This window comes from Megascapheus bottae, chromosome 6 (genome assembly GCF_031878675.1).
Source record: "Megascapheus bottae isolate mThoBot1 chromosome 6, mThoBot2.hap1, whole genome shotgun sequence".
Classification (NCBI taxonomy): Eukaryota; Metazoa; Chordata; class Mammalia; order Rodentia; family Geomyidae; genus Megascapheus; species Megascapheus bottae.
In genome coordinates, this window is record NC_143514.1 from 50,286,379 (window position 1) to 50,850,443 (window position 564,065).

The 564,065-nt window shown below is 41.6% G+C and overlaps 12 protein-coding genes, 1 long non-coding RNA gene and 3 pseudogenes across 28 annotated transcripts in view; 9 read left to right on the plus strand and 7 right to left on the minus strand.

The window, feature by feature from the left end:
• Positions 1-6,553: 6,553 nt before the first annotated feature.
• On the plus strand, positions 6,554-18,766 carry LOC150061818 (uncharacterized). Its single transcript, XR_016535951.1, has 2 exons — positions 6,554-6,599; positions 18,589-18,766. It is a non-coding gene; the product is annotated as an uncharacterized LOC150061818 (long non-coding RNA).
• On the minus strand, positions 13,493-57,710 carry Zyg11b (zyg-11 family member B, cell cycle regulator). The gene is made up of 14 exons (XM_090334824.1): positions 57,524-57,710; positions 45,316-45,481; positions 40,293-41,047; positions 35,802-35,942; positions 33,334-33,510; positions 27,495-27,559; positions 26,093-26,192; positions 25,796-25,846; positions 21,768-21,929; positions 21,619-21,666; positions 18,609-18,806; positions 18,424-18,476; positions 16,705-16,802; positions 13,493-15,329 (listed from the first exon to the last, which is right to left on the minus strand). Exons 1-14 carry the CDS (start codon positions 57,524-57,526, stop codon positions 15,139-15,141), a joined length of 2,208 nt encoding a protein of 735 aa, XP_090190950.1. The 5' UTR covers positions 57,527-57,710; the 3' UTR covers positions 13,493-15,138.
• Positions 57,711-84,648: 26,938 nt separating this feature from the next.
• LOC150061820 (cold shock domain-containing protein E1 pseudogene) lies at positions 84,649-89,030 on the minus strand (annotated as a pseudogene).
• A 209-nt stretch (positions 89,031-89,239) lies between these two features.
• Positions 89,240-97,655, plus strand: Coa7 (cytochrome c oxidase assembly factor 7). Its single transcript, XM_090333747.1, has 3 exons — positions 89,240-89,418; positions 91,299-91,439; positions 96,507-97,655. Exons 1-3 carry the CDS (start codon positions 89,313-89,315, stop codon positions 96,953-96,955), a joined length of 696 nt encoding a protein of 231 aa, XP_090189873.1. The 5' UTR covers positions 89,240-89,312; the 3' UTR covers positions 96,956-97,655.
• A 30,275-nt stretch (positions 97,656-127,930) lies between these two features.
• Shisal2a (shisa like 2A) lies at positions 127,931-144,970 on the minus strand. The gene is given in 3 exon segments (XM_090333748.1): positions 127,931-128,183; positions 138,362-138,501; positions 144,789-144,970. Coding segments are annotated over 3 exon segments (564 nt in total). The 3' UTR covers positions 127,931-127,941.
• Positions 144,971-156,197: 11,227 nt separating this feature from the next.
• On the minus strand, positions 156,198-162,504 carry Gpx7 (glutathione peroxidase 7). The gene is made up of 3 exons (XM_090333749.1): positions 162,185-162,504; positions 158,554-158,815; positions 156,198-156,748 (listed from the first exon to the last, which is right to left on the minus strand). The coding sequence occupies exons 1-3, from the start codon at positions 162,317-162,319 to the stop codon at positions 156,585-156,587; spliced, it is 561 nt and encodes a 186-aa protein (XP_090189875.1). The 5' UTR covers positions 162,320-162,504; the 3' UTR covers positions 156,198-156,584.
• Positions 162,505-197,676: 35,172 nt separating this feature from the next.
• Positions 197,677-292,103, plus strand: Tut4 (terminal uridylyl transferase 4). 7 transcript variants are annotated; one of them, XM_090334826.1, is made up of 32 exons: positions 197,677-197,769; positions 198,065-198,233; positions 214,734-215,590; positions 220,548-220,711; positions 225,292-225,408; positions 233,081-233,258; positions 235,898-235,986; positions 238,979-239,030; positions 242,070-242,139; positions 242,989-243,115; positions 245,682-245,801; positions 246,022-246,234; positions 249,022-249,196; positions 250,754-251,445; positions 252,806-252,956; positions 260,153-260,239; positions 260,924-261,027; positions 263,681-263,738; positions 263,819-263,922; positions 264,190-264,279; positions 267,208-267,321; positions 267,624-267,701; positions 267,866-268,043; positions 268,534-268,581; positions 268,667-268,749; positions 272,686-272,801; positions 273,899-274,095; positions 274,718-274,818; positions 278,706-279,153; positions 288,245-288,403; positions 291,524-291,639; positions 291,980-292,103. In XM_090334826.1, the coding sequence occupies exons 3-31, from the start codon at positions 214,822-214,824 to the stop codon at positions 291,610-291,612; spliced, it is 4,971 nt and encodes a 1,656-aa protein (XP_090190952.1). In that variant the 5' UTR covers positions 197,677-197,769; positions 198,065-198,233; positions 214,734-214,821; the 3' UTR covers positions 291,613-291,639; positions 291,980-292,103. The 7 variants fall into 7 exon arrangements, with proteins under 7 accessions (XP_090190952.1, XP_090190953.1, XP_090190951.1 ...); XM_090334827.1 differs by lacking the exon at positions 291,980-292,103 and having other exon boundaries at positions 273,902-274,095; positions 291,524-291,966; XM_090334825.1 differs by lacking the exon at positions 291,980-292,103 and having other exon boundaries at positions 291,524-291,965.
• Positions 292,104-302,619: 10,516 nt separating this feature from the next.
• Positions 302,620-318,349, minus strand: Prpf38a (pre-mRNA processing factor 38A). The gene is made up of 10 exons (XM_090334834.1): positions 318,110-318,349; positions 317,194-317,353; positions 315,646-315,767; positions 313,849-313,934; positions 307,637-307,747; positions 305,327-305,439; positions 304,573-304,599; positions 304,376-304,473; positions 303,701-303,749; positions 302,620-303,024 (listed from the first exon to the last, which is right to left on the minus strand). Exons 1-10 carry the CDS (start codon positions 318,237-318,239, stop codon positions 302,982-302,984), a joined length of 939 nt encoding a protein of 312 aa, XP_090190960.1. The 5' UTR covers positions 318,240-318,349; the 3' UTR covers positions 302,620-302,981.
• A 137-nt stretch (positions 318,350-318,486) lies between these two features.
• Positions 318,487-347,368, plus strand: Orc1 (origin recognition complex subunit 1). The gene is made up of 17 exons (XM_090334833.1): positions 318,487-318,655; positions 321,997-322,096; positions 323,062-323,189; positions 324,609-324,787; positions 326,447-326,765; positions 330,314-330,671; positions 332,435-332,536; positions 333,122-333,305; positions 335,375-335,472; positions 336,541-336,642; positions 336,998-337,169; positions 339,263-339,370; positions 339,766-339,915; positions 340,393-340,512; positions 343,100-343,266; positions 343,998-344,085; positions 346,209-347,368. The coding sequence occupies exons 2-17, from the start codon at positions 322,002-322,004 to the stop codon at positions 346,401-346,403; spliced, it is 2,565 nt and encodes an 854-aa protein (XP_090190959.1). The 5' UTR covers positions 318,487-318,655; positions 321,997-322,001; the 3' UTR covers positions 346,404-347,368.
• A 2,961-nt stretch (positions 347,369-350,329) lies between these two features.
• Positions 350,330-365,197, plus strand: Cc2d1b (coiled-coil and C2 domain containing 1B). The gene is made up of 25 exons (XM_090334835.1): positions 350,330-350,457; positions 351,846-351,928; positions 353,776-353,920; positions 355,534-355,637; positions 356,306-356,464; positions 356,776-356,901; positions 357,076-357,232; positions 357,377-357,558; positions 357,714-357,789; positions 357,892-358,002; positions 358,083-358,213; positions 358,455-358,527; positions 358,696-358,826; positions 359,179-359,290; positions 359,371-359,543; positions 359,886-360,011; positions 361,052-361,110; positions 361,186-361,302; positions 361,701-361,774; positions 361,879-361,937; positions 362,140-362,191; positions 362,647-362,746; positions 362,898-362,988; positions 364,136-364,265; positions 364,523-365,197. The coding sequence occupies exons 2-24, from the start codon at positions 351,863-351,865 to the stop codon at positions 364,262-364,264; spliced, it is 2,553 nt and encodes an 850-aa protein (XP_090190961.1). The 5' UTR covers positions 350,330-350,457; positions 351,846-351,862; the 3' UTR covers position 364,265; positions 364,523-365,197.
• Positions 365,198-370,449: 5,252 nt separating this feature from the next.
• Positions 370,450-474,227, minus strand: Zfyve9 (zinc finger FYVE-type containing 9). Of its 4 annotated transcripts, XM_090334836.1 has the most exons (20): positions 473,923-474,227; positions 458,318-458,418; positions 444,957-445,062; positions 442,092-442,198; positions 428,262-430,342; positions 417,399-417,498; positions 412,188-412,364; positions 410,081-410,250; positions 408,109-408,229; positions 404,889-405,011; positions 400,565-400,720; positions 394,672-394,896; positions 391,452-391,534; positions 388,993-389,097; positions 381,266-381,416; positions 377,910-377,990; positions 374,987-375,149; positions 373,474-373,579; positions 372,141-372,317; positions 370,450-370,722 (listed from the first exon to the last, which is right to left on the minus strand). In XM_090334836.1, the coding sequence occupies exons 4-20, from the start codon at positions 442,159-442,161 to the stop codon at positions 370,561-370,563; spliced, it is 4,251 nt and encodes a 1,416-aa protein (XP_090190962.1). In that variant the 5' UTR covers positions 442,162-442,198; positions 444,957-445,062; positions 458,318-458,418; positions 473,923-474,227; the 3' UTR covers positions 370,450-370,560. The 4 variants fall into 4 exon arrangements, with proteins under 4 accessions (XP_090190962.1, XP_090190963.1, XP_090190964.1 ...); XM_090334837.1 differs by lacking the exon at positions 458,318-458,418; XM_090334838.1 differs by lacking the exon at positions 412,188-412,364 and having other exon boundaries at positions 473,923-474,226.
• On the plus strand, positions 380,397-380,598 carry LOC150061829 (small nucleolar RNA U3; annotated as a pseudogene).
• A 27,504-nt stretch (positions 474,228-501,731) lies between the features above and the next one.
• Positions 501,732-520,065, minus strand: Btf3l4 (basic transcription factor 3 like 4). Of its 3 annotated transcripts, none has more exons than XM_090334845.1 (6): positions 519,907-520,051; positions 515,725-515,791; positions 510,513-510,626; positions 506,370-506,571; positions 504,577-504,636; positions 501,732-503,451 (listed from the first exon to the last, which is right to left on the minus strand). In XM_090334845.1, the coding sequence occupies exons 2-6, from the start codon at positions 515,776-515,778 to the stop codon at positions 503,405-503,407; spliced, it is 477 nt and encodes a 158-aa protein (XP_090190971.1). In that variant the 5' UTR covers positions 515,779-515,791; positions 519,907-520,051; the 3' UTR covers positions 501,732-503,404. The 3 variants fall into 3 exon arrangements, with proteins under 3 accessions (XP_090190971.1, XP_090190969.1, XP_090190972.1); XM_090334843.1 differs by lacking the exon at positions 519,907-520,051 and adding an exon at positions 519,493-519,782; XM_090334846.1 differs by lacking the exon at positions 515,725-515,791 and having other exon boundaries at positions 519,907-520,065.
• Positions 507,897-508,231, plus strand: LOC150061831 (mitochondrial import inner membrane translocase subunit Tim9 pseudogene; annotated as a pseudogene).
• Positions 520,066-520,914: 849 nt separating the features above from the next.
• Txndc12 (thioredoxin domain containing 12) lies at positions 520,915-546,559 on the plus strand. 3 transcript variants are annotated; one of them, XM_090334841.1, is made up of 7 exons: positions 520,915-521,279; positions 530,498-530,558; positions 538,437-538,489; positions 539,767-539,840; positions 542,960-543,029; positions 544,034-544,117; positions 545,719-546,559. In XM_090334841.1, exons 1-7 carry the CDS (start codon positions 521,183-521,185, stop codon positions 545,796-545,798), a joined length of 519 nt encoding a protein of 172 aa, XP_090190967.1. In that variant the 5' UTR covers positions 520,915-521,182; the 3' UTR covers positions 545,799-546,559. The 3 variants fall into 3 exon arrangements, with proteins under 3 accessions (XP_090190967.1, XP_090190966.1, XP_090190968.1); XM_090334842.1 differs by lacking the exons at positions 520,915-521,279; positions 530,498-530,558; positions 544,034-544,117; positions 545,719-546,559 and adding an exon at positions 531,319-532,058; XM_090334840.1 differs by lacking the exons at positions 520,915-521,279; positions 530,498-530,558; positions 538,437-538,489; ... (2 more) ...; positions 544,034-544,117; positions 545,719-546,559 and adding an exon at positions 531,304-533,100.
• Positions 546,560-559,662: 13,103 nt separating this feature from the next.
• The window catches only part of Rab3b (RAB3B, member RAS oncogene family), a 54,647-nt gene continuing 50,244 nt past the window's right edge, over positions 559,663-564,065 (plus strand). The window contains exon 1 of one of the 3 annotated variants that reach the window (XM_090334848.1): positions 559,663-559,763. The gene's annotated coding sequence lies outside the window, so the exon portion shown is untranslated. Of the gene's footprint in view, positions 559,799-559,891; positions 560,064-564,065 lie in introns of those variants that run through there. The other 2 variants (XM_090334847.1, XM_090334849.1) reach the window with 2 other exon arrangements.

The window sequence follows — 564,065 nt, forward strand, 5'->3', positions numbered from 1 at the left end:
CTTGTACCGCTGAGCTTCTTCAGACCTACGTGTTCGTTTGCTGGTATGTAGGTGCCCATCCAGGGCTTGAACTTTTAAGGTCTGGTCACTGTTCTTTATCTATCCTTGAACAAAAAGGCTCCGGGCCAAGGCCTGAGTTCAAGCCCTAGGACCCACACAAAAAGTAAAAATTAAAAAAAAAAACAGCGCTAAGTTGGAAGGGGCTCAAGTGGTCAAGTGCTTTGCCTAGCAAGGTGTGAGGCCCTGAATTCAAACCCAACTCTTTGGAATTTGTATGCTCCACGTTCAAATTTGACAGTCATACTGGAAGTATACAGTTATAATTGTGACTTTTTGTTTGGGGGGGGGATGTCATGGGGCTTGAACTGGGCCTGGGCACTGTCCCTGAGCTCCTCAGCTCAAGGCTACCTCCCTACCCTTGAGCTAAGCCTCACTTCCCGTTTTCTAGAGGTTAATTGGAGATAAGAATCTCAGGTCCTTTTGTGCCTGGTCCGGCTTTGAATCGCCATCCTCAGATCTCAACCTCCTCAGTAACTAGGATTACTGTCGTGAGCCACTGCGCCTGGCTAAGTGTGACTTTTATAATATGGATTAGTGTAAAGTGAGCAGAGCTAAGGGGTGGTTATTCCAGTCTGGAAAATACACCCTGCAAAGGCAGACCTTTGAGTGAGTTACTGCAGAATTACTTTTGTTTTTTTGAGGCAGGGCTACAATATGTAGCCAGGTGACATTCTCCTGCCTCAGCCCTAGTAATGCTGGGATTACAAGTCTGCTCCCCTTTAAATATTTTTGTTTTAGAAGGATTTTAAATTTCTAGAACATTTTGTACACAGAAGTATTCATCTGCAACATCTGGCCACTGGTGCCATCTCCCCACTCCTCCAAAAGGTGACTCTTAGAAACTGATATTCTTTTTTTAATATATTTTTTATTGTAATTAATAGAAGGGTTGCATGATATTTGCCAGATAAATGGTGCCTTAATTCCCACACATTGATACCCTTTCACATGTCTTGGTCCCCATTTCCCTTCCCCCTTCCCCTACCCCTCATCTTGTTTCCCCCCCTTCCCTATCCAATTTCAGATAACCAAATACAATTATATCCGATACATCAGGTAACAAAGTGAGATAGTGTAACAATATGAGATAACCAAGGGACAGTAGAAGTGATGAGAGATAACATAGTACCTTAAGAACAACAATTATTAATTATATGGCTGAAACTGATATTCTTTTGACCTGCTGTTTTTGTGTCTGGTTTTCGTTTGTTTGTTTGTTTTATACCAGTCCTGGAGATTGAATTCAGGACCTGGGTGTTGTCCCTGAGCTTCTTAAGGCAGTGCTCTAATACTTGAACAAACCACACCTCCACTTCTTGCTTTTTTGAGGGTTTGTCTATTGGAGCTAAGAGTCTAAGGACATTCCTGCCATTGGCTGGCTTCAAATCTTGATCTCCAGATCTCAGCCTCCTGAGTAGTTAGGACCTCAAGGCATGAGCTTCTAGCACACTGGAAGATGACCACTAGCGCCCCTTAGATCTGCTCTTTCAGGGTCTGGAATCTATAAAGGCTGAGCTTAGAAGCTGAATTAGAAACTTTAGTTAGGAGACAAAAAGAATGTACTCCAGGTTTCTGCCACTGACTTCCTCTTCTTAGTTGGAGACTTGTTTAGACTTCTATTGTGCAGACTGAGAACCTGGAATAGGAAGTAGGAGGGTTAAGTACAAGAAAAGAACAGGTCAGAGCCCGAGAGTTTGACCTAGTGGTAGAGTGTTTGCCTAGCATGCACAAAGACCTGGGTTTGATTCCTCGATACCTCATACATAGAGAAAAACTGAAAGTGTTGCTGTGGCTCAAGTGGTAGAGGACTAGCCTTGAGGAAAATCCAAGGACAGTACTCAGGCCCTGAGTTCAGTCACTAGGACAGACAAAAAAAAGAAAAGAAAAAGAAAAAGAAAAAACACCAGGTCAATCACCATAACAAAAACTGCAAGTTGCCAAAGAAGACCAGGTGAAGAATTCTTGCTTCTTTTCACTTTTTCTTTCTTCCTTTCTTTCTCTTGTTATTCCTATTTACATTTCACAAGCTGGTTAACTATTAGCCCAAGAAATTTATTTTTCTAATAGTGTAAAGATCCTGTGTTAATATTAAGGGACTTATATGGACAAAATAAAGTTTAAAAAGCAATGGTAAAAATGATAAGGATTCAAGTCCCAGGATTGACCCCCCCAAAAAAAATTGGGAGGGGGTGGGGGAGGGAAAAGGGGACAAAAACATGAGAAGGGTTATCAATGTGTGAGAAGTAATGCACCTACTATCTGGCAAATGTAACTGTAACCCCTCTATAAATTACAATAAAAATGATAAGGTACCACTGGGGTGGAGTGGGGAAATAAGTGTAAGGCAGGACTTTGACATGGTGAGATGTGAGGGTGGATGGAGGGAGATCAAGGGGAAGTTTGGGTTGGGGGCTTTGTCTTGTGAACTGCCGTGGCTTTGCTATCTCTCCTACCCCTCTCCCTGCCCCATTTCCCCACTTCTGCTGCGCCAACAAGCTAAAAAGACAAGGACCAGCCAGGCACTGGTGGCTCACACCTGTAATCCTAGCTACTCAGAAGGGTCAGATCTGAAGTTCAAAGCAAGCCTAGGCAAACAAATATGAGAGACTTAGCTTCAATCAACCACCAAAAAAGAAGAAAGTGAAGGCATCTCTCTAATGGTAGAGTACCAGTCATGAGCAAAAAGACCCCAAAAAATAGGGACCGGGAGTTTGGCCTAGTGGTAGAGAACTTGCCTAGCATGCACAAAGACCCAGGTTCGATTCCTCGGTACCACATACATAGAAAAAAGCTGGAAGTGGTGCTGAGGCTCGAGTGGTAGAGCTCTAGCCTTGAGAAAGTCCAAGGACAGTGCTCAGGCCCTGAGCTCAAGCCCAGGACTGGCAATAAATAAATAAATAAATAAATAAATAAAAATAAAAAATCAAGAGAGTGCGAGGCCCTTTAAAAAAAGAAAGGAAAAAAGGCCAAAAAGTGCTAGAAAGCAAAACTGTTCTGGGCCGTGGAGCCCATCATCAGCATCTTGATGTAACAAGCAACTTAAGAGATGTTTTTGCTGAGTCCTGTGAATTTTAACTAGAATTCACCCAACTCTGCACCTGTACACTTGGTGTGCAGACCCTTTGCAATCACACTGGGCTCTAGGGAAGAAAAGATCGAATGATAAGCATGTGTGGAAGACAAACTCAATCAATCCCTTCTTATTATCTTCAAACAGACAGAAACCCAGGAGGACCACCTATTCCTATTCTGTTCTAATAATAAAGTGATAACTTGAACCTGGGAATGTGGCTTAGCGGTAGAGTACTTGCCTCGTATGCATAAAGCCCTAGATTTGATTCCTCACTACCACACACACAGAAAAAGCCTGAACTGGTGTTGTGGCTCAAGTGGTAGAGTGCTAGCTAGCCTTGAGCAAAAAAAAAAAAAAGGCTCAGGGACAGTGCCTAGACCCTAAGTTCAAGCCCAGGGACTGGCAATAATAATAATAATTATAATAATAATAATAATAATAGTAATAATAATAATAAATGATAACTTCACTAGAATTCTTCCAGAGACATGCATTGGGATAAAAATCACCCAAGTCCCACCTGTGATAGGGACCATTTAATCATGGATAACTTTCTCACTGTTGACTCCCAATTCTCCCTACTTAACCTGAAGCCAATGTCTGTACCCCAGGAGGATGACTAAAGAGGTACTGAAGCTTCTTTCCATGCCAACCATGGTAATGTATCAATCTCCTTGCTCTGCCCTTGTTATGTTATTTGGCATATGACAGGACAACCTTAGAACTCCTGGACTTTGATCCTTATTTTCACTAATATAAAACCTGGCTTCATCACTTGAGGGATGAACCTCAAGACAATGAGCTGAGCAGTGTTCCTGTTGTGAAAAGCCTAGAGCTTACATGGGCTGTCAGTGGCTCATACCTGTAATTTTAACTACTCAAGAGGCTGAGATTTGAAGATTGCCATTGGAAGCCAGCCTGGGCAGGAAAGGCTGAGATTTTGATTCCTACTTAACCACTGGCGGGGAGTGGAGGAAGCCAAAGTGGAGTGCTGCAGCTATAAATCATCAGACTTGAGTGAAACTGATCGGTTTTAAATGAGGTCTTAGGCCCACCACTCATTTCCTTCCTCCTGACATCTAGGTGCAATCACCTGGCATAGATCCAGAAGATACAGCCATAAGCACCCAGGCATTGTACAGACACCACTCCAAACTCTAGTCTCTACTATAAGTGTGTTTCTTCCTGGGCCAGTGGTTCCTCACTGGGCCGGCTATAGCCATCAAAGTGTTCCACCATGGAATGGAGCATCCAAGCATGAGGTTGTTTTTGAGTCATTAGATATATACTAGAAAATCATAAATTTGGAGACTAAAGGAAGGACTGAGCTAGCTCAGGACTGGTTATCCTTGAGACTCTGCTCTCAAATGGCAAATTAGTGGCCCACAGGAGGCAGGTAGACAAGTAGCTCACTCCAGGACCATCACTTCCCCTACATCTCTCTCCAAGTATATTCTCTCCTATAATATTCATTTGATTCTGCCTGATTCTTAAGAAATCTCAGCATATTGTGCTATAAAATAGTAGTGGGGGGGGCAGGGAGTTTAGCCTAGTGGTAGAGTGCTTGCCTAGCATACACCCATACCTGGGTTTGATTCCTTGGTACCACATACATAGAAAAGAGCCAGAAGTGCTGCTGAGGCTCAAGTGGTAGAGCTCTAGCCTTGAGAAAGTCCAAGGACAGTGCTCAGGCCCTGAGCTCAAGCCCAGGACTGGCAAAAAAATTACTTTTAGTAGTGGGTAGGGGCTGGAAGTTTAGCCTAGTGGTAGAGTGCTTGCCTAGCATGCACAAAGACCCAGGCTGGGTTCCTTGGTACCATATGCATAGCAAAAAGCCAGAAATGGTGCTGTGGCTCAAGTGGTAGAGCTCTAGCTTTGAGAAAGCCCAAGGCCCTGAGTGCAAGGCCCAGGAATGGCCAAAAAAAAAATAGTAGTGGATAGAAAGACACTAGTGGCTCATGCCTGTAATCCTAGCTACTCAGAAGTCTGCAATCTTGAGGACCACAGTTTGAAGCAACTGAGGCAGGAGAGTTGAGCCTGAAATCTGAGAATTATGGTTCAAAGCCTGTCTAGACAGGAGAGAAAGCTCATAGAGTTTTAGAAAAAAGATTTACAGAAAAGGCTAGAAGTGGTACTGTGGCTCAAATGGTACAGTGTTAGGAGTCTCGACCAAATAAAGTGCAATACACACATCCAGGGAAAGAAAGGTAAAGTTAGAGAGGCTGACAGGCTGCTTCCATTAGGAGGGAGAACAGCAACTGCTGCTAACCTAAGTGGGGTAATTATAGGGACAGGACATGTAGGAGTGAGGTAGGGAGTAAACCTATAAGAATGGGGGGAAGTGGGAGGCTGCGTTGTGTACAGGGATCAGGAAATTGATTGTGAGGAGGGTTGACATAGTAAAAGTAGGGGGAGCAGGTAATTGATTATAAGAATTTGCCACCAGATGCAGTGAGGGTTTGTGAAGTTTCTCTCTAAAAATAGGGACTCTTCGCATAGGGTCCTTGACTTCGATAACAGAAATAAGAATTTCTGGACAAGTCACAATGGTAGGAAATCTTGGCAGAGCTTTATTGAATAAGCAAGTTGGCAAGCAGACAAACAGAAAGGAGGAGGCATACTAACAGCGTAGGTTCTCTCAGAGCTCTCTGGCATCAAGGGTATGATGAAGAAGGGGATCTGACTGTTTGTTTGCCACTCCTGGGGCTTGAACTCAGGGCCTGAGCACTGTCCTTGGGCTTTCTCAAGCCCTACCACACCACCACTTCCAGCTTTTTCTATTGATGCGGTACCAAGGAATCAAATCCAGGTCTTCGTGCATGCTAGGCAAGCACTGTACCACTAGGCCAAACTCCTGGCCCCCAAAAGTGTTTTATCTTTGTGGTAATCACTCCTGGTGACTTTGAGTTCTTGGACATTTTGGGCATTTCTTCCAGGTAAGAATGCATCTTGCCATAAAATAGATGATTATCCTTGAGATAAAGCATCCTGTGGTCTCAGAAGCAAAGATAGCTTCTGAGTTGTTTCTGAGTTGCCTTCATCAGATCTCACTTTCCCTAAATTATATTGTCTCATTCTCCCCTAAAGTAACTGGTCCCTTAATCTGAAGGGAAGTAGATGGATGAGTATCTTCCATATTTGCATTAAGCTTGTTTTTATTTTTGTTTTTGAACCCCTGGCAGCTATTTATCATGCCTGATTTTTCCCTAACTTATCCTGCCTCAATTCTTGTATAACTTAGGTATTCTTTTTACCTAGAACATATTGTTTTTCAGTAATAGGATTTTATACTTCCTAAGTGGGTTACATAATTCATTTAAAAATATATTGTTCTTGTAAAAGTGATATACAAAGGGGTTATAGTAGGTGTTTTAATTCTTGAGCCATGCCTCTAGCTCTTTTTACTTTATTTTCCTAATAGAGTCTCAAATTTTTGCCTGGGCTGACCTGAACTAAGATCTCCTAGGTAAGTAGGATGATGGGCAAGCTCCACTAACCCCCCCCTAACTTCCTTATACTGCACTATACACTACACCAACTTTTTATTTTTTGGTGTCAGTCCTGGGGCTTGAACTCAGGGCCTGGGTGCTGTCTCTGGCTTTATTGCTCAGGCTACCACTCTGCCACTGAGGCCACAGCTCACTACCAGCTTTTGGGTAGTTCATTGGAGCTAGCCAGGGCTAGCTTTGAATGTTGATCCTAGATGTCCTGAGTAAGATTTCAAGTGAGAGCCACTAACACCTGACATTGTATTGTTTTTTTGCCTGTCCTGGGCTTGAGCTCAGGCCCTGAGCTCTGTCCTTGGTTTTTTTCTCAAGGCTAAAGCTCTACCACTAGAGCTATAGCACCATTTCTGGCTTTTTCTATGTATGTGGTACCAAGGAATTGAACCCCAGTATTTGTGCATGCTAAGCAAGCACTCTTAACAGAAGGCCAAACTCCCAGCCACATATACCCACTAGTTTTTTGCTTGGGTTCTTGAACTATGACCCTTAATGATCTGTACCTAAGAAAGGGGTTTGTTTGTTTGTTTTTGCTGGTCCTGGAGCTTGAACTGGGGGGGGCCTGAACACTGTCCTTGGGCCTTCCTCAAGGTTAGAGCTCTGCCACTTGAGCCACAGCACCACTTCCGGCTTTTTCTATGTATGTGGTACTGAAGAATTGAATCTGGGTCCACATGCATGCTAGGCAAGCACTCTACCACTACGCCAAACTCCTGGTCCTCTAAGAAAGTTTGATTACAAATACAGTAGTTTTACTGTACCTGGCCTAAAGGCAAGCCAGGCGTAGTGGCTCACGCCTGTAATCCCAGCTACTCTGGAGGATGAGATCTCAGGATCAAGGTTCAAAGCCAGTGCAAGCACAAAAGACCTGAGTCTCTTATCTCCAATTAACCTCTAGAAAACCGGAAGTGGGGCTTGGCTCAAGCGTAGTATGGTGCCTTAAGCTGAAGAGCTCAGGGACACTGCCCAGGCTAGTTCAAACCCCATGACCCACTAAATAAATAAATGCGAAAACCATTTTGAATGACTTAACCTAAGGGTTTGCAAAGGAAACAATTTTCTTAAGGAAGAACACCTGTCTTAAATCTCTCCTTACTTTAAAGTGAGGGTCACAAGTACCCAAGTCAGTGAATGGGTCAGACTCATTATCCCTGGGTTGAATTGTTAATGTCAAAACAGTATAACATAGAAAATGATTGAATGTATCGGGTATCCAGAAAAGGGAGAACACAGCTTAAGGTAAATTTAAGCCAACTCCAACTCATTTTCTCACTATAGAGTACTCATGGTGTCTCATCAAGAGTTCCTGTACCCATTTCTTGGTGTGTGCTATTTAATAAACTTTCCTGACAGGCCAGGAGTGTGGTCTAATGGTACAGTGCTCGCCTAGCATGCACAAAGCCCTGGGTTTGATTCCTCGATACCACATACACAGAAAAAGCCAGAAGTGGTGTTTGCTGTGGCTCAAGTTGTAGAGCTCTAGTCTTGAGAAAGCCCAAGGACAATGGCCAGGCTGAGTTCAAGCCCCAGGACTGGCAAAAAACAAAACCTTCCTTGGCCTCTATCTTGATGAGTCCTCTGTGTGTATGTGACAGTGAACCTGTACCTAAGGGCCAGGTACCAGTTAATTATCTCTATTTGTATGAATGAGTGTCAACCTAGATAATATTTTCCCCAAGAACTCTTCCTGAACTAAATGTCCTCTGGGAATTTGGTGTGGCTTTTAGTTCCTATAACAAGCACTGTGGATTGGTCAGAAAAAGCTATATATATATATATATATATATATATATATATATTTTTTTTTTTTTTTTGTCAATCGTGAGGCTTGAACTCTGTTCCTGAGCTCTTCAGCTCAAGGCTAGTGCTCTACCATTCAGCCACAGTGCCACTTCCCATTTTCTAGTGGTTAACTGGAGATAAGTGTCTTTTAGACTTTTGTGCCTGACCTGGCTTTGAACCACAATCCTCAGATCTTAACCTCCTGAGCAGCTAAGACTACAGGCATGAGCCACCAGCGCCCAGGTTGATATTAATTTTTGCAATTTAACATTTATTCATCTCTATTAAGTTGTAATGTCCCAAAGGATTTGTAAGTTAAATAATTTGAAATTTTAAACAGTATTTAATGAAATGATGTCCCAGTACGAGAACCTTCTGAAGTTTTCAGAAAGCAGTTAATCCAAGTAAATCAATAAGGAACCCAAAGCTTGAGTTAGTATTAAGTTTTAGAAACAACTGTCTAAACTGAAAGTATGTAAGATAAACTTTAGGAACAGAAGGGCTAACATTGACCAAGATGCATTACACATAAAAACTGATAAACGTAGGGAACTGAAATCCCTTTCTACAATGATTTCAAGGTAATTAAAAAATTATTTTAAAAGACACTTTACATAAAATTTGTAACATTTATTTCGGAAAATATTCCAAAACAATCTGTACACAGAACATTAATACTTAAGTGATGTCCTCATTTAATATATAACATGATTCATGTACAGAAACTCATTCATCTGACCACAATGAGAACTATGTCTTCAGTCCAGATAATTGAGTTTGAAATTTACACGCAGTATGCTTTTCAGTAATTGTGTCATATGTCTTTAAAGGAGTTAAATTCCATTAGGATTTAAGCAAAAGATAGCTTTTCTTATATCACAAGTCAGTGAACATTTGACAGAGGGAATCCTACAAAAGTCAAGAATTAAAAAAAAGTATTAATATTATCTAAGACTATAAATCTTGAAATAACATTTCCTCATTTTTAGAGGAAAAAAAATGCTATCAAGAATTTCCTTTTACTGGTGCTGTGGCACAAGTGACAGAGCAATAGCCTTGAGCTGAAGTGCTCAGGGACAGCACCCAGGCCCAGAGTTGAAGTCCCATGACGGACAAAAAAAAAAATTCCCTTTTATGAAAGTATTTTGTTTCATTAAATAGCTTTTTGCTTCAATGCTGATTTAAAATAAAGTTAAAAGAACCCAAACTGAAGTTTTCCACTAAGCAAGCTCCAAATAAAAAAACATTCTAGTAATAAACAACTTATTTCCCATAAAATAATTTCGATTACTATATAAGTTTTGATTTTTTTTTTTGCTGGTACCAAGACTTGAACTCAGGGCCTCTGGCTTGCTTTGCTCACATTCTGCCACATGAGCTATGCCTCCAGCCCATTTTTGTTGTTACTGTTTTTTTGAGAGGGGATCTCACTATGTTGCCCAGGTTTTCTCCAACCTCCAATTTGTGGGCTCAAGTGACCTTCCCACCTCAGTCTCCCTAATATAGCTGAGGCTACAGGTGTAAACCACCTGGGTGAAACTCCACCCCCACCATCTGTCTCTTTGTTTCTCTCTTTCCCTCCCTCCTCTTCTCACCTCTCTTTCTCACTCTCTGGTTCTCATAATGTCTCTTCATTCTCTTTTTAGAGACAGGTCCAAATATGTAGAACAGAGTGAGATTGGCTTTATAGCCAGGCTGGCCTGAAACAGTACTGTGCCTTAGCCTCTCAAGTGCTAAGACAGATGTGTGCCACCATACCTTATGTTTTAAATCAGGAAGTCAACAAACAGTGTCTTGGGTTAAGATTTGGAAGTCAAAGAATGTATAATTAGGAGTCATGTAAAGTCTATTAAACACTAAGATTTAAAAAAACAATCACTCATTTCAGGTTCAACCAGCAAATTTTCCTATCATACTGTTACTCTCATTATTTGGGCAAAGGTATATTTTGCATTATTCCTAATATAAACAGTTCTTGATGTACACTTAACATGAAAAAGGTGTCAACTCATAGTATGTGATAAATATTAAAACTGTTACAAAAGATTTAAGAGAGAAACCAAAAGTTCACAAACTAGAAGCTGCTTCAGAACATTTCTGAAGCTTGAATACAAAGTCCCCAAATAAATAATACATAGATAAAACTGGAAGAGCCTGCAGTCTGACACTGCCTTTAACTTATGCCTTCAGCTTAGTAATACTGTCTATATGATATTTGAGTTTGTATAATAACCAAATAATGTAAACATACTGTAAAAGGCAGGAGAGTGGTGATGTTTTACCTTACTAATCACTACCTTTCTGCTACATCTGTTCTTGGCTGCTGTAAGCTATTTTTGAAGAGGCAGGGAAATACCAAAATACTAAGCCAAACTGCCACATTAATTTAACTCTAAGTTGGTATACAAAACATTTTTATTAAAATGTGATCCAAGTCAACGAACGTTATTGTGACATGTAATTAAAAACATAGCCAAATTAAAGGGACTGGAGAATACAGGCTAACAACAACAACAAGAGAAAAAGGGCTCATTTGTAAAAGTGGTTTTCCAACCTGGATATATAGAACTGATGGTTTTAAACATAAACTTGATTCTATCCTAAAAGCAAACTCTCATAGTAGTAGTAGTCTTCTCACTTTGGGTAAATTTACTAGGACCACTAAATGGCATTCCCATCAGAAGTAACAAGCAGCAATAATTTGTGGTCAATTTTTTTCTCAGTAGTGGGAATGGAACTCTGGGCCTGGGCACTACCCCTGAGCTCTTCAGTTCAAGGCTACTGCCCTACTCCTTGAGCAGCAACACCTGTTTTCTGGTGGTTAATTGCAGTCTCATGGACTTTAGTGCCAGGCTGGCTTTGAACTTGATCCTCAGATTTCAACCTCCTGAGTAGCTAGGATTACAGGCGTGAGCCACTGGTAACCAGCTTTTTTAGAAATCCTCAAGATAAGTATTCTTGGACAGAGGATAAATGAATCTCCTATTATTACTTGACTCACTGAGAGTAATCTATTTTTGTTTTGCTTTTCTGGTGTTAAAGAAAAAGCAAGGGTTTCATGCAGACTTGCTCCTAGCATTGAAGTGAGCCATACCCTCAAACCAAAAGAAACAAAATCTATATTTTTAGAGTATAAAACCCATAGGGAAACTTGCTTGATGCAAAGAATAAAATGCCTTAATTATATTGGCTTCACTTTGTTTCTGTTTTACTTAAGGACAGCAGTATATAACATTGAAATCTGAAACTTTAATTCTATTTCCCTTGTTTTTGTAGTGCTGGGGGATTAAACCTAGGGCCTTCTGCATCCATGTTCTACAGTAGATCCAAATTTTGCTGTCACGTAAAGACTAATGATATTTTACAGTATCTAAGCAGTGATGATTTGAGCAGTGAGTTGTTCAACGCAGGTCTACCTTGTGCTTAAAAAAGATCCCTCCCCAAAGCCACTCTGGAGGCACCAAGTACTGATATATTCAGGTCTCACTAAGACACTAGTAAGTTATACCTCTTAATTTCAAAATATATCTCTACTGTATTTTAGCCAGATTTGAAAACTTACCCATAAGTCTATGCCATAATTCCACAGCTTTAAATAAGCATCGCAACCAGAAAGGCACCAATTTCTAAATATTTAGGATGCGGTTATTTTGTTTTGAAGATTCAGAAATAGTTGGTGACTACTGAGATTAAAGATTTAAATTTATCCCTTTGAGACTATTAGGAAGTTACTCTGGTTTTTGTTTGTTTGTTTGTTTTTTCAGGGGGATTTACTGTTTTTTGTTCATTTTAGGCCATTTCTGTTTTTGTGCCAGTACTGGAGCTTGAACTCAGGGCTTCTTGCTATCACTTGGCTTTTTCACTCAAAGCTGGAGCTAGACCAATTAATCCATTACCTCTTTTTGCTGGTTAGTTGAAGACTTTCACAGCTTTCCTGCCCCTGCTGACTTCAAACCAGGATCCGCAGGTGTTATTCTCTTGAGTAAATGGGATTACAGGTGTGAGCCACTGGTGCTCAGCTCACTTTTACAGTTTTTTTTTTTTTGTTTTGTTTTGTTTTTATTTTGCCTTTCAACCTCCTATTTCTTTTCTTTCTTTTTCTTTTTTTCTTTTTTTGCCAGTCCTGGGCTTGAGCTCAGGGCCTGAGCACTGTCCTTGGACTTTCTCAAGGCTAGAGCTCTACCACTTGAACCTCAGCACCACTTCCAGCTTTTTTCTATGTATGTGGTACCAAGGAATGGAACCCGGGTCTTCGTGCATGCTAGGCAAGCACTCTACCACTAGGCCAAACTCCCAGCCCTTTTTTTTTTTTAAAGCCAGTCATGGGGCTTTAATTCAGAGCACAGTTGCTGTCCCTGAACTTTTTTGCTCAAGGCTGACACTAACGTATGAGCTATAACTCCACTTCTGACTTTCCTGGGGATGGTGAAGTGGAGGTGAGTGTGTCACAGATTTTCCTGCCTGGGCTGGCTTTGAATCATCACCGTCAGATCTCAGCTTCCTGAGTAGCTAAGATTACAGGTGTAAGGCATCAGTACCCAGCCTCATTTATGCCACTTCTGACAACGATTTACAAAAATAAAAAACTAGCAGTAATCCATAAAGAGCATGCACTTTTGTCCTGGACAGTAGTGTAAAATAAGAGATTTGAAGCCACACTTCTCTCTTTTTATTTTCCCTAGCAGTTCTGGGGCTTGCCTGAGCACTGTCCTTGGGCTTTTTTAAGGCTAGAGCTCTACCACTAAGCCACAGCACCACTTCTGGCTTTTTCTGTGTATGCAGTATCGAGGAATCGAACCCAGGCCTTTGTGCATGCCAGGCAAGCACTCTACCACTAGGCCAAACTCCTGGCCCGAAGCCACACTTCTCAAGCATTTTCCTCTTACCTACATAAGATAGACTTGGAAAGCATCAACACTGTATTCTGAAGCTACTATAGACCATCCTATTATCTGAATTTTTGCCTGAAAATTTCAAATGAAGACAAAAAAATTAAGAATTTTCTATTTTTCTGAAATAAAATTAATTTGTGAAAATTATCATTCCTACAAACCAATTAGATAAGAATTAAAAGTTATTGTTTTAACAGTTATAAATATTTTATTTCAAGTTTTCATCCTCATGAACAACCTGTAAAAATTTCCAGTATTGATTATTGCCATGAAACCATATGTGATAAATACTACTGACATATTAATAAAGCAGCTCCTTTCTAAACCCAAAATGCTTCTGAATAACTTCTTTAAACATCCTGTTTAAAATTTATATTGAAAATTTGATCATCTACCAAGAAAATATGGTCATGTGAGAGCTACGTTGCCCAGGTTGGCCTTCAATTTCTACTCCTTCTTTCTCAGCTTCTCAAGTGCTGGGATGACCTGATGTGCACCTCCGTGCCCAGCTTCAATGAAATTCAATTCCTTGGCGACTTGCTATAATTTATTAGGATAATGGTAATTACACTGTACCAAATATCTTAGCAAAAAGGTAACTGTCTAAAAAAATAATTTACTCCATTTTATCCAGAGTAATGAAAATCATGACATTTTACCACTTAACAATAGTCTAATTTTGTTTGTCTCTTGCTTTTTTGATAGTGAAATGCAGACATTTTTCTCTAACATGAACACATTAAGAAGATATATATATATGAATTCAATCCCTAGTACCTCAAAATAAAACAAAGAAGACACATGATACATGTGTTTGAACAAAAATTTTAACCCAGGTTCTCACGTGTGCTGAGCATACACTCTACCATGGAGCTACACGCTCAGCTCAAATTTAACTTTTGGGGGCAAAATTACTGTTGTCAATTGTACTTAAAGTAAGTTAACACTGAGTAGTTTCCACTGAACAAAAATGACTTTGAAACAGAAGAGAAAAATGGCTAGTTTTAACCAGAGATATATTTTTAAATTCACTTAAAAAAAACCCAAACAATATGACATAAAGAGACTCAGACAGGCTTTATACAAAATGCTGTGGTATTTTATACTGTGATACTTGGGGAAAATATCTGTAGAGGAACCCACAGTCTATAGGAAGTGGCAGTCCAGGCTTCCAGCCACAGCTTCTACCTACTCACTGTCGTTAGAGAGGGGGCCTCCAGGTGGGTAGCTTCTTCCATTTTTAAAAACTCTACTATAATAGCAATTCTCAATTCCTAAACTTGCTTCTTCCTTAATATATTTTTCTGCCAAAAATCTAGGCTCCAGACAGTGAGTAGCTTCCACAAAGACAATGAAGATTTTAATTCTTTCACACTAAGAAGGGCAGCATATAAAAGAGAATACACAGAGAATAAAGGCATTTTATACAGAAGTGATATAAAATTTACAACTGAAGCAATGCCAGACATCAAGTTAACAGCTCATCTGAAGCTGCAAATTAACTGGAAGGACAAGAGAAGTCTGGCATAGGGGTTCGTGCAAACTTTATCGTAAAACTGTAGAGTCTCAAGCACAGGTAAGTTTAAACACTGAAATAGATGGGAAATTTCCTAAAAGACAACAACGAAGGAAGGTACCTTTGTTGCCTTATAAGTTAAAAATCACAAGACAAATCAGACTGTTCATATGGGCAGTACTGTACATATCAATCCCAAACTGATTTTATGACTCTTACAGAATGCCCAAAACACAACAGAGATAAGATATTCCAAACAATCCAATCACAAACAGGATTCCTACCACTCACTTATTCAGCTATCTATGGCTATCAATTTAGTCTGGCTTGAGGCTGCTTTCTACAGGGAGGAGGTCTTCCATGGCGCACTATGTGTTTTTCTAAGCTGTCCAGAATGGCCACTGCAATCTGTTGGACATGGGGGTCAGTTTGTTCATGTTCTTTGATGTTGTATAAGTGCTGCAGTCCTCCTTCTTCAATCAGCATGCTGCAATACCTTGAAGCTGTGATAAAACAGGACAGTGTTTTTCTTAAAATATTTGTAAATTATTATTGACCACTGACAAGGAATAGCTTCATATTACTGTAATAATGTAATGTCCATAGTACTATTTCTTCACATAAATAATATACCAAAATAGGTATTTAACTTAAGGCAAACTGCCTGTAATCTTAGCTACCCAGGAGGCTGAGAATTGAGGATCATAGTTCAAAGCCAGCTCAGGCACAAAAGGACCTGACTCTTATCTCCAATTAACCTCTAGAAAATGGGAAGTAGGGCTTGGATCAAGGGTAGGGTAGTAGCTTTGGGCTGAAGAGCTCAGGGACAGTGCAAGGCCGAGTTCAAGCCCCATGACCACCCCCCCAACACACACACACAAAAGTCAGTGTCACTGTGGCCTGGAGTTTGGCCAAGCGGTAGAGTGCTTGCCTAGCATGCATGAAGACCCAGGTTCAATTCCTCAGTTCCACATACACAGAAAAAAAGCTGGAAGTGGCACTGAGCCTCAAGTGGTAGAGCTCTAGCCTTGAGAAAGTCCAAGAACAGTGCTCAGGCCCTGAGCTCAAGCCTAGGACTGGCAAAAATACAAAATAAAAATTTAAAAAGTCAGTGTCCTACACTTACTTCTATATTCACTATTTTATCAAAGTGGGTTTTAATTTTTATTGCTAGTTATAGCTCTAACCCATTTCTGTATTATGAAACAAATGTGTTTTATTTCTAGTATGTTAAAAAAAAAAGTCAGTGTCCTAGTCTGGGGGCATGGCTCTATAGATAAGTGCTGGCTTTGTGGCAAGCCAGCAGTTCAAACCCTAATACAAGACAGACAAGCGAAAATCCAAGCCAATGTCCTCAAAACTACAACAAAGAATAAATCTGAAATGGTTTTCTTAGCTAGGTATTAGTGATTCACGCCTATGATCCTAGCTACTCAGGAGGCTGAGATCTGAGGGTCACGGTTCAAAGCCAGCCCTAACATTAAAGTCTGTGAGAGTCTTATCTCTAATTAACCACTAGAAAACCAGAAGAAGTGGGGCTATTAAGGGGTAGGGTGGTAGCCTTGAGCTGAGGAGCTCAGGGACAATGCCCAGGCCTAGGGGTAGGGCAGTAGCCTTGAGCTGAAGAGTTCAGGGAAAGTGCCCAGTCCCAGAGTTCAAGCCCCATCACTGATTAAAAAAAAAAGTACAACATTAGTCTTTAGCAAAAGAGCTTAGGGATAATGCCCAAGCCCGGAATTCAAAGCCCATGAAGGCTTTCTTGCCTTGCCACTAGGCTGATCTCTAAGATGGGGATGGTGTGGGGGGCTTTTCTGTGTTTCCTGTAAAAGCAGAATTTCATTTGAACAGGAACCCATAGTTCTCTGTTTTGGTACATACGATTCTTGCTGCAGACATGTTGCATGGCCCAAACTGCCCATAACTGGACTCCAGGTGTTGTGAAACAGCCAAGTAATGGGAAAAATGGATTGAAAGACCTAAAGTTTCAAAAGAAAAGAACCAAAGTTATATTCTATCCATACTTTTCCCTCTTTCTTCCTTTCTTTCTTCTTTTCTTTCTTTCTTCTTTTCTTTCTTTCTTTCCTTCTTTCTTTCGTGTGTGTGTGTGTGTGTGTGTGTGTGTGTGTGTGCACGCACATGTGTGCACACGTTAGTCCTGGAGCTTGAACTCAGGGTCTAAGTGCTGTCTCTGAGCTTTTTTGCTCTAGGCTAGTGCTCTACCAATTGAGCCATAGCTCTGGATTTTGGGCAGTTAAATGGAGATAAAAATTTCATAAACTTTCCTGCCTGGGCTCGTTTTGATTCTCAATCCACAGATCTCAGGCTTCTAAGTAGCTATAATTACAGTTGTGAGCCACTAGTATCCAGCCAAGCTACATTTATGAAGTAGTCAACAAAAATAAGTGTAGCCAGGTATTGGTAATCCTAGATATTCAGAAGGCTCATATTTAAGGAATATGATTCAAAGGCAGTCCAGGTAGAAAAATCCAAGAGATTCTATATATAAGAAATCAGTAAAATGTTAAATTGAGGCATAGCACAAGTGGCTTTTTCAGGACAGCTGACTGAAAAAGATAAGTGAGAATGTAGGTCCTTGCATTTAAGTGCTCCAAACATCGCATGCGTACACGTACATGTACACGTACACGTACACGTACACATACACATACACAAGTTGCAAAAAAAGTTAATTGTATAGCAACTGGCGTGTTTCAGATAATAAACTGCCTAATAAGTCATCTAACTGACATAATCAGGATTAGATAGTCAGTATACACTAACATATTATTGCAATTTGTTTTCCCAAATGAATATGTTACTTCTAGTTCCTTCAATATAGTCATGTTAATCTAAAATTTCATGCCTTCATATATCTTTTCCTTCCTAAAATCTCTTGCTCTCATCTCCTTTGAAAGCTATTTATCATCTTCCATTATAGAAATAGTTGCTCTCATTTCCCAATATCTAGCATACTATATTTGATGTTGTAAGTATTATGATTTTGTATATCTTATAGATATCTTGACAGATATTATGATACCTTGATAGTTTGATCTATCTTGATAAATATTATGATTATATAGGTATTATGTAGATATGCTACATACTATGTTACATATTATGATCTCCCTCATATAAACTATACAGTCTTTGTGTACAGTCTTTGTGTAGCATCATGACTTAGTCATTTAAAAATTTTAAGACTACAGAATAAATTCCTAGAACTTATTGTCAGTAAGTATGCATAAAGGATGGAATGATAGGTGATAGAAAAAAAGTTAAAATATATCAAAGAGCCATCGTTTTTGTGCTCATCCTGGGACTTATACTCAGGGGCTTAAGCATTGTTGCTGAGCTTCTTTTGTTTAAGACTAGAGCTCTACTACTTGAGCCAGAGCTCTACTTTTGGCTATCAGCTGAAGATAAGAGTCCATGGAATTTCCTGCCTGGGATGGCTAAGAACCATGATTCTCAGATCTCAGCCTCCTGAGTAGTTAGGATTTGTAATAGCGTGAGCCACTGGTACCTGGCCATATGAGTAATCTTGAGATAAGAAAAATGATCTGGTTACTGGTTTCCTGTTAATTGTGCTATTACCTGTATGCTACCATCTCACATTCTGGAGTTGGCCATTTCAATATAGCTGAGTGCTAGGAAGACATAAAGACAAGGAAAGAATTACAAAAGTTATTCAGCATCATATTATTATATAATAGAGAACTGACATCTTAACAGTTATGAATATTCTTTGTATTCTTTCAGAAAACACTAAACGATCCTACCAAGTCATCAAGAAGAGAATTTCTCTGGCTACGGCTCAACGTCCAAGCTTGTTCACCTCTGGATATTAAATGAGCAATAATTCCAGCTGCAAAGTAACTGACTTCCACTTCAACACTGTGTAGGAGACTACTGATGTGGTCTATAAAATCCTTCCACATTAATTCAGAATGTAATTCTTGTACTTCAGCTATATTGTTCTGAAACAAAAAAGAGGGCATAAGAGTATTAATAACTCTTATTAAATGGCTGAGAGAATTGCTTTCAAATACTGAAAAAGATTTAATGCCAGAGGGTAATCGGAGTTGAAGTATTCAAATGGAGCAGTTTCCAGACTGCAATGAAAGTAAAAGGAACCAAGGATCAAAGAGGCAGGATAATAATATACAAAGTAAAACTCCATGAAACTCTGTGAAAGACCCACCCAGAAAATAGTATATTCAACCCTCCCCCAAACACCCCACTCACAAAGGACTAGGAACAGTTCATAATTGGCTCAAGGGTAGAGCAGTATAGCCTTGAGCTGAAGAGCTCAGGGACAGCATTCAGGCCCAGAGTTCAAGCCCCATGACAAAAAAAAAAAAAATTGAGTCAGAGTTGCTTGGGGCCAGGAGTTTGGCCTAGTGGTAAGAGTGCTTGCCTAGCATGCACGAAGACCTGGGTTCGATTCCTCAGTACCACATACATAGAAAAAAGCTGGAAGTGATGCTGTAGTTCAAGTGGTAGAGTTCTAGCCTTGAGAACTTGAGAAAGCCCAAGAACAGTGCTCAGGCCCTAAGTTCAGTCCCCATAGCTGGCAAAAAAAAAGAAAAAAGGCTAAAGCCTGAGGTGGGAGCTGGTGGTTCACACCTATAATCCTAGCTATTCAGAAGGTTGAGATCTGAGGATCCTAGTTAGATCCAGCCCCGGCAAGAAAGTCTGTAAGACTGGTGTTTATTATTATTATTTGATTGGTCTTAGGGCTTAGGGCTTGAACTCAAGGCCTGGGCACTGTCCCTGAACAATTTTTTGCTCATTAGTACTCTATCACTTTAAGCCACAGACCTACTTCTGTTTTCTGGTGGTTACCTGGAGATGAGTCTCAGACTTTTCTGCCCAGGCTAGCTTTGAACCAGTCTCAGATCTCAGATCCTCAGATCTTAGCCTCTTGAGTAGCTAGGATTACAGATGTGAGCCACCCACTTTTAGCTAGTCTCCTAGAGCTTTGAACTCAGCCTGGCTACTGTCCCTGAGATTTTGCTTAAGGTTAGCACTCTATTACTTGAAGCCACAGAGCCAATTCTGGCTTTGTCTGTGATTAATTGGAGATAAGAGTCTCCAAAAAAAAAAAAAAATCACAAGTGGAGCTATGGCTTAGGTGGTAGAGCGAAAGCCTTGAGCAAAAGCTCAGGGACAGGGCTAGGAGTTTGGCCTAGTAGTAGAGTGCTTGCCTAGTATGCACAAAGACACTGGCTTGATTCCTTGGTACCACATACATAGAAAAAAAAGCCAGAAGTGGTGAGGTGGCTCAAGTGGTAGAGCTCTAGCCTTGAGAAAGCCCAAAGACATTGCTCAGGCCCTGAGTTCAAGCCCCAGGACTGACAAAAAAAAAAAAAAAAAAGAAGCTCAGGGACAGCACTCAGACTTTGAGTTCAAGCCTTAGCACTGACACAAAAAACAAAACAAACGAGGGAGGGGACCGAGGGAGTTTGGCCTAGTGGTAGAATGCTTGCCTAGCACACACAAAGACCCAGGTTCAACTCCTCGGTACCACATACATAGAAAAATCCGGAAGTGGTACTGTGGCTCAAGTAGTAGAGCTTTAGCCTTGAGAAAGCCCAAGGACAGAGCTCAGGGCCTAAGTTCAAGCCCCAGAACTGGCCAAAAAAAGAAATAATTGCTGGGGGCTAGACATGGTGGCTCACGCCTTTAATCCTAGCTACTCAGAAGGCTGAGATCTGAAGTTCCAAGCCAGCCTGGGCACAAAAAGACCTGAGACTCTTATCTCCAATTAACCTGGAGAAAACAGGAAGTGGGGGTTGGCTCAAGGGTAGGGCGGTAGTCTTGAGCTGAAGAGCTCAGAGACAGTGCCCAGGTCCAGGGGTAGGGTGGTAGCCTTCAGCTCACAAGCTCAGGGATAGCGCCTAGGCCAAGTTCAAGCTCCTTGACCCATAAAAAGGGGGGGGGAAAAAAAAGAAGTAATTGTTGGGGATGCAGTCATAGGCATAGGCACAAGGTCCCAGATTCAACCCACAGGACTACAAAAGAATATTTCTTTTTTTTTTTTTTTTGCCAGGATTGGGGCTTGAACTCAGGGCCTAGACACTGTACTTGACCACTTTTTGCTCAAGGCTCACACTCAGCTGCTTAAGCCACAGCACCACTTTCTGCTTTTTCCTGTGTATGTGGAATCAAACCCAGGGCTTTGTGCATGCTAGGTGATCACTCTACCAGTAGGCTACACTCTAGGCTCCTACAAAAGAATTTTTTTTTTTTTGCCAGTCCTGGGCTTGAGCTCAGGGCCTGAGCACTGTTCTTGGGCTTTTCTCAAGGCTAATACTCTGCCACTTGGGCCACAGCACCACTTCCAGCCTTTTTCTATGTATGTGGTACCAAGGAATTGAACCTGGGTCTTTGTACATGCTAGGCAGGCACTCTACCACTAGGCCAAACTCCCAGCCCCAAAAGAATTTTTAAAACATTGATTTACAAGCAATTTCATGTCAGTATCCAGTACAAACATCTTTTTTTTTCTTTGTCAATAGTGTAGATCCTAGCTATTTATGTGGCTGAGATCTGAGGATCATAGTTCAAAGCCAGCCCAGGCAAAATAATCCCCATGAGACTCTTATCTCCAATTAACCACTCAAAATTGGATGTAGCACAAAATTCATTGGTAGGTATGTATGTATGTATGTATGTATTCTCCAATGCCATTAAATATTCACAAATGCCACAACATCACTTCCAATGATTCCCTTAGACAGAAAATCATTACACCTTGGGATTTAATAGGAAATGTTCATATCTTACCAGAAGTCCTAGAACTTTCTGTTGAATGGATGACTCAGTTGGGAAAGACTGTAAAAGAAGAGAAGTCTATGACTACCCAAAGAATCAAATATACTAAGTAAATGCTTAAATTATTTAATGTTAAAACTTATCTAAATCCCTGTTCTGACCTCGAGAACCCTCATGAAGAGTTCTAACCCTTGGTTTTCAATAAAGTGTCTGCAAGTAGTTGGGGATTCATCTGTAAGGTTCCAAAGTGCACTCAGTGTAAACTTCAACGTAGTGTCCACTGAATTCTGATTAGTTTTCTGCTTCACTATTTGAAGAAGTTGCTGAAAGGAAAACAGAAGTATAAAATTATATTTAAGATAATTTATATCTGCATGTCCATGAGTATTAGCATAGGCTGGCCTTGAATTCAAGATCCTCTGCCTCTGTGTTCCAAGTGCTAAGATTACAGAAGATCTTAATATGACCAGCACAAAGGTTTTTGTTTTTTTTTTCTTTGCCTGTCCTGGGGCTTGAACTCAGGGACTGAGCTCTGTCCTGGGGCTTTCCTCAAGGCTAGAGACCTACCACACAGCATCATTTCTGACTTTTTCTATGTATGTGGTACTGAGGAATTGATGCATGCTAAGCAAGCACTCTACCACTAAGTGAACCCCCTTCCTTTTTTTAAATTTTTAAATAAATACAACAGGCAAAAGGATCATACCTTGCTTTCAATGCAATTGATAAATGTTCTATATTTTTCTGATGTGTATAATTAATCATCTATGAATACAGTTAAAAGCAAGCAACTGAAACTTTGACCAACAATAATCTTTCCCTCTCTCCTTTTCCAAACTCTTCTTCCCTCTCTTCCTTTCTTTTTTTGGCAGTACTGGGGTTTAAATCTAGGGGCTCTACTAAGTGATGTGCCCTCAGCCCTGAACCAAGCAGAGCTTGGGGGAAAAAAAAAAGGTGGGCCAGGACATGGCTCAGGCTATAATCCTAGTTACTCAGGAGGCTGAAATCTGAAGATCGTAGTCAAAGCCAGCCTGAGCACTAAAAAGTCCATGAGACTCTTATCTCCAATTAATCACCAAAAACTAGAAGTGACCCTGTGGCTCAAGGGGTAGGGTGGTAGCCTTGAGTTGAAGAGTTCAGGGACAACACCCACGCCCAGAGTTTAAGTCCCACTATGGACAAAAAACAAACAAACAAACAAACAAAAAATCCTCAGCAATAGCACACAAGCCCTGAGTTCAAGCTCAGGATCAGTACATGTACTCACACATATACACACAAACACAACAGAAACTTGGTTTGAGGAGTACAGTTCAATGAAAAAGCACCTACTTAGCCTGTTCTGGTCCTGGATGAAATCCTAACTATGAACATAAGGAAATAATCTTTTTTTTTTTTTTTTTTTTTTTTTTTGCCAGTTCTAGGCTTGAGCTCAGGGCCTGAGCACTGTCCATGGATTTTCTCAAGGACAGAGCTCTACCACTTGAGCTTCACACCACTTCTGGCATTTTTTTATGTATGTGGTACCAAGGTCTTCGTGCATGCTAGGCAAGCACTCTACCACTAGGCCAAACTCCCGGCCCCGGAAATAATCTTTTAACTGTCATTATCACTACTGCCACTACTAATTCCTGGTAAACTAAGCCCTGTTCCAACTCTATAAAGAATATAAGTAAACTACTTCCTTAAAATTTTAGAAGTAAAGTTGAGTGTAGTCATGGGAGTGGTGATATTGACCAAGAAATATAATCATAATCTGACTTATGGAATTATAACTTTAAAAAATGATACCAGCAATCAGGAAGATAACAAAGTTGAGGCCAGCCAGGCAACAAAGCACAATGATGTTCATTGCAGCATTATTCACCATAGCTAAGATGTGGAATCAACCCAGATGCTCCTCAGTAGGTGAATGGATGAAGAAGATATGGAATTCTATGCTGCCATCAGAAAGAATGGCATTGCCCCATTTGTAAGGAAATGGAATTAGAAAAAAATCATATTAAGTGACGTAAGCCAAACCCAAAGGAGCATAGGCTCCATGATTTCCCTCATTTGTAATACTTAGTACACAACTAGGATTCTCCCAGCAGAGGATCACAATAGTTCAAAAGCTGTATACAGCTAGACGTGGTGGCGCATGCCTGTAATCCTAGCTACTCTGGGGGCTGAGATCTGAGGATCAAGGTTTAAAGCTAGCCCAGGCACAAAAAGATCTGAGACTTTTTTTTTTGGCCAATCCTGGGGACTGAACTCAGGGCCTGAGCGGGATCTTTGGGCTTTCCTCAAGGCTAGTCTTCTACTGCTTGAACACTTGAAATAGGGAAGGGAAGGGGGAAAATAAGATGACTAGGAGGGAAAGGGGGACAAAAACATGAAAAGGGGTATCAAGGTCCGAGAAGCAATGTACCCACTTCCTGACAAATGTAATTATTACCCCTCTACACATTATCTTGACAATAAAATACAATTAAAAGAAAAAACAAAAAGAAACCAGTAACACTAATAATAAATGTAAACCAACTGAACATTCTTTTATTATTTTTATTAAGAAGTTGTAGGGGGACCAGGAGTTTGGCCTAGTGGTAGAGTGCTTGCCTAGCATGCATGAAGACCTGGGTTCAATTCCTTGGTACCACATTTATAGAAAAAAAAGCCAGAAATGGCACTCAAGTGGTAGAGTGCTAGCCTTGAGAAAGCACAAGGACAGTACTTAGCCGCTGAGTCTAAGCCCCAGGACTGGCAAAAAAAAATTAATTAAATTAAAAAAATTTTAAAAAGTCGGACACAGTGGCTCATGCCTGTAATCCTAGCTACTCAGGAGGCTGAGATCTGAGGATCATGGTTCAAAGCCAGCTTGGGCAATACAAAGCCATGAGATTCGTATCTTCAATTAATCACTAGAAAATAGGAAGTGGGGCTGTGGCTCAAGGGTAGGGCGGTAGCCTTGAGCTGAAGAGCTCAGGGACAGCGCCCAGACCAGAGTTCAAGCCTTATGAGCTCCCCCGCCATCCCCGAAAAAAGAAGTTGTAGGGGCCTGGTGTGTGTCCCAGTGGTAGAGTGCTCGTCTAGCATGCACAAAGCCCTGGGTTCGATTCCTTGGTACCACATACACAGAAAAATCCAGAAGTGGTGCTGTTGCTCAAATGGCAGAGTGCTAGCCTTGAGAAAAGCCCAAGGACAGTGCCGAGGTCCTGAGTTCCAGTCCCATGACTGACAAGAAAGAAAAGGTTGTACAAAGGAGTTGTAATTCCATAGGTGAGGTAATAAGTACAGTGCTTCTTGAAAAGTGTCAGCCCTTCCTTCCTTTTCCCCCATTTTCCCTCACTCATCCCTGCCCACAAGTTGCATAATTCATTTTCTCCGTAGTGTGTATCTGAATACAATGACTGCATTTGTTCACCTTCCTCCCTCAGTCCTGTGTCCTCTTTTGCTTCTCCCACCAAAACAAAGACATGTTTCCATTTCCTGGAATTCGTTTTGATAAATCCAGTTGCACATTTTGGTTTTTGCTTATTTGGTTGGTTTTTTGTTGTTGTTGTTGTTTCTTAACTAGGGGCCTGGACTAGTACCCTGTGCTCTTCAGCTCAAGACTACTAACACTCTACCATTTGAGCCACAGTGCCACATTCGGTTTTCCAACAGTTCACTGAAGAGTCTCATGAGACTGAACATATTTTTTTTTTTGCCAGTCTTGGGCTTGAGCTCAGGGCCTAAGCACTGTCCTTGGACCTTCTCAAGGCTAGAGCTCTACCACTTAAGCCTCAGCACTGGTAAAGCAAGTGCTTTACCAGTGAGTTACATCTTAAACCTCTAGATAATATCTTAATGTTCAAGTAGGTCCTAGCTGTTCAGGAAATTTGCCTAAATTCACAAGGTAACTTTACAAGTTAGAACCTAGATCATCTGACTCCTAGAGTTCAGGGCTATATTCATCTGTCAGGGAAAAAAATCCATTTAGAAAAAACAAAAATTATTGTAAATATAGGGACTATTTTATGAAAAATACAGCTCAGTGGTAGAGTACTTACCTATGATGGGGCCCTAAATTCAAACACACACACACACACACACACACACACACACACACACACACACACAAAGAAGATACACAACATTGACAAACATTGTCTGACAGCAATAAAAATGAATACCTCCTGTGCTTGAACAGAGGAGGTAATGAACTTACCCTGACAATAAACAGCTCAGCACCAAGCTGTGCAGTTTGTTCTGTAGAAAGCTGGGGGGGAGGGGTAAAAAAAAAACATAGAATAAAGTAAATGGCTAGCTACCAAACTATGAATTTACTATCATTAACTGTACCACACTCGAAGGTCACATTGACCAAACTGGACTTCTGAAATACGGAAACAGCTTGAATAAACAGACCAACAGAGCGATTCTGGCATACAGATTGGGAAGAAAAGAGTAATTAAAATGAGAAACAGCTGCCTGTAGAAAAATCATTCAGCAAGAGTTCAATTACCTTGGCAGCCAGAATGGAAATGATAGCAACAGCCATCCTTTGCATATTTTGATCCTCATGGTTGCAAAGCCACTGCATTACAAGCTTCGCTGCTTCAAATCTGAAATATATAGAAGGTTTCCTTGGTTAATCCTGGTGACCTAGGATTAACAGTTTCTGAATTCTACTTGGAAGCTGATACTATGATTTAGGTTAATAAGGAAAAGGAACAATTTTTTAACCTTATAGAAAATAGGTTTTACCTAGTACCTTAGAGATTTGGTGAAACAACAAGAGCTTGTGAAAAATATGGTAAAACCTGGCATTACCTTTTCTACAGCAATAATTTTCCCCCATTAGTCCTGAGGATTGAACTCAGGGCCTGGACAAAGCCATCCCGGGAATTAAAACTAAAAAGACAGTGAGATTCATCTCCAATTAACCACTAGAAAACCTGAAGTGGCATTGTGGCTCAAGGAATAGGGCAGTAGCCTTGAGCTGAAGAGTTCAGGTTTAGCACCAGGCTCAGAGTTCAAATCCCACTACAAAAAATAAGGAATTATCTGTTTCTAGGCCCTGGTTGCTTATAACTGTAATCTTAGCTACTCAAAAGGATGAGATCTTGGGATTGAAATTTAAAGCCCTGTGAGATTCTTATCTCCAATTAACCACTTGGAAAGTGGAGCTTATAGTTCAAAGTGGTAGAGCAAAAAAACTCAGGGACAGCACCCAGGCCCTGAGTTCAAACCCACAACTGACAACAACAACAACAAACGAACTGACTGATGTCTGTAAAAAGATCACTTTCTTTCGTGTTTGGAACATGAATGGTGGGGAAACAGTAAAATTCAGAGGACACTACAATAATTCAGGAGAGAAATTCCGGTAATCTAGTCAGAATGGTAGGAAAGAAATGAAGAGAAATCAGTAACTGTCAGTAGAGTGATTTGTTTGAAGGTGGGAGAGAAATCAAAAAATATCAACAGTCTCATCCTTCAGAAGCTTCATTTGTCAAGTTTATTGTTGCGCTCTTGGTTCCACCTGCTTTTAATATGAATTCATAACTGTCAGAGATCAGTGATCATCTGGAGAGTCTCCTAACCTCCTATTGGCCCATGAGGTCTTTTTTTTTTTTTTTTTTTTTTTTTTTGGTTGTGGGGCTTGGATTCTGGGCCTGGGTGCTGTCCCTGAGCTGTTCAGCTCAGGGCTACCACCCTACCCCAGGGCTTCAAGGCTACCACCTTACCCTTGAGCCACAGCCCCACTTCCTGTTTTTGGTGGTTAATTGGCGATAACTGTCTAATGGACTTTAGTGCCCAGGGCAGTCTTTGAACCACAATCCTCATATCTCAGCTTACCATTTTTAGCCCTCAAAACTAAATTTCTAAGATCTTAACATTTAAATTTCAGGTCTATAACTTACCTGTTAAATGGAACATCTTGAAGGATCCGGTCACTGCAAAGTGAAAGGAGGCAATTCTTCTGTAACTGAAAAAGAAAAAAGGAAACAAAAAAAAAATGAAAGGGACAAAAAAATTCTGAGTAAAATACCCATTTAAAGGCTGACTCTATTTTAAAAGGAAGAGGACTAATGAAATAACACTTGTTACCCTTATACAACACCAAATTGGGGCAGGAAGTGTGGTCTAGTGGTAGAGTTCTTGCCTACCGTATATGAAGCCCTGGGTTTAATTCCTCTGTACCACATACACAGAAGTGGTGGAATGGCTCAAGTGGTAGAGTGCTAGACTTGAGAAACCTAAGGATAGTGCCCAGGGCATGAGTTCAGTCCCCAAGACTGGCAAAATAAATAAATAAACAAACCCACAAAACTGTATTTGCCAGGTGCTGGAGGCTCACTTCTATAATCCTAGCTACTCAGACAGACAGACAGACAGACACACACACACACACACATACATACACACACACACACGCGCGCACACACAAAACTGTTATGAATTTGTTTGTAAATAAGAGGGTATCAATATTTTAAGAAAACTTGTTGCTTTATATATGTTTTAATTTTGGTTTAATATCAATATATTTTGAACTTAGAAATACTTTTAAGTAAACTTATCAGTGTTTCAGTACTTTGACTTAAAAATAGCTACCCAACAACAAAGAAACACTTTTAATGGGATGGTTGTTTCTTTGGAGATTAGTTTTAGAGTGATTCAATTTTTTGAGCTGTTGATATATTTTAGATATGAGGCCTTTGTCCGTTGTATGATTAAAGAAGGTCTTCTCCCACTTTGTAGGCTTTCTAGTTAATTTGCTAGCTATGGCCTTTGCCATACAGAAGCTCTGCAGTTTAATGCAGTCCCACTTATCCAGACTTTCTCTGATTTGTTGTGTTTCTGGGTCCTTATTAAGAAAGTTTCAGGGCCAGGAGTTTGGCCTAGTGGTAGAGTGCTTGCCTAGGATGCATGAAGACCTGGGTTCGATTCCTTGGTATCACATACATAGAAAAAAAGCTGGAAGTGGTGCTGAGGCTCAAGTGGTAGAGCTCTAGCCTTGAGAAAGCCCAAGGACAGTGCTCAGGCCCTGAGCTCAAGCCTAGGACTGGCAAAAAAAAAAAAAAAAAAGAAAAAGAAAAAGAAAGTTTCGACCTGTACCAAGGAGACTTAGTGTATCTCCTATTCCTTCTTGTAAAGTTTTCAGTTTATCTGCTTTTACCTCGAGGTCTTTGATCCATTTGGAGTTAATCCTGGTTCAGGGTGACAAAGAAGGATCCAACTTTAGTTAAAGAGGCTGTCTTTCTTCCATTTTATTTTTTTGGCTCCCTTAACATAGATTAGGTGGCCATTGCTCTGTGGGTTAATATCTGGGTCCTTAGTTCTATTCCATTGGTATTCAGGCCTGTTCTTGTGCCAGTACCAAGTTGTTTTGGTCATTATAGCTCTGTAATAGGAGTGTCTAAAGTTTGGTATTGAAATTCCTCCTGTGCTGTTCTTTCTGCTAAGAATTGTTTTTGCTATATAGGATCTTTTATTATTCCACATGAAATTTTGGATTGTCTCCTATTTCTTTAAAGAATGACATTAGGATATTGATGTGCATTGCGTTAAATTTATAGATAGCTCTTGGAAAGATTACCATTTTCACGATGTTAATTCTTCCAATCCAGGAGCACGGAAGGTTTTTACATTTCCTCAGTTCTGCTTTAATTTTCTTTTTTTAGGGTTTTAAAGTTTTCATCAAAAAGGTCCTTTACATTCTTAGTTAATTCCTAGAGAGTCTTCTCTGAAGAAATAAGAATGACCTATAGACACATGAAGAAATGCTCGACATCTCTGGCCATAAAAGAAATGCAAATCAAAACAACTCTAAGGGGCCGGGAGTTTGGCCTAGTGGTAGAGTGCCTGCTTAGCATGCATGAAGACCCAGTTAGAATGGCCAGGATCAAGAAATCTAATAACAACAGAGGCTGGCAGGAATGTGGCCAGGAGGGATCACTACTACACTGTTGGTGGGAGTGCAAACTCGTTCAACCACTATGGAAGCAGTATGCTTCCCTATGATCCAGCAATTCCACTACTTGGCGTTTATCCAATCATCCAGAAACAAGGACATACTAAATCCACTAGTACAACAATGTTCATTGCAGCACTATTTACTATAGCAAAGATATGGAACCAACCCAGATGCCTCTCAGTTGATGAGTGGATCAACAAGATGTGGTATTTATACACAATAAAATTCTATGCTGCTGTCAGAAAGAACGACATCACCCCATTTGTACGGAAATGGAAAGACTTAGAAAAAAATCATATTAAGTGAAGTAAGCCAGACTCAAAGGAACGAATGGTTTCCCTCATTTGTCATAATCAGTAGAAACCTTGGGCTCTCCTAGCAGAGATTTACAACAGAACAAAACCTAGATACATAAGGCCATATAGTATGACACTAAATGAAAGGACCTCCAGGATATAGAAACAAAAGCCATATAATGAGTGATTAGAGTCCTTAATGTACTATGTTATCTCTCATCTCTTTTGCTGTCTCTTGTTTATCTCATATTGTTACAGTATTTCACCTTGTTATCTGATATATTGTATATATGTGTATTTGGTTATTTGAAATCAGATAGGCAAGGGGGGAAAACAAGATGAAGGGTGGGGGTGGGGGAAGGGAAATGGGGACCAAGACATGAGAAAGGGTATCAATGTTTGTGAAGTAATGCACCATCTATCTAGTAAATACAATGTAACCTTCTATTAATTACAATAAAAAATATATGGGATAAAAAACCTTTCATTTTAGCAACAAATTTAAATTAACCTAAATCATGTGAACTTGAAAGCAATTAGCCTAATTTAACAGTTTTAATTTCATGAATACTCACCTATAAGCCAATATAGTACCATGAAAACAATGTATGAACATGTCTATACATAGATACAACATAAAATACACATATACATAGCCGTACTAATAACAATGAATGAAAGTTTTCCTGGTGACAAAGCATGAAGGAATTAAAGTCTACTTGCTTCTGACTGAAGCCAGGCACCAGTCGCTCATGTCTATAATGTTTTGCTACTCAGGAGTCTGATATCTGAGGATCACAATTCAAGGCCAGCCTGGATAGGAAAGTTCATGAGCTTCTTCAATTAATGACCAAAAGGCCAGAAGTGGAGGTGTGACTCAAGTGGCTAAGCATCAGTTTTGAGTGAAAAAGGTATAAGACAATACCTAGGTCCTGAGTTAAGGCCCCAGTGATGGAGAAAAAAGAAAATTCTGATTCTTAGTATTTATAGTATATGTGAGAAGTAGTCTACATTTTGGCCACTAAATAAAGACTAATACTCACTCTAACTTGTTTTCATATTCAAGACAGAGACTCCTGATGTAGCCAAGATGGCCTCAAACTAATGAGCCTTCTGTGAATTTGCCACATTCTAGGATAATAAAGCCTGTACCATCACATCTAGCTGCTTCTACTTCTTTCACTTCTTCTTCTTCCTCTTTTTCCTCTTCCTCTTCTTCCTCCTCTTCCTCCTCCTCCTTCTCCTCCTCCTCCTCCTCCTTTTCTTGCCAGTCCTGGAGCTTGAACTTAGGGCCTGGGCACCTTGTGCCATTTTGTGCTCAAGGCTAGCACTCTACCACTTGAGCCACAGTGCCATTTCCAGATTTTTCTGAATAGTTTATTGGTTTATTTATGGGCATTCCTGCACAGGCTGGCTTTGAATTATGATCCTTAGATTTCAGCTTCTTTAGTATCTGGGATATCAGGCATGAGCCACTGGCAACCATTTAAAGAAGGGTAAACAAGGACCAGGAGTTTGGCCTAGTGGTAAGAGTGCTTGCCTAGTATACATGAAGACCCAGGTTCAATTCCTTGGTACCACATACATAGAAAAAGCCGGAAGTGGTCCTGTGGCACAAATGGTAGAGTGCTAGCCTTGAGCACAAAATGGCACAAGGTGCCCAGGCCCTAAGTTCAAGCCCCAGGACTGCAAAAAAGCCACACAAAAAAAGCAGCTGTATTCTAGTGGCTCATATCCATAATCTTAGCTACTTAGGAGGCTGAGATTTGAGAACTGAGAGCCAGCCTAGACAGGAAAAATCCATGAGACTTCTTTTTTGCCAGTCCTGGGGCTTGAACTCAGGGCCTGGGCACTGTCCTTGGACACTTTTTGCTCAAGGCTAGTGCTCTGCCATTTGAACTACAGTGCCACTATAGCTTTTTTTTTCTGTGTATATTACTAGGTACCCAAGAAGTTAAAATCTGAAGATCCAGATTTAAAGTCAGCCCAGACAGACAAATTCTTGAGACTCTTATTTTTAAGTAAGTAGCAAAAAGCCAGAAGTGGAGGCCTGGCACAAGTGGTAAAGTACCAGCAGTAAAACTGAGCAAAAACTAGAGACCTTAAGTTAAAGTCCTACATGCACACACTCACACAAGAGCTAGTCATGAAACAGAAAAACTGATAAAAAATCAATATCTGGGGCCGTGAGTTTGGCCTAGTGGTAGAGTGCTTGCCTAGCATACATGAAGACCCAGGTTTGATTCCTCGGTACCATATACATAGAAAGAAGCCAGAAGTGGTGCTGTGGCTCAAGTGGTAGAGCTCTAACCTTGAGAAAAATCCAAGGACAGTGCTCAGGCCCTGAGCTTAAGCCCAAGACTGGCAAAAAAAAAAAAAAAACAATACCCTTGCATGAAACATATATGGAGATTACATAAAGAATGAATGTTACAAAAAGAAAAAATACTATTAACTCCCAAGTATATGACACTAGACAAGCCACAAAGTTTTATATGACTCATTGGTGGTCAGGTGATAGAACAAACTCTGTTCTTCCCTCCCCTGAGGGAAGTTCTTACAGAATGGTTAAGAGGTGTCTGCCTCCCATGTTACCTTTTTCCTCTTTTTTTTTTTCTCATTAAATAAGCAAGAATTTGTACAGGATCTATGGAAATAAAAAGGGCAATAATGCTATTCCAATTACTTTGTGTGAGAAGTCCATTCTTCCTCTTATTTTACCTAGAAATTTCCTAAGTGTCCTTTACAACCTAGCTCAGGAACAAAAGCACATTTGTGAGTAAGCCTTCCTAGCCTTGAAAACATAGGGCTGTGTTTCAACTCAGTGGTAGAGCATACCTGCAGAGCCCTAAGTTCAACACAAGGCCCTAAATTCAAACACAATAAAGAAGAAAATAGAAACATACTGCCTTTATTGACTTCTGTATCCCAACATTTGTTGTGTCTAGTTCAGAACAAATTTAGGGGCCAGGAGTATGGCCTAGTGGTAGAGTGCTTGCCTAGCATGCACGAAGACCTGGGTTCGATTCCTCAGTACCACATACATAGAAAAAAGCCAGAAGTGGTGCTCAGGCCCTGAGCTTAAGCCCAGGACTGGCAAAAAAAAAAAAAAAAAAGAATAAATCTATTTGCCTACTTGTTCAAAGTATCACAAACTCAGCTTTGAGGGGGAAGTAGAATTTTGTATGGCTTGCACTGTTCAATAATATATAGATTTGAAAGCTTTTAGGCAAGGCATGTACTTTTTTTTTTTTGTCCTGTTTCAAGGGATAGAACCCAGTACCTCTGAGCATGCTAGAAAAGTGCTCTATCACTGAGCTACATCCCCAGGAAAGTATTCTTTCTTTGTTTTCTATTTCTCTGTTGTCTTATTTTATTCATACCACAAATTAGTTTCCAAAAGCTAAAACTCCCAGACTTGGTCAATTCAATTGAACTGTGTGGAGACAGTAAGTAAAAGAACACAGAAGGACAATTGAATGCACTTACCTGCTGGTGATTAGGAAAATGTTCCATGGCTTTGAGCAGCAAATGTGTCACATCAGCCAGGAGCCGGACTGGCATTCCTGCAGCAAGATCCTGCTTGGTTAAGTTAAAGACACAGGCACTTGCAGCCAGTTGCACTGGCAAATTCATAGGGTGGTTTCTCATCCCAGTCACCACAAGCTTAAAAAAAAAAAAAGTATTCTTAACTTACCTTATCTATATAAACTTTCACAGAGCAACTATTTTTTTTTAAGTTTTAGCAGGGATTTATTTTAATATAATATGGTTCAAGTAGGGGACAATGGAAAAAGAGAGAAACTTTTCTGTTCCTCATGCAGGAAATGGGAGCTAAAGTCTTAGCAACATTATTTTATTATTCTATTCCATTGTTAAGTGCCGAGGATATTGGCAGGTACTCACGAATAGTTACTACCCCTCCCTGGTCAGTGCAAGTATCCAGTTGTTTGTTTCCTATAAAATAAGGAACATGGGCTGGGAATGTGGCTCAGTGGTCGAGTGCTTGCCTAGCATGCATGAAGCTCTGGGTTCAATTCCTCAGTACCACACACACAGAAAAAGCCATAGGTAAAGCTATGGTTCAAGTGTAGAGCACTAACCTTGAGCAAAAGAAGCTCAGAGACAGTGCCCAGGCCCTGAGTTCAAGCACCAGGATTGGCAAAAAATATAAATACATACATACATACAAACAAGGAATGTTTTCTACACAGGTTCTCCTCCTCTTATTCCTAAAACCCAGAACCATGCCTGTTATAGAGAACGCATTGAATAAAATTTCACTGACTTGAATAGAATAAATCAAATGTAAATTTCACTTTCAGTTTCCAACCTTTCCCTTGACAATACTGCTAAAGTTCTAGTACAATAAAGTCCATTCTGTTTCCCCTGGACTACACAAGAATTTCTCACCTTTCCTTTCTCCCCAAGCCTTTGAAATTCTCCCTAATTCTCACTATAAGAGGAAGATCTAGCATTCATCTACATTAAACTCTGAGGCAACCTGAAAAAGACCTTTAGATTCTGACCACCCCACATATCTCCTTACCAACCTTCAGACTTTCATATTATCACAATTTATCTTTCTGGACTTTTCTCTAAAGTTGATCCCTGCTAGATCACTCTTTTCTTGCCTATGCAAGGATATAGGTATAGCTCCTCTTTCCTCCTAGTCCCACATCATTTTTTTTTTTTTTGGCCAGTCCTGGTGCTTGAACTCAGGGCCTGATCACTGTCCATGGGCTTTCTCAAGGCTAGAACTCTATCCTTCGAGCCACAGCACCACTTCCAGCTTTTTTGTTTTAATGTATGTGGTACCAAGGAATCAAACCCAGGTCTTTATGCATGCTAGGCAAGCACTCTACCACTAGGCCAAACTCCCGATCTCCCACTTATTTTTTAAATTCTTGGATCATTGGATCACTAGCACACAGAAAATAATATTCACCCATCTTTTTTTGAGGTGGTTACTAGAGCTTGTACTTGCACTCTCTTAGGGTTTTCACTCAGGGTTGGGACTTTCTCACTTAAATCATATCTCCAACTTCCAGTTGGAGTGGTGCTATGGCTCAAAGGACTAGAGTATTACCTTTGAGTTGAAGAGCTCAGGGCAGCACCCAGGCCCAGAGGTCAAACCACACAACCAATCAAAAAAAAGGAAGAAAAAAAAAAAGAAAAAGTCAAGCTGAGCACCCGTAGCTCACATGGGTAATCCAAGCTACTCAGGAAGCCAGGGCTAGATGATTTCTGTTTAAAGCCAGCCCAAGTAGAAAAGTCTCAGAGGCTGGGAGTTTGGCCTAGTGATAAGAGTGCTTGCCTTGCCTAGCATGCACAAAGACCTGGGTTTGATTCCTCAAAACCACATAATAGAAAAGCCAGAAGTGGTGGTATGGATCAAGCGGTAGAGTGCTAGCCTTGAAGAAAAAGCCCTAGGACAGTACTCAGACCCTGAGTTCAAGCCTCAGGACTGGCAAAGGAAAGAAAGAAAGAAAGAAAGAAAGAAAGAAAGAAAGAAAGAAAGAAAGAAAGAAAGAAAGAAAGAAAGAAAGAAAGAAAGAAAGAAGAAGGAAGGAAGGAAGGAAGGAAGAAAGAAAGAAAGGAAGGAAGGAAGGAAGGAAGGAAGGAAGGAAGGAAGGAAGGAAGAAGGGAGGGGAGGGGAGGGGAGGGGAGAAAGGAGAAAGAAAGAGAGAGAGAGAGAGAGAGAGAGAAAGAGAGAGAGAGAGATAGAGAGAGGTCTTAATTTCCAATTAGCCAGCAAAATCAGCAAAATGCTAAGAGTGGCATGGCTCAAATAGTAAAGCATCAACCACAAAAAAAAAAAAAAGTTGAGCAAGAGCACTAGTTCCTGAGTTCAAGCTACAGGCAGGATAAACAAACAAACTGCAAAATTTCTTTCCAAATCATCATCTACCAAGATGATCATTTCAAAATTTTCACAATCAGTTTCTTATTCTCACCTTCAAAATTTCTGGCTTTGTTTTTTCCATCACATGTGTCAGGCTAAAAAGGTGAAACAGAGCTTCTCGGACGAAAAAGGCCCGTTCACTGTACCGCTTCAATGCTTCTGCAATCTGAGTTTCATTAGCTTCACCAGACACCTTTGAAAATAATCAAAAGATTAGTGCCCAGAATTATTACCAGTTCTCTAGCTTTCTTTATCTAAACACCAGTAGTTATGTAAGGCTTGAATTAAATGGGAAGAATTACTTTTCAGCTTATCTAGAAGTCATCCCAAAAAGATGTCTATTAGCTAGACTCATAACCTAGCACAAGCCCATAGATTAAAATACCTTTTCTATACTTAAAATAAATCTCAAGATACTTAACACTGGTTACAAGGTCTTATTGTATAACTAGGCTCATAAGCAAGAGATAAAATGAACCCTCTACCCTAGCTCCCAATATTATATTGTTTTCTTCTACACTTTCAATAAACTAACCTCTTTCTTTAAAAAAAGGGCATTATATACATTGTCTACTCAAACTCAAACCTGTCGTTTTTTGCTTAACTTTTACTCGTCCTTTGCAACTCGTTAAACACATTTTCAAGAGGTCTTCCTTAGCATACAAATATAAATCAAGTCCCTCAAAACTTCTCATGATTTCATGGTTATTATCATATTACTCCTACCAGACTGACCCACTCACCACTGCACCTCAACAGCTAGCATTATGCTTAGTTCAGAACAATAAATATCCAGGAAGTGGCGCTGTGGCTCAAGGGGTAAGGCGGTAGCCTTGAGCTGAAGAGCTCAGAGACAGCATCCAGGCCCAGAGTTCAAGTCCCATGTCCAACAAAAATAAATTAATAAATATCTATCAAATAAATTCATTAATTTCTCCAGATTCATCAACTCCTATAAGAAGTTCTGTTCAATCTTAAGTCTATGCAGGAATTTTTCATTTATACCAGTTAATATACTTATGATACACTATGATTAAAACACGATTAAGTAACCAACTTTAACTAAAGGGGAAATGATTTGTAAAAGTAATAAAACTAGTGCCCCAAGTAGGACACATTTTAAAGGAAAGAAATAGGGACTACAAGACACTCAAAAGATATACCAGGGGCTGGGAGTTTGGCCTAGTGGTAGACCCGGGTTCGATTCCTAGGTACCACATACATAGAAAAAAGCTAGAAGTGGTGATGTGGCTCAAGTGGAAGGGCTCTAGCCTTGAGAAAGCCCAAGGACAAAGCTCAGACCCTGAGTTCAGTCTCCAGGACTAGCAAAAACGAAGCAAAACAAAAAGACATGCCAAACCAGGTGCCAGTGGCTCACTCATGTAATCCTAGCTACTTAGGAGGCTAACATCTGAGAATCACAGTTTAAAGCCAGCCAGGCAAAAAAGCCTATGAGACTCTTATCTCCAATGAGCTACCCCAAAAAAGCAGTAAGTGAAATTATCGCTCAAGTGGCAGAGCCCTAGCCTTGAGTAAAAAATGTCAGCAACAACTCTGAGGCCACGTTCAAGCCCTAGGAGCAGCAAGGGGGAAGGAGGGAGGGAAGAAGACACAACAAAATGTTTAAATGAGAAAGACTAACCAAATGCCCAGTAAAAAGCTGGGTCATAAAACTAGTTAACTATTTTTAAAAATGCAAGGACACAGTTACTATTCAAGTCAGGACAAACAGTGTTATGAAGAAAAAGAGTTGTGGGGGCCACGAGTTTGGCCTAGTGGCAGAGTGCTTGCCTAGCATGCACAAAGACCAGGGTTCAATTCCTCAGTATCACATACATAGAAAAAAGCTCAAAGTGGTGCTGAGGCTCAGGTGGTAGAGCGCTAGCCTTGAGAAAGTCCAAGGACAGTGCTCAGGCCCTGAGCTCAAGCCCAGGACTGGCACAAAAAAAAAAAAAAGAAAAAAGGAGTTGTGTAAAGTGACCTATGAAGCCAATTAAAGTAAAGGACCCAGGAATCTGAATTCAGTAAAGACCCTTTGGGTCTTTCCCCAATGGTATTAGAGAAAAAAAAGGAGTTATGCAGGAGTTAGGGTGGGGGCACATGACGGCTCAGAAGACCCTGAGTGATAGTCTCAGGGTTGTCACCTTATTTTTACTCATAAGCTATGCAATTGTTAACTTACACTTTTTTTTTTTTTTTGCTAGTCGTGGGGCTTGAACTCAGGGCCTGAGCACTGTCCTTGGACTTTTCTCAAGGCTAGAGCTCTACCACTTGAGCCACAGCACCACTTCCAGGTTGTTTCTATGTATGTGGTACTGAGGAATTGAACACAGGTCTTCCTGCATGCTAGGCAAGCACTCTACCACTAAGGCAAACCTCCAGCCCCCATTACTTATACTTTTAAATCTGCACATACTTACAATAAAGTAAAAAATAAATGTAAAAATGTTTTTCTAAGAGATATAATTTCATTATAGGAAAGATTCACCCTCACTAACACAAAAGTAATCAAACAGGGTAAGACTGGCAAATATGGGGGAGCTTGATGGAAAGTGTGACACTGATATACACTCTACTGATAAAACTGGCTTGTTGAATTGAAACCCTTTTGTACAACTAAAGATAATTTAAATTTTTTAAATAATCAAATGGTTACACCAAGTAATCATATTACACAATGATCCTATTGGAAGATGCAGCTTTGAGGAAATGAATGGATGTACTAAAGTTGATGTTTCACAGACATTGTTATTGATGCTACAAAGGCTTAAAGTAAACTCAACTATACTCAATGATACATACCATATGACATAAAAGCACATAATTGAAATTTCTTTACAAAATGCCTTTTTGTGTGTGCCAGTAAAACTTAGGGCTTGGACGCTAACTCACAAGTTTCTAACGCAGGCTAGCACTGTACCACTGGAGTCATAGCTCCACTTCTGGGTTTTTGCTGTTAACTATAATGAATCTTATGGACTTCTCTGCCAAGGACAGTTGCAAACCATGATCTTCATATCTCAGCCACCTGAGTAGCTAAGATTACAGGCTTTAGTCCCTGGCTGATGAGACTCTTTAAGAAAAAATTGGGGGCTGGGAGTTTGGCCTACTGGTAAAGTGCTTGCCTAGCATGCACAATGACCTGGATTTGATTCCTTAGTACCACATACATCAAAAAAAGCTGGAAGTGGTGCTGTAGCTCAAGTGGTAGAGCTCTAGTCTTGAAAAAGCCCAAGGACAGTGCTCAGGCCCTGAGTTCAAGGGCCAGGACTGGCAAAGAGAGAAAGAGAGGGGGGGAAGGGAGGGAGAGAAAAGAAAGGAAGGAAGAAAGGAAGAAAGAAAGGAAGAAAGAAAGGAAGAAAGAAAGAGAAAAATTAACATTGTCCAAAAAGAAATATAGCTACTCAGGAGGCTGAGATCTGAGAATCCAAGACTGAAGCCAGCCCAGGCAAGAAAGTATATAAGACTCTTTTTTTTTTTTTTTGTGCTAGTCCTGGGCTTGAGCTCAGGGTCTGAGCACTGTCCTTGGACTTTCTCAAGGCTAGAACTCTACCACTTGAGCCTCAGCACCACTTCCGGCTTTTTTCTATGTATGTGGTACCGAGGAATTGAACCTGGGTCTTCGTGCATGTTAGGCAAGCACTCTACCACTAGGCCAAACTCCCGGCTGTATATAAGACTCTGTATCTCCAATTAATCACATAAAAGGCCAGAACTAGTGGTGTGGCACAAGTGCTAGACTTGAGCAAAAGGAGCTCAGGGACAGCACCTAGGCTGAGTTCACACTCCAGGACCAGCACAAAAAAAAAAAAAAAAAAAAAGAAATGTACTCTTTACTGGCTTATGTAATTACAACCCTTGTATACCACCTTCATAATAATAAATTTTTTAGACAAAAAAAAGAATTTACAATGAGAGTACTCAGAGAACTTGATCTCAAATTAGGTATTCATTTTAACAATGAATATCTTTACTAAAGTACTGAACTATCTCTACATGAAAAGTTTATGTTTAAATAGTTCCAATTATATAAATATTACAGGGGGTGGGGGAGGGAAAGTGGGAGAAAAACATGGGAAGGAGTATCAATGTTCAAAAAGTAATATACCTACTACCTGACCAATGTAACTGTAACCCCTCCATAGATCACCTCAACAATAAAATACTGTGTGTGTGTGTGTGTGTGTGTGTGTGGTACTAAAACAAGTCATGCTGCTTATCTGGAACAAACTATATGACTTGCCCTTTATATTTCCAATTAGTAATCTTCAGAAGAATTCTGCAATGATGTCTACATTACAAATATGAAAATAAAAACTCAAAAAAGTAATGTTGTAGCTTGCTTGGGGTCATATATAACATATAACAAAGAAAAGTGAGGTTTCAATTAGGACTCTGATCCTGATACAAGCTTTTCCACTAAAAAAAACAAAAACTGTGTTTTCAAAATCATAGTACATAATTAGACATTTGTCATTAGTAATAGAGTCTTAAGCAACTAAGACATTGTTCAGTTGGAGAAAATATGTCTTAAAGGTCTGACCTTCAAATGTCCTGCGCCAGTCAGGAATTCAGAGTAACCAGCATCAGTAGCCAGTAAACCAACAAACTGCATGCTGGGCCGTTGTTGTATAAAGGCTTCAACAGCTTTATCTGTCACATGCTTTCTCCCAGAAACATCCAGAGAGACGAGATTAGGTAGAATGTCCTTTTGTTCTAGTAAGCGAAGAGCTATGTCAGATGTAAACTGTTTATCATCTGAGATATCAAGATGATTCAAATGTTTTAGTTCCCGAACAACATCCAATATTTGGGTAGTTGTCATTTTTAAACATTTCAAGTGGTGCATCGTTAGAGACTTGAGTCGGTCTTTGCAGGCCAGCAGAGCAGTAATGTCTGTGATGGAGGTATTGGAAATGTCCAGGCTCTCTAATCTTGGCAATGAGGCAACTTCAGCCAAGTCTTCATTGTAAAACAGAACATTGGTGATGCTTAGAGCTCGAAGACCAGAAAGCCTGCTGAAGCATCGCTCATAAGGATCTTCCAAGGAGAGAGTAAGTGAGTTCAGCACTAAGCACTGTAGATTTTGCTGGATCCACTTGTTACTGCCAAGACCACTGATGATGTCTGTGATGGTAATATCAGCATTCACACCTGTAGCATCAAGTTCTACTAACTTGTGGTGGCAAAAGGCTTTCCGGAAAGCAACAGCAGATATCTTCGCTTTGCGGATGCAAGCTCTCTTTAACCGCATCTGGTTGCCTCTGAAAATACCTACAGTACCATCATTCAGTAAACCTGGGGAAAATAAGCAGCACTTTAATTTCAAGAAATTTCAATAGCTAACATATCTATCATAATTTTTATTTCCAAAATTCTCCTGTGTAATGGTAACTCATCTGATGCTCACAGTTCATTGAGTGTAGTATTTTCAATAATTTACAGGACCTCAAAAAGAGGCTTTCCAAACCACAAGACCTTCAGTATTAAGAACAATAAAATTCTAATACTAGAGGGCTTTGCATAAGGCTCACTAGTACAATACTTGCTTTAGCATGTTCAGGGCTCTGGGGTTCAATCACTACCACCACCACCACCCCTATCCCCTGCCACACAAACACAAAGGTGGCTTTCCAAGATTATGGAAATAACAAGTGGCACAAATAGGCCTGTGGCAGACATGATATCCACTAACACTGGGTTTTCACTTTACCAGACGCTGACAACTACATTTTGTAGCCCTTCCTTAGAACTATATGAGGCGGTGTAATAGTTCTGACAGTGGGCTGTAAGCTGAAGTGCTAGAGAACAAAGGCATGATTTTCTATGCCATGTTGCCCTACAAAGTATAAAGTATAAAGAGGTTTATAGGGGTTGAGCTCCTATCTGAATACTAAGGTGGCCATGGATCAGAACCTTGATAGATTTACAGAGTTCATGTACCATAATAAGGTTTAAGTCAAAATGTGAAAATACTTGATTACTTATCACTGCATTTCTAGCCTATCACTTAAATTCACAATGTATCTAGCAAATATATAATGCCTAGAACTTATTAAACCACTAGCCTAATTTGAACCTTACTAAAAGGATCTAGCACTTAATACCTCTTCTGTTAGATTAATGTGAATACAGTGACATAGTAATTTTCTGAGGAAGGCTTTCAATATAAAATACACACCAGATTTTGAAGATAGAATTATAAAACATGAAAACTCTCAGTGTGTAACTACATGCTTTTCTTTTTTTTTTTTTTTTTGCCAGTCCTGGGCTTGGGCTCAGGGCTTGAACACTGTCCTTGGACTTTCTCAAGGCTAGCACTCTACCACTTGAGCCTCAGCACCACTTCCAGCTTTTTGCTATGTATGTGGTACCAAGGAATCGAACCAGGGTCTTTGTGCAAGTTAGGCAAGCACTCTACCACTAGGCCAAACTCCCGGCCCCAACTACATGCTTTTTAAAAAATGTTTCTGGCCAGTCCTGAAGCTTGAATTTAGGGCCTGGGCACTGTCCTTGAGCACTTTTGCTCAAGGCTAATGCTCTGCCGCTTGAGCCACTTCAAGCTTTCTCTGTGTATGTGATACCAAGGAGTTGAACCCAGGGCTTTATGCATGCTAGGAAAACACTTTACAACTAGGCCATACTCCAGGTACTACATGTTGAAATTATGATAACTTGAATATATTAGGTTAAATAAAAAATTTTGAGATTAGTTTCATCTATTTCTGCTTTTAATTTAATTTGTACAGTGCAAAAGATCAAATCCTAAGCCTCAAGCATGCTAAGCAAGCTACCACTGAACTATACCCCAGCTTTCTCAGTTATTAGATAAAGCATCAATAAGCTTAAAATAACCCTCCTATTAGACAGTGCTATTCTTTTTTTTTAAACAAAGAAAACACTTCTAGTTTCCATTTCCTGGAGTTCATTTGGGTAAATATTATTTTATATGACCAGAATGAACAATGCTATTCTAAAGACAGTCTTTCAAATTACCTAAACTCTTGTCTGGGGTGAGGGTGTTTCATTGTTCTGGCAACTCAACAGTCACTAAACAAACACTAAAAGTAAAGAATAATTAAGTGGGTGGGGGGTGTGGGGGGGGGAGGGAAATGGGTACCAAGACATGTGAAAGGGTATCAATGTATGTGAATTAATGCACCTTCTATCTGGCAAATATCATGTAACCCTTTTACTAATTACAATAAAAAAATGCTTAATAAAAAAAAGAATAATTAAGTGTTATAGATACAAAGGAAAACAAGACACACCTCTATACTCAATTATAATTCTATGGAAGCTGGTGGTGATATTGGCCTATAATCCCAGTAGTCAGAAGGTGGTAAGAACCACTTTCAACCCTCTGGGGAACCTAGACTTTGAAACCTACCCAGCAGTAAAGAGATCCTCCTGCTCCCTGCTAGGTTGGGGGGTGGGGGTGTAATAAGAAGTTAAGTGAAAAGTGAGGACTTTCACAACTAACCAAGAGTAATAAAACCATCTCCTCTCAACTACTGGGTGTCAGTGGAGGCCAACTGGGAAGCAAAAGTTTCACACTGAAATTCCTTTCAGAGAGGTATTGGTAGGGTCCTAAAGGAGAGGCAGAATTTCAATTCCTACACAGTAGTAATGAGTAGCCCTTACACAGGTTGTCAGCAGAAGTACATGGAAGCTGAATACCTGCGGCCGTTAATGAGGCAGTGCCTCTGCTTTCCATATTCAGAGACATAAACAAACAAACAAACAAATAAGACATAGTATCCCAAATGTCCACATTTCAGCCAAAAATCAGCCCAGGCAAGAAAATCCATTGAGACTGTCTTCTCCAATTTTGTCACTCAACAGCATATTAAAATGCAATCAACTATATCATTTTATTTTATTTTATTATTTGTTTATGATCTTTCTAGTCCTGAGGCTTGAACTCAGGGCCTTGGCACTGTCCCTAAGCTTCTTTTGCTCAAGGGTAGCATTTCACCACTTGAGCCACAGCACTACTTCTGGTTTTCTCTGTGTATGTGGTACTGAGGAATTGAACCCAGGGTTTCATGCATGTTAAGCAAGCACTCTACCACTATGCCATATTTCCACCCATATATCATCATTTTAAAAGTGAAGAGCTGGGCTGGGGGTTTGGCCTAGTGGTAGAGTGCTTGCCTAGCATGCATGAAGACATGGGCTCAATTCCTCAGTTCCACATACATAGAAAAAAAGCCGAAAATGGTGCTGAGGCTCAAGTGGTAGAGCTCTAGCCTTGAGGAAAGCCCAAGGACAGTGCTCAGGCTCTGAGTTCAAGCCCAGGACTGGCAATAAAAAAGGTCTGTGAGATTCTTATCTCCAATTAATCACCAGAAAACTGGAAGTGGCACTGTGGCTTAGTGGTAGACCACTAACCTTGAGTTAAAGAGCTCAGGGACAGAGCCCAGGCCCAGAGTTCAAGTCCCACTACCAACCCACATAAAACCAACCCGCCCAAAAGTGAAGAAATTTCAGCTAAGAAATGTAAAGCCATATCCCCACTTGTATACCTTCCCTTTCATCTTTCCTCAAAGGACTGCATTCACTGAGAGCACAGACAAAAAAAACCCTGCAAGTCTAGCTCAGAGTATGTAAATGGGTAAGAGAGGGAAGGAGACAGGAAAGGTGGAAGGAAGGGTTTGCCCATATTAAAAAATAAAAATAAGTGCTTAAACTAAGAGGCAGGATAGTTAAAAGTAAATGAAGAGGGCCGGGAGTTTGGCCTAGTGGTAGAGTGCTTGCCTAGCATGCACAAAGACCCAGGTCTGATTCCTCGGTACCACATACGTAGAAAAAAAAAGCTGGAAGTGATGCTGTGCCTCAAGTGGCAGAGTGCTAGCCCTGAGGAAAAAGCCCACGGACAGTGCTCAGGCCCTGAGTTCAAGCCCCAGGACTGGCAAAATAAATAAATACATAAATAAGGAGTTGGAGGTGTGGCTCCATTGGTAGAATGCTAGCCAATGGAGCAAAAGCATCAGGTATCATGTTTGAGTTCTGGTAAGAAGAAGGGAAGAGGTTCCTTTTCCAGGAATCAGGTTCACATGGCTTTTTCTGTTATTTCTTTTCTCTTACTCTGGGGTGGTTTTTCGTTATTTGTTTTATTTTGTTTTTTGTTTTGTGGGGGGGGTTTTGGTGCTAGTCCTGGGGCTTGAACTCAGGGTCTGGGCATTGCCCCGGGCCTCTTCTGCACAAGGCTAGTGCTCAATTTAAACCACAACACCATTTTGGCTGTTTCTGAGTAGTTTACTGGAGGTGTGAGCTTTTCTGCCCAACTAGCTCTAAACTGCCATCCTCTATTCTCAGCCTCCTGAGTAGCTAGGATTACAAGTATAGGTCACCCAGTCTTTTCTCTAGTTTTTTTTAGAGGGAAAGGGGTGGTTTTTGTTTTTATGCTAGTACTTGTAATTCAGGGCCTTGTACTCTAAATCGGCTTTTTTTTTTTTTCATTGCTAATGCTTTCATTTTTTTGTTATTTCTAAGGCAATATTAAATGCACTGTAGTACTTAAAAAATTGAATGCCAAGTAGGTAAACATAGTTGTGTTTTACCATGAAATGCCATAGTCTGAAGCAGGCGATCTGCCACCTCCTGTGGAAACACTCCAGGTTCCTGCAAACACAATGTTCCATCTTGTCTTGCTGAACAGAATTTCTCCAGGTGAGTGGTCAGGAAACTTAAGCAGATATCAAGTAAGGAATAGGGAGATGCTTCCTCCTTAGAGTAAAAGGGAAACAAAAGTGAATATATTAGTTTCCAGAAAAGTAGATAGCAAAAACATTACTCATTCAATAAATATTTACTGAGTGTCTATACAGCAGACATGTGTGACCCATTTTCTTAGAAGAAAGAAAAATCGAATATGGAAATAAACATTTCCATATGATTTTTTAAATACCATGGAGATCATATTGGTTACTATGATGGGGGTTTCTAGTGCTAGCCTTAAGCACAAAAAATCAGGACAGCACCAATCCCTGAGTTCAAGTGCCACGACTAGCACAGAATTTTTTTCAATCAATAAGCCATGGGGCTGGGAGTTTGGCCCAGTAGTAGAGTGCTTGCCTAGCGTACACGAAGACCTGGGTTTGATTCCTCAGTAACCCACATACATAGAAAAAGCCGGAAGTGGTGCTATGGCTCAAGTAATAGAACCCTAGCCTTGAGAAAGCCCAACGACAGTGCTCAGGCCCTGAGTTCAAGCCCCAGGACTGGCCAAAAAAAAAAAATCAGAGTACCAATCAATAAACCATGTGGTGGCAAGCATCTGTGTCCCAGGTACATGAATGGTCATAGGTAGGAAGACTGTAGTCCTGGTAAACCGGGCAAAACCAGATCCTATCTGAAAAGTGACTAAAGCAACAAAAGGTTGGGGCAAGTTATACAGGACTTGTCCACCAATATGAAGCCCTGAGTTCAAACTCCAATACCACAAGAAAACAAAAAGTATTTAAGAGACTGGGGATTAGTACTTGTCTAACATCTAATATGAATGAGTCTCAATGGACTTCTGCTCAGGCTGGCTTTGAACCTCAATCCTCACACCTCAGCCTCCTGAGTCCTGAGTAGTTAAGATTACAGCTGTATATCACCAGTGTCTGGCCAAGTAAGAGTGAATTTTAAAGAATAGAGTCTTAAGAGGGATTAGAGAGAAAGAATCTTACTACTGCAAACAATATCACCACAATGTAAGCTGGGTAATGGGAAAAACTGGCCTACAAATGGGAGCTTTGGGGTTGTTTTTTGTTTTTGTTTTTGCCAGTCCTGGGGCTTGAACTCAGGGCCTGAGCACTGTCCTTGGGCTTTCTCAAGGCTAGAGCTCCAACACTTGAGCCACAGCACTACCTCCAGCATTTTTTTTTTTAATGTATGTGGTACTGAGGAACTGAACCCGGGCCTTTGTGCATGCTAGGCAAGCACTCTACCACTAGGCCATACTCCCCATTGAGGGAGCTTTGTTGTAATACTGTTTTCCAGCTAAGATTGTTTTGTAAAAGACAGGGAAACTAGTCTGAAAACTTCTAGGCACAGCTTTTTCTAATGACGTAAGACTTTATTTATTTATTTATTTTTTTGTTTGTTTTTTTTTTGGTTTTTTTTGCCAGTCCTGGGCTTGAGCTCAGGGCCTGAGCACTGTCCTTGGACTTTCTCAAGGCTAGAGCTCTACTACTTGAGCCTCAGCACCACTTCTGGCTTTTTTCTATGTATGTGGTACCGAGGAACCGAACCCAGGTCTTCATGCATGCTAGGCAAGCACTTTAACCACTAGGCCAAACTCCCGGCCCGACATAAGACTTTAAACTCAGAGAAAAACATATGATTCTGTATGTTCCAACCTTCCCTCGGGGAAGAAGGTGATATGTGGGGGAGGGGAGAAATTGTCAGAAGATCTTCTTGGGCATCTTGGACTGTTTCAGAGGCTACAGAATTTCAGAAGGTAGCCATGCCCTCATTATACTACAGCAACTAGTTCTTAGCTACTTTTCACACATTATCTCCTAACCTTCCCTCATATTTGTACACAAAAATTCTTTAACCCTTTTGATAGACATAAGCTCTGAGGGTAAAACATACAGTGGTGTATTACATCACCAAAACTAACTAATGCTTTCCTTACAAGAAGTGGCGAAGTGGCTCACAATTATAATCCTAGCTACTCAGAAGACTAAAATCTGAGGATCACAGCTCCAGGACAGCCTTGGCAAGAAAGTCTGTGAGACTTTTACCTCTAATTAACTACTAGAAAACAGGAAGTGGCGCACTGTGGCTCAAGGGGTAGACCAATATCATTGAGCTGAAGAGCCCAAGGACAAAGCTGAGGCCCAGACTTCAAGCCCCAATACTGCCAAAAAAGAAAAAAAAAAAAAAAAGTGCCAGCTATAGACAGAAGCAACAAGCAGGCATGTTTTCTCTTTTTGTGAACAAACTATCTCAAGGTAAAGGGAAACTCAGGCGAAAAAAAACAAACTCTTCCAAACACCCTTATAAAGTCTTAGATGAATCTAAAAGTGTAATTGCCACTTTTGACAACCTGGAAGGATTTGCATTCTCTTCTCAGTTTGTGGCATTACTGAAGAGAAGCACAGATCATGTTTATGGCGATAAGGTCCATGTCAAAGTTCAACTAAACTAGTCAGAAATGTTGCCATTCCCAATAATGAGTCACATTGGAATTATTGAGTTGGGAATGTCATGTTGAATTAAGAAATTACATTATTAATTGTTCCACTGAAAGAATAAATAGTGCACAAGGCTGTTACTTATCATAGGTTAAGAGAAATCACTCAGGGAAAGAATGAAAATCCTAACCCTTTTTCTAGGATGATTAACTGAGACCCTGAGAAAATATACCAACATCAGCCTAGATTCAGTAGAAGGACAAACACTTTTAGGAAGATCTTTTCTTAGCTAATCAACATCAGCTATCTGTCATAATCTTTTTTTTTTTTGGCCAACCTTGAGCCTTGAACTCAGAGTCTGAGCTCTGTCCCTGAGCCTCTCTATGCTCAAGGTTAGACTCTACCACTTGAGCCAAAGTGCCACTTCCAGCTTTTTCTGTTCATTTGGTACTGAGGCATGCATGCTAGGCAAGCACTCTATCACTAAGCCACATTCCCAGTCCCCATTGTAATCTAAAACAATAACAACAAAAAACAGAACATGGAGCCTCAGACCTCACTTAAAGAATTAATTTGGCCTTTGAGGTTTTCAACTCCCAAGATCTATTTAAAGAATCAAATAAGGATCATGGGAAATCAATTACAGGCAGAGGCAAGCCCAATTATTTGCTGAAAAGCGAGGTTCAGTATTGGCTATGATTATGATTTCTCTAAAAGGCTTTTTGTGGAATAACCTGGTGAAATCCTAAGCTGCTGGACTCTAGTAACTTGAAAGGTGTAAATGTACAGAAGGAAAGCATTAGAAAATGCAAAATCCTGTGAACGAGCCACAATACCCAGGTATATGCCACCTCTAGGATTGTCCCTCTCTCCGGAGTGGGATGGGGGGAGAGCAGCTGCTTCAGTAATGACAGTCTTTGAAGACTGAAGATGCCTGAGGATTTCTACTACTCAAGCACTCCCAATCTCATGAGGAACCCCCGGGTGTCTCCTGAAGTGACAGAAAGATTAATTTTCTTTAGTAGATAACAAGGCTCAATTCTCTGTCTTGACTTACTTAGGTCTCTTTGGGGGAGCTAAATAATAACCAGTATTGACAGAGCCCCAAACATTACAAGATTCACTCTTCTCCTGACCTATAGCTTCCACGTTCATGTGAAGCTAGTCACCTTTATGATCTATTAGAGGAGCTAAAATTTCCTCATGAAAGAAAGGATTAATTTTGATATAATAACAAAGATCAATTTGCCTGACCTACACTCTTCAATGATATTGTTGGTCTTTAGACAGAGGGATTGAGAGGCTATTTCCCCTCCCTCTCTTGAGCTGCCTTTTAACTCTTATTTTGAGCCTGGTTCTATTTTTGTAAGGGATAACAGCATTTAATCCAATGCTGGAAATAGCCAAGGAATTAAAATAAGTTTTTGTTCCCCTACAGCTCACAATGTATGAAGATAAATACCCATCTTTCTTGGTTCCCAAGTTGCTAAGAAAAGAAATAACAATAAATATTACTTTGAAAGAAAAGTTTATATGTATTTGTTTTACCAAAATGAAAATATATGTAAGCTGGGTGCCAGTGGCTCATATCTGTAATCCTAGCTACTAAAGAAACTGAGATATGAGGATTGTGGTTCAAAGCCAGCCCGGGCAGGAAAGTCTGTGAGACTTTTATCTCCAATTAACAACTCAAAAAAGCTGGAATTGGCACTGTGACTCAAGTGGTATAGCACGAACCTTGAGTGAAAGAAGCTCAGAGACAGTGCCCAGGCCCTGAGTTCAAGACCCAGGAATAGAAAAAAAGCCAACCAACCAACCAACAAAAAAAACCAGTTGAGTTGTACGATTAAAAAGTTCTCTTCTGGGGGCTGGGAGTTTGGCCTAGTGGTAGAGTGCTTGCCTAGCATGCACAAAGACCCAGGTTCAATTCCTTGGTACCACATACATAGAAAAAGCTGGAAGTGGTGCTGTGGCTCAAAGTGGTAGAGCTCTAGCCTTGAGAAAAGGGCAGTGCTCCGGCCCTTAGCTCAAGCCCAGGACTGGCACACAAACATAAAAAAACTAAAGTTTATGGGGCCTGGAGTTTGGCCTAGTGGTAGAGTGCTTGCCTAGCATGCACGAAGACCCTGGTTCGATTCCTTGGTACCACATACATAGAAAAAGCCAGAAGTGGTGCTAAAGCTCAAGTGGTAGAGCTCTAGCCTTGAGAAAGTCCAAGGCCCTGAGCTCAAGCCCAGGACTGGCACACAAAAAAAAGTTCTCTTCTGGTTCCGGAGTTTGGCCTAGTGGTAGAGTGCTTGCCTGGTATGCACAAAGACCCAGGTTTGATTCCTTGGTACCACAAACATAGAAAAAAGCTGGAAGTGGTGCTGAGGCTCAAGTGGTAGAGCTCTAGCTTTGAGAAAGTCCAAGGACAGTGCTCAGGCCCTGAGCTCAAGCCCAGGACTGGCAAAAAAAAAAAAAAAGCTCCCTTCCAAGCTGGGTACGGTGGCTCATCCCTATAATTCTAGCTACTCAGGAGGCTGAGATTTGAGGATCACAGTTCAAAGCCAGCCCAGGGAACTAAAGAACATGAAACTCTTATCTCCAATTAACCTCTAGAAAAAGGGAAGTGGGGGAGGGTGGCAGTCTTGAGCTGAAGCGCTCAGGGGCAACCCTCAGGCCCAGGAGTACTGTGGTAGCCTTTAGCTAAAGAGCTCAGGGACAGCGCCAATACCCAGAGTTCAAGTCCCCTGAACCACACAAACACACACACACACACACACACACACACACACAATTCTCTTCCAACTGGGAGTTTGGCCTAGTGGTAAAGTGCTTGCCTAGTATACGTAAAGACCAGGGTTTTATTTCCCAGTACTACATACATAGAAAAAGCATAGAGTAGTGCTGCAGTGGCTACAGTGGTAGATCTCTAGTCTGAGAAAGCCCAAGAATAGTACTCAGGCCCTGAATCTCCCTAATCAAGCCCCTAGACTGGCAAAAAAAAAAAAAAAAGCTTCCAAGAAATTATAGGAATTTCAACAGACTATAAATGTATATACACAAAGGCTTTACAATGCTTTCAAGTTTGCTTTTATTTTGTGTGTGTGTGTGTGTGTGTTTCCTTCCTTCCTTCCTTGCTTTTCTGAGGTACTGAGGTTTGAACTTAGGGCCGTATGCTTGCTAGGAGGCACTCTACCACTTGAGTAATCTCAACCCTTTTTGCTTTTACTTAATTAGCTCTTGCTTTTGTCCTGGGCCAACCTAGGACTCTACCTACCTATGCCTCCCAGATACTCCTATTTTTGCCTACAGATAGCTGAGACTACAAACATACAGTAGGATGCCTGGCTTTTTTTTTTTGGTCAGGATAATGGATAGAGGGGTTACAGTTATATTCGCCAGGTAGTAGGAGTATTGCTTCTCACACACTGATAGCCCTTCTCATGGTTTTTGCCCCCAACTCTTCCCCTGGCTCATTTGTTGAGATGGGAGTCTCACTAACTTTTTGTTCAAGCTATAGACTTTGAACCATAATCTTCCCAATATCCACTTTCTAAGTAGCTGGATTATAGGCATTAGCTACTGTGCCCAGGCTTACCTGTCAGTTATCTTAATAAAAGCTAAATAAAAGTTCTCAGTACACTCTAAAAATCTACTAACTCTAATTTTGTGATTACTAAATTGTAGTAATCCTTAATAACTCACTAGTTCTCTAGCATGGACTCTGATATAGTATAGAAAAATATTTTTTAAAAATGTTTTTACCAGCAACAAGAAAAACTCACCAACTCAAATGTACTACCTCTTACAAGGACAAGATTGAGAAGTACATGCCAACTGGACCCAGCCATGTGGGTTGGCTTTGAACCACAATTCTACAATTTCTGCTTCCCAAGTAGCCAGAAATACAGGCTTGACAACTTTGGCTGACAAATGTTGCCTCATTAAGCATGTTTTTCTTGAAGTACAGTATTTAGTCATATGTACACTAGAGACACTCATAGTCATTTCTCTATGACTTAGGTATGTACTTTGTTAGTTAGTTGTGTATATTTTATTTATTTCATGGTACTACTGTTCTGCTAGATCTATATAGCAGTGGCCTATCCATTTCTACTGAGCAGGGAGATGAGACACTGGAAATGGTGGTCTACTGTTGGAGAAGATTGGTGTTTCTACTGCTACTACTGTGATAACAAATGAGAGATTACTATAGATTGGATATCTTGTATTCTTGGGAACTGAAATCTCACTGTATACAACCAATAAATTATTTGTTGAATAGATTTGTAAGTTGCTGAATGTGTTACCAGTTAATAACCCAGGTACTGGTGGCTCACATCTGTAATCTTAACTACTCAGTAGGCTGAGATCTGAGGATCCCAGTTCAAAGACTGCCTGGGCAGGAAAGATAGTATGACTCTAGTCTCCAATTAATTACCCCCCTCCCCCCCCAAAAAAAAGCTGGATGTGGAGCTATGCCTCAAGTGGTAGAGCTCTAGCCTTGGGCACAAAAGGTAAGGGATAGGGCCTAGGCCCAGAGTTCAAGCTCTAGGTTTGGAAAATCCAAAACAAAGAAGAATTATGAGTAATAACTTCTAAGTTTTGGTTAAGTCAAAGGAAAATACCTCGCTGGGCACAGTCGGGCTCATGACTGTAATCCTAGCTACTCAGGAATCTGAGATCTGAAGATCAAGGTTCAAAGCCAGCCCAGACACAAAAGGACCTGAGTCTCATCTCCAGTTAACCTCTAGAAAATGGGAAGTGGGGCTTGGCTCAAGGGTAGAGTGGTAGCCTTGAGCTGAAAAGCTCAGGGAAAGTGCCTAGGCTGAGTTCAAGCCCCATGACCCACACACACACACACAAACACACACACACACACACACACACATATACATATACATATATACATATATATATATATATATATGTCTTTATGGATGACACTGACAAATTGGATACCAGTTCCTTTAGTTCACTTGATATAAAAAACCTCACAAAGGGGTCAGGAGTTCGTCCTCGTTTTAGAGTGCTTGTCTAGCATGCACAAAGATCTAAGTTCAATTCCTCAGTACCATATACATAGAAAAAGCCAGAAGTGGTGCTGTGGCTCAAGTGGTAGGGCTCTAGCCTTGAGAAAGCACAAGGACAGTGCTCAGGCCCTGAGTTCAAGCCCCAAGACTAGCAAAAAAAAAAAAAAGTCTTTAAGCTTTATGTAGTAGTCTCAATTAGTGCCCCTTTTCTTTATCCCTGATTTTCTTTTTGATGCCAGAAAATTAAATCTAGGACTTCATGCATTCTAGACAAGCACTCTATTCAATGTATTTTTTTCCCCTAAAGATTAGGGCAGAAAGTTCTGGGCACCAGTGGCTCACCACACCTGTAATCAGAGCTACTTTACAGAGGCTGAGATTTGATTATCTCTGTTCAAAGTCAGCCCATTCAGAAAAGACTGTGAGATTCCTATTTCTTTTTTGTTTGTTTTGCCAGTCCTGGGGCTTGAACTCAGGGCTTGGGCAATGTCCCTGACCTTCTTTTGCTCAAAGCTAGCATTCTACCACTTGAGCCACAGCACCACTTCTGGCTATTTTTGTGAATATAGAACCGAAGAATTGAACCCAGGGCTTCATGCATGCTAGGCAAGCAGTCTATCACTAAGCCACATTCCCAGCTCTCTCATTTCCAAATTAACCACCAAAAAAATGGAAGTAGAGCTATGGCAAGTTGTAGATTACTAGCCTTGCACAAAAAAACTCTGCAACAATACCCAGGCCTTGAGTTCAAGCCCTAGGACAGCACACATACAGATAACACACACACACACACACACACACACACACACACACACAAATTAGGGCAGAAACTAAATGACCATAAATAATTAAAATAACAATGATAGAAATAATTTACTTTTTTTTACTTTTTTTGTTTGTTTGTTTGCCAGTCCTATGGCTTGAACTCAGGGCCTGAGCACTGTCCTTGGGCTTTCTCAAGGCTAGAGCTCTACCACTTGAGCCACAGCATCACTTTTGCCTTTTCTCTATGTATGTGGTACTAAGAAATTGAACCCAGGTCTTCGTGCATGCTAGGCCAAACTCCCAGCCTCGAAATAATTTCTTTCCCTTTTTTTTTGGGGGGGGGGTGTTGGCTGTGGGGCTTGAACTCTGCTCTGGGCCTGGGCGCCATTCCTCAGCTCATCAGCTCAAGGCTACCACTCTACCATGTTGAGCCACAGCATCACTTTCAGTTTTTCTGGTAGTTAATTGGAGGTAAGAGTCTCATGAACTGTCGTGTTAGGGCTGGCTTTGAACTGCAATCCGCAGAGCTCAGTCTCCTGAGTAGCTAGGATTACAGGTGTGAGCCACAGTGCTAATTTATTTATTTTTTATTTGACTTTTTGAGACAGGGTCATAGTATGTAGCTTGGGCTTTTCGGAAACTCTCAATGACCTAGAATAACTTCAAACTTGTAAAACTCCTATATTAGCCTCCCAAGTGCTAGGATTACAGATGTATACTACCATAGCTGTCAAATTTAAAAATATATATATTGACTTTTTTCTGAAGGAACTATGTAAAACTGTGATGAAGAAGACACATTTGGCACTCCAACTATCTGGATTCAAATGTTAGCCATTTACCTTATTAAGCAAAATACTTAATCTCCTTATACTTCAGTACATGATCTTATAAATGTAGACAATAAGAACAGCTACTGTCAGAATTGAATCAATTCTAAATGCAAAACACTTAAAACAATAAATATATTAACTGTTTAGTTAATGTTAACTATTATTATAGAACATAAGCTTTGCAGCAGGGATAATTTTGTCTGCCGATTCAGTCACAGAGTCTAAACTAAGGCCTCAAGCTGGGAATGTGGCTTGGTGATAGAGTGCTTGCCCAGCATGCTGCTGAGGTTTGATTCCACATACACAGAAAAAGCCAGAAGTGTCACTATGGCTCAAGTGGTAGAGTGCTAACCTTGAGCCAAAGAAGCTTCAGACAGTGCCTAGACCGAGTGCAAGTCCCAGGACTGGCAAAATAAATAAGGCCTAGAATATACTTGCACTAAACATTTAATTCTATTTTGCCAAATGCCTACTAAACATATTACACAAGCAAAAAGTCGCCTCTACAAATAAATTCAAGCTCAGAATAAACTAGTATTTTTTTTTCTCTTTTTCTCTTTACTATGTTTATGTACATGCTTTCACAAGTAAGGAAAATCCACATTAGTTAGTCTGAAACATAATGCCTAGCAGACCTGAATGCTAGTGTCTCTCCAATAAACCAAATGAACTCTTAACCCCCAAAGTGATGACATGTTCAGGAGGATTTCTGAGAGGTGACAAGATCACCAAGTCAGTCCCCTCATGAATGAGATAGACCCTGACATATGAAAGAAGACAAAGGGAGAATGTGCCATCTGAGCCTGGAAGAAAGTTTTCACCAACCACTGAATGTTCAGGTACCTGGATCTTGGACTTTCTAGCCTCCAGAACTCTGAGAAATTTCTGTTGTTTATAAGCTAAGTCAATATTTGATATTTTGTTATAGCAACCAAAAAAGGATTCAATAAACTATCTTACTTCCAAATCACATAAAGGCAATCCTTCCCACAACACATCCTGATCTCTTTCAACTCTCTACTCACATTCACAACAAAACATTCTTCCCCATACCTCAAATGACACTTTGGAATCCTAAATACCCAAAAGAAAGTTCATAGCCACATATTCTTTCTCACTAGAAGATTTCCAAAAATCTGTAAGTTTGATGCTACCTTTTTGTTCTAGATGGAATGGCTCACCTCTCACTATATTCCCTTTTATACTAAAAATAAGATGCTCAGCCAGGCCCCAATGGATCCTACCTGTAATTCTAGTTACTCAGGAGACTGAGATTTAAAGATCATAGTTCAAAGCCATCCTAGGCAGAAAAATTCTGTGAGACTCTTATCTTCAATTTACCTCAAAATGCCAGAAGTAGAGCTGTGCCTCAAATGGTAGAGTACTAGCCTTAAGCAAAAGAGCTCAGAGACAGCACCCAGGCCCAGAGTTCAAGCCCCAGTACCTGCACAAAAGCACACACAAATAATAAGATGCTTAACTCACTCTGTATTACACTAGTTGCTTCAAATTAGTTTCAGACTACCTGTCAGGTAGAGAAAATGAGACCATAACAGAAATCATTCAAACACCCACTCCTGGAATAACAGGAATAAGTAAAGCACCATTGCTGCAAGAACTCACATTCCCCAGAAAGAAACAGGTTAGAACACAATGGTAGTGTGGTGGGTTGTAAAAGTGAAGGAGAAAGACACAGAAGATTAACAGCCCATAAATACAGTAGTCAGTGAGTCAGGAATGTTTATAGATTAAGTGATGTGTTAACAGACCACTTTCCTAAAGATCAGATGGAAGAAAAACAAAGTGACTAACCTAGAAGAACATGATTATTAGGACTTACTTTTAATTAGAATGCCTTATCCCTCCTCGAGGTAAAACTTAAACTTACTGTATATGATAAAGCCATGTTTTCAATAAAATGAACTGTAAAACACTTGCAATCCAACCCAATGAAAAACCAACTGAAGTCACAATCTATTTTGAAACAGGAAGAAAATTTGCAAATAAAAGGTTCCCCCAAGAAAGGGCAGGAAGGGCAAAACAAATGAACCCTTTAGAAGGTATTAAATTGTCACTCTGACTGCCAAGTTGATTTTCAGTCCTCAAATGCCCTTGGTCTCTGCATCCAAACAAAACTAAATCAATTGTTCTAAGTAGTACCAGTCAAAACTGCAGATATTTTTTTTTAATCTCCCAAACTATACCCCCACATGCAAACAAACTCAAAATAAAAGTTCATGTAAAAGCATTTTTAATGACTTCTGTCAATAGGCTGGATTCTCACACTGTCACAATATACATGAGGCCATCACTCTACCCTCAGAAACATCATCACTCAGGTTTCTGCAGTGACACCAGGGGGCACGGCTTCCAGGCTCTTTTCCTTGGCCTCCCTTCTCCCCTTTCCACCCTCCGAAAAAGAAAGCGGCGGGGGAGGGGGGGAGAATCAGAAAGCCTATCAGTGTGTGCTCATTCAACAGCTCCTGAAAAGCAATCGCTGACAAATTGTTCCTGCTTAGCCCCCGCCCTCGAAGCCCGTGGAAGGAAATGGGGACAGCTGGGAGAGCCGAGGGGCTAGGACCTCTGAGAAGTGGCCGAGGAAACATGGACGGCGGAGCCGAAAGGGAGAAGGGGGGGATGGAAATCGGTGAAGTGGGGGGGGGAAGGCGGCAAAGTGCAGGAGCACTAAAGCTCACAGCTGAGGAAAAAGGCAACATGGAAGAGGAGAAAAGAAAGAAGGGTTAAGGATGGTGGGGGGGTCGCAAAGGTAAAGCGAAGGAGGCTGTCACTGGGGGGTGACAAAAGGGTGTCACCAGAGAGCAGGGGGAGAGGAAGGGGGTGTCACCGAAAGGGGTTCGCTCAGCAGGTGGACAGAGGGCACTAGGGAAGAGGAGCTAAACGCCGAGGTGAGGTAACCAGGGGGGAGGCGAAGCGGGAGGCCGAGGGACCCCGGGGGAGAGGCGGGCCCGCGGGGGTTAGGCGGGCGGGCGGGCGGCTACGCCGAGGCAGGCCTACCACCCTCACCATGGTTGCGCCGGCCTGGTCCTCACGCGGGCAGCCTCGGTCCTGGGTGCTGCGACGGGCCAGACCCGAGCCCGCCCCAAGGCTCAGCCGGCGCGGGGGCTCCAGGAGGCTGTGTCGAGCGGCGGCTCTGGGCTCGGCCCAGGCCTTGGCCTCCTTACTCCCTGAAGCTGAAGATGAGAGCGGCAGCAGCAGCCGCAGCCGCAGCCCGAGCCGCAGCCGCAGCCCCAGCCCAAATCCAGAACAGGCTCCGCCCCCTACAGACCCCGCCCCGCAGCGAGGCCCCGCCCCCGCCCCACCGCGCGGCCGCCAAGCCCCGCCTCCGCTTCTGCGCAGACTCGCTGCAGAGGTCTGCAGCCAATCACACCTCTAGGTTTTCATCCGTCGGCCCTTAAAGGGGCGACACCCCTCAAATATACTGAACCTCAGTGGTAGAGTGCTTGCCTAGCAAGCGTGAAACCCTGAGTTCCATTCCTCAGTACCACATAACGCAGGAAAAGGCGGCAGTGGCGCAGTGGTTCAAGTGGGAGAGCGCTAATCTCAAGCAGAAAAAGGCTCAGGTGTTGTATTCTGAAAATCAAGGAGACACCGAGGAGTTTTTTTTTTTTTTAAGATTTATTAACATTGATTTTTACATCATATTTCAAATGATGTATTTAACAAACAGGTATTCAAGAAGGGAATCTCTATATACAATCACTGGCACTTAGTTTTTAGAACATAATCAAAATTAGGCTGAGGGTTTGTATGTCACAGATACATACTAAACTATGTAATAAAACATTATGTCTATAAAGTCCTAAGTTTTTATGTCTATGTAGTTGTGTTTATATTTCCAGTACCATGTAGTAGCTAGGAGTATTAATCACCATGCAGCAACTACACTCACTAGTAGAGTGCAGTGCAGGTCTTTCATTCAATGGGGTTTTTAAGGGCAAAAACCACTCATCTGTGATGTTTGTGCAAGCAAGCAAACAAGCAAGGTTACAGATGCAGTAATTTCCGGTTAGTGTTAGCAAGTACAATTTAGGTATAATTTAGGTGCATATCATCATCAAACAAAATAACAATTCTAGTAACTGGTATTGATTACCAAGCAGAAGAAGGTTCACATTCCAGATTGTTCAATTTTCGATTATATTCTGGAATTTCCTGGTAACAAGCTATGTAATGTAAGTGTAAAGGTAATAAAGTGGTTGTGTTTAATTTCCTTCATTCCTTTCTCTTACCACCCAGGTTGTAATTTCCCAGGATTTTTTATTTCATCAGGGCTTTCTTGGGGGGTGGGTAACATTCCCTGATCTTGCCTATAAATAAACTGCTTTACAGAGGCTAAATTTGCAGTTAGCCTCATTTAGAGCAATGTCGGCAATTTCCATAGGCAAGAACATGAGGCCACCATTAGGGCAGGGGCATTTCTGCAGCATTCTTTCCTTTGGGGAAAGGGTTGGGAATCTAAAACAATATTCTAAAAAACTTATTCTAAAACTAGGTTCTTATACTTTATGCAAACGATATCTAAAACTGGGTTCTTACAAGGATTAGAACCCAGGTCCTGAGTTCAAGCCCCAGGACTGGCAAAAAAAAAAATCCACTTAGCCCCTTTGACCAGAAGAGCACACAGCACAGTTGAGTACCTGTTTCATCATTTACAGTAATTTTCCAGTGATCTTTTAGATTTTAACTTCTGATTTCCTGACATTCATTATATGGCTCTACTACTGATTCACATCTCCAATCCCCATAGATTTATTCCTCTAATTTTTTCACTACAACCCTTTTCCTTTCTTTCCAACTCCAATCGTTCAACTCCACCAAGACTCAAATCAATTGATACTGCTTTTCCACTACTGCTCATACTGCCCTTATCTGTTCACTTTCTTCCTTTGAATAGTTAAATCCTATTGCCCACTTTGAAAGTATTCACCTTCATTCTCCAGTCCTCACTTTCATTTGTTCTGAACCTGCAGCAAAACCTAGAGGTGAGGGGTAACGAAAAAACATACTGGTTGACTCTCTAAAATTTAACATTAAAATGGGAGCTTAGATTACACTACATTTTGCCAGTTGCATACACTCTTAGCCTTCTAGATACCTATTTCTAATCTCCAACATTTCCTTCCCCAGTCTTATTTCATTGATACTTTTCCCTTCCTGTTCACTAAGAAAATGAAAAGAACAACAGAAAATGTGACCAGGTGCTTGTGGCTTACCGCTGTATTCCTAACTACTCAGGAGACTGACATCAGAGGATCATAGTTCAAAGCCAGCCCAGACAGGAAACTCCATGAAACTCATTTCTAAAAAACTACAAAAAAAAAAAAAAACAAAAGTAGCTCAAGTAGCAAAGTACTTGTATAAACAAAGGAAGCTGAGGGATAGCTCCCAAGCATAGGACTGGAAAGAAGAGAGGCAGGCAGACAGACAGGCAGAGACACTAGGCATGTGGCTTAGTGGTAGAGTGCTTGCCTAGCATGGATGAAGCCCTGGGTTCAATTCCTCAGTACCACATAAACAGAGTACTTGAACAAAAGAAGCTCAGGGACAGTGCCCAGGCCCTGAGAAGAGAGGTGTGTGGTGGTGGTAGGGGGAATGAAACGGATGTGCACAAGTTTCCATCACTTAAAGCAACTTCCAACCTACCTGTAACTTTTCTTTCTACACTCTACTTTCCTTCACTTCCTACATGTGAATTCTAGTATTTGGTCCCCACCACCCATCCCCAATCCTCTTTATATATATAATATATATACATATATACATAATATGTATACATATGTATACATAATATATATAAAGCCTCAAACATTCTAAACAAACCCTGTACCTGGGAGGTACATATCTCAACTCTAAATTTATGTTTTTGCTAACACTAGACCTTTCTATGTTTTTCTCAAATTATCTGTGCTAAAAGTCCCAGGTTTGGGCCGGGAGTTTGGCCTCGTGGTTAAAGTGCTTGCCTAGGATGCACAAAGACCCGGGTTCAATTCCTTGGTACCACATATATAGAAAAAGCCGGAAGTGGTACTGAGGCTCAACTGGTAGAGTTCTAGCCTGGAGAAAGTCCAAGGACAGCGCTCAGGCCCTGAGCTCAAGCCCAGGACTGGCAAAAAAATAAATAAATAAAAAATAAGAGTCCCAGGTTTTTCATCTGGTGTCAAACTTATACTTTTGTAAGATACAAAAAAAAATACAAACTCCCAGCTTAATTTTAATTTTGTACTTAAATTTATGTTCCAGTGATTGCATATAGAGATCCCATTCTTGAATATTTATTTGTTAAACTTGACTTTTGAAATATGAGGTAAAAAATCAATGTTAATAAAATCTTTAAAAAAGTAATTACTAGAAAAAATTAAAAAGTTATACAAAATGCAAGTGTTATTGGTGTTGTTGTTTTGCTTTATTTTGGTGTGGGTGTGGATGTGGGTATGTATTCCAGAAATCTAACCACAGCCTTTGATCTGCTCAAATCTGCTTTAAGAAACAAATATTTGGGAAAAAATTTATGTTAAATCAGACCCAGATTAAAGGATTCATATTGTTGTTGTTGTTGCTGTTGTTGTTTTGCCAGTCATGGGGCTTGAACTCAGGGTCTGAGCACTGTCCTTGGGCTTTTCAAGGCTAGAGCCACAGCACCACTTTCAACTTTTTCTGTGTATGTGGTATCAAGGAATCTGGGTGCTGGTGCATATTAGGCAAGCACTCTACACTAGGCCAAACTCCAGGCCAATTCATGTTTTTTCTTACACATAGAAGGTAGATTTGCCTTACAAACTCATAAGTACATTAGGTATTCTGCAAGTATATACAAATGCAGTAACTGAAATACAGTACGTTCAAGGGACATCTCAAATAGTGTAATTCCTTAGGAAGCCCAAATCAAAGCTCTGCAAAACAAAACATCAGGAAGCAAGTATTGGAAAGGGTGGGATGGGGTCAAGGGAAAGGGGTAGATAAATGAAGAGGAGAAGAGGGGAGAAATGCAGACAAAAATCCAATTTATATCCTACAAAACTAATAAGGGTGAAGGAAGGGGTAGGTACAGGAGGGATGGAGGAGAATGTGAAAGGGATGACACTGATTAAGATCTATTGTATTCATAAACTGCCTTGCTAAATGGTAATTCCTTTGTACATCAACTTAAAAATAAAAATAATAGGGTCCCGGAGTATGGCCTAGTGGTAGAGTGCTTGCCTAGCATGCATGAAGCCCTGGGTTCATTTTCTCAGTACCACATACACAGAAAAAGGGAGAAATGGTGCTGTGGCTCAAGTGGTAGAGCTCTAGTCTTGAGAAAGCTCAATATCTAGGCCCTGAGTTCAAGCCCCAGGACTGACAATAATAATAATAATAATAATAATAATAATAATAAATAGAAAAAGTAGAAAAGAATGTGCTTTAGTACCCAGCTACTACCACAGATTTTATATGCTTGCTTGTTTGCCGGCTTGCTTGCTTGCTTGCTTTTTTTTTTGGCCAGGCCTGGAGCTCAGGACCTGAGTACTGTCCTTGGACATTTTCTTTTTTTTTTTGCCAGTCCTGGGCTAGGGCTCAGGGCTTGAGCACTGTCCTTGGACTTCTCAAGGCTAGCACTCTACCACTTGAGCCTCAGCACCACTTCCAGCTTTTTTTTCTTATGTATGGAATCAAACCTGGGTCTTTGTGCAAGCTAAGCAAGCACTCTACCACTAGACCAAACTCCCAGTCCCTTGCTTGCTTTTTGTGCCAGTCCTGGGTGTTGAACTTAGGGCCTGGGCACTGTTCCTGAGCTTCTTTTGTTCAAGGTTAGCACTCTACCACTTGAGCTACAGCTCCACTTCTGGCTTCTTCTGTATATGTATATGTGTACTGAGAAGTCAAACCCAGGGCTTCATACATGCTAGGCAAGCATGCTACCACTAAGCCACATTCCCATCCCTAGCTAGCCATTTTTAAGGGTTCAATTCAGTGGCATCATTGTGTAGCAATCACCACCATGCAGCTCCAGGACTTTTTTCATCTTGCAAAATGGGAGCTCTGTATCCAGTAAACAATAACTCCATTCTCTTCTCCCCTCTCCCCTCACTGATAAGCATGTTATATCTTTGTTGTTGCATTTTCAGTGTTGGGAATTAAACTGAGGGCTGCCTGAGCACTGTGTGAACTCTATGGCACTCTAAGTGGCTGCTACAGATAACTCCCTCCTCTTCTTCATCTTCTTCTTCCCTCTGTTCTTCTTGTTAGGAAAATGGAGGAGAATGGAAACGGAATAGGCTGGATACCATCATCAACAGGCAAGGACTGTTTCTTGAGGAAAAGCGAGGGGCACAGACCTTCCCTCAGGATTGAAGGTTGTGCCCAGGACTGGATTTGTGAGTTGGCTTGTATAGGGCTTAACAAGGAAGCAGAGAATAGAAAATGGGGTATGGTCTCTTAACGGGCCCAGGGCAATGTCCTTGGTCAGCCCACAGTGGTCGGTTCCACCTGACTTGAGGGACTATTTTTCCCTGGGGACTAAGGGTGGAATAACCTGCCTGCAGACAGACATATGGGTCAAGCCTGTTCACGGGCCCCACGGTATCTTGCTTGATCTGAGGGAATAAGGTAGGAATCAATCCCTCATATTCCATCTTCAGATACATAAAAAGATTGGGCCTCGGGGCCGGGAGTTTAGTCTAGTGGTAGAGTACTTACCTAGAGGGCAGGAAGACCCGAGTTCGATTCCTCGGTACCACATACATAGCAAAAAGCCAGAAATGGTGCTGTGGCTCAAGTGGTAGAGCTCTTGCCTTGAGAAAGCCCAAGGACAGTGCTCAGGCCCGGAGTTCAAGGCCCAAAACTGGCAAAAAAAAAAAAAAAAAAAAAAAAAGAAAAGATTGGGCCTAGAGAGAAGAGGCAGTACCTTCATTTCTTCCTCAGGAAAATTTGTTTCAGCTGTGTCAGAGATGTCAGCCCATCGTGTCAGAGAAGGCATGGCAGAGCAGAGCAGTTCACATTATGGTGGCAGAGCATACATTAGCCTGCTCTCTATGAATTTGACTACTCAGCTATAGATTAGAATTTTTTTTCTGGTGATGGTGCTAAGGCTGGGGTTCAGGATCTCATCCTCTCATTTTATTTTATATTTTTGTTCACAGCTGGTGCTTTACCAGTTGAGCTATGTCCAGTCCATCCGTCCAACATTTTTTAAATTAATTTATTGTATTATTACAGAGAGATGTACAGAGAGATTACAATTGCATGAGTCAGGTAATGAGTGCATTTCCTTTCCTACAGTGTTTTCTAACCCTTCATCCTCTCCCAGTCCCTCCCTCCTGTAACCACCCACAAGTTGTAGAGTTCACTTTCCTCAGTGTCCAGTGAGCCCTACTCCTGCACTTTCTTACCATTTTGCCCTCAAATTCTGTTTCCTCCCTGCGATCCTTCCAAAGATGTACACTTGAATACATCATGTATAAACTAAGGAAGACTGAATCATCAAACAGTCCAGTATTTTTGATGAAGCCTCAAAGACTCCTTTGCCAAGGCTGACTTTTAACCTTGTTCCTACTCAGCCTCCTAATTAGCTAGGATTATAGGTATGAGCCAGTGGCAGCCAGGTCTCGGATATTTTGTTGTTATTTTGTTCATGCTAGGGTTTGAATCCAGTGTTTTGAGCTGTGGTTCAAGTGGTAGAGCAGTAGCCTGAACACAAAAACTCAGGGTAGAGACAGCACTCAGGCTTTGAGTTTAAAAGCTCCAGGACTGACAACAAAGATGGGGAAAGAGGTTTTTGTTTTTGTTTTGCCATCCTGGGGTTTGAATTGGGTATTGTCCCTGAGCTTCTTTTGTTCAATGCTAGCACTCTACCACTTGAGCCACAGTGCCACTGTGGCTTTTTCTGTTTATGTGATACTGAGGAACTGAACCCAGGGAGAGCTTCATGCATGCTAGGTAAGCACTCTACCACTTTCCCAGCCCCATTTATCAAGTTTTTGTAAGTTTCTAAGCATTTACTGTGGATCTCTATCACAAACCAGTTCTTAGACTATCCATTCTTAGATTATCATTAGTCCATGGTCCCTAGAGGATCACTACTAGGCCTCATAGCATTTTGCTGTCTGTGAGACATCTATTCAACAGTTTTTCTAATCACCATTTTTCTGTTTTGCTTTCCCATTGTTAGGCCAACATGAATTCATTTCCTCCATCTTAAAACAAAAGAAAACAAAACCTTTCTCTTGACTTAGCTGATGTGGTATGTCCTTCCTGTTACTGTCTAGTTTCTTTGCCTTCTGTTGCAGCCAATTCTTCACAAATGAGGTCTGTCCTAACTACTTACTGTCCATCATATTATTTTAGATAGATCCTATGTCATGAAAACTGTCTCAAATTATACCTTCATTCTGGAGCACTGGCCTGAATTTCCCACTTATATATCCTACTGCCAAATAAACATCTCCTTTTACCAGCCCCCATTCTATCTAGTCTCTCCTCCAGGTACATCCTTTCAAGTGCTATTTGTGAGGATAAGCTAATAAGTAGCAAAGGGAATAAAATCATCAATGCCAGGTTAGACCAAGCATAATTTATTCTGGCTGATCTAGTAATCACTTTCTCTACGGACCTAGTGGTATTGGAGGATAAATACTAATAAAAGAAAAAAATCAACCATGCTCATATTTTTAGTTACTCAGGAGGCTGATATGAGGATTGAAGTGTGAAGCCAGATGGTGAAGAGCCAAGGGCGCGGGGAGGGGGGGGGCGGGTAAGGAGCTGAAAGGTGAACTCAACACACTGACAGATTTTATTAGGGCTGAGAAACCTGGGAAGGGTGACCAAGTCTCCTTCAGTCTGGTTGAAGAAAACGTGGCTTGCCTTCCTTACAACAAAGGTCTCTTTTTATTAGGCAGATGGACATGGTGTGATGAAGGTGAGGGTGAGATGGAGGTAGGGTGTGAGAGCAACGTTATCTTGAGTTTCAAGATCTCAACACCATCTGCATTTCTTTGCCAGTGACAACAGCACCAGACCTTGGCCTTAGTCTCAGGCTGTCTTTCCAGACCTCTGGGTGTGGGTGCATTCCTTTAGGGGAAGGGAGGAGGAGGTGATTCAGTATGTACCAAGGACAGTGCTAAGATATGGCTGTAAAGGGGAAAGGTGAATGCTTTCAGTTTAAGTCATTTTCCATTATGGTTCTGGTCCAGGGGTTTGAACTCAGGGCTTGAGCGTTGTCCCTGAGCTTTTTGGCTCATAGCCAGTGTTCTATGACTTGAGCCACAACTCCACTTGTGGCTTTTTGGCAGTTTAATGGAGGTAAGAGTCTCACAGACTTCCTGCCCCATCTGGCTTCAAAGCTAGTGCTTTATCACTTTGAGCCACAGTACCACTTGCAGTTTTCTGGTGGTTACTGGAGTTAAGAATTTCATTGGGATTTTCCTGCCCAGGCTGCTTTGAACCATGATCATCAGATTTCAGCTTCCTGAGCAATAGGATTAAAGGTGTGAGCCACTGTTGCCTGATTGCTCCTTTCTTTATTTATACTTCTAGTACTTGAAATATGTACTTATACACCAAAACAAAACAAAACAACAACAGCAACAAATCAAAGCTGCATGCTAGTAGCTCATGCCTGTAATACAGGCAGAAAAGTCCAAGATAATCTATCTCCAATTAACCAGAAGGGAAAAAAAAAAAAAGACTAAAGGCATGATTTGTGTAATAGAGTGCTAGCTGTGATCAAGAAAGCTGAGCAAAAGTTCAAGGCCCCGAGTTCATGTTCTGGTACACACAAACAAATGCCATTGGAGAATTAACAACAGCAAAAACAATAAATCAGGGTTCTGCCAGAGCCAGTGGCTCATTTCTGTAAGAATCAGGGATCAATGGACTATTGTTCCAGGTCACCTCAAGAAGAAAAACCCAAGAGTTTCCATCTCAGTGGAATAAGCAGGTTGTGACTATCATCCCAGTTATGGAGGGAAGCAAAAAGAGAAGAAAAAAAAAAAGGAAGCATATTTTTAAATAGGAAGCAAGACCCCATGTCCAAAACAACCAGTGCATTGCAGCTCTGTGACAGAGTTCCTGCCTAGCAAGTGTGAAGCTCTGAGTTCAAACCTTGTTACTACCATTAAAAAAAAAATAGGAATGAACCACACTGATCTATAATTAATGAAATAGAATAGAAAGTCCATCCAATACTTATGGAAATGTATTATGATGAAATTAGTAAGCAAGAATGAGACTATATTTATTGTCAGAATGGCTGGATAGCCACCTACACAGCACATTATCCAGCAAGATAAACTTAAATGTTAGCACAAACAGAAAAAGCAGCAAAATATATTGGAAGGAATCATGGGAGAATTTTTAAAATAATCTCAAAGTGGAGAAGATCTTTTTAAGTAAAAAATAAAATCTAGATACCATAAAAGGGAAGACTGATACATTCAGCTATATAGGGAAAAAATGTATGTAAGGCAAAAACTAATGTAAGAATCATATGCAAATGACTATATACTATATTTGCGTTTTATATCTTAAGGAAATGGATAATGATTGTGATAATATATGTAACTAAAGTTAGTAACATCAAAAAAGGCTAAAATGGGCAGAAGACTGGAGCTGATATAGAGAAATAGAAGCCAGGTACGGTGGCACATGTTTTTGGAAGCAGGCAGATAGATCACCAGTTGAAGGCCTGCCTCAGCTATAGAAAAAAGACTGTCTCAAAAAAAAAAAAAAAAGCCAATAAATAAATAAATAAAAGGTTGATCTCTCTTGCTAGCACTGATGGCTTAGGCCTCTAATCCTAGCTATTCAGGAGGCTGAGATCCAAGGACTATCGTTTAAAGCTAGCAATGGCAGGAAAGTCTGTGAGATTCTAATCTCACAGAGAGAGAGAGAGAGAGAGAGAGAGAGAGAGAGAGAGAGAGAGAGAGAGAGAGAGAGAGAGAGAGAGAGAGCACCAGAAGTGAAGCTGTGGCTCAAGTGTGAGAGCACTAGCTTTGAGAAAAATTAAATTAAAATTAAAAAACCTAAAAATAGCCAAGGCCTTAAGTTAAAGTCCCAGTACTGGAACAAAAAGTAAATAAAAAAAACTCTTTATCAAAAGAAAAGTAAGAATTTAATTTCACCTATCAGACTAACTGAAAGCCATACAACTAGTAAGACTGTGATAAGAAAGAGGTAATATTTGCCAAGTGTTTTCATTTTGTTACTGGGAGTAAAGTTGGAATAATTTTATTATTATCACTATTACCATTATTATTGTCGCCATTATTACTGTTATTTGTGTTACTGGGATTTGAAGTGAGGGCCTTGCACATGATAGGCAAGCATTCAACTACTGAACTACATTTTTAGTCTCCTGAAGGACTTCTGTGTAGGACAACTTACTGGTGCCATGACATTTTTAAAGTCACATTCCTTTTGTTCCAATAATTCTGATCCTAAAGATATAATTTATTATATGCTTATACATATGTACAAACTTTATTTGAAATAGCAAAAAAATTAGAAAAAAATGTGTGGGGAGGGGCCTGAGAGCATGGCCTAGAGATAGAATGTTGCCTGGCATGCATGAAGTCCTGGGTTCAATTCCTGAGTACTACATACACAGAAAAAGCCATGCTGTGGCTCAAGTGATAGAGTACTAGCCTTGAGAAAAGCCCAAGGACAGTGCCTAGGCCCTGAGTTCAAACCATATATATATATATACATATATATATATATATATATATATTGAGAGAGAGAGAGAGAGAGAGAGAGAGAGAGAGAGAGAGAGAGAGAGAGAGAGAGAGAGAGAGAGAGAAGGAGGGCGCACCTGGGAACTATTAAACTTTTCTTTTTTCTGTTTTTGAAAAGCTCAGCTTTTTTGTTATTTATTAATATAGAAACTCAACACAAATACTTCATAAGAAAGAATTTAGCTTAAGTATATGATATAAACTCAATGACAGTGAAAAAAAGACTCAATCAAAAATGAACTCCTCTTTAGTAATTTAATAAAGAATATGAAATAACAAAATGGTGAAATTTCAGCTTCTACTGCTAAGGTCTGAAAGCTAGCCTCGGCTGGTCTCCAAAAGAACGAGAGAGAGAGAGAGAGAGAGAGAGAGAGAGAGAGAGAGAGAGAGAGAGAGAGAGAGAGAAAGAGAGAGAAAGGCTTTTAAATACTCTCTTGCTGGGTGCTGGTGGCTCAGGCTGTAATCCTAGCTATTCCAACAACTCATCAGAACACAAGACGAAGGCAGAGGTTTCCAGCAAACACCATCTATTTAAAGAACTGCCTGTAGTTTGTGGGCTGGACTATTCTTTGTGCTGAGCTAGGCATAGGTGGCAGCATAGAATTTTCCAGAATTGAAAAATAGCAATCTAGACATAAACTTGAAGGATCCTTCTCATACTCATAGCAGATACTTTGTTGTCTGTTGCTGTTTAAAATCATATAAAGTATCAGACATGTGTCAGATAACAAGTTTTTGTTCTTTTTTTGATATTTATTTACTTATTTATTGCCAGTCCTGGGCTTGAGCTCAAGGCCTGAACACTGTCCTTGGACTTTTTCAAGGCTAGAGTTCTACCACTTGAGCCACCGCCCTACTTCTGGTTTTTTTCTATGTATGTGGTACCGAGGAATCGAACCTGGGTCTTGGTGCATGCTAGGCAAGCACTCTACCACTAGGCCAAACTTCTGGCCCCTGTTCTTTTTAAAAACACTTTTATTTTTTACTTTTTAAAATAGCATTTATTTCTCTTGACTACAGTCTTTTTTTTTTTTTTTTTTTCCTAGTCCTAGGGCGTGAAACTCAGGGCCTGAACACTGTCCTTGGGCTCAAGGCTAGAGCTTCACCACCATATATATATATGGTACTGAGTAATGTAACCTTAGTCTTTGTGCATGCTAGGCAAGCACTCTACCACTAGGCCAACTCTTGGCCCAAGAAGTTTTGCTCTTGAGTGTCTCCCCTTCTCCCAGTGGAGGGGGAGGAATCAAACACACGATCTTAAGTGAGCTGCGCAAGTGCTTTACTAATAAGCAACATCCCCGACCACGTTGAGGTTTTGTTTGTTTGAGATCATGTCTGGCCTCCTGAAAGCTGTGCTTACAAGTAAGGGTCTGCTGCCACAGTTTTCATTTGTGTGTGGGGGGGGTGTTCTTTTGATTTGATTTTTTTTTCTTAGAAAAGTTTATCAGCCAGCTCCATAACAGTTCTTTGTTGCTGACAGGTGAAATTGTTTCATTTGGTAGATGAAGTGAGAAAAGCCTCTTATCTTTCAAAGATTGCTTTCTTTCTTTAAATCTTGTGAGAATTGTTTTTCTGAAAAGTTCTTACTTTGGCCAGGAGGCTTGGCCTTGTTGATTAGATTTTAGTTACATCCATTTCCTGCTGCACTTTGTAATATAGCCTGTTAGAGGATCCTTGAATTTTAGTTATATGTGGTTAATTATGGTGAACGTGAACTCTGCCAGTCTGAGCGGAGAGGGAGGGTCTGCTGGGTGAGGGATAAAAAAGGAGCAGCTGTGTGCTTGCTTGCCAGGTTTGGGGCTGATGGTATATCCTTCTGCAGAAGTAAACTTTGCCTTATGAGTTCCTTTCAAGTTCGTTCCCTGATTCTCACACAACATCCCAACACCCAGAGCCATTTCTAACAATGAGAAAGCGCAGTCTCAGAGAAAGAAACCTTCACAAGTCAGCTGTGGAAGAGCAAAATATGACCTCAGAGTTCGTCACAGTCTTCATAGTCTTGTAAAAGGTCCAGAATTTCTCCCCAGGGCAGGAAAGATCAGATGAATAGGAGATACCTCTCTTTGTATTGGTAATTTTGTATATGCTTGGCAAGCATTCTCGAGTCATGCCCTCAGTCTAAAACCAGGTCTTTCTAATTAATTTTCTATTAAGAGATATCACAGCTGGGTACTAGTCGCTCACTCCTGTAGTCCTAGCTACTCAGGAGGCTGAGATCTGAGAATCCAGGTTCAAAGCTAGCCCAGGAACAAAGGTCCATGAGACTCATCTCCAATTAACCACCAGAAAACTGAAAGTGGAACTGTGACTCAAGTGGTAGAGCACTAGCCTTGAGCCGAAGAGCTCAGGGACAACGCCCAGGCCCAGAGTTCAAGCCCCATGGCTGACCAAAAAAAAGAAAAAGTGTCACAATTTTTAGTGCCCACTGGAATCACCTGTCCAGTTTTTTTTTGTTTTGTTTTTTAATTTTTGTGCTGGTCTTATGATTTGAACTTAGGGCTTGGGCTCTGTCTCTGAGCCTCTTTGTGCTCAAGGCTAGTGTTCTATCACTTTGAGCCACAGCGTCATTTCTAGCTTTCTAGTGGTTAATCAAAGATAAGCATCTCACAGACTTTCCTGCTTGAGCTGGCTTTGAAACCTGATGGCCACTGGTACTTGGTTCTCTTCATGTTTTTAGAAGCTATTTCCCACGTAAAACTTTTAACTCAAATCCACTTTGCTATCAAAATTAACTTTCTAGGGGCTGGAAGTTTGGCCTAGTGGTAGAGTGCTTGCCTATCATGCATGAAGACCCGGATTTGATTCCTCGGTACCACATACATAGAAAGAGCCGATAAGGACAATGTTCAGGCCCTGAGCCCAAGCCCAGGACTGGCAAAAAAAAAAAATAACTTTCTAAACTATATTACCCTCTGTTTAGGTATCATACCTCTAATAGGTTCAAGGCCAAACCCTGATGTGATAATTTACTTCCCTGTGACCCCTGTGGATGCCATACTATGTTAGTTATTTTTGCATAGTGTAACAACACACATAATATAAACAAGTTTTGGTATAGAGATTTCAGTCCACATTCCTTGGCTCCATTGATTCTGGGCCTATGGTAAAGCAGAGCCTGTGGAGGAGATATTTTAATATTTTTATTGTTATTATAAAGGTGATACAAGCAGGTGTTACAATTTCATAAGTCAGATAATGAGTGCATTTCCTTTTGGACAATGTCACTTCTTCCCCTGTTCTCTCCCATCTTTTCCCTCCTGTCCCTACCCTCAAAGTGGTGGTGGTTGTTGTTGTTGTCGTTGGCCAGTGGGGCTTGAACTCAGGGCCTGGGCTTTTTCACTCAAGGGGAGCACAAAAGTGCAAGGAGGGGATCTCAATAACCTTCTTCCTCCAGCTGATTTCTAGCTCCTAACAAGTAGCACTACCAGATGGGAAGCAAGCATCCAAAACTTGAGCCTGTGGGGGACATTTCCAACTCCAGTTCTAACACTGATTATCAACACCTCACTCTATGCCTTACAGCTCTATCCTGCCACCAAAGCTGTACTGAATTACTCATAGCTCTGAGAATATACAATGCTATTTCAAGACTCTGGTGAATTTGTTCATAGCATTCCCTCTGCCAAGAAACTTTGTCTTGCTTTCTTTAAATATGCCTTCCACTTGCCTTTTAATACTAGATTCATGTCTTTCCTCTTCTGGAAGACGTTTTCCTGATCATTCCCTGTGTGATTCACTTAGTCATCCTTTATGACCATTCCTTTATGGATTCCACTGTGTTATGTTATCCTTTTTGGTTTTTTCCTCATCTATGCTGTGAGCAGCTTGAGAGCTGAATTTGATTTATATCCATCTTCAAGACCTACAACATGGCCTAACTGGAAGGAATTAATTTCATATGATGCCAGTGTCCTCTTAGTGCCCTCTGGCTCAAGAGGTAAGAACCTGGTCCAATTTCTCAGAAAGCAAAGCCAACTTGCCCCTTTTGGCATATTAAAATAGCTACAGACAGAAAACTTATCACAAGAGTGCATAATAGTTAAAAGGCTAAAATATTCTACTGGGCACCCATGGCTCATGCTTGCTATCCTAGCTACACTGGAAGCTGAGCTCTAATGACCAAGGTTCAAAGTCGCTTGAACAGAAAAGCATGTAAGACTCTCTTTTTTTTTTTTTTTTAAATTATCTGGTGATGTACAGAGGGGCTACCATTATATGTCTTTTTGAACAGTGTCACCTCTTCCCCTGTTTTCTCACAGATTTTCACCTCCAATCCTACTGTGAGACTCTTATCTCCAATTAAGAACTAAAAAAAAAAAAAAGCTGAAAGTAGAGCTCTGTGCAATTAGTAGAGTGCCAGCCTTGAATAAGAAAGCTCAGGCAGAGTGCCCAGGCCTTGAGTTCAAGCCCCAGGTCTGGCATACACACACACACACACACACACACACACACACACACACACACACACACTCAAACTTCTAAGAGAGTAATGTAATATTTTACTTCTTAATCTTAGTCCATTTTATTTTATCTCATCAACTCTAAGTACTGAATTACCTTTGTTTGTTCATTTGCCTGTCCTGGGGCTTGGACTCAGGGCCTGGGCACTGTCCCTGAGTGCTGTTTGCTGAAGGCTAGTACCTTGTGCCATTTGAGCCACAGCACCATGTCTGTTTTTTTTTTTTTTCTATGTATGTGGTACCCAGGAATCAAATCCAGGGCTTTGTGCATACTGGGCAATTACTCTACCACTAGGCCACACTAAGGGTCCCTGAATTACCTTTTTTAATTATCAGTATTTGTTACTTATTGCTATAGGCCAGACACCATCCTTTTCATGTATTTTATTGAAGAGGCAATTGGCCACAGTCTGTCTTAGAAGCAAGCCAATGTGGTTGTTGATGTAGCTTAGTAATAGACCACTTGCCTAGCATGTGCAATGCCCTGGATTGGATCCCCAGCACCATGAATATTAAAAAGGAAAGGGAAGAGAAAGGAAGGGACAGGAAGGGAAGCCAGACTGGGCAGAGAAGCATGAAAGAATCTCCAATTAACCACCAAACAGACAGGCTCCAGTGGTACAGCACTAAGCTTGAGCAAGAAAAGCTAAGGGAGGGCCGGGAGTTTGGCCTAGTGGTTAAAGTGCTTGCCTAGCATGCATGAAGACCCGGGTTCGATTCCTCGGTACCACATACATATAAAAAAGCTGGAAGTGGTGCTGAGGCTCAAGTGGTAGAGCTCTTGAGAAAAACCCAAGGACAGTGCTCAGGCCCTGAGCTCAAGCCCAGGACTGGCAAAAAAAAAAAAAAAAAAAAAAAGAAAAGCTAAGGGAGAGTACCATGACCCTGAGTTCAAAGCCCAGCACCTACCCCACAAAAGAAGAGAAAAAAAGCCCACAATGAAAACAAAATATGTTAAGTTCTCTTAAAAAGAAGCATGGTTGGGCTGGTGTAGTGGTGTGATCCTATGCATCTCCTTAGATGGCTGAGATGGGAGGCTTGCTAGAACACTAAACTGGGCAACAGAGTTACACACTGACTAAGGAAGAAAAAAATAAAGAAAAAATTGAAGGCAGAAGCAGCCTTCTAAACGGTTGAGGCCTAGTTGGGCCCAGTGTCTCATACCTATAATCCTAGCTACTCAGGAGGCTGAGATCTGGGGATCATGGTTCAAAGCCAGCCTAGGCACTAAAGTCCATGAGACTCTTATCTCCAATTAACCATCAGAAAAGCATAAGTGGTCCTGTGGCTCCACGGGTGTGGGGGGTATCATTGAGCTGAAGAGCTCAGGGACAGCACCCAGGCCCAGAGTTCAAGCCCATGACCAAAAGATTGAGGCTTGGTATCTGCAGGGCTCTGGGTTTGGTCCCCATTATCATCTTACACTAAGATTCCATCTCCATTCAGAATATCAGTCATCAGGGCTGGGAGTTTGGCCTAGTGATAAAGTGCTTGCCTAGCATGCATGAAGACCCAGGTTCAATTCCTTGGTACCACAGAAAAAGCGGCAAGTAAGTAAGCCGGTCGCAGTGACTCATGCCTGTAATCCTAGCTACTCAGGAGGCTGAGATCTGAGGATCGAGGTTCAAAGCACTAAAGTCCATGAGACTCTTACTTCCAATTAACTACTAGAAAACTGGAAGTGGGGCTGTTTTTCCAGGGGTAGGGCAGTAGCCTTGAGCGGAAAAGTTCAGGGACAATGCCCAGGCCCAAGGCTAGAAAAAGCTGGAAGTGGTGCTAAAGCTCAAGTGGTAAAGTGTTAGCCTTGAGGAAAGCCCAAGGACAGTGTTCAGGCCCTAAATTCAAGCCCCAGGACTGTGAGGAATTGGGGGGAAAGAAACCCACATCTATAGGCAAGAATGTAAATTAGTGCAATCACTATGGAAATCAGCATGGAAGTTTGCCAAAAAAAAAAAAAAAAAAAAATCATGGGGCCGGGAGTTTGGTCTAGTGGTAGAGTGCTTGCCTAGCATGCATGAAGACCCGGGTTCAATTCCTCGGTACCACATACATAGAAAAAAGCCGGAAATGGTGCTGAGGCTCAAGTGGTAGGACTTCTAGCCTTGAGAAAGTCCAAGGACAGTGCTCAGGCCCTGAGCTCAAGCCCAGGACTGGCAAAAAAAAAAAAAATCAAAATAGAACCTATCTTTTTCCCTGCCATACCATTCTTGGGCATATATCTGAATGAGTTTTAATCAGTATACAAGAAAGGCACTTCTGCATACCCAGGTTTTGTGCAGCTTTGTTCACAATAGCCAAACCGTGCAATCAGCCAACAATACATGAATGGATAAAGGTACAGTAAATATATACTATCGAGGATTACCCAGTCATAAACAAAAAAACGAGATCATGTCATTTTCTGGAAAATGGGTGGAAACAGGTAGGAATTTGCAGAAAAATGTTGATCAAGATAAACCAAACTCTCAAAAGGCCAAATATGTCTTTACTCATCTATTGGAGCTAGACCTAAAAGAAACTCCCACAAAGATACACACAGGCACACACAAATACTCAAAACATTATTATAACTATGGGACTATTTGGGACTATGTGAGGAAGAAGGAAAAAAATATGAAAGGTGGGCTGGGAGTGTGGCCTAGTGGTAGAGTGCTTGCCCAGCATGCACGAAGACCTGGGTTTCATTCCTCGGTACCACATACATAGAAAAGGCCAGAAGTAGTGCTATGGCTCAAGTGGGAGAGCCCTAGCCTAAGGACAGTGCTCAAGCCTTAAGTTCAAGCCTCAGGACTGGTAAAAAAGAATAATAAATAAAAATTAAAAATATATGAAAGATGATTAACTTAGAAATATAGTACGTTATATATGAAGATGATATAAGAAATCTCAATAAGGGCTGGGAATGTGGTTTAGTGGTAGAGTGCATAAAGTCCTGGGTTTGATTCCTCAGTATAATGTAAATAGAAAAAGCCAGAAGAGGCACTGTGGCACAAGTCATAGAGTGCTAGCCTTGAGCAAAAGAAGCTCTGGGACAGTACCCAGGCCCTGAGTCAAGCCCTCCCAAAAAAGAAAAAGAAAGAAAGAAAAGAAATCTCAGTAAAAGCTAATTACCAGAGGCCGGGAGTTTGGCCTAGTAGTGAAGTGCTTGCCTTGCATGCACAAAGACCTGGGTTGGATTCCTCAGTACCACATACATAGAAAAAAGCTGGAAGTGGTGCTGAGGCTCAAGTGGTAGAGCTCTAGCCTTGAGAAAGTCCAAGGACAGTGCTCAGGCCCTGAGCTCAAGCCCAGGACTGGGGAAAAAAAAAAAAAGCTATTCACCAATGGAGGGATGGGGAATTGGGAAAGAGAAAAATGTAGAGAGAGGTTCTTCTAATTAAAACATAATATAGGGGCCGGGAGTTTGGCCTAGTAGTAGAGTGCTAGCTTAGCATGCATGAAGACCACTTCTGGTACCACATACATAGAAAAATCAGGAAGTGGTGCTGTGGCTCCAGTGGTAGAGTTCTATCTTTGAGAAGACACAAAAACAGTGCTCAGGCCCTGAGCCCAAGCCCAGGACTGGGGAAAAAACAAAACAAAACAAAAACAAAAAACATAGTTTATCTATGACTGAAATAACATGGTGAAAACCTTGCTACAATTAATACATTTTAAAAAAAAACACGATACCTCATAAAATTGTTTAGGAAAATTCCTCATGAAATTGCCCATAAACCTACTTAAGAGAGAGGAATGAGGGAAACTGAGCATAGTTACCTCATTATAACCTTTACACTCAGCTCGCATACTTTTTAACTTGTCACTGGGAAATTCCAGAAAAAATCGAAAATTGATCAGCCTGGAATGTGAACCTTGTTCTGTTTAATGATCAATAATGGTTACTGATATTGTTTTGTTTTGCTTAATGATTTATGATATACACCTGAATTGTAATTGCTACCACTATCCGCTAATTTCTGTAACTTTGCTTTCTTGTAGACACCACCTGTGCATGGTTTTTGCCTTTTTAAACCCTGCCCTACTAGAGGATAGGGCTGCCCTTTGTCCTGAGACTTTCTTGGGGGTTGAGGACAGGACACAAACCAGCCAGCAATAAACTCCTTTGTCATCTTTAAAAAAAAAAACAAACAACCCCCCCCCCAAACAACACGAAATGAATGACAGGAAAATCAAAAAGCAGGTTCTGTTTGGAAGATGAGTATTAGTGGGATGAAGGAGGCTAACAAAGTGAATGAAGATAAATATGGTTGAAATAGTTAATTTGCACGTATGAAAACAGAACAATGAAACTAGGCACCGGTGGCTCATGCTTGTAATCCTAGCTATTTAGGAAGCTGAGGTCTGGGGATCAAGGTTCAAAACCATACAGGAAAAGGTCTGTGAAACTCTCATCTCCAATTGACCAGCAAAAAAAAAAAAAGCCAGAAATGGTGGTGTGGATCAAGTGGTAGAGTGCTAGCCTTGAGTAAAATGGTCAGAAACAGTGCCCAGGGCCTGAGTTCAAGCCCAGGATCAGAACAGGAAGAAAGAGAGAAAGAAAGAAAGGAAGGAAGGAAAGAAAGAGGAAAGAAGGAAAAAGGGAAGGAAGAAAGAGAAAGAAGAAGGGAGAGAGGGGGAAAGGAGAGGGTAAAGATGGAAAAGAAAAAGAAAGAAAAGAAAATAGAATAATGAAATAAAACCTGTAGAATTCTTTTAAGAAGAGAGGGATAAGAGAAAGTGAAGGGGTGAGTTTGATTGAGATACAATGTTCATGTGTATGGAAATTAAACCCTCTTGTGTAATTAATGTATGTGAATAAAATATTTTGTAATCAAAACAGAGCCTACTGTATTATAGACCTAGGTACCCTGCCCAGGTTGGGGTGGAAGTGGAGATCAGAACAGATTTCTTCTTAGCAGAATTACTGTGAGGTACCGCTTGACCTGGATGTTTGAAGGACAAGTAAGAATTACGTAAATTAGGAGGGGAAGGAAGAGTGGCCTATGTATAGAGAACCATTTATGTGAAGGCACTGGAGCATGAAACCACATAATGTATGCCTAGGGTCTACAATGTGCATGGGAGGGGAAGCGATGAAGCTGGAAAGGCAGGCTGAGGCAAATTACTGCTGGCTTTGTGAACAAAGGTAAAGAACTTATACTTCATCTTGCATGCACTAGGACATTTGGTTACAAACACTCTTCTGGCATAAGAGCTTTTTTTATTGCCAGTCCTGGGCTTGGGCTTAGGGCTTGAGCACTGTCCTTGGACTTTCTCAAGGCTAGCACTCTACCGCTTGAGCCTCAGCACCACTTCCAGCTTTTTTTGCTATGTATGTGGGGTACCGAGGAATCAAACCTGGGTCTTTGTGCATGCTAGGCAAGCACTCTACCCCTAGGCCAAACTCCTGGCCCCAAGAGCTTTTTTTTTCTGACCATCAGCAGTTGGTTGCATTTATGCACATGCGCTGAGCTCTTTCTTAACTACAGGCAAACGGCTTCAGGAATAGAAGTCACAGCTTAAAACCTTGTGAACAGTCTTAGAAGGCACTAAATTTCATCCCAGACTTGAGATAATTTACCCTGAAACCTGATTCCTTCCCTGTGCATGTTTTATAACCTGGTCAGGGGAGGACTTTCTGAGAGGGCTGCAATGAATTGTGGCCACACACATTCTTCAGGAATGGCTGCAATCACAAGTTGGAATAGTCAGCTAGAGTGGTAAACAAGTGCCTATTATGATCAGACATACAGAGGGTCCTGAGTGAAATGAGAAAAGAAGACAAAGTCAGGCCTCTGCTCTTCAGAGCTCACAGAATCTAAAATTGCAATTATAGACCTAGAAGACATCTTTGAAATTATTAGACACAGGAATACACTGAACAGTTACCTGTTGAGCAAATAAATCAGACCTTAGTGAGTTCATAGTCTGTGAAAATAGGTACTATAGCTGGGTGACGGGGGACTCACATTTGTAAACCTATTCAGCAGGCTGAGATGTGAGGATTACAGTTCAAAGCCAGTCCAGGAAGGAAAGCCCCTGAGTCTCTTACTTCCAAATAACCAGCAAAAAGCCAGAAGTGGAACTGTGGCTCAAGTGGTACAGTTATCAGTCTTGAGTGAAAAAGCTAAGGGAGAACACCTAGGCTGTAAGTTCAAAGCCTGAGTACTGACCAAATAAATAAACAAATAATGAATAAGTGTTGGCATATTTGCCCCATGTTAGGGTAACGGCCTTCATCTTGGGCATTCACAGGTTAGGCCCAGCCACAGTTGCCTAAAAGTACACATACCCCCAGCCCCAACTGTATCAGTGACATGCTGTCACCTTAGTCCCAGTGCCTATCCCTGGTCACACTATCTCTAGTGTCCAGATGCAAGATGCCTAGACCTGACTGTATGCCCCAATATTGAATGGTTTCTGGCGATAGAAACCATTCAGCTATAGAATGTTTGGCCCTGGCTACAGAATGTATTGTGTCAGTTATGTGCCCAAAACAGGATGTTTTCCTGGCATAAGCCAGCTATAGAATCTGTGGCCCTGGCTAGCTGATATCTCTAGGGTCCTGCTGCAACTCCAAAGATTTCCTGCTCCCAGCCCCTTCTCTAGTCTCCAGCCCCAGGCATCCTATAATTACTTCCTGAAAGCAATCGATCCTGTGGAAGATCAGCATGTCTGCTTTGGTGGACATTAAAGCTTGCTTTCTTCTATGTGACTTTCTTCTAAGTGTCTGGGAGTTTGGCCTACTGGTAAGTGCGCTTGCCTAGTATACACAAAGACCTGGGTTTCATTCCTTGATACCACATATACAAAAAAAGCCAGAAATGGTGCTGTGGCTCAAGTGGTAGAGCTCTAGCCTTGATAAAGCCCAAGGACTGCACTCAGGCTGAACTGAGCCCTGAGTTCAAGCCCTGAGACTCGCCAAAAAAAAAAAAAAAAGGAAGGAAGAAAGAAAGACAGGAAGTTATAATGCTTCAGGAAGTGGAAGTCTCAGTTGGCTAATCTTTCCCCAGGGTTAATCAGTCAAAATTAGGAAGGCATCCTAGATAAGGACTGAAGTAAAGGGTGGCACAGCCTAACATGAGGCTGGAGGGAAGTGACAGAGTATCCCACAGAGAAAGCCTAAGTAGTTCAGAGAAGAGGAGCCAATTGGAATGGTTGATTCATATTGCATAGTTGGAGAAGTAGTCAATGATGTGGTCCCCAGGGGAGGGATGGCAGGGATGTTGAGTATGTGCCTTGTAGAGCCAATGATTTCCTAATAGAGGCAACATAGCTTGCTTTGCCTTTCAGAAAACTATTTCTTATCATTGGTAAGCCTGATGTACCATGAAATAGAGTTGATTATTTTCAATTTTTTTTTCAATACATGTGTATCAGCAGTCTGATTTTCCTCACACTTTCTCATGTGTCAAGTCAGCTAGAAGCCTTGTTAAAATGTGGATTCTGGTTTAGTATGTTTGGATTGGGGACCCAAGATTTTCCATTTTTGCCAAGATTTCAAATAATACCCATGCTGAATTTTGACAGCAAGGATTTGAAGTCATTTCCAATGTATAAGTTCCATAAATAATCTGGTTAGAAAGTGTTTTATTTAATTTTTACAGTATTTTAAGGATTATAAAGATATAATGAGAAAGAGAGAACAAGTCACACAAAAGTATGGCCTTATCTCCTTTATTGCTTTCCATAGTTCATTCCAATCCCCATCTGCAAGAAGCAAGATAAGGAGACAACATAATTGTGGTTGTGCGAGATACCCTTAGAACCTAGGTGTTAAGGTTGGTCTGTATTCTCCTAACCTATGTGAGAAAAGCATCTTTTCTACCAAAGTAGTTTGCTTCCTGTCTGTTAATCTTGAGAGATTTGTTTTTCTGAATGGCCAGGTGCCTTGACACTTGATGACATTTGCCTTACATACATCCTTTTCCTGAGCACTTTAAGACATCTTGTTAGAAGCTCCCTCAATTTTAGTTGTATCCTGTTAGTTAAGCCGTATCCTGTTAGTTAAGCCGTATCCTTTTGCAGATCGTGAACCTGAGCTCAGCCAATGTGAGCAGAGGGGCAGGGTCTGCTGGGTTAAAGGAAAGGGGAGCAGGCTGTATGCTTGCTGGCCATTTTTTGACTGATGGTGAACCCTCTGCAGAAGTAAATTTTGCCTTGCTGAGTTTCTGAGTTAATTTCATTTCTATGTGACACCCCAACATCCAGAGCTATTTCTAACACTTCAGAGTGGGGAAGGGAGTATGAGTATTATTTTACAGGAGACTGGGAATCTGAAAAAGGAAAGGTTTAGTCAAAGAATGAAGAATTAAAAACTGGCAGAATAAAATTAGAACTGAAGCTTTCCAATCTATACTCCAGTGCCACTTATGGCATATTTCCATGCTTTATAATTGAAGTATTCACTTATTGATGTAGTGGGGACTACAACAACCACATTTCAGATGGGGTCATGATACATGAATGCTAAGGATGTGAATGCTGAACACTCAACAACTGAAAAGAATAAAACAAGCCAGCATGGTGGTGCACGCCTTTAATCTTAGCTAATCAAGAGGCTGAGATCTGAGGATCAAGGTTCAAAGCCAGCCCAGCCACAAAAGGACCTGAGACTCTTATCTCCAATTAACCTCTAGAAAACAGGAAGTGGGGCTTGGCTCAAGTGTAAGGTGGTAGCCCAGGCCAAGTTCAAGCCCCATGACCCACAAAAAAAAAAGAGAATAAAACATACAAATATAGGGGAGCCTGTCACTTACATTTGAGCTGTTAGCACAAAAGACAGATTATAAAAGAAGTGGAGAGATATCAATATTAAAATCTTGACAGTTGGAAGTAAAGCCATCAAATGTTTGCTAAGCCCTATGACTGTATCAGACCCTGCTAAATTCTGATAGCACAGGCATGAATCAGAAGATGATCTCAGAACGCTCACAACTTATTCTAATTAAGCATTTTTTTCTGTTTATAAACTTTTTGCCCATGGGTAACAATGCTATTTACTGAGTGCTTAATATAAGCAGTGTTGAATTAAACTTCATTCATTATAGTCACAATAATTTTAACTAATCCTCAATCTCACTATAATGTGCAGGGAATTCCCTTCTGCTTTGTTCACCGGTGTACCCTTAAAAGCTAGAACATGCCACATGATAGACATTATTCATTTGTGTGTGTGTGTGTATGTGTTTGTGAGTGTGTGGTACCAAGGAATCGAACCCAGGTCTTCATGAATGCTAGGCAATCACTCTTACTACTAGGCTAAACTCCCTCGAGTTTTGTTTTGTTTAACTCTACTACTTGAGTTGCAGTTCCACTTCTGACTTTCTGATGGACTTCCCTGGCCAGGTTGGCTTCATTCAAACTCTGATTCTTAGATGTCAGTCTGCTGAGTGGCTAGGATTACAGACATGAGCCACTATGGCCCACATAATTTTCTTTTTCTTTTCATTTATTTATTTCTTGTTCCTTTGTTTCTTCTTTCCTTTCTTCCTCTCCCCTCCCTCCCTCCCTCCCTCCATCCCTCCTTTCCTCTCTTTTGCTGGCAGGATCTAGCTATGTAGTCCAAGATGGCCTTCAATTCACCTGCTTCAATCTCTCAAAAACTGAGATTATAGTGATAAGAGTGCCTACCTAGCATGCTCTAAGCCCTGAGTTTGATTCCTTGGTACCACATACACAGAAAAAGCCAGAAGTGGTGCTGTTATTCAAGTGGTAGAGTGCTAGCCTTGAGAAAGCTCAAGGACATTGCTCAGGCCCTGAGTTCAAGCCCCAGGACTGGCAAAAAAGAAAGAAAAAAGAATTGGGATTATAGGTGAAAACCAACTCTCCTGGCTGGCATTAAAACCTTTTTGTCAAATGAATAAACAAACTTGTTAGATAAATATAACCCTTATCTAGATGAATTTAACCTTTACCTCTAGTTCACAGACGTGTAAACTAAGGATTATGTAGGTAAAAAGTTCTCCTTGAGGCTTCCCAATAATAAAAGGTATGAAAGGCATACCTTTTTGCATGAAAGGCAGAGGAGCAGAGGTCGTAGTGAGCCCAGTTTCTGGCTCTGCATTGGCTCCTGGCCAGGCAGGTTATGTAAGGATTATGTGCTGTGCAATCATCCTTGTGCTTACCGAGTCTGGGCAGGAGTGGCAGCTGTCACACCCTTTGTCTGGGGTGAGGGGGAGGGGTGCCGTGAGGGAGGGGTGCAAGCCCCAGCGATTGGCCCGAGCAAGAAGGGCAGGTCTTCTCCATGTCTATCTTACTCAATGCTGAACATTCTCAGGGGGATTTGGGAGTGGGAGGTGGGCAGGACCCTGAGTAACCCCCAGGGCCAGCCAGTACCCAGCTTCCTCCGTGAGCCGCACCAGCTTGGGGGCCAGCTCAGAACACCAATCCCAGGCCTTCGAAGTGATCTCACCACAAAGGTGATTGGTCCTGTTTCTCTGCAAGGGGTGGGTCTTGTTAGCTCACAGCCCGGGAACCCTTTCTAAGAGTCTTAGACCTCAGTGTGACCTTGAGAAAATCTCTTTATTTCTTGCATCTCATTTTAAAAATGGAAATACTAACTCCTGTCCTGAAAGAGCCAATAGGTCTGCGGACACATCTAGAAAAAAATGTTGTCTTTAAAAGGTACTCTTCTTATTTTACAAAAATAATACATGATTCATATAAAATAACTATGAAAACCAATGGAATTCCGACAATGTACGGTTTTTTTTTTGCTTCTGACAAGCATACTTTGAAACTGTTGATAGTTTAGTATATTTTCCTCAAATTTAATTTTTTTTCAAATTTAATTTTTAATTAATTAATTAATTTTTATTTGCTAGAATTCTAATACAGGGTCTTATCCATACTAAGCAAGCCATCCCTCACTGGGTTAAATGTCTAACCCACAAAGTTGAATTTTAGTTTTATTTTTAAAACTGAATTAAATGTGATTTATTAAAGACAAAGTCTCCCTGCCTTTCCCACTCTGTCTTGGACTTCCTGGGCTCTATCAATCCTTGAGCCTCAGTCTCTGTGGAAGCTAGAATTACCATATTACCATGTATGGCTAAAAGTTTAATTTTAAGATAAAAATTTAATTTTAAAACTAAATTATACCATACAATCTTTTTTTCACTGATCAAATCATCTTTCAATGTTGGTATGAATGCCGAACTCTGGGCACTCTACCACTTGAGCCACAGCACCACTTCCTAGACCCGTATCTTTTTTTTTTTTTTGGCCAATCCTGGGGCTTGAACTCAGGATCTGGATGCTCTCCCTGAGGGTTTTTTGTTTTGTTTTGTTTTTTGTTTTTGGTAAAAGTTAGTACTCTACCATATGAGCAACAGCTCCACTTCTAGCTTTTTGGTGGTAAATTGGAGACAAGAGTCTTGTGGACTTTCCTGCTGCCGGGTTTGGAAATTCGATCCTCAGATCTCAGCTTTCTGAGTAGTTATATCACGGGCATGAGCCACCTGTGCCTGGCTTTATTTCTTTGTAATATCTATATTGTAGACATTTACTATTTCACTATTGTGAATTCACTACTTTACTACTGTGGAACACTCTTCTATTATAAGACCACCAGCAATGTAACAAAATCTACAGCAAATATTTATTTGTGTAAAAGTATGATACATTCAGGGAAGTTGAATTTCTAGATAATAAAAAACACCACTCGTGTGTGTGTGTGTGTGTGTGTGTGTGTGTGTGTGTCTGTCTGTACACTGGCATGCATGCATGGTACTGTGACTGGAGTTTGAATTCACGACCTTGAGCTCAATGTGTATTTGTTGTTGTTCTTTGTTTGTTTTTGCCAGTCCTGGGGCTTGAACTCAGGGCCTGAGCATTATTCCTGAGTTTCTTTTGCTTAGGGCTAGCACTCTACCACATGAGCCACAGCACCACTTTCAGTCTTGTCTGTTATGTGGTACTGAGGAATAAAACCCAGGGCTTCATGCATGCTAGGCAAGCCACATTCCAGGCCTCAATGTATGTTTAGAATCACTGAGAACTCGCCAGTGTCTTCTGCCTGTAACTCAGTGCTATCCTGAAATTTTTTTCACATGAAAATTTTTTTCACATGCTGTCTACTAAATAATAGTTAATGAAGCCAAACTGATCTCACACAGTCCACCAGACACAAGCAGAATGTGACACTCATCTTTTTGCAGGCAATCCCCTGTGTTGGTCAGCCCTACTATGCCAAAGGCATAGACATAGCCTTTTACATCCTTTCCTCTCTCCTTCTCTATAGTCTCAATATTTCTTGATATTCAATCTGGTCTAGATCAACAACCCTCAAGAGTTGAATGATTTTACCAGAGTAGGCGGTGGGACCAACTTCCTGAGTTATGTTCACCGAGTAAGCTTTATTTTTCAGCACTGACTTCATTGCCTTTGCTTTCAGAGAAGCTGTATTTGATTCGGATCCCCAGTTCCAAGCTATCCACATCACTCACTATAATGTACAAAGGTTTCCTTATCACGACTGGCTGTTTCAATGAATCCAAAATTGTCTCTCAGAGTTGCTACATAATCTAAGAACCTTTTGAAACTAGATTTATGACTTAGAAATTGTTCATTACTTCTATACAGAAAATAAATTCAATCTTATCTCCTATTTGAGGAACACATATCTGGCTTGAAAACAATTGCTAATTTCATTCCCACAATCATCATAAGCAGTAATACCATCCTCAGTCTCCTTTTGCCTTTATTTAGGCTAGTGGTTTTAGGATTGGAAAAGTGGCTTTGTTTTCCACAGTACCCAGAAACGATGATCTGAAAGGGAATGGAATGAAACCATGCCATCGGGATGTGCATAACAGCATGATTTCTTTGGGCAGAAAACGTATCAGGACCACAGTAAACTGTAGTTTATCTGCAATATGGAGCTAGTTCTCAGCTAGAATTTTCACTGAACTAGAAGAACCACAAGCCACACACTTGATGAAACCAAAACCATCTCTCATACCAGCAATCAGATACATTTCTTCAGTTTCACTGGTGAACTAAAATGTGTTTGATAGAACTTTTATGCTGATTTCTCTTCTTTTTCAGCACAAGTTTTATTTATTTATTTATTTATTTATTTATTTATTTATTTTTTTGCCAGTCCTGGGCTTGAGCTCAGGGCCTGAGCACTGTCCTTGGATTTTTCTCAAGGATAGAGCTCTACCACTTGAGCCTCAGCACCACTTCCGGCTTTTTTCTATGTATGTGGTACTGAGGAATCAAACCTGGGTCTTCATGCATGCTAGGCAAGCACTTTAACCACTAGGCCAAACTCCTGGCCCACTCAGCACAAGTTTTAAAGAATAAAAGCTGTTTGTATTTTTTTTTTGTAAATGCCAGGAGCCATTGGCTAAACACCTTTAATTAATTCTAGCTACTAAGGAAACTGAAATCTGAGAATTGAAGTTCAAAGCTAGTCTAGGAAGAAAAGTCTGTGAGATTCTTATTTCCAATGAATCACCAAAAAGCCAAAAATGGAGCTGTGGCTCAAGTGTTAGAGCACTAGCCCTAAGTACAAAAGCTCTGGGACAGTGCTTGGGCCCTGAATTCAAGTTCCAGGAACAGCACATGTGCATGAGTGCGCGCACACACGCACACACACACACACACACAGAGTCAGTGAGAGAAAATGTTCTATCAAGCCAATAAAGAATACAATTATTGCTGCACCAAGCAATCTCACAGTACAGCACTGAACGAAACAAAACAAAGACTACTATCAGTATTAGGGAGTGTTCTTTCAAAGCTTTTGAGTAGACACAAACTTTATGTTTTAGATTTAAATGTTGATCTCCAACTCAAGTACATTATCCTTTGGTCTTGTTAGTTAATAAGAGGTTTGTTCTTTGCCTGATCTGAACTTGAAGCAGCAATTGGAGGTGATAACATCTGTTCTGCTATACTTCATCCTCAAAAGCTCAGCACCCACTGGGTGCTGGTGGCTCATACCTGTATTCCTAGCTACTCAGGAGGCTGAGATCTGAGGATCGAGGTTCAAAGCCAGCCTGGGCACTAAAGTCATGAGATTCTTATTTCCAATTAACCACTAGAAAATGGGAAGTGGAGCTGAGGCTCAATGGGTAGGGCAGTAGCCTTGAACTGAAGAGCTCAGGGACAGCGCCCAGGCCCAGAGTTCAAGCCCCAGAACCCACAAAAAAAAAAAAAAAAAAAAAAAAAAAAAAAGCCAGTCTGGGCAGGAAAGTCCATGAGTTTCTTTTATCTCCAATTACCCACCAGAAAACCAGAAGTGGCACTAGCCTCACTAGCCTTAAGCTGAATAGCTTAGGGACAGCGCCAGGCTGAGTTCAAGCCCCACAACCGGCCCCCTCCAAACCACCCCCCCCAAAAAAGCAAAACAAGCTCAGCACTCTTCTCCAGCATTGCCAGAAGCAGCACTCGTCAGCACAAAAGGATTACATCTTATAAACATCTTAAATGTTTATTAACCAGTGCTTTTCTTCTTATAAGAGCATGTCCTAGCTGAAAACTTGAACTTTTCAGAATTGCATCCCTTAAGCTTTATTCATTATTAAGCACTCAAGAAATGTCTGATGAATGAGTGAAGAATAATGAGTTCAAGCCCCACAACTAACCAAAAAAGGGGGGTGGGGTTAGAGGGAAGAAGAGTATAGGGAAATAAAGAGGAGGAAGGGGAGAGAGAGGTCTTTTTTTTTTTTTTTTTGCTGGTCCTCAGCCTTGAACTCTGGGCCTGGGCACTGTCCCTAAGGATCTTTTGCTCAAGGCTAGCACTCTACCACTTAAGCTACAGCATCACTTCTGGCTTTTTCTATGATTAATTGTCAGGACTGGCTTCCCACTGTGATCCTCAGATCTGAGTAGCTAGGATTACAAGAGTGAGCCACTTGGTGCCAACTCAGAAGGCTGTCCTTTTGAAAGTCTAAAGTTTCTTTTTTTCTTTTTTTTTTTTGTCGGTTGTGGGACTTGAACTCTGGGTAAAATTTCTTTAAAAATATGATTTCAGGCAGATTCCTGTAGAAGGCTTGTGTAAAAACCTCGGGGACAGGGACCCTTGAGTTCAAGCTCCAGGATCAGCAGTGCGTGTGTGTGTCTGTGCCCAGCCTCTTTTCCCTTTTACCAACTCTCTACTGCCCTCTACTTTTCAAGTGGTCTTATTTCAAAGAAGTTCCACTCCACAAAAATGATTAAAAGTATTACTTGTAGTCAGTGCCAGTACTTGACTTGGCACTAACCTCTCTGAGCTTCTAGAAGTGTGTGTGTGTGTTACAGAAGTTCAAAGTTAGGGCCTTTCACTTGACAGGCAAGCCTTCTCCCACTAGAAATCTGTCCTTTTCTGATTTAGTTTTCAGTTAGGTAGGAACTCCTGCCACGGGCCAGGCTTGACCCTCAATCCCCCTACCTAAGGTCTCCTACATAGTTGAGAACACAGGTGTATGCCACAATACTGATCTTGTTAAGATGGGCCTCTGTCTGGGCCTGGGCCCTGTCCCAGAGCTTTTCAGCTCAATGCTACCGCCCTACCCTTTAAGCCTCAGCCCCACTTCTCATTTTCTAGCGATTAACTGGAGATAAGATTCGCATGGACTTTAGTGCCCGAGGTGGCTTTGAACTGCATTCCTCAAATCTCAGCCTCCTGAGTAGCTAGGATTACAGGTGTGAGCCACTGTGCCCGACTCACTAGCTTTTTGTATGGGCCAGTCTCAAACCATGAGACTCCTGATCTACATCTCCCAAATAGCTGGGATTATAGAGCTAAACCACTTTGTTCACCCTTACTTTTATTGGATTGTGGTACTGGGGACTGAACCCAGGATTTTGCACATGTCAGGGTGCTCTACTGAGCTATACTCTCAATGCAGTGCTATATTCTTGACTCTGTGACTAGTTCAAGGGTCACAGATGTCACAGTGTGGGAGAGGAACTCTTTTCTTTTGCCAGTCCTGGGGTTTGAACTCTACTACTTGAGCCACAGTCCCACTCTCAGCTTTCCCTGTTTATGTGGTGGTGAGGAATGGAACCTAGGGATTCATGCACGTTTTGCAAGTACTCTACCGCTACGCCACGTTCCCGGCCCCAATATAGACTTTCATGCAATGACAGGCATGACAAGGTACATTTCTGGAACAAAAATTGTTCTACGTCTCTTAAAAAATATACTAATATGTCTGGGAATATAGCGTAGTAATAAGCGCTAGCCTTGAGCAAAAGCAGCTCAAGAGACAGTGCTCAGGCCCTGAGTTCTAGCCCCAGGTCTGGCAAAACTTCCAGCCCCGACCAGCCTAGCAAGTACTTCGAAGGCAGGGACCATAGCTCATAGCTGTCCTACTTTCAGGCCCCCAAAGATGGAGAAGCTCACAGAAGGCACTTAGGCATTACCGAACGAACGAACGAATGAATGGACACCGAATAGAGAGCTGCAGTCAAAGGTGAGGTGGCGTCGAAACACGCACCCTTAGTAGAAACGGCGGCGGTCTAGCACGTCCTTCCACAGCGCAATGACTGACGGGAAACTCCGCGCACGCGTGCTGCGCCGTCTCTGGGACGCCCGCCCCGTGCTGGCGTTCGTGCCCCGCCCTCTTACGCCCCGCCCCCGAGCCGGCACACGTGACCGTGGGCGGGACGCCGGAGCAACGTGGGTAGGGGCGAGCCAGAGCCATGGCGGGCCCGGTGGACTTCCAGGACGAGGAACAGGTGAAGTTATTTCTAGAGAACATGAAGGTGGAGTGCCACTACCATTGCTACAAAGAGAAAGACCCGGATGGTGAGCGGGGGAAGGCGGGGGGGGGGGGGCGGGGGGGAGACCTGGCGAGGTCTCGTGGCGAGCGGGGACGCGGCGGGGTCCAGTGCGGAGTGAGCGGGGTGTTGCGTTGCGGTGGGGCGAGGGAGAGCCGGGCTGGGCCGGGAGGAGCGGGGGTGCGCGCCTCGGCGGTCCGGAGCTCGTCCGCAAAGCCGAGCAGGGAGTCCAGGGGCCCGTCGCCCGGCCTGAGTGTTGGAAAGTAGGGAGCGCGAGGCGGGCGCGGAGGCTGAGGCCGGATGGGCGCCGGCGCTCGGGAGCTCGCTTGTCCATGGGAGTGATTCTGCGGTGTCACGGACAAAATAGAACCGAGGGGCCGAGCACCAAGGTTTAAGTGTGTCAGCGTCCCTGCTCCTTCCAATGCAGAGCGTAGAGGATCACAGTTCAAGGTCAGCGCAAGTTCTTGAAACTTTCCTCCCTCCGTAAACCTGTTACTGTTGGAACAGTGGAATCAAATCCTAACTCCTTGGGTGGAAATGCAGTTCAGTTGTAAGACTGCTTGGACTAGAGGCACCACTAACTTGCTTCATCATGCCGCTTTAGTTGAGTCATGACATGTGGGGTACAGTTTTGTACTCATTTACGTATTTGAATGTAAACTTGGAAGCAGATACGCGTGGTGGCATGTGCATGCCCATTATCTCACCTTACTCTGCTGCCCAGGCCAAGTTACTAGGACCCTATTCCAAAATCAAAGGGGGTAGAAACTGGGAACCTAGGTACCTCAAGTCCTCAGTTTCAAGAAAAGGGGGAAAAATTAGGAAGGCGTCTGTATTTTTATTTTTAGCGTCTGTATATATGGCAGACAGGTGCCTGTAGATGTTCAGGTATTTTTTGAGTGAAAAGATGAGATCTTCTATATGGGTGTTAGGGCTGAAAGGGAGAGGGGAATACAGATGGTGCAGAGAGGGGCTTGCTCAGACTGGAAAGGCACAACAGAAGGGGAACCTGTTTCCTATTGCTTTAGTAGCTGCCACTTCTCTTTAAGCTCCCCATAAAGAACAGTCACTGTTGAATTTCTTTCATGCTGCTACAAAATTAGCCCGTTAGGTTTTTAGTTTTCTTTATTTTTTTTTTCTTTTTGCCAGTCCTGGGACTTGAACTCAGGGCCTGAGCACTGTCCTTGAGCTTTCTCAAGGCTAGAGCTCTACCACTTGAGCCACAGCGCCACTTCTGGCTTTTTCTATGTATGTAGTACTGAGGAATCGAACCCTAGTCTTCATGCATGCTAGGCAAGCACTTTAACCACTAGGCCAAACTCCTGGCCCTAGTTTTCTTAATACTAAATTTCATGAGAAGTTTTTGAAACAAATATGTTTTCAGTCATGGAAGTCACTATGTCTTTGGACTAGGCTGATGAGGAGCAGAAAGGCTGGTGAGTGGTAGAAACATTGCAGGGACCTAGGTCTTCCCAGGCCATATATTGCTCAGTCCCTAGCTAAGGAGACAACAGGGCTACTTGTGGGAGTAGATACCCATCACCTTCCTTCTTTGTGGTAAGGTCAGCTTGCCATACTTGAGGGGTTAAGGGCTGGTTCTCAATAAATGATTCAATCTGGGCTGGAGTGTGGCCTAGTTGTGGAGTACTTAACTAGCATGCACGAAGCCCTGGGTTCAATTCCTTGGTACCACATACATAGAAAAAGCCAGAAGTAGTGCTGTGGCTCAAGTGGCAGAGCAGTAGCCTTGAGCAAAAGATGTCCAAGGACAGTGTCCAGGCCCTGAGTTCAAGCTCCAGGACTGGCCAAAAAAAAAAAAAAAAAAAGAGTCACTCTGACCAGCCTTCACGTCTTGGTTCTCCTGCTGCTCAGCTGCAATCCCTGACCCTAACAGCTCTCTCTTCACAGGTTGCTACCGGCTGGTGGACTATTTGGAAGGGATCCAGAAGAATTTTGATGAAGCAGCTAAGGTGTTGAAGTTCAACTGTGAAGAGAACAAACATAGCGATAGCTGCTACAAACTAGGTGCCTATTATGTGACTGGAAAAGGTAAGGCAAGGCCTGCTTTTTTTGTTCCTTGTTATCAGTGTTTGTGTCATATCAGAGTCACAAAGCACACTCTTTGAAGCAAGTTTTAGGTTCCATGAACCAGCTCCAGAGACTCCATATGACAGTGTAACATCTGCTGAAAGGAAATTGCGTGCTGTTCAGGAGAAGAGGGTTTATTGTGTGAGGAAAGAGCAGACCTCCTGCCACCCAAGATGGAGTCGGGTGGAGCAAGAGAACTTATGGGGCAAAATGAGAGATTATATTGGGGGTAGGGAGTGGCCACAGCGGAAGTGGATGTGATCTTATAGGATGTGGAAATACCTCAGACTCAGGGACCTCCCACTGCCCCCAGGCATGCCAGTTGCCAGGGTTACTGATACTGGGCAGGGATTCTCAGGGTGAAGTGGGAAAGAGCCAAGGGAAGGACTAATTTCTTCCAGGTGGTCCTAATAGACAGGTCTTGACACTTTCCAACAAGCCAAATAAATGGAAAAGAGCAGAGAAAGGTTTCTTGTTTTTTCTACCTCCTTCCCTCCCTTCTTTCCCCTTCCCCTCCCCTTTTTCTGTCCCCTTCCTCTTTCCTGCCAGTACTGGGGCTTGAATTTAGGATCTGGGAATTGACCTTGAGGTGTTTTACTCAGGACTAGCACTTGCCACAGCTCCCCTTCCAGCCTTTAGCTGGCTAATTGGAGGTAATTTTCTCTTATACTTTCCTGCTTAGGCTGGCTTCTCAGATCTTAGCCTCCTGACCTTTTAGGATTATAGGTATGAGCTACCAGCTCCCAGCTGGAAGAAACAAAGAAAGCACTTCAACCCATCTTTAGGGTGCAGATATGATCTTTAGGTTTAAATAGAGAAAGAATTTAGGTCTGGAAAAAAGGGCATGCATAGTTATTAAACAAAGTATTGCCTTGTTGACCTTTATCTCAGTGTTGGCTTGGGAAGAGGTTCTAGAGAGAAATTGTTACGTATCACTTGAGAGAGCAACATATTCAAGATAAATTTTTGTTTCCTGTTGGATTGTCTTCCTGCAGGGGCTCTGCTTTTTTATGGGAGCAGTTTCCTTCAACCTACCTTTAAAGATGTTGATTTGTCCTGTATTCCCTGCAATCTGAGGTGGTGAATGGATTAAAACATACTGATATAACAATGGAGACTGATACCAAGCTTTTCTCTTTACTTTCTGTTAATTCCTGAGCCCAAGAAAGGAGTGAATCAGTGCTTTTCATCAAAAGCAATTTCTCGGGGCTGGGAGTTTAGCCTAGTGGTAGAGTGCTTGCCTAGCATGCATGAAGACCCAGGTTCGAGTCCTTGGTACCACGTACATAGAAAAAAAAGCCGGAAGTGGTGCTGAGGCTCAAGTGGTAGAGCTCTATCCTTGAGAAAAATCCAAGGACAGTGCTCAGGCCCTGAGCTCAAGCCCAGGACTGGCAAAAAAAAAAAAAAAAAAAAAAAAGCAATTTCTCTCTTTTTTTCTTTTTGTTCATCACAGGGCTTGAACTCAGGGCCTGGGCATTGTCCCTTAGCTTTTCTGCTCAAGGTGAAGGCTCTACTACTTGAGTCACAGCTCCACTTCTAGCTTTTTTGGTGGTTAGTTAGAGATAAGAGTCTTATGGACTTTGCTCCAGTTGGCTTTATACTCCTATTCTCAGATCTCAGCTTTCTGAGCAGCTAAAATTATAGGCTTGAGCCATCTGTGCTGGCTTTAAATTGATGCTTAAGCATTTTATTTTTATTTTACTTTGAACCCAGGGCCTCACGTGTGTGTGTGCGTGTGTGTGCGTGCGCGCGCGCCAGTCCTGGGTCTTGAGCTCAGAGCCTGAGTACTGTCCTTGGGCTTTTTCAAGACTAGAGCTCTGCCACTTAAGCCACAGCACCTCTTTGGCTTTCTCTACATAGGTAGTACTGAGGAATTGAACCTCAAGCACTCTACCACTAGGCCAAACCCCAGCCCCAAGTGTATATATTTTTTATTTTGTCTTGTTTGTTTATTGTTTAGCACTATGGTTTGTTTTCACTATTTTTTTTCTTATTGTTCATGGGACTTGAACTCGGCATGGGCACTATCCCTGAGCCTCTGTGCTCAAGGCTAGTGCTCTAGCACTTGAGCCACAGCACCACTTCTGGCTTTTCAGTAGTTATTTGGAGATAAGAGTCTCATTGGGACTTTTTTTTTTTTTTTGGCCTGGGCTGGCTTTGAAGCTCAATCCTTAGATCTCAGCCTCCTGAGTAGCTAGGAATATAAGTGTGAGCTGCCGACATTTGGCTTCACTAATTTTTTTCTTTGTAGCAGTCCTGGGACTTGAACTCAGAATCTGGATGCTTCCCTGACTGAGCTTTTATGCTGAAGGCTCCGCTTACATCTTTTTAGTGGTTGGTTGGCGAGAAGAGTCTCACAGACATTCCTGCCTAGGCTGACTTCAAGTTTCGATCCACCAGTCTCTGTCTCCTGAATAGTGAATAGTTAGGCAGGAGCCACTGTTGCCTGCTCACTTCCTACTTTTGCTGGTTTTATGGAGATAAGGCTCTTAGGGACTTTTCTCCCCAGGCTGGCTTTGAATCAGTAGCCTCAGATTGTAGCTTAAGCAGCTAAGATTACAAACGTGAGGCACTAGCGCCCAGTTACAGTACCTATTTGGTCTGCCTGCCTTAGACTTCCAGTTGTAGATGATCTCATGTTCAGCTTCTTCCATTGAGATGGAATCTCATGGACTTCCAGCTCTGGGTGGCAAAAGGTACAATCTTCTCACTCTCAGCCTCCCAGGTAACTACGATTTCATTTCCCAGCTATATTTTTTGTGAATACGTGATAGCCTAGAGGGATTTGAAAATGTCCACATAATTTTTTTAAGCCGAATGTAGTGGCTCATCCCTGTAACCCGAGGTGCTCTGGAGAATCAGATCAGGGGGACTGCACTTTGAAGCCAGTCTGGGAATCAAGTTCTGGAGACCTCATCTCAGCCAGTGAAAGGTGTTGGGAGTGGTGTTGCACACCCGTTACTAGAACATAAATAGGAATCCAAGCAAAAAAGAAAAAATAGAAGCATAAGGAGCTGGACTAGTATCTCAAGTGGTAGAGTACCTGCTTAGCAAATACATGGCCTCAAGTTCAAAAGCCATGGACAAAAAACAAACCCACAAATTTGTTTTTTAATTAGTTGTATACCAACTCTACCTAATAAATTACTCTTTGGGGCTGGGAGTTTGGCCTAATGGTAAGAGTCTTGCCTGACATGCACAAAGACCAGGGTTTGATTTCTCAGTACCACATACACAGAAAAAGCCAAAATTGGTGTTGTGGCTCAAGTGGTAGAGTGCTAGCCTTGAGAAAGCTCAAGGACAGTGCCCAGGCCCTGAGTTCAAGCCCCAGAACTGGGGGAAAAAAAAAATTGTCATTGGTTTTCCTCGCTTTTAGGACCAACAGTCCTGAAGTTATCACCCGCTAGACCTGGCAAGATCAAGTCTCTCCTTGCCTCTTGAGCTTACCCTCCTTCAGTGGTTTCTGGACTCTAGATACAATGGCTTCTTTTCTCTTTATGTCCTGTTTCCTTGTGTGTAAAGTTCCTCATCTATCTTTTCTTTTCCAGCTCAAATGGCATTTTTTTGAGACTTTTGAGTGTTACTCTGTAGCCCAATCCGGATTAAACTCAAGATCTTCCTGGTATGACCCCCAGGTTCTGAATGTACTATACCAAGGGTCCAGGTCATGTGTGTCTTTTTTTGGTGCCAGTCCTGGGGCTTGGGCACTGGGCATTGTCCCTGAACCTTTTCATTCATAGCTAATACTCTACCTCTTGAGCTACACCTCCACTTCTTTTTACTGGCTATTTGGAGATTAGAGTCTTACTGACTTTCCTACCTGGACTGGCTTCAAACCATGATCCTCAAATCTCAGGTTTCTGAGTAGGACTATAGGCATGAGCCAGTGGCACCTAACTATCATATTTTATTTTGTGTGTGTGGTCCTGTTGCTGAGCTTTTTTGCCCAAAGCTAGTGCTCTGCTTTTTAGTAGTTCAATGGAGAAAAGAGTCTCAAGGACTTTCTTGCCTGGACTGGTTTCCAACTTCAGTCTTCAGCCTCCTGACTAGTTAAGATTACAAGTGTGAGCCACTGAGCCTTCTTTGCCTCATACCCAGTCTATGAAAGGGTCCTGATAAGTTCTCAGAGTACCCTGTCACATATGTGCCCTTGCATTTTTTGTGGTAGTTCAGTATGTCTTATTAGATCATAAGATCCCCTGAACAAGACATTGTCCTATTTGCCAGGACCTAGCACAATAGTTGGCATTTAGTGTATGTTCAACCCTTGGTATTGGTAGATTGAGTCTAGGATCCCTGTAGCTATATACGAGGCAGCTTAAGTCCCTCCTATAAAATGTATTCTCATAAAACCCTCACACATTCTCTCATGAACTTTAAATCATTTCTAGTTTACTGATGATATCTAATACAGTGTAAATGATAATGTAACTAGTTACACTTCAGTACTGCTCTGGGAATAATGACAAGGAAAAAAGTTCATGCATGTTTAGTATAATTTTTTTTCCTGTTTTGGACAGTGTTGGGGTTTAAACTCAGCATTTTACACTTGTTATACAGGCACTCTACCAATTGAGCCACACTTCCAACCCAGACTTGTTTGTTTCTTTCCTAAATTTCAATCAGGAGTTGGTTGAATTTGTCATTGAGGTGCAGTGATGCTTTCACAACTAATCAAATTAAATTTACTAATTATGGATGTGGGGGGCCAACTGTATATCTAAGTGAATATGTGTTTAAACATTGTAAAATGCTGTCTTCTCACTATAACCTATGAAGGTTGATAATACTCCCAATTTTCCCCACCTTTACCTAGATGGGCTTCCTTCCAGGATAGCATTTGAACAGAAGAGTGTTGCCGAAAGACCTAGAATGTATGTGCACTGTGCCTGGCCAGTACCTTCTTTACATAGTGCCTGAGCTCGTAGGATAGGGATATATTCAGCAATTGTTCTCTAACTTTGACTTGAGACAAACAGGTTCTTCCCTTGCATAGTTTTACCTTTTCTTTCCTCTCTGCCCTTGTAGGTGGACTGACCCAGGACCTGAAAGCTGCCTTGAACTGCTTTCTAGTGGCATGTGAGAAACCTGGAAGGAAGTCTATGGAAGCTTGTCACAATGTTGGCCTCCTGGCCCATGATGGACAGGTCAATGAGGATGGCCAGCCTGACCTGGAAAAGGCCAGGGACTATTATACAAGAGGCTGCGATGGCAGCTATGCCTCCAGCTGCTTCAACCTCAGTACTATGTTCCTGCAGGGTGCCCCTGGCTTTCCCAAGGACATGAGCCAGGCATGTAAATACTCAATGAAGGCCTGTGACCTGGGCCATGTGTGGGCCTGTGCCAATGCCAGCCGCATGTACAAGCTGGGAGATGGTGTTGATAAGGACGAGGCCAAGGCTGAGGTGCTAAAAAATCGAGCTCGGCAGCTGCACAAAGAACAGCACAAGCGTGTCCAGCCTTTAACATTTGGGTAACATGGCCTAGCCTCCTCTCAGTGTATATTCAGTGAAAATATACACATTTGTGGGGCTTACTTTTCAAACAGTGAGCTCTAAAAAAAAAAAAAAATTGAAAACTTGAAAGCCAAACAGATTTGGAAGGAAGCGGAACAAAAAGTTGGAGAAATTATCAGCCATAAGGCCTAAAAAAATTACCATCATAATTAGTCTTGAAAATCAGAAAATTTATATAACAGAGGTCTTAAAGAGCTAAGAGCAGTTAAATTGTCACAACTGCCACCCTCCCAGTTACATAATCATTGGTGTGGGCTTCCCTTTTGCCTTTACAGTCAGGACTTTCATTGTGGTGATGAGAAGGGAAGCATAAAAGTTAAAGGTTGTTAAAAAGATCTAAGAGTTGTTAGCCTTCTTGGTTGCTAAAGAAGGTGAAACCAGCCTGCTTTCCTCTAGGAGAATTGTTCAGTTAAAATGTAACAGCTCATGGTGGTCACCTAGCAGGCTTCAAATTCAGAGGAACTGCTTATTTCTGAAGCAGCCCAGCAGGGTTCCAGCAAGGATTTTGTAGCATATTTTTCCCACTGCATCTGGGCAACTTTTTGGAGACAAGTCTTGATATTTAACACTGGCCTCAAACTTGTCATTCTGTTGCCACAGATTTTCTAGTGCTGGGATTATAAGTGTGTGTCATCACACTGATGGAACTGCTTTAACTGTGAATAAACTATTCTGACCGACTTGTCCTGTATTGTTAGTGTTCTCTCCAAATTGCAGGTCGGATAGACATGGATTTCATTTGCTTTTCCTGTTATCCCCCTAGCTTGTCACCAGGGGGCAAGCTTGTCATTTTCCTGATGGTAACAAACACTGGGGAGGCGGGGCCTTTTGGCTTCCAGTTTTGCAGCTGTCCTAGAAGGATGGATTTCCTGGTGAAAGTTTGTGAGCACAGCTGGGTACATTCTCAAGTCGATAGAGGAGACTGATTTGTACAACTGTGAAGACTTTTAGTGTAAGGTAGTTAGGGGTGTGCTAAAACTTGGCCAGTGATCATGAAAAAGATACATAACATCAATCAGTCATGGGAATTGAACATCAAAGTGCAATGGACTTTGGTTTGGTTTTCTGAGACATGATCTTACCATGTAGTCTCAAACTCATGATCCTTCTTGCCTCAGACTCCCAAGTAGTAACTGAGATTATAGGTATGCCCACCATGTCTAGCTTCAGTGAGTTCTTAAAAGTTCAACTGTGGGGGGCCAGGAATTTGGCCTAGTGGTAGAGTGCCTGCCTAGCATGCACAAAGGCCGGGGTTTGATTCCTTGGTACCACCTCCATAGAAAAAAAGCTGGAAGTGGTGCTGTGGCTCAAGTGGTAGAGCTGTAGCCTTGAGAAAATTCCAAGGACAATGCTCAGGTCTTGAGTTCAAGACCCATAACTAGCAAAAAAAAAAAAAAAAGTTCAACCATGGGAAATGGGGCTGTGGCTCAGGGGTAGGTGGAAGCCTTGATCTGAAGAGCTCAGGAACAGTGCCCAGGTCCTGAGTTCAAGCCCCAGGATTGGGAAAAAGAAAAGGAAGAATAATGGATTCGGGCACCGGTGATTCACACCTGTAATCCTAACTACTCAGAAAGCTGAGATCTGAGCATTCCCATATCCCCATTCAAAACTAGCCTGAGCATGAAAGTCTGAAACACATCTCCAGGTGACCACCAGAAAACCAGAAGTGACACTTTGATAGAGCACTAGCCTTGAGCTGAAGAGCTCAGGGACAGTGCCCAAGCCCAGAGTTCAAAGCCCACAACTGGGGGAGGAAAAAAAAGGATAACCAACACTTGTCTAACTAATGTTGGTTATGCTGAGAAGCAACAGGAGCTGTCATTCATTGCTTGGAACAAATGGCTGGTACAGACACTTTGGAAGACAAATTATAGCTAACAAAACTTATATAGTGGGTTCCAACATTCTTGCTCCTTGCTGTTTACCCAAAGAAATTAAAAAACCATCCCTAAAGAAAATAGCACATGGATGCTTATAGCAGTTTTATTTATAATTTCCCAAACTTAAAAGTACCCAATATGTACTTCAAAAAAAGTGGGGAGGGGTGCCTGTGGCTCACACCTATAATCTTAGCTACTCAGGAGGCTGAAATCTGAGAGTTGTACTTCAAAGCCAATCCAGTAGGAAAGTCTATGAGACCTTTATCTCCAGATAAAGGAGATAACTACCAGAAAAATGGAAAGTAGAGCTGTGGCTCAAAGGGGTAGAGCTTTGAGCTTTTAAGTTGAGGGACAGTGCCCAGGCCCTGAGTTCAAGCCTCACAACCAACAACAACAAAGCCAGAAAGGAAGCTGTTGCTCCCACGGTAGAATAATAATCTTGAACAAACACAAAAAGCTCGGGGACCATGCCTGGGCTCTGGGTTCAAGACTCAGAACTGGCTTAAAGTAAGGTTATATTTCACAAAAATAAAATGCAAACAATAATTACTGTTTAGAGAAGTCGAAGGTAACCTCATAGAGAGGCTGTTTTGGGAGGTAGTAGGAAGCAGTGAGAATGGATTCTCACTTTTTATGGCTTTTGAAGCAAGGCTTAAAATGAGATTTCAGACTCCGGACACTGTATGCAGCATTACTGTACCTTCTGGCCAATAGACTTTTAAATCACCCTTGGCCATTATTTCCTAAATTGTTCCTCCATGTTAGGCTTGGCCTGGATACAGGAATTCAGAGAAGGTGGGATAGTGTAATGGGGTAAAAGATTCCCAATTGCCTAATGGTTCATGTTCTCACTAAAATCTGAGCTCAGTGTTTACATGCAAGGAGAAAGAGGAGCCTCTGCTCCCTCTGTAGGGACTCTTGCTCTCTAGGGAATTGAGTTTTATCTTGTAGTTAATGCGGTTTTATGCAAGACAAAGACATGATCACATCTGGAGAATAGATCATTCCAGCTCATAAACTAGAAGGGAAAGACAGGAGGCAGTAAAACCAGCTAGGAGAATTCCACAAAAGGTCAGCGTAAGCTAGGCACCAGTGGCTCACACCTGTAATCCTGCCTACTCAAGAGGCTGAGATCTGAGCCCAGGCACAAAAGTCTGTGAGACTCTTTATCTTCAGTACACTACTCAGAAGTAGTACTGTGTCTCAAGTAGTACAGCACTAGCCTTGAGTACAATAAGGCTCAGGGACAGTGCCCCAGGAGTTCAATCCCAGAACTGGCATAAAGAAAAAGAAAGACAGTGGTGGGGTGAAGCTGTGGCTCAAATAGAAACACATCAACCAAGCAAGCATAAGACCTTGAGTTCAAGCCCCAGAACTGCCGAAATATACATGGTAAGAGAAAGAAAATCATGGAGAGGAGGAATGGAAAGTTGGATTTCTAGCATTCATTTTACAATTTCTATCTCTTTTGCTTTGAATTCTACATTGGGGTTGAGATCAATTCCTCTTTTGTTAGTGGTGGTGTTGTAGAGCTTGAATTCAGGGATTGGGCTCTGTCCCTTAGCTTCTTTTGCTTAAGGCTAGAACTCTACCACTTGAACCACTTCTGGCTTTTTCTGTTTAGTACTGAGGAATCGAACCCACAGCTTCATGCATGCCAAGGCAAGCACTCTACCACTAATCCACGTTTGCAGCCCTAGGCTAGCTTTGAACTGTAATCCTCAAATCTCAGCCTCCTGAATACCTAAGATTCTAGGCATGAGCCACCAATGTCCAGCTTCAGGTCAGTTCTTACAAAGGTCAGTTCTTATACTGTTCAGCTTCAGGTCACTTCTACGAAGGTCATTACCTAGGTTCCAACTTTTTTGTGTGCAATTGGTTGGCTGTGTGATCTTGGGTAAGCTACCCAATCTTATGTTTAGGTTTTTTCACCTGTCAGATGGGGACGGCAAAGCCTTCTAATAGGTGTCTACGAAAACTACGTAGTAGCCCTATTACAGAATGTTTGTTTATTTTTGCCTTTGAGATAGTTTCTTGTTATATAGCCTGGGCTAGCCTCAAACTTGCAATCCTCTTGCCCCAGTCTCTCAAGTGCTAGAATTCTAGATGTGTGCCACTATGCCTGGCTAGAATTATGTTTATTTATTTGAAGCAGATTTTGCAATGAGATCATTGTTTTCCTTCTATGTGGCATGGTTAGCTCATGCAGGAATCTAGCGTTTAAAACTGGCTGCCCTTGCTGCCGTATCTGGGAAGCTCGTGGGGACATTTTCTGGGGGCATTGATGGCGTAAAACAGCTGCAGGAGGCTAGCCATGGCCCCCACCTCCTTTCTCTGCTGGAGTCACTGAGAAGACTTGCACCTGCTTGGGGCCCAGGGTGGAAACTATTCCCAGCTGGTGTCCCTCCCCTCAGCGGAGGGATGGTGCCATATTACAGTGTATAAATTCAGCCTCCGTTTCTCTGAGGAGGGAAGGACAACATTCTTTGCTCCATGAAGTCCCCTCACCCTCCATGATGCAATCCCTGCCTCTGAATTTAGCCCCATCTCCTTCCTGACTTGGACTTCTGCCTCAGAGAACTGCTTGTAGTCTCTAACAAAACAAAAACATCCTAACACACACACACACACACACACACACACACACACACACACGCGCGCGCGCGCGCGCGCGCGCACACTCATAATCCTAGCTACTCAAGAGACTGAGATTTGAGGATAGTGGTTCAAAGCCAGCCCAGGAGGGCAAGTCTCCTTGAGACTCACCTCCAATTAGCATTCAAAAACTGGAAGTAGAACTGTGGCTCAAGAATATTAGCCTTGCCGAGCACGGTGGCTCATGCCTGTAATCCTAGCTACTCAAGAGGCTGAGATCTGAGGATCACAGTTCAAAGCCATCCCAGGCATTATAAAGTCTATGAGACTCTTACTGCCAATTAATCACCAGAAAACTGGAAGTGGTACTGTGACTCAAGGGGTAGTGTGGTGGCTTTGAGCTGAAGAGCTCAGGGACAATGCCCAGGCCCAGAGTTCAAGTCCCATGACTGACAAAAAAAAAAAAAATCAGCCTTGTGCAAAAGAGCTCAGGGACAGCACTCAAACCCTACAACTGCACAGTTTCTGCACAAATAAAAGTTTCTGCACAGATAAAGTTTCTGCACAGATAAAAGCATAGCTATTAAAGTAGCCAACCAACTAGGAAAAGATATTTACCAATAATATATCAGACAAATGCTTAATATCTAGTATCTACAGGGAACTCGAGAAACTAATCCCCCCCCACAAACCCAAAAACCAATCACTAAATGGGCAAGGGAACTAAAGACAGACTTATCAAAAAAAGAGGTTAAAATGGCAGAAAAACATATGAGAAAATGCTCATCATCCATGGTCATAAAGAAACACAAACTAAAAACAACCCTAAGATAACACCTTACCCTAATTAGAATGGCCAATATTCTGAAGTCAGACAATGACAAATACTGCCGGGGTTGTGGAGAAAGAAGAACCCTACTGCATTGCTGGTGGGAATGTAAACAAGTTCAGCCACTCTGGAAGGCAGTTTGGAGGTTTCTTAAAGAACTGAAAATAGACCTACAATCCCGCCATACCACTCCTGGGCATCTATCCTGAGCATCATAACCCAGGACATGATAAGGACACCTGCTCAGCCATGTTCATCTCTGCACTATTCACAACAGCCAAGCAATGGAAACAACCCAGATGCCCTACTGCAGATGAATGGATACAAAAAATATGATATATATATGTATATATATTTATACACACATAATGGAATTCTACATAGCTAACAGACAAGATAAAATAATGGTATTTGCTGGGAAGTGGATGAAATTAGAGTGAATCATGTTGAGTGAGATAAGTCAAGACCAAAGTAACAAAAAGCGCATGGTATCCTTAATATGTTGCTATTAGATCCAAACAGTACAAGAGAGATGACTCAATATTTGGGTACCCAAGGTTATGGACATAGTATTGGAGATACAAACGTAACTACATAGACATAAAAATCTATGATGAGCTATAGACATAATGTTTTATTACATATATTAGTATTATCTATGACATACAAGCCCTCAGCTTAATTTTAATTATGTTCTAAAGCATATGGTTTTCAATTGTCATGTTTAACAAACAAGTATTCAAGAAGGGAATCTCTAAAATATAACTTCATAGACATCAAAATCTATGAGGGGATATATATATACTCTATAGACATAATATTATACAGGTCGATATGTATCTATGACATACAAAGTCTCTGGTTAATTTTAATTATGTTCTAAAATTTATGTGCCAGTGATTGTAGATAGAGATTCCCTTCTTGAATACTTGTTTGTTAAACATGACATTTGAAATATGATATAAAAATCAATGTTAATAAAATCTTTAATAAAAAAGAGGAATGTTTAAAAAAGAAAAGAAAGAAGACTTTGAATGTAATAATGACAGGAGACGGCTCACTGCTGCACTGGTATCCTAAAGCATGTGGTCAGTGACTTCATGTCAGGCCACTATTAATAGCCTCATGGCTAAAAAATCACAAGTTCAATGGGCTACATGTTTCTTGGAATACTAAAAATATTTCTTGGACTACTAAGTATAATTAATGTCTCATAAATACTTTTATGTGTCTGTTCCTGATTAGTCTATCAAGCTCCAAAATCAGGGACCAAGGACTCTGTCCTCTGAAATCCTTCTAAGATGTCTTGTCCCCTGTAGGAGCAAGTGACGAGGTCCTCATTTTCATGGGGGCACCACTATAAAGAAAGATTCTTGGGACTGTAGAGACCTAAATGAAAATCTGGACTTTCAAAGAAACAAACTCAGGAGAGTCTTATACATATTAAAGTAAGTGATCCATACAAGTGGTTAAAAAATATATTCCTACACCACAGCTTGGCCCTAGAACTCTCTGTAGCTTGATCAGCTTCTAATAATCCCTCAAAAAGTCTAGATTGACATGGGACTGGGAGTTTGGCCTAGTGGTAGAGTGTTTGCCTAGCATGCATGAAGCCCTAGGTTTGATTTCTCAGTACCACATACACAGAAAAAGCTGGAAGTGGTGCTGTGGCTCAAGTGGTAAAGTGCTAGCCTTGAGAAAAGCTGCCCCCTTCCCCCCGCTTTTTTTTCTTTTTGTCTTGCACTCAGGGCCTGGGCACTGTCCCTTAGCTCCCCCCCTCCCCAATCCTGGTGCTTGAATTCAGGGCCTGAGCACTGTCCTTGGGCTTTCTCAAGGCTAGAGCTCTACCACTTGAACTACAGCACCACTTCCAGCCTTTTCTGTGTATGTGGTACTGGGGAATAGAACCTGGGAATTCATGCATGCTAGGCAAGCACTCACTCTACTACTAAATCAAACTCCCGGCCTGTCCCTTAGCTTTTTCACTTAAGTCTGGCACTCTACCACTTGAGGCACAGCTCCACTTCTGGTGTTTTGGTGGATAAATGGAAAGGAGTGTCTCACAAATTTCCCTGCCAAGGCTAGCTTCAAACAGAAACCTTCTGATCTCAGCCTCCTGAGTAGCTAGGATTACAGGCATCAGCTACCAGCACTCTTTTTCCAGACAAAGAACTAAAGCTCAGCCAGACAAAGTGACTGGCAGAAAAACATATAGGCCAGATAAGCACGTTGTTTACAATTTGGTTTTGCCTGCCTCTTAAATTTCTCAACTACCCATTGAGATCTTAGAAAGAGTAGTCTTTTTTTTTTTTTCTATGTATGTGGTACCAAGGAATTGAACCCGGGTCTTCGTGCGTGCTAGGCAAGCACTCTACCATGAGGCCAAACTCCCAGCCCCAGAAAGTGCATTCTTAAAAGAGATCCCCAACCAAACTCCCATCTCTGGATACCAAGTAGATGCTGATGAACATAAGTCCGGTGCAGGAGGATGCAGCCCTGCTGCACTGGGCTGTCTACACTGGAATTCTGTCCAACCTGGGACACATAGAGGGTCCAGGAGAACATGCTGAAGTCAGATCTCAGAGCAGCTCAGCTGCTTGGGCCAGGGCTCCCCAAGGGAACCTGAAACCTGCTGGGCTCCATCAGCTCCAAGAATAGCAGCTAGCCCCACTTCCCCAAACCCATGGCCTCCGATCAGGTTCCAGAGGCCCCACTAGAAGCAAGCTGTGACCTTGAAGGCTATGGGGTGTGGTAATACCATAGACATTTGTTAATTCCTATCCATGTGCAGGGCCCCTCCTGGAGGAGGGCTTGTCCGTGAGGAAGGTCTAGGAATGATGGAGCCCCTTTTACAGATAAAGAAACTGGAAATGTGCCCAAGGCCACAGTGAGCCTGTGGCAGGCCAGGATTTATGTCTAAGTCTAAGCTGCCTCTGCCAGTGCTTCTGATTTGTGAGGAAGGAAAAAACTCTCTTAAGACCTCAGAAGAAGCCAGGCTCCAGTGTTTCACTCCTGCAATCTTAGTCAGAGGGCTGAAATCTGAAAATAAAAATTCAGAGCTAGCCTGGGCAAGAAAATCTGTGAGACTCTGATCTCCGATAAACAGTCAAACCAAAACAAACCAAAACATAACAAAAATCAGAAGTGGAGCTGTAGCTCCATTAACCTGTGCAAAAAGAAGCTCGGGGATAGCAGCCAGGCCCTGGTTTCAAACCTCAGGATTGGCACAAGGAAAAAAAACAAAAAAGACCTCAAAATTGGAGATACAAAGTCTCATGGGCTTTGAACCTCAATCCTCAATTCAGGCTCCTGAATGGTTAGAATTACAGGAATGAGCTACCAGCATCTAGCAATGCACTCTTATTTACTAGAAACTATTGAGCATTTTTCTGTTTTATCCTGAAGATAATACAACAAAGTAATTTCTTAGGATGCTGAAAGATCAGCTTGTCCAGAGTAGTGATTTCTGGTCTCCTTTTCTCACAAAGAGAGCCCCAGCTGCTAAAACAATGCTTGGGACATCAGATTTGCTTCTCAGCTATTATTGATAGAACCAAATGAGTGAGGCAACAGTCATGTGACTTGTTATTTAGTGGGTCTTGAACTTAGAACTTCATCTTTCAATCACTTTTTTGCTCATGGCTGGTGCCTTACCACTTGAATTATGTCACCAGACTGGTATTCTGCTGGTTAACTTAAGATAACAGTCTCGCAGACTTTTGTGCCTTAGCTGGCTTTACACCTAAATCCCTAGACTTCAGTCTCCTGAGTAGCTAGAATTACAGGTGTGATCCACCCGTCTCTGGTGGTACGATTATTATGTGAACATGCCTGGTTAGAACTCAGTAAAAGAACGTTTAATGTGATATGAAATTCAACCATTTAATTTAACAAACAAGGATACTGAATGCAGAGAAGGCATGAAATTCACATGGGGAGACAGTGAAATGGTCCCAATTCCTGGACTATCTTCACATAGCTCCTATGTCTGACTTGGTGTTTGTGCCATGAATCCACTGAACCTTGTCTGCTGTCCCTGAGAAAAGGAAACCAGGAAGGGATATAGGCAGACTGTACGTATCTTATAGCCAGTGGGCTTCAGCATAGGCTTGCAGCTGGACACAGACAGCAGCTGGGCTTTAAATCCTCTTGGTGTCAGATGTTTTCCTTTGTCTGGCAGGAATGCCAGGAACTGCCCCTTCTCAGTTCCACAGAGGAACGTGGTGCATGGGCTGCCGTGGGATGGATGGGATGATGAAGACCTGAAGATATAGAGTGCTACTGACACTCAGCCTCCACCCTTTAGGACCTGTTTGTTTAATTAATTAATTTTTAATTAACTAATTATTTTTTTCAGTCATGGGGCTTGAACGTTAGGCCTGAGTGCTATCCCTGATCTCTTCAGATCAAGGCTACCACCCTACCCCTTGAGCTACAGCTTCATTTCCCATTTTCTAGTGGTTAATTGGAGATAAGAGTCTCTCGGTCTTTAGTGGCCGGGCTGACTTTGAACCTCGATCCTCAGACCTCAGCCTCCTGAGTGGCTAAGATTACAGACAGGTGTGAGCCACGACATGGCCTGTTTGTTTATTTTAAACAGCCTGTGCCTGGCTTGTTGCTCGGTTGTTACTACCTTGAACTTCTTAGTTAATGTTTGAACAAGGAGCCTGTGTTTTCCTTTTTCACAGGATTTTCTGAATTCTATTTCTGCATGTACTAGACTCGGGTGGGAAATAGCAATGCCCATGGCTCAGCGATTTATCTTTTAGGCTAATGAATGAGTCACCAACAGACAGGAAGGAAGTCAGACCAAGCCCACCAGACAGACAAGACCTGAAATTGGAAATCTCTAAGGGACTTATAATGGAGCCAAGGAGAAGGGAGCCTGTAAGGAAAATTCAGAGAAAAGAACTCGAACCCAGAGAAGGAGAGGAATGACTTGAAGAGGGTTTCAGCTCAGTGTTAGACTTTCCAAATAGTCAAAACTTAATCACACCTGTAATCCTAGGTCCTCAGTGTAAGACATGAGAGGCGAAGGACCAATACAGGCTCAAGGCTTTATTGGGAGACAAACCTGCTGGACTGCTCCAAGTGAAAATAGAGGCAGCAGCAGTGGACAGGTGCGGGTGAAATATAAACAAAATTTAGGGGATGGTCATGGGTCATCTTATGTGGAAACTGGGGGAGTCAGTTCTGAGAAGGAGTGCAGTGAGACTATTATAACTGGGGCAGGAATTTATCCATCACACTGGGAAACAGAAACTAAAGAGATTTTTTGTAAAGTGAGGGACACAGGGTGGTGACTTAATCACAACCTGACTTGAAGGTCTTAGACTTAGGAGGCTGAGATTTGAGCATCAAGATTCAAAGCCAAGCTGGGCAGGAAAGTCCATGAGATTCTTATCTCCAATTAACTACCAAAAAAAGCCAGAAGTAGAGCTGTGGCTCAAATGGTAGAGTGCCAAAAAAGCTCAAGGACAGCACCAGACCCTGAGTTCAAGCCCCATGACCAGCATACATACAATACACATATATTGTATATACATATATACACACACACATACACGCTCAATATACATACACATGTACGCAATATATAAGATGTAATCATAAAATTTGTAGCTGACACAGACTGAGTGCTTACTGTGTATACTGAACTGTACTAAGCACTTCACTGAAAACAGAAGAGCAGAGAGGTCAACAACATAGTCTACACACAGAGCTAATGTCTGTAATTCCAGTTACTTGACCACAGATAAAGCCAGAAGTGGTGCTGTGGCTCAAGTGGTAGAGAACTAGCTTTGAGAAAGTTCAACATTCCTGCCCAGGCTGGATTTGAATCACAGTCCTCAGATCTCAGCCTCCTGAGTAGCTAGTATTACAGGCAAGAGCACCAGTTTCCAACACATTGTACCCTTTACCTCTGACACAATTCGTTTTTCTAAATCGTCCTGGATGGAAAATAACTTTAACAGAAAGCATTCACATTCCTCCCACTGACAGCCATATCTTAAAACTGTCCTTGGTGCTAACCCTTCGAAATCATTTCCTCTCCCCTTCCCCCTGAACAAAGGCACCCTGTGGTCCTGGGAAGAGAGCTTGAGACCAAGGCCACTTCTAGTGCTGCTGGTGGACACATGCTGCTGAAACCTTGAAACCCTCTGTTCAAGATAAGATTGTTCTACTCCCTGCTTCCATCTGCCCCACCTAACTTCACTTTTTCTGCCCAATAAAGAGACCCTAGTTGTAAGGGAGGTGTGCCATTTTTCTCTCCAGCCAGGCTGAAGGAGAGTTGATTGCCTTTCTCAGGTTTTATACTGAATACAACCTATTGGTTGTTCAGTTTGCCTTTTGGCTCTTTATTCCTACTCCAGGTACTTGAAATATTTACTTACATTTTAAATATTTACTTACAGACATAAAAAGCTAGGATTACTATGGAAAAGAAGGTCTGTGCCCAGATCTGTATCTGACAACACAAGGAGCAAACACTTACTTTTCTAGGTGCTGTTTTGAGATCTTTGGACCCTGAGCCTCATACATACTAGGCAAACACTCTACCTGAGCTTCTCCTAGCCCACAATTCTCACAACAGTCCTGAGCAGAAAATAGTTCTATGTACTTACACTTCAGCAAATTGCATTTGCTGTGAAAGATATGGGGGTGAGGGAAAGAGAAAGGTGAATTAGACATTATTACACTCTCTCAGCAGAATCCGTATTGCTTCCTCCTCCACTGACAGGGGCTTCTAAGTGTCTTATACCTCCCTCTACGTGCGTCATCATACTGTCCTACGTATGGTCCTAGTGTGTCAGGATGTGTCTTGTGCCCAGCAAGCCAATGTCACCCACTAGATGAATAGCAGTGCTTCTACCAACAGGAAGAAACGGCTGTATATTTTGAGACACTCCTGTATTTATTTTACTATATGGGTGACTAAAAGCACTTACAAGGGTAATTTTGATTATACGTAATTTTCTAGAACCTTATCCTACTTAGGTTTTGTTTTTTCTTCTTGATGTGAGAGTTTGGGCCTAGCACCTTGCACATGTCATGCATGTTACACGTGTCACCTACTGAGCTATGCTCTCAGCCTGACAAAAGCTTTTTTCTCATTTAATTTTTTATTATCATACATAAGTTACAAGTTGTATTTGTTCAAGTGAGGTTTCATTGCCATACATGCACAGAATGCATCCTAATCAAATTTACCCTCTCCACCATTCTCTCTTAAACTACTTTCCATGAATCAAAACATTTCATTTTCAACAATTTCTATTTTCATAAGGCATATAAACTACTTCAACCATATTCATTTTCATTCACCCTCTTCATTAGCCCTCTCCCATGCTCACTGGTACCACCTCCCCAACAAAGCCCATTTACTTGCCATCATTTATTATTATTACTATTAGTATTATTACTATTAGTATTAGTATGCGTGTATGTGTGTGTGAATTGTACCAAGGAGTTTCACTATAGAAATTCAGATATATATTATTATATTTTGGAAAAATAACCCTCTCAGGACCTAGTGGCAGAGTGCTTTGCTAGCATGCACAAAGACCTAGGTTTGATTCCTCAGTACTACATACATCGAAAAAGCTGGAAGGGTGCAGTGACTCAAGTGGTAGAGCATTAGCCCTAAGTAAAAGAAGCTCAAGGACAATGCCCAGGTCTTGAGTTCCATGCCCAAGACTGGCTAAAAAACAAACAAACAAATAGAAACCATCCTAGGAGCAATGGCTTATGCTTGTAATCCTATTTACGCAGGGTGCTGAGATCTGAGAATCACATTTTGAAGCCAGCCTCAGCAGGAAAGTTGGTGAGACTCATCTCCAATTAATCACCAAAAAGCCAGAAATGGAACTGTGGTTCAAGTTATAAAGCACTAGCCTTGAGTACAAAAGCTCAGGGACAGTGCTCAAGCTCTGAGTTTAAGCCCCAGAACTAGCACAACACAGCAAAACAAAACCACAGAAAACCCCATTATTTTTGGCTTTTGAAGTTGGCTTATCTTGTTTAATATGGTGTTTTCCAATGATATCCATTTTCCTGCAAATGCCACCATTTACTTTTTCTTCATGGCTGATTACTATGTCATGGTATATATATATATATATATATATATATATATATATATATATATATATATATATATATATCACATCTTCTTTATTCATTCATCTATTGTTGGGCATCTCAACTGATGACACATTTAGGCGATTGTGAATAAAACTGCAGTGAGAGGCTAGGAGTTTGACCTAGTGGTACAGTGCTTGCCTAGCATGCACAAAGACCTGGGTTCCATTCTTCGGTACCACATACATAGAAAAGCTGGAAGTGGTGCTATGGCTCAAGTGGCAGAACCCTAGCCTTGAGGAAAAAGCCCAAGGACAGTGCTCAGGCCCTGAGTTCAAGCCCCAGGATTAGCAAACAAACAAACAAACAAACAAAAAAAACCCTGCAATGAACCTGAGTAAGCAGATATCTTTCCTGTGTATTGATTTGTATGGCAGGGTAATAAAATAGATTTAGTTTTTGATGAACCTCCATACCGATTACCACAATGTTTGCATAGTTTACATTCCTACCAACAGTTCCTTTCCCTGAATTGTTGCTAGTGTTTGTTGTGTTTTCTTGATGATTTCCGTTTTGAGTGGAATAAGTTGGAATCTTACTGATCTTGTTTTCTTTTTTTTTTTTTTTGCCAGTCCTGGGCTTGAGCTCAGGGCCTGAGCACTGTCCTTGGACTTTCTCAAGGCTAGAGCTCTACCACTTGAGCCTCAGCACCACTTCCAGCTTTTTTCTATGTATGTGGTACCGAGGAATCGAACCTGGGTCTTCATGCATGGTAGGCAAGCACTTTAACCACTAGGCCAAACTCCCGGCCCCGATGATCTTGTTTTCTTTTAAATATCTTTTTAAATCAAGACAGTGAAATTAAACCTTTCTTAACAGAGTACATGGGTTCTGCCAAGTCATTGAGTACTTGAAGCGATATGCGACATTTATGTATATGAGTATTGTTTTTTCCTGCTAGTTATGGCAGTGCAAGCCTACAATTATAGCTACTTGGAAGGCAGAGATCAGGGGATTGAAGTTGAATGCTAGCCTAGACATAAGCCCAATGGCTGGGCTTGGTGGTACACAGCTGTTATTCCAGATATGGGAGAAGCACAGGGGCTGCTGATGCCATGTCATCAAGGGGACGCAGAAGTATAAGGATAGTCCGGGCTTGCTCAGGCATAAAGCAAGACTTTACCTCAAAATTAAACAAGGCAAAAAAGGGTTGCAGGCATGGTTTAAGTGGTAGAGCACCTGCTAGTAATCTTGACGTCCTGAGTTTAATCTTTGGTACTGAAAAAAACAAAAAAGATTGTTGTTATTTTAACCCCTGGGGAAGAAGAACTATAAATTGAAATGATTTTAACAATTTATTAAAGGAGCCTATATTCCCCAAAATATTAAAAAGCCCTTGACATATGGAGCTAAGAAATAAGTGTTGTGCTGGGAGTTTGGCCTAGTGGTAGAGTGCTTGCCTAGCATGCACGAAGACCAGGGTTCAATTCCTCGGTACCACATACACAGAAAAAAAAAAGCCGGAAGTGGTGCTGAGGCTCAAGTGGTAGGACTTTAGCCTCAAGAAAGTCCAAGGACAGTGCTCAGGCCCTGAGCTCAAGCCCAGGACTGGCAAAAAAAAGAAAAGAAAAGAAAAAGAAGTGGTTTTTGTTTTTTCCTTTTTCTCTTCCATTCATTTATTTATTTATTTTGTCAGTCATGGGGCTTAAACTCTGGGCCTGGGCACTGTCCCTGAGCTCTTCAGATCAAGGCTACTGCCTTACCACCTGAGCCACAGTGCTACTTCCAGTTTTCTGGTGGCTAATTGGACTTTCATGCCTGGGCTTGCTTTGAACTGCAATCCTCAAATCTCAGCCTTATGAATAGCTAGGATTCTAGGCGCGAGCCATCACACCCAGCTTGCTCACTTTCTTTCTTTCTTTCTTTCTTTCATATATATAAGAAAGTTTACTTATATATAAGGTTTGTACCATCAGCTGAAATGCAGCAAGCAAGCAATCAAGTACATAGAGCAGGCCAGCTACTCCCCTTATATCCCTAATGTAGCAGACCCACATAATCTCTTACAGTTGACTAATACCCAGTGCTAGTATTTTCAAATGTTGGCATGAAAAGCACAGGGGAACGTTGATGGGATGGAATGTCTCCCAGAATGGAATGGCAACATGACAGACATGGCATGCTGAAACATTAGCGTGTAAGATCTTAATATTTCTGAAATGTTGATGTAACTAAGTCCCCAGAAAGCCTTCCAGATGTTTTGGCATCCTCATTGCTTGGTTGTATCTCAGCACTGGGCCCAAGTCTGCACCATCCTGCAGTTCAAATGGCTCAAGAAGCCTCTCATTAATGGGTACCTGGCAGATACATAGCTTCAGTTCAGGCCACATAGAATTCTCTATCCCTTTTTGACCTTGCCGACTCTCCTTTGAAATTTCTCTAGTACTTGGCAGATTCAGAACTCTGACAGATCTTGTCCACTTTTGGGACTCCTGTCCCTGGTTCAAGGTCTGATCAGAGGGTGTTCCAACAGGACAGCCACTTTTGGGTAGCCTCACTGAGTGCTGGCCCAGGGCTGTCTCCACAAGGGACACTCAGGGCTGGAGGTCAGCTTCTCAGGTGATTCAGAATCCTTGTGGATAGTCAGAAGTAAGCAAGCCATTCAGGATTAGCTGGGGGAGGAACTGAATCTGAAGGTAAATCTTGGAGCTGGGTAGACTAGAGCTGATGTCCTTTACCGTAGAGTTTTGAGCAGAAGCTGTTAGCGTAGTTAAGGGTGGTTTCCTGGGTAGTCCTTTTCTTCCTTTACTCCTTCATGTGACTCCTATGGCGTCCGGTCCATGCCCCAAAGTGATTAGCAGATGATGATGGAGAAGCTAGACTATAGACAGTGAAAACGCAGGGTGGGTGGCCCTAGTAAAGCTGTGGTGTCCAGGGGTGCTAGATGATGTGCCAACCAAGCTTAGGAGTTACTAGAGCCTCGGGGTCTGAGCTGGCTCTGGAAGGAGTCAGAGGCAGAGAGACAGATGTTTATAAAGCAGGAAAGATAGCTGAAAAGACAAGGCACATGGAATTTTCCTAGTGCTTGGTGTGGACTTCAGAGGTTGTTAATGACCACAGTTCTTTGTGCTGCACAGGTTTAGTTTGTCCAGATCTAATTACCTTTAGACTTCTCTCCTGGCTATCCTAATAACTCACAAATTTAAGTCTGTTGAAATCAATTCTAGCCAGGAAGGGATAATTGGCCCTTAATGTGGGCAGACATATCCTGATTTTGAGAAAGCAGTGTTTTCTGCTACCTCCTGGCTACCGTTCTCTCATGTCCTTTCTCTGGGCTTACACTTGTGCCAGGTCCTTACACCGGCGCCGAGTGGGCTACTTAATCCCCTGCGGCCCCTCTTCTGGCCTTGATTTTAAAATGAGCTCCATGATGGTGTGGGGATGGATGCCCACTAAATTGGTAGATGAGACACTTGTATTCTCACCCCAGCTCTTGCACATAGACTCCGTTGATGGCACTGTTGTATGAGCATGGGCAAGCCACTTTGCTTTGAAACTCAGCTTTCCCATAAACAAAAAAGCTGAAAGAGCCGGGCACCAGTGGCTCAGGCCTGTACTTCTAGCTGCTCAGGAGGCTGAGACTTGAGGATTGAGGTTCAAAGCCAGCCCAGGCATAAAAGTCCGTGAGATTCTTATCTCCAATTAACCACCAGAAAACTAGAAGTGTCTCTGTGGCTCAAGGGGTAGGGTGGTAGCCTTGAGCTGAAAAGCTCAGGGACAACCCCAAGGCCCAGAATTCAAGCCCCATAACAGACAAAAAAAAAAAAAAAGCTGGGCACTTGTGGTTTATATCCTAGTTACTCAGGAAGCTGAGGAGACAGCCTAGGCAAGTCTGAGGGACTTTTATTTCCAATTTAACAACAAAAGCCAGAACTAAAGGTGTGATGCAAGTGCTAGAGCACCATCCTTGAGAGGAAAAGCTAAGGAGTGCAAACTGAGTTCAAACTCCAGTTCTGGCACTGGAGGGAGGGGAACCACCGTTAGGACCCAGACATGGCCCAAGCCACTTCCTGTCTTGACAGCATATCTATGTGGAATCCTGTCTGCCTGGTGTATGGCTTGCTTCTTTCAAAGAGAGCCTATGTGATGGAGGAGACCGGAGAGGAGAGATCTAGATATGATTCTGGCTCTGACTGGCTTTATGAAGCTCATAAGCCACCAACAACCACTAAAGCTCTCTGAACTGTAGGTTTCTCATTTGGTAAACTGAAGTAATACCTACTTCGCAAGGTCTTATGAGCGCCTGCGATCTAAAGGCAACATGATGCTACTGCCAGTGGCAGTGGTGGTGGTGGTGGAGATGACTAATGATTTGTTTGCTTAGTAGTCAATCTGTTTAGATTAATGGTAACTGTGACCTTTGCCAAGAAGTTAGGGCCAGTTCACATTCTTCAGGGAACGTGAATGAGTCTTTGAAAGCTTTCTCTCTATGGCTCAGCAAATGTTCCAGGCAACAACTATCATTGAGGGACAGGGAATTAACTCTTGCTTATTACCTGTACCCTTTTATTCTTTCATTAATGTGAGGGGGTCAAGTACTTATTTACTAGCTGGGTGATTAGTAAGCAAATGTTTCAGAGAATGTTTTTGCATCTGTAAAGTGAAATATTACTTGATCCTGTAATAGTGCATACATTACTTTGGGCTTCCCCATTTCAAAATGCACTGCCTATTTGGAGGAATTCCAAGCTATGTGGAAGATGAAGGAGGCAGCAGCTCCATCCTCTGACCGTTTGTGGCCTTGGCATTAGCCATGCTGAGGTCCTACTTGGGCTTTGAGCCTGGCAGGAATTAAGCAGAGGTATGAGGACAGCCCAAGATGACTTCAGGTGGCTGTAGAGGGGACAAGAGTTCAATCATGCAATGGTGACCAGCAAGTGTAGCTTTAGGACTAGAAGTGGAGTCTGTTCTAAACAGGAAGTTCCCATGGGAGGATTTTGGTAGCATCCAGCAGCCCTTGATTCTTGTCTAGCTCTCTGGTGTCTGTCATTCTAGGAAGCCACCCAATACCCAACAAAACCTTTTCTGTGCTTACCTGTGGCAGAGATGGTTTTCAACGGAAAATCTTCACAGGGACAGAGTAAACCATGGAACATGCCAGACCCAAAGTTCAACATATAGTAAGCTTTCAAAAAGACACACACGCACAGAAACAAAGGTGCCAGGAAGTACAGTGACCTGTTTGAAGTCACCGAGCCCCACATTGGTACAGGTACAGAACTGATTACAGATATCTTGGTGCTAGGCTGTATTCAGTCATCATCTCATATCACAATACACTGTAGGTGAACACCGTGGGGTTGGCCTGTTTGTTCCTAGGTCTTTGCACAGGGAGGAAAGGCACTAGCGTAGTGGAATCCTGTAAACTCGTGGTCTAGATCTGTGTGTTAAGTCTGTAGCTTAGGGCTGGCAAACTCACAGAAGTGCACGCTGCTGCTGCTTGGGTTTTGTGAAACGGCCCCATGTGAACAGAGGAACATCCTGAACATTACAACCTGGCTGAGTCAGCAGCTGCCTGTGAGGTTATCAGGGGAGGAACAGCATGTACCAGAACCTACAGAAAGGAATGCTTGCAGCCACCATGCTGGCCTGAGGGATTAGCCAGCCGGGAGGCCCTGGGGAGGTGGAATAGGGGGAAGAGAAGACTGATAGAATCTTAGATTGAGACTCCCTCCTCTCTTGCCCCTACAGAGTCCCACACTAAGCATGGGAGGCTTTAGCTCCTTCAGGGTTAGAAAAGTGGTTTAATTGGAATTAATGGGAGAAAAATATGTAATGAATATGGATAAGGCAAGCAGTGGGCCCCTAAGGAGGCTGGGTGGAAGAAGGGTGATAAGCAGGAACAATTAGGAGGTGTCTCCATGGATGAGCCCACGTGATGGGCAGAAGAGGAAACTGCTTGTCCCTATAGACCAGCCTATTGACTTGGGTCCCTAACCCCAGTTGGTCTTCAGATTTGTTCTTCCCACCTGGATAGAGTCAGCACGTCAGACTCATAGGATTCTGGGATTAGGCCAAGCTCAAGATTTTAGAATCACAGACCTTTAACATTACATATGTTAACAATAGAATATTTCAGAATTTAATCATCTGACAATAGGAATGCTTTGAGAGGAAATCTAAGAACTCTTTTCCTAATGTTCATTTAATGACAATAACTAACATCTGTTGAACATATTGCACTTTCTAAAGTTCTTTCACATCGGTATAGCTATAATGAAGGAGTGATATTTTTTATGTTAAGTAATGTGAATAACAAAATGGGTTGGTCAAGATTGGAACTCAAGTCAAGAGTAGTTTTATTTTTATTTATGTTGGTACTAGAGTTTAAACTCAGGGCCCAAGGCTAATGCTCTACTACCTGAGCTTTAGCTCTACTTTCATTTTTTTTTTTAAATTGTGATAATGTAAAGAGGTGTTACAGTTACATTGTCAGGTAGTAGGTGCATTACTTCATGCACAATGATCTTTTTTTTTTTAAATAGTAGTTTTTATTGGAGATAAGAGTGTTTGTGGGGTCGGGAGTTTGGCCTAGTGGTTAAAGTGCTTGCCTAGCATGCATGAAGACCCAGGTTCGATTCCTCGGTACCACATACATAGAAAAAAGCCGGAAGTGGTGCTGAGGCTCAAGTGGTAGAGCTCTAGCCTTGAGAAAGTCCAAGGACAGTGCTCAGGCCCTGAGCTCAAGCCCAGGACTGGCAAAAAAAAAAAAAAAAAAAAGAGTGTTTGTGTTTGTGACTTTCTTGCCTGGAGCTAGTTTCTAGCTACAGTCCTTAGATCTCAGCATCTGGAGTTGCTAAGATTACAGGCCAGATCCACTGACAAAGATTTGTTTTTGGCCACACTAAAGTTTTAACTCAGAGCCTTTCATTCCATTTTATAATTTGAGCCATGCCCCCAGCTCTTTTTTGTTTGTTTTGTTTTATTTATTTTTTTTTCCCCAGAGGTTCTAGCAATTTTTGCCTAGAGCTAGCCTAAGATCTAAGTCTCCTGGGTTGCTCAAGCATGTTGCACCACTGTAAGCCTGTTTGTTGAGAGAAGAATTCAGATATTTTTTTTTTTTTTTTTGCTAGGGCTGGCCTTGAACTTTGATCTTCTCAAGTTTTTATCTGATTGTTTTTGTCTGCTTGCTGGAGATTGAACCCAGGGTTCTACTGTGCTAGACAAGTGCTCTCAACTTCTAAGCTCCATCCCAGCAATATCCTTGTCTTTGGAGCTTTAGCAACACTTGGAACTACTTTTGGCATAAGTGTCCAAATTCTCTGTTGTGACAATTCTACATGATTGCTTATGGGTTTTCTTAATGCATCCTGGCATATTACAAGGCTAAAAAATATGATTATCGGGGCTGGGAGTTTGGCCTAGTGTTAGAGTGCTTGCCTAGCATGCATGAAGTCCTGGGTTCAATTCCTCTGTACTGCATACGCAGGAAAGGCCAGAAGTGGTGCTGTGGTTCAAGTGGTAGAACTCTAGCCTTGAGAAAAGCCCAAGGACAATGCTCAGGCCCTGAGTTCATACCTCAGGACTGGCAAAAATACATAAATAATATGATTATCATTGTAATAACCTGGCAGGCTTAGCTGCCAAATTGTTTTTGTAAAAATGCTCAACCACCTAGGAGTGGTTACAACGGATTGCCTGAGTGTGGTTTGTTTCATCTTAGTGGTTACTATGGGCATCAGAAGGTGACATCACATGGTCACTACCACCTGCCTGACCTCCCTGTGGTATTTACCTTCAAAGCTCACTCCCACCGAAGGTCCGGACTGCTCTCTAACAGCGCAAAGTAGCTGCTGCTCTCCTATTAAATTGACTCTTAGCTCCGGTCACTGAGTGTTGGTGACTACTGTTGGGGCTCAGGACCTCCCCCCCAAAATGGCTGGGATAGTACAATCACTATTGCTTCAGCATAATCAGGGCTGGTACATTCTGCCATGTTTTGTGCAGGTTGTAATCATTCAGCACTATTTTCAGTTCACAAAGAACTCGAAACAATACATCCAAGAATAGATTTGAAGAAATTAATATATAGATTGAATTTTTAAGTCATTTGTGGTTTTCCTCAGAACATGTTCTGATTTCCTTAGAATAAAAGGTTCACATACCAAAGATTTAAAAAAAAGGGGGGGGGAAGTAAGCCTTGATGGAGAGAAGGCCTAATCAGCGCCTCCTCCCCCCTCCCCCGTCCCCTGCAGGGGTGGGTATGGTAAGGTCTAAGGAAGCATCTTGGAGGGAGATGGAGCTGGAGATTCTGCTAGGCTACAGCGGAGCCTGGGTCACATCTCTTACACCTTTTGGGGGCTGTTTACTCTGATTTCAAATGGGGATCATAATTCCTGGCCCGGGAGATCTCTAAAGGAGATCTACCGTCTCCGCCAGCCTCGGTGAGATGTGAAAGGGGGAGGGGCACACAGAACAACAGGAAGCTTGCAAGGGGCTTGTGGTTTCCATGGAAACGAGCTGCCGCGGGGCGAGAAGGCGGGGCTTGGGAATCTAGAGCTGGAAGCTCACAAAGAAAGCCCCCATCTCCCTCCCAGAGAAAGGCCAGCTTAGCCATCCCTCTCTCCGCACCTGTCCCCGATGCAGGGAAGGCTTGGGAAATTTCCCTCTAAAAGTGGGCCTTCTTCACGTAAGGGGCCTTGATTGCGATCACAGAATAAGAAAACTTGGCAGAGCTGTATTAAGTAAGCAAGCACATAGGCAGACAAATGGACAAACAGAAAAGAAGGAGGGAAGAGATGGCTGTGGCTCAGAGTGGTAGAGCACTAGCCTGAGCTGAAGAGCTCAGAGACAGCGCCCAGGCCCAGAGTTCAAGCCCCAAGACTGACACTCTGAGTGTGTGGGGGTGCTCTCCAGGAGAGACACACACCTCCTTGTCTGTTGGGGTACTTTTATAGTTAAGACAAGCCGGGTGGGCAGAGGGTCCTGACTTCAAAGGAAGGTGTTTTATCTTCTCTTATCACTCTTGGTGTTAAACTTTTCTGAGTTTCTGGATGTTTGGGCTTTCTTTCCAGGTAAGAATATATCCTGCCATAAAACAGATCCTTATCCTTGAGATAAGAAAGGTATCCTGGGCCAGGAGTTTGGCCTAGCATGCACGAGGACCCGGGTTCAATTCCTCGGTACCACATACATAGAAAAGGCCAGAAGTGGTTCTGTGGCTCAAGTGGTAGAACAGTAACCTTGAGGAAAGCCCAAGGACAATGCTCAGGCCCTGAGTTCAGTCCCTAGGACTGGCCAAAAAAGAAAAAAGAAAGGTGTCCTGTTGTCTGCATTTTGGGTAGGAGGTTGCTTAAGTTTAGGGGGAGCATTTCTCTCAGGAAGGCATACATCCTGTCAGACCAATGTTAATTCTTGGAGTGAGAAATGCATCTTTCAGGAAGGAATGCATCCTGTTTTTTCTCTCTGCAGCAAAGATAGTGTGCTTCTGTGTTTCTAAATACCATGTTTCTGGGTTGCTTCCACCAGGCCTCATTTTCCTCTATTTCTCCTGCCTCATGTCCCCCCTAAATACCTTGGTCCCTTAATACTAAGGAAAGTACATGAATGACTATCTCCTGTATTTGCTGTAAGCTAACCATACCTCATTTCCCCCTGGTCTATCTGGGATCACACCTACATCAGCCCACCTTGCTGCCTCACAGAAGGGTACTGGTCCAGGGCTAGACTGAACAAATAGTAACCCTCTTCACACTATATTGACTGTCTAACTTAGGAGTCTTCCCCACCGTAGTCTGTGAGTTACCTGAGGGCAGGAATTACAGACCCATTCATTTTTTTGTTCTAAGAGCTCAAGGCAAAGCCTGGCACACAAGAGATTGAAATGTGTGTTGGTTAAGCAAATATTGACTGAGGAGGAGGTAAGGGGAATCTTCTTGGCTTGTCAGCCCAGGAAGCCACAAGCTGCTCCTGAAGACAGGGCCTTGTGGAGCTGGAGTTGTGTTTTGGGTGTAGGTGAAATGGCGATGCTGGGTTCCTGAGTTTGTGTTTAGGAATTATGAACAACTGATGATCTCAGATCCAGCGTCAAAGTGGCAAACAATCGAAAGTTTATTTAAAGGACAAAGCTCCCCAGAGGAAAAGGCAAGAGAGGAAACAAGCCACAGTGGACTTGCAGTTTAGGGATTTATATGTTTTTGTTCTGTCTTGGGGGTGTGGTTCTTTTCTTTTTACAGTTAAGGATCATTGTCATTACTGCTTGGTCAGTTTTTCTGTAACTAGGATAAATTAGAGGTCAGGTTGCTTCATCTAGCAACTATCTATGTATCTATGGCAGTCTTGGGGCTTGAACTCAGGAGCTGGGTATTTATTCCTGACCTTTTGTGTTCAAGGATAGCCAGTGCTCTACCACTTGAGCCATAGCTCCACTTCCGGTTTTATGATAGTTAATTGGTACTTTCTTGCCTGGGCTGGCTGAATGACTATCCTCAGATCTCAGCCTTCTGAGTAGCTAGAATTACAGGAATGAGCCACCAGTACCCAGCTGAACATTATTTTAATTGACTATTACATTTTGAGAGTGCCTGTAAAACACATTTAAAATTCAACCACTGTGCAAATCAGAACAAGGGGAAGGACAAACTTGCAAAACTGTAGCCTTCTGGATCTACAAAACAGGGTCCTCTTTGTTTCTTTTTAAAAACAGTGTCTCAAGATTTGTAACTATGATTAAGGGGCAGTTAATTGGCATATTTTTCTTTTTTCTTCTCTGGTCCTAGGTCATGAAGACCAGGCCTGGACACTGCCCCTGGGCTCAAGACTAGCACTCTACCACTTGAGCCACAGTACCAAGTCTGGCTTTTTTGGGAAATAATTGGAGAAAGGGTCTCATAGACTTTCCTGCCTATGCTGACTTCAAACTGTGATCCTCAGATCTTAGCCTCCTGAGGAGCTAGGATTATAGACCTATGCCACTGGAGCCTGGCTGTAATTAGCATATTTTTCTGTCTGGCAGTTTGCTACACAAGATGGTGGTCCTATGGTCTTACTTTAGCTACGTTCTTCTATTTCCTGTCATTAGTATGAGGTTTATCTTTTACCTGGTTGGCAATCCTTTGTTCAGGGTGGCTGAAGGTAGCCCTGTAGGAGGACCAAGCAGCTGTCACTTTGTTGAAAAGGAACTCAGTCATGAGAAACAAGCCACATTTTGACAGGTTGAGTTGGGAATCTTAATGAGACAGCTGGTGACTACAGTGGACCCTTGTCACAAAGACTTGCAGCCCCTCAAATAGAATTAGCACCATTAGAAACTGAGTCACAACAGTAGTAAAGAAAAAAAAAAAAGCAGAAAAACAATGCCAACAAACCAGATCAACTCCAATGGGAGCTGAAGTGGAATGCCATGGTGACTGGAGGATGTCAGGAGACACAAGACACAAGGAAGAGTGTCTGAGCTGGTCAGGGCCAGGGGTCAGTGTCACAGGAAACTCAAAGGTCTCACAAGTTTAAGGCACAGGGCTGACAGTCCAGTAACATATCATCCAAGTCTCTGCCCCTGCTTCTAGGAATTCAGGCTTGCCAATCACCTGGGGATGGAACTTCCCTGCCTCTACCATGAAGACAAGATGGTGTCAGTTCAATCCATCTTCCACCATGTGGCCAAGATGGCGAAGGCTAGACAAAGGCACCTTATTTCAATTTATGAAGTTTAGTCTCTCAGCCCCCAACATTTAAGGGAGGGGAAATTATTGGAAGGATGTTAATAAAATAGCTTATCTGAGCTCATGCCTGTAATCCTAACTACTCAGAAGGCTGAGATCTGAGGATTTTGGTTCAAAGCCAACCCGGGCAGGAAAATCCAGGAGCCTAGCCTCTTATCTCCAATTAACCACCAGAAAACTGAAAGTGGCACTGTGGCTCAAGTGGTAGAGCACTAGCCTTGAGCTGAAGATCTCAGGGACAGCACCCAAGCCCAGAGTTCAAGCCCCATGGCTGACCAAAAAAAAAGAAAAAGCTTATCTGTCCGGATGCTGGTGGTTCAAACCTTAATCCTAGTTACTCAGGAGGTCTGAAGCCAGCCAGGGTAGAACAGTCTTATGACCAATTAACTATCAAAAAAAAAAAAAGGCCAGAAGTGGAGACATTTTTATGAGCACAGAAGTCACTATTGTCCTGCAAATTTCTGAAGTATCTGACACCTAAGGGGCAGCAACTCAACAGACTGAAAGGCAACAATTCTGAATGTCCCACGAAGTGTTGAGCTCCTTTCATGCTTATGCTCTGTTCAGTGGCTCCCTTCGCTCTCAGATTGAAGCCCAAACTCTTCAACAGGGCAAAGACTTCAATAATTGGCCCTTCTACTCCTACAGATTCATATCTTGCTGTTATATGGGAATTCAATCATGAGATACAAAGAAGCTACATTCATTTTTGTTGTTGTTGTTTGTTTATCAGTCTTGGGGTTTGAATTCTGGACCTGGGCACTGTCTCTGAGCTCTCATCTCAAGGCTAGCATTCTACCGCTTGAGCCACAGTGCCACTTCTGGTTTTCTAGTCATTTATTGGAGATAAGAGTCTCATGGACTTTGGTGCCTGGCCTGGCCTTGAACCACTATCCTCAGATCTTAGCCTCCTGAGTACCTAGGATTACAAGCATGAGTCACTGATGCCTGGCTAGAAGACACATTCTAAGAGATTGAATTGAGAGTCCTTATCAAAAAGCCAGAGACTAAGCAGACTCATGCCCCCCCCCCCTACCAATTTGCAGCCTCCAGTGCACTTAATACTGTTAGGAGGGCTGGGAGTGTGGCCTAGAGGTAGAGTGCTTGCCTAGCATGCACAAAGCCCTGGGTTCAATTCCTCAGTACCACATACACAGAAAAAGCTTGAAGTGGTGCTGTGGCTCAAGTGGTAGATTACTAGCCCTGAGAAAGCTCAAGGACAGTGCCCAGATCCTGAGTTCAAGCCCCAGGACTGGAAAAAAAGAAATATTGCTAGGAAATTGAGTAAAGAAAAAGCAAGAAACAATCTCAACAGACCAGATCAACTCCAATGGAGAGTTGAAGATGCCATGGTGACCTACAGAGTCAAGAGACATGAGGCATGGCACAATGTGGTAGTTGAGGTGTTGGGGCCTAAACAGGGTCATGGTCAGGGGCAGGGTCACAGGGAGCTGGATAATTCAGAGTTTTATGAGTTCACGGTACAGGTCTGGCAGGTTTGGAAATCTATTATCCAAATTCTCATCCCATCTGCTTTTAGGTGCTTTTTCAGGCACCTATCATCTGGAGGTGGGGTTGGGGAAGTGAAATTGAGTCACTAGAAACAAAGAAGCTCAGATTGGGAGTTTTTATTGGAAAGCCAGCGACTATAGGTAGATTCCTGTCTTAAAGACTGCAGCCACTTGGAATACACTGACCACTGTTAGAAAACTGAACTATGTGGGAGTAGAAGAGGAAAGAAAGAGCAGAAAAACAATACCAACAAACCAGATCAACTCCAATGAAGAGCTGAAGTGGAATGATGACCAGAGGAGAGCCAGGAGACATGAGGCATGGCATTATGGTGACTGAGCTAGTCCAGGCCTAAATAGGGTCTTGGACGGGGGCAGGGTGACAGGGAGCTTGAGAGTTAACTCAAGACTGGCAGTTCCAGTAACTTACTGTCCAAGTCCTGCCTCTAGGAATTCAGGCATGCCCATCACCTGGGGGATGGGACGTCCCTTCCTCTACCATGAAGACAAGATGGCGCCAGTGAAACCGTATGGTTAGGTCCACCCTGAAGAAATAGCCCCTTCCTTGGCTCTCTCCTGTGCACTCTGGAAATCCCTGCCCAGACCCATAACCCTGGGGACTGGCATGCCTGGGGGCAGTGGGAGGTTCACCAGACTAAGGTATTTCCCCTTCCTCTGAGGTCACCTCCACTTCCCCTGTGGCCACACCTCTCCCCCTATATAATCTCTCTCCTCCTTCTATAGGGTCTCTTGCTCCATCTGACTCCATCTTGTGCAGCTGAAGGTGTGCTCTCTCTCACAATAAACCCTCTTCTCTTGAACTGTGTGGAGTTTCCTTTCAGTAAACCTTACACCTCTTATTCACTATGTAGCCAAGATGGTGAGTTAGACCCAGAATTTCAGAATCTTACCTCAAGTCGCCATTGTTAGGTCAACCCGGGGAAAATGGTCCCTTTGTTTTCCATGTGGGACTGTACATGTTATTCCCTAGAAGTTTCCTCAGTTGGGTTTGGTCATCTTGTAGCAATAGCCATGAACTTCCTAAAGGTAGGTACTGAGATGGTACTGAGTTTAGAATCATTGTACCTGGTAGGAATGCTACAAAGGAGAGTGGAAGATTCTAATATTTCCATGTGCCAACAGTCAGTATTCTCTACATATTTTTTTTGTCAGTCATGAAACTTGAACTCTGGGCCTGGGCCCTGTCCCTGAGTTCTTCAGCTCAAGGCTACTGCCCTATCCCTAGAGCCACAGACCCACTTCCAGCTTTCTGATGCTTAATTGGAGATAAGAGTGTCACGGACTTGTTTTTGTGCCCAGGCTGACTTTGAATTGTGATTCTCAGATCTCAGGCTCTTGAGTAGTTAGGATTACAGGCATGAGCCACCCCACCCAGCTCAGTATTCTCTACTTCCTGACCAAGGATGCAGCTAAGGTTTCCTTCCATCCAGAGCCTACTCCCCAGCTAGCTACCTCCATCCTGTGCCCTCTGACTGTTGGTTCAAAACAAGTTCTGAACATAACCAGGAAAGCAATTTACAAGAAATAATTGCTGGTCAATATGAGGCTGGGAGCAGGCAGTGAGTTCAGACTATTTCATTTCTGTCCCTGTGTCAGCCCAACCAGCTTCCTGTTTGGCTGCCATGTGGGAGGGCTCCTGCCTCTCCGGGGTGGGCAGTTTATTTCTAAATAGGACTCAAATAAGGCAACCTCAGTGTCTCAAAGCCTGCTCTGAGGATGGACTGAATTCAAAGGAGAAAAGTTGAAGCTTGGTTGGGGGGCTGGGGAGCTTTCTGAGGCCTGGGATGTATAGGTAGTCAGCACATTCTATTCTTCACCTGTGCCTAGCCCATACACATGGGCTTCTGTGCTGGAGCTTTTACCAAGTCTGCAGGGCTCTGCTCTGTGTGAGGTCTCCTTCTAGCTTGTGTCCAGAGTCCTCAAAGCTAGTCTTTGTGCTTCAGGGCTAGTTGTGCTCAAGGGTGGTCCCAGCCCAGCAGCAGCTATAGCAGCATCACCTGGAATTTGTTAGAAATGTAAATTCTGGAAACTTACTGGAGCCATGGAGACGGGAGGGGGAGGGTAAGGGAGACCCTGCCTATGGATTAAGGAACCTTCACTGTTTCTGATACTGTTGCTTTAGCACTGGGATGACCACTTGTGCCTTGAGCATTTGCAGATTCCTCTTCCTTATCAGCCTAGGAACAGTGGAAAGGCCACATCATTATTGGATTCCTTCTTGTAGCTTTCCAGAAGGCTCAGCTCAGAAAGTGTTCAGAGAAAAACATCGAATTTTCCTGATGAAGATACAAAGGATAGAGATCGACAGATCTGTGAAAGGTCACAACGCACAGCCAGTGACAAACACCTCCCTGTGACTGCCACTCTCCATCAGTACACACACACACAAACACACACACCCTGAATGTTCCCCACAAGAAGTAACTAGAAGTTCCCAGGTAGGCTGAGCTTTGTTTCTGAACAACCTGTCCTCTGATCATCCAGTCTCACCTGGTAACTGATTAATTTTTGATGATTCAGCCCAGGCATGGCTTGTTGATTCCTCCCCACTCCCACCCCAGCAGTCTGAAAGGCTACCAGAGAGCCCACTGTCTTGCCTCCTTCTTTCTGCTTACTTAACCCTCCACGCAAGCTCCTTAAGAGCAGGATTCCTTTCTTTTCGGGTATACTGCTAAAGTCCTGGCATAGACTAGACACCACTGAGTATATGAAAAGTGGACAGGTCAGGTGCATGGACGTGCACGCATGCACTGCACACACACACACACACACACACACACACACACACACACACACACACACACACCACATGACATACAAAGACCAGAAACCTAGAACTGCCCAGGACACGTTGTCTATGAGTGGCTCACCCAGGTTTCCCATCCCATGCTGGGCCTCTGGTTGCTAGGACCTAAGTGTGAAGATACCTAAAACACACACACACACACACACACACTCACACACACACACACACAGAGTGATGGAATCAAATGCCTGGTTATAATCCTGTTTCTGCTATTCCCTGTGTCCTGAGAAGCAGGGGGAATAGTAACTAATCTAATATTAAGTATATTAGCATTAACAAGGGAAAGTAGTTTTATAGCTGTTTTGCATTTTTTGCAGGGAGGATGTCAGGGGGCTTGAACTCGGCCTGGGCACTATTTCTAAGCTCTTCAGCTCAAGGCTACCACTCTACTCCTGGGACTGGGTGCTGTCCCTGAGCTCTTCAGTTCAAGGCTACCACCCTACCCTTGAGCCAAACCCTACTTCCCATTTTCTAGAGGTTATTTGGAGATAAGAGTCTCAGGTCCTTTTGTGCTCAGACTAGTTTTGAACCTTGATCCTCACATCTCAGCCTCCTGAGTAGCTAGGATTACAGGTGTGAGCCACTGTGCCTGGCTATATAGCTGTAATTTTTGTTTCCTTTTAACTTTCAAAATTATTAAGCAGATAGCAAAGGAATTTTAGGGCAGGATGCTTGCTTATGGCCTCTCCTCTCTCTGGACTGCTCTCCTACCTTGGGAGTACAAAACAAGGATCAGGGTCACCCATGCCCCTGAAAAATTCTCATCTGTGATTTTTTTTAAAGATTTTGTTAACATTGTTTTTTACATCATATTTCAAATGTCATCTGTGATTTTAAGTCTGGTAGTACTTCAATGTTTAGGAAGAGAGTTCCAATCTATCACCTGTAGCAAGGGAACTGAGGCTCAGGAAAACGAGGGCTAGCATGGTTGGGAACTGGCCAAATTCACTTCTGGAGCCTGTGTCTGGTCTGCTAAGGACGTATAGTATTTTCTCACTCTCCTTCATTCACTCTTTCATCCGCCTAAGAAAGTGACGGTGACTACCCCTGGGCCTGCTCCGTTCCTTCTCATTCGGAGACAAGGAGACGAGTGAGTGGCAGACTCTGGGGTGGGCCGGGAGGCCGGAGGGGCAGAAGTCATTGGCCCTAAGAAAGATGACTCCCAGGGGCTTCTAAATACAGCTCCTCTGGGAAGAGAGAAAGGAAATGACAGTTCTCTGGCGTCTCACTTAGGAGCCGTGCTCTCTGCGTCCCCACAGGCTTCTCTTTGACAGGAAGTGTTATTGGCCCTTCTTCTGAAGACTTAGATGCTGCAGAATTCCTTTGGTCTGCAGCATGCCAAACAGAATAGGATGGCTGGGTCCACAGCAGGACTTGGATGCCTCTGCTAGAAAAGCCCTCCTGTACCCCACTGGGTTCCAAAGTCCCTTTGACCATCCCCAATCCTGCTTCCATACTAAAACACACTCCAGCAAGGATGATGTAGAGATATTTATTGGATGTTTACAGGATTGGTCCACAGGCGGCAGCCTGGGGGACAGTTACCTCCTCAGGGCTGACTGGAACAGTCACAGTGGCCGTGAAGTACTGCTGGAGGACATGCTTAGATCCCAGGGTCTACCTCTCCTTGCTTTCCAGTCATGGGTTCAAGGAAGGGGAACTCTGTCTGAGAGGCTTCGTCATAGGCACCTCCATTGTGACAGCTGTATTTGTTCCTTGATGACCTGGTAGAACCTCCTTGGGGCCTGAAACACAACAAGCTGTTGGGGCTTCCTCTGCAGATTCCTCTTCCCCCCAAGGCCACACCCCCTCAAGAGCACTTTGTGGGGCCAGGAGTTTGGCCTAGTGGTTAAAGTGCTTGCCTAGCATGCATGAAGACCCCGGTTCGATTCCTTGGTACCACATATATAGAAAAAAAAGCCAGAAGTGGTGCTGAGGCTCAAGTGGTAGAGCTCTAGCCTTGAGAAAGTCCAAGGACAGTGCTCAGGCCCTGAGCTCAAGCCCAGGACTGGAAAAAAAAAAAAAAGAAAAAAAAAGAAAAAAAAAGAAAAAAAAAGAAAAAAAAAGAGCACTTTGTGCCTAGCTGCCTCATCCATAAAATGAATTCTCTTTTTTTCCTTTCTTCCTTCCTTTCTCCCTCCCTCCCTCTCTCCTTCCCTTCCTTCCTTCATTTCTTTTTTCTTCTGCCAGTCCTGGGGCTTGAACTCATGGCCTGGGCACTGTCCTTGAGCTTCTTTTGCTCAAGGCTAGCACTCTATCACTTGAGCCACAGTGCCATTTCTGGCTATTTTTGTTTATGTGGTACTGAGGAACTAACCCAGGGCTTCATGCATGCTAGGTAAGCACTCTACCACTAAACTACATTCCCAGCCTATAAAATGAATTCTTGTTAACAACAAGCCACAGCATGCCCTAAGAGCTAACAGTGTTCTTCCCAGGACTTTATAGATTTGTAGGGGGGTACAGGACATAAAGAGTTGACCTTCACCACAGCCCTAGGAGACAGGCTCTATTAAAAAGCCACTGTGTAGCTGGGCACCAGTGGCTCATGCCTGTAATCCTAGCCACTCAGGAGGCTGAGATCTGAGGATCGCTTTCAGTTCAAGACCAGCTGGTGCAGAAAGATACTTGAGACGCTTATCTCTAATTTCTCTCTGTCTCTCTCTCACAAACACACACATACACACACACACACACACACACACACACACACACACACACACACACACACACACACAGAGCCAGATGTAGAGCTGTGGTTCAAGCAGTAGAGTGCTAGCTTTGAGCAGAAAAAGTTCAGAATCAGCATCTAGGCCCAGACTTCAAACCCTAGGACCTTGCCCCTCTTCCCCCACCCCCCAAAAAAACCTCAAGTGTTTAAGCTGGAATTTCAAGTCATTTCCTACACCTTCTCCTCCACTCTGAGACAAAGCCAAGAATTTTACCAAGTCCTTCTGATTTCACCTTCTCAGTAGCTGCCTCCTCTACCCATTTCTGTCTGTCCTCAAGGCCATAGCCTTATGTCAAGCTGTCATCTTTTTCTACCAAGACCACTGGAATAGTCTGCTATTGGGCTCCCACAAGGCATCCTCTATGCTGTAGCCACAGAGATCTTTCCTTTCCTTTCTTTTTTGTTTACCTTTCTTTTTCTTCCCTATGCTTTCCTCTTTCTCGTTTTGGTGATACTAGATTTTGAATTCAGACCCTTTCCTTACTTGAGCCACATCCCAGGACTCTTTGTTTTCATTATTTTTCAAGTAGAGTCTTACATTTTGTGCTCAGGCCAGCTCGAACCACATTCCTCCTATTAATCCTTCCTGCTTATCTGGGATGACAGACATGGGCCAAAGCATTTAGACATCAGGGACAGCACCTGACTCTGAGATCAAGCCCCAGGATGATGCCCAGGCCCTGAGTTCAAGCTGAGGAGAGTGGCGGAAGGGCAAAGAAAAGACAGCCAATAAGGATATGGAAAGTTGTTCAGCTTCTTTAACACTGGCCATTGTTAGTAAAGAGATAGGGAAATGAACGTTCACTTAAACTATAGAACAATAGACTGAGATTTGGGGTGATTTGGCATTATCTTTTCTGGTATTAGGGCTTAAATTCACTGCCTTTAGTTTTTGTTTTGTTGTCAGTTCTAGGGCTTGAACTCAGGGCCTGGGCACTGTTCTTGAGCTTTCTCAGGGCTAGGGCTCTACCACTTGAGCCATAGCTATACTTCTGACGTTTTCTGTGTATGTGGTACCAAAAAATGGAATCCAGGGCTTGGTGTATGTTAGGCAAGCACTCAACCACTAAGCCACACTCCCAGTCCCCAACTTTTTTTCTTTTTTTTTTTTTTTTTTGTGGGTCTTGGGGCTTGAACTCTGGGCCTGAGCGCTGTCCCTGAGCCCTTCAGCTCAAGGCTACCATCCCACCCCTGAGCCACAGCACTACTTCCCCTTTTCTAGTGATTAATTGGAGATAAGAGTCTCTGAGTCTTTACTGCCCAGGCTGGCTTTGAACCATGATCCTCAGATCTCAGCCTCCTGAATAGCTAGAATTACAGACATGAGCTGTCGCACCTGGCTTCCCCAACTTTTTTTCCCAGCATTTTTCTTAGGCTAGTCTTGAGCTTTGATCCTCCTAATTACTGCCTCTGGAGTGGCTGGGATTCTAGGCATCAGTTATTGTACCTCACCTCCAGAGACCTTTTATTTATTTTTATGTATTTATTTTTATTGTCAGTGATATATAGAGGGGTTACAGTTACATTTGTAAGGTATTGAGTACATTACTTCTTGAACATTGTTACCCCTCAGAGAGAACTTTTTAAGTATTTTCTTTTTTTCCCCCCTCTCTCAAGTCCTTGTTTATTCTCTTCTTTTTACTGTACTTTCTTAAAAGCCTCCAGTGTCTTCCCATTACCTATGATCCTTGAGGTGACATCAAGGCTCATCATGAACTGGCCCATTTTCTTCTCCTTTGTCAAGAACTCAACATTTTGTCACACCAGGATTCTCACGAATCCTTAAATGGGTCCTTTCCATCATATTGCTGGGCTTTTTCTTGTGCTGTTTTTCTGCCTGGAAAAACATTCTGTGCCTTCTCTGCCCAGCAGACTCCTATGCTTTAAGACACTTGATAGAGATTCTCCAGGAAGAATGGTGCCTTGGAAACCAAAGGGAAGAGTCTCATTGAAGAAGGATGAAGAGCTAGAGTTGGCTACTCAACAACCATCCCTCATCTTCCCATTTCAACAGCTAGTTTGGGCAGGATTGGCCTTAACCGGGAGTGGGCTCAAAGGATCCAAACCAATAAAGTTATTTTGTTCTTTTGCCACATGAATGCACAATCAATGCAGAGCATTGACCTTAGGTGGTCCAGTAATCAAGTAAAACTCACTTCGTTTGTTCTTTTCCTTTCTCATTGAAGGAAGGGATGGCATCCTCTGATGCCTTCTGACTGATGGGAACAAAAGCCTTTAGTTCCAGGGACTGTGGTAGCTACATTACGACCAAGCAAATGTCAGCAGAGGAGAAGGTCGGCCCAAGATAGAAGGCAGAGCAGAGAGTCTGAGTGCAGCCACAGGCCCAGAGCTGTGAACCTCTGCACACCCATGCCTACAGCCAATCCTGCTTTTGGACTTCCCACCTTTTATTTGTTTTTCTCGGAGCTTCCTATTTTTAAGTAACCTGAGACTCACCAGAAGTTATAAAAATAGCACAGAGGTGCAGTCAGTGTTCCTGCCCCAATGATAGCATTTTATATAACCTTAAGGAGAACATTTGTATAACCAAGAGACTGATATGGATAGAAATTGGTAAACCCAACCATAGATCTTATTCATTCTTACCAATTTTTATATGCAATTTTTAATGCATGGCACTATGAAATTATGTCATATGTGTAGGATTCTGTAATCATTACCACTGTGGTCGGGATAAAGTCCTCATCACTGCTGCGAAACTTGCGGCCAATGCCTTCTACCACTGCAGTCAGACCTTCCTATTCAACCTAATGCGTGGTAACCACTACCCTCGTCTCTATGACGTTCATTTTGCTATTTCAGTAGTATTATATAAATGGAGTTATGAAATAGGCAGCCTTTTGAGATGGCTTTTTCACTTGGCCTAGTCATTTTGACATCCACCCAAGTCAGTGCATGCATTGAGCGCATTCCTTTCTTAGGACTGTGTGATACTGGACTGGTGGTTGTATCATTTGCCCACTTAAGTTGCCCATTTGTTTACAGCTCTTGTCTAGTACAAGTAAAGCTGTTATAAAATTTGATGTACATGTTTTTATGCAGGTTTACTTTTAATTTCTCTAGGTAAGTACCTAGGTATAGGATTACTGGTTCGTATGGTAGAGCAGGTAGAATAGTGGACCCCAAAATAACAGGTACTATGGTTTTGTGTGCAGCACAGCCCCTTCCTGTGCAGTTCTAACACTATTGAAAAGACTATCCTTTTCCAGTTGAGTTGTTTTTGCATCACGGTCAAATTCTGCATACTTGCCAGGGATTGATGGCTTATACTTTGTAATCTTAACTACTCAGGATCCTCAGATCTGAGAATCATAGTTGCTCAAATATAAAAGTTAGAGAGATCCAGGGCTGGCAGTTTGGCCTACCGGTAGTAGAGTGCTTGCCTATCATGCATGAAGACCCGGGTTCGATTCCTCGGTACCACATACATAGAAAAAAGAAACCGGAAGTGGTGCTGGGGCTCAAGTGGTAGAGCTCTAGCCTTGAGAAAGCCCAAGGACAGTGCTCAGGCCCAGAGCTTAAGCCCAGGACTGGCAAAAAAAAAAAATTAGAGAGATCCTTTTCTCTAATCAACCAGAAAAAAGCAGCAGAAATGGAAGTATGGCACAAGTGGTAGTAGAGTGCCAGCTCTGAGCAGAAAAAGCCAAGCAAGAACACAAGACTGTGAGTTCAGGCCCCAGTATTGCACACATAAATACACACATAAATCTGCAAGCCAGGCACTGGTGGCTTACACATGTAATCTAGCTACTTAAGAGGCAGAGAGCTGAGGGCTGTGGTTCCAGCCAACCCAGGCAGGAAAGTCTGTGAGACTTTTTTCCAATTAACTACCAAAATGCTGTGGCTCAATGTTGCAGAGTGGTAATCTTTTTAAAAATATATTTTTATTGTAATTAATAGAAGGGTTACATTATATTTGCCAGATAGAAGGTGCATTACTTAACAAACATTGCTACCCCTTCTCATTTTTTTTAAGGATTAACTTAAATGTATTAATGCCAAGGGGAAGGAAGGTAACAGTTCCTGACCCTCCAGCTGTATCCACAGTTCACCAGGAACAGGCTCTGCCAGTGCCCTTCTCATGTTTTTGTCCCCATTTCCCTCCCCCATTCCTTCCCCAGAGTGGTAAACTTGAACACAAAAACAAGACAGGGCCCAGGTACTGAGTTCAAGTCCTAAGACCAGCAAGGAAAAACAGAAAGAAAGAAAAGAAAAGAAAAAGTGTTTAAGACTATTATACCATGCACACATTGTAGTAGATATTATTCTTTACATTTTACAGAGTAAAATGAGGTCCAGAGAATAGATACTTGCTTAAGACCATATAATGAGAATAGGAAGACCAAGATTAGAACCAGAGATGTGCTTTCATACCTTTCTCCAGGAACCTGTGGTCAGCTCCCTACCCAGAGTCCTCAATCCTGCACTTGAAACTGGCTTTGGTAATCAACCTTGAAGTTCTCAGAATTTTTTCTGCTTAGATTAACTCATGAATAGTACCTGTGAACTTAAATATGGGGTTCATAGTTGTCATCTGCAAATATCGTTAATTAACAAGCAGGGAGATTGGGGATGATTGAGCAATCTCTGGAAAGTGAGATGGGTGGTGGAAGTCATACTGTAGAGAAAGAGAAAGGCCCGTTGGCCTGCAAGGCAAAAGCTTGACCACTAACTGGTCTGGTGACCACAGGCATAGTACTGTCACTCTGTGGGTTCCACCTTTCCCACCTGTACTGTGAGAACCATTAGACTTGATTTTGAGGAGCCCTATGAGTGACAGCTGTCAATTAATGGTTTTCAAAGTCATTAACTGTTTTCAAGAGGGGAATGATAGATTAAAAACCTTAAATGCTTTTCATGTTTTCCGGATTTATTAATGTCTCGTTAAATGTATCTAGGTTGGAACACCATTTCTTTTTTTTTTTTTTTTTTTGCTAGTTGTGGGGCTTGAACTCAGGGCCTGAGCGCTGTCCTTGGACTTTTTTTTCTCAAGGCTAGAGCTCTACCCTTGAGCCACAGCACCACTTCCAGCTTTTTTCTATAGATGTGGTGCCAAGGAATCGAACCCGGGTCTTCGTGCATGCTAGGCAAGCACTTTACCACTACGCCAAACTCCCGGCCCTGGAACATCATTTCTATAGTCACCTCACTTAGCTTACCTGAAAAATATTTTGATAATAACTACTTGCCAAGTAGTTGATCAGGTTACACAGGCACTGTGCTTAGCCGAACAGTATGGGCTCACCTTTCTGATAGAGCTAGCTCCTCACAGAGTCCTAGAGAAAGAAAGTTACTGGGGTTACAGATGAAGCTCAGAGGTTGAGGTGTGAGGTGAAGATGTGGCTCACTTGGTAGAATGCCAGAGTTGAGTAGAAAAAGCCAGGCAAGAGTGTAAAAGCTCTGAGTTCATGCCTCAGTACAGCACACACACACACACACACACACACACACACACACACACACACACACACACACACACACACACTTGTGCTTTGCATGTTCAAGCTCTGATTTTGATCCTCAGCACTGTAGGAAAAAAGAAAGGAAAAGAATAGAAAGTCACAGTATCCTTTCTGTGTGAGAACTGCTTCTCCATTTCTACTGTGCCATGGCTATCGTCCATCCTACCTACTCTTAGCTCCCTAACTTAGAGACAAAAACCTCAAGCACAATGCATAAGCAATGATCGTAAGTCTGAGAGGTCTGGGCAGACTTTCCAACAACATAAGTTCATTGTCTGTAGAAATCGAATTCATTTCCCCTGCTGTAAGGTGGGACTTACGAAAAAGGCAGAAGACAGAGTTGTTTAAGTCTGTAAAGGATAAAGCTCTGAGGAATATAATGTGGTTGTCCTGTAAATTGTCTCAAATGAAAAGAGGAGATAAATCTCCTGGATTAAAGCCTTAGGTGCAGAGGATAGGAGAAGCCAACACAATCGAGAAGAAGGTACTAGAGCTGAGACTGAGCAAAGCTGTCATTTAGTAAAGGTCAGGAAATGAACTTTCCATTTTTAAAGTAAGCCAAAAATGATGTTCCAGTCACCAGATTGCCACTGAAGAATGATATACCTTAAAAAAAAACCAATTCTACTGGCAAAAGCATAGAAATAGATCACACTAATAGTGAGAAAATTGGAATGGAACATAATGATAGGGACATGATGTCCCACATAGCGGGTGACTGAGCACTGAAAAGCAGGAGGGTGGCTTTCTATCCACAGAGCCAAGGCTAACTGGTGTGCCCTCTTAGTCAGCAAGGCATGATGGGAAGCACAGGCCATGGAGAATCCATGGATTCACTATGGATTCTCGAGAGTCCTGGCCTTGCACAATGGAAAGAATATTTGAAGACCAAGACACATGTTTGGGTTCCAGTTCTACGGTTGACAAGCTATGAGTCACTGGGTAAGTCATGCAACCTCCTTGAGACCTGGTTTTCATTGTACAATGATGAATCATCCATATATGATAGTATCCATTTCCACACTCATTTTCTCATTATTAGTATGATCCATTTCTAGGCTTGTGGCAGTAAAATTGTTTTTGTTTTTGCCAGTCCTGGGGCTTGAACTCAGAGGCTGGGCACTGTCCTTGAGCTTTCTCAAGGCTAGCACTCTACCACTTGAGCCATAACACCACTTTTGACTTCTGTGTATGTGGTTATGGGAACTCAAACCCAGGGCTTTATGCATGTTAGGCAAGTACTCTACCAGTAGGCCACCCTCAGGCTCTGGAATTGTTTTTAAAAAGAATGGTTTTTTTGGTTGGGTTGGGGCTTGAACTCAGGGACTGGGTGTTGTCCCTGACTTTTTTCTGGCTTTCTGGTGGTTAACTGGAAATAAGAGTCTTATAGATTTTCTTGCCTAGGCTGGCTTTGAACAGCGATCCTCAGATCACAGCCTCCTGAACTAGGATTGCAAGCATGAGGCTTGAGCACCTGGCAGAAATATCTTTTTTTTTTTTTTTTTTTTTTTTTGCTAGTGCTGGGCTTGAGCTCAGGGCCTGAGCACTGTCCTTGGAGACTTTCTCAAGGCTAGAGCTCTACCACTTGAGCCTCAGCACCACTTCTGGCTTTTTTCTGTGTATGTGGTACCGAGGAATCAAATCTGGGTCTTCATGCATGCTAGGCAAGCACTCTACCACTAGGCCCCAGAAATATCATTCTTAAATGGCATTCTGGTTATTAGGAAGATTGAGCACACTTCCATGTGTATTGAGTATTTGTGTATATGGAGTACATTTTTCTGATTTGTTCAACAGTGTACTTTTAAATATTCTGGATATCGATTCTGTTTTGCTTTTTATACAGTGTTCCTTATTCACATTAGTTATGTTCTGGAAAGTCATCATCAACATTGAATTAACTGAATCACTGCTCCTAGAGGAAGCATAGTTCCTGTGTATTTCTGATTATAATACTTTTGTCAGTCAGTCAGTACACAACCTTGTTTTTGTGTATTGACATTCAGAGATTCCTTGTTTAGTATATACGATTGATTTATTTTAGAGCAAATTCATAGCCAACAGCAGTTTTTCTCCAAGACACAAGCTTTCTTATGGTAGACAGATAAAACTTCAACACTGCTTATAGGATACCTTATTCTCAATTGTTATTGTTGTTTGCAGTGCTAGGGATTAAACCCAGAGCCTTGTGTTTGCTAGGCAATTACTCTAACTCTGACCTACATCCATGGCCCTCAAGGAAGCTATTTAAACTGTGAAACTGTCAACAAAAAATCACAGAAATTGTTTTTGAAAATGACACTGAACAGACTGCGAAGAGGAACTTGTTTATAGGCTTAGAGCTAAAACAACAAGGCAGGATGTCACCATGGTCAGTGTTAATTGGAAAGTGTGTACTTCACATATTTTGGCCCTCTGCACTGCCCACATCTGTAAATGACCTTAATAGTGCCTCAAATATTGATTTAGAGGTTACACTTTAGCAAGCAGATAAGCTTGCAAATATAAGATCAGAGAATAAGATCAATTGTGTGCTGTTGGTAGGTAGATATGTACATGTACACATTATATATTTTTCTTCCTCCGTCATGTTTGTTAATTTCAAGTATGGTGTCTTCTATATAATTTGCTTTTAATCTGATTGGCTAAATTTACCAATATGTTCCTCACATTCTGATTTCTTTTTCTCCTCCCCTGCAAAGCTTCCTAGGGATTCCTCATTCCACAGAGAACCAGAAGAATTCTTCCTCCCTTCGCATCACCTCTATTTCTCAGTGTTCAACCTCAACCCCATCATCCACACAAGTCAACATCTAGGAAAGTTTTGTTGGCTATTACTTGTTTCCTTTTTATTGTTAAGTTAGAATATTAATCTTTTTTGGGGGGGAAGGGAGGAACAATCGTGGGACTTGAACTCAGGGCCTGGGTACTGTTCCTAGCTTTGGTGCTCAAGGCTATAGTTCTACCACTAAGCCACAGCTCTACTTCCAACTTTTGGGTAGTTAACTGGAAATAAGAGTCTCATGGACTTCCAGGGCTGGCTTCAAACTATGATCTTCAGATCTTAGTCTCCTGAGATAAACACTAGGATTATAGGCATCAGTCACCAGTGTCCAGCTAGATGGCTGCGAATGATGGCCTTATCTTCCTCTGATTTGACTGCCACCCACCTTGCCCTTCTCTCTTCCTAATATTTGCTCAGCTTAACTCCCTCCCCCTTCCCAGCTACATTTCCTGTGCTACAAGGTTATAAATACGTGATTTTGTCTTTTAGAGGCTCTAGATGGTCTCTGCTTATAAGTAGATAAGTAGTGAAAGCAATGGATTATCAAAAAATATCCTGTAATTTCTGAATAACCTTGAGTTTAGAGAGCAGCAAATGTGTCTTATGAATGTCTGTTTTGTTTGGGATAACATTAAAATCCGTTTGTATTCCCTATGGCTTAAATTAAAACACCATCTCAGAAAATCTACCACCTGGATTCATCTTTGTGTAATAAATGAAGTGTTGACTACGTTAAGGGACTCAGATAAACACTGGGCCCTTGAAAATGTTCAAATCATAAACCTCCTGATGAATGTGCTGCTTCTTCTCAGTCTTCCAGGAACACTCCGGAAGGAAATGCTCCAAACATCATTTCTAATTATCTCCCTTCAGGAAAGGTGTGAGGCTGCTCAGTACAAAGAAGTCATGCAGTCTTGCTCTTACCTGTCATCTGTAAGCTTAAGCCGGGGTCCAACTTTGTGCGGGGCTTTGAGCTGATGAACAGGTAACAAAGCACACAGGCAGTCACAATAAAGGCCAGAAGAACCATCGCTGCTATGGAGAGGCCCACCAGAGCGCCGATACTGGGGAGAGAAGACCACGAGGGGGCTGAGTGTTGGGGTGAAGAGGGCTTTGGGAGGTAGCCTCTTAGAGAACCGTGTAGGAATCAAGGCTGACTTTTGGTTCTGGCCCTACTTGTCTTAAATGAGCTTTCTGTGCCTACGTATGAGAAGTAATGCCAATTATATGCCAAGTACTCACTATGTATAGAATGTGACATAGTTTAGTCAATACCTCTTGGAGCTGGCTTTCACGTTGTGTTTCCTTTCATCTTGCTTTTCTTCCCAGCTTTCCTCAGCCTCTCACCCCAAAGGACTGGAGGTTTTTGTTGTTGTTGATGGTGGGATGGTACTGGCCCTGGAGCTTGAACTCAGAACCTGAGACCTAACCCTGAACTTCTGTGCTTTACCACTTGGGTCATAGCTCCACTCTGGCTTTTTTTGGTGGCTAATTGGAGAAAAGAGTTCCACAGACTTTCCTGCTTGAACTGGCTTCGAATGGTGATCATAATCTCTTGAGTAGCTAGGAATACAGACATGAGCCACCACAGCCTGGCTGGAGATGGTTTTAAAGCCTTCCAGACTTTACTTCTCTCTCCCAAATTATGAGATATAGACAGCAACAAACAAACAAACAAACAAAAACAGCAGTCTTTTTAGCTTCAAGGTAAAGACTCAATACAAGATCTTTCTGGCCACACGCAGGGTCAGCTTCCCCTCATGCTCTAACCTCACGTGTTTACCATAGGCAGGAAGCCTTGGCTTTTTCCTCCTATACAGTACTTCTGATACAGGATATGTGGGGTTTTCCCCATCACACACAACAATTCTCTAATGGACATCAGCTTGGTATGTTATTACTTAACCCAGGCTTTGGACTCAAACTAACCTAGTTCAAACCCAGCTTGGAAACTGACTCACTGTGATATCTTCCCCCAACCACACCCTCCAGATCTGGGGCTTGAACTCAGATACTATCCTTGAGCTTTCTCAAGGCTAGAGCTCTACCAATTGAGCCACAGCACCACTTCTGACTTTTTCTGATATGTGGTACCAAGGAATCGAACCCAGGGCTTCATGCATGCTAGGCAAGCACCCTATAATCTTGAAATTATTGAACCTTTCCATTGTCAACATTTTTTTATGGAAAAAATAAAAGTGATCAAAACACAGACCCTCCCAGGCAGTAGTGAGAATTCATAATGTTGAAATACATTCCTGGCACATAGAAGGTATTCAGCATATTCCTTATGGATCTTCTGAAGGTGGAGTCAGGCCATGTTTAATCAACTTTGTTTTCTCTTTGTGTGACATGAGGTAAGCAGTTGGGAAACACTGTTGAACCTCTACTGTGTCTCAAGTACTTGGGGATATTCTCTGATAGGAAGGGGTGGTAGGAGCCAGGCTTTGTTTATGCTTTCCTGCCTTCTATTCCTACTCTAGATTTCTTGTCTATGCTCTTCGTTGACTCAGTACCAGACTTCTGCTCTTGCCATTTCTTTAAGATTTCCTTCACAGCCAACTGACAGATACTTTGCACTAAAAGACAGAGCCAGGCCGGGTGGCTGATGCCTCTAATCTTAGCTACTCAGGAGGCTGAGATCTGAGGATCATGGTTCAAAGCCAGCCCACCCACTAAAGAACGTGCCACTCTTATCTCCAATTAATCACTAGAAAATGGGAAGTGGCCCTGTAGCTCAAGGAGTAGGGTGGTAGTCTTGAGCTGAAGAGCTCAGGGACAGCGCCCAGAGTTCAAGCCCCACAACTGACAAAAAAAAAAACCCAAACAAACAAACAACAAAAAAACACTTACAGCCAGGCAGAGTGGCAGGATAGCTTGCTTCGGCCCAGGAATTTAGAGCCACAGGCAGAACTTGGTCTAACCTCATCTTTCAAAAGAAATAATACAAAACAAAAACACCCCCGTCACATTAGTGAGATTCTGAAGAGTTGTTGGACATCACTGTAATGGATTAGTAGAGCCATTGAAACTTTTTTTTTTTTAAATGGGTCATGGGGCTTGAACTCTAGGCCAGTCCCTGAGCTCTTCAGCTTAAGGCTACGGCCCTACCCTTGAGCCACAGTCCCACTTCCCATTTTCTAGTGATTAATTGGAGATAAGATTCTCATGTTTTTTAGTGCTCGGGCTGGCTTTGAACCATGATCCTCAGATCTCAGCCTCCTGAGTAGCTAGGATTACAGGTATGAGCCACCACACCCAGCGAAACATGTTTTCATAGAATACTTAAGTTATGGATAATGTTGTGGGGCTTTTTTTGAGACAAAGTCTTGCTATATCGCCCAGAATGACCTCAAACTCATGGTCCACCTGCCTTGGCTTCCCAACTGCTGGCATTACAGGGGTGTACCATCATGCCAAGCTAATCGTGGATTTTTTTTATTATTTTATTTTATTTTATTGCCATTCTTGGGGCTTGGACTCAGGGCCTTGGTTCTGTCCTGGAGCCTTTCTGTGCTCAAGGTGAGCTCTCCACCACTTGAGATATCGTATCACTTCCAGCCCCTCCTGTTTATGTGGTACAGAGAAATTAAACCCATGGCTTCAGGAATGCCAGGCAAGCCCTCTACCAACTATGATACCTTCCCAGCCCATGGATAAATACTTATGAGGTTATGTTATGTGAAAGCAAGACAGTACTAAATATATTCTCACCACAACCTAACTAAGTAAATGTAGCTATGTACATATCTTTCTATTTGTGATGTGGGATGGAAATATGCCAAATTTACTAACAAGCTATCTCTGGGAATAGTGCAGGCTGTGACTGTCTTGTCTGTGTCCTCTTAGCTCTTACCATTATGGAAGCTTCTTGACAGAATTTAGTTGTCAGCATCTGGATCTCTACCTAAGGACTTTCTTGGACCCAGAAAAAGTTCTGTCTGTACACAGAGGAGGTAGAAGTACCGGCTAATGTCTCCCTTTCCCTATCAACCCATGACTGAAGTGATAAACACAGCTTCTTGGCCCTCAGCTGGGATAACTAAGGTTCATTCTACACTGGCTGTCAGTTTCCATTTTGATTATGTTGCTTCAATTTGCTTGGTAAGACACCATTTCTGTCTTCTTTCATTCTCATCTCTCTTTCCCACCACCCTACCAGTGTTTTCTGGGATATCATTTTCCATATAAAATATTTTCTACCAAATTCATATTTTAGTGCTTCCAGGGAACCCAAACTAAGACACTGATTTCCCATAATTTCTTTCTTTTTAATTTCTGCTGTTGTTTCCACATCGAGTGCGCTAAACATTGTTTTCTCGTTTTAGGTATACTTAATGTTCACAGGATTATGGGTAGACCTATGCTCAGGTGGGGATTCCACCTTTTAGGAGGGACATCTATGGGCATCTAGATAGAAAAGAGCCTCTAAAAGTAGCTTTTGTGGAAAGGGTGAGAGGACTGTGGGGTGTGTCCCAGATTAGAGGTCGGTAGAAAAGCAGGTGCTTTCTGCTTTTTCTGCCTGGAAACTGGGGACTCACCTCTGTGTTTATAGCTGGGGACAGAGGGAAGACACTAAGGAGGAAATCCTGGTCTTAGCAGAAGATGAATTTTAAATGCTCGCATTCATCTCATGGGGATACACTGCCTCAGGAGGTGGTGAGTTCTCTGTCTCAGAAAAGGTTCGAAAGGACATTTGGCCTTGTAGGATTTCACTGGTCTCACTCTAAATGATAAACAAATGAAAAACCACTATGATCTCTACAAAAGAATCTGAGCTTTGGCACTGACGAGTTCTAGTTTTGAATCCAGGTTCTGTCACATGTAAGCTGGGAAATCATTTTACTCTTCATTTAGATCTTCATTTAGAAAGCTTCCTATCTCACGAGGCACCCCTAAGGATTAGATGCAGTACCTGATCACCAACTCTACCCTCGTATAAAGTGGCTATTTCCCAGAAAAAAAAAAAAAGGCAGAGACTAGTGTTAGGCAGGTGGGTCAGCTGGTGTAAGAGTACCAGCTGCTTCTCCACAGAGTGTCTCGCTTTTAAATCCCACTCAAACATTCTCTCTCCAAGGAAACAGAGCTTACCCAGACAGTATCATGTTTGCAAGGACCAGCTTTTATATAAAAGACCAAACAGAACTCAGAGTAAAATTAAGGGCTCCACCATGCAGTGGCAGGGCTCCATCAGAATCATGAGGCTGGGGAGGACAAAGGTATTTCTGGTTCAGAGCAGATTATCTAGATGCCCTGAGGACCTTCTCTGTCCTTCCTGGCCCCATCACCTTCTGCGAGGTTTTGTGAACCATATTATGTTTGAGCTGAGAAGGAAAGAGCCTTCCAACTGCCCTGGGGGGGGGGTCACAGTGACATAGGAAGTGACTTCAGAGATCGTGGCATTCAATCCTTCCCTGAAACATTTGAAACATTGAAGTACTCCATGCAGAGAGGGTTTCCATGGTAACAGGAGGGATCCTGGAAGTGTGGAAGGAAGGGGTATCTCCTGGGTGCTAAGACAGTTACTCATCTCTGTCTCCATGGACCAGCAGAGCATTCAGAAGGCAACAGCCAATGAATTTTTTTTTTTGAGTGATCTGACTAGATCAAGTTATAAGAAGGCCATGGTAAGTTTAGACAAGGTCCTGGAACAAGACAAGCCCCAGCTTGAGGCCAGATAAGCCTGAGTATTGTTCCTAGCTTTTGCATTTCTTGCTAGGACATGCCCAGATAAGCAACATAATCTATCTGAAGTCTTCCCATCTGTAAAATAGACATATTCCAAGGATGTGATCACATAAGAGCATCTAAACCTTAGCTGGTCCCAGGTAATGCTCTTGAAAATTTCAGAATGCTATGATATTGCTAGATCTTGATAAATTCACTTTTATACACTACCCCTAGCCCTATGAATAAGGAAAGGGAATTCTTTTATTGAATGCCTACTATATGTACTAGTCAGTTGACATATGCATTATTATGTGCATTATTATACTTACAACAATTCCATGTGACAGGTCCCTATTTTTAAGATGAGAAAAGTGATCGAGAGATGAAATAACTTCTCCAGTCCATGCAGCTAGTAAGACAGAGCTGAGGTTTGGACCAGGTTCTATGTAGACCCACAGCCTCCCACGTCCCTGTACTTCAAAAGGAAGTTCAGAACTAAAGTGCTCCCACTTTCTCTATAGACATCACCTTATCTCCACTTCCATACAGTGGGACTGCAATACATATCCCATTGTTCTACTTTAGTTCAGGTTGTGTCTCTCTAAATGGACTAGGAGCTCCTCTGGGGCAAAGAATAATTGATGCTTGTATCCCCAGTGTCTTTCCAAGTGCCTGGCATAACACAAAGACTACAGTAAATCAATGATGATGTGGATGAGTAGAAAATGAATTCATATGACACATATGGGCCAGCTCTGATAATGTTGCTATCTGAACGTCTTTTAGAATTACAGGTGGAACACTCGAGAGAGAAAAAGGTCATGTTTGTTAAGGGTCACTGCCACTACCTTAGTTGCAGTAGCATAAGAGTTGCCTTAGAATTCAAGGCAATGGCTGGTCATTCTCCTCACTTGACAGACAAAAAGAGAGACTGTGAGAGGTTTCAGTAGCATGTGATACCGTCTCAACTTCCCACCCTGAGAGCGTGTTGCCCCTTCCCAGATCCCTCTAGAGACAGGAAAACCATTCCCTATTGAGATGGCTCACTCCATTTTTCCTGGCTAAGGACTAGGGAGAGAAATAAAGCCTTTGGAAACCCAAAGGGACTACAACCTATCACACTTAGGTCCCAGGAACATTAGAGCTAGCCTAAATAACCCTTGTCCCAAACAACCGGGGAAACCCAAGCATTATACTTGTATTGCCATCCCAGTATGCCGCCATGTCAAGATGAACTCCAGGTCTTCTGTCTTAGCTTGAGAACAGGGTGCCTTCCACAGGGCCGGGCACACACTAGTGTTCAAACTATGACAGAATGAGAAAGAGAAGGCAAGGGGTGAGGCTGGGGTGGGGTGCGTGCCCGGTGGGGGGCCAGGCTCTGCGTGAGGTCAGCATGTGGGATTCCAGGGGGGCTTTAGGAGAGGAGGTGGACTGGGCGCAGTACTCGGGAAGGGGCTTCTGGTGAGGACGGGGTAGCGTGTGTGAATGTCTAAAGAGCCAAGAGGTGAAAGTGGTGGTAGAACGGATTGTGGAATGGGGACCGGGTTGGAGGAAGGGAGCTGGGGGACGGGGGCCGTGGAGGGGACGGGGGGCCGTGGAGGGCCGAGGCTCGGCGGGGCTGGGGTGGGGCCTGAGGTCGCGGCGCACGGGGGCCCGGAGGGGTGGGGGCCCCGGCCGGTACCTGAGCCACCACATGTAGCTGTGCTCGTAGGGGAAGAAGCTGTGCGGGTCGTCGCAGCAGTACTTGTGGTCCCGGAAGCCGCAGCAGAAGACGGCGGCCGCCTCGCCCCCGGGCGGCGGGCAGCTGAAGCCGCGCACCTCCTCCTGCTCGGCGCTCACGTAGCTCGTGCAGGCGCCGCTCATCGCGCCCCGCCGGGACGCCGCGCGGACGGACGGACGGACGGACGGGCGGACAGACGGGCGGACGCGCGGCTCGGCGGTCGACGGGTCGAGGGACTGCCCGAGACTCAGCTCAGCCTGGGGAAGACGGAGACAGACTAGACGGCGAGGCGGCGACGGGCACGGCCGCCGGGTGGGACCCAGCGGCCGCTAGGTGCGCGGGCGCCCGGAGGAGGAGCGCGGGGCGGGGGCGCCCGCGGGGCTGGGCCGTGCTCCCCCGCGTCCCGGGAGGCGGGGATCCCGGGCGGCGGGGATCCCGGGCGGCGGGGCCCGCCTTCGAGGCTCACCTGCACCGAGCGCCTTCCAGGTGCGGCGCCGGCCGCGAGCCCCCCGCCGCCGGTTCTGAGCCGGCCGTGGGGTCAGTGGGCCGGGTAACCCGGTTCCTGAGCTACCGCTGCGGCAGCCCCAGGACTCCGCCCCCACCTGCAACTCGCACAGCATCCTCCACTTCTTCCCTTTTTTTTCCCCTCTCAGGGGGCTTTTTTAAATGTCCCCCTTTTCTGATGACTACTAGCCTGTCTCTTCCTTTCTCCTCCTGCTCTCCATTTTCCCCCCCTATTGTCCTAAAGGTGACGCACGGACGGGTTTCACGTTCGTAACTCAAATAATGAGTACACTGCTTTTTGGACCGTGTCCCCCCTTCCTCAGCTCTCTCCCAGGTTTCCCCTCCCATCCCCACCCACAAGTTGTGGAATGCTCGTTTTCAGCCTCGTGTCTAGAGAGTGCGGCTGCTGCGCTCGCTCCCCCGTTGTCCCTCCATTTCTGTGCCTCCTTGTACACTCCCAAGGACAGAAAAACGAACGACCAAGACGAGGAAACAAAAACACCAAAAAAAAAAAAAATCCTGTCGCGTCCCTGTCTTGGAGTTCACTGAGATAACTCTGATTTTGTGTGGTCAGAGGCTCTGCGCCTTGGCTGTTCTCAGAGTGTCCTTCTGCTTCTTCAAGCATCTTCCGTGCCATTGGCCAAACACAAGGGAAGGATTGTGGTTGGGGGTGGGGGGGCAAGCAGTGCCAGTGCGTGTCGACCTCTTCACCTTCAGACATGCTTTCCACTGTCCACATGGCCCCTCAGCGGACACGTGGGTGGAGAAGATGTGCACAATGAATTTTACGCATCCATCGGGAAAGATGGTAATGCATCATTTGCAAACAAATGGATAGACCTGGAAAAAAAAATAGGTTGAAGGAGGTGAGGCCCAGACAGACAAAGGATGCCTGTTTTCTCTTGTGTGGAAGCTAGAACTAATCCATAAATATACAAGTAAACACAATGGCGTTATATGCAAGTGTGCATAAATGTATCGACTGACATGTGGTATTTGTAGGGGAGAATTCAAATGATGTAATTCCTTTCCAAGACTAACTCATTGTCTAAGGAAATGAACACCAGGAAACAACAGGTACTTGAAAGGTGGAAGTAGAGTGGGATAGACAAATGAAGAGAGGAAGGGGAGGCAGATGTACCCACAATACTCAATACTTATCCTATGAAATTAAGAAAACTGAAAGAGGGTTTGAGAGAAATAGGGGAGGATGATGTAAGGGTGACACCAGCCAAGACACAGCATAGTCATATACTAATTTGTTGAGTGGTAACTCCTTTGTATAGCTACTTATAGATAATAAAAACATAATTCAAAGCTGAGAGTTTGGCCTAGTGGTAGAGTGCTTGCCTAGCACGCATGAAGACCCAGGTTCGATTCCCCAGTACCACATACATAGAAAAAGCCGGAAGTGGTGCTGTGGTTTAAGTGACAGAGCTCTAGTCTTGAGAAAGCCCAAGGACAGTGTTCAAGCCCTGAGTCCAAGCCCCAGAACTGGCAAAAAGACACCAGTTTGGGGCCGGAAGTCCATGTGACTCTTATTGCCAATTACCCACCAAAATGCAGAAGTGGTGCTGTGACTCAAATAGTAGAACACCACCTTTGAGCAAAAAATGTCAGAGACAGTGTCCAGGTCCTGAGTTCAAGCCCCTTATCCAATTAAATAAAATAAGTTCAGAAAACAAAAAGATAATTCAATTTAAAAATGGTCGTGTATATCTAAAAAGAAAAAAATGATGGAGTGATGGGGCCCAATAATAGAGCACTGGCCCGGTGTGTATGATGTTCTGGGTTCTATCACTAGCATCTCAAAAAACTGGGGAGTGTCTTCCCAGTTTTGCCAAAAGCTAGACCAGTGTTTTCCTTCCCTGAGGATCACTCTGCCTCCAAGAGGTCTTGCTTTTTCCCAGAAGATTCTCCCCTTTTATTCTTCTGATAGAGAAGGCTGCCTAGTTCCCAATCTACCCCTGAGAGAAATAACAAGCAAAATGTCACAGAGCAATTAGTGGCTTACTCAGCACTAATACCCATATCTGTTTAGCCAGCAGTTTCCTTTAGAGTCTGTCTGATCAATACCACCAACCCATTTTGCACAATGATTTTTTTGAAGGGGTAGTACTCAGATCTGAACAAGATCTAGACATGGATCCATTAACTACTATAATTTTGTTATATTTATTTTGGGTTCCAGTTCTTGGTGCTGACCCTGGGGCTCTGTCCCTGAGCTTTCTTGCTTAAGATGACTACTCTAGGCTATAATGCCACTTCCAGATTTCTGATGGTTATTGGAAATAAGAGTCTTAATTTTCCTGCTGGGGCTGGCTTTTTTTTTTTTTTTTACCAGTCCTGGGCCTTGAACTCAGGGCCTGAACACTGTCCTTGGGCTTTTTCCTCAAAGCTAGCGCTCTACCACTTAAGCCACAGCACCACTTCTGGCTTTTCTATATATGTGGTACCGAGGAATTGAACCCGGGTCTTTGTGTATGCTAGGCAAGCACTCTACCTCTAAGCCAAACTTTCAGCTCCAGGGCTGGCTTTAAAACACAATTCTCAGATCTCAGCCTTCTAAGTGACTAGGATTATAAGTATAAGCCACCAGTTCCTAGCTAGTCCTCTGCTTTTAATTGGTAGAGAATACATGTTAACCTGAGTCTTTTACTGTTTGATTTGTTTGAATTGTATATTTTAAATCCCTCTAGCTGTTGAATGGCTGGTGAAAATTTCTCCCATTCTATGAGATATCTCTCGATTCTCTCTCTGTCTCTCTCTCTGTATCTCTCTCCCTTTCTCCCCCCTCTCTCTTTGTTGGTTGTGGAACTTGAACTCTGGGTCTGGGCATTGTCTTCAGCTCAAGGCTACCACCCTACCCCTTGAGCCACAGCCCCTTCCTTCCCTTCCCTTCCTCCTTTCTTCCTTCTTTCCTTCCTTCCTTCCTTCCTTCCTTCCTTCCTTCCTTCCTTCCTTCATTGCTTTTGTTAGTCATGGGGCTTGAGCTCTGGGCCTAGGCATTGTCCAGAGCTCTTCAACTCAAGGCTGGCACTTGACCCACAGTGCCACTTCCAGTTTTCTGGTAATTAGTTGAAGGTAAGAGTCTCAGAATGTTTGTACCCAGGCTAGCTTTGAACTGTGATCCTCAGATCTCAACCTCCTGAGCAACTAGGATTATAGGCATGAGCCATGGGCACTTGGCTTATTTCTTTTGCTGTGCAAAATCTTTTTAATTTAAAGGGTACCATTTTTCCATTTTTGCACACTTTCTGAACAATTGGAGTCATTAAAAATAATCACCTACACCTAATCTATGTCCAGAGTTGTTTATAATAGTTGCAGAAATTCAGATGCTGCATTGAGTTACTAGGCTTGTTGTTATTTGCCTGTGTGTGTGTGTGTGTGTGTGTGTGTGTGTGTGTGTGCCATTACTAGGTCTTAAACTCCAGACTTCATCATTGTTGCTTGGCTCTTTTGCTCGTGGCTAGTACTCTACATATGAGCCAAGTCTCTATTTATGACTTTTTGCTGGTTGATTAGAGATAGAATCTCTTGAATGTATCTGCCAGGCTGGCTTCAAACCATGATTCTCAGGTCTTAGCCTCCTGAGTAGCTAGGAATATAGGTATGTACAATAAGCACCCTGCGCTAGCTCATGAATTTGAAGGTGAAAGTGTAAAGTATTGCTCTGGGAGGGGCCCCTTTGGTTGCATCACCTCCTGGGATGGCATTGGCATGTGGAAGAGTATGCAGGAGCAAAAGTTCATGTCATACTCTGTTAAGTTAAATGAAGCTAGTGTCTCACATCTGTAACCCTAGCTATTCAGGAGGCTGAGATCTGAAGATCATAGTTCAAAGCCAGTCTGGGCAGGAAAAGTCCATGAGACTCCGTCAATTAACTTCCAAAAGCTAGAAGTAGAGCTGTGGCTCAAGTAGTAGAATGTTAGCCTTGAACAAAACCACTCAGGGACAATGCCAACAGCAGCTTGGAGTTGAAGCCCCGTGGCACAAGCAGGTAGTACATTTGGGTATTTTCTGTTGTTGTTTTGTTGTTGTTGGTTTTTTTTTTTTTTTTTTTGGTGGTGGGACTTGAACTCTGGGCTTGGGCGTTGTCCCTGAGCTCTTCAGCTCAAGGCTACAGCCCAACCCCTTAAGCTACAGCACCACTTCCTGGGTATGTTCTTTAGAACAGCATTCAATTTGCTACGTGAAGGATGGGTTGGGGAGGGAGTTAGGATTAAGGAGATGAGCTAGAAGCTGATAAATCTAAATCTCCTTTAGTCTCTCCTGCTTAGCCATCTTCTTTGGTTTCTACCATTTTGTTAGATAGAGGTTTCACTGCTTTATGAACAATCCACAGTAAATAGTCTCAAATAGGAACTGTTTGAGTTCATAAAGAGCAAGAAGGAGAAGGGATGGGCCGGGAGTTTGGCCTAGTGGTTAAAGTGCTTGCCTTGCATGCATGAAGACCCGGGTTCGATTCCTCGGTACCACATACATAGAAAAAAGCCGGAAGTGGTGCTGAGGCTCAAGTGATAGAGCTCTAGCCTTGAGAAAGTCCAAGGACAGTGCTCAGGCCCTGAGCTCAAGCCCAGGACTGGCAAAAAAAAAAAAAAGGAGAAGGGAGAGATTAGAAAGACATAGAGATTTTGAGTGGAGTGACAAATGCCCTGCCCCCTCAATGTCACTTTTCTATATTAATAGAGCCTTCAATCTGGGCCTAGGGCCACACAAAATACAAATTTGCATTTCAGGGGTCAGGAGTTGAATTCAAGCCACAAGACTGGCAAAAAAATTTTTGCATTTCGGTGAACTGGGATATATGACCAACTCCTGAATGGTAGTGAGGAGCTAAAAAGCGCCCCCCATTCTGAGGCAGTAACCATCTTGCTATTTATATACACTATGAGTGTATATAAATGTGCACATAAGTGCACATAAATTAAAGAAACAGAATTGTGGTGCCCATAAGTCCCAGGAACTTACCTGTGTTAAAATTAATCAGAACTCGCATAAATTCCAGGGATGGCATTTGTTTTCTAAGCCATAAAACTACCCTCATACAGCTAATTAGGACTCTACTGGCGTGGGAACCTCCTGTTAGCTCCAATCGCCCTGGAATGTCCCTAATCCCCCACCTTATTTTACTCACACACCTAGTTGCTGTAAATCTGTGGCCTTTGCCTTTAAAAGCCCTGTAAAATTTCAACTCGGGGCTTCCTCCTAAGCTGCTCTGTGTAGGACAGAGGCCTGAGCTGCAGCCCACCTGAATAAAGCCTTGCTTTTGCATTTCAGAAAGTCTGACTCTCGGTGGTCTTCTTGGTGGTCATCTAGCGACTTGGGCATTATAGTAGGTCTTGACACATTCACCTTAAAAGAATTATGGTTCAGGGGCCAGGAGTGTGGCCTGTGGTAGATGCTTGCCTAGCATTCACGAAGACTGGGATTCGATTCCTCAGTATGACATACACAGAAAAAGCCAGAAGTGGTGTTGTGGATCAAGTGGTAGAGCGATAGCCTTGAGAAAGCCCAAGGATAGGGCCTAGATCCCGAGTTCAAGCCCCAGTATTGACCAAAAAAAAAAAAACATACGGTTCAGGTGGTCAACTATTTTTGATCATGCAAATTAACACATTGTAGAACTAGGACAGCCATCAGGTCTGGGCTTCACATGGGATAGGCATAAACTTCTCATTCTTTCTCATAGTAAACTGCAGTGTTTACTCTATGTCCCTGTAGGCACACCTACAACGACCCCAACATAAATTGGTTGCAATCATAGGCAAAGGCTAAGATGTAGGGAATGAGGGAGATATAAGGAAGAGAGGAAGCTGTCTTATAGTAATTTTTTTTATTATACCCAAAGTAGTAGTGTATCTTAAAATGTAGCCTTTGGACCAACTGCAATCTAATCATTTAGTGGGGCCCAGGAATGTGTGAGAGCAAGTCATTTATAGGCAACTCCCTCCAGAAATTCTCAGCCCACTGGAGCTCAGCAGTTTAGGCCTACCTGTTTCCACAGGTATCTCAGTGATGACCTGTCTTCCAGGCAGCGATGAGAGCAACCTCCTTTTGCCTATAGGACAGTGTCTACCAATGCTCCAAGGTTTTCTTCTAGCCTTCAGATTTGGGACTATAAAGAAGTGCTTCCCACACCTACAGAAGACAGGCTTTGTGTGCCTAGTCAAGGTACTATTATTTTTCACTTAGATCATAAGACTGCACATGAACTATCCCCCTCTTTACTCCTTCCTACCCTTCGAGCCCTCCTTAGCACAAAGCTTCAGGTAGCTTCTTTAGCATATCAAACATCTTCTTTCCTTAGGGCTCTTGCCTGAGGGACTCTGCCTGGGACCTCCTTGCCCTTTCTCCCAGTTGAATGCTTTTTAAATTTTTGGCTCTTAGCTTTAATGTCATTCTTCCAGGAAATGTTCTCAGAACCTTGGAATAGGTCAAGTGCCACCTGTATCCATGTGCATGGCTCCCTGTTCATCTTGGTGAAGTTATAAAATAATTGACGTAGGGCCAGGAGTTTAGCCTAGTGGTAGAGCACTTGTCCAGCATGCACAGAGACCTGGGTTTGATTCCTCAGTACCACATGCATAGAAAGAGCCTAAAATGGTACTGTGGCTCAAGTGGTAGAGCTCTAGCATTGAGAAAGCCCAAGAACAGTGCTCAGACCCTGAGTTCAAGCTATGGGGGCAAAAAAGAAAAAGAAAAACTAGTAATAATTGGCATAATTATTTGCATGATGTCTGTCTTTCCTACTGTTCTCTAAGCACCATGCAGCTGGGAACATGCCTGCTTTGTTCACTGATATACCTTTAGAACCCAAGCAGTGCTCAAGAAATATTTGTTGAGTGAGTCTCTTGTAACTATCATGTTCCAGGGGCTCCCTTCATAGTCCCATCTTCCTTCCTTACCCTCCAACCTAATGGAGATACAAATAAGTACCTAGGGCCAGATGACATCGAAAGAGAACTCTCTAGAAGTCAAAGGAGAGTCAGCAAAGGACAGAGACTTTTATCCTATCTGCAACCATCCGTGGGTCAGCCCCCAAACTCCTAACCAGTGGTCTACAGTAGTCCTTCCTTTATCTGCAGTTTCACTTATCCATGGTCAACTGTGTTCTGGAAACATTAATGGAGAATTACAGGAATCAATAATTCATATGGTTTACATTTCTGTTCTGAGTGGCAGGAAGAAATTTTGAGCAACCCTGGTTCATCCTGTCCAGATGTGAATCATCCTTTGTCCACGGTATCCACCACATATGTGGATTTGTCCAATAGCAGTTGAGAAAAAAAGGGGAAAGAACACATTTAGATAACTCTGATTTCAACATGCTGTTGTGATGGTTCTATTTTATTATTTTATTATCCATTGGTATTAAAATCTAACTTTGGAATAGGTTTATATGCATAGGAAAAAACATTCATGTTGGACCGGGAGTTTGGCCTAGTGGTAGAGTGCTTGCCTAGCATGCATGAAGACCCGGGTTCAATTCCTTGGTACCACATACCTAAAAAAAAGCCGGAAGTGGTGCTGAGGCTCAAGTGATAGAGCTCTAGCCTTGAGAAAGTCCAAGGACAGTGCTCAGGCCCTGAACTCAAGCCCAGGACTGGCAAAAACAAAACAAAAAACCCTTCATGTTATATAAAGAGCTCAGTACTATCTTCAGGTTCAGGCATCCACTAGAGATCTTGGAATCCTTGATAGTAAGGGAGGACAACTGTACTCTAAACTAATGGCAGATTGCTTATGTATCAGTAATAAGATTAAAGCAAGTAACTAAAATACTGATGAATAATTAAGGCATTATGTGCTAAGACTTAATCTAATGAATAAAGTATGTGGCTTTTAAGCAAGGTATTAGGAAATAATGAAGGTATTTGTAGATGATCAAATATTAACTACTGAGATGTTAGCTGATAACCAAGGGATTAATTTAAAACCAAGATGTTAACAGATACTAGTTAACCAATGACTAAGGTGACATATGACAGGGATTTAGACTGACATTTTCTTAGGGGACTCCTGCATGCACTGGCACTTGGAATCAGCAGAAAGTTAATAAAATCCATAAGAGTTCAGGTCTAATTGGGGGTATAAAATCCCAATTGTAGCCTGGAATCCTAGCTACTCAGGAGGCTGAGATCTGAGCATTGCAGTTCAAAGCCAGCCCAGGAACTACAAAACCATGAGACTCTTATCTCCAGTTAATCTCTAGAAAATGGGAAGTTGGGCTGTGGTTCAAGGTAGGGTAGTAGCCTTGAGCTGAAGAGCTTGGGGACAGTGCCCAGGCCCAGAGTTCAAGCCCCTTGACTCCTCCCCTCCCCAAAAATCCTCAATTGTACTGGAAGCTTCTGGGAAAACAGACATGGAGCTGGTGCTCAAAATGCTTACCATGTAATCCAGTTTAGTCTAGAAAGGAGGGGAGGGCAGTTGCTTTAATAGTGACAAGAGTATGGGTGAGTGAATGAGTGAACCAGTCAGTGAGCAGATTGTGACATCAACGTTTGGGGGGATGGTACAGAGGCTAGGTGGATGGGACAACAGGTGCATCAGAGAGAGAGAATAATTTTGGACTGCTGAATTACTGAGATGCTCACTAGGCAGATGGATATGTGTCCAGCATAGATACAATGTTGAGATTCTGGGTGTCATCCTGAGATAGTGGTCAAACCACGAGATTAAAAAAAAAATGAGGTGGCAGAGATGGAAATGTGGCTTAGCTTTTTCTTCAATTCCTCAGTACCACATACACAGAAAAAGCCAGAAGTGGAGCTGTGGCTCAAGTGATAAAGCGCTAGCCTTGAGAAAGTTCAAGGACTGTGCCTAGGCCCTCAATTTAAGCCCTAGGACTGACCAACAAACAAACCCCTGAAGGTCGTGAGTTCAAGCCCTAAGACCAGAAAAGATAATGCCAAATCACCCCAAATCTCAGTCTATTGTTCTATAGTTTAAGTGAACGTTCATTTCCCTACCTCTTTACTAATAATGGCCAGTGTTAAAGAAGCTGAACAACTTTCCATATCCTTATTGGCTCTCTTTTCTTTGCTCTTCCGCCACTCCCTTTGGCTTGAACTCAGGGCCTGAGCACTGTCCTGGGGCTTGAACTCAGGGGCTTGGTGCTGTTCCTGGGCTTTATTTGATCAAGGCTAGGATTATACTAAAGCCACTGTTCTACTTCTAGAATTTGGTGGTTAAGTGGAAATGAATCTGTCTCAAAGGGCCAGGAGTTTGGCCTAGTGGTAGAGTAGCTTGCCTAGCATGCAAAAAGACCCGGGTTCAATTCTTTGGTACCATATCCATAGAAAAAGCCAGAAGTGATGCTGAAGCTCAAGTGGTAGAGCTCTAGCCTTTAGAAAGTTCAAGGACAGTGCTCAGGCCCTGAGCTCAAGCCCAGGACTAGCAAAAAAAAAAAAAAAAAGAAAAAGAAAAAGAATAAAAGAAAAGAAAAAGTCTTATAGACTTTCCTGCCTGGTTGGCTTTGAACCACAATCCTCAGTTCTTGACTTCCTGAATGGTTAAGATTATAGACAAGAGCCACCAGTGCCTGGCTGTAGTATACTTTTTGAATAGTAAATTTTTACTGGGCATTTCTTATTGGATTGAGGGGAAGTGGCTATAAGCCTTTGTATCAAATTGCTGACAATGTTTTACTTCTAAAGGGTATGCATATAGAAAACTTAAGACTTTTATGTCAGTCTGTACTCTGAGTTGGTTTTTTTTTTTTTTTTTTTTGCCAGTCCTGGGCTTGAGCTCAGGGCCTGAGCACTGTCCTTGGGCTTTCTCAAGGCTAGAGCTCTACCACTTGAGACTCAGCACCACTTCTGGCTTTTTTCTATGTATGTGGTACAAAGGAATTGAACCCGGGCCTTCATGCATGCTAGGCAAGCACTCTACCACTAGGCCAAACTCCCGGCCCCTGTACTCTGAGTTTTTATAAAGAATTTGCATCCTCTTTTAATTTTTTCCCCAAATCTAGTATATTCTAGATGAGTGCTTACTCTACCACTAACTCTACCCTAGATTCAGAACTTGTATCTTTTATAATTAAAAATGAATACAAGCTGGTGGCTCATGTCTGTAATCCTAACTGCTCCAGAGGCTGAGATCTGAGGATTACAGTTCAAATCCAGCCTGGGGAAGAAAGTCCATGACATTTATTGCCAGTAAACACCAAAGTAGAGTTTTAGCTCAAGTGGTAGAGTGCTAGCTTTTAGCAAAAAAAGCTAGGACAGTGCCCAGGCCTTGAATTCAAATCCCAGGATTGGTGCACGTGCACACACACACACACACACACCAAGACAATACTAGAAGAAAACAACATACTTGATCTAGATTTCTACTGGCTGAAAATTCATACTGAATGCAAGTTTTCATCACAAGTAATCACAAGTAATTTTCTGGTTAATATGCAAAAAATAACATTTATTGAATATTTTCTATTTGGCTTGTATGGCCCAAGGCACTTTCTCATATATGTCATCATAACCTTCACAAGAGCCCTCACTGTGAGGTAGGAATCAGTCCCATCTTACAAAGGTCTGCCTGAGGACCAGACTATTGCTTGATATCCTCTGCCTGTCACATTTTCCCATAGGCTACGGGTTTTTTGTTTGTTTGTTTGTTTTTACAGCCTTAGGGCTTGAACTCAGGGACTGGGCACTCAAGGCTAGCACTCTGCCACTGGAGCCACAGCACCACTTTCTGTGTATGTGATACTAAGGAGTCAAACGCAGGGGTTCATGAACGCTAGGAAAGCACTCTACCACTAGGCCACATTCCCAGCTCTGGCTGCGGTTTTTTTGTTTTTGTTTTTGTTTTTTTTGCCAGTCCTGGGCTTGGGCTCAGGGTCTGAGCACTGTCCTTGGACTTTCTCAAGGCTAGAGCTCTACCACTTGGCCTCAGTACCACTTCTAGCTTTTTTCTAAGTATGTGGTACCAAGGAATCGAACCGGGTCTTCATGCATGCTGGGCAAGCACTCTACCATTAGGCCAAACTCTCGGCCCCTCTGGCTGCGTTTTTATTAGCTGGTGATTCACTGTCAAAAGAGTTTTCAGTGGCCAGGAATTTCTATTGGTTGTCCTGGTTCAAATACTCAAAATGGTAGGCATGTTTCCCTCCAGGAGTGATAGGTATGCTAAGAGTGAAGGAAAGAGGACCAGTAGGTCTCTCCCTGGAAAGCACCACTTGAGTTTGTTTGGGTCACATAAACAGGAGGGCTGGGGATACACAAGGGGGGATAGGGAATTTGGTCACAAGTCTTCTCTCTTCTTCAGGATGAGCTTCGCCACTAGGCTTGTGATATGAGGCCTGATTTCCTCCACAGACACAGTGGGGTCCCATGCTCCCACCACCTTTCCATCTGGGGCTACTAGGTACTTCCAGAAGTTCCAGGTGGGCTCCTTCCCAGAAGTCTCTAGAAAAAAAGGAGGGAAAGCAAAGTATCAGTACAATGCTGATACTCACCTAAACTCCATTACAACTGACAATAAGATCAGATATTAATATTTTTTCAAAAAACGCTACAAGAGGCCCCAATGTGAGATCAAGGCTGAGTACACAACTGCTTTAGAATTCTGTGATATGCTTGATAAAGAATTATTTCCTTATTGTCATCTGAAACTACTGAACACTATATACTCTCTTCTCTAATTAAATCTTAATGGTTTCCAAATGTTAGTCCATGGACTGATTGTTTCAGAATGGGGGCAGGGTGGGGGGGGGCTGGGAAGGGAACTAAAAGAGATTCTTGGGTCCTGCTTCAATAGGTCTCAAGCTCATGTGATTTTTAAAAACTACCCAACTGTTTCTATAGCAAGACCAAATTTGATCTATATCTATGGGAACAAGAAAAGGGCTAACAAAAACACAGAAGAAAAAAAGAAAAGCCTACTCCTTAGAATCCTAGCTACTCGGGATTCTGAAGACCAAGGATTGAGTTTTGAAGCTAGTCCTGGAAAGATAGTCTGTGAGACTCTTATCTCCAATTAATCACAGAAAAAGTCATAAGTGGAGCTGTGGCTCAAGTGGTAGAGTGCCAGCCTTGAACAAAAAGGAGTGCTGGGACAGCACCTAAGCCCAGAGTTCAAACCAAGACCAGAATAAGAAAAGAAAAATCCAAATATTTAGAAATGATTGGAAAAGGAAATGCAAATCTGTTTTGGAAAGAGACTTTTTTTGAAAAAAAATCTTTTCCCTTTAAATTTTTTTTTATTTTATTGTTATAGTCACATTCATCAGATAGTGGGTAGATTACTTCTTGAACACTGTTACCCTGGAAAGAGACTTAAAAAAAAAAAAAAAAAAAAAAGGTAAGTGGGTTGCAGAGTGAGGTGGTAGTGAGGACACATAACAACCACCTTGGAGAGACAGCAGGCAAAAATGGAGGCCCTGCTTGGTGCTGTTGGCTCAGCCTGTAATCCTAGATCCGCAGGAGAAGGAAATCTGAGGAGTTCAGTTTGTAGCCAGCTAGGGCAGGAAAATCCATGAGACTTTTAACTCTAACCACCAGAAAACCGAAGGGGCACTATGGCTTATAGTGGTAAAGTGCTAGCTTTGACAAAAGAGCTCAGGGACTGTGCCCAAGCCCTGAGTTCAAGCCCTAAGACTGGACAAAACGAAAGAAAAAAAATGGAACCCCCAAAGGAGAAAGGCCTGATGGAGGAAAGAGGATGAGAATGACAAATTGACCCATCATTCTCATTTTGTGATTCTTGGGCTTTGAGGGCTGGAGATGGTAACTATTTCTGAAACAGTGAGATCTAGTATTTTAGCTTAGATTTCCCTTTCCTGGTGTAAAAATCCTGTTTCTGACTCAGGACAGGGGATGTCTGTCACCCATTTTGGTCAGCCTGCTCAAGATAGATGGCATCCCCAAACCAAGTCTGTGTCTTGGTCCTAAGAAGTCCGTGAATTCAACTAATCTATACTAACAGAACCATGCAGCCAGTTTCCTTCCAAGAACCCCTGCAGATGAAACAGGATCCCAGGGAAGTCCTTAGGTAACAGGAGAACTTGGAGGCAGCAGGTGTGAATGCAGGAATTCTCCCGACTCAAACATACCCCTTCTCTCCTCCAAGATTAGTGCTAGAATAAAAAAAGCAATTCACCAGAGAGGGTCAGGAAAGGAGAGGAGAAGCCAGTGGCTTCTGCTGCCCAGGGAGCCATGGCCTCCATTAGCTGACAGAAGATGAGGGGAGGGCAAGAAGGGTTAGGACTCACGGGTCAGGTATTTGAAGGCAGGATGGGCACCACTGCCAATGACTGCGACCTTGCTAAACATAGGGAAGGATACACTGTAGGTGCGGCGGGCAAAGCTCTCAATCTCCGTGTTGCTGTCCGGCTCCTGTTGGCCAAACTGGTTGCAGGGAAAGGCAAGCACATTGAAGTGGTGGGGTCCCAGGTCCCGCTGTAGTTGCTGCAGGGCTCGGTAGTGCTGGTCTGTGAAGCCACACTCACTAGCCACATTCACCACTAGGGACACCTGGATGGTCAAAACAAAGCAAGATAAATATATCACATATATATACACATACATAGGATATATACATATATATGTGTGTCTATATATATAATAGCACAGGTGCTTACAGATGGGTGCACAGGTCATGAACATCTGTGAGTATAAGTACACAGTGAATACTCATAAGTGGATATTCATGGTCTATGATCAAACCTACAGTACAAATACACAGAGTGCAGTCGTGGGGACTGATGTGGGGGAGGGAAAGACACACCTCCATTCCTCTTTTTGGCTCTTTTAGCTAGCATTCCATCAACAATACCATAGTTGCTTGTATATGGTTGATCTCCCTTCTAGAATGAGAACCTACTGAGGGCAGGAGCTATGTCCAGGATATCTCTGGGGAAAGTCTCAGTAAGTATCTGCTGAATAAATGAGTGTTTCTGTATTCATAACACCTGCATGAGTACATAAACAGACATAGTGGGTTGTGTTTTGTTTTGTTTTTGATAAAATGATCTCTAGGACCCTAGGGAAATCCTTTTTTGTTCTCATCCATCTTTCTCTAATTACTGATCGTTAATTTTATTCAAGGCTTTAGGAAACATATATAAGGTGGGTGATTTCACTAGGTTATACTACTGCAATCTGAATTCTGGCACCAATGGATACAGTTTTTAGCTTCTAACTATATATTATTAAAGGATTAGAAGCCCTATCCTGTGTTTGGCAGCCTAGCCCTATCTTCCAGATTGCTTTTTGAGAAGAGTCAGGAGGAGGGCTTACCTCCTAGGATAGTCTTGGGCACCAGACAAAAATTGTTCAGGCTAGACAGGTTTGTCTTAACCTTAGCACTATCGACCCTGTGGGCTGATAGTTCTTTGTTATGGGGATGTGGGGCTGTCCTGTTTGTAGTAGGATATCTGGCAGCGTCCCTGGCCTCTACCCATTAGATGCATAGTCTTGAAAATAAAAAATGTTTCAAAATAGCCAGGTGTGATGGTGTAGGCCTGGAATCACAGCACAAGGAGGGCTACGGCAGGAGGACTGAGCTGCAGGCCAGCCTAGGTGACAAGGAGATCTTAAAAAGAAAAATGCCTCTTAGCCAGGCACCTGTGGCTCATGCCTATAATTCTAGCTACTCAGGAGGCTGAGATCTGAGGATCGTGGTTCGAAGCCAGCTTGGGCAGAAAAGTCCCTATGAGACTCTCATCTCCAATTAAACTAAAAAGAAAAAACAAAACCAGAAGTGGCACGTGACTGAAGTGGTACAGCACCAGCCTTGAACACAAAGAGGCTTAGGCACAGTAAGTTCAAGCCCCACAACCGACCAAAAAAGTCTCTTGATATCACATGTTCCCTGGAAGGTCTCGGTCTCTCGGTCTCTGGGTGTCTCTCTGGGAATGACTCTCTGACTCTCTCTCTCTCTCTCTCTCTCTCTCTCTCTCTCTCTCTCTCTCTCTCTCTCTCTCTCTCTCCTTACCTGTTGAAAACCTGGACTAAATGACTAAACCATTGAGCTTTAATTCTATTCAGCCTGGCCGACAGAGGAAAGACATTTACTGGGGCCATCTGCTGTAAAATTACCCACCCCTTGCCACTGACCACCAGCAAAGGCCATACTCTGTTTGGGAGTGGAGAGAAACTACAACTACTGGGTTCAAGTCTTCCTCTTAGTAGCTTACAACTTGATTCTATTAATTTGGGGGGGGGGGAGGTGGGGAGTCATGAGGCTTGAACTCTGGGCCTAGGCGCTGTCCACAGCCCCACTTCCCATTTTCTAGTGATTAATTGGAGATAAGTCTCTCGACTTTGTAGTGCCTGGGCTGGCTTTGAACTTAAGCCTCCTGAGTAGCACCACACCCACCTTATTTTAGTTTTTATTTTTTTGCCAGTCCTGGGGACTAAACTCAGGGCCTGAGAGCACTGTTTTTGGACTTTCTCAAGGCTTTACCACTTGATCCACAGCACCATTTCTGACTTTTCCTGTATATGTGGTACTAAGGAATTGAAGCTAGGTCTTTGTGCATGCTAGGCAAGCATTCTACCACTAGGCCAAACTCCTAGCCCCTGGTTCTGTTTTTGTCTTAGCACTTCCTGCTATCAGGAATTACCTTATCTATTTCCCCTTCCTGTCTCTCTGCTCCCTACATAAGCTCTATAAATGCAGAAACACATCTCTTTCATTCATCACGACATCCCCAGGACCTAACCTAACTAATACATGGTAAGTGATCAACAGCTGCTCTGTTGGAAGTGGGGGCCTCTGGGTAAGCTGCTCTGGAGGAAAGGGAGGCCTAACAAGAATGGGGCCTGCTCTGCTCATCTTTGTCTTGAGGCCTGGACAAGATTATTAATGAGATCCACCACACCGCTACAGAAGACTCTACACAATACCAGATGTTCCACAGTCATCTCAGGAAACTCACAGCACGCTGGGAGATGGTCAGGACATGGATAACTGCTGCAAAGATTCCCAGCATGACTGAGAATTTCAAGGACTGTAGAGTTAAGATGGCCTTGCTCCTAGGAAAAGCATGGTGACGGCCATTTTCGTAGGATCCATCCAAATTTCAATGATGCCCTCATTGAAGTCCATTTCTTTACACGAGGGTCTCCAGATCCAGGCATTGAGAACCAAACTGGGGGGGGGGGTGTTCTTCATACGTAAGGGTGTAACACGGGGGCCTCTAACTGTGGCCTTTGGTGTGGCTGGTTCAGCCTCCACCCCTCAGCCTCAGAGGCTCACACTCTCGAGCATTCTGCTACAACCCCTCCTCCACCCGTGGCGCCGGTAGCTTCTAGGCCTACATGCAGGGGGGGCAGTTCTCTTGGACTAGAAGGCCCTCCTCAGTTTGGCACACGGCCACTCTAGTTTCAAAGACCCGACCCTGACGTGACACACGTCCTCGCAGACCCAGATGGTTCTTTCTTGATCAGGAGGGGCCCATTCTCTGGGATGAGTAGCATCTCGGCCCTGGACCGGCTCTCTAAGGGAAGGCCTTCGAGGGAAGGCGGGAATGTGGGGGGGTTCTCTTCCAGGCTGTGTGGCCGGCTGGCTTCGTGTTCTCTAAGGGCGAGGCCAGCAAGGGGGGCCGCCGGCCCTGGGTGTGTTCACCTGTGTCTCCACCCAGTCCTCAGTACATGGAAGTGGGACGGAGGGGAGGTGGGGGGAGGTCGGGCGGCCTTCGGTGTCTGCCAAGGCCGTGCCACGTCGGCGCGGGACACAGAGGGGGTTCAGGGTCCCCGGGGGCGCCGCGCGGGGCCGGGGTGGGGGCGGGCGCGCGGGGCCGGGGTGGGGCGGGGCGCGCGCCGGGGTGGGGGCGGGGAGCCGCCCTCCCCCCTCCCTCCCGGGCAGCCCCCGCCAGGCCCGGTCCCGCAGGCACTCACCGAGCCCCGGTACTTCTCCAGCGACACCAGCTTGCCCCGGATGTTGACCACCTGGAAGTCGTAGAAGTCCTGTTCCCGGCGGGCGCAGGCCGCGCCCCACAGCAGCAGCCACAGCGCCGCCGCCGCCACCGCCATGACTCGCTGCCGAGGTGGCGGCGGCCTCGCTCCGCCGGGGTGGGGGGCGTCGGGGGCGGGAGGGGGCGGCCCGCGGGCTGGACGCGCCCCCTCGTCCCGCGCAGCTCCGGGCCCTGGTCCTGAGGTTTCCCCAGCTGCCCTGCAGGGGTGCGCGGCCCCGCTGGTCCTGCTCCCCCGGCCTGGATTCTGCGCGCTGCGCTCGCGGCCGGCATCAGCGAGGCCAGACTCTCCCTTGGAGAAATCCCCCGTTCGTAGGGAGTGAGAGGAACAATCTGAGCCCGAGTGGAAGTTGTCGTTAGTGTCTGGCCCAGAGCCGGCCACTCCACCATGCCAGGCCCCAGTCTCCCCGCTCACGCAGTAGGCTCGCTATCCCTTGCGATCCTAGTTGCTGTCATTGGGAGTGCTGTACTATAGCAGAAGATGGATGTGAAACGCGTTGCCACTTTACAACATGCCTGTGAACGTTAGATCAATGAATGAATAACGCTTTCTGAGGATAGCGGCCTGGCCTCCTGCACATTCGGCACGGATATTGGAGTGCGAGAGGTTTAGGAGGTTATTGATCTCGAGATCCGTATCTGGGAACGGAGGGCGAGCTCACGCAGGACCAAGGATGGCTGAAAGCTAGACTGGTCCATCGAAATGGTTTGTGGATGATCTAAGATGTCTAAGTCTCCGTTCCCCAGTCATCATCCATCACAGGATGTAGGGCTCGGTGAGAAGACACAGCAGAGCCAAGAAGACCCCACTGTTGAAAACGGTGCTAGGACTAGGAATATGGCTTATTGGTAGAGTGCTTGCCTACCATGCAAGAAGCCCAGGGTTCAATGCCTCAGTACTACATAAACAGAAAAGGAAGGAAATGGGGCTCTAGCTCAAGGGTTTAGAGTGCTAGCTTTGAGCTAAAGAAACTAGGGAAAGTGCCCAGGCCCCAAGTTCAGGCCCCAGAACTGGCAAAAAAACAAACAAAAACCCTCTATGCTAAAAGCAGTCCCCAGGAGCTGGAGTCTCAACTCTTCAAGGGCAGGAATTAGGGCAGCACATCACAGTTTTCCCCCAGGCTCTAGAAAACAATTTGGCACCTCATAAGGAGCCAGACACTCCAGGAGATCACACCTGGTGTGAGGAAACAGGCAACCAGTCTCCCTACCCTTCCCCTTTCATGTGCTGATCCTGAGACTTGAATTCAGGGCCTGGATATTTTTCCTATGCTTTTAGACTACCACTCTACCACTTGAGCCACATATACACTTCTTAGTTGTTTTTGTTTGTTTTACTAGTTGTGGGGCTTGAACTCAGGGCCTGAGCACTGTCCTTGGGCTTTTCTCAAGGCTAGCACTCTGCCACTTGAGCCACAGCATCACTTCCAGCTTTTTCTACACATGTGGTCCTGAGGAATCCAACCCCGGTATTCATGCGTGCTAGGCAAGCACTCTTACCACGAGGCCAAACTTCAGGCTCCACTTCTAGGTCTTTTGATGTCTATTTGAAGATAAGAGTTTAAGGGACTTTCCTGCCCTGGTTGGCTTTGAACTGTGATCTTCAGATCTCAGCCTCCTGAATAACTAGAATTACAAGTGTAAGTGAGTCATCAGTGCTGTCACAGGATGCAGGTGAGTGTTTGCTCCTATCTTTAGAGGTAGGGACTCTTTACATAGGGTCCTTGATTTTGATTGCAGATCAAGAATTTCTAGCAAAGGCTGGGAGCATGGCCTAGTGGTAGAAAGCTTGCCTAGCATGCATAAAGCCCTGGGTTTGATTCCTTGATACCACATATACAGAAAGAGCCGGAAGTGATGCTGTGGCTCACGTGGTAGAGCACTAACCTTGAGAAAGCCCAAGGACAGTGTTCAGGCCCTGAGTTCGAGCCCCAGGACTGGCAAAAGAAAAAGAAAATAATTTCTGGACAAGTCATAATGATAAGAAAACTTGGCAGAGGGTTAGTTTTATAGGAAAAGTGGGTAGGAGTTGATTCAAAGTTACCCTGCTATGACTGTGCTCCTTTGTTCTGAACACCTGGTACATTTAATCATTCTTACTGTTACACTCTTATCAATTGAGCTCAGAGATATCAAGGTTTGTCTGTTCATTAAATTTGAGTCATTGCAGCATAATTTTCTGAGATTCCTTTTAAACAAAGGCAGGGTTCTGACAGATGCTCCTTTTAAAACAGATGACCATCCTTGAGATAAATATTTTCCTTTGAAAACACTTTGTTTTGTACCAAAACTTTTTTCCATTGAAAAGTTGTTTTTTTGTTTTTTGTTTTTAATCATTCTTGTTCAGGTCCCAGAGTGTACTAATTATTTGGGCGAATAGGCAAGGTCAGAGGGAGATAACTACTCTTTTTCCTTTTACTAAATATTGTAGCTTATTGAGAAATATCATTTTAAAGCTAAGTAGTGCTCGTGAGCATTTAATCAAGCTGTTCACGAGTTCAGTGTTTATCTCTGAATTCCTAGCTGCTGTTTCACATGCCTCATCTTCCCTGCTCTATCCTATTGAAGGGCTGGGCCTATGAGAGCGGCCCAGAAACATGCCAGGAGGGCTTCTAGGTTTGGGATTAAAAAGAATATGAGGAGCAGTGATAGAGTGCCAGCAGAGTAGACAAAATGAGCAAGTGTGAGGCCCTGCATCCACGCCCTGTTTCAGTCCACTATGACATTTTTTAGAAGCAGGGTTTGAACTCAGGGCGGTGAACATGCTTGGCTCTACCTGCTTGGCAAGTGGTCTACCACTTGAGCCGTACCTCTAGCCTGGATTTTTGGTAGACATTTGGGGATAGTCTCTTGGATTTTGCTTCCCTGGGCTCGTTTTGTACATTAATCCTCCAGATTTTTGCCTTCTGAATAGCTAGGATTCAAGCTATCACTGGCACCCAGCCTAACTTTTGGCGTTTTTGGAACAAACAACCATTTCCAGGTGGGCCATCTATACAATCAGGAGACTCATAGGAGCAAATACACATAGTTTTTAGCTGAGCAAACTATAATAAGCTCAAAGACACTATGGGTATTTAACATGCTGGTAATATTCATTTAACAAACTGTTATAAGAAAAAATTAAGGATGTTTTAACATAATAGAGGAGAAAAAGGACAAAAGACCTTTGAGCTTATATTCTAGTGGGAGAAGGAAGGATAAAAACAAAATTTAAAATACAAAATCTATAGCACTTAAGATGACACTAAGCAAGAGTGAGAGAGGAGACTAGTGTGGTGGGAGGTGGGAATGACCCTAATTTTAAATCTTATGATTGGGAAGCCCCATTGAGAAAAGAATAAATATTTGAGCAAAGACTTAGAGAAAATAACAGAGTGAACAGTGGGGAAGCAGAGGAAGAGCATTCCAGGTAGAGGAAACAGCAAGTAGAAAGCCCCTCCCCACCTCAGGCAAGAACATACCTAACACTTTTTTTTTTTTTTTTTTTTTTTGCCAGTCCTGGGCTTGAGCTCAGGGCCTGAGCACTGTCCTTGGACTTTCTCAAGGCTAGAGCTCTACCACTTGAGCCTCAGCACCACTTCCGGCTTTTTTTTTTCTACGTATTTGGTACTGAGGAATTGAACCCAGGCCTTCGTGCATGCTAGCCAAGCACTCTACCACTAGGCCAAACTCCCAGCCTGCCTGACACATTTTTAAGAATAGGGGCGCAGTCAGTGAGGCAGCAGTGCAGTGAATGACATTGGAGAGGAAAAAAATGAGTAGGCAGATACAGTACTGCAGGGTCTTCTATGTTGTGAATACTCTGCCTTTGACTCTAAGTGAGAGGGGAAACCATTAAAGGTGTGGGGGGGGCGTATGCATGCATGTATACATGGAGCTTGAACACTGTCCTGGCACTGAGCAGCCTGGGCACTGTCCCTAAGCCTTTTCACTCAAGGCTAGTGCTCTACCATTTGAACCACAGTTCTACTTCTAGCTTTCTGGTGGTTAATTGGAGATAAGAGTCTTTCTTGCCTTGGCTTGTTTTGAATTGTGATCCTCAGATCTCAGCTTCCTAAAGAGCGAGGAGTTAAATGGTTCTAACCAGGGAAATGCCATTTCTACTGCTTGTTTGCTGGTGCTAGAGACTGAATCCAAGCCCTGTGTATGCAAGGCAAGTACGGTACTGCCTGAGCTACATTTAACAAAACAACTCTGATGACAGTAGTGGGATGAGGAAACTAGTCAGGAGGCTGTGCATTTATCCACTTAGATTTTAAAAGTAGAGGCAAAAGAATTTCCTGTGGGCTGGGAGTTTGGCCTAGTGGTAGAGTGCTTGCCTAACATGCAGGAAGACCCGGGTTCCATTCATTGGTACCACATACATAGAAAAAAGCCAGAAGTGGTAGAGCCTTGAGAAAGCCCAAGGACAGCGCTCAGGCCCTGAGTTCAAGCCCTAGGACTGGCAAAAAAATTCCTAATTGGTCAGATAGGAATATGAAACAGAAGAGTAAGGCTGGGAATTTGGCTTAGTGGTAGAGTGCTTACCTAGCATGAATGAATCCTTGGGTTTGATTCCTCAGTACCACATAAACAGAAAAAGCCAGAAGTGGAAGTACCACTGTGGTTTTAGTGGTAAAGTGCTAGCCTTGAGCAAAAGAAGATTAGGGACAGTGCTCAGGTCCTGAGTTCAAGTCTCAGGACTGGCAAAAAAAAAGAAACAAAAACAGAAGAGTCACAGATGATTTTAAGATCTTTGGTCAGAGAAGTAGAAGAATAGAGATCTTAATTGAGGCAAGTCCTGCAGAAGCAACTGGTTAGGGATGGAAAATTAAGACCAGTTTTGGATATGTTATGTATGAGTTATCTATTAGTAGTGATATGCTAGTAAATATTTAATAACTGGCTGTCTAGGAAAGAGAGAGGCATGTATATGTGTGTATGTGTGTCCATACAAATAATAAGTTTGCAGATAATGATATATATATATATATATATCACAGAGAAGATATGCAGTACTCATTATCGAAGATTCTTCATTTTGGGAGGGGGTAGTCCTGGGGCTTGAACTCAGGGCTTGGACACTGTCCCTGAGCTTCTTTTTGTTCAATGCTAGTACTCTACCACTTGAGCCACAGTGCCACTTTTTCTTTTATGTAATGCTTTTCTGTAATGCTTTTATGTAATCCTTTTCTGTTTATGTAATGCTGAGGAGTTGAAACCAGTGCTAGACAAGCACTCTAACATTAAGCCACATTCTCAGCCCTTGAAGACTTTTTTTTTTGTGGGTCATGGGAGCTTGAACTCTGGGCTGGGGCACTGTCCCTGAGCTCTTCAGCTCAAGGCTACCACCCTTCTCCTTGAGACTCAGCCCCACTTCCTCTTTTCTGGTGGTTAATTGAAGATAAGAATCTCTCATTCTTTAGTGCCTGGGCTGGCTTTGAACTGTGACCTTCAGATCTCAGACTCCTGAGTAGCTAGGATTATAGGTGTGAGCCATCGTTCCCAGCTCCCTTGAAGATTCTTTATGGTCAATTTATTCTCACAAAAAATTTTAATTAACTTTTGCTAAACTTTGTTTGATGAATGGTTGCAACTGCTGAGTAAATGTAGTCCCAAGATGAATAATGGTAGATTTTTTTTTTTTTTTTGGCAGTCCTGGGCTTGAGTGCAGGGCCTGAGCACTGCCCTTGGACTTTCTCAAGACTAGAGCTCTACCACTTGAGCCTCAGCACCACTTCGGCTTTTTTTTCTATGTATGTGGTGCCAAGGAATCGAACCCGGGTCTTCGTGCATGCTAGGCAAGCACTTTAACCACTAGGCCAAACTCCCGGCCCATGGTAGATATTTTTATTTAAATAGAGCAGTAGAGACTTACGCCAGAATTTTACTAGTCAATCATACAGTGGCTTCATTGTAGGATCAGATAAAAACTTTCCAATACTGGAAGAATATTTCTGGGTTTTTTTTGTCTGAGATTGGAACTTGAACTTGGTACCTGACACTTTTGTTCACTGGCGAGGACTCTACCAACTGAGCAATCCCAATTTCTCTATTTTTGTGTTATTTACATTATGATTATTCACACAATGCATTTTAATGTAGTCTAAATTATTAAACATTTTCCATTTATTCCTTAAAGTTTAGCTAATCGATGAATAAAACAATCATTCAACCTTGGATTGGTAGCATTTGACAATTTATAGAGTATAATACTTACCCCATGTTGCCTGAGCTTCTAACATGAAGTTACCCTCCAGGGAGTAAGGTAGGATATGATAATAACATGGTATGACATAGTATTTCTACAATACAGATAGAAAAAATGTGAATCACTTTGAGAGTATAGAAAATAGTGAAAAAGCTGGGAATTTGGCCTAGTGGTAGGGTGATGCCTAGCAGGCTCGAAGACTCAGGTTCAATTCCTTGGTACCACATACATAGAAAAAGCCAGAAGTCGTGCTGTGACTCAAGTGGTAGGGTTCTAGCCTTGAGGAAAAAAACCCCAAGGACAGTGCTTAGACCCTGAGTTAAGTCCAGGACTGGCAAAAAACAAAATAGTGAAAAATAGTCAATGAAAAAGCCAGGAGGGTGTTTTGTTTGTCTTTTTTTTGTGGGGGAGAGGGAGTTGTGGGGCTTGAACTCTGGGCCTAGGCGCTGTTCCTGAGAACTTCAGCTCAAGGCTACCACCCTACCCTTTGAGCCTCAGCCCCACTTCCTGTTTTCTAGTGCTTACTTGGAGATAAGAGTCTCATGGACTTTAGTGTCCAGGCTGGCTTTGAACCTGGATCCTCATATCTCAGCCTCCTGAGTAGCTTGTTTATCTTATTTTTGTTTATCTTATCTGTTGCAGTGTTAGGCATAGTTCAGGAGCCTATATTACCTATTAACTTCGCTTTATGTAAAGTGGGTGGGAAGAAGGACAGCTGACAAAAATTGGGGAAAAAAGTGCTATATAAGCTATCTTGAAAGGGGTACTTATCTTAAAGGAGACTCCCTACCAGCCATAGGCAAAATAGCTGGTATAGCCAGGGAATGAATTTCCCAGCACTCCCTCTGCTCCTTCTCATCAATCTCCTTCAAAGCTGGTGCCTGAACTTAAGAGGAGACTTAGTGCTTGATGCCATAAGTACAAGTTTGTTTTTCTGAGCAGACAGCAGGGTAGATAGTAGATCTAATGTGCTAAGCACTCAAGAAGTATAGCACTTGCCCAGTATGTGGAAGGCCCTAGATTCTGTTTCCTCTTAAAAAAAAAAAAAGTACTGATGTCCAGGCATCACTTTAGACCAAATGAATCAGGAAATTCTGGTTTTAAACTACATGTCTTAAAAACATGCAAGATGGGGCTGGCATCGGTAGCTCATACCTGTGATCTGTAGATACCCACATGGCTGAGATCTGAGTCATGGTTTATAGCCAACCTGCCCAGGAAAGTCTATAAGATTCATCTCTTGATAAGATTCATCTCTTGAGTTCAAGCCCCATGACCTACAAAAAAAAAAAAAAAAAAAAAAAAAAAAAGCTCAGGGACAGTGCCTAGGCTTCTAGTTCAAGCCCTAGAACTGCCCCCCCTCCACACACACACATTATTCCAAATGGACTGAGGATGTAGTTCAGTGCTAGATCAGATTACTTGCCTAACATGTATAATGTCCTGGATTCAATCCCTAGCATTGAAAAAGCAAAAACAAAAACAAACAAACAAAAAAACAACCCTAGGGGACAAAAATATGAGAAGGGGTATCAGTGTGTGAGAAGTAATGTGCCTACTATCTGGCAAATATAACTGTAACCCCTCTAGACATTGCAATAAAAAAACAAAAACAAAAAACAAAACAACCCTAAAGTGCAGCCAGGACTGAGAATCCCTGCTATGTTGTCATTAACTACTTGTGTGTTACCTTTAAGGAGCAGCGTGGGCCCTGACAGTGTGGATACTTAGGACATAAATGTTTACAATAGAAAAGACTATGATCTGGAGATCCATGTAATTTTGTTACAATTATAATATGGAAAACACTTAGGGTGGGTTTTGTTTGTTTGTTTTGGTCAACCATGGGGCTTGAACACTGGGTCTATGCGCTGTCCCTGAGCTCTTCAGCTAGCACTCTACCACTTGAGCCACAGTGACACTTCTGGTGTTTAATTGGAGTCTCATGGACTTTTTGTGCCCAGACTTGCTTTGAACTGCAATTCTCAGATCTCCTGAAAATTGTCTGCCGAGTAGCTAGGATTGCAGGTGTGAGCCACCTCACCTAAGGCATCGTTTTTGAAATTGCAAGTTGCACCCCATTAGTAGGTTATAGAGTCGATTTAGTGGCTGTCTGATTGACATGGGAGAAAAAGAACTGAATAAAAATTATCAGAGGGAGTCTCATATGGTCAGAGTTAGAATAGTACTGTAACTCACATGGTGTGACCCAGGATGTCATGAAACAGTTATCTCTAGGGTGGACTGCATTCAAAATGCTTCAAACCCACTGAGCTTGGACAAGTAATATAACTGTGCTTCTGCTTCGTTATTTTTAAAATGTGAGTTGTGAGACTGTAATAAAGAGTAAATGAGCTCACACATGTGAAGTGCTTTGCGTCCACCCTAGAGTAAGTAATCAATCATAGCTGTTAATATTACACCACAGCAAAACCATATTTGTAACGCAAAATATAAAATGTGATGACATGGCTACTCCTTTACAATATTATCTGTGAAGATAGATAAGGGCGATTTACTCTATCACCACTGGTAAATATTATAGCAATAAGTAACTTTTTGCAAATAGAAAACAGTACACTTAGATCTCTGTCCTCATGTGTGTGATAGTTCTGAACTCAGGGCCTGGGCACTGTCTCTGAACTTTTCTTGCTCAAAGCTGACACTGTACCATTTGAGTCACAGCTCCACTTCTGGCTTGTTGGTGGTTAATGGGAGGTAAGTCTTAAAGACTTCTGCCCAGATGATTCTCTTCAGCCTCAGATCTCAGCTTCCTGAGTTAGCGAGGACTATAGCTATGACCCATCAGAACCTGGCTCCTTCCTTCTTTTTTGTCCAGGCTAAGAATATGATGGGACCTGGTTAGGGTGGTGGAGATGTTGCCTTTCAATTCTATCAGAAGCTACACTTTTAATACCTTTACTGCCCCTGACCAGTGCCCATAGGCTTTTACTGCACCTGCTCTTGGAAAATTAACACAGCTCTGTCTATTGGTCCTGGAGATAGGGGTAAGCACTTAGCTGGGCTTCATTATTTAAATATGTAAAGCAGTTGTCACTCGTAAACAAACTGTTGATAACTTTATGTGACCTCCAGCAAGTTACCCCATTCTGTGAGCCAGAGTATTCTGTGTGTAAAATAAAGGAAGTTGTGTAAGTGGTTAAGATCAGATTTTTCAAATCTAGACTCAAACTGGGAAGGGACTTGCCCAAGTTCAAACCACAAGTTCATCGTCAGATTATAGCTGAGGTCTCTCTCTCCATGGCAGAGCACTTTCTGCTTCATTATAGTATCAGTTCTCCAATCCCTAAAAACAACAAACTAAGCATATACAACAGAAGAGAGAGAGAGAGAAAGAGAGAGAGAGAGAGAGAGAGAGAGAGAGAGAGAGAGAGAGAGAGAGAGAGAGAGAGAGAGAGGGAGAAAGAGAGACAATGAAAGCTATTATGAAAGGAAGGTGAGATACAGAATGAGATATAGAAACTAGTACTATTTAAATAACTGTAAAGATGTGTACACAAAATCAAATGCAACTTTTTCAATAACAATATAAAAGATACGAAAAAAATATATCAGAAGAGTTGCCTCTAGGAGTAGGGAAAGGAAAAAGGATGAAAGTGAAAAATAGGTAAATAACAAACAGCTCTTTAATAATAGTGTACTGTGAACCATATGTGTACATATGTGGTATGTAGATAACATGTATCTATATTATTTTCTATTTTCTTTTCAAGTCATGGGGCTTTAACTCAGGGCCTAAGTGCTGTCCCTGACCTCTTTTGCTCAAGGCTAGTGTTGTACCACTTTGAGCCACAGCTCCATTTCTCATTTTCTGTGGGTTAATCATAACTAGGAGTCTTTTTTTTTTCTTTTGTGGGTCATGAGGCTTGAAATCAGCCTGGGTGCTGTCCCTGAGCTCTTCAGCTCAAGGCTACCACGCTACCCCAGGGCCTGGGCGTTGTACCTGAGCTCTTTGGCTCAAGGCTATCACCTTACCCTGAAGCCAAGCCCCACTTCCCGTTTTCTAGAGGTTAATTGGAGATAAAGATTCTCAGGCCCTTTTGTGCCCCTGGCTGGCTTTGATCCTCAGATCTCAGCCTCCTGAGTAGCTAGGATTACAGGTATGAGCCACCACGCCTGGCATAGCTAAGAGTCTTAATGACTTTCCTGCCTGGGCTGGTTTGAACTGAGATCCTCAGATCTCAGCCTCCTGAGTAGCTAGGATTATAGCTGTGAGCCATGAGTACCTAGCATTGTATGTTTTTGTTTGTTTTTGCAGTACTTAGGATGAATCTAGGGCCCCCCATGTGTTAGGCAAGCACTCTACTGCTGAACTGTATTCCCAGCATGTAGACAATATATTTAACTTGATTCTCTGCATTTCTTTATTTTTTTTCATATATTTTTATTGTAATTAATAGAAAGATTACATGCTATTTGCCAGATAGATGGTACATTAATTCCCATACATTGATACCCTTTCACATGTTTTGGTCCCCATTTCCCTCCCTGGAACATAATTTCTAGCATAGATATCTTCATTCATTTCACCTGGATAGTAGGCTGGAGTAACTCATACTTGATTCACACTCTTTAGGGGACAAATTCTTTTTTTTTTTAATTTTTTTTATTGTAATTAGTAAAAGGGTTACATGATATTTGCCAGATAGAAGGTGCATTAATTCACATACATTGATACCCTTTCACATGTCTTGGTACCCATTTCCCTCCCCCCCACCCCCACCCGTCTTGGTTTTCCCCCCTTCCCTATCAAATTTCAAATATCCAAATACAAATAAATTCAATATATCAGATAACAAAGTGAGATACTATACCAATATGAGATAACCAAGGGACAGCAAAGGAGATGAGAGACAACATAGTACATTAAGGACAACAATCATTCATTATATGGCTTTTGTTTCAATATCCTGGAGGTCCTTTCAATAAGCTTCACATTATATGGCCTTATGTATCAAGATTTTGCTCTATTGCAGATCTCTGCTAGTAAAGCCCAAGGTTTCTACTGATTATGACAAATGAGGGAAACCATTGAGCCTAAGTTTTCTTTATTTTTTTAATTAAAGAATTTATTAACGTTGGTTTTTACATCATATTTTAAATGACAAGTTTAACAAACAAGTGTTCAAGAAAGGAATCTCTATTTACAATCACTGGGACTTAGTATTTAGAACTTAATCAAAATTAGGCTAAGGGTTTGTATGTCATAGAAACATATTAATTTATGAAATAAAACATTATGTCTATAGAGTCATAGGTTTTTATGTCTATATAGTTATGTTTATATTTCTATTACCATGTCCATAGCATTGGATATGCAGTTATTGAGTCCTCGCTCTTGTACTCTTTGGATTTAATAGCCACATATTAAGGATACCATGCGCCTTTTGTTCCTTAGGTCTTGACTTGTCTCACTCAGCATGATTCGCTCTAGATTCATCCACTTCCCTGTGAGTGCCATTATTTTATCTTGTCTGTTGGCTATGTAGAATTCCATTGTGTATTTATACCACATTTTCTATATCCATTTTTTAAAAAATTAATTAATTTACTTTATTGCTATTATAGAGGTGATGCACGGAGGGATTGCAATTATATGCTGTCCCTCATTCTCTCCCAGTCCCTCCCTCCTGTCTCCATGTACAAGTTGTATAGTTCACTTTCCTCAGTGTTCAGTGAGCTCCAGTGCTGAACTTTTTCACCTTTTTTTTATTGTAATTAGTAAAAGGGTTACATGATATTTGCCAGATAGAAGGTGCATTAATTCACATACAACTTTTTCACCTTTTTTACCTCAAGTTTAATTCCCTCCCTTGCACTTTCCCCAAGATAGACACTTAAGTACACCGTAGATGAGTACATTTCTTTTTGAACAGTGTCACCCCTTCTCTTGTTCTCTCACAATTTTCCCCTCCCTTCTCCACCTGTAAGTTGTTCATTTTCAACAGTGTCTCCTGAGTTACCATGGCTGCATCTGTTCACTCTTTGTCCCTCAGTTTCTGTGTTCCCCCCTTGCCCTCCCAAAAACATTTCTTCATTTTCTGAAGCCAAAAATTAAAATATAATATGTTGTGTTTTCTTGTAGACTTTCTAACTCCTCTCAGACAAGGTTGTTGAGCTCCATTCAATCCAATGTAATTTCCCACAGAGGGACTAGAATGGTCTTTGTCACAAAAATCTAGTTACTCCTTTGTTTAAATGCCCCTCAGTAACTTAATCAAAGGACCAATGAGCAGAAGGAGTCAGTGGCGAGAACACTGGGATTGGCTGTCTTCGTATAGCCCAGTTCTGCTACTTTCTGTGGGATTTCCTCCCCCTGCCCCTCCCTTTTTGGTAGTACAGAAATTTGAGATCCAGGCCTCACACAAGCTGCTGTTTAAGTCCCCAGCCCTTTTTCGCGTTGGTTAGGGTCTTCTGGGTTTTTTGCCTAGGTTTGGCTTTGCTAACTTTTTGCCTTGGCTAGCCTAGAACTTTAGCCCCCCCCACCCCCCCGCCCAATCTCTGTCTCCTGAACACTTGGGATTATATACATGAGCTGCTATGCCCAGTCCTCGGTGGGGCTGTCTTTTTTTAAGATCTCTAATTTCTTTTATTAATATTTTGAGGTGTTCAGCATATATATATGCACCTTATTATAATTACTACTAAGTATTCACTTAAATTTTTATTGTTATTATAAAGGTGATATACAAAGGGGTTACAGTTATATAAGTCAGGTAAAGAATACAGTTCTTTTTGGAGAAAGTTACCCCTTCTTTTGCTTTCTCTCAGTTTTTTCCTCTCACTCCACCCACATGTTGCAGGGTATATTTTCAACATCGTGTCTAGTGAGTACCAGGCTGCATTTCCTTCCCCTTTGTCCCTTTGTCCCTCCATTTCTGTGCCTACCCCTACACTCCTCTGTGGGACTTTTAAATGAGTTAATTAAACCCATGATGCTTTGATTTCCCAATCTGTAAAACAGCAAGAGCAGCCAGGCACTGGTGGCTGAGGCCTGTAATGCTACCAACTCGGGAGGCTGAGAGCTTGAGGACTGCAGTTAGAAACCAGTCTGGGCAGTTATCTCCAACAAACTACCCAGAAAAAACCTGGAAGTGGCACTGTGGCTCAAGTAGTAGAGTGCTAGTCTTGAGCACAAATGGGGCTCTGGGTTTAAGGCCCAAGATAGGCAAAAAAAACCCCAAAACAAACCCAAACCAAAAAGCCTCCAAACAGGAATAGTAAAGCACCTACCTCATTGTGTGGTTGGGAGACTAAATGAATTAGTACTAATAAATTAGGTGTTTCACACTGCCTGACATGTCACAGTTATTGTTATCCCAAGGCTCTCCACAGTTTGTAACCCTCCAGCCTCATTTCCTGCTTCCTCTTCCCTGTTACTGGTTCCCGAAAAGCTTTGCATCCTGTCTATCTATCATGATGTTTTATACATTCCATTTTAAAATGTTTACACAATATACATATTATAGTGTGATATATATACTTTTAAACTTTTCCTTGTCATAAAGTATACATACAGAAGAGCTAGGATATCATGAGTGTACTGCCTCCATCAACTTTTACAAACGAAACACACGCAGATATATAAGCACAAGATTTCCAGGACTCCAGAGCTCTCCTCATGCTACCATCTAACCACTGCCTCTCAAGCCTCCAGTCTCGATTTCTGACAAGCTTGAAGATGTTTTACCTGCTTTTTGTACTTTACCTAAATGGTATCATATGATATCCATTATCTCCCTGACTTCTTTCACCCATCCTATGTGTCATTCATCAGTATTCCAGGATTCTGTGTGCATTTGTAAATTATTCATTCCCATGCCATGTGCACAGCATGTACTATTTAATTACAATTTGTTCATGTGTTTTATTGTTATAAATAACAAATATTTCTTGAGTGAATGAAGAAATCTGCCCATCTAGTCCTTTGTGAATTTCTTGAGGAAAGGAATAAGGTTTCGCTCATCACTGAATGTCAGTGTCTAGCATGGGGCCTGGTCCTACATGGGAGCCCGATGAGTATTCGAGCAATAAACTGAGGTAGGATTCCCCTAAGCCTTTGTAATTAAACTGGTCATTTCCCCATCCTTGGTGGGGCCCCAGCTTCAGATCCCAGGGTGATGCAGGTGAGTTGCTAGGCAACAGCATGAGGTTGGCTCCAGGGTCATGGTGGAGAGTGTGCTGGGAGGCCAGCCTGCCCATAATTGGAAACACTTCTATTGAGCAGCCTCTGGTTTCTCCCCTTCCAGCCCATCCCCCCACAGCTGCAGGAGGAATTGCTCAAAACCAAGCATCAGATCCCTGCTCCCCCCACTCCAAAACACTGAGGCGGTTCAGAGGATGAAAAAAAAACCTGCTTAATGTCCCTATTGCAAGTAGAAATCAGAGTTAAACCAGATTTTGTCTACTTGCAAAATCTAAGCACTTTTCAATATTTTGTTTCAGGACAAGTTGAATTTGGAGTGCCCATTAATGGACAAATCCAGACTAGAGTTTATGTTGGCTCCTCTCATTAAATACACACTCACACACACATATGTGTGGCACTCTGTATGTGTGTGTATACACATATATATATATGTGTGTGTGTGTGTACATTCATACATAACGTGCATACATACGTACATACCTAATGCCAGTAGTACCACAGTACGTGGTGCTGGTACTGGGGCTTGAACTCAGGGCCTAGCCTTTCCCTCAGGATGGAGATCTATCACTTGAACGATAGCTCCACTTCTAGCTTTCTTGCTAGTTAATTGGAAATAAGAGTCTCATGAACTTTTCTGCCTGGGCTAGCTTTGACTTGGGATCTTCAGATCTCAGCCTCCTGAGTAGCATCGAGGGTCACAGGCATGAGCCACCATCACCCAGCACATTAACATTTTCTTGGGACCCATGAATCCTATACTTCAAGCATAGCAGACTTCTCACCGATACTCCATTCAATAAACAAAGTCTCTTCCTCCAAGCCTAGTAAGTCCACAGGTCTATGGGAACCCATGAAAGCAAGTCTGTAGTTTGGGGAGAGGCATATGAAGGGAGATTTCTAGGAGAAAGTCAATCAAGCTGTGACCAGGAAAATGTGTAGTCTGCCAGATCAGGAATAGGGAACCAGAAAGAAGATGAACAGGTTGAAAGGCTCAGAGCATGCTTGGATAAGGAAAGAAGCTGCTTCTTTTTGGTATATTCATCAAACCTGAACTTAAACATGACCTTCTCCTTTGAGGAGGCCATCTCATTTTTTAGGCTGAAGCACAGATGAGGCTATGGGATCTGAAGTTACTCAGCGTTTCCTGTCTTCAGTTTTCCAGCACTCAAGTGGAGCAATAGTTTCCACTTATTGCTATTGCTATGAGACATGAACTAGGAAGTGTATCTAAATTCTTTTTAGTAAATAGTGCTGGCTGGGTGGTGGACAGACAGATGGCTGGTGTAACAGGAACTTAAGAGAACATAAAGGAGAAGAATAAGGAAAGGACGATTCTCCCTTCTTTCTTTTGATACCGTTGGCTGAAGTTTATGGGAAGCAAGTTTCAATATTTTCCCATCAAAAAGGCGCAGTATGTAAAACAAATTAACCTTGTTGGATAATAGATCAAAATGCCTTTAAATTAAAATATTAAGATCTTTTTTTAAATTTCTTAAGAATTAACTACTATTTTGGGTACTGATGGCTCATGCCTATAATCCTGAGTTCAAGTCCCAGGACTGTCAAAAATAAATAAACAAACAAACAAATAAATAAGCCAGTGAATACAAGGCAGAAAGAAGTAGGATAAGTAATGGGTGATGTTGTGATGTCCTCAGACAAGAATGCTTCCCCCTCTCACTCAGGGATCCTCAGATTTCAACTTGGAACTCAGTGTTATGTGCTTAATTTCTCCAAAGACTGAAAACCCACTTAAAAATATTTTTATTCTCCTTTGTTTATAAGTACCAGTCCATTTCTTCCCCAGACTTGAGAACACTAACTAGGATGAATTTGTACCTCTGTCTGCTCAGTGCCTAGTACACTCTGTGGTACATGGGGAGCAGTTCTTATTAGCCACAACTGAAATAAAAATATATGAAACAATGGATCTGAAAAATACAGACAGGGTGATTATAGACTAATTTCAATTCCAAGACATCCCATTAAAAAAAAATCTTTCCAGGTAGCAATTTTCTAGATGGGGCCAGTGACTTGACTTATTGAAAGCCCTTAAAGTACTATTGAGCTCAGTGAAAAGAAAGTTCAGAAAGCCGTTTCTTGGCAGGGACTCAATCCTTTCTATTATGTCAGTTTCTCAAAAAAAAAAAAAAAGGATTAAAAAAATCTTTTTCAATTGATTCTCTTGTAAACACACAGAGGAAGAATGTGTATCCATGGCGGGACTGATTGACTCTAAGAATCAAGTGACGGTCTCCTAATTGTAAAGGCATGGAATGTTTGAGCCTTTCTTGCCTACATATTTTGTATAATTGGCAATAATTTCCCCATCCCCCCACCTCTTGATTGAAAGACAGCTCACTTCCTATTAGAAGAAAACCAGATCACTAACCTGGGAACCTGAGTCTTCAAGAGTTTATTTTACCAGTGTTTGCTTCCAGAGGGAGTGGAAAGCAGGAAGCCTGCATTTTCTCTCCACTCCAGTCCACCTGGTACCTGGACTTATCACCATGCTTGTGATTGGCTTCAGCTCCCTGCCCCCCTCCTCTTGGGACACTCTGTAGCCTTGGAAATATTCAGGCAGATGTTTCCTGTGGAAACTATTCCACAGGGCTGCCCTCTGTTATATAGGCTTCTGGTAGAAGTATCAAAGATTTGAGGCTGGGATCCCATGTTGAGATTCTAAGAGGAGGTTGGTTGTAATGTTAGAAAATTCTTACAAATGTCTTTGCATAGTGAGGAATAAAGACCTCTTCTTTGCTTAGGTAGGCAAACTTTGGAATTGATCCTTACTCCTTATTAATACTAGTTTTAGACAACTTGTTTAACTTCTTTAGAATTCAATTTCCTTTTATGAAACAACATTTTTTGTTTGGAAATAACAGTTCCTACATCCAAGGTTGGGAAGAGATAAGAAGAAAATCCTGGCACAAAGGAATCACTCCTAAATTATAACTATTATTAGTGTCATACCCTTGCACTAAATGCTCAGCTCTGTCCAGTTTCTGAGCCAGTGTAGGCCAACATTAGGGCATACGGCCTCATGGCCAACTATTTTTTTTTTTTTTTTTTTTTTTTTTTTGCCAGTCCTGGGCTTGAGGTCAGGGCCTGAGCACTATCCTTGGACTTTCTCAAGGCTAGCGCTCTACCACTTGAGCCTCAGCACCACTTCCGGCTTTTTTCTACGTATGTGGTACCGAGGAATCGAACCCGGGTATTCATGCATGCTAGGCAAGCACTTTAACCACTAGGCCAAACTCCCAGCCCCCATGGCCAACTATTGTAGATGGGGCCAAGAATTATTCCTGGCTTTAGATACTCCCCTACCTTCATCTCAGGAGTTTGTTTTCGAAGCCCCAAAGGCTTTTGAGGCACCTTGTTTAGCACATGATATGCAATCCAGAGTTGTAAACATTGCTGGCTAAGCGCCCAATATCCCAACCTGAGGCAGAGATTAGACTCAAGTTTCTGTCCTACAGAGATATGTTCCTATATGTCCCAAGTAGATACCTTTTGTCATTAATATTCCCAATCATTTAGAAAGCTTCTTGAACTGCTCAGCCCTGTGCTAGGAAGGCGTAGGAAATAAAGGAAAAAGTGGACAGAGACAGACAGAGAGATAGAGAGACACACAGGGGCAAAGTCAGACAGAGAAACAGACAGACAAAGACAGACAGACACACACACACACACACACACACACACAGCACATATACATACACACAGAAGCTTTCAATCAGCTGTGGGGGAAAAGAAGCGTGCAGGTGCTCAGAACTAGGAATGTCAGCTGGCCCCCTGGGACTCGCTTCCTCAGGCTATATAACCCTGGTTCAATGTCTGACAGGCTCTATCTTCAGACATATATTAATAAATTCATAAAGACTGGTACACAAACCAGAAGTCCATTTATTAATTTGCAAAAAGAAAGTGGTATTTGCAAAGACAGTTGATTTTGCAAAGCGGACCAGAACACGTACACCAGAATATCTGTGCATTTTTGTCTTCCTCTGAGTATGTTACATGGGAAGCCAAGAATCAGAGGGTGGCCTGGAATGAAATCAAGGTGTATGTGAGTCAATCTTTAAAAAGGTCTGTCAGTGAGCTTAGATGCCGTTCACCCTAGCTGTATCAACCTGATTGCCCATTAGTGTTACCTGGAGGGATTTATAAACTACTGTGTCTGTGCCCCACTCCCTCTGAGAATCTGATCCGTTGGTCTGAATCAGATTTTATTTTCCTCAACTGTGTGATGGAGAAAATGAATCCTTTCAGCTTTGTCATTCTTCTTCCCTGACTGGATTCATAACTAAGGAATAGGACTGTGATAAACCCCAACAAAGAATCTTATTTTCAAAGCTGCTACAGGAAAGGACTGCATTCTAGGACATGCCTATGTTGTTTGCTAAGGCCTCTCATCCCTGCGCAGTGCCTAGAAAGATGTCTCTGTAACTTTCCCTTTTCAGCCCCCCCTGGTTGACTGCCTTCCCCCTTCCACTCATGCAGACGTTCTCCTAATAGATATGCTATTCACAAAATATGGTGTTTTCACTAACTAAATGGTAGTCAGTTCCAGACCTGTAGTTTTGAGATTAATCCCAGATTATTTTGATTAAAATTGTGATGATTCCCAAACTTCTTAGCTATAACTTTACAGGTGGGCTCTTGGTTTCCTACAGATGGTTTATTTCATTTAGAAGAGCAAATTTTCTTTCAGAGGCAGCCTTAATGCCATGCTCCTTCAGGTTGCCCCACTGCATGCCATTAAGCATCCAGAGAATAATCCAAAGGAACGAAAATGTAAACAGAAAATTTAACTCTGATTCTATGGATGTAGCAGTGGTTCCATGGGAAGAATTAAGAGAGGCCTGAGTTCACACTCTTGAAGGAGACCTTCTTAGGGATTTTGAACTTTATTGCCCTGATTGATCTGAAAACTGGAGATCCTAATACTCTTAGAATTGTGGTCATTTACAAAGATACTATATGAAAATACCTTTGGTTCCCAGTGAAAATAACGTTCATACAATGAAGGGAATTTGTTTCAAGAATGAAAGGATATTTTATCAGTACCAAACTTCCTCTCTCAGCCAGTTATCAGTGTCCCATGCTTGTAATCCTAGCTACTCAGGAGGCTGAGATTGTAGTTTGAAACCAGCACAGGCAAGAAAATCAAAGAAACTCTTACTGCCAATACAGTACTCTGAAGAGCCTGAAGTGGCACTGTGGCTCAAATGGTGGAGCTCTAGTCTTGAGCCAAAGAAGCTCAGAAAGAGTGCCCAAGCCTAGAGTTCAAGCCCTAGGAGCAGCGTGCGCATGCACACACACACACACACACACACACACACACACACACACACACACACACACACACACACACACTACATGGCTCAGGCCTGTAATCCTAGCTACTCAGGAAGCTGAAATCTGTGGATCATTATTGTTAGCCAGTCCAAGCAGGAATGTCTATGAGAATCTTTTCTCCAATTAACCTTCAAAAAGTACATACACACACACACGAGAGAGAGAGAGAGAGAGAGAGAGAGAGAGAGAGAGAGAGAGAGAGAGAGAGAGAGCGCTTTCCCTTGTAGAACTTAAGATTTAACATATACAATACAAAGTTTTCCAAGGAAACAGAACAGTACTGGGAGTATGGCAAATGAGAAGTAAATTTCCTCACAAGCACTATCTCCCTCATAGACTAGGAACCAACTAAGGGGAGGAACTATCTTTTTCTTTGTCTTTTTTGGCTTCTTCACACACCCAGGATCTTTCTTTGTGCCAAAGGATACTTCAAAGATAGGCTGGAAGCATCTAAAGAGGTGCTAGGTCAGTCTGGAGTGAGGGCTTGGAGCTGTAATATCCTAACATTCTGGTCATGGAGGAATGGTAAATCCATTTGTTTAGACTAAATCCTGTCTTTGACAATTAGCAGCAGAGTGACTTTAAACAAATTACATCTGTGTCATTTTCGTTATCTGTAAGACAGGATTTACAATAACTCATAGGATTATTGTGAAGATTAAATAAATTATTTGTAAAGCACTTAGAACAGTGCCTAGACCTAAAAAGTGTTACACATTTGTTGTTATTATCCCTCCATTCAACAAACATTTATTGAGGTCCAAATACTCTGCAAGATATAAAAATAAGAGGCCACTTCATTAATGGAAGAAGATCATAGCATTAAGGGAGGAAGAAGATGTATAAATAAGAAATTACAACACAATGAGATAAAGTAAGGTGATATTTGGTAAGAGTTACAGAATCAAACAAGGGGGAGGGATTTGACTCTGAAAAAGCCAAGGGAGCCTTTTGAGGGGAGGGTACATTTGAATCTAGTCACATAGGATGAACAGAGTTTAGTAGCAGAGAAAAGCAGGAGAGTAGGCTGGGACTGTGGCTTAGTGGTAGAGTACTTGCCTAGCATACATGAAGCCCTGGGTTCTATTACTCAGTACCACATAAACAGAAAAGGCCAGATGTGACACTGTGGCTCCAGTAGTAGAGTGCTGGCCTTGAATACAAGCTTAAGGAGAGTGCCCAAGCACTGAGTTCAAATCCCAGGAGTGGCAAAAAAAAAAAAAGCAGAAGAGTTTATCAAGCTGAGGAAGCATTGGGCTGTGCAGATTGAGTAAGATGCAAAGCCTAGAATATGTTTAGGAATGGCAATGAAGCTGGCTAGGTGCCGTTTCTGTAGTTCTAGCTACTCAGAGACTAAGGCAGCAGGATTTATTTATGGCCTAAACCCATAAATTTGGAGTCAACAGGCAATGCAACAACATAGTGAGATTGGTATCAAGAAGCAAAGGCAGCTGGGTGCTGATTGCTCACGTCTGTAATCTGAGCTACTCAAGAGGCTGAGATCTAAGAATTGGGTCAAAGCCAGCACAGGCAGGAAAGTTGCTTAGACTGTTACCTCCAATTAACTAGAGAAAAGCCAGAAGTAGAGCTATGACTCAAGTAGTAGAGTGCTACCCTTTAGTGAAAAAAAAAAAAAAAGACTAAAGGTTAGTGCCCAGGCTCTGAGTTCAAGGCCTACTACCAGCACAAGGAGAAAAAAAAAAAGATTATACTTAGGACTGGGAGCATGGCCTAGTGGTTGTATGTTCGCCTAGCATGGATGAAGCCCTGGTTTCTATTCCCCGGAACTACATACACAGCAAAAGTCAGAAGTGGTGCTGTGGCTCAAGCGGCAGAGTACTAGTCCTGAGACAAAATGTCCAAGGACAGTACCCAGGCCCTGAATTTAAGCCCCAGGACTGACAAAAAAAAAAAAAAAAGGAAATGCAGCCATAAAGATTTATATAAAAGATCTGAATCAAATATCTATAAAAAGAGGATCAACAAAATGTGTATAGTCAAATAATATAAGTTTAAATGGAGCAATAAGAATTAGCCTTAATTAAGAACTTTCTTGGGGCTGAGAGTTTAGCCTAGTGGTAGCCTGCCTGCTTAGCATGCATGAAGACCCAGGTTCAATTCCTCAGGACCACATACAGAGAAAAAGCCGGAAATGGTGTTGCTGCTCAAGTGGTAGAGCTCTAGCCTTGAGAAAGCCCAAGGATAGTGCTCAGGCCCTGAGTTCAAGCCCAGGACTGGCAAAAAACAAAAAAACAAAAAAACAAAAAAAAAGAACTTTCTCTAATTTTTTCTTAGGGAGAAATAGCTAAAAGTGTGAAACAGGTGCCAGAAAGGCATTATTGAAATTTAAACATAAGTCAATGAGTGGTGGCAAATAATACATGAAAGTCTCCTTTCAAAGCCTAAGATTAGCCTTGATCAGTGAGTGATTTTGGTGAGTATATAGTATCCAGTCAAGAATTCCTGAATGTATAGATTATAGGTGTCAAAATTCTCATTCCCAGATGGCAAAGACAGGGCAAATCTATTAAGGTTGAGTATAATAATATACTGAACACAAACCGCCCAACAATTCAGGATGTTCAGAGGGGTCTTTTTGCTTGTAAAACTGCTCAAGAGTTGGATTCTAGATTGGTGGATTTTCTTTTTTTCTTTTTGCCAGTCTTGGGGCTTGAACTCAGGGCCTGGGCTCTGTATGCTCAAAGCTAGTGCTCTACCACTTGAGCCACAGCATCACTTCTAGCCTTTTCTGTTTATGTAGTACTGAGGAATCGAACCCACGGCTTCTTGTATGCTAGACAAGCACTCTACCACTAAGCCACACTCTTAGCCCAGATAGAGGGCATTTTAAAAACATTATGTCCCAGATTTCCAAGGACAGCCCCAGATTTCAGATATTTTATCTTGTAAGCAAAGTAAGCTTAAACTTGTCTCCTGATGTGGATAAAGAGAAAAACCTGAGTGTAGTATATATGGCCCTTTCTTAGTGTGTATGATAAGAATAAAGACCAGAGGAAGTATTGGATAGATTTAGAGGGGTACCAATATTCATCAAACTTGGCCTTGGGATGTTAGCTCCATGGTAAAACACATGACTAGAATACACAAGGCCATGGATTCAAGTGTTCAATGCCCAACACAACCTCTCTTCCCAAAGAAAAGGTATTCCTTGGTAATTGGGAAAAAGAAGCTAACTTTGTATGAAAGGGCCAGGGAGAACTTCCTCCCTAAAAAATGCAAAATCAGCCGGGTGCGATGGCTCACTCCTGTAATCCTAGCTACTCAGGAGGCTGAAATGTGAAGATCACAATTTAAAGCCAGCCAGAGCACAAAAGTCCTCCATGAGAGTCTTAGTTCCAATTAACCACCAGAAAACCAGAAGTAGCACTGTGGCTCAAGTGGTAGAGCACTAGCCTTGAGCTGAAGAGCTCAGGGACAATGCCTAGGCCTGGAGTTCAAGCCCCATAATCGACCAAAAAAAAAAAAAAAAAGAAGCAGAAATTATGTGTGTTACCATTACCATCTGGCAAAGGTTAACTCCATCTCATTTGGAAAAAGCAAAGCCCTGAAAAGAGGTTTGAGATGAGGAAGTAGAGATAGCAAGGGGGAAGTGGAGACCCTCAAAGATTCAGAAAAGAGAGGATGGAAAAGACCTATATGAAATGAGAAACTTAGAAAGTCAAAATAACAGACTCAAAAAAGCACTGTTACCTAGAGGAGAGGGCATTTGGGGGAAGAAGAGAAAACCCAAAAGAGAATGGGGAGAGCAAGAACAGGATACAGCTTGAGGACTACCAAGATAGCAAGCATGCGAAGCCAGAGACAGAAGTGTGAGGTTTTCCTTCAAACTAGATGGTTGGAGCATCTTTGAGGAATCCTGGGAAAATGAGGCTGGGAAAAAGTATTCTGGAACTGAGCCAAAGATTGTCCAAACAAAAGAAATTCAAAGTCACATACACCATCTGCTAGAACTGACAATCCTTAAGGGATCCCTTAGTATGCGTTCCTCCAAAGTTGTAACAGAGCTTTAGTTGTTTTCTCTGGGGAACTTTAAAGACCCAGCAAGATGTTTTATTGATGTTATTTAACCTTAAGGAACTCTCTAAAATATTGTTGGCTTGCAAGATGCAGGGATTTGGTGTCTCAAAGGTATATTTTTTAGGTTCTTGAGGGACATCTGAATAAGTAAAATGTGGCAACCTTGCTCCTCAGATCTGGGCCTTTATGTTACTAGCCATATTTTCTTTTTTCAAAGAAAAGTATTTTGTAGATATTATATCTTTTGTCCAGAGATTCAAAAACCCTATCGTTTTCAAGCTTGAAAATATTCAATTTATTTTCTTTCTTAGATAACAGTATAAGTAGAATTTAGTATAATTCTTAAAAAACAGTTGAACATAGACATCAGGAATCTTTTAAATTTCTATGTTACTGGACATAGAACGCCCACATCTGAGAATTCCTGCTTCTCTCTCTTTCTTTCTCTCTTTTTCCTTTTTTTGCTCTTGTGGATTGAACATGGGGCCTGGGTGTTGTCCCTGAGTTTTCAGCTCAACACTAGTGCTTCACCACTTTAAGACACGACACCACTTTCTTGTGGTAAATCGGAGATCAGAGACTTATGGACTTTAGTGCCCTGGCTGGCTTTGAACCACACTCCTCAGATCTCAGCCTCCTGAGTAGCTAGATTTACAGTTGTGAGCTCCTGGCAAATGGCCTGAGAATTTTCTTGAAAGAAATAACCTTATAATGCTTTAAGTATTTATCTAAAAAGCATTATAGTAGTAAAAGATTAGGAGTAAAATATATGCACTATAACAAGGCACTGATTGAACACCATCTCCAAGTGCCCATTTTGCAGATACTAAAACTGTACCTATAAGGAATTCTCAATATGCAGAAAAATACTTGAGATAATCTTTATACATTAGTAAAAATTAATTATGTTTGATTACAACTCTATGAACATGGATTTGAGGATTATGGTTCAAAGGATTATGGTTCAGTTTCTTCTCCCAAGATTGGCACTCTACCACTTGAACCGCACCTCTACTTCTGACCTCTTGGTGGTTAACTGGAAATAAGAGTCTCATGGATTTTCTTGCCTGGGTCGCCTTTGAACCATATCCTCAAATCTAAGGTTATAGGCACGAGCCATTGGTACCTGACTAAAATAGGATTTTTTTTTAAAGACTAGAAAAAAATAGGCAACAGTTGTTTAGACTGGGAATCTTAAAATAGATTGTTGCTATTATTGCAAATTTTTTTTTTGCCAGTCCTGAGTGGAGCTCAGGGCCTGAACACTGTCCTTGGGCTTTCTCAAGGCCAGAGCTCTACCACTTGAGTCACAGCACCACTTCCAGTTTTTTGTCTGTATGTGGTACGGAGGAATCAAACCTGGGTCTTTGTGCATGCTAGGCAAGCACTCTATCACTAGGCCAAACTCCTAGCCCTGAGAATTTTTTTTTATTTTATTTTTTATTTTTGCCAGTCCTGGGCTTGAGCTCAGGGCCTGATCTGTCCTTGGACTTTCTCAAGGTTAGAGCTCTACCACTTGAGCCTCAGCACCACTTCTGGCTTTTTTCTATGTATGTAGTACCAAGGAATCGAACCCGGGCCTTCATGCATGCTAGGCAAGCACTTTAACCACTAGGCCAAACTCCTGGCCCCGAATTTATTCTTTTTTAATTAATTAATTAATTAATTAATTAATTTTTTGCCAGTCCTGGGCTGAGCTCAGTGCCTGAGCACTGTCCTTGGACTTTCTCAAGGCTAGAGCTCTACCACTTGAGCTTCAGAATCTTCTGGTTTGTTTTTTTTTTTTCTATATATGTGGTACCAAGGAATTGAACCTGGATCTTTGTGCATGCTAGGCAAGCACTCTACCACTAGGCCAAACTCCCGGCCCCGAATTTATTTTTGTATTATACTTCTATATATACTTTGTTATCTTTGCTTCTGTTCTTGTTATACTTAGATTGGGCTTGAAGCTTTTTCTGAAATTTCACACTAGCAGTCACTACTAGCTGTTCAGAGATAGCACTATTGAAATATCCTTGGATTGTAACGATTTGTTACTGTTATTATTATTAGTAGTAGTAGTAGTAGTAGTAGTAGTAGTCTGTGGTGGGGCTTGAACTCAGATTCTGGGCACTGTCCCTGAGTTCTTTTTACTCAAAGTTAGAGTTCAATAACTTTGAGCCATATTTCCAGTTCCGGTTTTCTGGTGGTTAATTGTAGATAAGTCTCATTGGCTTTCCTGTCTGGGCTGGCACAAATCTCAGATCTCACACAATTCTCAGATCTCAGCCTCCTGAGTATTTGGAATTACAGGTGTGAAACACTGTGACTTGGTTTATAATGATTTAAGTCCTGTGTGTGTGTGTGTGTGTGTGTGTGTGTGTGTGTGTGTGTTTGTCCTAAACCTTGAACTCAGGGCCAGAAAGCTGTCCCTCAGCTTGTTTCGAGCTAAACTAGCATTCTACCCCTGAGCTACAGCTCCACTTTTGACTTTTTGGTAGGTAATTAGAATCTCATGGATCTCCCTATGTGGGTTGGCTTCACACACTGTGATCCTCTGATATCAGCCTCCTGAGTAACTAGGATTACAAGTGAGCCATTGGTGCCACACATTTAGTTTTTAAACTCTGTAATATACTTAAAATCTACCCCTTCTCTATTCTTGCTTTTTCTGTTTCTTTCCAACTTTTATAATCTCTTATCTGATTTTCAACACAATTCCTTATGATTTTCCTTGCTTTCAGTTTTGGCCCTTTTATTCTTTCTCACATTTTATTGATTCATGTTTTCAAATATCCAGATATGTCTTGATTATTCTCCTGTGTAAAACCTCTAAGGACTCCTTTTCAGGGTAAGCAGAAGTGCTTATCATAGAATGTCAGGCCTCGTGATTTTGCCCTGCTCATATTTGCAATGTCACTTCCTATTCCCTCCCTTTCAGTAGGACAAGTATATGCAAGTTCCTGAAATATGTCATGACCTTTTCTCCTGAGCATCTTGGATGTTCTTCTTCGCCTTTATCTAGCCAAAACCATGTATCCTTCAAGGTTCAAACATTTTTTAATTGTGCAATCTTCTGTTGATCATTCCTTTCCCGTAGACAGACTTCTTTTCTCCTCTGTCTCTGTCTGTCTCTGTCTCTGTCTCTGTCTCTGTCTCTCTCTCTGCTAGTCCTGGGGCTTGAACTGAGGGTCTAGGCACTGTCCCTGAGCTTCTTCTGCTCAAAGCCAGCCATCTGAGCCACAGCACCATGTCTAGCCCTTTCTGTGTATGTGGAACTGAGGAATTGAATTCGGGGCTTCATGCATGCTAGGCAAGCACTCTACCACTGAGCCATATTCTCAGCTAAGACTTTTTTTCTTCCAGGCAAAATTAATGATTCCTTGGCAATGTTCTCTCTCTCTCTCTCTCTCTCTCTCTCTCTCTCTCTCTCTCTCTCTCTCTCTCTCTCTCTCTCTCTCCACACACACACACACACACACACACACACACACACACACACACACACACATTTGCCAGTCCCAGGGACTGAACTCAGAGCCTGAGCACTGTCCTTGGGCTTTCCTCAAAGCTAGATCTCTACCACTTGAACCACAGCACCATTTCCAGCTTTTTCTATGTATGTGGTTCTGAGGAATGGATCCCAGGTCTTCCTGCATGCTAGGCAAACACTCTACCACTAGGCCAAACTCCTGGCCCCTGTTTTATTATTATTTACTTATGTTTATGGGTTCTTGGGAAAAGAGAACTCCATAGTTCCAGAACTAAGAGTTCATGACATTTTCCACCTACTTTAAAAATTAAAGTAAAGGGGCCAAGAGTTTGGTCTAGTGATAGAGTGCTTGCCTAGCATGTACAAAGATCCAGGTTCCATTCCTTGGTACCAAATACATAAAAAAGTTGGAAATGGTGATGTAGCTCAAGTGGTAGAGTGCTAACCTTGAGAAAGCCCAAGGACAGTGCTCAGGCCCTAAGTTCAAGCCCCAGGACTGGTTAAAAAAAAAAAAAAGATGTGGTAAAAGTACACATAATCAAATTTACTATCTTCTTTTTTTTTTAATTTTAGTGAGTCATGAGGCTTGAACTCGGCCTGGGCACTGTTCCTGAACGCTTCAGCTCAAGGCTACCACCCTACCTTTGAGCCAAGCCCCACTTCCCATTTTCTGGAGGTTAATTAGAGGTAAGAGTCTCAGGTCCTTTTGTGTCTAAGCTGCTTTGAACCTTGATTCTCGGAGCTCAGCCTCTTGAATAGCTAGGATTACAGTTGTGAGCCACCAAGCCTGGCAAAATTTACTATCTTAACCAATTTAAAGTATATAGTTCAGTAGTATTTAATATATTAATAATGTTGTATAAGAATGTATAAGAATAATATAATTCTAGTAATTACATGTATGTCTTTTTGTGACTGATTTATTCCAGCTAACATAACATCCTTAAAGTTTTGCATATTGTAGAATATTGCCAAATTTCTGTGTGTGTGTGTGTGTGCGCGCACGTGTGTGTACGCGCACGCGCGTGCGCACGTGCACACACATAATATTGCCAATATTGGGGCTTGAACTCAGGGATCTAGCTTGACTGTTTTGCTCAAGCTTGTTGTTCTACCACTTGAGCCACAGCTTCATTTTCTATCTTTGGCTGGTTAAGTGGAGGCAAGAGTCTTGTGGACTTTTCTTCCAAGGCTGCCTTTGAAGAAGATTTACAGTTCTCATACTCCTGAGGAGCTTGGATTATAGGTATGAACCACCAGCTCCAGGCAAAATTTCTTTACTTTTTGAGAAGGAATAACATTCTATTGAATGAGGATCTGGTATTGCATTTTGCTTATCTGCTCACTTCTATGTATTACTTCTATGTTTTAGCATTGTGAATTATGCTGTGGTAAATGTTGCTACCTATCTTTTTTTTTTTTTTTTTTTTTGCCAGTCCTGAGCTCAGAGCCTGAGCACTGTCCTTGGGCTTTCTCAAGGCTAACACTCTACCACTTGAGCCACAGTACCACTTCTGCTTTGTTTTTTCTGTGTATGTGGTATCAAGGAATCGAACCCAGGGCTTCATGCATACTATGAAAGCAGTCTACCACTAGGTCATGCTCCCAACCCCCTAAATATCCTTTTGAAACTCTGCTTTTGTTTTTGTTTTTGGGTTTTTTTCTTCTGTATATATCCAGAAATGAAGTGTCTGACTCACATAAAATTATTTTTAATGTTTTTCTATATACCAGGGATTGAACCTAGAGCCTTAAATCATGTTAGGCAAGTTCCTTCCACTTGATCTGTGCCACCCCAATTAAAATTTTTTTAGTTTCTGCAATGCAATTTTCCATAGTGGCTGAATGGATTTTGTTAACTTTTCAGAAGTTTTTTTTTGCTTGCTTTCTTTCTTTCCCTCCTTCCTTCCTTCCCTTCTTGCTTATTTGCTTTTTCTTTTCTTTTTTTCTTTCTTGCTTTTTTTTTTTTTTTTTTTTTTTTTTGCCAATCCTGGGCTTGAGCTCAAGGCCTGAGCACTGTCCTTGGACTTTCTCAAGGCTAGAGCTCTACCACTTGAGTCTCAGCACCACTTCCGGCTTTTTTCTATGTATGTGGTACCAAGGAATTGAACCTTGGCCTTTGTGCATGCTAGGCAAGCACTTTAACCACTAGGCCAAACTCCCGGCCCTTCTTGCTTTCTTTTTTGTCCTAGGCTTTAAACTCTGGGCCTGGGTATAGTCCTTAAGCTACTTATGCTCAAGGCTAGCATTTTATCACTTGTGCTACAGCAAAACTTTTGGTTTTTTGGGGGATTAACTGGAGATGAGAGTCTCACAGACTTTCCTGCCCTGGTTGGCTTTAAACCATGAGCCTCAGGTCTCAGTCTCCTAAGTAGTGAGAATTACAGGTATGAGCCAACAGCACCTGACTTTTTAAAGGTTTTCTATGTATTTTGGTTATTTCTCCTTTATTTCAAACATTTTCTCTTTTCAATAGATTACTTTTTTTTTTTTTTTTAGTCTTCTTTCCCCTGTCCATACTGGGGTAAATTCTTACTAGGCGAGATCTCCACCACTTGAACCATACCTGCAACCTTTGTTCTTTAGATCTTTTTAACACAGAGTTTCATGCTTTTTTGCCTGGTGCCTCGGGCTAGAACCCTGTAATTTCTGCCTCCCAGTAACTGGGGAATTACAGACAAGAGTCAGCATGCACTATTTTGATAGTGAGCTTTTGTTGTTTTCTGGTGACACTAGTTTTTTTATTGTTGTTTTGCCAGTCCTGGACACTATCCCTAAGCTTCTTTTACTCAAGGCTAGCACACTACCACTTGAGCCACAGTGCCACTTCCAGATTTTTCTTTTAAAGTGGTACTGAGGAAATGAACCCAGGGCTTCATGTATGCTAGGCACTCTACCTGTATGCCACATTCCTACTCCCCGAAAAGGTTTTGTTGTTTTTGTTGCCAGTCCTGGGGCTTGAGTTCAGGGCCTGAGCACTGTCCTTGGGATTTTTCAAGGCTAGAGGTCTACCACTCTAGCCACAGCACCACTTTGGGCTTTCTATGTATGTGGTGCTGACGACTCAAACCCGTCTTCATGCAGGCTAGGCAAGCACTCTACCACTAGGCCCATGCTCCAAGATGCAAAAAAGTTTTTTGATGAACAAAAATTTTAAAGTTTCCAAGTCTAATTAACCTTTCGTTGTATTGATATTGTCTATAACTTTGGTGTTAGAGCTCAATGTTGTAAAGCTCCTGTTTGGGTCTCCCTCCCCGCAGGACTTTTATGGTTTTGCTGTTAGATCTATTTTGAGAAATTTTTTGTTGTTGGTTGTGGGGCTTGAACTCAGGGCCTGAACTTTTTCACTTAAGGCTGTTGCTCTACTACTTTGAACCACAGAGCCACTTCTGATTTTCTGGTGGTTAGCTGGAGATAAGAGCCTCACTGACTTTCCTGGCCAGGCTGGCTTCAAGCCACTGTCCTTAGATTTCAGCCTCCAGAATAGCTAGGATTACAGGCATGAGCCACCAGCACCCAGCTTGAGTTAATATTTGTATATGGTCGAAGGTCCAGGGTCCAACTTCATTCTTTTCACATGTGCTTATACAGTTTTTTTTTTTTTTTAAGCAATATTTTCTGAAAAGATTCTCTTCTTATTGTATGGGCTTGGTTTCCTTGTTGAAGATCAATTGACCATACGTGCAGGGGTTCATATTTAGACAAGGACATGGCATTTTATAGGACACAAAGGTGAATAAGAGAACAGATTGTTCTAACAAATTAGAATTGGTCATGGGAAGATAGGCAGAATGGAGTTGGATCTCATTTTTGTTTTAGAAGAAAAAGAGAAGTTAGATTCAGAGAGAGCTAAAATAGCTACCTTAAAGTTTATCTCAGAATTATACACTTAGATCTCCTTGTTTGTGTAATTCACACTTTTATATATGAAGAAAAAGACCTGTGTTACTGTTGAGGCTGGAATTACAAATAGATATTATAAAGAATATTTTAACCTAATGGAGCAAAATTTCTATTGTCTGAAGTAGATTTGGGAAGCAGTGAGCTCTTTATTTTTTGTGGGTCATGGGGCTTGATCTTGGCCTGGGCACTGTCCTGAGCTCTTCAGCTCAAGGTTATGGGCCAAATGAGAAGAAACCCAATTTTAAGAACAATATATTTTTTGCTCTTGTGTGTTCATTATGAAATAAGATTCTTTAAAATTATGTTTTATCTTTTTCTGAGTGATATTGAGGTTTAAACCCAGGGCATTGTGCTTGCAAGGCAGCAGGGCTGGACCATTGGAGCCCAAACCCCAACTCTTCGCTTTGATTACTTATTTAGGTGGCACTGGGCCTCATCCTTGCTAAGCAGAAACTCTACCACTTGGGCCCATACCTCCTGCCATTTTATTTGTTTTTGTTTTTGTTTTTTTTTTCAGTCCTGGGGATGGAACGAAGGGCTTGGGCACTGTCCTGGGATACCTTTTCTCCAAGGCTAGTGCTCTGATACCTGAGCCACCACACCACTCAAGTCCTTTTGTGTCTGGGCTGGCTTTGAACCTTGGTTCTCAGATCTCAGCCTCCCGTGTAGCTAGGATTACAGACGTGAGCCACCACACCTGGCTTAGGTCTTATGTTTTTATGCCTGGACCATGATTCTCTTTTTTATGCCTCCCTCATAGCATGTGTCACCATGACCAGCTATTGGTTGATATAGAGTTTTGCTTTTTGCTGCAGGGTGACTTCAAATCACCATCTTCCCAATTTCTGCCTCCAGAGTTGCTGAGGTTCCAGGACTGAGCTACCCTGCTCAAATCTTGTCAAATTTTAATACAACAAATTAGAGATAAATCATTTACAGTATCTTTGAGGTGAACATACACATCTTAGGAGCTTCTTTTCTGTGAAAACCCAGGGCTTTACACATGCTAGAAAAACCTCCCTCGCCTTGGAGGTTTGGTATTGACATGGGCTTTGTAAAAATCATTTTTTTTTTTTTTTTTTTTTTGCTAGTCCAGGAGCTTCAACTTAGGGCCTAGGCATTGTCCCTGAGATTTTGCTGAAGGCTAGCATTCTACTACCTGAGCCACAGTGCCACTTTCGGCTTTTTCTGTGTATGTGGTACTAAGGAATCAAATCCAGGGCTCCATGCATGCTAGGCAAGTACTCTACCACTAAGCCACATTCTCAGCCAAAATAAGGTTTTTATTACACATAATTTTCACCTTTGGGATGAATGAGTTCCTTGAACTTTCAGACTAGAAGATTTACAACCATGGCATGGTTTTTGAAAGTATTAAATATAAATCCTAAATATTTTTACACATTTCTAATTTTCTCATTACTCTATTGTTCATGGAAAGAACACAATCTTAGTATAGTGGTTCTGCCTGTGACCTATGACTTTGGGCACCAATTAAGCCTTGAATTTTCTCATTCTTCATTCAGCACACTTGTATTATTTAGTTATAATAAACAAGATTACATTTGTCAAAATTTTCATCTCAACAACTATGTATCAAAAGGAAAAATTCCATGTGCTCTAGTTTATAATCTATTGGGGTTAGAATGGTTAAAGTAATATGCTGGAATTCAGAGATTGCAGGGATTGTATCCAGTGGAGTGTGTTTGTTTGTGTGTGTGTGTGACTGTGGTGGTCAGTGATCAGGAAAATGTAATATAGGTAATGAAAGCGGAGCTGGCTCTTGAGAAATAGGAAAAGACTGTTTTGTGGAAGAGAAGCATTGAGACTGTGTCTGGCTCTAGTTTTCTTTTTCCAGACTCATCTTTTGCACAAGTCAGACTGTTCTCTGAATCATAAACGAATTGGCACATCACAGGTAAACCTTGAAGGTCTAGTTCTTCCATTGAAGCTTCATCCATTTGGAACTTAATCTTTCTCTATTTGCTCAATTCTTTGATCATATGACTTGATATTTTCATTAAAGCTCAGTAGAACCACCTTAATTTGTCAATGGTTTGTGTTTGTATCCCTAGGCCCTGAATTCAATGCTTGCTCATATTAAGCAATCAGGAATGTTTATTTAAGTGAACTTGGTCCAAGGACACAGATACTTTTTGTACTGCTGAGGATGGAACCCAGGTCCTTGTGCACAGGAGGCAATTGTCCCTACCACAGGATTTACATCCTTGGTCCTTGGGTTTTTGAGGCAATATTTTGTTATGCAGCTCAGGCTGACCTGGAATTCCTTAGATAGTCTAGGCTGGCCTCCAACTTGCTCTACCCCTGCCTTCAACAGCCTCCTGACTACTGGGATTGCAGGTTTGTGATTTTTTTTTAACTTTGTTTCTTGCTGTGTTCCTTACATTATTTCTCCATGGTAGCAATGCATTTAACCTTTTATTTATTTATTTTTTGGTGGGTCATGGGACTTGAAATCCGCCTGGGTACTGTCCTGAGTGTTTCAGCACAAGGCTACCTACCTACCCATGAGCCAAGCCCCATTTCCAGTTTTCTAAAAGGTTTATTGGAGATAAATCTCAGGTCCTTTCTTTTTCCCAGGTTGGCTTTGAATCTTGATCCTCAGATCTCAACCTCCTGAGTAGCTAGAATTACAGACGTGAGCCACGGCACTCGGCTGCATTTAACCTTTTTTAGATGAGGAAACTCAGTTTTTTTTTTTAATTTATTTATTCTTTTTACCAGAAGTCATCTAGTTGATAAGTGCCCAAATCAGAAAGGGATTTTTTTTTTTTTGACTTGAAATCCAGTACTCCTCTTCTCTACCCCTGGACCTTGTAGTATCACTCAGGAGAAAATACTTCTCAGAGAGCCTCCCTGCCCCTCACCTTTTTTTTTTAAATCTATAAATGGGAGCAATAGTATTGACCTCTCTGTATACTTTCCTGGTGGCTGGCCAAATACGTGAAGGTCCAAGCCTCAAGGTTACATGGGCAATGCCCAGTTCCTTTCCCCAAGCTAATTAGCTCTTTGGATTCAGAAGGACACATATAAAGAAGTATTCAGTTCTGGGGTATAATGTGAAGTAGATCAACTACGAAAAGAGAATGGTCCTTCTGTAACCTCAGTTGCAGCTTCTGAATGATAAAACAAATTTATAAGCTGGGCGCCAGTGGCTCACGCCTGTAATCTTAGCTACTTAGCAGGCTGAGATTTGAAGAGCAAGGTTCAAAGCCAACCCCAGGACAAAAGGACTTGAGATTCTTATTTTCAATGAACCTCTAGAAAATGGGAAGAGGGGCTTGCTCAAGGGTAGGGCAGTAACCTTGAGCTGAAGAGCTCAGGGGCAGTGCCCAGGCCGAGTTCAAGCCCCACGACCCCCGCCCCCACACAGATTTATAAGATACTGTCTGGTGAACACTTAGGATTCAGCATCTTCCCTTCACCTCCGTGTCCACAGTTGTTACGTGCTTTTCCTTCCTAGCATAAATCCAACTCAAGGATCAAGCTCTGAGATCAGAGATTGCTTGAAGAATCTCAAAGGGGGGGGAGATGAAAAGAACAACAGACCATTGTCTTTTCAGATTGTGGAGCAGGGGGTGGGTGGCCCACACCTATAAGCCTACCTACTCTGGGAGCCGAGATCTGAGGATTGCAGTTCAAAGCCAGCCCTGCTCTCCAATACACCACCAGAAAACCTGGTGCTGTGGCTCAAAGTGGTGGAGTCCACCCTGCCTCAGGGATCGTGCCCAGGCTCTGAGTTCAGGACCCAGTGACCGACCAAAATAATCAAGACATAGCTAAACTCTTTCACTCAAGCTTTCCCTGAGCTTTGATTCCTGAACTGTCTGCCTTTTAAAAGAAAAAGGGTTCCTGCGATGGTAGGCAAAGGTGTGGGGCTGACCTGAGTAGGTGGCTGGGGTGGGGTGGGGGGCAGGCCGGGCGGTGCCGGGCCGGAGAACCCCGAGCCAGTGCTTTGGAAGTGAGGCGCCCAGGCGGCTGTCGGCCTTCTTTTTCCCGCCAGGAGGGCCGCCCTCGACCCAGCAAGCCTAACGCTGAGCAGCCGCGACTTCGCAACCCGCTCTGAGGAGGGGGGAGGGAACCCCCTCCCCCCCTCCGCTCTCCGTCTTCCCCGGGTGACTCGGACCCGCGCTCCCCGCGGCAGGCTCCGCCCCTCCCGCCCCGCCCCCTTCCCCCGCGAGCGCCCGGCCGCCGCCCCCCCCCCCCCCCCCCCCCCCCCCCCCCCCCCCCGCCAGCGCGGGTGAGAGGCAGCCGTCCACCCGCCGTCGCCGCGGCCGCCGCCGCCCCCTCCCCTTTGTTTCCCCGCCGCCGTCGCCGCCAAGAGCCCCGGAGCGTAGCCCCTCCCCGCGGGTGATTACCCCTCCCCCACCTCGGTTTTAACGGGTGCTGGGGGTGGGGGGGGCCGAACCGAGGGAGAAGACGGGTGTCCCCGAACCTTTACCGCAAGAGTCTCGGTTCTGGGGGGCCGCGGCCTCCCCGCAGGGGGCCGGGACCCCACTGCAGGCTCGGAGCCCCCTCCCCCCCTCGCCCATCCCCCTCCTCTCCGCCCCTGCCGCTCTAGCTCGGCCCCCTCCCCTCAGCGGGTCCTCCTCTTTCTCTCCCTCTCCCTCCTCCCCCTCCCCATCCCTTCCCCCCCACAATGCAGTTCGCGGCGCGGCGGACATGGCGGTGGAGTCCTGAGCTCTTCGTGTCCCGGCCTCCAGCGGCGGCGGCGGCGGCGGCGACGACGGCGACGGCAGCGGGAGGCGGAGGGAGAGCGAGAGCCACTGAGATGAGGAGGCGCCGCGCGCGTCTGTAGCTCGCGGGCCTCGCAGGTACGGAGGCCCGGGCCGCCTCGCCGTTCGGCGCCCCGCCGCGCGGGGTGTCGAGGGGGGTGTGCTCGGGAAGGCCGGGCGGCCCCGGCTCGCCCTCCTCAGGTGCTGCGCCCCGCAGGTGTCGCGGCCCGGCGGGGGCGCGCCTCGGCCGCTCCCTCGGGGCCCGACTCTTCTTTTTCGGCTGGAACGATATTCGGGCGTCCCGGGGAAGGGGGGAGGGTGCGGGGGGGGGGAAGCGGCGAGGATGGCGGCCTGGGCGGCCTGAGCGGAGGGGAGCGTTTGGGACGCGTCGGGGGCCGAACTCCTGGGGGAGAAAAGGCTGGGGAGGCGGGGGGGGGGGGGGTTTCCCGAACCCTCGTCCAAACCTGTTGTTGGACGGGCTGGGGCGGATTTTGAGTTAACGGGACTGGTTAGAGCGTTCTCTCCAGTCCGCCGCGATGCCTGCCCTGGGTGCGTTTTCTTTGACCCTTGCCTGGGAGGGAAGTGTCTGTAATGTATATAAACACACAGGCGCGCACACGCGCCCCATTACGCTCCCCCGCTCGCCCCGGGAAGGGGGGACCGCCGAGGTGTCCGTGGGTTTCTTTTCTTGCTGGCCCGCCTTCTGTGTGTGTGTGTCCCCCCCCCGCAGTCGGATGGTGGTAATGCGCGCCTTTGACGTGGGTAGCTGTGAGATTCGTATTTGTAAACAGACAGCACTTCCCGAGGGTGTTGCACGCCTCCGCACGGAGGCTTCCGAGCCGTACGGTGTCTGGATTACAAAAGAATGGGGGTGTTTACCTAGAAGGAGCGCATCAGCGGGGGTTTCTAGTCCTCCTTGAATGGGATGAATTACTGTTATTTTAACGGCGCTGGGTAAACGTTTGTTAAAAAGAACATCAAATCTTACGTCAGATGAATTATATTTTACCTCGCGTGGGATCGCTCGGTATATCATGTTTCTTCGTTTTTATCTACTTCTGACATTGAACATTCTGCACAATTTTGGGATTTTCCAGACTATGCCCAGCGATGCATTTCGGATTGTTTATTGTTGGTATGCATTTAGTAATTAGCTCGGGCAGATCAGATTACCTTTCATTTCTAAACATTCCGCCTCTCCCTCCCTCCCCCCCCCACCTTGTAGCAGGGAAATGTTTATAACATTGGTGAAGCAGAACATATCCTGTTTCTGTTCTTGAAGTAATAAGAAAAATGGATTATCAATTTATTCAGATAATTTAGGGGAAATGCCATACTCAGGTGTTGAATTGTACAATGGTTTAAAGAGAAATGTAGACTTTGTATGTGGTATTTGTACACGCATGTACACGCACGCACGCGTGTGTTTATATGCTGAATTTTTTTTTTTACTCAGAACCCGTTTGTCTCCTTAGAAATTTGCTTCTGTATCGTGCTTCCTAGTACTGATTAATCACAGCTTATAAAATTATGGTATAGTTTCATTTAGACAGCTATACTTAAATAATGAACTTACTACTCTGCTACCTACCATGTTTTTATAAGCATGTTTTAAATAAAGAGTTCTTCTAGAAACAATATACTTTGAGGAACATAAGAATTTTATGCTTTAAATATAATGACAAAAGAAAGTTACTTAAATTTTTAGATAAATTCCTCTGCTCTTTGCTATTTTTCATTTGGCTAGTGTGGCAAATGAAAATATAAAGCTTTCATGAAAGAATCCTGAAATAGAATAAAATGTAAATGACATTCAATGTTTTAAATACAGCAGACATCTCTGAATATAGGTAAATCATTAGAGAGTTCCAGCTTCCAGAGCAAAGTTGTTAGTAACATATGCACACAAATTTAGCTCAGCTTTGTAAATCCTAAATAAGACCTAGAATTTGTTTTGTTTTTGTTTAATATAGCTGGAACAGCACAATGTTTACATTTTAATTTTAGATTTAAAAATCAAAATTTATACTTGAAATTACAAATGTTTCTGCCTAAAACCTGAATAGGATTTTTTTTTTTTTTTTTTGGCCAGTGCTGGGGCTTGAACTCAGGACCTGGGCAGAATGCTAGGCAAGCACTCTACTACTAGGCCACACTTCCGGCCCTAGAACTTTTTTTTTTTTTTTTTGCCAGTCCTGGGCCTGAGCTCAGGGCCTGAGCACTGTCCTTGGACTTTCTCAAGGCTGAAGCTCTACCACTTGAGCCTCAGCACCACTTCCGGCTTTCTTTTTTTCTATGTATGTGGTACCTAGGAACCGAACCTCGTGAAGGCTAGGTAAGCACTCTACCACTAGGCCAAACTCCCAGCTCACTTTTTTTTTTTTTAAACCTGTTACCTTTGAGGTATATATTGTTTCTTTTTAGAATGCCCTATCAAAGATCTGTGGGTAGAATAAAGTGTTTGAAATTACTGACGGGAAAGTTTTGTTTCAGAAAAATGAAATATCCAAGATTTATCTTAGGACTGGGATGTTGCTTAGTGGCAAAGTGCTTGCCCAGCAGGTGCAACATCCTGGGTTGGATCCCCAATACCCCAAAAGACGAAAAAAAATTAGCTTCTTTTTTTTTTTTTTGGAAGAACAATCCAAGATTTACCTGTAAACGATGCCAGTATATTTTGCATATTGTGAAAAGGACCTCCCTCCCTCCCTCCCTCCTTCCTTCCTTCCTTCCTTCCCTGTCTCCATCTCTTCCTTTTTTCTTTTGTTTGGTGCCAATCCTGAAGCTTGAACTCAGGGCCTTGGTGCTATCCCTGAGTTTTTGTGCTTAAGGCTAGTGTTCTAATAATTGAACTGTAGTTCCACTTCTAGATTTTTGGTCATTAATTGGAGATGAGTCTCAGACGTTCCTGCATGAGCTAGCTTTGAAAGTGATCTCAGATCTCAGCTTGTTGAGTAGCTAGGGTTACAGGACCATTTTGATATAACAATCTAAGAAGATGTCCCTCCCTCCCTCCCTCCCTCCCACCCTCCCTCCCTTCCTTCCTTCCTTCCTTCTTCCCTCCCTCTCCCTTTCCCTCCCTCCCTCCCTCTCTCTCTCTCTCTCTCTCTCTCTCTCTCTCTCTCTCTCTCTCTCTCTCTCTCTTTATTTCTTTCTTGTCAGTTGTGGGCTTGAACTCTGGGCCTGGGTGTCGTCCCTGAGCACTTCAGTTCCAGGCTAACGCACTGCCACTTGAGCCGCCTCCTGGGTAGCTAGGATTATAGGCATGGAGCCACCATGCCCAGGGCCCAGCCCTGGGCCCTGAATTCAGGGCCTGGGCTCTGTCTCTGAGCTTCCTTTGCTCATGTATGCTAGGTAAACACTCTACCACTAAGCCACATTCCTAGCCCAGATGTATTATTTTCTAAAATAAATCACAGATATTTAAATTTTTAATTGTTAGAAAATTAAGTTGGAGTCCTTGCTGCAGGACTCCAAAAGAATAAAAGAGAGAGAGAAAAAAATGACACTATAGTTCAGAGCAGGATGTGATTTTTTTTTTTTGCCAGTCCCAGGGCTTGAACTCAGACCTGGGCACTGTCCTTGGTCTTTCTCAAGGCTAGATCACTACCACTTGAGCCACATCACTTCTGGCTCTTTCTATGTATGTGGTACTGAAGAATTAAACCCAGGGCTTTTTGCATGCTCGGCAAGCACTCTATCATACTCCTGGCCCAAGACATCGATTTTTAATAAATAATCTTAGAAGAATTAAAATTATTTACATGTGGCTAAATAGTTTTAGTTTTAGAATCTCAAAAAATTGCATAATTTGGAGGTTAAAAACAAGTATAATGTCCCCAAGAGTGTCCTATAATTCCCCAAAGAAAAAAAGACATAAATGGAAAGATTAAACAACTAAAAAGTTTTCCCTTTAAGGAGACATTAAATGTGTGTAATACCTTAGAGTTTCCAAGTTATTTTCATATCAAATTTTCTCATCTCATGTCTGTGATTATCCTATGTTTGAGGATGAGAAAGAAGGAAACTACTTTTTTTTTTTTTTTTTGCCAGTCCTGGGCTTGAGCTCAGGGCCTGAGCATGGTCCTTGGACTTTCTCAAGGCTACTCTACCATTTGAGCCTCAGCACCACTTCCGACTTTTTTCTATGTATGTGGTACCGAGGAATTGAACCCGGGTGTTCGTGCATCCTAGGCAAGCACTCTACCACTAGGCCAAACTCCCGGCCCCAGAAGGAAACTATTAAGAGTACCTGTTTTGTGACTTTTCTTGTGTGTGTTACAAAGAAACTTCGGTGGTTCTTGCACATGCTTGGTTTGGTTTCCCTCTCCCCTTCAAGGCTGGCACTTTGCCTCTTGAGCCACACTTATATTTCTTGAGAGTACCTGTTCTGTTCTAGGCAGTTGTACTAAACATATACTTTTTTCACTTGTTCAGTGTGAAAACTCCATGTAACATGCTTATAGATGGTAAGTCTATGACCCATACAGGCTGAGTAATTTTGTTGGACTTATTATGTAGTTAAATTTCAAAGCAGATCTTAGATCTTCTTTCTCATGTTGCTTTTCATATATTTCATGCATTTTCTCAAATTTGTAGAAGTAGAAACAGCTTCTAATATTACTCATTCATTCATTGACTGAATCACCTTATCAAACATTTCCACTTGTTATTTATTTATTTTTATTTTTTTTTGTATGAGTCTGGGGCTTGAACTCATTTGACCCTTGGCTTTCTCTGGTTGGCTGGTGTTCTACAAATGGAGCCACACATCCAACTCCTCCATTTGTACTTTATAATAGATAGATAGCCTTTTGAATTTTTATCCTTTAACTGAGATCACCATGTGACATAGTGTTTGACCTGTGATTTGTACTGTTTTCTAACTCCTAGTCTAGTATTTCTTTTTTCCTTGGCTTTCTCACCATAGGTCCTGTCCTTGTCTTTAATAGCTTGTTTAGCCTTATTTCTATACCACTCTTTCACTATCCTTTCAAGTTTTTTTTTTTTTTTTTTTGGTAAAATCTTATGACACATCTGATTGTATAGACTTTTTAAATTTCTTTCTTTCTTCTTTTTTTTTTTTTTGAGGATCATGGGGCTTGAACTCTGGGCCTGGGCACTGCACCTGAGCTCTTCAGCTCAAGGAATCCACACTCTCCCTGGGCCTGGGTGTTGTTCTTGAGCTTTTCAGCTCAAGTTTATCACCCTATCCCTTGAGCTACAGCCTTACTTCCTGATTTTTAGTAATTAATTGGAGATTTTAGTGATTAATTTTAGTGATTAATTGGAGATACGAGTCTAACATTCTTTTTCTTTCTTTTTTTTTTTTTTTGCCAGTCCTGGGGCTTGAACTCAGGGCCTGGACACTGTCCTTAGACACTTTTTGCTCAAGGCTAGCACTCTGCCATCTGAGCCATAGCACCACTTCCAGCTTTTTCTGTGTATGTGGTTCCAGGGAATTGAACTTAGGGCTTTGTGTATGCTAGGTGAGCACTCTACTAGGTTATGCTTCCAGCCTGGATTTCACATTCTTTAGTGTCCAGACTGGCTTTGAACTGAGATCTTCAGATCTCAGCATGCTGAGTAGGATTACAGGCGTGAGCCACCAATCTTGGCAAGACTTTTTAATTCTTAGAAGAGTCTTTTGAGATAAAAATACCTTTAGGAGAATCACCTTGTTATGACCCGTCATAACAAGGTTTCCTAAAAGTTTTGTAAATCTTAATTTTTATTTTCATTTTTTTGTGCCAGTCTTAGCCTTCAACTCAGGGGTCTGCATGTTCTCCTTGAGCTTTCTTTGTTAGCGCTCTACCACTTGGGCCACAGTCCCATCCCTACCTTTTTTGGTGCTTAGCTGGAGATAAGAGTCTCAGAAACTTTCTTGCCCAGTTGTCTTGGAACTGTGATCTTCAGGTCTCAAGCTTTCTGTGTAGCTAGGATTATGTGTGTGAGCCACTCACACTCCAGCTGTAGTTGGCACTGAAATGAAGTAGGTTTTAGGGTACTTCAAAGCTAAAAAGAGAGCAGCATTCCTATAAGCTTAATTTTTTTTTTTTTGGTCATCCTTGGACTTGAACTCTGGGCTTGGGTGCTCAGGGCTACCACCCTACCCCTTGAGCTACAACATTACTTCCTGTTTTCTGATGGTTATTTGGAGATAAGAGTCTCATGGACTTTAGTGCCTGGGCCGGCTTTGAATCATAATCCTCAGATCTCAGCCTCTTAAATAGCTAGGATTACAGGCATGAGCCACTGCACCCCAGCTGTCAAAAAGGATTCTACAAGCACATAAAGTAGTTGTACAGAATAAATAAACCTGGTTACATTTTGTAAATGTGTTTGTGTAAATAATGAGGTTACTCTAATTGGTCAGGCATTAAGTATCCAGTAAGTGCCAATCATGTGCTTAGGGTAAATGTAGGCTATTGGTATTCCCAGTACGTTTGAATCCATCTTGTAAGGAAGAGATCATAGAGTCAAACTTTTCATATTAATATGGACACTCAATATTTTCCTTTTCCTTCTCTCAATATGAAATGTACATGTATGCACATGACATGTGAAAACATTTGCTTTGATGGCTAATGGTATGTGCATTATTTTCCTTCCTACCATAAAGTTCCTTTTTAAAAGTCAGGCCATGGAGGAGTTGTACCAAACTACTCAGGAGGCTGAGATGTGAGGTTCGCAGTTAGAAGCCAGCCTTGGTAGGAAAGTCTATGGGACTCTTTATCTTCAAGTAATCATTAAAAAAGCTGAAAGTGGATCTGTGTCTCAAGTGGTTGAGAACTAACCTTGAGAAGGAAAAAGAAAAAGTAAAGCTCAGGGACAGGACTTTCTCTCTCTCTCCTCCTTCCCCCTCCCCCCCTCACACACGCGCGCGCGCACACACACACACACACACAGGAACACACACATGCACACACAAATAAAAACAAAAACATGGTTCTGTGTCTTTTTTCCCCCTCAAGGGCTTGGACAGCCCATTCTGTGGCCATGCTGTTGTGTTGACTTTGCATTTTTCTATAGCTTCTTTTGGCAGGTAGTTCATGTTCCTAGTCTTAATTTTCTGGGGTTGCCATTGTACCTTTGGCTTCATAATCCCAGATGTATAATCCTTTCAGGTGTTGCTGGTATTGTTACCAAACCTGCCTTATACTGCCTGACCTCATCGGCTTGCCTTTGAAAATTTGGCAGAAGTTTCCATGACTCCATAACTTATAAAATCAGTATCATGTAGAGAAAGCCAAAGTTTACTGATAGCTTGCCACTGGGCCCAGCCACATTTTTTTTTTTTAAGCTTGAATTTGTGATTCATGCTAGCTTTTTTTTTTTTCTTTCTTTCATGGGTAGCTCTACCACTTAAGCTATATTTCCAGCCCAGCCTTTTGTTGGTTAATTGAAGATGGGGGTTGCATGTATTTTTCTGCCACAGCTGGCACTGAATCTTGATATGTCACATCTTAGATTCCTGAGTAGCTAGGATTACAGGCAGGGTCCTTGGTGCCTAACAGATAATCTTATTTTTATTTGGTTCTAGTCATGGGGCTTGATCTTAGGACCTGGGCACTGTCCCTGAGCTCTTCAGCTCAAGGATACCACCCTACCCCTGGGCCTGGGTGTTGTCCCTGAGCTCTTCAACTCAAGGCTACTACTGCCTTACCCTTGAGCCAAGCCCCATTTCCCATTTTCTGGAGGTTAATTAGAGATAAGAGTCTTAGGTTCTTTTGTGCCCGCTGTCTTTGAATCTTGATCCTCTGATCTCAGCCTCCTGAGTAGCTAGGATTAAAGGTATGAGCCATGGTGCCCGGTCCCTGAGGTTTTTTTTTTTTTCCTTCTGCTCAGGGTAGGGCTCTTATCACTTGAGCCATAGCTCCACTTTCAGCTTTTTGTTGGTTAATTGGAGACAAAAGTCTTAGGGACTTTCAGGACTGGGCTGGCTTTGAACCACAATCCTTAGACTTCAGACTCCTGAGTAGGATTATAGGCATGAGCCATCTGCATCAGTATTTAAAGATTTTTGAAGAACCTCTGTATTATTTTCTACAGTAGCCTACTCCATTTGTATGTCCTCACCAACAGTACATAAATGTGATACTGTAATATATTAATTTTGGTTTATAATTCCTTCCTTAGGCCAGATCATAAAACTAGAATTTTTCTTTCCCAAGGTAGGCTGTTGTTGTTGGTTTGTTTTTTTTTGTTTTTATTTTTTGCCAGTTCTGGGGCTTGAACTCAGTGCCGGTATTGTCTTTGAGCTTTCTCTAGGCTAGCACTCTACCACTTAAGCCACAGCACCAGTTACGGCTTTTCTGTGTATGTGGTGCCAAGGAATTGAACCCAGGGTTCTGTGCATGCTAGGCAAGCACTCTATTCCTAGGCTATACTCCAGGCCCCAAATTTTGATATTTCATTTTTCTATCTTGAAGGTGATCATTAATTGTTTTATCTACCCATGTTAGTAAGTCATAAGACCATCCTTATTCATGAAGGGGTTCTGCCCCATACCTTAGAAAAAGGGATGTTAAAGATTCCAAGTAGACAGGCTTTGCTGGATTTCCAAACCCAGTTTTCTGGCCTATTCAGTGAAGAATGGAATCCCCCTAATGAACCAAAGGACAGGATTCTGAGAGCTTCTGAGTAGGTGAATATGTGGAAGTTCTTGGAAGGTGGTGCACTCAAGGAACATAGAAGCTACATTCCCATTTTCCCAAATCTTGTCTTACATATCTGTTCAATCTGTATCTTCTTTTTTTTCTTTTTTCTATTTTTTTTTTTCACCTGACACCAGGACTCAAAATTGGTATTTAATGCTTTCTCTGGGTATGTAATGTGCTCTACCTCCTGAGCCATGCCTCTAACCCCCTGTAATTTTTTTTGCCAGTCCTGGGCCTTGAACTCAAGGTGTGAGTACTGTCTTTGGCCTTTCTCAAGGCTAGAGCTCTACCACTTGAGCCACAGCACCATTTCTGGCTTTTTCTGTATATGTGGTATGGAGAAATCAAACCTACGGCTTTGTGCACGCTAGGCAAGCAGGCTATCACTAGGCCAGACTCCTGTTCCCCCCTGTAACTTTTATAATAAATTGGTAAATGTTTTTCTTGAGTTCTACGAGTCACTCAAGCAAAATTAACCCAATCTTAAGGGGGATTATAGATACTCCAATAAATATTTTGGTAGGTCAGAGAGCTAGTTGAAAACTACTGCCACTATGTAGGAAAATTGGCTGCTACTTGCTACTGGAAAGAAATTCCCATAGTTGGTATCAGAAATATTCTGTGACAAATGTAGTAAACACATGAAAAACAGACACCTTATTTTTCCAAGTTTCAATATATAAATATAACCAATACTTGTTACTTTCTGTTGTTTGAAAAAATAACTTTAGTAATAGTTATCCTGAGGGGGGCCGGGAGTTTGGCCTAGTGGTTAAAGTGCTTGCCTAGCATGCATGAAGACCCAGGTTCGATTCCTCGGTACCACATACCTAGAAAAAGCCGGAAGTGGTGCTGAGGCTCAAGTGGTAGAGCTCTAGCCTAGAGAAAAAACCCAAGGACAGTGCTCAGGCCCTGAGCTCAAGCCCAGGACTGGCAAAAAAAAAAAACCCAAAAAACAAAAAGTATTAAAAAAAAATAGTTATCCTGAGGGTTCTGTGGTATTCTCATGCTTTTGAGTTGTACTTCCATAATTAGTGTTGTTGAAAATATTTTCATGTACTCTTTGGCCATATTACCTTCTTTTGGAGTATTTATTCTTCTCTTTTTGCCACATTTGAATTGGGTTTTTATCTGTTTCCTTTATGTGTGTGCATGTGTGCACGAGAGCTCGCCTGTCCATCCCTGACACACCTGTCCCTGATGTGTGTTTTGCTCAAGGCTAGTCTTGTACCACTTCCACTTGAGCCACAGCTGCACTTCCTTTATTTGTTTTTTGGTCTTGAGGCTAGAACTTAGGGTCTAGGTACTGATCCTGAGCTCTTTTGAACCACAGCAGCACTTCCTTTTTTTTTTTTTTTTGTTTTTTTCTTTTTCCCCCTTTGGTCCTAGGGCTTGAACTCTGAGCTGGGTATTATTTCTGAGCTTTTCAGCTCAAGGCTACCACTCTACCACTTGAGCCACAGTGCCACTTCTGGTTTTCTGGTGATTAAGAATCTCATGGAGTTTATTGTCCAGGCTGGCTTTGAACCTCGATCCTCAGATCTCAGCCTCCTGACTAGCTATGATTACAGGTGTGAAACACTGGCCATCTTTGATTTTTCGGCTTTTTTAAAAATTAAAGGTGAGGTGAGGAGCATGGCCTAGTAGTAGAGTGCTTGCCTAGCATGCTTGAAGCCCTGGCTTTGATTCCTCAGTATTACATGCACAGAAAAAGCTGAAAGTGGTGATGTGGCTCATGTGGCAGAGTACTAGCTATGAGAAAGTCCAGGGACAGTACCCAGGCCCTGAGTTCAAGCCCCAGGACTAGCAAAAAAACAAACAAAAACCTCAGATTTTAGCTTCCTGAGTAGCTAGGATTATAGGCATGAGCCACCAGGGTCGGGCTCTTCTTTTTTTCTTCATGATGGTCCTGGGGCTTGAACTCAGTGGTGGCTAATTGTAAATGAGTCTTATTGCCTTTCTGCCTGGGCTGGTTTTGAACTGTGATCCTAAGATCTCAGCCTCCTGATAGGTAGGATTATAGGCATGAGGTACTGGTGCCTAGCTCCCAGTACCATTTACTGAAAAGACTATCCTTTGTCTCTCATTGAATGGCCTTCTCAAGATAATTTTCATTGCCTGGTGTGGGTAGCTCATGTCTGTAATCCTAGCTAATCAGGAAGTGAGATCTGAAGATAACGATTTGTAGCCAGCCTGGGCAGGAAAGTCTGTGAGACTCGTATCTAATAAACTACTCAGAAAAAGCTGGAAGCTGGTGCTGTGGCTGAAGTGGTAGAGCACTAGCCTTAAGCATAGAAAGGCTCATGGAGAGCCCAGGCCATGAGTTCAAGCCCCAGGACCAGAAAAAAAAAGTTGAGTCAGGCATGGTGGCACAGATATTGTATCTCAGTTACTTATAAAGTTGGGAGGATTGAAGTGCAAGGTTTGGCTGAGCAAAACTAAAGCAAAGGGACTAAGGGTGTGACTAAGTGGTAGAGTGCTTGAGGCCCTGAGTTCAGTCCCCAGTACCTCCCCCAATAAAAATCATTTGATATATATTCAAGAGGTTATTGTGGCCCTCCTATTAGTTATCTTTATGTTAGTATTATGCTGATCATTGTAAGTCTTGAAATCTGAAGTAGGCAACATAAATTCAGAGTGCTTAATTAATGCATAAAATGGAAACACTATAGAACTAATGATTTTATGTATTTGAGGGGCTGACAAACATTTAATAGCTAATGCTGTTTCCTGGGGGGGAAAAATTTGTGTGTATGCCAGTATTGAGACTTGAACTGAAGTCCTCAAGCTCTTGTTTTGCTTGTTTCTTTATGGCTGATACTTTATCAACTTTTTGCTGTTTAGTTGGAGATAGAGTCGCATGGACTTTTCTATCTGGCTGGCTTGAAACTACAGTCCTCCAGGTCTTACTCTCCTGGGTAGCTTGGACTATAGACAGAAGCCACTGGTGCCCAACCTACTGTGGTTTTTTTTTTTTTTTTGCCAGTCCTGGGCTTGAGCTCAGGGCCCAAGGACTGTCCTTGAATTTTTCTCAAGGCTAAAACTCTGCCACTTGAGCCTCAGCACCACTTCTGGCTTTTTCTAAGTATGTGGTACCAAGGAATTGAACCCGGGCCATACCCCTAGGCCTGGGCATTGTCCCTGAACTCTTCAGCTCAAGGCTACCACCCTACCCTGTAGCCAGCCCCCACTTCCCATTTTCTAGAGGTTAATTGGAGATAAGAGTCTCAGGTCCTTTTGTGCCTGGGCTGGCTTTGAACCTTGATCCTCATATCTCAGCCTCCTGAGTAGTTAGGATTACAGTTGTGAGCCACCATGGCAAGGTTTCAAGAATCTTTTTTTTTTTTTTTCCCCTGTGTCAGTCTTGGCATTTGAAGTGGGACCTGGGTGCTGTCCTTGAGCTTTGTTGCTGAAAGCAACTCCATCACTTGAGCCACAGCACCACTTCCAGGGTTTTGGTAGCTAATTAGAGATAGAAGTCTCATGGACTTTCTTGTCCTGTCTAGCTTTGAACCTTGATCCTTAGATCTCAGCCTCCAGAATAGGATTACATGAATGAGCCACCAGTATCTAGTAATTTCAGAAGTCATTTTTGGTCTTTTCTGGTACTGGGGGATCAAACCCAGGATATTACACTTACTACACAAGTGCTTTTTCACTAACTTACATCCCATCCCATCCTAATTTCAGAAATCTCTTAAGTTACCCCTGTACTCTCTGGTACTTGATTGTAGTAATTGATAATATATTGGGCTACTAAGTGAGTAACAAGAGATTATCTAACACTTTAGCTCTAACTTTCCTTAGGTTCTGTATTCCAGTGATAATTCAGCTTACTTTCTTTGATGTACCCATAAAAATCTTCTAAATTATCTCTAGTTGCCTTTTATGTTCCTTTAGTTGTCTGATCTATCTCAAGTTTTGTGTTCATAATCTATATTAGCTTTCTTTTTCTAGCATAGATAGCATTGCTATCTGCCAATCTCCTACATAGTAAGAATTTAAATATGTACAATTGTATAAATAGTAAATTAACGTTTTGTATGTTTAGGTACTTAACATAAAATGCTGATACAGTATCTAACTTTGTTACTTGGTATATTGTATATAAGTTTATTTGAAATAGGAAAGGGAAGGGTGGAAAACAAGATGATTGGGAGGGTGTGAGAGGAGGGAAATTGGGACAAAAACATGAGAAGGGTTATCAGTGTGTGAGAAGTATTGCACCTTCTATCTGGCTAATATAACTGTAATCCCTCTATACATTACAATAAAAACATAATTAAAAAATTAAACTATAAATCTAAAAAAAATGCTGATAGAAGCTGGGTGCTGGTGGCTCATGCTTGTAATCCTAGTTACTCAAGAGGTTGAAATCTGAGGATCCTGATTCAAAACCAGCCTGGGCAAGAAAGTCTGTGAGACTTCTCCAGTTAACCACCAGAAAAACTGGAAGTGGCACTGTGGCGCAAGTGGTAGAGCCATAGTCTTGAGCCGAAGAGCTCAGGGACAGTGCCCAGACCCAGAGTTCAAGCCCCAGGACAAAAAAGATAAAAAAAGAAATTTGCTAATAAGTTTACTTGTTTTCCTTAAATTTGTTACGGTTAGCCGTTATTCGCTTAAGCTATCTTACTAATCTTTGCTTTTCTTTTCTTTTTAAATGCTGACCTTCTGCTTTATAGAACAGTGTTAAAACTTGGATTAAAGTTTTTTGAGACACTAATAGGTGGTACTGGGAAAAAGAGGCTCATTTAATCAGTTAAGTGGCAAGTTTCATAACTCTTAGTTTTACAGTGCTTTTTTGTACATTGAAGAATCTGAGCCTGGTGCTGGGGGGTCTTGCCTGTAATCCTAGCTACTTAGGAGGCTGAGATCTGAGGATCAAAGCCAGCCTGGCCAAGAAATCAGACTTTTAATCTCCATTTAACCACCAAAAATCCAGAAGTGTCACTGTGACTCAAAGAGGTAGTGTGCTAGCCTTGAGCCTAAAATCTCAGGGATAGAGCAGGCCCTGAGTTCAAGCCCTAATGATTGGCAGAAAAAAAAAAACCTGAAAGTTAATTTATTTTTGTTTTGGGATTCGTCATGGGGCTTGAACTCAGGGCCTGGGTTTTGTCCTTGATGTTGTTTTGTGCTCATCTTTGACTTTTTTTTTGGTGGATCATGGGGCTTGAACTCTGGGCCTGGGAGCTGTCCCTGAGCTCTTCACCTCAATGCTACTACCTTACCCCTGGGCCTGGGTGATGTCCCTGACCCTTTGCTCTTCACCTCAAGGTTTACCTCCCTACCCCTTGAGCCACAGTGCCACTTCTGGTTTTCTAGTGCCTAATTAGAGATAAGAATCTCACTGACTTTATTGCCTGGGCTGACTTTGAACTTTGATCCTCAGATCTCAGCCTCCTGAGTAGCTAGGATTATAGATGTGAGCCACTGCATCTGGCCATCTTTGACTTTTTTTGGGCTTTTTAAAAATTAAAGGTGAGGGAGCCAGGAGTTTGGCCTAGTGGAAGAGTGCTTGCCTAGCATGCACAAGACCTGGGTTCGATTCCTCTGTACCACACACATAGAAAAATGCTGGAAGTGGTGCTGTAGCTCAAATAGTAAAGCCTTGAGAAAGCCCAAGGACAGTGCTCACAGCGCGAGTGCAAACCCCACGACTGGTCAAAAAAAAAAGTCTCATGGACTTTCATGTCCAAGCTGGCTTTGAACCGTGATCTTCAGATCTCAGCCTCCTGAGTAGCTAGGGTTACAGGTGTGAGCCACTGACTTCGAACTCTGAATTTTTTAGGAACATATTTTATTCATATATACTATCTTATCTATTTGAACTTTTCCTCTTCCTCCTCTCTCTTTTGTCCTTTGAATTTAGCACTGATTTTCTGAATCAAAAACTAATAGTTCTGAAAATACTCTTGATCTTTTATTTGTTTTCTGTGTTTCTCATTTGTTTATTTCTTATGGATTTTCCTGCCTGGGCTGGCTTCAAGCCTAGCAATCCTCTGATCTCAACCTGCTGATTAGCTAGTACAAGTGTGAGCCACTTATACTTCACTGCTTTACTTTTTTTTTTTTTGGTCATTCATGAGGTTTGAACTCTGGGCCTGGGCTCTGTCCCAGTGATCTTCATCTCAAGGCTAGAGCTCTACATTGTTGAGCTCCAGCATCACTTTCTGTTGGTTTATTGGAGATAAGAGTCTCAAGGACTGCTGCCTCTGCTGTCTTTGAACCTCAATCCTCAGATCTCTGCTTCCTGAGTAGCTAGGATTACAGGATGAGCCACCAGCACCTGGCTTGCTTTACTTATTTTTTAGGGAAGGCTTGTTTGCTTGTGCCAGCCTTAGACTATGATTATTTTTTGTGTGACTTTCAGTAGCTGCTAGTTGGTTTAGATGAAGTTTTGCTAGTTTTTTTTTTCCAGGTTGTTTTTGCACACTTCCAGTTGTTTACTTTCCACCCCATTGGTAACCATGATTACTGGTATAAACCACTCTGTATAGCCATAGAATAGCACATTAATTACAATAATAAATCTATGTTGAAATATTATTGCTACTGAAAGCCAATAGTTTACTATGTTTCTCTCTCTGAAAATGTACCTTCCATGGATTGTATTGAGTACTTGATGACCTTGGTTTTGAACTTCTGTATACTTCAGAAGTGAGAGAAATTTATTTGCATTGTTTTCATGTTTAGCAAATGGAGTTTAAAGTAGGTTGGGTATATAAGTAGGTACTGTTTTAATAGATCTATGTGGGTAAGATCTTAAATTTGGACTTCTATAATATGTGCTTCTTTTTAGCACATACAGGTTGAAATTCTTCTCTATTTTAATTTTCCTTAGTTGATTTTTTTTTCAGCAGGGCAGGGGTCAATTATGGGGCCTGAACTTAGGGCTTGAGTGCTGTTCCTGAACCCGTTTGTGCTCAAGGCTAGTTAGCTCTACCACTTGAACCACAGTGCCACAGGATTTTGAGTGATTAATTGGAGATAAGAATCTCATAGGGACTCTTGTGCCCAGGCTGGCTTTGAACTATGATCCTCAGATCTCGGTCTCCTAAGTAACTAGGATTACAAGCTTGAGCCATCAGCTTCTGGCTCTTAATTAAAAAAAAAAATTAAGTTTAGTTGAAATTTTTATAGGTTATAATACAAAGCAACAACTTATTTAAAGATTCTTTGTTTTGATACCATATTACCATAAGTACATTAGAATTCTTTTTTTTTTTGCATTTTTTTATTGTAATTAGTAAAAGGGTTACATGATATTTGCCAAATAGAAGGTGCATTAATTCATGTACATTGATACCCTTTCACATATCTTGGTACCCATTTCCCTACCCCAAGAATTCTTTCAATGAGAATTTGGCATTATTTGCTTAATTTTTTAAAATTCATAAAATTTATAATTTTTTTGTCTGTTTTGGGGCTTGAACTCAGGGCCTGGCTGCTGTCCTTGAGCCTTCTCAAGACAAGTGTTCTACCACTTGAGTCACAGCACTAATTCTGGCTTTTTTTGTGTATGTGGTACCAATGAATCTAACCCAGGGCTTCATGTATGCTAGGTAAGCACTCTTAACACTGGCCCAATTTATGAATTTTTATCTGCTTAAAAACTTCAGTTTTTTTTTTTCCCCAGTCCCGGGACTTGAACTTAGGACCTGGGCACTATCCTTAGACACTTGACTCAAGGCTAGTGCTCTGCCACTTGAGTTGCAGCACCACTTCTGGCTTTTTCTGTGTATGTGGTATGAAGGACTTGAACCCAGAGCTTTGTACGAGCTAGGCCAGCACTCTACTAGGCTATCTCCCAGCCCAAAACTTCAGTTTTGAGGACAAAATTTAAGTGATTAGAAACTTTTAGTTACAATTAAAAAAACTTAAAAAGCTTTTGCATTTTAAATACCAGATTTTTTTCTTTTTTGTTTCTTTAACCAAATAGTTTGCTTGCCTGGATTTGGATCTTTTCAAACTTCTGGAAATTTGCCATTTTACAACATTATAATTGGAAAGAACCAAGTTTTCAAATAATGGAAGAGCCCAAGACCTCTAAAAATGAAAATCATGAACCAAAGAAGAACATTATTTGTGAAGAAAGCAAAGCAGTTAAAGTTATAACTAATCAAACTTTGAAAGCTAGAAATGATAAATCTATAAAAGAATTTGGGACCAGCTCTCCAAACAGGAATAGTAATAAAAAAACCAAACAAAATGATATTTGTATAGAAAAAACAGATGTTAAATCATGTAAAGTAAATGCTTCCAGTGTTCCAGGCCCTAAAGATTTGGGATTAGTCCTTCGAGATCAAAGTCATTGTAAAGCAAAGAAATTACCAAATTCACCCATTAAAGCTGAGAAGTCATCCATTTCACAGACAAAATTAGAAAAGGTATCCACTTTACAGACAAAAGCAGAAAGATCACCAAAGTCACCTCATTTACCAGTGAAGGTGGAAAAAACACTCTGTTCACCTGCAGCAACAATAGCAGCAAAGGTACTTAATTCACAGAAGAAAGAAGAAAAAGTATCCCCTTCTCAGATGAAATCAGAAAAAATGTTCAGTTCACCAGCAGAACCAGAAAAGCTGCCCAATTTACTATTGAAAGAAAACATACAGCAGGCAGAATTACAGCAGAGTGGGAAAAAAGTTCCAAGTTCCTCTACTCCTGTGAACAAAGTGAATACTGAAGTTGTACAGGGAGAAAAATCTCTGGATAAGAAGCAGCAAACACGAACAGATAATACTGGTGATTCTGATGATAGTACTTCAGGAATTGAAGACATATCAGACGATTTGAGTAAGTATAAATATATGTTTTGTTTGTTTTTTTTTTTTTAAGAGGGATTTTTTTGTTTTTTCTTGTTGTTTGAGCTTGAATTGGATTAGTTTTCTTGTTCAGGTGGCCCTCTTGAGCTACATCTCCAGCCTGACTTTCCTTTTTTCTTTTCTCTCTCTCTTTTTTTTTTTTTTTTTTTTTTTGCCAGTCCTGGGGCTTGAACTCAGGGCCTGAGCACGGTCCTTGGGTTTTTCTCCAGGCTAGCACTCTAGCACTCGAGCCATAGCACCACTTCTGGCTTTTTTCTATGTATGTAGTACCGAGGAATTGAACCCAGGTAGGCAAGTACTCTACCACTAGGCCAAACTCCTGGCTATCCAGCCTGGCTTTTTGCTGGTTATTTTGGAGATGGATTATTATGGATTTTTATGTTTTGGCTGCCTTTGAATCTCAATCCTCCATATTAGCCTTCTGAGTAGCATTACAAGTATGAGTCATAGGTGTTGATTTTGAATTAATGCTCTGATAGGTGAGGTTGTCCTTACCTTAGCTACTTTAATTGCAGAAAGAATATTAGTATTATGGTTCTTAAAGATTAAGAAGCATACCTTTTTATTATAGTAACTAAAAAGGCTATATATAAGTTTAGTGGGTCTTTCAGTTTATTAGATGTGTACAAATATACACTATTTTTTTTGCCAGTCTTTGGACTTGAACTCAGCGCCTAAGCACTGTCCTTGGGCTTTAACAAGGCTAGAGCTCTACCACTGAGCCACAGCATCACTTCCGGCTTTTTCTAAAAGTGTATGTGGTACCAAGGAATTGAACCAACGGCTTCATGCATGCTAGGCAAGCACTCTACCAGTAGGCCACACTCCAGTCACCCCATTCTTTTAAGTGGTTTTGATAATGTATTGCTTATTCTTAATTCGTCAAATATGTGTGTATTGGATGCCTATTATATGCCAGTCATGTATTTACAGTGGAAAATAGGAAAAGAAAATATACAGCTTAGCCCTCAAGGAAGATTACATTTCAATCATGTGTGATATAGATAAGTAAAGTTGATATTCAGTTTTGGAAACTTAATAGTTGATGAGGCTGGGAATGTGGCATAGTGATAGAGTGCTTGCCTCTCATGGATGAAGTCCTCAGTACCTCATAAACAGCAAAAGCCAGAAGTGGTGGTGTGGCTCAGTGGTAGAGTGCTAGCCTTGAGTAAAAGAATCCCAGGGATAGAGCCCAGGCCCTGAATTTAAGTTCCAGGATTGGTCGGGGGGAGGGTGGAAGGAAAACATCAAAAACTTAATAGTTGAGAAAGTACATAATTTACTTTTGAGATTTAAATTTTGGTTTAAGAAAATACCTGATAATTTAACGATTATGAGTATGAATGAGACTGAATAGCAACCAAGGGTTTGAGGGAGAGAGTGGCAAGAAATACAGTTAGTAGGCTACTTTTGAAAAATGATGGGCTATATAAACTGTGATAGAGTTAGAACTCTATCATGAGTATTTTGAGAAACCAATGAAAAGGTTTATTTTTCAGCAGTACTGGCATTTGAACTTAGGACCTTGTGTTTGCAAGGCAGGTGCTCTATCACTTGAGCACCCAATAGCTCTTTGGCTTTAGGTTTTGTATTTTGTTTGTTTGCTGGTCCTGGGGCTTGAACTCAGGGCTTGGGTTCTGTTCTGAGATTCTCTGTGCTCAAGGATAGATCAAGGATAGCACTCTACCACTTGAGCCACAATGTCACTTCTGGCCTTTTCTGTTTGTGTATTGAGGAATCCAACCTAGAGCGTCATGCATGCCAGCAATCATTCTACCTACTACTAGGCCATTGGAAGTAAGAGTCTCATGGAAACTTTTCTGCCTGTGCTGGCTTTGAACTGTGATTCTCAGATCTCAGCCTCCTCAGTAGCTAGGATTACAGGTGTTAGCCACTAGCACCTGTATGCCCAGCATTTTCATTGAGATGAGGACCTTGTTTTTGCCCTGGGCTTGTCTTTTTTTCTATTGTTTGTGGGATTTGAACTCAGACCCTGGGTGCTGTCCTTGAGCTATATTGCTCAAGACTAGCACTCTACCACTTTGATCTATAGCACCACTTCAGTTTTTGAGTGTTTAACTGGATAAGAATCTCAGGGGAACTTTTCTGCCTGGGCTGGCTTTGAATTATGATCTTCAGAGGTCAGCGTCCTGAGTACCTAGGATTACAGGAATGAGCCTCTGGTACCCATCTCTATAGTACATATATTCTGACTATATATATCATATATTTTATGTATTATGTTATAACATCTATCTTTCTTTCTTTCTTTCTTTCTTTCTTTCTTTCTTTCTTTCTTTCTTTCTTTGTTTGTTTGTTTGTTTCTATCTTTCTTAAATCACTCATCTCCCATTTAATTGCTGTTGCTCTGAGGAAACTGAGAACATCAAGTCCAAGGGCTGCAATGCTCTGAAATTCAAGCTCAAGCCCCATCTTTGTGACAGATTCATGCACACATCCACACACAGCATTGAGCCAGGTAGAAGTACACATGTATGTACAGGAAGCAAAGAGCCATAGAGTAGGATGGTAAAAGAAGGAGCTGTTCAAATCTCTTCTGTTGCAGGCTAACAAGACTTAAAATTTAAACAAAGGCAGAATGTAGGAAAAAACTGAGATGCTCAAACAAGAGGTTGCATAGATGAAGAGGGAAAGAGGCAGGGGAAGTTTCAGGAGAGCAACTTCTGATGGAGGTTGCATTATCAGGAACTCAGATAGGAAGAGGTCTTGTGACTCTGGTAACAAACTAAGGTAGAAGGAATGCGCAGCATCATTACCTCTGTATCCTATGCCTTCCCCCAAGGTAGAGGAAAACCACAAACACCCACTCTTTAGTCCTGCAGGTGACACTCCTAAAGACTTTCTCCAGTGTCCAAAGGAATGAGTCTACCCTCTTAACACACACACACAGAGTTAGGTTCAACATAGGCCAAAATTAAGCCCATCACAAAAAGGCTCAGTAACTCTTCTTGGTGGAACCGTAGCCAGAGAAGCCCATCACAGATCCCATCTCATCCTCCTCCTCAAATGTCAAGTCCTCTCCCTATTTCTTCTCTTTCTGCTTCTCTTTCTTGTATGCTTTATGCTTTTCTTCTGAGTTCCTCCACCCTTTCCTCAAAATCATAATCATTATTTCTGTTCCATCTTCTTACTGACCTCAACCCATTTCTCCCCCCTGACCAGGAGTAGAATATGCCATAAATGAAGACATGCCCAAGTTCTTGATGATTTTGTTGTTGTTTGGTTGGTTGGTTTTTTTTGGTCTTTCTTAGGGCTTGAAGTCTGAGCCTATGCACAGCTCTTCATCTCAAAGCTACCACTTTACACTTTGAGCCACAGTGCCACTTCCTATTTTCTGGTGGTTAATTGGAATCTCATGGACTTTTGTGCCTGGGTTGGCTTTGAACCCTGATCCTCAGAACTCAGCTAGCTGAGTAGCTAGGATTATAGGAATGAACCACCAGTGCCCTGTTGAGATGATGGTTTTTGGCATTAATATGATCCAGGAAATTGATGGAGTCTTTCACCACACAGCCACAAACATTGCAGTAATATCCTCCCATCTGAAACTGGGATTGTCTTGGTAGTAATGGTAATTGTCTTCCTAAGCTTGAATTCCAAGCTTACTTTGTAGTCTCTGTTGTAAATGCTCCTGCTTGAGTGAGTGCACTGGCTTTCCATCCTTTTTTCTCTTTTCTGTGAGTATCTTCTCAGCGAGTTTCTCCTAGTCATCTTTTTCTCCCACTTTAGGCTAGAGTTGGATTTTTTTGGTCCTGCTGCTGGTTGCTTTCTTCATATATTCATACAGAAGTTTTAACTTTGTATAGCTTCAGTTAAATTATATATGTATTGTAGAAAGAAAAAACAAGTATTTGGCTTTTTTTTCTTTTTTTGGTGAGGGTTTTTTTTTTTTTTTTTTTTTTTTTGGTGGGTCATGGGGTCTTGGCTCTGGGCTTGGGCAACTGTTCCTGAGCTCGTCATCTCAAGGCTACTACCCTACCGCTGGGCCTGAGTGTTGTCCTTGAGCTCTTCAGCTCAAAGCTATTGCTCTACCCCTGAGCCACATCCCTTTTCCCTTTTTTTAGTGATTAATTGGAGATAAGAGTCTCCCTTTTTTTTTTTATTTTTTTATTTTGCCAGTTCTGGGCTTGCACTCAGGGCCTGAGCACTGTCCTTCATCTTTGTCTCAAAGATAGAGTTCTACCACTTGAGCCTCAGCACCATTTCTGGCTTTTTTCTTTGTATGTGGAACTGAGGAATTAAACCCGGGTCTTTGTGCATGCTAGGCAAGCACTGTACCATTAGGCCAAACTTTGGCCCCAGTCTTACTTCTTTAGTGCCTGGGCTGGCTTTGAACTTCGATCCTCAGATCTCAGCCTCTTCTGAGTAGCTATGATTACAGACATAAGCCACCACAGTCAGCTCATTTTTTTTGGTGAGGTTTTGAGGATTGAATTGAATTTGATGTTAGGCCAGCACTCTACAGTTGACACATACCCTCGATTTACCTTTGTGAAGTTTGAAACCATGTATTTCTCTATTTTACATACATACAATTACTTGTTCAACCAGTACAGATATAAGGAAATAACATTTTTTCTGTATGTGTATAAATTGGTGTGTTTCATTACTTAAAAAATCTGTAATTTCAGCCAGATACGCGGTGGCTCACACCTGAAATCCTAGCTACTCAGGAGGCTAGATCTGAGGATTGTGGTTCAAAGCCAGTCCGGGCACTAAAGTCTGTGAGACTCTTATCTCCAGTTAACCACTCGAAAAACTGAAAGTGGCATTGTGGCTCAAGGGGTAGGGCAGAAGCTTGAGCTGAAGAGTTTAGGGACAACGCCCAGGCTCAGTTAAAATGCCATGACTGACCCCCCCCCCAAATATTGTAATTTCTCATAACTGATTCTTCATTTTTTTTGTAGGTAAAACGAAGAATGATGAGTCTAATAAAGAAAATTCTTCAGAGATGGACTATTTAGAAAATGCTACTGTGATCGATGAATCTACATTGACACCTGAGCAGAGGCTAGGCTTGAAACAAGCTGAAGAACGCCTAGAAAGAGATCATATCTTTCGACTTGAAAAAGTATGCTGTTATTTTAGTAGTTTGGATGAAATGCATGTTTCATACTTTTATTTCTTAAGTACAAGCTCTTCCTGTATATTTTTTTCTTTGATAGAGGTAGTATTCACTCTTTTTGATCTCCCTTTTGCTTCCTTCCCTTTCTTTGTTCAGCAAATACTCATACTGAAGAGGCTATTATACTATCTATTCACTTACTATGTTTGTTTTTCAATGTGGTAAAATATACTTCTCCAGTTTTTATAAACTTATTGGAACATAGCTGAACTTATTTATATATATTATCTATGGTTAAGTAGATACCATCATGACAAAATTAAGTAGATGCCAGTGAGATTATGTGGCCTACATCATTAAATAGTTAATAGTTCTTCAAAGCATAAAATATTTACCAAAATATTACTATGGCTTTCTACACTTAGTTTTTTGACCTCTAATTATTCTTTCATTAAATATATACAAAGTGCTTATTATATGAGGACTACAATATTAGAAATTTTGATGAAAATGGCCTATTTTTTTTTGCCAGTCCTGGGCTTGGGCTCAGGGCTTGAGCACTGTCTTTGGACTTTCTCAAGGCTAGCACTCTACCACTTGAGCCTCAGCACCACTTCCGGCTTTTTGCTACATATGTGGTACTGAGGAATTGAACCCGGGTCTTCGTGCATGCCAGGCAAGCACTCTACCACTAGGCCAAACTCCCGGCCCCGGCATATAGTTCTTTCCCATCAGACTTTAAAAATAAATTTTGTTTGGTAGAAGTAAATTAGCAAATATTATTACTCAGTTTTCTAGACGTGGCTTTCTTCTTTTTTTGTTTGCCAGTCCTTGGGCTTGAATTCAGGGCCTGATCACTGTCCTTGGGCTTTCTCAAAGCTAAAGCTCTACTTCTTGAGCCACAGTACCACTTTTGGCTTTTTCTATGTGTGTGGTATGGAGGAATTGAACCCTGGTCTTGGCCCATGCTAAGAAAGTGCTGTACCACTAGGCCAAACTCCCGGCCTGCTTTCTCTTTTTTCCCTTGCTTTTTTCTTTTTTTTTTTCCCCTTTCTAGTTTTACTGAATATCTGCTGTGAGTAAGGAACTAACTATTCTAGTCATTAGTATCTTGTTTCTGAGTTTCAGTTAATTTTTTAATCTAGAAATACACATTCCCAGCCTCAGCAACAAGAAAACACTACAGGGTCTTAAAGGAAGGAATGATAAATCAAAGTATTGACAAATAGATGTTTAAAGTATTTTTGAGTACATCTATAAGGAGATATATGTCATTATTCTTAAAAATTAAGAGGGAAATGAGGCTGTGGCTCTAGGGTTAGGGTAGTAGCCTTGAGCTGAAGAGCTCAGAGACAGTGTCCAGGCCCAGGGCTAGGACTGTAGTCTGGAGCTGAAGAGCTCAGGGACAACACCCAGGCCCAGAGTTGAAGCCTCATGACCCACCAAAAAAAAAAAAAAAAAAAGAAAAAGAAAAATCAAATTGGATGTGATGGCTCCTGCCTGTAATCCTAGCCACTTAGGATGCTGAGATCTGAGGATTGCAGTTCAAAGCCAGCATGGGCACCAAGTAAGGCTGAGGCTCAAGAGGTAGCGTGGTAGCCTTGAGCTGAAGAGCTCAGAGACAGTGCCCAGGCCCAGGGCGAGGACTATAGTCTGGAGCTGAAGAGCTCAGGGACAGTGCCCAGGCCCAGAGTTGAAGTCCCATGTCCCATCAAAAAAAAAAATGGTATAGTTGTGTGGATTTATAAAGATTAGTTGATAGGTTGAAGAGTTATTAATAGAGCTTATAAAATAGTGACAAAAGAAAAAGATTATCAAGGAGTAGAATATAGAAGATGATTTGATTATAATGACAAGTCCCAATATTCTAGTTAGAAGAAACTTTTTTCCCCCAATTTGTTACTTATTCTATCATTACTTAGTCCTTTTACTTTCCTTCTCTTAAACTTGAAATTTATAGTTATTTCAAGCTAAACGCCAGGTGTCTTTCCTATGATATAATGTGGTGATAAAAAGATGACTTGGGACAAATTTATATTAAAAAAATATGACTTCTAAGAGCTTCCTCATTAGAATTAAAGCATATAAACAATAATAAGGTTAAATGTGGATGAAGAGTGATGATAATGGAGGCATAGGGCCTGGGAGTATGATGCATATTGGTGATGTTTGAACAGTCTTAGTAATAGCCTGAAAAACCACTAAATTATATCCTTAAAAGGTTGAATTTTATGCCATATAAATTAGATTTCAATTTTTAAAAGTAGAGAAAGGGTTAGCAATTAATAAAATAGCATTTTGAAAAAAAATGCTAACAGAAAAAGAACATTACAAGTCAGGATGGAGGCCAGGAGTTTGGCCTAGTGGTAGAGTGCTTGCCTAGCATGTACGAATACCTGGGTTCGATTCCTGGGTAACATATACATAGAAAAAACCCGAACTGGTGCTGTAGCTGTAATGGTAGAGCTCTAACCTTGAGGGAAAAAAAAAAAAGGAAACACAAGGCCAGCTCTCAGGCCCTGAGCTCAGCCTCAGGACTGGCCAAAAAAAAAAAAAAAAAATCAGGATGGGGTCAGGAACATGGCCTAGTGGTAGAATGCTTGCCTAGCATGCACAAAACCTTTGGGTTCAATTCTCTGGTACTACATACACAGAAAAAGCCAGAAGTGGTGCTGTGGCTCAAGTAGTAGAGCTCTAGCCTTAAGAAAGTGCTCAGAGCTTTAGCCTTGAGAAAGTCCAAGAAGAGAGCTCAAGCCCAGGACTGGCAAAAAAAAAAAAGAATAGGCTTTGTTGTATTTGTTTGCTTGTTTTTGGTAGCACTGAGGCTTGAACTCCATGCTTTGTACTTGCTCGGTAGGCACTCTACAACTTGAAACACACCACTTTCTCTCTCTCTCTCTCCCTCTCTCTCTCTCTCTCTCTCTCTCTCTCTCTCTCTCTCTCTCTCTCTCTCTCTCTCTCTCTCTCCTCCCTCCCTCCCTCCCTCTCTCTCTCTCTCTCTCTCTCTCTGTCTCTCTCTCTCTTTAAATTGTATTTTATTGTCAGGGTAATGTATAGAGGGGTTATAATTACATTTGTCAGGTAGTGGGTGCATTACTTCTCGATTATTGATACCCCTTCTCATGTTTTTATTTCCCTTTCCCTCCCCTCTACCCCCTCTGATCACTCTTTTGAAAGAAAAAAAATGGAATCATAGACAAAAAGTGATCAGCTTGAATGGAAGATGTCAGAGATATCAATATTTACTGGGTTATGGTACACTTTTTCTGCAAAGGGTCTATAACATAATTTGCAGGCCATAAAGACTTACCAGTATAGGCAGACAGCTAAGGGAGCTGACGAAAAGCACATGTGTTTGTCCTGTCATGTACCAAATGATTTCTAAAAACAAAATCACAAATGATTCTGAGGGCTTTATATGGCTCTCAGGTTGGGCATTCCTCATCCCAGTGAAGGGGTGACATTGGAATTGAATCTCAAGGAAAACTTTAAGAGTTGATTAAGTGGGTATGGGAAGAGTAGTCTGGGTGGATAATTTCATGGTATGTATAAAGGGAATGTGAATATATGTTTTTTAAAGAAAACATGCAGGGAACTGAATAAAAGCACATAGAAGAATGAAGCGGGAAAGATCAGTTCTTGAGAAGAAAGAAGTTTGTGAGTATTTGATAATAGGAAAGAGTGGATGAAACAATGGAAAATACTTGATTTGTTACTACATTTAGACTTTTCGCAGTGGTGGTCTCCATAAGTGGTATTGAAGACTCAAACTGAAGGCTTCAGGCATGCTAGGCAAGCACTCTATTACTACTCAGCCACATTCACAGCCTCTGAACATATCTGCCCCCTTCCCCCCACCCCAATTCTGGGGCTTGAACTTTGGGCCTGGGCTCTGTCCCTCAGCTTCTTTTGCTCAAGGCTTAGTGTTCTTCCACTTGAGCCAAATTACCACTTTCAGCCTTTTCTCTGTAATTTAGTGGCGATCTCATGGACTTTCTGCCTAAGCTGGCTTTGAACTTTGAACCATGATCCTCAGATCTCAGCCTCACGAGTAGCTAGGATTCCGGAGAGAGCAAACCAGCACCCTGCTAGAAAAAGATTTGTAAATGGGTATTAAGATGGCTTTCTTATCCCACATTGGGTTCTAAAGATGGTAGTAGGTAAATGGTAAACATTTACTATTGTGATGTTGTTTGAAATTAATATATACTCTTCTATTATGACTTTTGAAATGGACAAGTATCTCTTGCGTGTATAAGTACTGATTGTTTATTAATTTATCCTGAGGTGGGGTAAGGTAGTGTATGCCTGTAAAAGTTGAAACTGGAGCAGGAATGAGGCTATGCTGGGCTTTACAAGTTCCAGGCCAGCCTGGTGTACATAATGAGATACATCTTAAGAAAAAAACCCCTGAAAAACAAAGCAGAAAAGCAAAGTAACAATCCTACCAAACCAAAAGAAAACAAAACAAGGTCTTGACAAAAATGTATTTCTGTCAGTACTTATTTCTGCTTATAATAACTTGTATAGTCAATAATTCTGCTTTCTGGAAACAAAAATGGATTTTTTTAAACTTGTCTTTTCAGCGATCACCAGAATATACCAATTGTCGTTATCTGTGCAAACTTTGCTTAATTCACATTGAAAACATCCAGGGAGCACATAAACACATAAAGGAGAAACGACATAAGAAAAATATTTTGGTAAGTTATTTTTAAAAATTTTTCTTTTTTGATGCAGTCATGGTATTCAATATACAATACATAAAAAACTGAAGTATGCATCTTGTGGGCAGGGATAGGCAGGGAAAACAAAAGAAGGGTAACATTGTCCAAAAAGAACTGTATTCATTACCTGGCTTATGAATAGGAACCCCTACATAAGACTTTAATAATAATTATATTTAATTTTTTTTGAATGACTAGAAGTAGATTATATATTCTATTTGTAAACATAAAAATAAGTATTTTTCTAGTCTAATTAGTAACTGATGTAAGAGTCTTGCTGTGTTTGTATTTTCTTTTTTTTTTTTTTTTTTTGCCAGTCCTGGGCTTGAGCTCAGGGCCTGAGCACTGTCCTTGGACTTTCTCAAGGCTAGAGCTCTACCACTTGAGCCTTAGCACCACTTCTGGCTTTTTTCTATGTATGTGGTACCAAGGAATCGAACCCGGGTCTTCGTGCATGCTAGGCAAGCACTCTACCACTAGGCCAAACTCCCAGCCCTGTGTTTTCTTTTGAAATAGGTGTTAATACCAGCTGGCCTCAGACTCTTGATCCTCTTGTTTCTACTTCCTGAACAGCTGGGATTACATGTATTGCTATCACATCAGGCTAGAAGTGTTGAAAGATGCTAATCATTAGTTCCAAGAAGCTCAGAATTCAAATATTAGACTTAAAGATGAAGCTTACTTAAACACATACCACAGCCAGGCAATGTGGCTTACACCTGTAATCCTCCTATCAAGAGGCTGAGATCTAAGTATTGGAGTCCAAAGCCAGCCCGGGCACTACTAAAGTCCCAAGAGACTTATCTCCAGTTAACCACCAGAAAATCAAACTGGAAGTGGGGCTATGGCTCACAGCCACAGGAGGGGTAGGGAGGTAGCCTTGAGCTGAAGAGCTCAGTGGCAGCATCCAGGCTCAGGGATAGGGTGGTAGCCTTGAGCTTGAGAGCTCAGGGACATTGCCCAGGCCTAGAGTTCAAGATCCATGACCGACACAAAAAGAAAAAAAAAAAAACCCTGATATTTTAGGAAGTATCAAAATAACTAACCAACATAGAAAATTTTAAAGTATCCATGAAGGACTTCTATTTTTGGTGAAGTTGGAATAATAGACTGGATTATTTACCTTCCCTTTAAAGTAACCACAAAGAAAGAAGATTAAAAAAATCCTAAATAATGGTTTCAGAATTGAAATAAGTGAAAAAACAAGTAATAGGAAACTTTGTGCCAAATTAAGATCAGTTCCAGGCTATACTGTAGGAAGGAAGAACCAGTGGACTCTCAGAATTGAAGGAGCTTCAAGTCCAGACAGTTAAAGCTGCTAGGAGTTTTATTTGTATATTTATTTATGCATGCCAATTCCAAGGCATAAGCTCAGGGTCTGAGCACTGTCCTTTGGCTTTCTCAAGGTTAGAGCTCTAACCACTTGAGCCACAGCACCATTTCTGGCTTTTTCTATGTATATGATACCTAAGAATTGAACCCAGGTCTTCATGCTTGCTAGGCCGGCACTCTTATCACTAGGACAAATTCCTGGCCTTTATTTATTTATTTATTTATTTATTTATTTATTTATTTATTCCTTCATTCATTCATTCATTCATTTATTACCAGTCCTGAGGTTTGAACTCAGGGCCTTGGCAAGGTCCTTGAGTTTTCTCAAGGCTAGCGCTCTACTGCTTGAGCCACAGCACTACTTCCCGCTTTTTCTGTTTATGTGGTACTAAGGAATTGAACCCAAGGCTTCATGCATTCTAGACAAGCACTCTACCACTCTGCCACACTTCCGGCCTTCTCTGAATTTCTTGATGGATACTTAGGGATACATGCTTGTGAGAAAGCTTCCTGAAAGCTAGAGAAAGAATTGGGTGATGTAATTTGAGAAAATATGCCTAGTGCTCATTCAAGGCTTCTTACTATGTAGACTAGAAAACTTCATAGTTCACAATATTGAACTTAGAAGGATGTTGCACTAAGGAGAATGTTTAGCTTAAAACAAAGTAAGATTTGATCCTACCTATAAAACAACTTAAAAGCTAGGAGCCAGTGGCTCAGGCCTATAATCCTAGCTACTCAGGAGGCTTGAGCTTCTGACAATTACAGTTCAAAGCCAGCCCAGGCAGGAAAGTCTATGAGACTTTTTTTTTTTTTTTTTGCCATTCCCAGGGGTTAAACTCAGGGCCTGAGCACTGTCCTTGGGTTTTCTCAAGACAAGAGCTCTACCACTTGAGCACTATTTCCGGCTTTTTCTACGTATGTGTTAACAAGGAATTGAACCTGGGTCTTCCTGCATTCTAGGCAAGCACCATTACCACTAGGCCAAATTCCCGGTCCTGTGCGACTTTATTTATTTTTGGTGGGTCCTGGGGCTTGAACTTGGCCTGGGTGCTGTCTAAGAGCTCTTCAGCTCAAGGCTGTCACCTTACCCCTCCCTACCCTTGGGCCATGCCCCACTTCAGATTTTTACAGGTTAATTGGAGATAAGAGTCTCAGGTCCCTTTGTGCCTGGGCTGGCTTTGAACCTTGATCCTCAGATCTCAGCCTCCTGAGTAGCTAGGATTACAGGCATGAGCCATTGCAGCAGCTCTGTGAGACTCTTTGTCTCTAATAAACTACTCAGGAAAAGCTGGACATGGTGCTGTGGCTCAAGTGGGAGAGCACTAGCCTTGAGAACAAAGCAGCTCAGGAACAGTGCCCAAGCCTTGAGTTGAAGCCCGAGGACTGGCAAAAACAAAATAAAAAAAACAACTTAAAAAGCAAAAACCTCAAGCCAGGCGAGGTAGCCTGGAGATGAAGAGCTCAGGGATAGCGGCAGGGATAGCGCCCAGGCCCAGAGTTCAAGTCTCATGACCGGCAGAAACGTGAAAAGATGGTTTCCAAGTATTAAACGTTATAGAAGAAACGTGAAAATTAATTGAAGAAATACAGAAGTACTCATTACTCCCTAAACTTTGCATTGTCTGGCATTTAGTCAGATTACCAAGAGTGTAGGAAAAGAAGTAGGAAAGTATAAGACAATGATGAAACAGCGCATCAGCCCCTTTCTCTCTCCCTTTCCCCTTTTTCTCCCCCTCCCCCCTCTTCATTCTTCTCCATTTTCTCCCTGTCTCCCTCTCATCTTTAGCATTTCTTTATACAGAGGGAGTTACAGTTGCATAAACCAGATAATGAGTATATTTCCTTTTTGGACAGTGTCACTCCTTCCTTCTCTCTCAGTTTTTCTCTTGTATCCCCACCCTCAAGTTTTGAACTTGGAATCATTTTTTTCCTCTGCCTCTGGAGTGAAGATGCACTCCAATAAACATTAGGAATTTTTTACATACAAAATCATTTGAGTTTCTTCTTTCATCATTTGGGTGCCTTTTATTTCTGTATTTTGCCTAATTCCCCTTCCTTCCTTCCTTCCTTCCTTCCTTCCTTCCTTCCTTCCTTCCTTCCTTCCCTCCCTCCCTCCCCTCCCTCCCCTCCCTCCCCTCCCTCCCCTCCCTCCATCTCTTTTTCTTTCTCTTCCTCTCCCTCCTCTTCCTTCTCTCCCTCCTCTTCCTCCTCTTCCTCCTCTTCCTCCTCTTCCTCCTCTTCCTCTTCTTCTTTTGACAGTCCTTGGGCTTGAACTAAGGTACTGTCCCTGAGCTTCTTTTGCCCAAGGTGAGAGATTTACCACTTGCGCAACAGTGCCTCTTCCAGCTTTTTTTTTCCCCCCATTTCTGGAATTGAGCTCAGGGCCTGAGCACTGTCCTTGGACTTTCTCAAGGCTAGAGCTCTACCACTTGAGCCTCAGCACTACTTCTGCCTTTTTTCTATGTATGTGGTACTGAGGAATCGAACCTGGGTCTTTGTGCATGCCAGGCAGGCAATCTACCACTAGGCCAAAGTCCCCGCTCTTGTTGCCTATTTTTAACACAAATTGTTGAATTTCAAGATACCTTTTCTTCATTGGTTAAGATAATCATGTGGGTTTTTTCCTTTTCTGTTAATATAGTGTATTACCTTGGTCAGTTTTTGTATGTTGAACCATCCTGAATCCTAGCATAAATCTCATTTACTTACAGTCTATAATCCTTTCTATATGTTGCTGAGTTTGATATGTATGTCATTAAGGTTTTCCACTCCCTTTCCCTTTCCTTTCCCTGCTCCACTCCTTTTCCTATCCCCTCCTCTTCTTTCTCCTCCCTCTCCCTCTCTCCTTTTTTTTTTTGTGCTATTAAAGTGTGTGTGTGTGTGTGTGTGTGTGTGTGTGTGCGTGCGCGCGTGCGCGCGTGCGCGTGTGGTGTGCGCGTGTGGTGTGTGTGTGTTTGTGTGTGTTGCCAATTCTGGGGCTTGAATGTCAGGGCCTTGGTACTATCCTTGGGCTTTCTTAAGGCTGGTGCTTTACCACTTAACCACACTACCATGTCTGCCTATATGTGGTACTGAAGAATGAAACCCAGGTTTTCGAGCATACTACACAAGCACTCTACCACCAGGCCACACTCCTGGTCCCTGTTATTTGGTCTCGAACTCAGAATCTCTTGCTGTTGCTCAGCTTTTTCACTGGTGGCTATTGTTTTACCACTTGAGCAATATGTCCAGGTCAGCCTTTCTGATAGTTAATTGGAGTTAAAGTTTAGTGGACTTTGCTCCTCAGGCTGGTTTAGAACTGAGATGTTCAGCTTTTTTTTTTTTTTGCCAGTCCTGGGCTTGAGCTCAGGGCCTGAGCACTGTCCTTGGATTTTTCTCAAGGCTAGAGCTCTACCACTTGAGCCTCAGCACCACTTCTGGCTTTTTCTAAGTATGTGGTACTGAGGAATTCAACCTGGGTCTTCATGTATGCTAGGCAAGCACTCTACCACTAGGCCAAACTCCCGGTCCCATGATGTTCAGCTTATTAAGTATCCGGAATTATGTAATCTCCGAATCACCTCTTTCACATAAACTTTACATTTAATTATTAGCAAATTCGAGATTTTAACTTCAAAACACCACGTATTCGAATTCAGCCATTTTTCACTCACCTCTATGTTTTCTTATTTTTTTCCCCCATCTGGTCTATTTTTAACTTTCTTTTCTCTTTAACCCCTAAAATCTTCCTATTTAGTAGCTAACATGATTGTTTTAAAATCTCATGTTATGTCCTGTTCTTTTAGTGGTCCCCAACCTAGAATATAATTAACTGGCTGATGCTCAGCTAGTTAAGCCACTGTTTTCTTTCTGGCTTTTTGGTTAATTGGATTAGAGTCGTGGCTGAGCTGGCTTTATATTTATGTTTTAGGCAGGAGCTACCAGTGCCCACTTTATTTTATTGAGGTATTTATTTATTGTGTTTGAAGTCTCCTTTTTGGATCATGTATTACTAAAGTAATATTCCTTTCCTATCAGTCTATAGCCTAGTATCCTGTCTTATTTTTCCTCACATAGTTATATCTTATAATTTTATTTACTTATTTATTGAATTTATTTTTGTCCTTGAGCAAGAATTGCATTAATAATATTTACAATAATTAGAGGCTATCAAGAGAATAGTAACATAAAGACATCAGTGAGAATTTTTATTAAGATGATAAACTAATGGAAATAGCATAAAGTTCACCAATAGTATAGATAGATGAGTCATGTTTTTCTATTGTCTTTTTTAGTGTGTTCGTGACAACCTAGCAGTATAATCAGAGCATTTATGGTATCTCTAATATAGTTAATTTTACAGCATGTTAGTCTTACGTATCCTTTTTTTTATTAACTATGTTGCTATTAATTCCTTGAATAAAATTCTAAAGCAATTGTCTTAAAAAATTAGATGATCTTCTAAGACAGATTATAATTAAGAGTTGCCGAGGGAGAAATTGGGAGAGAGAGAAGGAAGAGGTGACAATGAACAAAAAGAAAAGTGTTCATTACCTGACTTATGAAGTGATAACCCCTCTGTACACCTTAATAATAACAAGAAATTCAAAAAAAGAATTTCAGATTGAAGAAATTTAAAAGGCTGATTAGTCAGTCCACTATTATTGTGTTCCTAAGAAAACCTTTATGTATATTAAGATTGAATGTGATGGGGGCAGGAGTGTAGCCTAGTAGTAGAGTGCTTACCTAGCATGAATGAAGCTCTGGGTTCCATTCCTTGGTACCACATACACAGAAAAGCCAGAAGCAAGTGCTGTGGGTCAAGTGGTAGAGTGCTAGCCTTGAGAAAGCTCAAAGACAGTGCCCAGGCCTTGAGTTCAAGCTTTAGGAGTGGCAAAGGAAAAAAAAAACATAAATGTAATAGCAAAGTAAAATTAGAAAAGTACACAGGTCTTTTAGCTATATTTGGATTATGGGAGAGGCATATAACTTTGTTTATATCTGATAGAAGTTTGACCCCCCCCCCCCAAAAAAAAAAGCAGCAGCAACTAGGCTGGCTACTGGTGGCTCTTGTCTGTAATCCTAGCTACTCAGGAGACTGAGAAATGAAGATTTTGGTTCAAAGGTAGCCAGGGCAGGAAAGTCCATGACACTCTAATTTCCAACAAATTATTCAGAACTCAGCAAAAGAACCTCAGGGACAGAACCCTAGGCTCTGAGTTCAAGCTGCAGAACTGGCACCAAACAAACAAAAAAGTAGATAGTAGATGTGATATTGTGGTTTCTTTTCTTCTTTGCATTTTTATATACACACACATATATATATATATCATATATATATATATATATATTTTTTTTTTTTTTTGCCAGTCCTGGCCTTGAACTCAGAGTGTTGGCACTATCCTTGAGCTTCCTCAAGGCTAGTGCTCTACCACTTGAACTACAGCACGACTTCCAGCTTGTTCTGTGTATGTGGTACCAAGGAATCGAACCCAGGGCTTCATGCATGGTAGGCAAGCACTGCTACCAATAGGCCACACTCCTGGCCTCAATGTTTTTTTAATCAGAAATTATTTATGAAAGCCATGGTGCGTGTACAGTGAAACTCCTTTATCTCCTGCCTCTCAGAGTTCAGCAGAATAGAGGTTTTCTGGTTTGTTTGTTTTTTTTTAAATAATTGGCTTAGTGTTGTTGGATAAAATAAGAGAAAAATCATTACTAGGGTCAGGAGAATAGCCTAGTTAGTGGTAAAGTGCTTGCCTAGCATGCACGAAGCACTGGGTTCAATTACTTGGTACCACATACACAGAAAAAGCCAAAGTGACAAAGTGGTAGCCTTGAACAAAAAGTGTCCAAGAACAGTGTCCAGGCCCTGAGTTCAAGCCCTAGGACTGGCAAAAAAAAAAAAAAAAATCGTAAATAATAGGGAGTATAACAAAAGTAATAAGGTCTAGAAGTTTTTCTGTGACTATTTAACTTGATACTAAATAGTCGATTTATACCTAAGATGGTTTGCTTTTGCTGCAACAAAATGATCAGCTGTTAAACATATGTATGTTGGCTTTAGTGTAGAGTTTCAAGATAATACAGTAGAAAAAAACCTTAAATAATTAACAGTAATTTCTCCTGCATCACCTTTTCATTTCTAGAGTCCAATTTCAAAAAAGCAAGTCTTGTCTCTTTTATTCACTTTTGTACGTTTTTTAATGTATTGAATTGTGTTATTTCTAATGTATGAAAGGTGAATAGTTGTTAAACTTTTATTTCTGCCCTTCTGTCCTAAATATAAAGTAATTAAGTAGAAACTTGTTATTGTGAATCATTATACTAATAGGAAAAACAAGAAGAAAGTGAGCTTCGTTCTCTTCCACCTCCTTCCCCTGCTCACTTGGCTGCTTTAAGTACTGCAGTTGTTGAATTAGCAAAAGAACAAGGAATAACAGATGATGACCTCAAAGTCCGTCAGGAAATTGTGGAGGAAATGTCAAAGGTTATAACAGCATTTTTACCAGGTACAAGTTCATTTTTAATTTAAAAAATTGCAAGCCTTCTTGCTTTTTTTGATCTTGGGAAAATTTCTTCAAAAAAAAAATTGAGCTGGACAAAGTGGCTCATGCCTGTAATCCTAGATACTCAGGAGGCTGAGATCTGAGGATCCCAGTTCAAAGCCAGCCCAGGTACTAAAGTCCTGTGAAACATCTCCAATTACCACTAATAAACTGGAAGTGGCCCCGTGGCTCAAGGTGTAGGGTGGTAGCCTTGAGCTCAGGGTTAGCACCCAGGCCCAAAGCCCAAGCCCCAGAACTAACAAAAAAAATTTTTTTTGAATATATTTCTTAAATGTTTGACCTTTTCTCTTCTTAGAAGTAAATGAATTTAGTTATTCCATGCATAAAAAATACTTCAGTAGCAGAAAACTCAGCTTTTTGTAATAAAAAGAAGATGTAAAATAATGCCATATAGTTAATGTTTCTAATAATATGTTTTTTATGGGGGGGCAGGGGTGTCAGTCGTGGGGCTTGAACTCTGGGGCTGGGCCCTGTCCCTGAGCTCTTCAGCTCAAGGCTAGTCCTCTATCACTTGAGCCATTCATAGGGACAGTTCTGGTTTTCTCGTGGTTATTTGGAAATAAGTCTCATGGATTTTTGTGCCCAGGCTGGCTTTGAACCATGATCCTCAGATCTCCTCCTAAGTAGCTAGGATTACAGGTATGAGCCACTGGTGCTGGGCTTTAATATGTTTATATTTGTTTTTGGTATCATGGATTTCTGAATGGCTTTAAAAAATTAATTACTTCTAGAATAAACATTTTAACTAGTCACCGGATAAAACTGCTATTGTCTAATGGTAGGGAAAAATGAAGAATCTTGGAGAAAGCATTTTTTGATTCAAGAAATCAGGATTATTTTAAACATTTATGTATAGAGTACTTGTTTGGCCTGTTTAAAAACCTTTTTTTTCTCAACATAGGATTTAAGGGAATATGTCTTAAGACATTTTTAATATCAAAGAGATTTTGTATAATTGATAAATTGGTTTCATGTAGAACTACTGTGAAATTCCGAAGAAATATTACAAACGTTTGCTTCAGCATGTATACTAAAATTAGAATGACACAGAAAATTAGCATGGCCCATGGCAAGCAGAGTTCATGTTCCATATTTTCCGGATTATGTAGTAGTAAGGTTGTTAGTACGATCAAATTCTTCATATCCATATGTAAAAAGAATGAAGCTTGTTGAAATTACTTTGACAAGGGAGAAGGTGATGAGGGAGTGACAGAGGATGATTCTGATCAAGCCATACTGTATATATATGGGCATGTAAAAATGAACCTTTTGTACAATTAGTTGATACTCATAAACGTGTAAAAATGTGAAAAAATAGTATTTAACTGATAGATTACAATTTCACATTTATGTAAGATGAACTACAAAATGAAATATTAAGTTTAAAATGAAAAAATGTTATTTCTACTGTAATAGTTTCTTTCCTAAATAATCCATTGAATCCTAGTTTACGTTATAAAATAATTCAATGCTATTATTAGATTAGATATGTAATTTTTAGTATTTTAATGACGTAGATATTTTGTAAGTGAAAGTAGACTTTATACAAGATACTAGGCATGCATTATTATTTTTTTTGTGTGTGTGTGTGTATGTGGCGGGCGGGGAGGTGGGCCTGGGTGCTGTCCCTGAGCTCTTCAGTTCAAGGCTGCCACCCTTCCCCTGGGCCTCGGTATTGTCCCTGAGCTCTACCCTTGAGCCAAAGCCCCACTTCTCATTTTCTAGAGGTAAAGTGGAAATAAGAGTCTCAGGTCCTTTTGTGCCGGCTCGGGCTGGCTTTGAACCTTAGATTTCAGCCTCATGAGTAGCTAGGATTACAAGCTTGAGCCATGGCTCACCATGTCATGCATTTTTAAAAAAATTACCCTCAGGTAAGATTGTTTACATTGTTTTCAAAATAACACATCTGATAGTTTGAGAAAGACATAAATAGTATTCTTACTTTGTTATATGAATTTTTCAGAGCTGTTGAGTTTTTGTGTTTTAGGTTTGCAACATCAGTTGATTTGGCAGCACTTTATTTCTCCTCCACCCCCCCCAAGTCCCAGGGCTTGAACTCAGGACCTGAGTACTGTCCTTGGGCTTTTCTCATTTGAACCATAGTACCACTTCTGGCTTTTTTTGTGTATGTGATAGGGAAGAATCAAGTCCAGGGCTTTGTGCATGCTAGGCAAGCACTCTACCAGTAGGCTATGCTTCTGGTTCACTTTGTCTTTTTAAGAGTGTTTATGTTGACTTTGATTCAATGCTCCATCTCATATAAGTATCTAAAAATAAATACAGGTTGTAACAATAGCTATAGCTAGGTTAGTGCATTTATTACTGTTATAAATCGAATGTTATGTTATATCTAAAAGAGTTACTAAAAATTGACTTGAGTATTTCTATTTCTCTCTTTTCTCAGACCCTTTATGCCATAATTGGGAAAAGTTTTATTGTTTCATATATCAGAGAGGGTGCCATTGTTATATAAGTCAGTGTATTAGAAATGAAATTAAATACATAAGAGTATATGAAGTTGTGGCTAGAACTCTAGTATATTGGCACAGTTTCATGCTTTTTGTATTTTTCTTTTATTCCAGAATGTTCCCTTAGGTTGTATGGCTCTTCTCTGACTAAGTTTGCTTTGAAAAGTAGTGATGTTAATATAGACATAAAATTTCCTTCCAAGGTAAGTAACTGCGAATGAACCTTCTCTGTGTGCTTAAAATTTTTTTTTTTTTTTGCCATTCCTGGGGGCTTGAACTCAGGGCCTGGGCACTGTCCTTGAGATTTATTTATTTATTTATTTATTTATTTATTTTTGCCAGTCCCGGGCTTGAGCTCAGGGACTGAGCACTGTCCTTGGACTTTCACAAGGCTAGAGCTCTACCACTTGAGCCACAGCACCACTTCTGGCTTTTTTCTATGTATGTGGTACCGAGGAATCGAACCCCTGTCTTCATGCACCTAAGCAAGCACTCTACCACTAGGCCAAACTCCTAGCCCCTGTCCTTGAGATTTTTTTTTTATGTTTTTTATTGTAATTAATAGAAGGGTTACATGATATTTGCCAGATAGATGGTACATTAATTCCCATACATTGATACCCTTTCACATGTCTTGGTCCCCATTTCCCTCCCCCCCACCCCCAGTCCTTGAGATTTTTTAAGGCTACCATTGTACTTCTTGAGCCACAATGCCATTTCCAGCTTTTTTCTGTGTATGTGATATCAAGGAATAATACCTAGTGCTTCATGCATGTTAGGCAAGCACTCTACCACTAGACCACACTCCTTACCCTGTGTGCTTTATTTATTTATTTATTTTTTGCCAGTCCTGGGCTTAAGCTCAGGGCCTGAGCACTGTCCTTGGACTTTTCTCAAGGCTAGAGCTCTACCACTTGAGCCTCAGTACCACTTCTGGCTTTTTCTAAGTATGTGGTACCAAGGAATCGAACCCGGGTCTTCGTGCATGCTAGGCAAGCACTTTAACCACTAGGCCAAACTCCTGGTGCCCTGTGTGCTTTAATGGGCAATCTTTTTAGAGAAGAGGGAAGCACAATATGAAAAACTGCCTTGTGCAGTACTAATATCATGACTTAAGAATGCTTTTTGAAATTTCAAGTCTAGAGTGAAAAAATAGGTGTTTGAGGAAAAAAGAAAGCAGAAAAGGACAATAGTAAAAGAATAAAGTACTTGAACATATTGAATGGTTCTTATAGTGAGCAGTAAGTATACAAAGTGGGATAGTTTTGGAATAAGACAGCTGGGTTGAAATCTAGGCTGCAAGGAACAAAATACTTGACCTTCTTGAGCTTCAGTCATATCATTTCCAAAAGAAGGATAATTAGTAACTTTAATATTACATGAAGTCACACACACAGACACACATACACACACATGATATATAGCAGCCTGGTCATGGTGATTATTTCTAGTACATGGGAACTATACAATTAGCAGCAGTATTAGTCATGTTTGGCACTGCTAACATTGCTTATTTATTGACAAATCAAACATATAAAATAATGTCATAATATTATGTTTAAATATATTTTATGTTTAAGTATGATTAAATGTGTGTGTGTGTGTGTGTATATGTTTGTTTTTGCTCGGCTTTTTGCTTTCCCATGACTGGTGCTCCACCACTTGAGCATTGCTTCCATCTCCAGCCTTTTGTTGATTAATTGGAGATAAGAATTATTTCTCAGACTAGTTTGTCTGGGTTCATTACAAACCTGGATTCTCAGATCTCAAGCTCATGAGTAGCTAGAAATTATAAGCATGAACCACTGGCATGGGGATATTGAATAGTAGTATACTTTATGCTTACTTTATGCTTTAGGTTCTTTTTTTGGGGGGGGCGGTGAGTAATGAGGTTAGAACTCTGGGCCTGGGCACTGTCCCTGAGCTCTGCAGCTCAAGGCTACTGCTCTACCCCTGGGCCTGGGCGTTGTCCCTGAGCTCTTCACCTCAAGGCCTACCCCTTGAGCCACAGCAGCCCCACTTCCCATTTTCTAGAGGTTAACTGGGGATGAGTCTCTCCTTTAGTTCTCTAGTGCCCAAGCTGGCTTTGAACCAAGATCCTCAGATTTCAGCCTCCTGAGCAGCTAGGATTATAGGCATGAGCCACCGCACCCGGCACTTTTTTTTTTTTTTGGTGGGTCATGGGGCTTGAACTCTGGGCCTGGCACTGTCACTGAGCTCTTCAGCTCAAGGCTACCACCCTAACCCTTAAGCCACAGCACTACTTTCCGTTTTTTAGAGGTTAATTGGAGATAAGAGTACCTGGGATGGCTTTGAACTGTGATCCTCAGATCTTAGTCTCTTGAGTAGGTAGGATTACAGGCATGAACCACAGGTGCCCACTTACTTTATAGGTTCTTACCTCACCAACTTTTTTTTTTTTTGCCAGTAATTGGACTTGAACTCAGGGCCTGGGTGCTGTAAATAGCTGCTTTTTTTTTTTATTCAAGGCTGATGTTCAACAATCTGAACTACAGTTCCACTTCTGGCTTTTTGCTAGTTAATTGGAGATAAGAATCTTACAGACTTTTCTCCTGGGGCTGGCCTCAAACTTGATCCTTGGATCTCAGCTTCCTGAGTAGCTAGGATTGCAGATGTGAGCAACCAGCACCTGACTTCAACTTCTTTTTAATAATTATTTAGTAAGCAAGCATGTTTCTTTTTACATTTATGTCACTGTGAAATTTTAGAATCTTTGTCACTATAAGAACACACTAATTTCAGGAGTCATTTTAGAGTAATTATTATATATTTAATCTTCCATAAAATTTATTGACATAAAAGCAAGTACCATCTTGATTTTATAATTTTAAAATATAGTGTGATTTTATTTAACTATTACTTAAATAAGATTGAGCACTCTGGGTTTTTTTTTTGTTGTTGTTGTTGTTTTGTTTTTTAATAGGGGTTGAACTCATGGCTTGGTCACTTCCTGAGCTGCTTTTGCTCAAGGCTAGCACTCTACCAGTTGAGCCATAATGCTACTTCCAGCTTTTTCTGTGTATGTGATACTGAAGTATCGAACCTAGGGCTTCATGCATGCTAGGCAAGCATTCTACCACTAAGTCACATTCCTAGCCCAAGATTGAGTACTCTGAAATGATCTATTACTTTTACTTAGAAATTACTATATTAATTTAATCTTAAATTTTTTAGATGAATCATCCAGACCTTCTAATACAAGTGCTTGGAATTTTGAAAAAAAGTGGTGAGTTTCTCCCTTCTTCCCTTAGTACTTCCCTCCCTCTGTCCCTCCCTCCCTCAGTCCTCCTGTACTCCCTCCCTCCCTCCCTCCCTCTATATCCCCCCGCGGCCTCCCCCCCCCCAGTCTTTTTAAAGGCACATGTACTAATACGTCTAACCTAATTAAAGTTTAAACTACTAGAATGTTTGAGTCATTGCTAATTACATATGGACAGATATGTGTATGTTCATTATATTTACTAGGTATATCAAAAAGATAATTGGTTTATTGGCTAGATCAAAATTACCATAATTAATAATTTTTAAATTTTATTTCACCTATTCCTTTTTTTTTTTTTGCTAATCTTGGGCTTGAGGGTCTGGGCACTGTCCTTGAGCTTTCTGAAAGCTAGCACTCTACCACTTCAGCTACAGTACCACTCCTGACTTTTTCTATGTATGTGATACCGAGGAATTGAACCCAAGGCTTTGTGCATGCTAGGCAAGCACTCTACCACTAGGCCATGCTTCCTTTCAGCCCTCATCTATTACTAGTCTTTGGTACAGTTTTTTTATTATTGTTCTAAATTTCATGTCAGGTACTTTACATGGCTAAAACATTTGCAATTTGGTTAGGAAGATAGCATATCTAACAAAAGTTAATTTTGTATGGGTAACGTACAGGTAGGTTCTTATTGTACATTGTTACTCCTCCCATGGTGTTTTGGTTTTTTTTTAAAAAATTTATTATTATTGGGGTAATGTATAGAGTGGTTACAGTTACATTTGCCAGATAGTAGGTGCATTACTTCTCACATTGATACCCCTTCTCATGTTTTTCTCCCCATTTCCCTCCCAATTCCCTCCCATGTTTTTTTCCCATTTTCCTCTCCCCCCACCCTATCCCCAAGATAGCACATTTTTAAGGCCTTATTTTTTCATTGATTCTAATGTTAATCTTAAAGTCGTTTTGCATTTTTTTATGTGCCCTATCAGCTGTTAATACTTGTTGTCCATTATGCTGAGAAGTGAATGAATTTTTATGCTGAGAAGGGAATGAATTTGATATATTTTATGCTATAAAGTTATTTTAAAATAGTTTGTTTCATAAATACTAATTTGCCTACACAGAAATTTAAGTGCAGCTCTTTCCTCTTCAGACTAAATTAGATGTCTATCATAGCGGTTTAAAATAGATCTTAATTTATTTTTTTCTCAAGGTTAGCACTCTACTATTTGAACCATAGTAGTACTTCTAGCCTTTTCAGTGTTTGTGGTACCAAGGAATCTAATCCAGGGCTTCATGCATGCTAAGCAAGCACTCTACACTAAAATATACCTTTTCCTCTATAATACACTAGTAGATTGTCTTACATCATAAAGGTTTATATAGCTTTTTTGTTGTTGTTGTTGTGGTCAGTAGGGCTTGAACTCTAGGCCTGGGCGTTGTCCCTGAGCTGTTCAGCTCAAGGCTATTGCCTTACCCCTTGAGCCACAGCACCACTTCCAGTTTTCTAGTGGTTAATTAGAGATAAGAGTCTCAGGGACTTAAGGGCCCTGCCTGGCTTTGACCCTTGGTACTCATATCTCAGCCTCCTGAATTGCTAGGATTACAGGTGTGGCTGTTTTAGCTTAATTTTATTTAAAATTATACCCTTCTTTGTATCATTGCTCCTTTAGAGACCTGTCATCTATAAATTTTTGTTTGTTTGTTTGTTTTGCCAGTCCTGGGCCTTGAACTCAGGGCCTGGGCACTGTCCTTGGGCTTTCTCAAGGCTAGAGCTCTACCACGTGGGCCACAGCACCATTTCTGGCTTTTTTCTATGTATGTGGTACCAAGGAATTGAACCTGGGTCTTCATGCATGCTAGGCAAGTATTCTACCACTAGGCTAAACTCCTGGCCCTAAAATTTTTATTGTATATTTGTGTTCTAGATGCCCATTGAGCCCTTTGTGTCTTATTCATTGACATAATTACTATGCATGTTAGATTTCTGACATAAGTTTCCAGCACATTTTTGTTTTTAGTTTTTAGCCGTGTGTGGTGACTTGTGCCTGTTACACTAGCTGCTCAAGAGGCTGAGATCTGAGGATCGCAGTTCAAAGCCAGCTGAGGCACAAAAGACCAAGAGACTCTTACCTCCAATTAATCTCTAGAAAATGGGAAGTGGGGCTATGGCTGGTGGGATAGGGCAGTAGTCTTGAGCTAAAGAGCTCAAAGTCAGCACCCAGGCCCTGGGGCAAGGTGGTAGTTTTGAGTTGTAGAGCTCCTGGACAGCGCTCAGGCCAGAGTTTAAGCCCCATCAACCACAAAAAAAACAAAACATATACATATACATATATATGTATATATGTAAACACCGAGTTTTTACATGATTTCACTTGTCGTGCTCTACAAAGCAGCACTTTTTTGTTTTGTTTTTCTTTTTTTTGCCAGTCCTGGGCTTAAGCTCAGGGCCTGAGCACTGTCCTTGGATTTTTCTCAAGGCCTCAGCACCACTTCTGGCTTTTTCTAAGTATGTGGTACCAAGGAATCGAACCTGGTCTTCATGCATGCTAGGCAAGCACTCTACCACTAGGCCAAACTCCCGGCCCCAAAGGAGCACTTTTTAAAAAATAAATCATTCTAACAAGTACTTTGAGATTCAAATGAAATGTTAGTCCTTCTGTTTTTATATTTAAATGGTGTTAATCCATCTATATTTAATATGGCAAAGGGCATTATGGAAAAAGACTAAGCTGTAAATGTGCTTCACCTTGGCATCTGTATGAGGTACACTTTTCATTAATTAGCAGGACAATAGGCTATCAGAATTAGCTCTGAAAATATTAACTTACAAACAGGATAGATTCCCATTTGTGGGATTAATTGGAGATAAAAGTCTCAGACTTTAGTGCCCTGCTGGCTTCACTGATCTCAGCCTCCTGAGTAGCTAGGATTACAGGCATGTGCCACTGAGCCAGCTATGAGAGTGATTTTTAAAAGGATTGTGTTGCTGAATGTTTAACTATTGAATAAATTCTTTTACAATGTTGACAATAGCTTACTTTTCTTTTTCTTCAGTATTATATATAGATGTGGAATCTGACTTTCATGCTAAAGTTCCTGTTGTGGTATGCAAGGATCGAAAAAGGTTGGTAACAGTGAAAAAAATACTTTTTTTTTGGTGGGTCATGAGGCTTGAACTCTGGGCCTAGGCATTATCCCTGAGCTCTTTACCTCAAGGCTACCATCCTACCCCTTGAGCCACAGCCCTACTTCTGGTTTTCTAGTGGTTAATTAGAGATAAGAGTCTCAAGGTCTTTAGTGCCTGAGCTAGCTTTAAACTGAGATCCTCAGATCTCAGCTTCCTGAGTAGCTGGTATTACAGGCATTAGCCATCAAGACCAGCCCCTAGACTTTTTTGTTTGCTTTTTTTGTTATGGGGCTTGAACTTGGCCTGAGTGCTGTTCCTGAGCTCTTCAGTTCAAGGCTACTGCCCTACCCTTGAGTCAAGCCCCACTTCTGTTTTCTAGAGGTTAATTGGAGATAAGATTCTCTCTTTTTGTGCCTGGGCTAGCTTTGAGTCTTAATCCTCAGATTTCATTCTCCTTAGTAGCTAGGATTACAGAAGTGAGTCACCATGCCTGCTATTGGTATTAAAGTGTGTTGAAAAAGTAGCTACAGAATTTCAAGTATTATTATTTTTTTTTTTTGGTTGTGGGGCTTCCACTCAGAGCCTGGGTACTGTCACTGAGCTCTTTTGCTCAAGGCTATTTGCTTTACCGCTTTGAGCCACAGTTCCACTTCTGGTTTTTGAGTAGTAATTTGGAGATTAGCATCTCACAGGAACTTTTCTGCCCGGGCTGGCTTCAAACCACTATCTTCAGATCTCAGTTTCCTGAGTAACTAGGATTGAAGGCATGAGCCACTGGCACCCTGTGAAGTATCCTGCTGTTTAAGGCATCATTCAACACAGTGAAACTTTCTTTCTCATTCACAGTGGCTTACTTTGTAGAGTGAGTGCGGGAAATGATATGGCATGTCTCACTACTGAATTACTTGCTGCTCTTGGCAAAATGGAACCTGTCTTTACTCCCTTGGTGTTAGCCTTTCGCTATTGGGCTAAGGTAAGTAGGGCAGAATAAAAAGTTCCTAACACTTAAGATAATCTTTTTTTTTTTTTTTTTCTTTTTTTTCTTTTGCCAGTCCTGGGCTTGAGCTCAGGGCCTGAGCACTGTTCTTAGACTTTCTCAAGGCTAGAGCTGTACCACTTGAGCCTCAGCACCACTTCCGGCTTTTTTCTATGTATGTGGTACCGAGGAATCGAACCCGGGTTTTCATGCATGCTAGGCAAGCACTTTAACCACTAGGCCAAACTCCCGGTCCTCTTTCTTTTTTTTTTTTTTTTATACTGACATCGAAGATCATAGCACACGGGACAAAGTAGTTCCTTTACTGACAAAAAATTCTGTGATAGTTCTGTGGTCATGAAAATAAAGGGTGTGTTTTTGGAATTGGTGTCAGTGCTCTAACACTTGAGCCACAGTGCCACTTTTTGTTTTTGAATTGTTAATTGGAGATAATAGCCTCTTGGGAACTTCTGCCCAGGTTGGCTTCGAACCATGATCCTCAGATTTCAGCCTCTTGAGTAGCTAGGATTACAGGCAACCAGTGCTCAGTGAAAATAAAGTTGTTTGTTTTTTTTTTTTTTTGCCAGTCCTGGGTCTTGACCTCAGGGTCTGGGCACTGTCCTTGAGCTTTCTCAGGGCTAGCACTCTACCTTGAGCACCACTTCTGATTTTCTGTGCTAGTGTTTGAAAAGTTTCATTTTTGAGGTGTGGCTCAGGTGGTAGAATGCTAGCCCATGAACAAAATTATTAAATACCAAGTTTAACTCCTGGTCTCAGACAAAAAAAGTCTTAATTTTCAGAATGTGAACATAGCAAATTCTTGGGTCTGGAGATAACCTTAAAATACGTTTTTTTACATCAATTTTCATGTATGTAATAAAAATGTTCTTTAAGTTCATATGGAAAGAAAATAGCCAAAAGAATTCAGGAAGTAAGATCAATGAATGGCAGTTTCCTTTATTACTGTAAAACTTCACTAAGCTTTTTTGCAAGGCAGTACATACCTGTAATCTTAGCAACAGTAATCCAATTGGTTGATTAACATGAAAATCGCATAGCTTCATTAGAGTCAAGGACATGCAAATTGAAGCAGTTATCAAATATTATATCTTACTTGTTGACAATTTCAGTACATGGTGTTAGAAGTTTGTATGTATGCAATATATTTGTAAAACGTAGAAATTCTCTGCTTTTGGAAAATAATCTCACAGTATTTATCAGAATTTAAAAGTATATTTCTTAAAAATTCAGTAAATGCATTCCTGGAAACACAGCTAATAGAAATAAGTGCTACAATATTTGGTACTTTATTTTTTTGTTTTTTATTTTTTTTAAATATTTTTTATTGTATTTAATAAAGGGGTTACATGATATTTGCCAGATAGAAGGTACATTAATTCACATACATTGATACCCTTCCACATGTCTTGGTCCCCATTTCCCTCCCCCCCCCATTTGGTACTTTATATAAGAAAAAACATTGAACATTATTTGAAGTGGCAGAAATTGGGAACTAAGTGTGACTGTTCCTGACCGATAGAATAGCCACTCAGGTCATAAAGTATAAATCACCTACTTAAAAGGATGTGTGAATATAAAACTAAAGCCAGATGTTGGTGCCTTACCCCTGTAATCCTAACTACTCAGAAGGCTGAGTCAGCCCAGCCTGGTCAGGAAATTTCTTGCGATTCTTACCTCCAACTAACACCATAAAATTTTGTGTCAAAAGATGTAGAGTGCTGATCTTGAGCAAAAAGAGCTCAGGGACAGTGCTCAGTCCCTGAATTAAAGCTCAATAACAAAAAAGCAGTGAAATAAAAAGAATGTGTTATATTTGTGCTAATTGACGTGGAGGAACTTCACAGTTTGCTAAGGGAGAAGGGTAATACATACGAAAATGTCTAGAAGCTACTATTTTTATTAAAATGGTGATAACAAATGGTATATAAAATAGAATGTGTTTGAACTTAGTAAAAAGCATGGCAGAGTATATAGAAGATTGCTAATAGTGAGACAGAAGTAAAGGGAGAGAAAAGAACAAATATTTTAAAATGTCACAGTAAAAGCACTCTATTCAATTCCATTTAAGTACAGTATGTATATGTATATACATAAATAAATGGAAAGACAGTTACTATGTTAGTGGCTGTATATAAGAATAGAAATTTCATAATGCTTTAATATTTTTATATTTTTGTGAGTCATGGAGCTTGAACTCGGCCTGGGTGCTGTCTCTGAGCTCTTCAGCTCAAGGCTGTCCTACCTCTGAGCCTGGACAGTGTCCCTGAGATCTTCAGCTCTAGGATACCACCCTACCCTTAAGCCAAGCCCCGCTTCCCCTTTTCTAGAGGTCAATTGGATATGAGTCTGAGGTCCTTTTGTGCCCGGGCTGGCTTTGAACCTTGATCATCGGATCTCAGCCTCCAGAGTAGTTAGGGTTACAGGCGTTAGCCACTGTGCCCAGCTTGCTCTTAATATTTTTAATTGGTAACTTTTTTATAATGGCTATAAAACCAGGCTACTTTTATTGCGAAAGCTAAGATTTTTTCTTTTGATTTTACAGTTGTGCTATATTGACTCCCAAACTGATGGTGGAATCCCTTCTTACTGTTTTGCTTTAATGGTGATGTTTTTTTTACAACAAAGAAAACCCCCTCTTCTCCCTTGCTTACTTGGAAGTTGGGTAAGGATAAGTTTGTTGTAAATGTGTCTGTATGTGTGCATGTATGTGCATGTGTATATATAACTATAACTGTATAACATATATGTTATATATATGTAATTTGCTCTTTCAAAGTGCTCTGATCACACATTTTAAGGCAGAATTCTACTTTGTCTCGACTTTTCTTTTTTCTTTTTCTAAAATGATTTTTTAACTACCAATTTGGAATGCCTTTTTATAGATTGAAGGCTTTGACCCCAAAAGAATGGATGACTTTCAGCTGAAGGGCATCATAGAAGAGAAGTTTGTGAAATGGGAATATAATTCAAGTTGTGCAACTGAGAAAAACTCAGTTACTGATGAAAATAAAGCTAAGTCAGACCAACCAAAAGATGATACCAAGAAGACAGGAACAGACAACCAAAGTTATGCCATGAAGGAAAAACATGGCAAAGTAAGCTTTTTAAAAAATTTTTTTCCTGGGGAAGGGGCTAGGATGGATGTGAATTTTCTATGTATGGCAATTATAATGCCTTCAATTGAAACTAGTAGATTGACCTTGAGTACACCTCTTTACTTGTTTTCCTCATCTGTAGAGTGAGTGGTTGATTTAGTTTTTTAATACTTAGATTCTCTAATGAGCCTACACTTCATTTCGTAACATTTGTATTGTTTTAATCATTTCAAGGTAATTTATTGTATCTTTAAAAATTTCATGTAGGAGTTAGGCTTTGGTCAGAATATTAGTATCTGAGAATTATATTGTCAGATTGGATAGAGAATTAAGGCCTTTTGCTTTGGGAAGGGGTTTTGAGGTGGTTAATTGGAGATGAGAGTCAAAGGTCCTTTTGTGCCGGGCCTGGCTTTGAACCATGATCCTCACATCTCAGCCTCCTGAGTAGCTAGGATGACAGGTGTGAGCCACCACGCCTGGCTACTTATTTAGTTTTAAATGTCTAAAACTACATGTAATCTAATCTTCTTTCACATTTGTTTGAAATGAAATTTTCTGATCTCAGTTGATAATTGTTCCTCATTTCAGCTATTCAGTCAAAGCATCTCTTAATTTAATATCCTGTATCATGAAGCGATTCTGGATATGTATCTGTTCAAAATATGTCCAGAATCTGATTACCTCTCAGCACTTCCATCATTACCATCCTGGTCTTAGTCACTATCATTTCTGACTTGTATTATGGCCATAGTCTTCTAAGAAATACCACTTCATTTGAACTTGCCCCTACTAGTAATCCACTCTCAGTAATACAACAAACAGAATGGTTGTCCTAACAGTTATTAAAGCTAGTTTACATTGTTTGTTTGTTCCTCATTTCTTTAGCATTTTTATCTTTTTTTCAGTTCCATACTTTCTCAAAAATCTGATTCTGATTACTCAGTTTTACAATGTAAACTTTCTTCTCCTATATTAACAATCCCTCTCCCCCCCCCTTTTTTTTTTTGCCATTGCCAGTGTCAGGGCCATGGCCTGGGCACTGTCCTTGAGCTTTCTCATGGGCTTTGTGCGTGCTAGGCAAGCATTCTCACTAGGCCATGCTCCCAAGCCCCTTAACAACTCTTTTTTTATCTTACTCAACTTTTTCCTCTCTATACCTGAACTATGTAATTTACCTATTAAGTGTATATGTCATCTTTTTCTGGAAAGGGAGCCTATGGGAGTAAGAATCTTTGTTTCTGAAAGATATATCCCAAGTGTGTAACATACTATCTGGTACACAGTAGTATCCAATGAATAATTTTTTTTTTTTTTTTTTTTTTGCCAGTCCTGGGCTTGAGCTCAGGGCCTGAGCACTGTCCTTGGATTTTCTCAAGGCTAGAGCTCTACCACTTGAGCCTCAGCACCACTTCCGGCTTTTTTCTATGTATGTGGTACCGAGGAATCGAACCCGGGTCTTCATGCATGCTAGGCAAGCACTCTACCACTAGGCCAAACTCCCGGCCCCCCAATGAATAATTTGAATTGAATATAAGTTTCATGTCTTTATGCTGTATCATGGCCTCTTTTAATCAGTCTTCATCTAGCTTATTCCTATAGAATTAAGCATTACATTTTGTGTTTTGATTCCATTAACAGAGTTCCTACTATGTAGCCTTTGTTTAAAATGATCTTTCCCTGTCCTAATAGTCTACAAAGTAGAACTTTAATCTTATTTGAGTGGCATTATAGTCCAGTGATTCTCTACATGAACAGTTAGCCAGGTGGTGTCGAGTTGGATTCTTTCCCAATGATATCTACTTCATAGATTGGTTAATTTATATTCTGTTCCTGGAAGAGTAGTAGTATGTGTTTGAGTTCTACTTTTTTTTTTTTTTTTTTTGGCTGTTGTTGTTTCTGTTTTGCCAGTCCTAGGCTTGATGAACTCAGGGCCTGGTCTCTGTCCTTGAGCTTCTCTGTGCCCATGGCTAGTACTCTACCAATTGACCTACAGTCCCACTTCTAGCCTTTAATGTTTATGTGCTACTGAGGAATCAAACCCAGGGCTTCATACATGCTAGCCAAGCACTCTTTCTACTAAGCTGCATTCCTAGCCCAAGTTCTCACTGTTTTATGACATCATCAGCATAGTACCAGGGATACTAGTGGGTTCTAAAGAATCGGTTGCTATATGTAGGAAGATTTGAAAATTCAGAATAGTCACTTAATTTTTAAAGTAAGTATTGTAGTAAGGAGCTGTAGTACTTTTTTTCCTAGATATTTGTGACTTGTTGGTTCATAAGAGTCACAGTATGGAACTTCAAAAATTCTAGTACCCAATTGAATAGCCAAGGTCATTTAAATTGGATTCTTGGAAAGTAGGAGTGGTGAAATTCAGGTATTACTGCATATACTCACTGCATTGTGAAATGTACAGTCAAAGTTAGGAATAGGGGCCAAAAGAGTGGCCTAGTGGTAGTGTGCTTGCCTAACATGCAATAAACCCTGAGTTCGATTCCTTGGTACCACATACACAGAAAAAGCCAGAAGTAGTTCTGTGGCTCAAGTGGCAGAGCACTACTAAGCATGAATAAAAAGTGTCCAAGGATAGTGTCAAGACCCTGAGTTCAAGCTCCAGGACTGGCAAAAAAAAAAAAAAAAAAGTTGGGAATAGTTGAGTGGAGAAGAACTTAGAAAACATTTCTTTATGCCTCAGTTTTAGGAAACAATCTCAAAGATTTTCTAACTGAAAATTCACTGATTTTACATTTTGTGAAGCTTAAATAAAAAGTGTTCTTTCTTTTCCAGTCTCCTTTAACATTGGAAATACCAAATCCGGTATCCTTGGGACAGTTATGGCTAGAGCTGCTAAAATTTTACACACTGGATTTTGCTTTGGAGGAATATGTCATATGTGTGAGAATACAAGATATTATTACAAGAGAGAATAAAAACTGGCCTAAAAGACGAATAGCCATTGAAGGTGAGATGATGTGTTGTAGTTCATTTAGGGTTTAGCTTTTTTGTGCCACATATCTAATCCCCTCCCCCATTTTTTTCTTTTTCTTGCCGATCCTGGGGCTTGAACTCAGGGCCTGGGCACTGTCATTGGACTTTCTCAAGGCTAGAGTTCTACCACTTGAGTCACAGCACCATTTCCAGCTTTTTCTTTTTCTTTATTTTTTGTGGGTCATGGGGCTTGAACTCGGCCTGGGCTCTGTCCCTTAGCTCTTCAGCTCAAGGCTACCACCCTACCCTTGAGCCAAGCCCCGCTTCTTGTTTTCTTGAGGTTAATTGGAGATAAGAGTCTCAGGTCCTTTTGTGCCTGGGCTGGATTTGAACTGTGATCCTCAGATCTTAGCTTCCTGAGTAACTAGGATTACAGGTGTCAGCCACTGTGCTGACATTTCCAGCTTTTTCTATATATGTGGTACCGAGCAATCGAACCCAGGTCTTCCTGCATGTTAGGCAAGCACTCTACCACTAGGCCAAATTCCCTGTCCTACCTATTCTTAATTTTATCTTGAGGATAAGCTAAATGAAATAGCTGACAAAGTCTTACAGCAAATCTCAAGAACATCAGTTGAAATTAACTCTAGGAATTGGAAAGGAGGTTTCTTTCTTTCTTTCTTTTTTTGCTGTTTTTGTTTTCTGTTTGTTTATCTGTCTTTTGGAAGGAAAGGGGGAACAAAGAAATGGAGGAACAAAAGGCAAATAAGTACATTTGTGGTACTCATTATACACTAGGTTGAAAATTAAGTATATAACTTGTGGTTATGAATGCGAGGGGGAAACCTGGAGAGGGGAATAAGGGATAGGAATGACATTTTTCAAAAAGATATGTACATGTACTCTCGGGCTGGGAGTGTGGCCTAGTGGTAGAGTGCTTACCTAGCATGCAGGAATCCCCGGGTTCGGTTTCTTGGTATCACATACATAAAAAGAACTAGAAGTGGTGCTGTGGTTCAAGTATAGTAGTAGCAGTAGTAGCCTTGTAAAAGTCCAAGGACAGTGCACAGGCTGAGTTCAAGCCCCAGGACTGCCCCCTCCCTCCCACAAAGTACTCTCTGTTTGACTTATGTAACTGTAACCCCTTTGTATATCACTTTATATAATAATAAATAAAAAAGTAAGAAAGAACATCAGTTGTATTCTGACAAGAGAATATTATTAATAGGTCTTCAAGATTGAAAATCTTCACTCAGTAAAATGTGTCAGGAGGCATGGTGGCATAATTCTAGTTACTTCATCAAAAATGTAATTACTGAGTTGATTTTAACTGTATGTTTATTAGTTATCTACTTTATTTAAAAAATTTTTTAGCTTTTTATTTCTAGAATAAACAAAGGAAAAGATGTTGCTGTTGTTTTCTCCAATTTTTAGGGACTCTCATTGGGACCCTAGGTTAATAAAACATTGGGAAAACATATTCTGATAATTGTCTTAACACTTCAGATCTGTTTGTATGGCCTTGGAGATGCAATTTTTAAATAGGGATTTCATTATTGACTGTTTCCTTTCTTTCTTTCTTTTTTATTAGATCCGTATTCTTTCAAAAGGAATGTTGCACGAAGCTTAAACAGCCAGCTTGTTTATGAATACGTTGTGGAGAGATTCAGGGCAGCTTATCGGTATTTTGCCTGTCCTCAGCGGAAGGGTGGAAATAAGTCTACAGTAGATTTCAAGAAAAAAGAGAAAGGGAAAATAATCAGTAAGAAACCAGTGAAGTCTGACAGTATGGCAACCAACTGTTGCATTCTGCATGGGGAAAACACAGAAAAAGTACATGCAGAAAGAGGCCAACCTGATAAATATGATGAGATGGAAAGTACATCACAGAGATGTATTATTGACAATGACAATTTGTTGGCAAATGATCGAAGTTTGCCTGACCATGGACAGGAATCTTCTCTTACTACTGCCAGCAAAAGAAGTGAATTAGAGCCAAAATCAGTTATGAAACAAGGTGATTTAGCACCTTCAGAAACTTTAAAGAAGGAGCTGAGCCAGTGTAATTGCAGTGGGTCCCCTGACCCAGACAAATCTGCTAGAATGGACTCCAGGTCAAATTTAGAAACAAAGAGTTCACATCAGATTGTGTGCACCGACATAACTACTACCTCTTGTAACTGCAAAACTGCAGAAGTTACTTTTGACCTTAATGATGATGAAAATCTCCCCTCCCAGGAATTACATTATGTATTTGATAAGTTTATTTTAACTTCTGGCAAGGTAGGATATGTTTATAAATAATTTAAGATTTTATATGGAAACTTGAGTTCCTCCCTCTCTTCCCTCTCTCTCCTTTCTTTTTCTTTCTTTCCCAGTGCTAGGAATTGAACTCAGGGTCTGGGCACTGTCCCTGAGCTGCTTTTGCTCACCAGACTAGCACTCCATTACTTGAGCCACAGCACCACTTTGAGCTTTTTCTGTGTATATGGTATTGAGAAATCAAACTCAGGGCTTCATGCATGCTAAGCACACACTCTACTGCTGAGCCATGTTCCCAGCCCCAATTTTTCTACACATACTTTCTTTGAAGCAGAATATTAAGTTTTATATTCTAATAGTATGCAATTTAATCTCCTACTGCTATTTCTGCTGCTGCTCTTCTTCCTTTTTAAAAAATTTTTTTGATTGGTGGTGGAAACATTGTTTACCAAAGCATAGTTGAGGCAAACTAAGATCAGGAATGTGGAAGCCACAAAAGAATAATCCAGATTCTCTCTGCCATTGTTTTTCTTCAAGTTTGTATTATCCTTTATTAGAGTTAGATGACTTTTCTATTTTCAAAGTGGGTTATTCTATACTTTTAACTTTTTAAATTGTAGAAAATACTACTAATGAGCAATAAATGGTAACTTCTACTTCTCCCTTACCCCCATGAGGACTCAACTCATGTTCCCCATTTGCTTAACATGTCTCCAACTTAAGTCAAGCCCCTAATCCAATAACCTATTTTGCTATTGTGGGAAAGTTTTGGTTAATTCATATTTTTTCACACACAAGTAACCAAAATATAAGCATCCAGAATGAAAAAGAAATTAGAATGCATATAAGCCTAGAAAATAATTTTTTTAAACTAATCCTAGGGCTTGAACTCACTGAGATTTCCCAAGGCTAGCGCTTTACCACTTGAGCCACAGAACCACTTCTGTGTATGTGATACTGAGTAATTGAACTCAAGGCTTCGTGCATGTTAGGCCACTCTACCACTAGGCCACACTCCCAGACCCTCTTTTATTTTCTGTATCGTGTATCTTCAGCTTAATTTGTTTATGGAAGTGGTACTATGACTCAATGTAGTAGAGCATTAGTCTTGACTGAAAAAGCTCAGGGACAGCACCCAAGCCCAGAGGTGTTTTTTGTTTTCTTTTTTTTAGCTTGCTTATGATACTGTTTTCATTGGGGAAAAAAGCAGTTGACCCAAAAAAGTTTGAGTTGATTGCATTTCATTTACTTTTTAGCATAAACTTTAAAATGTATAGATTATCAGAATTGAGTTAAAGTATTCTTTTTGGATCTGCTTTCTGAATGGTGAAGTTTCCCAAAAGTTTATTAGATGATTAGACTTATTTTTACCTCTGAATAGCCACCAACGATAGTATGCAGTATCTGCAAAAAGGATGGTCACTCAAAAAATGATTGCCCAGAAGATTTCAGGAAAATTGACTTAAAACCTCTACCACCGATGACAAACCGATTTCGGGAAATACTTGATTTAGTATGTAAAAGATGTTTTGGTAAGTTTTTTTTTAAATTATAACTACTTGGACTGTGTTATTTGAATTTTTGTTGAATATATATTTTCTAATTTTAAAATATTTTTTCTTTAAAGTTTTTGATGAGTTTCCAAGCACTAATAATTATCAGATGCCTATATTTGTAGGTTGTTGTGGTAAAGGCTAAAAGGAATGTAATCAAGTTCATATATATTGGTTTTTAAGGAACTTTGATTTTGATTTGAGCTAACTAATAGTGTATCTATTAGGTGTCTGTAGCTTTTCAATTAAAATAAGTTAAGGCCTGGAATTTGGCCTACTGGTAGAGTGCTTGCCTAGCATGTATGAAGACCCGGGTTCGATTCTTCGGTACCACATACATAGAAAAAAGTCAGAAGTGGTGCTGAGGCTCAAGTGTAAAGCTCTAGCCTTGAGAAAATCCAAGGACAGTGCTCAGACTCTGAACTCAAGCCCAGGACTGGCAAAAAAAAAAAAAAAGTTAAATGAAATTAAAATATTAAGTTTTCATATACTAGATATATCTTTAGTCAGTAATAACATGTTAGTGGCTACTACATTACAATCTAGATTGAGAACATTTCTGTCATTATAGTATCCTTGGAAATACTTTTCTAACTGGGTATAAAAGATACTAATGCATAATTTGCCATAATGGAAACAATATGTTTTATATTACAGAAGTGGCAAATGCAAACATAATTTAACTAAAGTAAATAAAAAGAATTGTGAGGTGGACTTTGCAGTAAAATTTCAGCTCTAAGTTATACAATAGAATGCATAATTTGGAAGACTAGTTGCCTTTGATTTGGCCAGAGCATAAATAAGGCAGTAGAGACGCTGTTATAAGGACATTATGGAACACCTGGGGTATACACTTACTTAGCAAATATTTCTGAATTAATTGCTATGTTCAGATAAGAATTGAAGATGTCATACATGTAGTGCCCCATTGCCGTCCTACCTCCTGTCTTCCACCTGGCTTCCTGCCCGAAAACCACTTCCTGTTTCTATCACCATAGATTGCTTTGTATTTTCTAGTGGGTTTTTTTTTGGGGGGGGCCGGTTAGAGGGTCAGGAGGACTACAGCCCAAGTCAGCAGCTCAAGAAGGCTGTGAGCTTAAGACTGTAGCCCTGTTTATTTCAAGTTCCAATCTTAAATACTTTTCTTAAAACCAAGAAACTGCCAGGGGTTACATTCAAACAAAACAGCAATCAAGTCTTAGATAAGTTAAATGAGAAGTGATTGACATAGCCCAAAGTCATCATGATGACAGCTTACTTCCTTGTGTAACCAGTTATGTAGGTTCAAGGTCATTCTGACCCTACACTTGGCCCCCAACATTTCCCCTGTCTTTATTTATTTATTTATTTATTTATTTATTTATTTATTTATTTATTTATTTATTTTTTGCCAGTCCTGGACTTGAGCTCAGAGCCTGAGCCCTGTCCTTGGACTTTCTCAAGGCTAGAGTTCTACCACTGGAGCCTCAGCACCACTTCTGGCTTTTTTCTATGTACGTGGTACTGAGGAATTGAATCAGGATCTTTGTGCATGCTAGGCAAATCATTCTACCACTAGGCCAAACTCCCAGCCCTCCCCTGTCTTTATTTTAAAAGAAGCAAACCCGCCTGTCTTAGGTTGGGTGGATCGCTGACTCTTCTTTATTCGTCATGGGGAACTTCTTCAGATCAAGCTGAAGGCCCTGTCTTAGGCCAGTCAGAGCAACATTCCTAGACCAACAAAGGTCATCAGCAAGCCTTTTAAGTTGTTCAAGGAGGAAATGTAGTACTGGAACTGTTCGAACAACCCCTTGGCGGTCTGTGTTATTTCAGCGTCAAGTGATGGTGTCTGTTCAAGTCATCAAAGTCCATTTCTCTGGGGACCTGAAAGTACAAAGTCCTCACATACTGTCTCCACCTAGGAACGATGAATCCAGTAGCTCTTTACTGGAATCCAGTTGATGAACACGTCCCAGAATCAACTTGTAAGGCCTGTAAGGACTGGATTGAAGCATGGCTAGCACTACCAGCTAGTTCAGCTTCCAGGTTTTCCTTCAAATGACTCCTGGGGCTGCCTCTGGATATCAGAGAAAACACATGGCCTGCAGGATGTCAACAATTGCTGTCAGACCTGGGCAGACAACATTCTTTGGTTTGGAGAGCCATACAGGGTGCCCTTCCTGTTCTTTACCCAAGAAAGCCCTCACACCAGGGAAGCATGGGTCAAAGCTTAACAATCCATCAGGTGGGCACAAAGAATAGTTCCACATCAGTGTATCAATCCTGACCCTGTTTGTATTATGGCTAACTCAATTGCTAATTTTGCTTGTAAACTTCATCCTTAAGACTTCCTCATACTATCTACTACATACAGGAACTCTTTAGGATTTGTCTTACTCCCTTTTTAGAACATTCAAGACAATTCTTTCCAGATCCTTTCTTATCCATAAACTATTCTTCTTTACTAACCCTTCTCTTTCTTTTTCTTTATTTGACTATAGTCCTCATTTACATTTAGCATCTCTCACCTCTATCTAGGCTGTTCAGCACTAGATGGAAAATTTCCTTAACCCAGCCAGAGGCATCATGATGACTGCAGAAAGCTAGGGGACTTTGAACTTAGCACAGATAGAATGTCCCACAACCAAGGGTTTGGTTCCAGTCCCCTAAGGAAGTAGCTGTGGGGTGGTGGAATCAGGCAGGACAGAATGTGTAGCAGCAGCTTTGTCTCTCAATAGCTCCAGTGCAATGTCACACCTGCTGGGTGGCCTGCAAATTTCTGGTTAGAGAAGCTTAACCCAAGGCCTGACTTTGGTGAATTCTTCCAATGATTCCCTGGTTCTGAGCACCCTCATTTTTGCAGGCTGGCACCCCATTGGTTTTTAGGATAGTATAGGGTTGAGATTCCAAAGCAATACCAGGGTGACAACTTTTAGTAACCAGATATCCTTTAAACAAGGCTAGGATTTTCTAGACAGGTATAGAAGACTTGAACCTGTACCCATTTCCCACAAGTGCAATCTCCACTGTTGCACATCTGTTACTCTTTCCCATGCCTCTAACTTATCCTGTCTTACTTTCCAAAAATGACTCTGGTCCCTTCATCTTAAGGGGGTTGATGGGCGAAGATCCATCTTCTGTAACTTCTTCAAGCCGACTTGGGCGTTGTCTCTATACCTAGCCAGGGACCCTAAAAGCTTAGTCTATTTTACCAAGAGGTTGCCAAGATTACATATCAGGAGCAATATTTTACTCCAAATTGGAGATCATATAAAACATTTAACAACTGCACAAACCTTTTCTTTGGCTACATCAGTGTAGTTTACTTAGCACCCATCTGTAAAGGCATTTTCTTGATTATCTGGGGATCTTAATCTCTATGACCCCAATAATGCTTCAGTTATCAGTGTAGGCCTTAAACAGATCAATAGGGACACAGCCTCAGGTCCACAAACTTTCTTAAATTTTGTGGCTGGTGTCAAAGTTTGCTCAGTTAGAGCTTTGAGCAAACATGAGGTTCAGGATTATAAACTATCCACTATTACAGATGACTGACAAGTTCCTGCCCAGTTATGGACTAAATGGACATGGACAGTAGTAAGATATGCTTACAAACTATTGTATGACCTTCTGGCTCTGATTAATTTAGAATGTTTTTTGCCAATCTCTGGGGCTTGAACCTGATCAGGGCCTAGGCACTGACCCTGAACTTCTTTTTCTCAAGGCTAGCAATCAATTTCTTGAACCATAGCACTTCTGGACTTTTCTGTTTATGTGCTGCTGAGGAATCAAACCCAGGGCTTCATTCATGCCAGGCAAGCACTCTCTCAGTGTAATTACTTTGAGTTTCTTCTATGTTTTATATATTGGTTAATTTATTTTTATTGCAAACTAGTATTTTATTGAATGGATTTGGCATAGCTGCCTGAGTAATTAGGATTATAGTATGAGCCACTGATGCCTGGCTGCTTTGATTTTTCTGATGAATGGTATTTCGATTGGCATTACATTGAATTTGCTCATAACTTTTGGCACTACAGCACAGCCATTTTCTTGTTACTCATTCTGCTAGTCTATTAGCAAGTGAATGGAATTCTTTATCTGGGTTTTTTTTTTGGGGGGGGGGGGGTCATGGGCTTGAACTTGGCCTGGGCATTGTCTGTGAGCTCTTCAGCTCAAGGCTACTGCCCTACTCTTGAGCCAAACCCCATTTCCCATTTTCTAAAGGTAAGTTGGAGATAAGAGTCTCAGGTCCTGGGGCCGGGAGTTTGGCCTAGTGGTAGAGTGCTTGCCTAGCATGCACGAAGACCCAGGTTCGATTCCTTGGTACCACATACATAGAAAAAAGCCGGAAGTGGTGCTGTGGCTCAAGTGGTAGAGTTCTAGCCTTGAGAAAAATCCAAGGACAGTGCTCAGGCCCTGGGCTCAAGGCCAGGACTGGCAAAAAAAAAAAAAAAGAGTCTCAGGTCCTTTTGTGTCTGGGATGGCTTTGAACCTTGATCCTCAGATATCAGCCTCCTGAGTAGCTAGGGTTATAAGCGTGAGCCACCGGTGCTCGTCTAATTCTGCTATTCTGTAGAGAACAAATCACCAAGTTCAGTTGAGATCAAGGACCATATCACATCAATCCTAATGTTCTCTAGCCTCAGCAGTATGTCTTCCACACTACTTACTATGGATACTACTGCTGCTGCTGCTACTACTAATACCAACACTACTGCACTACTTCTTCCTCCTCCTTCATGCTTCCCCCCCCCCCTTTTTTTTTTTTTGGCCAGTCCTCTTGAGCTCAGGGCCTGAGCACTGTCCCTTAGTCTTTCTCAAGGCCAGAGCTCTATCTACCACTTGAGCCTCAGCACCACTTCTAGCTTTTTTTTTTTTATGTATGTGGTACTGAGGAATCAAACCCAGGTCTTCGTGAATGCTAGGCAAGCACTCTACCACTAGGCCAGACTCCCGGCCCTCTTCTTCCTTCTTCTTTGTTCTTCTTCTTTTTTCTTCTTTCTTTTTGTCATTGGCCATTTTGTGTGATTGGCTACTGAGTTTTAATATATAGTCTTTATTAGGTTAATGTCTGTTGCTGATATTTCTAGTTTCTTCAGCTCTTCTATTATAAAGGAATGTGGAAGCTGGACATGGTAGCTCACACCTGTAATCCTAGCTACTCAGGAGGCTGAGATCTGAGGATCAAGATTCAAAGGCAGCCTGAGCACGAAAAGACCTGAGACTCTTACCTTCAATTAACCTCTAGAAAATGGGAAAGGGGGGGCTGTGTGTCTCTAGGGTAGGGAGGTAGCCTAGAGTTGAAGAGATCAGAGACAATGTCCTGGCCTAGGAGTAAGACGGTAGCCTTGCTGAAGAGCTCAGTGACAGCGCCCATGCCGAATTCAAGCCCCGTGACCCATCAAAAAAAAAAAAAAAAAAGGAATGCTGAATTTTTTGCCAAAGGCTTTTTCTGCATCAGTTAAGATGACAATGTGAGTTTTGGTTTTCATCCTGTTGTAGTGATGTATTATACTCCTGGGATTAAACCAATTTGATCATGGTGTGTAATCGTTTTAAGGTGTTGTTGAATTTAGTTTGCAAGTATTTTATTTAGAATTTTTTTTGCCAGTCCTGGGACTTGAACTCAGGGCCTGAGTGTTATCCTTGGGCTTTCTCAAGGCTAGTGGTCTTCCACTTAAGACATAGCACCACTTTCGACCTTTTCTATGTATGTGATACCCAGGAATTAAACCCAGTTCTTTGTGCATGCTAGGGAAACACTCTGCTGCTATGCCAAACTCAGCCCTATTGAGAATGCTTGCATCAATGTTCATCAATAAGATTGGTCTCTTAATTTTCTTTCTTTTCCTTCCTCGCCCCCTCTCTTTCACCTCCCTTCCCCCCTTCCTCTCTGCCAGTCCAGGGCTTGAACTCAGGGATTGAGCACTGTCCTTGGGTTTTCTCAAGGCCAGAGTTCTACCACTTGAGCCACAGCACCACTTCCAGCCTTTTCTGTGTTATGCAGTATCAAAGAATTGAACTGGGGTCTTCATGCATGCTAGGGCAAGCACTCTACTGCTAGGCCAAACTCTTGGCCTGGTGTATAGTCTGTAATTTTCTTATTTGTTTCATCTCATTTGGGAATTTACATAATACTTGCCTCATATCATGTTTTATGTCATTGTGGCTAACATTAGAATATCATATAGTTTCAGTTCCCCTCTCCCCCAATAATCACTATCCATTGACACTACATTTGTTTTTAGAAAGGCAAATATTAGGGATGTAGTGTACTTATTTGGCATTTGTAAGACCCTGGGTTTGATCCATAGTTCCCTCCCATCCTCCATCCGGTCCCCCTTCCACCAAGAAAACAAAACAACTAGTCTAGCTCATTGCAACAAATTCTTAACAAATGACTCCATTGTTTCCATTACTCTTAACTTTGGGGGATGGTTCTGTAAGAGGAGATGGGGTAGAAGAGGGAAGACCTTGTTTTTAACAGGACGTATGAACCTATTGGGAAAATTAAGAAGAATAATACTGAAATATTTAAAAATCTGAAAGATTGGTCTAAAATCAATTTCTAGAAAACCATTTGGAGAAATCAAGAACACGTTAAGGCTGTGGTTAAAGAATGTGTAAATCTTGCTGGGAGTTTGGCCTAGTGGTAGAGTGCTTGCCTTGCATGCCCAAAGACCCAGGTTCGATTCCTCGGTACCACATACATAGAAAAAAGCTGGAAGTGGTGCTGAGGCTCAAGTGGTAGAGCTCTAGCCTTGAGAAAGTCCAAGGACAGTGCTCAGGCCCTGAGCTGAAGCCCAGGACTGGCAAACAAAACAAAACAAAAAAAAGTGTAAATCTTAAACAGGTATTTTAGTAAGCCAGATGGCTGGGAAAGCAAGGTGAATATAGTTTAAGCAGAAGGGAAAAAGTAAGAATGGCTAAGAAAAGAGGAGTATGTGAAGAAACTTGTATTAAATAATTTGAAAAAGTAAATATATTTGTTGCTATAAGGAATAGATGGTATAAAGTATACATAGATTTTTCAAAAATTAACTTTTTGCTGTTTTCTTGCCCCTTTGCCAGTATCATTTACAATTTTAAAGAGAAGTCAACATATAATAAGTTTTAAGTAAAATTTTAGGGTAAAAACTTGAGATTTTCATATTCTTATTTCCTTATTTTTCTTTTTTCTTTCTTAAACCTAGACGAATTATCACCACCATTTTCTGAACAACACAACAGGGAACAAATTTTAATTGGCTTGGAAAAATTTATTCAAAGAGAATATGATGGTATGTCATCGGTTAAAAATTAATTTTGTTACTGTACATGCTCTTGTATTTTATTTAAAAGTACTGCTGAGAGCCAGGCATAGTAGATCATGCCTGTAATCCTACCTACTTAGAAGGCTGAGATCCTGAGAATTACAGTTCGAAGCCAGCTCAGGCAATAAAGTTCATCATGAAACTTTCATCTAAAGGTAACAATTAAAAAGCTAGAAATGGAGCTGTAGCTCAAGTGGTAGAGTACTAGCTCAGGGATAGCACCCAGAGCCCCATTTCAGGCTCCACTACTGACACTAAAACATACTGAACATAATGAATGAGCGTAGATAGATCTGTAGTTTAGCTGGAAAAAGCTAATGGTCTCTGTTTAGAAATGGAGATTGATAGGTGTTAAAGATCTCACATATATTTCTGGCATTGGCAACAAGATAATGATATTATTTGTTGAGAATGGCAGTTTGAGGAATTATAATAGATTTAGGATAAAGGGCATGTTGAATATAAGATAGCTGAAAAAGTGGAAAAAGTAGTTGAGTACATGAATTTGGGAACTCGAGTAAGCATCTGGACTTGAGATGGATGTTTTGGAATTTTTAGTGGTAGTGGTAGATAATTTAAGTGGGATGAGATAATTTTGTTAGATATTAGAAGACTCCTTCCGTGTTATGACTTTTATTTCCCTTTCCTTAGAAAAGGCAAGACTGTGCTTATTTGGCTCTTCTAAGAATGGATTTGGATTTCGTGATAGTGATCTTGATATTTGTATGACCTTAGAAGGCCATGAAAATGCAGAGGTAAAGGTTTTTGTTGGAATGATATCTAACTTTATTCTCTTCTAATGATGAATCTAATTTTATTTTTGATATAATATTGATAAAAATAGATGGTATTCTTTATATATTATATACATATATTAGCAACAATTAATATCTATTTTGAAGGTACTGAGATTGTTTAGTAAATGTTTTGTTCATCATTTTACAATATAAAAGCAAGGTCATTGAGAGTTTAAATTGTTTTAATTTGAATTTATGGTTAATATACTATAAAGTTGGACTTTTTTTTCCTTAGGGCAGTGAGGAGTTGGTGCTTCAGTTCAGTAGTGAATGTTGATCTTGCTTATTCTGTCTTTACTATCCCTTTCATTAGGAGCTGTCTTTGTATCACTGTAGAAAATATCTAATAGTAGTCATCTAATTTATAAATGGGTCATTCTAAAACTTAATTATAATTTTGGGGCACTTGCCTTTTTTTCCATAAAAGAATATGATAAATGAGTTTTAGGAAATCATTTGGGGTGGGATGGGAGCTAACATATATTGAGTCCCCAGCATACACTTATACATACATTATCTCATTTTATTCTTGCACCCACCTTTGAGGTAGGTATTATTTCCCCCATTTTACAGATGAGGAAACAGGCTTTGAGAGATAAACTGACTTGCCCAAGTTCACACAGCTAGTAAGTGTTGGAGCCGGGATTCGTACCCAGGTCTGTCTGACTCCAGAGTTCATGCTCTTTGCACTGTATCTCACTGCCTCTTTGTAATTTTTTAACCCGTAATGTAGCTGAAATATAGTACTAATAGTACTGTAGAACCTAACCACTACTTTGTGAAATTTAAAGCTTTCTGAGTTCCACCTTGAGATGCCAGGAGCAGACCTTCCCCCAGTGCAGTCTTGGCAGTGAAGTGGGTATGCTTTTCCTTCTTTATCTTCTAGGATTCAGTAGTGGGAATGAGAATGTCTGACCATTTGAGAAGAAAAGGACTGATCAGGAAAGAAGTGTCCCAGTCCTTTGTAGCAATAATTAGAAAAGGAGGGGATCCTTGTAGTGGCTCTTTATCACAATATCTATTGACTATTGATACTTATGTTTTAAAATCAGATTGATTGCAAGATTGGGGTGAGGCCAAGCTTCTGGCATCTGTAGTGGTGTCAGCATAGCCTTTGTTATGTTACAAAAGAATTCAGCAGAATAGTGTACCTGTGCACCTCTGAAATACTTTCACAGGTGGTTTTGAATTAGTTAGACCTGCAGTAAAGATGGCAGTGATGAGTTCTCACTTGTTTGTTTGTTCTCTAACTTGTTATTGGCACTTATGTGGAAGAGGCTGTCTTGTCTCCATTTTGAAGAGCAAGAATTGAGAGAAATAGAAATTAATTTTTACCCAGGGTGGAGTTTGAAGACTTTTAAACACCTTCTACATAAAATTTATTAGGTAGTTTGTTGTTAGGAACTTGAAACAATGAAAAGGAATAAAATAGCCAGGTGCTGGTAGCTCACGTCTGTAATCCTAGCTACTCAGGAGGCCAGGATCTGAGGATCAAGGTTCAAAGCCAGCCTGGGCACTAAAGTTCATGAGACTCTTTTATCTCCAATTACCCACCAGAAAACTCAAAGTGGCTCTGGAGGCTCAAGCAGTAGCCTTGAGCTAAAGATCTTAGCCCAGGACCAGCGGTGCCCAGGCCCAGAGTTCAAGCCCCAGGATTGACAAAAGAATAAAATATATTCTAAATGAACCTTATTGAGACTTTAAAAATTTTATTAAATTGTATATTTTGCATGATAAAAAATATGACCATCTTTGTTCATTTTGTTTTATGTGTCATTTAGTAACTAATGATTCCCTTGAAATCCCCAGGTTAAGCTACAATGACTGTGTTGGGGATAAAGATGAGTTATAACTGTTGGGATTGCTCTTGGTAGCCTTCAGCTTAACACAGTTGATTTATAATGTCTTCCTCTTCTGTGTTCTTGTCTTTTGGTGATTATTACCATACCAACTCTTGTCTCTGGTTTTTTATTTTTTTAAATAACACTTCAATTTGCAGAAAGAATTTCCTTGAGGAAATAGGTACTGGTAATAATAGAATTATGTTTCTTTTCCTCATCAACATAATAAATAACTGGCAGATTTCAAGTTTTCATTTTATGCCAGGCTTGTTGCTGAATGCTTTGTATTATGTCTCATGTAATCCTTCCAACAACTCTTTAGGGCAAGAATTTCTGATTATTTGGATTTTATACTTATTTGGATTTTATAGAGTAGAAAGGTGTGCTTTGAGGGAGTGTAAGTATAGGCTATTCAGCTAATACCTAAGTCAGAGCCTGGGCTCCTAATCAAGATAATTGTTTGCACTCATCAGATCTTGTACATAATCTTTGTTTCTCAAACATAAATGTACATGTGAATCTGTGTGATATTTTTTTAAATGCTTGTGATTAGGTTTGATAGAGGTTTAAGAGTCTACATTTGTACCAAGTTCCTAATAATACTGAGGCTATGTATTTATGAACCACATATTTCAAATAGCAAGGTGATATAGAATGTTATGGCTGGGAATTTTAATTAATAGTATTAAATGCCTAGATTAAAGTAGAATTTGCACAATGCCAAATGGAATGAAATTTTAATTACTTGTTTTATTTTTTTTGTTTTTTAGAAATTAAATTGTAAGGAAATAATTGAAAGTTTGGCAAAAATTCTTAAGAGACATCCAGGTATACATTTTAAATCTAGTTTTAAAACAAAAAATTCTCTTTAGCATTATGAAAATAACTTAATGTTTTTTTCTAATCAGGTTTAAGGAACATTTTGCCTATAACTACCGCCAAAGTGCCTATAGTAAAATTTGAACACAGACGAAGTGGGCTAGAAGGTGATATCAGTTTATATAATACATTGGTAAGTTTCTTTATAGACAAGAATAATTATACTTTTCATGTAAAAAGTTTATAGATGAGTTATACTTGTATGCTTAATATTTTCACATGTGAGCAGTATAAGGAACACATATCTTGTCATCTATTGCGATCAGATTGTTAAGTTCTTGACTTGTTAAAAGGGCATATTTTTGTGGATGTATTCTAATTAGACTATTTGTATGTTTTTATGTGATTTGTAAGCTTAAGAAAAATGAAATGTTAAAAAAATTGTAATTATTTTTTTCAGGCTCAACACAACACCAGAATGTTGGCTACTTATGCAGCTATTGATCCTAGAGTTCAGTACTTGGGATATACTATGAAAGTGTTTGCTAAGGTATTTATGAAAACGTTAATGATCTGTTTAGTTGTGATAATCTTCTTTTTCTCCCTTGTTATTGTTGTTGTCCCTTTCCTCCTCCTCCTCTTCTCCTCCTCTTCTCCTCTTCCTCCTTCGCCTCCTCCTCCTCCTCATTCCTGCCCTCCATCCCTGTCCCTCACCCCTGTCCCTCTCCCCTGTCCCTCCTCTTTCCTGTCCTTTCTTCTCATACCAGTACTGGGGCTTGAACTCAGGGCCTGAGCACTATTCCTGAAGGTTTTTTTTTGCTCAAGGCTAGTGCTCTATCACTTGAGCCACAACTCTACTTCTGGCTTGATGATTAATTGGAGATAGGAGTCTCATAGACTTTCCTGCCTGGGCTACCTTCAAACCATAATCCTTAGATCCAAGTCTCTTGGATATCCTCAGAGTACTACCTAAGATTAGAGACTGGAGTCACCAGTGCATGGTGTACTTTTTTTTTGTGGGGGGGTGGCAGCCAGGGAATATCAAGCATATTGAAGTTGTACAGAACCCAAAAGCCCTAAAGGAATTAGGTACCAAGTGCCTTATACCAATAGTCCTAGCTATTCAGGAGGTAGAGATCACAAGAATTTCAGCTCAAAGCTAGGGAAAAAAAAAAAAAAAAAAAAACTTGTGAGCATAATCCCAACCCATACTCATGATATCTATGTCACTGTTATCTCAGGTACATAGGAGGCTGAGATGAGAAAGATCATAGTTTCAGGCCAGCTTTAGCTACAAAAAAGTTAGCTTGGGGCAGGGGTGGGGGGAGGTGGGAATTTGGCCTAGTGGTAGAGTGCTTTATTATTTTTTTTAATTAAAGAATTTATTAACATTGATTTTTACATCATATTTCAGATGACGTATTTAACAAACAAGTATTCAAGAAGGGAGTCTTTATATATAATCACTGGCATTTAGATTTTAGAACATAATTAAAATTAGGCTGAGGGTTTGTATGTCATATATACATATTAATCTATGTAATAAAACATGTCTATAGAATCATAAATTTTTATGTCTACGTAGTTGTGTTTATATTTCCAATACCATGTCCATAACATTGGATATGCTCTTGTAGTCTTTGGATTTAATAGCCACATATTAAGGATACCATGCACCTTTTGTTCCTTAGGTCTTAACTTGTCTCACTCAACATGATTCGCTCCAGATTCATCCACTTCCCTGCAAATGCCATTATTTTATTTTGTCTGTTGGCTATGTAGAATTCCATTGTGTATATATATATATATATACCACATTTTCTGTATCCATTCATCTGCAGTAGGGCATCTGGATTGTTTCCATCGCCTAGCTATTGTGAATAGTGCAGAGATAAACATAGCTGAGCAGGCGTCCTTATATCTTGGGTTATGGTGTTCAGGATAGATGCCCAGGAGTGGTATGGTGGGATCATAGGGAGGGATAATAGGGAAGGTCAATTTTCAGTTCTTCAAGAAACCCTCCACATTGCTTTCCAGATTGCTATAGAGTGCTTTCTTAGCATGCATGAAGACATGGGTTCAATTCCTTGGCACCACACACTTAGAAAAAAGCTGGAAGTGGTGCTGTGGCTCAAGGGTAGAGCTTTTAGCCTTGAGAAAAAGTCCAAGGACAGTGCTCAGGCCCCACAACTGGCAAAAAAAAAAAAAAAAAAAAGTTAGCTAGAGGACCTAGAGTGTGGCCTAGTGGTAGAGTGCTCCCTTAGCATGCATGAAGCCCTGGGTTTGCTTACCACCTACAGAGAAAAGCCAGAAGTGGTGCTGTGGCTCAGTTGGTAGAGTGCTAGCCTTGAGAAAGCTCAAGGACAATGCCCAGGCCCGAGTTCAAACCCCAAGACTGACCGCCCTCCCCCCAAAAAAAAGGTTAGCTATATTAACAGAAAACAACAACAATGAAAAATCCCTTCAAAGACAGCACTCAGGCCTTGACTTCAAGTGCCAGGATCAACACTGACCACACAAAAGCACAACAAAAACACTACTATAATAAAATACTTTTTGTTGCTTTCTCATTTAGTCCTAGGGCCTGAACTCAGGCTGTATGTGCTGTCCCTGAGCCTTTTCTTTGTTTAAGGTTAGCAACAGTACTACTTCCAGTTTTCTAGTGGTTAAATGGAGGTAAGAGTCTCATGAATTTTTCTGCCTGGGCTGGCTTTTAACCACAATCCTCAAATCTCAACCCCCTGAGTAGGTAGGATTACTGGTGGCATGAGCTACCAGTGCTTGGCAAAGGAACTCTTCATATTCAGTCATTTCACACATATTTGGAAGGCGTTTATTTATTTAATTAATGCCAGTCCTGGTGCTTGAACTCAGGGCCTGAGCACTGTCCTTGTACTTTTTCCTGAAAGCTAACATTCTACCACATGAACCACAGCAGTACTTTCAGTTTTTCTATGTATGTGGTACCAAGGAATCAACCTGGATCTTCATGCTTGCTAGGCAAGCACTCTACCACTAGGCTAAACTCCTGGTTCTTATTTTCAAATATGTAAAGCAATTTTTCATAGAGTGCACACTAATTACACTTGCCTGTAATATGTAAGATTATCTGCTTTTCCATACCCTTTATAGCAGTTCATTACTGAACTTGGGATACATATCAATTCAGTGAATTACAGAAGTGTTTCCTCAGGATAGTCAAATGAGATTCTGAAGTTTTTCGGGGGGGGGGGCGGGGGGAGCTAGTCATGAGGCTTAAACTCAGGGTCTGAGCACTGTCCTTGGACTTTTCTCAAAGCAAGGGCTCTATCACTTGAGACAGAGCACCACTTCCAGCTTTTTTCTATGTATATGATACTGAGGAATTGAACTCAGGTCTTCATACATGCTAGGCAAACACTCTACCACTAGGCCAAACTCCCGCCCCCGAAGTTTTATTTTTACCTCATTTTTCTTCTTCTTTTTTTTTTTGTTTAAGCGATGTGACATTGGAGATGCTTCCAGGGGAAGTTTGTCTTCATATGCATATATTCTTATGGTGCTGTACTTTCTACAGCAGAGAAAGCCACCGGTTATCCCAGTTTTACAAGAGGTAAGTATAGGAGAAAAATATAAATGCACTCTGTATGGAGGTGGGGGTGAGGGAACTTCTTTTTGCTCAAAGCTAGCACTCTACTACTTGAGCCACATTCCCAGCCCTAGAAGGTTTTTTTTTTTTTAGTGTTTATATGTATTCTATTAATTACTAGGTGTCAAGTTTTATCCATCTAAGTTCGTTTCCTTTGGAACGAGTATTTCAGTATGTTTTATATAGATGAACTCTGAATGATATGAAGGTTTCTAGGTCTTTGGGTAAAGTAGCTTGAAATATAAAAATTAAATGTTTTAATGCAGATCTTCGATGGGAAGCAGATTCCACAGAGAATGGTTGATGGGTGGAATGCTTTTTTCTTCGACAAAACAGAAGAGCTGGTAAAAGTCTACATAGTTCTTTGTTATAGAATGCTTACTGTTAACTTGTTAGGATTTGCATAGTTTAATATTGTGGAATATGTTTTAAATAATATAGCCCTTCTTTTTTTCCCCTCCCCTTTATTCTCCTTCATGGTCCTCTTCTCTTTCTCCTTTACCTGAAGAAAAAGCGCTTACCATCACTTGGAAAGAACACAGAATCATTAGGAGAGCTTTGGTTGGGATTGCTTCGCTTCTATACTGAAGAATTTGATTTCAAAGAATATGTAATTAGCATTCGGCAAAAAAAGCTGTTGACAACTTTTGAAAAACAATGGACATCTAAATGCATTGCAATTGAAGGTAGTTTTTTATGCCATTCTTTTTTTTTTTTTTTAATTTCCCAGAGGCTTGAACTCATGGCCTGAGCACATTTCCTGAGCTTTTATAAAACTCCAGGCTAGCACTCTACCACTTTGAGTCACAGTGCCACTTCTGGTTTTCTTGTGGTTAATTGAAGGTGAAGAGTTTCATTTTCCTGCCCAGGCTTGTTTCGAACTGTGATCCTCAGATCTTAGCCTCCTGAATAGCTAGGATTACAGGCATGAGCCACTGACACCCAGCTTAAGCCATTCTTACTTTAAAAACAAAAATTTGGCCACAGAATAGAGCAAGAAACAGGCCAACATTAGAATTTTAAGAATTCTTCCCTTTGATTTTTGTGATCCCTTCCTTTAATATCCAGCAATTGAATAACTTGCTGAGAATAAGGAGTACTAGAGTGGTTCAGGCTATGTACATTTGATAATAATACAGTGAATGTAATTCCTAATTTTAAATCATTATTTTCTAGATCCCTTTGACTTGAATCATAACCTTGGTGCTGGAGTTTCTAGAAAAAGTAAGTGTTAAATAGAGAAATTGCCTTCATTTAATGTTTTTTTGAAATTAATGTTTTCATCTTTATTGTCTTCTTTCTTCAATAGTGACCAATTTTATTATGAAGGCATTTATCAATGGAAGAAAGCTTTTTGGTACCCCATTTTATCCACTCATTGGCAGAGAAGCTGTAAGTTACATTATTTCAATTTTGAATCTTTTCTCAAAGAAGTTTTTTGTTGTTGTTTAATTTTGGTTTTATTTATTTGCCTAGGCGAATAAAAATAGAATCAGTAATAAATAAAAAGATGATAATAAACATTTTAGAATTATTTGTTGTATCCTTATTAAATATCTGATTATTTAACAATTGATTTTTAAGGCATAAATAATTTTTTGAGTGGAATACAGGTAACTTTAAAATTAAGATTGGACTGGGAGTTTGGCCTAGTGGCAGAGAGTGCTTGCTTAGCATGCATGAAAACCCAGGTTCGGTTCCTCGGTACCAATACATGTAGAAAAAGCTGGAAGTGGTGCTATAGCTCAAGTAGTAGATCTTTAGCCTTGAAAGCCCAAGGATAGTGCTCAGGACCTGAGTTCAAGTCCCAGGCCTGGTCCCCCCTCAAAAACAAACAAACATATATATATATATTTAACATCATTAGGACTAAACATATATGATCTAGGCTTTTTTTGTATGTGTGGGTCATGGGGTTTGGACTCTGGGCCTGGGCACTGCCCCTAAGCTCTTCAGCTCAAGGCTACCACCCTACCCTTGAGCCACAGTTCCACTTCCCGTTTTCTAGAGGTTAATTGGAGATAAGAGTCTCAGGTCCTTTTGTGCCCAGGCTGGCTTTGAACCTTGATCCTCAGATCTCAACCTCCTGAGTAGCTAGTATTTATGTTCTAGTCTTGTGTGTAATTTTTGTTATCAGAGCATGCTTCCTTCCTTCCCCTCTCCCTCATCTCTGCTATATATTCTGTCTCTCCTACCTTTCTCTTTATATTTCTTTCTCTTCCCTCCTCTCTTCTTCTATTCTTTCTTTGTGCTGGTCCTGGGGCTTAAACTTAGGACCTGAGCATTGTCACTGAGATTGATCTCAGGGCCAGAGCATGGTCCTTTGGCTTTCGCAAGGCTAGCATTCTTAGTACTTTACCACTTGAGCCACAGCACCACTTCCAGCATTTTGCCAGTATGTGGTACTGAGGAATGGAACCTAGGTCTTCCTTCGTGTATGCTAAGCAAGCACTCTACCAGTGGTCTAAACTCCTCGCCTGTCCCTGAGCTTTTTTTTTTTTTTTTTGCTCAAACCACAGATTCAATTCTAGTGTTTTGTTTTTTTTTTGTTTTTTTGCTGGTTGATTAGAGATAAGAGTCTCTCAGACTTTCCTGCTCTGTTTGGCTTTGAACCATGATCCTCAGATCTCAGTCTCCTGAGTAACTAGGAAATAGATGTGAGCTATTGGCACCTCAATTGGCACCTGGCTAATATATAGTCTTTTAAGTCGGTTTTCTTGGTACATACCTTTAATCTCAGTATTCAGGAGACTAATATGGGTGAAATGTGAGTTTGAGGCCAGCTTTGACTGCATAAGACACTTTTTCCAAAAAGAAACAAAAACATATCAACCACCAGCAGCAACAAATGTAGTCTGCTGGGTTTTTTTGTTTATTTATTTGTGTTTGTTGATTGCAGGGCTTAACCTAAGTGCCTGGGCTCTGTTTCCAAGCCTCTTTTGTGCTCAAGGCTGGTACGCTATCACTTGAGCCACAGCAACACTTCCGCAGCAACACTGCCAGTTTTTGAGTGGTTAACTAGAAGTAAGAATCTCATGGGGACTTTTCTTCCTCAGTCTGGTTTCCAACTGAAATCCTCAGATCTCAGCCTCCTGAATAGTGAGGATTATGGCCTCTTGTGCCCAGCTGAATCTGCTGGCTTTTTTTTTTTTTTTTTTTTTGCCAATTGTGGGGCTTGAACTCAGGGCCTGAGCACTGTCCTTGGACTTTTTCTCAAAGCTAGAGCTCTACCACTTGAGCCACAATACCAGTACCAGCTTTTTGCCAGTGTGTGGTACCGAGGAATCGAACCAGGCTCTTTGTGCATGCTAGGCAAGCACTCTACCACTAGGACAAACTCCAGGCCCTGAATCTGCTGTTTTTTTTTAAGCGTAGTATTTTCAACTATCATGTTGTAGCATTTATCATACTTTTTTTTTTATGGCTGAATAATACTGCACAGGTAAATCCATTTTGTTTATCCCTTCATCATTTGTTGGATATTTGATTTATTTTACTTAGTAGCTATTATGAGCAATGCTATTGTGAATATTTATCTATATATGTGTGTGTACATATATACATATATGTATATATACATATGTATATAGAGATGTATATCTATATACATACACACATACATATATATATATGTATATACACATACACACAGAGGGGATAGGTGAATGTAAAGATGGGCTCTGGCCCCACAAGTTGATCTAAAAGATGTGATCCTTCCCCTGTCTCAGTCTCTTAAGTGTTGAGAATAAAGGCATGTAAGACCATGCTTGACTGAATATGTTTTCATTTTCCTTGGTGTAAACTTAATAGTGAGGAACTACTGAAATGTTTTCTGAGTACTTGTGCTATTTTTACATTCCCACCAGCAATATATATGGGTTTTAATACCCAGTACTTCTTATTGCTTTTATAGTATTATAGCTATTCTATTTAATTTTTCTCCTGCCTGTATTAGGGATTTAACCCAAAGTCTTGTGTATACTAGGCAAGCGCTCTACCATTTGAATCATGCCTATGGCCCCTCTTTTACTCTGATTCCAATTTTTTTTTTTCAGTTTTGTGGTTTGAACTCAAGGGCCTTGGCACTGTCCCTGAGCTCTTTATCTCAAGGCCAACATTCTACTATCGTGAGGCACAACTCCACTTCTGGTTTTCTCGTGGTTAGTTGGAGATAAGAGGTTATGTCTCATGGACTTTCCTTCCCAGGCTGGCTTTGAACCACACTCCTCATATCTCAGCCTCCTGAGTATCTAGGATTATAGGTATGAGCCACTGGCACCTGGCTTGGTGCAAGATTTTATCAAAACTTGTAGACAGCTAACTGAACATAGGTTCTTGCCTTCCAGAAATATGGAGACTGTTAGGACCAACTTTGTGACAGTGCCAAAGTGAACACCAAGAAGATTAAGCAATGGGGTCAGGAGTTTGGCCTAGTGGTAGAGTGCTTGCCTAGCATGCACGAAGACCCAGGTTCAATTCCTAAGTCCCATATATATAGAAAAAGCCGCAAGTGGTGCCGTGGCTCAAGTGGTAGAGCTCTAGACTTGAGAAAGCCCAAGGACAGTGCTCAGGCCCTGAGTTCAGTCCCCAGGACTTGCCAAAAAAAAAAAGGATAATCAAGGTGCGATTGTAAAGGGCAAGGACAAATGAGCCTGATTTAAGTCTTGGGAAAAAGTATTCACTGCAAGGTTTCCTACCATCTCCCTCCTTAAATATACCCACTTTGTATAACAAATGTTATTTGGTTCTTTAAAAGCAGTTTGCAAATTGAATCTTTTGTTTGTGTTAGTTGTGAGTCTTGGACTCTGGGCCTGGGTGCTGTCCCTGAACTCTTCAGCTCAAGGCTAGCATTCTACCACTTAAGCTAACAGCATCACTTCTGGTTTTCTGGTGGTTAATTGGAGATGGGTTTCATAGACTTTTGTGCCTGGGCTGGCTTTGAACCACGATCCTCAGATCTCAGCCTCCTGTGAGGCTAGGATTAGTTTAGCATGTGAGCCACTGCACCCGGCTCCACAAAATTCTTTATATGAGATTTAACGAACTTTAAAAAAAATGGGAACAAATGATATTATCTCTGTGAGCTTATAGGTCCCTTTTCTATTTTATCTATAGTAGCTATAAATAATATAATGTCGTTGTAAGTGCTTGGTTCTGTTACCATTGTGATTATGATGGTTCTGGCTCTTACTCTGCTGTGGTTTCAGTTACTATGAAATAGTTGTTAATATTTATTTTTAAATCACTTTTGTATCATGATCCTTTTCAATTTATAAAGGTTATATTTACAGTGATTCTTTTTCTAGTAAAATTACATTTTCTCCCTAGGAATACTTCTTTGATTCCAGAGTGTTAACAGATGGAGAACTGGCTCCCAATGATCGATGCTGTCGTGTCTGTGGAAAAATAGGCCATTACATGAAAGACTGTCCCAAAAGGAAGAGGTTGGCAAATAATTACTTATTAGTAATTCAGGGAAAATAAATTTGAAGGCAACTTGTAGCTGTAATTTTAGAAATGTTAGAAGAACTCGACCGGGAGTTTGGCCTAGTGGTAGAGTCTTGCCTAGTATGCCTAGTATGGGTTTGATTTCTTAGTACCACATACATAGAAAAAAAAAGCCACGAGTGGTGCTGAGACTCGGTAGAGCTTTATCCTTGGGATTGTCTAAGGACAGTGCTCAGACCCTGAGCTCAAGCCCAGGACTGGCAAAAGAAAAAAAAAATGTTATAAGAACTCTTGTTCAGGGCTTTAAATTGGACTTTAGGTTATGTTCATATGAGTGGAATTTTGTAATAGTATGAAATTTATTGTGTGATATAATAATGTATTACAACATTTGCTCACTCAGTTTTCTTTAGCAGAAATATATGTTGTTGGTTGTATTAGGAGCCAAGGGAAAAAGGGTGACTAATATATGGAGTTATTGCTGAGGAATTCAGTCAGGATACCAGCAATAATAACAGCTCCTTTGTGTGTGTGTGTGTGTGTGTGTGTACACGTGTGTACACATATGCTGTGAGCTGTATCTATTTATTATATAACGAGATGCATACATAACTTGAGATGTATACCCCCATGTAAAATGTTTCTTAAGATGCATATTCCTTCAAGTTCTACATGGTATATTTAACTGGCTAGGAAATTTCCTTGTTCAACTCTGACTTAATGTCTGACTTAATTAAGTCTGACTTAATGTGAAATTTTGCAGTTTTTAGACAGTAAGTCTACTAGGTTTATCACTGAGTACTTAGGGTAAGATACTTGTCTTTTCTAAGCTTCAGATTCTTTTTTAGAGATGTGAATTATTAGTCTCTGAGGGATCTTAGCCACTTCAAATTTTAAATATATAGTATAAAGCTACTAGAATATACGTTTCTCATGTATAGGTGTGCTACAGATGGGAAGCTTCTTGTGTTCAAAACAAAATCGCATGAAACAGTAAGATAACAGTGTTAATCTCCATGTTACTATGTATGGTTTAGTTTGCTGTGTGGCTTGTTCAGTTTACAAGTCCCTAGCCCCACATTATTGGTATCAGCAGTTTACTGTTTAGACTAAAGAAGAAAGACAGTGAAGAAGAAAAGGAAGGGAATGAAGAAGAGAAAGACTCCCGAGATGTTCTTGACTCCCGTGACCCCCGAGACCTCAGATGCTTTATATGCGGAGATGCTGGGCATATACGCAGGGAGTGCCCAGAGGTGAAGCTGGCCCGCCAGAGGAATAGCAGTGTGGCAGGTAAGTACAAAAAGCCAAAAGTAGCTGGGGATATAGCTCAATGGTAGAATGTTTATCTACTGCATGTAATATGCTCAGTTTGAACCTCAACACCACAAAAAGAAAAGAAATGGACAAAAAATGGTTTCTGGCAGAAATAAAGTCATATATGTTTATGTCATGCTAAGGACTCTGTTCGTCTATTCTCCACACAGTTATAACATTTTGGGCCTTTTAATTTCTTAAAGAGTTAAAATTTAGAGAATGAACTTTTTATTTCAAATACTACTTGCATATTTACAGTCAAGCTATTTACAAAATGTTACTCTTAGCTGACTCCCTCCAAATAGTCTCTAGTTTGAGTCAGACTCTATTTTGCTTGCTGTTAACATAGGCACCCCACCAATGTGGGCAGAAAAGTCTGTGAGACTCTTACCTCCAGTAAAATATTCAGAAAAAGCTGTAAGTGGTGCTGTGCCTCAAGTGGCAGAGCACTAGCCTTGAACACAAAAAGGCTTAGAGATAGCACCTAGGTCCTGAGTTTAAGCCCCAGAACCAGACTACCACCCCTGCCCCTCCCTCCAAAAAAAAAAAAAGTAAAATACTTTGTGTCTTGATTTTTCTTTTTGATATCTTCTCTTAGCAGCCCAGCTGGTCCGCAATCTTGTAAATGCCCAACAGGTGGCCGGTTCAGCTCAGCCACAGGGTGAACAATCCATGAGGACTAGACAGTCCTCAGAATGTGTAAGTACTCTGCCTGTAAATGAGTTTGTAAGGAAGATAACTATCTCTGGTGGGTGGAAAGGGCCTATCGCCTCAGACTTGGCAAGTATAATCTTGACATGGTACCTTGTAGAACTGTCCTTACCTTGCTAGGCCCATTAATTGAAAGAACAGTTTATTTGAGGTGAGATACATGGGACCCCATTTGGTACATAAAATAGCAACTACCTAATATACGAGATGTAAATAAAGTCAGGATTTTCAGATGCTTTGCCTAGTAGAAAAATGTCAGTACTATTAATAAAAATTGAAATATATAACTTTTCATGTTTCCTTTTCTTCACTGGCTGCTGAGCCTAACTGTTCAAATTGGTGCTTTCTTTTCTAACAGTATTTCAGTTTTATCTTCTCATTTTATAGATTACTAATCATTAAATGTAGAAGAAGAGGGAACTCTGAGGGAACATGTGGGTTTTTAAAAAAAATTATTGTTATTGTAGAGTTTATATACAGAGAGGTTACAGTTACATGAATCAGGTAATGAATAATGAGTACAGTGTCTCCCCTTCTGTAGATTTCTCCTAGTTTTTCCCTCCTGTCCCTAACCATAAGATGTACAGTTCGTTTTCCACATAGTGTCTAATGAGTAGCACTATTGTATTTGTTCACCCTTGTTCTACCTTTTCTATCCCCTCCTTTACCCTTCCAAATACAAACTAACAAGACAAAGGAAAACAAAAGCAACAGTGGCAGCTAAAATGGTCTCTTGTTTCATTTTCTTGGAGTTCATTTCATAGAATATTATTTTATATAATCATATGCATCATATGCACATAGCTATTGAGCCTTTGTTAATCACTCTTGTGTATATCCTCCTTTGGCCTCAGTGTATGAATGTCGTGAATTCTATATAATTTATTATGTCCCAGTGTGTATATATACAAACACATATATGTACACACATCTATATACATACATGCATATACATGTACATCTATAGAGTAAATGAATAAATGATATAATTTAATCACTCAGTACATTTCTTTGTAGACTTATAGGCACATTCTAGTTACCACATATGAGGGAAACCATGCAGCCTATTTTCCCTTGGTTCCTGCTTACTTTGATTAATGTAATTTTATTCAAGTTTGTCGATTTCCTTATGAATGGTAAATATTCTTTTTGATGGATGAATAGAATTACATTGTGTATATATACCTTTTTTATATATTTTTTATTGTAATTAATAGAAGGGTTACATGATATTTGCCAGATAGATGGTGCATTAATTCCCATACATTGATACCCTTTCACATGTCTTGGTCCCCATTTCCCTCCCTCCTTCCCCCACCCCTTATCTTGTTTTCCTCCGTTCCCTATCCAGTTTCAAATAACCAAATACAAATATATCCGATATTCAGGTAACAAAGTGAGATACTGTAACAATATGAGATAAGGGACAGCAAAAGAGATGAGAGATAACATAGTACCTTAAGAACTACAATCATTCATTATATGGCATATGTTTCTATATCCTAGAGATCCTTTCATTTAGCGTCCTACTATATGGCCTTTTGTATGAAGGTTTTGCTCTATTGCAGATCTCTGCTAGAAGAGCCCAAGGTTTCTACTGATTATGACAAATGAGGGAAACCACTGAGCCTAAGTTCCTTTGAGTCTGGCTTACTTCATTTAATATGATCTTTTCTAAGTCTTTCCATTTCCTAACAAATGGGGCAATGTCATTCTTTCTGACAGCAGTATAGAATTCCATTGTGCCAGTCCTGGGCTTGAGCTCAGGGCCTGAGCATTGTCCTTGGACTTTCTCAAGGCTCTACCATTTGAGCCTCAGCACCACTTCTGGCTTTTTTCTGTGTATGTGGTACTGAGAAATCGAATCTGGGTCTTCATGCATGCTAGGCAAGCACTACCACTAGGCCAAACTCCCGGCCCTTTATACCTTATTTTCTGGATCCATTTGTCCACTGAGGGACATCCGGGTTGATTTCATATCTTGACTGTGGTATAAACAATGGTGTGATGAACATGGTTGTTCTGGTGGCTTTAGTGTGGCCCACTGGATAAATGTCAAGGAGTGGGATTGCTGGGTCATAAGGAAGCTGTATGTTTAGTCTTTTAAGGAACCCTCCATCCTGCTTTCCAGAGTGGTTGAACAAGTTTACATTCTTGTCAACAGTGTAATACAGTTCCATTTTGATCACATCCCAGGCAGTATTTGTTATTTTTAATTTTCCTGATAATGGTCTTTCTAACCAGAATAAGGTGAAATCTCAGTGTTGTTTGATTTGCATTTCTTTTATGGATCATGTGTTTTTCTGTAGGGTATTCAAAAACAAATTTATACCACTGTAATGTGTTAGTTTTTAACTGAAAGATGGATTTATAGCTGGGCATGATGGGACATGCCTATAATCCCAGCTTTAAGGAAGATGAGACAAGTAGATTTTAAGTTTAAGTGCAGCCTGGGCTGTCTTAGAAAGGACAGGAAAAGGATTGGTTGTTCCACCAGATTGAATGAGAGACTATTATTGTACTATTTCTTTTAAATCTAAACATGTACTCTTTAGGAATAGCTTATAATTTGTTAAAGCATTAACTTGGGGGGCCAGGAGTTTGGCCTAGTGGGAAAAGTGCTTGCCTAGCATGCATGAAGACCCGGGTTCGATTCCTCGGTACCACATACATAGAATAAGCCGGACGTGGTGCTGTGGCTCTAGTGGTAGAGCACTAGCCTTGAGGAAAAGCCCAAGAACAGTGTTCAAGCCCCAGGACTGGCAAAGACAACTACAACAACAAAAAAACCCAAAATACATTAACTTGGAAAATCCAAGCTAAAATCATTGTAACTTGTAAATTCCAAGTTACAAGCTATATTTTATATAATTTTAATAAATTTTGTATATAATAAATCAGAGGATGTATTTTATTATATACTATACATTATATATTCTTTATATAGTAACGGTTGTGGCTCTTTGTTTTGTTTTGTTTTTGCCAGTTCTGGGCCTTGAACTCAGGGCCTGAGCACTGGGCTTTGTCAAGGCTAGAGCCATGGCACCAGTTCTGGCTTTTTTCTATGTTTGTACCCTGGTCTTTTTGCATGCTAGGCGATCACTTTACCACTAGGTCAAACTCCCAGCCCTACAATTTCTTTTCTTTTGTGTTGGTCTTGGTACTTGAACTCGGGGATCTAGATGCTGTTCTTGAGCTTATTTTGCTCAAGGATAGGGCCCTACCACTAGAGCCACACGTCCATTTTCATATTTTTGCAGGTTAATTGGAGATTAGAGTCTCATTGACTTTCCTACCCAGACTAGTTCGATATAAAAATCTCAGACTTCTGAGTAGTGAGGATTACAGGCATGAGCCACAAAAGCACAGTTGTACACTTTATTGTGATTGCTTGTATGATCTTTTTCTGTTTTTTTCCCCTACCCCTTAACTTTAAGCTCCATGAAAGTTTACATGCTAGGATTATATTTCCTATACTTAGAATAATGTGCAGTTAATAATTGACACTCAGTAGATATTTATTGAGGGGCTGAATGAAAATGACCATGAGTTACTTATGTGTAAGTTTCTAGTTCATTATAGGATATACATGTTATGTTTTATATACCATATGTCTTGTATACCATACAGAAACAATAGCGGGTCTCTGTTTCCTTTGGATAGTAAAAAGATTTATTTAAGGCAATCAATGGAAGGGAGGACTTTTGAGCATCATAGAAAAAAATTATCTTCATGTAATGTGAAGCTTTAGTTGAGACATAGTTCTGCATATAATGTTCTAATAAAAAAACTTCATAATTTGTATCTTAATTACTTTTATAAAATTTAAATGTTTGTAAATTTATTTTAAAATATTTTTTTTCTCTTTTCTGCAGTCTGATTCACCATCTTACTCTCCTCAACCCCAGCCATTTCCACAAAATTCTTCCCAATCAGCTGCTATTACCCCATCTCCATCCCAGCCAGGATCCCAACCTAAGCTTGGCCCACCTCAGCAGGGAGCCCAGCCCCCACATCAGGTCCAGATGCCCTTGTATAACTTTCCCCAATCACCACCAGCTCAGTATTCTCCCATGCACAATATGGGATTGTTGCCAATGCATCCCCTCCAGATCCCCACCCCATCATGGCCTATCCATGGCCCAGTGATCCACTCGGCACCAGGCAGTGCCCCTAGCAATATTGGCCTGAATGATCCCAGCATAATCTTTGCACAGCCTGCTGCCAGACCTGTGGCAATCCCTAGTTCCTCTCATGATGGACACTGGCCTCGAACTGTGGCTCCAAATTCCCTGGTGAACAATGGTGCAGTTGGGAATTCAGGTAACCTTTTTTTTGTTGTTGTTGTTGTTGTTGTTGCTGTTTTTTTAATCTTTTAAAAAATATTTTTATTGTAATTAATAGAAGAGTTACATTATATTCACCAGATAGAAGGTGCATTACTTAACAATCATTGCTACTCCTTTTCATGTTTTTGTCCTCATCTCCATCCCTCACCCCCTCTGTGTTGCTGTTTTTTTAAATTTGTATCTGTACAAAGGTTGGGTGATTGATTCTTGGGTAAACAATATTTATGAAAATGTAGGATTAGTTACAGGTGAATATATATGTATATATATGTATGTATGTATATCTTAATTTGAATTATGGTTTTGCCATTTGCCATTTATTATCATAATACTGGTTTCATTCCTGAAACAGGGATATTAATTGCACATAACTCAGTGATATAGTAAATACTAAATGAGGTAACTAATACACATAAATATTAATTTTTTTCATTGCTTTTCATTTGTTTTGTTTTTTGCTGGGGTTTGTACTCAGGGCCTGCATGTTGAGTTCTTTCTGCCCAGGCAGACTTTGATCTTCAGATTTCAGCCTCCTGAGCAGCTAGGATTATAGGCATGAGCCACTGACACCAGCCTTTTCATTGCTTTTTGTACTACTATCACTCATAGCTGTTGAAATTGAAGGGTTAAGTAACTTAACTGCCATTTTGCATAGTTAATTATAGTACATCTAGAATTTTATTTTTATTTTTGTCGGTTATGGGGCTTGAACTCAGGGTGCTGTCCCTGAGCTCTTCAGCCCAAGGCTAGAACTCTACCACTTGAGGCACAGTGCCACTTCCGGTTTTCTAGTCATTAAATGAATTTAAGAGTCTCATGGAATTTTGTGCCTAGTTGGCATTGAACTGTGATCTCAGCCTTCCGAATGGCTAGGATTACAGTCATGAGCCACAAGCATACAGCTTACACCCAGAATTAAAACATAGCTTTTTTCTTAAAAACCTGTTAGGCTTGGAGTATAATAACCTAGTGGTAGAGTGTTTGCCTAGCATGCACAAAGCCCTGGCTGGGAGCAGTTCCTAGGTACCCAGGCTCTGAGTTCAAGCCCCAGGATTGGGAAAAATGTAAAAACAAAGACTCTCTACTGTGTCTTTAAGTAAGGAGCAATTTATTTAAAACAATAGTAGATCTTAATAGCAATTAGCATTCCAATGTAAGAAATGCTCATTTTCGAAAATTACAGAAAGGAAGTCATTTATAACCTCAATTCTTATATATAGCTAAGTAGACTTTTGACATAATTTTTTTTTTATTCTTTTGGTGCCAGTCCTGGGGCTTGAACTCAGGGACTGAGCACTGTCCTTGGTCTTTTTCCTCAAAGCTAGCACTCTACCACTTGAGCCACAGTACCACTTCTGGCTTTTTCTATGTATGTGGTACCAAGGAATCAAACCCGGGTCTTTGTGCATGCTAGGCAAGCACTCTACCACTAGGCCAAACTGCTGGCCTTGACATAACACTATACTTGCTTATTGAAAAATAACTGATATTGCTGGGCACTGGTAGATTATGCTTGTAATCAATCCTTGCTTCTTAGGAGGCTGAGATCTGAGGGTCACTGTTGAAAGCTAGCTAGTTCAGCAAGAAAGTCCTTGAAACTCTTTAACCTACAGTTGACCAAGTCAACATTGTAGCTCAAGTGGTAGAGTGCTAGCTAACCTTGAGAAAAAAAATCCCAGTTTCTGAGTTTAAGCCCCAGGATAGGTGTGATACACAAGTTTAAAAAAAAAATAAGCTGGGCCGGGAGTTTGGCCTAGTGGTAAAGTGCTTGCCTAGCATGCACAAAGACCCGGGTTCGATTTCTCGGTACCACATATGTAGCAAAAAGCCAGAAGTGGTGCTGTGGCTCAAGTGGTAGAGCCCTAGCCTTGAGAAAAAATCCAGGGACAATGCTCAGGGCCTGAGCCCAAGCCCAGGACTGGCAAAAAAAAAAAAAAAAATCTGAGGGTCAGGAGTTTTGCCTAGTGGTAGAGTACTTGCGTAGCATGCATGAACACCGGCGTTCGATTGCTTAGTACCATATATAGAAAAAAGCCGGAAGTGGTGCTGAGGCTCAAATGGTAGAGCCTCTAGCCTTGAGAAAGTCCAAGGACAGTGCTCAGGCCCTGAGCTCAAGCCCAGGGACTGGCAAAAATAAATAAATAGATAAATAAAATAAGGTGATACTTGCTAGTTTTTTATTTTTAGTGATTTTTTTTTTTAAAGGGGGCAATCCAGGGGCTTTATACTTAGGTCCTCTTGCTTGCTAGGCAGGTACTCTAATTCTGAGCCATATCTCCAGCCCTGATTTTGTTTAATTTGGTGGTAGGGTTCTTGCCCAGGCATTAACCTCCCTGTGTTGCCAGAATAACAGATACATTCCACATCCAGCTTTTGGTTGAGATGGGAGGTCTTGAGAACCTTTCTGCCCAGGCTTTTACCTCAAACCTCAGGCCTTCTCATCTCAGCCTTTGAAGCAACTAGAATTATAGATCTTTATCTTTGCCTAAAAAACATTATGAAAGCAGAAGATATGGGTCAGTTGTAGGGTGTCAACCTAGCAAATGCAAGGTATTAAATTCAAACACCTAGTACCACCAAAAAAAGAAACAACAACAAAAAACATTATGAAAATTCTGAAATGGGCCTGGGAATTTAGCCTAAAGGTAGAGTGCTTGAATAGCATGCATGAAGACCTGGGTTCGATTCCTTGGTACTACATACAAAATAAAAAGCCAGAAATGGTCCTGTGGCTCAAGCTCTAGCCTTGAAAGCCCAAGGACAGTGATCAGGCCCTGAGTTCAAGGCCCAGGACTGGCAAAAAAAAAAATCTGAAACATACTCATAAGGAAAAAGTTAATGAACCTCCCCCATTATTAAATGTAATAGTTGTTAGTAATTGCATTTATTGTAAAATCTGATATCTTAACCACCATTTAAAATTTTTATTGGCTTGATAACTTAATCCAATTACAGACTATTGATCAAAGTTGCCTTTAAAATTTGTTGGTATTAAGAAAATGAAACAAAATCAAGCTCATTACTATATCCACAATCACCTGCTACTTACTCCTTTTTCATTTTTCGATGTTTGTCTTGGTTTACTTGAATCAGGATTCAAACAAAGCCTATAATAGTACATGTGGTTTTTTATATTTCATGAATGTTCTTTAAATTATAAGATCCCCTTAGGATTTTCCCCATATTATTTGTCAAAAAAACTAGAATTTCTCATTTTTCAGTTTGTTGATGTTGTCTTTTCAGTTTAATATGTATTTCTGTTCTGTAAACAAGTAGATTTGAAGAGTACATTAGATTGAGAATTTCTGTGTTGTTCTTATATATTTCTTGTTCCCTTACTTCAGAAGGGAATTGAGCTAAATGGTTGTTCGTATTTTTGTCAGTTAAATAATATTTGCCTATTCTATCTACTATAAAATAAAATTCTTCATTTGTATTTAATGCAACATTATTATTTCATTAGTAGTTTTAAAATGGTTTTATATTTACTCTTCTCTAAAGAATTTTTTCTTTTTAGTGTGATTACCCAAAAATAGTTTGTATAGGGAATGTAGACTAAAAATATGAATGTTTTTCTTCATTTTTAAAAGAATTTTAGGGGCTGGGAATGTTGGCTTCATGGTAGAGTGCTTGCCTAGCATGCCTGAAACCCTGAGTTTGATCCCTCAGTACCATATAAACAGAAAGAACCAGAAGTGATGCTATAGTTCAAGTGGTAGGGTGCTAGCCTTGGGCAAAAGAAGCCCAGGAACAATGCCCAGGCCTGGAATTCAAGCCCCAGGACTGCCATTCCTCCCCAGCCCCCCCAAAAAGAACTTTAGAGATAACTTTAAAAGAAAGTATGCTGTTTCTTAGAGGACTATGGAAAAAAAATTCTTAAACCTGATTGGAACAAAGCCAGTTATTTTGCTTAGAGAAAAGTCTCAGAATGTGAGAGCTCAATTACATTCTTAATACTGTAGAATATATGGCTTACACGGGCTTTCTAATGTAAATTCTAATCTAAGCCAGTATTCTGTATATTCCTTACATGTACCATAATATCACTTGAGTTATATTCAGGAAGATAGGTCCAGTGTTTTACCCTTTGATCTAGTACTTCAATTTAAGTCCATTCTCCACCACTTGCTAGTTAATCTCCATGTTTTAGTCATAATCAACTGTTACAAAAATGTCTCATAAACATGCCATACTCCTTTACCCCTGGTTGTTACTGCATCATTTCTACTGTCTACTTTCATGCCTTTTTCATGCTCCAAAATTTCTCTTAACTCATCCATCTATTTAAAAAAAAAATCACATTATTTTAAGAGAGGTTTTTGTTTTGTTTTGGTGCCAACTCAGGGCCTCCCATTTTCACTCAGCTTTTTTGCTCAGGGCTGTCTCTACCACTTGAACCACACCTCCATTTCTGTCATTTTGCTGGTTCAATGGAGATAAATGTCTCAAGATTTGACTGCTTGGGCTGTCAAATCTGCTGCTCTGCTATTCTCAGATCTTAGTATCTTGAGTATGTAAGATTACAAGACATGAACTTCTGCCAGAGCCAGCCGGCAGTGAACCTGGATTCCTGAAATAGGGGGCAGGGGCTAGGAAAAAATAGAAAAGAGACAAACAGATGGAGTTCGGGGAGGCCTACAGCCCAAGTCAGCAGCCCAGGAAGGCTGTGAGCTTAAGACTGCAGCCTTGTTTACTTCCAAATCAAGTCTTATATACTTCCTTGAAACCATGCAACTGCCTTGGGTTACATTCATGTGGTAAATCTCAGATCAGTTAAGCAGGACAAGGCCATAAAACAATAAAGCAATAAATCAAAGAGATCAGAGAGTTCACAATACAGACAATGTAGCTCAGAAGTTCCTAGGCTACACGTGTGACAGCTCACTTCTTTGTGTAGTTATCTGATGCAGATCAAAGGACAGTTTGATTCTACACTCTGGCTCCCAACAAACTTCTTGTTCCCAGCTTCAAGAAACTTTTAGCTCTTTCTGGTCTGATGTTCCAAATATATTGGGTATTGTTTTTCTTTTCTTTTATTATGGGGTAATGTATAGAGGGGTTACAGTTACATTCAAAAGTAGTAGACGCATTACTTCACAAACATTGATACCCATTCTCATGTTTTCCACCCCTACCATCTCCCAGTCATCTTGTTTTTCCCCCCTTCCCTTTCAGATAAACAAATGTATATATAATATACCAGGTAAGATACAGTAACCACATGAGATTAACCATAAGAGGAAAAAAATAAATAACATAGTACATTAAGAACAACAGACACAAAGATAAATCTCTTGTTTCCTTATCCTATATGACCATATACATGACTTTGTGATCCATTGCTAGGAGAGCCCTAGATGCATACTGATTATTACAAATGAGGGAAACCATGAAGCCTTTGTTTCTTTGAGTCTGGCTTACTTTAAGATGATTTTTTCCAAGTCTTTACTTTTCCTTACAAATGGGGTGATGTCATCCTTTCGGATGGCAGTATAGAATTCCATTGTGTATAAGTACAACATCTTGCGGATATTCTTTTTCTCTTTCCTATTTCCTTAATGTCTGTATGCTGCTTATCTTACGGAGCTTAAGTTATTTATCTGTATAACCCATTGAACTGAACTTCTGGTGGCTAAGAACTGTTTCTTGTGTTATTAATTGGTAGCCAGGGTACTCCAGAAATATTTCATGTCACATTATTATAAATTGTCACTCAATGAATATTATACATATGCAACCTATATACTAAAGCTTAAATTTTTATTGTGTTAAAATGAAAAGACTGAGTGGAAATACATTAAAATGATAACTATTTTTATTAATAGTTGAAGGAGCTCCAACTTTTCCCATATGAAAATATTTCGTTATGAATGAATAAGGGAATTTATCCTTAAAAATTATCCCTTCAATAGTCGGTCACAGTGGCTACACCTGTAACCCTAGCTACTCAGGAGGCTGAGATCTGAGGATCAAGGTTCAAATCCAGCCTGGGCACTAAAGTCTGAGAGACTCTTATCTCCAATTCAGCACTAGAAAACTAGAAGTGGTGCTATGGCTCAAGGGGTAGGACAGTACCCTGAGCTGAAGAACTCAGGGACAGTGCCCAGGCCCAGAGTTCATACCCCACAAACAACAGCCAAAAAAAAAAAATCCCTTCACAGTCTGGCAGTATGGCCTAGTGGTACAGTATTTGCTTAGTATGCTTGAAACCCAGGGTTAGATTCCTCAGTACCCACATATACACAAAAAAAGGCAGAAATGGCTCTGTGGCTTAAGTGGTAGAATGCTAGCCTTGAGAAAAGCTCAAGGACAGTGTCTTGGCCCTGAGTTCAAGCCCTAGGATTGGCAAAACAAAAACAAAAAAAACGTATCCCTTCCCATTAAAACTTTTCTCAATTGACCACAACTTAAATCTGTATACCAGAGTCATTCACTTTATAGACCCAGAACCCTTCAGTTTTACCCTAAGTTCTTTGCCTTTCTGATCACTTCCCAAGAAGATTGAGCTTTTAAGATTGCAAATAAAAGTCGTAATTTTCTGTACCCTACTCTTACGATAGAAAGTTTAGTGAAAAAGGCAAGGTTTTTCAGTTGTCCTTAGCAGCTTGTGACACTCAAATGAGAAAAGCCTCTGAGGATGTTGTGGGTAATTGCTTGGAAAAGAGGAATGAACCTAACGACACATCTGAAAGGGGAATAGATTTTGAGGGCTGAATAGATTTTAAGGAGAGATGGTTCACAATAGAATCTGTGTGTGTGCGTGCGTGCGTGCGTGCGTGCGTGCGTGTGTGTGTGCGTGCGCGCGCATGCGCATGTGTGTCTGTCTTTTGTCAGTCCTAGGGCTTGAACTCAGGGTCTGGGCATTGTCCTTGGGCTTTCTCAAGGCTAATGCTCTACCACTTGAGCAATAGCACTATTTTGGGCTTTTTCTATGCATTTTGTACTGAGGAATTGAACCCAGGGCTTTGTGTGTGCTAGGCAAGCACTTTACCACTAGGCTATACTCCTACCCTTATTTTTTTTCTGCTGACATGCCAGAACTTGTGCAAGCCACTTTTTTGAGGGGAGTGTGGGGGGAGGTTGAAGGAGAGTGGGTCATGGGGCTTTAACTTAGGACCTGGGCACTGTTCCTTGATCTTTGGCATTCTAAAAAAAATATTCTACCACTTTTTTTTTTTTTTTTGCCAGTCCCCAGCTTGAGCTTAGGACCTGAGCACTGTCCTTGGACATTCTCAAGGCTAGAGCTCTACCACTTGATCCTCAACACCACTTCTGGCTCTTTTCCATGTATGTGGTACCGAGGAATTGAACCCTGGTCTTCATGCATGCTAGGCAAGCACTCTACCTCTAGGCCAAACTCCTGGTCTGATATTCTACCACTTTGAACCATTGCATTATATTCATTTTTTTGTTGGTTAATTGGAGATAAAAATTTCCATGAACTAGCTGGATCAGGTGGCTCACGCTTGTAATCCTAGCTACTCAGGAGGCTGAGATCTGGTCAAAGCCAACCCAGGCACAAAAGACCAAGAGACTTATCTCCAATTAATCACTAGAAAACTGGACATGGAGGGTAGTGGGAGGGAAATGGAGATAAAAACATGAGAAAGGGTATCAATGTGTGAAAAGTAATACACCTACTACCTGGCAAATATAACTGTAACCGCTCTGTACTTTACAATAAAAAAATAAAGAAAAAAAATTGAAAAGAAAGAAAAAAGAAAACTGGACATGGAATTACAACTCAAAATGGCTAGGGCGGCAGCCTAGAGCTGAAGAACTCAGGGACAGTGCCCAGACCCAGAGTTTAACCCCCATGACCCACCAAAAAAAGAAAAAAAATTTCATGAACTTTCCTGCCCAAGATGACTTTGAACCACAGTCCTCAGATCACTGCCTTGTAAGTATCTAGGATTACAGCCTTGAGCTCCTGGCACCTGGCACCACTTTGTTTATTTCACTCAATTATCACTACAACTATGGATTCTAAAGGAAGCATTCATTATTTTCAGACCTGTGATTTGGACTTAGAACTGTTTAATTCCAAAGCCCAAGATCTCGGTGATTATACCACAGTTCCTCAAGCTTCTAATAGGATTTTTAGAATTCCTTAAAGCCCAAGATATGTAATTGATTCACGTATAGTTAGCATTTAAGAATAAAATGTAAGTTCTATAACATGATGTATCCCTTTGAGACATGTTTCTCCAATTACCTATCCATTTTTTTTCTGTCTCTTCCTCCTCTTTCTATGTTGCTGATAATTTCTGTGCTTTTCTTTGCTTTTTATATTTTTTTACTCTGAAATGGTGTCTCCCACCCCATTTTTCTAACTTGTTCCTCTTTCTTGTTATTGTTGAGTTTGGTCTTAAACTTAGGGCCTAGGCACTAAGCTTATATGCTCAAGATTAGTTCTATAACACTTTGAGCCACATCTCTACTTCTGGTTTTCTGGTGATTAATTGGAGGTAAGATTTCCCTGCCTAGTCTGGATTTGAACTATGATCCTCAGATCTCATCCTCCTAAGTAGGTAAGATTGTAGTTGTGAGCTACCAGCATCTACCTTATTCCTTGTTTTTTAAAATATATCAGTCATTTAATAAAATATTATTTGGGGCCGGGAATTTGGTCTAGTGGTAGAGTATTGCCTAGCATGCATAATGACCCAGGTTCAATTCCTTGGTACATACATACATACATAGAAAAAAATCTTGAAGTGGTGCTGTGGCTCATAGAGCTCTAGCCTTGAGAAAGCCCAAGGCAAGGACAGTGCTCAGGTCCTGAGTACAAGCCCCAGGACTGGCAAAAAAAAAGTTCTTTAATCTTCAAAGGTTGTATAAGCCCTTCTTCGTAAACGTCTACCTGGTATGGCAGTTGTTTTCCATTATTGTTTATATCTTATTCCGCATCTTAAAATAATCAAATGATAATGCTTGGTTTCTAGAATTTTCTTTTTTGGTATATCAGTTTGGCACAGTTCATAACCCTAGTGTATTTCTATAGAATGAACATTTGAATGAACAAAGTATTTCAAAATACATTTTTCTTGTTTTTTGAAATGCAGAACCACGCTTTCGAGGACTGAACCCTCCAATTCCTTGGGAACATGCACCACGTCCTCATTTTCCCCTTGTCCCAGCTTCGTGGCCTTATGGTTTGCATCAAAACTTCATGCATCAGGGAAATGCAAGATTTCAGCCCAACAAACCTTTCTATACTCAAGGTATCATTGATTACAAGTTAATAGTTAACTGTATGTATTTTATTCCTACAAGGAACCTCTGTGAAGGCCAAGATCTAGGAGTGAAAAATTCATGCATTCAGAATGTCAGACTATATAATACAAGCTTCTTGCTCATGAGTAAAATAAAATCGCCACACTTAACACTTCATTAGAAAAGCCCAACATTTAATATTAAACAAGAGTAGGAATTCAGGGGAATGAGTTAATACTGCCCTAGTAGAGGGATCAGTATTTGATACTAGAGATTATATCATATAAAATTCTGACATTTGAATACTATGATAGGAGATTTTTTTTTTCCACCTCAGATTAGAAGTAGCATGGACTATTCCAAAGAATAGGAAACACTAAGCAAAATGTCACTGAGTTTTGTATAACATGTTGGTAACAAAAGTAAAATAAATTGGGGGCTGATAACATAGCCTAGTGGTAGTGTGTTTGTCTTGCATGCACAAAGCCCTGGGTTTGATTCCTCGGTACCACATACACAGAAAAAGCTGGAAGAGGTGCTGTGGCTTAGGTGGAAGAGTGCTAACCTTGAGCAAAAAGTGTCCAAAGACAGTGCCCAGGCACTGAATTCAAGCCCCAGGACTGGCCCCCCCCCCCAAAAAAAAAAGGAAAGAAAAGAACCTACAGGATGGAGTTATAAAGATGTATGAATAACAGGGTTAGAGAGGATATTCTGAAACCATTCCAGTGAGGGAAATTTTACACTTTGTTTGGTTAACAAGAGAGATCTAGGAAGTGTCACTGTGGCTTAAGTGATAGAACACTAGCTTTGAGATAAGAGCTCAGGGACAGCACCCAGGCCTAGAGTTCAAGAAATCCTCTGCTAGGAGTTTGGCCTACTGGTAGAGTGTTTGCCTAGCTTATGCAAAGACTGAGATTTGATTCCTTGGTGTACTGCATACATTGAAAAAGCCGGAAGTGGTGCTGTGGCTTGAGTAGTAGAGTTCCTAGTCTTGAGAATGCCCGAGGACAGTGCTCAAGCCATGAGTTCAAGCCCCAGGACTGGCAATAATAATAATAATAATAATAATAAATTAGCTGGGTGCTGGTTGCTCATCCCTGTAATCTTAGCTACTCAGGAGGCTGAGATCTGAGGATCACTGTTCAAAACCATCCTGGGCACGAAAGTTTGTGAGACTCCAATTAATCACCAAAAAAACTAGAAGTGGGGCCAGGAGTTTGGCCTAGTGGTTGAGTGCTTGCCTAGCATGCACGAAAACCCGGGTTCAATTCCTCGGTACCACATACATAGAAAAAAGCCAGAAGTTTGGGGCCAGGAGTTTGGCCTAGTGGTAGAGTGCTTGCCTAGCATGCACGAATACCCGGGTTCGATTCCTCAGTACCACATACGTAGAAAAAAGCCGGAAGTGGTGCTGAGGCTCAAGTGGTAGAGCTCTAGCCTTGAGAAAGTCCAAGGACAGTGCTCAGGCCCTGAGCCCAAGCCCAAGACTGGCAAAAAAAAAAAAAGAAAAAAAAGCCAGAAGTGGTGCTGAGGCTCAAGTGGTAGAGCTCTTTCTTGAGAAAGTCCAAGGACAGTGCTCAGGCCCTGAGCTCAAGCCCAGGACTGGGGGGGAAAAAAAACAAAACTAGAAGTGGCCCTGTGGCTCAAGTCGTAGGGTGCTAGCCTTGAGCAGAAGTAACCTAGGAACAGGGCCCAAGCCTACAGTTCAAGTCCCAGAACCAATACTTTAAAAAAAAAAAAAAAAAAAAGCATTCGTCCCAACAGGAAATATCAGTAGTCTAATCAAAGTAGCACAGAAATCAAACTCACATTTTCTGTATAAAAATCAGGAAATGTTCTTTGCCCTTATTCTCCCTACTTTATTCTGTTACACTGAACTAAATCCTTGATAAATTCTTTTTCTTTTTTGGTTGATTGTAGCGCTTGAACTCTAGGCTTGAACTCTAAGCTTGGGCACTGTTCCTGAGCTCTTCAGTTCGAGGCTATCCTTCTACCACTTGAGCCATAGTGCCACTTCTGGTTTTCTAGTGGTTAATTGAAGGTAAGAGTCTCATGGACTTTTGTTCCCTAGACTGACTTTGAACCATGATCCTCAGGTATCAGCCTCCTGAGTGACTCGAATTACAGGCGTGAGCCACTCACTGTGCCCACGTCTTGATAAATCTTTTTTTTTTTTTTTTTTTTTTTTTTGCCAGTTGTGGGGCTCAAATTCAGGGCCTGAGCACAGTCCTTGGACTTTTCTCAAGGCTAGAGCTCTACCCTTGAACCACAGCACCACTTCCAGCTTTTTTCTTATGTATGTGGTACCAAGGAATGAAACCTGGGTCTTTGTGCATGCTACGCAAGCATTCTACCACTTGGCCAAACTACCGGCCCTTAATAAATCTTCAGTAAGAAATTAAGTAAGGCAAACACTATGGATATATATGTTGGTTGAATGAAAGAATTTTTTTTTCCAGTCCTGAGACTTGAACACATTTTACTCAAGGCTAGCTCCCTGCCAGTTGAGCCACAGTGCCACGTCTGGCTTTTTCTGTGTATGTGGTACCAAGGAATCAAACCCAAGGGTTTCAGCCATGCTAGGTGAGCACACTACCATTAGACCGAACTCCCGGTCCTGAATGACATAATGTTAAAGGGAGACCCGTGGTATATAACTCTCAGACTTGATATATTTAGGTCTTCTTTGTCATGTACTGCTGGGGCACTTTGTTGTAATAGAATGGGATACCCTTGGCTATAGTTGGGTTCTTTCTTGAGTAGAGAGCTAGGCCTGAAGGAAGTTATCAGTTATATAAACCCTTTTAACAGAGGAGACTCTGAAGTGGGTAGGGAGAGGGAAAGGGGCACAAAAACTTGAGAAAAGGGTATTGAGAAATAATATACCCACTACCTGATAAATGTAACTGTATACATTTGTATACATTTCCCTCTGTCATTATCCTGACAATAAAATTAGAGAGTTAAAGTTGATTGTAAGAGGTTGTTAGATAAATAGGCACAAGCCTTTCAGTTTCCTGTCTGTGTTGTGTCCAACAGACAGATGTGCCAACCGTCGGTGTAGAGAGCGTTGTCCCCACCCACCAAGAGGAAACGTGTCGGAGTAATGCGAGTCCATTTTCTTTCAGCTGGTCTACCGATGCACAGCCAACAGCCAATCCTGCTGTCTCAAGGGTATCCGTACCTCAATGTCAGTTACATTCAGCAGAAAAAGTGACATTTAATGGAAAGCAAAACAAATCAGGTCCTGATTTAAAATTTTAACATGTTTAGATAGCTTATTTAAATTCTGAGACTGTTTTTAAACACTGTATTATTTGTATATAAATATGAACTATAGTTTTTACTAGTATCACCAAATTGAGTGATACAAATTTCATCTATTTTATTACCCTATTTTTAAGGGAATTTTATGTTTTGTTTAACCTTGATGAAATTGTATAGAGAGAATTTAAAAAATGACATTCTTTATTTTCTATTAGCTGTATTCATACTTTGGTTGCTTCAGACTTTATATATATTGTTCTTAAGAATTAGGAAAGAATTTCATGTGTTTTAAAATCTGTCACTTCTATTCTTTACAGAACCTTGTAGTGCCAAAAACTTTTTAAAAGGTTAAAAAAAAACCCCTACAACATGAAGATTCAAACTTCTTTCTTTTACATACTTGTATATTGAATATATTCGAACTTGAATGGAAAATTGCTTTTGTCTGTATTTGAAGTTCTATTTTAAGTTAATAAATCTTTTTGACAAGAGTCAAATTTGGTTAATTCGTCTGATTTAAAGAACTTTTGGAGGACTGGGATATAGCCAAGTGTTAGACTTGTTTGCCTAGAATATACAAGGCCCTTGGTTCCTGGTTCCATTCACTTCCCCACACAATACCTGTGTTGTGGGAATTTGTATGTGTGTGTTGTGTGTGTGTGTTGTCAGTCCTGGGACTTGAACTCAGGGCCTGGGTTCTGCCCTTGAGCTTTCTCAAAGGTAGCACTCTTACCACTTGAGCCACAATGCCACTTTGATTTTTTCTGTGTATGTGGTACCAAGGAATTCAACTAGGGGCTTTGTGCATGCTAAGCAAGCACTCCACTAGCTCACACTCCTGGCCCGAGTGTTTTTTGTTCTTGTTTAAAAAACAAAAACACACCTTGGACTAGGTGCTGGTTGCTCATATCTGTAATCTTGGCTATTCAGGAGATTTAAGAATCAGTTTGAAGCCATCCTAGGCAAGAAAATATGTGACACTCTTATTTCCAATTAATCATCAAAATGCCAGAAGTGGAGCTGTGGGTTCAAGTGGTCGAATACTAGCTTTGAGCTGATAAAGCTTAAGGACAGCACCCAGGCCCAGAGGTGAAGCCCAAGACCACCTCCCCCACCAAAACAAAACAAAACCCCCCAAAAACAAACCCAAATCTTTTGGTTTATACTGACAAAATACAAAGAAAGTAATTCTTACTTTTTAATGAACTAGTCCATGACCAAGTGCTTGAGAGCCTGGTGCTGGAGGTTCACACCTGAATCCTAGGTGCTTGAGAGACCAAGATTGTTGGGATTAAGGTTCAAAGTAAGCCTGAGCAAAAAAAAGTTCCTAAGCCTCCCTTCTCATCAAAACTGGATGGTGCTCTGTGTACCTGTTATGCCAGCTACTGGGAAGTCTAACTTGGGTGGGTCCTGCCCAGGTGCATGCCCTGACAGGAAGCAAAAGGTAATGAGCAAAAAAATTAAGACTTTAAACAAAGGCACAATACCTCAAGTAGCTCTGATTTTTTTACATCATATTTCAAATGACAAACAGGTATTCAAGAAGGGAATCTCTATATACAATCACTGGCACTTAGATTTTAGAACATAATCAAAATTAGGCTGAGGGTTTGTATGTCATAGATACATAATAATCTATGTAATAAAACATTGTCTATAGAGTCATAAGTTTTTGTGACTATGTAGTTGTGTTTATATTTCCAATACCATGTCCATAGCATTGGGTATGCAACTGTTGAGTCCTTGCTCTTGTACTATTTGGTTCTAATAGCCACATATTAAGGATCATATAATGTTTATTGACATGAACTCCACGAAATAGAAATGAGGGGTTCTTTTTCCCCTTTTTGCCTTGGTTGTTCATTTATCTGTCTTGGGAGGGAGGTAAGAGGGCACAGAAATGGAGGGACAATAGTAGTCAGTAGACACCATGTTAAAATGTACTCTACAACTTGTGGGCAGGGGTAGGAAGGGAAAATGGGAGAGAGCGAAGAAGGGGTAATGTCCAAAAAGAAATGCACTCATTAACTGACTTATGAAAACAGTAAGCCCTCTACATCACCTTTGTAATAACAGTAACAAATTAATAATTACACCAGTGCTGGAGACCTACTCAGTAGTAATGATGGCTGCTTAGTGAGCACGAAGCCTGAGTTCAAACACTAGTACTTTTTTTATTAAAAGATTTTATTAACTCTGATGTTGTTGTTCATGGGGCTTGAACTCTGGACATGGTTAACACTGATTTTTTTTACATCATTTCAAATATAAGTTTAATAAAGAAGTATTCAGGAATGGTGTCGGGGTCCTTCATCCCCAGTCCCTCTTGAGGAGGGATGGGAAAAACACACCCCAACCAGTCCAAGCCACGAGAGGAGAGGGCCCACTATCCTCCCGCACTCAGCCTTGCTTCTCCGGAGCACGAACAGAAACGCCACGCAGCTTCATCAAGGCAGGAATCTCCCTCTCTAAAGCTCCCCTCCTTATATTGGGTGCGGGAGCCTATCAGCACAACAGGTGGGCAAGATAAAGAGGTCCACTTGTTTTCCCCTACTACAGGTCTCAGCAGAAAGTTATTAGAATGGCATTACTCGGCCCCCAACAGAATGGAATCTATATGGAATCACTGGCACATAAATTTAAGAACAAAATTAAAATTAAGCTGAGTTTATCATAGACACATAGCGATCTATATATCAGTATGTCCATAGAATATATATGTCAGTGACCTTGAGTATATCAATATTGAGTCATTGCTCTTGTGTTGTTTGGATTTAATATCCACATATCAAGGAGACCATGCGCCTTTTAATTTTTTGGTCTTGGCTTATCTCACTTAACATGATTTGCTGTAGATTTATCCACTTCCCAGCAAAAGCCATTATTTTATCTTGTCTAGTGGCTATGCAGAATTCCATTGTATATGTGTACTACATGTTTTGTATCCTTTCACCTGTAGTGGTGTATCTGGTGTTTCCATCGCTTCAGCGATGAACATGGCTGTTCAGGTGTCCTTATCATATCCTGGATTATGATGCTCAGGGTAGATGCCCAGGAGTGGTATGGCAGGGTCATAGGGAAGGTCTATTTTTAGTCTTTATTTTCTTTTTCTTTTTTTGCTTTTATTAAAAATTTATTAGCATTGATTTTTACATCATATTTCAAATGTCATTTTAACAAACAAGCATTCAAGAATCTCTATATACAATTACTGGCACTTAGGTTTGAGAACATAATTAGAATTAAGATGAGGGTTTGAGGAACCTCCATACTGCCTTCCAGAGTGTACTAGTTTACATTCCCACTAGCAGTGCAGTAGGGTTGGTTCCTCTTTCTCCATTCTGATTGGAGTAAGGTGGTATCTTAGGGTTGGTTTTATTTGCATTTCCTTTATGACCGTGGATGATGAGGATTTTCCATGTTTCTTTGCTATTTTAAACTCTTAATTTTGATAGGTCTCACTTTAGTTCCCTTGCCCATTTAGTGATTGGTTTGTTGAGTTTGGAAGGGATTAGTTTCTTAAGTTCCCTATAAATATTGGATATTAAGCTTTTGTATGTATTGGTAAATATCTTTTCCTAGTTGGTTGACTGTCTTTCTACTTTAGAAGCTATGCCTTTGTCTGTACAGAAACTTCCTATTTTTAGAGCATCCAATCTCTTGTGATCCTGAGACTCTGTTCAAGAAGATTTTGCCTATGCCTATGAGTTTTAGTGTCTCTCCTACTCTTGTCATGTTGCAGTTGCAGAGTTTTAGGTCTGATACTAATGTCTGTGATCCATTTTGAGTTAAGTTGTGCATGGTGACAGGCTGGGATCAATTTTTAGTTTTCTGCATGTGGCTGCCCAGTTTTCCCAGCTCCAGTAATTGAGGAGGCTGTGTTTATTCCACTGTGTATCTCTGGCTCCTTTGTCCACTATAAGTTGACAATAAGTATGTGGTATTATTTCTGGGTCTTCTGTTTCTTTGATCTTCTGGTCTGTTTGTGTGCCAATATCATGCTGTTTTTGTTATTATGGCTCTAGAGTTTGAAGTCTGGTATTGTAATACCACCAGCATTGCTCTTTTTTTTTTTTTTTTTTTTTTTTTTTGCCAGTCCTGGCTTGAGCTCAGGGCCTGAGCACTGTCCTTGGGCTTTCTCAAGGCTAGAGCTCTACCACTTGAGCCACAGAACCACTTCTGGCTTTTTATTTTTTTCTATGTACGTGGTACCGAGGAATCGAACCCGGGTCCTCGTGCATGCTAGGCAAGCACTCTACCACTAGGCCAAACTCCCAGCCCAGCATTGCTCTTTTTGCCTAGAATTGCTTTGGCTATTCTAGGTCTTCTGTTGTTCCATATGAACCTTTGGATTACACCCTCTATTTCAGTAAAGAATGTCCTTGGGATTTTGATGGCGATTGCATTGAAATTGTATATCAATTTTGGCAGTATGGCCAACCTAGTATTGTGTGTGTGTGTGTGTGTGTGTGGCGGGGGGGTCGTCATGGGGCTTGAACTCTGGGCCTGGGCACTGTCCATGAGCTCTTCAGCTCAAGGCTATCACCCTACCCCTGGAGCCATAGCCCCACTTCCCATTTTCTTGGAGATGAGTCTACTGTCTTTAGTGCCCTGGCTGGCTTTGAACCTTGGTTCTCAGATCTCAGCTTGTTAAGTAGCTAGGATTACAGAGGTGAGCCACTGTGCCTGGCTCCTAGTATCATTTTTTTTTTAAATGCTTGTGGCCAGGTGCTGTTATCCAAGCTACTCACGAGGTTGAGATCTGAAGATGAGTTTTTAGTCAGCCTTAACAGGAAAGTTTGAGGTTTGTCTCCAATAAACTATCCCCCAAAAAAAGAAAAAAAAAAAGCCAGAAATGGATCTATGGCTGAAGTAGTAGAGCTCAAGCCCAAGGACCAGCACATAAAAAACTTTTGAAGCCATGGTGGCTCACGCCTGTAACCCTAGCTACTCAGGAGGCTGAGATCTGAGGATCAAGGTTCAAAGCCAGCCCAGGCAAAAAAAGACCTAAGACTTATCTCCAATTGATCTCTAGAAAAGGGGAGTGGGGCTTGGCTCAAGGGTAGGGCAGTAGCCTTGAGCTGAAGAGCTCAGGGACAGTGCCCAGGCCGAGTTCAAACCCCAGGACCCACAAAACAAACAACTTTTGAATCAGTGACTATAGAATTTCAATCTTGTAGACCAGGAGTTTGGCTTAGTGGTGCTTGCCTAGCATGCATGAAGACCTGGGTTCAATTCCTCGGTGCCACATACATAGAAAATGCCAGAAGTGGTGCTGTGTGACTCAAGTGGTAGAGCACTAGGACTTCAGAAAGCCCAAGGATAGTGCTCAGGCCTAGAGTTCAAGTCCTGTGTGTGTGTGCACACGCGCACACACAAATTCCATGAGAATCTTCGATTAATCACCAGAAAACCAAAAGTGACTCAAGGGGTAGGACAGTAGCCTTGAGCTGAAAAGCTCAGGGACAACGCCCAGGCCCAGAGTTAAAGTCCCAAGCGGAAAAAAGAAAAGTTGGTTTAAAAATGTACTGATTTGTTCAGCCTTCTCCATGTGGACTGTTTTGCTGTTTCTGTGTTTATATATGAATACATGTATACATACACATATATATGTACTATTACCTTGTGAATGTCATTCCAGCATCTTTAAGCATATAGGTGCGCACACACACACACACATACACATATAAATATGCTTTCACAAAAGTGAGATCATAGGGCTGAGAGTTTGGCCTAGTGGTAGAGTGCTTGCCTTGCATGCACAAAGACCTGGGTTCAATTCCTCAGTACCACATACATAGAAAAAAAGCCAGAAGTGGTGCTGAGGCTCAGGTGACCTTGAGAAAGGACAGTGCTCATGCCCTGAGCTGAAGCCCAGGACAGGCCAAAAAAAAAAAAAAAAAAAAGTGAGATCAGAGGCTAAGGCTACAGATAGGTTAGGCTACATATTCATTTAAACTATATATTATAAATTTCAACATATTCAGCACAAGGTAAACAAATATAAAATTGAAGAAATGTTCAACTTAATTTTCCCCCCACAGTGCTCTTTAAGAATCCTAATAGGGGCTAGGAGTTTGGCCTAGTGGTAGAGTGCTTGCCTAGCATGCACAAAGACCTGGGTTCAATTCCTCAATACCACATATAGAAAAAAGCTGGAAGTGGTGCTGAGGCTCAAGTGGTAGAGCTCTAGCCTTGAGAAAGTCCAAGGACAGTGCTCAGGCCCTGAGCTCAAGCCCAGGACTGGCAAAAAAAAAAAAAAAAAAAAAAAAAGTTCTGGGACACATTCTGCCCAAGGCTAGAGTTCTGCCACATGAGCCACAGTACCGCTTCCAGCTTTTTCTGAGTATGTGGTACTGAGGAATCAAACCCAGGGCTTTGTGCATACTAGGCAAGCACTCTAACATAGGCTATGTTCCTGGTTCTTTTCCATTTTTAATAAATGTTCTCTGCTGAATTTATCTTGTTTTATATTTTGTAGTTCTCTATTTTTTGTTGTTTTTGAGATAATCTTGCAGTGTTGCCCAGGTTTGGCTTTAATCTTTCTGGGCTCCAGTGCAGTTCCTGCGTTAGCTTCCCAAGTAGGTACGATTAAAGAAGTACACCAACATACCTATAATAAAGCTTGTATTTAATTTGTTTCTATTCTTGTAGCTCTACGTTCGGATATTACTTTTTTTTTACCTTTTATTCCCTTGAGTTTTTTTTTTTAATATTTAGTAGACTTTATTTATTTATTTATTTATTTAATTTTTTTTTTTTTTTATTTTTTGGCAGTCCTGGGCTTGAGCTCAGGGCCTGAGCATTGTCCTTGGACTTTCTCAAGGCTAGAGCTCTACCACTTGAGCCTCAGCACCACCTCTGGCTTTTTTTTTTTTTTGTATGTATGTGGTACCGAGGAATTGAACCCAGGTCTTTGTGTATGCTAGGCAAGTACTTTAACCACTAGGCCAAACTCCCGGCCCCTCTCTTGAGTCTTTATGCTTTTGTATTTTTTTTTTTTTTTTTTTTTTTGCCAGTCCTGGTTTGAACTCAGGGCCTGAGCACTGTCCTTGGCTTTCTCAAGGCTAGAGCTCTACTTCTTGAGCCACAGCACTATTTCTAGCATTTTTTTTTTTCTTATATATGTGGTATAAGGAATCAAACCTGGGTCCTCATGCATGTTAGGAAAGCACTCTACCACTAGGCAAAACTCCCAGTCCCCTGTACTATTTTTGAGTTTGGAGAAGTTGTCACTTGTAACTTTGGGGTTTTTTTGGTTTTGGTGGGTTGTAGGGTTTGAATCTGGGCCTGGGCACTGTCCCTGAGCTCTTCAGCTCAAGGCTATCACTCTTATCACTTTGAGCAACAGCACCACTTCTGGTTTTCTGGTGCTTAATTGGAATGAGTGTCAAGGGCTTTGAACTTTGATCCTCAGATCTCAGCCTCCTGAGCAGCTAGGATTAGGGGCGTGAGCCACTGTGCCCAGCACTGTAACCTTTTTTGAAGGACGGGACAGCCATCTGTGACCATTTTTTTTTCTGATTAATACTTAATTTAACATCAGTGTTCTGAAGAATAATAGAAAAAAGGTTAGAGAAATGAACTTGTATGGTTATTTTGGAGCCCTGTCACCAAGTCTGTAATTTCCTCTCTGATCAACTACAACACCCTTCCATTTCTTAGTATTGAGATCCTAGGGGCCTATGGTAGAGCTTTTAAGGCATGGTATTGGAGTTTACGAAAACTGATACTACGTAATATAATTAACTGTGCTGTTATATATCTATAATACATAATACATATAATTTAGTAAGATATATATTTAATATTTAATGTTTTAAACTAAAACATTTTTGACTATGTTGATATATATACTATATGTAGTTACTATAAACATGTACTGTACTATATCTTATTAATTAAAGTAAATATATTAGTTAAAACAAGGGAAATAATAAAAAACATCTCTTTCAGAAAATAAGACTTAAAAGACTGGAAATAATTAAGAAATTTCTGGCTGGTGTGGTGGCTCACACCTGTAAATCCTAGGAGGCTAAGATCTGAGGATCACGGTTTAAAGCCAGTCCCAGCACTAAAAAGTCTGTGCAACTCTTATCTTCAATTAACCACCAGAATACCGGAAGCAGCGCTATCAAGGGGTAGGGCAGTAGCTTTGAGCTGAAGAGCTCAGGGTTAGTGCCCAGGCCCAGAGTCCATGTCCCACAAACACCACCACCACCAACAAAAATCTGAGTTGCTAGTGTATCTTAGTGTTACAGTGCTTGTCTACCATGCACGAAGCCCTGGGTTCAATTCTTTGGTACTACATACACAGATAAGGCCATAGTGTGGCTGTGGCTCAAGTGCTAGAGCACTGGCCTTGAGAAAGCTCCAGGACAGACAGCATCCAGTGCACTGAGTTCAAGCTCCCTGGACTGGAGGGGGTGTGTGATATTTTATATTTATATTTTGTATAAGGAATAACGCCTAAATCTGCTTCAGTGTAAGAATACATGGTTTGTACAGAGAAGATGTGAAATACACTTCACAGTACATAGGTTGTGGTCATTCTTTATGCTCAGGAAGGTTTATTTCTAATATGAAAACCTTGGATTTCTTACAGGTTTATTTTTACTTTGCTAATAAGTTTTAACAATATATTGATCATGCTTGGTTAGACCATGGATCATCAAGCCAGAATGTATTTCTTTGTACTAAAGAAATAAATGCTGGCTGGGTGCGGTGGCTCACGCTGGTGATCTTAGCTAACTCAGGAGGCTGAGATCTGAGGTCCGAGGTTCAAAGCCAGCCCCAGCATAAAGACACTAGAACACCAGAAGTGGTGCTGTGACTCAAGGGTTGGGTGGTAGCCTTAAAAGAGTTCAGGGACAACACCCAGACCCAGAGTTCAAGACCCACGACAGGAAAAAAAAATAATAATAAATAACTGCTGGAAGTTTGTAACAGATTTTACATAGAGATGCTTCTATTTAATTTTTAAAATCACATGTATGTATATGTATACTGTAGTCCTTGTAGGTAACTTTTTTTTTTTTGCCAGTCCTGGCCCTTGAACTCAGGGCTTGAGCACTGTCCTTGGGCTTTCTCAAGGCCAGCAATCTACCATTTGAGCCACAGAACCATTTCTGGCTTTTTTTTCCTTCTATATATGTGGTATCAAGGAATCGAACCTGGGTTGCTGGGCATGCTAGTCAAGCACTCTACCACTAGGCTAAACTCCCGGCCCTGTAGGTAACTTTTATTTAGGTATTAGGAATAATGGAAAAAATATGAATAGTCAAATAAATTTTTTTTTTGCCAGTCCTGGGGCTTTGAATTCAGGGCTTGAGCATTGGGCTTTCTCAAGGCTAGAGCCCTAACACTTGAGCCATAGCACCACTTCTGGCTTTTTCTACCTATGTGGTACCAAGGAATCGAACCTGGGTCTACCAAAAAGTCAAACTCAAATTTTTAAAAAAAAAAAAACATTTAAATATTGCTGCATAAGTCAACCTGTAGTGAGCAACAAACTTGTTTTTTTCCATGACCAGATAGGACTTCTGAAGCTAGATCAAAAAGAGCAGCTGACTGTCCAAATTCCTCCTAGGACCAGAGGTTCATTTCCCACCTCCCCACCCCCACCCCCACCTTTTTTTTTTGGCCAGTCCTGGGGCTTGACCTCAGGGCCTGGGCCCTGTCCTTAGTCACTTTTTGCTCAAGGCTAGCGCCCTGCCACTTGAGCCACAACACTACTTCTGGCTTTTTCTGAGTATGTGGTACCAGGGAATTGAACCCAGGGCTTCGTGCATGCTAGGCAAGCACTCTACCTCTAAGCCATGCTCCCAGCCCCCTTTTCCCCATTTTTAAAGGAGGAAATGTATTTATAGTTACAGGAGCTTTCCTAAGAAAGACCCTAATAATTCCCTGGAGTACCAGTGTCCATAGGGCTTTTAAGTCTTTTGGTTTCTTTTACCTACTCTTAATTCTTAAACCTTTGTGAATGGTCATTCCAGTATAAATAATTGACATATTCTTATCAATAATGTTGTTGCCTATAGTGCAACAAACACAAATGCACTCTTACATTCCTTGAGCAATTTTATATAAATATTATTTATTTAAACATAGTCTGGCTTGTTACTATGCTACACCATACATCATAACTGTCTCTAAACTTAAGTGGAATGAGTAATTTACCACCACAAACCCCTAGTCTCTGTCCCTCTAAATTAAAGAAAACAAAACAAAACACACACAAAAAAACCTTTTTCTTCCTGATATACTACTAAGCAACTCAGGTCAAAACTGGGCTTGGATGTTAATACTTGTAGAATAAAGACAGCACCTAAAGTTGGTATTCAAGGCTTATGGAAATGAACAAATGGCACTATATAAAAATGGACTACATCGCTTGGAGTTTGGCCTAGTGCTAGAGTATTTACCTAGCATGCACTAAGTCCTAGATTTGATTCCTCAGTACCACATACATAGGAAAAGCTGGAAATGGTGCTGTGGCTCACATAGTAGAGCTCTAGTCTTGAGAAAGTCCAAGGACAGTGTGCTTAAGCCCTGAGTACAAGCTCCAGGACTGACAAAACCAAAAACCAAAAACCAAAAACTGTACTGCATAAAGGGTATAGTGGTTGCCTAGCAAGCACAAAGATCTGGATTCAATTCCCAAAAAAGGAAAACAGTAAAAGCTGCTAAGTGCTATTTGTTGAACTACTTGAAACTGGATTAAGTATGGAAGAAGCTTATGTTGTTTGAATATATTATTGAAAAACTTGGGCTAACCAGTTTTTTTAATTAAGAATTATGTTTGACTGGGTGTGTGTAAATACTTGAGTTTGAACCTGTACTGTTATATTTGCTAGGCAGATACTTTACCACTTAAACTACTTGCCTAGCCCAAGTTTTGAAAAATCCCAAAGATTCTCAAAACAGTTCTTATTTTAAAACAAACCAAAAACCAAAGTACAGAAAAATAAGTTTAATAGCAAAAAGGGAAAAAGATCACCGACCGTTGACCATATCCTTTCCTATCATTCATATCCCCAATCTCCAGACCCTTTGCACCCTCCTAAATTCAAATACAGTCCTAGTTGGTTTGGTCAAAAACTGACCTTAGGAACTACCCCTCAAAGTTGATAATGACTACTGAAAAAGAGATAATAAAACTCAGCACCTCTTTCACTTAAGAAAATGACAAAAACCAAAAACCTGGTAAGAGAAAACAAATTCTTATAGCTGCCTGAAGAGCAGATCTTAATCTTTCCATTGAAACAGATAATCTTGTATCCACAGGAGCCCATCTGGATTAAAACCAAAGTGAGTCCATTACTCATTCCCTCTCCGGCTCTTCTTATGGCTTTTCTTAGACCTGAAATGGAACATATGGGAATCTTAAACAGTATATAAGGAAGAATACTATGACATGACAATGTACTTGATGTGTGATTTTTTTTTTTTTTAAATGATTCAGGACAACACTCAAGTCTGGGTATTACTATTCAAAATCTACTACTAAGGGAAATGACTTCTTTAGAGGTTGAGTACATCTACTACTGTATGGCTCTAGGTGTTTCTAATGAAAGCTGATCAAATCAAAGTGACTTGTCCAAGGTCACAAACTAGTACATTTTAAAAGTTGGCTCTTAAGCCCAGGTCTCCCTAGATGACAACGCATCCGTTTCCTTAAAGCTACAATCCTACCAAAAAAAAAAAGTTCAAAATAGATAATCCTATCAATGCCTACAGTAAAAAGCATATTTTATCTTAAAAGGATTTTCATTATCTCCAACAAAACAAGGAAAGTTCAGGGTCAACTTAGTTGTAATTAAGACTTTAACTGAACTTTTTTGCCTTGTACTGGAGCTTGAACTCAGAGAGCTTTATACTCTCACTTGGCTTTTTCAATCAAGACTGGTACTCTACCAAATTCAGGCACATCTCTATATGGCCTTTTGCTGAGTAGATGGAGATGGAGATAAGCGTCTCACAGAATTTTCTGCCTGGGCTGCCTGATTTCAATTCTTAAAATAGAGATCGAATTATACCTTTCTGGAGACTTTGAGTGGCTCCTATGTCTGTGACTACGGTGATGACCTGCAGGGAAAGAAAAAGTTATTGGATGTATCAAAGCCAAGTGTAATTCTCCCCCTCCCTAACAAACCTCCCTTTGGCTTTGATTTTATTTTTGTTTTTGCCTATGCTGGTGTTCTGCCTCTTGTCCAGGTCATTTCTTTGTGTCACATTTGGAATATTCTAATGAAACCAATACACTCATAGCTTTCATAGCTTTATAACTAATTTTTATGAGCCCAGCATTGGGTTTTCCCCAATGTTAATCCTTACTCCTATAATATCAAATGAAAAAGTAAAACCCATCAACATATCCATAGACTTTTTTTTTTTTGCCAGTCCTTGGGGGCTTGAGAGCTGTCCCAAAGCTCCTTTTGCTAAAAGCTAGTGCTCTATCACTTGAGCCACAGCACCACCTCCTGGTGGTTAATTGGAGATCGGAGTCTCATATACTTTCCCGCCCAGGCTGGCTTGAACTACTCAGAGCCAATAGCATCCAGCTCCACAGAGATCATGTCAAAATGTGAACACTAATTTTCAACTTCTGTGTCCATCTCCTTTTTCTCTATACCATTTTGTGGAGGCTAACTGTTCCCTTAGATTTACTTGTTAAAACAAGCAGCAGCAAAAAGGTCTAAATGTTGTTATACCTGGAGATTTGGAGCGGGATCTGTGCCTTCGATCTCGAGACCTGCTTCGGTGACGTCTTGGACTCTTGCTCCGATGCCTTTCTCGGCGGGGAGAGGGGCTGTGGAAAAGACTGGTCAGCCACCAGATCTATTTGGCAATATATACACAATACCATATCCTCTCCTGAAACTTTCATCAGAAATGAATGATGGCCTACCTTCTTCTTTTGGGTGATCGACTCCGCCTACAGAGAAAATAAAGATAAAAGAGAGCCTAGATTAGTGCACTGGATGTTAGATGTTGTAAAAACTGTTCTAGTTGCTTCTTTCAGGAGGTGGGGAGGCGGGCGAAGGAAGGATTGAATCTTTGAGGAATTGGCCCTGATTCTTCCCCTTAACCTTTCTCTAGTCATATCCTTCCTCTCTCCTGTATGTTTTTAGTATACTCACTCACTTAGGATTGGTCACATGGCCTGCAAAGTGATACAAGTAGCTGGGTGTGGTAGCTTATGCCTGTAATCCTAGATACTCAGGAGTCTGAGATCTGAGGATCACAGTTCAAAGCCAGCCCAGGCCCAAAAGAACCACCCTACCCTTGAGCCAAGCCCACTTCCTATTTTCTAGAGGTTAACTGGAGATAAGAGTCTCTGGTCTTTTTGTGTCTGGGCTGACTTTGAACCTTAATCCTCAGATCTCAGCCTCCTGCATAGCTAGGAATACAGGTGTGAGCCACCATCTTATACCTCCATTTCTGGCTTTTTACTGGCTAGAGAAAAGAGTTTCTCAGATTAGTCTTCAAATTTCAATCTTCAGATGTAACTTTCCTACCTAGGATCAGCAACAGTTATTACTGTCTATTCTGCAGCACCATATTGGTAAACATTCTCCATAGACTGGCATTTTTCCTTCCTGATATCAAACTCCTAAGCTCAAATGCTTAGTTTCCCTGAAAGGGGCCAACTTGAACCTCACCTTCTGGGCGACCGACTCCTACTCCTCCTGTAGCGCAGTGTAGGAGATCGCCGGGGCTTGTCTAGGTCTCGGTAACTTCTGCGGCGGTGATCAGGTGATGGCACCCTTTCCAGCTGGAAACAAAACAGATGGTTAAGTGATGCTAAACATAGCCACTTAGTAACACTTTACTCTCTATCCTATCCCAAGTGGATTTATAACACAGTGATTTAATTATACGGGGCAATAACCTTGACAAAAAGAACTACAAGCTTTCCAATAATTCTTTTATCATCTAGTGTTCAAACTATCATTCTGAGACTGTGATTAGAGTAATTATGCATTAGTAATTATGCATTTTTCAGTGTCAAAGAAAAAACAGACCAAGATGGAAGATTCAGGATATCTTTTAGGAACCGGGAATATGGTTTGTGGTAAAGTGTTTGCCTAGCATATATGAAGCCCTGGGTTTGATGCCTCAGTACCACTTGAACAGAAAAAGTCAGAAGTAGCCCTGTGGCTTAAGTGATAGAGCTCTAGCCTTGAGCAAAAGAACTCAGGGATAGAGCCCAGACCCTAAGTTCAATCCCAGGACTGGCATTAAAAGGTATGTTTTAGTCTTGGAGTGTTTATGCAAAATTTCAAAAGTAAATGGTGCTGGGCACTGGTGGCTTACCAGCGATGAGCCTGTATGGTGAGCCTGGAATCTCGGTTCTTCAGATTTCATCTGAGGATCATGGCTCGAGCCAACCCAGGTAATAAAGTCCATGAGACTGCTCTCTAATTACTCACCAGAAAAATGAAGTGGCAATGTGGCACGAAGTGGGTGAGTGCTGGCCTTGAATGAAAAAAGCTTAAGGACAGCGTTTAAGTCCTGAGTTCATGCCCTATGACCAACAATGTAATTGATTATAAGTGAGAGTATAATTTTTTTTGTCAGTTGTGGGACTTGAACTCAGAGCCTGGTACTATCCTTAAGCTCTTCAGCTTCAGGCTAGGATAGACCAATGTGAGCCACAGTGCCACTTCTGATTTTCTGGTGGTTAATTAGATATAAGAGTCTCATTAACTTGGGTCAAGGAGTTTGGCCTAGTGTTAAGAGTGCTTGCCTAGCATGCATGAAGACCGGGTTCAACTCCTTGGTATCATATACACAGAAAAAGCCACAAGTGCTGCTGTGGCCCAAGTGGTAGGGCGCTAGCCTTGAGAAATCCCAAGAACAGTGCTCAGACCCCAGGACTGGCAAAAAAAAAAAGAGAGAGAGAGAGAGAGAGAGAGAGAGAGAGAGAGAGAGAGAGAGAGAGTCTCATTAACTTTTGTGCCCAGGCTGGCTTTTTTTTTTTTTTTTTGGTCGGTCATGGGGCTTGAACTCTAGACCTGGGAGCTGTCCCTGAGCTCTTCGGCTCAAGGCTACCGCCCTACTCCTGGAGCCTCAGCCCCACTTCCTGGTTTTCTAATGATTAACTAGAGATAAAAGTCTCATGTTCTTTAGTGCCTAGGCTGGCTTTGAACTATGATCCTCAGATCTCAGCCTCCTGAGTAGCTAGGATTATAGGCGAGAGCCACTGTGCCCAGCCCAGGCTAGCTTTGAACTCCAATCTTCAGCTCTCAATCTCCTGAGTAGCTAGGAATAAAGGCATGAGCCACTGGCACCTAGCAAGAGTGTAAATTCCTAAAAAAGAAAGAAATGAATAGTGTGGGGGGGAGGGAGAACAATAGAAAGGAATGTAAGAATAAAAAAATGATAAATAGATATGAAAAAGAAGAGTGTTACAACTATAATAAATCTAAGTTTCCTAGCTCAGCAGTAAGAAACTACCTGTCAGGAGAAAATACATATGAAAAGGAACACATTCCTTTAAAAAAAAAAATCTAACAGTAGCCTGGTATAGTGATACACATTATGCTTAGAATGGGAGAGACTATATTCAATCCACAGCACCAGAAGAAAAAACATGAACAGTAAGATCATATCTCTCTACTTATGAATTAAGGATTATGTAGTATTGGACTCTAACACTCATAATTTAAAAACACCTGGATGCAGAAACAAAAGACAACCATTCCGCCAGGTGTGGTGGCTCACAACTGTAAGGCTGAGATCTGAGGATCAAGGTTCAAAGCCAGGCTGGGCACTAAAGAACAGGAGATTCTTATCTCCAATTAACCACTAATAAATGGGAAGTGAGGGTAAGGCTCATGGGGTAGGCCAGTAGCCTTGGCTAAAGAGCTCAGGGATAGCACCCAAGCTCAAAGTTCAAGCCCTAGGACCCACAAAAAAAAAAAAAAAAAATCATTCCCATCCTCCACCTTTACACTCAGGTGTCTCACCTTCTCATCTTCTTCTTCTTCCTCTTCACTGGACTCCACATCATCCATGTCCTCTTCCAGAGCACTAACTCGAGGTTCCAGTTGCTCAGCTTCTTCTAGCACATAGCGTTTCTACAGAGAATAGAATGACATTAGGATGCATTGCTATCTCCTGTACATTCTGAAGTCCTAATACTGGACTTCTGAGACTGACAGAAAAGCTATGGACAAACATTAAAGTTCAAGCTAAAAGTCTCTCCTCCAATTTGAGCCGGGCATTAGTGACTCACAATTGCAATCCTACTCAGAAGTCTGAGATCGGAGGATTACAGTTTGAATGCAGTCTGGGTATACATTAAAAAAAGTCTTGGGGTGGGGAGTAAGGCCTAGTGGTACACTGCTTTCCTAGCATGCACAAAGCCCTGGGTTTGATTCCTTTGTACTGCATACAGCCAGAAGTGGTGCTGTGACTCAAGGGTAGAGTACTATCCCTAACAAAAGCTCAAGCACAGTGCCCGGGCCTTGAGTCCAAGCCCAGGACTGGGGGAAAAAAAAAGTTTTGGATTGGTCTGAGCTGTCTTCAAATTGCTATCCTCAGATCTCAGTCTCTTGAGTAGCTAAGATTATAGGCATGAGCCACCAGCACTGCACTCAGCTCCACTTACAAAGATTTTTTTTTCATGCAGCATATCTTGCAATTCATCTGTTAACTATATCAGTAGTTCATTTTTACTTCTGAGTAATACCCTTGTTAATACTTCTGAGTATACCCTTGTTAAGTATATATCACATATTTTCATTGATTTACACTTATAGATGGACATTTGGTTTCCAGCCAATAAAAATCAACTTTTACAATGTCATGTTGATGATCAACATGTTTTAGACTTTGGAGTATTCCAAATTTAGGAGAGAAGCTTAACCAGTGAACTCTATGTAAATAGCACAAACACAATCTTGTGATTATTTTCCTACTTCTTTTTATGGTCTTGTCAAGAGAAATGTTTATTAATCACAAGAAACCCATTAGAAATTCTTCAATGTGCATTCATATTTAAGTCTATGATTACCTCCAAGTTATAGACATTATAGTGTGAACAAAGGGTAGACTCATTTGTGCGCACATGTACTCTAAATTGTTCCTGCACCAGTACAGAAGAGACTATCATTTCTCAACAGTATTGCCCTCATGTATCTGCAGAAAACCAATATCTATAGGTGCAAAGGTTTATTTTTGGTCCCTAAATTCTGTTCCAATGTTCCTTTTTTTTTTTACCAGTCCTGGGGCTTGACCTATGCTTTTTTGCTCAAGGGTAGCATACTATCACTTCCCATAGCTCTATTTCTGGCTTTTTGATGGTTAACTGGATATAAGAGTCTCACTTTCCTGATCAGGCTGGCTTCAAATCATGATCCTCACATCTTAGCTTCATGAATAGCTCATAATAAAAGCATAAGCCACTAGCACCCAGCAAGATAGTTGACTTTTGGGGCCGGGAGTTTGGCCTAGTGGTAGAATGCTTGCCTAGCATGCATGAAGACCTGGGTTCAATTCCTTGGTACCACATACATAGAAAAAGCCAGAAATGGTGCTGTGGCTCAAGTGGCATGGTGCTAGCCTTGAGGAAAAAGCCCAAGGACAGTGCTCAGGCCCTTAGATCAAGCCCAGGACTGACCAAAAAAGAAAAAAGAAAAGATAGTTGACTTTGGTGTATTGATCTCAGATCTACAGAAACAGGTAAATGGCTACCCAAACAGTGGAGAACTGTCCAACAATAAAATGTAACACAGGTGAACCACAAGATAACTAAACCAAGTTAAAAAAAGACAAAATTTACTATCTGCTGGGTGCGGTGGCACATGCCTGTAATTCTAGCTACTCAGGAGGCTGAGATTTGAGGATCGCAGTTCAAAGCTAGCCCTGGCACTAAAGTCTATGAGATTCTTATCTCTAATTAACCACTAGAAAATTGGAAATGGCACTGTGGCTAAAGGGGTAAAGTGGTAGGGACAGCGCCCAGCCCCATGACCACACACACACACAAAAAATACTGCCTAATTTCAAAATGCAACCTAATCTATTATAAGCAGTACATCAGTGGTTAAGCCATTTAGGGATGGAAGAGGTTCACTATCTTGATTTTAGCAATAGTTTCCAAGGTGTTTTCACATTAAAACTTACTGAATTTCACGTTGTATATGTACAGCTTATTGTATGTCAATTACACACCAACAAAGCCTTCAAAAGAAAAAGACTAAGCCAGGCATGGTAGCACACACTCATACAGCCCAAAACTCAGATGCTGGAGATCTTGTGACTTCAAGACTAGTCTGGAGTAAATAGGGAGTTTAAGGTCTACCAGAGCTAAATCACAAAACTCATTTTAAAAACAAAACCTTTGAGCCCAAGAAAGTGGCCTAGATTTGGAGTGCTCGCCTAACACGCATGAAGCTCTGGGCTCAATTCCTCGGTACCACATACACAAAAAAAGCTGGAAATGGTGCTGTGTTTCAAGTAGTAGAGTGCTAGCCTTGAGAAAGCCCAAGGACAGTGGTCAGGCCCTGAGTTCAAGCCCCAGCACTGGAAAAAAAAAAAACAACACCTTTGTTCAAAAGAACTCTCCCTGTTCAAGCCTAATGGATACATACACACACACACACACACACACACACACACACACACATTATATATATTATATATAACATATATAATATATAATTATATATATAATAAATATTAAGAGAAAAAGGATATATTTGATACTTGAGATATTTGAGGTTATCTCTATCTACATGGTAGCTTAAAAATCACCTATGAAAGGCACAGGCAAAAGATTCCTAAACAGAATCCCAGGGTCACATCAGATTGGAGAGAGACTGGATAAATGGGACTACCTAAAAATAAAAAGGTTCTGCACAGATAAAAGCATAGCCTCAAAAGTAGAGACAGCCAACCAAGTGGGAAAAGATATTTACCAATAATACATCTGACAAATGCTTAATATCCAGTATCTACAGGGAACTCAAGAAAGTAATCCCCGCCCCGCCCCCAAACCCAACAAACCATTCACTAAATGGGCAAGGGAACTAAAGAGACTTAGCAGAAGAAGAAATTAAATGGCAGAAAAGCGTATGAGAAAATGTTCATCATCCATGGTCATAAAGGAAATGCAAATAAAAACAACCCTAAGATACCACCTTACCCTAACAAGAATGGCCAAGATTTTGAACTCAGACAAATGCTAGTGGGGCTGTGGAGAAAAAGGAAGCCTACTGCACTGCTGGTGGGATTGTAAACTAGTTCAGCCACTCTGGAAAGCAGTGTGGAGGTTTCTTAAAGAACTGACCTTCCCTATGATTCCGCCATACTACTACTGGGCATCTATCTTGAATACCATAACCCAAGATATGATAAGGACACCTGTTCAGCTATGTTTTTTTTTGTTTTGTTTTGTTTTTTGCCAGTCCTGGGCTTGAGCTCAGGGCCTGAGCACTGTCCTTGGACTTTCTCAAGGCTAGAGCTCTACCATTTGAGCCTCAGCACCACTTCCGGCTTTTTTTCTATATGTGGTACCGAGGAATCGAACCCAGGTCTTCATGCATGCTAGGCAAGCACTTTAACCACTAAGCCAAACTTCCGGCCATGTTCAGCTATGTTTATCTCTGCACTATTCACAATAGCCAGGTGATGGAAGCAATCCAGATGCCCTATTGCAGATGAATGGATACAGAAAATGTGATATATATACATATATATATATGTATATATATGACACACACACACAATGAAATTCTACATAGCCAACAGACAAGATAAAATAATGGCATTCGCAGGGAAGTGGATGAATCTAGAGCGAATCATGTTGAGTGAGACAAGTCAAGACCAAAGGAACAAAAGGCACATGGTATCCTTAATATGTGGCTATTAGATCCAAACAGTACAAGAGCGAGGACTCAATATTTGCATACCCAATGCTATGGACATATGGAAATATAAACACAACTACATGGACATAAAAACTTATGACTCTATAGACATGTTTTATTACATAGATTAATATGTATATATGACATATAAACCCTCAGCCTAATTTAGATTATGTTCTAAAATTTAAGTGCCAGTGATTATATACATAGATTCCCTTCTTGAATATTTGTTAAACACATCATTTGAAATATGATGTAAAAATCAATGTTAATAAATTCTTTAATAAAAAAATACACTTTTCAATAAAAAAAAATCACCTATGAAGTCAGGTGCTGATGGCTCACAACTATAATCCTAGCTACTCAGGAGGCTGAGGATGGCAGTCAGAAGCCAGATCAAGCAGAAAATTCTGTGATACTCCTAACTCCAATTAAGCACAAAAAAGTTGGAAGTAGAGCTATGGCTGAAGTGGCAGATTACTAGCCTTAAACATGAAAAGTTCAGAGGCTAGGAGTATGGCTTACTGGTAGAGTGCCTGCCTAGCATGCATGAAGCCCTGGGTTTGATTCCTTGGTACCACATACACAGAAAAGCTGGAAGTGGTGATGTGGCTCAAGTGGTAGAGCTCTAGCCTTAAGAAAGCCCAAGGACAGTGCTCAGGCCCCCAGAGTCCAAGCCCCAGGACTGGCAAAAAAAAAAAAAAAAAGCACCTCAGCCAAGAGGTCAAGACCTAAGACGGGCACAAAAAAAGAAAAAAAATTAGAAAAGACCACTTACAAAGTCTAATTTCACTTTTATAGATGAGAAACACTGAATGTTAGGTCTTCTAATTTTCTGTTCAATCATCTATCCAATTGCCCATTTCCCCTCTCTCTAGGTTATATGCCATACCTATCTTCCTCTGTATTTTCTAGTTTTGTTTTGATTTTGCTGTTCATGGGACTTGAACTCAGGGCCTGAGCTCTGTTCTCTGTGGTCAAAGCTAGTGCTCTACCACTTGAGCCATAAGTGTCACTTCCAGCCTTTTCTGTTTACATGGTACTGAGCTTTCTCAAGGCTGAGTATGTGGTAATGAGGAATCAAACCCAGGGCTTTATACATGCTAAGCAAGCACTCTACCCACTAGGCTATGCTCCTAGCCCCTTATCCCTCTTCTTATGTGTTTCATAGTCTGACTCTTTACAGGCATATCAATTTGGAGAAGCTTCTCACAAATTTAGAAACTACTAATCTAGTTACAATATCTTTGCTATAACCTATAAGAAAAGAGGCCGAGGGCAGTGGCTACTATAATCCTAGCTACTCAGGAGGCTGAGATTTGAGGATTGCCGTTCAAAGCCAGCTCAGGCACTAAAGATGTGAGATTCTTATTGCCAATTAATCACCAGAAAGTGGAGCAGAGGCTGCAGGGGTAGGAGGGTAGTCTTGAGCTGACAAGCTCAGGGATAACACCCAGGCCCAGGGGTAAGGTGGTAGCCTTGAGGTAGTGATAGCTTTAAGCTGAAGAGCTCTGGGACATCACCCAGGCCCAGAGTCCAAGCCCCACAACTGACCAATAAATAAATAAACAAACAAACAAACAAATGTGTGTGTATCTATCTATATATCAGAAAAGAAAACTTTCCTATTTCAACTATTTACCCTAAAACCCCTACCCCTAAGGATTTTATATGCTTTCTTCTCTCTTTTTTGGGGGGTGGGGGAAGGGGAGTACTTGAGTATAAGCAGTGCCTCATGTTCATGAGACAGGCATTATACCATTTGAACCATTTAGCCAGACCCTTTTTGTATTATTTCAAGACAGAATCTCACTTAATGCTCAGACCAGCCTGGAGTGTAATTCTTTTTGTGCTTCCCTTTGCCACTGCAGTAGCAGGTACAAATCAACATGTTCAGCCACTGATGGAGATGAGAGTTTTTGTAAACTTTATGCTTCATGCTCTGGCCAGTCTTGAACCACAATCTACTCACCTCAGTCTCCCAAGTACTAGCTAACACTGTAGCCCTGAGGCTGGGCTCCTTTTTTTTTTTTTGCCAATCCTGAGGCTTGGACTCAGGGCCTGAGCACTGTCCTTGGGCATTCTTCAAGGCTAGGGTTCTACCACTTGAGCCACAGTACCACTTCTAGCTTTTCCTGTGTATGTGGTAATGAGGACTCAAACCCAGGTCTTCGTACATGGTAGGCAAGCACTCTACCAACAATTTGTAATTTTCAGGGCTTTAATGTTACATTAATCTGGGTTTGTCTATTTTTGCCCATCATGGAGGGAAAGGGTGATCCCTAACAATAAACTCTGTATCTTACTTGTAGCCGAGGAAGAATAATATCACAGACTCTCTCACTGTGCAGTAGTTCATCAATGAACTCATCTACATGCATCAGTTCAAATTCTGAAAGAAAAAAATCATTAGCTCAAGCAACCTGAAAATAACAGATTAGATAACAAAAAAGTAAAACAATTGGAAGACTTTGTATGAGGCCATCTACAGACTAGGCCTCTTTAGAAGCAAAGGCTTAAAGGATGAATAAAGCTGTCTTAATCAGCAAAAGATACAAAACAAAAATAAAAACAAAACAGGCATAACAATCCAGAATTATATATGGGTAATCCTATAACTCAAGGTAATTTTAGTAGATCATATAAGTGACGTGTAATTTCTCACATGAACTCACAATGTTTCTGAATATAGAACACTCATCTTTTCTGGCACATGGAATTTTTACTTTTAAAAACTTCCATAGTACATAATACCTTCGTTTAGTGGTTTTTCAAGTTCCAAGTGATTTTGTACCCTACTTACAGGAAGTGCTCTCTGTGTCTTGTGGAGAATGGCCACGGATGCTGCTAAATATTCTACAATGACAACACAACCCGCACAGCAAAAGGCTATCACACCACAATGACTGTGACCATATCCATCTTGCTCACCATGGTATTTCCAGTATATAGCAGAGGTTCTAGCATATGGCACTTAATGTGTATTAATGCAATAAAATAAGATTCTAAATTTCAAAAAACACTGAAATCTAAAGCATTATGGCCCCAAGGGATACTCAACCTGTACTAATATTTTAATCTAGTTATTAGTACACATAGAAGGGAAAGGCAAATATGACATTATAACATTAAGTAGCGGTTTTGATTACATAATCCCAAATTCATCCATAGCATAGAAAATGTCTCCTTGTAAGTTAAAAAATGTTCCATTAGACTTTAAGTGACATTCTTAAATTTAGTCTAGACACTGCAGTATGGAATACAAAAAGTTGGTAGAAATAATTGTGGTGGGGCCAGGAGTTTGGCCTAGTGGTAGAGTGCTTGCCTTGCATGCACGAAGACCCGGGTTCAATTCCTCGGTACCACATACATAGAAAAAAGCCAGAAATGGTGCTGAGGCTCAAGTGGTAGAGCTCTAGCCTTGAGAAAGTCCAAGGACAGTGCTCAGGCCCTGAGCTCAAGCCCAGGACTGGCAAAAAAAAAAAGAAAGAAAAAGAAATAATTGTGGTGAGTTATGTGCCAGTGGCTCGAAACTTTAATCCTGGCTATTCAGGAGGCTGAGATCTGAGGATTACAGTTTGAAGCTATCTGGGCAGGAAACTGAGACTCTTATCTCCAATAAACTAATCAGAAAAGGCTGCAAGAGGCACTATGGCTCAAATGGTGGAGCACTAGCTTTGTGCAAAAGAAGCTCAAGGACAGTACCCAGGCCCAGGGTTCAAGACCCAGAACTGGCAAAAAAAAAAAAAAAGAATTGTGACTATGTAATATTTGGATGGATTAGGGAAGCTGTTATAGAGAAGTCCTTTGAAGATAGATCTTGTGGGACGGAACACGTATAGAGAAAGCACACGCCAACATGCCCAGGCAATAATTAAGATGAAATGTAGCTGGAAAGCATAGCAACTAGAGGCGAACTAGATATAGCCAATCAAAGGGTACACTGGAGCTAATATTCTCTGAGAGAGGAAAGCTACTGAACTAATGCAGATGAAGAGCAGCACAGCTTTTATGTTTATGTCATAATCTGAGAGACACTGATGCCAAGAAAAACTGGCTTAGAAAGAATAGTCCAGAGACTTGGCACTTGGCATCATACTCACCTCCATTTCGGTTCTGGCTCTTGATTTTTCGATAGTCATTGTACAAAGGCTCCAAATACTTGTAGCAATCAATTGCGGTGCCTGTCAGTCTCATATAAAGTGCCCCCAACATGCGGACATATCTGATGGAGAGATGACAGTAAAATGATACATCTTCCTAAGAAATTCCTGAGTTAAACAAAAAAAAAAAGGAGGAACAGGAGTTTGGCCCAATGGTAGAGTGCTTGCCTAGCAAGCACAAAGACCCAGCTTCGATTCCTTGGTACCACATACATAGAAAAAGCTGGAAGTGGTGCTGTGGCTCAAGTGGTAGAGTTCTAGCTTGAGAAAGCCCAAAGTCACTACTCAGGCCCTGAGTTCAAACTCCAGGACTGGCAAAAAAAAAAAGGAAAGATAAAATATTAAGCATAGTTTGTAGGGCCTATTAAGTATAGTTTGTAGTGCCTATTAAGTATCTATCCAAGTTAGCTATTTTCCATCTTAATTTTTTATAAAAGCCCTTCTTTTTCTTTACATCTAGCTACTTACTCAAATCTCCACTTGGATAACAGGCACTTTAAATTCAAGTTTCTTTATGTGAGGAAGAGTAACATAGCAAAAAATATAAGATCTAAAGTCAAGTTTGATCCTGCAGTTCTGGTGGTAGTCCTAGAAATCAAACCCATGGCTTCAGGGCTGGTAGTTAAATGTTATTCTAAAAAAGAAATGAATTATTTTATGTAAAGTCCTCAGAACACAGTATGGTATAATATCAGCACATACACCTTATATGTTTGTATGTGTGTTTGTGCAGTTACTAGGGCTTGAAATCCAGCCCTCGTACTCTCAGTTTTTTTTACTCAAAGCTGATACTCTACCACTTGAGTCACACCCCCAGTTCCATTATTATTATATTTATTCTCACATCTCTCTGTGGGTTTCTTGATGAGGACAATTAAATAAATGCATCTGATTTTTTTATGTCTGCCATGTAATGAGCCTACCAACGTATTTGACACTTCTTTCTGCTTAACTGTATGAACAACAGCCTGCTTCATTTGTGGATTAATTACACAAGCCTTTGCCAATTGCAGTTAAAACAACAAAGAAACCCTAAGAAATTCAAAAGCATTTTTTTTTTTTTTTGGTTTGTCATGGGGCTTGAACTCTGGGCCTGGGAGCTGTTCCTGAGCTCTTCAGCTTAAGACTAATGTTCTATCTATCACATTCAGCCACAGTGCCATTTCCAGTTTTCTGGTGGTCAACTGGAGCTAAGAGTCTAAGAGCCTTTTGTGCCTGGTCTGGCTTTGAACCTCAATCCTCAAATCTCGGCCTCCTGATTAGCTAGGATTACAGGTGTGAGCCACCAGTGCCTGGCTAAAAGCAAAAAATATTTTGTAGCAGAGGAGAAGAAATTCAAAAGGGAATACAATCAGAACATATAAGAATGAATTCAAGAAACCTACATGTGAGAACTCTTGGAAATGAGATATACTGAATGCAAGTCTCTTAAAGCCCAATTCTGAACCACAGAAACTTAAACTTTATAACAATCAACATTTCACTCACTTGAAATCTTCATTTTTAATAAATTCAACAATGATATCCTTCTCAGGTTGAATCTGAAGCATCTTCAAAGTTAAACATAGGAAGGGAGTTGGTTTTATGTTTCCACCATAGACACCACCGACAAACCTCAACTCCATGGCTTTATCCACTACAAGTTCGGCTAAAGAAATTTAAAAAAAAAATTGTCATATCAGACATATTAGACCTATAATTTTCTTGGTTGGAAGTGGGGAAAGCTGAAAGTTTGGAGATCCCAAATAGTCAAAAAGAGCTCAATATTAGAAGAATAAATACACATGCAATAAAAATATTCATGCAATAATAGCTAATACAGACTGAAAGATTACTACATGCCAGGCCCTCTGCTAAATATTATTTAATCTTTACAACAAATAAAGCATATAAAAAGTTCTGACATCTTTGCAATTTCCAGGAACGAAAAACTGAAGACAACAAGGAGTTAAATGATTTACTTCTTCCTCAGTGTCCACAGCCGGAGTATTATCAGACATACATTTAACACCAGAATCTGAACTCGAGAGGAAGACTTTTAGAAAGCTTCTCTCGAGCACATGGGAACATTGGAACTGACAGCTTTTAGGGACAGTATGATTTGGTTATGAGCCAGCTGATTATCTGTTGTTCAAGGAGGTTGCCTATCCGAGCATTTACATGCAGGTCCCTGACCTTAACGCTGTGGAACACAGAAGGCAACCATTACACATGAAACGACTCCAGGAGCCGAAATGAGATGTTCTTCAAAATCAGGCAAGCCCTGAGCAGACTCCAAACCAGTCAAGGCACACAGTGGGCGTTCACCGTGACAGACTCCCTTTCAGTAGGAAGGAGCCCTCGGTGTTGGTCCTGAAAGGGGCCCTGCGGCAGCCGGAGGCTGGACCCGCACCGTCTTCCTCACCTGTAAGTCCAAAGCATTCTTCTTTCCAGTATTTGGACTCGTAGATTCGCGTCCGGATGATCTTCTCCACCAGATACTGAGGGTTGGTGCCATGAATGCTATGCGCATCCTTCACCGTACGGTTCGCCATTTTAGAACGCTTTCAGTCCTATTTCCGTCGACTCTTTTATGCGTCACATCCGAGGGAGAAAAAGAAAGAACTACACCCCGCGTAGGCAGCCATCGTGGAACCGGAAACTGCTGCTTGGAACTTCCGTGAGTTGCGCGCCGAGCGAATCGATGTCGCTCTCTGCACAGTGTCGGGCGTAGGTTACGTGGATGGGCGGGGCGAGCTGGGTGATGACGCGACGCGGGCGGCAGCTCGGGGGCGGAGCTACGCCATTTGGCGCGAAATTTCCTTTTCTGCCTTTCCTTCCCGTTCGGAACCCGGGAACTGCTGTGGCTGTTGGTGTGCGACTGGTGGCTGGTAAAAGGACCGCAGTGCGGGCCGGTTAGACCTTCTGCTGGAGTTCCCGAGGCGGTGGCGGTAGGAAGCGGAGGCGCCGGGTGAGTGCGAAGGCCCGCGGGGCCGGACGGGAACGGGAGCCTCGGGAGCCTCGGACGCTCCGCACAGGCTCAGTCTTGGATTCACTCAGCGGACACGCAGCAGGCGCCCGCGGCGTGCGGGACTCTGCCCTTAGTCGTTCCCCCCTCCTGCTTCCTGAAAGACTTCCCGGTCGGCCACCGACTGGAAGTTTGCCTCGGAAGCCGGAAACGCGAGCCCTGTGCTTCCAGCTTCCCTCCGGTCCCGAGACCCTCAGCCACGGTCTTCATCCTCTCCTTCCACATGCACCGCCTTTGAAAAACACTCGTGATCCTTCCCGCCATTGTCTTAGGGCTTTCAGTGCTGCAGCCAGGCGAGGCTGATGTTATCAATTCTTTTTTTTTTTTTTTTGCCAGTCCTGGGCTTGAGCTCAGGGCCTGAGCACTGTCCTTGGACTTTCTCAAGGCTAGAGCTCTACCACTTGAGCCTCAGCACCACTTCCGGCTTTTTTCTACGTATGTAGTACTGAGGAATTGAACCCAGGTCTTCATGCATGCTAGGCAAGCACTCTACCACTAGGCCAAACTCCCAGCCCTATCAATTCATTTTTAATAACGACTTTAATTAGAGGGCTTTGTGTGTGTGTGTGTGTGTGTGTGTGTGCAAACCTTCCTTGCGGACTGTGTGTGTGTGTCCAAGACTTCCTTGCTCCTGTCCAGGGCTTCTTTCCTCCAGATGAGCTGGTCTTAACAGCTGGGCAGCCGTCTACCTTTTCACTTGCTCTGTTCCTACCTAAAACACAAGGGCCTTTCAAGTGTGACAACTAGGAACACAAAAACAAAAAATACTGAACCTAGAGGAATAAGCTTCGAGACTTATATCCTGACCTCTACTACTTGTCATACTGCAGCGGACTGCTTTGAGCGGTCTGTAAAATGTGAATAAAATCACATGCTCTTGGAATTTCTTGACTTACCAAGTTTCTCTGCAATGAGCTTTTTAACGACTTTAGGGAGTTTGTGAATTTCCTGATATTGAATGCAGCATTTTGCGTGAATTGCTAAGTTCTGTTACATCAACTTTTATTTATAAGTTATGTGGACTCACCAACCTTTAAAAGTTAATGTAAGGGTGCCTAGAGCATTGCCTAGGGTCAGAGTGCTAGCCTAGCTTACACCAAGCCCTGTGTTCAATCCTTAGTACCACATACCCAGAAAAGGCAGTAGCTCAAAGTGGCTGAGTGCTAGGGTTGAGCAAAAAATGTCCAAAGACAGTTCCCAGACCCTGAGTTCAAGCCCCAGGACTGGGGGAAAAAAAAGTGAATATAAGGAAATGGAGAGTGAATTTACCATTTTACCTTTTCTCACTTATCATTAATAAACCTGGAAATAGTGAAAGACACACAATAGGTGCATAGGAAATAAGCAGGCAATTTAATTATAGCTCCATTTTGTGAGTTAGGGGGGTTAATGCCCAGTGGACTTCTTAATGGCTGGGAAACCTCACTATAATAAACTATCAGAAATAAACTCAGGAGTAGTAATATCCAGTTTCACACAGTGTTGAAAGGTGAAGTCAATAAGAGGACATCTAGTTGGACAGAGTTTGAGTTAAGACCATGCCATCCTGTGTAAAAAAAGAAGTTATCACCTTAAAGTAGTAACATTTACCCTTGATTTAACAAGTATTTCATTATTGAAAATTTCCTATACACTTCTAATGGTTGGACATTGTTTTAGGATTATTGTAAGAATTGAATGAGATAAATGCAAAAGTTTTGACTCAGCTTTCTCTCACATTGGCTTAAATGTCTCCTTTCATTTTATTGGAATTTTTCTTATCTATTGTTCCTGGGTGTGACTCCTAGGCCACATGGTGTTCATATTCTAGATTTCTGAAATTTGTGATCTCAAGTCTAGCAGGGATCTCTTAAAAGCCATCAGCCAATGCAGGCCTCATGGCCCATTCACCATTATTTTGGGCAAATCTCTGTCTTTGACGTTGAAGAGATGAAATAATGGTTGCAGGGCAAGAATAAAGAGCTCACTGGGAGTGGTGGCTCATGCATGTAATTCTAGCTACTCAGGAGGCTGAGATCTGAGGATTGAAGTTCAAAGCCAGCCCAGGCACTAAAAAAAAACCGAGAGATTCTTATCTCCAATTAACCACTAGAAAATGGGAAGTGGTGCTGTGGCTTGTGGAGTAGGGTAGTAATCTTGAGCTGAAGAGCTCAGGGACAGTGCCCTGGCCCAGAGTACAAGCCCCACAACCCATTCAAAAAAAAAAGAAAAGAAAAAAGAACAATGAGTTCATTGAATGTATGTTTTGTTTTGTTTCGTTTTGTAGTTTTGTTGGTCGAAGTACTTGAACTCTGGGCCTGGGTGCTGTTCCTGAGCTTTTCAGTTCAAGGTTAGTGCTCTACCACTTGATTCACAGTGTCACTTTTGGTTTTCTGGCTGTTTAATTGGAGATAAGAGTCACAGACTTTTGTGCCTGGGCTGGCTTTGCACCATGATCCTCAGATTTCAGCCTCCTGCATAGTTAGGATTACAGTTGTGAGCCAATGGCACCCAGCTTGAGTTGTGTTTTTATCACTTATACACTTTTCTAATATGTCATTCTCTGATGAAAAGTTAAAAAGAAATTGTTCAAGAACGCTGAAGAGGCTGCATAGGTAAAGCATAACAAATGTCAGGACTTTTATATGTTTCATTCCTAATTTCTTCAGCTTAATATTTTAAGAGATTGCTTCACATTATGTTAATCTGCTTTTCATCATTGTGAGAAAATACCTATAATAAAAATGTGTTCAGCTGGCTTATGCCTATAATCCTAGGTACTTAAGAGGATGAGATCTTGGGGCTGGGAATGTGGCTTAGTAATAGAGTGCTTTCCTAGCATGCATGAAACCCTGGGTTTGATTCCTCGGCATCACATAAACAGAAAAAGCCAGAAGTGGTACTGTGGCTCGAATGGTAGAGAACTAGCCTTAAGCACAGTGAGGCTCAGGAACTCAGTACCCAGGATCTGAGTTCAAGCCTCATGACTGGCAAAAGAAAAAAAAAATGGCTGAGATCTGAGGATTACAGTTCAAAGCCAGCCCAGGCAAGAAAGTCTGGGAAGTGCTTATCTTCAATTAAGTACCACAGAAGCTGTAAATAGAGCTGTAGCTCGAGTGGTAGAGAGCTGGCCTTCAGCACAAAAGCTCAGGGACAGCACCCATTCCCTGAGTTTAAGCCCCTGACACCCCCCCCCCCCAAAAAAAAAAAAGACAACTCATTGAAGGAAGAAACTAACTGTATTTTATACTTTATCAGAGCATTGCTATAGAAACTGAGTTAAACCAGTTAAACCTTTTTCACAGGAGCCATGACACCATACTCCACAAGGCAGAAGACCAGACAGACATACTCATGGGTTGGCAGGCCATTGTTTGATCGACAGCTTCACTGCCCAACCTACAAGTGAGTGACAAGGCGCCTTGTTTGGGAAAGGAATACAGCTTCTCTAGCTAAACTGTTAATAGCTGGTATCCAGACAGTTTTAGTTAGTGCAGATTGATGATTATAAGAAGATGGTAGCATAAATAGTGGTGGGACTAAATTGAAGTCTGATAGTAAAACTTCATAATATTGCTGGGCATGGTGGCTCACGCCTGTATTCCTAACTATTCAGAAGGCTGAGATTTGAGGATCTTGGTTCAAAGCCAGCCCAGGCATTAAAGTCCGTGAGATGCTTATCTGCAATTAATCACTAGAAAATGGAAAGTGGGGCTGTGGCTCAGTGGGTAGGGCAGTATCTTTGAGCTGAAGAGCTCAGGAATAGCACCTGGGCACAGAGTTAAAAAAAAAAAACAACAAACAACTTCATAATATGATTATGTCATCTAGTTAAGATGAATTCTGTATAACACTTCCTTTTTTTTTCTAGTCTTTATGGAGACAAGATGAGAGATGTTACTATGACATTCTCAGCTCAACATCTTTTTTTTTTTTTTTTTTTTTTTGCCAGTCTTGGGCTTTAGCTCAGGGCCTGAGCACTGTCCTTGGACTTTCTCAGGTTAGAGCTTTACCTCTTGAGCCTCAGCACCACTTCCAGCTTTTTTCTATGCATGTGGTACCAAGGAATCAAACCTGGGTCTTCGTGCATGCTAGGCAAGCACTCTACCACTAGGCCAAACTCCTAGCCCTCAACTCAACATTTTTAATGTTATTGGGCAGCTTTCATAGTTCATATTAAGGTGTCTAAATTAGTCACCCATGGTAAAATAATTTATTCAGCCTATCTTGTCTACTCCTACATACAAATGGGTGAATTGGTTTCTTAGTAGGAGAGTTGGTTAGTATGAAGAAACTAGGGGACTTTCTGGTTTAAGAACATGTTGCTCTGTACTTAAGAGATTTCCTAACATATTTCTGTTACTTTCTAGAGAAATATGTATGAAAAGCAAGAATAGTCCCACTGAAATTCATGTCCAGGTTGGACAGTTTGTGTTGATTGAAGGAGATGATGATGAAGAACCTTATGTTGCTAAGTTGATTGAGCTTTTCGAAGATGGTGAGTTTGGGGCTGGAATGAGCCGTTCCTTACCAGAAATGATTGGGATGTGGGAGGGAGGGCAAGCCACTGTGTGTTCACAGGTGCAGGCAGGGCACCCTATTTAGCACTAGCTGTTCTTATTAGAGCAATAGTGGGTAAAACAATTGCGGTTTTCTACTGTTTCTACTAATAGCCATTAAGGCAGGATTTGGAAGATGAAGAGAGAATGAGTTTAGGAAGAAGAGAAAAGAAAAATATTAAGAGATTTACAGTATGAAAGGTACTCTTTAATTTTTGCATGAGAAGTAATTGCAAAAACAACATCTTTACAAGGGAGGAGAGAGATTGGATTAGGAAGGTATCCTATTTGGTAGTCAGTGGAAAACAAAAGTGCTTTAGTAGTTTTACTCAGAGGAGGGAGATTTGTGTATAGGCTTGGAAAGAGTATAGTGCCTAGCATTAAGGAGAATGAGGCACTATGTAACTTGGTCTACATCATGAAAAGGGAGAAAAGGCCTTGTTTCTTAGATCAGTAAATACAGGAATCCATGACTACTCCAAGGACAGAAACTAAAAGATGTCTCAGCTCAGTGCTTACAAGCTCCCACTCACAGCCTCTTCCAGGGTGCTAAGCTGTAGAGGGGGCAGTAGCACTCTGCAAATCAAGAGAGCAGACAGGAAGGTGGGATTGGTATAGAGCTCCTAAGGAAAGAGTAAGAAGAAAGAACAATTTGAAGCTAAACCAAACTCTCCTAAGGACCTAGGAGAGAAATGGCAAAAGTTCTGTAGATAGTTCTGTGGCACTTTCTTTACTTCATAGAAGGAGTAGGTGAGATGAATGGATAAAGATGTTTTATGTTACATAGAAGGGGTATTTGACCAGAATGGTGATAACCTCATCAAACTAATGCCCATTAGGTAGAGCACCACAGCAGATATATGGACTTCGTGTACAGATTTCAGTCCTTGTGGTTCTTCATTGGGTGGCTTCCCTGTCTCTGAGAGAAGATGGTGATGATGGTGCTATTGTTTGTCTTTTTGTATGGAGTTATTAGTGATACGAATAATGTATGAATGATTGTGTGAATGATAGTAAAGCTGAAGATTGCAAGTATGTTTGCCAGAATCATATCAGTGGTTGCTACTTAAATTCTTGCCAGGATTTCTTTTTTTTTGCCTCCCTTGGCTGTTGTCTTATAATAATTAACTTACAAATTTTGTCCATTGATGATTTGTTAAGTGCCTGTGATTGGATAGCATCCCAAACACCTTGTTCATAATTCCTTTGTTTATTGATAAAGTCATTAGGAAGTAAAACAACAGGAGAAGAGGGTAATTGTAGGGTAGAGGCAGATTGCTGCTGCTTGGTCCTTTAATGTTTGACAAAATCTTTGAGCCTTCATATTTTACCTTCAGTTTCTTGTCTAATTCTCCTAGATTCTAAATTTCATTTCAAGAAACGTGCTCGAGTACAATGGTTTGCCCGATTCTCTGAAGTCCCTCTCTCAAAACAGCATTTGTTGGGCCGTAGGCCTCATAAACAGGAGATATTCTGGTATGACTACCCTGCTTGCAATAATGACATTAGTGCTGAGACCATCATTGGCCCTGTTGAGGTAGGTGGTTCCTTAATCCTAGGTTCTGTCTTGAAGCTTATTTCTGTTTGCATCCTAAACTTTATGATCTCAGAAATGTTACTGGTTCTAATTTGTCAATGAAAGGCAATAATTTTTTCCCTGCCATCTTTGCTTGCCTCTCTGCTTCATCTCAGCACCTATTTAATGAGAACGCATATGTTAGGAGCCTCCTGGAGAAAGTGACATTTGGGTTATAACCTAAGGGATGAGCTGAAATTAGCAAATGTGTTAACCAGAGGGAGTTATATTTAGCTGGGATGGTGGTATTGTGAGGTTACACATGTCTTGTGAAACAAGGATTTCACCTTGAGTAACTCACTACAAAGAGTGCTAGTTGTTACAGATAAATCTGTTTTAGGGGATTTTAAAATAAGTGAGAATATAATAAGTTTGTAGGCTGAAATGATATATTTGTTTGAAAACTAAATTCAACTTATTCCTGGAACAACTTTAGGCTTCTAAAGTGGAATTTGATTGTAATGTAGGGTGATTAAGATGCCTGGTTTAAGAGTTGGGCAGGGGCCAGGAGATTGGCCTAGTGGTTAAGTGCTTACCTAGCATGTATGAAGACCTGTGTTCCATTCCTTGGTACCACATACATAGGAAAAGATGGAAGTGGTGCTGTGGCTCAAGTGGTAGAGTGCTAGCCATAAGAAAGCCCAAGGACAGTGCTCAGGCCCTGAGTTCAAGCCCTAGTACTGGCAAAAAAAAAAAATAAAAGAAAAAGAATTGGACAGAAAGACTTTGGTGTGATGTGTCTATGTAATTTTTCTCTGGGTTAAATGAGTGACTGAGGGAAAAGCAGATGTAGAAGTTGAAGCAACAGGGTAGGTAGATTAGGAAGGGTAAAGAGAGGAAAAGTTTAATCACAGCATACATGTGGAAATGAGCAAAACTATGAAAACCAAACTCAGCAATTCATGCAAAGCCATTAAGAGCATTGAGTGCTTTGCAAGTGAGGTGGACCAGAGATTTTAAGACATTGAAAAGTCTTTTTCAGTCTTCTTGATGCAAAAGGAGTCTACCATTAACCATTGAGCATATTTAAAGAAGTTTTTGTGTGAGATTTTAGTCTAGGTATATAGAGTCAATAGAAAGGAAAACTGTCTAGTGTGTGTGAAAATCTAGAGCGTAAAGTGACATATATTTAAAGTAGGATGATAGGAATTAAGAAGCAAAGACAGAATCATATAAAAGAAAGAAAGAGCCAGGCATGGTGGCTTACGCCTGAAATCCTAGCTACTCAGGAGGCTGAGATCTGAGGATCACAGTTCAAAGCCAGCCCGAGCACTAAAAAGTCCATGAAACTCATGTCCAATTAATCACCAGAAAATCGGAAGTGGCGATGTCCAGGGGGTAGGGATTTACTTGAGCTGAAAAGCTCAGGGACAATGCCCAGGCCCAGAGTTCAAGTCCCACAACCGATTAAAAAAAATGAAAGAAATAATTTCATTAATATCTTACGCTATTAATGAATAAGTGACTGAAGCTACTAGTGTTTGAGTGCATGTTCATGTTCTCTGAATATCTATCTTTATGTATGAAAGGTAACATTCTACATTCTGGGTACAGATGTAGACTTAATCTTGGCTTAATTTTGATTTCATCTCTCTTTTCGTTTATACTTCCTAAATGTAGGTAGTGGCTTTAGCCACGGATGAAATATTCCCTATGGATCTGAAACAGGAAAAGACACTGTTTGTAAAACTGTCTTGGAATGGAAACAGTTTCAAACCACTGTCTCCAGAACTATTTACAGAGTTAAAGAAACTACAAGGCGTTACCTCTACAAGCCAGAAACCCATGGAAGTTAAGACTATGACTCTAGAAAGTCCTTCTTTGACCACTGCAGAACATGCTGTCAAAAGGATTGAATCAAGTCATTCTTCCTCCAAATCTCGCCAAACTCCCACCCATCCTGTCACCCCCAGTGCAAGGAAAAGGCTGGAGCTTAACAGTAAGTATAAAATGAGTTACAGTAGGCAATACTGAAGTTAAAGAATACAGTTAAATATTTGTGTGACAAGCTGGGTGCCTGTAATCCTCACTACTCAGTAGTAGACTAAGATCTGAGGATTGAGGTTTGAATCCAGCCCAACCAGGAACTGTGAGACTTTTTTTGGTCCAGGGGCTTGAGCTCAGAGCCTGGGCACTATCCCAGAGCTTCTTTTTGTTCAAGTCTAGTACTCCACCACTTGAGCCACAGTGCCACTTCTGGCTTTTTCTGGTGGTTAACTGGAGATAAGTGTCTTATAGCCTTTCCTGCCTAGGCTGACTTTGAACCATGATCCTCTGATCTCAGCCTCCTGATTAGCTAGGATTACAGGTGTGAGTCTGTAACCATTACCAGACTATGAGACTCTTATTTCCAGTAAACTACTCAGAAAAGGCTGGAATTAGCACTTTGGCTCAAGTGGTAGAGTAAAAGAATCTCAGCACCCAGGCCATCCCTGAGTTCAAGCCCCAGGACCAGCAAAAAAAAAAAAAAAAAATTTAAGTGACTGTGTTGAGTTAGTACAATAGTGGACCAGGTATTGGTTGGACAGGTGGTGAAATACATACAAAGTAAATTTAATCAAAATGAATTTTATAGTTTTAAAGTCACATTTAAAACATTTGTTAAGCTGGGTGTAGTGGTTTATGCCTGTAATTCTAGTTACTCAGGAGGCTGAGATCTGAGGATTGCAGTTCAAAGCCAGCCCAGGCTCTAATTAACCACTAGAAAAGTGGGGCTGTAGCTTCAGGGGTAGGGCAGTAGCCTTGAGCTGAAGAGCTCAGGGACAGCACCCAGGCCCAGAGTTCAAGCTCTATGACTGATTTAAAAAAAAAAAAATCATTTGTTAGACTGGTAGTGTGGCTCAAGTGGTTGGACTTCATCTTTTAGAAAGTCAAGCAATAGTCAAGTCCCAGTACCAATACCAAGAACATTAACATGATTTTGCAACCATTATCCTCAAATTTGCTTATTAAACCATAACTCCTGATCCCTCTTCTCATCTTTTGGAAATCACATTCTCTTTTTTGTCTAATTTGACTAATCCCTATAAATGGGATTGTACAATACGTATCTTTTAGTGACTGGTTCATTTTCCTTTCTATACTGTCCTTGAGGTTCCTCCATGTTAATAGTTTGATTAGAACTTTTTTTTTTTTTTTTTCGCCAGTCTTGGGCTTGAGCTCAGGGCCTGAGCATTATCCTTGGACTTTCTCAAGGCTAGAGCTCTACTGCTTGAGCCTCAGCACCACTTCTAGCTTTTTTCTATGTATGTGGTACTGAAGAATCGAACCCAGGTCTTCATGCATGCTAGGCAAGCACTTAACCAGTAGGCTAAACTCCCCTCCCTGGAATTTTCTTTAAAAAAATTTTTTTTAGTGGTAGTAGGGTTTGAAGTCAGGGCCTTACAATTCCTTAGCTGGTACTCTACCAGTTGAGCCACATAGCCATTTCCTTATTATTTATTTATTTATTGCCAGTCCTGGGCTTGAGCTCAGTGCCTGAGCACTGTCCTTGGGCTTTCTCAAGGCTAGAGCTCTACCACTTGAGCCTCAGCACCACTTTTGGCTTTTTTCCATGTATGTGGTACCGAGGAATCGACCTGGGTCTTCGTGCATGCTAGGCAAGCACTCTACCACTAGGCCAAACTCCCAGACCCTTTTATTTATTTTTATTTATTTATTTTTTGTGGATCATGGGGCTTGAACTCTGGGCCTGGGCACTGTCCCTGGACTCCTCAGCTTAAGGCTATCACCCTACCCCTGAAACCACAGTCCCATGTCCTATTTTCTAGTGAGTAATAGTAGATAAGAGTCTCATGATCTTCAGTGATGGCCCTCAGCTTGTTTTATTTTGTTTTGTTTGTTTTGGTTGGTTGGTTGGCTTTTTTTTTTTTTTTTCGATGGTTGGTCATAGGGCTTGAACTGAGGGCTTGGGCACTCACTGTCTCTTTATTTAAGGCTGGCTGTACCATTTTGAGCTGCAACTCCACTTCCAGATTTCTGGTGGTTAACTGAAGATAAGAATCTGAAAGACTTGGACTGGGAGTTTGACATAGTGGTAGAGTGGTTCTGTTCCTCAGTACCAGATACATAGAGAAAGCTGGAAGTGGTGACGTGGCTCAGATGGTAGAGCTCTTGCCTTGAAGAAGCCCAAGGACAGTGTTCAGGCCCTGAGTTCAAGCCCTGGGACTGGCAAAAAAAAAAAAAATCTCATGGATTTTTCTGCCACAGCTGGCTTGGAACCATGATCGTCAGATCTTAGCTTCTTGTGCAACTAGGACTGTAGGTATGAGCCACCTCCAGTGGCTTCAGCTTGGTTTTTTGTATTTTTGTTTTTTTCTTTTTTTTTCAGCTTGGTTTTTTGTTTTCCTGCTTCAGCTTGTTTTTTAAGATGAGCCTAAGTTATCCTGGCTAACTTTTTGGCCAGATTGACCTCAAAAAATGGCCCTCTGTCTCCTGGGTGATTGGACCAATAGGTATGAACCACTGTACGACTGTTCCCAGCCCTTGCTTTGCCCCTCCCCCCTCTTTTTTTTGTACTTTCCTAAGGCTTGAATTCAGGGCATTTGACACGTTATCCCTCAACTTTTGTGCTCAAGACTAGCACTCTACCACATGAGCCATAGCTCTACTTTTGGCTGTGATCTTCAGATCTCAGCTTTATGAGTAGCTGGAATTACAGGTCTGTACAACCCTGCTTTTGCCTTTTTTGTTTGTTTGTTTGTTTGTTTTGCCAGTCCTGGACTTGAGCTCAGAGCTGAACATTGTCCTTGGGCTTTCTCAAGGCCAGAGCTCTGCCACTTGAGCCATAGCACCATTTCCAGCTTTTTTCTTTTCTTTTCTTTTCTTTTTTTTGGGGGGGGGGGCAGTCCTGGGCTTGAGCTCAGGGCCTGAGCACTGTCCTTGGACTTTCTCAAGGCTACAGCTCTACTACCTGAGCCTCAGCACCACTTCTGGCTTTTTTTCTAAGTATGTGGTACCAAGGAATTGAACCCAGGTCTTCATGCATGCTAGGCAAGCACTCTACCACTAGGCCAAACTCTTGGCCCTTCGGGCTTTTTTCTATGTATATGGTACCAAGGAATCGAACCCCGGTCTTTGTGCATGCTAGGCAAGCACTCTACCATTGGGCCAAACTCCCAGCCTGCCTTTTTTTTTCTTTTCTTAGCCACAGGGCTTGAACTCAGGGCCTGGGCACTGTTCCTGAACTCTTGCTCAAGGCTAGCCCTCTCTTAATTGAGCCACAGTGCCACTTCGGGTTAATTTGTGATATGTGTCTCATGGACTTTCCTACCTGGGCTGCTTTTGAACATTAATTCTCAGATCTCAGCATCCTGAGTAGGTAAGATTGCACCTGTGAGCCACTGGTGTCCAGTTGCTTTGCCCTTTTAATTGCTTAGTTATGTCTGTGCAGGAAGGGCTGGTGTATAACTTTAGGAGTATATCTCTGATGAGATTGGGGATATGTATATTGCTTTGTACAGAATTCTGTGATGTCTCTTTTTTTAGATTTTTCCAGGACTCCTAACACTAGAATATCCCAGCAGACTTCGTGTGTTTCCTTGGATTCTCCAGGAAGGACTAAACGAAAATCAGTTTACCTTGAGTCCCTTTCACCTTGTAAGAGGTCTCAGCAGAGTGGAGTCAAGGGTTCATCTCCAGTGCTGAAAGTCTCAGGGAAAACTGAAGAGGTTCCATATTTCTGTACTGAGGATGACAAGAAATCTTCATCTGAATGTCCAATAACCCTAAGAACTCTATCCCCCATGAAGACTAAGGATAGCCCACTTACACTTGTCAAAGGAGGTCAGAGATCAGTGGAAATCACAAGATCAGTGTTTCTGAAACCAGAAAGGATTACAAAGAGGTAACCAGACACATGACCCTGCTCCATAAAACAAATTGAGATCTTTCACAACAAACCTGATTCACAGAATCCCTGAGGGACTTTTCATTAGTTTCATGGATTTCATTAGTTTCTGCAGCTAAAAAAGATTTTAACAAAGTACACTAGATAACCTTAAGAACATCTTCATGGGCCAGGAGCATGACCTAGTGGTGTAGTGCTTGCCTCACTTGCACAAAGCTATGAGTTCGATTCTTTAGTATTATATACACAGAAAAAGCTTGAAAGTCGCATTGTGGCTCAAGTGGTAGAACACTAGCAAAAAGTATCCAAGAACAGTGCCCTAGCCTTTCAGTCAGTTCCCCCAACATACACTTTTTTTTTTTTTTTTTGGGCCAGTCCTAGGCCTTGGACTCAAAGCTGTCCCTGGGCTTTTCAAGGCTAGAGCTCTACCACTTGAGCCACAGCACCACTTCATGCATGCTAGGCAAGAACTCTAATACTAGGCCAAATTCCTGGCCACTTTTTTCTTTTTTGAAACAAGGTCTCATCAAGTTGCCCAGGTTAGTTAGTCTCAAACTTGTGAACCACCAACCTTCCTGGGTAATTGGGATTACCAGCATGTGATACCATGTCCCACCTTAAAATAATTATTTTTAAAAATCAGTTGGCTATTTTTTGTTCTTTTTTTAATATGTAACCACTCTAAAATATAATAAAAGATGAATAAGCTTAGTAATTGATGTTAATTTTTTGTTTTCTAGTACTGAGTTTGATCTAAAAGTCTTTTGATTGCTAGGCAAATGTTCTATCACTTGAGCCACATATTATCCAGTCCTTCTTGCTCTTTTTAATTTTCAAGTAGGATCTTGCAATTTGGGCAGTTGGATAGCATCGAACCTGGGTCTTTAGGCATGCTAGGCAAGCACTCTACCACTAGGCCAAACTCCTGGCCCCAGCATTCCTCCTGTTTATACTTACTAGCACACCAATTTTTTTTTTTTTTAATCGATGAAGCCTGTGTCTTGACCTTTTTGCCTGTCTTAACTCCAGCCAAGATCCTCTTGATTACTGTTTCCCAAGTAGCTAAGATTACAGGCATGAGCCACCTTATCTACTGGAGGGCAGTAGATAACAATTGATAGTAACAAGCCATAGAAATAAAGAGTGTAAGCCAGTCCCTGGTGGCTCACGCCTGTAATCCTAGCTGAGATCTGAGGATCAGGTTCAAAGCCAAGCCAGCCTGGGGACAAATGTCCATAAGACTTTGATCTCTGATTAGCCACCAGAAAATGGGAAATGGTGTTGTGGCTCAAAGTGATAGAGTACTAGACGTAAGCTGAAGAGCTCAGGGACAGTGCCCAGGCTCTGAGTTCAAGTCCTACAACTGACAAAAAAAGAAAAGACAAGGAAGGAAAGAAAAACACATTTCAGTGCTTCCTAAATAGAAACTTCTAAGTATGTATCTCTATTTCTATTAACCTTGAGTCTGCTTTGTTAGAAAGAGAATGTATGGATAAATCAGAAGTTCATAAAAGACAAACTCTGAAACTGGTATATTCTGGTTTATAGTTGATGAGTTTGATTTAAATGATGTTTGAGCAAATTTTGATCTTTAGGTCTAAGTCAAGCTGTCCTTAAAATTTTGCATCAAAATTTGATTCTTCCCAAGATAGGTGTAAAAAGAGTTAAGAGCTTTTGAGGCCACAGTCATGTCTTTCACTGCCTGTTGTAGATCTTTGGTCCTCCAAACTGCTTTCTGTAACCACTGGGACATGTTGCAGGGAAGCAGAAGCGCCAGAAGCTGGCAGTGAAGTTACCACTACTTCTCGTATCCGCAGGAAAAGTTCTGTCTTGACCTTGACTCGGATTAGACAGCACCTTCGGTAAGACTGCCCTTTAACAGGCAAAACAATTTCTGTCATCCATGGTATATTCAGTTAAGACTGTCCTATGGCAGGTAGAATAGGCTTGCTGTCATCTTTAATAACTACAGGCGTATCTTTTAGTGACTCGTCTGTTGTTTGATTTTTACTGATCCATTGAAATGTCAGCTTTTACCAGGCATGTCTGGAATTATACTGCTTCACATAGATGTTATATTTTGAAAGGGACAAGAAGAGATTCCTTGGGTTTATATGGCTCCCCTGTCCCCATAGCTGTCATTGCCAGCAACACTGTTAAGGTAGGATGCTGAAAAGGATTGGCTTTGATTTTGATAAGCCTAGATATAACATTTTGACTTTTGAATTTTGTGAGCTTTGATCTCAGTTTCTTACGTATAAAATAAGAATAATATGTGTCTGTCACAAACCTGTTGAGCTCAATAAGATAATAATACCCTTAATTGTGTCACAGAATACAAGTGCCAAAGAAGTAAAGTGAATGCTACAGTCCACATTGACCTTTACAGAGGCCTTATTTAGGTTTAAACAACAAATGCCAGAACATTATATGTTCTCATCATTCAGGCTTCTGGAAGATAACAAAGAGGACCAACAGGAGGAAGAGTTCATACCAACAGCAGAGGTTTCAGTTTCTAGCAGTGAGGATGAAGATGCCCCTCCAAGGCGGAATCCCCAACGCCAGTCCAGGATCCTGCAGCCCTCCTTAAGGCCATCTAGGCAGATGCCCTCCAAGACACCAAAGAAAACTGTATGTTTCCTTTAGTTTTGTTTTCCAATAAAGTGTTCCTCTTCTAAAGGATAGGAATGCTGATATCAAATAGCAAACAAAAAGCTGAATTCTAAGCATAGGTCGATCATGTTCAAAACCATTCTTCCTGGAATATTCACAGTGGAATTAACCTAAGTGAACTTGAGGACTGAAAATCCAGGCCTGGGTGTTTTGTTTTGTTGGTGACCTTTGTTTGATATGTCCCAAGAACTTGAGAGCCTTCCACTTCAGTTTAAGTATTAGAATCCTGAGATTCCAGACATATGCCAGCATACCAAGTTCAAAGCTGATTTTTCAGTTCGGTTCTTTTGAAAGTAGAGTCAAATGGCCAAGAGCTAAGCTTCCTGAGGAAAGTGTATATCTGACTCCTGGTCTTTGCATTTTCCCCTAGTAGGTATTGAATCTAGGGATGCTGAGCCATTTTGGTGTTTCATCTGACATGAGAGACACAGGATATGCTCCTTAGGTACTGGTAGTTAATTGTTTGATAGTAGATGGAAAGGAAGACAGAAACAGGTGTGGAAATTTCCTGTAGTGGAAATATAGCAGAACATTCAAAAAACATTAAGGAAGCCTAGTGCAGGTGACTCATGCCTGTAACACTAGCTACTCAGGATGCTGAGATCTGAGGATGGAGGTTCAAAGCCAGGCTAAGCAGGAAAATCCATGATACTCTTTTTTTTTTTTTTTTGCCAGTCCTGGGCTTCAGCTCAGGGCCTGAGCACTGTCCTTGGACTTTCTCAAGGTTAGAGCTCTACCACTTGAGCCTCAGCACCACTTCTGGCTTTTTTCTATGTATGTGGTACCGAGGAATCGAACCCGGGTCTTTGTGCATGCTAGACAAGCACTCTACCACTAGGCCAAACTCCCGGTCCCTATTTTTTGGGGTTTTTTTGCTCATGACTGGTACTCTACCATTAGAGAGATGCCTTCACTTTCTTCTTTTTTGGTGGTTGACTGAAGCTAAGTCTCTCATGTTAGGCAAGACTCTACCACTAGTATGCTCCTGGCCCCTCCAAACTGTTATAAATAAGAAAATACCAAGAACCCAGGGTTCTTGATTGTATTATTCTTTTCCTTTGTTCAAATTGATTGCTATAAAGCCTTCTAAATATCTGGAGTGCTTTTCTACTTGAGGAAAAGTTGAGAAATGCCTATCACTGGTCATAATGAAGAGAATAAAACAGGAACAGACCTACTCTAGCCAGTAAGCCAGTAGCAAGAAAGAAAGCCTAAGCTGTGACTCTAGGAGTTTAGAGTGGAAGAATTTGGCCAGATTACTCCAATTGTGAAGTTCACAGATAAAGCTTGACTATATTTTCAAACAAACTTAGAGAAAGCTTTTAGGAATCAAACAAAATTTACACCTCTTATCTCCTCTTTTTGGGTAGAATAGTTCAGGGTGTGTGTCTGTCCGTCCTTGTCCATGCACCAGGTGTGTCCTGGGGCTTGAACTCAGGGCCTGGATGATGCTTGTTTTTTTCCCCCCCTCAAGGCTAGCATTTTACCACTGAGCTATAGTTCCACTTTCCACTTTCAGCTTTCTTTTTCTTTGGTTGGGGGGAGTGGTTAATTAGAGATTAGAGTCTGCTGGACTTTTCCTGCCTGGTCTGGCTTTGAACCATGATCCTCAAAGCTGTGTCCTCCTGAATAGCTAGGATCACAAGTGTGAATCACCAGTACCTGGTATAGTTTAGGATTTTTAATAACTTCCTTCTAGGTAATAGTACTTAATTCAAGGGTTAGAGATTAGCTCAGTGGTAGAGTGCTTGCTTAGTATGGGAGAGGTCTAAGGTCATCCCCAAACACCACCATATTTAATCCATACTTGTCATTCTTTCCTCACATTATCCCCAAATCCTGATACTCTTATGTAAGTTAGAAAAAAGAAATATATGTGGATCATAAAAAAAAATGTATGTGTGATGTGAGATGCAAAGGGATACTTCATACAGATGGAAAGTAAGATATATATTGTGTAGTATGTCTTTTTGATTGTGTTCCGCTTTGTTTTTCCTTCTGAGCCATATTCTCTTCTTTAAACATAGCCAAAGCCTGGAACACCACGCCATGCTACTCCTCAGATCCGAAGTCGAAACCTGGCTGCTCAGGAACCAACCAGTGTGCTGGAGGAGGCCCGACTGAGGTAGTGTTGCTCTTGAACCTCATTCAGATACGCACAAGTGATAGACACTGCTTTCTTTACTAAAATGGTGGTGGTGTGGGGGAGAGGTATGTAATCATGTGCTCATGATTAAGGAAAAATGTATTTAGAAAGAATCCTGTGAATCCGGGTGGAATCCTCACTACTGAGGAGGCTGAGATCTGAGGATCAAGGTTCAAAGGCAGCCAGAGCACAAAAGGACCTGTGACTCTTGTGTCCAATTAACTCCTAGGAAAATGGGAAGTGGGGCTTGGCTCAAGGGTAGAGCCTTGAGCTAAAGAGCCCTATGACCCACAAAAAAAAAAAAAATCATGTGAACCAAGATCTGCCTGAACTAACATAGACAGCCACTGTCTGATTAATTAGACCTAAGAGTCTTTAATTAACCTCTAGAAAACGAGAAATGGGGCTTGGTTTAAGGGTAAGGCCGTAGTGTTGATCTGAAGAGCTCAGGGATAGCACCTGGGCCAAGTGATACTGTGGCTCAAGTGGTAGAGCTCTACCCTTGAGAAAGCCCAAGGACAGTGCTCAGGCCCTGAGTTTAAGCCCCAGGACTGGCAAAAAAAAAATCAAGTGAACAGGATATTTGTAGGATGAAGTCCCCTTGAATTACTTTGTCTAGAGAAAGGGAGGCGAAGGATTGAGACAAATTAGAGTTGAGAATAAAAGCATTTGTGCTGGAGTCTTCATGTAGAAACAGACAAATATTCTCCATTTTATTATTTGTTTTGGTGGTGTTTGGGATTGCTAGGCAGATGATTTACCATTTCATCCACAGCCCTGGCCTTTTTGCATTTATACCTGGGCCTACCTGGAGTCTGATACGCCTATTGCTGAAGTGAAAGGCATGTGCCACCAGGCCTAGCTATTGGTTAAAATGATATCTTGCTTTTTGGTATGGGATGGCCTGCAGTCATGGTTTTCCTGATCTTGGCCTCCTGAGTAGCAAGTATTATTGATGAGAGCCGTTGTGCTGAGCCTTTATTTTTTTAGTAGACTGTATAGAGCTTCTAAAGTCTTCCTTTTCTTCCTACTTATCACCAACTATAGGCTTCATGTTTCTGCTGTGCCTGAGTCTCTTCCTTGCAGGGAGCAGGAATTCCAAGATATTTATAACTTTGTGGAGAGCAAACTCCTTGACCATACTGGAGGGTGAGTCATGTTGGGGCAGGAGGGTAGTTTGGGGAAGAGTCCCCCATTTATTAGTGACAGGAAGGTTGATAAAACCAGAAGCCCCCACAGCTTCTGAAACAACTTTGCCACCAAAGTAATTCAATAGGAGTAGGATTTCTGGCTTTAAGAAAAGTGTACCTTATGGGGTATTCAGTTTGCACATAGCCTTGCTTGTAGAGTGGGTAACTAAACAGATCCTATTCTGACCAGCTTCTAAAGATGATCTTTACTGTTCCCACTTACCTTCAACCCACACCTGATATGGGTTTCTGTTTTTCCTGGTGTGGTATAGCTGGCCTGGACTTAGTCTGCAGGTCTTCTGTCTTTGCTGTAGGTGCATGTACATCTCTGGGGTTCCGGGAACTGGGAAGACTGCCACTGTACACGAAGTGATACGCTGTCTGCAGCAGGCAGCCCAAACGGATGATGTTCCCCCCTTTCAATACATTGAGGTCAATGGCATGAAGCTGACAGAGCCCCACCAAGTCTATGTACAAATCTTGCAGGTATGCAAAACTGTTTGGGTTTTGAGGAATGGAATGCATTTTCTTTAGCTCTTGTCTTTTGTCTTTTTTTTTTTTTTTTTTTTTTTGTCAGTTGTGGGACTTGACTTCTGTGTTTGGGCATTGCCCCTGAACTCTTCAGCTCAAGGCTACCACCCTACCCCTGGAGCAATATCGCCACTTCCGGTTTTCTGGTGAGGTAGTTTCTGGTGATTAAGAGTGTCACAAATGCCCCGGCTGGTTTTGAACCCTGATCCTCAGATCATAGCCTCCTGAGTAGCTAGGATTACAGGTGTGAACCATGCATCCAGATCCCTGAGCTTTTTCATTCAAAGCTAGCATTCTACCACTTTGAGCTATTGCACTACCAGTTTTCTGCTGGTTAATAGGAGATAAGAGTCTCACAGACTTTCCTGCGTAGGCTGGCTTCCAGTTGAAATCCTATCAGGTCTCCCTTCATGAGTAGCTGGGATTAATAGGTGTGAGCCATAAGTATCTGGCTTTTTTTTTTTTAATTATCTTACGCTACTTATCCAAAGACGAATTTCATTGTTACATTTTCACACATTTGTAACATACTCCAATCCATCTCTCCCCATATACCATTTTCTTTCCTCCTTACCAAAAGAATTTCAACAGCTTTCCTTATTCTATTTTCCTAGTCACCAACAATCTATTTTGACCATTCTTGTTCTCTTTCAAAATGTATTTCAAAGCAGGTGCTGGTGACTCAGATTTGTAATTCTAGCTACTTGGGAGGCTGAGACATGAGGATCACAGTTCCAATCCAGCCTGGGCAAGAAAGACTGAGACTTTTTTTTTTTTTTTTTTTTTGTAAGTCATGGGGCTTGAACTCTTGGCCTGGGCACTATCTCTGAACTCTTCAGCTCAAGGTTACTGCCCTATCCCTTGAGCCACAGCATCACTTCCAGTTTTCTGGTGGTTAAATGGAGATAAGAGTCTCAGGAACCATGATTCTCGATTCTCACATCTTAGTCTCCTGAGTAGCTAGGATCACAGACGTGGGCCACTGCACCCGGATGACTTGAGACTCTTATCTCCAATAAACTAGGTAAGCACTCATTCTACCACTAGGCCATGCGCCTGGCCCAGATAGGATATTTTGGATTGTCCTTATGCAGTGGTGGCCAGAAAGGCAGGAAGCCAGATAGCAACTGACTGTAACCTAGGATCTTCCAACATGGCAGTAACTGCTAGCTTAGGAACTCCTGTGAAATAACCTCATGAAAGTAATCCCTAATAAATAGGAGTTAAGCCAGGCATTGTTGATCATGCCTGTAACCCTCGCTATTCAGGAAGCTGAGATCTGAGGATCAAAGTTCAAAGCCAGCCCAAGTATATAAGGATCTGAGGCCCTTATCTCCAGTTAACCTCTAGAAAAACAGGAAGTGGAGTTTGATGAGTAGGGCAGTAGCCTTGAGTTGAAGAGCATGGGGACAACACCTAGGCCAAGTTCAAGCCCCATGACCCACAAAAAAAAAAGAAAGAAAGAAAGAAATAGGAGTTAAAAGATAGATACCTTGAGTATAAACCTTGTGGTTCTATTCATTAGCTGCTGTCTTGGAACAGGTGATGTCAAAAAATGCAGAGGCCTGGAGTTTGGCTTAGTGGTAGAGTGCTTGCCTAGTGCTTGAAGACCCAAATCCAATTCCTCGGTACCATATATACAGAAAAAGACGAAAGTGGTGCTGTGGCTGAAGTGGTAGAATGCTAGCCTTGAGAAAGCCCAGGACTGGGGGAAAAAGCAAAAACAAACAAACAAGAGAAAAAAACAACAACAATGCAATAAAGACTTTAGTTACCACAGCCTGTGACTATGACTGTGACTTATACTTTTTTTTTCTTGGCAGTACTAGGTTTGAACTGAGAGCCTTGCACTTGCTAGGCTGGCCTTGTACCACTGCACCCCAGCCCTCCTTTGGTGCCTTCTCCTTTCCTTACAGGTTAAGGTTAAGACTAGTGTGGGCAGAGAATAGAACATGAAACTCCTCAGACTAAATAACTTCTTCCTTATATAGATAGTATCTTAAGTCCAGAGGAATAAAGTGTTTATTACTGCTTCTCTCCCAATGCAGAAGTTGACTGGCCAGAAGGTGACAGCTAACCATGCTGCAGAACTGCTGGCAAAGCGATTCTGTACCCGAGGATCCTCATGGGAAACCACTGTCCTGCTTGTAGATGAGGTAAGGTCCTCCTGGGAAGCCTGGAGGAAAACTGACCAGTATTCCACTCTTCTATCCTAGGAGTAGATTCATTCACCAATTTTGCTGATTGTGAGGTGACTTGAGCAGCCTGCACAACTGAAGCAGTGGTGTTCTGGCTTTCACTGTCCTTATATCTCTTTTTTTTTTTTTTTTTTTTTGCCAGTCCTGGGCTTGAGCTCAGGGCCTGAGCACTGTCCTTGGACTTTCTCAAGGCTAGAGCTCTACCACTTGAGCCTCAGCACCACTTCTGGCTTTTTTCTATGTATGTGGTACCGAGGAATCGAACCCGGGTCTTCATGCATGCTAGACAAGCACTTTAACCACTAGGCCAAACTCCCGGCCCCTGTCCTTACATCTCTTCTCAACTCTGGCAGCTTGACCTTCTGTGGACTCACAAACAAGATGTAATGTACAATCTCTTTGACTGGCCCACTCACAAGGAGGCCCGGCTGGTGGTCCTGACCATTGCCAACACCATGGATCTACCAGAAAGGATCCTGATGAAGCGAGTGTCCAGCCGATTGGTAGGTTCTAGGCAGTTAATTTGTCCATAAGCTCCATAAGCTGGGCCAGGTGTCCTGCAAATACAGAAATGGAGAAAATCAAGAACTGTGGTTTCTGCCATGATAATAATTTCTAAGCACCTATCGCCTGCTAGGAGTAAAGTAGTGGAGTCAGGAAGTTCTGGTCTGTGCTCTCATAATGCTTGTAGTTTGGCAGGAAAATAGGGGCTATACATAAAGTCCTCCTACTAATGTGAATTCGAGCACTCTTGCTTCTGTCAACTTCCAGTTGATTCTGATAAAAGGTTCTTAAGCAAATGAAAAAGCCCTATTTACCACTGACAATTGTCAGTGACTGGAAGCATCTAGCTGTACTGTATATTGTAAGCAATATATACATAGTTACATGGGATTGGGGAATCAAACAGCATGTGAAATTCCACTTAGACAAATCAATGGGCAGTCAATGAAATCCTTCCTTTGTTTTTGGCTCCTCAGGGCCTTACCAGGATGTCCTTCCAGCCTTATACCCACAACCAGCTGAAGCAAATCCTAGTGTGCCGACTCAAGCATTTAAAGGCCTTTGAGGATGATGCCATCCAGCTGGTAGCCAGGAAGGTAAGTTATCTTCAGGGAACCTGGCTATATCCATAGCCAGTCAGGAAGCCTTGTTATAAATATGCTCTCTAAGAGCTGGGAGTTTGGCCTAGTGGTAGAATGCTTGCCTAGCATGCACAAAGACCCGGATTCGATTCCTCGGTACCACCTACATAGGAAAAAGCCAGAAGTAATGCTGTGGCTCAAGTTGTAGAGTTCTAGCCTTAAGAGATTCCAAGGACAGTGCTCATGCCCTGAGCCAAACCCAGGACTGGCAAAAAAAAAAAAAAAAAAAAAAGATAAATATCTTAGCAAGGCAAAATTTACCTCTGCAGAAGGGTGGGCTATCAGCCAGAAATCTGGCAAAGAAGCACACAGCCAGCGGGCTGCTCACCTGTGCTCTGCCCAGATTGGTTGAGCTCTGGTTCACAAGGTGAGCATTAAAAGCCTTTGAAATAAGAGAATTTCAAAACACATTCACACCCTCTGCTCTTTTGTACAGTCTGAGGTGTGTCGGTGTATCTTAATTACACCTTGGAAAAACCAGTTTAAGATAAAACCTTACATTTCAAAAAAAAGAAAAAGAAAAACGCTTCCTTATGGCAAAGCAGTTCCCCTTCCTAAGCAAGAGCCTAGGCCACAAAGCTAAAGCCGAAACTTAAGCAATACACTTTGATAGATAAGACAGTTTTTCTCACAGCTTTTGCAGGATACCTGCTAGTAGGCATGAGGCCCTGGCTGTTTTGGGGATGATGAGAACTTTAGAAAATCTTGGAAGAATAAATACCTTCTTATTATGTGATTACTAAAAAGACCGCATATATAAAATAACGAGCTTCAGTGTTTGTCTCTGAAAAATAGTAGTATTAATAGTTACCTCGTGGCTAGTCTTTGTGAAAATAGATGAGATCATGTCCATAACATGTCTGAGAGAAGCACTCAGGGTAGATATGAGGTGTTGCATACCTTCATTCTGTAAGTTCACAAGGAAAGGGCCATCCAAGTATCTATTACAGATACGCTGAGGCTGCTCAGGAACAAGCTTTCTACCTTAAGCTGGGAAAATAAACTAAACATTTACAAGTATTTTAGCACTTAGAATTATAAATATCTTTCTAGTTTCCCCTTGCTTGAAACCATCTAAATCCTAAGTGTTCCAGCAGCACATGCTACTCTCCGCTACACTGAGCCAGCTCCTAAATGAGATACTGGATCACTGGTGAGCTAGTATGGCATCTGTCTCCCAGCTTTGCTTTTTCAGGAGACCCTTTAATCCTCCTTTTCATGGAATTTTATTTTTATTGTCATGCCTTATCTTCTATTCTTTTTTGGTCGGTCCTGGAGCTTTGAACTCAGGGCCTGGTTGCTCTTCCTGAGCTTTTTTCCTCAAGATGAGTGCTCTACCAATGTGAGCCATTGTGCATTTGCAGTTTTCTTAGGGTTAAGTGGAATTGAGAATTTCTTGTACTTTCCTGCCTATTGCTGGCTTCACATTGCAATCTCAGATCTCAGTCTCCTGTGTAGCTAGGATTATAAGTGGGAACCACTGACATCTGGCTTGTCGTGCATAATCTTAAGAGTTCTCTCTGCATTCCCCCCCCCTTTTTTTAAGACTTTATTTTTGGCAAGCTTATTTATTTGAGGTTATCATCTCCTATTTTGCTCCAAGAGTCTTTGTGTTTGCTTTTGGTTTCTGTCTTCCATTATAGGAAACTTTCCTATGTCCTAATTGTCTATAAAAGTGGAGATTAAGCTGGGTGAGTTGGTTCACACCTGTAATCCTAGGTAGTCAGAAGGCTGAGATCTGAGGATCAAGGCTCAAAGTCAACTTGGCCCCTAAAGACCATGAGACTCTTATCTCCAATTAACCACTAGAAAACTGGAAGTGGCACTATGGCTCAAGGGTAGAGCAGTAGTCTTGGGCTGAAGAGCTTAGGAACAGGCCCAGGCCCAGAGTTCAAGACCCCCCCCAAAAAAAAAAACAAAAGAGAGATTAAAAATCTGATTGGAAGGCAAGTAGTTTGGCCTAGTGGTAGAGTGCTTGCCTATCATGCACGAGGACCCGGGTTTGAGAGTGCTTGGTACTACATACATAGGGTGGGGGGAAGGCCGGAAGTGGTGCTGAGGCTCAAGTGGTAGAGATCTAGCCTTGAGAAAGTCCAAGGACAGTTCTCCCAGGCCCTGAGCTCAAGCTTAGGACTGGCAAAAAAAAAAAAAAAAAAAAGAATCTAATTGGAGCAGGGCATTGCTGCAGTTCTAGAGAACTGGGAGACTGGGCAGGAGAATCACTTGAGCACAGAGAATCCTGTGTTTCCAGATGGTTTAGTCATGTTGTTGGATCAAGGGTGTCTTTTTAGACTTCATAGCCTGAGTAATAATCTGAGAATTTCTGCCTTATCCGTTGAGTTATCTGTAAAAGCACAACAAAGGTTTAGACTCAGAATAGAATTTCCAGAATGATATAATAATCTCCCCTTATACTTCCCCAAAGTTGTTGTGCTTATTCTCAGCATAGCCTTTCCTTTTAGCTGAACAAAGGATCTATTGGTTCTCCCCTGGACTGGTTGATTAGGATGCCTCAGCAATGAAGCATTCCAATGTATTGTAGGTGGCAGCACTCTCTGGAGATGCACGGCGCTGCCTAGACATCTGCAGGCGTGCGACGGAGATCTGTGAGCTGTCCCAGAAGAATGACTCTCCAGGCCTGGTCACTGTGGCCCATGTAATGAAGGCTGTGGATGAGATGTTTTCCTCATCATTCATCACTGCTATCAAGTAAGATGCTCTGTCTGCTTCCAGTGCCTTCTTGGGAGGCTTTGGCAAAATGCTTCCTTTTCTGAGCTTCAACAATTTCAACCTGCATTTACTGGACACAGTTCCTTTTCTGTGGGGCATAAGTCGGTCAGAGAAATAGCAACATACTTGGAATAACAAGCAAATACTGCCACTGATAGAATGATATACTAAAGGAGTTTAGTGAGTAAAAATGCTACTCGTACAGGAAGTACTGCTATCGCTGGAAGATACTCTTCTTACAAAATCAAGGGCCTGGATATTTTTGAGTTACTCATATAATCCCAGATGTAAGTAATTGTTGTCTTCCTGTCTTCCCTTAATTCTAAAGTAGCATTTTCCATATCAGCTTTATAATTGAAGGGCAAGGGAAGAATGTTGTCAAATAATATAGAGTCTATCTAGTGTTTTCTCTCCACTAAAAAGACAGAGGGCTGAGAGTTTGGCCTAATGGTAGAGTACTTGCCTAGCATGCACGAAGACCCGGGTTCAATTGCTCGGTACCACATACATAGAAAAAAAGCCGGAAGTGGTGCTGAGGCTCAAGTGGTAGAACTCTAGCCTTGAGAAAGTCCAAGAACAGTGCTCAGGCCCTGAGCTCAAGCCCAGGACTGGCCAAAAAAATAAAAATAAAAAGACACAGAATGTTTATCTTTTCTTGAGACTAATGATGCAACTTCTACATAAATTTATATCTCTTTATTTCCTTTCAGAAATGCCTCTGTTCTGGAACAGGGCTTCCTGAGAGCCATCCTTGCAGAGTTCCGACAGTCAGGACTGGAGGAAGCAACATTTCAACAGGTAATCCTTCTAGATATTGATTTTGAGCTTTTAAAATAAATAGAAATTTCATTCAATTTGTTACCATTTGTCTATTTTGAGCCATCCTGAATATGCTAAAAAATATTAAGCCAACATCTATTTTTATGTGATTTCTAAACATAATGTTCTTTTTAGCATACATAGAGTAATTATGTATATTAATGGTCTACAGTGTGATATGTCAATACATGTGTATAATCTAAACTGAACAAATTAGGGTAATTAGTGTTTTGGTCCCCTTTTACATTTGGAGTCTTTGAGTGATTGAGTCAGCCTTGAGGTGGTAGGCAGGTGATGTGTTACTGAGCTATACTCTTTATACTCTTGCCCTTCAAGTTTTTTGTTTTGTTTTGTTTTTTTTTGCTTTGTTTTGTTTTTGTGGGTCATGGGGCTTGAACTAGGCCTGGGCACTGTCCCTGAGCTGTTCAGCTCAAGTCTACTGCCCTACCCCTGGGCCTGGGCACTGTCCTTGAGCTCTTTAGCTCAGGGACACTTCCTGTTTTCTAGAGGTTAATTAAAGATAAGAGTCTCAGGTTCTTTTGTGCCCAGGCTGGCTTTGAACCTCGATCTTCAGGTCTCAGCCTCCTGAGTAACTGGGATTACAGGCGTGAGCTACCCGCCAACTCCACTTCAAGTTTTATGCTTGCTTGTTTGTTTGTTTTGCCAGTCCTGGGACTTTAACTCAGGGCCTGGGCACTCCCCCCCTGAGCTTCTTTGTGCTCAAGACTAGCGCTTACCACTTGAGCCACAGAACCATTTCTGGCTTTTTCTGTGTATTTGCTACTGAGGAATCGAGCCCAGGACTTCATGCATGCTAGGCAAGCCCTCTAAGCCATATCCCCAGGCCCTTTTTGTTTTTAAAACAAGATCTTGGCTGGACAAGGTGGCTCATGCCTGTAATCCCAGCTACTCAGGAGGCTGAGATCTGAGGATCTGGATTCTAAGCCAGTCTGGGCACTAAAGAAAGGCCATGAGACTCATCTCCAATTAATCTCTAGAAAATGGGAAGTGGGACTCTGGCTCCAGGGTAAGGTGGTAGGTAGCCTTGAGCTGAAGAGTTCCTGGACCATGCCCAAGCCCAGCGTTCAAGCCCGGCTACCAACAACAACAAAAATATCTTGCAGTGTGGCTCAAGCTGGTCTTAAAATCTCAGTCTTCCTGCCTTTGCCTCCTGAGCATTAAGATTATAGGGATCCACCTCTTAGTATTATACCTACTCTTGTCAAGGCTCCTATTGTTGGTAGACAAAAGTTTCTGGAACAGAGAGGCCAGAAGTGCTACAAGTGTGCCTGACCCACATGGGACATTCAGGGTAGGAATCTATGCTTGCCAAGTTGTTGTGCCCTGTAGCACAGTTTGACTTAAATTCTGTGTTTCAGTTATGGAACTTTTAGCCACTAGAAATTGGGACTATTTCTGGAATGGTGAAAGTTAATCTGTTAACTTAGAAGGATGTATAGTACATTTCGTAAGTAAAACTGAAGCTCAAAGACATTCAGATCTGAGCCAGTGTGCTGGCTCACACCTATAATCTTAGCTTCTGAGGAGACTGAGATCTGAGGACCAAGGTTCAAAGCCAGTCTGGGCAAAAAAAGAACCTGAGACTCTTATCTCCAATTAACCTCTAGAAAAGGGAAGTGGGGCTTGGCTCAAGGGTAGGGCAGTAGCCTTGAGCTGAAGAGCTCAGGGATAGCACCCAGGCCAAGTTCAAGCCCCATGACCCACCAGGGCGGGGCCGGGGAAAGGGTACATTCAGATCTGCTGTGTTCTGATTCCAGGGGTCATATCGCTCTTTCCTTTCTTTCTTTTTTTTTTTTTTGCCGGGGGGGGGGGGGGGGGGGGGGAGGGGGTCGGTCATGCCAAGGTTGGCTTTAAACTGAACAGTGAACCTCAGATCTCAGCCTCCTGAGTAGCTAAGATTACAGGAGTGAGCCACTGCACCCGGCTTCCTATCCCACTTTCTTGCATTTGTGTATCGTTGAGACGTGCACTAATACCTTTTGGATTATTAGGGATTCTGGGACCCTAAGTGTCCACTTTTTATCAAGGAGAAATGATCAGATATCTTTCCTTTTGACTTCGGCTTTTCTTTTTCAATTTAGATATACACTCAGCATGTGGCCCTGTGCAGAATGGAGGGACTACCCTACCCCACCATGTCAGAGACCATGGCCGTGTGTTCACGCCTCGGTTCCTGCCGCCTTCTCCTGGTGGAGTCCAGTAGGAACGACCTCCTACTTCGTGTGCGGCTCAACGTCAGTCAAGATGATGTGCTGTATGCACTGAAAGAAGAATAAAAGCTTCAAGAGAGGCTGCCTTTTAATGGACCTAATTCCTTTTTCCTCCTTTTTTTGTAAAGATGAAATCATAATCCTACCTCTACCTCTCAGGGTGCTGGGGTTACAGTTGTACATGCATCAGCACTCCCAGCTTCTGATTTTCCTTTTTGCACATGGAATTGTTGTACCCAAATATACTAAATGGAAATGACTGTTGTGTATTTTACATTTTTTTTTCCCAGTTGCAGGGCTTGAACTGAGGACCTGAGCACTGCCTTGGATTTTTCTCAAGGCTAGAGCTCTACCCTTGAGCCTCAGCACCACTTCTGGCTTTTTCTAATGTGTGGACCTGGTATTAAGAAATACATTAATAGGGGTCAGGAGTGTGGCCTAGCGGTAGAGTGCTTGCCTAGCATGCATGAGGCCCTGAATTCAATTCCTCAGTGCCACGTACACAGAAAAAACTGGAAGTGGTGCTGTAGGTCAAGTGGTAAAGCACTAGCTTTGAGAAAGCTCAAGGACAGTGCACAGACTGAGTTCAAGCCCCAGGACTGGCAAAAGGAAATAATAAAGCACTAGTGAGTCATTACTGTAACCCTAGCTATTCAGGAAGCTGAGATCTGAGTGCTGCAGTTCAAAGCCAGCCTGGGTAGGAAAATTAATGAGAATACTCTTTTTTTTTTTTTTTTTTTTTTTTGCCTGTCTGGGGCTTGAACTCTGGGCATTGTCTCAGAGCTCTTCTGCTCAAAGTTACCATCCTACCCTTGAGTCAAGCCCAACTTCCCATTTTCTAGAGGTTAATTGGAAATAAGAGTCTCAGGTACTTTTGTGCCCGGGCTGGCTTTGAACCATGATCCTCAGATCTCAGCCTCCTGAGTAGCTAGGATTATAGGCATTGAAGAACAGTAGCTAAGCTAAATGTAGCTAGACTGAATCCATCTTGTGAAAACAGCCTCCGTTCTGTAAGAGTGAAGTTCTGAGAAATCCCCTCACCGCCTCTTCTCAGGAGAACTGCAGGGTGGTCCATCAGATGTTGACTCAGAGAGCTCGCAAGGACACTCAAAGGTCATCTCTAGGACAGCAGCTGTGTTCCACAGCCAGCAAGGACACCTAAGACTAAACTTCTGAGGGAAACCATAACATCAGAACCGATAAGAAACTGAGGAATGTCCCTGTGTAAAAGTTAACTAAAACATGAGGCTATGAAAATGAAAATTAAAACTTGTTTATTCTGTACTATAAAAGCTGTGCTAATTCTGTACTCGAGAGGCCTCCTAGTGTCACTGGTTTCTAAGACCCGGAGGACCAAGCTCGAACTTGCTAATAAACGGCTCTTTGTTGCTTGCATTGGTCGTGGACTCCAGGGGTCTATTAGGGAGATTGTGAACTTTGGGCACAACAGCATGAGCCACTGGAGCCCGGCCCTGAAGCATTTTTTTAAACATGTAACAACAGGTTTCCATGAATTGTGTTAATCTGTACACAGAAATAGGAACTCCTGAATGTACAGTATGTCATGCCCTGCTTTAGATGTTGGAGGTAGCTAAATGAAGCAAAAGGCTATGCCTTTGTGGAGTCGCCTGGAGTCTTCCATTTCATTATAAAAATGTTAATTCTGGGAGTTTGGCCTAGTGGTAGTGTGCTTGCCTAGCATGCACGAAGACCTGAGTTCTATTCCTTGGTACCACATACATAGGGAAAAAAAATATATTAAATAACTTTAAGAGAAAAAAATAGGAACGAAAACTTAAATTGTTGTTTGTCATAGGGCTTGAACTCTGCGCCTGGGAGCTGTCCCAGAGTTCTTCAGCTCAAGCCTTACTCTTGAGCCAAGCCCTACTTCCCGTTTTCTAGAGGTTAACTGGAAATCAGAGTCTCAGGTCCTTTTGTGCCTGGGTTAGCTTTGAACCTTGATTCTCAGATACTAGCCTCCTGAGTTACTAGGATTACAGGAGTGAGCCACCACACCAGGCTTGAAACCTAAATTTTTAAAAATGATGAAGCTGGTTCTTTGAGAAGTCGCCCCCAAATGAAGAAATTGTAAAGTTTTTGTCCAATAAATTGTAAGACCTCTAGGTATTAAGAGTCAGATGCAATCACTGGGCACTGGTGGCTCATGCCTATAATCCTAGCCACTGAGGAGGCTGTGATTTCAGGATCATGATTTGAAGCCCTAGGCAGGAAGGTCCTTGAGAATCTTATCTTCAGTCAGAAAATAGTACCATTAGAAAATGGTAATGCGCCTTGAGGAAAAAAATAAGAAGCTCAGAGTCAGACCCAGGCACTAAGTTCAAGCCCCATGACAGGAAAAAAAGTGAGGTGCAATGTTTTAGCTGAAAGAGACAGCTTTGCATTTCCATGAGCACATAAATTTTTCAGCCTATTGTTTCTTCTAGGGATGACCTTGGTCTTGCAGGGTCAGAATTAGGTAGTATTCATTAGGAAAAGTGACTAGCACAAGATGGGGCAGGGAACAAAACAAGCTGAGTCCATTTAATATCCCTCCCATATCCTCATCCCCCTAACTTGCTATATAGGATAAGGAAGTAAGAATTTTACCTTTTTTTTTCCTTTTTGTTAATAGTGGGATTGATTGAACTCAAGACCTACCACTTCCTAGGCAGGTTCTCCAGCCCCTTTCTTCATTGCTTATTGTCTTATTCAAATAAATTTTTCCTAGGCAGAATCTCACTTTATGCCTGGGTGGGTGTGGGCTGTGATCCATCTAGTTTGCGATTTCCCTTGACTCTGAAGATACCAGACATGAGCCACTCTGCCAACCCATGAGTTGAGATGGAGTCTGGAATTTACTTTCTGCTTGTCTGCCTTCAAGATTTTAATTCCTCCAAACTTCACCTGAAAGCACCAAATAACAGGGCCATGAGTGTGGCCTGGTGGTAAAATGCTTGCCTAGCATGCATAAAGCCCTGGATTCGAGTCCACAGTACGACATACACAGAAAAAGCTGGAAGTAGTGCTATTGCACAGGTGGTAGAGCTCTAGCCTTGAGAAAAAGCCCAAGGACAGTGCTCAGGCCCTGAGTTCAAGCCCAGGACTAGCAAAAAACAAACAAAAATTAAAAAACCATGCAAACAATCACATATAGAGAAAGCATCTTGTCAGCAGAGGAACTGACAAGGAACAAACAAGAGTTTGTCTTTGAAGAAGTTTTTATAATCTAGAGAGGCTAAGGGCAGGATTTCCTGCAGGATGTGAAAATCAGAAGACTCCATTTATGGTGGGTTAAGACTTAATGGCAGCTGCTTGTATAGTAGATAAGGGGGCCTGCTGTTATCAGTTATGGCCGTGAATGACCAAATGGAATGTTACTTCAAGGTGAGAGAGAGGGGCTGGTTATCAGCTGCCTGCACCAAAAGGGCCCTTCGGTCGGGGAAAGCAGCACGTCACCCACCGAGCAGGCGTCAGCAGCCTAACTTTCAGCCTTTTGAAATAAGATCTTAGGTCGCCCAGGAGGGACTTCAACTCCGCGTCCCTCAGCTTCAGCCTCCCAGAGTGCACTGTGCTTTGCTCGTTTTGTCCGTACTTTTAGCCTGCTTCCTAACGGGGGAGGAGTACGTCCAGCGACTCCTTTTCCCTTCCCTTCCCCCCATCCCTCAGTATGAATTGGGAGCCCAGCGAGGCAGCTGTCTCCGCCCCGCCCCCAGGGCGGGCGAAGGGGCGTGGCCACAAGCTCCCTAGGCGGTGGCCCGGGCGAGCAGGTCCAGAGCCCGGGTGTGGGGATAACTGGAACCAGGAAGGGTCGCACCCTCTGTGCACAAGCGGCTGGAACCCGGACAGCCCCGACGCTCGGGTCAACAAGTCTCAGCGTACCTGCTTGAAGGCGCCTGCGCACTCCGCACCCCGCCCTCGCAGTCACCTGGGGAATCCACCCGTCTGCTTCGCCTGGCACATGCGCAGTGCCCGCTGCCGGGCCGTGGAGTCACGTGTTCTGCCGAGCCGCCTTCGGGGCGGGAGCTTCCTGTCGCTTCCAGGGCTGCCGCCCGGGGGCTGCGGGGAGTCAGGGTGGCGTCGGGCTGGAGAAGGCCCGTGTTTGGTTCGGAACCACCGCGAGGTACGCCGCTTGCCCGCTCCTCCCTCCCCGCGTCCTGGGGATGTTTGGGGGCGGCCGGGGAGCCGGAGGCGGCTGGGGCGGGGCCGGGCCATCGCTGACCGTGCGGGAAGTGGGGGGGTGGGGCCGGCGTCGCCTCCCGCGGGCTCCTGGTCCCTCGGCCCCTGCCGGGGTCCCCGCGGAGCCGCGGACGGGGAGAGCTTCGCTGACCTCGCCTTTCTCCCGAGCCCCGTCGCTCCCACGCCTGAGCTTGGCGGACGCCGCCGTTGCTCTTGTCACCGAAACCTGACACTTGGAGTCCCGATTGCTCACTCCGGCGCGCCCGCACCCCCGACCCACCTGACCGGCCCGGCCCGCCTCCCGCCGCCCCCCGACCCGCCCCTGCCACCGCGCCTCGCTGCTCGGAGCCGAGACGGTCCCCCACACCTTTCTGCACCCTGAAGTTTCTTCTTTCCTCGGGGCTATCGGACTAACGCCCCCAACACCTTTAGGCTTGTAACCCCTATTCACACTTCCGTCCTAGCTTATACCATTGCTGAGCTCCTATTTTGGTTTGTGCCTCAGTAATACCAGCCCTCCCCCCAACACACAGACTTTCTAGTAGCCTTTCTGCAAGCCAAACCATTTCTTACTTCAGATCCATGATCAGGATCGCTTCGAGCCCTGTACTCCTTCCTTTCTAAACTTCATGACTCAGCACAGGTCTCACCTCCAATCAGCTCTCTCTCTGAGCTGGGTAAGGAGCCACCTCTGGGCAGTCATAGCTCCTTCTGCAGCCGTGTGTTCTTGGTTTGCACTCTGTAAGTGTTCCTTTGAAGCCTAAGACAGTAGCAGGTGAATGACTGCACTCCCAGTGGCTGGTCTGTTGTCGTGGAGGTCCCACCAGTGGTGGGAAGACAGCAGAAAAACATCCAGTCAGATTTCTTTAGAGCAGAGCTGTCCCAGGAAATTGCAGTGATTTTTTTAAAAAAGTATTCTCTTATTTGCGCTGTGTGATGGTAACCACTAGCCACATAGAGCTGTCGACCACTTGAGATGTATCTGTTATTGGCTGAAGAACTGCAGTTTTCATTGTAATTAAAATCTAAGTGGAAATAGCCACCTCTTGCTGTCTGAATGTACATTGCTGTTGTAGAGCTTTCCTAAATCCTACCCAGCCTTCTACCCTCCCTGTATGCAGTTACTTCCTTAGATCTGCCTTCTAAGTTTGTCATTTCAGTAACTAGAGTGTGCATCTGCACTGGCCACTAACAGTCCCCTCCCCGTCTCTAGAGTTAGCATTTTACCTGAAACCCTGAGGCGTTAACCCCACCCTGACCCTTGCTACTTCTGTTAGGAGCACCATTCCTAGTCTGCTCCAGTCTGAGGCTCTTCTGCTCCCTACCTGATAGGTATCTAGGCCACCAAGATGCCAGGGCCAAGACCTCGGAAGGGCCCTCAAGCCAGTGGCCAGGGTGTGGCAGCTGCCAAGCAGGTATGAATGTGATTTCCATCACCTTAGTCAATTGGGTTGGGATCCTTAGACAGCTTCAGAAAATTGGGTCACCTATGTGATTTTTCTGTTTCTAGACTTAAAGAGTATTGCATCCTGCAGGTGGCAAACTCTTAACTAGAGCCTGCCACACAGGGGTGAAAGGCCTGACTTCTCCTGGATTTTTGTTTCATGCTGGTACTGGGGCTTGTTCTCAGGACCTCCTGCTCTTGCTTGGCTTTTTCACATAAGGGTAGAACACTGCCGCTTGAACTGCACTTCTATTTCTCACCTTTTGCTGGTTAATTGGAGTCTCTCAGGTTTTTCTGACTAGGGTTGGCGTTGAACTTTGATCTGCTCAGCCTCCTGAGCTAGAATAATAAACATACGCACTCAACTCCATCCTGCCTTTTTTTTTTGCCAGTGCTGGGGCTTGAGCTCAGGGCCTGGGCACTTGTCCTTGAACTTTCTCAAGGCTAGCACTCTATCATTTGAGCCATAACACCATTTCTGGGTATGTGGTACCAAGGAATCAAACCCAAGCCTTTGTGCATGCTAGGCAAGCACCTAGTGCCATCCATCCATCCTGCATTTAACCAGCAATCTTCCTGCCATGATCGTTCTATATGAGCCATCTGGAGATTTCAGCAGCCTCTGAAGTTCAGGATGTTCTTGTGTTCTCTAGTGCAGACCTCAAAGGCTGCCCACATAGGCTCCTCCTTTCCTTATAGCCAAGAATATTAACAGGGCTTGAGGAATGTAGCCAGTGAATGGGTGGACTTTGTTGCCTAGACACATAGGGTAGTGGACCAAAGTAGGAGATGGCGCTGTGTGTGTGTGTGTGTGTGTGTGTGTGTGTGTGTGTGTGTGTGTGTGTGTGTGTGCGCGCGCGCGCGCGCGCGCTGGAGCGCACACATGTGTCTATATTAAGATTTCTTAATCTTTTTATTTTTAGATGGGAGGAGCACAGAGGGCATAGATTGAACTCCCAAAGATCTTATTTTAAATCCAATCCTGTCATTCATAAAACTCGGTTTCATTTGACCTGCCTCTTCTGCAGTAATCATGTTTATGGACACAGAAAGTAGAACGATGGTCACCAGAGGTTGTAGGGAGGGGAGAAGGGGGAGTTAGTATTTAATACATACAGAGTTTCAGACTGGATGGATGGGGGTGATGGTTACACAACAATATAAATGTACTCATGCCACTCAATTCCATACTTAAAAGAGCTAGAGATGAAAAATCACACTGTGTTTTACCACTGAAAAAAGTAATGAGCCACTGCTGGGAGTGTGACTTGGTGGTAGAGGGCTTGCCTACCATGCATGAAGCCCTGGGGTTGATTCCTCAGTACCACATACAGAGAAAATGCCAGAAGTGGCCATGTGGCTCAAGTGGCTCAGTGCTAGCCTTGAACAAAATTAGCTCAGGGACTAATTAGTCAGGACTCACTTGAACCCAGGCCCTGAGTTCAAGCCCCAAGATTGGCAAAAAAAAAAAAAAAAATAGGAGGGGGGCTTAGTTATGGTAAAAAAAACATCTGTAATCCCAAAGCCAGAGGCTGAAGCAAGGCCAGCCTGGGCTACCCAGCGATGTATGTAGGGTTAGTGTAATCAGGTATAGTGCTCGTTCAGGACCTGGGACCTGTTGCTGTTGGTGGTGGTAGTGGTAATAATGACGATGTAGTCCTGTTGAGGTTGTTGAAAAGTTCCCCACATTGGCAGGTGTCAATTTCCCTTTCTGCATATTGGGTCTACACTGATGTGGGCTTTGGGAACGCACGCCCGGCTCCTGTCTGGGCTCTACCCTCGCTCATTGTATGATTCTTAAGAAACCTCTCCCGTCAGCTGGGGCTTTTTGTGGAGTTCAATCCTGAGGACATGCTGCTGGGGATGGACGAGATGGAAGATGACGGGGACCTAGAGGCTGAGCTGCTGGCTCTCACAGGGGAAGCCCGGAGCACAGTCAGGAAGCCAGCACCCAAGGCACAGGGTGAGTTTCTGCCACTGGGCTGGGCTCAATTCTGGGATCTATGTGTGTATGGTGGATAGGGTGGTCGACTTACAGCCTGAAGGAGCTAACCACATCCTTTGGTCCTTTTTTGTGCCAGTCCTGGGGCTTGAAATTGGGGCCTGCGTGCTGTTGCTGAGAGTTTTGTTCAAGGCTAGTGTTCTACCACTTGAGCCACAACTCCATTTCCAGCTTTTTTATGGTTACTGGGAGATAAGAGTCTCAGACTTTCCTTATTGCACTGTCTTTGAACCATGTTTCTCAGATCTCAGCCTTCTAAGTAGTTAGGATTATAGGTGTGAACAACTTGTGCCTGGCTTTCCTTGGCCTTTCTGATACCCACACCCCTCTCAGCTCTCCCACCAAGAGGTCAATCACCTGTTGATAGGACTTCTCTCTGTCCCTGAGCTATTGCTCGCCCTTGTGGACAAATCTTATTCTCATTGTTTTTGTTGTTGTTGTTTGTTTGTTTTTTAATGTATAGAGGGGTTACAGTTAATTTGTCAGATAGAAGGTGTATTACTTCTCACACATTGATACCCCTTCTCATGTTTTTGTCCCCATTTCCCTCCCCTCATTCCCTCCCCTCACTGTTAACTCTATACCCACTAGGCTTAGCCAAGTCGTGGTGCCACAGTGGGCCTAGTTGTACTGGGCATAGTACTTACATAAAGATTCTGCCAAATGAATAAGTGAAATCTCCCTCTGTTGCCTGCATAGAGATAGAACTCTTAGGCCTGAGAATATGCGGGTGGGGAGGGGTATTAAATCTTCCTCAGAGAGAATCATTCCTTCTCCCACGTGTCACTGCACTGGGGGACCATGAGTGGATGGGGAAGGGGCCACTGATCTGTACCTGCTTTAAGATTAGACAAACCTGTGTACAACCCCCGCTAGCTAGTTCTCAGTTTACTCAGTATAAAAAATGAAGATAAAGCCGGGAACAGTGGCTCATGCCTGTAATCCTAGTTACCCAGAAGGCTGAGATCTGAGGATCAATGTTCAAAGCCAGCCTGGGCACAAAAGGATCTGACACTCTTATCTCCAATTAAACTCTAGAAAATGGGAAGTGGGGCTGTGGCTCAAGGGTAGTGTGTTAGCCTTGAGCTGAAGAACTCGGGGACAAGGCCCAGGCCCAGGGATAGCGTGGAAGCCTTGAGATGAAGAGTTCAAGGACAGCACCCAGGCTGAGTTCAAGCCCCATGACACCCATCCCCCCCAAAAAAAGAAAAAGAAGATAGTATTACCCATCTTGCAGAATTGTTTTGAAACTCAACTGGATGCTAAAAAATCTTTACAAATGTGAAACGTGGTTGGAGGCAATGGATGAACATGCTTAAGAACTACTGCAGAAATGTAGCAGAAGAGGCAGCTTGTGGCTTGTTGCAACCCGAGAGAGTACCCCTCCCTGACAAGGGTTTTTAGCTGGGTCACAAAGAAAGGAGTTTTCTGACTGAGACTTTTCTGTGGAAAAGAAAGGGACATATATGTCCAGCTGGACATATATCCTAATGCAGTGGATTCTAGATGTCCTTTTCTTGTCCTGAACCTTATTTGAGTTATCCTGACCTTCTGTGACCCTTTCTTTCCCCCAGCACCTCTGCCCATGGCCCACATTGAGAAGTTGGCAGCAGATTGTATGCAAGAAGTGGAGGATGAAGATGAGGAGGAAGGGCTGGAAGAGGATACAGAGCTGCTGGTGAGTCTGCGAGTCTGTTCAAGCTTGGGCCTGGTAGGGGTGAAGGCTGAAGGACAAAAGGCCTTGGGTTTGCCTCTCTCTGTCCCAAGTTTGTCTTCCTGCCTATGTAGTACAAGACTTCTCTCCCTTAACTTCTGTATGAGCTCTGAAGTGGGGATTCTCAGATTTGGTCTTTGCTGTTTTCAGTGTACTTGGTCAGATTAAAGAAATGTTGGGGGAGAGTAGAGTTGTGGCTTAAATGTTTGAGTACCAGCTGTGAACGAAAAAAACCCATGCAAATGTTTGATGCCCTGAGTTCAAGCCCCGATATCAGCACTAGAGCTGGGCACTAATAGCTGACACCTGTAATCCTAGCTACTCAGGAGGCTGAGATCTGAGGATTGCAATTCAAAGTCAGTCTGGGCGGGAAAGTACATGAAATTCTTCTCATCAGTTAACTACTGAATTGGGGGGAAAAGGCCAAAATTGGAGCTGTGGCCCCAGTTTTGTGTAGAGTACTAACCTTAAGCAAAAACTCATCGAGAGAGTACAAGGACTGGAATTTGAGCCCAGGCACCAGTGCAAAAATGTAAACAAAATAGAAATGATTTGGTAAAGGACACTAAGCACAGCACTTGTCATGGATGTGGTTACGAGGTCTCCAAATTTCTGGAACTTGTGTCTCCCAGACAGAGCTGCAGGAGGTCCTGGGTGTGGATGAGGAAACTAGATCACTGGATGGTGATGAGGCCAAAAGCCCAGACCTCTCTGAGGAGGATAAGGGACTGGAAGACACTGAGCCTTCAGTGAAGACAGCCTTCCTCATGGCTTCCCACCCAGGGACGGAGGTAGGTTCTGGAGGGTGGGTATTCCTTAATAGCTTCCCTAAAGAGAAGCTACCTGAGAGAAAGTCTCTCTGGCTGTGAATGACCTTAAAGGCTTCTTTGTCTTCCCAGAGTATCCCTGGAGCCATTTCTAGGCCTCCATAGATTATCTGGGCTTCTGAGCCTGTCTGACTCTGCCTCATACCTTGGGATTTGGGGCTCTTTTTTGTCCTGGAGTCCCAGAGCTCCATCTGGGAGCAGCTTCCTCACAGAGAAGAAATGGCAAGAGCCTAGCTGGCTAGGAGTGGCGCAGCCCTAAGATGAGCTATCTACAGGTTGGCGAGCCTCAGGGGCTGCAGGCTTTGTTGGAGGAACGGATCCAGAACTACCGGGAAGCTGCGGCCAGTGCCAAGGAGGCAGGTGAAGCTGCTAAAGCCAGGCGCTGCGAACGAGGCCTGAAGGTGAGTTAGGAACCTCGGGAGAGGAAGGCTGCGGGTAAGCAGCAGGATAAGCCGCACAAGTGGAAGAGAGGCCTCTCTCCCAGCCTGCTGGATATGATGGACCACTGGCCTGGCTTTGAGCAGGGCCCACGTAAAGATGGCTGCCTGGGATTCTGAACAAATTTTCTTCCTTAGACTCTGGAGTCACAGCTTGCTGCTGTGAGGAAAGGCAGAAAGATTAAGGAAGATGAGATCCCACCGCCAGTTGCCTTGGGCAAGAGGCCTCCTGCCCCGCCGGAAACTAATAGAAACCCTAAAGTGGAGTCCCAAGCTCTTCCTGCCATGGACCCAGGTAGCTGGAGACACATAAATACTGCCTGGTTCCCAGGGTCAGCCCGTCCCTCCATTGCCACCCGGCACACCTTCCTAAGTGGAATCCTAAGTGCACTCTCCTGTCACACTTACTCCCTTTCTGGGCCATTTTTGTTCCGCATAGACAATACTTCCCAACATGAGACCAGCCTCTCAAACAGCTCAGCCATTGCTGCCTCACCTGACTCTGATCCAGACCCACAAGCCTTGCTCTTGGCTCGACAGAGAGAGTACAAAGTGGCTGCTCTCAGTGCTAAGCGGGCTGGAGATCTAGACCGGGCCCGAGAGCTCATGAAAATTGGGAAAGTAAGTCACCTGGCTTAGAGGTACTGCACTGTGTTGTGTAGATGTAGAAGTGGAGCTCAGAGAGGGAGCCAGACTGGGTCTGGGTAGACTGGCTTGTGGGGGAGTTGTTGAGGTTCACTTGGTTACATCTATAACTGCTCTTCTCCCTACCACAGAGATTTGGCGCTGTCTTGGAGGCCCTGGAGAAGGGGCAGCCTGTGGACCTGAGTGCTATGCCCCCGGCACCTGAGGGTCAGTGTGGGAGAGCGAAGGAATCTGCTGAGCGGGAGTTGGGTGTTCACAGTTATAGGGCTGGCCAGGCACCCCACCAACACTTCTGCTCTGGGTCCCCAGATCTGAAGGAACTCCCACAGACTTCTCAGGCACCTACAGCAGGCCCAGGCCCGTCCCCAGCAGTGGAGCAGGTACAGCCAGTAATGGCCCCTGCCATCCCCGCTACCCCAGGTAGGACAGGCTGTGGGACTGGAGAGGTGGGGCTTGGGGAGAGGCAGGCAGAGCTGATGTCCTCTCCTTACCCACCCAAGTGGGCCCCGCAGAGCCACAGACAGTGCTGGATGCCCTCCAGCAGAGGCTGAATAAGTACCGCGAGGCTGGCATCCAAGCCCGGGCCGGCGGGGATGAGCGCAAGGCTCGGATGCATGAACGAATCGCCAAGGTGGGTGCAGGCCCTTTGGACCCCTGTGCTGGCCTCTCTCTCTGGCTGGCTGCTCCCTGTCTTTCCACTCTTCCCATTAGTCCTGAGCTTCTCTGGTCTCCATCTCTCTTTCTTGTTTTATTATCTCATGGCTCTTTCTCTCAGAGTTCTTGTCTTCCCCTATCTTTTCTCCCATCGTTGGGCATGGAACCTGTAGACTTCAGTCCACCAGAGATTCTTCCCTCTCTTCCCTTCTGTACAGCAATATCAAGATGCTATTCGTGCACATCGAGCTGGACGGAAAGTAGACTTTTCTGAGTTGCCTGTTCCTCCAGGTGAGCGGGGCTCATTTATTTGAGGAGGTCTCTGAGTGAGAAGTAGCAATCCTCATCTATCTACACTCTTGGAAACCAACCATGGCTGAGCCATGAAAAGACCCTCGGCAGCCTCGGAGGTACGTCCCTGAGGCTGCTGTCTCCCCTCCATTCTGACTCTCCTCACAGGATTTCCTCCCATCCCTGGCCTGGAATCCAATGTGGGCACCTCAGAGGACTCAGTGGCCACTTTGGCAGCTGCCCATAAACTAGCCTCAGAGGATACGGCCCCAGCAGATGAAGGCGAGGATGAAGACAAGGTTTGGCTGAGGGCCCAAGACTCCAGAGCACGGTGGGTGGACACAGCAGATGAGGGGTAAACCCAGACCCTGTGGTCCACACTTAACAACTCCAGTGAGGTCAGTACCCTTGTCTGTATTTTAGTTCTGCCCATGGCAGAGCTAGAACTCAAGCCCAGGTATTTCTGGCCCTGGGCTGCTTCAGCTCTTAAGGTGCTGTAAAATCCAGGAGGAGAAGCCTCTAAGCTCCCACAACACAATGAATTAATGCAGCATTAGGAAAAGCTCTTAACTCTGGGAGATGCCTCTGGGGGATGCCACCTACGCATGGGGAATGACCGCCTGACAGCCTGCTGGCCGCCTGCAGGGTGAGGCCCCAACACAGGCCCCAGTGGCCAAGAAGCCAGCACAGCCTTTGGGCCCTCCATCCCGCTCCTTACCTGAGTCCAAGGCCTCAAGTTCTAAGGAGTCACTGAGTCCATCTGGTGAGTTGGAGATGAGCAAGCTGTACAAGGATCTTGAGAGGGGATCTTGACTGCCCTAACCATTGGCCCTTTCCCTTCAGTGCAGCAGCAGCTGGCATTGCTGGAGGCTCGGAAACTGCAGTACCAGCGAGCAGCTCTGAAAGCCAAGCGCAAGCAGGACCTGGAGCAGGCCAAAGCTCACATGCGTGTGGCCAAATGTCTTGAGGCTCAGATTGCTCAGGCCAGGGTTGGCCAACCTGTTGACCTCTCAAAGGTGAGTTCCACCTGGCTGTACCCAAGATTTTCTCCCATGGAGGTGGGGGCCAGGCTTGACAGGCAGGCTTGAAAGAACACATTTGGATAAGAAGAGGTGACAGCTGGCAAAGAACCTTTTGCTAATGCCTTCTTTCCATCGGGAGAAGTCAAGGGAAGGAAGCATGCACCTCTTGTAGTCAGAGGTGACAAGGCAGGACAAGGCCAATGAATGGGATAAATGGGTTTCTGTCATTGGAGGTGGGGGAATTAGAGAAACATTTGGCGAGGATTCTTACATTTGTGGGGCTCAGTAAAGGAGTGATTTGACTCTTGGGCCCGAGGGGCCTGGTGATCTGGGCAGGTGCCTTCACCCTTGACGGATGAAGAAGGTGACTTCATCCTCATCCACCATGAGGACCTGCGACTCTCCCAGAAGGCGGAGGAGGTATACACCCAGCTACAGAAAATGCTCCTGGAGCAACATGAGGTCAGTAGGCTCCCGGCCTGCCTCTTCCTTTCTTTCAGCACCCTGGGGCTCCCTGTGGACAAAAGCATGGGGCTGGGGCTAGGAGTGTGGCCTAGTGGTAGAGTGCTTGCCTAGCATTCACAAAGCCTTGGGTTCGATTCCTCAGTACTACATACACAGAAAAAGCCAAAAGTGGGACTGAGTTCAAGCCCCAAGACTGCCCCCCTCAAAAAAAAAGCATGGGGCTCAGAGTAGGTGGGTCTAATTTTAGTTCTTTTACTTATCAGCTGTGTGCCTTGAATAAAGAAAGTACTTCCCTTCTTGAAACATACTAACGTCATGTGTAAAATGGGGGATGCTAAAACCTTCTTTCTGGATGTTTTAGGATGGTTTGAGTTGAGACAACATGGTTAAGGAAATTGGACTTTGTAAATGTGTTCCCTTTCATGTATCTATCTGAACTGCTGATTGTTTGGAAGAAGTCTGCCTTCTATGGGGTTTGGGTTCAATTTGTGTGTGTGTATGCATGTGCACATGTGTGCATGCGTGTGCTAGTACAGAGGCTTGAACACAGGGCCTTGCACTCTCATTTGGCTTTTTCACTCAAGACTGGCACTCTACCACCTGAGCCACAGCTCTACTTCTGGCTTTTTGGCTTACGGACTCCAGGCCAGGAGTTTGGCCTAGTGGTAGGGTGTTGCCTATGCACAAAGACCTGGGGTCAATTCCTCGGTACCACATACATAGAAAAAAGGCAGAAGTGGTAGAGTACTAGCTTTGAGAAAGCCCAAGGACAGTGCTCAGGCCCTGAGCTCAAGGCCCAGGACTGGAAAAAAAAAAAGTCTTACTCAAGTTTCACAACTCTCAGCAGTCTGAGTAGCAAGGTTTAAGGCATGGGGGTGCCTGAGTTTTGCCTTCAAGAGGGGAAACAGCAAAAGCCTTGTCAGAAGAGGCTGGTGGGACTTGGGATATTTGCTAGGGGAGGAGAAATGAGGCTACAGAGGAAGGTCAGTCTTCACAAGCCCTGCTCTGGCTCATAGTCACTTGAGCTCATTTTTTAGAAGTGCCTGCTGTTCTCCAAGCAGTTCATGCACCAGGGCAATGTGGCTGAGACGACCCGGTAAGCACCAGGGCTCGTGGGGTGGGGAACAGACAAGAGATTTGCCCTGCTCACATTCATAACCATCCCTGGCAGGTTTGAGAAGCTTGCTGAGGACCGGAAGAGACAGCTTGATATTCTGCAGCTGGCTCAGGCCCAGGGCCTCGACCCTCCAAGCCACCACTTTGAGTTGAAGACATTCCAGACTGTGAGGTGCTAATGCCTAAGGGAATCAGTGGTCCTCTGCAGGGGTGGGACAGAAGGGTGGGAGCAAAAGACCAGAAATGGTCTTGAGTGAGATTTCCTAATGCCTCAAGCAGTGGGGAGGGGAACTGTAGTTCAAAGAGCTCTATTCTGGAGTCCGAAACAAGGTGTGTTTGTGTACCATTCTGCCCCTTCTAGCAAGATATGTTTTCCTGGGGGTGGAGATGTAGCTCAGTGGTAGAGGGCTAACCTGGCATGTGCAAGGCCCTGGGCTGGATCCCCAGTACTGCAAGTTGTTACTGTCTCTTACCTGAGGTTGTCACTTCTGGCCATCATTCAGCAGGGCAGGTAGGGATTGTTCTACCACTCGCTTCACTTCAGGCTCTCACCATTCTTCTTGGCCATAGGATCTTCTCAGAGCTTAATAGCACAGAAATGCATCTGATCGTAGTCCGGGGAATGAACCTCCCAGCCCCTCCAGGTAATACGAGTGCAACCCTACTGTAGGAGGATCTGGGCCCAACCCCACGCTAAGCCTTAGGCTCTGGCTGCTTCCTCTTACCCAGCTCCCTTTTGTCCTTACAGGGGTGACCCCTGATGACCTGGATGCTTTTGTGAGGTTTGAGTTTCACTACCCTAACTCGGTGAGGCTCAGTTAGTTAGACTCCTCAGAATCTCAGAACTTTGCTCAATTTCTGTCTGTGGGTGGGCTGGCTATAGAGGGGCTTGAAGACCTTCCAGCTTGTTCTCTATAGGGTTTCTTCCCTCCCCACTGAAAGAATCCAGAGTTCCTGGCCCTGTAGACCCTGTTTTTCAGGTGTCCTGATTATGCCCTCTCTGCTTTAGGACCAGGCTCAGAAAAGCAAAACTGCTGTGGTAAAGAACACAAACTCACCAGGTGAGTGCCACACAAGTGTCCACTCTCCCTGCCATCCTGTCGGTGCACAGCACTGGTGTTTCCAGAGTACTTTCAGACCTCATGATCTTACTTGGTGTACTCAGCTTTGGAAACGCAGGCATTATTAACCTTTCTCTTACATAATTAGGGAAATTGAAGCATAATAAGGTAAAAGGACTTGTCTGTGGTCTCAGAAAGCAAGGACGTGTTAGAATTCCAACTTGCACTGAGGCATCTTTATTCAGAATAAACTTTAAGTCCTTTCCACTTTATTACAGTCTGTGTAAGACTGTGTACACTGCTTCAAATTCCTGGACCTACACGCTCTACCTCTCCCTCGTGTCACTCACCTGAATTGCAGACCGAGGTCAGGAGAGGAAGCCTGTCATGGTACTTTTCCACTTTAGGCAATCTCTGGGAGTCAAGCTCCTTCTTTCCTTCTCCATCTTTTGTAGAGTTTGATCAAGTCTTTAAACTAAACATCAACCGAAACCATCGGGGCTTCAGGAGGGTGATTCAGAGCAAAGGAATCAAGTTTGAAATCTTCCACAAAGGGTGAGATTTCTTTCGGTAATGCTACTAAAGCGGGCAGGGAGACGGTTGTCTTTTGCTGCCCTCTTGTCTGCTGCTCAGTTCTGAATGGGGCTTAGCCAATTCATTTCTTCCTTCTCAAACAGTAAAATCCTCTGCTCCTTTTGGCTTCCAGATCCTTCTTCAGAAGTGACAAGTTAGTTGGCACAGCACACCTGAAATTAGAGCGCCTGGAGAATGAGTGTGAGATAAGAGAAATCCTGGAGGTAGGCATTCCGTGGGCAAGCCTCTGGACTTTGTAAGAGAGCCAGTATTGATGAATGCCAGCTTTTTCTGATGTGCTATGGAATAGGTGCTCTCCCCATTTCCCAGATGGAAGAGGTTTAGAAAGAATGAAAAAGTCTGATAGGAAGTAGCCATGCTGTTTCCATAACATCCAATCCCAGGGATAATGGATGAGAGAAGACTCTTGTGGAGACTAATATACAGCTGTGACACTTGACAGACAGATTCCTAGGTTTCTAAGGGTAGGGCTAGCCCCTAGTGGATTAGCCTCATGAAGAAGTAAAACGAGCTATGGACTTGAAAGTGATGACATATTTCTGGATAAGTGACTCATGAGGATGCAGCTAGTCTATGCTTTGATTTTCCTCCCAAGATCGCTCCTCAAATTTCCATGAACTGATGATTTCACAGGCAGGGGACTCTTCCAGACTTCTCAGACAGATAGGGAGACTTGGATCAGGGATGAAAATGGGTTGTTAGTTCCACATAGTGTGCCCTGTACAAAACCTGGTCCAAACAGTCCTTAGTGGAGCTTAGGAGACAGCGCTTTCTCCATTGTACTACCCCAATGTCCTGCCTGCCTGGCGGAAGAGAGGACTTTTTTTGGAAGTGAGGCCTGGTTTGTACTGGCCTTGTGGAGGGCAGTGAAATTTATCAGATCTCTGGCAGTGCTTTGTGTTTCAAATGCCCGCCCCTTCCTGCAGCGAAGGAGGGTGGAATGGTAGGTAGGGAGAGACCCTTGGCTTGCTTCTAGTCTTAACTCCCATATAGTCATACTCTCCAGGCCTTCTGTGAAGTAAGAGTTCAGGCTTTGGTTTTCAGGCTGCTTCTTGAAGCCAATGTTCTTTTTTTTTTTTCCCAAGAGTTGCCATTGGAATTGAGGGGAACCCGAGTGAGTAGAGCCAGGGGTTTCTCATAATCTCTCCTACTAGAGACAACTGACGCTAACTTGCCTCGATTTCTCTATTACTTATTCCTAGGACTTACCTAAATCAGCCACACATTAAGGGAGAACAAGGCTATCTCCTTTGAGATTCTGATGTTAGCACTGCAGGACACCTTAGTGCTTCTCTCCTCGGGGCCTGCCTGTCCTTTAAGTTACAGTATCCATCTCTGTGGTTTTCACAGGTCCTAGATGGAAGGAAGCCCACTGGCGGGAAGCTAGAGGTGAAGGTGAGGCTGCGGGAGCCTCTGAGTGGCCAGGATATGCAGATGGTCACTGAGAACTGGCTGGTCCTGGAGCCCAGAGGCCTGTGAGGTGGGCAACTCTCTGAACCTCAAAAATTCTGTCTGGGCCCCACAGAGACCCTTCTCGTACTCACCTTGTATCTGGGGAGAAAGCCTCAGTTTCTCTTCTCTGAGGCAGAAATCTTGGATAGGGCTCCCAGGTTGCATTGATTTTCCTCTGAAGAGGGATGGAAACCTTCTAGTTCTTAACGGTTTTCAGGAAACCCCTTCTAAAGTATTTGCTTCTGCTGCTGTTTAAACTGACTTGCTTTGCTTTTGCCCGTGCAGCAGGTGTTCAGCATGGAGAGACGCAGCCAGCAGTGGTGGAACCCATTGGCTTTCCCCAGCTTCACTAGCTTTGAAGGCCTTTGTACATAAGAGATGCTGCTACATAAGCACCAAAGACCTAGAGTATGGGCCCTACTAACCATGCTTCTGGGCTTTCCTCGTACTGGCCCCTTCTGAGCCTTCATGGAAGCAGGCTGGATCCCAGAAGCTCCCCGACCTGCCCTAAATGTGGGCGAAGGCAGGAAGGATTCCCTCATTGCTCTGTCATGGAGTACTACAGCCCCTAACCTCCGCACTGCAACTGTGTGCAGCTTGCCCCAGCTCCCAGTTGTACTATTTCTGGATGTGCCTTTAAAAGATGTAACTGAAGAGACGGGACATGGGAAAGGTGACCGGAACCTCTTGCTCGGGAAGGGCAGTGTTCCGTGATGGCTGGTTAGTGGCAGCCTGTCCTGTTCAGCCGAGTTTACCCAGCTCTGCCTGTGCCTGTGCCTTTGATCCTGACAGCTGCTGCATTAGCCTTCCTGCTTCCCAAGGGACTCAGTGGAAGAGGAAAGATACTCATGGTACTACTTCGGTGGGAAATTAGGGTAAGGTTGTATCTTGGGTTTGGTTCACGTACCTAAGAAGGAAGACTGATAACAGAGGAGAAAATACATCTATATTTATATTAAAGTTTATGTAGTCATTTTTATTTAAGAAACTAGGTCTGGCTCATTGTAGGAGTTTTATTCTCAGCACGCAGTGTAAACCATCAGTCTAAAACAACAGTCCTCTTTAAAAGCCAAGCTTACAGTAACATTTAGCCACTGCTCTTGTGGCTTCCACATTTGAGAGAAGAGAAGGGGAAGGAAGCCTTGCCCCTCAGCTGATTCCATGTTTTTTGTTTTCCAAAAAAAATTTCCCTGTAGATGGCTGGAAGCAATGAAGGGATTTGTAGCATCATATATTTAATATTCAGAACTACAGAGTTCTACATTCTTAAAGAAATAATACCCTATCCACTACCTCTTTTTTGAAGCATTAGGTTCAGTGACATATTCTTCAAGATTGTTATAAATTATAAGCCTGTAGTGAAGCAAACATGTTGCACTTACTTCTCACTAGTGTGTGTAAGCACAGCTCAGGGACTGAGTTCAAGCATGTGTTGGGAATAACAGGGATAAACCATGCTTCTGTTCCCCAAAGAACAGAACCTAGTGGGTTATACAGCTGGACTGCCTTCAAATGGCTTCTCTTACAGCCCTCTGGCTCCTCCGTCTTCCCTGTCAGTTGTGAGTTAGATATACAGATGAGAGATTTAACCCTTAATTGCTGTCTATGTCAGACAGTAATCTAGAATGAAATGAAGGGTCATCACCTTTGCAAAGTGACCTAGAGCAAAGAGGGCTGGCCTGAAGGATCCAGACCAGTCTGAAACTTCCCTTTAGTGTTTATATCCAACTCAGTGTGTCCTAAAAAGGTGGACCTCAAAGGTTCCTGTGTGGTGGCTCATGCCTGTAATCCTAGCTACTCAGGTGGCTAAGATCTGAGGATCTCTGTTCAAAGCCAGCCCGGGCACTAAAGAACTTGAGACTCTTATCTCCAATTAATAACTAGAAAATGGGAAATTGGGGTGTGGCTCAAGGGGTAGTGGTAGCTTTGCGCTGAAGAGCTCAGGGACAAAGTCCAGGCCCCACAACCAAGGGGGGAAAAAAAGCCCAGGGATTTCTAAATTCAGTCCTGTGCTAGAAATATTGCTTCTGTTGGACATTTTCTGTGGCTCTGCAGCCTGCTCCATTTCAGTGTGCTTTGGATGAGAGGTCACACAAAGCCACCCACTGGCCCTTGGAGACGAACATTCTTAAAAGGCCTTTGTTGTGGCCAACACATTCATGAGAGTAGGAGTGGCCTATAGGGACAGCTTCCTCTTATCCTAAGATTTGTCCAAATAAAGTAACCAAACATTGGAGGTGGGGAAGGCTGGGAGCTAGCCACAACCCAAGCAATCTTCAAATTTTGCATTATTTGGTCTAGTGCAAAATACAATTTAAGAAAGTGTTGAACAGATTATCTAAAATGCATAAATCATTTCTTACATGACCATAGATAAACCAGAAATTTGAGGCTCACCAGCAAGAACCAGTCTTAAGTGGGGGAAATGACACAGGTAGAATCCCTGGTAAGTGCAGGTGTTCAGAAAGTGTTGTTAAGAACCCAGGGAGAGGGGCCGGGAGTTTGGCCTAGCGGCTAAAGTGTTTGCTTAGGATGAACGAAGACCCGAGTTTGATTCCTTGGTACCATGTATATAGAAAAAGCCGGAAGTGGTGCTGAGGCTCAAGTGGTAGAGTTCTAGCCTTGAGAAAGTCCAAGGACAATGCTCAGGCCCTGAGCTCAAGCCCAGGACTGGCAAAAAAAAAAAAAAAAAAACAAAAAACCCAGGGAGAAACTATATCTCCAGGTCACTTTATGAGCATGTAATATTTACTAATTACTACCAGAATGGCAATTTTGTTGTTTTTCAGTTTAGGAGGAGCTTAGTCTAAGTTTACAATGTAGAAAATTTTGTCTTAATTAGGAATGTGATGTTTCAGCGTTTCACTTTATATGACATAAAACCAAAGATAAAGGGGAGGGGGGAACTAGTTGTAGTTGTTTATATCCAGTTTCACAAGATGTTTTTTCTACACATAAAGGGCATTTTACACAGTTAAGAATGCACTGATTGTACAAGGTCAGAGCTTGAGTGGGAGAATTAAAAGCTTGCATTGACTATGGGAAATCTGTACAATGGCAAACTGTATTTGTTGGAGCAGTAATAAAAAAACAGGAAATCAGGACAAGGCTCTAGAAGCCCCAGACTTGTGAGGTACATTTATACTAAGCTTGATGTGGATACCACATATACCCGCTCCCCATAAACAACTGCTTCCAGGTCTTGTCTGGTTGATGACATGGCTGTCCAGCCATCCCAGGGCTCCATCCTCAACAAGCTACTTACTGCCAGGTGGGCTAATGGCCCCCAAGAAGCTTGGTGCCTCTGGTCTATGGGAAAATTTGCAGTCAGTTCTCTGTGGCTTCCATCAGCAAAGGCAGGAGGGAGATAGAGAATGTAACCCTTTCCCAGCCCTGTGGAGAATAAGCCCGCCAGATATAACTCAGGCTAGGCTTTTGGGAGTCTGGAAAATAGCTTCAGCCCAAACAGCTGTACAACCTGTTATTGCCAAGGGTTAGGGCCGGCTCTAGCCTAGGGAACAGCTTCTCACTGTCCTGAAGCCCAGAGCATTCAAAGAATCTTCTACTTCCACTGCAGAGACTAAATCCTGCCTGGACTTTGAGATGATGTCAAAGATAATGGAGTAGGTTTCCCTAGAGCAACAACTTTCAAATTGGGTTGTGACATCCATTTGATCTCTCATTAAAACAAATTTTAACAAGAAAATGAGTATACCACCTATATCCTGGGCAAACCAGACTTTTGTTTCCTGCTGAAAGAAAAACCCAGGGCTTCTGAAAGAAATGGTTGATTCCAAATCTGGGGCAGGGCAAGTACAGGATTAGCCTAGAACATCTTGTTAGCTATAAAAAGGAAGCACTAGGGGCCAGGAGTTTGGCCTAGTGGTAGAGTGCTTGCCTACCATGCACAAAGACCTGGATTTGATTCCTTGTTACCACATACACAGAAAAGGCTGGAAGTGGTGCTGTGGCTCAAGTGGTAGAGCACCAGCCTTGAGAAAAGCCCAAGGCAGTACTCAGGCCCTGAGTTCATGCTCCAAGACTGGCAAAAAAAAAGTGGGGGGGGGGAGCACTGAAAAATTATTAGTGTGTCACAATGATGTAGGACCCAACCTGAAGGTACTCCATGAGTCTAAAACATCATTTGAGCACCAAAGTTAATCACTGAAAAAAGTCTTAATAGGGATGAATGGCACGTATTACAGCCATTCCAGCTGGAACAGTGCAGCTGTCACAGTGAAATATTAGTATAGGTCAAGAAACATCATGGAGGCAAAATATAGGACTACTTGTTGAACAAGATACATCTACAGTTTTAAAGTGATTGCATGTATTACTAGCTCTCATGAGGAGTAGAGAAATTGGAGGAAGGTCTTGATCAGGTGACCAGATTCACTAACATCAAGGAAAGGTAGATGTCTATCAAGTGATTGTGGTCAGAGATGGATAGAATCAGAAGGGGTATCAATGTGTGAGTACCTACTATCTGACACATGTAACCCCTCTATACATTATCCCGGCAATTAAAAAAAAAAAAAAAGGATAGATTCTAATAGTGGCATCTTTTCCATTAAAAATGGCCTCCTCCAGGCGCAGTGGCTCACACCTGTAATCTTAGCTACTCAGGAAGCTGAGATCTGAGGATCAAGGTTCACAGCCAGCCCGGGCACAAAAGGACCTGAGACTGTTTCTCCAATTAACCTCTAGAAAATGAGAAGTGGGGCTTGGCTCAAGGGTAGGGTGGTAGCCTAGAGCAGAAGAGCTCAGGGATAGCACCCAGGCTGAGTTCAAGCCCCATGACCCACAAAAAAAGGGGGGGGTTTTCAGGGGACTTATGATCACCAAAAATATGAGAGATGAAAACAATTCCTACATGCCATTTCTGGTCCTGGGTTACAAGGCTTGCTGGAGGTGAAGAATGATCCAAAAGATGACTGGGCAGATCACATATACAAAATGTGATGCTGACTGAAGTTTAGCCGGCAGTTCTACTTTTTTCAGTCCTGGGGCTTGAGTTCTGGGTCTGGGAGCTCTCCCTGGTCTCTTCTCAAGGCTAGTGCCCTACCATTTTGACCCACAGAGCCACTTCCATTTTTCTGCTGATTAACTGGAGATAAGAGTCTTATGGATTTAGCTGCCTGGGATGGCTCTGAGCCAAGATCCTCAGATCTCAACCACCAGAGTAGTTAGGATTACAGATGTTAGCCTCCAGCACTGAGCTTAGGATGTCCCTATTGACATTTACAGGAATCAAGCTCATTTAAGGGAAAAGGGATTATGGCATTTGCAAATTACTTGGAATTACTTTAATTTTATGGGAAGAGAAAATCTGATACATGGGGTAAAAGGCTGATATGTGAACAATATTGAGTCTGTGTACATAGTGCTTTTCTGCACCTGGAACTTTCTTGGAAGTTTAAATGGTTTCTCAATAAAAGGTTCAAATATTTTAGTATATAGTAACTAAAAACATCTTCAGTGAGCCAGGCGCAATGACTCACGCCTTAATCCTAGCTACTCAGAAGGCTGAGACTTGAGGATTGAGGTTCAAAGCCAGCCTTGAACTGAAGAGCTCAGGCACGGCACCCCAGCCCAGAGTTCAAGCCCCATGACAGACAAAAAAAAAAAAAAATCTTCAGTGTATTTCATCAGCTTTAACAGAAAGGTTCATTTTGACATCTGCCATTCAGTTGGCTAGATCTTGAGTGACAAACAACCTCATTTATAAAGCTGCCCTTCCATGGCTAGAAGAGTAAGTAATTCCTTTGGTCTATGATTTACTTCAACGAATAATCTAGCTAAAAATAAGAAAAAGTGTAACTTCTACTTGATAAAAACAGCTGTTACTCAACTTGGGCAAAATCAGTGTGGAATTCTTATATCAATTCTGAAGAAACAGTGCAAAGCTGATACTTCAGTGTTTATTCCCCTCTGCCCTCCCACCCCAGCCTTGCTGATGGTTGCATCCATTTTCAGCATTTCTGAGCACACGACCATAAGAAATCTTAGAAGAGAAGAGCAGAATTCTTGTCTAAGACGTAACAGGAGGGGATTAGCTGCAAAGATAGCATAATTGTTGTGCAGTAACGGAAGCTCTCAGGTCTTCTTGGTGGACGATGCATAGAAGTTTTAAAATTGTGGAACATCTGTTCCCCCCAGCCACCCTATCCCACCCTCGACCCCGAGACCCTACTCCCACCCTACTCCCCTCCCTCCCCCATTAATAGTGTTAACAAAAGCTTAATCTTCCAGTTTTAAAGTGCAAATGATTTGGGTATGACTGCTGTTGCAACAGGTCTGAACAGAAACACGTCAAGTCCTGTCTAGGCGATGTTTTCCAGAATATAAAAGATGAGTTCCATGACGACAGGGCCTTCGCTGAGCTGACAGGCGCCTCCGTGGATCACCGGCACCAAGGCGCTGTCCAGATCATTCATGTACTGCGGAGGAAGGGGCTGCCCGTTGCTCCCTGCTTGATAGCCAACCTATATCACACAGAGAGGGTTGATGGTTACCAAACTGAGCCGATCCCTTGAGGGGCTGAGGGCTGAGGAGGCAATGTCGTTCCTTGCCACGAGCTAGACATGTCCTAAGTGGACACAGATTCCAACTCTTAAGGAAACTGTCATTTACCAGTCTGTCATTTGAAATCCTGGCCACTTGATAGCTGTAAGACTTTCGGCCAGCCACTTAACTATAATGTCTTTGTTTCCAAGGATGGACAGAGCAGGTGGAGAAGTAAGGTAAATCAGAAATAACACCGAAATCTTTGGGTGTGAAAACTGAAATGAGAAGACATTTATTTTTCACTCCATTTGGCCATCCACACACCATTTTCTGAGTACTTACAAGCACTAATTCGAAGATAACAGGGCTCCCTTTCCTTCAAGAGGCTCAACAATTTAGCAGGAAAATGCTTGTTCCCATGATTTTATATCAGGGCATTTTCTCTCTTGTTAGACGATCAGTGCCATTTTAGATGAAACCATAATACTTCGCTAGTATTACCCTGACAGGCTTCTTGAAGCTTATGGCAAGATTTTTTTTTTTTTGCAAGATCTTAAGTAGAGAGTTATTTGCTGATTCGTGAGTAATGGGGAAATGGAGCTAGACACAAGCTTGCATTCTGCCCTGATAATGGCATAATTCTGCATAGAATAGTGGTTGTTCCCATAAAGTACTCAAGCTGGAGGCAGCCTGTTGGGCAGGCTTAATTCTGGCCTCAGGGTAAGCAGAGTGGCTAGATTCATTTCTAATGACTCAAAGCTAAAGGGTGGATTGGAAGAATCTAACAAATTGGAAGTATCAAAGTGGAACTAGTGGGACCTATCCCAAAAGGAACACAGACATAATAGAGTGCTAGACCACAGAGACATGGGGAACGGGAACAGGGCTAGAGGTTGAAGGATGGACCATAACTACAAAGAACATATGAAGCACTAAGTAAGGTGGGGGAAGTCTGGGAATAGGAGACTTGTAGGAAAATTACTGGTATGAAACAACTGGCAGTAAGAAAAACCTTAGGTATGGCCAGTCAGCCCAAACTTTCTCTAGTTAGATTAACAAAACAAGTTGAGGGACAGTGGGTACTGCTCTAAAGGGGAGCACAAATGCCAGTCACTGGAGTGGCATGTCTTCACTCTGCTCTCCTTACCACCATGTAAAATGGGAAGCAACTTCTTGGAAGAAATGAAGATGAAGGGGCCACAGTCCAATGGTTCTGGGAATCTGACCAAGACCATATCTGGGGACATTACTACTAGAGGGTACATCGGAGTACCACATCTGTTCAGGCTAGAGGTCTGGAGATTTAAGCTTTAGGCTGAGTCAGGAAAACTCATAAGCAGAAAATTCAGGCTGCCCAATGCCAGCTTCAAAGACTGGCCACACACATCCTTCTTACCTGATCTGAGTCCAGTGTCACACGTAATCCCAGTTTTGTCATTCCATCTTCCTTTAGAAGCTTTAAGTGGGGACAGAGAGCAAGACAAAAGGCCTTGGCGACATGCTCAGTCAGTCTGCTGTGATCTGCAGGATCACTCAGGCAAGTATGCTGGTCTTCATTTTCTAGAAAAAACACCTGTTCCCCAAACAAAGACACTTTTACTTTCTGACTAGATGTTTGAAAAACCCAAGCAGATTAGCTTGCTGTATATAAGCATCCTGACTTTCTAAGATATGCAAAATGACCAGACAGGAGCAGGAAAAGTAGGGCACAAAATGATATGAAAACATAGTCTGGTATGAAGCAGGATGAACCTGAAGTACTTGAAACAATAGCCTTGGGCCCTGTGATGTCCTGGTACCAGCTATATGCACCTAGATGACACTTGGCCTCAGTTTCTTATGAGAAACAGAAAGCCAGAAGTCACTTAAAGCTGAAAGGAATCTTAGAGATGTTACCATTCTTTATTTTAGAAATGAGTATAAATGTGATCCTAAGCAGGTTAAGAGAGTTAGGGGAAGTAGGATGTGGCTCACAGTGGTAGAGTGCTAACCTTAAGAGAAGAGCTCAAGGACAGCACCCAGGTTCTAAGTTCAAGCCCCATAGTTAACCACAAAATAATAATAATAACAATAATAATAATAATGATAATATCCTTGCCAGGCTCTGGTGACTCATGCCTGTAATCTTAGCTACTCAGGAGGCTGAGATCTGAGGATCCCACTTTGAAGCCAGCCAGGGCAGGAAAGTCCATGAGACTCTTATTTCCAATTAACCACCAGAAAACCAGAAATAGAGCTGTGACTCATAGTGGTAGAGTGCTAGCCTTGAGCTGAAAAGCTCAGGGTCAGCACCCAGGCCCTGAGTTCAAGTCTCATGACTGACAAAAAAAAAGGATGTATATATTATTCTTAGATTAAACTTTCTACACTTCTTACAAACAGGATTGTAGCCCTGCTCCTCTTGTTCCTAGATGAGCTTCTATTACTGCTTTCATTTAAGAACTTAAGAGTCATCCTATATCTAGTTTTGGATCAGAACTTTCCATTACTTATTTGCCATGTAATTTCTAACAAATTACTTACTCTGAGCTTTACTTATTGTGAAACAACATGTTATCTGAGATGGATTTCACAGTAAGTGTAGCTTGACCAACCAACATTCTAAAGAACACAACAAAGACTGTACATACACACCATGTAGATACATTCTTCTTGAATTTTAGTGAAAATAGATTTCTAAAAAAGTTGTGCTCTGTGTACATCAAGGATGCCAACATCTAGTTCCTTACCTCTGTCCATCTGATGACTTTTCCATTTGCTTTATACTCTGATCCATGGAATATCTTCACATTTGTTATAGATTCCATGGACTTTCCATCTATAGGACTTATGACACTAACACAGAGGAAAGGAAAAGTCAGACCTGCTACGTGCTCTGCTAATCACACCAGGGCCTTGCCTAATGCATCTGTGTGGCATATCCCAAAGAAAGCCACTGTACCAACTTCCACATGAGAGGGCCTATGCATGGAAATAATTCAAGCACACATTTGAAAAAGAACAAATCATTTATATAACAAATCGTTTAACCAAGTCTGATCTTTTTCTGGGATTCCTTCCTGCACCCCCCACTTTTTGGCAGTATTGGGGATTGTACTCAGGGCCTAGCACTTGCTAGACAGGTGTTCTGTCACTTGAGTCACACCATAGCATGCCAGCATTCTTTTTTTTTTTTTTTTTTGCTAGTCATGGGATTTGAACTCAGGGCCTGAGCTTGTCCTTGGGCTTTCTCAAGGCTAGAGCTCTACCGCTAGAGCCACAGCACCACTTCCAGCTTTTTCTATGTATGTGGTGGTGAGGAATCAAACATGGGTCTTTGTGCATGCTAGGCAAGCACTCTACTAGTAGGCCAAACTCCCGGCCTACAAATGCACTTGTAAAGGGGAGGAGTATGATGCTATCATATCTGGGTGCTGTATTTTCAGTACTGACCCACTGGGTGGAACTTAGGAATTTAGTGAATGTTTATAAAGAACTAACGCTAAGATTGTGGCTCAATGGTAGAGCACTAATGGTAGAGCATGCCTAAGCTTCTGGCTTCAACCCCATAACCAAAAAAAGAGTCATTCTGTAGATTAGTGTCAGCAAAATAATATTCAAACATGCTTGACCTCATCCTGTATAAATAAACCCAAATAAAAATATCACCCAGTCAAAAAAAAAAAAAGTCATTTGTCCAAGTACTGGCATGAATGGGTGGACCAGTGTCCAGGGTCCAGGGTCTACAAATTCCCTTCAGTGCTAAGTCCAGGCCCACCTGGGATAAATGAGAGACCTATCTGACAATGACTAAAAGCAAAAAAGGATCTGAGGTGTGACTCAAATGACAGAATTCAGAATCACTCACACACACACCAAAAAGTGTGTGTGTGTGTGTGTGTGTGTGTGTGTGTGTGTGTGTGTGTGTGCGCGTGTCTGTGGGTGGATGGGGGTGTGTGTTAAAAGGTGTCTTAGTTTGTTAGAATACTTGGAAGCAAGAAGCCCAGATAAGACAAGCTAGAAAACAAATCTATATACTACAAACTGAATTATCCAGTTCAACAGGCTTTGTCCTGGGTACCCTGTGTCTCATTTTCTTTTTCTCCCCTCCTTTTCTCCTTTCCTCTCTCCCTTCTTATGTTGTTTCTCCCTTTCTTCTGCAAAGTGTCCTCTTTTAAATCACTGGTCAGACATGTTTGACATTGTGATATAGGGCAAAGAAGTGCCACGGACCGGGGGCTGGGGGGAGTTGCTGCCATTTACCCCTTGTTAACGTTCCTGTCATCATCCGCCCACTGAATGCGGATCTGTTCCTGCGGATCCTCGGCATCGGCCTTGCCACAGGTGATGGTGAAGTCCTTCATTTCTCGAAGTGCCTGCCTCAGGGAATCCATGTTCTCTGCAGTGATCTGGACCATGACGCCATCTGAAAATCAGCACCAAGATAGATGCATGAAGACAATGCAAATGAAACACAGTACCCGGCATCTAGCAGATCCCTCCAAAGCTCACAGTCACAAAAAGCGTTTCTTTTTTGAGCTGAAGCTCTCACTCACTGAAAGAGCTATGAAAGCAAATGCCAAGATAGGCTCTGCTTAAACACTTGTCTGTTAATTTCATTTCAAACCCCAGCGAGGGTTTCTCCAGATACTGCTCAATGAAGAAAATTACACATGACCATTTTGCTCTTCTGGCCTCACAGAGCAATCTGTTCTCATTTCCTTTCTTACATTTACCATGCTCTGATTGTACTTATCTGTTTCACCTTACTGAAACTGCCCAGCACAGAGTGAATGCCTGCAAATATTGGTTAAAAAACCACTGTACAGGGGCTAGGAGTTTGGCCTAGTGGTAGAGTGCTTGCCTAGCATGCTCGACAAAGACCTGGGTTCAATTTCTCAGTACCACATATATAGAAAAAACTGGAAATGGTGCTGTGGCTCGAGGTAGAGCTCTAGCCTAAGGACAGTGTTCAGAACTTGAGTTCAAGCCCCAGGACTGGCAAAAAAAAATTGAATAAACTATGGCAATCAGTTGGGGAATAAATCCCTTTGTAGATTAACAATAAGGCAACTCTGTTAAAGAGTTTCATATAGGCTACATAGCTAGTATATGGTAACATTGTTTCAGTTGCTATCCACAGGAGTGGAAGGTAAACACTGAGAGTAAATGTTACATACTAAACAATGCACCATATCACTGTCAGCTGAAATAATTATGAAAGAACCTCAACAAAATCTTGTAAATAGTAGCTAACTGCTCTACTAAAATACACAATGAAGTACAAACTCAACAAATTCATAGCCTGAAGATATAATCATACAACTTTTAACTGCTTTGCATTTGTAAGAATCTCCTAATTCACTTGATCATTTTAATCACAGTTGTAATGACATAATTTCAGCAATACTTCACACTTGATCATGTACGTATTAGTCTCTTTAGACTGAATAACACTATTGAACTTCTAGACTTCTTCATGTATTTAGTCACTTATGGGGCTTGAACTCAGGCTCAGGGCTCAGGTGCTGTCTCTGAGCTTTTATTTTTTCTCAAGGCTAGCATTCTGCCACTTTCAGTCATAGCTGCACTTCCAGTTTTCAGGTGGCTAATTGGAGAAAAAAATACTCTCATGGATTTTCCTTTCCAGGAAGGTTTTGAACTGCAATCCTCACATCTCATGTCCTGAGTAGCTAGGATTACAGATGTGAATCATCAATGCTCAGCTTTTTTTTTTTTTTTTTTTTTGAGGCAATTTCTTGCTATGTTTTCCATGCTGGCCTTGAACTTGTGGGCTCAAGTGAATCTCTTGCTTCAGTCTCCTGAGTAGATGCCCATATACTTAAAAAATTTCTTAATAGCATGTTATTGTATAAGAGCTGTAAAATTCAGTTGTAAAATAATATACATATTATACTTAACTGTTTTAGTAAATTTACCAAAAAAGTACCCCCCAAAAAGGATAAAGTAAGTGTCTACAGATATATGTTCAATTACCTGTGTATTTCAATTAACCCTTATATAGGACTGCTTTAAGATAGGGCCTTGGAGTGTAATACTATGGAAATGGACACTGGCAATTACATTTAGCCAATTATTTCTCATATCTCCTCCCTCACATGCTTCTACAATGAAACCTTCCCATCCCCCATCAAGAAGTGAAGTCCAATTCTTCTTCTCCTTCTCCTTTTTTTTTTTTTTTTGCCAGTCCTAGGCCTTGAACTCAGGGGCTGGGCACTGTCCTTGGGCTTTCTCAAGGCTAGTGGTCTTCCACTTGAGCACAGCACCACTCCCAGCTTTTTCTATATATGTGGTACTGAGGAATCAAATCCAAGTCTTCATGCATGCTAGGCAAGCACTCTACCACTAGGCCAAACGCCCTGCCCCTGCATGATTCTATCCTCTGCCATTAAGTAAGCCCCACTGGACAGGCCATCATCCTGTCTACCCAAGCATCATGAAACACAGTCAAGCTATGCATCTCTGCACTGTTTTGTTGAGATTGCTCACCCAGAGAAATCAGCAAGCACAGTAAAATAGCTATTGGAACTTATCAAATTTTGGGGTTTGAAATGCAATTAGGACAACTAGGTCATTAACCAGGCACACCTATAATTTTAGCATTGAGGGAGGATTAGAAGTTCAAGGCCAAGCTAAGCTACAGCTAGATCCGGTCTCTAACAACAACAAAATGTGTCAGATCTAATTATAGCAACTGTGTTGTAAGCACATTTCATTATGCACTCTAAGTGAAGAGTGATTTTCATCTTTACATCTGCATATCTGCATCCAATAATGGATTTAAATCCTTACTATGTCCCTCTAGTACCTTATTCTCAAGCTATAAAAGGCCACCTCCTAACTTTTATGCAATCGTTTCATGATAACTATACTTATTCCCTTCTTGTTTGGGGATAGGGTCTTGCAATGTTGCCCACACTGGTCTTGAGTGCCTGGGCTTAAGTGATCTTGCCTCAGTGCCCCAAGTCACCAAGGGTGTAGGCATGGTCACCATGCCCAGGTCCCATGGCAGTTCTAATGAGCTTAAGAGTGCCAAGTCACTGAATACATAATGGAGCCAGACATCTACAATAGAAACGGCAAGGCTCCTCTTAACGTTGCTTGCATTTGGTTGTATTCATGAAGACTGAACTAGTGCACATGGAGTAAACAACACATACATTACCTTCCACGATGCTGGACTTGGCAAGGAATCCTGAAGAGGATTTGAGAGCGCCACTGAACACAAAGAAACTGGCACCAGTCACTAAAAACAGTAATAGAAATAGTCTGTCAGGATAAACTTTGGGATAGAGGGATGGGAAACAATAAAAAGGTGATATAGCCCAGTGCCAGAGGCCACACCTATAATCCTAGCCATTCAGGAGACTGAGATCTGAGGAAAGTGGTTTGAAGCCAGCTCCAGTGGAAAAGTCTGTGAGACTCTTAATTCTAACTAATTATAGAAAGTGGAGATAGTATTGTGACTCAAGTGGTAGAGCACTAGCCCAGAGGCAGAGTGCCAGGTAAGCCCATAATGTTCCCTGGTGGTCAAACGGTATCTAAAATATACATACACACACACACACATACATACATACATACATACATACATACATACATACATACATACATATTATGCCTCAATTAAACTACTGACTTAAAAATACGTTGAGGATCCACTATATGTTATATAGACATATGAGACATACGTCTCTATGAGAAGTGTTTCATAAAATAAACTATAGAACTATATAATGTTAAGAGATACATTAAAAAACATTATTATTATTATTATTGGCTAGTCTTGGGCTTAATCTCTTCCACTTGAGCCACAGCACCACTTCCGACTTTTCGATGTATGTGGTACCGAGGAATTGACCCCGGTCTTTGTGCATGCTAGGCAAGCACTCTACCACTAGGCCAAACTCCCAGCCCCTATTATTCTTATTATTTCACCAGTCCTAGGGCTTGAACTCAGGGTCTGAGCACTGTCCTTGGGCTTTCTCAAGGCTGCTAGAGCTCTACCACTTGAGCCACAGCCTTCTGGCTTTTTCTGTGTATGTGGTACCCAAGTCTTCATGCATGCTAGGCAAGCACTTTACCAATGTGCCAAACTCCTAGCCCACAAAAACATTATTTAAATTTAGGAAAAGATAAGACGCTATCCTCTTGGCAAATGAAAACAGTTACCAGCTTGTCAAAAGACATATTTAAACTTGTTTACCAAGGGTTTCTCTCATTTCAATTATTAATAAAGACTTTCACTGTTTATAAGGACTTTTTTTTTGGTTGATCCTAGGGCTTGAACTCAGGGCCTGGGCACTGTCCTTGAGCACTCTGCCACTTGAGCCACAGCACCACTTCTGGTTTTTATGTGTGTATGTGGCATCAAGGAATTGAACACAGAGTTGTGCATTCTAGGCAAGGACTCCACCACCAGGCCACACTCCAGGACCAAGGGACATATTCTAAAATCATAGAAACTAAGAAAACATTCTGTATAATGCCACCTGAGCAAGGCTTCTCATGCTCTTATGTGCATTTGCATCATTCAGCAATCTTATTAAAAGTTCTGGTTAGCAGATCTATCTGATGAATAAGCATGTTCTTCATTTCTGTTTCCTAAGTGATAATCACATTCTGGCCAGCACGGTGACTTATGCCTGTAATCCTAACTACTCAGGAGGCTGTGATCTGAGGATCACTGTTCAAAGCCAGCCAGGGCACTAAAAAGTCCGTGAGACTCTTATCTCCAAATAACCACCAGAAAACTGGAAGTGGCACTGTGGCTCAAGTGGTACGGTAGTAGCCTTGAGCTGAAGAGCTCAGGGACAACACCAAGGCTCAGACTGACCAAAAAAAAAAAAAATCACATTCTGAGTAACCAAACCTAGATGTCTTCCTTCAGTATGGTCATCCAACAAGCTTCAACTCTACCTGAGCATTCTTACTCAATGTCTGCCTGTCAATATCTTGAAATAGTGCTGAAAAATGTTTCCCTTGGGTGACATTGATCAAGATGTACTGTATTCATAAACTGCTTTGGTGAATGGCAACTCCAATGTACAACTACTTAAAAGATAACAAATATATATATATATTATATTATATATTGCCATACATATATACATATATATATATATATATATAATTTTTTTGGTGGGTCATGGAGTTTGTACTCAGCCTGGGCACTGTCCCTGAGCTATTCAGCTCAAGGCTACCACCCTACCCCTGGGCCTGGGGGCTGGCCCTGAGCTCTTCAGCTCAAGGCTACTATCCTACCCTTGAGCCAAGCCCCACTTCCCATTTTCTACAGGTTAATTGGAGGCAAGAGTCTCAGGTCCTTTTGTGCCTGAGCTGGCTTTGAACCTTGATCCTCAGATCTCAGCCTCCTGAGTAGCTAGGATTATAGGTGTGAGCCATTGCACCTGGCAACAAAATGTATTTTAAAAAATTAAAATTAAGGGCCGGGAGTTTGGCCTAGTGGTTAAAGTGCTTGGCTAGCATGCGTGAAGACCCGGGTTCGATTCCTTGGTACCACATACATACAAAAAGGCTGGAAGTGGTGCTGAGGCTCAAGTGGTAGAGCTCTAGCCTTGAGAAAGTCCAAGGACAGTGCTCAGGCCCTGAGCTCAAGCCCAGGACTGGCAAAAAAAAAAAATTAAAATTAAATACTATACTTTCAGAGATCATTTCTATAGTATGCTAGTAGAGAAACTCCACCGATTGTGTAGAGTATCAATTTCTTATCTCTTTTGTTGTCCCTTGATTATTCTCATATTGTTACAGTATCTTACCTTGTTATCTGGTATATTCTATATATGATTATTTGTTTATTTGAAGTGGGAAAGGGGGAAAACATGATGAGGGGAGAGGGTGGGGGGAGGGAAATGGGGACAAAAACATGAGAAGGGGCATCAATATGTGTGGAGTAATGCACCTTCTATCTGGCAAATATAACTGTAACCCTTATTACATTAAAAAAATTGAAATTAGTATAAAGTATCTGTGGAGTGTTGCAGTCTTCCAAAGTTTGTTTATGATATATGACAGAATATGTTTGATTAAAAGTTAAAGATCCTACTCAATTTTAATAGTAAAGGTTATGCAAATGATAACACTGAAAAAAAATAAAATTAAAAAGTGGAAAAAAGGGGCGGGGAGTTTGGCCTAGTGGTAGAGTGCTTGCCTAGCATGCACAAAGATCTGGGTTACATTCCTCCGTACCACATAGAAAAAAAAAGCTAGAAGTGGTGCTGAAGCTCAAGTGGTAGAGCACTAGCCTTGAGGAAAGCCCAGGGACAGTGCTCAGGCCCTGAGTTCAAGCCCCAGGACTGGCAAAAAAAAAGTTTCCCTCAATAAGGAGGTTTCATTTGGAACACTAATCATTCAAAGTAGTTAGAAGAATATGCTTGGAAGTTTATTAATGTGTTTTGGTCACCAATCTACAAAATGTTATAGGGTTGAGACATTCAGCTGGACATTCATGTCCAAAAATGACTTCCTGTGTCAAAAATCTTCACCAACTCAAATGCTTACCTTTCCTGGGCTGATTGTGAATACTGATTGCCTGGGTCTGATAGTTTCCATCATCATTCTGTACACAAACAAGGTGAGAGTCTGCCTTTTCATTGAAGCAGGCCCCGCCTGCCAGGACGTGCTCATTGGACTTGTTCATGGCTTTCATCATCTGCAACCACAGAAGAGGGCTAACTTTATTTTACCAAGATCGGCATTTTCTTGCATGATATGGTACAAATGCATCTTCTCAAAGATAAAAAAAAAAATGAAGAGAATATGGAAAAATCAGTGACCAACAAGTAAAAGAAAATCAGCACATAAAAGTTCCCTATATAGTTTATAATTGATTTTACATGCTCTGCATTCATTTTTGTCTTTTTACTGCTACGCTGAAATAACAAAATTAGCTAGTTGCAGTACTCTACATTCAATGCTAAAAATGTTCTACATTTAAGTGCATCCGCCTTCTTTTTCAATATTAAGAGCCTTAAAGCTTTCTTCTACAAACCTATAAAATTCACTGTTTTTTAATTTACTTTTTAGATCTCCAAAGAAATCAGTTACTAATGTTTCTTTTTTCAGTACAAGGGTTTTGCACTTATTAAACAAATCTCTCTACCATTTGAGCCACTGCTTCAGCACCGCCCCCTGCCCTTTTTTTTTTTTTTTATTGTTGTTGTTGCCTTACTTACTTTCCAGGTTGGGTCTTAGGTTTTTGCCCAGAGGGGCCCTCAATGTGCACAGTTCTCCCACTGCTGGCCTCCTGGGCAGCTGGGACCACAGGTATACACTACCGTACATGTCCACATGACTTACTGAGATATGTGAAAGCCCGGAAATCCAAGCTATGAGGTCCCAAAGAGACTGGGGGTTTGGAATGCCTCTTCATAATGTACTCTCAGAATGCTGAGTTTTCTGGAAAGGTCAATCAATCCAGGCTTAACAGAACTCAGTCTCCTATCCTGGGTGTGGGTCAACACCATCCTAAACTATATGCTGTTTTCTGTTTAGCTCTCCTTCTCAGAATAATGAGGCCAACAACCACTTGTATACAAAATACTGCCATGTGTTGAGGTTTGTACCTTACTTCCTTGCACAAGCCCAATGAAAACCTTGGTTAAGGAAATCTTGGAATCTGCAGCTGGCAGGCTACAGGTCCCCCAGCACCCCAAACCTCAGTTCTAGGGTCTGGTCTCCCTTACTGTGTGGCTCCCAGTCTTGGTGGATTGAGGAGCACGTGGCAGGTTACAACAGAGATGGAAGTAGTTCTAACTTCATGGCATTCCTTATGTGCTAATCTTAACCATTTTTCCAGACTCTTCTCTGTCATTATATGCAGGACTGTTCTTTTTTTGCGGGGGGAAGTGGGGCTTGGCTCAAGGGTAAGGTGGTAGCCTTGAGCTCAGAGACAACGCCCATGCAGAGTTCAAGCCCCATGATCCACCAAACAAAACAAAACAAAACACCTATATAGGTGTGTGTGTGTGTGTGTGTGTGTGTGTGTGTATACCTATATGAATGTATATATATATATATTATATGTGTATGTGTGTGTATATTCTTGTTTCTTTTATATTTCAAGTGCTACCAGATTAGATATCAAATGAAATAGATTGAGTTATATAAACATATAATTAAGAAGAGCTTTAGATAGAAATATCTACTACATAGGTATAGAAAGTCTTTGGAAATGAGTAACAGTACCAATGATACAAGAAGAAATTAGACATCTCTGCTATCAAAGGGCCCATATTTCAGAGCAAGGTGGGATTCATATCCATATCCATTGGCTATAATTATTACTAAACAACAGTATGGTAAATAGGTGATAATAAATTTTAGGGAGGCTTCCTAAATGATGCAACATTTGAATTCATTTTGAAATCAGGCAGGCGGGAGGAAACAGAAACAAAACTCAGAAAGAAACTCTGAGCTAACTAATGGAGGACAAGGTATAGGGAGATCTTTTTGAATTTCTTTGTAAATATGTACCTTCCAATTTGGTAGGATTCACTAATGTCTGGAGACTAAACACTACCTTGTAGTCCTATAAGTCTACCTAGAGCAAACTATTAGTCTTTACTCCTCATTTTTATATTTATTTTGTCAGTCCTGGTGCTTGAATTCAGGGCCTAAGCAGTGTCCTTGGGTTTTCTCAAGGCTAGCGTCCTACCACTTGAACCACAGAACCACTTCCAGCTTTTTTATGTATGTGGTACCTGGGTTTTTTGTGCATGCACAGCAAGCACTCTTACCACTAGGTCAAACTCCTGGACCCTTAATTTATTTTTTATTTACTTTATTTATTTACTGTCAGTTGTGGAGCTTGAACTTGGGGTCTGGGCACTATCAGAAAAGTGGATGCACAGAAACAGAAATTTCTTTCTTTTTTGTCAGTCATGGAGCTTGATCTCTGTCCCTCAGCTCTTCAGCTCAAGGCTACCACCCTACCCCTGAGCCTGGGCATTATCCCTGAGCTCTTCAGCTGAAGGCCACAGCCCTATCCCTTGAGCCACAGTGCCACTTTTGGTTTTCTAGTGGTTAATTGGAGATGAGTCTCAGTGCCCTGGCTAGCTTTGAACTGTGATCCTCAGATCTCAGCCTCCTGAGTAGCTAAGATTACAAGGCATGAGCCACCGCACCTTGGCCAGAAATTGATTTCTGAGAGAGCAAGGCTGACAGTGGAACTCAGGACTTTTTTTGATGTTTGATCTAAAAACATAAAAACAGTAAGATTAGAACTGATGGTCTCAAGATTAAAAGTAATAATATGGTTGTTAATTCTGAAAGACAAGGAAAACTAGGAGCTTGGCTGGAAGCTCAGTGTCCTAGAGTCATTTTCATATCTGCGAATGGCTGTATACAAGTTACAAAAGCATAGTGACATAGGTATCTTCTCAGAGATCCTTTCATTTGAATTTATATCTATAGTTAAATATTGTCTTTCACAGATAAGCTAGGAATAACTGTAAAAATAATCAATACTACTTCCTTCCTGTCTTAGAAGGACCTTGGACTAACTCTTCTTATTCTTCCAATGGAATGAACTATTGCAGAAGGCTCCTCTTTCTCTAAAAGAAATCTATTCCTTAAAGGCCAAAAAAACCAAACATTTCTCAAACAGATTTGAGCGCCATCTGCTCTTGCTAGTGATACAAGGAACTTTTGAAATTATGCTTTTGTAATTTCACACTTTTGGGAAGATTATGTGTACTTGAATTAAAATAAACCCATACTCCTATTTTAGGATTAGAGTGGAAAAGAAGCTCAAGAGGCCATTCAGACTAACTTCCAATCTAAATCACACAAGATGGAGAATTGTATAAATACCTAATTTCAGATTATCACAAACCAATACAAGCTCCATTCCTGTCTTTTTGGTTTTAAGCAAAGGCTGACAAAATTTTATTCCTTCTTTAAAACAATATATTTTTTATTTTATTTTTTGCCTGTCCTGAGGCTTGAACTCTGTGCCTGAGAGCTGTCCTTAAACTCCTTTTGCTCAAGGCTAGCACTTTACCACTTGACCCACAGAACCACTTTTGGCTTTTTCTGTGATTCAATTGAAAATAAAAGTCTCATAGATTTATCTGCTCAAGCTGGCTTTGAATAGTTATCCTCAGACCTCAGCCTTCTGGGTAACTGGGATTACAGGTATGAGCCTCCAGTGCTTGGCTAACTTCTGAGATTTTTTTTTTTTTTGCCAGTCCTGGGCTTGAGCTCTGGGCCTGAGCACTGTCTTGGGATTTCTCAAGGCTAGCACTACTACCACTTGAGCCACAGCACCATTTCTAGCTTTTTTCTGTGTATGTGGTACTAAGGAATCGAACCTGGGTCGTTGTGCATGCTAGGCAAGCACTCTGCCACTAGGCCAAACTTCCAATCTCTAACTTTGAGATTTTGATAGTTAACTCTTTTGCTATATTTCTGAAGTTTGAATGTCTGCCACATTACCAGAAAAAAAAGGGGGGGGTGTTCAGGTAAATAGAAAATAGTTAACAAAAAGTACATATTTAAAGCATAAAATTTCATAATTTTCTTTTTTTTTGCCAGTCCTGGGCTTGAGCTCAGGGCCTGAGCACTGTCCTTGGACTTTCTCAAGGCTAGAGCTCTACCACTTGAGCCTCAGCACCACTTCTGGCTTTTTTCTATGTATGTGGTACTGAGGAATCGAACCTGGGTCTTCATGCATGCTAGGCAAGCACTTTAACCACTAGGCCAAACTCCCAGCCCAAAATTTCATAAATTTTGACATGCATACATACCTATCAAAATAGTATTTAAAATAACCTGTCGATATTTCCTTTAGTCCCACTATAATCTCAGCACTTCTAGGCATATACCCAAAGGAAAGAAAATGAATATACAAAGAAGGTATCTACATTACCCTGTTTATTGTAGCTTTGTTCCCAGTGGTTAAAATGTGGAATCAGCTAAGGTACTCAACAACCAATGAATGGATGAAGAAAATATGGTGTGTGTATGTATACATAATCCATATGTATGAATATTATATATGCAATGTGATATATACATTACATGTATATTATAATACATCTATAATATTCCACATTGAAAAAATATTCTGTGGTATGTATGTATGTACATACATATATATGCACATAAGCATAAACCTATATTTTCATATATGTATGAATACAACAAACATTGTTTGAAAAAGAGACAAAAGGGAATATGATGGATGGGTGAATTTGTTCGAAGTACACTATGTGTATTATGTAAAGATTACACTGAAACCCTCTCAGATTACAAATATATATTAACTCATTTTTTTAACAAGCAATGCTAGAGTTATCACAATATCTGACTTCAAACTACACTTCAGAGACACAGAAACACACACCAAAACAGACCAATGGAAAAGAACAGAAGATCTAGAAATAAGCCCACATAGCAGTAGCCATCTGATTTTTGACAAATTAGACAAAAACATACATTAGACAAATGATGCCCACTCCAACAAATGGTATTAAGAAACCTGCATATCCATATGTAAAAGACTGAATCCTAGCTACTCAGGAGGCTGAGATTCCAGGATCAAGATTCAAAACCAGCACTACAAATCCATGAGACTCTTATCTCCAATTAATCACTAGAAAATGAGAAGTGGTACTGTGGCTCAAGGATAGGGTGGTAGCTTTGAGCTGAAGAGCTCAGGGACAGTGTCCAAGCCCAGAGTTCAAGCCCCATGACCCCCGCCACACACACACACACACACACACACACACACACACACACACACACACACAAGGAAACAACTTTTGAATCAAGAGATAATCACAGAATGGAAGAAAATCTTTGTAAACTATTAATTGGACATATGATTAATATTCAGAATATATAATATATATGCATAAAAATAAACAACTAGCCAGGTACCAATGGCTCATGCCTGTAATCCTCACTACTCAGGAGGCTGAGATCTGAGGATCGTAGTTCAAAACCAGCCCAGGCATGGAGATATCTTATCTCCATTAACCACCAGAAAACCGGAAGTGGCACCACTGTTCAAGGGGTACAGCAGTAGCCTTGAGCTGAAGAGCTCAGGGACAGCACCCAGGCAGAGAGTTCAAGCCCATAACTGCCAAAAAAAAGGGGGGTAAACAACCAAATAACAAATAATTCAATTAATAATTAATAAGTAGTCAAACTCAATAGAAAGAAGCTCTCAAAACAAATAAAAACAGGGACATGGAGTTTGGCTTAGTGCTACCACTAGTGCTTGCCTAGCATACACATAGAAAAAGCTGAAAGTGGTGCTGTGGCTCAATTGGTAGACCTCTAACCTTGAGAAAGTCCAAGGACAGTGCTCAGACCTTGAATTCAAGCCCCAGGACTGGTAATAAACAAATAAACAAGTCAGCTAATAAACATACCAAGAAATGCTTAACATTCTTTTGTTTGTTTGTTTGTTTTGTGGGTCACAGGCCTGGGCTGGGAACTGTCCCTGAGCTCTTCAGCTTAAGGCTATCACCCTACCCTTGACCCAAGCCCCACTTCCCATTTTCTAGAGGTTAATTGGAGATAAGAGTCTCAGGTTGGGCTGGAGTTTGGCCTAGTGGTAGAGTGCTTGCCTAGCATGCACAAAGACCTGGCTCGGTACCACAAACATAGAAAAAAGCCAGAAGTGGTGCTGAGGCTGAAGTGGTAGAATTCTAGCCTTGAGAAAGTCCAAGGACAGTGCTCAGACCCTGAGCTCAAGCCCAGGACTGGCAAAAAAAAAAAAAGTCTCAGGTCCTTTTGTGCTTTGAACCTTAATCCTCAGATCTCAGCTTCCTGAGTAGCTAGGATTACAGGTGTGAGCCACTGCTGTTTAACATTCTTGGCCATAAAGGAAATGCAAGTCAAAACTGAGCCAGGCGGCACGGTGGCACATGTCTGTAATCCTAGCTACTCAGGAGGCTGAGATTTGAGGATCATGGTGTTCAAAGTCAGCCCGGGGAACTAAAGAACCTAGAGAACATGACTCTTATCTCCAATTAACCTCTAGAAAACAGAAAGTGGCACTGTGGCTCAAGGGATAGGGCAGTAGCCTTGAGATGAAGAGCTCAGGGACAGCGTCCAGGCCCAGAGTTCAAGCCCCATGACTGCGGGGGGAGGGAGGGAGAGGGGGTAACAACTAAAAACTAAAAAGTAAAAACACTAAAATTCTGTGTCAACCCAAATGGAATATCAATCATTAATACAAATAAATAACAGAATGTACAATGCAGAAAAAAAGGAATCCTTATACATTGTTAGTAGGAATGTAAATTAGTACAGCCACTATTAGAAATAATTGTGGAGATTCTTCAAGAAAATAAAAAATAGAGCTACCATATGATCCTGTTATGTCATTCCTGTATATATAATCAAAGGAATATAAATGAACATGTGAGAGAAATACCTGTATAAGCAACACTATTCACAATAGCCAGTAGAGAAAGGCAGCCTACATGCTCAACAACAAATGACTGGTTAAAGAAAATGAGGTTCATAAATACAGGGGAGTATTATTTATCCACAAAGAAGGAAATTATATCATTTGCAGGAAAATGTTTGGAATTAGAGATCATCATGTTAAGCAAGACTAGCTTAACACAGAAAGTCAAATATTGGATGTTTTCATTCATAGAATCTCAACCTAAAAATAATAGTGACATGATTATAAAAGGAGGGCTGGTTGGAGATGGAACCAGCCAATGGGGAAAGGGGGAAAACAGGGAGGAGTATGTGTGAATATTATAGAAGTACATTATTTATGTGTATAAAAATAATATAATGAACCTGGGTATGGGAACTCACGCCTGTAATCCTAGCTACCAGGAGGCTGAGATCTGAGGGTTTCAGTTCAAAGTCAGTATCAGCATGAGCACTAAAGAATGTAAGACTCTTTATCTCCAATTAATCACTAGAAAATGGGAAGTGGAGCTGTGGCTCAAGGGGCAGACAGTAGCCTTGAGCTGAAGAGCTCAGGGACAGTGCCCAGGCCCAGAGTTCAAGCTCCAAGACCCCCTCCCCTGAAAAAATAGTATAATGAAACTAATGAGATTAAACAATGTACATTATATGTATGTTATAAAAATCACAATAAAGTTATTGTGAAAAATCAATTTATACAAATAAATATTTCAAATTTAAATATTTGAAACCTATAGTAAAATGTACATGTAATCATGTACTTAATTTTCACAATAATTCATATTTTTCAACGATGAAGAATTTTCCTTCATGACAAATCTTACCTCATTGTATCTGTTGCTGGGTATTTTGATGCTTGTTTTCCGAACTTCCATGTCAACTACCAACCCCTGAACTACTGGTAAAGTATATTGGTAATTTCTGAAGTCCTGAGCAAAAACAGATTGAAATAGAATAATGAATTCATCAACAGCAAGATTTGATATATAGGAATAAAACTAGCACAAAGGGAAAAGCATGCCAATGTTGAACAACTCTTTTATTTAAGCAATTAGAAAATGTGCAATACTACTGCACATATTCTAGCTCTCTAAGACTGTAAACACTTACTAGGAAGTAAGTCAAATAATTTCCGATACTTCTTCTACTTAATTAACATTAAACAAATACTTGAAGGTTTACTCTGCTTTATTACCATTCAGCATTTTTTTATAATTCTTTTGTTCACTGTATTTTTTTTTTGCCAGTCCTGGGGCTTGAACTCAGGGCCTGGGCACTGTCCTTGGGCTTTCCTCAAGGCTAGAGCTCTACCACTTGAGCACAGTACCACTTCTGGCTTTTCTGTGTATGTAGTACCAAGGAATCGAACCCAGGGCATCATGCATGCTAGGCAAGCACTCTATTATGCCAAACTCCCAGGCTTGCTGTATTTTTTTAAGGCAAACTACAGTGGGACAGGGACTCTCACTTGAATTAGTCTTCTTATTCTCTAATGTCTGAACTCAAGAACTATCTGTAGGGAAATGTAAGTTTATAATATTCAACATGACTGAAGCCAAAGGAGCAACAGAGGCTGAAATCAAGGCCAAAGTGATTGCATACAGCTAGATTTCATGTTTTTTAGGGAGGGCATGAGAAACAAGGTGTTTCTAGGTAACCTAGGCTGGCTTCCATTTTTCAGTCTCCCTAGTAAGCCTTCCAAGTGCTAACATTACAAATACCTACCAGAACACCAACTATCACAAAGACTTTTGACTTAGAAGCTTCTGCCCTGTTTTTATAGATCTGACTTCCCTATAACTAATAGGTGGTAAGTAACTGTAAGCAAAAGTAGATGACAAACACAATAAAAGCAATCCAGGTAGCCTGGTATCAATGGCTCATGCCTGGAATTCTAACTACTAGGGAAGCTGAAAGCTGAGACTTGCAGTTTGAAGACAGCACAAGCAGAAAAGCCCCTGAGACTCTTATTTCCAGTTAACTACCAAAAAGCTGGAAATGAAGCTGTTGCTCATGTAGTAGAGTGCTAGCTTCCAGCATAAAAGCTCAGGACAGTGCCCAGGCCCTGAGTTCAAGCCCCAGGACTGGAAAATAAATAATGGTAAGAGGAGTGTAGCCTAGTGGTAGAGTGCTTGCCTAGCATGCATGAAGCCCTGGGTTTGATTTTTCAGTACCACATCAACAGAAAAAGCCAGTGGCACAGTGGCTCCAGTGGCAGAGTGCTAACCTTGAGCAAAAGTGCCTAGGTCCCCTGAGTTCAAGTCCCAGGACTGTCCCCCGGAATGGGTGGGAAGGAAAAAAAATGGTATCAAGATAAAATGCTAGGCACCAGGAGTATAGTTTAGTGGTAGAGTGCTCACCTAGCATGCATGAAGCCCTGGGTTTGATTCCTTAGTACCACATATACAGAAAAAACCAGAAGTATTGCTGTGGCTCAAAGTGGTAAAACACCAGCCTTAAGAAAGCTCAAGGATGGGCCGGGAGTTTGGCCTAGTGGTTAAAGTGCTTGCCTAGCATGCATGAAGACCCGGGTTCGATTCCTCGGTACCACACACATAGAAAAAAGCCGGCAGTGGTGCTGAGGCTCAAGTGGTAGAGGTCTAGCCTTGAGAAAGTCCAAGGACAGTGCTCAGGCCCTGAGCTCAAGCCCAGGACTGGCAAAAAAAAAAAAAAAAAAAAAGAAAGAAAGCTCAAGGACTCTGCCCAGGCCCTGAGTTCAAGCCCTAGGACTAGGAAAAAAAGATAAAATGCTAGGTAATTTATTTTATTTTGTCAGTCGTGGGACTTGAACTCTAGGCCTGGGTGCTGTCCCTGAGCTCTTCAGCTCAAGGCTACCACCCTACCCCTTGAGCCATAGCACCACTTTCAGTTTTCTGAAGGTTAACTGGAGATAAGAATCTCATGGGCTTCATAGTATCCAGGCTGGCTTTGTACCGTGAACCTCAGATCTTAGCCTCCTGAGTAGCTAGGATTACAGACAGGAGGCACCATGCCCAGCAAATTTATTTATTCTTATAGTGTCTCCAGTCTTCACAATAATCCTTCATTGTTCATGATAATCCTTCACTCATATAAGTAACTGTATAATTGGAGTTGAAATTTCTTACTCTTTTATCCAGAATTCTATGCTCTCCAAAAAGTATGTATGTCTTGTTCTCTCTGGCCTACATTTTTACCTTCTTGAAACACTAAGAGTCAAGCTGTCAATGAAATACTAAAATCATTTGTTTTCTTCTTATACAAACTCCAGTAAGAAACAACAACAACAAAAAATTCAACTTACAGCAAGAAGATTCATGATGGTATGCCCCGTCTCTCCAAATAATGGCTTCCGAAATCTGACACTGAACAGTGGACAAGGATAAACTATGGAATGAGAAAGGGTCAGAAAAAGATTGGCAACTTAAAAGACATATCATGGGAAATATAATTCTCATAATCATTATAGCTCATCAGAATATATCAAATTTAGGGCTCAGAAAGTGTTTAGCATGGTAGCAGACAAATCCTGAGCAGAATGCTTTGATGACTATGTAAATCTTTTGAGGCAGCTGTTTCAAAAGTGACTCACCAGGTCTTATAAAGCAAACTGGACTGATAGGATTCAGGAACAAACATCTCTCAATTTGCCTGTTCTCTTCTTTATCCCCCCTAAGCAGACCTTCCTTAGGAGAGTCCACTAGCAGGCTCATACCTCAGGCTTTTCCAGTTTGAAATGCTGGCACAAGGCATGCTTTCTTTGCAAAGATCCTACCCCTTCCTACTTTCTTTACCAGAGTTCATTAAGAGGCACCTTTGACCTAGAGATGTTTCTTCTCTGATTCCTATATTCTTTGTCAATTAGGTCCCATCTTAAGAGTTCATCAAGGACTTAACTGTAAGTATGGTTTTTTTTGTTTTTTTTTAACACTATGTACCATTTTAACCATGATTTCTGTATGTCTTCCTTACAAAGATTACTATAGGGGGCCAAGGGTGTGGCCTAGTGGTAGAGTGCTTGCCTAGCATGCACGAAGCCCTGGATTGGATTCCTCAGTACCATATACACAGAAAAAGCCAGAAGCAGTTCTGTGGCTCAAGTGGTAGAGTCTATACTTGAGAAAGCTCAAGGACAGTACCCAGGCCTGAGTCAAGTCCCAGGACTGGCAGGAAAAAAAAAAAAGATTACTATAGGTATATAGTAATACTATAGGTCTATCATGTCATGTATCATACATGACATGATTAAATTCTTATTAAATTCTTTGATTAAATTTGTATTGCATGAATAAATTAATGAATAAAAGAATAAAGTTGACTGCCTTACAAACATATAACATTCTGTTTTAGGACTTACAAAGCAGTGTTTCATTTGACCTTTGAACAATTCAGTATAATATATAAAGGCAAGTATTAAAATCTCCAGTTTAACTACACTGTTGGTGGGAGTGCAAACTCGTTCAACCACTATGGAAAGCAGTGTGGCAGTGCCTCAAAAGGCTAAACATAGAACTCCCCTATGACCCAGCAATTCCACTACTTGGCATTTACCCAACCATCCAGAAACAAGGGCATACTAAATCCACTAGCACAACAATGTTCATTGCAGCACTATTCACCATAGCAAAGATATGGAACCAACCTAGATGTCCCTCAGTTGATGAGTGGATCAACAAGTTGTGGTATTTGTACACAATGGAATTCTATGCTGCTGTCAGAAAGAATGACATCTCCCCATTTGTTAGGAAATGGAAAGACTTAGAAAAAATCATATTAAGTGAAGTAAGCCAGACTCAAAGGAACTTAGGCTCAATGGTTTCCCTCATTCGTCATAATCAGTAGAAACCTTGGGCTCTACTAGCAGAGATCTGCAATTGATCAAAATCTTGATACATAAGGCCATATAATATGAAGCTAATTGAAAGGACCTCCAGGATATCAAAACAAAAGCCATATAACGAATGATTGTTGTCCTTAATGTACTATGTTGTCTCTCATCTCCTTTGCTGTCCCTTGGTTATCTCATATTGTTATAGTATCTCACTTTGTTATCTGATATATTGAATTTATTTGTATTTGGTTATTTGAAATTTGATAGGGAAGGGGGAAAACCAAGACGGGTGGGGAGTGTGGGGGGGGGGGAGGGAAATGGGTACCAAGACATGTAAAAGGGTATCAATGTATGTGAATTAATGCACCTTCTATCTGGCAAATATCATGTAACCCTTTTACTAATTACAATAAAAAAAAATAAAATCTCCAGTTTAGGGGCAGTAACTGTGGCTTAGTGGTAGAGTGCTTGTCTAGCATACATGAGGCCCTGGGTTCAATTCCTTTGTACCATATAAATAACAAATACAATTACTAAAAGGAAAAATAACTCATTAGACTCTGTACTTTACAAACAAAAACCAAACAAAATCCTGCCAATCTTGAGAAGCTGACAGATGGAAAACTCAAGTGACTTGCTCCAAGTTATAAAGCTAGTAAGGAGTAGAATTGAGAATGTAAATGACCTAATTCTAGACCAGGTCACTTTCAAGTAGTTGAAGATGTACAGTTTAAAATAAATCTTGAATTTAATCTTTAAATTAAAGCAAACACCTCAAACTTATTTGCATTACTGTAACAATGAGCAAAGAAGCCTGTCTTCGGTAGTCTACCTTACCAATTGGGAATAATCTCATGTTCCTAGCTTCTAGTACCTGTTAAGTCATTTTCATAACTATTTTAATCAAGTGAAATTGAATATGTTCACCATGTACTATGGATATACTACAAAAATTAATTTCCAAACTATTTTTTTTTTTTTTGCTGGGCTTGGGCTTGGGCTCAGGGCCTGAGCACTGTCCTTAGACTTTCTCAAGGCTAGCACTCTACCACTTGAGCCTCAGCACCACTTCCGGCTTTTTTCTATGTATATGGTACCAAGGAATCGAACCCGGGTATTCATGCACGCTAGGCAAACACTCTACCACTAGGCCAAACTCCCAACCCCTCCAAACTATTATTTCTAAAGCTTGTTTTCATCGAATGAACCATAAACAGTAAATTTGAAAGGTAGTAAATACCATCAATTTCTTCATTTGATATTTTCAAATCTTCCCAAAAAACTAAGATGTAGCCAAAGTAAATGGAGATGCTGGACACATGTGGTTTAGCTGTTTCAAATGGCTATTTCTGCTGAATCACATCAAGAGGGACCAATCCTGTATTTAATAATCATACTTTGCTTATATGGGTCAGGAAAAAAAAAGAAAAAAAAATTTTGTAGGTCATGTGGCTAAAACTCATCCTGGGCGTTGTCCCTGAGCTCTTCAGCTCTAGGCTACTGCCCTACCCATAAGCTAAGCCCCACTTCCCATTTTCCTAGAGGTTAATAGGAGATAACAGTTTCAGGGCCTATTCCTTTTGTGCTTGGGCTAGTTTTGGACCTTGATACTCAGATCTCAGCCTCTAGAGTAGCTAGGATTGCAGGGGTGAGCTACCGTGCCCGGCTAAAAGAAACATTTTTTACAACTTACGTCGGTATTCTGCTCCAAGCCTCAACATTAGTCGAATGGGAAACACTTTAGCCCAAGGAGTTTCCCATTTCTGGATGAGAATCCCAAACAAGTATGGTGGTGTTGGAAGTACCAGGTCCTGTAGTGATTGGTAGGTAGATGTCACATACAAAAATCCACCGTGTTCTTTACTACCAAGGAAACTCTGACTGAAGAAAGAATGTCCCAAGTTGCCCACAACATTTCCTAAAGCAGAAAACATATTTATTCAATTTTGCTATTATACAGATGATACAAAATGGGGTTACAGTTACGTAAGTCAGGTGAAGAGCATATTTCTTTTTGGACAATGTCATCCCTTCCCTTGCGTTCTTCTCGTTTTTCCCTCCCATCCCCAGGCACAAGTTGTATAGTTCATTTTCAACATGGTGGTAAGTACTGCTGCTGCATTTGTTCACCCTCTGTCCCTCCATTAAAAAGCATATTTAAAATATTCCTTTTCTTTTTTCTTGGTATTGTTTAATCATATTCTCTAGTGGGCATCACAGAATTGGGGGTAGAGTAGCTGCTACTTTGGTGATCAGATTGCCAAATTCAACACTGGTCCTTTACCACCCTGCTAAATCCTACAATTCTGAGATCATAAGAAATATTCCATGCTGAGCTCTGATGGTTCATGCCTATAATCCTAGCTACTCTGGGGGTGGAGATCTGAGGACTGAGGTTTGGAGCCAGTCTGGGTAGCAAAGTCTATGAGACTCTTATCTTCAATTTACCAAACAAGCTGGACATGGAGTAGTGGCTCAAGTGGTAGAACATTATCCCTGAGAAGAAAAGCTCCAATGACAGTATCTGGGTCCTGAGTTCAAGCCTTAGGACTGGCACAAAACAAAATAAAAAGGAAGGAGAGAGAGAGAGAGAGAGAGAGAGAGAGAGAGAGAGAGAGAGAGAGAGAGAGAGAGAGAGAGAGAGAGAGAGGCAGACAGACAGACAGAGAGAGACAGAGACAGAGAGAGAGACAGAGACTGCATACCAATGTAAAAGTCAAAGGAGTTTGCAGGGAAGGGGAAGGATGTAGAATAAAAGAAGGAAGATTTTATTCCTCTATGTAATAATATTCCTCTAAAGTTCTAGTCAAACTATGATTTGAAGTTAGTCTGTGAAAAAAAGAAAAAACACTAGAAACTTAATCCTTCATATATATCAGTGTTAGGTAGAACCTAAGTCAGTAGGGCACGAGCGTAGAGGGACTAGATGGTATTATCACTAGAGTGGGTTTGTTGTAAGAAGAAACATGTAGTCCTTTCTTTTGCCTTGCATTGGCCTTTCCACTATGAGAAGGCACATCAAGCATGCTCTCCCTAACCATATTAGATTTCTGGCATCCAGAAATGTGAAAAATAACTTCATGTTCACTATAAATTACCTACTCTGTGGGACACTATTATAGGAGCACAAAATGAACTAAACTATAACATATAATACAATACCTTAGAATTCAAGGTATTCATTCATTATTCCTTCAGGATTCTGCTATGGGCCGAAAACCAATTATTGATAATTTTTTAATTACTGGAATGGTGGGACTAGAGCTTGAACTCTGGGCCTCTCACTCTGGCTCACAGCTAGGGCTCTATCAATTGAGCCACATCCCCACTTCAGCTTTCAGTTGGTAATTAAAAATAAGTCTATTGGATTAGTCTGTTTGGTCAGGCTTCAAACCTTGGTTCTTAAATCTCAGCCTCTTGGATAGCTAGAATTACATATGTGAGTTACTAGTACTTGGCTTCCAGAGATTTTTTTTTTTTTTTTCTGCTTCTCCTTTTAACACCTTCCTATTCATTCTTCACTAGGTCTCCTTATGTTATGCTTGAACTCGGCCTGAGCATTATCCTTGGGCTTTCTCAAGGCTAGAGCTCTGCCACTTGAGCCACTGCACTACTTTCGGCTTTTTCTATGTATATGGTACCGAGGAATCGAACCCGGGTCTTCGTGCATGCTAGGCAAAGCACTCTATCACTAGGCCACACTCCTGGCCTGCAATATAGCTGTTACCCTTAAGCATTTATTTCCTTTTTCAAAATTGTAGATCATAATCTAGTAAGTGATTTAATTTCTATTATCATAGTTACCTCATCTATAGAAAAGTAACATTCCACAGGTTTAAATCTTTATTTAAAAAAAATGGGGGGCCAGGAGTTTAGCCCTAGGTACAATGAACACTTAGGTACGATTCCTCGGTACCACATACATAGAAAAAAAGCCGGAAAGTGGTGCTGTGGTTCAAGTGGTAGAGCTCTAGCTTTGAGAAAGCTCAAGCACAGTGCTCAGGACCTGAGTTCAAGGCCCAGGACTGGCCAAAAACAACAACAACAACAAAAAAAACCCTAGCAGTAAAAATTCGACACAGAAAACAAAAACTGATGATGTAGGATTTTAGCATTAAGGTCTACATTTTGGTTTGGGCTGTCAGAGCCCCAATGGTGGCCTTTAGGATACAGAGACTGGACTCAGTATAGTTTTATCCAGAGTGTTATGGTTTGGATATGAATGAAGTGACAGCTTCAGAGATTCGTATGTTACAAGCTTGGTCCCCAGATAGCAGTGTTATTGAGAGAGGATTGGATCAGGAGGGCTTTTCCTTCATCAGTACATTAAACCATTCAATACCCAGTCTCTTCCTCTATCTCCTCCCAGCTTCCTGGCCACTGATTGGTGAATAGCTTAGCTCCAACACATGGTCCTTGCCAAGCTGCTCTGCCTTACTGTATTTCAGAGACAACAGAGACAAATGATTACTGGAACAAACCCTCTGAATCATGAGAAAAAAGAAATCTTTCCTCTCTTGCTTCTGTCAAGTATCTGTCACAACAATGAAAAACTAACTAATGTACAAGACATGTGGTAGAGGGTAAACCACCAGCAAAACTCTTTTTCTTCTTGCTAGTATCATCTAGGAGGATAGGGGACAGAGTCACACTTACTTACATACCAGCTAGAATATGTAAATTCTGTTTTTTGTTTTTTGGGTTTTTTTTTTGCGCCAGTCCTGGGCTTGAGCTCAGGGCCTGAGCACTGTCCTTGGACTTTCTCAAGGCTAAAGCTCTACCACTTCTGGCTTTTTTCTATGTATGTGGTGCCGAAGAATCGAACCTGGGTCTTCGTGCATGCCAGGCAGGCACTCTACCACTAGGCCAAACTCCCGGCCCATAAATTCTGTTTTATACAGGTCGTTCTGCATTTATCTCCAATTCTGCTTCAGTTCTGATGTTTTGTATGCTCTAAGTTGCTTACAGAAATAAAAGTTCTAGGGGCTGGGAGTTTGGCCTAGTGGTAGAGTGCTTGCCTAGTATGCACGAAGACCCAGGTTCCACATACATATAAAATAAAAAAGCCAGAAATGGTGCTATGGCTCAAGTGGTAGAGCTCTAGCCTTGAGAAAGCCCAAGGACAGTGCTCAGGCCATGAGCTCAAGCCCAGGACAGGCAAAAAAAAAAAAAAAAAGAAATATAAATTCTAGTGACTCAAGGATGTTTTCTCTTTGACTCCTGAATGTTGGGATTATAGAAATGTACTACTATGCACAGTGAGCATGTTAGAAATGGCTTGTTAGAAGCCACTTCATCCTCAATGGAATAAAGTCTAAAATAATATATAAATATATTGGGGCCGGGAGTTTGGCCTAGTGATAAAGTGCTTGCCTACTATGCATGAAGACCCGGGTTCAATTCCTTGGTACCACATACATAGAAAAAAGCCAGAAGTGGTGCTGAGGCTCAAGTGGTAGAGCTCTAGTCTTGACAAAGTCTGAGGACAGTATTCAGGCCCTGAGCCCAAGCCCAGGACTGGCAAATAAATATACATATATTATGCACATATATATATATACATTTTTTGGGGGTGCTAGTCTTGGGGCTTGGACTCAGGGCCTGGGCACTATCCTTGAGTTTCTTTTGCTCAAGCTAGCACTATACCACTGGAGACACAGCTCAACTTTCAATTTTTTTTAAGTGGGGGGAGCGTAGGGGAGTAGGAGGGAGAGTTGGGAAGAGGATAGTTTATTAGAGATAAGTCTCACAGACTTTTCCTTCCCAGGATGGATTCAAACTATGATCCTTAGATATTAGCCTTCTAAGTAGCTAGGATCACAGAAGTAAGCCACTAGTACCTGGCTAAAAATATTTTCTTATATGCTCAAAACTAGATAGATTTTCTTTTTTTTTTTTTTTTGTCACTGGGGATCGAACCCAGGACATTGCACGTGCTAGGCAAGTGCTTTGCCACTGTGCTACCTCTCCAGCTCATTTACCTGATATTTTATTTATTTATTTATTTATAAAAGAATTTATTAACATTGATTTTTACATCATATTTCAAATGACATGTTTAACAAACAAGTATTCAGGAAGGGAATCTCTATATACAATCACTGGCACACCTCCTTCTCCTCCTCCTCCTCTTCTTCTTCCTCTTCTTTTTGTGGGGGAGGATGTGTGTGAGTCATGGGGCTTGAACTCTGGGCCTGGATACTAACCCTGAGTTCTTCAGCTCAAGGCTAGCACTCTATCACTTGAGCCACAAAGCCATTTCTGTTTTTCTAGTGGTTAATTAAACATAAGAGTCTAATGGGTTTTTGTGCCCAGACCTCAGGCTCCTGTGTACTTAGGATTAGAGGCACGAGCCACTGGTGTCTGATTAACTCAGTATTTTCTCTTGAAATGCAATCTTGAAAACTCTTTTTGACAAGACTATCTAGAACCACATTCTCCTTATCTCAGCCTTCCATGTCATTTGGATAAGAGGTGTGAGCTATCATGTTGAGCTACTGTGTAATAAGATTTGTTGGTATTGTTTTTGGCCTGGATGATCCATCTAGTGCTGAGTAGGGTATTAAAGTAGGTGGACTTTTTTTTTCTTTTATGCCAGTCCTGGGGCTTGAACTCAAGGCCTAAGCACAGTCCTAGGGCTTTCTCAAGGCTAGAGCTCTACCACTTGAGCCACAGCACCACTTCTGGCTTTGTCTATGTATGTGGTACTGAGGAATCAAGTCTGGGTCTTTGTGCATGCTAGGCAAGCACTCTACCAGTAGGCCAAACTCGTGGCCCCAAAGTTTTTTTGTGTCTGTGTGTGTGTGTTTGTTTTGTTGGTTGTGGGGCTTGAACTCTGGGCCAGGACACTGTCATTTAGCTCTTCAGTTCATGGTTAGCCTGTAGCACTTTGAGCCACAGCACCACTTCCAGTTTTCTGGTGGTTAATTATAGAATAGAGCTTCATGGACTTTCCTCCCTGGCTAGTTTTGAACCATGATCCTCAGATATCAGCCTCCTGAGTAGCTAGGATTACAGGTGTGCACCACCAGGACCTGGCAGTAAGTGGACTTTTAATGTCAAATAATAAGCTGAAACATGTCACTTTCTCTGAACTTTAGTATTTGTATATATTAGTAACCTTAGCCTTTCTCAATTTCTAATAGCTATTCCTTTACATTTTAAAATTAATAATATATTTGGAAAAGATAACATCTACATTCTTGAAATATGAATTCAATAGTGCTTATATCGTGATTATATATATATATATATATGCATTGACAACTGAAGCATGTAAGTATGATTAAATTACTTCTTACTACCAGTATGAAGTTGGGATCCTTAAGCAAGTCAAAGGAAAATATTTTTTTTCAAGGTCAGGTCAGTAGACTCTATTATGCTAGATTCTAGCCTTTGTAATACTGAAAACCTCATAGAGAAAATATTAAAATGTATGATTTCTTCACATCAAGGCAAGTTCTAACTTGCCATTGATCTCCAAGTCTAATGTTATACTTCAAAATCTAACATCATTACTTTATATCTCAGCCCAACAATTTTTCTCATTTATCAAGGATGCAGATCAATTCCGAAGGCATTCTTACCTGCCAGGGCATCCCGATAAAGCTGCACAAAGTGATTAAAGATGTCCTTTGGCAAACACTTTTCATCTGGTAGGCACTGGAGTAGAATGACTATCTCTGATTGGCCCACTGCATGCATTCCTTTGGTTGTGAAACACCAGCATTTCCTGTTCACATCTATGAGTGGAATAAAATTATAGAGACATTACTCTCAATACTTGCTCTTTAAAAAGATGCATACATGGTAAGATATAGAAAAAGATCATATATAAGTCTGTACAATTCACTTGAGAACTGTCATTACATTAAATCAAAGAATCATTGAAAAAAATAAATTGTTAATCCTCTGACTCTTTTCTAACTACATATAAATAATTAAGAGGAAAGTAAAAGAAATAATTGTGCGAGAAAACACACTTAAAATTTAAAACTTAATATACATAATTAGCAAAAGAAACATTTTAGTAAAACCAAAATATACTATCATGATTAAAGGATATAATCTCCTCATTTACTTTAAAAAATCCCAACACGTTAACAAAGGAAATAATCACTTACAAACAGCAACAAAGGCCATACTAAGCTGGGTGCAAGTAGCTTACGCCTGTAATCCTGGCTACTCAGGAGGCTGAAATCTGTGAACTGCAGTTCAAAGTCAGCCCAGGGAAGGAAAGTCCATGAGTCGCTTATCTCCAATTAACCACCAAAAGCCAAAAGCAGAGGTATGGCTCAAGTGGTAGAGCATGGACTTAAAAATATAATAATAAGTGCTTAGAGACGGGGCCAGGAGTTTGGCCTAGTGGTAGAGTGCTTGCCTAGCATACATGAAGATCTGGGTTCAATTCCTCAGTACCACATATATAGAAAAAGCCAAAAGTGGTACTGTGGCTCAAGTGGCAGAGTGGTAGCCTTGAGAAAGTCCAAGGACAGTGCTCAGATGCTGAGTACAAGCCCAAGGACTGGCAAAAAAAAAAAAATGCTTAGAGAGACACTGTCCAGGCCCTGAGTTCAAACCCCAGAAACAGCACCCCCCACCCAAAAAAAAAGCAAATACCATAGCTCTGGCTTCAGGTTGCAGCTTAAAGAAAAGAAAATATACTTTTTTTATGTAACAATCAGTTTACTTAAGGTGCTTTTTTCTGGGAGAAAATACTAAATCACCAGGAACATGACTTTACTCAGCTTCATGTTATAAAATGTGCTTTATTATTTTTTTTAAATGCTTTGCTTTCCTAGACTACTGACTTCCAATTCTTTGGTTCAAGTCTAGGAAAAGTTTAAAAGGCACAAATTATGTGCTAGTCAAAAATAAGTATTTGTAGGGATGGGTTTGTTTGGAAGGGCTGAAGAAAAATGATGAAAGGCGTGACATAGACCAAAATGCATTGTACTCATCAATTCACAAATGAGTTGTAACACCTTTGTACAACTATTTAAAGGTAATAAAAGTAAAATTTAAAAATAAATAGTGTGTGTGGCGGGGGGAGGGGTGCAGGAGCATGGCCTAGTGGTAAAATGCTTGCCCAGCATGCATGAAGCCACATACACAGAAAAAGTACCACATACACAGAAAAAGCCGTAGTGGTGCTGTGGCTCAAGGGTAGAGTGCTATCCTTGTGAAAGCCTAAGGACAGTGCCCAGGGCCTGAGTTCAAGCACCAGGTCTGGCCAAAAAAAAAAAGTGGAGTGCCTGTGGCTCATACCTACAACTTTAGCTAGTCAGAACGGTGAGATATGAAAACTGTAGTTTGAAGCCAACCCGGGCAGCAAAGTCTGTAAGTCTGTTATCTCCAATTGACCACCACCACCACTACCACCACCACAACAACAAAACAGAAGTAGAGCTGTAGCTTCAGTGGTTAGCATGCTAGCCTTGAGCAAAAAAAGCTCAAGGACAGTGCCCTGGCCCTGAGTTCAAGCCCTAGAATGGACCAGCACCAAATAAATAAATAAATAAACAAACAAATAAGCAAGCAAGCAAGCAAGCAGGCTCCCCAGGTGAGTCTATATAAATAAATAAGTGGCTCACATTTGTAATCTTAGCTAATAAGGAGGCTTAGAACTAGTTCAAAGTCAGTTGGGGCAGAAAAGCCTATGAGAGTTTTTTATCTCTAATGAACCAGTAGAAAGCTGGGAGTGGAGGTGTTGTTCAAAGAATATACATAATAGTATTCATAATTTGAGTCTTTTTTTTTAACTTACTTGGAGATCCCACTGTGATATGGTATAAACAAAATGTATCAGTCCTTGACATTTCGTTTGTACCCTATCCCTTTTCTTCACTTGGAAAAATATTACTTTATATATCTAAATAGGAAGTACTCAACCCACCTATATGAAGGTGGTATGTACTTTAAGAATTTTAAACTAGAAAATCTCTAAACACATCTTAGAAACTAGGTATAACAAATTTTAATTCCAAGGGAATTAAGTATCACTCTGATCCTGGAAAAAAAAGGTAAAGCACAGAAAGCCAGAAACCTACATTTTATCAGGGCAGAACCTTAAAGTAAGATATATATGTATATGTATATATATGTATATGTATACATACATATATATAGTAGTTTCCAGGGACAATTTAAAGCACAGAAGGAAATAGAGAACTGAACTTCAGAGAGACTTCCTCTCAAACTGCCTCATTCAGTATAAATGTATTCTCTACTTTCCATACTGAAAATAAAAAAGATTTTAAGTGACTGTTTCTTACTGTGATGTCCATAAGTCTGTCACTAAGAGAAATTTGAGTTTTAACTTGTGATTTAGTAAAGTTAGACTATGTTTTAGTTAATGACACCTTTTCCCATCTAAGTAAAGTTCTACATCACTATTTTCTGAGATTAAAAACCAAGCCTGGGGCCAGGAATTTGGCCTAGAATGCATGAAGATCCAGGTTCAATTTCTTGGTACCACATAGAAAAAGCCCGAAGTGGTACTGAGGCTCGCTCAAGTGGTAGAGCTCGAACTTTGAAAAGCCCAAGGAAAGTGCTCAGGCCATGGGTTCAAGCTTCAGGACTGGCAAGAAAAACAAAAACAAAAAATCGAGCCTAGCCAGGCATGGTGGCTCACACCTGTAATCCTAACTACTCAGTAGGCTGGCACTGAGCTCAAGGGGTAGAGCAGTAGCCTTGAGCTGAAGAGCTCAGGGACAACGCCTAGGCTGAAGAGCTTAGGTATAGCACTCAGGCCCAGAGTTCAAGCCCCATGACTGACAAGGAAAAAACAAACAAAAAAAACCTAGCCTAGGACCAGGAGTGTGGCTCAGTGGCAAAGTGCTTGCCTAGCATGTACAAATCCCTGGGTTTGATTCTTTGGTACCACATACACAGAAAAAAACAGAAGTGGTGCTGTGGCTCAAGTGGCAGAGCTCTAGCCTCGAGAAAGCCCAACCACAGCGCCGAAGCTCTGATTTCAAGCCTCATAGTAGCATACACCTGTCATCCTAACTATTAAAGAAGCTGAGATCTGGGGCCGGGAGTTTGGCCTAGTGGTTAAAGTGCTTGCCTAGTATGCATGAAGACCTGGATTCGATTCCTCCGTACCACATACAGAAAAAAAGCTGGAAGTGGTGCTGAGGCTCAAGTGGTAGAGCTCTAGCCTTGAGAAAGTCCAAGGACAGTGCTCAGGCCCTGAGCTCAAGCCCAGGACTGGCAAAAAAAAAAAAAAAAAAAAAAGAAGCTGAGATCTGTCTGAGTATTGAGGTTCAAGGGCAGCCCATGTAGGAAAGTCTGTAAGACTCATCTTCAATTAACCACCAGAAAACCGGAAGTGGCACTATGGCTCAAAGTGGTAGTGTTAGCCTTGAATGAAAAGGCTCATAGACAGTGCGCCCAGGTCCTAAGTTCAAGCTCCATGACCAACAATCCTCCCCCATTTCCCCGCCCCCCCAAAAAAACCTAGTATATAAATTGCTTGAGGCTTTTAGGTACATTATTCAGCTCTAGTTAATTCTAGTGGTCGTAGATGTTTACTTATAAAACATCTTCTTTGGAGGGCTAGGAGTGTGTTCTAATGGTAGAGTGCTTGCCTTAGTATGCACAAAGCCCTAGATTCAATTCCTTGGTACCACATGCACAGAAAAAGCCAGAGGTGGTGCTGTAGCTCAAGTGGCAGGGTGCTACTAGCCTTGAGAAAACGTACTCAATGACAGTGCCCAGGCCCTGTCAAGTTTCAGGACTGGCAAAAAAAACAACAACAACAAAAAATAGCTTCTCTGGGATATAGTATACAGTAAGATGTGGCTCTATACAAAAATACATTGGCTTAATGAATTTTTGAAAACTTTATTTACTATCTCTTAGTCTGTAGAATATTTCATCTTCATTAAAAACAAATTTCTAACTTACAATTTACAATTTTAACCATTGACAACAAATTTGCATTTAAAACAAATACAAGTGGATCAGGACCACCATCCTCCAATTGCTGCATTACTGACATCTGTGACGGTTTCTCTTCCACAGCATAATCTGTAAGGAGATAAAACATTGCAAAAGATTGGCTGAAGGAACAAATTGAGAAATAAATGTGATGGAGAATGGGCTGGTTATTCTCAGGTAGGACACAGGCATCTGATTTATAAATAGAGTGAACACAGGCCATAGTTTATACCTGATGTCTTCACTGTCGTGTTAATTGTGCCTCCTTTTACTCTGAAAAGTGGCAAGGCAGTCCAGTTTGGAAGATAACATGGTTATCCTATGTCTACACCTTTCCCCATAGTGATGTGTACTAAGTCCAAAGATATTTCTTTCATTTAATAAAAAGAATCAACCTTTATCTGGGTGCTGGTGGTTCACACCTGCAATTTTAGCTACTCAGAAGGCTGAGATCAGGGTTCAAAGCCAGTCCAGGCAGGAAAGTCTGTGAGACTCATCTCTTATCAAACTCAGGCCCCAGAACAAACAAGCAAAAAACAACTCTTACCCCACCTCCCCCCAAATAAAAGTTACAGAATAAATGACCATCATTCAAAATTAATCCAACATACTAAAAAAAAATGGTAATATGGTAGCCATCTTCTCTGGAAAAGATTTCAAGGGCTTGAGTACAAGAGAGCCCTACTTTTTATCCTTGGGTACTGATTTAGTATTTTTGACCATTCAAACATTAAAACATAGACTGCTTAAAATATAATAAGAAAGTAGAAATATCAAAGGCTACTGGTCTCATGTAATAATTCCTCTCATTTAAGAGTTTAGTATGTATATAGATATATATCTATATAGATAGACTCTATATAGGTAGACATATCACTAACATGACCAGTAAATTACTAACCAGATAATCAGATTCTGAATATGAATAAGGAATGTTGGATACTGTGAATGAAACATTTCTCTTTAATCTCTGCACTTCATTCACCCACTTTATTTTGAATGTGATCCTCTCAGCTTAAAACCAAAATTAAAGATAATAATCACTATATCAGACACTTCCTTATCTGGGGAGTTTGGCCTAGTGGTAGAGTACTTGCCTAGCATGCACAAAGACCTGGGTTCAATTCCTCGGTACCACATACATAGAAAAGCCAGAAGTGGTGCTGTGACTCAAGTGGCAAAATGCTAGCCTTGAGGAAAAAGTGCAAGGACAGTGCTCAGGCCTTGCGTTCAAGCCCCAGGACTGGCAAAAATAAATAAATAAATAAATAAATAATAATCTAGGGGCTGGGTTCAGAAAGGACACATGATTTGTCCACTAAATGATACAATACAATGGTATTGGGAGTAAAATCTGTGTCTGTTCTACTATAAAGTCATTTTTCCCCATTATGTGTAGCAAAATAAAAAACTTTGAAGTATAAAAAGTAAACAGTTTATATTTTCATGTAAGGTATTGAGAATAAAGTTAGAGAGAGGGGTTGAGACATAATAAATAGTATGAGCTAAGATGTGTCATTTATCTTAGGAATCTGTAAATATTTTAAACAAAACAATATATGATAACATTTACATTTAAAAAGGTAGCCAACTATAGGGTAGGGAATAATGGAGATGTCTGAAATCAAGTACATTAAGAAGAAGACTCAGACAAAGGTGAAAAAAGATTATTAATAAACTTTTAGAAATAACTTGGTTGCTGGTCTGGATGTATCAAAAATAAATTTACACATAACATGAAGCATTCTGTTGACCGAATAATAATTTCATCTATCAGAATCTCCTAATAACATACATACACTTTCACAAGATGGGCCACAACTTAGTGCCCAGTATGTGCTAAATGTATCTACAATTTATAAAATGACTAAAAATTTGACACCTAGAAAGCAACTTTCCTAATGGGGGAAAAAAAACTATCTGTCTATCTATCTATCTATCTATCTATCTATCTATCTATCTATCTATCTATCTGTGTGGAGGGAGATGTGGGTGTGCACGTGCACGTGTAAGCGCCAGTCCTGGGGCTTGAACTCAGGGCTTGGGTATCACCCTTGGACTTTCTGGCTAAAGGGTGGCATTTAACCACTTGAGTCATAGCTCTACCTCTGGCTTTTTGATGGTTAGAAATAAGAGTCCCACAAACTTTTCTGTCAAGGCAAATCAACATGAGTCGAGATCCTCAGATATCAGCCTCCTGACTAGCTGGGATTACAGGCTTGAGCCACTGATGCCTTACTCAAAAAACATTTTTAGGAAGTCTTTGGAAAGGAGTACAGGTATTATATAAGACTCACTCTAAAGCTGTGTTTAACAGTATAACAGTCAGCCAAAATCTGTAGGAAACAAAGTATGGGAACAGTAAAATGAAAGGACTAAAAATATATCCATGTATATATTTTTAAAAATTAGGGTTTAAACTTAGGGCTTTTTCCTTGCTAGCATTTGAACCATACCCCAAGGCCCTTTTTGACATTTGGTTCTCAGATGGAATCTCACATTTTTGCTCAGGGCCAGATCCTACCTAAATGGAACCCAGACATATTTCATCATGCTCAATTTATTGATTGGGATAGAGTCTCAAAAACTTTTTGTTTGAGTTTATCTCAAACTGTAGTCCTTTCAATCTCTGCCTCTCAAGTAGCTGATATTACAGACATGAACCTATTTTTCATAATACTAAGATAAGTATCTTTCTGAATTTTTATTATATTTCAAAATAGTAAATTAATATCTTGACTAATTAGTGAGGCTCATTAAGGTGAGATAATTCTAGAATCATAAGCAACTTTAATTTAGAGTATTATATACTTTGAAATATAAAGACATAGCTTTTATATTGTAATTGATATCATATCCTTCCAAAGAATGAAATGACATTATAATATAAACACATAAATAACTACTCTGAAAAATTAGTAATAGATGTGACTCAAGTGGTGGAATGCCTGTTGTGAGCAAAAAAGCCAAGGAAGGCACAAAACCTTGAGCTCAAGTTTTGTACTAGCACACAGATACACACATATGATCAGTAATAACAACTGTTCTCATGGCACTGGGGTAGCTGATACTTTTGTTCCAATTCTACCTGCTCCCTTAATCAGAGGTAACTATAGATCTATGTGTGTGTGTGTGTGTGTTTGTGTTGTGTGTATTGATTCGTGTTTAAGTATATGAGTCCACACACCTCCTTTTACACCAGTGGAAATGAGGATGGGAGGAAGGCCATCTTCAGGAATTAGGTTCATTGCACTTCCAACCGGACTTCCAACCTGAGTTATACTTCCAGAGAACAGAGAAATGTCCGCCTAGGAAAAGTCAAACAACATGAAAATTATGTAATATGTATGACTTTGGTAGAATACAGTTAAGAATATAAAAGAGAAATTGAAGCAAAAATTTGAAATTCATACTTTTTGAAATACAGTCTCAAGATATTTGAGTATTCATGAAGTTTTATTCATAATAGTACAGAACTAGAAATAACACAAATGCCCATTACTAAGGAAATGAATAAATTATAGTATATCCATTTAATAGCATACTATTCAGCAAGAAAAAAAAAGTACAGCCAGCACGATGGCTCACACATGCAATTCTAGCTATTAAGGAGGCTTAGATCTAAGGATCAGGTTCAAAGCCAGCCCCAGCACTAAAGACCGTGAGATTCTTATTTCCAATTAACACTAGATATCCAGAAGTGGTGCTGTGGCTCAAGGGGTAGGGTGGAGGCCTTGAGCTCAAGAGCTCAGGGACTGACAAAAAAAAATACAATTTGATACATAAAACAACACTGGATAAGATACATAAATAGTAGGTTGAGCCAGGTTCAGGTACCTTCCTATCCCAAATTGTGAGCGAAACTTCTGCAGAGATCAAAATGAGTTCACAGAATGAACTAATTTCTTAGGGTAAGCTATATAAGCCCTCTATACATCAAGCCGATAGTTTGATAACTTACAGAAACTATGAAACCCTTCAAAAAATTTTCAAACAAAAACATCAAACAGACAAAAAGTAGAGATGTTTGGGTTGAAAAAAGGAAACAGTCGATTTGTGGACATTAATACTGTTGACAATACCTACACTCCTGAAAGGCCACCACAAATCTTTTGGAATATGGTTTGAAAACCAGTATTTCAGCCAGCCACTGGTGACTCATGCCTGCCTATAATCCTAAGTACGAAAGAGGCTGAAATTGAAGAAGCAATCAAAGCCAGCTATAAGAGACAAAACCCTGAGACTATTATCTCCTATTAACCAGCAAAAAAGGCAGGAGGTATGGTTCAAGTAGTAGGGTGCCAACATTCAGCAAAAAAGCCAAGCAAGAATGCTTAAACTCAAGATGGGAGTTTGGCCTCGTGGTAGAGTGCTTACCTAGCATTATGAAGACCCAGGTTCAACTCCTTGGTACTACAAACATAGAAAAAGCTGGAAGTGGCACTGTGGCTCAAGTGGCACTAGCCTTGAGAAAGCCCAAGAACAGTGCTCAGACCCTGTGTTCAAGCTCCAGGACTGGGGGGCGGGGGAGAATGCTGAAAAACTGAGTTTAAGCCCAATATTCACACTAAAGATAAAGAAAAGAAAAAAGAAAAAGGAAGGAAGGGGAAGGGGAAGGGGAAGGGGAAGGGGAAGGGGAAAGAAAGAAAGAAAGAAAGAAAGAAAGAAAGAAAGAAAGAAAGAAAGAAAGAAAGAAAGAGAAAGAAAGAAGAAAAGGAAGAAAGGGAGGAAGGGGGGAGGGAGGGAAGGGAAAGGGAAAGGGCAAGGGAAAGGGAAGGGGAAAGGGAAAGGGAAAGAATAAAAGAAGGAAAGAAGAAATAAAGAAGGAAGAAAGGGAGGAAGGGGGGGAGGGAGGGAAGAATATACCAAGGAATCAGTATTCTCTAGCTGTAGCAACATACTAAACTCACCTGAGAATACTCTTCATGAAGATTTAGCTCTTGAAAAAGCTTCCAAATATAGAACAAACAAGAATAACTGATTTTTGCACATTTACTTTACTCCTACACAATATACCATGAATAAACACTTGCTCATCTTAAAGTATCTTCAAAATCTAGAGAGCTTCACACAAATGGAACTCAACTTAGCAAAAGGCAACATTAACATTGAATCAAGTAGGTACTCACTTTTAATTGCTGATTTTAGGTTTTTCTTACCTCTGCTGATAGAGAACTAGTAGTTACTGGCTTGACTGGGTCATGTGACACAGCCAGAGTTCCTGCAGAGGAAGTTCCATTCATTGTTAATTTGGCTGCATCAGCAACTTCTCCATTGGGTAAGATCCCATCAGCAAACCAAACTCTCCTTTGCTCTCTGGGCTGAGCCACTTGAGGGGCCAGGAAAACAAAACAGGTATCAATGTGACATTGGTAGGGTTTCTGACATCAAAGAAGAGAAGGTAACCAATTCCATTTAGAAAGATTAGAACTATAATTGTATGTGAAACTGGTCATAAAAAATAAAACTACATGATTAAATATATACTTGGATAACAAATATGTAAAATACTTTTTTTTTGTCAGTCAAGGAGCTGGATGTTGTCCCTGAGCTCTTTAGCTCAAGGCTCCACACTACCCCTTGACCCACAGCGCCATTACCAGTTTTTTGGTGAGTAATTGGAGATAAGAGCCTCACAGACATTTTAGTGCCCGGGCTGACTTTGAACCACAATTCTCAGATCTCAGCCTCCTGACGCTAGGATAACAGACATGAGCCACTACACTTGGCAATACTTTACATATGTATGCAAAGATGTAAGATACTTTGCTTGAACTCAGGGCCTGAGCACTGTCCTTGGGCTTTCTTAAGGCTAGAGCTCTACCACTTGAGGCACAGCACCACTTCTGGCTTTTTCTATATATGTGATACCAAGGAATCAAACCCAGGTGTTCATGCATGCTAGGCAAGCACTCTACCACTAGGCCAAATTCCCAGGCCATTAAGGATTCTTAAAAACATCTATGATTATGTCACACACTCTGTCCAGCATCGCTAACTGGGAAAACTAAGGAAAAGTATTTTAAGTGCTTAGAAAATAAATCTAGCAAAGAAGTACACAGTGCCTAGAAGTATGAGGTTTCCACAGAAATTAAACATCTGGAAAAGTGATATGGTACTTTTAAAAGGACAAAAGCTGCCCTAAAGGATGCTGAAGAAACATTAATTAATAAAGGAAGAATCGGCAAAGATATATAAGAATTAGGAAGCAAACAGACCAGATCTTTGGCTAAAATCTAGCTGTAAGAAGGAAAAGACTGATCTGGCAACACAAAAGTAGTTTGTACTTCAGTGAAAGGACAGGAAAAAGCTAGAAAACTGCATCTGATGAAATCTCTTTAAATTCAATTTTTTAGAAATCAACTCAAAACAGTCAAAACAAAGAGAGTAGAGAACAACAAAAATGACAAAAGAAGCAAAGAGAATAGAGACTTTAAGAAAGCCTGAACTGAAAAAAATACAAAGGCGTATCAATAAAGGATGATCTGAAAAGAAGAGAAAATGGGGAAGAGTGTGATACTCTCACTAGAAATTGCTGATATTCAAAAGGGGAAGGAAATATTCCTAAACAAAAGACACAAAATTAATGAAAGAAGATTGATTTTAACTATTGGGGGACCATCTTGAGAAGACCATCCTAAAGAAATACATAATTGTTATTTTTAATATAATCCACTGAATTTGCAAGGTGCCTTTCATCTGGCAATCATATAATCATAAAGATGTGGTAATCCAAAATAAGTTGAGGTTATAATTTCCTATTTCATGATATAATTAGAATTAAAATCTTAAATTTAAAGGTTCACATATGCAAGATAATATTTTCATTTTTTATAATAGGATTAACATGAAAAGAGAAAATAATAATGTAGTTCTAAAAAGTATTACTAGAATGGGCTGGCTAGCAGGAAAAACTCTCATTTGTATTACTTAGTAAAGTCCTGCCAAAAGACACTGAGGTAGATATGAGGCTAAGGTTTTACACACTGACTTCAAATTTGTATTTCTAACTATAAGCACTGTCATTACTCCATTTTCAAGTTGGAGAGGAGATTGGCATATTTTCAGAGGTGCCTCTAAAATATCAGGCTACACAATTTTATTTGCCCAAATACAGTATGAACACGTCTCACTTTATTCTTCCATTTTAATACCATCCGAAGGGACTTATCTGCTGTGTTTAAAGAGTTGTGCTGTAGCCACATCACCACCTTTTCAGAGGAACTTGGTGAGGAAAAAGAGAGAGAATAGCACATGATCCCCTACCTTCTGCTCCAGGGTGCTTTAAAACTCCCACAGGTACCATCACAGTGGGAGGTGGAGAGCTCAGTGCTCCTGAGGCCTGAGCTTGCTGCAAGGGAGGGATAGTAGAACAGTATTCAGCAGGATTGTTAGGGTTAGGGCTCTGGCTTGAGGCACTCATCATGTTCTCCCAGGCTTGAGCTAAAGCAAATACAGACACAATCAATGTGAATGGATTGCAAAATGATGGATATATCAAGACCTCCACAATATTGGATAAATAAGTAATGCAGCTTCTCCTCATGAATATTCATAGTATTAATACTCTGCCAGCTAGTGAAGGTATTAAGGTGATTTTATAAAATAAAGGAGACCATTTAACTAAGTTGGAGCAAATAAGGGGGGAAAATATATATATATATATATATATTTGGTGGTGCTGGTGGTCATGGGGCTTTAACTCTGGACCTGGACACTAACCTTGAGCTCTTCAGCTCAAGGCTAGAGCTCTACCACTAGAGCCACAGTGCCACTTCTGATTTTCTGGTGGTTAATTGGAGATAAGAATCTCACGGACTTTTGTCTCCAGGCTGACTTTGAACTACAATCCTCAGATCTCAGCCTCCTGAGTAGCTAGGATTACATGTGTGAGCCATAGGCGTCCGGCAGAATTATATACATTTTCTTCTTCTTCTTCTTCTTCGTCTTCCTCTTCCTCTTCTTTTTGTGGATCATGGGGCTTGTACTCTGGGCCTGGATGCTATCCCTGAGCTCTTCAGCTCAAGGCTACCACCCTATCCCTTGAGCCACAGCCCCACTTCCTGTTTTCTAGTGATTAACTGGAGATACAAGTCTCACGTTCTTTTGCTTCTTTTGTGCCAGGGCTGGCTTTGAACTGGGATCCTCAGATCTCAGCCTCCTGAGTAGCTAGGATTACAGGCATGAGCCACCATGCCCAGCTGGAATGATATATATTTTTAAGAAGAAGAAGAAGAATATGATACTTCTAATAGAGACGGATACTAGATTGGTCCAAATTAAAGATAAAGCCTATGGTTTCTTTAAAAGAGACCACATATTTCCTGAAGAGGGACTGATTAACTAGAATAGAATTTAGGCCTCTTGGCTTGTTTTAATAGCAAAAGAATTTTATAAACTTGTATTGAAAATCAAAATTAGGCGTGGTGGCTCACGCCTGTAATCCTAGCTACTCAGGAGGCTGAAATCTAAGGATCAAAGTTCAAATTCAGCCTGGGCACAAAAGGACCTCAGACTCTTATCTGCAATTAACCTTTAGAAAATGGGAAGTGGGGCTTGGCTCAAGAGTGGGGCGGTACCCTTGAGCTGAAGGGCACAGGGACAGCACCTAGGCCCAGGGGTAGAGTGGTAGCCTTGAGCTGAAGAGCTTAGGGACAATGCTTAGGCCAAGTTCAAGCCCCATGACCCACCAAAAAAAAAAAGTCAAAATTAGGGGCAAAAATAATTCAGCTCCGTTGTTTCATCTCTGTATGTTCAGATTTTTTGCAGTTGAGAAAAAATTTCATTTGAACAATTCAGAAGCCTAAAGCTTGGGAGAACACATCTCAGTTATTTCTGTGAATTATGTTTTTATGCAATCATCCTATTTTAAAAAATCCAGGAATAACAATCGTCCTACAGTTTTGGTTGTCTCAAAAGCACAGGACCAATTTGAACATGAAAATGTGCCAATATCATATATATGTGATCAACCAGTATGAATGATCACAAGGACATTAAGATTCTATCACTCTCTAAATTCACAAACTACTGACATAGCAACTATGTCTTTAAAAGTAAATAGGATGAAAGATGCTATAGAAATCAAAGATATAAATTTTATTTTGGAAGTTCATATAATATATGCCAAGGAATAGAAACTATTCAATTTTTGAGCATCTTTTTTTTAAAAAAAGCCCTCATTCAACATCAAAGAGTAAGCCATAAGATTTTGAATATTTATTTCCTCTAACCTGGAAGACAAGGCTAGTAACAAAAGCTATGTTCATTGGAAAGCACTGGCAGAAAGAGGGAAGGAAGAGAAAAGGAGAAAGGGAAAAGAGGGAACATTGAAAAGCATCAAATTAAATATTCAGAAAAAGACCAGGCTAAGCCATGCAAGAGGAAAAGATGCTGGAAAAACTAGGAGAAACAGATTACCTTAGGATCCCCTTGTTAAGGGCCTCCTTGGCTTAATAAAAAGTAGTATTCCATATGAATCCTCTGCCATTTCCTTCATGTTTAGCTATGTCAAGTTAAAATAAATTGCCAGCAAGCTGGAAGACCTCCTCAAATAAAAGAGGTATTAGGTATTGTAATTAGCCACATGCTCTTGTCAGAGGATATATATCCGAAAATGAAAACAGTGGAATAAAAATCATCAACTGAGCAACTCAGTGAAATAAAAACCATTCCAAAAATGACCCTTAAGAGTAGAAAGAATGTTTCACAATTGATCAAAATAGGAGAATTCAGAAATGGGAGAAAATTGGGTGGATCATAGGATATTAGAATAGATCGGATTAACTGACATGCAAGAGGTTGATAAGCCAGCAACAGGGAAACATCACTAGGAGCAATGCAGACAGACAGAGCAGGAAGGATCTGAAATTCCAAAACTGACAAGGCACACTAACAGGCACGGGCAACCGTAGTATCCAGGGTCAACATTTTCTTTTTTTTTAATAAATGTTTTATTGTAATTAATAGAAGGGTTACATGATATTTGCCAGATAGATGGTGCATTAATTCCCATACACTGATACTCTTTCACATGTCTTGGTCCCCATTTCCCTCCCCACCACCCCCAAACATTTTCTTTTAGTAGTTATTCTGGTCATTTTACAAAGGCACATTCAAAAAGAAAATTCTACAACCAAGACTATTCATGGTTTTGTTTTTAGTTTGCTTTTGCTCTTAACTAAAATATCCTTGTATTCATTGCTAATCCACATAAGAGGACAAAATTAAAGCTTTATTTACCTTGTGGTTGTAGTTTTTCATCACATAACAACTAAATTCAAAATCTTATTCTTATAGCACTGGTAAGAAATAACTGATAAGAAGTAACTGCTAAAACGTGCAATTTTCAGGGGCCGGGAGTTTGGCCTAGTGGTAGAGTGCTTGCCTAGCATGCACGAAGACTTGGGTTCAGCAAAAAGCCAGAAGTGGTGCTGTGGCTCAAGTGGTAGAGCCCTAGCCTTGAGAAAATCCAGGGACAGTGCTCACGCCCTGAGCCCAAGCCCAGGACTGGCAAAAAAAAAAAAAAAAAAAAAAAAAAAAAAAAAGTGCAATTTTCAGTTGGGCGCAGAGGCTCACACCTGAAATCCTAGCTATGCAGAAGGCTGACATCTGAGGACCAAAGTTCAAAGCCAGCCTGGGCACAAAAGGACCTGAGACTCTAATCTCTAATTAACCTCTAGAAATCGGGAAGTGGAGCTTGGCTCTAAGGTAAGGCAGTAGCTCAGGAACAATGCCCAGGCCCAGGGGTAGGGTGGTAGTCTGGAGCTGAAGAGCTCAGGGAGAGCGCCCAGGCCAGGCTCAAGTCCCATGACCAAAAAAAAAAAAAGTGCAATTTTCAGCCAGGTGCAATAGCTCACACACCTGAATGAAGGGGACTCAGACTGGAAAGACAGTTAGGCCAGCTTGAGGGAAAAAAAAAAAAAAAGTTCGAAAGATTCCTTCTCAACCAATAGTTGGACATTGTAGGAGTTTGAAGTCAGGAGAATCACAGTTCCATTTTTTTTTTTTTTTTACCAGCCTAAGCAAAATTCCTGAAACTCCAGCTCAATGAAAGATGCTAGATGTGGTGGCATGGACTTTCTAGAAGAAATTATAAATATGAGGATTACGATCCAAGTAGGGACCTAGTAAAAAATCCAAGACCCTGTCTCAAAATAATCAGTGAACAAAATTGGCCAGAAGTGTCTCAAAGGCAGAGTGCCCTTAATTCAAATCCCAGTACTACAAGAAAGAAAGAAAGAAAGAAAGAAAGAAAGAAAGAAAGAAAGAAAGAAAGAAAGAGAAAGAAAGAGAAAGGAAGAAAGAGAATTTCTACTTAATCCTATATGCTATATGAATATTTTTAACAAAATGAAAGATGAAATAAAATGGAACTAAGAATATTTTCTATATTAAAGTCTATTAACTTAAAATAATTTTTCTTTGCTTTCAGTCATGAGACTTGGACTCAGGGCCTGGGTGCTGTCCCTGAGCTCTCTTATTCAGGGCTAGAATTCTACCACTTGGAACCATAGCACCACTTCCAATTTTAAATGTTTTGAAGTTATTAAGGTAAGTTATCTTTTTCTGGAAAAAGAGAGCTTCTCTGGAAAGGTTTAATTTTTTTTTTTTGGCCAGTCCTGGGGCTTGAACTCAGGGCCTGAGTACTGTCCTTGGGCTTTCTCAAGGCTAGAGCTTTGCCACTTGAGCCACCACACCACTTCCACCTTTTTCTATGTATGTGATACTGAGGAATCGAACCTGGGTCTTTGTATATGCTAGGCAAGCACTTTACCACTAGGCTAAACTCCCAGCCTGGAAAGGTTTAATTTTTTTTTTTTTTGCCAGTCCTGGAGCACCAGTTCCAGCTTTTTCTATGTATGTGGTACCGAGGAATTGAACCCAGGCCTTAGTGCATGCTAGGCAAGCACTCTACCACTAGGGCAAACTCCTGGCCTAGGTTTAATTTTTTTGTTTGTGCCAGTCCTAGGGCTTGATCTCAAGGCCTGGGTATTTTCCCTGGGCTTCTTTTGCTCAAGGTTAGCATTTTACCACTTTCAGGCATTATTTCTGAAAGTTTATTAGAGAAAAGAATCTCACAGACTTTCCTGCCCCAGCTGGCTTTGAACTGTGATCCTTAAACCTCAACCTCCTGAGTAGCTAGGATTAAAAACATTAGCGCCCAGTATCTATCAGCTAGCTAGTAAGTATGTTGCCAACCCCATCTGTCTCTATATAGCATGATTCTTTCCAAAGAACTTCATTCTTCTCACAAAACTTACCTGGTTTTAGTATTCATTACATCAGACACAGGAATTCTGGGATGTCAAAATACTTTCAAAATGTGGAAATTAAGCTCAATAGCTTTAGTTAAAGTTTTTACATTTAAGAAGATGAACAACTTACAAAGAAAAGTCAAGAAAAAAAAGAGCCTTTTCATAGGAATTCTCTTATTCTATCTCAATGACTATACAATCAACCTGTTTTAATACTTACCATTCATTAGCACTGAGTGGCAGATGACACATACTCTAGCTTCCTTTCGATCCATGTATAACAGTTTACATTTCAAGCTACAGCAAGAAGCACAGAAAACCTGTGGGGAAAAGAACACGGGAAATTTACTAGGATCACTACCAAGGGAGCAGACCAAAAACGACTGTTTCTTGACAGCCAGCCCAATTAGACCAAAGTATTAAAGAACAAACAAATGTAGTTCAGGGATCCGAAATTCAAATCCAAGAATGAGATTCACAAATCTGTTTACAATATGTGCATCAATAAATCTTACTGAAAATAATATTTGTCAAGGTCACACAGAAAACATATGATGCAGGGTGGGAGGGAGGGTTGGGAGGGGTAGACGGGAAACACCTGAGCTACCCTTTGGCTAATTTCTATGCAGGAGATCATAAAACAGCACTTAACGGATCGTCCCATCTGCTATTTATGTTCAAAAGGGAATTAGAACAGGATGAAATAAACAAAGATTGAAATTTCTAGTTTTAATTTGTTTTCTACTTTCCTTATGTATGGAATAATAATCATACCAGCTGTTCTCACCAGTTTTCTGTGAGGATCAAAATACACAACTCAATCATAAAATTAGGCCCAATCCAGCTACAGGAAACCAAAACAGACAACCCAAATCAGCCATGCCAGTTCCCAGCATCTTATTTTCACGAGATCAGCCCTAGTCTCACTTCCTTTTCCATTCTACACCAAACAATAACCTTCTCAGGTTCCTGTTTATTTTCTTGAGGACTATCTAGCCAGTTATCACAGAGAGTTTCAAAGCTCTTCCCGTAGTTACAATTCTACTGCTCCAGTTTTTTTGTTTGTTTCTTTTGCCCGTCCTGGGCCTTGAACTCAGGGCCTGAGCACTGTCCTTGGGCTTTCTCAAGGTCAGAGCTCTATCACTTCAGCCACGGCACCAGCTATTTTTACATATGTGGTACCAAGGAATCGAACCCGGGTGTGCTTATGTGCTTTCTCGTTTTTCTCTATTTATTCCATCTGCCTCACCCCCTTCTATGGGATGTTGCCCCCACATTTAGGAAGTCCATCTCTCTTATTTAATCCTCGCTGGAAATACCTCAGATACATCCAGGGGTATGCTTTATTAATCTAGGCATGGTTCAATACAATTGACATCAAGATTAACCATCACAGACAGTTAAATAACTAACTCAAGTTAACAACAAACTGTATTAGTACTAGACACTATACATATATTTCCTACCTTACTAAACCACAAAAATTCTGCTAAGACAATCATTCATAATTAATAGCATTAGGGCATAAACAGGGTTATAGTCTGAATGTGTAAGGATTTGGGGGGCTTTTTGGGGGATGCAATTTCTAGATCTTGAATCCAGGACCTCAGAGCTGTATCTGAGCTTCTTTGCTTAAGGTTAGCACTCTATCACTTGAGCAATAGCGGTTAACTGGAGATAAGTCTCACTGGATGGCTTTGAACTGCAATCTTCAGATCTCAGCCTCCTGAGTGCCTAGGATTACAGGTGTGAGCCACCAGTGCCTGGCAAATGTATGATCTTTTAAATTCATGTTAAAATCCTAGCTCCCAAAGAGTTAACATTAGGATAAAGACCATTTAGGGGGTAATTATGTCATGATCCCTCATGTATGTGATTAGTATCCTTATAATAGAGGCCTAAGGGGCCGGTAGGTTGGCCTAGTGGTTAAAGTGCTTGCCTAGCATGCATGAAGACCCGGGTTCGATTCCTTGGTACACATACATAGAAAAAAGCCGGAAGTGGTGCTGAGGCTCAAGTGGTAGAGCTCTAGCCTTGAGAAAATCCAAGGACAGTGCTCAGGCCCTGAGCTCAAGCTCAGGACTGGCAAAAAAAAAAAAAAAAAGGCCTAAGAAAATCCCTCTTGCCTTTTGCATGTAATATTAGAGTGACATTGTACAAATCAAAAATACCACACAATCCAAGTATGTTCCTTAGCCAAAACTAGAAGCTTAGTCAAAAATCAAGTCAGTTCTAAAAATGGCACACCTGACTTAATATAAGTATATTGAAGAAATATAATCTGTTTATTATATAATTCATATAATTTTATTATCACAACTAATAAAATCTATTACATTTGTTGCTGTTATTTTTTGGCCAGTTCTGGACTTTGAACTCAGGGTTTGAGCACTGTCCTTGGGCTTTCTGCAAGGTTAGAGCTCTACCACTTGAGCCACGCACCACTTCCAGCCTATTCTATGTATGTAGTACCAAAGAATCGAACCCAGGTCTTGATGCATGCCAGGCAAGCACTCTCCCACCAGGCCAAACTCCCAGCCCAAAATCTATTACATTTATTGAACTTATTCCTCATTTCACAAATGCTATAGGGAAGTAAATTATTTTTAATGTGAAACCAGTATCCCTAACATTCTAATTTTTATTTATTGCCAGTCCAGGGGCTTGAACTCAGGGCTTGACCACTGTCCTTGGACTTTTTCCTCAAGGCTAGCACTCTGCCATACGAGCCACAGCACCACTTCTGGCTTTTCTATGTATGTAGTGCAGAGGAATCGAACCTGGGTCTTTGTGCATGCTAAACAAACACTCTACCACTAGGCCAAACTCCTGGCCTTCTAAATTAATTTTAATAAAATAAGATGGGTACCTCCAAAGTTATCACTGTATCTAAAAAATAAAAGATATCAAAAGTATTTCCATATTGCTTCCTTTACTAGTGAAAAGTACTACATAAATGACTTTATGAATGAAAAACATTTATGTGCATTTAATATTTTATGCCCAAGCTAGGCACAGTGGCTCATGCCTGTAATCCTAGCTACTCATGACCTGAGTACTGTCCTTGGGCTTTCTCAAGACTAGAATTCTACCATTTGAGCCACCACACCAATTCCAGCTTTTCTATATATGTGGTACAGAGGAATCAAACCCGGTCTTCATGCATGCTAGGCAAGCACTCTACTACTAGGCCAAACTCCCAGCCCCCGACTCTTTCCTTATTATTCCTTGACAACGTAAGTGTGACAACTATTTATGGTATTGTACTGCGTATCATAAATAGTCTAGAAATGATTTCAAGTACATGGTGATGAGTGTACATTACATATAAAAATAGACCATTTTATATATGGTCTTGCACATCTAATGGAACTTACTCTCAAGTAGGAAAGTAAAGCCTAGTAGAAAACTGAAACTTTGGGAAGGTTATGAGGAGGCAGGAGTTTGGCTTAGTGGTTGAGTGCTTGCCTAGCATGCACAAAGGTCTGGGTTTGATTCCTTGGTACCACATACATAGAAAAAGCCAGAAGTGGTGCTGTGGCTCAAGTGGCAAAGCTCAAGTCTTGAGAAAGCCCAAGGACACTGTACAGGCCCTGAGTACAAGCCTTGAGACTAGCAAAAAAAAAAAAAAAAAAAGAATTATGGAATAGCTACCATCTCCAGTTCTGAAAAATTTATCTTTAACTACCATCTCTCTCTAATAACTGCTCCAATTTAATTGTCCATTCTCCCTCATAGCAAAAATTAGCATGAAAAAGTTGCCTTCACTTACAGATGACTTTTTCCATTCTCAACTCAGTCCCATTCAGCTTTTTGTATCCACTGGTTCATTAAATCTACTTTCTTTCCCAGTGATCTTCATGTAGCCAATACCAATAGTATTTGTTTTGTTCTGTTTTGTTTTGTTTTTGTGGCTCATGGGGCTTGAAACTCTGGACCTGGATGCTGTCCCTGGGCTCTTCATCTCAAGGCTACTGCCCTACCCCTTGTGCCACAGCCCTTCCAGTTTTCTAGTGGTTAATCAGAGATAAGAGTCTCACAGTCTTAGTGCCCAGGCTGGCTTTGAACTGGGATCCTCAGATCTCAGTCTCCTGAGTAGGTAGGATTACAGGTGTGAGCCACGGCACCTGGCCAAATAGTATCTTTGTCTCCATTTTATTGACCATTATGAGCATTTTACATACTTTATTAATTTTTTTTCTTTTTTTGCACACTTTCTTTGCATTTTCTCAAGGCTAGAGCTCTACTATTTGAGCCACAGCACCCCACTTCTGGCTTTTTCTATGTATGTTTCATTGAGGACTCAAACCCTGGTCTTCGTGCATGCTAGACAAGCACTCTACCTCTAGGCCAAACTTCATTTTTCACTCAAAGCTAACGCTCTATCACTTTGAGTCATAGCACCATTTCTGGCTTTCTGGTAGTTCATTGGAGATAAGAGTGTCTTGGACTTTCTTGCCTGAGCTGGCTCTGAACCATGATCCTTAGATCTCAGCCTCCCAAGTAGCTAGAATTACAGGCATGAGCCATAGGCACCTAGCTGATTTTCTTTTCTTTAGTGTTTTTCTACTTCAGATGCTTTGCTCATGCTGCTCTTTTCCTGGACCATTTTCTTTCTTCTCTTTTAGGTTTTGTATTTTTAGAGACAAGGGCTCCCTGTGGAATCTAGACTAGTCTGGAACTAACTACATAGCACAAGCTGACCACAAACTTGAGATCCTTCTGTTTCTGCCTCCCAGTGCTGGAGGTGTTCACCACCATATTCAACTTCTGTTTTGGGAATAGTTCAGTTCTCAGCTTTTAAGTATCCCCTAAAATGTCATTGTTGAAAGATTGTCCTTCCCACCAGAACCATTTTAAAAAAATATTACTCCTGTGGCCGGGAGTTTGGCCTAGTGGTAGAGTGTTTGCCTAGCATGCACAAAGACCCAGGTTCGATTCCTTGGTACCACATACATAGACAAAAGCCGGAAGTGGTGCTGAGGCTCAAGTGGTAGAGTGCTAGCCTTGAGAAAGTCCAAGAACAGTGCTCAAGCCCTGAGCCCAAGCCCAGGACTGGCAAAAAAAAAATATTACTCCTGTTCATTTATTTCACTGCTTTTACCACAATTTATCTTTTTTTTTTTGCCAGTTCTGGGGCTTGAATTTAGGGCTTGAGCACTGCCCTTGGGCTTTCTCAAGGCTAGAGTTCTACCCTTTGAGCCACAGCACGACTTCTGGCTTTTTCTATGTATGTGGTATGAGGAATCGAACCCGGGTCTTCATGCATTTTAGGCAAGCACTCTACCATGAGGCTAAACTCCCAGTCCTCCACAATTTATCTGGATGTCTTGTTTTTGTTATTAGTCTAATATTTACATACCATGAAGTTAGGGACCACAATATCATCATTAACTCAGTACCGGGCACAATAACAGGTGAACAGTAGGCAGTAAGTCAATCATCTATGACTGATTTACTCACTGAAAAACATTTATTGAGCATTTTGTAGCTGCTAAATACTGTGTTAGATAGTAGGAATACAAAGTTAAATCAGAACTCGTTTCAAAGTCCTTAGAGACAAGTTGAGGGTAAGGGCAAACACAATGCTACATGAATAAATGTTATGTAATAGGTAACGTCTATTTAACCAACATAGCTTCTTTGCATCCTTACATAGTTAGTTGTATGTAAGGGAAAACATTTCCCTAGCTGAACCCAAGTTCAATCCAACTGCTGGGTCCTGTTTTACTATGTCACATGGTTTGATTCCTCAGTACCACATACATAGAAAAAGCCAGAAGTGGTGCTCTGGCTCAAGCAGTAGAGCTTCAGGACTGGCAAAAAGAAAAACAGAAAATTTATGCTGAATATAAGGTCTGAATAGAAGTATTTATGGCAGCTTTATTTATATGCCCAGAGCTTATAATATAGCAATTTAACAGTAATTGCCAAAACATGGAGTCAAACAAGCTGTCTGTGGACTAGTGAATGGAGAGCTTTATGGGTAAGTTTATGGGTATATAAATGGTGTTCTTCATATAATAGAATACTATTTGGTAATAAGAAATATACTACCAAGTGACAAAAATCACAGAGTAGAACATTAAGGCACACACACACACACACATACACTTTTAATAATTTTTTTGGCTGGCTCAGTGGCTCACGCCTATAATCCTAGCTACTCAGGAGGCTGAGATCTGAGGATCAGAGTTCAAAGCCAGCCCGGGCACAAAAGGACCTGAGACTCTTATCTCCAATTAACCTGTAGAAAAACAGTAAGTGGGGCCTGGCTCAAGGTTAGGGTGATAGCCTTGGGCTGAAGTGCTCAGGGACAGCGCCCAGGCCAAGTTCAAGCCACATGACCGCCCCCCCACCCCCCGACACACACACAAAAAGAATTTTTTTGGTCATGGGGTTGGAACTCAAGGCCTTGATCTTGCTAGGCTGGTACCCTACCACCTGGGCCTAGATTGATTGCTTGATTGAGTGATTGATTGATTAATTGATTTTTGCCATTCATGGGGCTTGAACTCAGGGCCAACTCTCTTTGGACTTTTCTCAAGGCTAGAGCTCTACCACTTGAGCCACAGCACCATTTCCAGCTTTTTTTTTTCTATGTATGTGGTACCAAGGAATCGAACCCAGGTCTTCATGCATGCTAGGCAAGCACTCTACCACTAGGCAAAACTCCCTGCCCAATTTATTTTTTAAACTGTATTTTTTGTTTCTTTCTTCTTTTTCTGGCCACAAACCTCAATCATTCTACTCTCAACCTCCCAAGTAGCTAGGATTTTAACGTAAGACATCAGAGCCAGACATAATTCTTTGCTTTTTCTTCTTTTCTTTTTCCTTTTCTTATGGTACAGGGAATAAAACCTAGAGCCTTGGGCATGTTAGGCAAACACTCTACCACTGAGCAGTATCTCTAGTACATTAATCCATAAGTGAAAGAAACTAGTCAGCATATGTTTGGTATTTTGTTTGTTTGTTTGTTCTTTTCAGTATTAGGGTTTAACCTCAGGGTCTTATACTTGGTATCAAGTGCTATTCAACTTGATGGATATCACATATCCAGCCTATAAAATCAGCCTGAAAAAGGCTATATTCTATGATCCAACTATATACCACTCTGGAAAGGAAAAATTTGGAAATAATAAGATGAGCTCAAGGAGAAAAGGAGAATGCTGAATAAATAGATGAAGCATAGGATTTTTAGGACTATGGTACTGTGAAAGGATGCTTAATACACATTTATCAAACTCTATCACAGTGAACCTTAATATTAACTGCAGAACAACTGATTTCTTTCAGAGAATTTTAGTTAAAGATAATGTATTGATATTGGCTCATCAATTATACATGACATATTAATGCAAAATGTTAACAATGAGGTAAATTGTGCGGAAAGGAGTTGCATGGAAAGGTAGTATATAGAAACTAACTTTTCTGCTCTTAAAAACAATCTTTACATTTTAACATGGCTGTATCTAAGCATCTAGATTGGGGACAGGTATGAATAAGCAACAGTCTGTCACCTTTTAGGTGAATATATCAATTCGTATATGAAGTACTTTGCCCATATAAACAAAGCATCAAGTTTCCCCATCTCACCACAAAACATATACTGATTCCCTCCCTCCCTCCCTCTCTCTCTCTCTCTCTCTCTCTCTCTCTCTCTCTCTCTCTCTCTCTCTCTCTGTCTCTCTCTTTCTGTCACAGGGCTTGTGAGTTTTTTCTGTTCAAGGCTGGTGCTCTACCACTTTAAGCCCCAAGTCCATTTCTGATTTTCTAGTGACTAACTGGAGGTAAGAGACCCATACACTTTTCCTGCCAAGCTGGCTTCAAACCTTGATTCTTAGATCTCAGCCTCCTGAGTAGCTAGGATTATATAGGCTGAGTTACCTGTCTCTGGCTTATTCTCAATTTGTAGTAGTAGTAGTAGTAGTAGTAGTAGTAGTTGTGTGTGTGTGTGTGTGTGTGTGTGTGTGTGTGTACACCATTCCTAGAGCTTAGACTCAGGGCCTAGGCACTGTCCCTGAGCTTTTTTGCTCAAGACCAGCACTCTACTACATGAGCCACACACTTTCAGATTTTTGGTTATTAATCGGAGATAAGCGTCTCATGGACATTCCTGGCTAAGCTGGCTTTGAATCTCACTCCTAAGACCTCAGCTTTCTGAGTAGCAAAGATTACAGGCATGAGCCTGGCAGTACCATTATTTCTAATAACATTTTAATAATTTAAGGTATTCTAAAATTAAACTAAAAGGTGGCATAAAACTATAAAAATACATACTTTTATATAATTATTAAATATATATTATACATAAAATTCCATATGCCTTTATTATGGAACACTAATTCAAATTAAATGCATAAAGACTGACATGTGCGTAATATTACATAAATTATACAAGTATAATTATGTGACTTTGTGTGTGGGGGGGGAGGTGATGGGACTTGAACTCTGGGCCTGAGCACTGTCCCTTAACTCTTAAGCTTAAGGTCACCACTCTACCACTGGGTCTGGACACTGTCCCTGAGCTCTTCAGCTCAAGGCTATCACCCTACCATTAAGCCAAGCCCCACTTCCTATTTTCTAGAAGTTAATTGGAGATCAGAGTCTCAGTTCCTTTTGTGTCTGGGCTGGCTATGAACCTTGATCCTCAAATGTCAGACTCCTGAGTAGCTAGGATTAGGGGCATGATGAGCCAATGCGTTCCGCAATTAGTGACATTTTATAACTATGTTTATAAGGGCTTACTATGGGTTAGACATCAATGTTTGAGATTATAAAATCATTAAGAATCATGGGTCAGGGGGGAAATGGGGGCTGGGAGTTTGGCCTAGAAAAAGCCAAAAGTGGTGCTGTAGCTCAAGTGGTAGAGCTCTAGCCTTAAGAAAGCTCAAGGACAGTGCTTAAGCCCTAAGCTCAAGCCTGGGACTGGCAAAAAAAAAATCATTTAAAATTAATCTAGATCATGTTTCAATATGCCAGTTTGATATTACACATGGTCATTAGGTCTTCTTCTTTTTTTTTTTTTAAACAAAAATGATAAAGATCACGAGTACATAAAGGGACCTTAAAGAAGCTAGGAACTGATCAAAAAGGAAACAGGAATTATGCAACAAAACCCTAAATGTAGCCCACTTCCCAGACACCTTGAAAAATAGCACTCCAATTTAACTGGGATCACTTCCAGATAATACACTTTGAGCGAAGCACATTTCAAAATCTCACAGAGAGATCTCAGCTCATCATTATGTTCGGCAATCATCTCAGAATCAAATCTGTGCCAGAAAATTCTTTATACTATTTTCTTTTTTAGAACTTCAAGGGAAAAGAAGAACATCCATGCATTCCCTCCATTTATAGAAGAGGAGACATGAGTCCCATCACCTTTCAGACTCAGTGCAGGGCTGCTTTTCCATTCTCTCCGACTACATTTTTCTTTACTGACTATGGAATAAAATGGAACAGAAAGGAAAGAAGCTTCTAATGGTTGTGGTAAAAAGCAATCTGATTTTTATTACACTTTTTAGAATTAAAGTAGAAAAATAATCTGAGTGCATGAAATGGCACATAGTTTTATCACTAAATCTCCCTTCTTTCAATGATTTGGCATCCATGATGTTCTTTTGTCGGTCTATACAAACTCCCAAATTATCTCATAAATATCATGACAAAAGCCTGAGCAAGGCTAGGATGTGGCTTAGCAGTAGAGTGATTGCCTAGCATGCATGAAGCCCTGGGTTCAATTCCTCATTGCTACATAAACAGAAAAGGCTGGAAGTAGCACTGTGGCAAGTGGCATAGTCCTGGCTTTGAGCAAAAAAGCTCATGGACAGTGCTCAGGCCCTGAGTTCAAACCCCAGGACTGGAAAAAAAAAAACAAGCAAAAAATATGATTTCTTTTCTTTCTTTCTTTTTTGGTCAGTTATGGGGCTTGAAATCTGGGCCTGGATGCTGTCCCTGAGCTCCTCAGCCCAAGGCTACAGCACTATCCCTTGAGCAACAGTGCCACTTTCAGTTTTCTGGTGGTTAATTGGAGATAAGAATGCCCGGAAGGGCTGGCTTTGAACTGTGATCCTCACTCAGATCTCAGCCTCCTGAGTAGCTAGATTATAGGCATGAACCACCCTGCCCAGCTAACACCCATTTTTTAAGAACTATGAAATAGGAAGTCAATCACAAATATTTCTTAAACTGAAAGAACAACTTCCTTATTTCAAGTTATTTCATTTAACCACGCTTCTATCAATACAGAAACCACAAAATTTACTCTTCCTCAATTCACATTACTTCACATAGAAACTGACACTGTACACATTCTGGAGACAGCAGCAAAAATTAAATTGTTGTGTAAGAATCAAAAAAGGCATATTTTACACAGAAACTCACTGGAATTGATTTCTTTAAAGTTATTTATGCCAGTATAGTAATGTAGACCTATAATCTGAGCTACTCAAGTGGTAGAAGTAAACAGCTGAAAGCATAGCCTAGTGATATAGTGGCTTGCCTCGCATGCATGAAGCCCTAGGTTTGATTCCTTGGTACCACATACTCAGAAAAAGCCAGAAGTGGTGCTGTGGCTCAAGTGGCAGAGCACTAGCCTTGAGCAAAAGTGCCAAGGATAGTGCCCAGGCCTTAAGTTCAAGCCCCAGGACTGGCAAAAAGAAAAAAGAAAAAAAAAGAGCTAGAATTAAGAGGATCCTGAGTTTGAAACCACCAAAGCAAAGTTAGCTATCTCTATCTCTAAAATAAAATGTAAGCAAGTGAGTTAGGGTCATGGTTCAAGTTGTACAACACTTGCCTACAATTCATGAGACTCTGAGATCCGTTCCTAGAATGAGGGTTGGGGGAAGAGTATAATAGTATCTCAAGCAGAAGTATATTTACTTAATACTGCTTTCATTAAATTTTGCTTTTTTTTAGAGCTAGTTTTCACTGTGTAGGCCACACTGGTTTCAAGCTGAGATAGTCCTCCTGCCTCAATCTCATAAAGTGCTCCGTATGTCACCATGCCCAGACTCTAATTTCTACTTGAACAATATAAGATGAGTATTCCATGTTTCTGAGCTGATAACATGCAACTTACCTTCCCACATGCTCGGCAATGATGCCTTCTTTTGGTGAATGTGAACCGAACTTCACACTTCATGCAATTTGGAGCTTGGGAATCTGGTACCCATACTGGAGCGACCTCACCTAGAGTGGTAAATGGCTTTCTGGCAGAAATTCCAAACTGACCAGCTCTCAGATCATTATCTGGGCTATCTGGGGCTACTGCAAGGCACTCTCTACTGGGGATCTCAGCCTCGTAACTTTCTAAATGTTCCCCATTTGTATCAGCAATAGAGTTATTTCCCATAGATGCACTGCCTACATTGCTTGTTGTATTTTCCCCTAATTTTGCTTTCCCAAGAATATCATTTTTGTTTTTAATGTTCGCAGGAAGGTCATTTTGTAAATGGTCTGATAATGGCTTTGGAATTTGAAGTTTAAGATTAGAAGGTTGCTTAGGTCTTGCACCACCAAAAGGAACACTGATAGCTTGCAGATTTGCTACTATCTTGGGGGAAGACTGCCCATGTACTGAAGGAACTTGACTACAGAAATTATGTAAATAATTTTTCTTCATCAGGTCCCCAGGGCTATTTAAAAGTAGTCCACTCTCTTCTGTGGCCTCATTTCCTCTCTGATCATAAATATTTGAATAGCATTCTGACTTGCTCTCTTCTATTTCCTTTTCTTCTGTTACGGAATCTTCTTTGGAGGGTAAAGTCTTTGGAACAAGAGAAACAACTGGGCTCTGCATTCCATAGGAATCACAACCATTAGACAAGGAATTTGCTGGTGTATCTATAACCATGGAGAAGTCACATCCTTCCCTTTCATTTGTGCAAGTTCCTTGGATATCAGGACCTGCATCTGCCATTCCAGCACACTCCCCTCCACTATCACCATTAGTGTCCTCAGGCTGTAAAAACGTTTGATTTTCTTCATTTACTTGGCTATCACTCATCTCATTTAGCTTGGTCAATCTCCAATTAGTCATTTCCTGAGAGTCAGAGAAATGCTCTGTCATTTTAGGAAGTTCTGTAGTGCCGAGAATTTCTTCGTGCTCATAAATTTCATTTACATCAGCCTTAACTGCACTGGGCACAAGACAACCTGAAGGCTGTTTGCAGTTATCCTTTTGGGACCCAATATTCATGTCTGATTTGAGACACACAGGCAAGCCAGACAGGAGTTGCTCTTCAGCTGTTCCCTCCTCTGCTGGCTTTTTTTCTGTCACAATCTCCTCACTCAAATGGGAAAGAGTGTTTAGATTCCCAGGATCTGTCCTAGGAGAACTGGTTTTGTCTGTGAGATCCTCACCTGGAGTACTGTCCTCTTGCTTTTTAGCAGCAGGATCTCCATCTGTTCCCTGGGACGAGGTCACTGAATCAGCTGTTAAATCTGTAATTCCAGCCATGGAAGGGTCTCTACTTACACTGTTATCATCCTTTAATTGTGCTGGGGAACAGGCATTGGCTAGATTATCAGATGGAGTATCATATAAATGGTTAACAGAATCCCCCTCTATTTTTGGTCTATTCAATGGATCCACTTGTTTCTCTGAGTTCATATCTTTTTCAGTGGACCCAGTCATACTAAAACTAAATTGATCAGTTTGTCTATTTTCATTATCCAGTGAACAACTAAAAGAATCCATGAGAGATTGACTATTATAATTATTACAATCCTGAAAATCACTTTGTAATGTCCTTTTATCACAGTTATGCATGACAGCTACAACAAGAACATTCTTATCATCTGGCAGACAAGTTAGATTTCCACATTTCTTCTCTCCCACTTCAACAGCACTGCACTGATCATCCAGAGTACAGTTTCTCTTCATTAACTGATCTTCTGCAAGGGCATTTTCATCAATCCACATTGTGGCAATTTCTGGATTTAGACTATAGTCCTGTCCATTAGCACATGTATCTTCTCCCTCCCTGGTCAAAGTTGTTGTGGGAGCTGGAGAGAAGACTTTCAGTGGTGATTGTGGTTCACTAGAAACTGCAGGTTCATTCACATTGGCTAGTGTAGGAGTAAATGATAGTCGATGAGAAGAAGACTCTAAAATCTTATTCCACTTTGTGTCCAATAAAGTAGGAGAAATGGTTTCATCTAGAAAAAATAAGTAGTTTTAATAAGTTTGTTAGTACCACTCAAAGGCTACTAGGACTCCATTAATCAACATTTCCAATTGTGCTCTACAAATAAAGTATTCTGGGGCCGGGAGTTTGGCCTAGTAGTAAAGAGCTTGCCTAGCATGCAGAATACCCAGGTTCGATTCATTGGTACCATATTCATAGAAAAGCCAGAAATGGTGCTGTGGCTAAAGCACTAGCCTTGAGAAGGCCCAAGACCCAAGGACAGTGCTCAGGCCCTGAATTCAGCCCTCAGGACTGGCCCAAAAAAAAAAAAGTATTCTTAGCGATACCAAGGTTATCTAATTTTCTCTAGGGATATGAAAATATGCTTAAAACAATTATGAAATTGCATATATGTCACCAAATGACAATACCTCAGAACATTTCAAATAAGTAAAGAATTCTCCCATAATTAGTAAACTGATCTCCAGACTCAAGAGAGGGGAAAGCATTTCCTAAATGCCCATGCATAGGCAGGACATAGACAATACAAAGTGGGGTGAGGATAAGTAAACAGGAAAAAGTACATAGCAATTGTGTAGGAGGAAAAATGATGCAATTTTCTGTGGAGAGTAAATGTATCATTTAAACTGTGATTGGGATGTGGGGTATCTCCATTTGTCAAAACTACACAAGTTGACCAGGCATGTAGACATCTGCCTGTAGTCCTAGTTATTTGGGAAGTAAGGTAAGAGGATCACTTGAGCTCACAAGTTCATAAACTAGTTTAGACCACACAGTGAGACACTGTCTCAAAGTAAAACTTAGTGTTTGTAGTTAAGATTCATACATATTTATGCATATAAAGTTTACCTAAAAACATTTTAGAGCCAGGAGTTTGGCCTAGTGGTGGAGTACTTGCCAAGCATGGACGAAGACCAGGGTTTGATTCCTCAGTACCACATACATAGAACAAAGATGGAAGTGGTGCTGTGGCTCAAGTGGTAGATCTCTACCCTTGAGAAAGCCCAAGGACGGTGCTCAGGCCCTGAGTTCAAGCCCCAGTACTGGCAAAAAAAAAAATGCCAGGGATAGTGGTATATTATCTATAATCCCCTACCTACTTGGGAGATAGAAATCAAGAAGTTTACAGTTCAAGGCCAGCCTAAGGAAAACGATAGTAAGATCCTCTCTGAAGAACAACTAAAGGCTGGCCACTGGTAGCCCATGCCTGTAATCCTAGCTATCCAGGAGGCTGAGATCTGAGGATCACAGTTTAAGGCTAACCCGGCACAGAAGTCCATGAAACATTTATCTCTGATTAACCACCAGAAAATTGGAAGTGGTGCTGTGGCTCAAGTGGCAGAGCACTAGCCATCAGCTAAAGACCTGAAGCATAAAGAGTTGGAGGTGGCTGAAGTGGAAGCATACTTGCCTAGCAAGTTGAAAGTTATGAATTCAAACCCATCCCACGGCCCACTGTGAGGTCACTGGTTGGGCTGAGAGCTAATCATGCAGTAGCACACAGCCTCTGGGAACAGGCCGAACACCTGCAAAAACTGCAAACTCTGACCTAGTCAGCAGTGGAATCAATTTGGCTAAGAACCACAGGTATACACAGATTCCCAGAACCACCGGTCCCAATCCAAGTAAAGACCGCCTACGGATCACAGAGCGAACTACAACAACAGTTCTCGATGCCTAGGAGAGAGCAAAGACGAATTACAACATACATAAATAATCAAAGTCCCACACAAAGCCCAAAAGGAAACAAGAGCGAAGGGGTGAGAGACATGTCACTATCCCAAGAAATGACACCTGAAGAGACACGAAATATGACTCAAATCAAGGAAATGATTTTGGAAATGAAGGCTGAATTCCAAAAACAAAAGCAAGAAATTTCCAAGGAACTCTTCGAATTCAAAAGAGAAGTGGAAGAAAAGTTCAATACCCTCTCAGCAGACGCGATCAGCTCAGTGTCCACACTTCAAGCAAAAATGGAGGCATTAAGCAGCAGATTGACTGAGATGGAGAATAGAACATCAGGAACGGAAGATAAAACATAAGAGCTGGAACAGAGAATCACCACCTTGGAAAGATTAGTCAGGATCCACCAGAGAAAACTCCAGGATCTGGCAGATGTAGCAAAGAAGTCTAACCTTCATATAATAGGGATTGATGAGGGGGCCAAATTTCAGGACAAAGGAATGAAACCCTTATTCACCAAAATCATCGCGGAGAACTTCCCCAACCTCAAAAGGGAAAATACTCACATTATTGAAGGTTTCAGGACTCCAAACAGGCAAGATCCTAGAAGGAACTCATCTAGACATATCATAGTAAAGACACTAGACCCGAATACCAAAGAATTGATATTAAATGCTGCAAAAACAAAGAGCTATACTACAATGGGAAAAAAAATTCGAATTACAGCAGATCTCTCCACAAAAATCCTAAATGCAAGAAAAGCTTGGAAAAATATCATCGATGTCCTGAAGACCAACAACTGCCAACCCAGACTGATATAGCCAGCAAAACTAGCATTTATTACATTTGAGGGAGAAACAAGAATATTTCACTCCAAAGAGAAGTTTCATGAATACGTGCACACTAAACCAGCGTTACAAAAAAAATTAACTAATCGAGAACAAATTGTAGAACATCAAGAAGCAGATATCTATAATTCACTAAACACAAAAGGGGGAAAAAAGAGAGAGAAAGAAACTTAGAAGTAAAAATAAATAATGACAATGGACACTGACTACGTCTCCATAATTTCCCTAAATGTGAACGGGCTGAACAATCCAATCAAAAGACACAGAGCAGCAGAATGGATTAAGAAACACCACCCATCCATATGTTGTCTCCAAGAGACTCACCTCACCGCCACAGACAGAAACAAATTCCAAGTGAAAGGATGGAAATGAATTTTCCACTCCAACGCACCATGCAAAAAAGCAGGAGTAGCAATCTTAATCTCCGACAAAATTAACTTCTCAGTAAAATCAGTACATAAAGATAGAGACGGCCATTACATATTAGTAAAGGGTACGATCCATGCCCATAATATTACAGTTATAAACATTTACTTCCCCAACACGGGAGCACCCAAATTCGTCAAACTCTCTTCGAATTACAGAATAAGAAAGACTCAAACACAATCATAGTGGGAGACCTCAATACCCCACTCTCAACAAGCGACAGGTCAACTCAACAAAAGTTAAGCGAAGACACCATCGACTTAAACGACACCATAGCCCAGCTGGGCTTAACAGATATACACAGAGTCTTCCACTCAACGGTGAAACTTTTTACATTTTTCTCAGCAGCACATGGAACACACTCCAAAATTGATCATATAATAGTTCATACAGAAAACTTAAGCAGATACAAGAGGACTGATATAATCCCATGCATCCTATCCGACCACAGTAGAGTCAGACTAATTCTGAACAATGTAGTCAAAGTCAAAAAACATTCAATTACTTAGAAACTGAATAACACACTTCTGAATAACTCTTGGGTAAGAGATCAAATCAGAAAAGAAATTAAAAACTTCCTTGAATGTAATGATAATCAAGAAACATCACAAAGGAACTTATGGGACACAGCAAAGGCAGTTCTAAGAGGCAAATTTATCACACTAGGAGCGCATATTAAAAAGACAGAAGAAGAACATGTAAATAACCTAAAAAAAAAAACCCTGAAATACCTAGAGGAGCAAGAAAAAGTTAATTCTATAACAACTAGAAGGACAGAAATAACAAAAATAAAATCAGAAATATCAGAGATTAAAATAAGATCTACTATACAAAAAATTGATAAATCAACAAGTTGGTTCTTTGAAAGAGTCAACAAAATACAGACCCCTAGCAAGATTAATCAAAAAAGGAGAGGGGAGACTCAAATAAACAAGATTAGAGACCCCACAGGAACAATCACACTGATTTCCAAGAAATTCAGTCCATAATGGATAAGTACTACCAGGGCCTATATTCAAAGAAACAAGAAAATCTAGTAGAAATGGATGATTTCTTAAATAAATATAGGCTACCCACACTGAAAAATGATGAGGTAAACAAATTGAACAAACCAATCTCTTACAATGAAATTGTGGAAGCAATCAGGGAAATGCCAACCAAAAAGAGCCCAGGTCCAGATGGTTTCACTGTGGAATTCTACAAGATGTTTAAAGATGAAATAACACCTATACTCTTGAAACTCTTCCGAGAAATAGCAACAGAAGGAGAAATTCCAAACTCATTTTATGAAGCTAATATTACTCTCATCTCCAAACCAGGGAAAGACCCAACAAAAAAAAAGAAAACTACAGACTTATCTCTCTAATGAACACAGACGCAAAACTCCTCAATAAAATATTAGCCAAAAGAATCCAGAAACAAATTTAAAAAATCATACACTATGATCAAGTAGGCTTCATCCCACAGATGCAAAGCTGGTTTAACATTCGCAAATCAATCAATGTAATACATCACATTAATAGAGCTAAGGAAAGAATCATATGATAATTTCTCTGGACGCAGAGAAGGCATTTGACAAAATACAACATCCATTCATGTTGAAAGCACTAGAAAAAATAGGAATAAGAGGTACATTCTTCAAAATAGTTAAAGCCATATATGAAAAACCTACAGCCAGTATTATACTAAATGGTGAAAGACTGGAACCATTCACCTTAAAATCAGGAACTAGACAGGGATGCCCACTCTCTCCACTTCTCTTCAATATAGTGCTGGAACCCTTAGCTGGAGCAATAAGGCAAGAAAAGGACATCAAAGGGATCCACACAGGGAAAGAAGAAATTAAACTATCCCTATTAGATGACATGATCCTCTACTTGAGTGACCCAACAAACTCCACTCCCAAACTTCTAGAAATAATAAACTACTTTAGCAAAGTGGCAGGATACAAAATTAACCTTCAAAAGTCAGTAGCCGGACTGGGAGTTTGGCCTAGTGGTTAAAGTGCTTGCCTAGCATGCATGAAGACCCGGGTTCGATTCCTCGGTACCACATACATAGAAAAAAGCCGGAAGTGGTGCTGAGGCTCAAGTGGTAGAGCTCTAGCCTTGAGAAAGTCCAAGGACAGTGCTCAGGCCCTGAGCTCAAGCCCAGGACTGGCAAAAAAAAAAAAAAAAGTCAGTAGCCTTCTTGTACACCAACAATATACAAACAGAAGGCCAAATCAAGAAAATGATCCCATTCGCAATAGCCCCCAAAAGAATAAAATACTTAGGAATATACTTAACCAAAGATGTAAAGGAATTATTCAATGAAAACTATAAAAGCCTAATGAAAGAAATTAAAGAGGACACTAGGAAATGGAAAGACATCCCATGCTCATGGCTAGGGAGAACTAACATAGTGAAAATGGCTATACTGCCAAAATTGATATACAAATTCAATGCAATCCCCATCAAAATCCCAAAGACATTCTTCACTGAAATAGAAGATATAATTCAAAGATTCATATGGAACAAGAAAAGACCTAGAATAGCCAAAACAATTCTAGGCAAAAAGAACAATGCTGGTGGTATTACAATACCAGACTTCAAACTCTACTATAGAGCCATAATAACAAAAACCACTTGGTATTGGCACAAAAACAGACCAGAAGATCAGTGGAACAGAATAGAAGACCCAGAAATAGAACCACATACCTATAGGCAACTTGTATTTGACAAAGGAGCCAAAGATATACAGTAGAACAAACACAGTCTTCAATTATTGGTGCTGGCAAAACTGGGCAGCCACATGCAGGAAACTAAAAATTGACCCTAGCCTTTTGCCATGCACAAGCATTAACTCAAAATGGATCAAAGACCTCAACGTCAGACCAGAAACCATGAAATTGCTACATGATAAAGTAGGAGAGACACTGGAACTCTTAGGCACAGGCAAGATTCCTGAACAGAATCCCAGGGTCACAACAGATAGGAGAGAGACTCAATAAATGGGACTACCTAAAAATAAAAAAGTTTCTGTACAGATAAAAACACAGTCACACAAGCAGAGAGACAGCCAACCAACTGGGAAAAGATATTCACCAATAATACATCTGACAAATGCTTAATATCCAGTATCTACAGGGAACTCAAGAAACTAACCCCCACCCCTGCCAAACCAAACAAACCATTCACTAAATGGGCAAGGGAACTAAAGAGAGACTTAGCAGAAGAGATTAAAATGGCAGAAAAGCATATGAGAAAATGTTCATCATCTATGGTCATAAAGGAAATGCAAATAAAAACAACCCTAAGATACCACCTTACCCCAACAAGAATGACCAAGATTTTGAACTCAGACAATGACAATGGCGGGGTTGTGGAGAAAAGGGAACCCTACTACACTGCTGGTGGGAATGTAAACTAGTTCAGCCACTCTGGAAAGCAGTGTGGAGGTTTCTTAAAGAACTGAAAATAGACCTTCCCTACGATCCTGCCATACCACTTCTGGGCATCTACCCTGAACATCATGACCCAAGATATGATAAGGACACCTGCTCAGCTATGTTCATCTCTGCAATATTCACAATAGCCAGGCAATGGAAACAATCCAGATGCCCTACTTCAGATGAATGGATACAAAAAATGTGGTGTGTGTGTGTGTGTGTGTGTGTGTGTGTGTGTGGAATGGAATTCTACATAGCCAACAGACAAGATAAAATAATGGCATTCATGGGCCGGGAGTTTGGCCTAGTGATTAAAGTGCTTGCCTAGCATGCATGAAGACCCAGGTTCGATTCCTTGGTACCACATACATAGAAAAAAGCCAGAAGTGGTGCTGAGGCTCAAGTGGTAGAGCTCTAGCCTTGAGAAAGTCCAAGGACAGTGCTCAGGCCCTGAGCTCAAGCCCAGGACTGGCAAAAAAAAAAAAATAATAATAATGGCATTCACAGGGAAGTGGATGAATCTAGAGCCAATCATGTTGAGTGAGACAAGTCAAGACCTAAGGAACAAAAGGCTCATGGTATCCTTAATATGTGGCTATTAAATGCAAAGAGTACAAGAGCGAGGACTCAATATCTGCATACCTAATGCTATGGACATGGTAAAGGAAATACAAACATAACTATATAGACATAAAAACCTATGACTCTATAGACATAATGTTTTATTTCATAAATTAATATGTTTCTATGACATACAAACCCTCAGCCTAATTTTGATTAAGTTCTAAATACTAAGTCCCAGTGATTGTAAATAGATATTCCCTTCTTGAACACTCGTTTGTTAAACCTCTCATTTGAAATATGATGTAAAAATCAATGTTAATAAATTCTTAAAAAAAAAAAAAAGAAAATTTCAACCTGTGCCAAGGAGACCTAGAGTATTTCCGACAACTTTCATTGCAGCACTATTTATCATGGCAAAGATGTCCCTCAGTTGATGAGTGGATCAACAAGGTGTGGTAGTTATACACAATGGAATTCTATGCTGCTGTCAGAAAGAACAACATCGCCCCATTTGTAAGGAAATGAAAAGACTTAGAAAACATCATATTAAGTGAAGTAAGCCAGACTCAAAGGAACATAACTCAATGGTTTCCCACATCTGTCATAATCAGTAGAAACCTTGGGCTCTCCTAGCTAAGATTCACAATAGAACAAAATCTAGATACATAAGGCCATATAGTATGACGCTAAATGTAAGGACCCCTAGGATAAAAAAACAAAAGCCATATAATGAGTGATTGTTGTCCTTAATGTACTATGTTATCTCTCATCTCTTTTACTGTCCCTTGATTATCTCATATTGTTACAATATTTCACCTTGTTATCTGATGTATTTTATATGTGCATAGTGGGTTATTTGAAATGGGAGAGGGAAGGGGGGAAATCAAGTTGTGCGGGGGGAGGGAAATGGGGACCATGACATAAGAAAGGGTATCAATATTTGTGAAGGAATGTACCTTCTATCTGGTGAATATAATGTAACCCTTCTATTAATTACAATAAAAAATATATGAAAAAAAGAACTGAAAATAGACCTTCCCTATGATCCTGCCATACCACTCCTGGGCATCTATCCTGAACATCATAACCTAAGATATTATAAGGACATCTGCTCAGCATACCCCCTACTGTAGATGAATGGATTCAGAAAATGTGATACACACACACACACACACACACACACACACACACACACACAATGGAATTCTACATAGCCAACAGACAAGATAAAATAATGGCATGTGCAGGGAAGTAGATGAATCTAGAGTGAATCATGTTGAGTGAGACAAGTGAAGATCAAAGGAACAAAAGGCTCCTGGTATCCTTACTATGTGGCTATTAGAGCCAAACAATCCAAGAGCGAGGACTTAATATTTACATACCCAATGTATGTAGACATGGTATTGGAAATATAAACACAACTACATAGACATAAAAATCTATGACTCTATAGACAAAATGTTTTATTACATAGATTAATATGTATCTATGACACACAAACCCTCAGCCTAATTTTAATTATGTTCTAAAATCTAAGTGCCAGTGATTGTATACAGAGATTCCCTTCTTGAATACTCATTTGTTAAATACATCATTTGAAATATGATGTAAAAATCATGTTAAATTCTTTAATAAAAAAGAAAGCGCCTATAAAAATATACTTTAAAATATTATATACAAAGTAACCAACTAGAAACTACAGAAACCACAAAAATTAAAAACTTAATAGTTTTATTCAATCAATGGTATTCTGAAAGCATACTATTCACATGGTTAGGTTTAACACTTGTCAAGATGTCTCACAATGTAAATAACTCCAATACACAAAGGACTAAACTGAAGAATGTATTATAAAAGTATTTGTATAAATGGTTGAATCTCAAAGGACAGCATACTTTCTGGCCTGGTATTTAGAAAGCATACTTTAATCCAATAAAATCCCTGATCATTTAGATCTCACATTTACATCAATCAGGAATGAGCCCAAGAAAATGGGTTAGTATTGAGTCACAAATGATTACAAGCAGCTGAGCTGCAGTGGCTCACACCTATAATCCTAGCTACTCAGGAGGCTGAGATCTGAAGATCCAGGTTCCAAGCCAGCCCAGGCACTAAAGTCAATGAGACTCTTATCTCCAATTTATCTCTAGAAAATGGGAGTGGGGCCAAGGCCAGGGGATAGAGCAGTAGCCTCCAGATGAAGAGATCAATGAAAACACCTAGGCCCAGGGGTAGGGTGGTAGCCTTGAGCTGAAGAGCTCAGGGACAGCACCCAGTCCCAGAGTACAAGCCCCACAACCAACAACAATAACAAAAAAAGATTACAAGCAAGCCATTCCAGGTACCTTCCCAGGTATCCCATTCCTTATACTTATAATCCTATAACCTATTTTGTTGTTATCTTTCCTTCCCTTTTTTTGGTCAGTCGGGGACTTGGACTTTGTGCCTAGGTGCTGTCTTTGAGCTCTTCGGCTCAAGTCGGCATTGTCCCTAAGCTCTTCAGCTCAAGACTAACATACTACCACTTAGAGCCATAGTGCCACTTCTGATTTTCTAGAGGTTAATTGGAGATAAGAGTCTCATGGTCTTTAGTGCCCAGGCTGGCTTTCAACTGAGATCCTCAGATTTCAGCCTCCTGAGTAGCTAGGATTATAGGCAAGAGCCACAGCGCCTGGTCTGTTCTTTTTCCTTGTGTTGTTTTGTTAGTCCTGAGGCTTGCGCTCAAGGCCTGGCTACTGTCCTTGAGCTCTTTTTGTTCAAGGTTAGCATTCCACCACCTTGAGCAACAGCACCACAAGTTTTCTGATGGCTAATTGGAGATAAGAGTCTCATGGACTTTCCCGACTGGGCTGGCTATGAATCTTGATCCTCCAGTCTCAGCCTCTTGAGTAGCTAGGATTACGAGGCATGAGCCACCAATGCCCTGCAGTACTGAAGTTTGTTTTTGTTCTTTTGCTCATCCTGGGGCTTGAACTCAGGACCTGGGAACTGTCCTTGGGTGCTGAGCCACAGCAACACTTCTGACTTTTTTTTTCTTTGTATATGGTACTGAGGAATCAAACCCAGGGCTTTGTGAGCTTTGTGGGCTAGGTGAGCACTCTACCATTAGGCCACACTCCCAGCTCCCGTACTGAAGTTGTTAAACTCAGAGTCTCACACGTAGGCAGGCACTCTACATTTAGCTAGCCTATCCTTTCTACTCCAGTTATTTTTCCAATAGGGTTACAGGCAAATGCCACCACTCTTAGGCTAAGAAATTAGTTTTTGTTTATTGTTTTTATTTTTGCCAGTCCTGGGACTTAAACTCAGGGTCTAAGCACTGTCCTGAGGTTTTCTCAAGGCAAGAGCTCTACAACTTGACCCACAGCACCACCTCCAGCTTTTTTCTATGTATGTGGTAAAGGAGGAATCAAACTCGGGTAAGGAGGAATCAAACTTGGGTCTTTCTCGGGTCTTTCCCAGGTCTTTGTGCATACTAGGCAAGCACTCTACCACTAGGCCAAACTCCCAGCCCTAGTTTTAATTTTGTTACTTTGTGTCTATCAAAGTCTTAATAGAATGGACTGGATGCTGATGGCTCAAACCTATAATTCTAGCTACTTCAGAGGCTGAGATCCAAGAATGGTGGTTCGAAGCCAGCTTGGGCAAGAAAGTCCATGAGATTCTTACCTCCAATTAATCACAGAAAAAGCCAAAGTGGCACTGTGGCTCAAGTGGTACCGCACTAGTCTTGAGCAGAAGGAGCTCAGGGACAGAGCTCAGACCCAGGGTTCAAACCCCATGATTGGAAAACAACAAGAAACTTTAGTACTAGTACTACCAAAAATAACATCACCGACATGTTGTTGGACCTATGTTTCATAGTAAAATATGTTATATGCCCTTAGTATGGGAGTTAATACTTAGTTTATATGCTTTGGAAAGGAGACCTAGTACATATTTATATACTATTGAGACAAGAATCAATTTATTAATAAAATGTACTCTATGATTTTAAGAAAAAAAATAACATCACCCACATACAACAAAACTAAAAATTCAAAAAAAAAAAAAAGAAAAAAAAACTTTTTCCCCAACTACTATCAAAGAATAACAATCACTGATTACAGTAAAAGTTTGGAAACCATTACTAAAATCCTGGTCTTTAGATGAAAATATATCTCTTTATAACGTTTTTTCCATGCCACTTCTGTTAGAAAATTTTAAAATACAGGGAAAATAGGGTAAGGTAGAAGACATTGTTATGATTTGTCATTCAAATCAACTTGAAAAAGAGGAATTTAGGGAAAACAAATGAAGCAGTCACTTCTTGACTAAGACTTGAGAACTTGTCATTTCATCTTGACTCTTCCATAAATCTTCTAACATTAATTTTAAATAAACAACACAGAACAATGTTCTTAGTATCAGAAATGTAAGCATATATTCTAAAGCTTTTACATTAACAGATTATAGTGGCTCTAGTACTATACTACCTGGATTCTAAATTTTCCACTTGGTAAAGGGAACATTACAGTTCTTAAATTTCTCTGTGCTTCTAATCTTCTCTGTAAAATGGAGGTAAGGAGGTCTACCTTCATGACACTGTTTTAACCATTAAATAACATGATCCATGTACCTGGCATATAGGATAAAAATATTATTTGTCCTCTGATAATGATAGTATAATAATATTCATAGTGATATTATGTATTACTACTGTTGTCATTAATTACTAAGCCTGATTCGACTTTTCCAAATACTGTATTCTCTTATCTCAAATTCTCTTTATCATAAATCCAGTCAGATTCAATAATGTAAGTCTATACCTTCGTTTTGCTCAAATTCATCTAACACCTTGTCCAGGTTGTAAGCTTCTTCTTGGAAGTAATTCTCCATCAGTGAGGAAACACAGCTTAGGAGACTTTTTTTAAACCTAAAAAAAATAGATAAAATTGATGTTAGATTCTGAATCATTAAAATAACTTATAAGTCCTAAGTATAAAAGAATATCATCTCTTATAAATCTACAAAGGCAATGCAAACTATTAAGCTTATAATCCTCCTAAAGATCTTTAAGTTAATAGAGCCTAAAAACCTGAAAGATGACAATCATCAAAATACAGTTGGCCCTCTGAATCTATGAATTCCTGTATTGGTGGACCCAACAAACTACAGATGGAAAATCTTTGGAAAGAAACTGCATCTGTATTGAACATTATTTCTTGTCATTATTCTGTAAGAAATACAGCGAAACAACTCTTCACCTTGATTTTACATTTTCTATGGTTTTTTTAGGTAATCTAAAAATGATTTAAATGTACAAGAGGATATACATGGATTATACAAATACTACACAATTCCATATAAATGAACTTGCAGGCTGAGAGCATAGCCTAGTGGTAGAGTGCTTGCCTAGCATTCTTGAAGCCCTGGGTTCCATTCCTTGGTACCACATACACAGAAAAAGCCAGAAGTGGCACTGTGGCTCAAGTGGCAGAGGGCTAACCTTGAGCAAAATGTTTCCAAGGACAGCACCTAGGCCCTGAGTTCAAGCCCCAGGAATGGCAAAAAATAAATAAAATAAATAAAATAAATGGGGCTGGGATGTAGCTCAGTGGCAAAGCGCTTGCCTAGGAAGTGCAACGTCCTGGGTTCAATCCCCAGTGCCAAAAAAGAAAAGACAAAACAAAAACAGTTAAAAAAAAAAAAAACAGGGCCGGGAGTTTGGCCTAGTTAAAGTGCTTGCCTAGCATGCATGAAGACCCGGGTTCGATTCCTCGGTACCACATACATAGCAAAAAGCCAGAAGTGGTGCTGAGGCTCAAGTGGTAGAGCTCTAGACTTGAGAAAGTCCAAGGACTTTCTGGGCTCAGGCCCAGAGCTCAAGCGCAGGACTGGCAAAAAAAGAAAAAAAAAACCAACAAAAATAAAATAAATGAACTTGCATATCCATGGGTCTTGATATCTGAAGGATTACCTGTACCATTCCTCCTGAACACTGAGGGATAACCATAGAAAGAAACAAAGTAGTCATACTTTTTCATTCAATAGAGGATGCTTCAAAAGACCAATCTCAGATGTTGAGACAATTATTGTTCTGATTGAGATAAAAATACATTTCTAGGGCCAGGAGTTTGGCTTAGTGGTAGAGTGCTTGCCTAGCATGCACGAAAACCCAGGTTCGATTCCTCGATACCACATATATAGAAAAAAGTCAGAATTGGTGCTGAGGCTCAAGTGGTAGAGCTCTAGCCTTGAGAAAATCCAGGGACAGTGCTCAGGCCCTGAGCCCAAGCCCAGGACTGGAAAAAAAAATATATTTTTTAAACTAATTATTCACAATTTCAAATTATTATTTAAAATGTGCCATTTCGAGCTGGGGCGTGGTGGCTCACACCTGTAATCCTAGCTACTCAGAAGGCTGAGATCTGAGGATCAAGATTCAAAGCTAGCCCAGACACAAAAAGACCTGAGACTCTTATCTCAGGTCAACCTCTAGAAAATGGCAAGTGGGGCTTGGCTGGAGTGTAAGGAGGTAGCCTTGAGCTAAAAAAACCTCAAGGACAGCACCCAAGCCCAGGGTATGGCGGTAGCCTTGAGCTGAAGAGCTCAGGGCAGCGCCCAGACCAAGTTCAAGGCCCCTGACCCACAAAAATAAATGAATGAATGAATGAATGAATGAAAAAATGTGCCATTTCATTTTGATGACAATTACACAATCTAGACTAATGCTAGATATAAATGAAATTTCTTAGCACACATATCATATACACATGTGTATAAGTATGTGTAACCTCACATCCCCGTTTTTGTCGTTTTTAAAGATTAAGTAAATAACCAGACTAACATACATACTGCACATTTACTGTGTAAAGAGTATTATAGGCTAGGAATGTGGCTTAGTGATAGAGTGCTTACCTAACATGCATGAAGTCCTGGCTTCCACTCCTCAGTACCACATAAACAGAAAAAGAGCTGGGTACAGTGGCTCACGCCTGTAATCCTAGCTACCCAGGAGGCTGAGATCTGAGGATCAATGTACAAAGCCAGCCTGGGCACCAATTAACTATCAGAAACTAGAAGTGGTGCTATGGCTCAAGGGATAGGGTGGTAACCTGGAGCTGAAGAGCTCAGGGACAGAGCCCAGGACCAGAGTTCAAGCCCCATGACAGATAAAACAAACAAACAAACAAAAAAACTAACAGCACTATGAGTAAATATTACAGAAGGCCAAGAAGTTATTTAATTTCACTTTCTTATATGGGCTTGAGAGCTTCTATTTGTGTGATTTTTTCAAAGGCAAGTATTCTCTAAACCCTTACGGTCTTTCATAGTAATCTACTCTCTTGGTCACAGAAAGATAATTTCTTTATGAAAATATGGATTTGAGAAACAGTGTTAGAGCCAGGCACTGCTGGCTCATGCCTATAATACTAGCTACTCAGGAGACTGAGATCTGAGGACTGAAGTTCAAAGTCAGCCCAGGCAGCAGTAAATTGATTCTAAAAGAGGAGAGCAAGCACTGCTAGAGAGGCTTTCAACATTAATTTAAAAACAGATCTTTCTGAACAAGTTATTTCTGGTTTAATAAATGAAACAAATAGAACATACAAATCAGCATTGCTTCCTATAGCTCTAGTTGTTTTCTCAAGGTCAGTATCATAAAGAAAAGAGAACACCAGTTTTCTTACCTTCTTCCCCTTATGCACAAGATAAGGAACAGCCTGCTCTGTGCTTACTCATGATGCTTGCTGCACTACCAGACAGTCCTGCTGATTCAGTATGTTCTGTCTGATCCTAAAAGAAAACACAGACTGCTCATTACATTTGCTAAAACAATAAGCCCTAATTTTCATCATATAAATCTATCATCGCCAGACAAATAAAAGCAAAGGAATATAACAATAATCTATAATTATGTCTTCAGGTTCAAAGGTCTGCTCCTAGGGAAGGTAACAGCACACAAATTTCATTGCCTAAGAAGGCCAAAAATTAAGTGTGTGAAGGAAAAGTTAAGAATCCCTGCACATTCATGTTCAGTGGATAATACAAGGTGAACCATCAAGAACAAGCACTTTCTATACAATTACTTCAATCATCTGAATTCCTAAAAATATCATGTATTTATATTACAATAGGCCAAGTTAAGAAAACTGCTGCTTCCTGCCAAGAGCAGTGGCTCACACCAGTAATCCTACTCAGGAGGCTGAGATCTGAGGATCAAGGTTCAAAGACAGCTCAGGCACAAAAGACTGTGAGACTCTTATCTCCAATTAATCACTAGAAAATGGGAAGTGGGGCTATGGCTCCAGGGTTAGGGCAGTAGCCTTGAGCTGAAGAGCTCAGAGGAAATGCCCAGGGCCAGGGGTAGGGCAGTAGCCTTGAGCTGAAGAGCTCAGGGACAGCATCCAGACCCAGAGACAGCACCCATGACCCACCAAAAAGAAAGAAAAAAGAAAACTGCTGCTTCCTAAGAATGTCTTCTTGTATGATTAGATACATATACACAGAAGTCGAGTTCTTGAGTTCCAAAAGTTTCCTAGTGACACTTTATTGCTAAGCAACTGTTTTTCCTCCAAATAGTTTCTCTGGACTCTAGTCATCATCTGTGGATTAAAAGCAGTGGCTTGCTGGGCACCAGTGGCTTACGCCTGTAATCCTAGCTACACCAGAAGCTGAGATCTGAGAATCCAAGTTTGGAGCCAGCCCTGGCAGAAAAATTCATGAGACTCTTATCTCCAAAATAAGTACTCAGAAAAAGCCAAAAGTGATGCTGTGGCTCAAAATGGTGGAATGGTAGCCTTGAACTCAAAGGCTCAGAGACAGCACCCAGGTCCTGAGTTTAAGACCCAGGAATGGCAAAAAAAAAAAAAAAAAAGCAATGGTTCTATTAACCTAACATTAACCTTTACAGTTATTATGTGAAAGATATAGCATCTGCAAAGACGACTTATTTTTTCTGAATTAATATATAGTTACATCCATAAAGTAACACTTTAAATGGCTCTCCATGAATATGATTGTTAATTGAAACTTATCAAAACAAAACTAAGAGTAAGCATAGATCACTATAGATCAAACTGAAATTCTTTTTTGTTTAAGGCTTAAACTCAGGGCCTGGGTACTGTCCCTGAGCTCTTGTGTAAGGCTAGTACTCTACCACTTCAAGCCACAGTACTCTATCCAGTTTTCTGGTGGTTAATTGGATAAAAGGCTCACAGACTTTCCTCCCCAGGCTGGCTTTGAACCACGATCCTCAGATCTCAGACTCTTGAGTTGCTAGGATTACAAGTGTGAGCTACCAGGGCCCAACTGAAATCATAGTTTTAAAAATATTTGTATTTTTATCTTATTTTTCATTCTTTTTTATTGACACAGGAGCTACCATTTCGTATGTCAGCTAATAAGTACATTTCTTTTTGATCAGTGTCAACACTTTTTTTACTTTCCACAACTTTGAAATCAAGGTCATCTGCTATCTATAATCACAACTGCAGAAATTTCCTACTAATTTACTAGCATTATTTTGTTTTGTTATAGGTCTCATTAAGTAGCTCAGGCTAGCTTCAAACTAACATTTCTCCTAGCTCAACTTCCTGAGTGGTTAAGATTACTTTATGCCTCTACCAAGATCAAGGTCAATTCTGTGACTTTTTTTTTTTTTTTTTTTTTTGGTGACACTGGTTTCAGCTGGCTGGGTAGACATTCTACCACCTGAGTTCTTCTACTGACTTCCCCTCTTCCTTTTTATTTTTATTTTTTGTGGGTTATGGGGCTTGAATTCTGGGCCTGGGCACTACCCTGAGCTTTTCAGCTCAAGGCTACCACCCTATCCCTGGAGCCACAGCCTCATTTCCCATTTTCTAGTGATTAATTGGAAATAAGAGTCTCAAGGTCTTTTGGGCTGGCTTTCAACCTTGAGCCTCAGATCTCAGCCTCCTGAGTAACTAGGATTACAAGTTTGAGCCTATGTGCCCAGTTCCAGATGAATATTTTTAATTAGTTGGGAGGGAGATCCTGATATGAGAATCTGCCAGATCTAAATTCAAGTTCTAGTTGTGTGTGTGTGTGTGTGTGTGTGTGTGTGTGTGTGTGTGTGTGTGTGTGTGTGTGTGTGTGTGTGTGTCTGCCAGTCCTGGGCTTGAGCTCAGGGCCTGAGCACTGACCTGTCCTTGGACTTTCTCCAGGCTAGAGCTCTAACCACTTGAACCTCAGCACCACTTCTGTTTGTTTTCTATGTATGTGGTACAGAGGAATCTAACCTGGGTCTTCGTGCATATGAGGCAAGCACTCTACCACTAGGCTAAACTCCTGGCCTTCATGTTCTATTTTTAACAGCTAGTTCTACATTCAGCAACTTACTTAACCTCTTTGGGCCTCAGTTTCTGTTGCTTTATATATGAAAACCATACTTTGTAGATTAAACTTTTAGTAAAGAAGAAGAATGTTACTTTATGTTAAGAATTTTACATTGCACAGACCTGATTGTGCTTAGTGCTTAATACACAGAAGCTATTATTATTCATTATCAAAAACAACATATGAGAACGAACTAGGACAGAAAACTAAACATGATTTGAACCACAAAATCATCCATGAACTCATTTGTTTATACAATTAGTAATCTACTAGGGCAGTCTGTCTTACATGATCAAGTCAAACTTGAAGAATGAAACATAGTAAAAAAAAATAAAGAGTAACCTAACTTTCTAAAGCAAATATACCTGATTCTAAAAAGACATCCTTTGAATACAAACACTCTCATAGTAGCAGTAAAAAGAAAAAAATAGTAACTAAGAGCTTTACTTCTATTGGGGAAGATATTAAGAGAAAAGGTACATTAAAAGAAAAGAATTGGGGCCAGGAATTTGGTCTAGTGGTAGAGTGCTTGCCTAGCATGCATGAAGACGGGTTCAATTCCTAAATACCACATACATAGAAAAAAGCCAGAAGTGGTACTGAGGCTCAAGTGGTAGAGCTCTAGCCTTGAGAAAGTCCAAGGACAATGCTCAGGGCCCTGAGCTCAAGCCCAGGACTGGCAAAAAAAAAAAAAAAAAAAAAAAAAAAAAGGAAGGAAGGAAGGAAGGAAGAAAGAAAGAAAGAAAAAGAAAAGAACGAAAGAAAAAGAAAAGAACGAAAGAAAAAGATCCTGGAAGTTGACATTGTTGCTACATCATAGTCACATAGGGTTTCAATTTCTAAGGTAGTAACTGGGTGGGTATCTTTCACTAACATGGATTCTCTGTCAAGAGTTATATAAAGAACAAGTTTGGGCTGGGTGTTTGACCTAGTGGTAGAGTGCATGCCTTACATGCACAGAGACCTGGGTTCGATTCCTCGGTACCATATACATAGAAAAAAGAAAAAAAAAGCTGAAGTGGTGCTGAGGCTCAAGTGGTAGAGCTCTAGTCTTGAGAAAGTCCAAGGATAGTGCTCAGGCCCTCAGCTCAAGCCTAGGACTGGCAAAAACAAAAAACAAAAAAACAAGGTAATTGTTTTTACCTGGAGTTTAACAAATATTGGAAAACATGATTATAATAGCTGTATGAATATTACATTGCCATCAAAATGCCTAGAACAACTGGCTTAAGATATTAAACAAAGAACATTGATTGAATCTCATGCCTAAATTAATATAACTCAAGAATAGGTAAAGAAAATTATATATATATATAATATAGGTTCAGAAACTATAGAAATATTTAACATCTCTGGAATAGTAATCTTGCAAGTCAACAATTTTACTGGACAAGAATGCTCCGAGACTTGATTAAACATTACTTATTAGTGTGTCTGTGAAAGTGCCTCCAGATTTCTAGAAGAGATTACTATTTAAATTGGATTGAGCATACCAGATTGCCTTTAACACACACACACACACACACACACACACACTCTATGATACACTATACAATTATGGAGTCAGAATAGTGAGTTAGGAGCAGCCTGGCCTACAGAGTGAGTTCCAGGCCAGGTTTAGCTATACTGTAAGATCTGTTTGGAAAAAAAAATTAAAAATAAAACAAAAAAAATCTATTAAATTGGTGGGTGTTAAAATTTTAACTCATGGAAGTGGCGCTGTGGCTCAAGGAGTAGGGCGGTAGCCTTGAGCTGAAGAGTTGAAGGACAGCACCCAGGCCTAGATAGAGTTCAAGGCCCACGACAAACAAAGAAAAAAAAAAAATATATCTATATATCACATCTCTATCAGTAACCATTCTTATTGTGTCCGCGTTTTTATACCTATAAAGTCTTAACTAACACCTGCACATGTATCTTTATACTTTTAATATATAAATTTTCAAAAGTGAACTCAAGAGAAAATACACATTTTAAATTTTCATAAATATTGCCAAATTTTCCACCAGACATGATGTTCATTTATATTTTCTCTAGACATATACAAGAATCTCTTTTTTTTTTACAACCATTGACTACTGAGAAAAATCAAACATAACCAATCTTACAGAAAGGAAACAGAACCTAATTTCCTAATTTGTATTTTTAAAGTTGAACACATTCCTATCTCTCATAAGTTTAATTGCTTTTCCTGTTCATACTGATCTCTCTTCAAATTGCTGAGTCTGTCCTGGTTTAATGGAGCTTTTCCTACATGGATATTTCCTATTTGACAAATGGATCAATCTAGCTGGGCACGGTGGCTTACACCTATAATCCTAGCTACTCAGGAGGCTAAGATCTGAGGATCAAAATTCAAAGCCAGCCCAGGCACAAAAGAACCTGAGACTCTTATCTCCAATTAACCTCTAGAAAACGGGTTCAAGCCCCATGACCCACAAAAACAAAAACAACAACAAAAAAAGATCAGTCTTATCTTTTTTAGCATCTACACTTCAAATCATGCCTAGAAAATACTTTTGATGTAAACATTATCAAAATATTCAACTTTTTTCTGCTGTTTTCATGATTGCTTTTGCTTTTACTCTTCATCATCAAGAATCTATTTTGACTAGAAAAGCAAGTTATACAACTCCTTATTCACTAATACATCTCACATACAGATACCAATAGCTCACACCTGTAATCCTAAAGACTGAAACCTAGGAGATCAAGGTTTGAGGCCAGCCAGGACAGGAAAGTCTGACAAACTCTTATCTCCAAATAATCGGCAAAAGGCTAGGCTAAAAGCAGAGCTCAAGTGGTAGTATGTCATCTTTGAACAAGCTTTTCCCAGGGAAAGCACAAAGCCCTAAATTTAAGTATGATTCCAGTTTAACACACACACACACACACACACACACACACACCTATATAACCTTGTGTGCATACACTTCTACAATATAGCTATATCACAGTTTCATTCACTTTTTGTTAATTATATATAGCCCTAATAAGCACTTATACTTTCCTAGATTTTTGATAACATAGAATGCTGTCATTAATATACCCTTGTATATGCTTCCTGTTTTCATGCATGTGTTTTTCTGTTTGTGGGTCATGGGGCTAGAACTCAGTCTGGCGCTGTCCCTGAGCTCTTCAGCTCAAGGCTACCACTCTACCACTGGGCTTGGGGGTTGTCCCTGAGCTCTTCAGCACAAAGCTACCATCCTATCCCTGAGCCAAGCCCCACTTCCCATCTTTTGGAGGATAACTGGAGATAAGATTATCAGGTCCTTTTGTGCCTGGCTGGCTTTGAACCTTGATCCTCAGATCTCAGCCTCCAGAGAAGCTAGATTACAAGCATGAGCCACCAGCTGGCTAAAGTTACTTTTGTATATCAACTTCTTTAGCAATAAAATACTATTATTACTACTTCATAGAGATGATGTAAGAATGACTTTGCTTATTGTACAGAAAGTATATAATATAGTTTTATTACAGCAACTTAAATTTACTATTATTAATTTTACTATTGCCAAAAAAAAAAGACTGGTAAAGAAAGTGCTTCATTGTAGAATGATCATTTCTCTAATAACTGGTAAGATTAAACACATAATTTTACCACATTAGCTTCTTGTATTTCCTATTTTGTGATCTATTCAAATTGTTTACTTTTTTCTGTTGGGAATGGTCTTAACATATGTTGGGCACTAATCCATTGTTTAAATGGCTTAAGCCTGTAATTCTAGCTAATCAGGAAGCCAAGATCTGAGAAGCAAGGTTCAAAGTCACCCAGAGCAAAAAAAAAGTCTGACTCTTATCTCCAACTAAACAAAAGCTGTAAATGGAGGTAGAGCTAAAACACTACCCTAAGTGGAAAAAAGTTACAGGATAGGGCTCAGGCCATGAATTCAAGCCCTACTACCAGCATTCACATGCACAAACACCTACCCTCAGAAAGGACGTAAATATTTTCTAGTATAATACATAAGCTCTGGTTCATCGATAGGTATTTATAATCGAATTACAAATGTAATATTGTTACTGTTAAAATAATTTCAGGCAATGATCTTTAAAAGGTTTTTTAATTGCTTAGATTTAAGGGAAGGAGGCAGGAACTATTCTCTCGGGGGGGGGGGGGGTAAACCTCTTTTGGATATTATAACATCATTCTGAGCATTACCAAGACAGGTAGACATGCCAAGAAAAGCCCATGCTATACTTATGCTATATGATTTTGAGGGCCTTACAGGACCATCAAGCCACATGTTTCCTATCCCTGTAAGCAATGCAAAGTAAGTCAAATGGCTTGCCAGCCATTTCTAGTCCACCTATTCTTTTTTTTTTAAATGCCTGATATAGGATCTAAATATATAATCTACTCTGAATGAAACATTTGAATGAATACACTCTCCTTTAGTAGGTTACAAACTCTGTGGGCAAGTATGGTATCATCTCTACCTTGATGTCACGCCCACAATATCTAACAAAGCTGCTTTACAGAGAAGCACTCAAATGTTTTTAGTGAATAGATCACTATCACTGAGCATTCATGAAAGCAGCTGAAGTAATCAATGTAAAACAAGTGATCCCTTCTTCATAAAAAAGATTACACTCTGATTTGCAGCTTCAGGTTGCTCTGGTTCTGTTTAGGTCTCTATTTTAAATTCACTATTTCAGGTCTTTATTCCAGCAAAACAAAACAATGAAGAACAAAGTCCCTAGCAATTATAGTGCCTTCAGTCTGTCTGGATACTGTAGGAGACTGTCCATGAAATTCTGGTCATGTATTAACCTCTCTCCAACACAATTCTTCTCACTACTAATATTTAAGAATGACCTTAATTTTTTTCTCTTTCTATGTGCCTTGTTTTGCTAAGTGATGCTAGACTGGTTATTTTCCAGGATAATACTCTTGGTGATCAAGGCTTATAGTTTCATGTGACAATGAGACAATGTGGTGTAAAAAATACTAAGCAAAATGATCAATGTTTATGTTCTGACTCAGACATTAACAAAAGGAACTTGATATTCCTAAAATTGTCTATTTCCAAGTAAGGATAACATCAATAATACCTAGCCCACTTGGATTATACAGTAAAGAGTTTGAAAAACAGCTGGACACTGATGGTTCACAACTATAATCCTAGCCATTCAGGAGGCTGAGATCTGAGGATTGTGACTCAAAGATAGCTGTGGCAGAAAACTCTCTATAAGACTCTTTATCTCCAATTATATAAAAAAAAAAAACCTAAAAAACTGGACGTGGGCTGGAAATGTAGCTTAGTGAAAGAGTGCCTTGCCTAGCATGCATGAAGCCCTGAGTTCAATTCCTCAGTACCACATAAACAGAAAAGGCTGGAAATGGCACTGTGGCTCAAGTGATAGAGGGCTTGCCTTGAGCAAAAAGAAGTTCAGGGGGCCGGGAGTTTGGCCTAGTGGTAGAGTGCTTGCCTAGCATGCATGAAGACCCAGGTTCGATTCCTTGGTACCACATAAATAGAAAAAAAGGCGGAAATGGTGCTGAGGCTCAAGTGGTAGAGCTCTAGCCTTGAGAAAGTCCAGGGATAGTGCTCAGGCCCTGAGCTTAAGCCCAGGACTGGCAAAAGAAAAAAAAAAAAAAGAAGTTCAGGGACAGTGCCCTAGGACTGGCGCACAAAGATAGAAAGGAAAGAAAGAATGAAAGAATGAAAGAAAGAAAGAAAGAAAGAAAGAGGGAGGGAGGGGGGGAAGAACAGAACAAGGGCCAGAGTGTGGCCGAGCTATAGAGTGCTTGCCTAGAATGCACAAAGCCCTGGGTTCAATTCCTCAGTACCACATACACAGAAAATGCCGGAAGTAGTACTGTGGTAGAGCACTGGCCTTGGGAAAGCTCAGAGGACAGTGCCCTGAGTTCAAAGCCTCAGGTCTGGCAAAAGAGAGGGGGGGAGGGAAGGCAGAGGGAGGGAGGGAGGGAGGGAGGGAGGGAGGGAGAGAGAGAGAGGGAGGGAGGGAGGAAGAGAGATATTAATGAATAATAAAATGTGATACACAATGAAACATTTCATGATAAAAAAATGAAATACTGATACATGCTACAACATGGATGAACTGGGCATGATGAATCACAGCATTCAGGAGGTAGAAACAGATCAACTGTAAGTTCCAGGTCACCTTGACTATACAGAAAGACACCCTGTAAAAGGAAGGGAAGGGAGGTGATATGATAAGAAAGGAAACAAAAGGAAGGAGGGGGAGAACTATAGTAAATTAAAGAAACCAGACATAGACTCTATATGAAATATTCGGAATATAAAAATTCACAGAGAAAGTAGATTAGTGATTATCAGGGGCCAACTAAAGAGGAGTGATAAAGACAAATGAGATCTATCTGCTACAGGCACTGATTTATTCCTGCAGTGATGAGGCTGTTTGAAAACTAGATGCTGTAGCTGTGATAGCTGTACAACTCCGTAAATCAACTGAAAACCACTGTCTATCTGTAACTCTCTAAACAGATGAATTATATGGTATGTGGATATCTCAATAAAGCTATTTTGAAATAAGAATTAAAACTGACTTTAGCACATCTGTTTTGTCATGTGTACAAAGCATTGTGACTAATCTTTAACTACAAAACAGAAAATTAGTAATTTGTCTTATTATGACCAATAAATTCATCTTAACAGCTACAAAGGCATTTTTGTACAAATGGAAACATTTATTTTAAGGCTAAATTTGTATTTTACATTACAATATTTTAATACATGTGTCGAGTCTATCATAACTGCTAATAAGCTAAATTTTATCTCTAATGAAAGATTTAAAAGTATTAGCCAGGTTCTACATTAAAACTTATAAGTAGGGCCAAGAGTTTGGCCTATACAGTGCTTGCATAGCATGTACTAAGACCCAGGTTCAATTCCTCGGTACTATATACATAGAAAAAAGCCAGAAGTGGTGCTGTGGCTCAGTGCTCGAGTTTTAGTATGGAGAAAGCCCAAGGACAGTGCTCATGCCCTAACTTTAAAGCATCAGGACTGGCTAAATAAATAAAACAACTTTCAACTAAGAGAGAGAGGGGAGAAGAGAGAGGGAGGGGGAAAAGAGAGAGAGAGAGAGAGAGAGAGAGAGAGAGAGAGAGAGAGAGAGAGAGAGAGAGAGAGAGAGAGAGAGAGAGGAGGAATGTGTGTGATCAGTCCTGAGGAATAAACTCAGGACCTAGGTGCTGACACTGAGCTTTTTTGCTGGAGGATAGAGCTCTACAGCTCAGCTTTTAGGGTTCTTGTTTTGTTTTGCTTTGCTTTTTTGTGGTTAATTGGAGATAAAGAGTCTCACAGACTTTCCTGCCCAGGCTGGCTTCACGTTGCAATCATCAGATCTCAGCCATCTGAGTAGCTTGGATTTCAGACATCAGCCACTGGCACCCAGCAGACGTAGCATATTTTGTTTAATAGATTTTCTCATTTGTTTGGTTTATTAATATGGAACTAATATTCTAAAAGAGCTAAGCAACAACAGAATTTTAGACATTCCTCAACATTTCCCAGGTTTATATTTTGGTTTTTAGTTTCATCAAAATCTCTACATTAAACATCAATAGTTTTAGCAAATAAAGGTTTTTCTATGGGAACTTACAATCTGCTAGCATGGTATGACAATGGGAAAATTATTTAGCTTCTTTTCACCTGCTTTCCTGCCCCCCACCCCTTTTTTTTGGTGGGTCATGGGACATAAACTCTGGGCCTGGGGGATGTCCCTGAGCTCTTTAGCTCAAGGCTACTGCCCTATCCCTTGAGCCACAGCCCCACTTCTGGTTTTCTAGTGATTAACTGGAGATAACAGTCTCCTGTTCTTTAGTGCCCGGGCTGGCTTTGAACCTCGATCCTCAGATCTCAGCCTCCTGAGTAGCTAGGATTATAGGCATGAGCCAGGGCACCTGGCCTCTTTTTCTTGGGGGGGGAGGGCGGTCATGGGACTTGAACTGGGCCTGGGTGTTGTCTCTGAGCTCTTCAGCTCAAGGCTATGGCCCTACCCTTGAGCCAGGCTCCCCATTTGGCCCTACCCTTGAACCAAGCCCCCCACTTACAGTTTAACTAGATAAGAGTCTCAGGTCCTTTTGTGCCAGCTTTGAACCTTGATCCTCAGATTCAGCCTCCTAATGCCTTCAACATTGAAAAACCCGATATGGTGCTGTGGCTCAAGTTGTAGAGTGCTAACCTTAAGAAAACCCAAGAATAACCGGCAATGTGGCTCACCTGTAATCCTAGCTACTCAGGAAGCTGATATCTGAGGATCAAGGTTCAAAGCCAGTCAGGGCACTAAAGACTGTGAGACTCTTATCTCCAATTAACCACTAGAAAACCAGAAGTGGTGCTGTGGCTCAAGGGGTAAGGCAGTAGCCTTGAATTTAAGAGCTCAGGGACAGGGGTGGGGGGGAGGGTAATGGGACCAAGACATGTGGAAGGGTATCAATGTATGTGAATTAATACACCTTCTATCTGGCAAATATCATGTTACCCTTTTATTAAATACAATAAAAAAAAGAGCTCAGGGACAAAGCCCAGGCCCTGGGGTAGGGTGGTAGCCTAGAGCTGAAGAGCTCAGAGATAGCCCCCAGGCCCCACGACCAAAAAAAAAAAAAAACTGAGCTGAGAAAAGGCAAGTGGGAAGATAAAGAGATAATGCTTCGCTAGAAAATGAGACCTAAACTGGCACATACCAATAGATTTGCAAAACTTTATCAATTCTTTTAGGCCAAATATTTAGCTCCTTTTTGTTTGTTTGTCAGTCCTGGGGCATAAACGCAGGACCTGAGCACCCTCCTTGCGCTTTTTCCTCAAAGCTAGCAGCACTCTACCACTTGAGCCATAGCATCACTTTCAGCATTTTTCTGTGTACATGGTAGCAAGGAATTGAATCTAGGTCTTCATGCATGCTAGGCAAGCACTCTACCACTAGGCCAAACTCCTGGCCCTAGCTCTTTAAATTTAAAAGATAGTCTCATTAATAATCATCATGAACAATATGCTGAATGCATGATTTTAAAAAACAACGGCCAAAACTGAAAAAGGTGACCTCAAAATTATTTTCCTTAAGGCTTTTCAAGTAATAAATCATAAAATTACCATGATGACTTGCTTAATGTTATTTTTTAAAACACTTTTGACAACATTAAAACTTGGTCTTCAATTGTAGATTTTCTCCTATGTTTACTATCCTCACCTTTTCACTCTCAGCCAAGTATTTTATTTTTTGTCAAGTTACTGACCTAGTGTCTCATCTTTAATCCACTAAAACCATTCAGTTAAGATCATCAATAACTTTCCAACTGCCAACTCGAACACCTTTCATTTTATCTGCATACCAACACAGCTTACCACAGAGCTCCCTTCTACAAATCTGATATGTAGGTACTGATTGTCCTCTTCTGACTCCCTTTAGGGGCATTTGTTTCTTGGATTTGATTTGTATACAGTCTGGTGTTCCCTATTATAACCTGTCCTCACTTTCCATGTTTTCATCTTTTCTTGTGGTTTTAACTACTTCTCCCTAAAACCCATTCTATCTTTCTAAAACCTAGCATAGCTCTTACATTCCTTCTCCTAATTAAATATTTACCACACTCTAATCACCTAAGTCCAGACATCTAGGAACTATTCTACTCAAGAACATTCTCTTATTAACCCTAGGATACTTGTTACTTTTGGTGCTGAGATCAAACCCAATACCTCATGTGAACTAGATAAGTACGCTACCACTGAGCCACACCCCAGTCCAATTCTATTAATGCTAACTCTGAATATCTCTTATTATAGCTACACTTTTCTCTTCATCACAGATATTACTGCAGGAAAAGAAAGAAAGAAAAATCTCCTAGCTGGTAAAGCCATTCAACAAATATGCAAGATTACTATATGACAAAAGCAGAATGTGAGGTTAGCATGACAACAGGGTGCAAAGACTTCATGTCAGTCAGCTTTTCAGTTAAATCTCATTTTACCCTAATTACAATTTTTTTAATACTCCATATAATTCATATCTATATAACTACTGATAAAACCACTTACTTGAGATTCTACTGCACTATAGGTACAAGTATAAGCACTAGAAATGAATCCATAACACATAACACCATAACTCTCATGAGGCTTACATTCTAATGAATTGTAATCAATACTAAAGATGATAAGTTTATAAAATATTGGTTGTGTTACATGTTAGGTGCCAAGAAGAAAAAAGATTAGGAAGATATAGGGCAAGATGGTGGATTAGAAGCATCTGCCAACTACTCTCAGAATGAGAAAAATCTGGTGACAAACAATAGACAAGTGAAGGAAGGAAGGAAAGAAGGGAGGGAGGGAGAGAAGGAAGAGAGGAAAGGAAGAAGAAAGGGAAGAAAGGCACAGAGGGAGGGAAGAAAAGGAGGAAGGGAAAGGAGGCAAGGATGGAGAAAGAAGGAAAAGAGAAAGGGAAGGGGGGAAGGAAGCAAAGAAGAAAGAAAGGAGGGATGGAGGGAGCCAGGAGCCATGAAAGAGGTGGTGGAGAGGTAGAAAACTACAAAGAAACAAACCCAGCGGAAGAAAAGCAGTAAGAAGTTCTGACCCAGTCTCCAGTTCCCACACTGCCAATTCTAGCTGTGGAAAAAGAAAAAGCCCACATAACTTGCAAAGCCTTAATCTCAGAACAAGGATTTGTGAGGTAGCAACTATTCAGGTTTATGAGGCGTTACCTTGGTGAAGAAAGGCGTTTTGAGCCAGGTGCTGGCGGCTCACACCTGTAATCCTAGCTACTGAGGACTCAGATCTGAAGATCATGGTTCAAAGCCAGCTCCTGCAAAAGCCAGAAGTAAAGGTATGGTTCAAGTGGTAGAGCAGCAGACTTAAGCAAAGTCTTAAGCCAAGTAAGACTTCAAGAACCTGAGATCAAGCCCCAACGCCAACACACACACACACACACACACACACACACACACACACACACACACAATCTTAGAAAAAGTTCAAAACAAATTAGAACAATGAATTGAATATGATCTAACATAATACATTATAGAAGTATCACAGTTGTGTTTTAAAAGACTTAAACTAAGAAAGGATTCTTAACAAAATAGTAAAAAAAAATAAAATAAAAGACCCAAAATTCTGAACTGCTATAGCAAATGTTATCAGGAAATGAACAACAAGCCCTGCACTTGACAGATATTCTACTGGAAGCATTCACAGAGCTGTAGAGGAGTCTCATGTTTTGTGCTATATCAGCAACTGTATAGTTCACTTCAACTAGCATTCACTGAGCAGCTACTATATGTTGAACTACAATTAAAGTACTTTTTAGTGCCAGACACAAAACTCACATCACATATGAACTAACACATTCAAGTAAAAATAATGGGGGGGGGGAGATGTAAAGATGTCTAGAAAAAGTTAATTATAAAGCATAAAAATTAACTGGGGGGCTGGGAGTTTGGTCTAGGGGTAGAATACTTGCTTAGCATGCACAAAGACCTGGGTTCAATTCCTCGGTACCACATACATAGAAAAAAGCTGGAAGCAGTGCTGTGGCTCAAGTGGTAAAGCACTAGCCTTGAGAAAAGTCCAAGGACAGTGCTCAGGACCTGAGTTCAAGTCCCACAACTGGCAAAAAAAATTAACTCAAGAAAAATATAATAGATCAGTACAAAACCAACAGCTAACATTTCCTTAGTATTAATTATGTGTGGTTGCCATGGAGGTGTGTTGCTTGTCTCAACCTTCTTGAAAGAATCTGCCGATAAGCTGCTCAGAATGGCTATATGAAACTCAAGCGGCAGGCCCTCAGGAACTCCTGCCTTCACACGGAGCCTGGTTTTCGTAGGCAGTGTCAATGACTGATCACAGCACTCCCCACTGGCCATTTCCGTAGAACACAAAACTCCTCGAATGACCAATTCTTGTTTCAGAATCTTCACTGGGTGATTGGAGATGCTTTAGGTCTACATCATAGTATGGCTTTTTTTCCTGAAAATTCTGCCTCCTCTACCTTTCCTTTTCACAGGAGTCCTCTCCTCCCACACACATCTCTTGTATTCCTGATTCTATTGCTGCAGCTACTTCCTAAATGACTCAAACTAACACAGTTGGTACCAGAAATGAATTGAGAAAGCAGAAGGAAAGATGGGACCCAGAAACTAGATTACTTATCACCTTACTAGCAATAAGAATCTTATCCCAGAAACATGAATAGTACCTGGCACAAGCTGGTGGCCCAAATGATAATTGGTTCACAAGCATCCACTTAGGAGAATATTCCCAGAGAGGAACTCTCTAACTGGTGTAAAGACGCAGATGTTTGACAATTATAAATGATAAGAACCATGGATTAGCTAGCTGTTGTGCTGCATCAATTCCCTAGAGAAGGGAGCTAATACCAAACAATTGGAAACTAAATATGAAGACCAGAGGACTCTTTGGTAGCCCACAGAAAGATCCTTATCACCTAAATGAAAGATCAGTAAACGATAAAGCCATAAAGGGAGGTTAAAGACCCTTGCTTCATCATAACTAAATATTCAACCTAGGTAAAGGGTGTTATGCCAAAGCCGAGCAAATGCGGTGGCTCACACCTATAATCCTAGCTACTCAGGAGTCTGAGGTCTGAGGATCATGGTTCAAAAGCCAGCCTGGGCACAAAAGAACCACAGACTTATCTCCAATTAACCTCTAGAAAATGGGAAATGGGACTTGGCTCAAGGGTAGGGTGGTAGCCTAGAGCTGAAGAGCTCAAGGACAATGCCCAGGCTCAGGAGTAGGGCAACAAGTAGGCGTAGTTCAAATCCCATGATCCACAAAAAAAAAAAAAAAAAAGTCGTTATGCCAAGGTCAGGATATTGGTTTGGAAAATCTAGAAGCCGGGACTAGAAGAAGGACATCTAAGATGGTCACCCTCAAAAACTGTCTAGACTTCCTTAAGCTCTCAGAATTAGTAGTATTCACCACTATGAAGGAACACACTTCAAAGGCCTTGCTCCTGTAACAGTGACACTAGCTCCCCTTTGATATGCTCCCATCTCTACTTCTGCTACCTATGATAACTGCTAATACTAACCCTGCCAAGGACATGCTGAATTTGATAAGAGAGAAAAGAGAATATACGTCTCAAAGAACTGTAACAAATACCTAGCAAGAGTGAACATATCCATGGTACTAGATTTGGAGGGTATTTAATTCAGGAAGTAGGAACATTAGACTGGAGTGAAGTTTACTGAAGTAGAAGGTGGGAAGTAAACTGTCCTAAGATATGGCGACTATCACAGACATAGGCCTATGGGATGGTGTAAACTTGCTGCCAATATGGTTCCTAGAAACCTGGAAAAATTATGGGCTCCATTGAGATTAAAATGCCTGAATTAATGTGACAGAGTAGAGAAGAAGATTAAAAGATTCAGGAGGGTGGAGATGGTAGAATAGATATAGTATATGAGGTCAGACTATCAGGAATACACTGTTGAGAGCAATACCATCATCAAGAGATTCAGTGGTGTGCCTTCTGTAAAAGAGATATGTTCAGAGTTTGGTGACAACAATGGAGGTAAATAGGATACTGAAGCAATAGCATCAGAGAACAACAAAACCTAATATACACATAATATATATATATATATATATATATGTACCAAAACAAAGAATGAGTAAACAGAAGGCTATGAGTGATTGCCCCAATAAAAAGTAGTATCCCTTGCCCAGTTCCTGAAGCTGAGCCAGTTTTGAGATCCAGATACACTGAAAGAAATACATGTATACATATATATTTATGGACTCAGTAGAGCACAGTGTCTTGTACATCAGTGACAAGCTGATCTTTCAAGAGGTAGTAATAGCCAGTTAGGTGGTTAACGCCTATAATCCTAGCTACTCAGGAGGCTGAGATCTGAGGATCACGGTTCAAAGCCAGACTGGGCACTAAAGAAAGAGAGAGACTCATCTCCAATTAACCTCTAGAAAATGGAAAGTAGGGCTGAGGCTCAAGAGGTAGGATGGTAATCTTGAGCTGAAAAGCTCAGGTACAACACCCAGGCCCAGGGGTAAGGCAGTAGCCTTGAGCTAGAAGAGTTCAGAGACAGCTCTCAGGCCAGAGTTCAAACCCCATGATCACCCCCCCCAAAAAAAAGAGGTAGTAATATGCACTAGGACTAGAAGATACATGTGCTCCAAAGAGGGGGAAAAAATCACCTATAAAAATAGTCATCCCTTGGTACTAGTGAAAGACCGCTTTCAACACCAAAATCCATGGGTATTCTTTTTTTTTTTTTTGCTAGTCCTGGAGCTTGAACTCATGACTTGGGCACTGTCCTTTTTGCTCAAGACTAGCATTCTGCCACTTGAGCCACAGCACCACTTCTGGCTTTCTCTGTGTATGTGGTGCCAAGGAATAAAACCTAGGCCTTTGTGCATGTGAGGCAAGCACTCTACCACTAGACTATGCTTCTGGCCCCTTGATGCTAAATTTCTTGATATTCAAATTTTTTTCTATAAAATGTCACAGCATCTAATGTACATCTACTTTCCTATTATACTTGAAATCATTTCTAGATTACTCGTAATACCTAATACAATGTAAATGCTGTATAAATAGTCTATTGTTTAGGTAATAATGACAAAACATTCTGTATATGTTCAGTACAGACACAATTTTTTTTCTAATGTTTTCAATGTATGTCAATCAAGTCTGTGGATGTGGAATCCACAAGTACAAGAAGGGGCTGGCTGGATTCATTCAGTATGCTGTCATCTCAGTGAAGCTGTTTGTTTTGGCTCAGAACTTAGGACCTTGTGTTCTGGTAGGCAGGCATTCTGCCACTTGAGCCACACTTACAGCACCTTTTAGTTTTTAGGTTATTATTTATATAGGGTCTCCCACTTTTGCCCTGGGAAGGCATGGATCACAATCTACCTACCTACAGACTCCCACATAGCTGGGACTAGACATAGTATACCATTAGACCCAGCATATTTGTTGTTGTTTGGTCAGTTGTGGGGCTTCAACTCAGGGCCTGGGTACTGAGTTTTTCACTCAAGGCTAGTGCTCTACTACTTTGAACCACAGTACTACTTCCAGTTTCCTGGTAGTTCAATGGATCCCCTCACTGAATCTCGTATCCCTCACTTAAAACAAACAAAAAAGGAACTATAATATATGATAGGCTTTTTCAGATTCTAAAGAAAATACTTTATACATATAGGACATACTGGGTGACATGACAGGCTATAAAATTTCAGGGGGCAGAATTATACCATATATTCAGCCTGTACTATAAGCAATCCATAAGCTACTAGAGCTATAAATGGTAGAAAAAAATGTAGTCAAGAGTAGATGGTAAGCCCCACTGGAAGAATATCAACGCAGTCCATGGACCTCTGCAGAAGAGCTATATTAGAAAAATAGCTTCTGTTGTCCTAGTAAGAGTCAGACACTTGACTATTGGGTACCAGGTATCCAGAACTTTCTGTGAGATGTATTCTCCCAGTTTATATAAAGCAGGTAATCCATTATATGATATAAACAATTTATCAAAGATTAAACTGAAACAGAACCAATGGTCACAAGCTATATACCTCCCTGACACACACACACCAGTTATACTAGCTCACATCTTTAGCTGTTTGGAGATACTACTATAGGTTCAACATAAGGAGAAGAAAAAAGCCAAAACTTGGTTTATAAATAGCTCAGTACATGAATGCAAGCTAAAAATAAACAACAGCTTCATTTTAGTCCTACTTAAGGGTAACCTTGACAGATAAAGCTCCAAGTTAAAAAGGTGGCCTGAGGTGAGAATATATACCTGGCAAATGGACTGACCAACTTGTCAGGGACCTTTAAAGAGAAAAACTGCAGGATGGGGGCAAAAGCTTACAGTTGGAGAACATGAATGAGCATCTGGAAGTAGGCACAAAACATGAAAATCTTTGTTTCCTGTGTTATGTCCACCAGAAAGTATACAAAGCAGATGAAACAATAAACCGTTAAATAGACAATATGACTCAGCCAATTGACATATGCCTCTCATAACAGGCACGATAAGAATATAAATGAAGAGGTCACAGTGTCAGAAACAGAGCTAGAGGCAAGAGGAGGCATGGAGCCTTGATTTACCAACCCCAATTCTAAATGTAACCACAGGAATTATTTCACAGGGGGCTGATAAACACAAGATACATAGATCATATCCAAAACATCTCCATACAAAAATAGGCAGTCCTATGGAGTACTGAATGGTCTGATGAAAGCACACCTGATATACCAGCAGCTCAAAGGCAAGAAGATGTCCTATCTTCTAGTAGGCAGCATACACATACATCTCAGAGACACATAAGAACAAATGGGACTGGAAAACAAAAGTGAAAGAAGAAATTCCCCAATTTCCATCATTCCCAATGATCCACTCAAGGACTTTGTGACTTTGTGATTTGCATTCCTGCAATACTGGACTTCCTACCCAAAGAGGGCCTATTTTTTTAGGAGGGAAGGGACACGCAGGGCTATGAAATACATCAAAGAACTACATGTTATAGCTGCAGCCTGTAAGTTTAGAATTCCTCCTGTACAGGAAACCAAGAAGCAGGAAAGCAATCACCATTTCTGCAGGTTTAATTAACTCTCCTCCTCAGGAGGAAGCAGGACTGCTGTTACATAATAGGAACAAGAAAGAGTATGTACTGAACTCAGGATGCATAGGAAAATAGTACTACTACTACGCGTAGACAAATGTAACAACTCCAGCCTAAGAAGATCATACCATCAGCAAACAGCCAAAACCAGCAGAAATGATAGCTGAGAGCAAGGGCCATTCAGACAGGGCAGAGGAAGCAATGCGAACTACTGCAGCTGAGATCAGGAAAAGTACGGGGGCTCACACCTATCTCAATAACTTCCTTCTATGTTTCCCATTAGGAAGGGAGGTCCACGGAGCCATAGAGCAGGTGCTCTCAGAAAATATTTAGATACATGAATCTGTATTGCAAAGGAATGGACAACTGCACTTACTTGCATACCTCTCTCTCTCTCTCTCTCTCTCTCTCTCTCTCTCTCTCTCTCTCTCTCTCTCTCTCTCTCTCTCTCTCTCTCTCTCTCTCTCCCTCTCTCTCCCTCTCTCTCTTTCTTGCCAGTCCAGGGGTTTGAATTCAGGGCCTGAGCACTGTCCTTGGCCTTCCTCAAGGCTAGAGCTTTACCAGTTGAGGCATAGAACCACTTCTGGCCTTTTCTATGTATATGGTACCGAGGAATTGAACCTGGGTCTTCATACATGTTAAGCAAGCACTGTGCCACTAGGCCAAATTCACAGCCCCTTGCATCTTTCTTTAAAAAAAAAAAAATGTCAGGCACTAGTAGCTCATATTTGTAATCCTAGTGACTCAGGAAGCTGAGATCTGAGGATTGAAGTTGAAAGGTAGCCAGAGCAAGAGACTAGTATCTCCAATCAATCACCAAAAAGCCAGAAGTAGAGCGGTGGCTCAGGTGGTAGAGTGCTAGCCTTGAGGGGAAAAAAAGTTTAGGAACAGCACCCAGACCCTGAGTTCAAGCCCCAGAACTGATACACAAAAAAAGTCAAGCAAGAGCACAGTTCCCAACTATAGTATGTTATTTTTTTTTAAAAACTCATTTTAGCTGCCTAATCAAGTCTTTACTTGTCACAAGCAGCTCCTAGCTAGACATTAAACAGGAATATTGCCCAGTGGGGTACTCCTCTAACAGGCAATTTGTCCTCCAGAATTCCTGCTTACATTATCTGAGACTATTTTCAGTTACTATCATAAACTGAGGCTCTCTTTAGCCAATTCTGCTTCCCCTCCTTTCCTAAGTGTTCCACTTGAAACCCCACACCCTTCCAAATAAATCTCTCACACTACCAAATCCATGTCAGTTTCTGTGTTCCAGGAAATGAAGGACCAGGTGTTTAACCTACTAAAAAGTATCAGTGCTAGCCCCAGTTTACAGGTGAGAAAGGTATACCACAGAAGAGTTAATTACTTCCCCAAGTAACATAATAAAAGTAGAATAACTAAAATTTGAACCCAGACAATCTGATTCAGAGTCTATAGATCCAGTCAATATAATAGGGCAACACAGTGTTATCCTGTCATTTCTATGGTAGTAGGGCTGGAGGCATGATTCAGTGATCTTTCCTAGCATGAGTGAGGGCCCGATTTCAATGCCTAGTTTTTCAAGAGAAAAAAGAGAGGGGTAAGGGGAAAGAGAGAGAGAAGGAGGAAGAAAGGGAGGGAAGAAAGGAGGGAGGGAGGAAGAAGCTCTATATCAGACATTCTCATCTTAATCATTTTTACTGAAGACTTTTTTTTTTTACAGTCCTGGGGCTTGAACTCAAGGCTTGGGGATTATCCCTGGGCTTCCTCAAAGCTAATGCTCTACCACTTGAGACACAGCACCATATCTGGCTCTTTTTGTGTATGTGGTACAGAGGACTTGAACCCAGGGCTTCCTGCATGCTAGGCAAGCATTCTACCACTGGACAATGCCCAGGCCCAGGAGTAGGGTGGTAGCCTTTAGCTGAAGAGCTCAGGGACAGTGCCCAGGCTGAGTTCAAGCCCCATGACCTCCCCCCACCCCCCAAGAAAAGAATGAAATATTTTAACTATACAATTAAAATACTAATTTACTGATACCTTGGTTCATCCTTAATTTAATGCTTCAAAATTGATCATGGTCAGGAATGGTAGCTCATGCCTGTAATCCTAGCTACTCAGGTGACTGAGATCTGAGGATCAAGGTTCAAAGCCAGCCTGGGCACTAAAGAACCAGAGACTCTTATCTCCAATCAACCACTAGAGGGCCAGGAATTTGACCTAGCGGTAGAGTGCTTGCCTAGCATGCACAAAGACCCAGGTTCCATTCCTTTGGTACCACATACATAGAAAAAGCCAGAAGTAGTGCTGCGGTTCAAGGGGTAGAGCTCTAGCCTTGATAAAGCTGAAGGACAGTGCCTTTGCCCAGAACTGGCAAAAACAACAAAAACAAATCCAATTAATCACTAGAAAATGGGAAGTGGGGCTGTGGCTCAGGGCTAGGGCAGTAACCTTGAGCTGAAGAGCTCAGGGATAGTACTCAGGCCCAGAGTTCAAGCCCCATGACCCCCCCCTCCCCCTGACAAAAAAAAATTGATAATGTTGTTCTTTTTCTTTTTTCTTGGTGGGTCATGGGGCTTGAACTTGGCCTGGGTGCTGTCCCTGGGCTCTTCAGCTCAAGGTTACTGCCCTACACCAGGACCTGGGTACTGTCCCTGAGTTCTTCAGCTCAAGGCTACCACCCTACCCTTGAGCAAGCCACACTTCCCATTTTCTAGAGGTTAATTGGAGATAAGAGTCTGAGGTCCTTTTGTCCTCAGATCTCAGCCTCCTGAGTAGCTAAGATTACAGGCCTGAGACACCAGGCTGGCTTTGATCATGTTATTCTTAAATCTTGGAAATAAATTATATACATTATTAATGATCTTTTAAACTTTGAGAAACACATTTTCCCTAAGATATGCTTATTTACCCATGGGACTATATTATGGTCTGACTTACACATTATATCACTTAATCTACACAATAATCCTGTAAAGTAGTATCTGTTTTATTTCTTAGAAGACTAAATTAAGTCTTATAGAGGGTAAAAATAAATTTGTCCAAGGTCACATAGGTTATAAGGCAGGAACACATTATTAAACAGGTTATAAAACCTAGTTCTAATCTACTACAGATTTAAGAGGAAAAAGATTTATGTTTTAAAAAGCTTCAGTTCTTGAATTAAATATTTAATAAATTGATATTGTACTTCTCTGTATCTACAATACTATTCAGTGATCATTATAGACAAAGAATACACAATAATGCATAAACTACAGGTCAGATCCACATAAGTAATATTAAAGATCAAGCAGGGGCGAGGGTAATGGGTACCAAGACATGTAAAAGGGTATCAATGTATGTGAATTAATGCACCTTCTATCTGGCAAATATCATGTAACCCTTTTACTAATTACAATAAAAAAAATAAAGATCAAGCAAAATTGTGAATGAGTAATATATAACAAACATCTTATTAGTACTACAAGTATTAGTATTTCTTGTATTCAGCATTAATTTGTTAATAAAAATGAAATGGAAAACATGTATACTAAATTAGAACAAAAAATGTTTTCTATAAAAAAATTGCAAAGAGGCAAGGTGGCTTAGTGGTAGAGTGCTTACCTAGAATGACTGAATCCGGGGCTGCGAGTTTGACCTAGTGGTTAAAGTGGTTGCCTAGCATGCATGAAGACCCAGGTTCGATTCCTCGGTACCACATACATAGAAAAAAGCTGGAAGTGGTGCTGAGGCCCAAGTGGTAGAGCTCTAGCCTTGAGAAAGTCCAAGGACAGTGCTCAGGCCCTGAGCTCAAGCTCAGGATTGGCAAAAAAAAGAATGACTGAAGCCCTGGTTTGGTTCCTCAGTACCACATACACAGAAAAAGCCAGAAGTGGTGCTGTGACTCAAGTGTAGAGTGCTAGTCTTGAGTAAAAGAAGCTCAGGGTCAGTGCCTAAGCCCTGAGTTCAAGCCCCAAAGCTGGTGAGAAAAAAAAATTTTTTTTTTGCAAAGACTTACAAAAGCAGACTTGTTCTCTTAAAAATAAATAAACAAAAGGTTCCAAGTTTTAAGCCACACATAAATTCCAAGGCTGGGTCGGGCGCTTGGCCTAGTGTTAGAGTGCTTGCCTAGTATGCATAATGACCCAGGTTCCATTCCACAGCACCACATATATAGAGAAAGCCAGAAGTAGCTGTGGCTCAAGTGGTGGAATGCTAGCCTTGAGAAAGACCAAGGACAGTGCTCAGGCCCTGAGTTCAAGCCTCAGGACTGGCAAAATAAAATAAAATTATTAAAATAAATTCCAAGGTTTAGTTTTTGTTTTTTGTCAGTTGAAGGGCCTGGACTCTGGGCCTGGGCGCTGTCCCTGTGCTCTTCAGCTCAAGGCTACCACCCTACCCCTAGAGCCACAGCACAACTTCCAGTTTTCTAGTGGTTAATTGGAGATAAGAGTCTCTAGATCTTTAGTGCTCGGGCTGCCTTAGAACTGTGATTCTCAGATCTCAGCCTCCTGAGTAGCTAGGGTTACTTACAGGTGTGAGCCACTGCACCAGGCTTCGTTTTTGTCTTTATTTTCCCCCAAAAGAAGAATGGAAATGAACATTTGCTCAGTACCCTCTATGTGGCACATACTGAGGTAATTACTTTTGATTGCTTTATCTCATGGAACCTGATCATCTCCCTAGGAACAATACTGCTATTACTCAAAGAGCTCATAAGAAAGTCAGAATTAAATGGCACATTTCTCTAAAAGAAATATGTAAGAATTTCTGTCCACATCTAAGTCTATACACTTCACCACACCATACACATAATAATCATAAAATAGGCCCAGTTTGGCCGGGAGTTTGGCTTAGTGGTTAAAGTGCTTGCCTAGCATGCATGAAGACCCAGGTTCGATTCCTCGGTACCACATACATAGAAAAAAGCCAGAAGCGGTGCTGAGGCTCAAGTGGTAGAGCTCTAGCTTTGAGAAAATCCAAGGACAGGGCTCAGGCCCTGAGCTCAAGCCCAGGACTGGCAAAAAAAAAAAAGGCCCAGTGGCACACACAAATAATTCTCAGGAATTGAAGGCAGGATTATGAGTTTAAGCCTGACCTGGATTCATGAGACCTTGAAGATACATATATATAAAAACTTCACTAAGCCTGCCTAGTGAAGAGTAGTCTAGTGAAGTTTGGTTTAGTGGTAGAGTGCTTGCCTAGCATGCAGGAATACCTGGGAGGTTCAATTCCTTGGTACCACATACATAGAAAAAGCTGAAAGTGGTGCTGTAGCTCAAGTGGTAGAGCTCTAGCCTTGAGGAAAACCCAAGGTCACTGCTCAGGACCTGAGTTCAAGCCCCAGGTCTGACAAAAAAGAAAAAAAACACCTCACAGCAAAAAAAGAACTTAGGTTAAAATCCAGATAATTATTGTGTGTGTGCCTATGTGTGCATGCACACACATAGCAGTCCAGGGGCTTGAACTCAGGGCCTAGGTACTATCCCTGACCTTCTTTAGGTCAAAGCTATTGCCCTACCATTTAAGCACCACTTCTGGCTTTTTTTTGGGGGGGGGGGTAGTTAATTGGAGATAAAGAGTCTCATAGACTTCCTGCATTGGCTGGCTTTGAACAATCCTCAGATCTCAGCCAAGATTATAGGCATAAGCCACCAGCATCTGGTGGCATCTACCTTTTTTTTTTTTTTTTTGGCCAGTACTGGGGCTTGAACTCAGGGCTTGAGCATTGTCCTTGGGCTTCTTCAAACATATAGATCTACCACTTGGGCCACAGCACTACTTCTGGCATTTTTGTGGTACCAAGGAATGGAACCCAGGTCTTCGTGCATGCTAGGCAAGCACTCTACCACTAGGCTAAACTCCTGGCCCCAGCATTTACCTTGCAAAAGAACCAGTCTGGCCAACACATAGCATGCTAAATACAGTAAAAAGAATAAACAGTGGTAGTTAACAAAAGAAGAGGGAGTGGGATCATCTCCACTCATACTTTTTTTTCCCAGTCCTGGGCCTTGAACTCAGGGCCTGGGCACTGTCCTTGAGCTTTCTCAAGGCTAGAGCTCTGCCACTTGAGCTACAGCACCATTTCTGGCTTTTTTCTATGTATATGGTAGCAAGGAATCGAATCCCGGTCTTCGTGCATGCTAGACAAGCATTCTACTGCTAGGCTAAACTCCTGGCTCTTTTTTTTTTTTTTTTTGCCAGTCCTGGGGCTTGAACTCAAGACCTAGACACTGCTCTTGGATAGGCTGGCTCTTTGGCAGGAGCCACAGTACAACTTCTGGAATTTTCTGTGCATGTGGTACCCAGGAATCAAACCTTGGGCTTTATGCATGTTAGGCAAGCACTCTGCCACTAGGCTATGCTCCCGGACCCCTCCACTAAAAAGGAGTTAATATAAAATATTTATGGACATTAGAAATTGGAGAATAAGGAAATTATAAGCCAGGAATGGTGGCGCAAGCCTGTAATCCTAGCTACTCAGGAGGCTGAGATAGGAGGATCGTGGCTCAAAGCAAACTGGGCACTAAAGACCTTGAGATTCTTATTTCCAATTAAACTCTAGAAAATGGCAAGTGGGGTGAGGCTCAAGGGGTAGAGCGGTAGCCTTGAGCTGAAGAGCTCAGGGACAGTGCCCAAGCCCAGAGTTCAAGCCCTATGACCCACAAAAAAAAAAAAAAAAAGAAGAAGAAATAAATTATGGCCACGCATTGGTGGCTTACAGGCATGTAAGCCTAGCTACTTAGGGGACTGCGATCTGAGGATCAAGTTTAGAAACCAGGGCACACAAGAAAGTCCAAGAGACTCTTATCCCCAATAAACTACTCAGAAAAAGCTAGAATTGGTGCTGTGGCTCAAGTGGGAGAAGGCTACTTTTGAGCAATAGGAGGCTCCCAGATAATGCCCAAGCCCTGAGTTTAAGCCTCAGGACCAGAAAAAGAAAATATTACAAATAGTTTTTTGTAGTGTGGGGACCAAGCCCAGTGTAGCACATATGCTAAGCAGTCATTCTACCCTGAGCCAATACTCAGCCCTTTACCAGTATTCCTAAAGGGGAAGAAAATGGATAAGACCAAAAAACTCTAGCAGAGACATGGCTTATTCTATTCAATTACAACAGTCTTCTGAACCTGTCTTGTAACATTTAATTAAACTTGTCTTGTTTCCACATGAGCTCATTGCTAGCAGAAGCCTTGGTCATTGTGTTTTCCATCTAAGACAGTACCTAACAGCTAACAGTCATAATATTATATTATAAGATACTTTTTACAGATTACAGTATTTTTTCAAGTGCTTTATCCTAAAAGCCATGCCAAGTAAGTATAACTATCTGCATTCTACAGACAATGGAAAAATGACATTGAGGTACACTGAGATATCCCTCCAGTAACATCACAGCTACCAAAGTAAGCTCTTGATAAATCACTGTAACACCACTATCTGTAACTATGAGAAGTCACTATACTACCACTTAAGAGTGACAGTTTTGCTAATAAAAGATAAAATAAAATAAACCAGGTGTTGGTGGCTCAAGTCTGTAATCCTAGCTACTCAGGAGGCTGAGATTTGTGGGTTGTAGTTGGAAGCCAGTCTCAGATTTGTGAGACTCTAATCTGCATTTCATCACCAAAAAGGGGAAGTGAAGCTGTGACTCCAGTGATAGAGTGATAGCCTGGGACAACACTCAAGCTCTAAATTCCAGCCTCAGGACCAGCACAAACAAACAAAAAAAGCAGTTAACAGGTCTTATCTAGCTGAATGGAAAGTGTCTAGGATTTTTGATAGTTAACTGCAGATAACAGTCTTACAATGCTGGAGCTGGCTTCTAACTGCAATTCACAGATCTCAGCCTGTTGAGTAACTAGGATTTACAAGTCTGAGCCACTGGCACTTGGCTGCTTCATTAACATTTATTAGTAGTTCTCAAACTTTAGTAAGACTAAGAATCAGTAAACTTGGCAAAAATTAAGATCTGTGAGCCACTATAATCCCTAGAATTCGGATTCAAGGGGCCAGCATAATTTACTCAATACTCTCAACAGATTCTTATGTTGACACACTAAAAAATGAATTGGACTTTTAAGACCTAAATTAATCAAAAAGCTTAAGTCAATTTTTTTTTTTTTGGAGACAGGGTATCACTATGTAGTCCAGACTGGCCTAGAACTCTAGGACCTACTTAAAGCAAATTTTTTAACCAGACACTGATGGCTCATGCCTGTAATCCTAGCTATTCAGGAGGCTGAGATGTGAAGATCACAGTTCAAAGCCAGTCCAGGCAGAGAAGTCTGTGAGACTCTTATCTCCAATAAACTACTCAAAAAAGTCAGAAGTGGTGCTGTGGCTCAAGTGGCAGAGTGACAAAAAGCAAGGTTGCAGACCCACAAAAATGTTCATTATGCCAAGCCTCCCTAATCGTCTGGAGCTCCCCTTGCTGCACAGATTAGAAGTTTTCTGGGTGGTTACCCTTATGATTGTTCCAACGGATAAATTCAACTATGATTACAATGTAATTTAAGGAAAACATTTATAGGTCTTATGGAAATGGCTGATTGTAAAATAGATCAGTCTGTTGCTAACATGTAACCTAACACATAGAAATAGTAATTTTTAAAAGTCACTCTGTCCAAGTTCATTTCAAACTTTAAATGACCGTCAAAACATACCAACAAACCTCTCTCTTATGAAACAGGCTTTGAAAGCCAAGTTCTGTATTTTCCAACTTTTCTAAAAGATTTTTTTGCATGATTACTAAAGTTGTAAAAGTATCTACAATAATACAGTCTTTATATACACACTAGGAAACCAAGAATAAACTGTAATCAAACAACATAACCAAGAAGCAACCAAATACCCGACTTACTGTTTCAAACTGTAGTCGCTCACATTTTTTTAAACATTAATACCAGAATAAATCGTTTTAACTTCTACAATTTAGAACAGCTCCCGTTTCCATCAGGTACAAGGTATTAGACTATTTGGCATGGCTTAAAACTCTCTAGCCATTCGTTCTCTGGATCTATGTAGGTGAAGTCTTTCTGGACAGAGGACTAAAAGCATTCAAGTATTTCCTCTTAGGAGGGGGTGGAGGGAAGAGGGTCGGATCTTAGTAAATGATTTTTTTTTTCTTCTTTTCTGTTTAGGAAACTTAGCATGACAAAAGTGGGACGAGGCGATCTCCAAAGAAGAGGCACGACGAAATGTAAGAAGGAAGCGATGAACTATCCGCAGGTGATGAAATTTCATCTCAAATAAGACGCAAGTGAGACCCGTGAATGCCAGTCCCAGAGTACCAGGGACGCAGGGGCCCGCATTATCAGCCAGTCTTCCCCACCCCCCCGCCGCCCGGGACTCTGCGGGACTCGGCCCGGGGGAGCTCTGGGGACGAGGAGGCTGTTTGCAAACAAGCGTCCACAGCCTCCCTCCGGGAGTTACGCGCAGGGCCCGGGGTAAGGTAGCCGCGTTCGGCTCCGCCCGGGACGACCGCAAAGGGCACCCGGGCCGCCGCCAGCCCTAGGCCCGTGCCAGGGCTTCCCGGCAGCGCGGGGCCTAGTCGACCCCCACGGGCCTCCGGCCTCCCGGTGGCGGCGGGCAGGAAGGGCAGAGGCCGCAGAGCTGCGGGGCGGAGGCGGCCGCCGCGGCAGGACGCCCGGTCCTGAGGGCCGGAGCCGCCCGGGGGGGTTCCCCGGGGCGGCGGGAAAGGACCGGCCTGGACGGCGCACCGCACACTCACCTCGAGCCGCGGCCGCCGCCGCTCCACCATGGCCGAGGGGGTCGTCAGTGGGCCGAAAGCTGCCGCCGCCTCCTCCTCCTCCTCCTGCTCCGAAGGGCACCGGTGCAGCCCCGGGCTCCGTCGCGAAGCCTCGAGCTCCTGACCGGGCTGTGGTGACTACGGCGGCGGCGAGGGCTGCAGAGGCCCAGCGCCCGCCCAGCCGCATCGGTTCTCGGGGCCGCCGCAGCCACGCGGGTCCCGGGGAGATGCCGCCGAGCCGGGACGGGGGGCGCAGGCTGCGTGGGGACGACCGAGGCGCCGCAGGCGGTGGGGGGGGGGGACCTTGGCGAATCCTCTGTGCGTCGCGGCGGCCGCTCCAGCAGCCCGCAACCGCCGGGCCACAGCGCCCCCTGTACCCCACGTCCCGCTACGGCGGGCGCAGGGACTGCGGCGGGCGCGCCGGGCACGAGCGGCAGGCAACGCGGGGGAGCGTGGCCCGGGGTGGCGGGGGCACCGTGCGCCCTGCGCCGTGCTTCCCGGGAAGCCCCCCATCCGGCGCCTCCCCAGCCCGCCAGTCCCCAGCGCCTTTTCCGTCTGCAGAAGGTACGTGAAGGTTCTCGTCACTTGACCCGCACCCCAGGGCCAGCGGGCGGGACTCCTGTCTCATCTCTCCTGGAGGTGGCGAAAGTGGGGAGGGGGCAGGGGGAGCGGTCCCTTCGAATCCCTTCATGCACCGGATGAGAGGAGAGTGACTCAGAGCCAACCTTTCCACACACACACGCACACACCCCTCCCAAAGCATAGGAAGGAATTGTGTTTGACCTTAACTTTTTGAGGATCTACTATGCAGATCATTACAGAAATTTCCTATACACCCTTCAACTCCCCCCAAAAAGACAAAATGGGATATGTGATAAGAGCATAGCCAGAGCTGTCCTGAATTTCATAAACTATTTGAAGATAAGAAAAGAATCATCCTTTTATGAACCCCCTTCTCCCCACCCCACCGCCTGTACTGTCCTACTTTTCTATACCTCTCCCCCACATCCCTGCCAAATCCTAGGCCGGGCACTAAAAGAAGGAAAAGATTTTATATATATTGGGGGGGGGGCGTGAATCATTCTGTTTACGGATGCCTCCTAGTTGATCCTGCTCAGCTCTAGGGTGCAAACATCTGAACCAAAAACAAATGAAACAAAAGACTGTCAGAAAGGAAGTAGGAAAAGAGAAACTCTCCAGCTCACCTGGCCCCCAAATTTTCCAAGTACAGTATACTAGTAAGAGCAGAGACTTTTGGTGTCCGATGCAGTTGTTACCTATTCGGATTCCATCATGTATAGCTTTATGATCCTGGCAAGTTATGTAACATTTTAAGCCTCAATTTTCTCTGACCTGCCTTGCTGATGGCAAATAGTAGAGTTGGAAAGACTAACCTATAGACGGCACTCAATAAATGCTAGTTCCAGTTTTTATTGATCTTAAAACATCCTTACTCTCAGTCCTTGTGAGGCTTAAGACTATATCTGTTTCAGTTTTTTTTTTTCTGTATCTATGTCTACATGTATTTTTGTCAAAAGACGACAGCATCATTCTTCATTCAGGTCTGGATGAAATTTCTGTAAATTTCACTAATGGAATTATATAACATCTCTCTACTGAAGAATACAGACCCACTGGATATTTGTGACATTTTGCTGCATGACCGATACTGAAATAGAACCAGTAAATTTTTCTGCATTAAAAAAAAAGTCATCAAGCAATATTACCTTACCACAGGTGATGGCCTAGTAATAACAAAATCATAATGAGAAAATTACATAACATTTCCAGGAAAGATTCAAATAATAATTGAGCAGCCATCTGGAGAAAATATAACCTAGCAGTTCTCATCAATGAAAGCTGTTCCTGTACAATCCTAAGGGTGCCTTTGCCACATACTTCTGAGTCACATTACCAAAAACAAAAATAAAAAAAAAAATCACTATCTCCTTTTTGTAACAAGAAAAACGGGAGCACAGAAGGAAGCTGTGATTCATCCTCACAACAACTCTATGAATTAGGTACTATACTACCACCATTATATCTAACCAAAGGAAGAGATGGAAGTATATCTGTAGATCCCTTAACTGCCCTTTCGGTAATATCATGAAATGACTGTAAAGGTAAGTTACTGCTGCTAGGAATTTTCAATCTAGAGAACTGGGCCCTTTAATTTTGATCAGCTTGGCATCCTAACATTAGTACTGTGCTTTCCAAGTCTAGATCGATACCACCACACAAAATCTGCATTCGCTTATGACTCATCATGCTACCCGAGGTATAGCTACTACATGAGATGATTCATTTGTTCCCAAGACCAGGTTCCTCTTACTTCACATTTTCTCCCTTTCTATTCAAATTCTGTTGTTGTTGAAAGCTGCCTTTAATATCACCTCTACCTTCCTGATGATTGGATAGTTCACTTAAGATCCTTTTGTCCTAGCACTGTAGCTCAAGGGGGAGGGTGGTAGCAGAGAGCTGAAGAGCTCAGGGACAACGCCCAGGCCCAGAGTTCAAGCCCCACAACCGACCAAAAAAAAAAAAAAAATCAGGGCCAGGAGTTTGGCCTAGTGGTAGAGTGCTTGCCTAGCATGCATGAAGGCTCAGGTTCAATTTCTCGGTACCACATACATAGAAAAAAGCCGAAATGGTACTGAAACTCAAGTGTTAGAGCTCTAGCCTTGAGAAAGTCCAAGGACAGTGCTCAGGCCCTGAGCTCAAGCCCAGGACTGGCAAAAAAAAAAAAAAAAAAAGAAAGAAAAAATCCTTTTGACTGCTAGAATTACATTCCATCATTTTTGGTTCTTCCTCCATTTGCTTTCTGATCCTAAATGTCTTATATCTATTGTACATTTATTTTTTTCATTTTTGTTCACCTTGGCCTGTTTTTAATTGATTACCCTACTCCGTTTCACATTGATTTTCCTCTACAAATCAATAACTTAAATAGCTCTTCATTTTCATCCTAATAGACTTCCTTCTTTTATATTATAATGTGTGTGTGTGTGTGTGTGTGTGTGTTCTCTAGAAAGCCCATTTTCTAAGGGCAATTTCTTTGACTTTACATTTTTCCCTAGCAAGATTTTCTATGCTTTTGAAAATTTGAGCCGATCCAAGTGTATGTAGTGGTACATACCTGTAGTAGATCTACTTGGAAGGCTGAGATAGAAAGATCACTTCAGCTGTGGGGTTTAAGGTCATTATGGGGAAATACAGCAAGACCTTACCTCAAAATAAAATAAAATCTAAGCCAAAAAGATAGCCATCTCCTGGTCTGGTGCATGACATCATCATTCACTAAGGTACATAACTATTTTTTGTGTTTTTTTTTTTTTTGTTGTTGGTTTTCTTTTGTCAATCCTGAGCTTGAGCTCAGGGCCTGAGCACTGTCTTTAGACTTTCTCAAGGCTCTACCACTTGAGCCTCAGCACTACTTCGGTTTTTTTCTATGTATGTGGTACTGAGGAATCAAACCCAGGTCTTCGTGTATGCTGGGCAAGCACTCTACCACTAGGCCAAACTGCCAGCCCAACATAATTGGTTTTATCTTTAATTCTTGTGTCTCACTTTGGGACAATTGGTCAAGAAGCTTAATAAATTCTACTTTCTTGCTTTCCAAACCATTCTCTTCTCCATCTCACTGCAATCCACTTTGGTCTAGGATACATGATGGACAAATTATAGATATGCTAAAGGAAAATAATGAATATTGTATTTATGTATAAGAATATATGTACCGTCATTGGGGCTGGGAGTTTGGCCTAGTAGTGGTAGAGTGCTTGTCTAGCATGCACAAAGACCCGGGTTCAATTCCTTGGTACCATATGCGTAGAAAAATACCAGAAGTGATGCTGTGGCTCAAGTGGTAGAGAACTAGCCCTGAGAAAGCCCAAGGACAGTGCTCAGGCCCTGAGTTCAAGGCTCAGGACTGGCAAAAAAAAAGTATGCTGCCAGGTGCAGTGCCACCTGCCTGTAATCTAGCTATTCAGGAGGCTGAGATCTGAGGATCATGGTTCAAAACTGGCCTCGGCTCAAAAGTCCTAAAGTTCCTGAGATCCTTATCTCCAATTAACCATCAGAAAACCAGAAGTGGCACTGTGGTTCAAGGGGTAGGGTTGTAGTGTTGAGCTGAGGAGCTCAGGTACAGCACCCATGACCCACCAAAACAAACAAACAAACAAAAGACAACACTAAGTAAAATGAGTTATATTACTTCCACACAAAGAAATAGTATATACCCATTAACAATTGTTTTTAAAGACTTGATTGATTGATGGTATTGGAATTTTTACTTAAGGCCTTGAGCTTGTTAGGCAGGCTTTTTTGCTTTATTTTTAATAAGATCTTGTATTTTTGCCCCAGTCCTGTTAGTTTATGACCACAATCTTCCTACCTCCAGCCTCCCTCATTGGTGGGATTTCATGCACATGTACATCCCATGCCCAGCCTATTGCTTGAAATGTGGGTCTCAGCAACGTTTTACCCAGGCTAGAACTAAGATCTTTCCAATCTCTTCCTCCCAAGTAGCTGGGATTGCAGACATGAACTACATTTAAAACCCAGCAGGTTTTAAAGAATTTTAAATGACATGATAAGATATGAGGTGACTAAGTGCTAAGTAAAAATAGTTTGTATGATTTTATTTTTCTTGTTAGTCCTGGGGCTTGAACTCAGGGCCTTGACACTGTCCTTGGGCTTTCCTCAAGGCTAGCCCTCTACCACTTGAGCCACAGAACCACTTCCGGTATTTTTTTTTTTTTTTTGTGGTTCATGGGGCTTGAACTTAGCCTAGGCTGTCGCTGAGCTCTTCAGCTCAAAGCTACCATCCTACCATCAAGCCAAGCCCCACCACTTCCTGTTTTCTAGAGGTTAATTGCAGATAAGAGTCTGAGGTCCTTTTGTGCCCGGGCTGGCTTTGAACCTTGATCCTCAGATCTCAGCCTCCTGAGTAGCTAGGATTACAGGTGTGAGCCACCGTGTCCGGCTACTTCCGGCATTTTCCATGTACGATGTACCAAGGAATCGAACCTGGGTCTTCATGCCTGCCTAGGCAAGCACTCTACCACTAGGCCGAATTCCTGGCCTCCTTCCTTCTTCCCCCCCCCCCACCCCTCTCTTTCTTCATTTCTTCCTTTTTTTTTTTTTTGTCGGTTGTGGTACTTGAACTCTGGGTCTGGGTGTTGTCCCTGAGCTCTTCAGCTCAAGGCTACCCCCCTACCCCTTGAGCCACAGCTCCACTTTTCTGGTAGTTGATTGGAAAAGAGTCTCTCGAACTTTAGTGCCTGGGCTGGCTTTGAACCTTGATCCTCAGATCTTAGCCTATTGAGGAGCTAGAATTACAGGCATGAGCCACTGTCCCCAGCTCGTTTTCGCTTACTTGCCTGCCTGCCTGCCTGCCTTCCTTCCTTCCTTCCTTCCTGCCTTCCTTCCTTCCTTCCTTCCTTCCTTCCTTCCCTCTTTTGCTCTTTTTGTTCCCTTCCTTCCTTCCTTCCTTCCTTCCTTCCTTCCTTCCTTCCTTCCTTCCTTCCTTCTCTCTTTTGCTCTCTTTTCATTCTCTTCCTTCCTTCCTTCCTTCCTTTTTTCCGCCAGTCCTGGGGCTTGGACTCAGGGCCACTTCTAGCTTTTTCTGTATATATAATACCAAGGGATCAAAACCAGGGCTTCATGCTTGCTAGGCAGGCACTCTACCACTAGGCCATATTTCTGACCCCATTCTTTCATCTTTGAGTTGAGTCCTGTCTATGTTGTCCAGGCTACTCTTAAAATTGGGATTCAAGATGATCCTACTGACACAGCCTCCTGAATAGCTGAGATTATAAGCACTGGACACTACACCTGACTTGTGAAATAACTATTTGAGGGTAAGATCATTTGAGAATATTCATAAGCATTTACATTCATTGATGATTTTTGTTGTTATGGGGTTCGAACTCAGGGCCTGGCTGCTGGCCATGAGCTCTTTTACTCAAGGCTAGTGTTCTTCCTCTTTAAGCCATAGCACCATTTCTGGTTTTCTGGTGGATATTTGAAGATAAGAATTTCATGGACTTTGCTGCCCAGGCTGGTTTTGAACCTCGATTCCCCAGATCTCAGCCTCCTGAGTAGCTAAGATTAGCCACCAGTGTCTGGCTTCTTTGATGATTCTTGTTTGATATAATTATTAATATACTGATTGACAAAGAATATTTTTCTAATTTTAGCATTATCATTCCTTATACATTTTTTGGTCTTTATACTATCAAACAGATTTTTTTTCTTTTCTTTTTTTTTTTTTAATTTTTTTTATTGTAATTAGTAAAAGGGTTACATGATATTTGCCAGATAGAAGGTGCATTAATTCACATACATTGATATCCTTTCTTTATTTTCTTATTTATATTGAAATGAACTCTTTGCTTTTACTTAACTATATAAATTATCATTACTAACATCATTATATTTATATTGATTTGACTGGCTTCTCTGTTCTTTTAGCAATTCTTCATTCCTTTGTAGTTTGCTAGTCCAAGCTCTAGAATTACTCATTTCTCCAAAAGTCCTAGTTCCATTTAGTAGAAAATGGTATTTAAAAATAATGACCCAAGGGGCCGGGAGTTTGGCCTTGTGGTAGAGTGCTTGCCTAGCATGCACAAAGACCTGGGTTCGATTCCTCGGTACCACATACATAGAAAAAAGCTGGAAGTGGTGCTGAAGCTCAAGTGGTAGAGTGCTAAGCCTTGAGAAAGTCCAAGGACAGTGCTCAGGCCCTGAGCCCAAGCCCAGGACTGGCAATAAATAAATAAATAAAAATAAATAAATAATGACCCAAGTGCTGTCTTCACTGCTACTCTGGTGCTTCTACCAATATCTCTCTGAATGTCTTTGGGAAAGTAGGAGTGATAGTTCTAGCAGTAAGCAAAACTAGAAAATGCCTCACTTTATGTAAATATGTATGCATATATATATATATATATGTATTTTTTTTTGCCAGTCTTCAGGGCTTGAACTCAGGGTCTAGGCATCCTTTACACAAGTGTAGCACTCTACCCCTTGAGCCACAGCACCACTTCTGGCCTTTTCTGTTTCTGTTTATGTGGTACTGAGGTATCAAACACAGGACTTCATGCATATGAGGCAAGCCCTCTACCACTAAACAACATTCCCAGCCCTGACAATATATATCTTTAGGCAAATAGGAGGCATAGTCAGGACTGACCAGCACACATTATCTTGGATTCTTTGGGGATAAAGAATTAGAACTGTGGAAGATGCTGTTGAGAATTCTGAAAGGTACCTGTTCTGCAAAAGCAAAACAGATGACTTAACTGCAAAAGGCTGTCTGAACTGGAGCACGGGGCAGGGGGCGGGGGGGGGGGGGGAATCCAGAAACAGATTCTGAAAGCATTTGCAGTCATGGATTAGAAGATGTGAGCAAGTAAAGTACAGAACAGTTCCTTAATTCACAGTCAGATATTTATTGAACTCTGCTATGAACCAGGCACTGTGTTCTCTGGTGAACAAGGTACTCCCCTGTGCTTAGCATTTCCACTCCACTGGTCAAGGCAGATGAGAAGATAGGAAATAAGCACAAAGTGGTATAGGAAAACAAATCAGAGGTGTTTAATCCCAGCTTGGGGGTCAGATAAGGTAAAAGTCCTTAAAAGAATTGACATCCATCTAAGTAGAGACTTGAAGAATAGAGACTTGAAGAATAGCTAGGACTTGAGGAGGTAAAATGGGTAGACAAAAGAGAAGGAAGTGGATTGAGAAAGTGAATGTTCCAGGCAGCAGGAATAGACTGAAACCTGGAAGCTAGGACCCATGATAGCTGAAGAACCAAAAGACCAGTTATGGCTTTGGCAGAGAGGACAAGATTTGCAAACAGTGCTTGACAAGGCAGGGGCCAAAACAGGGCAAAGCTTCTGAATTTGTATCATAGAGGTGGTGAAAAGCCATTAGAGCTGTTAATCTAATTGATATTATGAACAGATTTGATCAACAGAAAACATTATTGTAACTGGTGTGAAGGGAATAGACTAGAGGACACAAATTCAGGAGCAGAGAGATCATATAATATTACATTGCATTACAATAATCCAGTCAAAAGTAATGATGACCTGAATTAGGGTAGACTGGGGACAATAGAGATTCAGGGGATTTAGAGATTTCATCACAGTCATCATTGGATGGGCAGATGGGCATGCAAAAAAAAAAAAGTAGGGGCCAGGAGCATAGCTTAATGGTAGAATGCTCACCTAGCATGCATAAAGGCCTAGATTTGATTCCTCAGTTCCACATACACAGAAAAAGCCAGAAGTGGTGCTGTGACTCAAATGATAGAGTAATAGCCTCGAGGAAACCGTGTCCAACGACAGAGCCCAGACGCTGAGTCCAAGCCCCAGGACTGGAAAAAAAAAAAGTGGGGGTGGGGATTCATATGAGAGAGAGAGTGTAAAAAATGATACTTGTGTTTCTGGTTTGAAAACCGGTGCAATTAGGTAGGGAGACAAGTGGAAGAAGAGGAGCAGTTTTGAAGGAAAAGGTAATGAATGTCATTTAAATGTCAGATTAAGAAATTGAGGTTCCCAGAGGTGAAGTGACCTGTCCCACAAGACTAGATGTGGCAGAGCTAAAGTTCCAACCAGGTCTGTTTGACTACAAATCTCCACGCTGAGTCAGTACTGCCACACCTACTCCCACACTCAGGGTGGAGATGTGAGGCAACCACTAGGGAGGGACAAATGGGAGCACAACTTAGAATGTGAGTAAAGTGTTTTCACATAAGTCCAGTTTGACTGAACAATAACATAAGCGGGTATTTCCCCAAGCAAAATAATTATTATCATTAACCTTCTGCAGTATGACTCACTCAGCCCTCTTCTGATTCCACTAAGGAAATGCTGGGAAACACCTGATCCTAACCAATGTTCATGATGTGCTTTTCCCAAGAATAGAAAGTAGTACGATGTATGTGGTACTATGGAAATACCTTGGGATAGAGGCTGGAAACGTATATTCTGATGATGTAAACGTGGATTGGGCAGTAGAAGAAAGTTGTTTGACTCTTTCTGTCCCTGGACTTTATTTCAGGGTGTCCAGTTCAGTCAGGGCTCTTTCTGTCTACCAGTCTTTTCCGTAATACCCAGTATCTATAGAGATAGTGCAATGTAATATACCTCTTTGGAATGAGAAGATTTCAAATCAGCCCCATTAATCTCAGGCTGTTTTACTAGAGGGAGTCATTTGTATAGTACAAAGTTATAAAGGTTATCATGAAGTTCCAGACACACAGTGGTCAGTCAGTTAAAATTATCTTCCCTTGACTTTGCTAACATTAGATATTTAGTCTCTGTAACTGGCAACTCAACTCCTTCCTTCCTTTCTGTCTCCCTCCCTCTCTCCCTCCTTCCTTCCTTTCCTTTTCTTTCCTTCCTTCTCTCCTCCCTTCTTCCCTTTCTACTTCTTGCCCTCCCTTCTTCTCTCCTTCCTACTTCCCTCTGTCATCCCCCCCTTTTTCCTTGTGCTGTCCTAGGCCTTAAACTCAAGGCTTGGGCACTGTCCCTGAACTTTTCTGCTCAAGGCAGTGTTCTACCACTTGAGCTACTGCTCCACTTCCAGATTTTCTGGCAATTAAGTAGAGTTTCATGGACTTTCCTGCCTGAATCACAATCCTCAGATCTCAGCCTTCTGAGTAGCTAGGATTATAGGCTGGAGCCATTGACACCTAGCCTGCCTGCCTGCCTGCCTGCCTGCCAACCTTCCTTGCTTGCTTTTCTTTAACAAAAAGAAATTTAATTTGTTTTTAAAGATTTAATGATATATACTACATATATATGTATGTATATGTATGTATGTATGTATATAGTATATATATATATATATAGAGAGAGAGAGAGAGAGAGAGAGAGAGAGAGAGAGAGAGAGAGAGAGAGAGAGAGAGAGAATATCTTTTTGTTTTTGCCAGTCCTGGAGCTTGAACTCAGGCTCTGAGCACTGTCCTTGGGCTTTTTCCTCAAGGCTAGTGCTCTGCCAATTGAGCCACAACACCACTTATGGCTTTTCTATGTATGTAGTACTGAGGAATTGAGGGTCTTCGTGCATGCTAGGCAAGCACTCTGCCACTAGGCCAAACTCCTGACCCCTATAGTATCTTTAAGTAATACATTTTTCTCCTCCCTATCAATTTTTTTTGCCAGTCTTGGACCTTGAACTTAGAGCTGGAGCATTGTCCTTGGGCTTTCTCAAGGCTAGTGCTCTACCACTTGAGCCACAGCACCACTCCTGGCTTTTTTCTATGTATGTGATATGGAGGAATCTTTACCACTAGGGCAAACTCCCAGGCCCCCCATCAATTCTTACTAGGTAAACAACTTATCTCCTCTTGCCTCTTCCTTCCCTCCTTCCTTCCTTCCTCTCTCTCTCCCTCCCTTCCCCCCTCCCTCCCTCCCTCCTCCCCCTTTCTTTCTCTCTTGCTCAGGGCCTGGGTATTGTCCTTGGGCTTTCTCAAAGCTAGTGCTCTACCATTTGAGCCACAGCACCACTTCTGGCATTTTTTTTTTATATATGTGGTACCGAGGAATAGAACCCTGGTCTTCGTGCATGCTAGGAAAGCACTCAACCACTAGGCCAAACTCCCAGCCCATCTTTCTTTTCTTTTCTTTTCTTTCTTTCTTTCTTTCTTTCTTTCTTTCTTTCTTTCTTTCTTTTTCCTTCCTTTCTCTCTTCTTCTTTCCTTTTTTTCTTCCTTCCATCTTTCCTTTCTTTCTTTTTGGTGGTGCTGAAAATTGAAGCCAAGGCCTCTGCAAGTACTCTACCTGCACCACATCTCCAGCCCTTGACAGTTTCTTTATACCCTTTGCCATTCTTCCCAATGTGTATGCATGCCCTCATAATCAGAAAGAAAATAAACAAAACTATTTTGAAGCATAGCATAGGCCAGACAATAGTAAGCATTCATTACAGCTTGGTGACTCATGGCATTGTTTAATTTAAGCCTGTTACACTTCAGTTGCACCTATGACTGAATGATGTGATCTTGTGTGTGTTCTCAGGGGAATGTCAATTTAGTTCGCATCTGCAAACACTGAGTATTTTTTTTTTTCCAGTCCTGGGCTTGAGCTCAGGGCCTGAGCACTGTCCTTGGACTTTCTCAAGGCTAGAGCTCTACCACTTGAGCCTCAGCACCACTTCTGGCTTTTTTCTATGTATGTGGTACTGAGGAATCGAACCCGGGTCTTCACGCATGCTAGGCAAGCACTCTACCACTAGGCCAAACTCCCGGCCCAAACACTGAGTATTTTAAACAGCATTTCAAGCACTGTAGGAAAAGAGAATGTGGGGCAAATAGTGATTTTGCTTGACTCTATGTATGAATACATGTGTATGTGCTTTGACTGAACAAATATGAATCACAAAAGAGAAACACACGGGTGAAAGAAATGATAAGTTGGAACCACCTTATGCTGATTCATGAGAGATGGCTGTAAAATTTTAAGGAGTGTCTTTGTAAACTGATGGTTAAATGTGGCCATTTTATTTGTCTTCTGTTTGTAACTAGTTTATATTACACTGCAGTACATCTACAATGTACTCCACTTAATCTCACTCCATTGCTCCCCTTTTACCTTTTGCCACCTTTCCAAAACAATTTCAACAAGTTTCACTCTATTTTCATAGGTGCAAACAATTGGTTTAGGTAGTATTCCACCTCCTTCAGCAGTATTTGTTAGCAGTGACTCTCTTTCTCTGTCCCTGCTACTGACCAATGACATTTTTTTTAAAATATGTCATGGGACTTTAACTCTGGGCCTGAGCACTGTCTGTGAGCTCTTCAGCTCAAGGTTACCGCCCTTCTCCTTGAACCACACCACTTCTGGTTCTCATTTTCTAATAGTTAATTGGAGATAAGTGTCTCGTGGACTTTAGTGCTTAGGTTGGCTTTGAACCTAAATCCTCAGATCTCAGCCTTCTGAGTAGCTTGGATTACAGGCATGAGCCACTGGTGCCCCGCCTAACCAACAACTTTTATTACATTCTTTATAATGTTTGTCATTTTTGAAAGTTACATTATAAGAAAGTTCAATCCTATAAGTTTGCAATTAAATAAATTATATTTAAAACAAAGGTAATAAATACAAGTAGCTCTTGCTTTGCATAGTTCTGCAGTACAGAAATTTTAGTTTCTATAGATTGGATAATATCAGCCATCCAACAACACAATTCACTTATCATTGTATATTAACTAAGAATAGTTGAAGGAAAATAAAAATTTTGCTAATAGATCTTCAGTCCATCTCTCTCTAAATAACAGAAGTGTGTCATGATCAATGATGAGTCAGTCAGTGATGAGTTTGTCAGTGATTGATCACTGCACATCTGCTACTCAGTTCTGGAACAGACTGCAAAACAGATACTGTGTTGCCTTCTTTTCTACCAGGAGTACAACCCACATGACATTTTACAAACATGAATAATCAAAAAAAAAGGGGGGAAAGTGGAAAAAATAAAAGAAATGAAGTGATAAAGTGGGAAATAAATCTTGGCCATATATGGAATGATGCTGGACATAGGAATTCTGACACTGCTTATATTAGAAAAACTGTAGATACACAGCCATAAGAATGTAGAGAAGGCAAATGTACTGATAGAACTAAAGTGATTATGGCCAAAAGGATGAATGTATCCTATGGAAAGTAAAATTAGCAAAAGCCTTCACATTAAAGGAAACTTTGGAGACTTTGCTTTTGGAGGGCAGTCATTTGTGGGGCTTGAACTCAGGGCCTGGGTGCTATTACTGAGCCTCTTTGTGCTCAAGGTTAGTGCTGTACCAATTGAGCTACAGTGTCACTACTGGGTTTTGAGTGGTTAAATGGAGATAAGAGTTTTCTTCTGGAGCCAGCTTTGAACTGAGATCCTCAGATCTCAGCCTCCTGAGTAGCTAGGATAACAGGCATGAGCCACCAGTGCCCAGCTTGAGATTATTTAAGACATTGAAAGTGCAAAAAATAAAATGTTGGAAATGGATCTCAGAAGCAGTAGGACAATGTTCCAAGAGATGGTCGTTCATGATATAGGTTATCCCCCCCCACAAAAAAAATTGTTCAAATTACTCAAAGAAATAAAATGTTGAGCTGGGCACAGTGACTCACGCCTGTATTCCTAGCTACTCAGGAGGCTGAAATTTGAGGATCAAGTTTCAAAGCCAGCCCAGTACAAAAGGGCTTATCTCCAATTAACCTCTAAAAAACAGGAGTGAGGTTTGGCCCAAGGGTAGGGTGGTAGCCTTGAGCTGAAGAGCTCAGGGACAGCACCCAGGCTGAGTTCAAGCCCCATGATGTACCCCCCCCCCCCCACAAAAAAGAAAAGAAATAAAATGCTTTAATTCTCAACATATACCATGTGTTATTTTTAATTACAGTGCAGTTTATCATTCGATAGAGGAATAGTCTGAAAGTGGACTTCTACTTCATACCATATATAAAAATAAAATCAAAATGGATTAAAGATGCCTATGTAGTTGGGCGCTGGTGATTCCAAAAGTACCTGTGAGACTCTTCTCTCCAATTAATCACTCAAAAATCAGAGATGGAGCTGAGTAACAAAGTGGTAGAGTGCTAGCTTTATGCAAAAGAGATCAGAGACGGGGCCGGGAGTTTGGCCTAGTGGTAGAGTGCTTGCCTAGCATGCACAAAGACCCAGGTTCGATTCCTCGGTACCACATACATTGAAAAAAGCTGGAAGTGGTGCTGAGGCTCAAGTGGTAGAGTGCTAAGCCTTGAGAAAGTCCAAGGAGAGTGCTCAGGCCCTGAGCCCAAGCCCAGGACTGGCAAAAAAAAAAAAATCAGAGACAGTGCCCAGGCACTGAGTTCAAGCCCCATGATGGGAAAAAAAATAAAAGAGTATATCTAAAAGCTAAAACTACAATATTCTACAAAGTTCTTAGAAGGAAACATGGATTATAAATCATTGTGACCTTAGCCTAGGCGACATTTTCTTAGCAATGATACCAAAAGTACTACTAAGCAACAACAAAAATAAAAAATCAATACTCTATCAAAACTGTATACTTTGGTAAAGTTGGACCTGGGCGAATTAATATAATACAAAAATTGGCAAATGCTATATATCAAGGCATATTTCATGTCTGGACTTAAGAAAGTAACAGATGTTAAGAAAATGATAAGAATGATTCAAGTGGTAGAATGTCTATGTAGCAAGCATGAGGCCCTGAGTTCAAACCCCAGTACTGCCAAAAAAAATTAAAAGTGATAAAACAAATACTAATACGACAGATTAAAATTAAAGCTATTTTGTCTGCAGCTATTACATAATAGGCATAAAAACAGAATCATTTTTTGTTTTTTTTGCCAGTTCTGGGGCCTGAACTTAGGGCCTGAGCACTGTCCTTCAGCTTTTTCCTCAAGGCTAGCGCTATACCACTGGAGCCACAGCTCCACTTCCAGCATTTCTATGTATATGGTACTGAGGAACTGAACTCAGATCTTCATGCATGCTAGACAAGCACTGTACCATTAGGCCAAACTCTGGGCAGCAGAGGAATTAGGTTTTTTTAGTATTTGAAAACTTCTATTATATTCAGTTAAGTCACTCATATCATTCAAAGTCAAGAGTCCAAAATATGGCATTATTGTTCCATGGTCATATTTAACCCAACATCCATGTCCCGTGAATGATGTGAGAATGTCAATAGTTATTAGTTAATGTTTAGGAGTTAAACATTTACTATTATGCCATTGGCTGGAAGGGACAGCAATGACTCCAGAATCCATCATTCTCACCATTTTACATTTTCAAGGCTTGAAGCCTAAGAACTGCCCAGTCCCAGGCAAGTAAATCAATGAATGTTAACATTTGAACCATGTGTTTCTCTTCATAATGTTTCCTACATATCCAGGAAAATTTGTTTTTTGTTACATGCCAAAGGGAGGATGAGGTAGTAAAAATGCGGGGAAACAACTGTCATCAGCATAGCTAATGCAAAGCTCTTTTCTCCAGGGTTCTTAAAAGGTTGTGTACATGTCCCAGGGAGAAGGAGAAGCCAGGAAAATTAGGCCACAAGAAGAGGCCTGCCAGGTCACTCTCCTTACCTGGGCAGACAGCTATGGGGCAGGCAAACCAGCTGTCTTATTTTTGGACTTTTCTCTCCTATACTTTTCTCCCTGAGGTACTGAAATATATCCAGGCTTCTTTCTTCAATCAGGAATTAAACAGAGACCTGGGGGGGGGGGGAAGGAGAGAGAGAGAGAGAGAGAGAGAGAGAGAGAGAGAGAGAGAGAGAGAGAGAGAGAGAGAGAGAGAGAGAGAGAGAGAGAGAGAGGGAGGAGAGAGGAAGAGGGAGGGAGGGACGGAGGGAGGGAGAGGGAGAGGGAGAGAGAGAGGGAGAGAGAGGAGGAAGAAGAGGAGGAGGAGGAGGAAGAGGAGGAAGAAGACAGACACAGAAAGCCAGATTTAAACTTGGCTTCCAGCCCAAAGCTCTCTCCCTGGCTGCAATTACTTGGAACTTTACTTCAACCTTATCTTATTTACCCAGAGTCTCCTTGGGAGGTAAGCCAAGGATTAATAATAATAGTCCTTTTTTTTTTTTTTTTGCCAGTCCTGTGGCTTGAGCTCAGGGCCTGAGCATTGTCCTTGGGCTTTCTCAAGGCTAGCACTCTACCACTTGAGCCACAGCACCACTTCTGGCTTTTTCTATGTATGTGGGGTGCTGAGGAATTGAACCCGGGTCTTCGTGTATGCTAGGCAAGCACTCTTACCACTAGGCCAAACTCCCAGCCCGTAGTCCTTTATTTTTATAAACAGCTTTTTGCATTTTACAAAGTCTTTGTACATGCACCATCCTGTGTGAGCCCATAATGGTCCTGTCTGGTGAGTTTGAGAAGGGATGAGTAAATCTGCTTTGTAGATACAGAAATAAGCTTAGAGAGACAAGGTACTTAAATGCATGGAACCAAGTTTCAGGACTGGAATCCAGGTATGCCTACATAAAATTGAGTTGTTTTCTGCAAAAGTACTACACCACAAACCTAGAGCAATTCAGAAAATTATGGTGGTAATTATTTGTAGCTAAAAAGAGTTATTCTATAGGGGGGAGGGACTTACAGGTATCATTACACTAAGTAGTTCCTATATATTTTCATTTAATCTTTATATACTTACCATTTAATGAAAAGTTTAGAAAGTTTAAAGAAGTTGTCTTGGATCACTCAGCAGATATATCAGAGCAAATATTTGAACTTAGATCCTAGTTTCCAAACACCATAATCTTAGGCTTTTGTTCATTTGTTTTTTTTGTGGGTCATGGTGCTTGAACTCTGGGCCTGGGCGCTGTCCCTGAGTTCAGCTCAAGGCGACCAAGCTATCCCTTGAGCCACAGCCCCACTTCCCATTTTCTAGTGGTTAGTTGGAGATAAGAGTCTCACGGACTTTAGTGCCCAGCCTGGCTTTGAACCTCGATCCTCAGATCTCAGCCTCCTGAGTAGCTAGGATTACAGGTGTGAGCCACCTTGCCAGGCCATAATCTTAGTTTTTAAGATAAATAAGTCACCCCTGACATACGAAACAATATTCTGGTCAGCTATGAAGTATCTTCTTAGCTGGGCTGATAAAAAACAAAAAAGCAAAGAAAAGCAAAGAAAGGAAGCTAAATGAGAATCTATCCTTCATTTGATGATCAAATGTGCTAGGTATAAGGGATAGGGGAATATAAAATTATTTCAACAAAGTGCTTAGTTGGGGGAAAACATATAAGGATTAAGCTAGGTAAGTTCTGGGATATTATGTAGCTAATAGAAAAAAGAACAATGGTGGTATGGAGATCTTTAAGAGACAATGAAGGTGGATGCCAGTGGCTCATGCCTACAGTCCTTGCTACTAAGAAAGTCAAGGTCTGAGGATCATAGTTCAAAGCCAGCCCAAGCAGAAAAGTTTATCTCCAATAAACTACTCAGAAAAAGACACTGTGGCTCAGAAAGAGGCACTGTGGCTCAAGTGGTAGAGTGATATTGAGCACAAAGAAGCTCAGGGACAGTACCCAGACCCTGAGTTCAAGCCCTAGGACTGGTGAGCGAAAGAAAAAGAGAGAGGCAAAAGTCAGCTAGTGATAGATGTATAGACCATAATAAGAGATTTAGGTTTTTATCTCAAAGACAATGAGAAATCTGAGAGGGTTTTCAACTAAGGGAAGAATATATCCAATTTATGTCCAAAATACCATTGTGTATATTAAGAGGTATAAAGTTGTAGAGGCAAGATTTGAGACAGGGAAAGAAGACTTTTTCAGAAGCCCAGGCAAAATGGTGGCCTAGAAAAGGCCTAGGACAACAAGCAATGAAGAGGCACAAATATAAATGGATGAGTTTGAAATGTGTGCCATTTCCACTCTAGATACTATAAAATCCTCCCAATAACAAAGTAATATGCAGAGTTTAGAAATTTTACAGCCAAGGAATCTGAGGCTGAACAAGGTTCAGCTTCTATATCATTCTGCCCTCCAAATAGCAATGATATGTCCAGTGGAAAACATGGTATTCAGAAGTCAGCAAAGGCATCAGTGATTCATGTGATAAAATCCTGTCTGAAAGTCTTAGAATTCCACACATTCACTCATTGGCTGGTGTTCTACCACCTGAGTTATGCCCCAAGATTTTAGAGTTCTGTAGATGAAAGAAATCAATCTAGACAGGGAAGTGTCTAGTTATGGATTATGTCAGCAAGAAAACTGGACAAGTCGTAATACCATCAGTTCCCTTGGATTCCAGTCAAGGGGGAGCTTCCAATAGCCAGAAAACATGGAAACTAACTTAGGCCATAAAGAGGAATAGCTGTAGATTGACTAAGCTAGAAAGACTTTTTTCCAGATGGGTGCACACATGTCCGCCTTCTCAGAGGACAAAAACAAAATCTAGAGCCTGGAGAGGGGATCGGGCCTTGCCAGGGTCACTCAGAATAAGAGAAGCACAACTGTGGCTAGCATCAGGTATTCTGAGTCCTAACTCACAGATCTCACAGAACCGAGCTGTGCCATGTCTTTGGTGGGTTCAAAGACCCTTTCACATTGGAATATTGTGTGTCAAATTATAGGTGAGGAAAGTACTTTGGAGTAAAAGAGGGGGAAAATGCCATTTCTGTTCATAGGAGGGCCCTTGTAGAAGTACTGGAGTATCCATCTTCTCAACATGAAGAACCTTTTAAATCCCGTAAGGTCGCTTACTTCTAGAGATGCTGGAGGTTGGCCAGAGTTGTTCCCAGGATTTGAGGCTCCTAATCCTCCCTTCTATGGCCTCCTTTCCTAGATACTCTCTTCTCTCTTAAAAAAAAGTCTTTGGGGAAAGCAACTGCCAGTTACTTTTACTACAACATGAATCATGAAGAGGCAAATCCCAATGAAGCAGAGGTCCTGAACTCTGCCACTCACTGCTGTGTGACCCATGGACCTTTGTCCATGTATCTGCAATAAGCCTTGTTTCCTTATCTGTATGAGACTGGGCATAATTGCTGTTGGTGACCATGTGGGATTAAAACTATTAGTTGCCACAACAGTGGGCCCCTGACATAGAACTCTTTCCTGGCAGAGAGGCTCAGCAGGTAAATGTGATAACTGCAGAACCTTTCCTGCCTTCCTTCCTCCTAGTTTTACTTCTTCCAGTCTTACTTGATGGTCACCATTAAGACTGGTTTCCTTCTCTGAATTCAAGAGAAGAGTCCTGGGCCTCTCCCTGGCTCTTTATACCCATACTCCTTCGAGTATAGTTTGAAAAGAGGTACCTTCCTGTCTTAAAATTATCTCATGCACTGGGAAGAAGTGAGATGTTAATACAGGATCAAGAGCTTGGGTTTGAATCTTGGCCATGCTATTTCACCAACTTTGTGATCTTGAGCACATGACTTTTCTACCGGGGAATTCTCAGGCTCTTCCATCCATAATACCTACTACATGCTAGGAAGATTACAAGTAATATCTAAAAAGTATTTATAAAATAAAAGCTTATAGGTGGGTACTGGTGGCTCATGCCAGTGATCCTAGCTACTCAGGAGGCTGAGATATGAGGTTCATAGCTCAAAGCCAGCCCTACCAGGGAAGTCCATGAGACTCTTATCTCCAATAAATTATTAAACAAACAAACTAATAAAAAGCTGAAAGTGGCACTGTGGCTCAAGTGGCTGAGCACTAATCTTGAGAAAAAGCAGCTCAGGGATAGCACCCAGGTCTTAAATCCAAGCCCCAGAACTGGCCAAAAAATAAAACTAAAAATAAAATCATATGAATTTATTTTATTTTGCCAGTCTTGTGGCTTGGACTCAGGGCCTGAGCACTATCCTTGGGCTTTTTTCAAGGGTAGTACTCTATCACTTGAGCCACAGCACCACTTTCAGTTTTTTCTGTGTATGTGGTACTGACGAATTGAAACCAAGGCTTTATGCAGGCTAGGCAGGTATTCTACCAATACACCACACTCCTGGCAACTTTTTCATATTATAAGAATATTGATCCAGGGGCTGAGACTGTGGCCTAGTGGTAGAGTGCTTGCCTAGCATTCATGAAGCTCGATTCATGAGTTTGATTCCTGGGTATCATATACATAGAAAAAGCTGGAAATGGTGCTGTGGCTTAAATGCTAGAGTGCTAGCCTTGAGAAAGCCCAAGGATAGTGCTCAAGCCCTGAATTAAAGCCCCAGGACTGGAAAAATATATATATTGATCCAGGCTCATGTCTATAATCCTAACTACTCAGGAGGCTGAGATCTGAGAATCACGGTTTAAACCAGCAAAGGCTGAAAGTCCAAGAGACTCTTATCTCCAACAAACTGTACTCAAAAAAAGCTGGAAGTGGTACTGTGGCCCAAGTGATAGAGCACTAGCCTTGAGTACAAAAAGGCTCAGGAACAACACCAAAGCCCTGAATTCAAGCCCCAGGACTGGCAAAAAAAAAAAAAGAATATTGAGAACCATCCTTTATTTTTTTCCCTGAGTTTTGAAAGTGAGGTGATATGATTTATTTCTAATAACCAAAGTACAATGGAAAAATCTTCCATCCATAGGCTTAATATGTAATTGTTCAATGCATCTCTATTATCATTATGATTATACTTCTTGGTGATAAGTTTGGTGAATCTACTCAAAGGTTTTCTATTTATCTCAAAAATAGAAATCTGTAGAGCAGTGGATTCACTAGACTGTTGAAAATGAATTAGACAGCTGTGGAAGGGGACAGGAGAGAAAAACTGGGAGTGAGTGAGGGAAGGTGTGACATTGTCCAAAATGAAATGCACTCATCACCTGGCTTAATGTAACTGTAACTCTTCTGTACATTATCTTTTTGGTAACAATAAAAAATTAAAAAAGAAATTGGATTCAAAAGTCTCTCCTAACTTAATGACTTCCCAAAGCCTACCCAGTACAAAGCCCAAATTTGGTACTATCATTTCATTAAGATTCTTAGCTTTTGGTGTCTCAACTGCCTTTTCAGTCTGGAAACACTGGTGTAAGTCCTCCCTCCCCCTTTCTTAAGGGCATAGTATTTTCCATCCCACCTCAATCACTTTCTCAACTCTAACCCTGAAATGATAATTTCTACCTCACAGACAAGATACTAGTACTTATGATAGCTGCTGGTTTCCTAGTTATGAAGTGTTACGCAGAGTATCAATACTTAACATCCTAGTAAGAGCCCAGTGAGGTAGGTGCTTTTAAGAAAATGCAAACATAGAAAAATTAAAGAATGATCAAATATAACAGCTATCAAATATAACCTGGATTTAAACACAGGTCTAGAAGCCATTTTAATCTATACTCTCTATAAAGCCTCCCTGGAGAGCCTATGTCTAAAAGGACTTTGTAAAGGTTTGTGAAAATTGGCTATTAATCACTAGCTGATAACACAGAGCAATTTCCTATACTTGAAAGTACTTTTGCAGCTTTGGGCTTTTGCTGAAGTTTTGTTATTTCCCTCTCAAAAGTATCCCCCTTTAACAAAAACCTGAGGAAATTCCCTAACACACTGGACACACACACTCACTCTCTCTCTCTCTCTCTGTCTCTCTCGTTAGCATTAGCATTAAGATCTCTCCATTTTTTTTTTTGCCAGTCCTGAGCTTGAGCTCAGAGCCTGAGCTCCTTAGACTTTCCCAAGGCTAGAGCTCTACCACTTGAGCCTCGGCATCACTCCCGGGTTTTTTCTATGTATGAGGTACTGAGGAATTGAACCTGGGTCTTCGTGCATGCTAGGCAAGCACTCCACCACTAGGGCAAACTTCCTGCCCCAAGATCTCTCCATTTTTGTCTCCCTGTTCCTTTCTATTTGGAAAATGTTCATTAGGTAACTGAATTTATTAGTCTTAATATAGTATAAATTCAGTGAAATCAAGAAGGGGAGTCTGCTTTCCAAAGTTTTATTATCTAGCCTAAAAAAAAAAAAAATAGAAGAGCAGTTAATTCAAATCACATCCAACAGGTGGCAGAGTACTCATAGTAATAGTCAAAGTGGCTTATAGAAGAGATAGGGTGATAATTACCCTAGCTAATATTTATACATCACAAAGCTCTAAAAGCAGTCTTATCCCTATTTTACAAATAAATAGACTTCAAAACTCAGAATATCTTCAGAGCACATTATTAAGTGAGATGATTTTAATAGTTTAACCAAGAAATGTCAAGTGATTTCTTTCCTTACAAATTAATTCCTTCCTTAAAAATATGTGGAATAATAAGTTTTATAATGGTAAAACTAGACGAAAATATTTTTGTCAGGTATTCAGGATCAATATTAACTGTTATGTATGATGCTGATAATGAAGTTCCTTCATATGAAGAGAAAAAAAAATATGTGGAATAGCCGGGCACAATAGCTCACACCTGTAATCATAGCTACTCAGGAGGCTGAGCTCTGAGGACTGAAGCCAGCCCAGGTAGGAAAATCTGTGAAACTCTTAATTCCAATTAAGCACCAAAAGATCAGGAAGTAGAGCTGTGGCTCAAGGAAGAACACAGCCTTGAGCATAAAAACGCAGGGACAGCACCCAGGCCCGGAACTGGGAAGAAAAAAAACAACACATATCGAGAAAAGAGACTTTTCTGGATCAGACACTATGAAATTAAACAGGACACACACACACACACACATTATACTACTTTAGTCAATTCTTCAGATGAGCCTTTAAATTTAAACATTAATATGGGAGAAGGCTGCATGAAATATTTTAATTCATTTGTACTTTAGTGTAAAGAGTTCTAAATTCTCACCCCCCCCCCCCCCACTTTGGGGCTTAACTCAATGCCTGGGCTCTGTCCCTGAGCTCAAGTCTAGCATTCTCCCACCTGAGCCACAGTGCCACTTCTGGCCTTTTCTGTTTATGTGGTACTGAAGAATTAAACACAGGCTTCATGAATTCATGCATGCTAGGCAAGCACTCTACCACGAAACCACATTCTCAGCAATATATATAGCGCGCGCGTGTGTGTGTGTGCGTGTGTGTGTGTGTGTGTGTGTGTGTGTGTGTGTGTTTTGTGCGTCAAGGGTCTTCAATTCGGCCTGGGCACTGCCATTGAGCTCTTCAGCTCAAGGCTATCACCCTACCCTGGAACCAAGCCCAACTTCCCATTTTCTAGAGGTTAATTGGATAAGTCTCAGGTCCTTTTGTCCTTTTGTGCCCGGGCTGGCTTTGAACCTTGATCCTCAGATCTCAGCCTCCAGAATAGCTAGGATTACAGGCATGAGCCACCGGTGCCCGGCCCAAATATATTCTTAAGAGTGGCTTGACCTCAGTCAGGGGTTTGGCCTTGTGGTAAGAGTGCTTGCCTAGCATGCACGAAGACCAGGGTTTGATTCCCTGGTACCACATACATAGAAAAAGTGGTGCTATGGCTCAAGCGGTAGAGCACTTGGCCTTGAGAAAGTCCAAGGATAATGCTCAGTTCCAGCCCCAGGACTGGCCAAAAATAATAAAATAAAATAAAATAAAAAGAGTGGCTTGACCTTAGTCGGTTTGATGGCCAGAAAGGGTGTGCATGAGCACTGGGGACCAGAGTGAAAGATGAGATGGAGGGTTCTGTGGAGACCAGATGGGTTTCCTGAACACAATTTTGCCAATTTTGCAGTGCATGTCCCTAGTACTGTGGCCACTGCCAAAGAATTCATTCATTGGAAGAGTGGTTATTCCAAGAATTTCAGAGAACAGTTTGCAAGGGTGTACAGTCTTTTGCACAGATTTTTAAGAACTACATTTCATCATCCTCTAGCTAGAAGCTGAAAGATAAGAGTCAAATCTAGCATTACAAGAGTAACTGACTAGAGCTAGGAGCATGGCCCAGTGCTTGATTCCTTAGTACCATATATACAGAAAAAAGCCAGAAGTGGTGTTGTGATTCAAGTGATAGATGCTAGCCTTGAGAAAGCCCAAGGACAGTGCCCAGACCCTGAGTTCTAGTCCCAGGACCAGCAAAAAAAAAAGCATAACGGACTAGGTCTGAGGACAGCCACAGACATACTGTCCCATTGTTGTTCTTTCCTCTTTGGCAGAGAAGATCAGGTCCTCTAGGCACCATTTTTATGAGACTTTGACAAGTTAGAAGGCAGATGATATAGTTGATGGAGGATTCAGAAAAACACATCCTGCTAAAACATGACTTCTTTCCTATGGAGGTTTGCATTCTTTTTGAAAGCTCAATTGTTCTTTCTTTTCTGAAGACTTCCAAGGAAAAGCTATTTACTCTTTTGTCTTTCCTTTTGTGTTGTTGTTGTTTTAGGGCTTGAACTCAACTCACGGTCTGGGCACATTGTCCTGGGCTTTTTTGCTCTAGTCTAGCACTTTTCCACTTGAGCCATAACCCCATTACTAGCTCTTTTGGTAGTTAAATAGGAGATAAGAGTCTCATAGACTTTCCTGCCTGGGCTGGCTTTGAGCTGCAATCCTCAGATCTCAGCCTCCTGAGTAGCTAGGACACTTGTATATATATTTTATCCCAAATGTAATTATATAGTCTCAAATAGTACTTACTATACTATTTTGTGTTGTCACCAGACAATTTCCCAGGCTTCCACACAACTTCACTTCCTTATACCTCTCCCTTTGGTTTATAAACCCCCTTAGGATAAATATGTCTTACCTAGAGAAAAGTGTTATTGTGAGCTGGACATAGAAGCATATGCCTGTAATCTCAGCACTTGGGAAGTGGAAGCAGAAAGATCAGGAGGTAGAGGCAGAAGGATTGAGAGTTGGAGAGTTGCCAGCCTGGGTTATAGTAAATTCAAGGCCGGCCTGACCTACAAAACAAAACCTTGTCTCAAGCAACCAAGGACAAAACTGTAATACAATAGTAGAATGTCTGCATGGCTTACTAATTTTTTCGACAGGTTTTCATTATATATTGCCAAGGATAACCTCAAATTGGCTATCTTCTTGCCTCAGCTTCTAAGGTGCTGGAGTTATAGACATGCACCAACATACACAGCCTAAAAGAAGTCTTTAGATTGCTCAAAGCTATTTGTAGCAGGAAAGTCCATGAGATTGCTTTTCCAACTAACCATCAAAGCGCTTGACTGGAGGCATGTCTCAAGGATGACAGCATCATATCTCAGCAAACAAGCTAAACTAGACCATAAAGCCCTGAGTTCAAGGCCCAGCACAGGCAGGCAGGCAGGCAGGCAGGCACACACCCACGCACACGTGCACACACCTCTTTCTTACTGAGCGTCTATTATGGACACATTTCATATATACTTGTTTTCTCCAAAAAATGTCAATCTCTACATGAGAAAACCTGAGTTTCAGTAAGATAAATCACGCAAGTTCCATAAATAGCAGTAGGGCTAAGATTTGCACATAGGACCAGAATTCTTAGCTTTTTCCATAACACCATACTACCATCATGCCTTGGCTGAGAGAAAGTGAAGAAAGAATGACATTGTTCAAAAACAAATGCACTCATTACCTGAATTATGAAATAGTAACACTTCTGTACAACACTTTTCTCTGTCTTCCTTCCTCCCAATCCCCCTCCCCCTTCTCAAATTCAGGGCCTGGGCACTGTCCTTGAGCTTTCTCAAGGCTAGTACTCTACCACTTGAACCACAGCACCATTTCTACCTTTTTCTGTGTATGTGCTACGAAGGACTCATTCATGCATGCTAGGGAAGCACTACTCTACCATTAGGCCACACTTGAGGCCTTAATAGTAACAAATTATATTTAAAATAACGGTCTTCATGGATTACCTTCATTTAAAATTAATTGAAGTTAAGTGACAATGAACTTTTCAAAGCAATCCTATTCAGTAATTTTTTTCTCAGTGCTGGAGACTGAACCCAGGGCCTCACATGTACTTGGCCCGATTGGGAAATTCTTTTAGAGGACATTTAAGTGTCCTCTATTTATTTGCATCAACAGTCTCTCAAGAATGATAGCTGTTCAAGAATTTTGGGGGTGTGGGTGCTCATTCTGAGGCTTGAATTCAGGGCCTGGGTGTACTCCCTTGGGTTTTTCTGCTCACAAGTCATGCCTCACCATTTAAGCCATGCCACTACTTCCAGATTTTTCCTGGTTAGAAATGAATGTCTCAAAGACTATTATTTAGGCTGGCTTCAAATCACCATCCTCAGATTTCAGCTCGGAGTAGATAGAATTATGTGCAATAGAGCACAAGTTTCACTAGCCAGTCAGCAATCTAGGGTCAGAAAAGGACAGCTAAGGCCGGGAGTTTGGCCTAGTAGTAGTGCTTGCCTAGTATGCACAAAGACCCAGGTACCACATACATAGAAAATAAAAAAGCCAGAAATGGTGCTATGGCTCAAGTGGTAGAGCTCTAGCCTTGAGAAAGCCCAAGGACAGTGCTCAGGCCCTGAGCCCACGCCCAGGACTGGCAAAAAAAAAAAAAAAAGAAAAGAAAAAGACAGCTAAGCTGGGTGTGGTGGCTCACGCCTGTAATCCTAGCTACTCAGGAGGCTGTGATCTGAGGATCTTGGTTCAAAGTCAGCCTAGGTACTACAAAGCTGTGAGAGTCTTATCTCCAATTAATTATTAGACAATGGAAAGTGGAGATGTGGCTCAAGGGTAGGGTGATAGCCTTGAGCTGAAGAGCTCAGGGACAAAGCCCCGGCCCAGAGTTCAAGCCCCACAACTCAACAAAAAAAAAAAAAAGAAAAAAGAAAAAAGAGAAGGGTTAGGTGAGGCGTCAGTGGCTCACGCCTGTAATCCTAGCTACTCAGAAGGCTGAGATTTGAGGATCGTAGTTGGAAGCCAGCCCAGGCAGAAAAGCACTCATGAGATTCTTTTCTCCAATTAATCACTCAAAAACTACAAGTGGCTCTGTGGCTCAAGTGGTAGAATGGTAGCCTTGAGCACAAAGTGGCTCAGAAACAGTGCCCAGGCCCTGAGTTTAAGCCACAAAATTGGCAAGAAAAAAAAATCCCTTTACATTCTGTAGGATGTTTCTTTTTATATGTATTTTTATATTTTCATGTAGTATAATTTATCATTTGATGTTGCCTGTACTTATTTGAATATCATAGACAATGATTTTCAAATTTAAGTCATGAAGCTTCCCTTTATAGTTTTTGGGCTATTTTGAGATTATGGTATAAAGCTAGGAGTACAACTTCATTCTTTTTTTTTTTGTGGGTCATGGGACTTTAACTCTGGGCCTGGATGCTGTCCCTAAGCTCTGCAGCTTAAGACTACCACCCTACCCTTGAGCCAAGCCCCACTTCCCGTTTTCTAGAGGTTAACTGGAGATAAGAGTCTCAGGTCCTTTTGTGCCAAGACTGGTTTTGAATCTTGATCCTCAGATCTCAGTCTCCTGAGTAGCTAGGATTATAGGCTTGAGCCACCTCACCTGGTCAGCTTCACTCTTTTATAGTAGATACTGTTTTTTCAGTAATATTTCTTAAAGTCTTATCCTACTGAAAGGTTGTAATACTCTTATTGAAAAGCATTTCACCATATATTTGAGGTTTACTTCTGGGTTCTCTGTCGTTTCATTGATTTACACATTTCTTCACGGTAGTACTTTTGATTTGTTTTTGATTTAGCTTGGTAGTAATCAGCTTTGAAATCAGTCTAAAATTTTATTTTTCCACAGTTTTGGCTATTTGGGTCTCTTAAGGTTCTCTTAAGGGAAGGCGTAAACCCTGCCAACAATCCGTCATTCGGATTACATCCTAGGATTACAGTAAACTTGTACATCACCTTTGATAGTGTTGACATGTTACCAATATTCAGCTTTCCAGTTCAGTAAAACAGCATTTCTTTCTATTCCCCTACGTCCTGTTTAATTTCTTTTCATGGTGTCTGATATAGGAAAGTCTTTTTTCTAGATATGTGGTCTTCCCTCCCCCTCATCACCCCAGTTCTGGGCCTTAAAGCTGTCTTGAACTTTTGTGTTCAAAGCTAGTGCTTTATCACCAGACCTACAACACAGCTCCACTTTTAGCTTTTTGTGGTTAATTAATTGTGGACTTTCCTGCCCAGGCTGGCATCAACCTGTGATTCTCAGATCTCAAACTCCTGAGAAACTAAGGTTATAGGCATGAGCTACCAGCACGCAGGCCTTGACTAGTTCTTATTTGTTCCTAACATTTGAAGTGGTCCACCCTAATATTCTCTGCAACACAATGTGCCCCTTTGGGGTAGTTGGAGGAAAAGACTTTTTAACTATTATAAACCATATGTAGTTACTAACAAGAGATGAGACATTATTTCAAATAATTATTGCACTAAAATTCACTGGTGGGAAATAAAAGATAAACACAAAAGAAGGAAAGTCTATAGACAATAAGAAAAGCACAAGAGGAAATACTGGCCTCCTTTGTACTGTTATTTTTATTACTATTATTTTATTAAGTCCATATATTAAATAAAACATAACAGGAAAATCAACAAATTTATAAAATAGAATTTGAGGTGTTTAGATGAAAAAGAAAAAACCTCCATGAGAACTATGCCTTCATGTCTATAGATTTCTCATGTTTCTGGTCTTGAACTTTAGATATCAAGTAAAGGTATCTACCTTGAAACAAAAGCTGGAATGCTGTAAGGTTAAGCTGTAGTTAGTATAGTAATGGGCCAGAAAAATGCTAGATTTTCTAAATCTTATCCTAAAATATTGAATAAATGCAGATATGCAAAATGCAAGCTTTTAGCAAATAGCAAGACGGAAACTTGAGTGAATGAATGTAACTTATTTCCAAGACCTTTAAAAGGTGAAGAAAAATAAATACTGTGTTTTACAGAGCTCCCCCTCCAAAGCATTATAAGCATGCAGAGGGTGTTGTGAGGAGTTACAATAATAATAAGATCTAACCCAGAGGTAGGTTCAAGGCCAAGAGTAGGAGTGTTGAAGGAATCCTCTTGAGGCCAGTACCATGTTACAGAATGCCCATTTGTGCTAGAGGATGAGTCTATGACCTATTTTTTTCTTATTTAAAAGGACATTCCAAATGGCAACGTTGCTGAAAAAGAGGCATTCTTGCACCTGCTACTGAGAACAGCTAGGATACAGGATATGGCTGGCATGAATGTTTTTAGCAAGCACATGCTAAAAAAGAAAGAAAAAGTACATGCTATTTTAGTTTGAAATCTACCAAACTGTAACATTGAGTGGGAAATAAAAAGCTGAAGATGGAATTGGTGTTCCTCAAGATGAGGGAACAAAATCTTACAAAAAGAGGTACGAGGCACTCACTTAACTCTATTTGGAGAACATCCCTCTCAGGCTAGACAGAAGATGAGGAAGAATATTAATTACCAAAGGCTGATTAGGCTACTTAAAGACCAAAAGAAGAGGGAAATAGGGAAATAGACTATCAGGAAGAAAGCTAGTAAAAGAAGTTCTTCTGGGTCTGACTAGGTAAAGTGAACTTAAGGCAATGACACTAAAGATACCCTACTTGTTACTTCAGCTACAAGCAGATGGCAAAATGCCTCCAGACATTTAAACCCAGAAAAATGCATAAAACTATGATAGCTAACCAGGATTATAAAACCAGACCTCCAATGATAAAAAAAAAATCTCTTTAGATCTGAAGTCAAATATTCATTTTTCATTAATTCTGTGCATTATTGGGGAAAAAAAAGGTAACAAATGGAAAGATTTGTTTTATTTCTACCAGGGAAGGAGAGGATAAATAGAACTGTTTTCCAATTTGCTCTCCACTGTGAACACACATACCACACGCATACATTTACAGACATACACCAAAGATAACCCCCCCACACAAAAAAAGAAGAATCTAAAACCAAAACACCCTCAAACTGCACCACTACTTCATATTTTGACCAAAAGTATAGATCCTGGAAGTGCAAAATGCAAAATCAAATGACCAAAAAAATGCTGAATAAACAGCATCGTTAATATACAAAATATTTATATTACTGTACTAGTAATGTGATGTTCTCCATGTCTGTAAAACTTTGGAACCACATAGCTGATTTGTTAAATCTAGTCCATGCCAGCTTCCAAAAACCAGAAAAGATTTTAGTTTGCTTCATTCTTTGATGCTTCATCAAAATTTTCTACAAGATCTGGCAAAAAAGAAAGAATAAAAAGCAAATGATTCAAAGAAAAATGAAAAAGTATATGTTAAAATCTAAATTTTAACCCCCATAAACAAAATTATTACAATTAAGATTAGCCAAATTAGAACAAGGCCAAAATGCACTGATACCATTTTATTAATATTAATTCATTTATCTGGTTAATTTAAAACAGTAGTCTTAGAAATGCTTATTGTTTTAAAAATCTAAACAAAGGTAAATCCAATTTTTATATGTCAATTTATAATTCCTACAAAAATTTTTAAATGACTGCATATTTTTAATGACAGTGATTTCAATTTAACAAATATAAGCAATACAACCTTATGTGCCAATTGCTGGTTCTAAGTTCTAAATGAGAGGATTAGATCCTCTCCATACCACTGTAAATCAATTTAAATTAAGAACTCACAATCAACAAAATTCTAAAAGTTCTTTATGAAATGAGATTGAAAGGATGTTAAAAAAACAAATCTTAAGACTAAGCCAGGTGCCAGTGGCTCATGCCTGTAATCCTAGTTACTAAGGAAGCTGAGATCTGAAGATGATGGTTTGAAGCCAGCCCAGGTAAGAAAGTCTGTGAGACTCTTATCTCCAATTAGCCACCAAAAAGCCAGAAGTGGAGCTCAACTAGTAGAGCACTAGTATAGAGTACAAAAGCTCAGGGACAGCACCCAGAGCCTAAGTTCAAGCCCCAGAAATGGTAACAAAAGGAAAAAAAATTAAGACTAAAGAAATCTCATAGTTGTTTTTATGAATTACTTTTTAAAACAAGAAACGATTAAGATTCATTAAATGGATTCAACATTTTTCTTGTAAAAATAATATAGTTGTAATATATGAAATATAGAAATATATTTATAATCTGTAGATGTTACATTATAAAAACAGGTAATAATATATTATTGGATTTCAACTTTCTGTCAAGAGTATGAGGTTGACCAGTGCATATTATGAATTAAATCCACAAAAGAAACACAAATTCTCCGTAACTCTATTAAATCTCCCATTTATTTTTCATCAGCCTTCCAGTTAAAAATGCCGTGCTTAACTGAAAAAAAAAACAAAAAACCCCAAACAAAACAAAACAAGAAGAATAGGAATGCTATTTACCTGGAACATCATCATCTTCTTCATCGATGTCTTCTGGTTTTGGTGCTTTGCTATCCAACACTACAAAAAAGTGTTTCAATATTAATCATGGAATATTAAGACCTTTATAGAACACTTGTAATTTTTTTTTTTTTTTTGGCCAGTCCTGGGGCTTGAACTCAGGGCCTCAAGGCTGGTGCTCTACCACTTGAGCCAAGGCACAACTTCTGGCTTTGTGTGTGTGTGTGTGTGTGTGTGTGTGTCATGTGTATTGAACTCAGCCTGGGCGCTATCCTGAGCTCTTCAACTCAAGGCTACGCCACCCTACCCCTGGTCCTGGGTGTTGTCTCTGAGCTCTTCAGCTTGAGCCCTACCCTTGAGTCAAGCTCCACTTCCCATTTTCTAGAGGTTAACTGGAGATAAGTCTCAGGTCCTTTTGTGCCCAGGCTGGCTTTTGAACCTTTATCCTCAGATCTCAGCCTCCTGAGTAGCTAGGATTACAGGTGTGAGCCACTACATCCAGCTTTCCTGGCTTCTTCTGTGTATATGGTACCAAGGAATCCAACCCAGGTCTTGGTGCATACTAGGCAAGCACTCTACCACTAGGCCACACTTATTCTTGTTTACATGCCACATAGCTGATCAGAAAATGTTAAGTACTGGTCAGTCTAAAATCTACTTTTGTTATTCTTAGATATACACTAAATATAGTGGCAAATGCTAAGCAAAAGTAAATGTTATAGGCAAAGTGGAATAATTTAGGTAATCTGAAATAATTATAATGGCCATATTATCCAAATAAAAATATTCATGAGTTTTTCATTTTTTTTTTTGGCCCCTTTCTCTTTCTGGCCCCGCTCGCTCCAGCCCGGCTAGGCCCCCTTTCTAGCTCAGGCCCCGCTCGCTCCGGCCCCGCTCGCTCGCTCTGGCCCGGCTAGGCCCTCTTTCTAGCTCAGGCCCCGCTCGCTCCGGCCCGGCCCTGCTCCTGGCTTGCTCTGGCCCCGCTCGCTCCGGCCCGGGTCGCTCCCGCATGCTCCTGGCCCCGCTCGCTCCGGCCCTGGCTTGCTCTGGCCCGGCTCGCTCCGGCCCGGCCAGCTCTCGCTTGCTCCTGGCTCTGCTCGCTCCGGCCCCTTCTCGCTCTGGCCCCGCTCGCTCCGGCCTCGCTGGCTCCGCCCCGCTCGCTCCGGCCACCACTCGGTTGGGCTTTTTGTTCACTTCAGCTCAGCTCGCTTCTTTCGCTCTCTGTCGCCGTCGCAGTCTTGTCTCTGCCACTTTTCCGGTTTGGTTGTGTCTCGTCTCTGCCACTTCCGGCTTGGTTGTGTATGTGGGATACCGAGGAATCGAACCCGGGTCTTTGTGCATGCTAGTCAAGCACTTTAACCGCTAGGTCAAACTCCCGGGCCCGAGTTTTTCATTTTTTTAATGTAGCATGAACACTGAAATATGAGTCTCTTTGATTTTTAGAGGCAAAAGACCTATTTGACTAAGATTATCCTGGAAATTCAGAACTTGTGATTATTAATGATTTTTATCTAAGTATTCCATAGGCCACTCTATACATTTATTAAGGAAACAAATTTGAAATTTTATAAAGCATACAATTTTATAAATATTATGAAACATACAATTGTTATTATGGACAATAATTACAAATAAAGGCAAGTCCCCTTACTTTCAGCTGAGGATTGGTAGAGCCTTGTATATGCAAACCCTAGCACTATTAAAAAAAAAAAAAAAAAGGAATGGGGCATCTTTTAAATTAAGTTACTTGATTAAAGTGAAGAAGAAAATGGGTACTAAATTACAAGACTTACCTTGCCGTGGGAACTGTTCTGCTAACTTTCTAAGACTTGTTAAGCTGTCAGCCCCAAGCTGACTTAATATTCCGGGAAGCATTTCTGTGATTGGTTTGGCTTCTGCATGACCAGTAATTGCAAAGGTGTTAGCAGAGAGTGAAGCTTGGACTTTGGGGTTGTTGAAATGAATAACTGTCCCATCATCTTTAATCATGTTCACCTATAAAAAAAAATCACAAAATTAAAAAAAATGTACTTCATATGCCAATTATAACTCAACTAGTAACCAAACCATACCTTTTTCTTTTCTTTTTTTCCAGTTGGTCTTGGAGCTTGAACTGAGGACCTGGCCACTCTCCCTGAGCTTTTTCACTCAAAGCTAGCGGTCTACCACTTTGAGCTACAGCACCACTTCTGGGTTTTTTGGTGATTTACTGGAGATAAAGAGTCTCATAGACTTGCGGGGGGTGACACAGTGGCTCATGCCTATTATCCTAGCTACTCAGGAGGCTGGAATCTGAGGATCAAGGTTCAAAACTAGCCTGGGCACTAAAGTCTGTGAGACTCTTATCTCCAATTAACCTCTAGAAAATGGGGAATGGGGGTTGGCTCAAGGGTAGGGTGGTAGCCTTGACCTGAAGTGCTCAGGGACAGTGCCCAGGCTGAGTTCAAGCCCCATGACCCACCAAAAAAAAAAAAAAAAGTCTCATAAACTTTCTTGCTTGGACTGGCTTTGAACCTTCAGAGCTCAGCCTCTTGTACAGCTAGGATTGAATAGGGTGAGCCACCAATGCCTAGCTTAAAATAGCATCTTCTGGGGCTAGGAATTTGGTCTAGTGGTAGAGTGCTTGCCTAGCATGCACAAAGACCAGGATTCGATTCCTTAGTACTACATACATAGAAAAAAAGCCAGAAGTGATGCTGTGTCTCAAGTGGTATAACTCTAGCATTGAGAAAGCCCAAGGACAGTGCTCAGGCTCTGAGCTCAAGCCCAGGACTGGCAAAAACAAAAACAAAAGAAAATACAGTATCTTCTAAAAAGCTATTTACACAATTATGATTTTCTCCTTACTAGTCATGGAATGTTGTTTTTTGTTTTGTTTTCCCCGGTCCTGGGGCTTGAATTCAGGGCCTGGGCACTGGCACTGGCCTTGAGTTTTCTCTACCACTTGAGCCACAGCACTTGTGGCTTTTTGTAGGCAACTGTGGTACTGAGGAATCTAACCTCATGCATACTAGGTAAATACTCTACCACTAGGCCATGCTCCTGGCTCCTAGTCATGGGATCTTAAAGTAACGATTAGTTAACTAGTGGATATGGCTGGAAAAAGACCCTAGCAATAGAATTTAACAGTGTAAATGACACAAATTATTAGGATGGTCAAAACTACAAAATTGAATTATAGAATCTACATTTTAGATCACGGCACCCACGTGTTCACAGGCGTTGCCACTCCCCAACTGCAGACCAGAGGCTGATGCGAGTGCTTTGTGATTAAGTAAGAAATCAGGCCTGGTTGGAGACTCTCAAGTTTGAAAGGCTGGACAACTTCATTTCCAGAACAGAAAGGAAACGCATGCATCAGAAAAGGTGACTAATAAACATCAAAAGAATATGGCTGCACAAATGCCAGAATCTAAGCAGATAAAACAGTTTAACAAATTCTTGGGAACCTATAGTAAATTTACAGAGACCTGCTTTTTGGACTGTGTTAAAGACTTCACAACAAAATCAATAAAACCTGAAGAGATCACCTGTTCAGAACACTGCTTACAGAAATATTTAAAATGATACAAAGAATATCCATGAGATTTCAGGAATACACATTCAGCAGAATGAAGCCCTAGCAGCCAAAGCAGGACTCCTGGGCCAGCCATGACAGTGAAGTCCTGATGGATGGACTTCAATGAAACACTGCTGAAAGCCGTTGCACTGGAAATGGGAATTCATCTCGTAGAATCCTCTGAAAGCAGTAAGCACCCTGTCAAGACATCTTTCATGGCTACTTGACAAATGGAAACCACTAGAGAGACAAACTCACTGTTCCCCAGGAATTATCAAAATAGAAGGTCATTGGTCAGTAAAATTAGTAAGATGCAACACTTGTTGAGGCCTTAAGATTCATGGCTTGGTCACTTTGATTAGAAAAATAAACCATTGTTTCTTAAAAAAAAAAAATCTACATTTTAAATTCAGACTTCTACAGGAAATAAGGTCATATTTAACTGATTATCTACCAAAAACTAGCCATTTTCATACTCAATTTACACTAACAAAATCAGTACAATTACCACTTAGTGGAATAGCATTACTTGAGGGACAGATTTCAAATCTATTGAAACATTAAAATCTGTAAGTAAAAATGTCTCAAATCCAATACTTGAGGCAATTTTCACCAACAAGTGCACAAAATAATTTTTGTGTGTGTGTGTGAGGGTTACTGGAGCTTGAACTCAGGGCTTTGGTGCTGTCCCTATATTTACTCAAGGCTGGTACTCTACCACTTGAGCCACAGCTCCACTTCTGGCTTTTTTTTTTTGGTGGTTAAACTATTTTCCTAGCCTTTGGTTTATTTAAGGCTGGCCTTGAACTCTATAACCCAGGCAGTTCTTGAACTCTCAAACCTCCTGATGCTAAGATTACAGGTATGTACCACTATACCCAAATTATGTGGTTTTTAAAAAATCCAAATCCCCACTAAGCAAGCTAGCTGTAATTTTGAAAATTAATAGATGTCTTAAAATCAAGTTTTATTTTTACTCCTTATATGTGATAGCACTTACATAATTATGAGAAAATTCCTTTTTCATTGACTTCATGTATCTTGGTTGAAAAGAAAGTCCATGAGACTCAAAAAGTTAGAAGTAGAGTTGAGGCCCAAGTGGAGAACACTAGCCTTGAGGACAAAAACCCAGAAACAGGAAACAGGGACCATGCACTGAGTCCAAACCTCAGGGCCATCATCAGAAAACAAGACAGAAACAGAGAAAGAGAGAGAGAGAGAGAGAGAGAGAGAGAGAGAGAGAGAGAGAGAGAGAGAGAGAAGGGGGGGCTCTAGAAAGGTGAGCTTAGAATTAAAAAAATAAGGTCAGGAACTTGGCCTAGTGGTTAAAGTGCTTGCCTAGCAAGCACGAAGACCCGGGTTCGATTCCTTGGTACCACATATATAGAAAAAAGCTGGAAGTGGTGCTGAGGCTCAAGTGGTAGAGTTCTAGCCTTGAGAAACTCCAAGGACAGTGCTCAGGCCCTGAGCTCAAGCCCAGGACTGGCAAAAAAAAAAAAAAAAAGAAAAAAGAATTAAAAAAATAAAAGCTGGGCGTGGTGGCTCACACCTGTAATCCTAGCTACAGATCTCAGGAGGCTGAGGATCATGGTTCAAAGCCAGCATGGGCACTATAAGTCCATGAGACTCTTATCTCCAACACCCAGGCCCAGAGTTCAAGCCCCATGACTGACAAAAAAAAAAAAAAAATCCCAAAACCTACTGTGACAGTTTTGCTCAAGTGGTAGAATATCAGTTTTAAGTGAAAAAGAATAGCATAGCACCTAGGCCTTGAATTCAAGCCCCAGTACTGACTCTAATATGTATATATTGAAGAAATTCTTAAGTTTACCTCTTTATTATTAGAAAAAGTATCTCGCCAGTACCATATCTCTATTCTCAGCACTCAAGAGGCAGAGGCAGGCCAGTCTGCTCTAAGATGCCTACCACGACTCTTATCTTTAAAGAGTCAGGGATGCATGAAATGCTAGCTATTTGTGAAGCTGAGACCTGGAGGATGCTGGTTGAAGACATACAAGGGAGTAGAGACTGGAGGATCCCAGAGACAACATGTCCAATTAACTAGCAAAATGACACACTGGAGCTGTGGCTCAAATGTTAGTGCTAGCTATGAGCAAGAAAACCGAGTAAGAGTTTAAAGCCTCAAGTTCAAACCCTATTGCTGGAATCAAAACAAACAGGGAAAAGAAAAATTCTATTTTACACTGAAATTCAGTAATTAGTTTTATTATATGCAAATAACTGAGTCTAAAATATATAAAAATCATTATTTACTAAAATAATTTTATTTTATCCTGGTATTTTACTTTTGGAAAGTCTAGACATTACCTGTCTATGTGCTATTTGTCCATAAATTTAAGTTTTAAAATGATCATACCTCTTCAATACCAGCTATATTATTCACAGCCAGTTTTTTTAGAGAACTTTGAAGCTTTTTGTCATCAGCTGTAGCTGTCCTATGTACCACCTTCTTCTTTCTGCGAGCCGTACCCTGAAAAATAACCAGATGTCAGTATACCTAGCAACTGACAATAGCAATTACATCTTTCTATTATCATATGATCTTAAAACTCACATTAAACAAAAAGGAACAAAATAGTAAAAATTACTAAAATAAAGAACTTAAATAGAAATAATATAGTAATAATAATTAGTAAAAATGAATTACTAGTAATAATAATCAATAAATAATAATTAAGACTGTTCAGAGATGTCTTTTAGCCTAAACCAGATTTTTCAAGATCAGGTCTTGCTATTTCTTATTCTTATTTATATACACCCTTTTGTCATTTCTATATATTATGTTTCAAAATATTGTTAACTAATAAAAATTTATTTTATAACTTCAGAACAATTTAGTGAACTTTATAACAATTTTAAAACAGTAATTTTTTTCTTAAAATCTTTACCAAGCTTTGCCAATACAGTCTGAGGCCTTAACACCTTTTTTATGTTTTTTGCTGGTCCTGGGACTTGAACACTGACTGGCCTGGGCATTGTCCCTGAGCTTCTTTGCTCAAGACCACCACCCTATCCCTGGAGGTGGGCCTTATCCCCGAGCTCTTCAGCTCTACCTTCCCCTTCAGCCACAGGGCCACTTCCAGTTTTCTAGTGGCTAACTGGAGATAAGAATCTCATGGACTTTAGTGCCTGGGATAGCTCTGAACCATGATCCTTAGACCTCAGCCTCCTGAGTAACTAGGATTACAGGCCTGAGCCACTGTGCCCAGCCAGCTAAACTCTTAAGAATTATAATATACTGAGGATTAGATCACTACTATATAAGAATTCTATAATGCTTATAGGAATGAAGAACTATACAGTTCTTAACCTGTAGTAACAGAGAAAGGTCAATACATACATAAACAAGTTAGATCATTTCAAACAAGATAAAAGCTATGAAAAAGCAAAAATAGACCGTAGTAACTTAGAGTACCTGGGTAGGAGCAAAGCATTACTTTATTAAAATGTCCAGGCAAATATCCTCTGAAAAGGTGACATGAATTGAGACCCACATCTAAGTGAAGAGTGATCCAAGCAAAATGACACAAGACTGAACTTGTCCTTTCTAGAGAAAAGTGAGCCAATATGGCTACAGGAGAGCAAACAGTAAGTAAAGAAAAATAAAATCAGAAAAATAGGCAAGGGCCAGATGGTGTAGCCTAAAATACCATGGACAGAAGTTGGAATTTTATTCTAATTGCAACAGGAAGACATTCAATGGTTCCAGGCATGGGAATGACTTATTTATGACTAAGGTTGCCAAGTAAATCAATGAGACTATAATGACAGTAGTCAGAATGTTCCTGTAACAGTCCTGGGGAGAGACAGCAGTGTAGCAGTAGAGAGAATGAGGGTCAGACTGTAACAGAGACAACATTTCTGATGAATTAGATGCAGAACACAAAGAAGAGAAGAATCTAGGATGCTTAGGTTTTAGGCCTGAGCAAACAGGATGAAAATTATATTATTTACTTTTATTTTTTCCAGTCCTGGGGCTTGAACTCAGGGCCTAGGCATTGTCCCTGAGCTTCTTCTGCTCAGGGCCAGCACTCTACCACTTAAGCCACAGTACCACTTTTGGCTTTTTCTGTTTATGTGGTACTAAGGACTAGAACCCAGGGCTTGATGCATACTAGGCAAGCAATCTACCATTAAGCCACCTTCCCCAAATTATATTACTTGTTAAGGTAGGAAGAGTTGCCAGGCATTAGTGGCTGACACTTGTAGCTACTCGAGAGGCTAAGATCTGAGTACTGTGGTTTAAAGTCAGCCTGGGCAGGAAAAGTCTATAAAATGCTGATCTCCAATTAACTACATAAAACCAGAAGTAGAACTGTGGCTGAAGTGGTAGAGCAGTAGTCTTGAGCACCAAAAGCTTAGGTATAGCACCAAAGTCCAGAGTTCAAACCTAAGAACCAGCAAAAGGAAAAAAAAAAAGACAGGAAACATTTATTTCTATATTGATCCTTTGGAACGCCAAATAATTTTTCATTGAAAAAACTATTCAAATTGGACGAAATTCCTAAGCCAATTTAAACAAAATGTAACTGAAAACAGACCTGAGATACTATCAAAAGCAGTTTAAATTTGAGGGGTTAAATTTTTCCGAAGCTAAGAGGAATAGGAACAGGCATTTCAGTCTGAATAGCGCCTACAGCGGTCCTCAGGGACCTGGCCTTACAGAAAGGAAACCTGGGCTACAGTTTCAACAACTCCAGTGGGAGAAAAGAACTCTGACATTAGGGATTGTGATGATATCCGGCAGCTAAAGGATCACTATTTTGATAGATGGTTATTTGTGAAGCATTCCTGATTCAAGGACAGCTCTGTTGCTTGCTTCCTCACTCAGTTATGAGCCTCAGGTATCTAAAATTCAGCTTGTCTAAAGGTCATCAGTCTACCAACCTTATGTTGTAATAGCTGGCAGTAACCCCATATACCCACTTTCTTAAAAGCAGAAGTCGAGAGGTCATCCCAGAGTCTTCTTGCTGCCCTTCATCTCCCAGATCCCTCAATCATTAAGTCATACCACTTTCAACCCCTAAATTTGTGTCCCATATAACACAGAAATAGATTCTACACTGTTCCCAATTAAACTTTAATTCCACCTTCCAAACTGCTAGAAGTGGCCTTTCTAAAACGGTGCCACTCCCTTCTTCAAGTATTTCAGTAGCTACCTACTATATATACAATAAAATCACCCGTTCCTTAGTGTGGCATATAAAACTGATAGACTCATAAACTACCTGGTCATCTCATTTCCTATATTCTCTATTGGTTAAAACCTCTAAACTTTGGCCAGATGCTGGTGGCTCATGCCTATAAATCTTAGCTACTCAGGAGGCTGAAATGTGAGGGTTGTCATTCAAAGCCAACCTGTACAAGAATGTCTGTGAGATTCAAATTTTCAATTAGTCACCAAAAAAATGAAACCACAGCTCCATTTGTGGTAGCCTTGAGCACAAAGCTCAAGGACAGCACCCCGGTCCTGAGTTTAAGTCCTAGGACCCCTCCCCCCTCCACAAAAAACTCTAAAACTCTAGTTGTACTAACTAAAGCAAGCTATTCCATTAAGTACCATGTATTTCAGTACTCTTGTGCTTTGGCATGTGTACACGTGACGGTCCTCATTTTTTTTTTTGCTGGTCCTGGGGGCTTGAACTCAGGGTCTGAGTTGTCCCTGAGCTACTATTCTACCACCTGAGCCACAGCACTACTTTGGGCTTTTTCTGTTTATATGGTATTGAGAATCAGGCCCAGGGCTTTGTGTATGCTACACAAATGCCCTACCACTAAGCCACATTCCCAGCCCCAACAATCCTTTTATCCTAACTTATGAACCTTTTTACCTGTGTTGTTGCTTTTCTGTTGCTTTTTTTTAAATATATTTTTTATTGTAATTAATAGAAAGGGTTACATGATATTTGCCAGATAAATGGTGCCTTAATTCCCACACATTGATACCCTTTCACATGTCATGGTCCCCATTTCTGTTGCTTTTTTTATGCTTGTTCTGGACTTGAACACCTAGCCTGGGTGCTGTCCCTGAGCTCTTGAGCTCAAGGCTACCACTTCAGCTTTCTGGTAGTTAACTGTAGCTAAGAGACTGGCTTAAATTTAGACTCGAAGATCTCAGTGTCCAGAATTGCTAGATTACAGGCATAACCTACCAGTACCAGACAAGCAATACGTTTTTGTTTACCCTTTAAATCCCAGCTTGCCTTCTGCAAGGCAAAAGCACCTGGTAGTTCTTTATAAATCACAATTCCTAACTGTAACTGTAAATGTCCCTTTTCTAAGCTGAGCTCTGTCAGAGCAGGAGATCTTATTTATCAACTATTTGATCAATTACAGTAGATCAAGGAAAGTATCAATCACTAATTTAAAATATGAAATCATGATGTACTGCATCAAGCCCTTCCAGGAAATTCAACCTATGGTTCTTGAATATGCCTAGTGTTTTAATTGGCATATTACTTTATGCTTGATGCTACGAAGTGACTGCCATGGTAATGAGTATGCTAATAATACTCTAGAGTTATATATAACTGTATCATTATGAAAGGAGAGGGTATTAGTCTGCTCTTACCTTCCCTCTCCTGTCCCCCTTCCTGTCACCTGAGCTCTGGTTATTATCAATGTAAATAACACAGAGATCCTGATACAGTTTCCTATCTACTCATCTTCAGATTGAAAGTAGGTATGGCTCTCTTTTTCTTTGTAAACACTGTACTGGGCAAAGACAAGGGTAAAGTATTTTCCTTAAGCCTAGGGCCACTTCAAGGAATGAGAAAGTTCATGTTCTTTTTTTGGGGTGGTGGTGGTGGTGGTCTGTGTAGGGCTTGAATTCAGGGCCTTGGCACTGTCTTTGAGCTCTTTTGCTCAAGGCTAGTTCTTCACCACTTTGAACCACAACTCTACTTCTGGTTTTCTGGTGGTTAAATGGAGTTAAGTCTCATAGACTTTCCTGCCTGGTCTGGCTTCAAACTGTAATTCTCAGACTCCTGAGTAGCTAGGATTACAGGGGTAAGCCACTAGCACCCAGCTCATTTTCATAGTCACCAATACAGAACAGGTAGGAATTGTGAAAACATTAACAAACTATATACCAGTTAAATATCTCTAAACTCCCAATAAAGCTATCTGCACTGTAGGAGCATCCAGTCAAGATGAGGTAACTGTAGTACCTGACATGCCCTGTAGATGAGTATAAAATTGTAGACAGCACTTATAAAACATATACCCCATGCCAGAAATCATAATTATTAGTTTTTAGAAGCATCTTTTAGGATTATTTCTATTTTACAGATGAAAAGTGGAAGCTCAGCAAAATTGGGCAATTTGTTCAGTCATGGAACATGTTGATTCAAAGGATATTGGGATTCAAAGGTGGTTATTGCCACTGCACCATTGGAGATAACATTCTTGTTATGTTTAGCTCTCGACAAGATAATTTTCAAATTGGAATGTGGTTGGATCTTAATTATTGAAAAGATATTTATACTTTCAATGACCACAAATCCAAAATAGTAATACTACCTGATAATCATACATTCTCCTGTCAAGTTTTCTTATACCACACTCACCTTGCCCCCTATCCGGACCTGAGCCTGAAGTTTGGCTAACTTTTCTTGATTCATGCTGTTGATAAATCTAGGGGGGGAAAAATAGATTTGTTAAAGTCACCATTTAACCAGAAATTGAAAAACCGTTTATGTAAACAGTACTTCCTGCTTACTGAACTTCCCATATACATTAACATCATTATCATATTAATAATCTCCATATTCTTAACACATATTAATAATTTGTTCTAGTTTCCTAAACCTGAGATTTAATTTTATAATAAAGAAGTCAAATTCACGAACAGAAAAGAGCGTTTTGAATGCTTGCCTAGCATGGGCAAGACCCTGAGTTCTGAGTACAATCCCCAGCACTATTTAAAAATAAAAGCAAGTTGAGCACTAATGGCTCACACCTGTAATCCTAGCTATTCAGGAGGCTGAGATCTGAGGATCAGGATTCAAAGCCAGCTTACAGAGGAAAGTCCATGAGACCCTTATCTCTAATTAACCACCAGAAAACTGGAAGTGGTGTTGTGGCTCAGAGTGGTAGAGCGCTAGCCTTGAGCTGAAGAGCTCAGGGACAGAGCCCAGGCCCAAAGTCCAAGTCCCATGACTGACCACACACACACACACACACACACACACACACACACACACACACACACACACACACGTCAAAATCATCTATTTGAAGTCTTCCCTTTTTAACTATAAATCAGTTCTTCAGCATTAAGTAAAACCTAACCAATTATGAAATCTGTTAGCGCACCACTTTCTTCTCCTTAAGACTTTTATGCAGAGAACTTTTGCTAAATATTATTAGCAAAACTCTTTAAGTAGGTAATTTTCTTCCTAATAATACTCTGTATTTTTTATAAACCATAAAGTTGTTTAAAAAATTTAAAAAGGGGGGCCGGGAGTTTGGCCTAGTGGTTAAAGTGCTTGCCTAGCATGCATGAAGACCCGGGTTCGATTCCTCGGTACCACATATAGAAAAAAGCCAGAAGTGGTGCTGAGGCTCAAGTGGTAGAGCTCTAGCCTTGAGAAAGTCCAAGGACAGTGCTCAGGCCCTGAGCTCAAGCCCAGGACTGGCCAAAAAAAAAAAAAAAAGAAAGAAAAAAAAATTAAAAAGGGGGAAAAAACCAGGCTGGGCAAATAAGAAACTCAAAAATAGGCCATGTAAAGGTTAAGAGATGAAATAGTCACGTCCTTTATTCAAGGTCAGATGATTTAATAATGGGAAAATAGTAACCAATTTCCACTCATTCAGTGCTTCTGCAGCACTGTAGACTTTATTAAATACCTCGTATTTATATACTAGGTCACACTTGATAAGATATTCTTACATTTAGGGTAAAATGTTTAACTGTACAATTTAACAAAATACATTTTGACTACATGAATACTAAGTGACTGCAGAAGATTCTTAAAACTGCTTGATTTTGAAGATTTTAAGAACATTATAAAATTACAAATTCTAGCCTACACAAATAATATTGCTACAAAGGAAATATATGTTTATAATGGGGCAGAGCATTCCACACTATATAAACAAATGAAAGCCTTATTTTAAGTCTTGTTTAACTTGTTCCGCAGCTTAATAGGTCATTACTGAAATGTGGAGGGAATGCCGTTATTAAATCTTTTTGTCCAGGTCTCTAACTCCTCTCACATTGTTCCTCACAAAAAGATTGTTCTCAACATCCATGTATACATTTGCTTAAAGGCTAACTTTAAATTTAGGCTTAAAGGCTAACTTTAGTTTCCAAATGACATTTGTAACCTTACTCTTTGCCCAACATTACACGACAGTGTGCAAGCAGCTTTTATGGAACTGTGTACAATCCAAAACAGAGTCTTCCATGTGAGTCAACTTAGCTCTGCCACAGACTTAACACTTGCTGATGTAAACCTTAATTTTGACACCCAGATATTTACAGAAAATAACTAGTACTGATTTTTCTCAAGGAAAAACCAGGGGCCATGAAGATAAAGTGCTTAAGGAATTTCTTGCAAAAAGGGAGTCAAGTGAAAATATTACAACTAAACACAGGACTCTTTTGCATTTTGAAGTAACAATCCTCAAGAGATGCGATGGGGAAGTCAAGACTTGTGTAAAATGAAAGCAAGAACAAAAATCAATGTGTAGATGGAAGAATAAATTCTACTGCAGGTGGTTAAGAAGACAGACTGGAAAAATCTTATTTCAGAGGAATACCAAAGAGAAATGTAATTTTAGGGAAGTAAGAAGCTCAAGGCAGAAAGGGAGGAAGAAATAAGCTATTTTATTAGTAAACTGGGATAAATAGTAAATTAAGATGCTGGGCACGGTGGCTCACACCTGTAATCTTAGCTACTGCGGAGGCTGAGATCTGAGGATCGAGGTTCTCAAAGCCAGCCCGGGCATGAAAGTCCGTGAGATTCTTATCTTCAATCAACCACCTGAAAACCGGAAGGGGCACTGTGGTTCAAGGGGTAGGGCGGTAACCTTGGGCTGAAGAGCTTAAGGCCCGGAGTTCAAGTCCCATGACCGAGGGGGGAAAAAAAAAAGACTTAGACTTAATCTAGGAGAAATGTCAAGTTCAGAATCTGCAGCAGACCTCAACAATCACATGGTTTAATATCCTAGTATTCAATCTTTATTGTATCTGTAACTTATGTTTTATATGTGATGCCATCTTAAATATCTGCTAGCCACAGCAGTCTATGAGTTATAAACAATTTACCTCTATCTCAACAAAAATGAGAGGGCTGGAGGTGTGGCACAAGTGGTAGGGTGACTGCCTAGTCCAGACCCCAGCAGTGGAAAAAAAAAAAAAACTTAAAAAAAATAAATTTAGGGCCGGGAGTTTGGCCTAGTGGTTAAAGTGCTTGCCTAGCACGCATGAAGACCCGGGTTCGATTCCTCGGTACCACATACATAGAAAAAAGCCGGAAGTGGTGCTGAGGCTCAAGTGGTAGACCTCTAGCCTTGAGAAAGTCCAAGGACAGTGCTCAGGCCCTGAGCTCAAGCCCAGGACTGGCAAATAAAATAAAATAAATTTTAAAAAATCAGCAAAGCGTCTGAAGGCCAGTTTGTTTTTTTATGACCCAAATGGAGAAGTAATTTCCTAAGGCTACATGATTCATTGGATTCCTAGGGGACTCAAGAAAAAGTAGAGTGAAGTTAATCAATACTTGATGATTTCGAGTGCCTGAATTCCAAGCATTATGGCACTTCCACATACATCATGTTTACACAATTAAAAAAAAAAACTTTTAGTCACTTTTTTAATTATGGGAGGTTTCTCTAAGAGAAACACAGTCTGTGGAATCCGGAAGTCCAAGGTTCTACCACTTCAGGCTTCAAAACAAAGTATATTACTTGTTTGGATTTGTGTTCCTCCCACATTAGTTAAGGGCGGCAACATCACAGACTTCCCAGAGTTGCTCTGAAGGTTAAGGGCCAGACGGTACAGCTCGGGTGCGGCTCAGAGATACTTTCCAGTTGGCAACATAGTTACTAGTCCTGACTGAGGGGGGGGGGGAGACAGCTGAGATACAGTGGAAGAACGTGGGAACGGAAGTTGAAACCGCCATTCACTAGCTGTGTAACACATTGACCAGTCGGGTCAACCACCCGGCCGTGTGCTGGGGTTTCTAAGGATGGGCTCAGTTCTCCAGAAGGCGAGCCGGCATGGAAACCAACACTGCCCGAAGTAGATGAAGAGCGCAGACACCGAGCCACGGGTCCCCTAGGGCCTGGGCAGGGAGGCTGTTAGTGGTGGGTGGGGAGACTGTAGTGCTAACCTCAGTTTCCCAATCTGTAGACCGGAAGGATCAAATCGGATGATCCCAGAACGGGCGTCTAAAGCTCAAAGCTTCTGACATTGTTGCTGTGGTTGAAGGAGGAGGAGGAGCGGGACGGCGGGGGTGGGTGGGGTGGGGACCGGATCTTGGCTGGGGTCACAGCCTGGGTCCCCGGGTTCGCCTCCACACAGGTGCGGTGGTCACGGGGACCTTCCCTTCGGTGCCGACCCCCAGCTGCGCCGCCGGTAACCGACTGGCCGAGCCGGCCGCCTCCGCCCCCGCTCCCCGCGCCGCGGCGGAAGTGGCAGCCTGAGCGGTTGGCGGGTGTCGAAAGAAGAGGGCGTGGGGGGGGGAGGGAGAGACCGTGCGCAGCGGCCTATGGCCGTGGAGCGGCGGGACCGCCGGGGGTCTCACCTGAAACAGGGAGAGAGGGTCCTCCAACACCGGCACGCGGCTAGAAAAGAGCAAGATGGCTGCCTCACCCAAGACAGAGAAAGACAGCGGCGGTGGCGGCGGCGGCGGCGGCGGGAGCTGGAGCTGGAGCGGGGACCCACGTGACGCGGCGGCTCCGCCTCCCCCTCGGGGTGGCCTATACCGGGTGCGCGCCACCCAACTACAAGGCCCAGCCTGCTCTGCGCACCCCAATATTTCTATTGGCGGCGGGGGCCGAGGGCGCGCGCGGCCTGCGGGCTTCAAGCGTTCCATTGTGTCGGCCCTGAATTTCTGGAGGAGGGCGCCCTTGTGGACGTTTGGGGTGCGTGTGCTCTGGATTCGGATGTCTTTGCTCCCTGTGTACTCAGTAGCTAACTGCGGGGGTTCACACCAATCGGAGGAGAAAAGATGGGACGTTTCAACTAGTATGTAGTCGAGGGAGGAAGAAAAAGAAAAAATCGGGAAGACATTCTCGACCGCCACCAAAAGATACAACCAAAGGACGCTTTCCACTTGGAATGCCCGCAGTCGTGGGTTTCCCGGAACCTTCGGTCTACCTAAGTCACCTGTGCAATAAGAGACCCTCCTTCCCCATCCCCGGGTCTGGCTTCCTAGACCTTTGCATCAATCCCGGAGTGGAAGACTTGCTGTTGTCAAGGGCGGGGGAGGGAGGGGGACGATCCAGTGGGGAAATGCACGACCCCTCCCCACTGCACGAGACCGTGCACAGCCAGACGGTTCCCCCCAAATCTTCCAAGACCCCCGAGCAGGAACTAACAGTGAAATCCAGTGCAGAGGAGGGAGAAGGGGGGAGTACCCTCAGCTGGGGATGGCTGACCTGACAGGTCAATCATTGGCATTTTTAATATGAAAGGAGCGGTTCCCGGCGGGAGGGGCAAGATTGGCACGCAGAAACCATCAGCAAAGGAATCTCTCTCTCCCTTGTCCTCACTTTTTTTTGGGGGGGGGTTGGGGGGGTGGCAGGACATTTCTCCGGGACCTGGACATTCTAGGACCACAAGGAAGCAACTCACGCTTCCCAGCTACTCCTCCGGCATCCTGCTACGTGATCTGCGCCTTTAAACCCACTCAACCCTACACCAGACCCCGGAGGCGCCACCCACATCCGTCTAACATCACTTCCTTTAAAGTTTGGGGGAAAAAAAAGAATCCGTGAAGGCCCGAGGGTTGGGCTGAGCCGGTCGGTAGGGATCGGTGCCGGTGTCCGGTCAGCCCGCAGTTCTGCGCACAGACCGCCATGGAGGCGTGCCTTCGTCCCGGGGCCACCTGTTTGCTGGGCTTCAGTTTGCTGCTCCTCGTCACCTCATCTCTTGGACACATTGGGCTTGGAAAGGGTCAGCTCACATTCTTAATCTTTAGCAACCCCGGATCCCGGTCTGGGGTAACCCCTTCCTGTCTAATCTCTTAGACCCCTGCCAGATTCTTTTTCATCAACCGCTCTTGGGGGAGGGGGGGGCAGTGTCCCGGAGTCGGGAGTAGCGAGCCTGGGAAGGGTCAGAGAGGGAGGTTGTACTTCATAGAGATCTCTTCAGTTCTTGGGTCGAGGGAAGAAATGGCCCTTAAATCGAGACAAGCTTGCTTGAGAACGGAACGCCGAGCTAGTCATTTAGTAAGCCCTGGGGACCGGCCACAGCTTCCCTCCAGAAAGAAAGGGAGTGGCTGGAGACCTGCATTTGCAGAGTCCTGCCTTGGGTCTGAAGATTCTTCACTTTTTCCTGCAGAGCCTCCTCCAGGACCTGGGGGAAGTGCATTAGAAAGGGCTGAATGAAGAACCGATCTGTTAGAGGGTCGCCAACGTTATTTTTGGTGTGGCTCAGCTAGTATGTTAGTAGCAACTGGTTTTTGTTTTTGTTTTTTAATTTAATTTTATTTTTTTATGAGCCAGGGATCAGTGGTTGTGAATAGAAGTTAAGTGGTGTGTCATCTCTGTTCCAGCCTATTTCAGCTTGTCTTCGTTCTAAGCTTAAAAACTGTTCACCAACACTTTTCGTGTGTGTGTCGGTACTGGGGTTTGAACTTAGGGCTTCTGGCTTGGCTTTTTCCACTCAAGGCTGGTGCACTACCATTTGAATCATAACTCCACGTTTGAGTTTTTGCTGATTAATTGGAGGTAGGATCTCAGGGACTTTTCTGTCCCAGCTGGCTTCAAACTGTGATTCTTAGATCTTGGACTGTGAGTCTCAGATCTCAGCTTCTGGTGCAGCTAGTTTCACAGGCATGAGCCACCAGAGCCCAATCACCAGCACTTATTAAAGTTGGATTGACTATAAGCTGTATTAGTCTGTGAGACGCTGGTCTCTAATAAACTATTCTGAAAAAGCCGGAATGAGTGCTGTGGCTCAAGTGGTAGAGCTCTATCCTTGAGCACAAAGTGGCTCAGGGATAGCACCCAGGCCCTGAGTTCAAGCCCAAAGACTGACCCCCTTCCAAAAGAACTAGAAAGCTGGTGAGGGTGAAGAAACTGACATTTAGTTAATGTCAGAAACTGTTCTATTTTGTGTGAGTTTCTATTTGTGATGGAATTGCACAATGAGTCCTGTTAGGTCAGTATGTTTTAAGTGCTGATAATCCCATTATAAAACAGGCTAGTGTGCATTTGGAGTAAAACTAAATACTGAAGCAGACAGAAGGATACAGTGTTGGGGTGTGTGTAGATCTGAATTTTACTGTTTTCTGATGCCTGTTTAGCTTCCTCAGGCCTGTGACTTAACCACTTAATTCTTCAACTATGGAAATGGGCATAATAACAACTGCCTCATACACTCAACAGATATTTTACCATGTTCCAATTACTGTGGTAGATCTAGGCAATCCCTTGCAGTCTTGTATTCAGTATCAGTTGTTGTACCTTGTTACACCATAAGCTCTGTGTGGTTGTCTGGGGTCCTCAATGGAACTGGTTCCAACTTATATAATTTTGGGGCATGGGTTGGTTTTGTTTTTGTTTGAACTTGGGGCCTCAAGATTTCACTTAGTTTTTTTGGGTTCAGACTGCCCCTCTACCACTTAAGCGACACCTCCAGCTTTTTTGCTAGTTAATTGGAGATAAAGAGTCTCACAGATTTCTGTAACAGGCTTGCTTCAAACCTTGATCCTCAGGTGGAGGATCCTTGATCCTCAACACTAGTCTGTTGAGTAGCTAGGTGTTAGCTACTTAGTGTAAACTTCCTTATAGTATGGCAACTGGTTTTGAAGAGTGAGTACCACAATGGAGGGAAGGTCTATGTGGTATCTATCAACTAGCCTTTGTGAGTAACTTAAATCAGTTACACTCCTTAAAGGTAGGTTCAAAGGAAAGGATATTAGCATCTCCATCCCCTCCCTCCATGAGAAATACATGAAGATCACATTTTTAAGAAGAGCATGTGAGATGGAAGTTATTGTTGCCACCATCTTTGATGAATATTATCTGCCATAGTGAGCCAGGATTCTTGTTTATGCTCAGGAATATTTATTGAAAGAGAAATGATTGAGAAACACTATCACTGTGATCTCTGTCATTTTTCAGCACGCAGTCACATGACAGCACATTATGTACTTTGAGTAGGAAAATATCAGGTTAATGGCAGCAACACATAGAAGGACAGCTCAGTACAAAGGGTGCTGCATTGTGAGGATTCAATAAAAACAACAGATACTTAAAATTGTGTCACACTCTTAGAAAGTAGTAAAAGTGAACTAATTATTTCCTTCCATGGGAGAATGTTTACTTCATGCTAAAAGGGATTAATATCAAACTTTTATATATATCCTGATTATAGATTCTTAGGACATAGATTATACACTACTCACCCTCCTTCCCAGAAGAGTGCTATCTGAGCTGAGGCTGCTAGTTCACACTTGTAATCCTTGTTACTCTAGAGGTGGAGATAGAGAAGATGGTGGTCTGAGGCCAGTTTCAAGTGAAAAGTGTCTTAAGAGTAATCTCAACTAATAGCTGAGTGCAATGGTGCATGCCTATTTTTTCCAGCTATGCAGTTGGGTAGGAAGAATCATGGTCCCAACGTTGCTTTGGCATAAAGGTTCATGAAACCCTCCAAGCAACAGAAAAAGGTTGATGTGCTTGGTCATGCCTATTTTCCCAGCTATAGTGTGAAGCATAAAATAGAATCATGGTCCAAGTTGGTCTAGGCAAAAGGTGAAACTTTGTTTCAAAAATGACCACCACTTTGGCTGGGAGTTTGGCCTAATGGTAGAATGCTTGCCTAGCATGAACGAAGACCTGGGTTCAATTCTTGGGTACCACATACATAGAAAAAAGCTGGAAATGGTGTTGTGACTCAAGTGGTAGAGCTCTAGCCTTGTGGAAAAAAATCCAAGGACAGTCCTTAGGCCCTGAGTTGAGTCACCAGGACTTGATAAATTGATTTATTTTTATTTTTTTGTTGGTCCTGGGGCTTTCAGCCTGGGCACTGTCCCTGAGCTCATAAGCTCAAGGCTGCTGCCCTGACCCTGGGCCTGGGCGTTGTCCCTGAGCTCTTCAGCTCTAGGCTACTACCCTACCCTTGAGCCAAGCCCCACTTCCCGTTTTCTGGAAGTTAATTGGAGATAAGAGTCTCAGGTCCTTTTGTGCCCAGGCTGGCTTTGAACCTTGATCCTCAGATCTCAGCCTCCTGAGTAGCTAGGATTACTGGTATGAGTCACCGAGCCCAGCTTGATAAACTGATATTTTAATCTTTGTCAGACCATTTGACCAATTCTGGTCTTCCTAGGTGACCATTTATTAAATGAGACAGTTGGAACTGGGCACCTATGCCTTTGGGCACTAGTGACATACCTGAAACCTTAGCTACTCGGGAGGCTGAGATCTGAGGATTGAAGTTAGAAACCAGCCCTTGAAATAAAGACCCTGAGATTCTTATCTCCAATTGTCCATCAGAAAGCTAGAAGTACAGTTGTGGCGGCTCAAATGGTGGACCTTGAGCAAAGAAGCTCAGGGATAGCACCCAGGCCCTGAGTTAAAGCCCTGGGACCAGCACACAAAAAAAGAGTTGGACTAAAAATGTTTCTCTAGTACCCTTCAACTATATAACATTGTAGAGTTCTAAAATGATTTCATTGTTAGCTAAAAATTTAGTCTGGGGCTGGGAGTTTGACCTAGTGGTAGAGTGCTTGCCTAGCATGCACGAAGACCTGAGTTTGATTCCTTGGTACAACATACATAGAAAAAAGCTGGAAGTGGTGCTTTGGCTCAAGTGGTAGAGCTCTAGCCTTGAGAAGAGTTCAAGGACAGTGCTCAGGCCCTCAGTTCAAGCCCCACGACCGGCAAAATAAATTAATTAATTTAGTCTATATATCTTATAGGGAAAAGTATAAAATTATTAATATTTGCTGTAGATATACTATTTTCCAGGCAGTGTTCTGTGCATTTTCCACATAGGGACTAGTCTAATCCTTATAGTAATACTTGAGATGGATACTTTTTTTTTAAATCATTGTCCTTATTTCAGAGAAATAGTATTAAAATCTAAAATGAGGCACAGGAGTTTACACAGTAAGTTGACTAGCTAGAATAATACTGGTGTACTTAACCAGTGAACCTTGTCCTGTCACTGCAGAGACTAGAGCACCATTAGTGGAGGCCATCCATGTGACTTCCTGCCTAAAACCAGAAATAGATGACTTTACCAAATCTGTTAGAATAAAAAGTTGGTGCTGAAACAAAAAGTTGGCACTCACACTTATAAAATGTTTTTCTTCTATTCATAGTTCTATTCACAGTCATAACAATCTTACAGGATGGATATTTTTGTGAGCTATATTTTTGCAGTTGTGAAAACCATTACGTGGCTGAAGCAGGATTCTAACTCAGGTCTGTGTGACCGCAGACACATTAGTTAGCCACTGTGTCATTCTATCAGTATGGTGCTCCCTATTACTTGGCTACTCACATTGACATTTGACCTTCTGTTATTTAGGTTTCACCAACTATAGGGTGATGTCTTTAATTTATATGCAAAAGCTTGGACATTCTGACGTACATTCTGTGTTTAGAAATGTTTGCTTTTTTTTTTTTTTTTTTTTTTTGCCAGTCCTGGGGCTTGAACTCAAGGTCTGGGCACTGTCCTTGGACACTTTTTGCTCAAGGCTAGAGCTCTGCCACTTGAGTCACTTCTGGCTTTTTCTGTATATGTGATACCCAGCAGTGGAACCCAGGGCTTTGTGCATGCTAGACAAGCACTCTACCACTAGGCCATACTCCCAGCCCCTACTTTTCTTTTTCTAAAAAACAATGTTTTAGAGAAAGAGCTGCTGGTGGAGGGGACTTTAGCTTTGCAGATAGCTGGCATAAATTAATTGGCTATGCAGGCAACACTTTCAGAAACTGGACTGTCTTCAGATACACACTGACTTGGGAGTGAGGACGGCTGGTTCAGGGTGGCACATGATTTTAGTAATAGTAAAGGTTCTTTTTCAAGCAGAAAGTAATGAACCTGAGTTTTCCACATCTCAGGTCAATGTTCTCATTCATTTGCCATTGTGAAGTGACAACTGCATCCCTTCATTTGTTTTATTTTATTTGTTTTTTTGGTCATGGGCTTGAACTCTGGGCCTGGGTGCTGTCCCTAAGCTCTTCAGCTCAAGGCTACTGCTCTACCACTTAAGCACCACTTCTTGTTTTCTGGAGGTTAATTGGAGATAAGAGTCTCACAGACTTTAGTTCCCTGAGTGGCTTTGAACCTCCATCCTCAGATCTCAGCCTCCTGTGTAGCTAGGATTACAGGTGTGAGCCATCCCACCCAGCTTCCAATGTATGTTTATTATGAGGGTTGTTTGTTTGTGTTTTTGTTTTTGTTTGCTTGTCATGGAGCTTGAACTCAGAACCTATGCACTGTTCTTGAGCTTCTTTTGCTCAAGGCTAGCTCTCTACCACTTGAACCACAGAGCCATTTCTGGCTTTTTTTGTGTATGTGGCACTGAGGAATCAAACCCAGGACTTCATGCATGCTAGGCAAACATTCTACCACTAAGCTACATTCTCAGCCTCCATACGAGTTCTTAAAAAAATTTGATACATGCAGTGGTCTGGTTGTATTATACCTGTAGACTTAGTCTTAGTGGTAGATGCTTGAAAGTCCTTCAGATAATTTGGAAAAGCATACTAAAGAATCAAAAGATCTAGAGAAGCTGTTAAGAAAATGGAAGAGAAAGGAAGGAAACAGTCTAGACTTGGTCTTCTGTGGCAAAGACTCAGAAGTGAGTTTTTATGAGATCTGAGCTGGGCTCAGAATGGAATGTATATAGCTAGGCTTAGGTACATCGCCCCACCTGTGCCAGGCTATCTGTACATATCTTAGGTGGCTTACCTGATGTTTATACACCTGGGAAAACCGGGTGGGGTTTATCTTTTAGTTGCTACCTCAGCTCAAGATAGCAAGTCATTGTTGCTTGAATGAGATTCTTAAGAATGAATCCTTTTCCTTTTCTTGGGGCAGTTCCCTCCATCCTTCTTTAAAGAGACTATCTTCTGTTTTGTCCTTCCTGGATTCTAAGTTGACTAGAAAAAGAATGGCCTAGAACCAAGACAGATACAGAATGGACACAGAGATACTAAGCTTTTTTCCTGCTTTGATTTGTGGGCCCAATTTCAGAGTCAGTGCATTTTAATAAAAACATTTTCTATACGTAACACATTCATGGTTTAACTCTGTTGCTTCTGTTCTTCCTTCTGGTGACTTGTTTTCTTCTATTTTTGGTAATCTATGATCTTAAACTTGCAGTGGCAGTTCATCATTATTATTCTCTTCAGAGAAGTTTGAAAACTAGAGGTGGTGGAGTATACTGGGAAATCTCAGGGAGGTGCCTGTAGAAAGAACCACATGTCTTTTTGAGTTTAGGGTTAATAGGGAGAGTCAGGCTCATCTCAGTTTTGCAGCATCATCATTATGATGCTGCAAAGTATTTGCTTTCAATGTGGTCTTGCCTTTTGCTGGTTGCTTTCAGTTTCTTACCTGGTTTTATCTTGCTTAGTGCTGGAGGAGGGGCTTCCATTATTAATGAATGATAGTCTTGTGTGTACCTTCTGCTGGTCTGTTTTATCTGGGACTTCATTGTTTGTAGGTAGATATCATTTCAGGCTGTTTGTCAGGCACTAAGCTCAAGCAGAATTCAATTTTTTGTTTGGGGACTGAAGGTGCAAGAATTGTTGATCACCTTAGCCATCTTCCAATTCTCTCTTCAGCTCAAGGCTACCACCCTACCCCTGGAGCCACAGAGCCACTTCCAGTTTTCTAGTGGTTAATTGGACTTTAGTGCCTGGACTGGCTTTGAATCTCGACCTGAATCAGATCTCAGCCTCCTGAGTAGCTAAGATTACAGCAGGGGTGAGCCACGTTGCCTGGCTTCTAGTTTCAATCTTTAGGATTAAACTGGGCCTCTGCAAATGACATGCTTTTCTTGTTCCTGCTGTTAAGATTGAAAGGTGATGATGATCTGTTTGGATACTACTTGAATGTGCTTATCTGTGAGCTTTTATTTCCCTGTGATGACAGTAAGATTTGAATTTATTTCTGGGAAAAAAAGGTTTGGATCTGAGGGCATAACTCCACATGGTAAAGTGCTTACCTGGCAAATGCAAGGCCCTAAAATCAACTCTAGAATTAGGAGTGGAGAAGGGTGAGAGGAAAGTTAGGAGATACATGTAGTAACCCAAAAGCCACAGGATTGAAGGTTAAATCCCTGGTTGGCCATTTAGCAGCAATGTGAACTGTTATAGCTGATGTGACTTCTCTGAGCCTCAAGAGGTCCTCAGGCTACTTGGTTACTGATTATTTACAATATAAACACTATGTTAAGGTATTATATGTGTGTGTGTATGTTATGTATATATAATATGTCATATACATGTATATAGTATAACATTTAATATTCAGTAATAGAGTTAGGAGATAGTTAATACGCCTGTTTCAATAATGAGAAAACTGGGCCTGGAGTTTAGCCTAGTGGTAGAGTGCTTGCCTAGCATGCATGAAGACCAGGGTTCGATTCCTCAGTACCACATACATAGAAAAAGCTTGCTTCAAAAGGTAGAGCTCTAGCCTTGAGAAAGCTCAAGGACAGTGCCCAGGCCCTGAGTTCAAGCCCTAGGACTGGAAAAAAAAGGAAAACAATAATAATGAAAAAACTAGAATATAGAGAAGTAGATAAAAGTGGGCTATTAAGCAGGGAATCTGGAAATGAGGCTTAGTGGTAGAGTGATTGCCTAGCATGCATGAAACCCTGCTTGTACCACATAAACAGAAAAAAGCCAGAAGTAGTGCTGTGGCTCAAGAGGTAGAATGCTGGCCTTGAGCAAAAGAAACTTAGGGACAATTCCCAGGCCCTGAGTTCAAGTCCCAGGATTGGCAAAAAAAAAAATGATTTATTAAGGCCAGATTTTAATGAGTTAGCACATGTAACATGCTGAACACCTAATAAGATGGTTAATAAATAGCATTTAGCATTCTAGTTATAAAATTTAAATTTCTATGTGATTTAATCTAATAAAGATTCATTTACACAATATCTATTTTATGGGAGAATTTACTACAGCTATGTGTGCTGCTTACTGCTAGGGGAGCAGAAAAGAATAAGACAGATATAGTCTAGTGTTTAAGAACGTCTATATGCAGTGAGGGAGACAGACACATTTGCAGTTTAGCTTGGGAAATGCTGTGAGGCAGAGAGTAGAATTGCGTGGGAACCAGAAAACATCAGAAGAAATACTTTCTAGGATTACATTGAATTGGAAGAGAGGGTAGGTAGAAAAGGTAGGGGTCCTCAGGTGCCATAATTCCTAAAGTCTTTTTTATTTATTTATTTTGCCAGTCCTAGGCCTTGAACTCTGGGCCTGGGCACTGTCCTGGGCACTGGGATTTCTCAAGGCTAGAGCTCTACCACTTGAGCCACAGCACCATTTCTGGCTTTTTTCTACATATGTAGCACCAATAATTGAGCCCAGGTCTCTGTGCATGCATGCTAGGCAGGCACCCTATCACTAGGCTAAACTCCCGGCCCAATTCCTAAAGACTTTGTAGAGCCTAACTTCAAGAGTTAGACTTTTTTTTCCCCCTAGTTGTGGGGCTTGAACTTAGGGCCTGGGTGCTGTCCCTGAGCTTCTTTTACTCAAAAGTAGTACTCTACCACTTGAGCCACAGTGCCACTTCTGTTTGTGTTTTTTTTTTTTTCTGTTTATGTGGTACTGAGAAATTGAACCCAGGGCTTTATGCATGCTAGGCAAACCCTCTACCACTAAGCCACATTGCCAGCCCCTGTGGACATATTAAGAACATGCCACATGGGGCCGGGAGTTTGGCTTAGTGGTAGTGTGCTTGCCTAGCATGCACAAAGACCCGGGTTCGATTCCTTGGTACCCCACATACATAACAAAAAGCTGGAAATGGTGCTGAGGCTCAAGTGGTAGAATGCTAGCCTTGAGAAAGTCCAAGGACAGTGCTCAAAACCTGAGCCCAAGCCCAGGACTGGCAAAAAAAAAAAGAACATGCCACATTTCTTTCCTGGGTCTGTGTCCTTTGTCCATTATATGAATGTTTATAAGGTTCTTTCCTTCCAGGTTTTGGAGATCATATTCACTGGAGGACACTAGAAGATGGGAAGAGAGAAGCAGCTGCCAGGTACAAAACATTAAGTTGCAGATCATTTATGGCAAAACTTTCTAGCCATCAACTTCTAGCATTAATCTCAAGTGAAGACTTGTGCCAAGACAGCAAATTGTCCAAAAGCAACAACTTTAGCCAGAATTTACTATTTACTATGTATCAGGCATTAAATTGTTTTAATTTATTTAATTCTCCCAACAACTGTATGAGATGGGCACTGTTTTTTTTCCTCCTCCTTTCTCCTCCTTTATTTTTTGCCAGTCCTGGGGCTTGAACTCAGGGCCTGAGCACTGTCCTAGGACTTTCTCAAGGCTAGAGCTCTTCCACTTGAGCCACAGCACCATTTCCAGCTTTTTCTATGTATGTGGTACCAAGGAATAGAACCCTGGTAGGCAGGCACTCTACCAATAGGCCAAACTCCTGGCCCCCTTTACCTTCTTTTAACAGTTAAAAAAACTAATAGTAGACTGTGGCAACACATGCCTATAATCTCAGCCTTTAGGAGGCTAGGATATTGGGTTGTAGGTCAGCTGTAAGAGACCTCTTCTTAAGGAAAAAAAGTAGAGAAAAACTAGTGTACAGAGTAGTTAAACAGCTAGTAAGTAGTGTAGGGAATGTGGCTTAGTGGCTGAGTGCTTGCCTAGTGTGCATGAAACCCTGGTTCGATTCCTCTGTACTACACAAACAAAAAAGGCTGTTAGTGGTGTTGTGGCTCAAATGGTAGAGTGGCTAGCCTTGAGCAAAAGAAGCTCAGGGACAGTGGCTAGGCTTGAGTTCAAACCCCTGACTGGCAAACAAACATAGTGGCTAATAATTTTGCACTATTTGATGTTCACTAAATCCTCAATAAATGGGTGGGCATAATCTTTGACCACAAGATCACACTTCCCTGAAGCATGATATAGTTGGCACAAACACCAGTAGCCATTCTAGCCTCTGCATCTCCTTTTTGAGGAAGTTGGACCTGGGCCTAGTTGGCCTAGAGCCGTTTCCCTAGAAACGCGAGAGCCCGCCCGTGGCTACGAGAACAGGAAGCTGAGTTTTCACTTCCGGTTTGTTCCGGAAGCGCAGTCGACCCGGAAGTCAACCCCGGGTGGTTGTGCTTGGCGGCTTCTACGGGAAATGCCGCTCGTGGTGTTTTGCGGGCTGCCCTACAGCGGCAAGAGTCGGCGTGCAAAAGAACTGCGTGGGGCACTTGAAGCCGACGGTCGCGCGGTGCACGTGGTGGATGATGCTTCGGTGCTGGGCGTGGAGGATGCGACCGTGTACGGCGACTCTGCCCGTGAGAAGGCACTGCGCGCGGCTCTGCGAGCCTCGGTGGAGCGGCGCCTGAGCCGCCACGACGTAGTCATCCTGGACTCGCTCAACTACATCAAGGGCTTCCGCTACGAGCTCTACTGCCTGGCGCGGGCGGCGCGCACAACTCTCTGCTTGGTTTACTGCGTCCAGCCCGGCAGTCCGAGCCCGCGGCGGGAGGCGGCGGACGTGGCGGAGAGGCGGGTCCCGAACCTCAGCGTAAGTTGGAGGGCGCGCGCGGAGGAGGGCGGGAAACCTGCAGCGGCCGGCGCCTGTGTGCGTAGGGAACTGGCTCCGGGGTCTATGCTAAATGGGGCAGTCCGGGGCGACGTACCCAAACTGGATTGCCGGGAGATAGAGACATCCGATTGTCCAGCTCTAACGACTCCAGAGAACCAGAAGTCTGCAAAATGTGTGTCCGGTGCTTTTTTCTCTCCCGAACTTGTGGAAGCGCTCACGCTGCGCTTTGAGGCTCCCGATTCCCGGAACCGCTGGGATCGACCTCTGTTTACGGTGGTGGGCTTGGAAGAGCCGCTGCCCTTTGCAGAGATTCGGTCTGCTCTGTTTGAGAATCGAGCTCCTCCACCCCATCAAGCTACACAGTCCCAGCCCCTAGCCTCCAGCAGCTTTCTCCATCAGTTGGATCAGGTCACCAACCAAGTGTTGACTGGACTGATGGAAGCTCAGAAGAGCGCCATCCCAGGGGACTTGCTAAAACTTCCTGGCACCACAGAGCACCTGCTATTTACACGGCCCCTGACCATGGCAGAATTGAGTCGTCTCCGTCGCCAATTTATTTCCTATACTAAAATGCACCCCAACTATGAGAACCTGCCTCAATTGGCCAACATGTTTCTTCAGTATCTGAGCCAGAGTCTGCACTGATCTTCGAAGGGTAGAGGGAAGCTGTGGTTCCCGCCTAACTTCTACTCCACTTCAGAAAGTCTGGGTTGTCTGAAGGCTTGAAGATCATATTGATGTGATACAAAAATTGAATTTACAGCAGAAGTTGAGACTGGGGAAAAGGGTGAAGGAGCTTGGAGAATTTTGGCAACTACTTCCAGAGGAGAGCTCACATACCATTTGATATTTTCCACCTGGATAGATGAAAATTGTTCTAAAACAATTTGTGGACAAAATTTGGGAGTGGCATAGTTGGTACCTACACTGGCGTTTTCATACCACAAATATTTTCATACAGTGCCTACTTTGGAGTAGACAATCCTGGGAGTAGGGAAAAATAAATCCACTGTTTCCTGTCTTTGGAAAGCTTTCATTTTTGTGGCAGACATAATCACTAGAGTATTTTCTCAAATAAAATATTTTAAAAGTAGAGTCTGATGTAATCTCTTAAAGTGTGGAACTTGAGTTCTTATAATTTGTTTATCGAACTTGTCAGATGTGGGACTAGGACTCTGGGCCTGGGTGCTGTCCCCGAGCTCTTCAGCTAAAAGCTACCGTTCTACCCTTTGAACCACAGTGCCACTTCCGGTTTTCTTGTGGTTAATTGGAGATGAGTCCCCTGGACTGTGTGCCCCAGCTGGCTTTGAACCACAATCCTCAGATCTCAGGCTCCTGAGGAGCTAGGATTACAGGTGTGAGCCACCGTGCCTGGCTTAATTTAATTTTTTTTTCCTCTGTTGGTACTGGGCTTGAATTAAGGCCTTGGGAGCTGTTCCTTGGCTTCTCTCACCCAAAACTGTCACTATACTACTTGGGCTACACCTCCACTTCTGGAATTGTGTTCTTTTAACTGAGATATAGTTTCAGAGACTTTTGCTGTTAAAGCTGTTCTTCAACCCAGGATTCTCAGATCGCAGTCTCCTGAATAGGTAGGACTATAGCCATGAACCATTGGTGGTTCTGGCTTAATGTAACATTTTATACATATAAGTATTGTCTATGCAGTTGGCTGATAGTATTATAATAGTGCTTAGGAAGAGCTAGATGGTTTGGCCTAGAATGATGCTTTGATGACTTTCATAACTACTGTGCTTCTTTCTATATTTCAAGGCAGAAATCACTGTAAGCTTGTCTTGTTGGCCTCATTGAATAGTAGTGAATAATATACTTACTAATCAATGCTTGCCCTTGAGAAGTTGTAAAAAATACTCAAACATGAGGTGGGCAGAGTGACTCACAGCTATAATCTCAAGTACCTGGGAGGTGGAGATCAGGAGGATTGCTGTTAGAGGCCAGTTTGGGCAGAAAGTGAGATGACGGCCGGGAGTTTGACCTAGTGGTACAGTGCTTGCCTAGCATGCACAGATACCCGGGTTCGATTCCCCAGTACCACATACATAGAAAAAAGCCAGAAGTGGGGCTGAGGCTCAAGTGATAGAGCTCTAGCCTTGAGAAAGTCCAAGGACAGTGCTCAGGCCCTGGGCCCAAGCCCAAGACTGGCCAAAAAAAAAAGTGAGATGACATCTCAGACAATAAGTCAGACATGCTGGTACCTGTCTTTGATCCCACCAGCTATGAAGATCAAGAAAGATTGCTGGGCACCAGTGGCTCATGCCTATAATCCTAGCTACTCAGGAGGCTGACATCTGAGGATCACTTCAAAGCCAGACTAGGCACAAAAGTCCATGAGACATATCTCCAATTAACTACTAGAACAGAAGTGATTCTGTGGCTCAAAGTGATATACCACTAGCCTTGAAGTGAAGAGCTTAGGGATAGCACCCAGACCCAGAGTTCAAGCCCCATGACTGTCCAAAAAAAAAAAAAAAGATGGTACTCTTAGGCTTGTTCCAGGCACACTAGACCCCGTTTAAAAAAGTAAACATTGGGGCCGGAAGTTTGGCCTAGTGGTAGAGTGCTTGCCTGGCATGCACGAAGACCCAGGTTTGATTCCTCGGTACCACATACATAGAAAAAAAGCCAGAAATGGTGCTGAGGCTCAAGTGGTAGAGCTCTAACCTTGAGAAAGTCCAAGGACAGTGCTCAGGCCCTGAGCTCAAGCCTACGACTGGCAAAAAAAAAAGTAAACATTGAAATGTGAATTACATTTAAGTATGTCACAAAACATTTTCAGATTGTTTTTCAACCATGTGTTAAAAATGTAAACATCAGAAGCAGTCAGTGGACTTGATTTTGCTTTCAGATTTAGTTTGCTAATCCAGTTCCAAAACAATGAATAGGAGTTTTTGCTTAAGAGAAAAGAGGAAGCACAACATTCCAAAATGTGTGTTCTGACTAGATGGAGCTTCTAAAAGGGGCTGCTTTTGTTGATGCTGTCTTTCTTGTTCAGGTAATCTGGACCATCTTCTATTTAGTTTCTAATAGACAAAAGAGGATTCATGAAATGGAAATTTGGATTAGGTCATTACAGGCCTTTATCAACTTTCAGTTTCCAATTCTGGGTTGGTTGAATTGTGTTTAAGGCTATAGATTCTGGATTGTCAGTTTGAATTGGAATACAATTTAGTGATCAGAAAAATTGGTTCTGAAGTCAGACTTCTGAGTGGGTAGCAGAGCCTGGATTTTATGTGGCCAAGTGTTTAATCTTGGAAGTCTCAGCTCCCACTCTTGCTCCTTCCCTTTATGTGGTGCTTGGGATTCAGACCCACACCTGGCACATGCTGGGTAAGTGCTTCATCACTGAGCTACATCCTCAAACCAATTTTTAAATGTCTCCTATTTGACCACTAGTAGTGTCTGTTCTAGAGTTGAAAAAGATTTAAATGTTTAAATGAATGTAAAGTACATAGCATAATGTCACATAATACTCAACACTGGCTATTTTGCTACCTATGTCTCACTATCTAGCTTAAGTTTCTCATGTAGTTTACTAGCTTTTCAGATATTGCAGGTAAAAACTCTTCAAAAGTTAATTATAATAAGCCTAAGGTAAAGTAGCTGAATAATTTGACATTCATTAAATGAGTTAATTCATATCATTTCATGAGTCAATTCATTAGAATTTTACTGACATTTGGTAAATGCTATTATGTGTTTGGCATTAGTAATATTGTATCTGCTAGATAGGATCAAGAGACAGTTGACAGTTCCTTGTCTTAGGAAGTGTCAAACATGGAGGAAGATGGAAAGCAGTAAATATACTTCAGTGTGTTAAGTGCAGTTGTAGCTAGTTATGTGGTATATGGTGTTGGATAATGTGATGTGCATTCCTTGTAGAAGTCATATATAATTGTAGGGAAATACCCAGTTTAATCATTTATAGATAGCTGCAATCTTATAGTATGCGTCCCTTTAGGTTCTTTATGCACTGTATAATTAAAATCTGGTTGTATATAGTTGTTTTTTATTTAGCATTCTTACAAAAAGACTGTTTTCAATGATTTTATCATTTAGCAGTATAGCAGGGTTTTTAAAGTATTGCAATTCGGTATTTTTTTCCCTTTTTTTGAGGGGGGGGGTATTCCTGAGGCTTGAACTCAGGACCTGAGCACTGTCCTTGGGTTTTCTCAAAGCTAGAATTCTATTTGAGCCACATCACCACTTCCAGCTTTTTCTTTTCTTTTCTTTTCCTTCCTTCCTTGTTTCCTTCCTTCCTTCCTTCCTTTCTTTTTCTTTCTTTCTTTCTTTCCTTTGTGGGTCCTGGGGCTTGAACTCGGCCTGGGGGCTGTCCCTGAGCTCTTCAGCTCAAGGCTACTGTCCTACCTTTGAGCCAAGCCTGACTTCCTATTTTATAGAGGCAAATTGGACATAAGAGTCTCAGATCCTTTTGTGCCTGAGCTGGCTTTGAACCTTGATCTTAGCCTCCTGAGTAGCTAGGATTATAGGCGTGAGCCACCGGCGTGGCTATTTCAGCTTTTTCTATGTATGTGGTACTGAGGAATTGAACCCCAACCTTTGTGCATGCCAGGCAAGCACTCTACCACTAGGTCAAACTCCCAGCTGTTTGTTTTTTTTGGGGGGGGGCACGTCCTGTGGCTTGAAATCAGGGCCTGAGTACTATCAACTGTCTTTTTATCCTATCTAGCAGATACAATATTACTGATGCCAAACATAATAACATTTACTAAATGTCAGTAAAATTGTAATGGATTAATATGAATTAACTCATTTAATGAATGTCATTATTCAGGTACTTCACCTTAGGCTTATTACTAACTTTCTATCCCTTGAGCCACCACACCACTTCTAACTTTTTCTGTACATGTTGTACCAAGGACTCAAACCCAGGGCTTTTTGAATGCTATGCAAGTACTCTACCAGGAGGCCACCCTTCTGGCCCAGACTTCCATCTTTTTCTGTGTACATGGTACCAAGAAATCAAACCAAGGGCTTCATGCATGCTGGGCAAACACTCTACCACTAGGCCACACTCCCAGCCCACAATTTGGTATTTCTTTTTTTGTTTGTTTGCCAGTCCTGGGCTTGAGCTCGGGGCCTGAGCACTGTCCTTGGGCTTTTTCTCAAGGCTAGAGCTCTGCCACTTGAACCACAGCACCACTTCTGGCTTTTTCTGTGTGTAGTGCTGAGGAATTGAACCCAGATCTTTGTGCATGCTAGGCAAGCACTCTACCACTAAGCCAAACTCCCGGCCCCACAATTTGGTATTTCTATTCTACAATTTTTTCTTAGCTTTTTTTTTTTTTGGGTTGTGGGGCTTGGACTCTGGGACTGGGCGTTGTCCATGAGCTCTGCAGCTCAAGGCTACCTCTTGAGCCACAGTACTACTTTCAGTTTTCTAGTGGTTAATTGGAGATAAAGAGTATCACTGTCTTTAGTGCCTGGACTGGCTTTGAACCATGATTCTCATTTCTCAGCCTCCTGAGTAGCTGGGATTACAGGTGTGAGCCACCGTGCCTGGCTAGCTTTTCTTTCTTTCTTTCTTTCTTTTTTTTTTTTTTTTTTTTTGAGCCCAGAGCCTGGGCACTGTCTCTGAAGCTTTTTTGCTCAACACTAGTGGTCTACTACTTGAGCCATACCTCCACTTCAGGCCTTCTTTTTTAGTGGTTAAACCTTCCTTCCTGGGTTGGCCTTGAACTATGACCCTTAGATCTCAGCCTCCTGAGTTGCTAGGATTATAGGCATAAGCCACCAGTGCCAGGTTTTTTTTTTTGTTGTTGTTTTTTTGTTTTGTGGGTGCTTGAACTCTGTCTGGGCACTGTCCCTGAGCTTTTCAGCCTTACCCCTAGGCCTGGGCTGTATCCCTGAACTCTGCTCAAGGTTACCACCCTACCCTTGAGCCAAACCCCACTTTCATTTTCTAGAGGTTGATTGGAGATAACAGTCTCAGGTCCTTTTATGCCTGGGCTGGCTTTGAACCTTGTTCCTCAGATCTCAGCCTCCTGAGCAGCTAGGATTACAGGTGTAAGCCACCACTCTTGGCTGTCCCTGAGTTTTTGTTGTTGTTGTAGTACTGAGGAATCAATTCCAGGGCTTCATGGTTCTAGGCAAGTACCACTAAGCCACATTCCTAGCCCTTTACCCTTAATTTAATTCTCTTCTGATAATAGTCTATTGTTATTGAATATTTAGGTTGGCTTATGATTTTCCAATTGTTATCACATTATAGTCTTTATACATTAGTCTTTTAAAACTAGTTGTTTTATTAAAATAGCTTTGAAGAAATGGATTGCTAGAATAGTAATTTTTCTTTTTCTTTTTTTTTTTTTTTTTAAGTGGATTGCCCCTAATGGTGATTATTCACAAGTCTTGGTGTGGAGCTTGCAAAGGTAAGAACAGTTGCTCAACCTAAGATACCTACACACATTGGGAAATATTTACTATTTAATGCATGGTAGAATGACTGGCACATCACTACTAAATGCTTTAAGGAGCACAAATACAGCCAGGCCCAGTGGGCTTACACCTATAATCCTAGCTACTCAGGAGGCTGAGTTCTGAAGATCAAGGTTCAAAGCCACCCCAGGCACTAAAGACCATGAGACTCTTATCTCCAATTGACTGCTAGAAAACCGAAGTGGTGCTGTGGCTCAAGGGGTAGGGCGATAGCCTTGAGCTGAATTCCTCAGGGACGGTGCCCAGGCCCAGAGTTCAAGCCCCACTTACTGACAGAAAATGAAGGAACACAAATATATGCCATACATTCTCTTCCTTCATGAAATTTGCAATTCTATTTTCAAAGGGCTTTTGGGAGGATGAGGTGATTTATGATACAATATGATACAATATGGTACAATATGAAATTAAGCATTTTAGTAAGTCTTATAGGCAATAAATCTTAATGGAAGCTGAAGTCATGTGCCAGAGGCAGAAGGGGTTAGATGAATCTTTAGAGATGGGACCAAATTAAAACCCAACATTATTTGATTTTGTGTAATACATTCTTTTGCTATACTGCCCTGCCCCTTTCCCAGGGACAGAATAGTATTTATCTGTGGTATATTGTACTTAACAAAATCCAGCTTGGAGAAAGAGTATAAAAGTTAGATATTGCCTGACTCTGGTGGCTTATACCTGTAATCCTTGTTACTTGGGAGACTGAGATCTGAGGATCTCGATTCAAAGCCAGCATGAAAGTCTGTGAGACTCTTATGTCCAATTAACCACTAGAAAACCCGAAGTGGTACTGTGGCTGAAGTAGTAGAGCACTAGCAGTAAGCTGAAAAGTTCAGGGACAGTGCCCTGGCTTGGAGTTCAAGCCCCATGACCCAAACCAAAAAACAAAACAAGCAATCAGTTTAGGAACTGGGAATGTGACATAGAAGTAGAGTGCTTGCCTAGCATGCATGAAGTCCTGGGTTCGATTCCTCAGTGCCACATAAACAGAAAAGGCCAGAAGTGGTGCTGTGGCTCAAATAATAGGGTACTGGGCTTGAGCAAAAGAAGCCTAGGGACAGTGCCCAGGAGGTGAGTTCAAACCCTAGGACAGGCAAGGAATTAAAAAAGAAGAATCAGGAAAGTCTGAATTACTACAATTAATTAGTAAGTATGATGATGTTTCTTCTGTTTTCTTCTATTTTAATGTTCTTTTCTTTTCATCCCCCAGCATTAAAACCCAAATTTGCAGAATCTACAGAAATTTCAGAACTTTCTCATAATTTTGTTATGGTAAATCTGGAGGTAAGACTTAAAGACTTTCTTGCTTTTTGCTATTACTTTAAGATTTTATTGTTTCAGACTTAGTGTCCATGGTATAAAATTATATTAAGTAAGCTTCTTAATATATTTATGTCAGATCTAGCATCTGCTTTGGAAAGGAGTAGGAAAGGAGAACTTGAATAAGATAATTACATTTTAAAGTTCTTTCCTTCTTAGTTTTGTATCTTTGAATAGCTGTTCTGAAGTTCTAATCATACATGGAAGCTACAACTCCCTGCAAACTACTAGTCTGTGGTAGGCTTATATAGACAACCTTCCTATTTTCTCATAAGACATCTTTTAGGAACTTCATATAGACTCAACTTTTGGAATCCTGAATCAGAATATCCAGTCTTAGGGCCGGGAGTTTGGCCTAGTGGTAGAGTGCTTGCCCAGCGTGCATGAAGGCCTGAGGTTCTATTCCTCATTACCACATACATAGAAATAGTTGGAAGTGGTGTTGTGGCTCAAGTGGTAGAGTTCTGGCCTTTAGAAAACCTAAGGACAGTGCTCAGGCCCTGAGTTGAAGTCCCAGGACTGGCAAAAAAAAAAAAGAGAGAGAGAATAACCAGACTTAGACTTAATAAGGGATTTTTAGGCTACTGATACTCCATTTTATAGAAGGAATACCTTAGACCTCCAGAAGGTATATCATTTCATCAAAGTTATGTAGCCTGGTAAGTGAGAGTAGGTACTATGACCTAGTGGTGTGGATGCTCCATGATATGCTTCTAGCCAGCAGTGTTCTCTAAACAAATTACATTTTCTCTAAACAATGTACTTAATCAAAAAATTTTTGAACATATTAACAGTTAATATTGAGGCAACAAGTTCCCTGTATTGCTAGCTAGTAGATAGCCAGCCTAGTGCTGATTTATTTTTGTCAGAGCTAGTATTTATACTGCATTTGAATAAATTAACCCATTTAAATCCCTAAAATGAAAACCACACTACTGTGATTTCCATGCACACGAGCTCACCACTTTCTGTGATAAATTCGGGCCATTATTCAGTAAAGACAGAGTGTCTTCAGTGAACATTTTCCTACTTCAGAGATAAATTTATTTATTTATTGTGTATGTGTGCTGGTACCGGTGCTTAAACTCAAGGAGGACTTTGTGCTCTTGTTTGGCTTTTTCACTCAAGGCCGAAGTTCTACCAGTGGAACCACATCTCTACTTCCCTCTTTGGCAAGTTAACTGGAGATGAGGAGTCCTAGGAGTCTTACCTCCCCAGGCTGGCTTTGAAAATTGACTTTTCAGATCTCAGCCTCCTGAGTAGCTAGGATTTCTGGTGTGAGCTTCAAAGATTTCTTTTTTGTTGTTTGGTTGGTCATGAGACTTAAACTTAGTTGTTCATGAGCTAAAGACTAGAGCTCTAGGTCGGGTGTGGTGGCTCATGCCGGTAATACTACTAGCTACTCAGAAGGCTGAGATTTGAGGATCATGGCTCAAAGCCATCAGGGACACTAAAGTCTGGGCACTAAAGAAGGTGAGACTTTTATCTCCAATTAACCACCAGAAAACAGGAAGTGGTGCTGTGGCTCAGGGGGTAGGGCAATAACCTTGAGCTGAAGAGTTCATGAACAACGCCCAGACCCAGAGTTCAAGTCCCATGACCAACAAGAAAAAAAGACTAGAGTTCTATTACTTTGAGCCACACTTCTGGTTTTTGACTTGGGGGTGGGGTAAGGAGGAGGGGGTGTTAATTGGATATGAGTCTCATAGGGGACTTTTCTGCCCCAGCTGGCCACATCCTTAGATCTCAGCCTCCTGAGTAGGTAGGATTACAGTCATGAGCCACCTGCACCCAGCTTAGAGGTTTCTTTTTAAATAAAGGAAAATAAAAAAAAGAAGCTGTGTGTGGGAGCTCACTCCTCTAATCTGAACACTGGGAAGCAAAAGCTTGGAGCATCTTTAAATTCAGGGCAGTCTGAGCTAGACACCAAGGCCCTCTCTCAGAAAAAACAAGAACAACAAAAATCAGCTGTAGAGGACCAGGAACGTGGCCAACTGGTAGAGTTAGTTGCCTGCCTAGCATGCATGAAGCCCAGGGTTCTATTCCTCGGTACCGCATACACAGAAAAGGCCAGAGGTGATGTGGCTTAAGTGGTTGAGCACCAGCCTTGAGAAAGCCCAAGGACAGTGCTCAGGCACTGAGTCCAAGCAAAGCACTGGTAGAGTACTTGCCTAGTATGTACAGGGTCTTCAGTCCCTAGAATGTAATATATAAATGATTGAATTGTGTGGTTGTTTTGTCTGCGAAGACTTAATTCACAGTTGTAATTCATGCATTCAAGAGAGTGCATGAATATCAGAGCTGTATTGGGAGTACAGCATTGAACTAAGCAAAATTTTCTCATTGAAATAACAATTGTAGTGTGTAAAGACAAACTATGTCAAGTGGTAGTGCTAGGAATGCTAAAAATAAAGGATAGAAAGATGACTTGCAGTTTTAAATAGATGGTTACATAAGAAGCTAACATTTGAGAAAAGATCTGGGGCAGAAAAAGGGCATACGCTATGGGGATCATAGGGGATCCATGTCCAAGCGAAGGTAAGAGCAAATACAAAAGCTTGAATTAGGAGCACATCTGGTTTGTTAAATAACGGCAACAGTAAACAAGGTCATGTGGCTAGAGAGAACTGAGCAAGATACAGCATGAAGTTTGAAAAGTACTATGGGAGAGCCTTGTAGGTCTGAGCAAGGTGGGGAATCCACTGAAGAGCTTAGTGGAAAGGGAAGACTTACCTTTTATAAGGTTAACATTTAATTTTTCTTTTTTTTTTTTTGGTCAGTCGTGGGGCTTGAACTCTGGGCCTTGAACTCTGGGCCTTGGCACTGTCCCTGAGCTCATTAGCTCATCGCTACTGCCCTACCCCTGGGCCTGAGTGTTGTCCCTGAGCTCTTCAGCTCAAGGCTATTGTCCTACCCCTTGAGCCATGGTGCCACTTCTGATTGTTGGTGATTAATTGGAAGTGAGTCTCACAGTCTTTAGTGCCAGGTCTGGCTTTGAACCATGATCCTCAGGTCTCAGCCCCCTAAGTAGCTAGGATTATAGGTGTGAACCACCATGCCTGGCTAACATTTAATCTTAATAGGATGAAGAGGAACCCAAGGATGAAGATTTCAGTCCTGATGGGGGTTATATTCCACGAATCCTTTTCTTGGGTAAGTCAAAAGGTTTTAATCTAAGATAGGCAAGGAAGACCAAATTAGAAATGACTTGCACACTGATTCTACCTAGTGAAACTATTCTAAGATGTCAAAAATTTTCTTTTCAAGAGGAAAAGAGAGGATAAAAGTGATTAGGGCAGCTGAATATATAGTACATACTTATAATCTTATTACTCAGGAGGCTGAGGGAGGAATGGCAAGTGCAGAGCCAACTAGCGCTCAGAGAGTGGTGGGGGCAGTGTAAGCTTATACAAAGTTTTATGCGCTTTTTTTTTTTTTTTTTGGTGGGTCATAGGGCTTGAAGTTGGCCTGTGCACTATCCCTGAGCTCTTCAGCTCAAGGCTACCACCCTATCTTTGAGCCAAGCCCCATTTCCCATTTTCTAGAAATTAACTGGAGATAAGAGTCCCAGGTCCTTTTGTATCTGGGCTGGCTTTGAACCTTGATCCTCAGATCTTAGCCTCCTAAAGTAACTAGGATTACAGGCCTGAGCCACCGCGCCCCACTCATATGCTTTTAAGAGCAGCAATAAGTGTTTGACTTCCATTTATTCTTTTAGCCAGTCATTTGAGCATCATCCATATGTCAGGCTACAGGGATATGGATAACCAATTTCCATCTGCCTTTTATAATGCAACTGATGGATAGATATATTTCCACAAATAATTTTAAAAGATTATTAATGACCAGCTTGTCTTGAGTCATTATTCAGGTAGATTCTGTGGAGGGTACAAATACAAATATCATCATCATCAAACTGAAAAAAGGAATATGTCAGAAAGAAGGAATAACATGTGGCATGACATGGATGGGATACTAAGTTTAAAGAAGTATGAGGAATTTATTGTGATTGCAGTATGGAATGTAAATAGTAGTATGGGAAGAAAATGGGCAACACAGGTGAGGCTTTATTTACCAGTGGACCTAACATACCATTTGGTTTGTGAGGTACTTTTGTTTTAATTACTGCAATCCCTGTGTCATTTTGTCCACAACAGATCCCAGTGGCAAGGTACATCCTGAAATCATCAATGAGAGTGGAAACCCCAGCTACAAGTATTTCTATGTCAGTGCTGAGCAAGGTACAATTCACTGAGAGAAAAGGGGGGACTGTTGTTACATTTAACTAGATAAATCACAATTAAGGCTTATCTTTCCTAATCTTGCCTCTTTTGATATCAAACTTTTTTTTTCTTTTTTCTTTTTTTTTTGCCAATCCTGGGGCTTGAACTCAGGGCCTAGCCACTGTCCTTAGGCTTTCTAAAGGCTAGAGCTCTACCACTTGAGCCATAGTACTACTCCCAGCTTCTTAGCTATATATGTGGTACCGAGGAATCCAGCTGGAGTCTTCATGAATGCTAGGCAAGCATTCTACCCCTAGGCCAAACTTCCAGCCCAGATATCAAGCTTTTAGCTAAATTCCTGTATGGTGGTCAAGAGAAAGATAAAACAGAGCCCTTTGCTATCCTAGAATCCAATACAAGAGATAATTGAATGACCTGAGGTTCATTGAGTTAGTCTTTGCTTGACGTTTTTCAAGGCACACAGGTTTTGTTTCGTTTTTCTTCATTGTATCTATTATTCTTCCCATAAGAATCCAGAGTTAGGGAAAAACAAACTGTTAGATCAAGTCTAAGAAGATACTAAACTTCCAGATATTAAACTTTAACTAGATTTAGAAGTATAAGAATTTGCCTCTGGGAAGACATGAGAATGTTTCAAACATGGAAGTGAGGGATGGGAGTCTACAGCCCAACATAGAGAGTTTTTAAGGTTTATTAGACCAGTGTATGAGTAGATTGAGTTCTGAAGAATGAAACCTAATCAGCAGCCAGGCAGAGGAAAGGGCATCCAGCAGACAGGTGAGATCATGGAACTTAGGCTTTTTTTGGTACTGTTTGTAATTCTGGAACACAAGCATTCTAGAAATTTATGTCATTTATTATTTTCTTTTTTCTCTATAGTTTATGGAAAGGAGATGTTTGCTAAGTTATCATGTGTCCCCTATTACAAGGTTGCCAGGTCATCAATCACATAAAAGCTCCTATGCTCAGAATAGAGAAGAAGAGATCTAGAAACTATCTCTTTTCCCTGGATAAAGAAACAATTGTCTTCCATAATCAAATGATCCTCAGAAAAGAAGATTTTCTCCATCAAGAAAGTCAGCTGGGCATTAGATCCCCGACTCTTGTCTTTCAAGATTTACCTTTCTCTTTAGAATGCTACTAACTTTCCACAGTGACATAATCTATACTGGAACATGTCCATATATTCTCTAATTTTTTTAATGGTCATGTGTGAAGTAATTACCTTAAAAACTAAAATCTAGGGCCCGAGAGCATAGCCTAGTGGTAGAGTGCTCACATAGCATGCATGAAGCCCTAGGTTTGATTCCCCTGTACCACAAACTCAGAAAAAGCTGGAAGTGATGCTGTAGCTCAAGTGGCAGAGTACTAGCCTTGAGCAAAAGTGTCCAAGGACAGTGCCCAGGCCCTGAGTTCAAGCCCCAGAACTGGTTTAAAAAAAAAAAAAGGAACTAAAAATCTAGAAGTAGATTTTGAGTCTGCATCTTGTGCTCTTCTCATATTTCTCCTAAAACACTTTTGAAGTTTACATTTGTTGTCAAATGTCTTATGTTAAAACATCTATTTCATGCTTTTCCCTCCTTCTCTTTATTTCACAGTTGTTCAGGGGATGAAGGAAGCTCAAGAAAGGCTGACCGGTGATGCCTTCAGAGAGAAACATTTTGAAGATGAGCTGTAATATGAACATATATCCCTTCTTGTGGCAAAGTTGATATTCTGAAAGGAAAACTGCAATAGAGGGAATGTCGAAGATTCACCCAGAAAAATTAAACTGATTAGGAAACCTTGCTTCCACCTACGTTGTAAAGAGCTCTCTTATGTGGAAGAGGACTGCTGAGAGAAGCTGATCTGTGTTTTGTGGAAATAGCAGCTTGAGGCAGATTTCCTTCTCCTGCTTCCTATCAGCTAAATATTTGCCCCTGAATATGAAGAGTGAAACATTTTGACACACACTTGAGCCACTTCTCATGCATTGGAATTAGAATCTTTATCCCTTTCTTTCCACTTGACTTGCCTTGACCAGTAGTAACTTTTCTACAGCATTCGTTTTATGGGAATACCTTATCAATTTCTAAGAAAACAGCAAATTCTAAATGTCAGTCAGTAATTCTGCTACCTATCAAGAAGACCAGCCTGTTTTTTTTTTTTTCTCCATTTCTACTGGGAATAATCTTAAATCTCTGCACCTGCTTTCCTCTTGTCCGGCTCTGGCTTCCCCGTTTGCACCCATCTGTGTGCAGGAACGGCCAATGACAGTGTGCCTGGACTCAGTTCCAGCTGGAAGCATGCTTTCCCCGTTATTGTTGAAGAAACTCAAGCCTTTGAGCCCTGTGTGGAGCCATTTTTGTCAAGTCATCAACTGTATTTTTATACTGGGGTTAACAAATATAAAATAAACTTAGTTGTACCATTGAACTTTAATAAAACTTTTAAAGGAAATGGGTTGTGCTCACTTTTGGCTATGAGGATGGCAGGAGGCGTGGATTGCTCTTCAGGAAGAAAACCAACCTTGAGGTTCTGTCTAGGAGGCATACCTGAGGCTCCTAATCTGTTAACCATACATCAAAATGAACACCAAGGATCATCTTTTTTTCTTTTCTTTTTTTTTTGGTTGTGGTATTAACTTTGGGCCTGATGAGCCACCGTGCCCAGCTTCATCTTTTTCTTTTTGTAGATCATGGAGCTTGAACTCTGGGGGGATGCTGTCCCTGAGCACTTCAGCTCAAGGCTGCTGCCGTGCCCCTGGAGCCATAGCCTCACTTCCTGTTTTCTGGTGATTAATTGGCTCAGAGTCTCAATTTCTTTAGTGCCCAGGTAGCTTTGAATAGTAACCCTCAGATCTCAGCCTCCTGAGTTGCTAGGATTATAGGCATGAGCCATGGTGTCTGACTTCATCTTTTTCTTTAAAAAAAAGTGAGATAGGGACTCGTGGTTGTTCAAACTGGCATCCAACTCCTGGAATCACAGCTTCCTAAGTAGCTAGAATTGCAGGTGTGCCAAGTAATTTTTTGTCTTAGCAGTTCGTTTTTTTTTTTCCGTAAGCATGATTATATAATGAGCAAATGTGACATTAAAAAAGATAGTTCACACCTGTAATCCTAGCTATTCAAGAGGCTGAGATCTGAGGACCAGCCCATGCACTAAAGACTGTAAGACTCATCTCCAATTAACCACTAGAAAGTGGTGCTGTGGCTTAATGGGTAGGGAGGTAACCTTGAGCTGAAGAGCTCAGAGACAGCACCCACGCCCAGAGTTGAAACCCTACAACAAACTGAAAAAAAAGATAGTTTTGGGCTGGGAGTTTGGCCTAGTAGTAGAGTTCTTGCCTATCATGGGTGAAGACCCAGGTTCAATTCCTTGGTACCACATACATAGAAAAAAGCCAGAAGTGGTGCTGTGGCTCAAATGGTAGAGCTCCATCCTAGAGAAAATCCAAGGACAGTGCTCAGACCCTGAGTTAAAGCCCCAGAACTTTTGGCAGAATGTGTGAACAGGCCCTAAAGCATGTATTGGAAGACTTTTTGGTAATCATTACCCTAAAGGACTACAAGTTATAATGTGTATCTACATTTCAGTTAGTAACATTGGCAAATCTCCAAATGTTAGCAATATTAGTTTGTTTTTCTTGTACTTTTTTTTTTTAGCCAATCCTGAGGCTTGGACTCAGGGCTTGGGCACTGTCCCTGAGCTGCTTTTGCTGAATACTAGTACTCTACCTCTTGAGCAGCTGTACCAGTTTCAACTTTCTCTGTTTGGTACTGAGGAGTTGAACACAGGGCATCATTCATGCTGGGCAAACACTCTGTCACTAAGCCACATTCCCAGCCCCTTGTAATTCTTTATTCATGATATAATGCTGTACTAGGTCCTTTATAAACAGAACATTACTTGAAAAATTGTATTTTTTAAATTAATTAATTTTTTTTTGCCAGTCCTGGGCTTGGGCTTAGGGCCTGAGCATTGTTCTTGGGTTTTCTCAAGACTAGAGCTCTACCACTTGAGCCACAGCACCACTTCTGACTTTTTTTCTATGTATGCAGTACTGAGGAATTGAACCCAGGTCTTTGTGCATGCTAGGGAAACACTGTACCACTATGCCAAACTCCCAGCCCCAGAAAAATTGTATTTGTTTTTAAAGCTTTTTTTTTTTTTAAACCAGTCCTGGGGTTTGAACTCAGGGCCTGGGCACTGCCCTTGGACACATTTTGCTCAAGGCTACCACTTGAGCCACACACCACTTTCAGCTTTTTCTGTGTATGTGGTACTGAGGAATCGAACCCAGGGCTTCGTGCATGCAAGGCAAGCATCTACCACTAGGCTATGTTCCTGGGCTTTTTAAAGCTTTTGTAAATAAAGGCTTCACAAATATTTTCTTTCTTTGTTTGTTTGTTTTGCCTTTTAAGTGAGTGATTTAATTTTAAGATGATACAGAATGCAAGAGTAGAACAAAAAGACCGGGAGTATAGCCTAGAGTCCTCACCTAGCATGCAAGAAGTCCTGGGTTTAATTCGTTGGTACCATATACTCAGAGAAGGCCAGGAGTGCTGTGGCTCAAGTGGCAGAACACTAACCTCGAGCAAAAGGTGTCTATGGGACAGTGCCCAGGCCCTGAGTTTAAGCCCCAGGACTGGCAAAAATAAAAGGAGAACAAAGAGCAGACTTGGCAAGAATCTAGTCTGGGTTTACTTTAAATTTAGGGTAGGAATGGCTGACACAATGGCTGACAAACTAGAGACTGAGCCATTGTACTTTTTTTTTTTTTTCATGTTGTTCTTATTCAGAGTCCTGGACAAAACTTCATTCTACCTATAGGTGGCAGGGATGTTACAACAAGAAATCCAGATGTTTAAATAGGAATGGAATCAAGGGTCACCATCATCTCAGAGTCAAGGAACAGTTTATTTTTTGCCAGATTTCTTAATTCCACCTGTGGCCAGGGGTCCCTTCCCTGTCGCCTTTGCTTTTAGTTCCTCAAGTTTCTTCTGCTCTTCTTTCTGTTTCTGTTTGAAGGCCTTTTCTTCCTCATCATCTTTTGGTCTACTTCTTGGGCTGCTTCAGGGGTTTCTTACTACCTTCGCAGCCAGACGTGATGCCAGCCGCACCTTCTTCCAGACCCTGATCTCTATGTCTCTCTCTCTCTCTTTTTTTTTTTTGTGGGGCATGGGGCTTGAACTTGACCTGGACACTGTCCCTGAGCTCTTCAGCTCAAGGCTACTACCCTACCCCTGGAGCCAGAACCCCACTTCCCATTTTCTAGAGGTTAATTGGAGATGAGTCTCATAGACTTTAGTGCTCTGGCTTGCTTTGAATCTCAATTCTCAGATCTCAGCCTCCTGAGTAGCTAGGATTACAGGCAGGAGCCACTGTGCCCGGATTTTTTTTTTTATTATTGTTGATACCATTTTGAATTGATGGTGTGAAGTGGAGATGATGAAGACATGCTTTTTCAGCCCTAATTTTATAATGTTCTTTCTAAGGGGGGAATTTGAGGAGAACCTAGAAAAACTTGGTGGCCAAATGCAGAGTCCAAAAACCAAAACCAAACCAAAACAACAAAAAGGTGGAGAATGTAGTTTAGTGGTAGAGTGTTGCCTAGTATGCATGAAGCCCTGGGTTTGATTCCCCAGAATCACATAAACAAAGGGCTGGAAGTGGCACTGAGGCTCAATTTGTAGAATGCTAGCCTTGATCAAAAAGAAGCTCAGGAAGAGGACACTAGGAAATGGAAAGACATCCCATGCTCATGGCTAGGGAGAACATAGTGAAAATGGCTAGACTGCCAAAATTGATATACAAATTCAATGCAATCCCCATCAAAATTCCAAAGACATTCTTTACTGAAATAGAAGATATAATTCAAAGATTCATATGGAACAAGAAAAGACCTAGAATAGCCAAAACAATTCTAGGCAAAAAGAGCAATGCTGGAGGTATTACAATACCAGACTTCAAACTCTACTATAGAGCCATAATAACAAAAACCCCTTGGTACTGGCACAAAAACAGACCAGAAGATCAATGGAACAGAATAGAAGACCCAGAAATAGAACCACATACATATAGGCAACTTGTATTTGACAAAGGAGCCAAAGATATACAGTGGAACAAACATAGTCTATTCAATTATTGATGCTGGCAAAACTGGGCAGCCACATGCAGGAAACTAAAAATTGACCCTAGCCTTTTGCCATGCACAAGCACTAACTCAAAGTGGATCAAAGACCTCAACGTCAGACCTGAAACTGTGAAACTGCTACATGATAAAGTAGGAGAGACACTGGAACTCTTAGGCACAGGCAAAAGATTCCTGAACAGAATCCCAGGGTCACAACAGATAGGAGACAGACTCAATAAATGGGACTATGTAAAAATAAAAAGTTTCTGTACAGATAAAAACATAGTCGTAAAAGTAGAGAGACAGCCAATCAACTGGGAAAATACATCTGACAAATGCTTAATATCCAGTATCTACAGGGAACTCAAGAAATTAATCCCCCCCAAACCCAATAAACCATTCACTAAATGGGCAAGGGAACTAAAGAGAGACTTAGCAGAAGAAGAGATTAAAATGGCAGAAAAGCGTATGAGAAAATGTTCATCATCTATGGTCATAAAGGAAATGCAAATAAAAACAACCCTAAGATACCACCTTACCCCAACAAGAATGGCCAAGATTTTGTACTCAGACAATGACAGTTGCTGGTTGGGTTGTGGAGAAAAGGGAACCCTACTACACTGCTGGTGGGAATGTAAACTAGTTCAGCCACTCTGGAAAGCAGTGTGGAGGTTTCTTAAAGAACTGAAAATAGACCTTCCCTACGATCCTGCCATACCACTTCTGGGCATCTACCCTGAACATCATAACCCAAGATATGATAAGGACACCTGCTCAGCTATGTTCATCTCCACACTATTCACAATAGCCAGGCGATGGAAACAATCCAGATGCCCTACTGCAAATGAATGGATACAGAAAATGTGGTATATATACACAATGGAATTCTACATAGCCAACAAACAAGATAAAATAATGGCATTCGCAGGGAAGTGGATGAATCTAGAGCTAATCATGTTGAGTGAGACAAGTCAAGACCTAAAGAACAAAAGGTGCATGGTATCCTTAATATGTGGCTATTAAATCCAAAGACTACAAGAGTGAGAACTCAATATCTGCATACCCAATGCTATGGACATGGTAATGGAAATATAAACATAACTATAGAGACATAAAAACCTATGACTCTATAGACATAATGTTTTATTTCATAAATTAATGTTTCTATGACATACAAACCTTTAGCCTAATTTTGATTAAGTTCTAAATACTAAGTACCTGTGATTGTAAATAGAGATTCCCTTCTTGAACATTTGTTTGTTAAACCTGTCATTTAAAATATGATGTACAGGCCTGGAGTTTGGCCTACTGGTAGAGTGCTTGCCTAGCATGCATGAAGACCCAGGTTGGATTCCTCAGTACCACATACATAGAAAAAAGCCAGAAATGGTGCTGAGGCTCAAGTGGTAGAGCTCTAACCTTGATAAAGTCCAAGGACAGTGCTCAGGCCTGAGTTCAAGCCTCAGTACTGGCAATAAATAAATAAATAAGTAAATAATAATCAGGCTTGTGTGGACAGTGCTCAGTCCTACCTTTAATATACTGAATGCCAAAAAATATGTTACTGGCCAAACTAATTTTAAAAAATTTTCCCCAGGGCCGGAAATTTGGCCTAGTGGTAGAGTGCTTGCCTAGCATGCACAAAGGCCTGGGTTCGATTCCTTGGTACCACATACATACAAAAAAGCTGTAATAGTGCTGAGGCTCAAGTGGTAGGCCTCTAGCCTTGAGAAAGTCCAAGGACAGTGCTCAGGCCCTGAGCTCAAGCCCAGGACTGGCAAAAAAAAAGGGAGGGGGCAGGAGTTTGGCCTAGTGGTAGAATGCTTGCCTAGCATGCATGAAGACCCGGGTTCGATTCCTCGGTACCACATACATAGCAAAAAGCCGGAAGTGGTGCTGAGGCTCAAGTGGTAGAGTGCTAGCCTTGAGAAAGTCCAAGGACAGTGCTCAGGCCCTGAGCCCAAGCCCAGAACTGGCAAAAAAAAAAAATTAAAAAAAATTTTTCATGCTGCTGTTAGAAAGAATGACATCGCCCCATTTGTTAGGAAATGGAAAGACTTAGAAAAAATCATATTAAGTGAAGTAAGCCAGACTCAAAGGAATTTAGGCTCAATGGTTTCCCTCATTTGTCATAATCAGTAGAAACCTTGGGCTCTTCTAGCAGAGATTTGCAATAGAGCAAAACCTTAATACATAAGGCCATATGGTATGACGCTAATTGAAAGGACCTCTAGGATATAGAAACAAAAGCCATATAATGAATGATTGTTGTCCTTAATGTACTATGTTGTCTCTCATCTCCTTTGCTGTCCCTTGGTTATCTCATATTGTTACAGTATCTCACTTTGTTATCTGATATATCGGATATATTTGTATTTGGTTATTTGAAATTGGATAGGGAAGGGGGGAAAACAAGATGGGGGAGTGGGGGGGAGAGGGTAATGGGGACCAAGACATGTGAAAGGGTATCAATGTATGTGAATTAATGCACCTTCTATCTGGCAAATATCATGTAGCCCTTTTATGAATTACAATAAAAAAATATATATAAAAATTTTTCCCCAAAAGATCACAAATAGTGAAAAGGAGGTAATGGATCCTGATGGTCTGTTCTGCAATATACTTTATCAAATAAATAAATAGCGCCACCTTCCACTGGTTTACATGCTAGAAACCTGAGACCCTTTCTTGATATAACTAATTTCATCCCTTAATTTCCAATTACAATTCATTGTCTCTAATTGTTTTATTATTATTGTTATTGCTATTATTATTATTACTGCTTCTGAGACAGTGTCTCTGTGCCCTCAGGGTAGGCTTAAATTTGAAATAATACTAAATGCTAGGACTTCAGGCATTGCTACAAAGCCCAGCTCTTTCTCTATAAAAATTTCCATTCCGGGGGCCGGGAGTTTGGCCTAGTGGTAGAGTGCTTGCCTAGCATGCATGAAGACCTGAGTTCGATTCCTCCATACCACATACATAGTAAAAAGCCAGAAGTGGTGCAGAGGCTCAAGTGGTAGAGTTTTAACCTTGAGAAAGTCCAAGGATAGTGTTCAGGCCCTGAGCTCAAGCCCAGGACTGGCAAAAAAAAAATTCCATTTCAGCCAGGTGCCGGAGGCTCAGGAGGCTACTCAGGAGGCTGAGATATGTGAATCGAGGCTCAAAGCCAGCCAGAGCACTAAAGTCCTCAAGATTCATCTCCAATTAACCACCAGAAAACTGGAAGTGGCACTGTGACTCAAGGGGTAGGGTGGAAGCCTTGAGCTGAAGAGCTCAGGGGTAGCATAGCACCCAGGCCCAGAGTTCAAGTCCCATGACTAACAAAAAGAAATTTATCCATTCCTTATTAGACTTTCCTTCTCCAATGTAGATGCTGAAGTTCTAACCCCATTCAAATTATGACTGCTTTTGAAAGTAGAGTCTTCATTTATTCATTAGAGTTCTTTCATTTATTCATTTTTGCTGTATTGGATACAGGACCTGTTTATGTTTTTATTTGTTTAAGTTTTAGCAAGAGCTTTAGTATGACAGGATAGAGTAGGGAGAAGTAAAGATGAGAGAGAAAAGTTTCCCATTCTCCATGCAGGAAATAGGGATTAAAAGTCTCTTACTGTGTTTTTGAGATAAGATCTCACTACTTTGGCCCAGGCTGACCTTGAATTTGTGATCCTACTATCACTACCTCCAGAGTAGCTGAGATTATAGACATATGCCACCATGTACAGTTCAGATATAGAGTCATTAAAGAACTAAACACTACTGGATCCCTTATAAGCACAGGAGATTAGAATCTAGACATTGCACAGAGGAAAGACAACATGAAAACACCAAAGACAGATGTCTACTTGCTAAGGAGAAAGACCTAAGAATGAAAAAATGAGTAGTGCTGATTTCCTAGGGCAAAATATCTTACTTTAGCTTTCATGTGCCAACAAGGAAGTGTAAAGTTCAGAAGTGCCCCAGAGGAGGGAGTGATGAAATTCTCTCCAGGTAAGGATCCAGTTACGTGTCAGGTGGTTTTCTAGAAAAAGTATGAAAGTTGAAGAAGGCACTTAAGGTGGAGCCAAAGGTCTATAATAAATATTGATATAAAAATCAGTTTGAGGACCTTTAAGTCATTCTATGTGACCAGAGCATCAAAGCTAAGAAGGATGAGACTGAACCTGGTCACTGACCTTAGCTGTGCCCAGCCACTGCCATCTAACCACATTACAAGAGAAAAAGCATTGTGTCAATCATTTTTCCCTCTCTGCATGTTCATGTCCTCATCTCTGGTTGGAGATAAAGACAGAGTGAAAAGAGCCTGATAGAATTGGCTGAAATTGGATTTTATCTTCACAGTGCCATAGACATTATTGATTTTCCCACTTTTTCACTTTGTTTTCTGTCTGCTATCTTATTTTCACTGGATACTTGGAAAAGTCATTTAATCTCATTGAGTGTCAGTTTTTGCTTCTGTTGAGATAAGGTCACCTCAGAGTCACCTCAGAAGGCACCTGTGGTGTAGTTGGTTCCCTTTTATTCAGGCCTGCACCCAGACTGATTTCAGCACCAGGGTTACTGGTCAGTTCAGAGAGAGTGTAGTTCCCATGTAGGACACAAGATGGCGTAGGATACTGAACTGTTCTAGAAGGTCACAGGGCTGTCTTTTAACCAATTCAAATGTCATTGCCTTGGAGAGACTTCTCCTGTTTAATAATTTTAAAATAGCTTCAGGTACATATTGACATAAAACCCCTTTGTACAGCTACCTAACAGTAATTTAAGAATAAAAAAACGAAAACAAGTAAAATAGCCTCTTTGATTTGATTATTTCTTCATACGTGGTATGGCTATCTGAAATTTTCTTACTCATTTTGATTACTTGTCTTCATCCCAGGATTCTAGCTTCTCTATGAGCAAGGATTCTTTCTGTAAGGATATGCTTTGTGCACTGTACTGAAAGTACTGAGAACATTGGCTTATACTGATGGATTAATGAAATCTTTATGGAATCGATGATTGATACAATGTTGAAAGATTAGGAGCAGAAGGTAGAAACTACAAACAGGCAGATTTTTGTAAGGAAGACAATTCTAGTGATTAGTTATCCAAGGGCAAAAGTTCTTTTTTTTTTTTTTTTTTGCCAGTCCTGGTGACTGAACTCAGGGCCTGAGCACTATCCTTGGGTTTTCCTCAAGGCTAGTGATCTACCATTTGAGCCACAGCACTACTTCTAGCTTTTTTTTTTTTTTCCTATGTATGTGGAATCGAACTTGGGCCTTTGTGCATGCTAGGCAAGCACTCTACCACTAGGCCAAACCCCCGGCCCAAGGCAAAGGTTCTTCAGAACAGACAGTCTACTGTTCTTGGAAGTGAGCCTGGCCAGGCTACAGAGGGAGCTCCATATTGACATATGGTCATTTTGGCTCCTCAGTAAAATTTCACTTAAGTTTTGAATGAAAACCCTGATGACAGGGTATCTCCTAGTGATTATGTTAAGTCATGGGACAGGGATTCTGTTTCCTAACAGTATAAAGAGGGCTGAGAATGTAAGAGAACTGCTGGTGTGAGATTCTGCTTCCAGCTCTGTAGATGTCTGACTGAGATGCTGGTGGGTTTGATTAAATTTGAGTAAAACTAATGAAGATGATTATGAGTAATTATTTCCAGAGCATCTGCTGCCTTTACCACTATGCTCTTGTCCCCTTCTGCTGGACCCTGCTGCTGTCAGGACTGTCTCTTCTATTTTCTTATGGGGAATATTACCCAAGTCAGAAAACTCCTAAATTGCTTTCATTTCCTTTCTCCTCATTTACATCACAAAAATCCTTCACACCCCACTGCATTTTCTTTGTCCTTTCTTTCTCTCTTTTTTCCTTTCTTTCCTCTTTTTAAAAATATGAATTTGATGGAGTTCTCCCCCTATATTAATCTCTGTAACTCTCATCCTTAGCATGGCTCCCAGCTCACTATGTCTCTGGCTTACTTCTGCTTCACTAGTCACTCTTCACCTGCTACTGTAACTTGCTATACTTGTGCGGCCAAAGATTCAATATTCTCTAGGGACTTCTCCTCTCCTACTTTTGGACCTTTGCTTGTACTGAATCATTTGTCTTGGCTGCTTCTCTTTACATGTCACCACACTGATCCTTAAGGTTCAAGTCTGGGTCCTAGGACTTAGTATGGGGCCAGACCTAATACCTCAGGCTTCTCCCTGTTGACCTGTCTCAAATGAGAATATCCTTGTTCAACTACATCAGTATGGCTTATTTAATTCTTACATGGCTCTGCTTATAATAGCTAAGCAACTGGAGACTAGTTATTACTTTCTCACATTTAAGATGGCCTGATTCAGCCCCTGTGTCACAGGTTTTATTTTGAAAGCTATATGCAATAGTGGATATGAAAAAAATCTTGTAAATATTAATGTACCTCTTTATTTTAAAAACCCTGAATACCCTCAAAGAATAACCCAGGAAAAAAAGTAATGCAAGCTAAGGTTTCAGATTCCTAGTATAATTTCCCTGCCAGTTGTTAAAGCCCTATCTTCTATCATTCCTCTCAACAAACCCTATGTTCCTGTGACTTTTTTAAAAAAAAATTACAGCTTCAAGTGGTCTTATGGTACCTGCTCCTGCTTCCCTATTGAAAAGTCAGGTTACTGAATCCACGAGAAAACATCTGGCTTATTAACACAGGTTGCTAGGTTGGCCACGAGAAAGTTACTGGAAGTACAGGTTCATCTTTGCAAAGAGTTGAGCATTTCAAATGACATCCACTTATGTCACTCCCTCTTTTTTTTTCCCCCTCGGTCATGGGGCTTTTCACCTCAAGGCTTACCACCCTACCGCTTGAGCCACAACACCACTTACCATTTTCTAGTGGTTAATTGGAGATAAGAGTCTCACAGTCTTCAGTGCTCAAGCTGGCTTTGAACTGCGATCCTCAGATCTCAGCCTCCTGAATAGCTAGAACTACAGGTGTGAGCCACCATGCCCGGCTTTTTTTTTTTTAAGGTCGGTTGTGAGGCTTGAACTCTGGGCCTTGGCACTGTTTGGTTTGTTTCTTCCTGTGGTGACCACCCACTAGTGAATCTGGAGGTACAAATGATACAATCCAAAATGTCAAACATAACCTTTCTGCCTCCTTAATAGTTAAGTGTAATGGGCTTGAACCTTAGTTTTTCACATTTCATAATGCTTGCAATTTCAAAGTACTCTGCATCATTTCTGTGAATTCCACAACTTCCATTTCCCAAATAAAGCATGCCTAGACACTGTTTTGCCACTCCCTCCACCCCAACCATGAGAGGGCTTCTGATTCTACCCATTAGCCCTGCTTATCCTCATATTGATTTCCTTACATATTATTTTTCTTCCTTCTCATTTCTCTTTTTTCTCCCATTTTGCCAAGTGAATTCCAAATTCTTTTCCTTTTTTTTTTTTTTGGCCTGTCCTAGGACTTGAACTCAGGGTCTGCGTACTGAGCCACAGCACCACTTCCATTTTCTTCTGAGTATGTGGTACTGAGGAATCCAACCTAGGGCTTTGTGCATGCTAGGTAAGCACCCTACCACTAGACTATGTTCCCCACCCTCCGTTTTTTTTTTTTAACAGAGCAATTTGGTGCTTCCTCAGTTTCCATATCCATTCCACATTCAATAAGCCTTGTGCGAGCAAAAGGACTTTCTGTGCACTAGGAGCTTTCCTTTTTTTGTTTTTTGCCAGTCTTGGCTTAAGCTCAGGGCCTGAGCACTGTCCTTGGATTTTTCTCAAGGCTAGAACTCTACCACTTGAGCCTCAGCAACACTTCTGGCTTTTTCTATGTATGTGGTACCAAGGAATCGAACCCCAGTCTTCGTGCATGCTAGGCAAGCACTCTACCACTAGGTCAAACTCCCGGCCCCAGGAGCTTTCCTTTTTAAAAGGCAATTTTTGTTGAAAGTAGCATTTTTCTGTTATAATGACCATAATTTGTATTTATCAAATGCTTACTATATGCCTGGCATTTTTTTTTGTGCCAATCCTGGGCTTGAGCTCAGGGTCTGAGCACTGTCCTTGGACTTTCTCAAGGGTAGAGTTCTACCACTTGAGCCTCAGCACCACTTCCGGCTTTTTCTGTATGTGGTTCTGGGGAATGGAACCCAGGGCTTCGTGTATGCTAGGCGAGCATGCTACCACTAGGCCATGCTTCCAGCCCAATGGAGAAGGAATTTTTGTACAAGGGTAGGAATGTCAATGCATCATCTCCTGATGTTTTGTTGGGAGTGGAAGATGAGACACCTTCTTGCAAAGGGATACAAGGGAGAGGCAGTATCCTGGAGGAGCGTAAGGTTTCAATAAAGGCAAAGAAGTAATCCCATCCAGTGCTCTGAAAATGCAAAGGATAGAATCTCTACACTATGTGCAGGCAATAGAAATGGGAATGAAAGGCATGACAAGAAGCTCTAAACAGTGTAAAATTTATGACTCTGAAGGAGCGCCCAGAACTGTCTATCTTGGTAGTTCCTAGGCTACAGAGAATCTCAGACAAGGCCATAATGGAACTTGGGGAAATGTTAGTTTGGTTATCTGAATTAGATCACTAAGACTTGGGATAGGAAAAGATTGTAGGGAAGGATAGTAATTCTGGACCAAAACTATCGGCTGGCTTCTATGACTTCAGGAAGGCAGCAGTAAAACCTGCACCAGGATTTGAAGGTGGGATACTAATTATCTCTTGTATTTACCACTCTTGGAAGAACTGGGACTTCCTAAAGCTCCAGCAAGGACATGTCCCCTCAACTGCTGGTAATGGAAAGATTACAAGTCTTTGTTTTTAACAAGGTTGATGACACTTGAGAGGGTTATTCATACCAGTGATGTAGAGGATGGATTGTAGAGTAGAGGCAGGAATCAGAACGCCATAGCTTTTGCTAGATTTCCAGAAGTGACGAGCCCTGACCCAGGCTAAGAGTGGTGGAGTCAAGAAGGACAGGACCTTTGTAGGTGGTGTTTATCTCACCAATGGAATATGGGGCGTGAAAGGATGGCCATTGCAGAGGAAATGCTCAAGTTTCTGGCAGAGTTTCCACTTGTGGTCAGCCATCCAGTTCTGTTTTTCTCCCTTGGCTTTGTATTTGTGCACGTGTGTGTGTGTGTGTGAATGGAGCCATGTAACCCACAGTAAAGCATTTTGGAAATGGCAGGACTCTATCCATCATCACCTACAATATCGTCGAAGCACTCTCGTCACCCACTATGGAACACGGAGGTAAGCATTAAGGTAAATCACAACGGTCACCTAAAAATGGGGTGAGCAGTAGTCCCCAAAGTATCCTGGATTAGTTCCTGGCACTTGTCTGCAGCTGGAGGGGGCGTGTCCACCAGGGGCTCCGCCCACGGGCGGGGCCAGACCGCCACGGGAGCCCCGCCCAGAGGGAGCCTGAGCCTCAGCCCGCGGTCGCCTGAGGTGCGGACCCGACCCACCCCGCCCAGCTGCACCGCACCTCGCCCGGCTCCCCGAAGCCTGCCGCGACCTCCCGACGCCAGGTGCCACCCCTCGGCGAGCGAACCCCCTAGTCCTGCACGGAGTCCGAGGTAAGGGGCGCGGCCCCAGCACCGGCTCGCTCTCCCGCCTACTGGGGCTGAGAGGCGGCGCCCGGCAGCCGAAAGGACGGCAGTAGGCGCCCGCCTGGGAGGGACCCCGCGGCGGAGGGAGGGTGCCCGGGCAGGGGGCGTCTCCCCGGAACGTGTGTGAAGGTCCCTGAGGGAGCTCCGAAGACTGGGTGCAGCCCAAGGTGGAGCAAAGAAAGCAGTGCCAGGGCCGGGGGGTAACGAGGAGCTGCAGCCGGAGGCAGTGAAGGTTCGCTGAGGGACGGGGGGGGGGGGGGGCGCTGAGGAGCGGCTGAGGGGGCGCCGCAGGAAGGGGGTGCTGAGAGGGCTGAGGGGAGAGAGGGGGAGAGGAGGGCGTGGAGGCGCCTAGCCTAGGGTGGGGGCTGGGTCGGAAGGGGTCTCTTGAACCGAGGGGGGCGAGGTGCTGAGAGGCGCTAGGCAGGTCGGGGGCCATCAAGAGGGTCCAGGGTTGGTGGGAGGATTCGAGTGTGGACCACTGTGGGACGGAAAGCATGTGGAGCAGAGAGCAGCTGGTGCCTGAGAGGGGTTCTGGGTGTATCGGAGGGTGAAGGGTGAGGCTTGGAGAGGCTGGTGTGGAAAAATGGGGGTGGGTGGGGGGGATTGCTGGGTTTACCCTCACCTCCTACGAAGGGGCGGGATCTGGGATAGAGAAAGGCCAGTGGCTCTGGATATGGACAGGTGGTCTGGTCAGGAGTGGGGAGCAGGCGCTGAATTAGAACAGGGTCTGGTGGACAAAGTGGAGCAACCTTGAACCTGGAGGGTTTGGAATTGGGTCAGATTGAGGAGGAGGTCAGGTATGGAGTGTGATTGTGTGTGTGTGTGTGTGTGTGTGGTGAGGGAAGACAACACGGGGGTTGGGGGTTATACCGATCATTAGACTCTGAGCTTCTCAGAAGACAGAGAGGAGGAGCAGGCCCTGGACCCAATTACACCACCACCTGGGATCACTGAAAGAAGAGAACAGTGGACTGGAAAATTCATCCTCAGGCAGACTCTGCTTGAAAACTCAAGATGGAAGGGACTTGGAGAAGGGTGGAGTGGCAGCTTCTGAAAGCTGATGAAGGTGGTGTGTGTGTTGGGGGAGATGCGCTTGTCCCCCCCCCCCACTTTCTACAAACCAGATGGAAAGGGGTGGATGACTGTAAAAGGAGTGGATGCCTGTGTTGTATGCACAGGTGGATGCACACCTGTTCTGTGCCCATAAACAAAGGAAGACAATGAAAGTGGTGAAAGGCACTGTATGTGGTGGTAGGAAGCCCAGAATGGAGGTGATATAGGAAGGCAGATGAGTCTGACAGTGGTGGTCCTTGACAATGAAGAATTTAACTAGTAGTGGAATGTGTTCCCATCACAGGAAGTAATATGAAGAAAGACAAAAATCTAAAATGATCTCCAGTCCAAAAAGTAAATCTCTAGTTTCTTAAGGATTGTGACAAAGGAAATCAGCAACAGATAATGTTTAAGTTGGTTTCCTCTTTGTGTGTGTGTGTGTGTGTGTGTGTGTGTGTGTGTGTGTGTATACCAAATATGGGGCTTGAACTCAGGACCTGTGCACTGTTTTGGAGCTTTTTCAGCTCAAGGTTAGCATTCTACCACTTGAACCACAGCTCTACTTCTGGATTTTTGGTGGTTAATTGGAGATGAATATCTCATGGATTTTTCTGCCCTTGCTGGCTGAGTACCTCAGTCTTTAGATCTCATCTTCCTGAGTAGAATGGATTTACAGACATGAACCACTGGTGCCCAGCATTGTTTCCTGTTTAAGCTTGAACCCATTAGGATTCCAGTTCATCTTCCCAGAGAACACAAAAGGCCTGGCACATATAGGTGCTCAGCTATGTAAAGTCCTACAAAATAGAAAGGTACACATACTTTTATGCAGGTGTGCCTCCATTTTGTCATTAGTTGCACCCATGTCTATCTCCTTCCAATCTGAAGAAGGAAAGAAATGGCATTTCCTGTCTTCATTATGTTGAAGATCAAATGCTTTCAAAGCAACTAGCAAGATGCGGTGCATAGATGCTCAATAGATGGTAGCTATTATGATACTGTTTCTGTGGTTCTCTGAGTCTTGGGAAAGCAGTAAGGACCTCTGGCCTAGGCTGGTGGTGATGGGTTGATAGTGTAGAATTATCTAAGGAAAGGTGAAATGTAAAGGAGGAAGGGCATATTGCAGAGTAAAGTCCACTTTGCTCCACTTCTCCTTATCCCTACCAAAAAATACTCCTTGAAAAAGGAGAGGAAGTTACAATTATTGAGTCCCTGCTATACTCCATATACTATGCTAACTGCATTACTTACGTGAGTTATAGTCTTCTGAACAATGATTGTTTTACCAAGGAGGAAAAAGTGACTTAGTCATAAAATGTCTTGTCCCAGTCTCATAGCTAATAAATGATAGGGCTGGAAACAATCTAGTTTGTTTGATTTGGAACCCTAAATTATTTCCATTACTCAGGATGACTTTCTAATGGGAAACATGAAACATACAGGCAAAAGAAAAATTGAAGAGGTTTATAAAGTACTATCTCATCTACTGATTTTAACAGTTTTTCCAGTAAGCCATTTTATTCACTTATTTCATAGATGAGGACACAGAGTAGAATTTACCTGTGATTACACACACACTGAAAAAAGGATTCAAGTCTCTTGGATTCAATCTTGTCCTTAACCTTTGAAGTATACCAGTTCTCCCTCTTCACAACACTTACTGTGTTAATCCTTTCTTGCTTGATTTTAGGGCTCTCATGTCTTCTCTCTTTCCTAGCTGAAGATTGCTTCTTCCTCAGGTGCTTATTTCTGCCACTTTTGAGATGGAAAGGGTTATTTATTTTTCACAGCAACTCTTTGAGGAGCCATTTCTTTTCTTTCCTCACCTGGGACCAGGGATGACTTCCCAGATGGTTCCTGTGCATTCAACTGTATTTCTCATCAGGGACACAGTGAGCTACCCAGCTTTACCATTCATTTTATGTGACTGTCACAAAAGAGAGGGAAGATTTGATCGATGCTTATCTTACAAATGCAGTTCTGCACACACCACAGTGCAGTGACCTGTCTGCTCAGCTCTGCCTCAGGCAACTGCCTGCTGGGATGCTTTTTCCCTCTTTTCCAGATGTCTGAGTTACTACCCCTCCTCCTGAAGAACCCCTAGGGGGTTTCTATCTTAACTTGTCTACTCTCTCTGCCTCTCTCTGTTTCCATACCATCTATCTGGAAAGCCACCATGTGTTCATATAAGCAGATGTTGACTATGTATTAAGGCAAGTACAGTGTGGTAACTAGGTGCTCTGTTGGGCATTCCTATTTATTTATTTATTTTGTTGGTTGTGGGGCTTGAACTCTGGGCCTGGGCATTGTCCCTGAGCTCTTCAGCTCAAGACTACTGCCCTACCCCTTCAGCCACAATGCCACTTTCAGTTTTCTAATGGTTAATTAGAGATTAAGAGTCATACGGACTTTCGTGGCCAGGTTGGCTTTTGAACTGTGATCCTCTGATCTCAGCCTCCTGAATAGCTAGGACTACAGGTATGAGCCACTGCGCCCAGCTGGGAATTCTTCTTTACTCACCCTAACCTGTTCAAATCTGGGCAACATTAATCACAGAAAGTCTAGTCCTGAACTGACTTGTGTGACAAATCCTTGTTGTTTGTGAAGCTTCCATTTTTTTTCTTATTTATCAACTGAAGAGGTGCTGAACACAGCAGGAATGGGAGCCATCACTCACCACTCTCACACTGGGGGTAGCCGAGCCAATAAAGGCAGGCAAGTTTTCCATTCCTTTTACGCAGATCCATATGTGTTTTCTTTTAATACAGTGAAAGAAGCACATATATAATCATTGTATTAGTTAAAATTCTCAGCAGCCTCATGAATATGTATTGGTATCAGATGAGGAATCTTAAACTCAGTCATCCGTCCTAATTCCCATATTAAGTTATTGGGAAAATTAGGCCCAGTAGTCTGGCCTTTTGTTATCATGAAAGTGTTACTTTAAAATTCTTCTTAGAGTGCAAAACTAGCTATATTATCAAGGGTGTAAAGCTATATCATTTAAAAAATGAAAACTAGGGGCGGGGAGTTTGGCCTAATGGTAGAGTGCTTGCCTAGCATGCATGAAGACCCGGGTTCGATTCCTCAGTACTACATACATAGGAAAAAAAGCCGGAAATGGTGCTGAGGCTCAAGTGGTAGAGCTCTAGCCTTGAGAATGTCCAAGGACAGTGCTCAG

Coding starts and splice junctions, on each gene's coding strand:
- Orc1 (XM_090334833.1), top strand. CDS start 322,002: ATGACACCATACTCCACAAGGCAGAAGACCAGACAGACATACTCATGG. Junction 323,190..324,608: donor GATTGAGCTTTTCGAAGATG/GTGAGTTTGGGG, acceptor TAATTCTCCTAG/ATTCTAAATTTCATTTCAAG. Junction 344,086..346,208: donor AGGAAGCAACATTTCAACAG/GTAATCCTTCTA, acceptor TTTTCAATTTAG/ATATACACTCAGCATGTGGC.
- Coa7 (XM_090333747.1), top strand. CDS start 89,313: ATGGCGGGCCCGGTGGACTTCCAGGACGAGGAACAGGTGAAGTTATTT. Junction 89,419..91,298: donor CAAAGAGAAAGACCCGGATG/GTGAGCGGGGGA, acceptor CTCTCTTCACAG/GTTGCTACCGGCTGGTGGAC. Junction 91,440..96,506: donor CTATTATGTGACTGGAAAAG/GTAAGGCAAGGC, acceptor CTGCCCTTGTAG/GTGGACTGACCCAGGACCTG.
- Txndc12 (XM_090334840.1), top strand. CDS start 531,666: ATGCCGCTCGTGGTGTTTTGCGGGCTGCCCTACAGCGGCAAGAGTCGG.
- Cc2d1b (XM_090334835.1), top strand. CDS start 351,863: ATGCCAGGGCCAAGACCTCGGAAGGGCCCTCAAGCCAGTGGCCAGGGT. Junction 353,921..355,533: donor GCCAGCACCCAAGGCACAGG/GTGAGTTTCTGC, acceptor TCTTTCCCCCAG/CACCTCTGCCCATGGCCCAC. Junction 358,528..358,695: donor TGAGTTGCCTGTTCCTCCAG/GTGAGCGGGGCT, acceptor CTCTCCTCACAG/GATTTCCTCCCATCCCTGGC.
- Prpf38a (XM_090334834.1), bottom strand. CDS start 318,239: ATGGCGAACCGTACGGTGAAGGATGCGCATAGCATTCATGGCACCAAC. Junction 305,440..307,636: donor AAGAAGAAGAAGATGAGAAG/GTGAGACACCTG, acceptor TTTTGTTTCCAG/CTGGAAAGGGTGCCATCACC. Junction 303,025..303,700: donor CACTCAAAGTCTCCAGAAAG/GTATAATTCGAT, acceptor GTTCCATTTCAG/GTCTAAGAAAAGCCATAAGA.
- Zyg11b (XM_090334824.1), bottom strand. Junction 41,048..45,315: donor TCAGACTATGGCATTTCATG/GTAAAACACAAC, acceptor TATTTTCCCCAG/GTTTACTGAATGATGGTACT. Junction 18,477..18,608: donor ATTCTCTTCTTGATGACTTG/GTAGGATCGTTT, acceptor ATGTCTTCCTAG/CACTCAGCTATATTGAAATG.
- Btf3l4 (XM_090334845.1), bottom strand. CDS start 515,778: ATGAATCAAGAAAAGTTAGCCAAACTTCAGGCTCAGGTCCGGATAGGG. Junction 510,627..515,724: donor AGGTCCGGATAGGGGGCAAG/GTGAGTGTGGTA, acceptor GTTATTTTTCAG/GGTACGGCTCGCAGAAAGAA. Junction 504,637..506,369: donor AGAACAGTTCCCACGGCAAG/GTAAGTCTTGTA, acceptor ACTTTTTTGTAG/TGTTGGATAGCAAAGCACCA.
- Gpx7 (XM_090333749.1), bottom strand. CDS start 162,319: ATGGCGGTGGCGGCGGCGGCGCTGTGGCTGCTGCTGTGGGGCGCGGCC. Junction 158,816..162,184: donor TGGAGAAGTACCGGGGCTCG/GTGAGTGCCTGC, acceptor TTGACCATCCAG/GTGTCCCTAGTGGTGAATGT. Junction 156,749..158,553: donor TGCCTTCAAATACCTGACCC/GTGAGTCCTAAC, acceptor CTTTTTTTCTAG/AGACTTCTGGGAAGGAGCCC.
- Tut4 (XM_090334826.1), top strand. CDS start 214,822: ATGGAAGAGCCCAAGACCTCTAAAAATGAAAATCATGAACCAAAGAAG. Junction 260,240..260,923: donor TATTCAAAGAGAATATGATG/GTATGTCATCGG, acceptor CCCTTTCCTTAG/AAAAGGCAAGACTGTGCTTA. Junction 267,702..267,865: donor TCGACAAAACAGAAGAGCTG/GTAAAAGTCTAC, acceptor CTTTACCTGAAG/AAAAAGCGCTTACCATCACT.
- Zfyve9 (XM_090334837.1), bottom strand. CDS start 442,161: ATGGAGAATTACTTCCAAGAAGAAGCTTACAACCTGGACAAGGTGTTA. Junction 389,098..391,451: donor CCATCATGAATCTTCTTGCT/GTAAGTTGAATT, acceptor GTTTTTGCTCAG/GACTTCAGAAATTACCAATA. Junction 370,723..372,140: donor TGACACTGGACTCAGATCAG/GTAAGAAGGATG, acceptor TGTGTGATATAG/GTTGGCTATCAAGCAGGGAG.